We start from the raw sequence: 576716 nt of genomic DNA, 5'->3' as shown, positions 1-576716 counted from the left end.
TAGCATTGTGGTCAGAAAAGATGCTTGATATGATTTCAATTTTCTTAAATTTACTGAGGTTTGATTTGTGACCCAAGATGTGATCTATCCTGGAGAATGTTCCTTATACACTTGAGAAGAAAGTGTAATCTGCTGTTTTCAGATGGAATTTTCTATAAATATCAATTAATTCTATCTGGTCTATTTTATCATTTAAAGCTTGTGTTTCCTTATTAATTTTCTGTCTGGATGATCTGTCCTTTGGTGTAAGTGAGGTGTTAAAGTCCCCCACTATCAGTGTGTTACTATCAATTTCCTCTTTTATAGCTGTTAGCTTTTGCCTTATGTATTGAGGTGCTCCTATGTTGGGTGCATATATATTTATAATTGTTATATCTTCTTCTTGGATTGATCCCTTGATCATTATGTAGTGTCCTTCCTTGTCCCTTGTGACAGTCTTAAAGTCTATTTTATCTGATTTGAGTATTGACACTCCAGCTTTCTTTTGATTTCCATTTGCATGGAATATCTTTTTCCATCCCCTCACTTTCAGTCTGTATGTGTCCCTAGGTCTGAAGTGGGTCTCTTGTAGACAGCATATATATTTGGTTCTTGTTTTTGTATCCATTCAGCCAGCCTGTGTCTTTTGGTTGAAGCATTTAATCCATTCATATTTAAGGTAATTATTGATATGTATGTTCCTATTACCATTTTCTTAATTGTTTTGGGTTTGTTTTTGTAGGTCCTTTTCTTCTCTTGTGTTTCCCACTTAGAGAAGTTCCCTTAGCATTTGTTGTAGAGCTGATTTGGTGCTGCTGAATTCTCTTAGCTTTTGCTTGTCTGTAAAGCTTTTGATTTCTCCATTGAATCTGAATGAGATCTTTGCCAGGTAGAGTAATCTTGGTTGTAGGTTCTTCTCTTTCATCACTTTAAATATATCACACCACTCCCTTCTGGCTTGTAGAGTTTCTGCTGAGAAATCAGCTGTTAACCTTATGGGAGTTCTCTTGTATGTTATTTGTCATTTTTCCCTTGTTGCTTTTAATAATTTTTCTTTGTCTTTAATTTTTGTCAGTTTGATTACTATGTGTCTTGGCATGTTTCTCCTTGGGTTTATCCTGCCTGGGACTCTCTGTGCTTCCTGGACTTGGGTGGCTATTTTCTTTCCCATGTTAGGGAAGTTTTCGACTATAATCTCTTCAAATATTTTCTCAGGTCCTTTCTCTCTCTTCTCCTTCTGGGACCCCTGTAATGTGAATGTTGATGCATTTAATGCTGTCCCAGAGGTCTCTTAGGCTACCTTCATTTCTTTTCATTCTTTTTTCTTTATTTTGTTCTGTGGCAGTGAATTCCACCATTCTGTCTTCAAGGTCACTTATCCGTTCTTCTGCCTCAGTTATTCTGCTATTGATTCCTTCTAGTGTAGTTTTCATTTCAGTTATTGTATTGTTCATCTCTGTTTGTTTGTTCTTTAATTCTTCTAGGTGTTTGTTCTTTAATTCTTCTAGGTCTTTGTTAAACATTTCTTGCATCTTCTTGATCTTTGCCTCCATTCTTTTTCCAAGGTCCTGGATCATCTTCACTACCATTATTCTGCATTCTTTTTCTGGAAAATTGCCTATCTCCACTTCATTTAGTTGCTTTTCTGGGGTTTTATCTTATTCCTTCATCTGGTATATAGCCGTCTGCCTTTTCATTTTGTCTATCTTTCTGTGAATGTGGTTATCGTTCCACAGCCTGCAGGATTATATTTCTTCTTCCTTCTGCTGTCTGCCCTCTGGTGGATGAGGCTATCTGAGAGGCTTGTGCAAGCTTCCTGATGGGAAGGACTGGTGGTGGGTAGAGCTAGGTGTCGCTCTGGTGGGCAGAGTTCAGTAAAACTTTAATCCCCTTGTCTGCTGATGGGTGGGGCTGAGTTCCCTCCTTGTTGGTTGTTTGGCCTGAGGCGACCCAGCAATGGAGCCTACAGGCCTTCTGGTGGGGCTAATGGCGGACTCGGACTCCAGGAGGGCTCACACCAAGGAGTACCTCCCAGAACTTCTGCTGCCACTGTCCTTGTCCCCGTGGTGAGCCACAGCCGCCTCCCACCTCTGCAGGAGACCCTCCAACACTAGCAGGTAGGTCTGGTTCAGCCTCCTATGGGGTCACTGCTCCTTCCCCCTGGGTCCTGATGTGCACACTACTTTCTGTGTGCCCTCCAAGAGTGGAGTCTCTGTTTCCCCAAGTCCTGTCGAAGTCCTTTAATCAAATCCCGCTAGCCTTCAAAGTCTGATTCTCTGGGAATTCCTCCTCCCATTGCCAGACCCCCAGGTTGGGAAGCCTGACGTGGGGCTCAGAACCTTCACTCCAGGGGGTGAACTTCTGTGGTATAAGTGTTCTCCAGTCTGTGAATCACCCACCTAGCGGTTATGGGATTTGATTTTATTGTGATTGCACCCCTCCCCCTGCCTCACTGAGGCTTCTCCTTTGTCTTTGGATGTGGGGTATCTGTTTTGGTGAGTTCCAGTGTCTTCCTGTCGATGACTGTTCAGTAGTTATTTGTGATTCCAGTGCTCTCGCAAGAGGGAGTGAGCACACGTCCCTCTACTCCGCCATCTTGAACCCAACATCAGGACATTTTAATTTTAATATTGTATGTAGGTTATACATTCATAAGGTTCCAAATTCAAAAAGTACAAAAGGGCAATGAGAAGTTTTCCAGCCCTGCCCTTGTTTATCTCCCTGAAGACAACTAAATGTTTCTAGATTTTTTAATATCCTTAAAGAATATCCTGTGTAAATAAGAAAAAAATATATACATATATCTCTGTGTGTATTACCCCATTAGAAGCGCACAAAAACTCTTTGAAAAGATATCATTATTACTCCCATTGTACATGAAGAAATTGAGGCTTGGAGCAATTAAGTGACTTACCTAAGGTCACACAGGTGGTAAACAGCAAAACTCAGGTTCAAATCGCCTAACCACTAAGTATTGTCCCAAATTTTGAAAAAGAGGAAGTGGAATTAACCTACTAAAATGAAGGCATATTTCAGGTATCAAAGAAGCAGGCACCCGCATTCCCAGCTCATCTGGAAAGCTCAACTTGCCCCAAAATATCTCCCCTTGTCATAAGAAATTCCACCTTTTCAAATTTTTACTTAGGAGCTTAGAGGGCTCAGCTCTTCTCCTAGGGCTCCCTAATTAAAACAGAAATAGAAATCCTGGAAGGCTAAATATATGCTAACACTTGGAAATTTGTTGGCTGTCCTTCCTAAGGCAAGGCACTGAAAGGTAGAGTCAGATGGGGTGAGCAGGGGGCATTCTTGAGGAGTGGGGACAGGAAACTGAAAGGCAAGACAGGACGTGACAAAGAAAACCACCTCATGGTTTTTCCTTGAACCTGCCCTAACTTAGGTTTACTAGGTTCAGCCACTGATCACCATCAGAAGACCAGTCAATCTGAGTTGTTTTTAATATGATGACACACATCAATTTCATCCTTTCATCCAACATTCTCATCTGGCTCTTCTTTCGACCAAGGACACGCACATTGCCAGGAAGAGTGTGGGCAGTTAGTTCTCCCGCTCAGGAATCTGATGGTTCTGAGTTCCCCAGAATCACCCACCTTAACACCTGCCAGTTTGTATCCTGAGTCCTAAGTAGCACTCCCCCTCCCCCCATGCCACAAGTTCTGCATATAGCACAGCCTTGAACACAGCAACATCCAGCCCTCCAGCAGGAAAGTCCCAGGTATCCAGAGGCAAGAAAATATGAATATGAACTCAGGAACAATGAGCCAAATTGTGTTTCTGTCTGAAAAAGGATATTAAGAGCTTCATTCAGGTTACATCAGAGCCAATCCTCAGAATCAAGAGGAAGCGCATACCTAATACACAGAAATTATAAGATGGAGGGAAAGGAGAGGTCAGGCCTCACCTTGGCAAGTGCTGATGATTGGCTCAGTATGGTATAAAATATTTGTTCTGAAGCCAGATATTTGCCTGATCATTTGGACACTGCTTGCACAACCAGAAAAATCAGTCATCAGTTAGGAAAAGGTGTTGCTGTGTGAGGCTTAGAACTCAGTTATCTAAAACTGCAAGGGAAGGCAAAATTTTCATCCAAAGTGAGTGCCTTTGTTTGTCTTGACTGATTATTCTAACATCAACAGCCTCTAAATAAAGTGTTGAAGATCATGACATAACCCCCTCTTTCTCCATCTTTCTCATCCTTCCCATACAGTTTCAGTTGCCCAAAGCCCACCATTAACAACTCTTTCTGCTGAAATCTGGCTCTCTGAGGAAGAGCATCCAGAAACAGAAGACACAGATCAGGGAGTTTCTTCCTACTAGAACTGCTGCTTTAGTTTAACTTGAAAAAACCCACACCCAGTTCCTAATGTAAAACATCTGAACCACCAGGTCTTCCACAAGCAAGACGGTGCTTACGCTCTCAGCGCACTCCATCCTACATGCAACCAACAGATTGCTTGCCGAGAAACAGAGCCTGGCTGCCAGGAGAGCAACATTCCACCAGACCCTGATTTAGCGAGACATTTCCATATCATACCCCCAACCAGCTGGAAATCTTCTACTGCTTTTGTGCAAAGATCTAACTCATCTCGCTGAATTTCCTGATTTAAAAGTCTAATTCATTGCACCAAAAGTGTGACAGAAGGAAACCAAGTATACCAGCCTTCTCCTGCCAGATTGCCCCAGACTAAAGTTCTTGCATTTTCATTCTGTAAAAAATGGTCCAAATATGCTCTGCAGGAGATGCTGGTCCATTGGTCATCCTCTTATTCTTGCTGCAGAACCTTGGCTGATGGCACTGGAGGAAAAACAAGTTTATCAATTACAAGAGCAACTAAGCTCCCTCCTCCATGAAAAATAGTAACAAGCCTAATGTCTCTTAAGCTTATGAAATAAGCACTGAAAAACACAAAGGACTCACAGTTTTAAAATGTGACGTACTTTCTCTAAGCAGTGAGGTACCTAGAGATGCAATGTTTACATTGCAAACCCTCCCAGAGCGGGGGTCATGAGGCTCAGCTCTCCTTCAGTGTTCAGGGATGAGCCATTTAGTGCAACGGAGCCTGCCAGGGGACAGTAACTTGGGGAAGAAGCCCAGGGAAAAAAAGGAAGTAAATCCATCTGCTAATTACAAAAATAACACACACATACATGTAGCTATACATATACATTTTTTAAAAATATGGCTTTCACACACGTAATCAGCCCATAATGACTTCTCCTGGCTAATCATCAAGGCAAATCTTTTCTCTTTTTCCTGCACCTTTCTAGGCTCCTTTTTTTTAAAAAAAAAAACTTCTTTTATATATAAATGATCAATTCTAGGCTCCTTTTTTAAAAAAAAAAAAAACTTCTTTTATATATAAATGATCAATTCTAGGCTCCTTTTTTTAAAAAAAAACTTCTTATATATATAAATGATCAATTCATTTTCTGTAATTTGTAGCCCCCTCCCCATTTCCCCCCACACTATCTATTTATACCACTGTCTGCCACAGCCCCTGGGCATCCTCAAACCCCCCAGCTTCTCTCTTAGGTTAGGACAGGCGTGTCCAGTAGGCACCAAAACCTCATCCCTACTGCTTTGTTTAATTTTTTTATTGCCTCTAAGAGAAATCTCAGGATTGCAAACTAGAAGGAGGCAGAGCTGCCTCCACGTATCTCAGTAGGAAGAGAATATCATATGAAAAAAGATTATTCTACGAGTCAAAAGGAACAATCCTTCTGATAACAAATCATCCTCTAAATGCGCTTAGGTACCGATTGGAAGTGTGCATGGGAAAATGATCCAACAGCACCACTTACAGTAAGAGCTGTTAAGTGCAACACTGTTGGTCCATGTCAGCAAAGAAAAGCAAGCCGGCTCATCAGAAAGGTTGACCTCCCCCATTCTCTGCAGAAAGACTGTGCCCGGGACAGGAAGCCAGTGCAATTAGTTTGTCATCATTTGAAGGGAACACACAGATTCCAGCAAATCCTGGGGAGAAAATGTTCTTATCAGGCTCTGCTGACCGATGAGGAATGACTCCCACCTGAGACAAACTGATTTTCACCAGAGGCTCCTAGTTCCTGGAAAGATAGACCAGGGAATCCTCTATTACATCTGGTATATATAAATAAAGGATTTCTTCCTTTGTAATCAAGGCTCTCCCCAAAACTCAAACCAATCCAGACTTTATGAACTGCCTCTTCCAACTTGCTTTCAGGGTCTCCAGGTCAAAAAGAAATACAGCACAAAGATGCTTTCTCCTGAGGGATCATACATAAATTCACTCAGTCTGTTTCTTTTCCACATAGAGCAACAAAGCCATAAGACTTCCATCCACTCTTTGGCTCCTTCTTGGTTAAGGTAAGATAAATCTTATACCTCTGTCTGCATATGGCAGGTTACAGGCGAGTGAGGCTTGGCTAGGGAGATTTGACTTGGAAAAGTCCTCTCCAGGCCTCTGTATGCAAGCAAGCTGGCGTGGAGAGGTGCAAGCAATTATGGCTGCATTTCAATTCCCCAAACCCTACAATTAAGAAGAGGGAGGAGATATGGGGATATATGTATATGTATAGCTGATTCACTTTGTTATAAAGCAGAAACTAACACACCATTGTAAAGCAATTTATACTCCAATAAAGATGTTAAAAATTTTTTTAATTTAAAAATAAAATAAAAAATCAATTTGATAAATTAGAAATTATATTGTTATTCTAAAAAAAAAAGAATGGAAAATTTTGTTTGTCTGTCCCTTCATATATGTATGTTGATGAAAGAGAGAGTTTCAACTATCCTTTTTATTGACTACATTGTTTAAATTCACCAGTGACTCCATCTTCACTTTGCCTGGATAGACCAAATTCAGGACACATTTTCAAAAGCTTTAACCTCCTCAAATCAAAGAGAAGAATCAGCAGTATTATTAAGTTCAAAGTTCAAATAAGGTCTTATCTCATTTTTATTTGTAACGCGCCCATTCCTCCAAATGCCATAATCAGGTAAGATCACAAACCCTGATTGGGCAACCATATTATTAGAAAATGCAATTCTTACAATTCAGTGTGTAACTACACTTTTAATAAGCCCTCCACTCTTCCCCATGTAGTCTCCATTAGACACCCCTTCTCAAATTTAAAGTCATAGATACAAAAATGTTATGCCTTTAGAGAGTCTAGTGACTGCCCAATCCTGTAATTGGATGGGTGAGAACACTGAAGCCCAGAAGAGGTTGTCATTTGTTCCCAAAGCCTTAAATAAATAAAAGGGAAGATGACCAGTTGACAACTCCCATTCATGTCCAAGGGCAGAGGCCTGCCCTTGTACATGAGTCCAAGGAGAGACTTAAGAAATACTGATACCTGGGCTCCACCTCCCAGAGATTCTGGCATAAGTGTCTAGGGTTTGAACTGGGCCTAGGTATTTTTTTCAAAAGTCCTCAGCTTATAGAAAGCTGGCAGGTTGGGCTTCCCTGGTGGCACAGTGGTTAAGAATCCGCCTGCCAATGCAGGGGACACGGGTTTGAGCCCTGGTCCGGGAAGGTGCCACATGCCACAGAGCAACTAAGCCCGTGCGCCACAACTACTGAGCCTGCACTCTAGAGCCCGCGAGCCACAACTACTGAAGCCCGCACGCCTAGAGCCCGTGCTCTGCAAGAAGAGAAGCCACCGCAATGAGAAGACCACGCACCGCAACGAAGAGTAGCCCCCGCTCGCCGCAACTAGAGAAAGCCCACGCACAGCAACGGAGACCCAACGCAGCCAAAAATAAATAAAAATAAAAATAAATAAATTAAAAAAAAAAAAAAAAGCTGGCAGGTTATAAGCGAGCAAAGCCGGTACAGCCCAGTTTAAGAAAGAGGAGTCTAGATCAGTGGTTCTAGAACTTTAACTGCCTCGGAACTACCTGGAGGGCTTGTTAAACCACAGACGGCCTGGCCCCACCTCCAGAGTTTCTGGTTCAGGGGATCCTGGTGGGGCCTGCGTATTTGTATTTCTAACAAGCTCCAGGCGGATGCTGCCGGTCCAGGGACCACATTTTGAGAATCCCTGCTACTTAGACAGACCATACAAGATCAAAGCTCAAACTCATTCCAAGAAATTTTCTAGACCCATAAACAAGCTGGAGTTGAAGCAAGCACCTTAAGGATGAAAAAAGTTTAATTATGAACACTTGAAGCATTTCATCTGTTCCCTCATATACTCATATTTCTCTCAATGTAAAAATGCCAGAGGTAGTTCCCAGCTTGCTTGTTTTCATCCTCATAAATAACTTTTCCATCAGCACAAGTTCTAAACATAAGCTGTAAAAATATCTTGGTTTACAGCCCCTGGAAAAACCCTGAGGGAGTCTGGCTCTGGGTTCCAGTCCAGATGGGCGGGTTGTAGCCATCCCTGCTTGTGTGAAGAGCGCCCCCTGGAGTTCTGCCACAGATGGTGCCCGGCATCTGACATTGGGCGGAGAACACAGCCTCTTTGCTTTCCCGTCAGGAAGCCACCCCAAACTGCTCTGAGGAATCCCTTGAAAGCCATGTTACCTCTAGGACAGCATGTTTTCCCAAAAGCACTTTGCCTTTGCATCAGATTTATTATACGGCAACAAAGAAAAGACCAACGCCTAAAAGATTTCTCTCTTTTTAAATTCATACTCAATTCATAGCACATTGTTCTTATCAGTCTGTGCAAAGTCTCTCTCGTTTTATTTTTTCCCTCTTATTTCTGATCCTCATACTCATCCTCCCTATTTTTTAGGCAACCTGTTTAATATGTTAGAGATATGTCCTTAAATATGCATGTATCCCTGTAGAAATGAGGAGGGCTGCTTTGTATGCGTATATGGCTTTAAATTACATAATGGCACCGTAATAGCAATCTCATTTCTTATCGTTACACTCAACGTCATGTTTTTAAGACCTACCCATGTTGCTTTATGTCCACCTAAGATGCACCCAACCACATTTTGCTTATTGAGAAGTTGCCTTTACACATGTGTTTCTCACAGTGAAATCACGATGCTGTTGAGTCAGAGCATTTCGGACCAAGCAAGATGGTTTGCTGGGGTTAATCTGACACCAGATGCATTTATCCCTGTTTTAGGACTGTAACTAATTCCTTTCCGCTCCATTGGTCCTGCTCTGGAGCTGGCATCACAGGTGTCTTCTTTGAAAAGAAAAAGATTTTGTCCCTTGGTTTCCTGGCAGTCCCTCACTTTTTTTTGGACAGGGGGCTCTTTTTCACAAAGTTCGCACCAAAAAGCATAGAGATGGACTCCTCCGAGGGAAAAGTCTCTATCATCTACAACTTATCCTTGCTTAAACAAGATCATTCCAGCCTGTGGAAATTGTTTTTTTTAAATAAGAAAAGTTGCCTCAATTTTGGATTACAGGTTTCAGATCAAAATGAAAAAATAGTCAAATTGCTAATCAGAGAGTCTTCTGTTCTTACTCTGCTTACTTACTCCTCTTGCAGATGTAAGTAGTAAATCCAAAACCAAATTCTCTCTCTCGAGATGTGAACTCCCACCGACACCCATGAGGAGGCAATTGGGCTCACACAATAGCACTTAATTAAAATCTATAATTTCCACATGTACGTGAGAGATAAAAAGAATGCATCTTTGGGCCTATTTCCAGCCCAGGACTTCAAAATACGTGAAATCGTACTTCTTTATCAACTGGAGCCCATAAAGTGATAAATATAAGGTACCAAGATTTAAAATGCAAGTAATACTTTCCTCAAGACTCTGAGATAAGCCCTTCACAAGTCTGTAGTAAAAAGTATTAAAAATAACTACCATATATTACGTGTTTATAACGTGCCAGGCACTGTACTAAACATTATTCGTGTGTTTTCCCATTTAATCCTCATAAGCCTATGACATAGATTCTTTTTAATCCCCGTTTTCAGGATGAAAGACCTAAGATTCAGAGGTGAAAGAAAAAGAAAACTTTAATCCCATTATGCAAGATTAACTCATTCCCCTGAGCGAAAAAATACATCTCCCTTTTCCTAAAGAAATATTCTTTAACTTGTTTCTCTCTCAAGAGCCCATCCTCTCTCTCCTCCCTGACCTCAGCCAGCATCTGGAATTCTCTGGGGCGCCCACCTCCTCCGTGTTCTCTCCTCCCTTGCCGTCTGGGTGCCTCTCACAGCAGTGACACAGAAAGCCATTTCCTTGGTCCACAACTAACTCAGACTCTGAATCTCTTTGAACCCTCGGCTGCCCCGTTTTAAATCCTCTCCTGCCTTGATTTCTCTGGCGCTAGATGGTCTCAGTTTCTTGTGTCTCTTTTCACATATTCTGACCATTTTGCCAATTCTTCTTCCTTTGCCACCCTCATGCAACAAGGCACAGCACAGCTCCTGCCTCAGCCTGTTTCCTTAGTCCCTGCTGGTGTCCCAGGAGCTCCCCTTGCCCCCAGACTGGAGCCGGTGTCTGGGGTAGCTCCCCTCCCCACCCAAGAACCCTCAGCCCCTGCCCACCAGTGGTTACCCCAAGAGCCTGCCAATTCCTCAAACTCTGCCCCTTCCACAATTTCCCAGTGTTGGCCATTTATTACCTGTGTGAACCTAGGCCTCAGTTTCCTTCCAAATAAAACAAAGAGCATGAACTCAATGATCTCTAGTGTCCTTTCTAGGTGTGCCATTCTTGCATAGTTCCTCCCCATAAACAGAGCAAACTCAAGCCTCTTCAGCCTGGCATTCAATGCCATCCACTCTCTGCCCTCTCCTCACCTGTAATACCCTACAGGTCTCTCAGCCTTTCCCTGAAACAGACCCGGAGGTGCTTCTCTGCCGGTAAGCTCCCTTCTTTATCTCCAATATCTGCTTGCCAAAGCCCCGGGTCAGCTCCAAAAATCTTCAGTCCTCAAGCAGTCTTCCTGGTTGAAAACCATTCTGCTCGCACTACACCTGAGAGTCCACCACAGCACTTGTGACGGTGTACGTAGATTCAGAGCCCGGTGAATGCGTGCAGGGCCCCGCCGTCTACCCGCAAAGCTCCGAAGGCAGATTAGTCTCCAGACCTGGAGCCAGACAGCTTAGGTTTGTTTTGTAGTTGCTTTTTATTTTCCGAATATTATGATGTTTTGACATCTTCCAACACCTTCCTAGTTGAGGAGAGACTGCTCCTCCCAGGGTCAGCCGGTTCTTAGAGACGACAAAGGGCCCAGCCAGAGCATACTTTTGATATGCACACTAACCAATCCAGAGCCGTCCTTTTTCTGTCTGGCCCTTACAACCCAGGAAACAAGATCCCTCTGGCTTAATCATCCCAGGGCCAAGTACCAGGCAACTGGAGACCCTCTAGAGCCCAAAGCCCACCAAAATTTCTCAAACTAGCCGGTCATAAATGGAAACCCCGATAAAAGCTGTGGCCTAAGCTCTCCCCTAGCAGCTGCCTTCTGCTTCTCTGTACTACGGAGGCCAGGGAAAGCCTCTCTCATAAGGGGATTTTTGACAGAGATTTGAAGAAAGTAAAGGAATGCCACTTGGACATCCAGGCAAAGGGACCAGCAAGTGCAAGGGTTCTGAGGAAGAAGAGAGCTTGGCATGAATGAGGGACGGCGAGGATAGCTTGGAGTCTTAAGAGATGAGGTTTCTGGTGCCCTTTGACTGCTGCAGAGGGCCGTGCCCTCCACCACACAGCCCCAGCAATGCTAAAACATACCTATGCTAGGGATTTGTCCTCAGATTTCCTTTCATCATGACTTATCTTCCAGTATCCTACCTCAGAAAGCAAAAATTTCCTGCTTTCTCCTAATAATTACTGATCCAGCTCCTTCCCAAAATGTAAGGCTAGCGAGGACACAGACTTGGTCTGTTTATTCACTGATGTATATACAGCTCCTATTTCAGGGCTGGAAACCAAATAGGCCCTCAATAAATATTTATTATACAGATGAACTGGAAAACCTAGCCGTGTGACATGGTAATGAGGCAGCTGACCCTCTTGAAGGCAGGAGATTTAAGTTCTAGACGTGTTGACACAAAGCAATAAGGCGATGACCTCTAAAAATCACACATGTCTCTGAGCCTCACTTTCCCCCGTATAAAAGTATTAGACTAGAACTGGGCCTGGCAAAATCCTGCTGCAGGTATGACCACGCCCATCCACGTGCCCTCCCATGCCCAGTAGACTCTCCAGTGGACCATGGCTCTCTTTCTGTCTAGACAAGACCTCGGAGTCTTTTCTAACCCAATGTTCTTAGCAGCCACTACCAATTGGTCAGAGATGATCCTTACAATGAACCCAATTTGCCATCCTTCATAAGATTCCTTTCAGCTTTAACATCCTATGATTCACATCTAAGCAAGTCCCTGTCTTTGGCCACACGGAGGCACACGTTACTGCAAACACAACCAGTCCTGTACTGCAGGAAATCACACTGCTCAGGGTCAGGTGAGCCCCGCTGGCTCCCTACCAAGGCTCTTCTCAAGCAGAGGCAACCAACTGGTAGTGCTTGCTTTAATTCTAGCAAATATTTTTCACCAAAAAACTCATTCAATGCCAGCTTTTTCAGACTCTTTCAAGGCTGCTAGGACTGATCCTTTGAGTAAACTGAGTGCCAGGGTTCCCCTCAAATCCTATCCGATAGGGATTCATAAATACTCCACTCATAAATACACAAGCCTAAAGGCTGAAAACCGGAATGGCCAGTCTTTGAGCCTTTAAATAACTCTATATCTCTGGCCAATAAGAGGGAGTTGCTGAGGACCTTGATTTGGTTGTGATCTTCTGGGTCCCAAACCTTTGGCCTGATCTCTCCTCCTCAGGCACCCATTCCTGACCTGTCCCTGACCCCTCTTCCTGTGCCCTAAGCTTCCTTGCCTCTCATCTTATTTGGATGCTCCTCTTTCTTCCAGCATGCACTTGCCTCTCAGGATGTGTCATCTTTCAGCCACTCCAGGTGACAAGTCCAGCCCAATCCATGCTGACCTCATGCAGGCCCATGACGATGGCATTTCTGCTGAGGGAGAGAAATACACAAATATCTAGATACAGAGCAGGACCATGAAGGTCCTCAAAGTCACATGGAGAAACATGGAAGGCTGAACACACCTCTTTGTCTCAACTTCCTCCCAAAACCACTGAGGAAAGTGTTTTAATGACACAAACCCATAAGGACAAAGAAAACTGGAGAAGACTCATCAGCAGAGACATTAACAAAATTTTAAAAGCTAAAAATGGACGAACAATAACTGTCTTAGTCAGCCAGAGAATATCCGCTAAAATAAAGCTTTATTACATGGGCCCTGTAACAGGGGACTTACAAACATTATGGAAAATGTCTTCAACTCTATGTTCTAAAAAGTCACCAAAACCTTGGTCAGATACTTGTTATCAAAACAACTTCCTTTTCATTTGTTCTACCAAAATGTCTCCATGTCATCATCAATGACTCTATACTCTTCTTCTTGCTCCATTTCTCACAATGATGGTGCCTTGGGTGCCTGAGGGGCTCTAAACCCCTATAAACTCCAGGGACCCACTGCCAAAGTCATCCCAAATAAACACACAATGGAAATGAAAATGGTGTGCTTGCTATGCAAGCACTGCTCCAAGACAACTCCCAACCCTCCAACCCTTCACCCCAAATCACCATCCTAAACATTTCTTCCTTCTGTACAAATTTGACCTGACTGCTGGGACCTCAGCCACTGATTCTTACCCCTTATTATTCTGCCTCAAGATTGCATTCTTCCCTCCTTTGAAAATAATTCTCATGCCCACTCTGAGGAATTATGCTTTCATTCATTTTTTTTTTTTTTTTTTGTCCCTGGACCATGTTAAAAGCTGTTCCTCAAGCTCCCAGCCCTTTGTGCTACTTGCTACTACCTGGTAATACACTTTCGGAGCTAGCTCTCAAAAACATGGAGGGCGTAACCATAATAGGTATTCTTATGAAGGCTTTTCTGTAGTGATACCTGAGATAACCTCAGCAGAGATACAACTTCTGAGGCTATAGTTTAGCAGAGACAGGGTTTAGGGAAGCTTGAGCTCTGGAAAGTTAATATACCCATGTGAGGGTCTCTCTCAAGAGAGTGGTGGCTGAGGGCTTGATGCCATCAAAGAGCCTAAATGCAGGTGCTGCGGAGTAAAGAGGAAGCCATGAACATTATGCTCAGATACGTATACGTCAGAGCTTATATTCTGGGAGGAAAGTCTTGACTCCAAATTGTACTGATTGCCCTGAGTTTATGCTGTGTGATGTAATAAAAAGAGCAAGAGTTATGAATTTTTGATAGGGGTTTGAAGCCCAAGTTTACAAATTACAACTTGTGTGATCTTCCTTAGTCTTTCTGGACCTCAGTCTCCTCAGCTGCAAAAGAGAGGTGATGGTAATACCAGCCTCCCATGCTCATGTCAGGAACTGAAAGTTCTCATCAGGAGAAAAAAAAATTGGTAACTATGTGTGGTGATGGATGTTAACTGGACTTACTGTGGTGATCATTTTGCAATATATACAAATATCAAATCATTATGTTGTACACCTGAAACTAATATAATGTTATGTCTCAATAAAAAATTTAAAACAAATTAAAAATAGAAAATATAGGGTTTCCCTGGTGGTGCAGTGGTTGAGAATCCGCCTGCCAATGCAGGGGACACAGGTTCGAGCCCTGGTCTGGGAAGATCCCACATGCCGCGGAGCAACTGGGCCCGTGAGCCACAACTACTGAGCCTGCGCATCTGGAGCCTGTGCTCCGCAACAAGAGAGGCCGCAATAGTGAGAGGCCCGCGCACCGCGATGAAGAGAGGCCCCCGCTTGCCGCAACTAGAGAAAGCCCTCGCACAGAAACGAAGACCCAACACAGCCATAAATAAATAAATAAATAAATTTATTTTTTAAAAAAATAGAAAATATATATTGGTTTTAGGGGAAAAAATGTTCCACATTTAATATCAAGGTAAAAAAAAGCTTTCTCTTACTTTATGTGGCTTCCATGTAAATTGTCACACTGATAATGGGTTCAAACTGAAACTTTAAAGAATTTTAAATAATATACGTAAAATTGTTTCATATGATGCTCATTACACAGTTGCCCTTCAGTAAGTGATGAGTATTGTTTTTATTCTCAGTTGAACAAACGCCCATTTCATTTCCACGTGGATGTGAGTCTCAAGAGCACCTCTGCTAAGGGCAAGATTTTCCTCATAAATAGTTTAAAATCTTCCCAGACACTTGAGTAAATTTTGATTCAATCGAGGTCCTCTGTTATTATAACAGAGAAAAGACAAAAAAGTTTTAAGAACAGGAGTTACTAACCAATGCCTTATCAGATCAGAGAATCTGATTTCTAGGTCTTCATGGGACCAACCAGGATGAGTTTTATGCAAAATGTGCTCCAACAGAAAAGATAAAACGATGATTTTTCAATCCTGGCTGCACATAAAAAATCCAAACAATTAATTTAGAATTGCTTGAAATGGAGCCCAGCGTCAGAGTATTTTTAAGAGCTCTCCAGTGACTCTAGTGTATAGCCAGGATGAAAAACCACCAGGATTTTTTTTTTAATGACCTATTGGATGGAGGGTAAGAGTTTACTCATGTAAATATTTGAGATGTTTTCCAAACCACCTGAGTCTCAGCATAGTTGCTGTTAATCATTTTCTGAAAAGTGGCCAACAACCTGGAAGCAACCAAGATGTACTTCAGCAGGATGGAGGAATAAACTGTGGTACATCCAGACAATAGAATATTATTCAGCACTGAAAAGAAATGAGCTATCAAGCCATGAATGCATATTACTAAGTGAAAGAAGCCAATCTGAAAAGGCTATTTACTGTATGATTCTAACTATATGACATTCTGGGAAAGGCAAAACCATGGAGACAGTAAAAAGATTAGTGGTTGCCAGGGTTTAGGGGGAGGGAGAGATGAACAGACAGAGCACAGAGATTTTCCGGCAGTGAAACTACTCTGCATTATACTATCAATATAATGGTGGATACATGTCATTATACAGTTGTCCAAAACCATAAAATATACAACACCAAGAGTGACCCCTAATGTAAACTATGGACTTTGGGAAACAATAATGTGTCAATGTAGGTTTGTCAGTTGTAACATAGGTACCTCTCTGGTGGGGATGTTGATAATGGAGGAGGCTATGCATGGGGAGGGGAGGGGGTATGTGAGAAATATATGTACTTTCCACTCAATTTTGCTGAGACCCTAAAACTGCTCTTAAAAAATAAAGTCTATTAAAAAAAAGAAAGAAGAAAGAAATCAACAGTCTGATGCAAGAGCCTTTAGGTCAAAGTCATGAAGACTGAGATCCCAGGAAGTACCAGGATGCCTCAGGCATAGTTGCCTCATTACCTGAGCCCAAAAGAAGAAGTGGGTTTGCAGGTGAAGAAGCAGGTAGACTAAAGCTCCAAAAAGGAGATGGAGGAGAAGCAACAGGAAATCTGGAAGTGGAGCAGCAGCCAATTTGAGAGCAAGACTTGAAGATGCAGAGCAAGGTCGTCACCGAATGACCCTAGTGGGTGCACGTGCAGCCACAGCTTCCCTTGACCTTCAGCCTGAGCCCTCCTGCTGGAAGGCTTGCTCAGGATACCAGCACGTCAAGCAGATGCTGACACCATGGGGTTACTTTTTTTTTAAACATCTTTATTGGAGTATAATTGCTTTACAATGGTGTATTAGTTTTTGCTGTATAACAAAGTGAATCAGCTATCCATATACATATATCCCCATATCTCCTCCCTCTTGCGTCTCCCTCCCACCCTCCCTATCCCACCCCTCCAGGTGGTCACAAAGCACAGAGCTGATCTCCCTGTGCTATGCAGCTGCTTCCCACCAGCTATCTATTTTACATTTGGTAGTATATATAAGTCCATGTTACTCTCTCACTTCGTCCCAGCTTACCCTTCCCCCTCCTCGTGTCCTCAAGTCCATTCTCTATGTCTGTGTCTTTATTCCTGTCCTGCCCCTAGGTTCTTCAGAACAAAATTTTTTTTTTTTTTTAGATTCCATATATGTGTGTTAGCATACTGTATTTGTTTTTCTCTTTCTGACTTACTTCACTCTGTATGACAGACTCTAGGTCCATCCACCTCACTACAAATAACTCAATTTTGTTTCTTTTTATGGCTGAGTAATATTCCATTGTACATATGTGCCACATCTTCTTTATCCATTCATCTGTCGAAGGACACTTAGGTTGCTTCCATGTCCTGGCTATTGTAAAGAGAGCTGCAATGAACATTGTGGTACGTGACTCTTTTTGAATTATGGTTTTCTCAGGGTATATGCCCAGTAGTGGGATTGCTGGGTTGTATGGTAGTTCTATTTTTAGTTTTTTAAGGAACCTCCATACTGTTCTCCATAGTGGCTATATCAATTTACATTCCCACCAACAGTGCAAGAGGGTTCCCTTCATGAGGGTTATTTTTAATTGCTATGTGTTGGTTGCCTTTCTAACAGGCATAGAGGACAAAGGTACTTCCTCACTCCCTTTGAAGTGAGGCATGGGCATGTGATTTGATCCAGCCAATAAGGTGTAAATGAAAGTGAGCGGGCTCTTCCAATGGAAGCTTTCAAAGCCATCACACACTTTACCATGCCTCAGTCAGTGACTAAGGGTACCTCGTGTTAGAGCTAAAATTAAACTTTTTTATATTAAATCGCAGAGATTTGAAGGTTGGTTATTACTGTGGTATAACCTGTATCTATTGATTAATATGCTACAGTTTGGGTTTATGAACGCAGCTCTTCTAGCTCAGAGTTTCTCAGCCTCAGCACAGTTGATACTTGGGGTCGGATCATGTATTGTGGGGCTTATTCTGCGCACTGTGGGATGTTGGGCAGCATCCCTGGCACCCCTTCCCCAGCTGTGACAATCCAAAATGCCCCCAGACAGTATGACTCCACTTACGTGAGCTACCTAGTCAGATTCATGGAGACAGACAGTAGAATGGTGGTTGTCAGGGGCTGGAGGGAGGAAGGAATGGGGAGTCATTGTTTACTGGGTACAGAGTTCCAGTTTTACGAGATGAAAAGAGTTCTGGAGCTGGATGGCGTGGCTTTAAGCACAACAGTGTGAACGTACTTAAAGCGACTAAACTGTACGCTTAAAAATGGTACACTTTATGTGTGTTTTGCCACAACTTTTTAAAAATGGAGGGAAAAAATGTCGCCAGATATTGCCACATGTCCCCTCGAGGGCAAAAATCACCCCTGGTTGAGAACCACTGTTCTAGCTGTAGGGGCACCTCCTTGAAATGTATATGTGAAAACGCAGCGCTAGGGCTCCGCTCGTTTTTACACCATAAAGGGTTAGAATTTCAGCTCTCCTCACACGGTTTCTATCTGCTCTGATTTTCAGCCAGGATCTCCACAACAATTAAATAGGTTGATCCAGAAAAGGCTCCTCCCTATAGACCCAAAACTGACGTGACAGAAATAAGCCCTGTGAAAACTCTTACACTGTTTTAAGCTTTCCCCTCCGTTTGATAAATCCTAGGGATTTTATTTGGACTAATTCTTCCCAAAACCTACTGGTTCCTCACGCAGACTCTAAGGTGAAAGGGCAAAGGGACATTGAAGCAAAAGAATGGGGAGACTGGAGGGACTCCCCAGCAGGTGTGTGACTGTCATTTGGAAGTGCTCATGGGTTTCCCTTCTCGAGTTCACCTTGGGCAGTAGTCCTCATGTCTGAGACTAAATTAAGGCCAACACAGGGGTCCAAATGGTGATTGGCTCTGCTCTCCGTGAACTGAATTCCGTCTGACATTGAAGCGGCAGAGGGCTTCTTACGTCCACCCGCACTGCCACCACCCTGCCTGATTACCTCGGAGAATGCTCTCTGTATCTTAACATTGGGGCTTCATTCTTACCCCTCCATCCTTTTCCATAATGACTCCCCCCACATTGCTACAGTCTAGAGCCATGACATAGAGGGCAACCTCAGTGCCGGGCGAAGACCTCATGTCAAAGTCAGGGGTGGGCACCCTTGATGGCAGGGCTTCTCTCTCCGGCCCTCAAGGACGTTCTCCAGGTCGACACTGAAACTGCTCCCCCAAAGCTGTCTAATAGGCATGAACAGATTACCCTCCTCTTCTTGGTTCCCATGGCCAGAATCCTTAACTAATCCTCTACCCACAAAGTAGGGCTAGTTTCACAAGCTGTTGTTTCAGCTGCTTACTTCGACATCTGCTCCTGACTTGCTTACTGAACACCTCCTACACGCACGGAGCAGCAGCGTCACGCTACATCCCGCTCAGCTTTTTGCCCCCTCCATCCTCGAACACATCTGCGCCTGCACACACCCGCCCCACTCGCTCCCACCCCAGGGCTGCACACCATTGACCCATCCACCCGTGCTTCAATGCCCCCAGCCCCTCGCTTGCACCATCAACTCCTTGCTCTCAGTCCGGAATCTAACCTTCCCATCCCCAGGGCACCTTCATTTATTCAACACAGTAACATGTTGAAGCCTCTCTCATCTTGGAAATAAAAACCATCCTCCCTTTATCGCCGTCTCTCTCCCTCCAGCTTTTTTTTTAATTGTTTTATTTCATTCATTTTATTAAAAATATTGAAGCAATCATAGCAAAGTGTAAGCTATCAATAAAGTAGTAATAGAATTTTTTCATTTCTCAAAATAAAAGAAAAAACTTTCATTAAGAATGCTTCAACATGCTGTTCCTAGCTATATTACATCATTTTTATAGGGAAAACCCATAAAATTCACTTCTGCATTACTTCCATGGAATACAAAAGTCCCGAAGGACTTTGTCTACGTTCATGCTAAACATCAGTGAAACAGTTCCCTCTCTAGCTTCTGAAAGCATAGTCTATAATAGTCTTTGCTACTCATTTACCCCTGTACTGAGTTGATCAGTGTTCCCCACAAAATTCATGTCCTTCCCAGGAACCTCAGAATGTGATCTTAGTTGGAAATAGGGTTGTTACAGATTTAATTAGTTAAGTAAAGGATCCAGTGTGACCAGTGTCTTTATGAGAAGAAGAGTCACAGACAGCACACAGGGAGAAAGCTGTATGACAGTGGAGGCACAGATTGGGGCGATGTGCCCACAAGCCAAGGAAGGCCAAGGGTTGCGGGCAGCACTAAAAGCTAAGAGAAAGGCATGGAACAGATCCTTTCTTAGAGCCCTCAGAGAGAGCACGGCCCTTCTGACACCTTGACTTCAGACTTCTAGCCTCCAGGACTGTGAGAGAATAAAAGTCTGTTGATTTAAGCCACTGAGTTTGAGGCACTTTGTTATGGCAGTCCTAGGAAATTAATACACCCCTTAAGTCACCATCGTTTTCCTTCTGGCTTCAGGATTCTTCTGCACGTGACCTGCTAGAGCCAAATCCAGTCTTTATTTTATTTGACCTTCCTGGACTCAGGCTACTCATTTATTCCCTGTTGTTGCTCTTCCACATCTGTAACATTGCTGGCCCTTGGTTCTCCTCCGCATCCTTCTCAGCCCCTCGCTGCCTCCGACTCGCTGAGGAGTGGCATCCCTGGGTTCACCCCCTCTCTCTTCTACTCACCCCCTGTTGTGATCTCATCCAAACGCCAGCTCTCCTACCGCCTACAAGCTGAGGACGCCGCACAGTGTCCCCCGCCCGCCAAACCACTCTCCTGAGTTCTAGTTTTTAATTTCCGACTGCCTCCTGGACATTTCCACCTGGCACTTGTACAAGCACCTCAAATACTACACAGCTGAGATGGAAGTCATCGTCTAGAACTCCCTTCTCAAACAAGCCTGTTTCTCCTCCTCCAACGTGTCCACGCAGGGGCACAGGTCGGACATTAGACTTCTTCCTGGACCCCTACTGCACCCTTCACTGTGGTCAACAAGGCCAAAGGATGTTGCCCATGAGGGTTTGGGGACGCCATGCACTCTGTCCATCCCTGCCGCTGCTTCGGCTCTAGCTCGGACTCTCACCATCTCTGTGACTAGTACCAAATCCCACTTTAAGGCTGCTCACCGGAACTGCTTTCTTATACCACCTTGAAGTAAGTCACTTCCCTGGTCAAATGCTTCAGAGGCTCCTGGTTACCTGCAGGACAATGCCTTCAGCACACCTCAGCTTGGAAAAATAAGGCTTCTTAGCACCTGGCTCTCAGAAGTTTAGAGTGAAGGACTCTAGATTCAATTCCAAAATGCACCATGTGCTTGCTGTGTGGCCTTGGGCAAGGTATTTAACCTCTTTGTGCCTCAGATTAGATTTCTCATCTGTAAAATGGGTATAATAATAGTACCTACCTCATTGGGTTGTCATAAAGATTAAATGAGCTATGTTTAAAGTGCCAGAACTGTGTCCAGCACATGGGAAGTGAGCACTGAACATTAACTGCCAGTTGCTATGGAAACTGCATTCTTCCTCCTTTCCTCCCAGCTCCGTATGTACCTTGTTCTCCAGCCAATCAGAATCACTCTCTCATCACGCTCTGTGTTCCCCTGGTTCCCAGCCTCCACACACACTGCCTGGAATACCTTTTTCCTCTCCCCTCTCAGCCCAAGAACTCAGTGAACATGCTTCAAGATCTCCTCTGTGGAGCTGCCCCTCTGCTGGGGTCAGTCGTACTCCTCACCAGGCCCTCATCAGTTCCTCATGTGTTCCTCTGTCAGAGCACAGATCATACTCAATCATAACAAACTGTCTCCTGCCTCTCGGTTAACTCCTCAGGCAAGGCCTGTGCCTTATTGATCTTGGCAATGCCAGCACCTGGCATAAAGCAGCTCGATAAAAGCTGTAGAATTAAGTATTGAGTAGTACAAGGCGGAGTAGAGGTGGGGTACACATATGTCCTAGGCCACCTGGGATGGTCCAATTTAGGCGATGGTCCTGACATAATTATTAAAGCACCCCCTTTAACTCTTAACAGTGTCTCCACATGCATAATAGATTATAAAGTCACTCTAGGTATTAGAGCTGAGATTCTCTATCTGACCCAATACTCCCTTTGTCTAACGACTATTCTGGAATGCCCCACGAACTATCCTTAAATAAAATTGACAGATAATAGAATCTGAATAGAATTTCCAAATAATTGATGCAATGCCCTAGATAGCAGGTAAAGAAGACTTAAAATGAAAGTAGCTTAAAATAAAATTATATGTATTTTGATGTATAAATACATATAATTTTATATGTATCTATAAAATACATACAAATATGTATTTATAAAATACATAAATAAATATGTATTTTATACATATAAATATGTATTTTATTTATACATATTTGGGTAAATGACTTGCTTCTGGCCAATATAGTAACAGAGACCAAAATTACCCTCCTACCTCAAAAAACTAAAAAACTGGACAAAAGGCATGAAACAATGGTCTTCAAGACACTGAAATTAAGCAACAAAGGACAGTAACCCCCCAGATTCGGTAAACCAATGAGGTGAGCTCTTCAACTGCCCTGGTTTACTGCCTTGTGGGGCTCCCTGGCCACAGCACACGGAAGGGGATGCAGACAGAGCCCAGGGGTCTCCCTGAGGGCGGAGGACAGAACTGGGGATCTGGGAAGGCCGAGGTGGCTAGAATTCACAGAGCAGGGTACTGTGGAGAAGAGCACTGCACAGAACTGCAGGGAACACTCATCCCCCTGTGTATCTAGCAGAGTACTGACTAGAGCTTCCATGTGAGAAAACTACCTGAACCTGGAGAAAGAACGACCCATGAGGGAAAAGCACCGGGTGCTCACATGGAGCCATGAATAGTGCCTGTTGCCATCAGTTAGAGTAGAAAACCTCAATTCATGAGGCAGGAGTAGAGGATGCAGATGGGTTTTGCCTCAGTAGGGGGCAAACAAGCCCTAGACTAAATGCTGTTCTTACCACCTAATAAAGCCAGATCTGAAAGGATCAGACTCTTTCCAAGTAGCTTAATGGTGTGACAGAACAAAGCTTAAGAATATTTATAGGAATACACATTTATCACATACCCAACAAGGTAAAATTCACAATGTCTGTTATCCAATCAAAAATTCTCAGGGCTGTGAAGAGGCAAGAAAATATGACACAAAAAGATCAATCAAAACCAATCCAGAGGGCTTCCCTGGTGGCACAGTGGTTGAGAATCTGCCTGCTAATGCGGGGGACACGGGTTCAAGCCCTGGTCTGGGAAGATCCCACATGCCGCGGAGCAACTAGGCCCCGTGAGCCACAATTGCTGAGCCTGCGCTTCTGGAGCCTGTGCTCCGCAACAAGAGAGGCCGCGATAATGAGAGGCCCGCGCACAATGAAGAGTGGCCCCCACTTGCCACAACTAGCGAAAGCCCTCGCACAGAAACGAAGACCCAGCACAGCCATAAAATAAATTAATTAATTAATTAATTAATTAATTAATTTTTTTTAAAAAACCAATCCAGAAATGACACAAATGATAGAATTAGTATACAAATATATTTGAACAGTTACTGTAACTGGATTCTATATGTTCCAGAAGGTAAAGGTTTAGCATTTTAACCAGAGGAATGGAAGATATAGGAAAAGACTCAAATTGACTTCTAAAGATGAAGACTATAATGTGTGAGATTTTAAAAAATACACTGGATGGGATTAATTGCAGATTAGACTGCAGAACAAAAGACAGGTAAATTTTAAAACACAGCAACAGAAATTACCCAAAATGAAACAGAGACAAAAAAATACTAAAATAAATTAACAGAGCAGCTGTGAGCTGTGGACAACTTTAAACAGCCTCATGTATGTGTATCTGGAATCTCTGGGGGGAGAAGGGACAGAAAGAATAGTTACAGAAATAAAGGTTAATAATTGTCCAGGGCTTCCCGGTGGCGCAGTGGTTGAGAGTCTGCCTGCCAATGCAGGGGACGCGGGTTCGAGCCCTGGTCTGGGAGGATCCCACATGCCGCGGAGCAACTGGGCCCGTGAGCCACAACTACTGAGCCTGTGCGTCTGGAGCCTGTGCTCCGCAACAAGAGAGGCCACGATAGTGAGAGGCCCGCGCACCGCGATGAAGAGTGGCCCCCGCTCGCCGCAACTAGAGAAAGCCCTCGCACAGAAGCGAAGACCCAACACAGCTAAAAATAAATATAAATAAATAATAAATAAATTTTTTTAAAAAACAGTACAAATAAGTTAAAAAAAAAACAAAACATATTCCCACTTAGTTTGAAAAAAATAATAATAATAATAATTGTCCAGATGCTCAGGTAAGACCATGAACTAGTTACACGCTTTCGTTTAAACACGTAGATTACCATGACAGCAACAGCTACAAATGCAGACCATTGCAGAAGGTGATTCAAACTCAAATACCATGAATGGTTTTTTGCCTTGGGTGGGACCCTATGGTATATTTCAGGATGTTCATCAACCCTAAACCTCACCGGAAAAAATGTCAGTAATGCCTCCCAATCACTGCACCCAAAACACAAGAATCCCTCCCTAGAGTGAGGTGCCACTTCTCTGGGGGCCATTAGGCTACAGTAGACAAGGACCAGCAAACTATGGGCTGCATTTGTATGGCCTGTGAGCTAAGAATGATTTCACATTTTTTAAAGATTGTGACGAGGAGGAGGAGAAGTACAAATAATAGTAGAAGGAGGAAGAGATGAAATAAAGGGAAAGAGACAGATTATAAGTGGTCCAAGAAGCCAAAAATAAGATTTTGCTGACCCCTGGTCTAGACTCCAGAGGGAAAAGGAGATCACATGGCCCATCCCTGCAAGGCGTTTATAACCTAATGGGGAATGCATCTGTTAGGATTCAATCCGAGAAGCAGAACCATGATAAGCAATATGCAATAAGGGATTTAGTACAAGGATCAGACTTTGTGCAACTGTGGGAGCTGGTGAAGAAGTCCACAGCAGGCTGATGCCTTCGTGCCTGGTGTGGGCCGGAGGTCACTGCAGGTGGACAATGCATCCATCTGGAAGAAAAGCTACACGCGACGTTGGGGAAAGCAAGGACAAACAGGAACCCACCAGAGCCAACTGCAACCGATGAAGACAAACTAGAGCCTGCGTCTGTCTCTCTCCAGCTCCAATCTCATTGATGAGCATGACCTGAAGAAGCTGATGCCCTCTGCCACAGAGCTGCACATGTGCTGCCCTCTACATGCTCTCACAACACCCTGGGTTAACCCAGCACTGCCCCCATCACACAGTCCTATAGTTGCCTGCTTCCTTGTCTGTGTCCTCGGCTGGACTCCAAGCCCTTGTGGTGAGGGCTGCATCTGTCTTGTTCATTATTGTATGATCCCTTGCTCCTAGCACAGTACTTAACACAGCATAATTGCTCAAGCAATACTTCCTGGATGAACAAATGAAAAATAAATCAACATATCAAGTGAAAATTAAGCTGGGCAGAAATGAAGCAGGTGATTCATTCAAGGGAAGGATGCTCCTGTTATTCAACATGTGCTAATTCTAATTTTTAAGGTGTTGTGGTGACTTCGTGTTATTATGCGGGGCTTCATTGACAGGCAAGAGCAATTCTCATTGTAAACAAGGAGAGTTTGCCCAAAGGCTATGTACTTCACTATGCTGGTCCTTGGGAAGCAATGGTGTACATGCTTGTCCCTCACACCAGAAGGCTGAGCTAAGCTAGGAGGAGACCTATGCTGGGAACCTTCTAGCAGGAAAGAAACAGCATGCCTTGTACATCACCCATATGAGGCAGGAACTAAAGGACGCCCACCATGTAAAGACTGACCAGGACTCAAGAAAGAGGGTATCAGGGAAGGTTCCACCGATACTTAGGGACACATCACAGTTATTATTATCACTAAATAACAGCTGACATTTATAGAGCATTTAGCCCGTGCCAGGCTAACCATTCACATGCATTATTTCATGTAATCTTTACAATGAAATCTATAATTATCACCATTGGATAGATGGGGAAATCGAGACTTTGAGAGGTTCTCTGTCCAAGATTGCAGCGTCAGTAAGAGACAGAACTGGAATGCAAACCAACACACTTTTCATCCAGAGACCCAATTCCTCACTACCATCTATCCTTGGAAACTGGGCTAGTCCCTGAGGAAACTTGAGTCTAAGCTTTATTTTAACAAACAGAAGCTGTTCCCTACAGTAGGTATTTTCTTTTAATTAGGGTATAGTTGCTTTACAATGTTGTGTAGGTTCTGCTGTACAATGAAGTGAATCAGCTATATGTATACCTGTATCCCCTCCCTCTTGGACCTCCCTCCCACTCCACCCTCATCCCACCCATCTAGGTCACCATAGAGCACGGAGCTGAGCTCCCTGTGCTATACAGCAGGTTCCCACTAGCTATCTATTTCATACATGATGGTGTATATATGTCTATACCAATCCCCCAATTCATCCCACCTGCCACCGCCTGTGTCCACATGTCCATTCTCTCCCTACAGTAGGTATTTAAATGGTTTTAGTAAACATTGGAAATCTACTCCAGGATTAAAGTTTCAAAGCTATTGAATATAAAATATATACATATATTTGTATATATCATATAAAGATATGATATGTGATATCATATTAATGAAGTGCTGAACGCTATGAGTCTGGAAATTCAGACAAACAAGAAATACCTCACAGCATTATATAAAACACCAGCTGCTTACCAAACAGGTATTGAATGGTTAAGAACGTGACCTATTAATTAAGGTATTAGAATATCCAAATCTAGTTTTACCTAAAATCTCTATTTGTTCTAGGTAAATAATACTTTTTGAACAACTATAATTTGAATAATATTTACATCCATCTAAACTTAAAGCAGAGCCCAATATATGTACCACCCTTTTACACACATCAATATTATAGATATAATAGATTCAAATTAATTTCACGTGTAGTTTTGAAAACGTGCTGGGAATTGTTTGAGATACAAAGACGACTAAAATTTGGTCTCTACCTACGTAGGATTCCAGAGATTGGAGGACACAGAAACTTCTGCAAAGAACTGCAGAATGAGACAAATGGTAATAAAAGCCCAATGTACAATGGAAGAATGGAAATGGAAATTGAATTTAGTATGCATACTCATTAAAAAAATAAGGAGCCCCCAAAGTTGGCTACTTTTAATTTTTATTAAACATATTTCTTACATTAAAGTGAAATTTTTTCTGTTCAGTATAATTTCTTTCATATCCTAAGTCTGTTCAATTTAGCGTTATCCTAAAGTGAATTTTCTTCTCATGAGCACACTTATGAGATTTAATGTTACCACTTTTCATTCTAAAATACATAACAATATAAAACATAATTTTTTTTTTTTTTTTTGGCCATGCGGTATGCAGGATTTTAGTTCCCCGACCAGGGTTTGACCAGGCATCAAACCCATGCCCCCTGCATTGGGACCACAGAGTCTTAACCACTGGACCACCAGGGAAGTTCCTAAAACATAAAATTTTGAAACATAAAATGTCTTTGGAACTTCAACTAAAATTTTAAAGGTTTAAAGAGCTTCATTCATGCCAAAATAAGACTAGATTCAAATTTTTAGATGAAGTATTTGATTGGTAATTTTATATTTCTATAGATACATGGGAAATAATCTCATTTTTAAAGTTGTAAGAAAATGTGATCTTTACATTTAGGAAAAATTACAAAGCTTTCCCAGATCCGTGCTTACCCTAATAATATAATATTTTCTCAACAGTTGACTCTTAAAGGTATCTTAACTAAGCCCTGCCCCTCTACAAACAATATTATTATCAATATTTGCTAGTATTCAAAAGTCTAAATAAATTATCTTATCCCTGATAATATCTTTAAATATCATAAAAATATTGCCTGTAGCCACAAGATCAAGAAAGTCAAATTCTTCCACCTAGAGGGGTGGGATACGGAGGGTGGGAGGGAGACGCAAGAGGGAGGAGATATGGGGATGTAGGTATATGTGTGGCTGATTCACGTTGTTATAGAGCAGAAGCTAACACACCATTGTAAAGCAATTATACTCCAATAAAGATGTTAAAAAAAAAAGCCAAATTCTTGAAGATAGTCCAGTTTCTTCAACAAAAACAAAAATACAATTTTAAAAAAAGGACTGATGAAACCTAAAAGGAAGAGACTATAAGAGACTATATCAACCAAATATAATGTGTACCCCTTATTTTCATCTTAATTCAAACAAGCCAACTAATCAAAAACAGCTTTGAGAGAACTGAGAATATTTAAGTATAGCCTGGATAAATTGATCCTATTAATGAATTACTTAGGTGTGGTGATTACTTAGGTGTGGTGATATTGTAGTTACATCAATGGAATTCTTATCTTTCAGAGAAATGTTCAAAAATATTTGTGGATGGAATGATAAGATATCTGGGATTTGATTCAAAATAATCCAGTGGGAGAGGACTGTCAGAGGGTAAAGATGAAACAAGATTGGCCTAACCAAGGGGTACACAGAGGTTAATTATATTAATCTCTTTACCTGTATATATGTTTGGAAGTTTCCATTATAGTAAACTTTTTAATAAAGGAAAAAATAATCACTGCTTGAAATATAGCACAATGTCTCTTATACAACAGATACCTTGAATAACAATAATATAGTCACCTTAATTCTAAGAACTAATGGTCATAAGCATGGTTTTGAATACAAACATAGATATAGGTAGCAAAATGACAGTATCTGAAGAAAAGGAATTCTCTCATGCTTAATTTAATCTCATTGTTCTCTTTGCCTGGAATTGGGAATAGAAACTGCTTCACTGGCTGAATAAATCATAACTATCCCCAAATAGTCTTAATTACTGATTTCAATAAGCATACCCCTGCATTCTAAGGACAAACAAGTAAAGGAAGTTTATAACCAAGTACTTCTTTTATAAGCATTCATTTTAACATATAAATCTTGATTATGTTAAGGTAGCTGAGCAGCAAGAAACCGGTGTTAAACTGATTTTCAGACTGGGTCTTCAAAGCCTTTTTCTTTTCCTTCACCTAATTTTCCTGGGTTTTTATTTGGGGGGGGCGACTTTTGGTATTAATAGATAACACCTCTTTAAGTTCTTTGCACCTAGTGATGTATATGACATCAATGAATGTTTAAACCCGAGAATAATTTCAGTGCTGATATGAAAATTAGGCCATTAAGACTAACCAATTTTTGTAGAAATTACAAGAAGGTGACATTAGCAATTAGAGTAGGATTACAGTTTAGACTGCAATAATATGTTAACGTGGGAAGACATTTCTGAACATTCTTCCTAAGTGCTGGGGGGAATGAGAGCTAGGAGTTCCCCACACAATAAAATGTGAAGGACGGGTGCAAATTCTTAGAAAACAAAATTCGCTCTACCTCCCTCCCCCAGCCTTAGTTAAATCTTATCATCGTTTTGATTCTATTTATCCTAGCGTCTGCTGTTTCTCTAGATTTTCTGCTGTCTGTTATTGCAGCCAAGTCAAAATGAAAGAGAGGGGGTGTCTGGTTTAGGCAGACAGGAGATGAGAGAGGTTCCCGAATCATTCGCTACACTCCGCTGAATACGCAAGGACCATACAGCCGACGTACGCAGGAACGGGACGAAAGTCATGTCACCGCCGGTGCCAGATCGCACCTGCGCGGGGCGTGCAGGCCACTGACAAGCACCCAGGCTTGCAGCCTTCGACCACCTCGGGGGACTCCAGTCCGCCCGACCCACAGACGCCCTCCCTCCTTCTCTGCCAGGGTCCCCACCTGCACTCCAATTCCTGCCGGCCGGGACCTTCCGACCAGAGGGCTGGTCCTTCCTCAGTCCGGCGTCCCCCACTCCTCCCTCGCCTCTCCCCAGGCCGGTGGCGCCCAACAACCTGGGCACATCAGGGCCCCTTTCGCGCTGCCTGGATCCAGTGCCCTCACGGGGCGCGAAGCGGAGCGCAGGGTCCATATTCCGGAGAGGAACTGTGGCTGGGCGGGGCTGCGCGGGGCAGGAGGGAGCCCACCTCCACCGCCAAGGGCGGGCGGCAGGGAGGAGGCAGCGGCGCTGGGCCTGCAGGCGGTCGGGGTTCGTGGTACCGCCGACGCCTACGCGCAGGGGTGCCTGGGCTGCTGGCGACCATGAGGGGAAAGAGCGAAAGTCCTGCTGGGGAGGAAAAACTCACTCTCAGGACTCCGCTGACTCCTCACGGGCGACCTTGGGTTAAGCGAAGTCCTCGAGTTTGGCGAGGGCCGGGGCACTTGCCAGGGCCGGGCCGGCCGTGACCTTCCCGTCGCTCCGCTCAGGCGCTTCCTAGGGAAACGCAGAGCGGAGCCGGGGCCCTGGGCTACGGATATGACCGTGCGCGGCCTTGGGGCGTCCGGGTTTTGCGGAGAGAAACGCGCTTCCTGGCGCGAGGGGCCGGATCCGGGATCCGGGATCCCGGATGTACGATCTGGGATCGCGGCCCTCTTCCTGCCTGAGCCTCGGCGACCCACTGGAAGCCCAGGCCTAAGAAGGTTGCTGACGCCCACGGGGCTAGTGGTTGGGAAACCCGACAGAGCCCGGTGCCACCGCCCAAGGTCCTCGGGCGAGTTTCTTAATTTCTCTAAAGCGCAAATTTCTTACCTGTGTAATGGAGATTTCATAGTGTCTTCTTCATTGGGTGCTGGGAGGGTTAAAGGGGAATCCATTGCCCCGCTGACAGGGAGCAGGAGATAAGGATTAGCCGCTACTGTTACTATTATTAGTGTTATTATTAGCGGGCTGGACCTGAGGGAGAGTCACTTTTCCTTGTTTCTCCTTCTGCCCTCGCCCGGCCTGTCTGTGCCTCGCAGCTCCTTCGCACTCCGCTCCAGCCCTTAGGCTCCACTACTCAGGCAGCTCTGGACGCTTCCAGTCAACCCGGCCTCAGGAAGACGATCCCGAGGGTAGGAGACGACCCCTGATCCTCTAGTCCTTTGCGTAACTCGGAAGCGCCGCGCACGCAGGGGTTTAAAATGGACACGCGTTCTTGTCCAAGCCTTGGGCCGAGGCCAGCCGCGGGGCGGACAGAAGCCCCGGACCGGAAGGCGCCCTGACGCCCCTACTCCGAACCCCCAGGGCCAGGCCTGGGAACCAGAGCTGCGGCCTCGAGCTCGGCGCGGTACAGGACGCGGCCCGGCCTGCTCACCGTGCCGAGCACCACGCGCCCTCGGCCCATTCCCGCCGCGGGCCGCCCCTGCCCCGGGGGCTGCGCCGCCACAAGGCCGGCCGGAACGCGCTAGCCCGGCCCCGTAGTAGTAGCAGCTGCACAAGGCGCCGGTCCGGTCGGCGAGCCCCAGTGAAGGCCGGAGCTCTCCGCGCGGTCGCGGCGCTTCGTGCAGGTGGACCCGACCGCCACGTGCGCTAGGAGAAGAACGTTTAATTTACTCTTCGACGGAATCGATATTTTTCTTGAAGATTGATCGTTCGGTATGGTTTCATTCGGTAATAATTAGGAGCTTAGGGGCCGGCTTGGGCCGGGATCCGGCCCGCAGTCACCCACATTCGTGGCTCCGCTGGTCTGGCCTGGGGCCAAGGGAAGGAAGTAAACGACGTCTCCTGCAGGGCGCGCGGGACAGCCTCAGGGTCGGCTCTGGGCTCATCCGCGGCTGCACCCGGAGCTCGGATGTTTGTTGATCGAATAAATGAACGAATGTAGGCCTGGAGCGTTACCACACAAAGGGCAAGAGGAAATTGGAATGTGAACGGGTGTGTTGTTGGCATGAAATAGGCTCCCTTTATATTCTCCCTTGTTTCCAAACTCTTAGGTGAGCCCCGCCCCGCAGAATTTGCTAAAAGGATCTTAAAGCTGAGGTGATGAGGGCGAGACAGACTGAGTTCACGATTTGGCAAAGCCTAAGGAGGGAGAGGGGGATGAAGGGGATGGAGGGGGTTTGGAGGATCGCCTGCAAGCCGAGGATAGGGGCCGACGTAGTCAACCGGTGGTGCTTGCCCTGCGGGCGAAGGCTGCAGGTGCAGCGGAGGGCAATTGAATCGGAAGCTCGAGAATGGCGGCTACCAAGGGTTGGGCTTGGGAACTTTCCAGAACACCCTCGGAAAGAACTACTGCAAGCCAGGAGTCAGTGGGGGTCGTAGGCAGAAGTTCCGAGTGATGGGATGGAGATGAGAAGCTGGAGTAAAAATGGGCCAATTAAACGGCTGTAAAAATGTGTGTCCCTATATGTTCCCTCCCTCCTGGAATGAGAAATTCAAAACTGGGGCTGAAGAGTAGATGAGGGGGAACGAGCTTCTTACACTCACGGGGGGGACTCCCTCCAAACCCGTGCGGAATACAGTTCTTTTGAAACGTGAGCCCTGGTCAGGACCTTGAGAGCTGCAGGGTCTCTAGAAATTTGCTCTCTCTGGCGGGAGTATTTCTTGATGGACATTTTCGTCTTGTTTGCCTCCCACCCAGTCACCTGAAGCCGAATACAGTGAAACCTTTCTGGTCGCAAAGTCCTTTCAGAAATTTTTTTGAAAGAGAGAGAAAGTTCCTTCTGCTCTAAAGAAAGGGAATAGAAGTTCCTAGAAGGTACCTGACCTGGGAGTTTTTTAAATTGCAAATGTCCGGGATCCGAGTGCTTCATTTGATATTTCCTTTTTCTCTGGGCCCTAGTTTTGACATTTCTAATTTTTTAAATTGCCTTTTATTTTTCCCGAATAAACTTTGGCCACTACATCTAAGATTCATGTCATATCGCCCTTCAACTTATTCAGGAGAAAAATCAACGCTTTAGAAAGATGGAAAATAAATGGAGAATATATTTAGATGACCTCTAATTATTTTTCACTTATAGATTTCATACATACTAAATCCCATATTTTAAAAGACAGAATTTTTTCAACTTCAAATATTCGGAAGTTTTAAAAACCATTTTGAAAATGGATTGTTTCTGACGTCTATAATGAATATGAATTGTAAAATTAAATTGTTTAACTGGGAGGAAAAAACTAAGTTTTAAAATAAGTTCCATTTAGAAGGTGAAGTAATATAAAATATAAAATAAACAATGTTGTGTAGTGATTTAGCACTTTATTTAGTCCATATAGTTAGGTTTAATTTTAACACCTCTCCACGGAAGATGGCACATCAGACATACAGATCAGAAATAAATCCTCTGAAATTAAAATTCTACTCATATTACACATCGATTTCAGGAAGACAAAAAGGGCACAAGGATTCTGCGCTGGATTTGGGAATAATACTTGCAGTTTCCAGGGAGTGAAGACGGGGGAAACGTTGTGCATTGGACGATTTATTTTCTTTGTTTTTCTTTTAATAACAGAACAAAATGCCCCACTCACGTTCATAGTTCCTCTGGAAATGTGCAAATCGGAAAAGCCTTGGAAGTCACGACTGGAGGCTGGAAAAGAAATGTTCGACGCTGACGCCATCGAACATTTACGTTCAGGTTGTCTTAAGGGAACAATAACCAACCTTTCCTTTGTAAGTATTTCGCAGCGAACCGAAATTAGTGGTTGCTCCGCTGTAGGATGCAGATACACACTCTTGGTCCCGGCTGTGAAAGGTGGAGTGCGCCAGGGCAGGCGGCGAGGAGAGCGTGACCCCGGGCGGCTCCGCCCTCCAGGTTGGCTCCCTGTCCGCCCCAAGGAGTCAGGCAGGTGTGGGTGCTATTCAAAAGGCCGGTGAGGTCCCCTCTCCGCCCGAAAGGGCGACCAGCGACGTCAGCCTGGAGCCCTCTACTCCAGGCTGACACCCCAGGAGCGCCGCGGTGGCGGACAGGTGCCGGCCCAGCAGAGCGCCCTTGCTGGGAGCGCAGCCGCTGGCAGAGTCCTGCTGCTGCTGCTGCTGCTGCTGCTGCTGCTGCTGCTGCTGCTGCTGCAAAATCGTCCGGGCAGCGGATGCGGCGGCGGCGGAGACGTGGAGCAAGGGGGCAGCGGCCTGAGGATGCAACAGGCACGACGGGCGCTGCAGCAGGTGGCAGTAACCCCACGGGGTCGGGGGCAGACTCTGCGCGGCGCCTGTACCAGCTCCCCGGACCCCTTGCAGGATACTCTCGATGCTGAAGGAGGTGCATCCGCCTGCCGGCCGCGACGCCGGCCCCTTGCCCTCCTCCCAAGGCTGGGAGCCTAGCGTGGGCAGCAGCGCCGGAAGGGCGCCGGGGGTCCCCAGATCCGCGCCTTGCGCTTTCCTGGGCGCCTCAGCTACGCTGCCTACGGCCGGGGCAGAGAGCAGCAGGTAGCGGAGGGGATGAGGATGCAGCAGCGCGCACGGGCGGCTCCCGGGAGTGGAGGCGGGATAGGCCCCCGGGACAGGCTGCGGCGGGGCCGGGGGTCCGAGCAGCATGCCCGGGTAGGGGGCACGCAGGGCGGCGGGCGCAGCGGGCAGGGGGAAGGGGTGGTGCAGGTGGGCTCCCGGAGGCGGGTGGTGGCGCTTGAAGCGCTTCCTGCGCCGAAGGAAGCTGCCGTTGTCGAACATGTCCTGGGAGGCGGGGTCCAGGCTCCAGTAGTTGCCCTTGCCAGGGTGTCCCGGCTCCCGGGGGATTTTGACGAAGCAGTCGTTGAGCGAGAGGTTGTGGCGGATGCTGTTCTGCCAGGCGGGGAACTTGCGGCGGTAGTAAGGGAAGCGGCCACTGATGAAGGCGCAGATGCCGCTGAGCGTGAGGCGCTTGTGTGGGCTGTGCAGAATGGCCATGGTGATGAGCGCGATGTATGAGTAGGGGGGCTTCGCCGGCTGCGGGGCGCCCGCAGAGGCCGCCGTAGACCCCGTCGGTGCCCCGAACTTGGGGCCAAACTCGGAGGAGTCGCTTGGGCCGCCGCCGCCGCTCTCGGTGCGCTCTCCGGGAAGCGCACCCGCGCCCGCGCCGCGCCGCGCCCTCTGCGGCTCCGGCTGGTGCAGCTGCTCTAGAAGGCGCTGGCTTCCCTCCGGTTCCTCGTCTTCCTCTTCCTCCTCCTCTCCTTCATCTTCCTCCTCTCCCAGGATATCGATCGCACCGTCTTCCCTATCGGAGCCCCGGAGGCTGCGCGGAGGTGTGGAGCGAAGTCGCTCAGCTCTTGGCAAGTTCATGAAGGAGCAGGTCCTGCAGAGGCCGGGGAGGTGGCGGCTCTGGGTGGGCTGGGCTGGAAGCCTGTGTTAAGAGTGTTCCAAGAAGCAGAGACGCTCGAGGTTAGCCTTCTAGGTGGTGTTCTTCTGCTGCCGATTTCTCCTCCTTTCCTACACCATCCGGCGAAGATGCACTTTGCCTTTTATTGAAGCTTCTTCTGAGTCCTTGTGTGGTGGACTCCCCCGTCCCCCCTTTATACCCTTTCTTGCCCTACCTCAGAGCGCTCTTCCTTCCTCCCGACGCAGTCCAGTGATGAGGGGTCCTTTGAGCGTTACCCGACGCGGCAAGAGCCTTCAGCTGCCCCCTCCTTACACGCACCAGCCAGCAAGGAAGGTGCTTCACTCCTCAGGCTCGGCCAGCCAGTTGCGCCAGGAGTTGCACAGGCTCTGTTAATGCACTTTGAAAACCGCGCAAATGAAAAAGGGGGTAGGAAAATGTGTACCTGACAATCTAAGGCCACCTCCACATTCAGGCCTCTCTCCTGAAGGATAAAAATAGGAGCTGGGAGAAGGCATTGAAATATGTACGGTGTTTGACTGTAAAGGAATGTGTAACAGTAAATATGTTTTTGTGTTTCATAGCTGGTTAGTTACCCACTTTCACTGGTGGATCGTGTCCTCCACCCAGAATGAGGAGCTGAAATATTTTTAATGTTCTTACTACATTCCCGAGCTCAGAGTGGAGCGTGAGAGGGTGTGGCCTTGTCCCTACTACCCCCTACCTCAGCTTCCCAAAATGTTTTCCCTGACTGAAGTTTTCAGAAAAGACTGAAATGTCCTATCATGAGGTTGTGGAAGTTCAAGGTGGAGGGAAAGCAGGAGGGCTACAGAGAAGTCCCCTTCCAGCAGTGATTCTCAACTTCTTTGAACATTTAACCTCAGTATGAAGTAAATTTTATACCACGATCTTGCATAGACTTATATAACTAAAATGAGTTTCATAAAATAAGTGATCACTGATATTCTTTCATTTCTTTTTTAATGGCCATGACCAACTAAATTGATTTTGCTGCATACTAACCAGTACAAACCCAGTTTGAAATATCCTTTTCACAAAAATGGCCCAACAACTCCAAAGTATACAACCAGTCTGAGACTCCATCTTTCTCTCCCTTCTTCCTTCTTTAAAAAAAAGCCAACATGAAGCACTTTTTACTATAATAATAAATTCTAATCTTGAAACTTATAGGAGGCAAAAAAGGGCTGCAGTTTCAGTGTCTTAAACTAATTCACCAGGTCACCATTCCTTTCTCACACTGGAGAAGAACAAGATGACAGAGACGCTCTGTTTAAGTCACTGGACATCCTTGGAAGTAACATGATTTTTAGATTGGCTTCAGTTAAATTAGTTCAGAGAATAAAGCAGCAGTGCAGTGCAATATAATTTAATGTGTTATATCACTAGGTATCCTATGATAAAATACTAACAGTATAGACTCATAATTTAATACCTACCTACTTGTGAAAAGAATTTGAGGTGGCATCTAATAAAAATTCAGCATAAAAATATTATGCCATTGATTGTTACATAGTAAATCTTCTATTAGAGTTTGTAAAATGACAACAAATTTTCAGTGAGAAATCAGAAGCCGGCTAATATAACAAAAAATAGCTTAAAGGAGTTAGTTTTCTTCAGGATAAAATTTTGAAAACAGCTTTCTTACAAGTCTTTTTAAAGTCTTATCCTCTATTTCTCAGGTGTTTACCCTCTAAGGCTTCTCAGTTGTATGTAGTTTGAAGTAGAACAAATAACAGAAGTTTTCGAGCCTAACAGATTTGTGTTTGAATCCCAAATTAACCAATTACTACTTGTGTGACCTATTAAACTAAGCTTCAGGAGGGCTGGGACAGGTGTCTTATTCAGCCTTAGATTCCCAGATGCCTCCCCCTCAACCCCCTGTAGGTAAGGCACATTTCTTCCAACAGCATAGGAATCCGATTACCTGGGAAAGGGAGCATTGTTAGTTTTCCTACAGTCAACTTCTATGGGGATTTGGGTTATTTAAAAATGAAAGGAGAAAAGTAAGGGCACTAAAAAAAAAAAAAAAAAACGCAAAACAACCCCCAATGATGGAAGTATGTCAAAGAGGGCACTGGGAGACAAGAAAGAGCTGCCAATGGCCAAAGCTGGGGCAATTAGAGCATCAAAATATAGTATTAGATTATTAACCAAAGTATATTCATGTATCTATACTGATAAAAAATAGATGACTGAGTAAATTAATACATGGGGGAAAGAGGCAAATCTCCCTTGCAGAAAACTTCCAAATAAATTATGTAGATATTCCACCCTCTAGGAGGTAGAGCATAACCCCCCAGTCTCTTACCGTGGGCAATGCACAATGACTTCCTTCCAAAGAGAACCATATGAAGTGGGGGGAGGGGGAATAAGTTACCGTGGAGAAACCTGACAAAGGTTTCAGCCAGGTGTCAGGTAATCAATGGCAACATCAACAGTCATAAATCAGGTTGATAGTATGTACCCTTGATATGAGGTGATAAAAATGGAAGACATGACTACCCATGTAGTCATGGGCGGGGGTGGTGGAGGAGGGTGGATGGATATGGGAATTCCCTTCTACTGTCTGCTCTGCTCCCTTTTTCTGTAAATGTAAAACTGTTCTGAAAATTATATTTTATTAAAAAATTAAACAGGAGAAAAAAGGCCTAGTAGCCAAAAAGTAGAAACTCAAATGTCCATCAACTGATGAGTAGATGAACAAAATGTGGTATATAAATAGAATTTTATTCAGCAATAAAAAGAAACAAAATGCTGATACATGCAACAACATGGATGAGCCTTGAAAACATTATGGTAGGTGAAAGGAGTCCAAATAGGCAAATCTAGAGACAGAAAGTAGACAAGTGGCTTCTGGGGAACAGGGGCAGGAGGAAATGGGGATTAACTGCTAATGGATACAGAGTTTAAGAGCTATGAAAATGTTCCAGAATTACTGATAGATAGTGGTACTGGTTGCCACTACCTGTGGATATACTAAAGCCATGAATTGTATACTTTAAAGGGTAAATTTTTTTGCTAATTATATCTAAATAAAATTAATATACAAAATATATCAATGTAAAAATAAATAGCTGTATCAAGAAAAACTAAGTTGAGTTCTTTGGAGATACTCCAAATTATGGCAAGTAATTCCTTAAGGAAAAAAAGGGTGGGGGGACTCTTTCTGTCCCACCTGATTAATTCTTTAGTGTTGTGTTACTTTGTGCTCATGAAACACTGAAACATTTAACATGGGGTCCAGTGCATAGTGGGCACTCAATAATATTTGGAGATTACTTCTTTCCTAACACTGAATAGGGGTTTTTTTCCTGAACAAATCTATCAGGGGGTCATAAACGCCATCCATCCCACTTTGAAAACCCAACCTCTCTAAACTACTGGACAGAAAAGAGGATGTCTGATTTCTCTCCATTTCGCTCTGAAAATTAAAGGCAATTCAGTTATCAAACAAGTTGATTCTAATTTTAAATAAGTTGATTCTAATATTAAGACCAATTCTGAGAAAAAAGTCTAGTTCTTCTTTCTCATCAAAGTAGGGCAAGTTGCTAGACATTCAAAGACAGAATTCACTTCTTTCAGTATCACCTCCACAATGTATGGCATTTCTAGAACTGGGAAAGTCCTTTCAAAGAAATCTAAAAATATAATTTTCCACCTACATTACTAATCCAAAGGAGACATTTATTCAATTTGTAGCTAGCAACCAAGCCCACAAATGTTTAAAAGCCTTTTAGCTTTATTTTGTTGATAATTCCCTTCAAACTTCATAATCTATTAGGAATTAGAAACCCTTTCAATCCCTGGTCTTCCCTCACCCCCTGGGCTGACCCTTCCTACAGCTATCTTAAACTCAGTACTAATGTTCTTGCCCCTTTCACTAAAAGCTGGAAAAGCCTAGGAAAGAATCATTTAAGAAGCTGTGCAGAAGCTTGAATATATTATCAAGTCTTGCTGGAAAAGGAGAATTTACATTTACTGAAACTCTATAGTCAGGGTACTTTAAATTTAATCCCTGGAACAATTCAAAGAGATTTGCATTTTATCTGAATTTTATGAATAAGGAAGCAAAGGTTTAGAGAGATTTAGTAATTTATCCTATATTACTCAGTAAACTATAAAGTTACAGATGAACTATGCCTAAACCTTGATTATCATCATTACCATAATCATAATACCCTGAAAATTTTCTATGGTTAGCAGAATAATGGCCCATGTTATTTATTTGTTAGTGATTTCCATTATAAAAATAAAATCTTCTCTTGAGGATATCTATTGGAGGTTCCAAACCCCTCTGAAGTACAGATTAAACCAGTAAGGTCTCTGATCACTGAAAAATACTTCATTTTGGGAAAAATAAGAACAAAGAACGGGGCAATGCATATTCAAAAGAACTTATAAATAACATAAAAATACAGTAAAAAAAAAATCTAAATTAAAACAGTGAGATGCCATTCCATCCAGAATGGCAAAGGTTAAAATGTGTTAGCTAGGTTTGGAAAAAAGGGTACTTTCATACACTCCTGTTTTACGGCAAGAAGGTACAGCCATTTGGGAAGGCAATTTATCAGTATCTATTAAGAACTTTAAATGTGCATATCCTGGAAGCCAGTGATTCCACCCTTACATATCTCTTCCAGAGAAACATTCTCACATAAAAACAAAGAGGCACACATAATGATGTTCACTGCAGCACTGTCTGCAATTTCAAAAACAGGAAACAACTAGTTCATCTGCCACAGTGATCACAACCACATCACTTGTCCAGCTCAAAACCCTTCAGCCACTTCCCAGGGCTTTCAGAATAATCCAAATATTTTGCTCTGTCCTGTAAGCAAAAAGCCCAGCCCTGGCTCACAACTCCAATCCCACCTCCTACCCTGGCTTTCGAACCTTCCACCACGCTTGCCTTTTTCCTGGTCTTCTAGCACACTATACTGGTTCCCACCTAAAGGCCCTCTCCAATACTTGCTCCCTCTGTGTAGAATCTTCTCCCTGACTTTGCATCAATGACTCCTTTTAACTCTGTTCTCAACTTAAAAGCCACCTCTGGTAACCTGGATGAAACTTGAGGTTCATTATGCTAAGTGAAATAAGTTAGAGAAAGACAAATACTGTAGGACTTCACTCATATGTGGAATACAAAAAACAAACTAACAAAATAAATAAATGAGCAAAACAAACCAAACAAAAACACGTGGATACAGAGAGTAGAGCAATGGTTACCAGAGGGGAAGGGGAAGGAAACTAAACTGTATGGAGAAGGATGGAAACAAAATTTTTGGTGGTGAGCACACTGTAGTGTATACAGAAGTAAAAATATAATGTTGTATACATGAAACTTATACAATGTTAAAAGCTAATGTCACCTCAATAAGAAATAAAGTTTTTTAAAAAAATGACAATTTTCACCAAATTGTACTATAGATTGAATTCAATTCAGTTAAAATCCTAGCAGTCTTTTTGAAGAAACTGACAAGTTAATGATAAAATTTATATTGAAAACAAAAATACCTAAAATAGCTGTAACAACTCTGAAAAAGATAAACAAGATTGGAATATTTACACTACCTAATTTCAAAACTTACTCTAAGGCTAAAGTTATCAGGACAGTGTGGTAGTGCCATAAGGACAGATGAATGAAAATAATGTCCATGAAGACACACACACACGCCACGTGATTTTCAGCAAAGGTACAAAAAGCTTATTCAAAGGGCAAAAGAGTTTTCAAGACATAACGATGGAACAATTAACTTGAAATGGATCATCATGCTAAATGTTAAGAGCTAAAATTATTAGGTTTCTAAAAGAAAACATAGGAAAGATCTTTGTGACATTGGGATTATCAGAAAGTTCTAAAACAGCCCCACCCCACCAAAAAAGAAAAGCCACTTCTCCTCAGAGAGGCTTTTCACGCCCACTCATTCTAAAGTCAGTTTTGACTTTTACCAGCCTCCTTCAGGCACCTTGTATTTTCTCACTTATTTATGTCCCTCCACTAGAATGTAAGCAATACAAACCTGGCTTTTAACCATCATGTGCAGTTTCAGCCCCAGCACTAATACTGGGCAAACTTGGAAGCTCTCAATGAATGTTTTTTTAAAGAAATGTATTCTATGCTATACTATGAATTTCTGTCCAGCAGTTAAAGACATATTTATATGCATTGTCACAGAAAGATCTAAGATTAATAGTTTTTTTAAAAGAGCAAACTGTATTATAATATGTAAAGAATGATTTTTTATTTAAAACACACATTATGAAAATCTTTCCTTAAGGATATTTATGGCAAGTTTGTAAGTCTTCCGAAGAAATTCCTTAAATTATAGCTTTATTATTGGAAAATAATTCACTTTGGGAAACAATGTAAACCATAATGTGTGCATAAGTGAAAAGAAACATCTAAAAGGATAGACATTAAACTGACAACACTGCTTACCCAGAAGTGACAGTGACTGAAAGAGAAAGGTCAGGAGAGACTGACTTCATCTGTAATGCTTGCGTTTTACAACACAAATGTAGTCATGCAATACTTTTGTAAAGAAAAATATTTAAAGATTAATACATTATAAAGAAAAAACCAAATATTTATCAGTTTAAAACAGATTTTTAAGAGTTTAGATTAATATTACTTCAAACATTTCTCCCACAACAGTACCATTAATTATAAGCCCTTTCTCATGGCCTAGAACAGATGAATCTAAATACTTATTATTTGCCAATGAACATTATATGAAGTATTATCGTGACTACATTAATTATAAAACAAACTGAAATTGTTAGGAAGGAGAAAACATTTATCTATGCTCTGTTGTGGGCCAGGAGCTCAGCTGGGTGCATTACAAACCTATTTAACCCTTACAACAAGCTTGAACGTTTGATATTATCACTGTCCACTTTAAAAGTAAGAAAACTAATCTCAGAGAAAACACTTTGCCCAAGATTATACAGCCAAGAAGCAGCAGAGCTGGAATTAAAGCCCTGGAATTAAAGATCTGACTCAAAAATCAGCTGATTTTTATCAGGCAATTGGCTGCCACAAAATAAGCGTATTCTCTCAGCCACAAATTAAGAGAACAGATTCAGGAGGCAAATGGATGAACATAGAGAAGTTATATTAAAAAGGTACAGAACACAGGGGAAGGGAGATAGATAATCTAATTAATTAGCCTGCCTCCAACTACTGGAACCATTCAAGATACAGAGATGTAATTTTGACTTAAAATTCTGAAAAAATATTCCAAAAGCCATTCTGACAGCCTTCTGATATTTAACAACCATTAACTCTTCTTTAAATTCCATTTAATGCCTTTCTCTTACAATTTGAATATAGTTAAGCTGACCTGGCCTTTAGCAGGAAGAAGAGAAAAGTAATCCATTGTATACTTACACACCTACCATTTATATAAAGATTGTTAAATTATCAAAAGTTAAATGCAGTTACATCTGAAGTTTTATACCTTGTCACTTTTTAGTTTATATTGAAAAATAAAGAAGTTAAAAAAAAACAAGATGAATTTAATACCAGTAGTAAAATCTACTTTAAAACTAAAATCTACTCTAAAATTAAAAGCTCTACAATTGAAATCTTTGAAATATATTACAAAGTGAATGGCTGAAGTTCCATTACACTGACTACCAGTAAGGCTTAGAATCTAAGAATAAGAGAAAGTTTCAATTAATTTCTTTGATTTAGGTTTCTTCCACTCTTAAGTCTCTACCACTGTAAACCCTTTATTTCCTTTAATAAAAATGGTGACATTGTTTTTAAAAATTTTTGTTATTAACAATAAAATTACATCCACGCAATCAGCTGAAGTTCTAAGGGAAAATGACAATGTTGAAGTAAGTTTTCCCATTATTATTATTATAACTTCCATGGGTGAGAAATTCAGCATATGTAAACTCCAAAGCCAATTCTGAAAGATATGTTTATGAATCATCTGTCCACAAAAAAAAGTCAGAGGACAGTGTATTTTATTGTATGAATATCAAATGTTTTATAATACTGATTTACTATATTGTATGTATTCTATAAAATAAATACTATTTTAAAGTTTACATTGGAATTCATAAGAGAAGTAATGCAAAGAATAGATGCTTGAAATACATCCAATAGGAAACTTAGTCCCAATTTTATCATCCAATCCTTTTGGTGATGCTTCTAGTGTTATGGACAAACTTGATCTTCTTTGAAACGTGTTGTCCATTGCTTTTCTGTCTCAGTCACAGTAGCTATAAATAGTTGTTTAAGAATATCCTTATCTAAATTCCTGCCTGCAAACAGAACAAAATATGGTATGAGTATATGATGCTTATTAAAATGACACAGTTTACCTATTAAGTCCAGATCATTAAATGCTTCATGATCTTCAGAAATTTATAAAAACAATAGTAATTAGTGATTCTTTCCTTAACTTTCTAATTAAGTCCCTTAGAACCAAGTTGGCAGTTGGATTAATCACTTTTCTAAAATTATTTGAAGAAGAGTAAAAGGCTTAACAAGTTCTTATGATGTTATCTCATAATTAAGACAAATACATTAACCACAAGCTTATCCAGATTAACCAATCAGATTTACAGACTGGTTAGTACTACTTACGTAGCACATTATATCCCTTTCTCTCTCTCTCTCTTTTTTGCTTTAGAAATTTAACTGTCTATAAGGAAAAAGAATCTGAAAAAAACAGATATATATGTATGTATAATTAAATCACTTTGCTGTACACCTGAAAATAACACAACATTGTAAATCAACTATACTTCAATTTAAAAAAAAGTTAACTGTTTGTCACTTACCAATAAGGACCAATCGATTTGTTCTCTTACTGTCGTCTTCCCAGCTCACTGATGTCTCCTCCAGATCATACAGCTCATGGACACCCTGGACAATCACTTGTTGTGGTTTGTCTTTGAGCGACACCAGCCCCTGCTCAGAGGAGAATGAGCAATCAGCCACAGTTTGAATTTAAAAGCAGAAATCGAGCATCAATGTTAATGGATTAATCATTGCCATTTCTTTTTAAAATACAAACTCATAAAGGAGATGCTGTTAAAATTACTTAATTCCAGTTATTTGTGCATTAAAGGCTTTCCTAAATCCTCCAATTTTTAAAAAAGGCTTCTGCACACATTTTTTTTAAAACAATCCCTATTTCTAATGATAAAATTAATATACGTAATTAGGATGTTTGTTCAGTATTACCACAATGAAAACTGAAACAACCAAATGATAAAACATGTTATATCTCAAATTCTACCAGTTATTCTACTTTTAAGGATTTTATACTTGTTTTACAGTTTTAGTGGGAAAATTTGAGAAGTTAAAGGATTCTGGTGATAATCTGTTTTTGAATGGGTTGTAATAAATGGAGTAGATAATGATGAAATAAAGGAAAAGAAAAACTATTATATTTATCTGAATAAAATTCATTTAAAATTGATTTGCAGAAATGAGGAACAAGTTATCTGATGAACTGGCCTATGGGGATGAAATAATTTCTCTGAAATAATGTTTGTTATACATATTTATTATAAAAATAATATATATATTGAAAAATAGTAAGAAACAAACCACTGTCATTCCCACCACATAATTTTTGATGTATTCATGTATTTGGGGTACATGTTCCTCCAGTTTTCTTTTCTTGTGCAGAGTTTTGTTTTCTGCTTTTCAAATCTGAGTTTTAATATGTAACAACAAACTCCATGGAGAGAATTACCTAAGCATCAATTTTATACTTGTATAAAGACTTTGAAGTGTCAGCTGTTATTAGAGTTAACAGTTTAAACATGTTGATTATTTTCAGACTAGTATAGTACTTTGTAACAGCAAAGAGAAGGAAGTCTATGAAGAGAAAGGCTGTGGTGCCTCAGATGTCCCAGCGTTGCTGTGATGAGAGGAAGGCCAAAAGAAGAATCAAGGAGGACAGCTGCAGAACAACTGTCATACATGAAGGACAAAATCCAGACTGGGATGGTGCGAGATGAGCCACTGAACTCTATACAGAGGTCTCGTTGCTGCATTAGTATAAACGCCCAAATGGTTGCTTTTCTAGGTAACCACCCCCCATTCAGTACTAGGGGATAAAAGCAGTTACAGAATGAAATATGATCTTCCAATTCGGATCACAGAATGTAGATGGGGACACAGTCATAAAGAAGCAGCAGGCTCTGGCTTAGTTCCTCTGCGGGGGAACGACTGGGGAATAGACTAGGATTCAGCTGTGCTGCTCTGCAGCGCCAATCCCAGGTGGAACCAGCACAGGGAGTGAAGAAATCTAAACCAAAATAGTTTCCCGGTCATTCTAGTGACCCTAGGAAGTCGGCTGCTAGCCAGAGAATCTAGCTACTAACAGTAATGATAATAAACAGTAATAATAAAACCTTATGCACACTTCTGGAAACACAGGAGTAGACACTCAAATGACTGTTGATTGGTTAAGCACACAGCCTAGAACCCAGTGCTCCCTGGAAAAAACACCTTTTGTGACATAATACCCAAATATCAAGTAATATGAATGGATTTCCAAACACAGAGCAAGAATTCTTCTAGTCCTTTGTAACTCTGTCTCACAGTATAACAAATGTTTAGTGTCTGCTAAATTCATCAAGAAACATAAGGTTCAGCTGCAGCAAGATTTCTAATATTACTCCTCTGTTAAAGAAGCTCTCTTAGAAAAATCAACACAAGAAAACTTTCAGTTTTCTCTGACTGACCAAGCTGTGTGCCAAGGGGAGGAGAGTTTTAACAAGTCAAGCTCATTAGCCAGATAACTGCTCAGAGCACCTGGCAGTAGAGAGCAGGGGGTAACGTTTCAAAGCACACAGGTTGTTTTAGCTGCAACACTCAATGAAGCTGTGCAAATAAATCATGCTTTATGCAATGACTTCCAAAGCTTCTTTTCAGAAATGGAAATAAGGAAAAACGAAAACAGACAAAGGTTATTTGGACTAAAACTAGTCCTTGCGTTTAAGACTAAATATGGTTTTGTGTAACAGCAAAGAAAGGGACTTTGTCCAAAAGTATAAAACTGTAAGCTATGTACTGCACCTTTAGTCGTATGACCTCCATGCAGTCGTCATCCCTGTTTCTCACGTTCTTTTCCCACAGAAGATTCTGTATCAAGTGACATATTTTAATAAGATCAACCACTGCTCATAGGAACAACTACATAGCAAAACAACTGATAAATCATTAATCAGTTAAAATTGCATTCACCTGAATATAGACATTTAGACTTTCTTCCTTTGCACTTCCTGGTACTTCGAATGTGACTGTAACAATACTCTGTAAATCAAGAGATAGTCAATAATGATTTTTTTATAGTAATGTCAAAATATTTTTTTAAATCACAAGTTTTAAGATGAAAAGTAAGGAAACATTCATGGACATTTGTGTTGCCTTAACAACTATATTAGGTATATCTTTTTCACTATATTTGCTGATTTTTGGTATCAGCAACTTCATGTTCTATATTCTGCAGAGTTAGTCAATGGCTTAGTATTTACACAGAGAAACTCTTATGAAAGGATACTCATTGTTTAATTCATTCTTTACAAGATTCTCAGCACTAAGAGGGAGGGTAATATAGACAGCATATCAACTATGTAATGAACGAGGTACTTTTGCCTGGGTCACTTTATTTCATCTTTTCATTTACCCATGACAACAATCCTGTGGATTAAGAGAATTATTTCCATTTTATAAATTGGGGAAGATGAGGCTCAGAAAAAATAAACTACCCAGTGCCAGGAATAAAACTCAAATGCAAACATTTTCTGGGAAAAATAAATATAAATTAAAAGATTCAGTTTATCTCTGACCAAACATGTACCAAGGGAAGAAGAGTTCCTAGAGATGAGAATGATAATATAATGTCATCTTTGGTTTTAGAAGGTTGACATCAACATTTATAGAATGTTAACTCTGAGATTTATTTTCCTCCTGATCTTGATAAACCTCTCACTGTCCACTCTAAGGAATCAGAAGCTTAAGATTTCCTCTAGCTGAGCACATAATTAAAATCCAAACCTCCGTTTGCCACAGTAACCCAAAATTTCAAAATTAATGATAAAAATACACAAGGGCTAAGCATAACACAATAAAAGCGCAAACACCACCTTGGATAACAACATGCTGAAACCAAGCTTTAAAACAGGCAGGACGAACACACTAATGCACAGCTTTGCATAACTGTCTAGAACCACATATCTTAACAAATAATACTTAAAAATCCATACAAAATGTATAGCAAGTCATATAGCATATCAAAATATACAGCAAAAGGTTGCCAAATGAAACATAACTTGTCAGTTTCAAAAGACAGTAGTAATTCAACTTTCAAAAATGCTTAAAATGTATTTTATTCAAGTTGGATAACTTGGCTTTTAATGTTGGGAATGTCTCAGTATAGGACCCAATATTGTCTTATTCTTAGCTTAAAGAATTTTGTATCAGGAATGATTTTTGCTTTTGCCAAGTTAGAGATATGACAATATCTCTAAGGGGTACAATTAACTCCAATGTGAAATTTTAAAAATGGTTTAAAAAATTAAGACAATGCATCATGGGGCTCAAGGAGGGAGAGATACTTTTAGAACTAGATGTTTTTCTGTACCAATAAACTCTTCTCATATTAGACAAACCCTAAAGAAGATGAAACCCATAAATGCCCAGTGCAGAAGATAAGGGTCACAACGCATAGTTCACAACTGGCTCTACTAATAAGTATACATAGAATGCCACCTGGGTTTTCTCATCTACCTTACCACCTTCCAAACCCAGGTCCTCTTTATCAGGATGACCAAGAAATCCATGAAAAATAGAGAAGTGCATTAAACATCACTCAGTGATAAGACTGTAATGACATACATAATATGTCCTAGGTAATACCCATGTCAGACTTCTTTTTGAACCTAAAATTTTTATTTTCAACCTAAAATTAACTCTCCTTTCCCCAGACACAGAAAGAAGCAGAAACCTGAGGCAATAATTCAGAAAACTGAAGCAAAATAAGGTACTGCCCCTAAAATAAAATTTAGGAGTAACTCCCAAATTTTTGTAGTTTGGTCTGTTTTTTCTTTAACCTACCAGGTTATTTCCCTCAGTTTTCTACTCTTTTGCAAACAATAACTAATATGCAATAATTTCTATATATTTTTTCATCTGGAAAACTAAGCCCACTATCATGCTTAAACACGAAACCTCTGTCTCCACACTCCACTCCTCTGCTCCTCTTTCCTTGTATCACCTCTGCTGTGATCTCCTGCCATCAGGTAGGCATATTTAGCTATTTAGACATAGCTAAATATTTGGTGTTTTCATCCAAATCAGTTTGCCTTCTAAATTTCCCTATTTCTAGGTTCCTCTTGTCAATCTAGGCTTGTTTCCCATCACTTCTCTCTCTCCTTACTGCTCACCATCAGTTACTAAGGCTATTCATGCAAGCCTACCTGTGCTCGTTTTATACCATTTCCATTCTCACTGTAACCAGCATGGATCAGGCCCTCATCACAGGGTATCTGGACTTCTGCAATATCTTCCTGCTTGGTCTCCTGACTCCACACTCCAATCCAGCTCACCGGACACTGTCCAATAGCAGAGCATGAGTTCTCTTTGTCTGGCAAATCAAAGCCTAATACCTGAGGTCAGGATTCCAATACCGAGCATCCATCAGGACTTCTGCACTAGAATACTGCTCTTCTAGAGCACTGTCACTTTCCCACTTTTAAAGGTCTGGATTGCTCTTTCCCTTATTTCTTCCAGTCTAAAAAAATACAAAAAACAAAAAACCTCCTAGTTTAAGGCTACTTTTTGGTGTATAAATCAGAATAGCAGTTACATCTTTGGAAGAAGAAGGGTTACCAACTGGGAAGGGACACAAGGGAACTCTCTTAACAGTTTTGGAAATCTTTATCTTGATCTGAGTGAGAATTACAGAGATATGTGTTCATGTGTACATATGGACAGCTATATAGGCACAAATGTAAGTAAAGATACATTGACTTGTACTCTAAAAACTTGTATGCTTTACTGTATGTTAAAAAAAAAAGAAAAAAGAAAAAACTATCTTTCATGAAGCTTCAGATCCACTAAACCAAACGAGACTGTTCATGCTTCTGAAACCCATAGTCCTTGGTCTGCAATATTATATTATACTCTGGCCTATGTTTATACATCTAAAGCAGGAAAGTGCATCAGACTCTCCTGCAGAGCTTTTTTAAAAAAAATAGACATGCCCTATTTACTGGTGAAATAACGTAATGTCTGGGATTTGCTTTAATACATACCAGCAAAGGTGATGGGTATTTGCAGGTTCATTATACTATTCCACTTTTATTTATGCTTGAAATTTTCTATTAAAATTTTTTTTAAAACACTCCAGCGAAAGAAATGTTAGGAAGATGGATAAAATAAAATCGGCAAAATGGTAAAAGCCATTGCAACTGGGTCCTCTGCACAGGGGATTGATTCATTTTAATATTCTCTCTACTTTTGTATATCTTTGAAAATTTCCATAATAAAATGTTAAAAATATACATACACATTAATTTGCACATACCCAAGGTCTACTCCTGGAGATGTGAGAGATGGGGACCACTGAATGTCCAATATTTTTTAAAAGCCCACAAATGATTCTGACCTACATCTCCATTTGAGAGTCACAGCTTTTCATTCTTCACTGAGCACCCACCATATACCACATCCTGTGCTAAGCAATGAGGAATGTATATTTAGGAATTTATAGACTACCGTAAGGGAAAAGCACTTCAACCCAAACTACAAGACATTATAAATGCCACGACAGGGGTACATTCAAGATACTGTGGGTATAGATAATGGCCATGATAAAGGCTCTTGAAAGTAAATACTACATATTCTTCACCTTCTACTCCTTATGACTCCTAGTATGATGTCCTTCACCTAGAAGAATGTGATGTGCTTCAACTTCTTCTTTATGACTAATACTGAGTATCATAAAGAATTTTTCTAAAAATTCTACCTCTAGGGACTTGTAACTTCTCTCATTCACTCATTTGAAAGATAAGTAAGATATACTGTGCTCACAGATTACAAGAATTAATGTTGTTAAAATGTCCATACCACCCAAAGCAATCTACAGATTCAATGCAATCCCTATCAAAATACCCTTGGCATTTTTTTACAAAACTAGAACAAATGATCCTAAAATTTGTATAGAACCAGAAAAGACCCAAAAAGCCAAAGCAATCTTGAGAAAGAACAAAGATGGAGGTATCACACTCCTTGATTTCAAACTACACTATAAAGCTATAGTAATCTAAACCGTATGGTACTGGCACATAAACAGACACACAGATCATTGAAATAGGATACAGAGACCAGAAATAAACCCACACTCATGTGGTCAATTAATCTACGACAAAGGAGGCAAGAATATACAATGAGGAAAAGACAGTCTCTACAGTAAATGGTACTAGGAAAACAGGACAGCTACATGGAAAAGAATGAAACTAGACCACTTTCTTAAACCGTATAAAAAATACACTTGAAATGGATTAAAGACTTAAATGTAAGAACTGAAACCAAAAAAATCCTAGAAGAAAACAGAAGCACTACACTCTGACATAGGTCTTAGCAATATTTTCTTGGATCTGTTTCCTCAGATAAGAGCAACTAAAGCAAAAATAAACTACTGTGACTACATCAAACCAAAAAGTTTTTGCACAGCAAACGAAACCATCAGTAAAATGAAAAGGCAACCTACTGAATGGGAGAAGATATTTGCAACTGATTTGTCTATTACATGATTAATATCCAAAATATACAATGAAATCACACAATTCAGTATCACAAAAAACCCAAACAATCTGATTAAAAAATGGGCAGAAGATATGAACAGACATTTTTCCAAGACATACAGATGGCCAACAGACACATGAAAAGATGCTCAATATCACAAAGCATCAGGGAAAAGCAAATCAACCACAATGAGATATGACCTCACACATGTCAAAATGGCTATTCTCAAAAAGACAACAAATAATAAGTGTTGGTGGAGATGTAGAGAAAAGGGAACTCTCATGCACTGTTGGTAGGAATGAAAATTGGTATAGCCACTATGGAAAACAATAATGAAGCTTCCTCAAAAAATTAAAAATAGGACTACCATACAATCCAACAATTCCACTTCTGGGTATTTATCCAAAGAAGATGAAAACACTAATTTGAAAATATATATGCCCCCCCAATGTTCATTGAAGCATTATGTATTTACAATAGCCAAGATATGGAAACAACCTAAGTGTTCACCGATTGATGAATGCATAAAGAAGATGTGGTATGTGTTGTGTGTGTGTGTATGTGTGTGTGTGTATGTATACACACAATGGACTATTACTCAGCCATAAAAAGACTGAAATCTTGCCATTTGTGACAGTATGGATGGGCCTAGAAGTATTATGCTAAGTAAAATAAATCACACAGAGAAAGACAAATATCTTATGATTTCACTTATATGTAGAAACTAAAAAGCAAAACAAACAAGCATACATAGCAAAACAGAAACAGACTCATAGATAACAGAGAACAAACTGGTAGCTGCCAAAGGGAAGGGGCAGGGGGATAGGCAAAACAGGTGAAGGAGACTAAGAGATACAAACTTCCAAATTGTAAAATAAATAAGTCACGGGGATGTAATGTACAGCAGAGGGAGTATAGTCAATAAAAGTGAAGCAACTTTGTATGGTGACAGATGGTAACTAGACTTACCATGGTGATCATTTCGTAATGTATAAAAATACTGAATCATTACATTGTACACCTGAAACTAGTAATATCTTATTCTGTAATAACACTGTAGGTCAATTACACTTCAATAAAATAGATAAATGAAGATGAATATTCTATTAAAAGTTTCTCAGAGAAAAATGCCACAAACATGGTAGTATAGTTTCCATAAATATGAGCCAAAATGAAGACAAATGAACAAGTATGCTATTATCTTGGCCCTATTACAATTAATGACTCAAAAAATAAGTAACAGTCTCAAGATAAAGGAGAGAATGCCAGGCACACTGCTCACTCATATGCCCCTTTTTCACCGTGTTTTAAGAAGTTACCCTTAAGCTCCACCATCCACAACTTGCTTAAAAGAAAGATGGTTACAGTGAAAATATACTTTCTTTGTTCCTAGCATCTTTAATATTTACCTCAGGAATTATGGTTTTAGAGCATGAAAAACACCTTAAGGAGTTCAAATTTACAGTGCTATCTGAAGGTGAAATCAAAGTCAATTTTTATTTAAATTAGCCATGGATGCCTGTACTAGACTTTTCCTTAATCAGTTAGTTAAATATAGTTAAAAATAGGCTGCATAAAGAACCCCCAGGCTGCTTTTATATAGTAATTCCCTTCAGAAGAACTAATCAAAATATGTTGACTGACCTACCTGTGGAATGGAGAAGCTAAAAAGCATGATTTTCTAAGATTCTAAATAACTCTGGTTTGATGAACTCCTATTACGTATTAAGAAACTAGATTAGATACCTCAAAAGCATTTAAATTCTGAAAACTATCAAAATAGTTCAAAAATGCTTTATAAAAAAGAATTCTAATAAAACAATCCTAAACAGAACAATTTAGTTAAAGAGATACTTTAAAAACATTTTTTAAAGATTTTTTTACCTGATCAAGGTGAGGTTGTGTTGTTGGCACATTTTGAAGTTTTCTCTGCAAACTAAGAATAACTGATTATAAATTCAGAGGTCAATACACTTCTGATTTAACCTTATATATTACTGAGAGATAAAAAGCTAAACAAGGGAGAGACTTTCCACAACTGAATCTATTACACAGCTCCAATTTTACATGCTGTTTACATATTCTAATAGACAAACACTGGCAGACTGTTTAAAAACTTTTCTTAAAAATGTATATACATTTACATACATACATATACACATAACAGAGATAAAAACTAACCTTTAGCAACACTATTTGGTGTGGTTAAATATGTTAAATAAATTTCTTTTTTATTTCCAAAAGATCTAATACAGGCCTAGGAAAATACACATAAGCATTTTACAATTGCTCAAAATTTCATCAACTCTCCACATGCTTCCTCAGATGAAAATAATGCCGGAACCTAAAGAAAATTAGAAGGGTAAATTTTTCCTTTATCAATGTTTCCCCTTGAATATATCTGCTTAAAAAAAAAAAAAAAACAGTATCCATAAATGTAAGCCTTCTATACAGTCAGTTCCCAGTAGTTGAGAGAAAACAAAAGGTCAGAATCCTAAAAATGCATTGTTCTGATATGGAAAGAGCAAAAGATCAATATGCCATAAATTATAACCATAACAACTGCAGCATACCTTTAGAGACTGATGGGGGTAGGTCGGGAGGAGGAAAAGGACTTAAAACCTTGCAGATGTTTTGCCTTGAAGAACAGTGAGGGGTAAATTAGTAACAGCAAGTTTAGGAAAGAGAAAAGGCTTGTAGGAACTGTTGGAGGGAATGAGTATCCTTGGGGGGTCTTAATAGGGAAAGTGTCAAATTAAATCCTTCCCAGCTGGTTGCTCAGGAAAGGATTCTCTTGTTGAGCATCTAAGCACAAAGAAAAGTTATGCAGAGGCGTATCCAGAACAAGGCTTCACCTTAAACAGCTGCTTCTTTAAGTGTCACTAACGCAGTAAGTGTGGAATGAAATTACCTTAGAAAATGTTTGAAAAATTCTATGTTCTTTCCCTGTGTTCAATATTTAATGTTGGACAATGACTGCCTACAACTTCCACAGGGAAGGAAAAAGTTTTCCTCTACCTCTTAAGTCCCTGGCTGGGTCTGAAAATTAGACTGAGGAAGATTAACAAGAGAAAAGCATATACATTTATTTAATAAAGGTTTTATTTGACAAAGGAACCTTCATAGGGAAATGAAGACCTGAAGAAATGGTTAAACCTGAGTGTTTTTGTGCTAGGTTTGATGAAGAGTGAAAAGCCACAGAAAGATATGATAGGACAGAGGATGAGCCAAGTGTAGTAAACTAGGGGAAACTCAGAGAGGCCTATGCCTTCAGATTCCTCTTGTGTCTCCCTTTGTCTTCAGAGATAGGATGCTCTTTTCCTCTGGGTGTAGAGAGGTTACCTTTCACATAAGGGTGTTATGACTCATCTTACTTCAGAGGAAATGGGAGAAAATATTTGCAAATCATGTATCTGATGAGGGGTTAATACCTAGATTATTTAAGAACACCTACAATTCAGCCACAACAACAACAAAAAACAAATAATCCAACTAAAATATGGGGAAAGTACTTGAACAGACATTTTTCCAAAGATAATATACAAATGGCCAACAAGTAAATGAAAAGATGCACAATATCTAATTGTTAGAGAAATGCAAATCAAAACCACAGTGAGCTATCACCTCACATCCCTTGGGACAGCTACTACCAAAAACAACAGAAAATAACAAGTGTTGGCAAGGATGTAGAAAAACTGGAACACTTGTGCACTGTTTGTGGGAATGTAAAATGGTGCAGCTGCTATGGAAAACAATATGGTGATTCCTCAAAATATTAAAAACAGAATTACCATATGATCCAGCAATCTCACTTCTGGGCATATATCCAAAAGAATTTAAAGCAGGATCTTGAAGAGAGATTTGCACACCCAACCCATGTTCATAGTAGAATTATTCACAATAGCCAAGAGGAAGAAGCAACCTAAATGTCCATCAGTGAATAAATGGATAAAGAAAAAATGGTATATACATAAAATGGAATATTATTTAGCCTTTAAAAAGGAAGACAATGTTGTCACGTTACAAAATGGATGAAACTTGAGAACTATGTGAAACAAGCCAGTCACAATAAGACAAATACTATATGATTTCACTTATTTGAGGTATCTAAAGTAATCAAATTCTTAGAAACAGATAACAGAATGGTGGTTACCAGGGGCTGCAGGGAGGGGAACACCAGGAGCTGTCATCTGATTGGTATAGAGTTTCAGTTTTGAAAGATGAGAAAAGTTCTGTAGATCCACTGCAAACAATGTGAATATACTTAACACTACTGAACTGCACACTTAAAAATGGGTAAGGCTGATTAAAAAAAAAAAAGATATCGATGTCCAGGGAAAAACAATTTGTTCTTCTTTCCCTATCAAAAGGATTCTCTCTGGGAAAAGAGGCAGGAAACTGATCCATCACTACGGGAAAAGGAGTATCTGTGGGAACACGCCAAACTAAAATTTTCTATGTATTTCATGCATTTTCTCATGGAAAGAATTACACATAGTGGTTGGTAAAGAAATGTTAACAATAAGTTTCTAAAGTTAACTACCATTTACACTATAATTTCTGTAGGAGAATACATGTGATTTCCAAACATACATTTAGCAAAACTTTCAAGAATGTAATCATTAGGAATGGTCTTGTATCCCAAAGAAATGACAGGAAGCATAAATCAAATGTGCACCTGTGTAAATCATTCCTGTAACTCCTATAACTGTGGAATAAAAAGTACATTATAATAAAAGTGACCAAAATACAGGAAACATACCTTATTCCAGAGAGACTGTCAAAGGCATGAAGATCTAATATACTTGAGAGATCAACTCTAAAAGGAAGAAAACCATTGTGAAGCGTTAATTTCTGTAAAATATATTCAATTAATCAAGAAAAAAAAAATCTCTATTCTGCTAGAAATGTAGACATAAATGTTAATCAGTATATACTATTTTGGGAAAAATAAAATTACAGGCAAGGAACAAAAAGCTGTTATAAAAAATTTTTATGGAATTTATACATAAAAATTTAAAAATTGAATAAATGGTTTAAGACCAAGGCAGAAAATTACTTTGTTATTGTTTCAATAAATTGTAGTGGTTTTTTTGGTTTGTTTTTGCCTTCAATTATCTTTTCATTCCTGAAAATTTGAGCTTTTCAAACTATATTTTTATAACAAAAAAAAAAACCAGTTAAAGAACTGGAACTTTTCAAAAGTAGCAGTTTATTACTCAAAAGATGAAATGAGGGAAATTGAACAAATGGAAATAACACAGTAGTACATGTACATTATCTCTGGAATTTCTGTATTTCTTTTACTCCACCTCCCTGCTTTCATGATACAACAGGTAGTATCATAAGAATATGAGGAGTCAAACAATAAATGTATAAATATTCACTCTAGGACCCTTACCTACATCTAAAGAATGTGGTTTGATTTCATTTCCTTCAGATGGGGTTGCATATAGACTGAAACTTCCCAGTTAGTGCTCTGTCTGAATAAACATTATTTCTATTATAATTATTTGGTGGTAATTAAGCCTTATTTATTAGGAAAGCAGAGATTAAAATCAGAAGAGATTATATCACAATTAGCATTAGGTTTGGTTTAAATACATAAAAGTAAATTTATAAAGACCAGTGATTGAGTTCCAAATTTTACGTCAGCCTATGAAACAGTAAAGGACAGTGACTTCTCCATAATCAAAGCTATAATGAAGGAATGTTTGAAGAAAATGACAACTATAACTAAGTCTCAAAATCAGACTCCAGGGATTTGCCGAACATTTATTAAATTTTCTCACAAGGAAAACAAAACTTTGCAAATTCAAAACTTTTTCAAATACAAAAACATGTAAAAGCCATCCCCTTTAACTGAGGGCTGACCAGCTGTGTCTGCTTTGCTCATTCTCAACAGTCTGCCATATATTCATATTTGTGGCAACAATACTGTTAGATTGTGAACACTTCTCCCTGCACAAGGCAGACAAATTCCCATCTTATTAAAAGAAGAATACTCCAGAGTTCTATGTTAACAGACTGTAACATTTCAAATTCTGGACATTCTAGATGAACAGAATTAGGAAAATAATCAAGCAAAGAAGTAAATGTTCCATGAAGAAATTTTTGAATATCAATTTACATAAGAGACCAAAGCCTTAACATTAAACCTATTTCCTTTCACACCATCACAGTTGAGCAAATATTTATACTGACAGGTGACAAGTGGATGAAGTTTTCCACCAAGTTTATCACCTTTAACTTAGGAAATAGCTTAAAGTTTAAAAAGTTTACACATGCTAATTGTGTGAATATCAAAATTCAGGTCAACTGTGTGAATACCAAAAGTCAGTTTAAAACACAAGTTTCTAAATACACTACAGTTTTCACTGCAACAGTGTCCTTGAGAATACATATCATAGATTTAGAAATAATTCTGCTTTGTACCCAGATTCTTTTGATATTTTCAAAACAGATAGGATCAGCAAAAGACCTATACAGGTTAAATTCTACAGAGAATAATAAAATATCAAAGTCACTGTATCTCACCAGATTCTCAATGGAGAATAAAAGAGGAAAAAGTCTAAGGTTCTAGATGAAAGTTGCCATGGACTTTAGTACCACCATCAAAAATAAATTCCTTCACTCATCCAAGGCATATAACTAGAAAACTAATTTCCATGGCATCAAATTTTATTTAACTTCCCCCTTCAGAGATAAAAACATTGGATCTTTTCCAAAACATTAACACAGAAAAAATAAATAGACTATTACCATCATGTAAAAACTGAATGGGAGAATGAAGCAAACAGAGGGGAAGGAAAAAAGTTCCAAAGCTCATCTTTTCTCCTAATTTCTTGAACTATCCATGCCAGGAGTACCTAATCTTTTCTCTATGAGGAGCTTTCAATTATCCGTATGTCTAAAGACTGCTTTAAGTAGCTTAAGACCAAGGACAGGAGAATGAAAAAGGAAGAGGGCTCTGGCTGTCTCAGGGGAGGGGAGTTCAGCTACTACTCCAGAGATATAGTTGTCTTTTCAAAGTTCAGTGAGTGTCAGAAACAGGGGCCACCAGACCACCCCAAACCTACGAGTTGTTGATATCATCCAATAGTAAGTCTTGAACTTTAGAGCTAAATTTCCAAATGCCCTCCCTAGTGGCATCTCAAACTCAATGTTTACAAAACGGAACTAATCCCCTTTACCAAACACACTGCTATCACTACCCTACCCCAAAGTTGCCCCTCCTTCCTGTATTTCCTAACTTGGAGAATAGCACCACATTCAATCCATCTCCCAAGAGTCATACTGCTTTTAAAATCCTTCATTAATTCCTTGCTGCCTACAGGAGAAAATCCAAACCACGTGTCATGGTGTTCAAGACCCTTTGTGGTAATTTCTCCATCTCCACAGTCATACCTCTTTTTCTCTCAACATAATACAATGTGTTCTAGCCATTCTAAAATATTCACAGGTTCTGGAATACAAAATCCTCCTTATGTCAAGAAAGCCACTGTTACTCTTGTCCATCTGGAAAACTCCTATTCATTCTTCAAGATTCAAGTCAATGATAACCTTCTCAGTCAAGATTTTCTGACTCTTCATCAAGAAGAGTTGAATAGTTGTTCTTCTATCTTCCTGATCTTATACGATCCGGTACATATATAGTATATATATTATACAATATATTAAATATATTGATTTTTGCTTGTTTTCTTGTCTCCCCCAAATGACTAATCTTAAAGGCAGAGTTTTTACCTTATACATTGCTTAAATCCTCAACATGCCATGAAATGCCTAGCAACTAGTAGAATGATCAGTAAACTGTTGAATTGATTAACTTATTATTGATCAACTGGACTTTGGTTTTCCTCTATCCAGTCCACTTAATCTCCAAGATTTAAAAAAAAAGTCTGGAAAAGATAAGAATGGCACTTCTTCTAATCTTCCACTCCTGAAGTCCATCAGAACTTCCATTTGCCTCAAAATCAACTTAAGTCTCACCAATGAGACCATACTATGCCATTCTTATTCCTTAACTTAAATACTCAAGGTAAGCCTTTTCTACACGTTTATAGCAGTTTTATGACTGTCATTTGACTGTCATTTGTAAGCATTTGCCAACCACAAGATGCTTAAGAGATTAAAATTTTTTTAAGAAAGAAAGAAAATTAAAATTTTTTCTTTATTTCAGAAAGCTCCTAGATTCTCAGATGTACTGGCAAAAAAAACTGATTTACAATATTTGTAAATACAAACTGAAGAAATGCTATTACAACAAAACCACAGCTATTTATGGGTATGATTTTTAAAAAATTAAGCATTATGTGGTTGTCTGTGTGTCATTTTGTAAAAAGCTGAAAATTTAAGAAGAAAGAAAATGGTAACGCAACAGGAAGAAGACATATACTGAGGAATGGCTCATGGTATGAGTTAGGTTATCACAGACCTTCTACACTGGAATTTGAAATGAAGGGAGCACATGTGGTATATGCTTATAGAGGACTTAACACTAAGGGCATTCTTCTGCTACCTCTACCAGCAGAGTGGCTTCTGAGAATGCATGCCAAATTAATTCCCCAGCTGTTCACATGCATATAAGCAGCTGCTGCTGTTACTGCCTAACACTTATGGTAGTCTGTCAGCACCTCTAATCTCTACCATGGCAGACAAGCCACTCAACTAAGGCCTTTGCTGTACTTCCGAGGACAGAATCTCTGAATTGAGAACTGGGTGGCACTAGACTGCCAGCTGTGAGCCTCAGAGCTTCTAGCTGCATGTTGCTGGGTCTATCAGCTGCTAAGCCATTCTTGCTAAAAAATAAGCTTAACAAAAATACCTCTGTACAGAAATTTTCTGAAATCATGATAGCACTCAATGCAAAATAGAGTTCAACCTACAAAAATTCATTTTACAGATGTTTTAAGAACACATCTATTTTATAAAGTAAGGCATATCTGTATGAACAAAATTAAAAAGAAAGAAGAACCTATAGGAAATCAAAATCAAAATATTTAAAAAGAATGCATCAGGAAATTAAATGTAAAGGTTCCATGTATTTTTACATGACATTATTTTTGCGACTATTAAATGCTCAGAAAGTTTTTAAAATATTAAAAAGCCATCTAAATATCTCAAATTAAGGTAAGATTCCTAATGGTATATTTTTTCAGATTTCTATATTAATTACTTCCTTGAGTGGTTTAAAATCCTATGTTTTCTTCCTCATTAAAGCAAAAGCACAGTTACACAGTGTAATCATGGCTCTGAGGTCTTAGTCACAAGACCTCAGTTACCATATATTAACTAAATATGCCAAACTAATTTATAAAGAGCATTCAAAACAACCTTTTGGGCCTAATTTTTTTTAAATGCACATGTATCTTCCTTATATTAGAATCAAACATAGTTATCAATTACTTAATATTTATTAACTAAAATTATTTATTGTTAATATTAGTAACAGCTTTTAAAAGTACCTTGATCTTTGTGTTTCTAAAATTTTTCCCAGTCCATTTGTTGATCTGAAATAAATATAAAAATGATGAAAGTAAAAAAGTAAATGTTAACTTTTTAAAAAACCATTCCATCACATTATTTCTAAAACATGAAGTAAGCATATACAAATATATCCTAGAGCTAGAGAACAATAAACAATAAAAAACAAACTTAAATTTTTTATAGTTTAGTTTTTCCTTCTAGTCATAAATCAGGTACATTCCACTTATGCATTAAAACATGATATGCAAAAATCTACTGCACAACTGACAGACTAGGGGCTACTTTGTGATTTATATAAAGACCCTTCACTTTAGAAAAAATGATTCATAAATAGCCAGTAATTCTAATATTCTTAAAATGAGCAGATAAACTTTTAAATGACACCTAATTTTCCTCAACACACATTGTGGAAATGGCTATACACACACTAGATATAAAAACCTAGTTACGAGTGGCTTTGACCCCAGCCTGTCCTCAGTATTCAGCCACACATCCAGTTTTTTAATAGAATAACCTCTTCAGTTCTCTAGCTAGGATCTCTACCTACTCTGCCAGGCCTCCTCTTTCTGATACAAAGATAATGAAATATGGCTCCCTTTGTATGGTGCCAAAAATACTTATTAAATCCTTTTTAGTAAACCGTACACCTCATCTATTTATATCATCAGTTCCATTGCCTTTAGGGTTACTTGCTGAAGATATGTGCTATTTGTTCAAGCTTGTTCTCATGGGTAAGGCTTCCCAATGATTCTGAGGCAAGTCTCTCTACTAATTCACAAAACTCTTAATCTTCTCTTTTGAATGTACTCTATAACCTGAAGGCTATTTCCTCTCAAACATGTTTATCTTCTTCCAACTCTTCAAATCTAATTCTGAGTAAGTTGCAAGTCTGAGGTACAATGGAGGGTAAAAAGCCCAAAGGGTCTGTAATTTATCAAAGTGCTTTGTCAAATTCTTTTCTGGTATTGCTATACAGTACAGGCTGGCAACAAGCTGGCTAATGTCAATACTGCTCGTGTTAGAGATCCAGCTTACATAGTCAGTATGGGGATAGAAATGCCCAGTAGTAACAATTTCTCTTTTTATGCCAAAAATGTTTGTGACATAGATTATGTTCCCTGTTCTACAATCACAATGATGCATAGGATTTTGAAAAGAGAAACAAAATTTAGGAGAGCAGTGTCAAAAGGGGTGAAAGAAATAACCTCCATTCACCACTTTCATCTTTCTAGACTTTTCAAAAATATCAACCATCTTTCTATTTCTTTCATTTTTTTATTCACTGTAACTGGAAATTACTACGTAAACTAAGAAAAAAATCTACAATCTAATAATGATAATAATAGCTAACAGAGCACTTACTATGTATCAGGCACTGTGTGAAGCTTACCAACAACGCCTCAAACCAAACGCAGATTCCAAAGTCCATGATTTTAAACATTATTCAATACTACACAGCACTACCTACCCTCCACATGGAGACAATCTTACAGCTTTTTATAGTAAAGTCTAAGAGGATATTACTACTAAAATAAGCCAAATAAGAAGAAAAATATGAATTCCTTCTTCTGCAATCATTAACCACTGCAGCCAAAATCCTAATGAGCCTTACCTTTACTGATTCAATTCATAACATATATTATATGAACTGGCACTGACAAACTCAAAATCTCATGTCAGCATATTGTACACACTGAAGATGACCAATAATAACAGCTATCAAACGTTTCTCTGTAGATGGCTTTTATTAGTTTAGGTCTTACAAAATAATTAAAAGTCCCTGAACTCTAACCTCATTTGAAAAGTCCAAATGACTGTTGTATCTTTTAACACATATCTGAGTACCATTCATATTGCCCTATGTTGATCAGCCTTGGCCACGGACACTGAAGACATTAAAGCTAGCTGGAAAACAGGCATGGTTAGATGACAGTTAAGGAAGACCAAAGTCAATGAGGGTCCAGGGAAAAGTGAAACCACCTGAGACAGGGAAGACTTCACAGGAGGGAGGGAGAAAGAGGTGGGAGAAAGGGATGAGTTCCAAAGAATGGCTAAAATAGCTTAGAAAAATAGAGAAAAAGAAGGAATTCAAGGATTGACAGAGTGAGAGTTGAGAATACATTAAGAGTAAAGAAAGGATTTGGTAAGATACCTCCATGAGAAAATAAGTCAACCATCCTGGGTAAAGTTAGGGCACTTCATGTAAGGAAAGAAGAGTCAAAGAGAAGACAGGAAAATGAGGAGGGAGTCAGAAGACCCTGAATATCAGTCCATGAACTTTGAACTGTAGTTGACCACGGAACAACTTAGGGGTTAGAGGCACCAAGCCCCCTCACCCTCGAAAATCCTCATACTGCTATCTCTGCCTCAAAAACAAAGGAATTGGTAAATGACTCACCCAAGGGCAAGAAGCTGAAAGGGTTTGAACAGAATCAGGACTCAAACCCTAGTTCTTTTAATTCCATATATTTTGATCTCTAATTGAACACAAACTTTTCCCCATACTTAGTTAACTTAAAGATCTGTAAAATGAAAACACAGATACTATGTTTATTGGAAAAAAATCCACGTATAAGTGGACCTGGGCAGTTCAAACCCTGTGTTGTTCAAGGTTCAACTGTATATTCTGTAAGCAATGGGGAACAATTTTATATATCACTATTTACATAACAGTCAATTAGGCAACAACAAAATATGTGATTCCCTAATGATACTTGAAGCAAGTCAACCTTGAACCTTAAATTTCTATAGGGCAATAGTCATGGTAAAAATATTCCATACAGCACATTTTGAATTTGTAGGTACTTAACAAACATTTCTAATTTTGTACCTAATAGTTGTTCTTAATTTGCTTAAATCCTCTTCTGAAACCAAGTCTGTTTTATTGAGGATGATGATATCCGCCAAAGCAACTTGTCTAAAGTAGCAAACAAATAACAGATGTCAAGAGAAATGTTAAGAAATTAAAAATAAATAAGAAACACCTCCGCAAGATCAATTAGCAGTTAAGAAGGATATAGTACTCTATGTAATGATTTAATTTACTCTTAAACTATTTATCATCCTTCAAATAGTAAGGATGAATTGTATTCATCACTATATAAACTCAGATTTCACATTATTCATTCAAAAAGTATTTACTAAGCGCTCTTACTTGCTACTCTGAAACTACAAAGATAAGCCTCAAAAAGTTTACAATCAGGATAGTTTACAATTAGGATGATTTTCAACTCATGATTTTCTTTGTAAAGAAATGCATAAAATTCCGATATCCAATGTGGTAGAAACAAAGACACTCTACTTACTAAAATATTCCACGTAATAATTACCATAATTTTCAAAGAAATACAAAGAACAAGTTCACTTAACATTAATACTACATTGAACAGTTTTTTTAAAAAAACTACACTTGGATCTTGAACAATTATCTTCATCACTACGAATATTTATTTTCTCTGTAAAAGAGATAAACTACTACAGAAATTCAAGTTAAAGAACCCAGTTGACAGGATGCTGGATAACAAAATAGCTTACTATAATTAGAAACTCTATTTTCTATTAACAGGAGTAGTAAAGCTGAGGATTCTTTAAAATTTCCTCAATTCTTCAGGAAAGTTTAATCACTAGACTATTTGTTCCCAATACTGGTTTTATGCTACCTGAAGGCATAGCTAATTATTTCAAAGAACAACCAAATTCTCAAAAATAAATCAACTTCAGTTCACTGAAAAGCGGATTTCAACAGTATGTACATCACAATCCCATTTTTATTTAAGTAAATTTCATAAGAATAAAGATTGAATGTGCACATCTCAAAATATAGACAGTTGTAATCTTCAAATTGGAGGGCTTCTATATTTAGCTGTTTTTTGGCTTTTATAACATTTTGCTATTTTCTATTTGGCTTATATTTTCTATAACAAACATATTTTAATAAGGAAAAAGTTACAAAAATATTTAAGTTCAGTCTAATGTGAATCATAGCTATATACCAAATGAAGTGTTCAGGTAGGATAACAAAACAACAGAGTACCATATTCTAAAATGATAGGGAATCAATCACCTGCTTGCAGTCTATTATTTATGTCAAGATCATCTGTAGCAAATCTTGGGGTGGAGGGAGACCTCCCTTTTAAACCCAAGAGCATATTTAGTGACTGTTATCTATCCCAAAACTCTTTTCCCATGAGCAAGACTATGCTTAGGGTAGGCAAACCAATTTAAATATTCATAAGTCTAAAGAGAACCCAATTAGGAACATACAGGTATTTAAACCAAAAATGTTCTAAATGCCAAATTGCAACTATTTCCATATTTATTCCTCTGTTGCTCTGAGTAACAGTGAAGAGTTGAATCAAATGAATTACTGTTAAAGAAGGCAGGAAGTGAATCAACTCTTTTTTAATAATCATTTTCAATCCCAAAGAAATTGTATGAGAACAAGAAAATATTTTTAAATGTGAACATCTTCCAAGTTCCTCACAAAAAACTCCTGTGCTCAGCACTCACTTTATGCTATAATATAGTTTTAAATAGAGAAAAGATCTTCCTTGACTATGTTTTTATGTTTCTCAGTTTGTTTTGTTTTTCATATCAATAATTTTCTTTTCCCATTTAGCCAGTAATCAATATATACTTTAAATAAATGAATACCTAGAAGCTTCATTGATAAGGCCATCAGGTTTTTCTTCTGCTAAATGCTAAATAAAAACAAAGTTTGAACAAAAGTTACTGTGGAGTAACACACAACCTAATGTCAACACAAAGGATTTTACTTTAGGGACTCCTTTCTTGCCTCTAATAAAAACTTCAACAAGTTCTATTACTGAATACCCAAATTCAGGACTAACTTTTCTATCTGAACGCATTTTCTTCCTCACTTGTAATTTTTTCCCTACAATGAACCTGTGAGGTGTGAGGGCTTAAACTTTGTCCCCAACCTCTTCTTTTTCATAAATGGAAAACCCTCCAGATTTAAATAATGTCATAAAAACACAGAACATTATAGTTCAGATTTCAGGCAATTTCCTTTTTACAAAACTGTCTTTGTTCTAAATATTCATTATTACTTATTTAAAAAAAAAGAGATAACCACTGAAATTGTACTTTTAAAAAGTCTACTAGACTTTCCTCCATCCTACCCCACCCCCCCAGCCCCCACCCCAGAACCATACACACTATGAACTCATACTGGGCCCTTCCAATTCCCTAGAAACAAATTAGCTGTGGGAAGGACACAGTCCTATACCCAGCATAAAGCAGGTTATCATTTTGAAACCCACACTTGAATGATTTGGCCTCTCTGGGCAACTGTTTAGTTTGCACCCTGCCAGAGTCAAGCTAGTGCCAAAAAATACTTTGACGTTGACTTAGAAGCCCACAAGGTCATTTTGATCTCTCTGGAAGTAGTTATTATTTTTCCATAATCCTATTTATATCCCTAAAGTCACCAATGTCATAAGGTTCTTCTCTGAAAAATGTTCCACCTTCATTACCTTAACCCTCAGTAGATGTTTCCTTTCACAATAAAAAGCTGCCTACTGATGTCAGAGGCAATTCGATTATATAATACTTTTTGTATTTGAATTGAACTCCACAAATTATTAAATCCTTTTACAAACATTATCTCATTTAGCCTTCATAACGATTATGGGAAATGGCTATTCTAAATTTATAAAAAAGAAGCTAAATCTAACACTGTCACCATCACGGGATACCTTACCATAGGGTGATTTTTCAAAAATGAAAATGGGCTCAATAGAAGGAAAATGAATATAATTTTTAAATCTTTGTGAAAGCTTTTTATGTCATATAAAATCAGTCTTGCAAACAGCGTTACACAAATGTTAATAACTGCATAAAAGTATATGCATAAAGATTACCTAAAAATTATATTCAAAATTATTTCATCAAATCAGTTTTACAATTCATGAAGAGGTAGATCATTAAGGTATTTGGATAGTTTGGGACCTAAGAGCAAGTTGGTAATCATTTTATTTAATAGTCTTGGTAAAATCCATAGAGAAAAACTTTTTTTCTTCTAAAAGTTTGCCAAATTCTATTTTTGGGGAAGCTAGCCTAAACTAAAACTAGAGTAATGATGTACTGATCTCCACTTTAGGTACAACCTTACAAATTCAACTGCAGACCCACTGTGAAATTATGGAAATCACAGAACTTGAAGAATATTGTATCAAAAATTCTTTCTTGTCAAAAGACCAAGTTTACTATTTTTGCTAATTATTGTTGGCCTGAGGCTATAACAAATCCTTTCATTACGTCCTCTAGAGAATAAGGGCTATTACCATCCCAGGAATAGTACCTGGCACCCCGGTTCAACAAATACTTATTGAATGAATTCTAGTTAACACCTCCTATTTGTTGACATAGATACATGGATGTTGTTATCTGAAAAATTCTACATAACGTGCAGCAACAACTCCCTTTCTTTTCAGCAGTAAATCTGTTTAGTAAAGATGTATTTTTAGCAAGGTAGCTGTCTCTGAATGATCCTATAATATTGAAGTTCTTTTAAATTTTTGAAATATTTGCAAAATATTGTATTTTTGACCTTCTGGAAGATTTATTTATATATGAATTTGGGACTTTTTGGCTGTGAGCTGGAGGTGTATAAAAAAGATATGGTAAGAAAATTAGAGATTTGTTTTTGAATATCCATACCTAAATGCAACTAACAAAATAGTATTAATATTTTCACAAAGTAACTCATGTTTTTAATGCATCTAATCTAATCTCCAGAAGATTAGAAATTTTCACTCAAAGCTAACGGGGATGGACTAACATTTCATGATCTCTAGGAAGTCAAGAAGTATCAAATATAAAAACACGTTAAAATTCCCCAAAATAAAAATCTGCCAATAGGTACAACTCTATTAAGAATATGATATGTAATAAAACATATAAAAAAGCAGAAGAGATAAATGTCCCTGTTCTATGCACATACGAAGGCTATACAAACATAAACAAATAATAAATGCACACTAACATTTATTTTCTCTGGATATCAGCCCATTTCCCTTATGCAACTTCTTACCTTCCCAAGTCAAACTTTGCAAAAAGACTAAAACCAATGTCTGCTATTCAAAAGGACATTCTCCAGTAGCACATTATACACCATTAGTCATTAAGTCAGATGACTCCCATTTACAAAGTGAAAAAATGGAAATTGTGACATTCTATTTTACCTGTACAGGCAAGGAAGGAAAAATTTTTGCAAAATTTTTTTCAAAATATTATGTGTGTGTGTGTATCCCCAGTGGATTCCTCATCTCTGCTTAGAGACTGTGGCTTTTGCTTATATATCAAGAAAAAGACCAGAAAAATTTTGGTACTAATTAATCCAACATATCAAAAAGGTTAAGGTTCCACCCTCTAACTTAGCACAGCATAAGAAAGAAAGGAATCCTTTGAAATAACACCATCGTAGCACACAACTTCATTAAGGGCTTTTCTGCAGAAATAGGAACAAGCTGGACCGATAAAAAGAAAGAAAGAAAGAAAAAAACACTGTTGTTGACCAAAGTGGAAAGAAATCTAGTGTCAAAGATGTCAGTGACATTTAAAAAAAAAGAAGCAGCAGCTATTTCTTTCCAATGGATTGGTTATAGATCTAACACTATTTTAGCTTTTAAGAAAAGATTATTGCATAATGTCAGTCTATTTATTTTTCTGGTCTTTTCCAAGCCAAACTGTTTTCTGACTGAATTGTTTCAACAGCTTGTGCAATATAACAGAAGAACCAAAAAGAAACCTCTGACTTGACCTTTTCTGTGTAACTTCATTCATTGATTCTATTGCATTAAATGCTGTCACTTTTGTAGAACTGAAAAGGACAATGTCAGTAGCCTGGGTGTCAAGTCCTGAGAATAGAGAGCTGTCATTTGAAGTTGTCCAATTCTTTGCCCATGATTAAAAAATGAATATTTCAGATCAATGGGTGACAATCCCATTAGAGTGATAGCCCATGATATCAATTACCACTTCAGTTTCAATTTGGCTGGCTGGCCACAAGGTACAATTTCTCAGCTTTACTTCTGATGGGCTGGCTCTGTGAAGCATGACACCCTTAAATTGCTGCCCATTATCCAAGTGTCATTACTTGTACTGCCTCAGAATTCTCTGAATCACAAGCAGCTACTGAGGTCAAGCTTTGCAACCAGAGGAATTAGACAAGTTGGCAAATCCTTTATATAAAGGAAAAGTTATTTATTTGGCACCTGATGTAGAAAATCTAAAGTTTCCATTATCCTGACAGTATGTCAGTTTTGTGTAGGTATATTGATTTAATAATTTAAGATGTTTTATCAAGGTGGGAGGGGGTTAAATGTTTGCTGTGTCTGCATTATTCAGAATGTTGTTTTGTGTTTTTTTTGGTCTCTATCACACTCATGGTAGATTCTATTTAACTCCTTTCCACATCCAAATATACATATAAAATTATTCCCATAATCATAAATACATAAAGAGTTTGATTTTGGGTCTGGTACTGTAAGTCTATCAAAAAAAATAAGTCCTACTATCCATCCTGATGATATCCCAAATTTGGCAATAAATCTATATAGGAGATGGATTCAAACATGCCCTTTAATAAACATTCAGAGTGAAGAATTTGACTTTTTTTTTTTTGCTTCCTCTGTAAACATTTTGCTAGAAATATCATGATTTCAGAACAGCTGGAATATTTCTGAGTAAAAACTGTAATATCTGGGGTCTTTCTTTGGTTCTTAAGACTATTAATAAATTTTGACTTAAAAATCTAAAAAGGATTCATCTCCCAAACTTCTCAAATTAGTGTGCTCTATCCCTGAGGGAACTGAAGGGCCAATGAAGGGGTATTGGTAACCATTTGACAAGCCTGCCATCCTAATTAAAGGTTTGGAAGAAAAACAAACTTATTCAAATTAAGAAATTCAGATATATTGTCGGGTAGAATACAAAATGGACATGAATTTTTAAACATTAAATTTAAACTTCTAAGAAATGATTACTTTGGGCACTATTCATATCGCCAGACTGGGTCAGGAGATGGAGGATAATTTCACTCTCTTCTGCCTCTAGTAATTTTTCACTTGGAAAGTTGAGAAATACCACTTTACTTTATGCGGCAAAATGCATTTTAAAATCTTACTAAGTGCATTTTGTGAACTGAAATTCATTTAAATGCATTTCCAGACCTTGCCAGTCACAAAACATTCACAGCAAGATGCCTTTTAAAGGAGAGTTTCTCCTCCCTAAACCTAGGCATAAATCCTGATTTCCTCAAAATATGGGAAAGCAATATATTTTTTAAAAACTCAATCATCTGCAGCTTGTGTCTGACAGCAGTTTAACAAGAAAAATAAGCTCTCCTATGCTTTATCAAGCTCAATTTCCTCTATCAAACAGAAAAACTCATCAACATTGGGGCTGAATCCTAGTGAGGGGTTACACATACCCAAACTTTATCCTGTATTATCCTTATTACAAAATATTACACTTCAAACTTTTATCACATCAAGCCAGAGAAGCAGAAAATAAACATTTAACCTAGAAACACAAAATAATAATTAAAAGACACACACAAATTTCATCTATTGTTCAGGATACTTTAAAAAATACTATTTTTTTTTTACCATAAGTATTTGCTTTATTATTCTTCATGCTTTTTAAACTTCCAAAATATGATATATTAAATTAAAAATGTAACTCACTGGCTTAACACACACAGTTTCTGATAATATTACTGCCATTTTAAAAAGTACTATCTTTTATATTTACAGTAGAAAAATATTTTTGTTAAGGATATTTCAAACAGACACAAACAGAAAAAATAATATAATCAATCCCCATATAATCAGCTCTTAACAAATAATTAGTAACTCACAGCAATCTTTCAACTTACATTTAATCCATATTTTGAATCCACAACAGTTATGATACCTACAAAGGAATAAATCTTTTAATCATCTTTAACTTAAGAATTAAAATTAAAACTAGTCTATTTCAGTTCACAAATGTCACTCAATAAAATACTGTTTTTTCTCTTGCCAGCACAGCAATTTAATTCAATTCCATTAGTAAGCAAATGCATTTCAAACATGAACCTAGCACTATTTTAAGGCACTAGATGGGACATAATAAAAACAAATATTTAAAATTAAACAAACAAATAAAAAGGAAGATAAGATTTCTCTGGCCTTTAAAAAGCTTACAATCCAAAACATGAGACAAATTTCATAATATAAAGTGGAATGTGATAAATTACACAAGACAGCTTATCTTTATTTTCACATAATCAAAATCGAGACTTTTCTTATTTAAATTATTGCTTAACAAATCTGAGGCATCTTAGAATATCTCTCACCAATCTAACTCACAACTGTTTTATCTAAGATGTACCTAAGTTTCCAAATGATCAATTAGTTTGGCAGTCTCTGAATTTATATGCTAAATAATTTTTTCGAAGGACAACAGCAGAATGAGTTTGATGACACCTAAGGAATTTAACCAGCTACATTCCATATATATTAGGGCCAAATGATGAGGCCCAGCTTCAAAAATTCTTAAAGTTCACCCCTTAGTCTATGAAAAATATGGTCTACAGAAAGGTGAAGAATCAGGTGTGGGGTGTTGCAGGGAACATATTTGCCTAATTCAGAAAGTTTCTAATATGTCTTAAATGAAGTCTATGAATAAGATTGCCCAAAAGTGTTATGGTAAAGAGAGCAAGGGGTAGGGGGCTTTGTTTCATTCTTATCTTTAAGGGAAAATGAAAGCAGAAATTTGATCCTCATACTATATATGTTATTTAAAATAAAAAGCTCTAATATATACTAAGTGCATAAATTAAACAACAGGGAATATAGAAAATCTACATAGTATTTAAAAGGAAAACCTTAATGGAAGCACTAAACTGGTAGTTGAGATTATGATTGATATCTAGTTCTACTACTGTCTGGGGCTTTAGAATCAGTATGAACAAAGACTTATTTCATCATCAAACTAAACAAGCTTAAAAAGAGTACCAATACAAGGAATTTAAAGTATAATATGAATAAACAAAAATGATCTTAACCATAACATTAACATTTCACTTGAAAATTTTTTTAAAAATTCATTTCTAAACTTACCATCAAGATAAATATCAACCCCTAATTCAGCATCAACCCAAAACATAGAAGCTACAGCACCTGAAAATATATAATATTCATCAAATAAAAACATTTCTTCAAACTAGGAAACAAAATTCTATCCATAATGTTTTAATTTGCCCCAATGGAATTAGCAGGCAAACACATATATGAATTAAATATGGGTTTTCAATCTTCTTAAGGAAATCACAGTGATAGAACCATTTACTATTTTATACCCATTTCTTCCCCTCTCTCTACTTCAATAAACAAAAAAAACCCAACTCTTATTACATACAAACCCAATATCAAGCTTTTACCAATGCCATAATAATTTACCAATAAATAATATCAAATAATTTGGGCAGAATGGCTATGTGCACACAGGTCTTATTTTTATTTTCTCTCTCCTGAATATAATAATCATACAGTTCACAAATAATTATCTCTCTAAAGGAAAGCAAAGCAAAACATAGATAAATCCAAAATCACTTGTCCAAAATTTTTTTTAAATTTTTTAAAATTTACTTGTAAGTTTTACAGAAGAATAAAAGTAAAATTATACACTCTATGGCCTTACCAATAAATCCTTACACTATTTATTAGTACTGATATAAAATTTAGAAATTTTTTTTAATTGAGAAAAAATAATTTCTAAATAAGAAATTAAAACTTGTTTTTGACAGAAACTGGTTCAATACCAAACCACACACCCTGATTAGTATGCCACAACACAAGAAAAAAGAAAACTGACAGTAAAGAAAGAATTTGATTTTTCAAAGCATCACAGGTCCAGTTAGTGACAGAGCTGTCTAAAAGGATGAGTCCTGGGGAAAAACAAGGATAACTGAACTCATTCCAATGTCTAAAGCCATCCACCTACCCTGACGAGATGTGGTCTCCCAAGCATCACTCTGTGTCAACAATGAAATACCTGTCAGCAGTTTACAGTGATTACTCATGCAGGATATAGCAAGGGCCACAAGATCTAATGGTTTCCTGATATCTATTGATTTTTTCCCAAAAACTTAATAGTTTTCCAATTTGACTGAAATAGGATTTGTGAGTAACAGGGGCTGAATCAATGCCTGTCCTTTTCAAGGAAATTACTTTACCACGACAATTATTTAGCTTAGAACTGGAGAGTGTCAGTCTTCTAAACAGGAAACAACTGAATTGTCAATAAGAATTTTCTTCACTTACTTGGCTAACAACATGATTTTAATTAATGAAGGAGAAAAGTAAATCTATTGTGAGTATAATTACTCCAAACAATAAGTTATTTTTTTAAAAGTATTAATTTTTTTCACTCAGTAAAATTCCCAGCATTGTACATAAATCTTTTTTTAAATTCATTGATTTCTATTCGGAGAGCTTATAAGTCCGATAGTTAACATTTGCCTAGTATTAAGTTGAACTGTAAGAGTGTATTAGAGCTTTTATTCTAAATCTGATGTGTATCTTTGGCTTAATACTTACCAGACTACAAAAGAAAGAACTACTTAAAATTTGGATGCAGGTGTTTAACAGGGGGAGTAAAGATGAGAGAATGAAGTTAATTAGTGATTCTAAACCCAGGGTAATTTTTCTCCCCAGGGAATATTTGGCAATGCCTGGAGAAATTTTTGGTCATCTCAACTACACGAATGCTACTGGCATGTAGTAGGTAGAAGCCAGGGATTCTGTTAAACATCCTACAATACACAAGACGGCCTCCTAAAATAAAGAATTATTCAACCCAAAATGTCATTTGTACCAAGGTTAAAAAACCCTGAGCTAAATTATAGAATCTCCCTTCTTCAAAACCTAACAAAACAAAAAATAAAAATAAACAAAATAAAATTTTGAGAGCCAAATTTTATCAGCAGCAACCAAATATACAACTTCCTGCCATAATTTTTGGGTGATAGTAAAAATAAACAGAAAGTTCTATGTGATGTATGATAGTCGTTAATTCTACCCCAATACTCAACAAGAGGTTATAGATAAGTAGTTTACAAAATCCTAATATTTATCAGAAATAGCTTTCAAAATGGTGAGAAGTAGAACTGAGGGAGAAATAAGCAATACAGGAAAAAGCCAACAAAGAAACTTCAAGGGTAAAATTTTCTAACCGTCTCCACACTTTTAGTGGCGGGAGTCACTTTCTAGGGCTCAGAGCAAAATGAAGAGAGACGTCTGAAGCTCAAGGATGTCCCTGCAAAAGATACGGGAAATCTATTCATGAGTAGTTTGAACTAATACAGGAGGGGAACACTTGGTATTGTAGGAGAGCAGAGCCTAAAAATCATATTGCCCATCTGGCTCTCTCAATCACTTCTTTTCTCTCTGCTTCCCCATCCCCGCTCCCAGCAATACCTAGCTTTCAAACTATGGCTCAAGAGAAAAACAAGTTTAGGTAACATGGGTAGGGTATTTAAAAAATTCATGAACACCACATCTAAGTAGACAGTTCTCTGAGCCTCCTATATCAAGCATAAACACGGTGAAAAAACTATGCACATGTTACTACAGATTAAAAGAAGCAAAAAGCAGATAAAAGGAGGGAAAGAAAAAAATGAACAAATGAATGGGGAATATAGATGGCAAAGAACCTGCTCTGGAAGGAAACATAACTGAAGAAACCAAAGAAAATTCCTAAGGGCTTCTTTATTATAAGAAAGATAAAAACAATATAATCTTAATTAAAAACAAGCTCTAGGTAATTCCCTGGCAGTCCAGTGGGTAGGACTTGGCGCTTTCACTGCCGTGGCCCAGGTTCAATCCCTGGTTGGGGAACTAAGATCCCGCACGACATGGCCAATAAATAAATAAATAATTTTTTTAAAAGATCAAAAAGAAACAAGTAACACTATTTTTTTAAAAAAAGAGAAGAGCTTAAAAAAAAAGAAAAAAATGGCTCTAAAGCAAAATAAAACAGAATAATATGAAAAGGTAGTTTATAATGCTAAAGAAATAAAACTTAGGGCCAATGTACCATTACTTAATCAATTAATTCATTTAAAACATCAACAGACATTGGTGGAAACAATTACGGACAAAAATGAAGATTTGAGATGATTACAGTAAATGCAGAGGCAAAAGACATATCAAAACAATTAGAAGATAATAAACATGGAGAACAAAAGAAAATTCAACATACGAAAAATTCGTGTCATAAAGAAGAGAACACAATAATTTGACAGAAAAATTCTTCATGGTAATAAATAAGGAAAATATCCCTAAATGAAGCACTAACCCTACAGACTAAAGAGTATATTGTAATCCAGGAAAATATGATTATGAATGACACCTAGATGTATCTTGGTTATATTACTGAACTTTAAAAATAAAGAAAATTTTTTTCAGGCATTTTAGATGAAAAAGCGAGTCACTTTCAAGGAGGCAGGAAAAAAATCAGATTTTTCTACAGTAAAATTCATTGCTCCAATATAATAAAATAATTACCACAAAGTTCTAACGAAAGTGTTCTGAGGATATTACCTCCTGCCAAGTTGTTTTTCAAGACTGAAAACCACAGGCAGACATTCTCAAACATTAAAGGAAACAACAGCACTGAAACTCAAAGAATACAGCACTCACAAATCCTTCCCGATGAAAAGAGAAAAATACTGCACGAGGAAATCCAGCCAATCAAAAATACTAAGAGATCATGATGCAACATTTTCAAAGTTCTGAAGGAAAGAAATTGTGATACGAAAATTTTATACCTAGCCAAGTAATCCTTAAAGTATAAAAAAAAAAAAAGACGAGCATTCTCAAGCAATGAAGTATGCAAGATCTAAAGGAATACAGCACTGAAACTTGAAAAGATTACCTGACCATGAAATTCAGTCAATCAAGAGATTGATCAACTCAGGAATGGAGGAGCCATAGTGCTGGTAAAACAGTTTAAACACAGGACTAAACAAAGTATGACAGAATATAAATGTTAGAAACCTTGACAACATAGCAAAGAATACAATGAACCAAAACCAAATGGCAGAAGGTGGAAGTGTTTTAATTCCCTCATCCTTTATGCCAGAGAGTCAATAGGTACAACCCTGAAAATTTAAACATGTAGTTTAAAAAATAACTTGTCCAATTTATGTTCTTTATAATTTTTTCTTTTTTTTCTTATCTCTTATCTCATATCTCTTACAGTGAAGAAGCATTTATCTGACATTCAGCAATTCTTTCACTTCTTTCAAGTTCTCTTCTTTTAGGTTCAAGTAGAACTGCATTAATAATTATTTAGAATAGCACAAAGAATGTGATCCTATTTTATAAAATTACTTCTGCATATTTACACATGGAGCGGGGTTTCCCAAACTTATGCATGTGTAAGAATCACCTGGGGGGCTTATTAAAACAGATTGCTGGCTTACAATACAGCACATATAGTACTGTTGTAAAGTATACAACCTCTAACTGTATAGTGGTTATCTCTGAATTAAAAGTTGACATATTTTAATTTCTTTCTAAAAAAAAAACAAAAAAAACCCAAAAAAAAACAGATTGCTGGGTCCCACCCTTAGAGATTCTGATTCCATAGAGCTCAGATGAGGCCCAAGAATCTGTATTTTTCCCAAGCTACCAGCTGAGGCTGATGCTGTCATTCAGCATACCACAGCAAGTAGCCCTGGCACGGAGAAATCCTTGGAATAAAATTTACCTGCTTGTATTTTACAGTAGTGAGATATAGGGCAACATTTTTTTTAACTTTCTTCTTTGTATTTTCTTAGTTACTGTTTAAATTTTTTTTTAATGATCAATGTTTCATTTTCACCCAAACAATAAAAATCATTATTCTAAAGAAAGAAGAAACATCAAACTGTTTATACCTACAATTTGTACAAAAGCTTTCTCTGAGATTTTTATTTAATTTTTACTTCCTCTGAAAAGCTAAACTGTTTTAGTAAATTCACCTACTCTCAAAATTACAAGAATTTTTCTCTATGCAGTGGCTACAGTGAAAGAAACTGATATTTTCTATTTCAAAAAGAGGCACACAATATACTTTCCCATCTTACCAGATTTAAATTAATATTTAACATCAATGTAATGGTCCAAGTCCTATCATCAGTCAGACCTCTTGGAAATGTATGAAAATGTATGAAAAATCCATGCCTACTATAAGGACCAAAAGAGCCTAACTCAATCCTAATTTGAAAACATAGGGACAATGTTATTACATAATACTTCAAAATAAAGTAACAATTGATTACATTTGAACCTTCAATACACTCCAATATGTCTTTTAAACAATTATGACCCCTTCAATAAATTATTCCCAAACAGTTCTTTAATACGGTTTTATGGCGCAATGTCATAGACCCAGATCAAAAAAGAAATAATGGTATGGGTCAGCCTTACAAAACTAAATGTTCTGCATACTTGGAATAAAGATGTTAAGGCATAGAAACCCATTGTTAGAAACAGGTAGACTTTGTGTAGCTTTCAACAGGGAAGTTTGGATGTAATTCCATTCAGAGGTAAAAATTTCATAGATAATCATTATTAATTGCACACCAGAAAAAAAGCCTTGATGTAACTCTCTACCTTACGACAATATTTACAAATAAAATTATTTCAAGTTTAATAGTAGAAAAACAAAATGCTAACAATTAATTTAAAGGGAATAAGTATTTCTTGGATTTAACTCCAAAAGTCCTTAGATATCTCTAAATGACCCTCTACGAAAACTGGATTAAAAAGCAATCAGAATTAAGATCTCTGTAGAGCAGAACCAACCAAATATATACTAGAAGTAGAATGTCTCCTTTTTCCCTACATTTTATTAGATTTTTCTAATATTTTTAACAACTTTTGTTCATGCCAATAACCCTAATCGATAGAACTTCAAATTTTATTAGCATGTTAAAAGTACCAAACACTTTGATCATCATTCATCTGCCAAAGAAACATGCGACTCAGTATTTTTTCTCCTTTAAAGCAAAATAAAAAATTTTTAATTTAGAGTAAAGCTTTAATACTCATTTTAGATATTTCTCTAGTCCATTTATTTTTAAATGTTTAAGAACTATATTCTGGTTATTAATAATGACATTTCTTACCAGGATCTGCTAATCCAGTGGTCTCTAACAGTATGTAATCAAATTTCCCTTTCTTCTGCATCAAATTTTCAATAGCTCTAAGGCCACTGTCCCTGGAGAATGCCAAAACATGATATACGTTGATTGCCTGAATATTTTAAAGTGATCATCACAAACATTTAAAAATGTATTTAGCAACCAGGGATAAAGATATCTTTAGGCATGTGGAAATTTACCTCAGTCCCAAGCTTCTAACATGTCCATCCAGTATTTACCAGTTTAGGGGAGGGGAGGGAAATGGATGCATATATGCTGACAGGTAACAAGAAATCAGATACTTGATGAGTTAATACTTTAATTTTATTAAAATTAAAAGCAGAGGGAATTTTAATATACCTGACTAAAGTAAGTCAGAACCTGTTATTTTTATAGCTTTATGAAAGAAAAAAATCAATATAGAAAATGACAAAATTTAGGAATTACAGTAGCTTAATATAACAGCTAAAGGGACACTACAATTAAATACCTTTCAATTCTGTTCTGAATTAGGGTAGCAGGCTTTAATTTCCTTTTTTTCTTAATAATATCAAAAGTGCAAGAAAATACTTAATTTTAATTGTCTAAGAAAATCTGTTATGTTTTAGCCTTGTTAATACACTTGACTCAAACACCTAAGATAGTAAATGATGTAGAAGAAATTTAATTCACTAGAATATACAAAATCAACCATATGGGTATTAATTTTCCTAATTTGCTCAACAAACACTTGAGTGACTACTATGTGTCACTCCTTTTCTAAGAGCTGTTATATTGGTGAATAAAACACTGTCCTTGGAAACAACTATAACTGGTGGAACAGGATGTGAGGTTTTTCTCTTTTTTCATGGTCATTTATTTTTGTTTTTAGAGGTTGAATTCTTGGAAATAAGACCAATGACTTATTAAATTCAGAATAATCATTTCTTATACATTAAATGAGACTCTCATGCACCACAGGGATTATTAATTAAACCCTGACATCAAAAATAACAACAAAAAACTCAATAAAAGGACCACAGCATTAGAGCAGATAGAAAAACAAGGCATCAAGAAATGCTTTAAGAAAATGCATCCTAATAAGTCATTTACTTGAAAATACAGTGAAGAAGATTATGTAGATTCAGTTAATTTACATAAGGAAATCAAAGCTAGAAATATAACCAATAAACATTTCCAGAAGCCAACAAGCACACAGTAAAAACATTCCTCACTTTACGGAACAGCAGAGGCAACCGTTTCTAAGTTCCAGCCATTCTTCGTAGAGTTCTCCACCTTGGCTGACAGCTAAGGATTTCTCCAATGCACTTCCTAGAATGATTAACAAGAAGCACTCTTTAGATTATGTCCACTAGTCAGCCAAAAACAAAGATGAGTATACTCAATAATGGAGCAGATTTCAAAGCAGACAATACATTTCGTAACTTTTATTCTTTCATTCTATTCAGGCTGCCTCAATATTTTAAACTATACTACTCTAGATTATTTTAGCTTTCCTTTCTTTAAGAGAATTTAAGCCCCTAAAGAGGCAAATGTAAAATCTACTTCCTCTTTAGGCCTCTTACTAGCCTGCTCCCATTTCCTAATAAAGTAGCTATTTTAAAGGCATTCTTTCTTGTCCATGGCCAACTCTCTAGATAGACCAGTATGTTTATATATTGGTTTTTATATGCCCTTCAATCTCTTACCTATGTTTTCATTCTTCCTCTAAATCGTTTCTGTGTCTACTAGACAGACTGTTCAGTATTCCCCGTATGAGTTATACCCTTAGTTCATTTTGAGGAAGCTTTGCTTGGCCAGGGTACCAATGTGCTCACTTAAAAATTAAATTTTAATCAAATACACATACGTTTCCTAGCAATGCTTACTTGAGAAAGGATAAAGTATATTTGAGAGCCTGAGATGCTTGTTATCAAATAAGAATGATTTAAAAGTCTTACTTTTCCTCCAGTAAAGAAACATACCCAAGCCAGGAAAGAGTTCTAAATGTCCAGTAAAGCAAATGACCAACAACAACAACAAAAAAAACCTGAATAATTTTTCACTTACATATATTTTTTGTTTATACTTCAGTTAGACAATGATAAAAGAGTTTTGAAAGGGGCTGCTACAGAATTCAGGGTGTAGAGAACATTAATAAAATGAAAAGGAAAGTATAACAAATGTTGTAAAGGACAAAGTTGTAAAAAAGGTCCAGAAAGAATGAAGATAGTAAGAAATAATAATAAATGTAATCAGTGTCCGACAGAAGATCAGTTAATAAGAAGTTAGAATTTAAAACTATGATTAAAAAATCTTAGGATTTTTATTTTTGTCTAACAGGACTCTTTAGTTTATTGAAACTATCTTCAGTTTACTAAAACCAGAAATGAAGTTCAACTAACAGGCCTCCCATCCTGTTAATAAACCTAGCTCCTTTACCAATTTGTAACTGAAAAAAAAGTATAATTTAAGAAATACCCCAACTGAAGTTATATTTTTTGGCTAAACATGAGTTTTATTAAAATTCACACTTGAGAAGAAAAGCTTATAAAAGAAATCAGAGAATTGTGTCTAACACTGCTGTATACATTTTTTTAAACACAGTTCAATATTAAAGACAAAAAAACTGGAATGTTAAATGTACATATTTTCACAGATAAATGAAGTTGCTTGAGGATGGAGACCACATGTTTAACTTATTTTTTAAATCTTCTGTTTTAACTGCTTTGCAGAATAATAAACGTTCAACAAGATAAACTTATAAGCCTGAAGCATTTTCAAATATTTTTCAAAAGTTGCAATTATACAATACAGTCAGTACAGAAGGAACTTCCTAGTTGGTACAAAAATCTTCCTGAAAGATTTTCTTTCATATCCTTAGATTTTTATTTCTGGAGATATTTATTTTATGCAAAAATCTAATTTAATTCTGTTGGTATGAATTCTAAAGTTAAACAAAATAAAATTTTATAGAAATTATCTGATTTCAATATCTCAAATCTATACAAAATAAAGCTTGACATAAATGAATCTAATTTTTCCAAAACTATCTACAGCAATGTGTTCACATTATAATATCTTGCATTTTCATTTTAAAACATGGAATATCAATTCACCAGTTGAATTAACTGTCCAATAAATTCTTGCAGCATGGCATTTACTGAACTTTACTTACCTTCCCCAAATTCATTTAAAATCACTGCTATTCTTTTACTGTGTTGCTCTGTCAAAATATAGTTCAGAAGTGTTGTCTTCCCAGCACCTATAAAATATGTTGGTTTTAATAACAAAATTCAAAGACTAATTTTAAAGACACAAAAAAAGATATAAAGGGACTTCCCTGGTGGTCCAGTGGTAAAGAATCCGCCTTACAATGCAGGGGACGCAGGTTTGATCCCTGGTCAGGGAACTGACCCACATGCCGCGGGGCAACTAAGCCCGAGTGCCACAACTACTGAGCTTGCGGGCCTCAACTAAAGAGCCTGCGTGCTGCAAACTACAGAGCCCACGCGCCCTGGAGGCCGCGCGCCACAACTAGAGAGAGGAAACCTGCACACCACAACTAGAGAGAAGCCCGAGCGCCGCAATGAAGAGCCCACGCACCGCAACTAAAGATGCCGCGTGCCTCAACAAAGATCCCACATGCCACAACTAAGACCCGATGCAGCCAAAATAAATTAATAAATTAATAAATTAAAGTCTTAAAAAAAAAGATATAAAGAGTCCCAACACTCTTTAAAATTTGCATGCTATTCAAATATTATTTAACAATGGTAAGAGAAGATTCTAGAGGAAAAGATTAAAGTATCCTTTGAAAACTATTAAAAATGCTTTAAAAAAAAAAATGCTTTATGCTAACATAAAATTTTATAAATATTTACAAATATTCCAACAAGGTGGGTCACATAGATTTCTTTGACCTCATATGACAAAAAAAATATGCCTTTTATATAACTTACACAATTAATGTAAGGGCATCTAAATTTTCTATTAAATAAGGAATTATTGAAGTAATGGCTCCTAAGGAATAAAGTACTTGTGTAGTTTATAAAACATAAAATATTTAAATCCCTTCACATGATGACAATGTTTCTTAGTCAAGAATATATGGTTTACTTCCCCAGAATTTACACATAAAGACCTTTCTTTTATTTTAACATTCATCATTAACCAGACACAAATTCAGAATGTCTATATGGCTACTTTTAGTATGCTTAAAGCAATCTATAAAATTGATTACACACACACACATACAATGGGGAATGGACCTAGGAAATGTTAACAAAAGACACAATAATCAGTATTAGGAAAGAAAAGTTCATAAAGCTACGCTAACTCTATCCAGTAGGTGGCATATTACACCTAATAGATTCAGCTCAAGCAGAAGAAAAACTTTTGTCTTGTGAACCATACATACCAAAGTCCATGGAGGGGAAAACAAACAAACAAACAAGAAAACAAACAAACCCTAACTGCATGCACATACTAGTGTAGTTCAACTGTATAAATATGTCATTTATTTACCTATTTTTCTGCTGGTGCGCATTTGGGTTGTTTCTAGTGTTTTGCTATTACAAGTAGTGCTGCTAAGAACTTTTACAGGTAAGCTTGTACACATCTTCTGAAGGACATTTACAAGATTTCTAGGGTATAACTAGGAGGGATTTACTGAGTAATAGAGTATTAATATCTTCAACTTTTTGGGGTCACATTCGTATAAAGCTATCAAAGGGATGGAAGGCTTGTATTTAGCGGGCTTTAGGAAGCTCAATATCACTAAAGGTTGACATTTAGAATGGAAGGGACAGAACTTAAGGACACATGGCAATGAGAAAATTCTTAAAACCAGTCCAAGTGTGAGACAGGTGCCCTGAGCATGAGTGCTGCCCTAAGCAGTGGCAGTGAAAATGGAAAGGAAGGGGTGGATGTAGGAGACCTAATAGAATTACTAGGGCTTCATAATTAACCATATTATGAAGCAAAAGACGTTAAGACACAGTTCAGTCAGTCAAAAGTCTCCTATGGACCAGATTTTATACTGAGCCTTGGTGAAAAATGCACAAGACACAGACAAACTCTCTCTACCTTCAGGAAGCTTAGAAACATTAAAGGAAGTGGGAGAAGGAGGGGAATTCAGAGCAATAAAGAGGCAATTATGTCACGGGATGACACATTCAATAGATGTACAAGATGTCAGGGAGCACCTAAGAGGGACATCTAGCCAGAGGACTAACAGAAGAAAGTATTCCTGGGGCCAAAACACTTGGCACATTGTAGAAGTAAAAGTCGTTCAGTGTGGCTGGGCCACAGTTCCGCAGGCTGAAGAGGTTGTCAAGAGCCAGATTGTAAAGCTCTTGTAATTCATGTTAAGGAATCTGAACTTTAACCCAAATAGAAACCACTGAAGGGTGTGGCAAAATCAGATTGACATTCATAAAGATCATTAAGGCTCAAATACAGAGAATATATTAAAGGGCACCATGACTCAAGACCAGTTAGGAAGCTTTTAGAATATTCCAGATGGTTGGGCTCACAGAAGCAACCATCATTCATGATGGGATGGTAAGATGAAGTTTTATACATGCTGAGTTTGACATGTCTGCCGGACATCAAAATAGAAACCAGCTGGGTATGAAGTTAAAAGGATGGACAGAGAGGGAAAAAAATAAATTTTAAAGAAGCCAGAAAAGCAGGTGGAAAATCTGATGAAAAATGTGATGGAAACCAAGGGAACAAGAGTTCAAGAAAGAGAAAATGGTCAAGAATAAGTAAGGAAACTATCCCCTAGATTCAGCAACAAAGTTGCTGGCATTAGTCCTCACTCCTAAGCTTCAGACCATTATCTCCAATGCTCTTCTGATCTAACAGTGAGCAAAATGGGGAAAGACAGGAGGGCAAGTCTAAACTATACTGTTTCAGACAAGAAATGTGCTCAACTTCGCAGTAGAGCAGCCTCTGAATAACAGTGGGAAATTCCTTTAATAATAAATAAACTCCTTTATAAAATTAATCCTGAGTAAAAATGAAAATAAACTTAGTCTACAAAGCAACAAAAGAGAAATGCCAGTGATTTAATTCCTATTTTTATGTAAAAGGCCCTCAGGTGCACCAAGTTTGTACTTGTCTCCAGCAGCATCTAGGAGTGGTATTATTTTCCCAGATCGTTTCACTTTATCTACATTTCTTAACTTTTTCCACACTTTTAATATGGTATTTATTCTAGCCCTTCTAGTTAACTGTAAAGTTTTAAAATAATACTTCTCAAACTTTTCCAGTAAAGTACCTCTAGTGCAAGCGCGTAAACTGTCCTTCAGGAAATTGTACTGTTTATAAAGCTATGAATTCAAGTGATCCCATGAACTCCTGAAAGTCCTCAGTTTGAGAAATATAGCCTTTGAGGGCACAGTAATTTTATTCTTACTCTTTCTCCTACAGTACTTTACAAACAGACCTCAAAAAAAATGTTTGAGATATTAGTACTTTACACGAAAGGCTGTTAGAGACTGGCTCGTGAGGAAGAGGAATATACTGAGTAATGGTCCTCGGGTGTCGGGCATTTTCAGAAAGGTTACACTCTAATTGGAACAGAGTTATACGGTCGGTATTTCTTGCCCCACTAAGCAGAAGAGAAAAGCAAAGGCAGACAGGTGACTGGAACTATTTCCGTTTTCAAGTGAGGCAGGTGAACTTTAGAAATACAAGGTAACTTGTTAGAGGTCACATGCATAATGAGGGGCGGGTCCGTGCTTCACACTGCAAAGCCAGAACTAGTTTCAAAAATGCGAGGCTAATTTTCAATCTCACTTGATAAATGTGACCCTAACTTAGAGGGGTCTGAGCATAACCTCTGAGATGAAAAGCAACCCAGTCGGGGAGCAAGTGACCCAGCCCCTACCTCAGAGACATTTGCTGTCGGCCAGAAGGCCCCGATGCCTAAGAAGAACAGGCACCGTCAGCCTCAAACTCACAGGACAACAGCGTTCACTGCATTTTCTGACCGGGACTGTTAGTTACCTAAATACCCGGTGATAATTGTGACTGGGATCTTAGCGCCGGGGCCAGACGTTTCCTCCTTCTCCTCTCTTTGCTTCGTCTTAATGGGGACCAATTCAGGACAATCCTCCTCCGCCTGCTCCTCTTCATCATCCGCAGAGCCAATAGCACGAAACATCCTGGCAAACAGCACAGCACACCTCCACCTAAGAGCAAACACCTGGGATCAAGACACCGGCCCGCAGCTGCGCACGCTAAGCGCGCGGCGCGTGCTTGACGTCATCACGCCGCGACGCGTGGCGCCTCCTGATGCCGCCCACGGTTATTACCTGGTCTCCGGCTGAGGACCGCCTCCCCTCTTAGACACGCCCCCAGGGGAACTGGGCAGGTCCCTGGGGCGTGTTCTCTGAACCGGACCCGAGCGAGGCGGACTTGCTGGGCCCAGACCTGACGCCGTCGCTGTGTGCGCCTCTAGCCTTAAAAGCTAATGGCTGGCTGATGGTAGGGTTGAGTCCCGGGTGGTTGGAACCTGGAGTGAGTAGCCTGTCCTAAACAGCTCTCATGAGGAATAGGCTTTATCAACTTGACATTTCTTAGTATCATTAAAAAATTTTTTTAATTCATAGGAGAAACAATGGGAAGCTGTTAACACTGCAAAGGTAATTGTAATTTTTCTGCCTCAACTAGTGAAACTTTTTTCTTTTTTATAATTGCATATTTTACATGTATATCCAAACTTTTACCACGTACATGCATTATTTTTATTTATTTTATCTTCTCATTTTTTATTTGGACTCAGGTACCCTGAGTTCATTTATTATATTCTTTAGTGCATGACACTCTCATCAATAATCCATGGATAGTCTGGACAAAGAATGTCACCTGCCGTACCAGTAAACAAAGGCTGTTGCAGCCGTCAAGCCATTAGCCTCTGCAGCCTACCAACAGTGCACCCTGAGGGGATTCAGGATGGAGAAAAACAGGATATGGGCCCTAGATAGTTAAGGTGCATATCAAAGGAATGATTTCATTAAGCCCAGACTCTTTCATCTTCCCATACATAGAAAAGCAGTAAATTCATTAACTTGAGATGTCTGGTTTTCTTTAACAGTAATCTTTTGACGTTCTAGCTACCTGGTTTGTTTTTTTTGTTTTTTTTGTTTGTTTGTTTGTTTTGCAAAAACTCCTAGACCCTGGCTCCTCCCTTACATCTTCAGAACAGTCCCTTAGAGCTATCTGAGAGGCTGCTCCCAGGCTTAATTCCTCATGAATAAAACGTAATTCTCAACTTTTAGTTTGTGCATTTTTTTAGTCTACAATAGCTCTCCTTTATATTTACATATATATTTATGTATATTTACAATGAACTCCTTTGACCTCACCTCTAACCCAAGAACATTACCAATAAGTTACACCTATTCATGTGGCTGTCTCCTATTCCAACCCTCTGCCTCTCCTCTGAGATAGTAAGCACTCTCATAGTGGTTGATCATAGGTGACTTACTTCCTCTTTTCTTTTTAGTTCTATCACTTATATATGTACTTAGACAATATGATGTTTAATTTTGCTTGTCTTTGAATTCCATAAAAAGAGTATCGTACAATATATAATCTCCTAGGGTTAGCTAATTTTCTAACTCCACTGTTGTATTATATCGTTATATGACTCTGCAGCAACTTATTTATCCATTTCCTGTCAATCATTTTCAGGTTTTGCTCTTATGAACAGCATTGAGTGACGCTTCAGCATTACTGCCTGAACAGAAGCTGTTACAGCTGTGACTTCCTTCTCTTACATACTTCTCAGGCAAGTTCTTGCAGATTCCCTTACATGACTCTGGCTGAACACTATACTAACATCTCTTATCTCTCACCAGGAACAACCTGTGCCCTTTAGCGGCTCAGTCAAGAGGATGGACAAGTACTGCTGTAACAGTGTGTAGCCTCAGTCAGGAGCAAAAAGAGTTTTATACAGTGGTCAAAAGTTAAAGGCACCCCAAATGTCCATCAGCTGATGAATGGATAAACAAAATATGGTATAATGGAAAAGTATCTCACAATAAACAGAAATAGAGTACTGATACCTGCTACAAGATGAATGAACCTCAAAAGCATTATGCTGAGTGAAAGAAGGCATTCACAGAACACCACATATTGTATGATTCCATTTACATGAAATGTCCAGAATAGGCAGATCTATAGAAACAAAGTAGATTATTTATTACCAGGGACTAGGGGACTGAAGGCAGTGACTGTAATGGGTACATTTGGGGGGTGACGAAAATGTTCTAAAATTGACTGTTGGTCATGGTAGCACAACTCTCTGAACACACTAAAAACTACTCAGTTGTACACTTTAAATAGGTGTATTGTACGGTATGTGAATTTTATCCCAAAAGAGCTGCTATTTAAAAAAGGCTCCCAGGAGTTCCCAGGTGGTCCAGTGGTTAAGACTCCAAGCTTCCACTGCAGGGGGCCCAGGTTCAATCCCTGATCAGGGAACTAAGATAAATAAATAAAATAAATAAAAATTTTTTAAAAAATAAAATAAAAGAGCCTCCTCTGTGCATCAAAATGTGGTGGTGACAGTGTGCATTTGCATAGAAGCACTGCCTTCAGGTCTTGCCTCCAGCAGTTTCAAGTCCTGGCCTTCTGTGTAGAGTTATCATTTGTTGTAATTTCCCAATTGAGACATACCTAGGTATGAGTATAAAGATTAGAGCTTAAAATTCTTCTTTTAGTCTTTTTCCATAATATTCTTCAGCAAGATGTCTATGCATGAATTCTATGGAGTTCTACCATTTTCTTTTCTGACTCTAGTAACTGGACAGAATTTAGGAAGCACGTGTCTGAAGAGGTGAGGGATTTGATTTATTTAGTTATATGGCTTTCAATCTCAGCTCTTCTTGCATGTCTGAGTATGACTGTTTTTACTTCTATCTTAACACAGGACACCAATTTTATCCATTCTATTCTGAGTGAGACGTTGTTGTTGTTGTTTTTATTTAATCCAAAATGCCTTTTAAAGTAAGTTTTTAAATGTCCTAAGTATAATATTGTAGAATCTATCACAATCTCTTCTATTCTCTTCTGCAATCTATTACAATCTATTCCAATGTAACTTCAAAATTTCCTCATTTTTGCGTTTTATTTAATCACAGTTGCTTTATGGTAAAATGATAACAATAATAATAATGTGTGGATCCCTTACTAAGTGATAGACATTATGTTAAACATATTAAATGCATTATCTCATTTAACTCTGCAAGATAAATATTATTTGTATGCCCATTTATAAGCAAGGAAACGGAGGCTTAGAAAAGTTAGATATCTTGCTCAAAGTTGTACATTCAGTAAATTCAGCCCTGCAGCTCAATCCAGATCTTCCTGACACTAAGTCCCATGCTCTTCTAAACCAGAGATCTGCAAACTTTTTCTGTAAAGGGCCAGGCAGTAAGTACTTTAGTCAACAGGAAAATTCAAGGATGTTATGTAGGTACTCATAAGAGAGAAAACAAATGTCCACACGTTTTGCAATTTGAGCCTCATATAATTTTCATGTCATGAAATATTATTCTTTTAATTTTTTTCAACCTACAAAAAATATAAAAATCATTCTGAGCTTGCAGGCTGTACAGAAAGAAGCAGCAAGCCATAGTTTGCCAACTACTGATCTAATATGCACTGCCTTGTTAAGCTGAATTTTGCAAAAACAGATCACCCTTGCTATTTTAAACTCAGTTTGTAAATCATTCACCATTGCAACCACTCCCCGTCCTCAAAGGGTTAGGTACCATAGTATACTACCATACTAATATTCAGAGGAAGGTAGGTCTGAAACTGAGAAGTCTAAACTATTTCTCCAAGGACACTGATACCCAATTTAAGGAGCACCTGACTCTTTCCATTGTGGTAAGAGCCCTCTGTTGGCGCAGAGCTGAATTCCAGCAGCTCAGCTTTGTGGCAATAACCCTGCCATATGTCCTTTGGCATAATTCCCTGCTCCTCCCTTTTGCCTCATTTTTCTCCTTTGAATAATTATGATAGTTGCCACGAGAAAAAGTAAGGACTGTAGCTACATCCAAATCAGAGGAAAGCTAAAAATAATGCCAATTTGGTATTGTTTTTTTCTCTCAATTTTGCAACTTCCTGCAAAGGAAAGAACACATCAGTGACCAGCAATAACTATTGGCTTAGAGAAAAGGAAACTGAGGGTTTCAAAATTAACCCAGTTCCTCTTATCTAGCTGTGCTTGGTAAATAAATAAATATTTCTTAAATGCTAATACTTATTGATTTATTTGCTATTTTTCATTAGATGCACATGAACTTAGTGGGAATATCTCTGAAAGGCCAGAGGCCAGTGGTTTTTATTCTTGTAACTGCCTTAGTTAAGACAGAATAACAAAATTCAAGTATCATATAGTCCTCCGTTAAGATGTAAAACCATTTTATGCACATGAAATAATATTCCTTCCCCAAAATATTGAAGGTGACTGGCAGGTGAAATAAGTACATTTCTGTGTTTTTAGGGAGTGTGACTTTCATTTAAGGCTGTCAGTAATATTATTTGAATTCATTGTCTTAGGCTGTTAAACTATGCTACTTATAAGGCTTAGTTTATAGTCCAGTCACTTTAAATCAGCTTCCCACAAAATCTTTTAAAAAAAGAAAAGCACTGTTCAAAGCCTGCAGGCTGGCCAACTTGAGTGGTGCACTATTCTCTCCAAAATAGACTATCAGGCAAAGAGTGGGTGTTGAGCAAAACTAGAAAAATGGTGTGCAATGATTTATATTGTAATGGTTTAGGAGACAGTCTAAATAATATCCTCTTCTACTGTCGATAGAAATTTAGAAGTGACATTTGTGGCTTTATTTAAGTTTCACTTTCTAACTTTTATGGTTTTAAAGAAGTGTATGCCAAAATCCACAGGCACCTGCTCATGATTGCTTAAATGTAAATAAAAGACAGAAACAAAAGTGAAAGATCTCCATTCTTCCTTCCTCTTACTATTCCTCCAAATTTCCTCAAAGAGTGTTTAATTGCACTTAACTGAAATACTGTGCTCTCAGCAAAGCCAGGGCTTCCTGGTTTCAAGACCAGTGTCTTTGGAGTCCCATAGCTCTGTCTCTCAATTAGGCATTACGACTTCACTTATGGAGGAAGATTCATGAACTTTCTTCAGGTTGACTTACTTACTTTCCTCTTATTATTTTAATGTTTTTCTTCTGCCCTTGAGTCTCAGTGTAGGCTGCTCCAAATACATAGCAGCAAATATTTTCAAGCCATGCAGCCACTTCCGTGTCTCTATCTCAATCACCTAATCTTTCTATGGGAACTTCCTTCACATCAGCATCCTTCGGCACCCTTACTCCTTCTGCAAGCTACCTTTATTTTAGTGGTCCTTCCAAACGTATGTGCATAATAATTTGAAATTTCCTGAATTAGGTAGTGTATGACTCATCCCCCTCTTCTTTAATAATAGCAGACCCCCTGAATTTTAAGCTAGGTACGTGGCCTCTTAGGATAAAGATTACCCTTCCTAGTCTGCCTTGCAACTAGGAATGGTCATGTGGTGAAGTTCTGGCTCATGGACTGGATGCGAAGTGGTGTGTGGCAGTTTTGTAGAACCTCGTGTCCTTCATTTCTTCTTTCTCTTGCTGCCTGGGATACAGAAGTGATGGCTGGAGCGATTCTTGGTTACTAAGAATGGGAGCCACACCCCCAGAGATGTGGGAGCAGAGACCTGGAAGCAGCCCACACCCTGGCGTGGAGCTGCAGGAGAGGAAAATGAACTTTCATGCTGCTTAAATTTCTGTTCATGCCACTGAAACGAACTCTAACCAATAGAAGGTTTTACTTGTTTGTCTTTAAAATAATATAAATACACCTGAATGTATTCTAATTAGAAAGAATTCAGACAGTCCATGTATATATGAGATTGTACTTATGTACGTGTGTGTGTATGGTGACACGCATCCAGTATGTTTGAAAGGATACACATCACTGTAATAATAGCAGACAGGGGCAATGGGGGAAGAGGAGAAATGGTTACATTTTATTTTTTAATACATCTTTGTATCATATTACTGGTTACAAAAGACAAAAGGCATCTATAATTTTTAACACAAAAACTAAACATTTTTAAATAAATAAGATATATATCAACAAGCTTTTTATGGAAGGCAAATTTTTAAATAGCTATCAAAATCTTAATTTTATAGGCCTTTTGACCTAGGAATTCTATGGCTAGAAATTTGTCCTACATATACACATATGCAGACATTTATGACATTTATAGTAGGTGTGTTGTAGGTAAAATGTTGGGAAAATCCTAACTATCCACCTGTAGGGGAGTAGCTAAATAGATTTGACACATCCATACATTGGAATACTGTGGTAGAGTAAATCTTTGCACTGTATTTACATATGAAACTGCTAGAAGCATCTTTGTTTTGGACAGTCCCCAAGAAAAAGACAGAAAGAAGAGTCTGCATGAAGCTTTCTGAATAACAAGAGAATCTATACTATACACGATGGATTTCTTTCTGATCACAGGTGTGGTAAATTCATGTACAGCTTAATTGAACAAATTTAATCTCCCGTAACACTTGTATTCTATAGATTAAATAACCAATTATGATTTCCTTTAACAAACATGTTTATAAGCTTTATGGTCATTACATGCCTTAAAGTTGAAGGTGACATTCCTAGGAGATTAAATAAAAACTTTGAAGTTAACAATTGACTCAACTGGAGAGCTACTTGCTCTTTGGCAGTAAACATTGAAGAGGAAAATTAACATAACAGGGATTAACATATACGCACTACTATATATAAAACAGATAACCAACAGGGACTTATTGTGTAGCACAGAGAGCTATACTCAATATTTTGTAATAACCTATAAGGGAAAAGAGTCTGAAAAAGAATATATATATGACCGAATCACTTTACACCTGAAACTAACACAACATTGTAAATCAACGATACTTCAATAAAAAATTAAAATTAATTTAAAATAAAAAAATAAAGACCATACTCATAAGCACACATATGATAAATGTATCATAATAGCAATAGCGCACACATAGACCTTTGCCCTACCTGGCCAGTGCTCCTTGTCTCCTTGTTCGTTGTGCTTCTGCGGTCACCAGAATGTAAAACATTCACTTTATTATCTTAACTGAACAGAATAGTAACCAGATGAGCACTTTGAATTCTAAAAACTCTTGGGTCAATAAGATTCTGCCTTTCCAAGTTTTGCATCAAATATCATTGTGACCCATAATTTCTCTTTTAATATTAAGCAAAGCAGAATCAAGTTTTCAGTTTAAAATGTTTTATTTCACTAATACAAGAGTCACTAAAAAGATATATTCTTAAGAAGAAAAAGAAAAGTACAGAATAGTGCAGTTCCACTGAGAAGGGAAGAGCAGGAAAGAGAATGGTTAATATAATAATATTTAGTTTTAGTACTTCATTTAAAAATGTCTCTACCTCACCTTGTTTTCCTACTTACCGCTTTCTGAGCAATGGGTAAAATTCTGGTCGCTACTTCACCATTAATTTCTTATCAATCCATTGCCATTTTCCCAGCTGAAAGGTAAAACATCCTTTTAACCTTTAACTTTTCATTTTGAAACTACTTCAAAATAACTTACAAAAGTTACAAAAATAGTACAGAGATTCCCACATATACCCTTCATCCTGTTTCCCCTAATTTTAATATCTCACACAATCGCACCACAGTTATCAAAAGCAGGAAATTAACATTGACACAATGCTGTTAACTAATCTACAGACCTTATTCAAATGTTGCTCGCTGTCTTCTGTTTGCTCGCTAACATCTGTTTTCTGGACCGGGATCCAGCGTAGGATCTCACATTGCACTTAGCTGTCACATGCCCTACTTTAATCAGGAGTATTTCTCTGTCTGTCATTCCTGAACTTGACAGTTTTGAAGAGTGTTTGTCAGTTATTTTGTAGAATGTCCCTCAACTTGGGGTTGTCATATGCTTCCTCAGGATTAAATTCAGGTTATGCAGTTTGGGCGGGAGTACCACAAACCGATGTTATATCCTTCTCTGTGTATCACTTCAGAAGGCATGTGATATCCATCCGTCCCTTTACTGGTGATGTTAACTCTGATCATTTAAAAGTACTGTCTGCCAGGTTTCTCCACCATAAAGTTATTGTTTTCCTCATTGCAGTTAATAAGTATCTAGTGGGAGATAATTTGAGACTATGTAAATATCTTGTTTTTCATCATACTTGTACTTTAGCCCACTAATTTTATCATCCATTATTCTTTTTTTTTTAATTACAGCCTTTTTAGGGTATAATTTACCTAGCACAAAATTCACCCATTTTTTAAAATTTATTTATTTATTTATTTATTTATTTATTTATTTATTTATTTATTTATTTTTGGCTGTGTTGGATCTTCGTTTCTGTGCGAGGGCTTTCTCTAGTTGCGGTGAGCGGGGGCCACTCTTCATCGTGGTGCGCGGGCCTCTCATTATCACGGCCTCTCTTGTTGAGGAGCACAGGCTCCAGACGCGCGGGCTCAGTAATTTTGGCTCACGGGCCCAGTTGCTCCACAGCATGTGAGATCTTCCCAGACCAGGGCTCGAACCTGTGTCCCCTGCATTGGCAGGCAGATTCTCAACCACAAAATTCACCCATTTTAAGTGTACAATTCAAGAGTTTTAATACATTTATCCAGCTGTACAACAATCACCACAATCTAGTTTTAGAACACTTCCATCATCCCCCAAAGTTCCTTTGTGTCTGTTTACAGTCTTCTCTCCACCTTGGGCCCCAGGTAACCATTGATCTGCTTTGCGTCTTTGTTTATACAATACACTAATCTTTTTCTCATTATTCATTTGCTTGACTTTTTACCCTTGTTCATCTGCATAGGAGCAGACTAGATAGTTTACAAATGAGAAAACTTAAATCTAACACATTGTTTGGTATTTGACACGGGACACTGGTCAGCCTGAAAGTCAAGAGAAATGATGAATCATTCATTGACATCAAACTAAACATGGCCTTTGGAAATTCTGTATATTAGTAGGAGCTGAATGATCCAGATGCATTAGATCTTCAATTAATTCATAAGTCTTCTCAATTAAATTCCCTTTCTGAATATGCTAAGTCAAAGGCACAACATTTGATATCTTACAAGTGTTCAGTAATTCTGATTTTATCACATCAGCGTGACTTGGAAAAATATTAAGGTCTGGAGGTTTTGTTTCTTCATTTTGTTTTGTTTGGCTTTGGTTTCTTAGTGTTATAGGTCTTCTTGGTTTGCTGTTTAAAAGTGTTTTCATCAGAGCCAGTTTAACTAACTCGATACAATATAATTTCAGGGCTAGTATGTCTTTCCCACACCCTCCAAGTGAGTATGAAAAAGCTTCATCATTTTAGAACTGCCAGCTTGAACTATATAGACCTACCTTACGCATCACTTCCTTGGGAAAGATTTCATGACTTTCCAAGGATCGATTTGGTGTCTTTCGTGTGCTTCTGTAACACATACAGAATCCTGTTTGCCTGATTAAAGCAGTGAGTATCCTGTGTAGAAATTATTTATTTACTTATCTATATCTCAACTACACTAAACTATAGGCTCTTGAGGACAGCGGCAATAGTCATCTTATTTATGTGACATGTCTATAGCCTAGTGCAATGCCTGGCACATAGCAGGTGCTCATTAAATATCTTGTTGAATGAATAAATAAACGAATGAAGTTATACATACACCTCAGTCTGAATGAAAAAAACTTTTTCATTTAAAATAATGTTCTAATGACATTTTAACATATGTCAAACAGGATTTCATAAAACACACATCTTTAACACTTTACATTTACTATTCAGAATACAGATAATATTTTAACTTCCACATTTAAAACTGTAGTGTGGATGTTAATCCATGAAGTAAATGCTGACAAGTTTGCAAAATACTTATTGAATTTCATTGTAGAATTTTAAAATATGAATTTTAATTTATATATAAATTAAATGTCATCTTATTCTCAGATAGAAATCTGTCATGCTTTGAAGCCTTCTGTTTTAATTGGGGAAAAAATTCCATTATATAATGGTAAAGTAAAGTGCAAGGAATAATCAGAAAAGTATTTATGATCTCCAGCTGTTACTGTGAATGGATCTGTTGCTATTTTTCTTGAGGCCTATGTGGTAAACCTCTTATCGTAATTCCTGAGGAAATAGAAATTCATACAACTGTTATCAGAATTTACGCAAAATGTTTCCCAGAAGATGTGATTTTCCAGCTTAGACATCCTATGATTCAAAATCAGCCAAATTAAAAGAGCAGATTGATGAGATAAAAGAATGGGGAGAAGTAATAAACTCTTTCCCTGAAAGAATACAACCTTTTACACAGTCTTTTAAAAATTGTAAAGACTTCAACTGCTTTGTCATGACACCCCATACAAATCTTTACAGTGATTTGAGAATCCACCTGTGGATTCTATTTAGAATCAGGGAAGGCCTAGGAAGCCACAGTCAACCTCTGAGCTACCCTTGAGGGAAAAGAGTCATTGACCAAATATTAACTGTCCAGATATATTCATAGCATGGCCACACAGAAATGAGAATGAATGGTCTCCAACTGAAGACAACAATATTGATGAATCCACAAACAAAATGTTGACCAGGCAGAAAAGCTTCCATTTACACAAACTTCAAAAGCAGATAAAACTGATATATGGTGTTAATAGGATATTAGTTACCCTTGTGAGAACTCAACTAGGAAAGGGTAGGATGGGGGCTTCTGGAAGCTAGTAATATTCTCTTTCTTGAGCTGGGTGATTATTACATGGATGTGTTTACTTTGTACATTTATTGCTGTGTACTTATCTCTATGTCTCTTATACATTGAAAAATTACTAGCAAAATAAAGCATCATCTGTAGCATTTTCCAATAATCTACTGCAGTCTCCAAGAGCTCCTAATCTAGGGAAGAGAATGCTCTGAACTATGGCCTTCCTAAATGTGGCTTAATGGCAGGATATCTAAGACTATAGTAACAATATGCTGAAATGTAAGTTGCACTGGGATAAACAAATACAACAAATAAGATATTCCACAACCAGATCACCATATGCAGAATTTACCGAGGAAATTCTGAGAACCATTTCCATGATTCTTGGATCCCACAGGATTTCTAAAGTGTTTTTGTTTGTTTGCTTGTTTGTTTTGTTTTTGAGAAGATTTTGCCAAGGAGAGTTCCCATTTCTGCCTGTGGGGACAGGAGACATAAATGAGGGAGGGCTGCTGCTTCCTTCCAAGGCTTCCAAGGCACATTTTAGAGCTTGAAATGACAATTTTATTGCAGCTGGGAGACACAAGTATGCTGCCTGATGCCTGACCAAGGATGTTAAAGTGGCCTGGGACACAAAGGTAGAGGTTGTGTTGGTATCAGCCAGGATTGTCAAGCCAAGGAGTTGATAAGCAGTTTCAATGAATCGGATGTGGGCCACATGGAAAAGATCCAACCAAGAGTCATTTGGGGTCCCATCAAGTAGGGTCACTTAGAGAGCGGAGGACCCTAGCAGCAGGAAATTGGAGGGGAGCTGCAAAGGAGTCACAAGTAAACAGGAGGCATAGAAATGAACAAACCAAGTAAAATGACTTATAGGAGAGAAGTCTCTAGGAAAACAATCTTCCAAAAGACCTAAAAAGATCCAAGGAAAGAGTCAGCTTTGAATAATAAGAGCTTTCTTATACTCACCATTCCTCCAACCCCAAGAGGTCAGAAACTAGCTAGCCAGCTGTGGTGGGAGAAGAAAAGAAAGGAAAAATAGTGCGAAGTGGAGGGAAGAAGCCAACCATGCATTCTTCCCCTCCTTTGCCTCTGCAGGCTGCCAGCCTCAAGCATTCCCCAGCTGGGGGAATATTTGCCATTAAACATAAGGTGGAGTTTTGATCAGTATCTTGGGCTGGACATTCTGGTCTCAGACCTGAAACTATGTTTGCAACCAAGAACTTTGACCTAAGAGTAAGAGAAAAGTCATGGGACCTGCCCACATTCCCATACGGGATTGGCAAGGATTATCCCTGCTGAATGCACTTTTGAAGAGGCAGTGGGAAACCATAATAAAGATATGTTTTGTTTCCATTTATCAGTCATATATTCACTGGATGGGTTACATGGACATTTACATTAGTACACTCAGTTTTTATTTTTTTAGTCTGTTTTTTAATTTTTTAATGAGGTATAGTTGATGTACACTATTATATAAGTTTCAGCTGTACAACATAGTGATTCGCAATTTTTAAAAGTGTACTGAATTTTTAAAAAGTTTATTGCTGAATGATGATCTGGTCCTGGACAGAGAACCATGTCAGGCTTCTAAATTCACAGTATGCCTGCTCATACAGGTTGCCTATACTAACTGACGTTTCTTCAAGCTATCCCTCTCAACTATGTTAAAATAATCCAAGCTAAAACTTCATCTGATAATAGTTTTTAATCTTATACCCTTTGAGGATATTTTCATTTTATTTGCTAAGTCTCAACAGCTTTGGTATATAACAGAATCATCTGGAGACCTTGGCAGACTTATGGAGGTCTATACTTCATCCTATTTCAATGAGTCTGGGCCTCTGTGTTTGTTCTTAGCTCTCCAGGTTATTCTAATCTTCTCAAAGTTTGAGAACTATTGTCTTAAAAGACACAAATTGTTAGTGGTTGGGACATAGGTTTGGGGGCGTGGCAGACAGAGCACCTGAATTTAACATATTCTACATATTACTCTCCACCAGCACCGTGCTGCTACACTGTTATAAGAATTGCAAAGATCACATGGTTGAATTGTGCCATAGTATGACATCCAATCTGTGGTCCTGCCCAGTCAGTGGTGTGTGAGGACCAGGGGACACTGAGTCAGGCAAATTTGGACAAAGAATCACCGTGCAGCCTGCTTTTCCATCTTTTGAAAGTGTCCTGGTGCTTGTCATGCTATCTGAATCCTTACGGTAATATGTGGGGCTATAGGGTGGAGTGAAGTGACCTGGGAGGATATTGAAGAACACTGAAATGGGAAAAAAGCATTTCAAAAATGCATATTAAATTCGGTCTCCTGTTGACAGTCATCCAGGGCCAACAAAATTTCTAAAATTCTGTAAACTTGTCTCGTTTCCACTTTTATCCAAATAGCTCAAGGTATTTAGGGAGATCATAGTTCCTTAAAGAGAGATAACCTACACTGGTAACATATTACTCAAAAGGGTGGACACAAATCAACAAGAAAAACTCTAAGGCTTTAATAGGCAAGTGGGACAAGACACAAATAGACACACAAGAAAAATACAACTGTATAATGAAATAACATGGAAAAATATTCAACTCATTTAACTAATAAACACATAATTTAAAATTTATTTTTAGTTGAGTAAACTTGCAAAAATTAAAAATGAATGCCATTGTTAGTGAGCGTATAATGAAAGAGCCTTTTTTTTTTTTTTTTTAAAAGAAGCTTTTTTATTTATTTTTATTTTTGGCTGTGTTGGGTCTTCGTTTCTGTGCGTGGGCTTCCTCTAGCTGCGGCAAGCGGGGGCCACTCTTCATCGCGGTGCGCGGGCCTCTCACTATCGCGGCCTCTCTTGTTGCGGAGCACAGGCTCCAGACGCGCAGGCTCAGTAGTTGTGGCTCACGGGCCTAGTTGCTCCGTGGCATGTTGGATCTTCCCAGACCAGGGCTCGAACCCGTGTTCCCTGCATTAGCAGGCAGATTCTCAACCACTGATCCACCAGGGAAGCCCTGAAAGAGCCTTTTATACATTGCTTATAAGTTACCACAAACTTACAAAAGCCAAAATTATGTTTGTAATTTTTATTTTTTTATCTTTAACTTTTTATTTTGAAAATTTTTCAAATTTACAGAGCAGAAACTTCTACATACCCTTCATCTAGATTTATTTAGTTAATTTATTATTATTTACAATTTTATTTTAGTATTATAAACATTATTATCATTATCATTGTCGTCATCATTGATGACCATCTGAGAGTTGCAGACATCATACCATTCTGCCCTTTAGCATAAATACTTCAGTGTACATCTCCTAAGAATAAGGCTATTGTCTTTATTTTCTTATGCAATGACGGTGTAAGTATCAAATTTAGAAAATGTAATTTTGATACAGAGTCAAATACAGAGTCAATTGGCACATGTTGCCAATTGCCTCAGTAATTTTCTTTATGGTGTTCTTTTCTTGATCCACAGTCCACTCCAGCATCCCTCATTGCCTTTAATTGCTCGGGCTGTTTAGTCGCTTTTAAGCTGTACCAGCTCCTCAGCCTTTCTTTGTCTTTCATGGCACTGACTTTTTTAAAAGATTGGCAGTTGTTCGGCAGAATGTCCCTCAATTTAAGTTTGTCTACTATTTCCTCATGATTACATGCAGGCATTTTTGGCATAAGATTATAACTTTTGACCTAACAATTTCCACTTCTGGGAATCTATTATGAGGAAATAATAGTAAATATGTAAAAAACAATTTAAAAAACAATTTTAATGTTGTATCTACATGAGATGATGGATGTCCGCTAAACCTGTTCTGGTAATCATTTTGTGATGTGTGTAAGTCAAATCATTATGTTGTACACCTTGAATGTATACAGTTCTGTATGTCAATTATCTTGCAATAAAACTGGGGGAAAACCCCAATTTATGGCTCCAAAGCAATGCAAATGTCAAATAATAATAAAATCATAGCCCACATGTTCTGAGAGTGCATACTCGATAACCAGCAGTATGTTCTGTCGTTTATGTGCTTCGTCTTATTTAATCTCAATGACATGAGTCTGACAGCCTCTGTTCACTGCCTATCCAACAGCTACTCTCCCCTTTGTCCCTCTTCTGTTTTTGCAGCTCAAGAGAATGAATCAGAGTACTTCGAAGCCAAACGTAATCACCCACTTCTGTTTCTAGATACTCTTTCCCTGCTTCCCATGCAGCCGAGGAGCAGCATCTGACCCATCTCTGGCTAGTGACTTCTCATGGCAGGTTTCCTGGAGGACTTCTGGGAAAGGCAGAGTTTCTCCTGGAGAAAGCCTTAGCCTCTTTCTTTCTCTCTTCTTGGGGTGCTGGTGTGTGCTGTGGCTGATTGGAGTCCTGACCTCATGGCTACAAGTCCAGCTTGTAGCCATGAGGTCATAAGAGGGATAACCAACATGACCAATGGACTGAGTATGGCAGAGTGGAGGGATGGAAGGAACCTGGGCGCTTGATGGTGTTGTTGAGTTACTGACCTAGTTCCTTCCTCCGGTTTACTAGGGTAATAAACTTAAAGATTAAACTACTTTTATTTAGACTTTTAGTAATTTGCTTCTGTAGACATTTCAAATAGTGATAATAATAGGAATAATTATATGTCACTTACTGTGAGAGTTTTACATTATTTAATCTTTGTAACAATCCTGGAATTGGTACCACTATTAACTACATTTTACACATGAAAAATGTCAGCTGCAGCCTAGAATAGAAGCCCACCACTAAATCCCCCCAGGCGTGGATCAGAACCCAACTTTTCCCCCTGCAGGGACAGTGGAAACTAGAGGAAGGAGAAAGCGCAACATTTAGTGGATGCCTGGGAAATTGCCCAGACATAATAACAAACCAAGGGATGGATAACTGATTCTTTAGGGAGAAGATGGTAGATTGATGAGAAAGTGGGTAAATAAAGAGGCAGTGACCATATTCATGTGGGGCACTCCAATGAGGGGCAGAGGTAACCAGACCAGAGGACCAGCACCTGACTTTCTGTCCCCCATAAATCTTCCCTCTCTCCATGCGATATGACTTTGGGAAAATTGCCTAAATCCTGATGTAAAGAACAATTTATTTCTTCATTAGTGTCCAGTGTATGTGTGCTCAGGTTGAGGAAGATGGGGATGGCAATGCCAGATCTGGGAGACATAATCCTTACCACCCTGGGTCTACACTCTATGGGACAGTCCTTATCATGGATTGCCAGGTGGCAATGACCTTTATAGAAACAGCAGTCCCTTTTTGGTGGTTTTCATAGCCTTTGGGATAAAGTCTGAATTCTTTAACAGGACCCTCACATTCAGGTCCTGCCCACCTTCCAAGCTTCATTTCTTGACACTTCTCTCTGCACCCCTGGACTCCATCATACTTTTGACTCCTGGGATGGGCACTGGTGTCTCCTGGCTCCCTGCCTTTGCATGTAGTGCCCCTTCTGCCTGGAATATCCTGAATGCGCTCTTCTCTGCCTGGTGAATGCTTACTTGTCATTTAAGACCAGTTTCCATGTCACTGGGTCAGTAAAGTCATTCTTCCTCAGCGTCAATTTCTCCGCCAACACCCTCTCCACAAGAATAAATCATTTCCTGTCTGTGCTTCCTCACTCTCACGGAGTTCTGTGCAGGAAAACATTCCTGCATTGTCCCATGCAATAAGTCTCTTCTTTCCTTGGTAACGTGTATCTTGTTCCTAGATCGTGAGTTCTGGGAAGTCAGGGAACAAGTATTGTTAACGATTTTGCCCCTAGTATCATTTAGTTCAGAACCTGACATATGGGAACCACTTGGTAAATGTTTGGGGAATTAATGGAAGGCACATAAACGATAATGAGAGAATTTATTCATTCATTCATGAATTAATCCGAGGTCCTTCTAGGTATAAAATGCTATAGTATGAATATTCCTATTGAATATGAAATAGCATTGTACATTAGAATATGGCCTAACTCCTACATTTAAAATACTAATATACATAGTAAAGTAACCACATAAGATACATGTATATAATATGTGTGTATACAGTAGTACCCTGTTATCCAAAGGGGATATGTTCCAAGACCCTCAGTGGATGCCTGAAACTGTGGATAGTATTGAACCATATACATACTATTTTTCCTAAACATACATACCTATGGTACAGTTTAATTTATAAATTAGGCACAGTAAGAGATTAACAATGACTAACAATAAAATAGAACAATTATAACAATATACTGTAATAAGTTATGTGAATGCAGTCTCTCTCTCTCTCTCTAAATATCTTATTGCACAAATTCAATGCCTTTTCCATATTAATAAGCACATATCACATACCGTGGTCATAACTTTTGCAGTCTGAAGTGTGATAGCAAAACTAGTATGAATTTCTTTGTCCTTCTTCACAATTTCATGGAGAGAAGATTCATTCTTACCATAGATCTTAGCAAACTCAACATACGATATTTTTTCTTTCCTTATTAATTTAGGAACTTTCACTTTTTCCCTTAAAAGAAGCGCTTTACAGCTTCTCTTTGGCATATCTGGATTCCAGGTCACTACTGTTGCACTTTGTGGCCATTATTAAGTAAAAAACATTGCTTGAACACAAGCACTGTGATACTGCATATATAACCAAGATGGTTATATATATGCATACATATAACTGACTACTGGGCAGATACACTGGACAAAGGGATGATTCATGTCTGTGGTAGGAAGAAGCAGGACAGCGGGAGATTTCATCACACTACTCAGAACAGTGTGCATTTTAAAACTTATGTTGGGCTTCCCTGGTGGCGCAGTGGTTGAGAATCTGCCTGCCAATGCAGGGGACACGGGTTCGAGCCCTGGTCTGGGAAGATCCCACATGCCGCAGAGCAGCTGGGCCCGTGAGCCACAATTACTGAGCCTGCGTGTCTGGAGCCTGTGCTCCGCAACAAGAGAAGCCGTGATAGTGAGAGGCCTGCGCATCGCGATGAAGAGTGGCCCCCACTTGCCGCAACTGGAGAAGGCCCTCACACAGAAACGAAGACCCAGCACAGCCATAAATAAATAAATAAATAAATAAATAAAATAAATAATTAAAACTTATGTTTATTTCTTGAATTTTTCATTTCATATTTTCAGACCGTGGTTGACCGAGGGTAACTGAAACTGTGGAAAGTGAAACCATGAATAAGGGGGACTAATATATACATATTAAGGGAAAGTTTCTTAGTTTTATTCTTCTCATATTTACAGATCTCTTGTGACAATACGAGGAATGAAGTGGAGAAAATTTGAAACTCCAAATTCTAATATCTGAGCTATGGCTGGATTTAAATACTAGCACACAAATCTTTCTATATCTGTTCTCAATTACAAGATGACAATAGAGAGATCTACTTGCTAGTAATAATCTTATGTGCTAGTTTGATTTCTCAACCCAAGACATAAATACAAAACAGAGCTGGAAGATATTCATAAAAAGGCACAACTGAAAAACTCAAGAGAGTAAAAAAGTCTCTAACGTCCTTCTGAAAGACACATGAACTTGGCCACTCCCATTCAAGTTCAATTTAACAAATATTTATTGACTGTCTGCTTTGTGTTCAATACTGGATCAGCTTTTCATCCATTTATTCAACAAGAACTTATGGAACACTTACTTTGTACCAGGCATTACGCTAGGTAATAGAGATAGAGAAAGGAATAAAACAAAAATCCCTGCACTCAGGGAACTTATATTCTAGAAGCATGAGCGATAATAAACTTGCAAATAAATAAAATATGTAGTATGTCAGATAGTGACAAGTGCTATGGAGAAAAACTATGCTATGAAAGTTGGAAAAGGAGCTAGGGAGGGTCAGGATTAGGGAAAGGGGCATTGCAATGTTAAGTAGATGGTCATGGAAGGTGACATTTGAGTGAAAGCTGATGGAGGTCTTGAATGGCTTGCAAAATAAGGAAGGAAATGCACAAATGTCACCCTTTTCTCTATAGTCCTATGGACCTTGCATTCCACTAGGCTGTGTTTACTGGTAACGACCTATTTAACTAAACAAAGGGTGCTGTCAGACTGAATGAGACACTCCTTTAGGTAGAGGTGGAAATTGACAACTTGACTCAAACTTTAAAGGATGGGGAGAGACTGGATGTGATGTCTAGTGAGGATGGCAGGAAGAATGACATAAGCAAAGGAGGCCCCAGGCAGGAAGAACACCGATTTCTCTAGCTGAAGATCTTCCTTGCTTCAACAAAGAGGTAAGGGATAGTTAGTTACATGACATGGAGAAGCCACTATAAGCCAGTTGGAGAAGGTCACACTTGGTCATAGAGGCTATTGGAAGCCACCAAAGTTAATTGAGCAGGGAAGTAACATGATGAAACGGTATTTCAGTAAAATTAATACAGTGGTAGAGTCAGATTGGATTGGAATAAGGAGAAGCTATAGGCAGGGAGCCATTTAAAATCTTATTTTTTGTCATCCAGACATTAATTTATAAGGGCTGGGTCAGAATGGAAGCAGTGAGAACAGTGATATTTATAAAGGAGTGATGTTTATATAGAATAAATGACAGGCCTTGTTAGCTGATTAGATCTGAAGGGTAAAGAAGGGGAAGAAGTCAGAGCTGACACATTATAAAGAGAAGAGCAGATGGGGTCATTCTATGACTGAGAATTCTGTGGTCCAAACAGGGTGTGACTCGCTCAGGATCACATAGTTAGTGAAAACCTGAAGCCAGAACCCAGATTTCCTGCTTTCCCCTCCATTAAATGATTCCAAAGCTTTTAACTGGCAAGTGGGAAATAGTGCCACCAACAGAAATGAGTGATTATGGAGGGACAGCAATCTTATACAGTTGGGTAGAGGAGATGGAGAGTTTCAGTTTTTTGTTTGTGGAGTTTGAAGATATTTAAGTGGAAATATCTGGGCGATTGGAAATGCCCCGTACTAGTCTGTGATCTCGGGCCAGTCTCTTAACCTCTCTGAGCCTTGGTTTCCCCAGCTGCAAAGTGAGGATAATGTTATTACTTAAGGGTTGTTATTAATTAATTAATATTTGAAAAGGGCTTGAAACAGGCCCTGGTACAAGGTAAGTGTTATTTAATTGTCTGTTGTAAAAAATAAGTAAGATGCAATGTAAAGAAAGAGATTGGCTTTCTGAGACGGTAAGAAGAAGATATGGAGAAAACTACAGGAGAATTTGGGATAATTGATATAAGGTCTGTCATAGAAGGGAGGAATTTTATAAAGGTGAGAAACAAAATCAAATGACACAAAGATGCAGAGAAAGAGGAAGGCCTAGAGACGTCACATGGTGTGGAAAGAAGGAAGCCTTCCAGAGTGGGCTTTGGACAGAGTGGCAATTAGGAAAGAAGCCCTAGAGGGAAATTGGAGGGAGTGAGAAATGAAGCAAGGCACTTTATTTTTGAAGTTTGCCAGCGATCTGTGACTGTACCCAAGAGCAGATAGAATATTTAAAAATAGGCATTTGCCTAACTTAGTGGATAACACACTCATGGTGAATTACCAAAAGGCTGTTAAGGAAATCTGGAGTCATTTCTAACCATCATTTCTAACTAAGGAATTGATGGGATGGAGGTTAATGATGCTGGCCTTACTTTCATAGTTAGGTACCAAATGCTGAGGTGAATGAGTTGAATGCAGCATGAGCTGACATAAGATGGGAGATTTTAAGATTCCTCCCCCCCTCCCCACACACACAAAAGTTTTCCTTAATCGCAAATTCTGAAAATTTGAGATACTCTTATTACGTTTTATTTATGTCTGTGTGGACACCCATAAATTTTGCTCTGTCTGAAAGTGTATGTCACAAACATTCAGAAACTAAGAGAAGCCCATCCGAAAGGCTGACTGAAGATTCTAGTGTAAAACAATTTTCTACAAATCATCTATTTGTTCCCAGTTTGAAGAAGTATTGAATTGTTATTATTGAATTGTTCTCTTAGTATTTTTCTATGTAAATCTTTGCTTATAAATTCCAGTGTGGTAAACATACCTGGGAGAATTTTGAAAGTCAAAAACTCCACATTTCAAAAAGTTTTCTTTTCTTTGGATCTCGTTTCATAGTCTATGTAATGTTACACTTATGACCTGTGTCTTATACTATGCTTAAAGCCATTGATATTTGAAGTGGGGAGGGGGAGGAGAGTTACCTAGCCAGCTCTGAAGAATTACTAAACTACCTGAGATAGCTGAAACCAGAGAAAGAAAGGCAGTGGGCAAGAGACAGAATTCACTTCTCAGGCACTTTAATATTAGGTCACAAACTAGGTTCTATTGAACCAGCACTATCCAACAGGAATATAATGTGAGCTACATGTGTAATTTTAAATTTTCTTTAATGAGAGCCACATTCTGAAGAGGGAAAAACAAACAGGTTAAATTCATTTTAATAATATTTACCTAACATATGCAAAGTATCGTTTTAACATGATCAACATAAAAAACCATTGACAGGCTATTTTGCATCATTTTTTCTGTACTGTGTTCAAAGTTCGGTGCGTATTTTACACAGCACATCTCAATTCAGACTAACTATAATTTCAAGTGGTCCATAGCCACATGTGGGTAGTGGCTACCTACTGGACAGTAGTGCAGCTTTGAACCAAACGTATCTCGATTTCGTATTTTTTTTTAAGGGTCAGCTGACAAACAGAGGCATTACATACGGAGTGCTCTAGCAGAGTAAAACTTAGAGCAAGTCGGTAAACACAGACTTTTCCACTACAGTGAGCACTGGGAGTTTTCTGATTTTTTTCTTGAGTTTGGGGCTGGACTTCTTCGTACACTTCTCGGTCTGAAGCTGAAATAAACAGGGTTGCAGCATATGCTTGAATCACAGGAAAGTGCTCTGCACTGTTTCTCCAGAGAAAAGCATTTATCTCCAGGTTTTAAAAAATTGTTTATTCCTTGCATGGACTCGTTATATTTATTTAAAGTCACCCCAATAAGGATGACGGACATACCGTTTGCGAAAGTTGGTATGTCTCCTGAAGTTTCCACCAACTTTTTTTTTTCTTTTTCTTGTTAAATTTAAGCTGCCTGCTCCAGGGCATGATGCGAACACTTAACAAGGCCTAGCGCAAAGAATTCCAGCGTTGGTTTCCCGACCTCGCCAGCTGTGCGGGGCGGGCGGAAGGCGCGCGTTCCCAGCTCTTGCCCACAGGCCCTGGCAGCCTCGCAGCTTCGGACAGATGGAGTTTCCGGCCTCGCTCAGTGGTCGCCGGGTCATCCGCCCGAGCTCCTTTCTGCCTGAGGTCAGGGCCCCGGGAAGAAGCGCGCCGGCGGTCCGAGCATCCGGAGGGCAATTCCGCGGTGGGTCCACACCCTCCTCGCGCGCCGCTCCCTGCGCGCCGGGCCGGGCGCCGGGTGGCAGGGCTGGCCGCCGCAGCTCTGAGGTTGGGCCCTCCCCCGGGGTGATTTCAGCGCTGAAGGTGGAAATGCGGAAGTTTCCAGCTGCGACTGACAGATGAGGCTCGCGTCCCGCTCGGCACGTGCTGCTGCAGCCCTGCGGCGCGCCAGGCCCCCGCTGGGCGCCTCCCCAGACCCTAGAGGCCGAAGAGCCGGCGGCGCGCCATGGCTACGCTGCCGAGCGCAGAGCGCCGCGCGTTCGCGCTCAAGATCAACAGGTAAGAGGCGCCCCGCGGCGGAGTCGCGGCCGCACCGCCCCAGCTGGTGGAGTGCGGCGCCTGGGCCGCTCCGAGGGGTGAGGGTGGAGGTTGCCGCCGCCGGAGTCCCTGGGAGTCCGCGGGGGGGAGGGCGGGGAGGGCGTCCGAGACACGGGCCCCGGGGCCCCGGGGCTCCGGGGCCTCGAGGCGGCTGCGATGGGGCCCTTGAGCGCGGGATGGCCCGAGGGCTGGGCTCAGCCAGCTCCTCCCCGAGAACCCCAGTCCTCCTGATGGTCCTGTCACCAGTGTCTCTTCCCAGAGCCACCTCCCCAACCCCGCCTCGCCCGCGCCACCCTCGGGGTTGACAGGTGGCCGGGCCCGGGTAGTGTGAAGGACACAGGGTTAGCAGTGCTGGGCACGCCACGGAGTTTCTCATAAACTGCGCCTTGCTTTGAGGCTGCTCCGAGAAGGGGCGAGAGAAGAAGTGGTTGAAATGAGGAGAGTTTTGCTTTGAGGCAGCTGCTTCAAAACTTCGGTTGTTCTGAGGAGGACTCTTTCCCCCTCTCGTTTTATTTTTCCAGAAAAAAGTTTGGCTCCTACTGACATCGCTATTTTTATTCTCTGGTCCAAAGGAGCCATGAAGTGGAAAAAGTGATTTTTTAAATTCTCCGTTTAAATAAACAAAAAGGAATTGCCTGTGGCTGACATTTTTACATTTCTAGCACTCCAGCAAAGAACTAAGGACATAGATCCAACCCACCATCCAATTCATAATCAAAATTGCACAAACTAAATGTAAGCACATCTACTGCTCAAAGCTCTCTCTAAAGGTGCTTTAACTGCAGTTTTTCCTCCACTGAAAACTGCTGACAAGTGTTTGGAGACTGTTTTGTCGTGCCCTGAGAAATCTAGACTGTCTGGTTAAAAGATAATATGAAATTCATCCTGAAGGGTCAACTTATTATTTTACTGCCCTCATTGCTCTAGGATTAGTTAGTCTTCTTTTAGCTGAGCCTGTGAAAGGCTAGTTCCACAGTCCATTTTTGTGCTGCTAGACTGCGAAGAGGTTTCAGCCACGGGGAATTAGAAGCCCGGAATAATAAGGTGGTAAGGTCTTGCAGAGGGCATATTGAGCTTTACTGGCCATTTTATTTCCACCTGTTGTGTAGCTGTGAGCAAACCATTTTCTCTTTTTTTTTTTTATGATTTTTTTTCCTCCATATTTTAAATTTATTTATTTATTTATTTATTTTTCGTTGTGTTGTGTCTTCGTTTCTGTGAGGGCTTTCTCTAGTTGTGGCAAGCGGGGGCCACTCTTCATCGCGGTGCGCGGGCCTCTCACTATCGCGGCCTCTCTCGTTGCGGAGCACAGGCTCCAGACGCGCAGGCTCAGTAGTTGTGGCTCACGGGCCTAGTTGCTCCGCGGCATGTGGGCTCTTCCCAGACCAGGGCTCGAACCCGTGTCCCCTGCATTAGCAGGCAGACTCTCAACCACTGCACCACCAGGGAAGCCCCAAACCATTTCTCTTACCTTACTATTTCTTCATCTTTAAAATGAGTTTAATTATTATTGTGTACTGTGTATTAATGTTGGAGGCCGAAAGGTAGTAGTCAAAAGGCATAAAGTATATCAGGGATTTCCCTATGGGGATTTTTTTTCTGCATCGGGTTTCGTGCCTGTTGCCATGCAGGAGGGACAGTTCGTTTGGGGGCTGAGGGAAATCAAACTGAAGTTCCTGATGGATGTACCACTTGTCATAGCTGCTGCTCTTCTATCTCTCTTCTATTTCAGGTCAGGTGGTATGACTCTGACAGAAATATGTTAGAGGCTTGGGGATGGGTGGAATTAATCTGAGGAGAGCAGTAGGACCTTCACTAATCCCTATAAGGCAGTCTTGAAAGCAGCAGTGGGGTTGGTGTAGCCTGGGGGTTCAGAATAAAGGCCCTTTCTGACTTACTTAAAATGGTATAGATGATCCTATTTGCAAAGCAGAAATAGAGACACATAGAGAACAAATGTATGGATACCGAGGGGTAAGTGGGAGGGTGGGAGGAATTGGGAGATTGGGATTGACATATATACGCTGTTGATACTATTTATAAAATAGATAACTAATGAGAACCTACTGTATAGCACAGGGAACTCTACTCAATGCTCTGTGGTGACCTGAATGGGAAGGAAGTCCAACAGGGAGGGCATATATGTATATGTATGGCTGATTCATTTTGCTGTACAGTAGAAACTAACACAACATTGTAAAGCAACTATACTCCAATAAAAATTAATTTAAAAAAACAATAATACCTGTGTAACCATGACAAATACTAGTCTATTAATCCAACAAAACAAGATAATCAAAACTGAAATAAAAACAAAGATTCTAAAAAAAAAAAAAAAAAGAATAAAGGCCCTGGCTGGAATCACATCTGCTTACCGATTGGCTCTCTGCACCAGACTAACTGTGTGACACTGGGCATGCTATTTACCCTCTCTAAACTTTGAGTTTTTATATGTTGAATGGGGATATTCATCATAATCAATACCTACCTTGTATGACTGTTGAGAGGATTAAGGGAAATAATATATACAAAGCGCTTATAGTGCCTGGCTCAGAATAAATGTTAAATAAATGATAGCTGGCTTCATCCACATTACTATCAGCTTCATCATTGTCGTCATCATCTCCATTGCCACCAACTTGAAGATCCTAAGAAAGAAAGGTAAGAAGAAAGCTGAAGCTGGAGAACTTCCTGTGCAGAGACCAGTCTGGGCTGGGAACAGTGATGCCAGTAGCAGGTTGGAGCCCCCTTGGGGTTGATGTTCTTGCTCATATGTCTTCCATCTCTGTGCTGAGGATACCAGACACACCCAGTGGAACAGAATGCGTGATGCAATCTGACCAAGAAAGGCGCCACTCAAGTTAAATAAAATTTAAAAGGTTCCCTAATCCTCAGGCAAAAATAAGGATTGGATATTCCTGTTTAGGGGGTTCTATTTTCCCTTTGGAAGCATTTTGTGTACTGGGTAGAGAGTTATGCAGAGGAGCTTGGCAGAAATTATTGTTCAAAGGAATGGATTAATAAGGGCCTACCTAGTATTAACATAATGTTAAAATGCACCATTTATTGATCATTTACTATGTCCCAGACACTGTGTTATGTGCTTAACGGATTATATTGTTAGATTCTTACAAAAACCCTATGAGACTCACCTGACGTCTCATATAGAAGAAGAAAATGAAGCTTGGAGATGTAGTTGCACAGGCCATGTAATTTGTTCAAGGCCATGCAAACATCAGAGGCAGAGCTGGGATTACAAACTGCTCCAAAGGCTGTGTTCTTAATTGGGCATGTGCTATTTTGATCCACATTTCTTAGAATTTCCTTTAAAAGCAAGCAAGTAATTAATTTAAAAAAAACACATCATTTCAGTAGCAGCATTGCAAATTGTTCTGATCAGTGTTTAACATGTAAACAAACTAAGTGTGATGTTTTGCAATTTTGAAGTTGGAAAAGAAAATATTTTCCCTTGCACGCCTGTGTACTATTCTTTTTTTTAAATAGATCAACTTACAAAAGTAAGGCAATGTTGAAATATGGCCATCAGTACATTCAGCATGGGTTCATATTTTTTCACCTTTCTACCCTGAATGATACAAACTATCATTAAAAAATGTTTGTGGGGTTAAATCAATGTGCTTCCTATAAAGGAAATACTCAAATCTGATATATTAAAAATTTTACTTGTAAAAAGCTGAGTTCTGCCCATACCAGCCTAAAGAAAGAGTGAGCAGACTACCTTACAGTAGGAAAAGAATGTTCCTCATTGTTCCCAAATTCTTTGGCTTCCTGCAAGCAGCATTGCCCAGTCTAGGGGCAGGACCAAAGTGAAGGAGGAACCTGGGAATGCCCACCAGTGCCCATTCCCCCATGATTGCCCTGGCTCTTTCATATTCTTATGAAGCCTAAATTTCCATGTGTTGGAAATCATCATAGGATATTTTTTTGTTTCATTTTGAGCACCAAGTGTAATTGTATGATGTGATCGTATGATGTGTTACAGTTGAACATCTCTCTAGAACCCACAGCTTGGGGAGATACAAGAGAAAAGATCTACCACTGAATTTTTCTAAGCTGGAAGAGTAAAATTTAATTTCTTATAAGTGTTAGATATTTGTCTTCGTTTCAGTTTAATTGTCACTAACTTCCTGTGCACAAAGGAAAGACTACATCTGAATTAAGCAGTTCATACTTATGTTTGCATTGGGGAATTCAGGCACTGCTGCATTAAGTGTCATAATACATTCCTTGTATGAGCACCAAGTCTTATCAACTACCTTTCTTTCTTAGTAGCATTTAGGGCTTTCATGTGTTATAAAAATTATTATTACTATTCTGAAAATTCATTAAACAAAATCTTAGTTTCTTTCAAACACAGGATATAGAACTAGATCAAATATGAAAGTAATGTAAGGACCTTGGTAAAGAGAGGAAAAATGCACAATGTAGAAAAAATATTAATGATTCTCTGGACATTAAGGATTGAAAGGGGTAAATAATAATGACTTATGCTTGTGTAATTCTTACTGTATGGCAGGTATGGGTCTATGCATATCATAACTCATTCACCCCTGTGATGTAGGAACAATTACTATCTCCATTTTACAGATGGAAAAACTGGGCACCAAGGACTTATGAAAATTGTCCAAAGTCACAAACATCTAAGGCCGGAGCTGGAATTCAAATGCAGGCAGCCTTGCTCCAAAATCCTCTCCCTAAACCCCTATACACCATGCTACTGTCTCAGATTTATTATATTTATTTATTTTTAAAAATTTTTTGCTGCACTGAGTAGCATGTGGGATCTTAGTTCCCTGACCAGGGATGGAACCTGCGTCCCCTGCAGTGGAAGCATGGAGTCTTAACCACTGGACCACCAGGGAAGTCCAGTTTTATTTTAAAATAATAATAAAATAAGTAATATTTATTGGCTACTTACTATGTGCCTAGTATTGTGTTGTGAACTTTACATACCTTCATTTCATCATTGTAGAAAAGGAACAAAATGTGATGCATAATAATTATCATTAGAGAGTGATTTTGTGTAAGATAAAAACAAGGGTCCAAGAAGACAGATTGCATTTAAGAACAATCCCAATAATCTTAGAAAAAAGATACAAATGAACTTGTGTACAAAACAGAGATAGACCCACAGACATAGAAAATAAACTTATGGTTACCAAAGGGGAAAGGCGGGGAGGGATAATTTAGGGGGTTGGGATTAACATATACACACTACTATATACAAAGTAGATAACCGACAAGGACCTACTGTATAGCACAGGGAACTATACTCCATTTTTTGTAATAACCTACAAGGGAAAAGAATCTGAAAAAGTATATATATATGTGTATATATATATATATACACATATATATATGTATATATACACACACACACATATATAACTTAATCACTTTGCTGTACAAAGTGACATTGACATTGACGATGTTATGAGATCATAACATGACATTGTAAATCAAGTATACTTCAATAAAAAAAGAACAATCCCAATAATTTTCAGCATAAAGACCAGAACAAGAAGGAGGCACTGAGCTGTGCCTGAGAAGTGTTTGCTAATTTTGTCTGCAAAAATGATGCAAGCATAAAATATATGTATTCATATGTCTAAATGCACGTCTGCAGTGAAACAGTGCTATTCTTTAGTAGTGACGGCAGAGCAGGGTGTGGTTGCTTTCAGAAATTGCTTCATTTGTCGGATGTGTTCTAGACCAAAAACCATGAGAAGAGGCTTCAGGCAATTGAACTCAGAATTTTGGTCTTTCACATTCAGAATCATTTTTTTTTTTTTGGATTCTTGGAAAAGCTCCACTTGAACTTCAGGCATCTAGTGCAATTGAATGCCAGGGTGAGCTTTTCAATTGGAGTTCTTTGAGCTCTGACAATTCACATGTATATGTAAAGTCAGTGTTTACTTCTACATGGCAAAGAAAATATAATTATGTCATGTGGTTACCTAGGGAGAGAGGGAGAGCTTAGGGGACCAGGTCTCTCATCTCCACTCCCCACACAGAGCTAGTGATGGAATGAGATGATGTTAAAAACGCCTCAACCTTCCATCCTCTGTAATAGACAGGGATGTGACTACCCGTCTAGACTTCTTGCTGGAGGAGGCTAAGGAAAAAGAGTGCTTAGTTCTTTTCAATGGTGAACACCAGGTGCTTATTCATGTTTTGGTCAATAATCAGTGGCTAAAGCAACAGGAATGTGCTATTCCTTTTCCCACGAATGTTCAGTCTAACTTATTACCAATCAGCAGCTATAAAGGTTCTCTAGGCTCTAGGAAATTACAACAGAGTTTATGCAGTTGTGGTTAAGTGTGGTCCCTGTGCTTCTAGAGTTTGCACTTTAGTAGTATAGTTTGCTGTATTGACAACTTGGGGGTACGCAGAATAAAAACAGAATGATCTCTCTGAAAGTATATAGGAAGGCATCTGTATGCAGGGTGCAGTGAAATCAAACAAATTGGCAAAGTTGGCCTAGGGTATAAGACCATTATATTACGTCCCACTGTGTTTAGATCAAATGCAGGATTAGAAAAGCAGAAATGGCAATGGCAGAACCAGTGTTTCATCCACATTCTATTCTTTCATCCATGTTCATCATTAAAAGTAGGAAAGTACAACAAGCAAAAATTTCTATTACCCATAAGTTATAGCTCTTAATATTTGGATGTACATCTTTCCATTTTTAGAAAAGTGAGATCACATTGCACATGTTTTATGCTGTACTTTTTAAATTTAGAAATATGAACTCTCCATGTTCATCCACATAGAGCTACATTATAATTTACATAGGCTGTATAAAATTGTGTTGTTTAGATATACAGTGATTTATTGAATTAATTCTCTATGATTGGGTCTTAAGATAGTTTCTAATTTTTTATAATAATGTGCAGAGCTTGATGAACAGTTTTATGCATATATCTTTATGTGTTAGTGCAAATATTCCCTTAAAATTTCTAGAAGTGGAATTGCTTGCTTAAAGGAAAGAAACATTTTTCAAGCTTTTGCTACACATGGCCAAGTTGTTTCCCAGAAAAGTTATACCTATTTACACTGCTGCCAGTGGCCCTACAAGTTCTCATTTCCTCACATTCACACCCCCACCTGGTTTTATCATTCTTTTAAAACTTTATTAGAAATCTTGATCCCTTCTCTTCAATGTCTCTTACCTCTTCCTATTCAGCTTCTCTCCCAGATCCCTGTATGATCTCTGAAGTCATTCTTTAGGGATTAAAATAGTTGTGCAATATATATATACTACCAAATGTAAAATCCTTATGGGGATATTTGGGGCTTGGTAAAATTGAATGGTTGGGCTGATTCTCCCCTGTTTGATCAGGGAGATGTAGTTCCTCTATTGTACCATACCTCAAATTAGACAAACTGGGAAGAATGGCCATGGATAGAAATGTTTTTCCCCAAATCTCTGCTTTGCCTTGTTGCTACACAGGGCAGTACTCAGCACACAGCAGACATCTTCTTTGGTGGAACTGTTTGAGTTCTCGGTAGTCAGTTCTCTGCTGTGTACTCTGAACACTCAAGAGAACTTGGGGTCTCATCAAGAAGTTACCCACCTGAGGCCCTGGATTGTTAGGGAGGCAAACTAGAGTTGCCTAAGGGGTGCTAGTCCTCATGCAGTAATTTACACCAGAATGACCATCCCCTTTCCCTTATGCTAGTGGAAAACTTGGGTTCAAAGTCCACTAAAAATGCACTTTATCCTGCTATTTACCATAAATGTTGTTTCAAGGCAATGCTGGCCATCTGTTCTCTATGGGAACAGGATTGCCTCTGGTTTGCTTTACCTACTGGTATTTTACTCTTTCATTCTAAATCACTACCTGTTCTCACAGTATCCCTTTAGAAGGGGTATCCAATTTGCCTATTTTTTAAAATTAATCTTTATTGGATTATAGTTGATTTACAATGTTATGTTAGTTTCTGCTGTACAGCAAAGTGAATCAGTTATACATATACATATATCCACCCTTTTTTGGATTCTTTTCCCATATAGGCCATTACAGAGTATTGAGTAGAGTTACCTATGTTCTGCAATAGGTTATTATTAGTTATCTATTTTATATATAGTAGTGTGTATATGTCTCCAATTTGCCTATTGTATCTTGTTCTCTACCCAATAATTTCAATCAACTCACATGAATTTTTTGATTGCCTATGATTTTCTCTAGGCATTATGAAGAACAAAAAAAACCCCAAACTCCCAAAACAACAAGTTTATGCCCCCAGAATTCAGCTGGAGTGAGCAGATTCACATAAGTGAACACAAGAGATGGTGTTTGGTTGCATGGCCAGGTGAGGGTTAAGGGCAGGAATGAAATGTTGACATAACTCAGAGGGGAAGGAAGGAGTAGCAGCCCTAGAGGGTGAGGCGGTGAGGCTTCAGCCAGGCCTGAAGGACAGGGAGGTGATTGACAGATGAAACTGGTATAGTGCAAAGAATGGTTTGGAGGGGGCTCCATGAGAGGGGTAAGGAGGCAGTTGCAGTCATTCCGATGTGAGGTGATGTCTGGGATTAGGCTGGTGTAATGAGCATGGAAAGAAAAGGGTCTGCGTCAAAAGATACTTTAAGGGGAATCAGCTGAACTTGAGAAACAACTAAATATTTATTCATTGGCTCATTTCATGAATATTGATTGTAGTCAACTATGTGCCTGGCAGTGTGTGTTCTAAGAGGTGAGGATAGAGCAGTGAATAAGCAGACAAGGTTCTTGTCCTGAAAGAAGTCATTTTTCCAATGGGAAGACAATAAAGAAATAAACCAGGAAATGAAAAGGAAATATCAGGTAAAATACGGTGCTATGCAGAGAATGTAAAAAGGGCCATGTCAGGTGTGTGGATACCTTAGGATAGAATGGTCAAGGAAGGCATCCCTAAGGAGATGAGCTCCGGCCAGGACCAGGCAGGGGAGTTAGTTAGCAAGTCCCATACCCAGGGCAAAAGTAAGGCTGATGTGTTGGAAGAAAAGAGAGCCAGTGTGTCTGGATAGAGTGAGTGAGGTGGGGAGTGGTAGAGATGAAGAGAAAAGTAGGCAGAAATGAAATCATAAAAAGTCCTTAGAAGCCGAGGAAAATGTTCAAATGTTATTCCAAGTGCAATGGGAAGGTTTTGGGAGCAGAGGCACGATGTGATTGACCTCTGTGTTTAGAATATCACTCTGGCTCCCCTATGGAGAAGAAAAGAGCAGAAGCAAGGCGAGGTGAGAGGTAGTACAGGGTCCAGGGGAAAGGTGATGGTGGCAGGACTGGGGAGCCGAGAATAGAGGGAGAGAAGCCGTCAGCTCTGAGACATATTTTGGAAATTGGGTTGATGGATAAGACGTGGCATGGAGGACAATGAGAGAAAAAGAGGAATCAAGATGTCTCTCAGGTTAGAGTTATGTGTGGATGTTGATGCTTTTAACAGATAAAAAAGACTGGATGAAGAACAGGCTTTCAGGCTGAATCAGGAGTTTAATTGGGGACGCACTAAGATGCATATTAGAAATTCAACTGGAATTACCTACTACGTAGTTTTATTCGGGAATCTGGGGCTCAGGGGAGAGGTCAAAGCTGGATATTTAAATTTGCACATCATTACCGTATAGATGATATTTTAAAATAATGGGGAGAAAGAAAATATTAGAGTTATCTTGGTAAGTTTTTTAACAGCTACAAAGCTATATGTGTAGTATGATATCTTTTTTATGGAAAAGTACATATGTGTGTATCTCCCTACAGAGATTAAATAGATTGATACATGTGATAGGGAGGTGAGCGGAAGGACATGTGCTAACATGTGATAAGTGTTGGATAATACCTGGGTGTTAGGATTATTGGTGATTTTTGTTTCCTTGTATGCGACGTGTGTGGATGTATATTTGACAAGTTTTCTTCAAAGAGTGTTTTTGTAATTGGGAAAACTAAAGTTTATAAAAGAGGTAACACTAAGATTTCCATCCTGGGGAAATTGGATAAAGAGGATGCCAATGAGAAATTATGAAAATCTGGACCTTGAGTTGGTTTAAGGAGGATGATTTTGTACTTCTCTTGTAGAGTTTTGTTTAAGAGAATATAGTAGATTTCACATTTCCATATATTTGCTCTCCCTCCCTGTCAGAGGAATTTACTTTTCACCTTGTTGAAAGTGATGTGGTCGCTTTGAGGTACGCTTTCAGAGCTGGCCTGCCCTTTGTCATATCATTGCTTCCTATTCTATACAACCAGCAATGCTCCAGACAGAGGCTGATCTGTCAACCTGTGTCCTAGAGTAGAGACAGTTAGAGCAGAGCCACAATTGCTCTCTGGAAGTCTTTGTTTTTATAAGACACTAAGATTTTTGGATTATTTTTTATCACAGCAAAACCAAGCCTACCCTGACCAGTACAGATGAGCATAAAATATACAGCATTTCTAATGGGCAGTTTGAGATACAAACTTGCGGCTTGAATGATAGGTCAGGATGGAAAATATTGATTAGGAAGTCATCAATAAGATGGGGCTGGGAATGAAGAATGGACACATTTTCTAAGTAAGGATGTAGACTGGGAAGAGAAAAGGAATGGGCCTAGAGGGTCACTGCTAGTTGGTGCAAGAGAAGAGCTATACAGAGAGGAGGAAGAATTTGACTAAGGTGTGGCAGACTGGGGTGCTATTAGAAAAGGGAGGTAACAGGGCAGTTAAACAGGTCAGATGCAAAATTATGAGGACAAAGAAAGAGGCATCAGATTTGACTTGATGGTGATCAGTGTGAACCTCTGAGACAGCAGTTTTAGTGGAGCTGTGGGGAAGGAAGTCAGATTTCACAGGTTATGAAGGGAGTCAATGCAGAGGAAATGGAGGAAGCTGGTAGAGACCACTCCTTTCAAAAGTTTGGATCAGGCAGAGGAGAAGTGGGGCAGCGGTAACCAGCGGCTCTAACAAGGCTTTGACTTTCACACAAATATCACATGCAATGCTAACAGAGGATTCTTTCATCTTAGAGAGAAAGCACGCAGTTTATTTTTTTTTCCCTATAAAATAAGTCTTACATGTGACTAAAGATATTTAAAATACCTGATACTGTCTAATATATCATAAATTTTGCTGGCACTAACAGTAATTAAAATAGTCAACTTAGATATTTTCTTCCTGGGAGATTTTGAAACTCAGTGGCACTGTTATATATTATCTTTAAGAACATGGTTGTCCTTTCTGTTTTATTTTCTTTACATTTATCTTCATATATTTGAATTACAAAAATTATAGGAAAGAGTACCTATGTTAGCTACATGTTAAACAAACCACGTGTTGTGCGTTGAGTTGTGTCCCCCCCCAAAAGATTCCTAAGTCTTTGTGAACGTCATCTTATTTTGGAAATAAGGTTTTTGCAGATGTAATCAAGTTAAGATGAGGTCACACGGGATTAGGGTGGACCCTAAATCCAATCACTGGTGTCCTTATGAGAAGAGACACAGAGCCACACAGAGAGGAGGCCATGTAAAGACAGGCAGAGATTGGAGTTATGTCACCACATGCCAAGGAACACCAAGGTCTGCCAGCAACCACCAGAAGCTAGAAGAGGCAAGGAAAGATTCTTCCCTAGAGCCTTCAGAGGGAGCAGGTCCTGCTGACACCTTGATTTTGGACCTCTGGCTTCCAGAACAGCTTGAGAATAAATTTCTGTTGTTTTAGGCCACCAGGCTCATGACAATTTGTTATGGCATCCCTAGGAAACTAATAGAGTACCTCAAAGTTTATTCACTTAAAACAACAGCAGTTTAGTGTTTCTCATGATTCTGTGGGTTGGCAGTTTGGGTTGGGCTCAGCAGTTTGGTTCTGCTGGTCCTGCTGTGGGCATCATGTGGCTGCAATTCCCTGGTGGCTAGACTGAAGCTGGAGCATCTAAGATGGCCTTACTCACAAGTCCAGGGCCCTGGGGGGCTGGCTGTCTCTCTGCACATGGTCTCTTTTCCTTCAGAGGTCGGCTCCATATTCCTTACATGGTAGAGAGGACATTCTAAGAGGATGAAGGTGGAAGCTGCAAGGCTCCTTGAGGCTTAGTCTAGAGCTCCTACAACATTACTTACACCACATTCCTTGGTCAAAGCAAGCCACAAGGCAACCCAGCTTCAAGGGATAGGGAAGTAGACTAAGTCTCTTGATGGGAGGAGCTGCAAAATATTTGTCCATTTTAATCTGTTACAGCCCCCAACAAAAAAAATGATCATATCCCATTTCAAACTGCACATATTTAAGCCAAAGGTCTTGTCATTCTCTGTTCAGATCACAATACCCATTTCACTGGCAGAGAAACTGAGAACAGATTAAATCAACTCCTTCAAAGTTACCAATGAATCATGCTTTGTGAGAGACTTTTTTGGCCCATGGAAGACAGCTATATATCCGGAAGAGCTAATCACAGTCCTGCCTGGAGGCAAGTGAATAAACTTAATAACTTCCTGGGTTTCTCTTAAATCCCATAATTACGTTGATGGAGCCCAGATTGCAGAGCTCTCTAGTCCAGAGATGAAGCAGCAGTTTGAGGATATCAGAGAAAGAAGGTGCTTGAAAATTGCTATGTGTCATTCAAAGGAGCAGGATTTGAGGCTAAATTAAATGACTAGGAAAAGGGCCAGTGAGCTCTTTATCCTCAAGAGTTACCAAATGGGCTTAGAAATTCAGTGACTGCTCTGGTCCAGTGTATGTTCTGGGCTGGGAAGAATTAATGAGAGTAGAAGAAAAGAATGGTGCAGAGAAGCAGAGAGATCGACCTGTTAGGAAGGTATGTGCTGTGGTCTGTCTTAGAAGGTTCACCCTTTTATGAGTTAGGATTGCTTTTAGCTGCTGCAAGGAACAGACAATCCCGCTAAACAGTGGCTTAAATAAATCAGGGGTTTACTTATTTTTCTTGAGTAGGAAGAATTCCAGTGGTTGGCAGTCTAGGCTTGGTGTGATAGTCCAAAATACCACTGGAGACCCAGGTTCCTTGTGTCTTTGTGTTCCACCATCTTTAGTGTGTGGCTCTCATCCTCATGGTCAGAAGATGGCTCTTGAAATTCTACTCATTGAAAGAATATTGAAGACAGGAAGAAGAGGAAAGGCCAAAGAGGCATGTCAGCTAACTTTGCTCTCTTTTCAGGAACTTTCCCAGAAACTCCCACAGTGACATTTGCTATATGCCTCATTGATCAGATCTGTTACTCTACCTATAAGAGAGGTTGGCAAATGTAGTTTTTATTAGCCCAGCGCATTGCCACCTCCAACAAAACTAGGGTTGAGTTAGAAGGAAGGGGATAATATCTATTGATGGGCAACTTAATGGGCTTTGCCATTGCTCCCAACAGTTGCTCTGGGGACAAATTAGTGACAGAACTTCCATTGTGGCAACATGGTGCTTCCATCCCATTAATACTTGTAGCAGATTCAAGCTCATCTAATTCCAGGACCCTGGCCTAATGAGGAGGGATATCCAGGCTTATAGGTCTAGTATTAAATTAGCTGTTGTAACAAATAATCCCAAGATCTCAGTGGATTAACCCAACAAAATCTTATTTCATATTCATGTCACAGTCTGATGCAGGTCAGGTGGCTCTCCTCCAAGCAGTGACTCAGGGACCCAGGCTGCTTCCACCTTATGGCTCTGCCATCAGAAAAACTTTCAGGTTTTTCTGATAACATTCAGCTGTTGGCCAGGAGGAAAAGAGAGTGAAAGATTGTGCCTCCAGTTCTTAAATACCTCAACTCAAAAGTGGTCCACATCACTTCCACTCACATCCCATTGATGAGGACTACTTACAAGTCCATTGATGTGCAAGGAAGGCTGGGAAAGATAGTTCTTGTCCAGCAGCTACTTTCCAGCAACAGATCTTCACTGCAAAAGGGGAGCATGAATCTTTGGGGGTCAACTAGCCATCTCTGCTACAGGGTCCCAATCACGAAGGAGGAGCCATTAACAAAATATCAATAAATGTATGTGTAGGCCTTGTTTGCTGTGCGTTTGGTGGATAGATAAAAGCCACGTGGTCTCAGTCCCAAGAGTATGAGAGTGGAGGCTGTAATGGAAGCAAACATGAAAAGCAAATGCTGAAAGCACCTGAGATTCTAGGAGGAGATAATAAGAATACAAGGCATAATTATCCTTTTAAGGCAGGTGACTGATAGTTTAAAAAAATTTATTTTAAATCTAATTGCAGTTAAGGACACCAGAAGGGCTATGTACAGCTGAACACTTATTGGAAACTCTGCAGATTGACAAGGAGCCAAGTGGCTCAGCCATTTTTTTTTTCCTGAGAACAATCAGTTTTAACACACTTGAGGAAAAACCACAAGATGAAGATATTTTTAAAGCTTTTGAGTGATTAACTTAGAATTAATATTTCATTTGACAGGAAGTAAGATGTTTCGTATGTTAGAGAAAGAAGCATTCGAAAACTTTGCAGTCCCACTGAGGAGTAACAATGTCATAGTCCAATCTCCCCTCTGTGACAGGAGAACTTTGATGAGAAGCTGAGTCACTTTACTTTTCGTGACTGGTTCCCTTTGGGTCGGTTGAATTCTCTTGTTTATTTGCCTTTTAATCGTTTTAATAATCTGTGAAATCAATCTTCCTTATTCATGTTAACAGTTGTAGTAATAATAATAACAACAACCCACAGAGCTCTCACTGCAGAGAGAAAACAGGTTAAACCTTTGAGTCAGGATAGGAGGAGGCAAACAAGTCAGATTCCTGTCCCAACCCCACTGATTCCCAACAGGAGCATTTTTCAAAAGTTCTTTAACTTCCCCGAGTCTTAGTTTTCTCATCTGTAAGACAGAAATATTAATAATACCAACATCAACAGGGTCAAATGAAATAGTATCTATGAAAATGCCACATAAATCAGAGAGCACTGCACGCATTTTAATAAAACATCTGTAAAATGGGAATAGGTGCCTTGTTTCTGTGATCAGTCGATGAGGTGACATATGTCATACACCTGGCACAGGGTCTCACACTTGGTCACACAGGATCTCAGAAAAGAAAAATAAAACACATCACACTGAATATTTGAGTCACACCAGGCTCCAAATGCCCATTTTACCACTTCCTAACTAGCTGTGAGCAAGCTACTTAACTTCTCTGGGCCTCAATTTCTTTATCTGTTACATAAAAAGATAATGTACTATCCTATAGGGTTGTTATTAGAATTAAATGAGACTGTGCAGAAATTACCATATACATGTTTGATAAATGTTAATTTCTCTTTCCTCTTCTCCTTTGGAAAAGGAAAGTGATTTGGTATAAATAGTTGAATTCTCATTTGCGATTAAGAAATAAGCAAATTATTTAATCCATATTAAAGGAATTGTTTTGTTTTCTGAGCAAAGTTAAATAGCAACTGCTCCTCTGCAGTTTAAAAAATTTTTTTTTAATGTTAAAAAAAATTGTTTTGTTTTCTGAGCAGACTTAAATAGCAGCTGCTCCTCTGCAGAGAAGGGCAGCCTGAGCCTCCGTATCAAGTAGTCCTGGTGATTCAGGTTTTCTTTTGCCTGAACACAGCTGTCCTGGGCTGCTACACACACCCCGCACGGCCTTAGAAGAATTCACACATTTCAACTTTCTGGGTCTCAGTTTCTTCAAGATGGAGTTATAATAGATGATTTCTAAAATCCCTTTCAGAGCTAACATGACTTTGTTTGTTTATAAATGCTTCCCCCACTAGATCCACTCAAAAGGATGAATGCCAGGTCCCAGACTGTCCTTGAGAAGAAATTTGGGACCCAAGCCAATAACAAATGACAGCAACTTAACTATGACTTTTTTCAAAATTCTGTTTTACTGAGAAGTAGATCAACTGTATAATTTGTCTTCATTGACAGAGGAAGACTGTCAATGAGAAACTGAGAAATCAGTGGTATATTTCTTGTCACATCAGAAGGAAAGAAATAGACACAATATGATCAATGACTATTATTTTTAAAAATGAATTCTTGCATGTTTTGAGCACTTTTACCATGTCCTTCACATGTGTTACCTTGTATAATTCTCATAACAGCCTAAAAGCTTAAGGGTGTTCTTATTATCCCAAGGATGTAGATTTGGAAACTGAGGCTGTGAGGTTATACAGTTTTCCCAAGGATATAAATAGTAAAGCTGTGGTGGAAACACAGGTCTAGCTGAGTCCAAACCCGTGCTCTTCACCGCTTGCTTCTTGTTACTGCCAAGCATTGCTGCCAGCAAGCCAACTTTCTTGCTGAAATAAGTTTTCATCGTGACCTTGCCATGGAATTTATCAAGATTGTTTTTTCCATATGCCATAATATGTTTCGTTTCACCTCAGACGAGTCAGAGGATTAACTTCCAAGAGAGACAGACTGTGTCCACTCCAAACACAACTAGAGGTAGCCTTACAGCATCTGAAAATCCTGTGCTGGTGTCTCTTCATCACAGCTTGAATATGATTTTATGGACTTTTTTCTATCGTTCCATTAGAGTGAACCAAAACAGACTTGATTTTTTTCCCTGAAATTAGCTATGAACAAAGGTGCATTTTCAAACTAAAGAGTCTTTTTTTTTCCTCCTCCATGTTATCAAAACTAGAAACAGTCCACTAAAAGCACTGCCCAGCCTCAGGGGCTTAATTAGCTCAGGGGTATAATGGATGAAACTTGATTTTTAGAAGGAGGAGAGAATGTTTGGGATGTTGGGAGGTGTCGGGAGACCTCTTTATGTTTTGGTGTAACAAACACAGTTCCATTCACATCTGTCCCCTTCAAACCGGTGCCCATTCCCGTCCCCGAGTGCTGCTGACGTTATGAACTGCACCACACCCACAGATGGAGAGTCAACTGCTGTGTTCATTCTCTGGGAAGATGTCATAGTGTGGAGAAAGAGATGCCACCCTGGGGATCAGACTTGGGTTCTAGTCTCTACCACCAGTGAAATTCGAGTTTCAGATACAAAGAAGAAAGATCTGATTGATCCCCTGACAGTTCAATATTTACTAGTTGATGCGTGCTTTGTTTAATGTCAAGATTCTCAGGGTGCCCCAGTTTGAACAACAGCTGTGTTCCCAACTGCAGAGCTGTTTTTCTTTCTTCCCTACCCTTCCCCCGAGGCCTCAAGTGGCTCCAGATGAAATGGGGTGTGTGGAGGGAGGGGGGAGGGGGATGGAGTTATTTCATTTATCTCATTGCCCAAATCTAGACGACTCTGACAGCAAAAGAATTTTCCATCCTACCCTCTGGAAGAGTATGTCAGTGAAAGGGACTGCTTGGTCCACAGTCCCCCTTTCTCTCCACAACTCCATCATCCATCCTCAAAGATGATGGTACCTACTACTCCAGAATCTTAACTTGTTCTTTAATATTAGCTTTCAGAGTTTTTTCACCACTGCCCACAGAAAGAAATACACGATACATCACCATCTCCCCCTTTCATACACACAGAGCACTCTTCTCCTTTCTAGCATGTATCACAATTTGTAATCCTAAATTTGTGTGATTGTTTATTTCATGCCCCTGCCGCCCCACCTGCCCCTAGTAGACTGGAGGCTTCAGAAGGGTAGGTTTTGCTAACTTTCCAATGTTTAGAGCTTAGCATAACTCCTAGCATATAGTAGATGTTTAATAAATATTTATTAAAGAATTAATAAACTAATTTATGTGGCCAGCCTTCCCCAGGTCTTCAGGGTTCCTCCATAGAATTCCATCACTCCTCTCAAGTCTAATGTTAGCTCCCAGCTGTGGAGGTTTGAAGTTCAGAATTATTGGAGGTGCTTCCCCACCATAGCCCCTGAAGGCCCTACTCGTGTTTTCTTCCTAGTCCGTCTGTGGTCGCTTATGACAGGTGGGCCAGTGAAGTTTGAAGATGGCTGGCTGCTGCGTCACTGAGTTCTTGGGGGCAGGTGCATCCCTCCAAGGGAGCTGATGGAAGGGCTGTCCAGGGGCAGGGCAGACCTCTGGATCCAAGTCACAGGACACCTGGGTTTTCTGACTGCGGGCCATTTGTTTTGCCCACATCAGATTATCATTCTAGGTCACCTCACCCACCTTCTGAGGCTGCTTTGCTGATTGCTGACTTCAGGTCCTAGGCCCCTAAGGCCTCACTCAGCCTGCTGTGTACAGCGTAGTAGGCCATCTTCAGCTAACAGCATGGGTAATTTAGCCTTCCAGGGTACTTGCTTTTTTAACAAAGGCAGCTCTCAAAGTATTTATAATACATCTCTAATGATGAAATCATTAGGCATCTTGAAAAACAGTGAAGAAACTGAAGGGTTCTCTCCATAGGACCCCAGCGAGGCTGACCCTACCCTACTCCCTGCCATAGGTTGGCCCCATTTGCTGTATTGCTGTGACTAAAGAAAGAAACTGATATCTTGAAGCATCTACTCTGTGCAAAGTATCAGGCATTTTCCCAAGTATCTCTGATACTTACACAATTCCAGGTCATTAGCAGAGAAGCCAACATTCGTTGGCTAGCACCAAGATGTGGATATTAAAGCTTCAAACTCACTAGACCAAGTGATATGGGACTTTGAGATGATTTTTCAGACAATTTAGGCAAGCAAACACAAAACAACTAAAAAGGGCACACAAAAAAAATGTGGTTTTTTGACCTACTTTTTATCTGACAGAGGCAGGAGAGGCAGAGGAAATGGACTGTAGGAATACTTAAGGGATTATTTCTTATGGTGGAAGGAAGGACAAATATATCTTTGAAACCTTTAGAATATACCTATAAAATGATTCCACTTTTCTAAGTGGTCTTGCTGTTGAATCCCGAGATTGTGGACATGTAATTCACAGGTAATTTACCAGTTTTAAAATAAGACCTTCAACAAGTCCAAGTAAGTTAGATAAACTAGATGGTGGTGCCACAGAAAAAAAAGAAATTTACCAGTATTTTTTCTCTTTGAGCATTCAGTTTAGCGTCTCCTAATTGGTGTTGAAGATCACATGTGAATACTGAGTATTTAAAAGGTTTTATATGACCTGAATATTTTCCTTTTGATGCTTAATAAAAATATTTTTATACTTACAACCAAAATAGAATATAATACTGCATAAATTAATTGTCATTCACACCTGATGTATAGAAAGAAGTACATTTCCTTATTTATCATACTATTAATTTGAATTTGCTGTTTGTTTTTTATTTTCTTTTTTTATTATTATTAATTTATTTATTTTTAACGTCTTTATCGGAGTATAACTGCTTTACAATGGTGTGTTAGTTTCTGCTTTATAACAAAGTAATCAGCTATATATATACATATATCCCCATATGTCTTCCCTCTTGTGTCTCCCTTCCTCCTACCCTCCCTATCCCACCCCTCTAGGTGGTCACAAAGCTGATCTCCCTGTGCTATGCGGCTGCTTCCTACTAGCTATCGGTTTTACATTTGGTAGTGTATATATGTACATGCCACTCTCTCACTTTGTCCCAGCTTACCCTTCCCCCTCCCCGTGTCCTCAAGTCCATTCTCTAGTAGGTCTGCGTCTTTATTCCTGTTCTTCATGACCATTTTTTTTTTCAGATTCCATATATATGTGTTAGCATATGGTATTTGTTTTTCTCTTTCTGACTTACTTCACTCTGTATGACAGACTCTAGGTCCACCCACCTCACTACAAATAACTCAATTTCATTTCTTTTTATGGCTGAGTAATATTCCATTGTATATATGTGCCACATCTTCTTTATCCATTCATCTGTCGATGGACAGTTGGGTTGCTTCCATGTCCTGGCTATGCTGTTTGTTTTTTAATGTCTCTTTGTCAGCTGGAGAAACAGATTATGAATTGCTATTTTATATCTTTTCACTGCTTCCACAATTTGAAAATTAATCAAATACAGCAAGCTAATGAGCCTGTAGAATTTACATGAATTTTCTAATCTTTTCATTAAGAAGGGTATTTTTCACAGGAGATCTTTTATGGTGCCTATTTGTCATTTTTAAAATATTCAAACTTGTTTTATGGCAGAGAAATCTTTGTTTCAAAAGTGTGGCAGTCTCTGGGGAAATAAATATTTCCAAGCTTAACTTCTGTTGATAGTATTATTGTTTATAAATAAAATATTTCTAATTCCATTCTGTAGCCTCCATGTAAAGTATATTAAAAAGTTCTTTTCTGTTCCCTATAAATTAAAAAAAAAAAAGAAACAGAGTTGAACAAGCAATCTGTGCAGACTTTGTGTTGAAGTTCTTCAATACCTTCAGGAAAAAGAGTCTTGTGTTTGGTATAGTAATCTGGTGGGCTGGGGCCTCAGGTGAGGTGGCTTTTCTGGGGGACACTGACACTGGGGTGTTACATGCTGCCACACTCACTCTCCCCCCTGGGCTTGTGTCCCTAGAGCCCCAGAAGGGAGCGCTTGGTTCTCTTGCTTGGCTATTTTTCCCCATGCTTTCCTTGACCTGTGCCTTTTATACAAAACACTAACATTGCCCATTCTATCATCTTATGGCCTGACTCATTACCAGATTTACTTGGTCAATTTTATATTTCTTCCTTTCAAAGAAATACCATTCACTTACATCAGGTGCTCTTTTTTTCCCCTTTTCTCTGATTCAGTTATCAGGGCCTGAGGAAAATTGAGACATAAGTGATGTTGGTTTAGATTGTCCACCTTCCTATTCCATCCCTCCCTGGCTCCACCCACTTCTAGCATGTTCTGAGATTCTGATCCAGACATGGTCTGCAAGGGCTCTCTCTATCTGTACCTGTCTTTCTTCTTCTCCCCCAACCACCTTCAAAACCATCCCTTACCTGATCCGTCCTTCAATGTGAATTGGTTTGTGGCTGGTAAGCATACAGTGGGTTATTGCTCATAGAGTTAGTTGCATTTTTACTGAGATAAAGTTATTAACAAATGCAGGGTCACTGCCTGGGGAAGCAGAACTAACTCTGGAAAATGGGACTTTCCAGAAACATCATAATCTTATGGATGGGCTTTTGTGGCCTGATACTGTTACTTCATTCTAAAGGACAGAATGAGGTGAGAGCAGAGCTGAATGCAGTTTATACCTCCACTCTAGGCAGGTAGCAGGGAGGTCATGCCTTCCCAGGTTGGACCCAATGCCCCATCTTCTCATTTCTCTCTTTGTACCTGGTTGTGTTTGTAACTGTTGTCACTGCTGTATACACTTCCCTTACCTGGGACCTCACAGGATGGGGTGAAGGTGGAGGCAAAGGACTGCTGGGAAGTTGCCCAGGATCTTGGGCCAGTGCCAGGAAATGGCAAGCTTTCATGTCCAGAAATAGCCCTATGGCATGACTTTTGGGGATAGAACTGCCTACACCAGAGTATTCACATCCCAAATTTGTCACGCTGAGTTTTACTCTCTGGCAGTAGCCTCTTTAAAGCAGTACAAAGATAAGTCACCATCCAAGTCTTAGCCTGCCTCTGACTGCCATCTATTTCTCCATGCAGGTAAATGAAAAAAGAGCAGTCAGTGATGTTTTATATACTGTCAGCACCAATCTGACAGCCTCAATAAACGTCCCTTCAAAAACAATATATAACATCAAACATTTCTTCTCTGTTCCTGGCTGGTTAGAGTGTATCACATCTGCCATGCCATTTTTGGCCTTTCTAAGTATATTCTATTACTTTTAATTATAGCATCAAAACAATTCATAACACCCTGAAAGCTTGATAAAGTTGCCATTGGCCCAAAGGCCCTCTCTCTTATTTTAGAACATGGGCTTTGTAAGGAGGAGCCACAGCTTGTGACCATCTGATCTTCCTGACTGTATTCCACACACTAAGGATCTTTTAAGTTGTCATTATGTCCTGACACAAGCATTTACCATATCTTTAGGAGCATGTGCGGTTCAAGATGAGAGGGCAAGAGAGGGCTGGGTTGTTTATTATTAAACTGACAGGAAACAGTCAAGGCTCATGCTCTACTGCTTTCAGTTGGGCAAAAGAGGAGAAATTGATTGCTTTATAGAGATTCCTTTCTGCATTCTTTAGGGAAAAATTTTCCATGTGGGCCAAATGATCAAACTGGACAATTTTGAGCTCAACAACTTTGACATTGGCTCTTGAAGGAATGAAACAATTAACTGATTTCCTTCGAGAAAAGACCATTTAGTATAATCTATCTACTCTGCAGAAAATATTCACAATAGACTCATTACAACAGGACCCTCTAATACCACATAACATTGGGGTTTTCATTGCTGGGATTCTTCAATTTAATGCTTCCCCATATTTGAGGAATAAGATTTACTTACCTGGACCAGCTGCTGATCCTTTTCTTCTCAATCCCAAATTTATTCAAGTACTACCAGTTGGGAATTAACAACATCTAAAGGACAGAAAGGGGGAGGAAAACCAATTTAAAAAACTAAGGACATTTGGCTCGGAGAGTTGGTAGTATGTGTATAATTCCAGGGGGGGGTTTCATGAAGGATGGAGAAGGTCAACAGTGTGTGATGCAACAGAAAGGTCAAGTTAGAACAGGACTGGAAAGAGGTCAGTGGCTGCCCAGTGTATCAAGGGCAACTTCTACATGGAAGCCTGGGAGCCCTGGATTAAGGATGGGAGGGGGTGGCGGAAGGGGAGGCTGGGTGGTCAGGGGAAGGGGAGAGATAGGGAGCTTGAGGATGAAGGGAAGGTTTTCTTTTCTGATGGAACTGAGTTGAGCAAGTTTCTAGGAAGTAGTGAGGAGTTGGGAGATGGAGAGTGCTGGTTAAGATCATATATGAATCATTGATGAGGAAAGATCTTGAATAACATTTCTGTTCCAGGTACCTTTTCTGCCTTCTCCATTCCACATCCCCCCAAAATATTTAGTGCATTAACAGATTTTGGATTTCAAAGGGCTTCACTTTTCATGTGCTTGAGATTTGTTCCTTGGTGAAACATGAAGAGACAAAACTCTACACAAAAAAAGAGAATCATAGTTGATGAAAAATCAACCTTCAGTAGTTGCTCTTAAATCTTTTACCATTGCTAATATGGGTATTTGAATTACATTTGGAACGTATTCCAAGACTACTTACTGTGGAAGGATTAATGATGTTGGAGCTGGGTTCAAAGTCTCAATGACAAGCTAAAACCTGTTCTCTTCAGTAGTCAGATGTAAGGTTTAATATCCCTTCTTCAGAAAGCTTTCACATGCTGGGCTTTCCATTGCTAAGCTGCTGGAACAGGAAAATGCCAGAAGTTTAACTCTTACAGCAATTATGTTATGCAAGTTTCTTAACGTTTGTTGGCCTCAGTTTTCTAATTTGTAAGGTGAAGATAATACCCATCTCATAGGGTTGTTGTGAGGATTAAGTGGGCTAATTAAAGCAGTTCCTGTCAAACAGTAAGCCCTCAATAAGTGTGAGCTAGCCTTATAATTGTAGCGATTGTAGGCTTTTCTAGGTTACAAGGATTATGGATACTAATTACCTCTGGTAATGGTGAATGACCAAGTTACCTGTTAATAGTGAATTATTTTAAGGATACGACACAAAGTAAGGAGAACAGGAAACTACTTAGCACATTAGGTCAGCAGATCCAAGGGAAATGTTTTTTTTTTTTTTTTCCTCTTGCCAATACTTACAAACTGTAGATTTCATATGAAAATTCAGATTTCCAGTAACACTAGGCATGTTACTCCAATGATGGCCTGGAGCAAAGTAGTCCCTCACTTCTCCAGATGGGTCTGTGATCTCAGGTTTGCCAAGGTTAGTGCCAATCCCCACTACTAGTTACGGGCCCAGGGCCTCCATGTAAGGTTGTTCAGGTTACTCACTGCACAAGGCACCCAGCTATGGAGCCAAATAGGGGCTGAATTCCTACAACCTGCAAATGGCATTTCTTATAGCCTGACAGATTTGGAACTCAGGGTATCCCTCTTTCCTTCTTTTCTTTATCCACTCCTCCTTCCTCCTCTACTAGAACCATTGACATCTTTTCATTTCATGGCTTCTGCTCACCTATGGCTTCTACTGCTTTACAATTTCTGCTTTTGGCCTCCTCTTTGTCTCCATACCTCTGCCTACACCACCATGTTTAGAAGGTCAACTAATTTGCCCCAAATCACACAGTTAATAGGTGATGCAGCAAGATTTGATCCAAGGTTATCATTTGTTAGAAAATGATTACTATATAAGTTAGCATGAGGATATGGAAGGTAAATTTCTTATTCGATTTTTTTATTAAAAAAAATCCTATGTAGACTTCCTTGCAAAAATTAGGGCAAGGCTTATCGTTGACTTTTATTGCTAGCCAACATGCATTTAAACTACCTTGTTATTTCCTAATCTAAGGAAAGCTGGAAAATGGACAAAGTTGATCCTAGAGTGCCCCCAAGGTCTTAGAGTGTCCCAGTGTGCTTTGTTCTGTCCCTGGGACAAGGGTTTGATTTAAAATGCATTAGTCTGAGACTAGCCTTGAAAACCTGATTTTTACCTTTACTCTCCATCCCTCCTGGAAGAGGACCGGACCCCCCAGTCCCACCATTGCTTTTTGGGACTCGTTATCTTCCTCAGTCCCCTAGGCCAGCGGTCCCCAACCTTTTTGGCACCAGGGACTGGTTTCCTAGAAGACAGTTTTTCCGCAGCCGGGAGGTAGGGGGGAAGATGGTTCAGGCGGGAATGCGAGCGATAGTTCAGGTGGTCATGTGAGTGATGGGGAGCGCTAGGGAGCGGCAGATGAAGCTTCGCTGGCTCACCTGCTGCTCAACTCCTGCTGTCCAGCCCGGTTCCTAACGGCCCTGGGGTTGGGGACCCCTGCCCTAGGCCCCCATGGGATGGTCTGGGCTCCATTTCCTCAGTGTCCGTGTATGAGAGCAGAGGAAATAGATTAAGCCAATATAGGGGCCTGACATAATAGTAGGTTTCATTTATATATTATTCTCTCAAGTGACTAATCAATTCAACCCAATGAAACACTTCCTATAATGCTTTAGAAGTGGCGGAAATTACAAGTACAGCAAGTTAAGGTTGGTCAGGTATTTTTGCCCCCTTTAAATCATAACACATTGATGTATGCCCGTTGTGCCTCCTTAAAGCAACTTTCTTAAGAAGAAAAAGACCACAGCTGACTTTCTTGAGCACTAAGAGAACTGAGTTCTCATCCCAGCTTTGCTGCTTGCAAGGCTTGTTAGCTTTAGCCAGTGGATTAACCTCGCTGCTTGCTGACTTGTCCCTTAACTCCCTGAGTGTTGTTGACTGGTCGTGCCTATAGGCAGTGAGGCTTTGGGCAGGGAAGGTGAGCCTTAGAAAGGCTCTAAAAGTTGTGCCAAAATAAGATACTAGCAGAGCTGGAGACATGTTCAGCAGGCTTCTTGTGGGAACACCTTGCCCTTGACCAAAAGGGATGCTACAGGATGGGCTGTGTGATTTTGGCTCTGTGCCCATCACGTGGCCTCTCTGCTAGGTGCAGTGGCTTCATGTCAGAAACTTGTTTTAGATATTTTGTTTCCAAAATCTCATTCATGTTAACTTCCATGTAGTAACTTCTCCCCTACCATGTTTTGTGCAGTCATCTAGTACAAAGGCATTTGAACACTTTCAGGAATTATAAATACATACTCATGCTTTGAGCAAAGAGGGTGGGTGTGGCCAAGATTTTGAGATGTGTTCAAATGCAAGAGACTTTTTTTTTGGCTGCGTTGGGTCTTCGTTGCTGCGCACGGGCTTTCTCTAGTTGCGGCGAGCAGGGGCCACTCTTCGTTGCGGTGTACGGGCTTCTCATTGCGGTGGCTTCTCTTGTTGCAGAGTACAGGCTCTAGGCACGCGGGCTTCAGTAGTTGTGGCATGCGGGCTCAGTAGTTGTGGCACACGGGCTTAGTTGCTCCGCAGCATGTGGGATCTTCCCAGACCAGGGCTCGAACCCGTGTCCCCTGCATCGGCAGGCAGATGCTTAACCACTGCGCCACCAGGGAAGCCCCCAAGAGACTTCTAAAACACAAAGTGTTCTAGAACTGTAGGAAGTTAAAGCTAAGAGTTATTCCTTTGTCGAAGTTCAAAAATAAAGCTATTTTCAGGAAAATGCTTTTCCTTGTGTGTTTAATCACTGGGAATTGCATAGGAGAGCAGTTTAATAGGAACGATGGCATCAACAGTAAGATACTTCTTAATGTAATAGCCAGACCCAGAGTAGAATTTGCAAATCCTTGGCAGACATAGGGGTGACTGAAGAAGAATTTGGTCATCAAGATTCTCACTGTGACATGCAATTCCATGCCATCACTTGGTATGGATTGAGATTTCTGAGCAAGATCATCCTTTTAAATGCTCATGGACTCTGCAGAAAATATGAGGCCAGAAAATGAATGATTCCCAACTCTTACTATTTGGTTACTGGCCAATATTCTGGCTTAGCTGAGCACATGCCTTCTGAAGCAGACCCTGTAATTATGCAGCATTTACACTGCAGTCCATCCCACTTATGTGAGCCATATAACCTTTCTGTTATTTTTTTTCCTGTAAAAAATCCTCCTTTTCCATCGTTCCTCCCTTCTCTTTTCTCTTTCTTAACTTTTGTAATCTAAAGCCCTGAACTTGTTTACATAGAGTGAGGAGGAAAATATTTACTTAGGTTATCCTGGGAACCTTGACCTTACTGCTTTGTGGATAAATCATTCCCCTGCTGGAGGAAGTGGGAAATTACAGATTGGACCACAGAGACACACATTCTCCTCCTAGTTCTGTCTGAGTGAGCACCAAGTATGTATTATTACCTGAGATTTAGTGGTTGGTCTAATAGCAAGCTAAGTTTCTCTGTCAGGTTTTCCATTGGCTTTGAGGTCATGAGGCAGTCCATCTTGCTCTCAAAGTGTGCCTAGAGGGACAGCATCTGAACCCCTGCGACTGTTGAAAGTGCAGATTCTGGCGTTACTCAGACTCATGAATCAGAATCTCTGGAGGTGGGGCCCAGACACCTGCATTGTTTACCAGTTTCCTAGCTGATTCTTATGTACACTTAAGTTTGAGGCTCACAGCTGGAAGAAAAAGGATTCCAGGACAGAGACAGCAAAGGAGGTGTTCAGTTTGGTCAAGTTAGCCTTGTTTTTATGTTATTAACTTGAATACCAGAAGATTTTTTATTAAAGTTTTCTAAAAAAAGAAAAAGAAAAAAGTCTCAATACATAAAAGGAAAGATTGTCACATATGTGCCCAATTATAAATATTTTGCATAATTTTCTAGGCGTCTAAACAGAATGTCTTTAGGTCAACCTTATTATTTTGAGACTCTTTGGACTGTTTTGATTTTAAGACAAGTAATAAGAAAGAATCATCAATTAACGGAAGAAGAAAGAAATTTCTTTGTATACAATCCTTATTTTTGCCATTTGTCTCTTTAAAAAAGTTCATGTAACTTTACCATGCATGTCCTCTATTCTCTTCTTATTTCTCAGTATTAAGAATATACCCAGTAGTATAAATTTTGCTATACTTTTATACAGTAAGTATAGTATCATTGTTCTAATATCGCACATGGGGGAAATACCACATACGAAACCTCTTCCCGGGAATTCCCTGGCCGTCCAGTGGTTAGGACTCCACGATTCCTGGTTGGGGAACTAAGATCCTGCATGCCGCATAGCGCGGCCAAAAAAAATAAAAGAAATCTCTTCCCCCCAAAATTAGATGAGCTAGTGTTTTTAGCCAGTATTCTTGACTTAAAATACTTCTTGGTGCATAACTCAGGCTTTGCGATTTTGACAAAGCAAGTACTCTAATAACTGTCATCTTAAGTAACTGTTTAGTGCACAGAATATGCTCGCAATTATTAGGAAGTAATTTTTTTTTTGAGGGTGAATACGAATATTTATTTATTTATTTATTTATTTATTTTTGTAATAACTTTTTTTTTAACATCTTTATTGGAGTATAATTGCTTTCAATGGTGTGTTAGTTTCTGCTTTATAACAAAGCGAATCAGCTATACATATTCATATATCCCCAATTAGGAAGTAATTTAAGGGACTTTTACTTCTGCATATATCACACTAACATGACCAACACTTTAGTAAGGGATGAATAAAAACTTATTTTTCTAACTACATAGAAATTTTATTAAGGATACAGCCTCAGGATTTTTATGGCAAATAGTGGATGGAACACAAGAACGAGGCTCCTTCTGCCTGAGGCCAGCAGGAAAGAATATTTGCAAATTGATAGAGGGCATGGTGGTTTCCTGGAAAATGATGGCAGAAGGCTGGGGCTTGCTTCCGGAAGAGGATGACTGCTAAAGCTAAGTGAGTGTAAATATGCCCATTCAGGAAGAAAAAAAAAAAAAACCTGGGAGAGGAAGACTTGACTTTTTAGGTCAGAACAGGCTCTGCATCAGAACTTGACCCAGTCACCCAATTCTTCTCTATTTCAGTGTCCTTTTCTGTAAAATGGGGGTATTACTTATCCCATGGGAGACATGTCATGAGGATGGATTTGGCTTTATAGAATATACACGATACTAGGAACTTTTAGAGAAATAAAATTTAGAAGCGTCCTTTGCTTTCTGAGTGGCTAAATTTGCTTAGTTGAGATGAGACTGGTTACCTTCCCTTTTTGAACAATTTCCCCTCATTTTGGCCGTCTCCTCCCCTCCCATGAAGGCACCCAAAGATTCCCTTGCTTCAGACACCTACTGTCATGAAACCCATGAGCTGAAAAATCACTGAACAGGGCAAGCTTGGTACCCACTAATGGTGCAGAAGCTCAGGTATCACTGCACATTCAGATATCAGCTTCTTAAGGGCAGGGACTTTTGTCTGCTTCCCTCACTGTAGAACCTTGAACAGGTAGGTACTCAATAAATATTTGTTGAAAGAATAAATCAGTGTCGGACTTCTGGGCTTACATCTCATCTTTCCTTTCTACTCTTCTCAACTAAGAGATTCTCTTCATTCTGCATCTTTCCTCACCTTGCTCTTTCTCCAAAACATTCCCCCTTCTAGTCTCCACTGCCCCTCGATTCAGAGCTTTTTCCTAAAGTAAACAATAGTTCACTATTAATAGCTTAATAACTTAGAAATGGTGCAGTTTCTTGGTTTAAGAAGCACTGTTCCCATCCTCCAATCTAAAATAAATTTTGAGGAAATGGTTTGGGACTGGGGAAGAAGGGACTGGGGAAGGTGATTATTTTGGGGTGCATTAACAATTTGTATAAAGTGGCATGTTTTAGTTAAATCTGGCTATGTAGGAATTTAAGCATCATTAAATGAATGTCTGTTAGAATCTTGATCTTCAAATTAACTAGCTAGGCAGAGTTAGTTAGACTGAGGAAGGGGGATCAGATGGTAAAGTCCAAATTCTGAGGGAGGATGCGTACAAGGCAAGGGAAGTCTGGTAGGTGGTGCTGGGATTTGTCTGCTTCAATAGACCTGCGGTTCTCAGACCTGAGAGTGCATCAGAATCACCTGGAGGGCTTGTTAAAACACAGATTGCTGGGCCCCACCCCGGAGTTTAGGATTCAGTAGATCTGGGATGAGGTCCAAGAATTTACATTTCTAACAAATTCCCAGGGGAATGTTTTTTGGTCTGGGGACCACACTTTGCGAACCATTGCAATATAGGGCACACAAGAAGATACAACCAATCTTACAGTCCATTTGTCCAGCACAGGTTGAGGCCGTGCTCAAGGGCAAACCAAAACTTTCTCTCTCAGTCACCTCAATAAATTAAACTAAATTCCACTTAACGTAGGAAACTCACAAAAATGGAGGGAGTTAAAATCGCTCCATTTTATCTTATGGTAAAAGGCATTTGAACTTCACAGCTGCAGTTACCTTGGGTAGCAGAGGCCAGGGGGCTGTCAGGGTCTTACTGAAGGAACTGGGGCAAATAACTTAGATAAATCACAGATCAGAGTGGAGAAATGAGGTGCTTTTTTAACCAGTGGCACCCAAAAAGGTTTGTTGAGTTTAATTGAATCCAGATAGATCAGGAAGTGGATACAAGGGCTTAAACAAAGTGTACTGAGAACACAGTTTTATTTATAAATTGCAGGAGACTTAGAAACAAAATAATAATGGTGAAGGGGGCCCTCAAGAGACTCTTAAGATATTCAGGCTCATTCCTGTGTGTCTCAGCAGAAGAATTTACATTACTCAGTAAGTTGACACGTGGGAGGTTAAAAATGTGTGTGTGTACATGATTTGTTGTAAGATTATGGCAACCACAGTACAGACACTTTGGAAAAAGAAAAGAGAATGGGGGGGGGAAACCTTTATTATCCTGCCTCTCTAACACAACTGTAAATAGTATTTCCTTCTAGTGGTTTTTCTTCTGTATATTTTTTAATAGTGCACTTAAATTTAAATACACTTTTTGAGCTTACATAATCATAGTGATTATGAGCACAGTCTTTGCAGTCAAATAGCCTTGGTTTCAAATCCTGACTCCAGACATTTCCAGCCCTGAGTTTTGCGTTTGTTAAATTTGCGAAGATAAATTCAGTTTAGAGTGTTGATGTGTGGATTCAGTGGGATGGTACGCATCAGTGCTCAGCACAGGGCCAGGCATCGTGCAAACACTTGATAAATAGTGGCATGATTTTCTGTTCTCACTAAAAGGCTGTGTCAACTTTCCACAGTCCTAATAATTGGGAAGTTTTTCTCAACATTTAGAACCATATCTATTTTTATTTCATGAGTTTGGCAAAATTTTATTCTATAAATTCTTCTGTGGTTCAGACACTGCTTTGAGGATCTTTTATGAACAGCTTGTTGAGAGCCCTTATTACCTGGGTTTTCTCAAAGAGTAGAGTTATCAAAGAGGACTCAAAGCTAAAACATAAGGATGACTGTTTGTGCTTGAACTGAGAGGTTGGTTCAGTTGCTCTTTAGCTAGGTTGTGTGGCTTCGCTCCAGGACCACAGATTCTGACCACACCATTTCAGGTACCACATACAGCCATCTAGGTGATGGGTTGCTAGGGAGACGGGTGAGAAACCATAGGTGGAGAGGTATAGATCTCTCACTCCTACTGGAAAAACAGCCCCTAGCTCAAACCTGGCCAAATTTACATCTGCAACCTGACCTATCATTTCTGCTCCAACCTGATTATCCAGCTGCCAACTTGACCTCCATTTGGAGTCCTTTTCCTTGGGACCACAAACTCAGTATATCTAGACCAAATCTTCAGCCTGATGGAAGGTAACCAACTATATAGTCCTGAGTTTTACAGTTGCCCTGTAAACGAAGGGATTAACTTTGTTAGATGACAGCTTCCTGTCCACAAAAGGCAAAAAAGCTCCTCATTGAAGACCTTGGTTTTGTTTATCACATAAACAGATCTTGACTCTACAGGATAGTTACAGATAACAATAGGCAGAATAGCCAATTCATTCATTAATTCCTTAAATTTGATGGAACCATTCTGTACGTTCTCTTATATTGCTGGCTAGAGTATTAATTGGTAAAATACTATGAAGGAGAAACACACAAACCCTTTGACCCAGCAACTCCACTTCTAGGACTATATTCCACAGATATAATTAGAAACGTATGAATTAACACGTGCAATTTACTGAACGTCATTTGTGTTGGCAAAAATATAGGAACAACACAGGAATGTAAATTGGTGTGGCCAATTTGGAACACAGTATGGAAGTCCCTCAAGAAATTTTTAAATGTTGCCATTTGCGACTACATAGATAGGTCTCGAGGGCATTATGTTAAGTGAAATAAGTCAGAGAAAGACAAATACCATATGATCTCACCTATATGCGCAATCTAAACAAAACAAAACAAACCATAGATACAGAGAACAGATTGGTGATTGTCAGAGGCAGTGGGTGGGGAGTGAGCAAAACTGGTGAAGGGGGTCCAAAAGTACAAACTTCCAGTTATAAAATAAATAAGTCATGGGGATATAATGTACAGTATGGTGACTATAGTTAATAATGCTGTTACATATTTGAAAGTTGCTAAGAGAGTAGATCTTAAAAGTTCTCATCACAAGAAAAAACTTTTTTGTAACTACGTATGGTGACAGGTGTTAACTAGACTTATTGTGGTGATCATTTTGCAATATATACAAATACTGAATCATTATGTGTATACCCGAAACTAATGTATTTTTATATGTCAATTATACCTCAATTTAAAAAATTGGAAACAACAAAAATATGTAAAAGAGACTAGTTGAGAAATTATTGCCAATCTATATAATAGAATACATATGCAACTGTAGAAAGAATGAGGCATTCTTATGTTCTTACCTATTAAGTGAAAAAAGGCAAATGCAGAGCACCAGTGGATGATAAACAGATGATGGATAAACAGATTGTGGACGGGATAAACAGATTGTGGTATGAATGGATAAACCATGAATGGATAAACAGATTGTGGTATATCCATACACAATGTAATACTCCATAAAAAAAAGAATGAACTATTGGTCCACACTACAACATAGATGAATCTCAAGTATTATGTTCTCATTTGTGTAAAGAAAATGGAGGAAAGAATATATACATGTATTTGTGTGTATACTCTATATGCACAAAAGGTACGCAAGAAACTGTTATGTGGATTGTCTATGGGGAGGGCACCTGCATAATTGGCAGACAAAATTATGAGGGAGACATTTTACAGTGTTCTTTTTAAATATTTTTTATATTTAAAAATACAAAAATATTACATACTCAAAATAAAAATAGAATAGTTTATAACTATTGCTATGTCTAGGTATTATATATAATTTTTCTCTCTTTTTTTTCTTTTTAGTTTTTAATCAGTTTTGAAAAATCCATTTACTCAACCTATGTGCAGAAACATAAAGGAGATGATGCTTAATATTATGCCATTGGCAAAAATAAGCAAATATTTAGAAAGCTAGTTTGTTTTCATTGATTTCTAGTTTAATTCCACTCTGGTGTCAGACTACCTGCTCTATATGATTTCTGACCTTTGAAATTTGTTGAGATTTGCTTTATGGCCCAGTATGTGGTCAATTTTGGTAAATGGTTCACTGTTCACAAAAAGAATGTGTACTTTGTCATAAGATGTTGTGTTTTCTATATAAGTCAATTAGATCAAGTTTATCATGTTCAAATCCTATATATCTCTAATTTTTTTAAATCTACATGTTCTATTGCTTACTGAATGAGGTATGTTAAAATCTTTCACTATAATTGTGGATTTGATATTTCTCCTCTTACTTCTACAGTTCTTGTTTTATACATTTTGAGCCTTTATTACTTGGTACATACATATTTATAATTGCTATATCTTTCTGGTGAATTGATCCTTGAACATTTAGGAAATGTCACCTTTATAGTCATGTGTCTGCCTTAAAGTCCTTTTTATCTGGTATTACTATACTATAGCTACACAAGCTTTCTCTTGGCTATTTTCGCATAACTTTTTCCCACTACTTTATAAACAGTTCATCTAGGCATTTAGCCAAGAGAAATGAAAGACTATGTCCTTATAAAGACTTACACATGAATGTTCATAGCAGCTTTATTTGTAATAGCCAAAACCTGGAAATAACTCAAATGTGCATCAACAGGTGAATGGATAAACAAATTTTGGTATAGTTATGCAATGAAATACTCCTCTGTAATGAAAGGGAACGAACTACTGATATACACTACAGCATAGATGGATCTTAAAATAATTATGCTGGGTGAAAGAAGCCAGACAAAAAAGAGATATATTGTCTGATTCCATTTATATAAAATTCTAGAAAATGCAAACTAATCTATAGTGACCAAATGCAAATAGGTTACCTAGGGGGAGGGAGTGGGAAAGATTAAGAAGAAGCATGAGGAAACTGTGATTGCAGTGATAGTTTCATGGGTGTATATCTACATTAAACTTATAAATAGTACACCTTAAATATGTGCAGTATATTGCATGTCAAATATACCTCAATAAATCTGTTAAAAAATAAAGTATGACTCTTGTTAAGTATATAGTTAAGCATATAGTTTTTTTTTTAATTGGCATATAGTTGATTTACAATGTTGTGTTAGTTTCTGGTGTACAGCAAAGTGATTCAGTTTATATACTGTTGTCTGTCTAGTTTATATATAGTAGTTTGTATCTGCTAATCCAAAACTCCTAATTTATCCCTCCCCAACTCCCTTTCCCCTTTGGTAAACATAAATCTGCTTTCTATGTCTGTGAGTCTGTTTCTGTTGTAAATAAGTTAATTTGTATCATATTTTAGATTCCACATGTAAGTGATATCATACATTTGCCTTTCTCTGTCTGGAGTACTTCACTTAGTATGATGATCTCTATGTCTATCCATGTTGCTGCAAATGGCATTATTTCATTCTTTTTTATGGCTGAGTAATATTCCATTGTATATATGTACCACATCTTCTTTATCCATTCATCTGTCAGTGGACACTTAGGTTGCTTCCATGTCTTGGCTATTGTAAATAGTACTGCAATGAACATTGTGGTGCATGTATCTTTTCTAATTAGAGTTTTCTCCCGATCTGTAGCGTATAGTTTTTTTTTAATGTAATCTGATGGTGTTTGTCTTTTAATTGGAGAATTTAACCTAGTTATATTTAATGTAATCACTGATATGTTTGAATTATTTTCTTTTTCTTGAGCCTTTTCCTTCCTAAAACTTAGATAACTTATCTCAAATATGAGGGTAATAAAGCTTATCTACCTATTTCCCTAGGTTATTTTGAGGAGTAAGTGAGATCATTATACATAAAAGTCTCAGTATGTTATAAATCATTACAGTTTTCAGTTTCTTTCCTGGTTTTCAGAAATGAGCAAGATGAATCCCAGGTAAAATTCTGAAGTAGATGTCCATTTCCGTTAAAAACAGAAAGGTTTGTACTTATGCAAATCAACTGGCACTGACCTAACAACATTGCTATACTTTGTAACTGGGTATGATGTCCTATTTCTTTAACTGTTTGACCCCCTTCACCCATTTCTTTCATCCCACACCCACCACTGGCACCACTAATCTGTTCTCTGTATCTATGAACTTAGTTGTTTTGTTTGTTTTAGATTCTACATATAAGGGAGATCCTGTGGTCTTTGCTTCTCTTTCTTTCTGACTTATTTCATCTAGCATGATGCCCTTGAAATCTATCCATGTTGTTGCAAATGGCAAGATTTCATTCTTTTTTATGGCTGAATAATATTCCTCTGTGTGTGTGTATAATTTCTTTTTTAAAAAACATCTTTATTGCAGTATAATTGCTTCACAATGTTGTTAGTTTCTGCTGTATAACAAAGTGAATCAGCTGTGTGTATACATATATCCCCATATCCTCTCCCTCTTGCATCTACCTCCCATCCTCCCTATCCCACCCCTCTAGGTGGTCACAGAGCACCGAGCTGATCTCCCTGTGCTATGCAGCTGCTTCCCACTAGCTATCTGTTTTACATTTGGTAATGTATATATGTCAATGCCACTCTCTCACTTCGTCCCAGCTTACCCTTCCCTCTCCCCATGTCCTCAAGTCCATTACCTACATCTACATCTTTATTCCTGTCCTGCCCCTAGGTTCATGAGAACCTTTTTTTTTTTTTGGATTCCATATATATGTGTTAGCATACGGTATTTGTTTTTCTCTTTCTGACTTACTTCACTCTGTATGACAGATTCTAGGTCCATCCACCTCACTACAAATAACTCAATTTCATTTCTTTTTATGGCTGAGTAATATTCCATTGTATATAAGTGCCACATCTTCTTTATCCATTCATCTGTTGATGGACACTTAGGTTGCTTCCATTTCCTGACTATTGTTAATAGTGCTGCATTGAACATTGTGGTACATGTATCTTTTTGAATTATGGTTTTCTCAGGGTATATGCCCAGTAGTGGGATTGCTGGGTCATATGGTAGTTCTATTTTTAGTTTTTTAAGGAACCTCCATACTGTTCTCCATAGTGGCTGTGTCAATTTACATTCCCACCAACAGTGTAAGAGGGTTCCCTTTTCTCCACACCCTCTCCAGCATTTATTGTTTGTAGATTTTTGGATGATGGCCATTCTGACTGGTGTGAGGTGATACCTCATTGTAGTTTTGATTTGCATTTCTCTAATGACTAGTGATGTTGAGCATCCTTTCATGTGTTTGTTGGCAATCTGTATATCTTCTTTGGAGAAATGTTTATTTAGGTCTTCTGCCCATTTCTAGATTGGGTTGTTTGTTTGTTTGATATTGAGCTGCATGAGCTGCTTGTATATTATGGAGATTAATCCTTTGTCACCTGTTTCATTTGCAAATATTTTCTCCCATCCTGGGTTTGTCTTTTCATCTTGTTTATGGTTTCCTTTGCTGTGCAAAAGCTTTTAAGTTTCATTAGGTCCCATTTGTTTAGTTTTGTTTTTATTTCCATTACTCTAGGAGGTGGATCAAAAAGGTTCTTGCTGTGATTTATGTCATAGAGTATTCTGCTTGTGTTTTCCTCTAAGAGTTTTATAGTGTCTGGCCTTACATTTAGGTCTTTAATCCATTTTGAGTTGATTTTTGTGTATGGTGTTAGGGAGTGTTCTAATTTCATTCTTTTACATGTAGCTGTCCAGTTTTCCCAGCACCACTTATTGAAGAGACTGTCTTTTCTCCATTGTATATTCTTGCCTCTTTTATCAAAGATAACATGACCATATGTGCATGGGTTTATCTCTGGGCTTTCTATCCTGTTCCTTTGATTGATATTTCTGTTTTTGTGCCAGTACCATACTGTCTTGATTAGTGTAGCTTTGTAGTATAGTCTGAAGTCAGGGAGCCTGATTCCTCTGGCTCCGTTTTTCTTTCTCAAGATTGCTTTGGCTATTCAGGGTCTTTTGTGTTTCCATACAAATTGTGAAATTTTTTGTTCTAGTTCTGTGAAAAATGCCATTGGTAGTTTGATAGGGATTGCACTGAATCTGTAGATTGCTTTGGGTAGTAGAGTCATTTTCACAACGTTGATTCTTCCAGTCCAATAACATGGTATATCTCTCCATCTGTTTGTATCATCTTTAATTTCTTTCATCAGTGTCTTATAGTTTTCTGCATACAGGTCTTTTGTCTCCTTAGGTAGGTTTATTCCTAAGTATTTTATTCTTTTTGTTGCAGTGGTAAATGGGAGTGTTTTCTTAATTTCCCTTTCAGATTTTTAGTCGTTAGTGTATAGGAATGCAAGAGATTTATGTACATTAATTTAGTATCCTGCTACTTTACCAGATTCATTGATTAGCTCTAGTAGTTTTCTGGTAGCATCTTTAGGATTCTCTATGTATAGTATCATGTCATCTGCAAACAGTGACAGTTTTACTTCTTCTTTTCCAATTTGGATTCCTTTTATTTCTTTTTCTTCTCTGATTGCCATGGCTAAAACATCCAAAACTACGTTGATTAATAGTGGTGAGAGTGGGCACCCTTGTCTTGTTCCTGATCTTAGAGGAAATGGTTTCAGTTTTTCACCATTGAGAAGGATGTTGGCTGTGGGTTTGTCATATATGGCCTTTATTATGTTGAGGTAGGTTCCCTCTATGCCCACTTTCTGGAGAGTTTTTATCATAAATGGGTGTTGAATTTTGTCGAAAGATTTTTCTGCATGTATTGAGATTATCATATGGTCTTTATCCTTCAATTTGTTAATATGGCATTATCACATTGATTGCTTTGCATATATTGAAGAATCCTTGCATGCCTGGGATAAACCCCATTTGATCATGGTGTATGATCCTTTTAATGTGCTGTTGGATTCTGTTTGCTAGTATTTTGTTGAGGATTTTTGCATCTATGTTCATCAGTGATATTGGCCTGTAGTTTTCTTTTTTTGTGACATCTTTGTCTGGTTTTGGTATCAGGGTGATGGTGGCCTCGTAGAATGAGTTTGGGAGTGTTCCTCCCTCTGCTATATTTTGGAAGAGTTTGAGAAGGATAGGTGTTAGCTCTTCTCTAAATGTTTGATAGAATTTGCCTGTGAAGCCATCTGGTCCTGGGTTTTTGTTTGTTGGAAGATTTTTAATCACAGTTTCAATTTCAGTGCTTGTGATTGGTCTGCTCATATTTTCTATTTTTTCCTGGTTCAGTCTCAGACGGTTGTGCTTTTCTAAGACTTTGTCCATTTCTTCCAGGTTGTCCATTTTATTGGCATAGAGTTGCTTGTAGTAATCTCTCATGATCCTTTGTATTTCTGCAGTGTCAGTTGTTACATCTCCTTTTTCATTTCTAATTTTGTTGATTTGAGTCTTCTCCCTTTTTTCTTGATGAGTCTGGCTAATGGTTTGTCAATTTTGTTTATCTTCTCAAAGAACCAAATTTTAGTTTTATTGTTCTTTGTTATCATTTCCTTCATTTCTTTTTCATTTATTTCTGATCTGATCTTTATGATTTCTTTTCTTCTGCTAACTTTGGGGGTTTTTTTGTTCTTCTTTCTCTAATTGCTTTAGGTGTAGGGTTAAGTTGTTTATTTGAGATTTTTCTTGTTTCTTGAGGTAGGATTGTATTGCTATAAACTTCCCTCTTAGAACTGCTTTTGCTGCATCTGATAGGTTTTGGGCCGTCATGTTTTCATTGTCATTTGTTTCTAGGTATTTTTTGATTTCCTCTTTGATTTCTTCAGTGACCTCTTGGTTATTTAGTAGCATATTGTTTAGCCTCCATGTATTTGTATTTTTTACAGTTTTTTTCCTGTAATTGATACCTAGTCTCATAGCATTGTGGTTGGAAAAGATACTTGACATGACTTCAATTTTCTTAAATTTACCAAGACCTGATTTGTAACCCAAGATATGATCTATCCTGGAGAGTGTTCCATGAGCACTTGAGAAGAAGGTGTATTCTGTTGTTTTTGGATGGAATGTCCTATAAATATCAATTAAGTCCATCTTAATGGACTTTATTGTATCATTTAAAGCTTTGTTTCCTTATTTAGTTTCGTTTTGGATGATCTGTCCATTGGTGAAATTGGGGTGTAGAAGTCCCCTACTATGATTGTGTTACTGTCCATTTCCCCTTTTATGGCTGTTAGCATTTGCCTTAAGTATTGAGGAGCTCCTATGTTGGGTGCATCTATATTTACAATTGTTATATCTTCTTCTTGGATTGATCCCTTGATTATTATGTAGTGTCCTTCTTTGTCTCTTGTAATAGTCTTTATTTTAAAGTCTCTTTTGTCTGATATGAGGATTGCTACTCCAGCTTTCTTTTGATTTCATTTGCATGGAATATCTTTTTCCATCCCCTCACTTTCAGTCTGTATGTATCCCTAGGTCTGAAGTGGATCTCTTATAGACAGCATATATACGGGTCTTGTTTTTGTATCCATTCAGGCAGTCTATGTCTTTTGGTTGGAGCATTTAATCCATTTATATTTAAGGTAATTATAGATATGTATGTTCCTATTACCATTTTCTTAATTGTTTTGGGTTTGTTTTTGTAGGCCTTTTCCTTCTCTTGTGCTTCCTGCCTAGAAGAGTTCCTTTAGCATTTGTTGTAAAGCTGGTTTGGTGGTGCTGAATTCTCTTAACTTTTGCTTTCCTGTAAAGGTTTTAATATCTCCATCGAATCTGAACGATATTCTTGCTGGGTAGAGCAATCTTGGTTGTAGGTTTTTCCCTTTCATCACTTTAAATATGTCTTGCCACTCCCTTCTGGCTTGCAGGGTTTCTGCTGAGAGATCAGCTGTTAACCTTATGGGGATTCCCTTGTATGTTATTTGTCGCTTTTCCCTTGCTGCTTTTAATATTTTTTCTTTGTATTTAATTTTTGATAGTTTGATTAATATGTGTCTTGGTGTGTTTCCTCTTGGATTTTTCCTGTATGGGACTCCCTGCACTTCCTGGACTTGATTGACTATTTCCTTTCCCATGTTAGGGAAGTTTTCAACTATAATCTTTTCAAATATTTTCTCAGACCCTTTCTTTTTCTCTTCCTCTGGGACCCCTATAATTCGAATGTTGGTACGTTTAATGTTGTCCCAGAGGTCTCTGAGACTGTCTTCAATTCTTTTCATTCTTTTTTCTTTATTCTCCTCTGTGGTAGTCATTTCCACTATTTTATTTTCCAGGTCATTTATCCGTTCTTCTGCCTCAGTTATTCTGCTATTGATTCCTTCTAGAGAATTTTTAATTTCATTTATTGTGTTGTTCATCTCTGTTTGTTTGCTCTTTAGTTCTTCTAGGTCCTTGTTAAACGTTTCTTGTAATTTCTCCATTCTATTTCCAAGATTTTGGATCATCTTTACTATCATTACTCTGAATTGTTTTTCAAGTAGATGGCCTATTTCCTCTTCATTTGTTTGGTCTGGTGGGTTTTTACCTTCCTCCTTCATCTGCTGCATATTTCTCTGTTTTCTCATTTTGTTTAACTTACTGTGTTTGGGGTCTCCTTTTCGCAGGCTGTAGGTTCGTAGTTCCCGTTGTTTTTGGTGTCTGCTCCCAGTGGGTGAGGTTTGTTCAGTGTCTTGGGTAGGCTTTCTGGTAGAGGGGACCGGTGCCTGTGTTCTGCTGGTTCGGGCTGGATCTTGACTTTCTGGTGGGCAGGACTGCATCCGGTGGTGTGTTTTGGGGTGTCTGTGAACTTAGTATAATTTTAGGCAGCCTCTCTGCTAATGGGTGTGGCTGTGTTCCTGTCTTGCTCTTTGTTTGGCATGGGGTGTCCAGCACTGGAGCTTGCAGGCTGTTAGGTGGAGCTGGGTCTTAGCATTGAGGTGGAGATCTCTGGGAGAGCTCACGCTGATTGATATTACGTGGGGCTGGGAGGTTTCTGGTGGTCCAATGCCCTGAACTTAGCTCTCCCACCTCAGAGGCTCAGGCCTGACACCAGGCCGGAGCACTAAGACCCTGTCAGCCACAAGGCTGTGTGACTTAGGATAGTTGGTAAATAATTCTGAATTTCAGTTTTCTCACCTGAATAAAGAATATCTGATATGCTTTCAGGGTGCAGTTCTGGGTATCTGTATAATTGCTTTATCCATTCAGTCGTTGATAGGCACTTAGGTTGTTTCCATATCTTGGCTATTGTAAATAGTGCTGTGGTGAAAATGGGGTTGCATATATCCTTTCGAAGTAGTGTTTTCATTTTCTTTGGATAAATATCCAGAAGTGGAATTGCTGGGTCATATGGCAGCTCTATTCATAATTTTTTGAGGAAACTCCATATTGCTTTCCATAGTGGCTGCACGAATTCTTACCAACAGTGCACGAGGGTTCTCTTTTCTCCACATCCATGACAACACTTGTTATTTGTTGTCTTTTTGATAACAGCCATTCTAACAGATGTGAGGTGCTATCTCATTGTGGTTTTGATATGCATTTCCCTGATGACTAAGGATGCTGAGCATCTTTTCATGTACCTTTCTTTTTTTGGGAAAATGTCTATTCAGATCTTCTGCGCATTTTAAAATCAGATTATTTGGGTTTTTTTGCTGTTGAGTTGTATGAGTTCTTTATATATTTTTGGATATTAGCCCCTTTTCAGATATATGATTTGCAAATATTTTCTTCCATTCATCAGGTTGCCTTTTCATTTTGTTGATAGTTTCCTTTACTTTTCAAAAGCTTTTTGGTTTGATGTAGTCCCACTTGTTTATTTTTGCTTTTGTTGCTTAGGCTTTTGGAGTCAGATTAAAAAAATCATCACCAAGACCTATGTCCAGGAGCTTATTACCTATGTTTTCTTCAGGACTTTTATGGTTTCAGGTCCTATGTTCAAGTCTTTATTTGAGTTTAAATGTACTCTTCTACTTTTTTTTTTTTTTTCTATTTTTTCAATCTGTCTCTTGTTTCCATAGAGGTTACAATACATACTTGACTTAATAAAATTCTAACATTAGTGTTTTTTATCATTTCATAGACAATGCGGGAACTTTAAAATATATGAACTCCATTTACCCCTCCCACCTTTTATATAATCGTTGATGTATATTTTAATTTTATGTATATTTTAAATTCCATGTTATTATCATTATTTTTTACAGTCATTATCATTTAGATTTACTCACATATTTACCCTTTTGATGCACTTCATTGCTTTCAGCACTTCTGTGCTTCCAACTGGGATCACTTTCCTTCTGCCTGAAGAACTCTCTTTACTATTTCTTTTAGTATGGCTCTGTTGGTAATAAATTCTCTCAGTTTTTGTTTTTCTGATGAAATCTTTATCCTTTATTTATGAAGGATATTTTCACTGGGTAGAAAATTCTATATTGGTAGTTGTTTTCTTTCAAGACTTTAAAGATTGACATTGCATTGGTTTTGGACTTTACTTTTTCAGTTGAGAATTCAGTTATTACTCTTACTGTTCCACTTCCAAGGTAGTGTGTCTTTTCCCCAAATGTTTTTTAAGAGCATTAAAATTTCTCTTTGGGGGACTTCCCTGGTGGCACAGTCATTAAAGAATCCACCTGCCAATGCAGGAGACACGGATTCGAGCCCTGGTCTGGGAAGATCCCACATGCCGCAGGGCAACTAAACCCATGCACCACAACTACTGAGCCTGCACTCTAGAGCCTGCGAGCCAAACTACTGAGCCCGCGAGCCACAACTAGTGAGCCCATGCACCACAACTACTAGAGCTTTACAAACGTACGTCTTGGTTATTTTTGTCAGTAAGTTTTCTTTAAATGTTACTTCTGCTCCTGTTATGTCTCTCTTCTTCTTTTGGGACTTCAGTTTACATATGTTAGATCTGTTTCTTTATGTCTCAACACATTTTTCTGGAGAACCCCTTTTTAACAACCAGTTACAAATAAAAAGCACTCAGTATTTATAGGTGTTCTTTTAGGTGATTATGCTGCCTCACTAGTAGGTGGTGATAATGGCAGGAGAAAAACTAACTTACAAGGCGATATCTGGGGGCTGGGAGAAGGAGATCCCTTAGAGAATCACTGAAGACACTGAGTAATCCTTCTTCTCTAGGCTTGCTGCAGGAATCCTCAAACACTGCAGTCATCTAATAAATATTCTTCTGTATGCAGAGGAATTTTCCAAGTGAAAGGGATCTGGGACTCCCCTGTGAGGGAGAAACAAGTTCCACAGCTTGTTAATAGGGGCAAACTTCTGTTTGTAGTCATGTTTCCACCTGTTGAATCATCTTTACAGAAGTTGTACATTTATGGCATGTCTGTTTATGAGAAGAGATGGAAAATATGAGGAACTCTAAAACTTGAAATATTTATTTTGAAACCTCAGCATGATGAACTTCTGAGGAATTCATTGCTCAAAATGTATGCATGGGGCTTCCCTGGTGGCGCAGTGGTTGAGAGTCGGCCTGCCAATGCAGGGGACACAGGTTCGAGCCCTGGTCTGGGAAGATCCCACATGCCGTGGAGCAACTGGGCCCGTGAGCCATAATTACTGAGCCTGCGCGTCTGGAGCCTGTGCTCCGCAATGAGAGAGGCTGTGAAAGTGAGAGGCCCGTGCACCACGATGAAGAGTGGCCCCCGCTTGCCACAACTGGAGAAAGCCCTCGCACAGAAACGAAGACCCAACACAGCCATAAATAAATAAATTTTTTTTAAAAAATTAGTGAAATTAAAACAAAAAAGTATGCATGTATGTATATGCAAGGATGGAGATAGATATAGATATATAAATAATATATAATATTATTTATAGATATATAAATAATGTATATTATTAATACATATATAATATGATATATAATATATCTATAGCTGTATATTATATATTATATAACATTATATATTATATACATATAGATTTTGCCACAGAAATTCATTTTGTAGCCTTTTAAATTTAAAGATGTACTTCACTAAAAGTATCTGAGGATGCATCTCAGAAAAAGCCTTAGATCATTTGTATATGGTCAACTCCAGGAACTACTCACTCTTGAGCCAGCTCTGTGTTTTCAGACGTTATCCATGCCCCAAACTGTGATCCAACCCTGTGTTATTTACATCATTCAGAGCTAGTTTTCCTACATACATACAGCAAATTTTAAAAGCTTTATTATGGTTTTTATACAGCACTGCCCTAAACTTATAATTCAGGAAGTTTGGGGGGTAACATTCTTTCACCATTTACTTGGTGTAAATCATTTCTAGTTCTGAACAGTGCCTCTTTGGCAAGGTTTAATTATACAGTGTGCTTGTGGCTACATCCATATATATGCCACCCACAAATGTCTCTAATTATTATTTATTACCAGCTGTGTACTTTACACTTTGTAGTTGTTGAGTGTTTTATAGTCAGTTGTTAGTTACTAAGAGTAACTATATGTAAACTAAGAGTGAATTATATGTTTGCTTTTCTTTATTTCACTCCTTTCACTATTGTTTAAAACATGTCAGATTCAGGAAAACCCTAAACCTCTTTAAACACTTATAGACAAGGTTTTTTTCTTGAATCAGTTTTAAAATCCTCCCAACCATTTTGGCTGCTGGCCATACCAGCATACAGTGTGAAAGAATTTTCTTTTAGGGATGAAAGCCAGAGAGAAGCCTTCTGGGGCTGTTCGGTTTCCTAGCAGAGCTGCTGGTGTAGATGACGGTGCCGATTGTTCCCCTTGGAGAGGCTTAAGCATCTTTGCCAGTTAGAGCTGGAAAGGTGCCCAGGAGATCGTATAGCCCAGCCCCTTCATTTTACATGTAATGAAACTAAAACCCAGCTTGGTTAACTGATGTACTTGAATTCAAAACAGCTGGCAAATGGCAAAGCTCAGGACCAAGTCACTGAGTTCACACTCTTTTTCTTTGCTCTTCTAGCTATGTCTGTTGTAAAGAAACAGGGAGCCCAAATACTGCCCTGTTAAAATGCAGAGTTAAAATACTTGAAGTAGGAGTATAGAAACCTAATGTCTAGATGTCATGAGATGGTTAAAAAAAATGCTTGAAATGCATTTTTTTTTTTCCAATCAGACCTGTTCCTACTGATTTTTTTTTTTTTTTCCAAAATATGGTTCCAAATTCCGCTTTTCCTGGAAGCCTCCTAAGCATTCCGAGACTGAGTTAGTAACTCCCTCCTCTTTGCTCACAAGGCACTGTGCACATTCCTGGGTATAATACATGCTTATCATATTGTATTATAATTATTCAATTATCCATCTGCCCTCCGCCCTCCCACCTACTGGACTGAACTTCCAGGAGCAGCAGCAGTGTCTTCTTGGACTTCAGTCCCTAGCACTTGGCAGAGAGTCTGGCACTGTGGGTGCCCTCAGTGTTTTTATGAATGAATGAATCAACCAACCACTCTCTCATAGACTTGCCCCATCAGTGAATCTTATGCTTTCTTGGACGTAAAAATCACCTGGAGGTGCTGGTTAAAAATGCATTTTTTCCAGGCCACACCACAAGAGTGGGGCAGGGTCTAAGAAACTGCCTTTTTACTAAGCAGCTGATGATTTGATGCAAATGGTCCATAGGCCACACTTAGCAAGCTCTGCCCAGTCATTAATTCCACTGATACTTAGTTCCAGCTGTATATATCACAACAATCTGTCCATCTGAATAAAAACATAGAGCTTTACTACCTACCCCATTCTACCATTCTGACCCCAGAGTAGGGGTATCGACATTTGCAGAAATAAAGAAGATAATATTTATAAAGCATTTCAAGTTATTAGAAGAAGGCTATCTTAGCTCATCAGGGAAATATGATATAAATCTAGCGTCATGAAAATTATCTTAGACATGTTGAATTTGATCTGAGACTCAAATGCAGAGGAAATAAACCCCCATGTAATACCTGCATGGACACCACACCTATAGGAGCTCTTTCCCTGGTTGGGTTCTCTTATTTGTGTTCCATATCAGTAAATTTAATAGCTGATGTTTACATAATTTTTAAAAATCCCCAGTAGTGCATCTATGCCTGCATGGCACTTTATAGGTACACACTATTTTTTTAAATGATGTCTTTAAGCAACTTTATAGGAGAAAGAGCTGAATTGGGGTAGTTATTAAACTCCCTCTATATAACTACCAGAAAGATTTCTGAACCTTCTGGTATATTTATTTATACATATATTGTTGAATATTTGTATTCAGTTCCTCATATTACTTTTTATTTGTAACTTCTTTCTTTATGTACATTTCCATACAAATATTTAAATGGTAAAATCATATTTCATGTATTTTATGCTGTTATGTACTTAGTGTTCTCCCTGATGTTGGATGCATTGATTATTTTCAATTATTTGCTATCATATACAGAGTTCTTATGTTCATTTTTGTTCAAATTATATTTTTGTCTGTATGAATTCCATGGGGTATATTCCCATGGAAGAGTAACGACAGTTTTAGAGTTCTTGTCACATGTTACAGTATTATTTTCCAAAGACACGACACCAATATACAACCCCACAGGGGTTTTCCCACAGCTTGACCAACATGTAATTTTATCATTCCAGCCTATTTTTGCTAGTTTAAATGTGCGTAGGGCCCCTCCAGAGCTATTTTATTCTGAAGTTCTTTAAGTGAATACAAAGCAATTCATTCCACGTGTGATGATTCAGTGTTTTCACTTTAAGGACAAACAATTCATCTCCTTATTTGACAGTTTTGAAGGGACAGGTTTAATTGCCTTTTGTAGGATTGATTCTGTAGGGATAGGAAATAGGCTTGGGGCAGGCTTGACATGTCAGGGAAAAAGATGAGTTATATAGCTCTGAATCAGGAAGCTTATGTGAAGGATTGAAACAGGAACTCCAGCTGTTTATGAAGGGTTGGGGAGCAGGAACATTCTGATGGCATGATGAAAAAAGTATTGCAGCTTTGTTAGCCAATTTTACTTCAAAATGAAAACAAGAACCTGTACCTCCTGCCATTCTATGATTCTCTCACGACGCCACTTCATGTTGGCATGTTCACTTTCATGAACGTTTTCAGATATTCCCAATTCAGGTAGACCCCTCTGGTCTATGACAGGAAAGGCTTGAGAATGGCCAGAAAACTAAAACTCATTATTTGAGAGGCCCTGGGGGGAAGACCTGGAAGCAGAAATCACAGGAGCAGTCTTATCTGTGAAAAGTCAGCTCAGTCACAGAAAAGGACCTTTGCTTGGATGTCTCTGCCCTTCGTGACTATGGTCACCTTCTGAAATAAGCAAATAAGTGATTGCTCTGCTGGCTTGGGTTCCTGTGATGCCAGAAACAAGATACAATGTGGTTTATGCAAGATGGGCCTTTTGTTTTGGATAGTTGTCTAGGCTGTTGATTTTTTTAGAAATGGTGACTGCCAAACTTGTAATGAAAATGAGCCTATTGAGCACTGGGGATCAAAATCTGCAAGTTTTCCTCCATTCTTGGTCATGCTAAATTCTTGCCTTCACTCTTGTCTTTGTAGAATACTCACACACACACACACACACACAGCACACATTTATATCTGTATCTATCCGCTTTATTTAGAAATAATTCAGATACCACAAAATTCACACATATACACGATTCAATGTTTTTTAGTATATTCACAGAGTTGTGCATCCATCACCACAATTAATTTTAGAACATTTTCATTACCCCTGAAAGAAACCTCAGTCCCATTACTCTATAGATTTGCTTATTCTGGACATTTCATGTAAGGAATTATACAATATGTGGTCTCTTGATTTAGCTTCTTCGACTGAATGTAATGTTTTCAGGGTTCATCCATGTTGCGGTATGTATCAGTACTTCTTTCACTTTTTTACTGCTGAATAATAGTCCATGTATGATATACCACATTTTGTTTATCCATTCATCAGTTGATGGACATTTAGGTTATTTCCACATTTTGGCTACCGTAAATAATTCTGCTATGAGCATTTATGTATAAGCTTTGTGTGGAAGTATGTTTTCCTTTTTCTTGGATATAAACCTAGGAGTGGGTTTGCTGGGATATGTGGGAGCTTTATGTTTACCTTTTTGAGGAACTGCCAGACTGTTTTCCAAAGCAGGTACACAATTTTACATTCCCACCAACAATGTATGACTGCTTCAATTTCTTCATGTCCTCACCAATACTCATTACTGCCCATCTGTTTTTGGTTTATCCACCCTAGTGGCTGTGAAGTGGTATCTCATTGTTAATTTTTTTTTTTTTTTTTTTTTGGCTGTGTTGACTCTTCGTTTCTGTGCGAGGGCTTTCTCTAGTTGTGGCAAGTGGGGGCCACTCTTCATCGTGGTGCGCGGGCCTCTCACTGTCGCGGCCTCTCTTGCTGCGGAGCACAGGCTCCAGACGCGCAGGCTCAGTAGTTGTGGCTCACGGGCCTAGTTGCTCCACGGCATGTGGGATCTTCCCAGACCAGGGCTCGAACCCGTGTCCCCTGCATTGGCAGGCAGATTCTCAACCACTGCGCCACCAGGGAAGCCCCCTCATTGTGATTTTGATTTGCATTTCCTTGATGGATAATAGACTGCTTACTCCTTATCCTAGTATTTTCTCATACTTTAAAAAAATAGAGAAAGAAAATACTTCGGGAAATGAAGGAGTACAATTACTACGGGCTGCTGTAACTTCTCTGGGGTTTCACGTCTCATTGCATCATAGTGTAAGGGGCCACCGCTGACAAGAATGTGCTCCAGCCATTTTCTTCCATTCTTATATCCATTCATCATTCAGGATCCTGGGAAGGAGAGAGAATTGTCTTACGTTGGGTTATGTGCCCATCCCTTTGATTTGTGGTTATACCTGTACAACATGAATGTGTCAATCCTGAAAGGAAATTGAGGTGCTCTTGGGCTGGGAGAATGGATGCCACAGGTGTGGCCAGGACAGGTTTCCTGCCTCTCTGGATGCACCACATTACTAAGACTGGGAGCCAAGCAGGTCATGTCAGAAACCTCATCATGCAGAAAAATTAATAATTCTGTCCTAGCATACTTTATAATGGAGAAAATATAATAAGATTTATTTATAATATTTAAATATTTTATTTTAAGTTATAATTTTAAAAATGTGTCTATCTCTTTGTTGGACATGCAGCATGTTTCAAATAGGGTCTCATTTGATCCTCGGTAATGCCAGTTTCTAGTTATTTTCTGTAGTGGCCTCATTGTGGTTTAAGTACACTTTTGTGAACTAGGCTAAGAATCCAGACACCAAAGACTGACTTAATGAGGAAATGTGTTCTGAGTTACAAACAAATGACCAACAAGTGAGCGCACAAAAGTCAACCTGCTCATAATCTGGGATATCACTTGTCGGTCACTCCTGCCAGCAGGTGTGCATAGACAGTGGAGAGCGACTCTCCTCTGCTCGGTTCCCGGCTACAGGGATGTTGTCTGAGAGCTCAGCAGCGTCACTGCGGCTGACTCAAAGGATCACTCACTAGGTGTGGTTTGGAACAAATGCAGTCCTTGGAATTCCAGGTAGCATCCCAGGTGCCTGTGGGGAGGTAGAAGTGTTCATATAACAGGTCACTGGCGTTTTCTGTGAAAGCAGGCAGCGACCATAAGGGCTCAACTGCTTGAAAGGAGAGTGACTGGTTCAAAATGGTGGCTTGGGGTTTAAAGGACTCTCATCAGAGGCCAGATGTCCTCATGGGGAGAAAATGCCTTTGAATGTCCTGGGAAGAAAGAGCCAAGTGCCCTGGATTTTTTCCTTGGGCTGCAAACTCTTCTTCCTCCTCATGCTGTCATCCTTCCAGTATTGGGCAAGAGCCATAACTGCAGGCGTCCTGGCTTCTGTGAACTTCTCAAGAGTGTATATTATCACCCAAAAGCTCTAGTGTCTACCCACAGGCCACTGAGGACATTTTAGTCAGTTCTGCCAGTCACCCGGCTAAGGAATAAGTTGTTTTTTTTGGTTTTTGTTTTTTAATTATTTATTTATTTATTTATTTATTTATGGCTGTGTTGGGTCTTCGTTTCTGTGCGAGGGCTTTCTCCAGTTGCGGCAAGTGGGGGCCACTCTTCATTGCGGTGCGCAGGCCTCTCACTATCGCGGCCTCTCTTGTTGCGGAGCACAGGCTCCAGACGCACAGGCTCAGTAGTTGTGGCTCACGGGCCTAGTCGCTCCGCGGCATGTGGGATCTTCCCAGACCAGGGCTCGAACCCGTGTCCCCTGCATTGGCAGGCAGATTGTCAACCACTGCACCACCAGGGAAGCCCAGGAATAAGTTTTATAACATGCTATCAAAGATTGTATCTATAATTGTGATGATGTTTTAAAATAACCACTTCATTTAGATTTTTCTGTTTTAATCCAAGGTATTCTTCTGCGGAAATAAGGAAACAGTTTACCCTCCCACCAAACCTTGGCCAGTACCATCGACAAAGCATAAGTACCTCTGGCTTCCCCTCTCTTCAACTAGTAAGTATGAGTTACAGGTTTGCGTAGAGAATGGTCAAGGGCAGACGTGCCCAGCGTATACTTTTGCTTCCTGAGTCTTAGATTTTCCCACCGCTACCTTACATCACCAACCGCCAGTTCCTGGCTCTGCTCTGCTTTTTGACATCAATTCCCCTCTCTCCCTCCGTCCACTAGGGCTGGGAATACAAAGTGGATCTCCAGGGACTCTGATTCTGAAGTCTCTGGACTCAGTGGACTTCCAGGCTATTTGATTTCACCCAAATTATGATTCATATTTTGGGGAGGGGAAGGATTAGCCTGGAAACTTAAAACCATTTGTAACATGCTTTTTAGGAAAAAAATGTATTCCCAAATCTGAAAAGCCAAGTTATGAACCTTAAGCTTTTTAAATAATTTTTTTGGAAGTGTAATTTACATACAATAAAATTTCACTCATTTGTAGGTGTTTGAGGAATTTGGCCAATTTATAGTTAACCTGTACTCAGTCAAGATATAGAACTGTTTCTTTACCCTAAAAAGCCCCGTTATGCCCCTTTGCAGAGGGTCTCCTCTCCCAGCCCTCAGCCAGCAGCCCTGGGCAATCACTGATACACTTCTGTCGTCATAATTTTGCCTTCTCTGCAACTTCATGTCTGTGGAATCAGACAGTAGAAACCTTCATTTTTAAAACACAGTCCCCCTTTCAAGTTGAAGATTGCCTACATTTTTATATTAACGCCAGTTGTTGAGTGTGTATACATATGTTATGTTATTTGAGGACTAAATGCGAGGCGTGTGCCCGGTGGGTTAAATCTGACTTAAATGAGATAGTTTATAAAACCAGAAGTGAGTCTTCACTTCCTTTGTGAGAGAGCTGCAGCCTCCACTGTACTCACTTCCCCTCACAGCACAGCCCCACTTTCTTGCTCGTTCTCGTGGTTATCTTAAGGAGGTTAGGTTATTTTTTCTTTCTCACTTATTACTTCAAAACCACTTCTGCTCTTAGAAATTTTGTAACCTTCCACTCGGTTTCCTGTAGCCGCCATTTTGTCTCCTGTAACAGTTTCCACGCCGTGTAACTGTGTATCTTTTAAAGGTATGTTTACCGGAGTGATTTGTGGTTCTTTCAGTAGGATAATTTGTGTGTTGTGTCACTGATGAAATAGTAGTACTAAAAAATGTATAGCACCTTTTACTGCAAGAGGTAACTTTCGATGACAGTTCTTTAAAAAATCTACTTAATGACTTCGGTGGCTTGTTCAACTGCCCTTTTTAATTGTACTTTTCCTGTCTGTTTCAGAGTCACAGATTATAATAAAAGCACACCAAGGGCATAATGTCCGTGCTTTCAGATGTATTAGATACGCTTTAATCCAAGATAAATTAGATATGCTTTTTGGTTTCATGTGGTGCTGGTATAGATTTCATTGAAAACCAAAAAAAAATTTTTTTTTAAATTTCTGACTCAGATTGTCTTCCAAAATATGCAAAATGCAGTTAAAAAGTGACTGGATACATTTTTAAATCTTAAACAAGGTGGGGGAGGGGGGGTTTGGTGCTTTGCTTCTTTGTAAATTCAGACTGCAGCTTTCTGCAGTAGTTGTCTTGAGAAATAGTGTGGACCTCACTATTAAGAGGCTTTAAGGAAGTTTAACTCACAGGCTTTAACCCCTTAGCTACACACCAGCTGCAGCCTGAAATTTCTTCAGGAGAAATCTTTTTTATTTAAAGTCACAAATTTTAAAAATTGTTTCTTATTTTTGCAGGCATTCTTTTGGTAGTTATGCCGCGTCATCAGGTTTTGACAAAAGTGAATTTGGATGAATTACTTCATTAGCTAGGTGGTAGAGTTAACGTGTGGCTTAACTTCTAATAGAATGTGTCAAAGAAATAGCAAAAATGTTTAACTATACATGAATCATGTGGTCCTGCCATAATTTCTATCCGGTTCTATTTGCAAATAAATAGCCTTTAAAATGTATTTCTCCTGGTTAATTCCAGTTTAGTCTTCTGAATATTTTTCCCCAGACCGCTACCCCAGCTTCAGCACAGTGTACTGACCCTGCTCCTCCTTGTTAACTGCCTGAAGAGCAGGTGGCATGAGGGAGCAAAAGTCTGCATTTGATTCCTCTTTTGTTTTTGTTTTTTTGGTTTTTTTTTTAGAGCTTTACACAAGTGGAAGGTCACATCTTTATTTCTTTTTTTTTTTTTTTTTATAAACTTATTTATTTATTTTTGGCTGTGTTGGGTCTTCGTTTCTGTGCGAGGGCTTTCTCCAGTTGCGGCAAGCGCGGGCCACTCTTCATCGCGGTGCACGGGCCTCTCACTATCGCGGCCTCTCCCGTTGCGGAGCACAGGCTACAGACGCGCAGGCTCAGTAGTTGTGGCTCACGGGCCTAGCCGCTCCGCGGCATGTGGGATCTTCCCGGACCGGGGCACGAACCCGTGTCCCCTGCATTGGCAGGCAGATTCCTAACCACTGCGCCACCAGGCAAGCCCCTCTCTTTTGTTTTTTAAATGCAAGGTCTGCTCAGGAAATCCCAGCACCCTAATGTTTACCTGCTGGTCTTGTTGTAATGTCAGAATGAAGTGGCTGTTCTTTCCCTTGAGTCACCTTCCCGAATGAAGGTTCCTCCAACAAAAAATCATCCACTTACATGGTGATTTCCCTTTCCCTTAAAAAAATTATTTTGTTTCATAGAAAGATAATGGGACATTTCAGGAAGATTTATTTCTGGCAAGGCAGAGGAGTAGTTTATCACCTAAAGACTCTCACCCTGAAGCACCTTTAAAAAAACTTTTCTTAAATGAGAAGCCATAGACTGTTCATTGTATGATTTTAGACGATTGGAAAATTTGATTAAGTACGTTTTGACCTTTATTTCCCTTACCTTTGTTTATAGAACCACCATTTCAACAATCCCACATGCTGATATAAATGTTTAATTTTTAAAAGTATTTAATTGGCACCACGTTATTTATTTATTTTAATTTAATTTTTATTTTATATTGGAGTAGAGTTGATTTACAATGCTGTGGTAGTTTGAGGTGTACAGCAAAGAGATTCCGTTACATATATACATATATTCATTCTTTTTCAGATTCTTTTCCCATATAGGTTATTAAAGCATATTGAGTAGAGTTTCCTGTGGTATACAGTAGGTCCTTGTTGACTTTCTATTTTATATATAGTAGTGCGTATCTGTTAATCCCAAACTCCTAATTTATCCCGCCACCCCTTTCCCCTTTAGTAACCATAAGTTTGTTTCCAAAGTCTGTGAGTCTGTTTCTGTTTTGTAAATAAGTTCATTTGTATCATTTTTTAAGATTCCACATATAAGTGATATCATAGGATATTTGCCTTTCTCTGACTTACTTCACTTAGTATGATAATCTCTGGGTCCATCCATGTCGCTGCAAATGGCATTATTTCATTCATTTTATGGCTGAATAGTATTCCATTGTATATATGTACCACATCTTCTTTATCCATTCATCTGTTGATGGACATTTAAGTTGCTTCCATGTCTTGGTTATTGTAAATTGTGATGCAGTGAACATTGGGGTGCATGTATCTTTTTGAATTATGGTTTTCTCCGGATATATGCCCAGTAGTGGGATCGCTGGATCGTATGGTAGTTCTATTTTTAGTTTCTTAAGGAACCGCCATACTGTTCTCCATAGTGGCTGTATCAATTTACATTCCCACCAACAGTGCAAGAGGGTTCCCTTTTCTCCACACCCTCTCCAGCATTTACTGTTTGTAGACGTTTTGATGATGGTCTTTCTGACCAATGTGAGGTGAAACCTCATTGTAGTTTTGATTTGAATTTTTCTAATTTATTTATTTTTATTTTTTTTGGCTGTGTTGGGTCTTCGTTTCTGCGCAAGGGCTTTCTCCAGTTGCAGCAAGCGGGGGCCACTCTTCATCGCGGTGCACGGGCCTCTCACCGCCACGGCCTCTCTTGTTGCGGAGCACAGGCTCCAGACGTGCAGGCTCAGCAGTTGTGGCTCACGGGCCCAGCTGCTCCGCAGCATGTGGGATCTTCCCAGACCAGGGCTCGAACCCGCGTCCCCTGCATTGGCAGGCAGACTCTCAACCACTGCACCACCAGGGAAGCCCTGAATTTTTCAAATAATTAGCAATGTTGAGCATCTTTTCATGTGCTTTTTTGGAAACTGGCACCAAGTTATTTAAAACCCAATCAATTATACCTTGTTGTTGTTTTGCAAGAGGCTGGAACTTGCAGTCAGCTGGATCTGGGGTGCAGCATAACCGTCACTTATTGTTACATAATTTGGGGCAAGTTAAGTAACCTTGATGAAGGCTGCAGTTTCTTCATGTGCACTATGGACATAGCAATGCTACCCCTATTAGGGTTAATACAGAATGATAAAATAGATGCTGTGTACATAGAGGCTAATGTTGCTGTCTATTTATTTGGCACTATGGAGACACTGTGGGAGATTTCAAGAGGATGAATAGGAGATGGTTTTGCCTCTTAAGGGCCTTATAATATATTTGGGAAGGCAGAGAATATGGAGAATCCATGCTGGCTTTGGGTGTGGTAGGTGTTCAGAGGAGAGAAAGATCCAAGATAAAACAGGAGGTAAAGGCTTGAAGGGGGAGGTTGAGAAGATTTAGAGGAAGGTTCTCAGACATGGCTCTCATTAGAATCACCTGAGACCATCAGAAACATACCTGTGGTCTATCATAGAACAATTACATCAAAATCCCTAGGGCTGGGGTCCAGGTATCAGTATTTTAAAGTTCCATGGGACTTTAACATGTGGTCCAGGTTGAGGATCATTTAAAGAACCTATATGTTGATAGATAGAAGTAGTCCAAATAGGAGGAAGAACATAAGAAAGGTAAAGTTTCTTTTGTTGTCCTGGTTGCTCTGAATTTCAGAAAATGTAGTAAGCGAAGACTACTTGCTAATCCTGTGAATGTATTTTTATATAAATATAGCGGATTCTGTCATAAATCTGATAAATCAAATGAGAGGAAGGTTGCGTTTGATTTTGTGGGTATGTGTGTGTGCATGTGTGTATGTGTGGTGTTACTGGGTTTTTGTTTTTTTAACCCTAATTGTAAATGTTAGCTGTGGTGATTGTGTAAACATGCATTTTCAAAGTAGATAAAATATTTTAAAATTTTGCATTTTTGAATATGAAGAGGATTCACCATTTAGAGTTGGTTTTATAAAACAAAATGCAATGATTACAGACTTGCCCTGGGTCTTTTTGACACTCCTAATTCTCCCATCAGAGTCCTTTGTGGCCAGTGCCAAAGAGAGGGGCTTGTGAATAGAATCACCTGTGCATCACCCATTGGCCTTGGAATTCTCTATTGTTATGTGAATAGGTTGGCCAGACCCCCTCTGATGCCAATCATCTATAAAGGCAAACAACTATATATTAGTTGTCTTCATTAAGATGAAACTGTTAAATATTAAAACTATTTTTCTGATTATTCAAAGTAGAAAGGAGAGTAAAGCGTACAAGAGAAGAAAGGTAGGTCTTCTTTGCCCTAAGTTAGAAAGGATTTGAGATACTGTGTGCATGGTTAATAACTTAACTTACATTTTTATAGAGGGAAAATTGTTGTTTTTAAAAGTGAGAATAGAAAAACTTTGAAATAAAATGGAATGAATCAGCTGGATCATAACAGCTCTGGCTGAAGAGAAGGATGTAGAAAGCCACATCCTGGATATAAATCAAAACACCATGGTTACACAACATGTTTGTATATAACAGTTACGGGGGAAAGAAAAAAGGAGGTCTCATACCTTAGAAAGCATTCATTTTTGTTTCGTGTTTAAGCTTCTCTGCAATAAAACAACCTTTTTTTTTTTTTAACCACTAAGGATGATCTAAATGGTGGATCACTTGATAAACGTGGTCTTTTTTATTTTTCTTTTGTGCTTCATCTTTCAAAGAAGTTGGACTATCCTTAGGTTTCATTGATTTCACTGGAGGGGACATGATGGAAAATGAAGATTTCATTACAATTTTCATGCAAATTCACAGTGGAAGGCAATATGAGAGAGTGCCACCCTGCACGCAGAGCATGAATTTCATTACTGTCACTGTAAAGCAGAGGAATCAAATCAGTCTTGGTAAGATGAGACTGATGTCCATTATGGCATGTCAGTATCTTCCCATGCAGTGGCATCAGTGGAAGATTGCCATTAGTGGAAACAGGGAAGTATTCCTTAATCTAAGCCAGGAAGTACTTTGAAATATTGAAGCCAGAAGAACTTTACTGCCTTCTGCTCTGTTTACTTAAAGATAGTAGAGAGCCAAGAGGATTGCTTTACATATTCATTTATTCAGGAAACATGTATTGGGTCTCACTCTGTGCCAGGAATTGCTCTAGGAGCTGGGGATACAGTAGTGAATGTAACAAAGTGTCTATCTTCATGAGCTTACATTCTGGAATGAGAGACATAGACAAATAAGTGAATGTAGACTATCTCAAGGGGTAGTAAGTGCTTTGAAGAATGAAACGTGGATAGGGAATAGAGCGTGACACAGAAGAGAGCACTATTTTAGATTGAGTGGTCTGTGAAGGCTTGGAGGTCTGGAAAGGAGACACTTGGGAAGAGTTCTGGATGAACTTAACAGGTATTTGAAGGAAGAATATTCGATTTAGAAGGAACAGCAAGAGCAGAGTCCCCAGAGCAAGAGAATATGGCATGCTCCAGAAACAGCAAGGATGCAGACGGTGAGCTGAGCAGAGTGGGCAATAGGAGATGAGATCGAAGAGGAATCAAGGCTGGGTCATAGGCCTCATAGGCCATGGAAGAACTTTGGCTCTTACTTGGATTAAGATGGGAAGTCACTGGAAGCACAGGCTCAGCACCATCTGAATTTTTATTATAAAGGTTGCTTATAGGGTTCTTTTTATAAAGATCACTCTAGCTGCTAAGTGAAGAATAGACCGGGGTGGGGAGGGCAGTTAGGAAATTGTCACAGTAACTCAACAAAACAATGGTGGTGCTTTGGAATAGGGTGGTGGCAGTAGAAAAGATGAGAGGTGGTTGGATTCTGGATATATTTCAGAAGTAAAGTGGATAGGATTTTCTGATAGATAATATGCAGGATGTAAGAAAAAGAGAGAAATCAACCTTGACTCCAAAGATTTTGCCCTGGGCAGCTGGTGGAGTGGAATCGCCACTTGCTGAGATGCACAGACTTGGAAAATATGGGAAGAGCAGATCGGCAGGAAAATTAAGTAATTTTGAATTTGTTATGTTGGAGAGGCCTGTTAGATCACCAAGGTGCGATGTTGAGATGTAATTGGAAAAATCAACCTGAATATCAGGGCAAAGGTAGAGGCTACAGATATATAGCTATAATTTTAAAAAGAAAGAAAAAGAAGGTATTTAAAGTCATGGGCATAGATGAGATCATATGGGAGTAAATTCAGATTGGGGAGAGAAGCTCTTTTAGGACTGAACCCTAGGGCTCTGCAAAGGAGAAGGAGAACCTAGGACAAGTCGTGTCCCAGAGGTAGAGTGACCAAGTGTATCTTCCAGTTTGCTGGACTGAGGGGTTTCCTGGTACATGGACTTTCAGAGATTGGGACACACTAGGACAGTTGGTTCCTCTCCATGTGAAGAAAGTGTTTCAAGAAGGAAAGAGTGATTAACTGTCCAGTGCTATAGATAAACCAGGAATGAGCAACAGCCACTGAATTTGGCAACATGGAAGTCTTGGGTGACTTTGACCAAGACTCGTCTCTCATAAACGGCCAAGTTGATTTGAGGACCACCCACCACAGGGATAAACATGCATGAGGGTACAAGGCCAGGGCATTTGGAAGCATCATGCCTCTTCCCCTAGCCCCACCCAAAGCGGCATAAAGCTTCCCCAGTGTTGTAACAAAGGACCCAGGTCTTTTGTGATTACCTGTGTGATTTGGGCCAAGTTATTTAACTTCTCTGTTTTTCAGTATCCTTATTTGTGAAATATTGTCCAGATTTGTTATTTTAATCATCTATCAGTGTGATGACGGCATACTATGCTGTGCTAGGGCTACATAGATTAATTTTAAACAGACATGGTTCTGATGCTGTAGAAATTTTCAGCTTCAAAACAAATTGAATCCTACCCCGTGTCAGGGGAACTAGCCCTTGATGTGCATTAGGTGACAAGGAAAAACTTGAACCCTCTTCATTAAAAATGAATATTTGTCTCTGAATAATTTAAGCTTTTAGAGTATTTATACTTCTTGTGTATTTCTAGTCTTCTATTGATCAGACATCTGAAGAAAATAGCTAGAAAGAAAGGCTGCACGAATCTTCACTAGAGGAGTGTTGAAAATTGATTGAGGGCATTGACTATGTCTCCTTGGCCTAGTGCTGGACTGCTTAGGACCCCAGCGAGTATTTGTTGAATTAGTGAAAGTTGGTGTATTATTCTAGATTCAACCAGAGCAGTGGAACTGGTAGGAGATGCATCTTCACGTGTATTAAGGAACTGATTACAGGGAATTGGTTTACCCACTGGTGGTGGCTAAGCAAGCCTGAAGTCCACGGGGCATTCAGGAAGGCAAGATCACGGGAAGCTGGAACTCCACGGGCATGAGCTGAAGCCTGGAGCCCTGAACTTCCAGAGAGCCTGTACCCTCTTTGAAAAGACATCCAACTGATTAAGTCAGGCCACCCAGGCTAATCCCCCTTTTGATTATCTTAAAGTCAACTGGTTAGAGACTTTAATTACATTGGTAATATCACTTCACAGCAGCACCTAAATTAGTGTTTGATTGTATCAGTAGGTGTGCGTATGCTATAGAATAGCTGCAGTCTCCCTTCTGTCCTCCAGTTCTGGCAAGAGAAAACCCCTGTAGCCAACCACGACTGGAAGAATACTAGGAAGGGAATTTGGAGGAATGTAGCTCTGCTGAGCCGGGTTGACACATCACAAAGCCATCACAATCAAAGCCTGATTTAGGATAATTTGCAGTCTTAAGTTGTTTTGTTTTTAAAAATGGGTTTTTTTTGTTTGTTTTTATTTTGATTATTTAGGGTTTTTTCTTATATTATTTTAACAAATGATAGACATGATGTGATAATTCCTTGTATAAGATGACCTTGAAATTACTTTGGATCATACCATTTAAACTAGTCTTGAGTCTCCACTGACTAGGAGGCCACATGTAACTCAGTAGCAGAGAAAACAGAAATAGTAAATTTTCACATTTGGCTTTTACGCTCCCAGGAGCCCAAGGGACTGACCTCAGAACATGCCCCTCCGGCCCCATTCCCAAACTTCAGCCCCCAATGAAATGCAAAACCACTGTAAATCTCTTCAATATTTGTTTACCCCTAAATGTGTGTATGTGTTAATTGCTTAATAATAAAACCTACTCTTGAGATTGACTTCAGATAGTTTAGAGAACAGAAATCTCTTTTGGTTCCTGGTTATTTGAATATGCAAGAGGAACAACTTGCTTGGAGGCCTAGATAACGGTAGTTGGCCTCTCCACTCACTTGCCAACAGCAGGACTAGTTTACATCTCTTTTGGAATGAAGTTTCCTCCCTTGCTAGTTTCAGCATAGAAAGGGTAGTGGTGACTTGTTATTAAATGCCGGCTTATGTGTAGTGCTAGAATGATACTCAAGAATTCTATCATTATGGCTTATTGTTATCGTCTATTCAGTCCTGAAGTAGATTCAGACCGTAAGAGTTTATGACTTTATGATCAACTGTGTCTATTGCTTTTGGCACATTGCCGAACAGTTGGTGCTCAGTGATGACACTGTATTCTTTGTCATAGCTCCCCCCTCCAAAGATAGCATTATTTTGTATGTGAGAAGGTGGCAAGCTTCCCCATCTCACAGTTGACTCAAGGTCTGGGAAAAGAGGCATGAGAGTAGCTTCCTGTATTCATCTTTATCCCTTAGGGCCAACTCAGTGTCTTGCATTTAGTAGATGTTCAGCAAGTAATTGAACTTGCTGATGAAGTTCAAAAATGAAGGAGTCAGCTATCCTTTGCCCCCCGGCTCTTCGGCAGCCTGTCCTGTAGGTAACAGGTGCCAGCATCAGCCAGGTTTTTCCTATCCCTTGTGGCTTTGAATTTTAGGGACATGATAAGTATAATACTTTGGCTGGACCTAAATTTTTTTCTCTCTGATGATTTCACACAAATGCCATTTCTCTGTGGAAGCTTCTACCTACTATTGGTTGGCCAAAAAGTTCCTTCGGGTTTTTTTTTCCGTTAAGATGTTACAGAAAAACCCAAATGAACTTTTTGGCCAACCCAATAGTTATTAGTGCTAGTGTCACATTGTTTCAAATGTGCTTCAATATAATTTTTCAGTATATCTTTTCAATGCCTCTGCTTGAATAATTGCTATTCTTCATGATAAATTTACATTTAGTATCACTTTAATCAGTTAATTACTTCACTATTATTACTTTGAGAAGACAATCTCATGAGAAGTTCAGAGTGGAACTTGTGCGTGGTGGCAGATGGGTTTATTTTACTCTCTTCTAAACACATTTACCACTGCCTTGTGTTTAATTATTTCTGGAAATCTAGATTCCCTGGAAAGCCTGCAAGAGAAAACAAAATTAGGAGCCTGCCTAGGTTTGAATTCCAGATGGGCTACTTCCCAGCTATGTAAACACAGGCAAATTATTAAATCTCTAGCCTTCAAAGTCCTCATCTGTAAAATGAGGGTAATAAAAGAGTGTACTTTACAGAGTTCTGGTGAGGATTAAATGAGATAATGTCTAGAATGACCTAGCACAACTTCTTGGCACATAGTGCTCAACAATTTTTAGTTCAAGGGTATAAACTTCACAGTAATAAGGTTGAGTATGCAAACAGTGCAATCTCTTCATTTCGAGTTGAAGTCATTTCAGTCCCTGCCCCTGAACTCTGTGCCGTGTTGTGATAAGGAGTGGGAAAGTCTGCTTTCTTCTTTGGGGTTGGTCTTATGTAAGTCTACAGTAGATTTTTTTTGTTCTGTGCGTGGATAATGCCTGTTGTTCCCTCTGGCAGAGGTCAACAATGTCTTTTTGCAAACTGTCCCCACCTGGCTTCTGCATAGCCTGATCTGCAGTTCTCTGAGCCCCTGATGGTCCCAGCTGCTTCACTTTGAGAGGCCCCTCTAAGGACTGTGGTCCTCTCCTTAGCTGACTTCCAGGTCCCCAGTCAGAACCCAGGGAAAGAAACTTCCTTGTCCTCAGTCACACTTTGTGGGAGCCTTGGGGAACCAGGGGGATGTCTGTGCTCTCTCCTACTGAAGAATGTCCTGCTGCCTTCTCTTCTGCCCCTTTTGGTCCTGCTGGCATAGGGCATTATGTAAGCCAGCCACTTCAAGGATCTCAGACAAGGAGGGCACGTTTGCTCACTTCTCAGCGTCGTCCTCACTCTTTCACGTGTCACTCAGGTCTCCACCACCACCAGGGACACAAAGGTGGGAGGAGACAGGGCAAGCCACACTTACCTTCTCTAATCTTCTTGCCTCTTCCATGGCACTTTGTTCCTCTTCTCTAACCTGGAGCCTTACATCTAGCCTGGTGTATGGTTTCAGGGCGATAAAAAACCTGTTTTGTCTGCATTTCCTTTGGATCTGTCCTTGTGTCAGAGCGAGGCAGTACAAGTCAAGAATCTGGGGTGTTTGTTGGACTGATGACTCCAAATAGTCTGCCATAAATGAACACCACAGAGCTGCTGTTATTATTATTATTATTGTTATTATTATTATTATTACTACTACCACTACTACACATGTCAACTTGATCTAAGTGATTCTTTTACTCCCTTAAGGCAGTGGTTTCCTAAGTCTAATTGGATTTCACAAGCTAGAAAAAAATATTTGTTGAATTGCCAACTTTTTCTTTTATCACCTGAGGAAAATTATTTTTTCAATTACCACCTACTTCTATCATTTCTTTTATACCCCCACTATGGAAGGATATAATTGAAGAGACAAAAAAAAAAAAAAAGGCAATCCTTTTCAAGCAAGTACATTTAGCCTTATGAAAACTCAGCCAGTTGCCCTTAGTTTGCTCATTTACCTGCAGTCAGTGAAAATTCTTCCCACCCAGCACCAGGAAGTGCAGCAGCATTTGGAAATCACTGCCTTGGAGTGTCCCAGCCACCCAGCCTGGTTCACTGTGGGCTGTGATTACGAATGAAGTGCCTTCAAGAATCAATGTGTAGGATAACTCAGGCCAAAGAAAGCACTGTACCTAAATACTCAGAAGGACTGTCGAGTTTGCCTGAATTTCTAGAAAATTGCCTCCGATTCGCTGCTTCACTGTATTTGGGTGAACGTGGCCTCAGAGAGCTTTTGCATGAGAAATTATAAAAATGCAGCAAAGCCTTGTGATCTCATTTTGGATCTTCTCAGGAATCCTCATCAAGATGCAATTAAGCAGAGAAAAATTCTGCCTTGGGGTGTGATTTTAATTACCCACCGTGTTCTGACTTGACTTTCCATGCTGTGTTTCTTTTCCTTTGCATATCACCACTTCTGTGTTTGACAGCTTCTCTAAAGACAGCCCCATTTAGTTGTACAAGAAGAGTGAAGCACTTACTGGGAGGAGAGGGAGGACAGGGCACGCATCTCCTGTCGCCTTAGTGCTTTTACCCTAAACCGTGTGGGAACCTCTTTTTCCTTTCCCTGCCCCCAGCCTCAGTTTTATGACCCGGTGGAGCCAGTGGACTTTGAAGGACTTCTGATGACACACCTGAACAGCCTGGATGTGGAGCTTGCCCAAGAGCTGGGAGACTTCTCCGAAGATGACTTGGACGTGGTGTTCACGCCGAAGGAATGTCGAACTTTGCAGCCCTCTCTGCCGGAGGAAGGGTAAATTGCTTTCTTAAAATGTGGATGGGATTATGATGATCAGGGCTGTTCTTGGTTAGGGAGAGATGCCCTAATTCTGGACTTCTCTTACAAGTAACATGACTCAGATCTATCAAGATGTGCAGGCTGACTACTGTGGTACTGTCGCCTACGTGTAGGTAGATTTTGAACTGGTTTGACCAGAGGCTTTGAAAAGCCATGTGGGGACTAAGCCAGTTAAAGGGCTGCAGTGGAACCAAATCGACTGCTTAAGAAGAGGTGAAGAGTGCAGGCTCTGGACCCAGACTGCCAGGGTCAGCTCAGTGACTGTGGGCGAGTCATGTGACCTCAGGAGGCCTCCGTTTTTCCATTTGTAAAAATACTAATCATTGAAATGCCTCCATTCAGGAGCATTTTAATTGTTTCCATATATGAGACTGGATCAAGTCACAAAAGTAAGTCCAATCCACATTTCTTGAGCATCTACTATGTGCTGAGAACTGGGATAAAAAGATGAATAAGGCAAAGTTCTTTCTTTTGAAGCAAGTCTTGTCAAGCGGAAAAACAACGGGGAAAGCTCTGTAGTGTGAATATGTGAATAGCTGCTTAGGGTTGAGTTTCTACAGTGGGTTAATCGATGTGTTTACAGGTGTCAGCATTAGCCCTCAGTATCAAATGATGGAATTATATTTAGATGAAACTCCTGTTATTTCCACAGTGTAACAAGCAATGTCTCTTTGGAGGTTTAGGATGAACTTTTATTTGCATTCATCTTCAAAACCAAATTAAGATTCACATCCTCCTGAGATTTTCAACCTTCTCCACTTCCCCAAAAAGTCCTGGAAATGAGATCATGAAACATGGCCCCTGCCCTCATTACTCGGGGATATTCCAGTTCTATTTTGGATTTTATTTCATCACAGTTTAAGAAGGTTAGATGACAGTGATAGGGTATTATTTGACCCTTTGCTCTTTGTTTAGACAGTTCTCATTCATATAGAAGAGCTGACCATATGCTCTGCTCTAACATTTTGAAGATACTCACTTCCCAGAAAACAAAATCATGATGATTCTTGGGAAACATTTTTCCCTGTTGTCAGTCCATTTATTCAGATGTGACTTTCATATAGGTAACATCTATTATTGTTACCTTTGGTAGAGAATAATTTAATTTCTTTGTGTAAAATATATGGTTAATTGTCTTCAAATGAGATCAGAATCTTGGAAAAGCCTGTTTAAAATACTTACAGTAAGTTTACAGGTAGGAGGATTTTGATTTTTTTTTGAAATTTGATAGAAGAGGTAATTTTTTTCTTAACATCAGATTTTGAGCATAATATTGCCTTGTCACCAGAACTGATAACTAACACATTATCTGTCTGATGGCTTTCAAATACCCTCTACTATTTCAATCGTTGCCCAAAAGTCTTGTGTATAATTAAAGCCCAGGAAAGTATCATCATCATCAGAGTAAACGACAGCTGACTCCTGTTGAACCCCAGTGCCTATCCGAGAACTTGATGTTGAGCTGTGATAGTGTAGTGGGTGCAAACCTGCACTCCCAGGTGAGTGGCCTGGGGTCAGTTCCCTGCTCTTCCACTTGCTGAGTGACTTTGAGAAAGATCTTTTCATCTCATCCCTCTGCAAAATGAAAATAGTAATAACGTCTGTTCTATGGAGCTGATTGACATTAACTGAATTCATACGTGTAGAGGGATTGCATCAGTGCCTAGTGCAGAATGAATGGCACACAAGTGTGAACTATCACAGGTAGGTCTTATTATGTGCCAGATGCTTTTCTAAGCACTTCACACACTGACTTCATCTTCATCACAGCTCTCCAAAGGAGCACTGCACGATTACTATCACCCCTTACGGTGAGGAAACTGAGGCACAGAAGGGTTGAGTGACTGGCCCAAGGTCACGTAAGGAACGGGGCTGGGATTTGAGTAGTCAGGGCCCAGGGGCCACATGTCTGACTTCTACAGTATTCCATCTAAAACTAACACACAAGGTGAGTACTGTTCTTACCCTCTTTCTACAAACCAGAAAATTAAAACTTAGAGCACTTAGACCTATTTATCTGTAGTACCAACACATTTGGAAGAACAGCAAAAAAAAAAAAACCCAAAAAAACAAACAAACAAAAATAACCTTTGCTACTGTGGGGAAGTAGTGATTTCTAAATTTCCAGACTCTGAAGCACTCTAAGAGTTTCTCTCATGACACACTCTATGCAGTAGACAAGAGCTGCCCGAATTAATAATCACTAACCAAAGCCAGGGCCTGTCAGCTCCTCAAAGTACAACTCCTCTTCTTCATGGCTTTCAAAAAGGAAAACATGCATGTCCTAACAAGGTTACACGTGAGCAAAAAATATGCCCAGATTACCCCGGAAGAGACTGGTATTTATACTTATTCTTCTTGTTTTGTATGTGATTACAGCTAGTTCTACCTGTCTTGTGTCGGAATGCCTTCAGGGATAGATATAGTCTAATACGATTCTATGTAATAAAGAAAACCCACAAAGCATAAAATGCCAACGTTTGTCTCATCAAAGTAAAAATGTTACTGCCTCAGGAATACTTCAGACACTTGAAAGGATTCGATAACAATGCCCTTCCCATTCTCAGTTAATGTGGATTTGAAATCATGCTGCTCTCCTTGGTTATGATAAAGGATTGCTTTGTTGTGTTTACCTGGTAATAACATTTTTATGTTGTTTTCCACCTCATTAGGGTTGAACTGGACCCTCACGTCAGGGACTGCGTTCAGACCTATATTCGGGAGTGGCTAATTGTGAATCGGAAGTAAGTTCATTTTTTTCCCTCTTTACATATATACTTACTTTATATCGTTACCTTTTTATAACTTTTTAAAAAAAATTAATAAACTTTTTTTAGAACAGTTTAGGCTTACAAGAAAATTGATTAGAAAGAAGTACTGAGAGTTCTTATATACTACCTCCCACACACATTTCCCCCTATTATTAATATATTGGGTTTTTTCGTGTGTGTGAGGTTTTTATGTCCTTGAATGACCATGAATATTGATTTTGGGGATTCCAAATAAATTTTAGCAAGTAGGCAAATTTGCAAATGCAAAATCCGTGAATAATGAGCATTGACTGTATCTCGTATCACTCTCCTGCTCAAACACCTTCTAAGGCTCTCTATTTCCTACTATATCAAATATAAACGCCACCTGCTTGCCTTTCAAGGGCTTTAATAATCTGGCCCAACTCTATCTATTAAAACGTATTTCCCTTAACTCCTGGAGCCCCTTCCTTTCTCTGAGCCTACGTCTCTTCCTCACTGTTGCACCACATGACTGACTCAGTCCTCCCTTCACACCTTTGCTCTTGCTGTCTCCCCTCTGGGCATGCTCTCCCTTCTCTCATCTGTCTACCCAATCCTACCGGTGGATAAAAGATCATATCAAATTTCTTTTTTATTCGTGCAGCTTTCTCTGACTAACTTATCCTTCCTTGGATGAGTCTTACTTAAGTGTGGAATATTTGGTACAATTGATGAGCCAGTGTTGGTCCATTATTATTAACTAAAGTCCATAGTTTACAGTAGGGCTTATTTTTTGTGTTTACGTTCTGTGGTTTTGACAAATGTAAAATGACGTTTATCTACCACTGGAGTGTCATACCGAGTAGTTTCACTGCCCTAAAAATCCCCTCTGTGCCATCTGGTCATCCCTCCCTGGCAACCACTTATCTTTTTACTGTCTTCATAGTTTTGCCTTCTTTCTCCATGTCTTTTTGTGGCTTGATAGCTCATTTCTTTCTTCACTGAATAATATTCCACTGCATGGATTTACTATAGTTTGTTCATCCATTCACCTACTGAAGGAGAAAGTTACATTTTAAACACAAAGAATAGAGCCCTTTTATTTCTATTCTGATGAATTCCTGGGGGGGTGGGGGTGGGGATTAATGAATGGAAATTTGGCTTCAGATTCAAAGGGCACATTTAAATTTATGACCAAGAAATAAATTGCTTGCTTGCCTTCAAGTCAAAAAGGCCCTTCTCTCCTGGGTTAATTAAATGTTCTATGACATTGTCCTGAGCTTTTTGTCTCCATGCCAATGACCTGGACAGTACCCTCTAATGAGAAGCATCTACCCACGCTGGAATTCTCAACCTGTATGTGTGTACGTGTTGGGGAGCTGGCTGGGGAGAGTCTGCAATCAGGGACACACCCCACTAGAGAAACATCAGAGAATCTGTGACAACACACAAGTAGTTTGAAATTCTGATATCCTCACCTCTCCTATACTCCAGTAAGAATTACTGTTCTGTGGGATAAATGATGAAAGACTTCGGAGGCTGGGTTTTATCCAGCTCCTGGAAGTGTGCCACTGAATTTGTGCTGATGTGTTTTGGAGTAATGTCAGTATGCATACTATTTTCAGTAGCTGAGAAAGAGAAAACTTCGCTTGTATAAAGTAATTAAGAGAAAGTTAGATGCTAATCCATCATCTGTTCTAACTTGAATAGAAAACCAAGTTTGCTGGGCAGTCAAATAAGATTATACTTTGCTGGTAATAAATAAAAGATTTCAGAACAGGTTGTTCTCATGCTTTTAAATGTTATAATTAGAGGTACTTTCTGGATATGAAGGTTTGAAAGAAATCTGAGAAGGGACAATAAATAGAAAGGTCCATTTTACTACATTTGGTTTTTATTTTCTATTTGGGACACTGCACTTTTTCATTCTTCATGGCAATTCCCATTGGAATTTTTTTTCTCTATCTTGAACAAACTTAAAGGACTCTTTTTAGAATACTCATTGTAAAAATTTTGGAGATCATAGCGAAACAAAAAGAGAAAACAAAAATCACTCAATTTCACTATAGACAGATAACCACCATTAACATTTGATGTGTTGCCTTTGAATCACATTTCTTTGTATATATTTGTATAAAAATTAAGTCAGATTATAATACTATTTTGCAGCATGCTTTTTCAGTCTTCACAGTAAGTGGTAACTATCTCTTTGCTATTAAATATTCTTCCTCAAGACAATTTTTAATGGTTGTATAATGTATTTATAGAAAAATTTATTTAAACAATTTTACTGTTTAGATGATCCCCTGTTTTTCAGTGTTATACCCAGTATAGCAACATTCTTGTGTATAGTTATGGTTTTTTTCCTTTGGAATAAATTCCTACAAGAGGAGTTTCTGTGTGTCTAACTGTATGCACAAATTTAAGGATTTGGGAATAATATATCAGAAAGATTATTAACAAGATATGCATGAATCCTCAAGAATATTGGATGTTATCTTTTAATAAATTTCCAATTTTATTTGTAAAATGGCTGTCTTTTATTTGCATTTTCTTTGATTGTTTCAATTCGGTATCTTTTTTTCCATAAATTTGTCGTCCATTTGTAAGTTTTCCTTGGTGCTCCGCTTATTCATTAAATTTGTGCATCTCTATTAATGTATTTGTCTGGTCTTGTTTATCTTTAGGGCTGCTTTTATTTGGTAAGGATATTAACCCTTTGTATGTCATATAATACAAATTCCTTACCCAGGATACTCTTGGTCTTTTAAATTTGTTTATACTTTTTTAACATTCAAAATTATTTATTAGTAAAATTTATATTGACAGTTTTCCTCATGATTTATATTTTTGCTGTCATGCTTAAAATTTAATCCGTAAACCTAATATTATTTACTAGGAATTTTGGATTAAAATGTTAAACTAGACCATTAGCCACTTTGATTATTGCTTCCGTTCCCTCATGTGTCTCCATTTGTTTTTATCTCTCCTGTAGGAACAGTGGTTTTTCATATATTTATTCTATGCAAGTTTTGTATCCTTTTATTTTCACAAAACAAAGCAATGTCTGTTTTAACTTTATGTTTGGCAACATACTGAGGATGGGGATTGTCATTGGCCCCGTTATCTGCGCACTTGGGTAACGGACCAGCTTGTTTCCCAGAAATTAGCTAATGGACAGGAGGACTTGTGCAACTTCGAAACTCATTGTCAGTTTCTGGCAAGCTTCGACTAGTGTTCAGCTGAGGAAGCACCTTTTCCAACCCCACTGTTTGACCTTTCGGTGCTCTAAATCTGATACTTTAACGTAAAGGCTATAATTCCTATGGCACAGTCCTCCCAGGATCATTCTGCCCTCACGTGCGTCCATAATATTTTATTTGTGGGGAGAATCCAATACACTATTCCAGGTGCCCTTCATCTCCCAACCCTACATACATATTCAGCTAGTTGTTTTCTATGAGTTGTTTCTATATGGTTGCAGAATGATGGTAGAAAGAGAAAGGCAAGGAAGGTCGTGGTTCTGGTGGTGGTTCATTTCAGTAAAACCAGGTGGAACCTGTGAATGGCTTCATAGATAAGCCACTACAATGAAGAAGGAGAATTTAGATTTCTGACTATTATAGACATTGACTGTTCAGGGACTGGCAGGAAGGAAAGTACAAAGTGCCTTCCTCTGCATTGCCCTTTGGGGAAACAAAGTATGGCACATCCTTCTCTTTCCAGCTGCATCTGATCCACAGAGATTCTGTCTAGACTTAGGCATTAAGTTATCTGTTTTGGTGAGTTTCCATTTTTTCTGGGTCTTCATAGGCAGGGAAGTTGGAGAAAGTCACAATAGTGGTTGCTGACCAGTTGTTAATTAGCAGTTAATGAGCTCTCCTTTGAATTTGTTATTTTATGTGCTAAATCATGCAAGCTTGTTTTGAAAGAAATCAAGTAATAAGGAGTGTATGAAGTAAAAAGCTAGTCTCTTGCCTCATTGCTCGCTTGCTCCCTGCCCTTCTCTTCAAGTCACTCTCTTTTTTTTCTAACTTTTTTTCAGATTTATTTTTTTATTGAGGTAACATTGGTTTATAACATTATATGTTTCCCATCTACAACATTATATTTTTACTTCTATGTACCCTACAGCACGCTCACCACCAAAACTTTAGTTTCCATCCATCACCGTATAGTTGATCACCTTTACCCATTTCATCCTCCTTCTGCCCCTTACCCTCTGGTAACCACTACTCTGTTCTCTGTTATCTACGTTTTTGAGGGTTTTTTGTTTTTTTCAACCCACTCTTAACTGCATGGAGGTCATTGTGTAGCCTCCCAGATCTTCTTTTCATGCCCTCACAAACATACATGAATATTCATATTTACATAAATATTTATATATGCAAAAATACACATGTAAATAAATATTTTACATACATACATAATATACTTTTTTTTCAATAATGTCTTTGAAATCTTTCCATATCAAAGACCTATCCCTTTCTTTTAAAATGCTGCCTGGCATTCCAGGGGTGAAGGAAAATACCATAAATTATTGACTTTCTTACTGCAGTTGTCTCCATTTTCCACAATATAAATGATATCACAATGAACATCTATGCACATTTGCCTCTACACATGTGTGAATATTTCTGAAGGTAGAAATGGAACCAGTGCATATGATATAGTCTAATAAGTACTGCCAAATTCTTCTCCAGAAAAGTTGTGTTAATTTACTCCATTACCAGCTGGACATGAAACTGCCCTTTCTCCTCATATCCTTGCCAAGGCTGGATATTATTGATTAAAATAAAATTTAAATTCCTCCAATCTTATTCTAGTTATAATTTTAAACTAGAAGCTATTATACCCACTTTCATAATACTGTTTTCTATCACTGGGTTTTCTTCCCTTACCTATCCTAAAATCCCAGTTAAATATACACTTACCATACACCCTGAAGTCCCACTCCTAGGTATTTACACAAGCAAAATGAAAATCTGTGTTCATTTAAAAATCTGTATGCAAATATTTATAGTAGTTTTATTTGTAATTTCCAAAAACTAGAAACGACCCAAATCATAGTCAATGGAGGTAATGGATAAACAAACTCTGGTACATTCATGCAATGGAATACTACTCAGCAGTAAATTGGAACAAATTATTGATACATGCAGTAACATGGATGAATAAGGTATACTCTGAATAAGGAAATAAGACTAAACATTTAGAAAAGATATCGAGAAATATTCAGAATAATTTCTGTTTTGGGATTCCTAAATGCTAGCAAAATGAGCAAAATTTAAAATATAAATCATATTGTTCACCAATATCAATTAATAAAAAAGTATTTTGGGGGACTTTTTTTTTACTGAAGTGTAGTTGATTTACAATGTTGTTTAGTTTCTGGTGTACGGCAAAGTGACTCTGTTTGGAAGCAAATGGAATGACTTTCGAGGGTTAAAAGGCCAGAGAGACTCAGCTCACAGCTCAAATCTCAGTACATCAGTCGGTAGGTTATGTTGGCAGCTTTTCTCACAACCTAAGGTCTGTGAAGTTGGTTTTTGTTCTGTGCGGAAGGACACCAGACTCACTGAGGTGGCTGAAGTCAGGGCTGCGCCCTTCTGTGTTCTTGGCCAAAGGCAGCCCTGTCGAGGGAAGGAGTGAGGAACAAATATGTGTTTTGCATCAACTGCGGGCCTGGCCTGCCCTAGGCACTGGGGATGCAGCTGTGAACGAGACAGAGGCAGCGCCCTTTACAGAGCTCAGGATCTAGGAGGGCAGAAAGCACTAGATAAGAGTTGGAAGGGGACCACTCCGCAGTGCTGTAGATGTCTTTAATGAGATGGTTTAACTTGGTCGGGGGCATCAGGGAGGGTGTCCCCAGGGAATAATAATGATAATAAACAGCCTTTATTGTCAAAAAAATATGTATATGTATTCTTTTTTTTAAAAATTAATTTATTTATTTACCTATGGCTGTGCTGGGTCCTCGTTTCTGTGCGAGGGCTTTCCCCAGTTGCGGCGAGCGGGGGCCACTCTTCATCGCGGTGCGCGGGCCTCTCACCGTCGCGGTCTCTCTTGTTGCGGAGCACAGGCTCCAGACGCGCAGGCTCAGTAGCTGTGGCTCACGGGCCTAGTTGCTCCGCGGCATGTGGGATCCTCCCAGACCAGGGCTCGAACCCGTGTCCCCTGCATTGGCAGGCAGACTCCCAACCACTGCGCCACCAGGGAAGCCCCAGTGTATGTATTCTTTTTCATATTCTTTTCCATTATGGTTTATTATAGGATATTGAGTATAGTTAGCTGTGCTACACAGTAGGACCTCGTTGTTTATCTATTTTGTATATAGTAGTTTGTATCTGCTAATCCCAAACTTATAATTTATCCCTACCCCCCTCTTCCCCTTTGGTAACAATAAGTTTGTTTTCTATATCTGTGAGTCTGTTTCTTTTGTAAATAAGTTCATTTGTATCATATTTTAGATTCCACATGTAGGTGATGTCATATGATATTTGTCTTTCTCTGTCTGACTTCACTTAGTGTGATAATCCTCTGCGTCCATCCATGTTGCTGCAAATGGCATTATCCCATTCTTTTTTTGTTTTGTTTTTTTGGCTGCGTTGGGTCTTTGTTGCTGCGTGCAGGCTTTCTCTAGTTGCGTTGAGCAGGGGCTACTCTTTGTTGCGGTGCGCGGGCTTCTCATTGTGGTGCCTTCTCTTGTTGTGGAGCACGGGCTCTAAGCACATGGACTTCAGTAGCTGTGGCGTGCGAGCTCAGTAGTTGCAGCTCGTGGGTTCTAGAGTGCAGGCTCAGTAGTTGTGGTACATGGGCTTAGTCACTCTGTGGCATGTGGGATCTTCCCGGGCAAGGGATCAAACCAGTGTCCCCTGCATTGGCAGACGGATTCTTAACCACTCCGCCACCAGGGAATTCCCTCCATTCTTTTTTATGACTGAATAATACTCCATTGTGTGTGTGTGTGTGTGTGTGTGTGTATATATATATATATACATATATATACCACATCTTCTTTATCCATTCATCTGTAGATGGAAGTTTAGGTTACTTCCATGTCTTGTCTATTGTAAATAGTGCTGTAATGAACATAGGGGTGCATGTATCTTTTCGAATTATGGTTTTGTCCCAATATATGCCCAGGAATGGGATTGCTGGATTGTATGGTAGCTCTATTTTTAGTTTTTTAAGGAACCTCCATACTGTTTTTCATAGTGGCTGCACCAATTTATATTTCCACCAACAGTGTAGGGGGGTTTGGGGGAACCTTTTCGAACAATTCCTGAGAAGAAATAACTATTTAAAATATTTACGAAAATGATTTTGGTTTCAGTTGCTCTAAGTGTGCAAATCATAGTGGTAAAAAAAAAAAGTAGATCCATGTGTGACCAAACTTCATTTTATCTTATAATATTTATTTTCTACTTTCTAACAGAGATCTTTGAGAGAGAGCCTCACATGGGCATTCATAAACTTGCTAGCTTCTTCAAAGTTATTCTCACCAATATTCATTAAGCAACATGTATGTGTATGCCAAATGGGTAAGCTTTTCTAGTGTATAAAATCCTTAGGGGGCTTTCCCTAAGGATTCAAATAAAAAGCTTCATGTGATCTAATGTCCTGGCAAAAAATCCACCCAACTCAAAGTAATGGAAAATATAGGCAAACATTAAGTTGCTTCCTAAGATTACACTACCCGAAATGACAACATACTGAATTAGTGAGTGTTTTTCCTGAGAAATCCAATTTTAAGGGGAAAAGTTCCCAAAGGAATTAACTAACGTTAATTTGTTCTAAGATGGAAAGAAAACAGTGAACTAAAACTCAAAATTCACACTTGCCCTTTGCCTTTCCTAGGATGTGTACACTCCAGAGGATATTGATGTCACAGGTTCAGTGTCACATACTTCTTCATAAGGAAACCTGTGTGGGCCACAGGAATAAAAATCCGGAAACAACCTAGCTTAAGACCTTATGTGTGGTAGCCTTGGAGACCAGAACTATATCTGGTCTTTAGCTTTAGCTTTAGCTAAAGCTTTAGCTTTAGCTAAAGCTTTAGCTTTCTTCCTTGTGTCATAAAATGCACTTATTTCCAAGAGTGTCTACTTACAAGTGAATCCACACCCCCCAGCCAATTACAGCCATGTGCCTGCTTCCATTTTCCTCAAGTCACTTCTCTCTACGCCTCTTTCTCCATCGGGTATGGTATAGACATGAGCTGAATTCTAGGACATTTCCCCCAGCTTTAAGATTTTAAGATAAAGAGTTCATACATCATATCTGAAAAATTTTATATTAGATTTTCTCCTCAAAAGAAGCTTAAATCTGGGAGAAATGAAACTTATTTGGTTATTGTTCTTTTGCTATTTTATGCAAGTGGATGCTTTCTTTTTTGTCCTCCATTTCGTTAGAATGTTTTCTGAAGTCATTTACCTGGACCGCCCAAAGACACTAACAAATGGGCATTTTTAAAAAAATGAGTTACAGAATACTGTTAAAAATTCATTTCACAACATGTATACTCTAACCCTATATCTGTGTCACCCTCAGGATTTGGGGGATGGAAAGCGTTAAGACTAAATGTATTCCATGGCTGTGGATTTGAAACCAGAGCAAACTGTGCTCCCCTTCCTCATTCTAGATTTAACATCTACTTCCCCATTTTGAAATCTCAGAAAGTTGCAAAGCTACCTTGTGACAGCAAGGGTAAAGCTGGCTGGAGAGGAGAGGCCCAGGGTTGGCAAACACGTAAAGATGACTCATTTCAGAAGTGCCAGCCACAGAAGTCAGAAACCACCACAGGGTAGGTAGTGAGACTGCTGGCTGAGCGCCATCAGCGACCAGAGTCCCAGCCTCATTACCCTACCCGGACATCTGAGCCAAATAAAGCCATGTTCCTGTTGAGCCTATTTGCAGACAAGAGAGAGATGGGCAAGTAGCCAAATAGTAGAAGGAGTATTTCTCATGAAATAAACACAACCTATTGCTTCTCCAGAGAACTGTGTTCCTTTTCTTCAAACACTACTGTTACCCATTTGGGGACAGTCCAAAGACCAAACATATTTTGAGAGCATTCTCTTTAGAGGCAGTGTCATGGAGTAGACAGAGTGTAGACTGTAGAGTCTGGGACTTGGGTCCAGATGCTGGCTCCTTATGTAATGGCTATGAGACCCTGGGCAAGTGACTTAATCTCTCTGAACCGGAGTTTCCTCAAGTGCGAAATGGGGGGAAATGTTGCTCATTTTGAAGGCTTATTGTGAAGACTGGAAAATAATAGATGTTCCTTTTCTTCTTTTTCCTCTTCCCCTTCCTATACCCTTTTCTCTTTCTTTCCTCTCCCTTCTTGTACATCTTGGTGTGAAAACCATCAGAACAAGTTAGCCATCCATGACTCAGGGTGGGGAGTAGCTGAAGAGGACCAGAATAAGGAGTTGAAGGCCAAACACAGTGAGGAGGACACACATTTAGAAGGGCTGCCTGGCATGGAGAATCAGAACCTACATGGTGTGAGGAGGGTATCTGAGCCTGGGGCAGCCTGGCATGTGATACCAGAGCAGACATTCTGAGTAGAATGAGGGGGTGTTACATGGGGGAGAAGCCTACCACGAGGTGTTAGAGCCCAGGCAAGGGACAAGGATGTCCTTGTGGGAGGGTGTCCTGGCCCTAAGTATCAGTGCAGACTGAAGAAGACATCATGCCAGAGGGGCAAGCCTGGTGCAGGGTGTCAGAGTCAGAATATAAGGAGGGCAACATGTGTGGGCATGGAGGGCTGCTGTTAGCAAGGTTTACATATAAGGGGATTAATCAAGTAAGTAAGTATATTAAGGACAGTGGGTGTTAGATTTTTCACTATCTGAGAAGGAAGTTAAAAATATGGAAAGGAAGAAAACTGGAATGGATACTGTGATGTCAGATTGAGATTGCAAGGATCAACATGAACTCCTGGCTTTCAAAACACACACACACACACACACACACACACACACACACACACACACACTCCATACCTAACTCTGTTCACTGAGAAGACATAGGAGGAGCAACACCTTAATAGCAATGAGCACACCCAACACCTACATCTTGGCTTCTAAGAACCATTTTCCACTAAAAAGAATCAGAGCTTCTTGGAGAAATGACTGATTCTAGGGTTGAGGAAAGGAAAGTATAAGATCAGCCTGAATATCTTGTGGCAGAAAGCAGGATGTGATCAGTGACTGCTGGGGACACGTAAAAAGATGTAAGAGCCAGCTGAAGGGATTCACACTGGTCGAATTGAGGATAATTAGAGCACCAAAATAAATAATAGAAATGGATTAAGATATGTTGAATAAAATAGGAAACTGTGAATCCATATTGATACAAATCAAACTGAAAGCTTGACGAGGAATGGGGCATTTACAACAATCAAACCCAAATGGAGGGACTTTCTAAATAATGACTGGCCTATAATCTTAAGGTCATGAAAGTCAAGGAAACACTGAGGAACTGTTCCAGAGTGAATAAGACTAAAGAAATGTGACATAAAAATGCAATGCATGACTTTGGACTAGATCCTTTTGCTCGAAAGGGCATTTGGGGGACATTTGGTGAAAGTTGAAAGGGGTCAGAGGATTAGATGGTAATAATGAATCAATGTTAATTTCCTGAATGTGATGGTTGAATACTAATTATGATGGAGAATGTCCTTGTTTGTAGAAGTTACACACTAAAGTATTCAGGGAAAATGGAGAATTAGGTCAGCAACTTACTCTCAAATAGTTTGAGAGGGGGGAAAGGTCTTTGTACTATATTTGCACGTTTTCTGTAAATTTGAGATTGTTTCAAAATAAAAAGAAAATAATATATGTTAGGTGCCTGGCATTGTAATAAAGACTACAATGCCAGGCACCTAACATATAGTGGGTCCCCTTTACCGTCCCATGCGTTTATCTTGCAGCTGCCGTGAGTGTAGGAGCTATTGTGCCCAGAGACATTTGAGCAATTCACTCTACCTCCCAGCCCCTTAACCTCCCACTTTGGATTGGTGGTGGTGACCAATGCCTGACTGGCACAATAGCACTGGTGCAAGGGGTACCATAGTCCCACCTCTTGTCTCAGAGTGGGACAGTGGGACAACTTCGCAATGTGATCCTTCCAGAGCACCCTGTGTATCAGGCCAAGAATTTATCTGAGCTCTCATCCTTAGTTGACTCCTTCTGCCTCCCTATCTCTCTTACAGGCTTTTCCTCAAGAACACACTCTCAAAAATCACATGCACCTGAGTCCCTGCTTCAGGCTCAGCTTCTAGGGAATCTCAACTAAGACAATCACATAGACAATCACTAAGACAATTACCAGTCCAAGAAATGTTAGCTATATTATCATCAATGATAATACCATTAGATGCAATACCAGTGCATGTATTATAGAACTAGATACCCTTATTTTGTGGATATGTTGAATTTAAAATCTCCTAACATCCCTGTTTCTGCTAAACTATATAATAATTTCTATATGAGAAATTTACTTTCTACCAAAACCAAAAGTAGAACTCTGAAAAGTGCTCACTTTAGGATTCCACTAGTAGAATTCTCCCCCCAAACAATTAAACACCTGAATGATGCTGTTGTCCTGGTTAAACTTGTTGCATTTCACCCCTTCCGGGAAGTCTTGGTGGGTATCCTTTCCCAGATGTGCTGCTAAAACTATGGTTTAGATTGGATTTGGGGATTCCAGTTTTCTAATATCTTAGTAGCAATGGTTCTCAATGAGGGTAATTAATGTTTCTGTTTTTAATTGTCTCAATGACTGGCGTGGGCTTCTGCATATCACACCCTGCAATGCATGGGGCATCACATACAATGAAGAATCATCCCAAATTCAACATCCAACACAACAATCAAATGTCCTGCTGGACATTCAGGGTGGTGAAAAACTGGTCTGTAAATATCCGAGCTAAGCCTCTATGCCATCTTACAAATATTTTTGCACTGAATTTTTCAGGAAAACAACTATCATGTAAATATAGGGGAAATTAAACTTTGTGCTGATTAGAGCTCTACAAGAGTTTTCCCCCATTTTGGAAAATCACATTACAGCAGTGCTGCTTTGTGGTGTTTGAGTCACCCATACAACACATCTGTTGCAGTCTGCTTTTGTAGGTGTTATATTTACAACGATTCTTCCTGCAGGTGCAAGCAGCTATTTCATTATGTTCTCTGGTGTAGTTGTGTCCAAGCATTTGCATATTTACATACATGCTATTTTAGGTATTATGTTTCTTTTATTTCTCATTTATATAACAGCTAGGACATTTTATTGACTTCTAAAAATGGGAAAGTTGATGGGTTATAAAGGTGGCATTATAAAACATTTGTTACAGAGAAACACAGTGTTGGGTCTGACAGATTTGAAAACGCTTGTGTGAGAGGAACACGATACAGATATTTGCTTGTTAGAGTTTCATTCGTTCTCCCATTCAACAAATGTTTAGAAAATATCTCCTGAGAATAAGGCACCAAAGAAGATGCAAAGAGGAATACACAGGAATCCTAGCTCTAAAGGAGTCCCTGTCCTCAGCAAAGTCATAGTCTAGTGAGAAAGAGCACATATTTAGCAGGGGAGATAAAAATTTACACAAGTAATTAGACTGTAACATAGAATATTATAAAAACTTCTAAGAGAAATACAAACAACATGCTTTGAAAATTCAGAGAAGGGAGCAGTTACTTCTGGCCAGGTTAGGGAAGGCTTGGTGCAAGTGCTGGCCTTTGAATTGGGCTTTCGTGGGAGTGGATTTATGGGGATGGGGAGTCTGTGTGTAACAAGTCAAGAGTGGCTCAGTGATTTCCACAGCTGGATTGCTCTTTGTCACTGCATAGGCTGATGAGCCTGGCTTGCTTTCCATACTTTTAGAAAGCAAATAGCTAAGCACCTTGACAGCCAGAGCAACAAATGCATGTCATAATAAGCAATTATTGATCAGGGAGACATTTTTATGGTGTTTTGGGAGTAACTGAATTATATGCACTGATGTGTTTGAATTTTAATTGTTTACCAGTTCACTGGGAGTAAAATATGGAGTAATAAAACAGATGGTACCCCATTCCTTGATATCCCAGCTCTCCTTGAGCATGACCTTCCTTCAGAATTACCTTAATCACCCAGGATGAAAGACAAAGTCTAAGGGCTTTTATGATGCTGCTCATAACACTCATGAAATGTTTCACTGTCACTATGGGTAATACACCAAGAATAAATAGCATGTAAACAAGTTTAATTACTTCAGAGTTTTACTCTCCACCAAGACACCAAACACATTCTTAAGTTATTCTCTCTTTAGTTCATTAAAGAAAATTACAGAGAAAATAATGCTTATAATATTTACCATCACCCAAAGGATGCCAGTAAACAGCAATACATACAAAATTGTCAAAATATATGGAAATAAGATGAGATAAACAAGCAACCATGGCACCATTCTATTCATTAGATTAACGGCCATTTGCAAAAGTCATGAAGAGAAAAGCACTATGATTTTTAGAGCAAGGACACAAAACTTTGTGCTATAGACATGAAAAAGATAAAATGAAATTCATTCAAGGCATCTTCCAGTCTAAGTAACAGAGGCAAACAGTTTAAGTAGGAAAATACATTTTTCCCAAAAGGAGAACAGGACTTTGTGCCTCTGTGTAGTTTTAATCTTTCTGTACTAAGTTGAAATCTAAAACTTTCCTCTATCCTGCATGAGCAGCACTATTTGTCTGATTTAAAAGTCTCAATTATAGAACCTGAGTGGCAAATGTCCTATAGAATTATGAGAGTGGGAGGGAACACAAGTGGCCATTACTCTACTCCTCTGCCCCCTAAATGGGATTCAAAGCCATTATCACAGATAGCAAGGACATAAAAGACTATTCCTAGGTATTATAGAGAAATGTAATATCAGCAAGGAGATAATGGAGGAATAAGAGCTAACTAAATCAGTGTTTGACTGTATGGTTATGGATGACAAAGACATGTCCATAGACCAAGGGGGGAAAGCAAGGGTGGGGGGGATGGTGGTGGTGGTGAGATGAATTGGGAGATTGGGATTGACATGTATGCACTAATATGTATAAAATAGATAACTAATAAGAACCTGCTGTATAAAAACAAAAAAAAAGACATCCATAGAAAGTAAAGCGGCTTCATTAAGCATGGTCCTCTAGAGGAAAGTAGTTTTTTCCCCTGTGATGCATTAAAATATATGAGATAGAGTTTTGGGTTCATTCCTCTGACATACTAAGATAAGTGCTTTTTCTGAAGTCCTCAGAAAATCTTATTTCACTTGAAAGGAATATTTTGCATAGGTTGAATTGAAACTAGAATAGCCCTAAAGTATAATTCTTATGATTTTTCAAATCTTATCTTTATTCCATGAATACATACATTTTAGTGCCTATGATGTGAAATCTATCCTGGACCATTGCATTAAAAGAAATCTTCAACAACACTGAGTTGTACCCTTTTTTTTTTCCTTTGCTTATAATACCTTATTCATTGGTCTAATTTGGATTATTTGTCCACTGACAGGGACAATTGGCATATAATTGAGCCATATTCTCTAATACTATTTAATAAATATCATTAAGTAGTGGAAGATATTTACTAATTTATTGCCATAAGCCAAGAAATCTTCTAAGTATTTTACATATGAGAATTTATTTACTGCATGCAGTAGAACTGATGACCTAGGTATTATTCTAATTCTTATTATCCTGATAAGGAAATTGAGGCACAAAGAAGTAGAGTAATTTGCCTTAAGTCACACAGCTTGTAAGCTGTGGAGCCAGGACTTAAATCCATTCACTTCTGCTTCAGTGAGACCACCATCCTATAATAAACCGCAGCGAAGTATCAGCCCTTATGTTGAATGACTATTAAATGTACATACTATCCTAATTAATGCCAGGCATAATCCGAAACTGTCCATTGATTTGGAGGTAATTATAATTCATCCTTTTTAGACTAAAGTTCTGTGAGTTTTGACAAATGCATACAGTTGTGTAACCACTATTACGCTCAAGATACAGAACGGTTCCACACCCCCACCCACCCCCCAAATTCCCCCAGGCCTCTTTGTGGTCAACCCCTTTCTCTACCCCCAGACGCTGGCAAGCCACTGATCTCTTTTCTGTCTCTATAGCTTTTCCTTTTCCAGAATGTCATATAAATGGAATCATGCAGTTATCTTTTTATTTTTTTCCTGGCCTCTTTTACTTAGTATTGAATACTTGCTCTGTGCCACTTGCATAACCCAACACTTCGCCCCTCCCAAAGAGTTATAAACTGTATTTGGATCATTGCTAGTAGCTCTCCTACATTTCCTGCTTTACCTGTCTTCCATTTGATCTGCCTAATAAATCCTAACCTCATTTCACGTCCCTTTACCAGCTTGCTCAGTGGTTTCCTAATAGTGTGGGAAATCAAACAAAACAGGTGCATATTTGTGTGGTTGAGTTTGCAGCATATTTTCCAGGAAGCCTTTGAGTCATAAAAATGGGGAATACACATGTTGGTTTCTATAGTTATTATTTGACAACGTATATCTGTTGCCTTTTTTGTGATGGTCTAACTTCTTTCTCCAGTGACAGTGCTAGACATCATATTAAACCCTTTCCATAGCTACACATTTTTAAAAATTGAAGTATAGTTGACTTACAATAGTGTGTTAGCTTCAAGTGCATAGCAAAGTGATTCAGTTATATATGTATATGTGTATATATATATATATATGTTTTCAGAATATTTTCCATTATAGGTTATTATAAGATATTAAGTATAGTTCCCTGTGCTATACAGTAAATCCTTGTTGCTTATCTATTTTATTTTATTTTTTTTGAATTTTTGAATTTTATTTTATTTATTTTTTATACAGCAGTTTCTTATTAGTTATCTATTTTATACACATAAGTATATATATGTCATTCCCAATGACTATACTACCCAAAGCAATCTACAGATTCAATGCAATCCCTATCAAATTACCAGTGCAGTTTTTACAGAACTAGAACAAAAAATCTTAAAATTTGTATGGAGACACAAAAGACCCCGAATAGCCAAAGCAGTCTTGAGGGAAAAAAATGGAGCTGGAGGAATCAGACTCCCTGACTTCAGACTATACTACAAAGCTACAGTAATCAAGACAATATAGTAGTGGCACAAAAACAGAAATACAGATCAATGGAACAGGATAGAAAGCCTAGCGATAAACCCAAGCACCTATGGTCAACTAATGTATGACAAAGGAGGCAAGGATATACAATGGAGAAAAAAGTCTCTTCAATAAGTGGTGCCAGGAAAACTGGACAGCTACATGTAAAAGAATGAAATTAGAACACTCCCTAACACCATACACAAAAATAAGCTTATCTATTTTATGTGTAGTAGTTTGTATCTGTTAATCACATACTCCTAATTTATGCCCCACCCCCTTTCCGCTTTGGTAACTGTAAATTTGTTTTCTATGTCTGTGAGTCTGTTTCTGTTTTGTATAGATTCATTTGTATTATTTTTTAGATTCTACGTATAAGTGATATATAATATTTGCAACATTTTTTAAACACAACTTTAATGGCGTGCATGGAGTGGCTATTGAGAATGGCAGCAAAGATTTTCGGTACATAAATCATTTATTTCTATTTTTTCTTAACCATGTCCTGCCTTTTTTATTCATTACTAAGAACATTGATTTGGAGATTAAATGTTTTCCTCTATTTTTATCTTCAAACGACCTTTATTCACTGCGTCTGCACTTTGCTAGATTTATTCCAGCGTCTTACACTAGGGTCATAGTTTAGCTTCAGCTTGGAGCCAAATGCCCCACAGCTGAAATGGCCGCACCTCTGAAGTGGCATTTTCCCAGGCCACTCCTGCCTTTAATAATGAACCAGCCAGGAGGCAAGTTTGTATCTCATTACAACAGAGCCTTGTGTTAGGCCTGGTGCATAATTAGATGTGAAGAATTACAACTGGTCCTCTCTTTGCAAGATCTTTCAGCACCATGTCTGCACTTAAGCCATTACTTTTATTTTAATCTAATGATTTTTGCCTCTCTCTCTCTCTCTCCCTCTCCCTCCTTCCACACTCTCTCTTATTTAATAACAACAATGAAAGAAACCAAGGAAGTTCGGAGATTTGCGGCTTTAAAAAGACTGGATCCCGAAAAGATTTTCACAAGACGCTTCAGAAACAGACGTTTGAGTCAGAAACCTTGGAGTGCAGTGAACCCAGCACTCAGGTATTTCCTATCAACAAACACGGTGGCCAGGTTACTGGACGTTCTTCCATGGCATGCTGTCAGTCTTTTTTTAAACTAATAAAAAGGCTAGACTCATAGAATATTGGAATAGGAGGAATTCTACCATTTGAGTCAGTGATATTTTTTTTCAAACTTGTTTGTAGCTATAGACATTGGTGTTCAAATGAAAATAGATAAAAGTGGAGGGGCTCTAACTGGGGAGGGGGGGAATTGGGCCATCCCTGTAATGATTCCTGCAGAGACTCAGAGGTGCCCCCAAGCCTAAGGCAGGCTGCAGTATGATTGAAAGCTCCACACTGAGGCAGACTGTCTGTCACATACCAACTCTGTAACCTCAGACAGGATAACTGAACTCTCTGGACTTCAGTTTCCTCTCCTGGAAAACAAGGATGATAAAAGTACCCAACTCATGAAGTTGTTTGAGTATTAAATGAGTTAATGTGTGTAAAGCATTTAAGACAATGCCAGCTCACACTTTGTGCCCTATAAATGTTGGCTGCTGCTGCTGCTGCTGCTGTTGTTATTATTATTATTACGATTACAGAGTAGTTACGGTTTACAAGTCAGTGCTCTATACACCTGTGTTCATAGAAGCATTATTCACAGTAGCCAAAAGGTGGAAACAGCCAAGTGTCCATGGGCAGATGAATGGATAAACTAAATGTGGCATATACATACAATGGAATATTATTCAGCCTTAAAAAGGGGGGGAATTCTGACACATACTACAACAGGGATGAACCTTGAAGACATTATGCGGAGTGAAATAAGCCAGTTACAAAAGAACCAATACTGTATGATTCCATTTATATGAGGTACCTAGAGTAGTCCGATTCATAGATATTTAAAGTTAAAATGGTGGTTGCCAGGGTCTGGGGAGGGGTGGGAATGAGGAGTTATAGTTGAATGGGTATAGAGTTTCAGTTTTACAAAATGGAAAGAGTTCTGGAGACTGGTTGCACAACAATGTGAATGTAATGAACGTTACTGAGCTGTACATTAAAAAGTGGTGAAATGGTAAATTTTATGTTGCATATATACTTGACACAATTTTAAAAAGATTTTAAAAACCAGTGCTCTGATCTAATCTGTCCGTTTTATAGGTAAGAAAAATAAAACATAGAGGAAGAAATGTGTCCAAGTTTGCACAGGGCTTCTTCTAAACCAGTATAGTTTTCAGCTTCCAGGTGCCCTCATAACACAATCATCTCGCCATGCTGAATATGACTAGAGGTTTTAAATAATACCTATTTTTCAAACTACAGTCAGGCTGACTACTTATCTCTGCAGAGGAATCAACCATCAATTCCAGTGCTGAACCTGGTGGGCTTACGGAGGAATGGGATATCCGTATGCTGTCCTCTGTGGGAAACTTCAGGGGTTTTTCATTGGCAATTTTGACTAAATTCAGCTTTCATCATGTAGGTGACCAACTAAATTGTTCCTTGTATCAGTCAGACAGAAGGCACACTAGGTATTTCCACACAAGAAATTTAACATAGGGAAACGGTTAAACACATTTTGGAGGACTGCGAGAACCAGAAAGGAAAATTGAAGTCTTACAGAAATTGTAACTACAAGAAACAGTGCGCCACCCTAAGCCTGGGGTCTGTGGCAGTGGTTCTCAAACCTCAGCTTCCTCAGAACCCCCTGAAGGGCTTGTCGGAACACAGATGGCTGGGCCCCACTCCAGAGTTTCTGATTCACTGGGTCTGGAGTGGGGCTTGAGAATTTGCATTTCTAAATAGCATTTCCCAGGAGTTGCTGATACTGCTGGTCCCAGGACCGTGTTTGAGAACCATGGGTCTAGTGGGAGGAGCTTGGAGTTATCAGAACCTAGCAGCTCAGAAGAGGGGCCTCAGAGCTAGGACTCAAATATCTGAGGAGGGGGTACAGCCTAGTCAGTGGTGTCGTCAGAGGAGAGACCTCACAGGGGCTGGGAGTCCGGACTTAGACCTCCTGGGAGAAGGAATTGCCCAGTTGGTGCTGATACCTCCAAGGAAGGTAAGATGAGGGTTGTTCTGGAAGTGCCAGAGAAACAGAAGACTAGGACCGATGGCCACAACCAAGGTGAGAGGAACAGCAGGCAGAGAGGAAGGGGTCGGTCCCTTCTCCCTCCCCCAGCCATCCCGTCTCCCTGGAGTGCTCCCTGTTGGCAGAACCTAAAGGGAGAGGTAGCAAAGCAGAAATGTGATTTGCTGAGTTGCAGACCCAGCACCACAGAGCAGAGCATAAAAGGGTAAATTCAAAAGGTGAGCATCCAGCACAGCCATAAAGCACACTCATTCCTTCAGCGCACTAACACAGCACTCACGTCATCAGCTGGGTTTCAGAGCCAAGTTATACAAGAGAGGTGTGGTTTTAAGTATTAGACTAATACTCATCATGGAGAGATGCTCAGTCCAGCAACATCCTCCCTTTCGATCATTTTTTTAAAAATTTATTTATTTTTGGCTGCGTTGGGTCTTCATTGCTGTGCGCGGGCTTTCTCCAGTTGCGGTGAGCAGGGGCTACTCTTCGTTGCAGTGCTCGGGCTTCTCATTGCAGCGGCTTCTCTTGTTGTGGAGCATAGACTCTAGGCGCACAGGCTTCAGTAGTTGTGGCACGTGAGCTCAGTAGTTGTGGCTCATGGGCTCTAGAGCGCAGGCTCAGTAGTTGTGGCACACGGGCTTAGTTGCTCTGCAGCATGTGGGATCTTCCCGGACCAGGGGTCAAACCCGTGTCCCCTGCATTGGCAGGCAGATTCTTAACTGCTGCGCCACCAGGGAAGCCCTTTTCAATCATTTTTATGCACCTTATTGAGTGGAATTGTGAGGCCAAATGCCTGAATTTCGTAAGTTAAATATATATATATGATGTGAATCCATGATACACATATATTTCATAAAAATTATATTATATATAATATTGTAAAGCTTCCTCTTTTTTATTAACAAGACAATATACTATGATTATCTTTCTCTTCCAATGACAGCACATTTTTGTTTTTTTTAATGGCTGCCTAACGTTCCACTGTATGAAAGTTCCAAAATCTCGTAATCTGAAAAGTTTCTTTTTGAGGGGGGCATTTAGGTTGTTTCTATTATTTTGTTATTACAGAGTTCCAGAGATACTCTTGTCCTCACATCTTTGCTCACTTGTCCAGTTGTGGCCTTAGAATAAATTCTGAAGATAGATAAAGACATCAATAGCTCTCTATCTATCTATCTACATCTTTACATCCTTTTAAAGAGTGTTGGGAAATCCAATTCATTTTCCCAAGCATCTTACAAATTCTAAGATGAACAAAAGTATTAATAATTAAAGTATTACCATTGATTATTGTTAACACATTCAGTTTAGATAAAATTTATGATCTAGGAGAGTAACACTTTTATGAGTTAGACAGATGTCACCAAAAATATGTATTATGGAGATATTGTACAGTAGTATGTCCATTTAATAGTACTTCGAGAATAACATTTTACCATAAATTTTACAGGTGTTTATAACAGATCCATCTATTATTCTTACAACATATTCTTGATTATGGTTGTATGTTTTTTGCCAAGTCTGTAGTTAGGTATCCATTTCCCAATTTCCAGGACATTTCTACTGGAATGAAGTGGCCACTTTGTGACTGAAATAAGACAGTTTTTTTCAAACACACTGCAGCTGAGTGAATACTGCTGGAATAGCAGACGCTCTTTTTTTTTTTTTTTTTTCCTGGTGTTTATTCCTGTAACTGCTACTACAGTCCTGTAGGAAAGTGTTCCCATGCCCACATCTCTGTCTTCTGAAACATACTCTTCAGCTTTGGAGTTTATATAAAACTTAATTGGGAAGGCTTCTCACAGATGGTCTTATTTTCCAGTTTCGAAAGCCAGGCTCTGGAGTTGGCCTTAGGATGAGGTCCCTTTATTCCCCAGTCCAGTCTCTGCTTTTTTTAAACACCTTATTCCAGTTCTGTTCTGCTTGAGCACAAGACATGAGTAGGATTCATAAGAGGTTTGGCTCCCAATCTCCAGAAAAGAACATGCCCCAAACTAATAGCAATACAGAACTGTTTTCAAACTTTTCCTCAAGAACAGGTGTATCTACATCTGATGAGTTAATTACCTGCTTCCAGGCAGGAAGGATACATTTAATTTTAGGATACTCAGTCCAGGAAGCTATGATGTGATTCTTGTCAGAAATTCTTTGAGGCCCAACTCTGCAATCTCACACTGGAGTAGTCTTGAGACATTCCAGACCCTTTAGTCCTCATTTTAGAGCCACGATCTCTCTCACCAAGACATGTCTTTTTTCACAGGCAGGCCCCTGCCACTTGAACGTGCTGTGCGATGTATCTGGGAAAGGCCCCATCACTGCATGTGACTTTGACCTCCGCAGCCTGCAGCCTGATTTGCGGCTGAAAAACCTCGTGCAACAAGTGAGTGCTGAGGACTTTGAGAAGCAGAATGAGGAGGCCCGGAGGACCAATCGGCAGGCCGAGCTCTTTGCCCTTTACCCATCAGTGGATGAGGTGGGTGTGACCATCTTTATGCTGGAGAATTTCAGTGAAGACACAGGGAGCCTCCAGGAAAATATTATTGTTTGTCATTACTGTATAGTAATGTCAGGATGCTTACTTGTGTGACTTCTGGGCTGTTCTTTTCACTAAGGCAAGCCTGTGTAACAGCAGAGCAAATTATTGATCAATCATACAGATGAGGTTCCTTAATAACAACTAGGATTTTCGTAGCACTTTACAAAACACTTTCACTGATACTGTCTCATTTAATCCTCAGAACATTCCAAGGGTCTACATGCAGTAAGCCCACTCAGCCAGTCAAACCATTAAGTTACTTGAAGGTGTGTTTTGCAGCTAATCTATCAATACATGTATTACTTAAGCCTTGATGTTCGTTAGTGCTTTGTTAAGATTTTTTGTTTTTTGTTGGAGGGTCTCTATGAACAACCAGAGAGACCTGCTTTGAAAACATTCCAGCCGAAAATAATCATAGCCGTGTTCCCAATGCACTGATTGTCCACTCTATGTAGTGGAGCTGACCTGAAACAACTTGATTTAGGCTTTGCCTGTGGTCGCTCCTGGGGGCACTTTGGATGGGATGGCGGATGACCGTTATTCAAGCCTGTTCAGGCTCCTTTATAAGAGGCTCATAGCCTTCCGTTCTGCATGTCAGAATATCTACATTTCTGCGTCTTGCCAGAAACGGATTACCACAATATATCTTTGCTGTCCAAATTTTATTAAAAGCTGAGTTGCAAGAAATAAGATTTAGGGAAATTTTGCATAAAAGATATGCCATCCTTCCATGCCTCTAAGTATTTGAAATGTGATCTTTGAGTCAATCAAAACCATCAGGGAGCCTCCTTCTCACACCTTGTGAATCCCCCACCCCTGTGAATTGTTTGCTTATTTGCCCTTCGATGAGCTTACTAGTGGTCAGCAAAAAAAGACACTAAGGGAAACAGCAGCTATTTGATATGATATGTCCACTGTGCAAATATTATTGAGGATATTAACCTACTCATCATGCAGCACCCGCCTCAATGAGGATCCAAAAAAAATTGTCCCTCGAGCCTTCAGACAAAGAAGAATTATGCTCCCACTGAGAAAATGTGTATGCTTAGAGATTGTCACATCTTGTAATCAGCTCCACAAAATTCGTTACTTGGAGTCAAATTTCTGTTCACCTCTACTAAATCTGGTGGCTTACTTATTGGTGTCCTGAGTTTACTTCAGCTTTCTTTTTTTCTCATCCTTATTTTCCAACCACCTTGGTTTTCTCGTCTATTTATTTTATTTGCAATGTCCTCAAATCCTTTTTTTTAATTGTCAGGGGCCTCGAATCCTCTTCTGAATGAGGCAGATTAAAAGTAAATATGAATTATGTGGGCAATGTTATCATCTCCATCTTCAGATTACAAAGTAAGAATCAGAGAGGTTAAATAACTTGTTCAAGATTCAGCAGGTAAATTGAATTATAGAATGGGGAATCCAAACCCATTAACTCCAAATTTTATGTTTAACTGTTTATTTATCTATATATGACTACCTGGTATATTAGCACACCTAATGGAAATCCAAAGATGACATAAACAATCACATCTTGTAACTTTTCAGTTGCCATCTACAGCTTTAAACCTTCTTACCAAATTTGTCAAGAAATATTATATCTGACTGATATGACCTTCACTTGCATTCCTCTTCCTCCCAATTCCATGATGGAGGTGCCAAAAGGTAATAAAGACCCAAAATGGACACCAGTAGAGAGAAAACAGTTAAAGGGTGAGGAGAAGACTTCCAGTGAGACATAAGCTCATTAAAGTCTCCTTCATGAGATTAAATGGGAGGATATCCAGGCTTGATTACAAGGATGAATCATAGACTATTTTGAAGGAATTTTGTTTTATGGTCTTTAAACAATGCAGAAACTCAGTTGAGACTAAAAGTTATGATCTCGCAGATGTCCTAATGGGGCCTGCCATACCAAGTGGAGAGGAATGCTTTGTGATTAGTGTATAGGTTATTTGGAAATTGCTAAGTCTGAAATGTTAGAGGGCTTCTATTACCAGCCCTTTAATGTGTTGGAGTTGTACACACAGAAATTGCATTTGTTCTTGTAATTTGTACTTTCTCCAGAGAAAGTCCTGTAGAATAAAGGGTAACATTCTGGCCTACCATGAAATGATTACAAGTGCTGAATTTTTTGACACCACATTAGTGAAATTATTTTATATTATTATTATTTTATTTCCCGATGAAAAAAAGTTAGAAGAGAGGTGAACTCTTACATCCAAATTTTGACTGAGTATACAGGGGAGGCAAAAGTAGAATTCAACCACCAAGCTTCTATGAGGTGAGTTTTTTCCCTGATTCACTCTGATTCTATAAAAGGCATCCTATGTGTTTGATCCATAAGAAGGGTGCCACTATACTCCAAATCGTAGAGGAGTTTGCATTAGGACTCTTTTGGTTGCAAGTGATGGAACCCAACTAAAAACCAATTTTTAAAAAAAGGTAGGGACTTATTGGCTCACATAATGAAATCACAAGTAGGCAGATGTAGAGTTGGCCTCAGGATCCACTGGGTCAGCTGATGGAAGAACATCATCTCTCATATTATCCCTTTCTCTCTTACAATCTCTCTCTCTCTCTCTGCCTTTCTCCCTCTCTCTCTTTCTCTCTCCCTCATTGTAAATATCTATCTGTTTTCTCCCAGGAAGAGAAAAACAACAGGTATCCAGTACAACTTCACATTTCCTCTTCTGCTTTATTGGCAATACATTCTTATTTCAGATAACTGTAAAGGTGCAAGGGATTCATATAGATTAGAGGAGAGTTAGGAAATATATGAATATGTAGACTTTGTTTGGAACCTGAATTAACAGACTAACTATAAAAAAAACTGAGACAGCTGGGGAAGTTTGGAACTGACTACGTATTTCGTGACAATAGGAAATTATTTTTAATTTTTAAAAAGTAATAATAGTATTATAGTATATGTTTTTAAAAAGTCCTTATCTTTTAGAGATCTGTACTGAAATATTCACAGATGAAATTATATGATATCTGGGGCCTTGCTTCTAAGCTTCCAACACCGAATGGGGGAAGGTAGTAAGAGGGAGTATAGATGAAACCAAGTTGCCCATGAGTCGAAATTGTTAAAGCTAGGTGATAGGTAAATGTGGTTCGTTACATTCTTCTCCTACCTTTGTATATGTTTACAATTTTCGAAGTGAAAAGCTTTCTAAAAAGGATCCCAGAGTTTTGAATCCAGACCAAAGGCAGTCTTGGAAACCCATGAGTGTCTTTACGGTGAGGTGGTTTTCCAGTAAGGGGCCCCTTCCCTTTCAGATGTGTCTGTTCTGATCACGCTGAAAATTCCAGCTTGCTCTGAGAGACTTCAGCTCAGTGTAGGCATCAGAACAGAATTTAAAAATTCTTCTGGTTGCTGTGGGGTATTTGGGATATCATTTATAGCCCAGGAAAGTACAATTAGACATGGCTCTATTCCTTGCACCCTTGTGAGCTGCAGACCACTCATCAGAGTTTGTATAGCCTACTACAAGAGCAAGAATTAAAGTTCTCAGGGAAACTTGCACTGTTGATCTTTGCATGCATGACTATACTTAAGATACTGTGATAGTTCACACTTGAATGTTAAAAGTTACAATAGGGACTTGATACTTCCCTTTAAGTCCCTTGGTCCCTATGTAGTAAAATAGACAGACGTATCTCTTAAATTTGTCATTACTAAGCTTCTCTATACTTAGAACTTCAGCAAGTTCTAGCTGGACATGTCTATTTAGAACCTACAAATTCAACCCCAAATCTCTATCTGTTTAAGAAAACAGTAAACCGAGAAAGACACTGTATTATAGTTTTAATGGTTTACAGCCTCAGGTGAACTGTTCTAACTCAGATCTCAAACCTGAAACTCACATATTTACTAGTAAAGTCTTTGGCAGGAGGAATATTCTGTGTCCTTAGAGCCAGCCAAAAAAAAAAAAAAAAAAAAGTCAACAATAGGTATAAGATTTTGCATTGCCATCTGGTGGATGTTACTAAGCCATATCCATGTTCACATTTCCTTCCTTCCTCCCTCGGTCTCTTTGTCTTAAATGCTTGGCTTTCTGAAAGGAGAAAATGTTTGCTGTAAATGCTGACTTTAAAGCGTAGGGGTTGGATAATAAACTCTCTTGTAAAAGTCAATGTGTTATTCTGCGATTAGAAGTAAAGCAAACGCAAGCTGTCTTGCATGGCGGCTAGCAGCCTTCCCTTCCCCGAGTTGACTTCAACTGGAGCTCTTCATGGGAATTCACTACTGATTTCTTTTGCAATGTGATTAACAATAGGAGGATGCTGTGGAAATACGTCCGGTACCAGACTGTCCTAAGGAACATCTGGGCAACAGAATATTGGTCAAGTTGCTGACCCTGAAGTAAGTATGAGCAGACACTAACCACTACATTGAGGTCTGTCTTGCCTTTCAAATACAGACTGTGTCTTTACCATCAGAGCTTGAATCGGGGAGGATCCCCAACACACTTTTAACAGTGCCCTGTGAGGTAGTAGAAAGAGCAGAGTTTGGAGTCAGCTAGTCCCAGATTCTAATCCTGCCAAGCCTTTGACAGTCATTCTTCTAGGACAGGGAAGGCAAAACACTAAGGTTAGGCGTGTAGGTAATTAATTGAGTGAAGTGGCCTACATTAAGAAAAATAACGATAAAAGCCAGTGGTGTGCTGGAGTCCGCTCTAACTCCTGAGAGCTGATTGTATACTTCTCTTCCCAACTCTTTATTCAGTGAAGTCACGTTGGTAGCTTGAAATTGGCCATGGTGGAATGGTGGAAATATTTATAACACTGAACTCAGAAAATGCTACAAATTAGAGCCTTTTTTTTTTTTTTTTAGAGGCTTGTTTGTTAAACATTTACCAGCACACCACTGTTAAAACACAATGAAAAATGCAACTAAAACTCAGTCTCAGTGCCAGTGGACAATATAGAGTAGTGGGGACTGCAGCAAACTATCTCAACGGGGCACCCACTACTAGCTAGGGCCAATTCTTGCCATCCAAGTAAACAAGCCCATTTTGGTCAATTGTCTGTTTTTTTTTTTAAAGAGAAGCTAGAAATCCAGATTTTTCTGCATAATTTCCTGACTTCTTAAATATTTTCTCATTTCCTTCTTAAGTACCACACATTTCAAAAAGAACATGTCTGAAATCTGGATTCATCTCATGGGCCACACTTGCTTTAGAGCAATTGTTTCCATATTTTTTGATTGTATTTAAAAGTCACACATCCTCTGCATGTGTGTATTCATTTTGTACTTGTTTATTAAATATTATATATATATTATAAAACATATATAAATGAGGCATTTTGAAGGATGAACTCAATAAATAAAATAAATTATAGTATTTTCTTCCTGCATTCCAGTGGATTGTCTTGCCTACCTGCTGGAGTCCTTGCCTGCCTCCGTTTCCTCTTTGCAGACTGCTGCTTTAGAGAATGAGTTCTTCCACTTCTTCATAGGCTCTTTTGAAAATATTAAGTTGTGAATGCTCTACCAAGGCAAAAGTTCATAAGCATAACATGTTTTCATACCCTATTAGGAAGGTCATCCATCTCTTGAAGTCAATTCATGGACCCCTTAGGCAGCACCTGGTTTGCAATTAGAGCCTTTGGATTCTGGATTCAAGACTATGTTTCAGCCCTGGGGACTCCTCTGGGATTTTGAGTTCTTGTAAATGAAGTAGTGAGACCAGATCTCAAAGTTCCTATGTGCCATAAATTTCTGATTCTATTGCGGAGCCTCCCGAATTCTCTGCTCAGAACACAAGCCAGCGTGACTGCTTACACAGGTGTGGAGATCTCTTGATGTTGTAACACCCTCCTTAAGCCAGTTCTACCAGTAGGATGGGGGGAGCGGTTCGGACTTTTTGTCTTGCACACGGAGATGAGCGGCCAACAAGTGAGCTCTGTATCAAGCAACAGGTACAGAAAGGCAAACTCTAGCCCTTGCGAGCTGACCCAGAAGGGGGAACCTCCTAGCCCTTCAGCAGGAGGACTGAGTGGAAGTGGCTGCTCGGTCCCCCTCTGCATTCATTGTTCAGGAAATCCACCCTATTGTCTGAGGCACTCACCCACCCACCACAGGAAGCTCATCAGATACAGCAACTATGCCCTTTGGGATTGGAGGAATTCTTCCCTGTGATGCATGACACTAAGTCTCCTAGATGTTTTCCATAAATAAACGGTAGCTCTTCTCACAGGTGGGAATACTGGATAAAAGAAAGCAAGTTCTTATAGGTAAACCTAGAATGGTTAAATATGAACAGCAAAAATTTAATGATAATGTTAAACTTTATTTGTGGTGAAATATGCATAATGTAAAATTTGCCATCACAACCATTTTTAGTGGTGTTTCAGTGGCATTAAGTACATTCACACTGTTGTACAACTATCACCACCATCCATCTCCAGAACTCTTTTCACCTTCCCGAATTGGAATTTTGTACCCACTAAACAATAATTCCCATTTCTCTCTCCCACCGTTCCCTCATATAAGTGGAATTATATAATGCATGTCCTTTTGTGACTGGTTTATTTCACTTATACGGTGTCTTCAACATTTTTCCATATGGTAGGACGTGTCAGAATTTCCTTTCTTTTCAAGACTGAAAAATATTCCATTGTATGCATATACCACATTCTATTGATCCATTCATCCCTTGATGGACACCTGAGTTTGCTTCCACCTTTTGGCTACTGTGGATAATGGTGCTCCTCGACATTGTTTATAAAGCATATTCACACACATTATCTTTCACAATGCTTACAACAGCCCTAGGAAATGGGAAGAGCAGGTGTCCTTTCCTCATGTTACAGATAAATAAATGCAACTGGGAAAAGTAAGTAACCTGATTAAGATCCCAGAGTTAGCAAGCAGTGGGAGAGGGAACAGAGCCCGGGTCTGTCTGACTCAGTGCCCTACGAGTTTGCCATCATGCCTTACTGCCTCATTTCCAAAGGTGCCATTTGACCAACTCACTCTTGTCTGTGGTTACCTCTGCCCAAATATTCTTCTTCAAAAGTCCTCTTTTTAGACAAAGCTATCCAATGATAAGGCCATCCTCTCACATATGCCTTGAAACAAGATTTGACCTAATTTACATGACTTCTGCAATAACCGTGATCCAGGGCCTGACTACTAGGGCTCTTAGCTGGCAGTATCGTGGATTGTTAACCTGAGAAATTCGGAAGGTGAACACCTCTGCTCCACGTGCATCCTATAACGTGTGGCAGGATTATGCTTTGGGGATGCCCTCTCTTCAAACCCACCATTTCTGGGGGAATCGGCAATTAGGGCCGTATGAGAGCTGCTCTTTCCAGCTCTCATTGGATCCACACACCTCAGTGTTTATCAGCAGTGATCAGTCCCCTCCCTCCACCTCAGGTCAGCAGCTGCCCTGGCAATGGAGTTAGGAAGGGCCAGATATTCACACACATCATAACCTAACCTAAAGAAAAGCAACTGAACTTTTTTTTTTGTACTAGCTGAAAAACCCCAGCCCTTAAAATTGAATAATAGAGCTTTCTATTCTAGCAGTAATCTGTAAACTGTAAACAAGACCTTTAGCTAAGACAGAGACTCAATCCCCTGAAAACACAGCAACTACAATGGTAAGAAGTGCCATACTGGATCAGACCAAAGATCTGTTCTACCCGCTCTCTATAGCAGGGCCACCAGCAAGCACTTTTGGGGAGAATGTACCATCCACCATGATCTCAAATGATTAGGAATTTTCCATGAACCTCCCATATTTCTCCATTAACATTCCAGTGTGATTCTCACATGCATAGAGCTACCCAAATACTTCTGAAAACAACTTACATTTTTAACCAGATTATATATCCAGGCACTTTCAGAAAATTCAGAATTATCTAAGTTAAAACTATATGTTTTTCTCTCTTTCTCTGACAGGTTTGAGATTGAAATTGAGCCTCTGTTTGCCAGCATTGCCCTCTACGATGTTAAAGAAAGGAAAAAGGTAAGACAGCAAAAAATAGCCCAACCCTGAGGGCATCGCATGTTGTTCACTGTCTTGGGGTTCATGTTTTTAAATCTCACTTCCATGTAGGAAAACCACATCAGATTTGAAAGCAAATGACCTTTGATATGTCCAGTTCTATTGCCTTTGCAGTTTTTAAAGAAGTGACCTGGGAATTTATGATCTTTGAAGAATCTTTAAGAGAAAGTCGGCTGGAGGTGGTAGCTTGGCTGAGATAGAGAAGTGAAATAGTGACATATGGGGTTACACATAAAACAAAGCAATTTAAACACGGCTATAACAAGCTCAGTGCATGTAATGTTTCCTCAGTTTGGGAGTTTTTTGCATTGTGAAACAGGCTTATCATGAATGGAAGGCATTTTGTGCAGTGAAAGTCTAAATTTGCCATCGGGTAGAGACCTCACCAAGTATATCGTGCTTTTAATTGAAAAGATTTCTCCGTGAATGTCTTAATGTTTAGTCGTTTTGTAACTCCTAGAGGAGGGCACAAATAGCAAAACCAGAGAAGACATTTCTGCCCCTCTACCCGTAACCATTCAGTAGTTAAGGAAGTGTGTATACTTTGAATAAATATTAATAATCACTAAGATTTGTATTGGTTAGGGTAGGTAAGCTGCTAAAACAAGGAGACCTCCCACACACACATTCAGTGGTTTAAAGCTGAATGGTTTAAATGGTTTAAAGTGGTTTACTGGTTTAAGTGGTTTAAATGGTTTACAGTGGTTTAAAGCTCAGATTTGCACAGGCATCAGAATCACCCGGAGGGCTTGTTAAAAGAGATGGTGGGCCCACCTCCAGAGTTTCTGATTCAGTAAATCTGGATGGGGCCTAAGAATTTGCATTTCGAACAGGTCCCCAGGTGTTGCTGAAGCTGCTGGTCAGGGGGCCACATGTGGAGAACCCCTGGCTAGAAGAAGGAGAATTTTCTGCCTTTGTCTCTTAACAATCCAGAGTAGGGAGGTGCGGGGTCAACAGTGGTCTGCTCCACTCAGGCATTTGGGAACCCAGGTGGCAGTGTCTCCTCCATCTTCAATATGTGCCCTCCCCAGTCACTCTTGTCACTGCCACTACGGCCCCCGAAAAAAGGGGAAAAGATGATGTGGGTGTGGGGTGGTGCTGGAGCCTGGAAGTGAGACACATCATCACTTGTGCTCACAATTCACTGGAAAGAATCTAGTCACATGCTCACTCCTAACTCTACAGGGGAGGCTGGTAAATGTAGTCTCTGCCCGGGAGCCACTTCTTGGCTGTAAATCTATTAGTGATGAAGGGGAAACCCAACTCTACAGTGGTTCTTAAGTAACACCGCACCGGTGAGCTCAGGAGCACTCATCGTGACATGCTCTTGCTCGAAATCTTTAATGGATCCTCACTACGTGCAACATTGAAAACAAACCCTTCAGCTTCCATGCCCGGCTTTCTTCAGGATGGCTCTCATCTGCTTTCCTTCCCTCGAGAGCCTAGGCAGAGTCAAGCCAGGCTCCTCGATGTTAACTAAAGCCACTCCACGTGTTCCAGCCTCTGAGATGTCTGTGCTGCACTCTCTCCCTGGTTCACAGTCCCCCTCCAGCTCTGCTTGGCGGAACCTTCTTTCAAGGCCTGTCCATCTCACATGCCTCCCCCATGGAAAGCATTCCCCATCCCCCCAACTGGATGTGACCTCTCACCCTCGGGAACTTCCACAGCGCTTTTTTGTATGAGTGTGGTCACTTATATTTTACTGTAGTTAGTATGCATTTGCCTTTTCTCTCATTCTTGATTGTAAACTAATTGAGAGCCAAAGTAATGCCTTGCTTTTCTTCAATGCAGTTACCTAGCACATCACTGAAATTCAGGAGATACTGGTGGGTTAATAAAAATTTAAATGTTTCAAAGGACATCTCTCAAATGACTCAGAAATATCTAGAGATTGTGACAAAACATGTATCAGATTTTCCAGCAGCCACTGGTCATAAACCATGTCTACGGTTATACTGATTTCTTTGGTGAAACTCGGTGGGTTTTTCTTTTCCACTTTTTTTTTTTAACATGTTTAGACCATGAGAGCAATAGGTATAACTCATTTTTCATTTTGCCACTCATTTACAGATCTCAGAAAATTTTCACTGTGACCTGAACTCTGACCAATTCAAAGGATTTCTGCGTGCTCACACGCCCTCTGTTGCCACATCCAGTCAGGCAAGATCTGCGGTATTCTCAGTCACCTATCCATCCTCGGACATCTACCTAGTAGTCAAGGTAGTTCAACACAATCTGATTTGCACAGTCCGATGTTCTCATTGTTGCATTACTCCCAGTGCACGTTTAGAGTGAAAGAGGTATCAGAAAATAGTACATGTCCTCTGTGAGATTCGCTTTGTTTCCGTCTCAACTTTACTCCTTTTCCTTTACAAGCAAATTGCGTTGGGTACTAGAATGACTATGGGGTTTGGAGTCAAACAGTCCTAGGTTTGAGTCCTGGCTTTGCAACTTAGTAGCTATATGACTTTGGGCAATTACCTAACCTTTCTGAGACTTAGTTTCTTCATCTGTAAAGTGGAGATAATAACACCTCCCTCAGTGAGTAGTTGTAATTACAGAATAAAGCCTGGCATGTATAGACACCCTTCCTTCTAACAAGGAAAACACCCTCAGCTATCCAGCTCTGGGAGGCTGCTGGGGAGAAAAATCTCAGATAGAGTCTCCTAATCATGTTCACATTTTTCTAAAGACCCAGAGTTAAATGTCCGAAAATCCAGGTTCTGACAGTTTGAGGTGTGGGTTCTAGTGTCCAAGCTTCTCTCTCCCTTTTCATCACCATCTCATAGACTGAGTATGTCTAGTGAGAGTCAAAATCTGTGGGCAGTTCTAAGTGGAAAGACCTTTCATTCTAGGTTGTACTCTTTGCTGATGTAAGAAAACCAGAGACTTTCTCTACACACCAAAATGGCTGGTTAGAAGTTAACAGCAAACATTGAGTATTTTATCTACTTTAAACCAAATAATTAGTCTCATTGACTCTTTACCCTCAAATTAAAAAAAAAAAAAAAAAGTCCTGGTGTTTTAATTTCATGTACACCCAGCATTCTAGGATTGGGACATTTTCTAGTTAGCACAGTGTTTTATGTCCATAATCTCATTGATTCCCCCATGATCCCATGGGAGTAGCATACAGATTCCAAAGACTTCAGGTGATGTGGAGGTCACTTAACAAGAGGCAGATGTCCTTCCATTCTAGCTCCCTTTACACTGTTTTTCAAAGATTCTGAAAGGTCATTATAGCTTGAAGGGAACTTATTTAAGTTTTTGGAAAATAGAGTTAAAATTCTATTGCTGAAAAGACACATCCATTGTTGTCAAACTTAATGTGTGTCCTTTTCATTGCAATATGACTTAGACATACAGGAAAATTAGCTTAAAGTCCACTCTAGCAAGCTGCAGCGGCTTGCAGTTACTTTTAAAATTCACTCCAGCCTGGGAAATCAAAGAAGCCAATACCAGTTCCATAGATCCAAATTTTACTTCCAATTCCAATTCTCAGTGGATGACTTTATTTTGGGTAACCCATGGTAGTCTGCTAAATATCAGTGGCTACCTATGGGTGACTATTACTTACTAAGTATATTCCAAAATTTTCAGATGTATAAATGCATTCATTTGGCAATGATAAACATTCTCTAAATTGTCTGGATAGAGATAAGAAATTTAAATCTACTCAGTAAGACAGTCCCTGGTTTGCTTCTGATTTGTTTTTCTTTATTGTAATACCACAGTTGTTGCTTCTTTCCCTCTAAATAGGGCTGAGGGTAGCCTCTTTACCTTAAAGAAATTCCCAGGCAATTCTGATATGCGCCTTTCCCCTACCTGCCATGGTTATGAGGACTCAGGCATTTCTTTTACATATCAATCCTGAAGGACCATATAGTAGGCTCTCATAGCAGCCGGCAGCTCCTTCTCGCAAAGTACCTGAAGTTAGCCTTGTCCAACTCGGTGAAGGGAATAGTATCTGCTGATCTGGTCGAATCTGGATCCTCCTTCCAAATTCTGGAGATCCCTCTCCTGTGGGTTCCATGCCATAGATGCAAAGTCATGGCATTCCCATTCTTTGCTTCAGGATTCTAATGAAAATGTTCTTTATCTCTGTTCAAAGTTCATTTTAAAGACCACATTTCTATCCACTGACCTCATGGAAAAATTAGCTTCTTTCCAATTTGCTGTATAAACTCCCGACCATAAATTTCAGGAGGATAGGGACCAGGCTTATCATGTTCACCACCTTGTCTCCCCAACAGCTACCCTATAGAAAGGACTCAACAAATGTTTTTTGAACGAATGAATAGGTGAATGATCGCTGACTAACAGGAAAATGGGTTAGTCTCTACCTCGAGTGTTATGTGTCCATGGCCTCAACCTGGTGCATCTCTCAGGAGGATCAGCCTTGTCTTCAGGCTATGGCAGTGGGAAGGGGTTCTTAAGTTCCTCTGTGAGACGAGAGACTTAATGCTTGCAGTCTCCCTGAGACAGATGTTCATTGAGCAGCCCCATGCCATCTCCTTTGAAACTCCATGAAACACCCTCCATCACTTGGGTGTTTCTGGTTTAAATACTTTGTGCCTAATTGATAGTGCCTGTTAAGAATGTGTGCCTTTTAGGATATGTTGACCCAAACTTCTTCTTCAAGGATTATCTCAACTAATAACACAGACTAATGGGACTAAATCCATTTTTCTCTTCCACATATAAGTTAAATTAAATTTTCTTTGAGCAGAGGGTTAGACAATTTTAAATTTCTGCTTTTTTTTCTCTTAAACATGGTGCCTAGATTTATGGCCAGCCAAGTCCTGCACCTGCAGCAAGATGGAAGACGATGCTTGACAGTAGTAATTCATATTACCAGCCAGTTAGCAAAGTGAAAAGCTGTACCATCCTACTGCTTTCAAGTTCCTTTCCAAGTCTGTTAAATCCAGAGAAGCAGCCCTAATAGGAAATACAGGGAGACAATTACAGATAATTTATTCTATTCATTTATTCATTTTGTGGAAGGTTTTAGTCCCCAACCTGACTTTCACAGAGGTCATATCTCTTTTTTTATGTTGTAAGCAATAATAAACAAAATGAGCTATTCACATCCTACATATGTCTCGTGGGTTTTGTGTTAAAAAATAACTTTTATTGTAGGCATAATACATGTTTATTGTTTAAAAACAGAAAATACACATAAGCAATAGGAAGAAAATAAAGATAGTACATAATCCCACCATACAAAGCTAACTACTATTAACATTTGCTGTGTATCTATCATCCTTTTAATATGCCTTTATGATTTTTTTTACAAAACTGTGTAATACTCTTCGTACTAATTTTTTAAATCAAAAAACATATATTATGGACATCTGATGTCATCAGATATTGTCATAAGACACTATTTTGATGGTTGCATAGATTCCATTATACAAATGTAATTCACGTGCTTTGTTTTAATATTATTTTTGTTGGTAGATTGAAAAAGTCCTTCAGCAGGGAGAGATTGGAGACTGTGCAGAACCCTACATGGTTATCAAAGAAAGTGATGGTGGAAAGGTATGCTATTTTGAGTATTGCTAAATGGTAACATTTTAGAATAAGCAGATATTTTTCAGAAGTCTCCCATAAAATAGTTAATGGAGTTTAGTCCATAATGTGTCCCCATATGAAGCACTAATAAATTATATTCAAACAAAATAAGGAAGGGAAACTTCATCAATGACAACTTTTTAAAGAAATAAACTACTAAACTCAGCAAATGATGATGTACACACCAATGTCTAATTACAAAACTTGACTAGGGCAAAAATGCATCCTGTTGTCTTGGTTCTGAGGCCCGGACTCGGTTGGGAGGGCCACAGACACCCCACGAAACTGAACAGTGCCAGAGCTCCCCTAGCTTCCTCCACAGCATGGGCCACCACCCTTTCTGATTTGGATATTTGGACATTAGCTGAGACTGCTGTACATCATAAATTTATTAGTACAACATAGGTACTGAGCCATGAAAAGGACATCTCTTCTCAGCACCCATTTGCAAAAGTTTCCAACATAATTTTTAAAACGTAGCCTTTTTGGAATAAGACTTGCCTAACAGCATCCTACTGCAGACTCATAAATTTCAAGTAAGATTTATTGAACTCAAGATAACTTGCTTTTTTTAATCTACCTTTTATCCTGAACTTAGAATGATTACCTTGGAAGTGTTGTCAACCTAATAAGGAGGTTGTTAGGAACCCTTATAGATCTTTCTGGAATCTTCCAAGACAACTTTGGAAAAACAGGCTATCTTAAGAGCTTGATAGATGATGTACAAAACTTTACATCCCAAGATTCTCTCATGCGAATCCAGTGTAGCTAGCACCTAAAAGAGGTACTTGCTGATTAGGTAGTATAACAAGCCCCAATACTTTTGAGTTTTTTGTTTGCTTGTTTGTTTGTTTGTTTAGCTGAAGGTATATTTAATAATTGAATGTAGGCTTTCTTTAATTCTTTAAATTCCTCCTTTTCTATTCTGTATTTCCTTATCAGTTGGACTTCTGGCCTGAGATGTGTTGTTTTTCTGACTATTCCCTCTTTTTAATCAGTAGGGTAAGGATTTTGGAGATGGCTGTCATATCCATGGCAGAGGCAGTTGACTTGGTGCTGGTGCCATATTGGTTTGTTTGTTTTTTTATATCTTTATTGGAGTATAATTGCTTTAAAATGTTGTATTAGTTTCTGCTGTACAACAAAGTGAATCAGCTGTATGTATACATATATCCCCATATCTCCTCCCACCTTCCCTATCCCACCCCTCTAGGTCGTCACAAAGCATTGAGCTGATTTCCCTGTGCTACGCAGCAGCTTCCCACTAGCTATCTATTTTACATTTGGTAGTGTATATATGTCAATGCTACTCTCTCACTTCGTCCCAGCTTCCCCTATCCCCGTCTGTCCTCAAGTCCGTTCTCTACGTCTGTGTCTTTATTCTTGCCCTGCCACTAGGTTCATCAGTACCGTTTTTTTAGATTCCATATTTGTGCGTGAGCATACAGTATTTGTTTTTCTCTTTCTGAGTTACTTCACTCTGTATGACAGCCTCTAGGTCCGTCCACCTCATTACAAGTAAGTCAATTTCATTCCTTTTTACAGATAAGTAATATTCCATTGAATATATGTGCCACATCTTCTTTATCCATTCATCTGTTGATGGACATTTAGGTTGGTTCCATGTCCTGGCTATTGTAAATAGCGCTGCAATGAACATTGTGGTACATGTATCTTTTTGAATTATGGTTTTCTCAGGGTATATGCCCAGTAGTGGGATTTGGGTCATATGGTAGTTCTATTTTTAGTTCTTTAAGTAACCTCCATACTGTTCTCCATAGTGGTTCTATCAATTTTCATTCCCACCAACAGTGCAGGAGGGTTCCCTTTTCTCCACACCCTCTCCAGCATTTATTGTTTGTAGATTTGTTGATGAGGGCCATTCTGACCCGTGTGAGGTGATATTTCATTGTGGTTTTGATTCACGTTTCTCTAATGATTAGTGATGTTGAACATCTTTTCATGTGTTTGTTGGCAATCTGTATATCTTCTTTGGAGAAATGTCTGTTTAGGTCTTACGCCCATTTTTTGACTGGATCGTTTTTTTGATATTGAGCTACATGAGCTGCTTTGTATATTTTGGAGATTAATCCTTTGTCAGTTGCTTCGTTTGCAAATATTTTCTCCCATTCTGAGGGTTGTCTTTTCGTCTTGTTTATGGTTTCCTTTGCTCTGCAAAAGCTTTTAAGTTTCATTACGTCCCATTTGTTTATTTTTGTTTGTATTTCCATTTCTCTAGGAGGTGGGTCAAAAAGGATCTTGTTGTGATTTATGTCATAGAGTGTTCTGCCTGTGTTTTCCTCTAAGAGTTTTATAGTGTCTGGCCTTACATTTAGGTCTTTAATCCACTTGGAGTTTATTTTTGTGCATGGTGTTAGGGAGTGTTCTAATTTCATTCTTTTACATGTAGCTGTCCAGTTTTCCCACCACCACTTATTGAAGAGGCTGTCTTTTCTCCACTGTATATTCTTGACTCCTTTGTCAAAGATAAGGTGACCATATGTGCGTGGGTTTATCTGTATGCTTTCTATCCTGTTCCATTGATCTGTATTTCTGTTTTTGTGCCAGTACCACACTGTCTTGATTACTGTAGCTTTGTAGTATAGTCTGAAGTCAGGGAGCCTGATTCCTCCAGCTCTGTCTTTCTTTCTCAAGATTGCTTTGGCTATTTGGGGTCTTTTGTGTTTCCATACAAATTGTAAAATTTTTTGTTCTAGTTCTGTGAAATATGCCATTGGTAATTTGATAGGGATTGCATTGAATCTGTAGATTACTTTGGGCAGTGTAGTCATTTTCACCATGTTGATTCTTCCAATCCAAGAACATGGTATATCTCTCCATCTGTTTGTATCTGATTTCTTTCATCAGTGTCTTATAGTTTTCTGCACAGGTCTTTTGCCTCCTTAGGTAAGTTTATTCTGTTTGTTGCAGTGGTAAATGGGAGTGGTTCCTTAATTTCTCTTTCTGATTTTTTGTTGTTAGTGTATAGGAATGCAAGAGATTTCTGTGCATTAATTTTGTATCCTGCTACTTTACCAGATTCATTGATTAGCTCTAGTAGTTTTCTGGTGACATTTTCAGGATTTTCTAAGTATAGAATCATGTCATCTGCAAACAGTGACCGTTTTACTTCTTCTTTTCTGATTTGGATTCCTTTTATTTCTTTTTCTTCTCTGATTGCCATGGCTAAAACTTCCAAAACTATCTTGAATAATAGTGGTGAGAATGGGCACCCTTGTCTTGTTCCTGATCTTAGAAGAAATGCTTTCAGTTTTTCACCATTGAGAATGATGTTGTGCCATATTGTTTGTTTCTGCTGTCTCTTTCCATTTTCCTCTAGAGTAAAGAAAAGATTGAAAAACTAAAACTTCAAGCTGAATCCTTCTGCCAGCGTTTGGGGAAATACCGGATGCCCTTCGCATGGGCTCCCATAAGCTTAGCAAGTTTCTTCAATGTCTCTACCCTTGACAGGGAGGTAACTGATGTGGAGTCCATGGTTGGTAAGCTTTTCAACTGTGGTGTGAAGGGAAGTGCTCCCCAATGTACCAACTCTGAGGTCAGCTACTGATTGATGGGGGGTTGGGAGTGCAGTAAGGTGGGGGGAGTGGGCAGGAAGAAGGAGATGAATAGGATGAAACATGATTAAGGCTGGAATACAAACACTTGATTGGACAGCGATCCCCAAGACAATTACAATGAACTTTGTGGAGTTTATATATAGTAAGATTTTTGGTTGGAATTTTCTGTACAGTTTGACACTTTAAAGAGTTAATTTTCAGTGGCCATCTCTTCTTAAAAGTAAAATTCTTGAAAATAACAAGAAAATATAGTAATATAATAATATAGTTTATAGTGTGTTAAACAAAGCCACCATGGTTGGCTCCTAAATATAAGAAAAGCAAGGGCTTCGAAATGAAAAACTCTGGTTTCTAGCAAAATTTCCAGTTCCTTAAAGTTTATTTTGCCAAGGGCAAATGAAAAAAGTGGATACCAAAAGAATATTTAGTTACTGTTCTGATTTATTTAACATATTTCTCTTTTTCATTACCTAACCCTTGATCTGAATTATTAATTTCCTCAACAGTTTGGGTATGGAACTATCCAAGAGGGTTACAGAGTTTGCAAGTATATCACCCCTCACCTGTGGCAGAGTTTCTGTTTTTTAAAATGCCTTTGTATCCAGCAAATATTTATGTCTCCAGTCACATTTCTTGGGAAGTTTCTCATGCATTCCTTAGCTCTGCCACTTCTGAAATGTTGCCTTTACCAGAGGAGTGGAGGAAAAGGTATTTTGTTATTGCTGCTGCTATCCTGGAGTTATTGATGCATAATTACCAGTCAGAACTCCCAGGTTATTGCTGATTTATCAAAAACAAATCTCATTTTAGTGCATCCCAACATTCACACCACAATATGTGTGTGTGGTTTTTTTTAATGCTAATTTCTATGTAGACCCAGGTAGCCTTATTTGAAAGAGTTCTGCATAGAGCTTAAAGGGCACATAAACTAGGTAGTTAAGGCATAGAGCTTGCTGGGTCCTCAGTCATCTCTGGGTCAAGGAGAAATTAACCTGACTACAGAGGCTGATTTTTAAGAAGCAACCAAAAGATGCAGTGTATTATACTGAGGCAGCATGGCAAGTTTAGGTGGCTCAGTGGTAGCAGGAAGCTCCAGTTCAGCATTATGACAAGAATTAAGGGTAAGAGAATGTTCAAAGATAGGGTTGAAATATTACGGTTCTATGCAGTTTGACCATTCACTACAGAACCCCTGAGTTTTGCAGTATAAAAGTAACAAAATCCTCACCTAAATCTCAAAAGGGGTAAGAAATAACTAAGCAGAGTATCAGGGTTCAGGTTTGGGTGTGACTCAGTTCTAATTACCATTAGGCAGGTTGGCCAAGGCAGAAACTCAGTTCTGCTGCCTGGTCCACACAGCAAGAGCAGAAGAAAGCTCAGATCCAGGATGTACTCAGGCTGACCTGTACGTAGCATGTTCGGGCCACAATCCCAAATGCCTGCAGGGGCATTTGAGTACATGCCTCTCCCAATGGAATGTAAATATAAAAATAAAACAAAACTAAACACTGTTGACTAAATAAAGCTTATTATTTAGCCAGACCCTGCTCTGGCTGCAGTTCTGGACTCCTGCTACCTTGATCGCCACGTGGGAGGGCACTGTGGTTGCTCACGGGCTCTCACTATGATCAGTGGAGGATTAGGGGCTCCAACAGGGGGGGTCTAAGAACAGGGATCAGGGGAGGGAAATTGTCATGCAAAACAAGAATGGCCGTGTTCAGTGTTCTCCTTCAGTGAGCTTCAACATATCTTACATACGGTAAAGTTAATAACTGCTATATATTCAAACAGAAAGGCAAACTTTAGAATGACAATTGTTTTCCTTAAAGGGAAAGGATCTGTGGGTGAGCGGAAAACTTTGTCCCAATCTCGAAGACTTTCTGAAAGAGCCTTCTCCTTGGAGGAAAATGGGGTTGGATACAACTTCAAGACCTTGACCATTAACAGCTTTTTCAAGCAGGTATCTCTTCATGTTACAGTGTGTCTGGCTTTGTCCCCTCACAATGGCATGAGTGCTGGAGCCCAGAGGGGGAGTATATGTAGTGACTAAGAGAACAAGTTAGTCAACCTCACCAAGCCTCGGTTTCATTATCTACAAAACAAGGATGATGGCACTTTCTTGATGTGGCTTTTGGGAGGGTTCGATGACATGAGATGTGTAAAGCTCTTCTCAGAGTGCCTGGGATATAACAAGTGCTAAATGAACATTAGCCCTTTTAATCGAGAGAAGGACTGGTTCCCATTAATACAAACTATCCTATTGAACTATCATGGTCAATTCGTTTATTAGGCTATGAAAACAGTCTGGCTAAAATATCCATTTCCCCTTTGGCTTGGGGTTTCCTGGCCTAGATGTTGTCCATCTCACCCCTTTTCCACGTGCAGGCTTTCTAGAGCTGCCTACGTCCTCACAGAGTGTGACCATTACAGACGGTGCACTTTATTAGCTCAGAAATCATTGAGACTACTTAAAGAATGAAGAATTTCCTAGCGTAATCAAATTCATAGAGACAGAAGGTGGAATGACAGAAAGTAGAATGATGGTGGCTAGGGGCTGCAGGAAGGGGGAAATGGGGAGTTGTTTAATGGGTATAGAGTTTCAGTTTTGCAAACTGAAAGCATTCTGGAGATCGTTTGCACAACAAAGTGAATGTACTTAACACTACTGAACGGTATACTCAAAAATGGTTAAGAAGGTAAATTTTACGTGATATGTATTTTACTACCAAAAAGAAACAACTTGACATATACTTGGTTTGACTCTGTTTTGGAAAATTTTCTGCAGCTCAAGCAGTTCTCATGGGGCATGTCAAGGGGTTATGTTAACAAACTGAAATGCAGAAGAGATACTAAGGGTTCCGTGTGCCATGCCTCATGATAGAGATTGCAGGGGACTGAAAGGGTTTCTATTTGGGAAATACTCCTTCCAATTGCATTGCCTTGGGGAGCAAGGCCCTTGACTAAATAAGCCAGAGTTTTCTCATCTGCACTTAGGAATAGGACACACCTACCTACCTACCTACCTACCTACCTACCTTCCTTACTGGGCTGCTGTAAGGATCAGAGCTCGTGCACACGTATCCCTCAGCAGCATGCCTGTCCCACATACGCGCAGGGAGTGTAGTCTGTGTGCTTAGCCTTCTTAGTCAAGACAAATGTGAAGAATACGAGGATAGGAAAAAGATGGAAAGATGCTTTCTCCATCTTCAAATCTTTGAAGAAAACTTTTATTCTGTTTTGTTCCAGGGAGTAAACAAGTATCAGTGGGTTTAAGTTATAGGGGGAGGACCTTTTGGCCCGGATTACTAATGGTCAGACAGCCTTCCTCAGGAATGCAGTAAAATCCCCATCCCCAGGAGGATTGAAGAGGCTGAGAGAGTCAGAGTGGTAGAGAAAGAATATTTGACAAGAGGTTGACTAAAAGATTTCAGAGTTGCCTCGTATCTGTGAAAGGCACGTTACAATAATACTTAACGATAAAAATCTTCCGAGAAATCTTTGGTCCCGACCCCAGGAGTGTATGGCGCATCTACACTAACCCTGACTTCTCTCTTGGCAGGAGGGAGACCGCCTTAGTGATGAAGACTTATTCAAGTTTTTAGCTGACTACAAAAGATCTTCATCCCTACAGAGAAGAGTCAAGTCAATTCCAGGTGTGGATGGCTTGTCTTTATCCTCTTTGTTGTGCCAAAGCCATTTATGATTAGACACATTATTCATGTAATGCTGCAATTTTTTGTCAAGTGAAATATAGGATTTTGTATTAAGAGTTAAGGTCTGGTTTTTTTTTGGCCAATCTGTTAATGTTTTCTATTTTTATTAAAGGACTGATTCTGTAAATAAACATCATGCTTTATATTTGATTGCTCACTCAGAAAATCAGGTAATTGTTTGAAGAGAGGAGCCTCTTTTATCATATTGTATGGGACTCTTAACATGAGAAAAAGTGAAAGTGAAATGCTTTGGTAGAAGGTGAGGGCGCACCCTTCTTATCCTCAGCTTAACAGCCCCCGAGGCACTTCTGCAGCCCCCTGGGGTACCAGGGAACCTAGTTTGAAAACCACTAATTTTTAGTGCTTGTAATGAGAGAAGTTACTGAACTATATACTTATGGTGTGATAGTTCTGGAAGGGACTTTAAAGATCCTCTAATGTGTTCTTACTCATTTTACAGTTTCTTGCTTTTTAAGTTCTAGAAACTAAATCTCAAAAATTGTCATGACGTGCTCTTTCTCAAACTATGGGAAATTAACTGGGTATTCCAAAATGCTTATACTCACACAACTTATCCTCAATTCCATAAAAGAAATATAGTACAGCAGTCTTTCTTGACTCCCTTGTATATAACGTCTTTACTCAGACAGTCCTATTTTCTTTCTTTAGGCTTGCTCAAACTGGAGATTTCTCTGGCTCCAGAGACAACCAGTTGCTGTCTGACTCCTGAAATGCTGCCAGTGAGACCCTTTCCTGAAAACCGGGGACGTCCACACAAAGAGATTTTGGAATTTCCAATCCGAGAAGTGTATGTCCCTCATACTGTGTATAGGTAAGAAACAAAGGCTCTTGGAAAATTATTGAACCAAAAATTTGAGCCTTGTTTGGGTAATGCTTTCATCATCCTTTGACCTATTTTCCTACTTCCTAAGTTTTGGGGAAAATGAAATATGATGTTTACAAAACTATAGATAATTACTTTTTAAGATCAATTTTTAAAGATGATTTATCTCATTTTTTTTCACAAGAAAATGTTACTTCAGTCATAAGTGTAATGTAGAATTATAGTGGACCTATTCCTTCTAGAAACAAAAAAATCATCCTAGTCATTACCTTGGTTTTCCTATGGGCAGAAGGACATATTAGGGAAAGAGCAATGACTAAAAGTGTTCTGGTTGTCTAAAAGACAGGTTTTTAGCTCAAGACCAGCTCTGTCAATAGAATTTAGAGGAATAATAGAAATGTTCTATATGTGTGCTGCCCAATAAAATAGACAGTAGCCACATGTGGCCCTTCAGCCTTTGAAATGTGGCTAGTGCAGTGTAGGGACTGAAATTTTCATTTTATTTAACTTTAATTAATTTGAATTCAAATTCAAGTAGCTGTATGTGGCTGGTGGCTACCATATTGGATAGCATGGAACTACACAGTAAAGGCCTAAAAGGTTAGGTTGCCTCAGTTTCTTGGAGGCCGTTTGCATGGGGGCTCAGAGGGAGCTTGTCAACATCTGTCTGCCGAAAGCATTGCTGATCATATACTTTTATTTTTTATTTTGAGATTTTTTTTAATGCAGAGAAGAAAGTTATAATAAGCACCTTTTCTCCAGCATCTAGAAATGACATTTTGTTGTTATGTATGTGTGTGTGTGTGTGTGTGTGTGTGTGTGTGTGTATATATATGTATATATAGTATATATATATATATATATATATACACACACACATATACATATATATATATATACATACACACAAACAATCATACTGGTTAAGTTGAAGTCTCCTTTATCCCCAGTCTCCAATTACAGACCCCTACCCTGCCTCTCACATCACATTGTCATGAACTTACATAGGTCCTTTCTATTTTCCCTGGTTTTACACACACACACACACACACACACACAGAGTCATGTATTATGAATCTGTGAACACTGAATGGTATTATTATTATTATTATTTTTTTATAAATTTATTTATTTATTTTTGGCTGTGTTGGGTCTTCGTTTCTGTGCGAGGGCTTTCTCCAGTTGCGGCGAGCGGGGGCCACTCTTCATCGCAGTGCGCGGGCCTCTCACTATCGCGACCTCTCTTGTTGCGGAGCACAGGCTCCAGACGCGCAGGCTCAGTAATTGTGGCCCACGGGCCCAGTTGCTCCGCGGCATGTGGGATCTTCCCAGACCAGGGCCTGAACCCGTGTCCCCTGCATTGGCAGGCAGACTCCCAACCACTGCGCCACCAGGGAAGCCCTGAATGGTATTATTTTTATATTCATTTAAAATGTACATAAATGGCTTCATACTCTATGTGTTATACTGTACTACTGTACTTTTCATCCAAGAGTATGATATTTTTTCTTTTTTTTGAGTATTGTTGTGGACTCATGAATTTTATTGATTGTGTGTTACACTCAGTAACAGTCATTATTCTTTTTTAGTTACTCAGATTTTCACAAATGTAACCAATGGGAATTCCTTAATACCTTGTATTTTAGAAATATTGATTTATATAGAGCTTTGCCATTCTTTTAAACTGCTATTTAGCGTTCCTTTCTGTGAAGAGGCCATATTTTATTTATCTATTTCCTATTTTTCTATTGATAGATATTTATATTTTTTCAATGTTGGGCTTTTATAAACACTGTGCAGTGAGAATTTTTGTCTTTGTCTCTCTGTGCACATATGTAAAAGTTTCCCTAAGCAATATGCCTAGAAATAAAATTATTGGGTCACAGTGATATATATTTTCAGTTTTATTTATACCACCACTTATTTCCAAAATTGTGTCAGTTTGCAGTCCTTCCAGCAGTGTAAGAGAGTTCTGATTCCCCCAGATCCTCACTCATACTTTCCATTGTGATATTTGGGTATGTGGGACTGAAATGCAAAGAATTTCAGAACTCACCTAATCTAAGTACCTCTACCCCTCACGTTTTCAGATGTATAAAATTGAGACCCAGACAGGATAAGTGAGTGGTTTGTTGATGTCAAAAATGGCAGTGAGTAAAACAACAAGGTTTTACTGTGTAGCACAGGGAACTATATTCAATATCTTGTAATAAACTATAATGCAAAAGAATCATAGAAAAAGAATGTAGAATCTAAAAAATGGGTACAAATGAACTTATTTACAAAACAGAAGTAGAGTCACAGATGTAGAAAACAAACTTATGGTTACCAGAGGATCAGGGGAAGGGATAAATCTGGAGATTGGAATTGACATATACACACTACTGTATGTAAAACAGATAACTAATAAGAGCCTACTGTATAGCACAGTGAACTCTAGTCAATACTCTGTAATGGCCTATATGGGAAAATAACCTAAAAAAAAGAGTGGATATATGTGTATGTATAACTGATTCAGTTTGCTGTACATCTGAAACTAACACAACATTGTAAATCAACTATACTCCAAAAAAAATTTAAAAAGAAAAAAGTATATAGATATATATACATGTATATACGTATAACCGAATCACTTTGCTGTATACCTGAAACTAACACAACATTGTAAATCAACTATACTTCAATTTTAAAAAATGGCAGTGAGAAGTACAACCAGCCATTCATACAGTTAGAAGTGCACCTCTTCCTTTCAAAACTGAAGTACACATGCATTTCCCCCATTTAATCCTTTCTGAAGCAGCTCTTGGTTTTCTCTTCTCATTCCTAAATACAAAGTCAGCCAAGTCTCCCTCCTAGATCAGTAAGCGTTCCTAGGATGCAGTAGTTTCCATTCTCCATTCCCTAGAGGGAGATGAAGACATGAAAATGTTTGCTTATGGATGCTGTGTATCTTTTTAGAAACCCTATCCTATAATTGGAAAAAAGAATGCTCTTGGCATTGGAATAAACTTGCACCAAATGAATTCTATAGTTATTCAACTTCCCCTAGCTTTTAATCACCCATGGGAGGCATTTACAACTCTCTCTACTCCTTGCTGCAAACATTATCCCTTAATTACATCACAGCGGGACTCAGAATGCGTTAGTGCACCTACTGATTCAGAAATGTAGGAGTGCTGAGGAGGACAAGTTTGAACGGATTACTATGGACCCAACTTGGCATCATGAGAAACAGACCCACAAGTGCAAAGTGAATATTCTTTAGCTGTTCTGTACACTGTGGAAATGCCAAGGCCACCCCATTAAAAATCAGGTCTCTTCTCTTAGGAATGATAGAAGACAATACTTCTCTCCAGCTTTGGTCTTCTGTCTTCTCTTGGCTCCCAGGCCACCATATTTTATAGCTTGTTTAAGGGAGGAGAGCTGTGGTGAACTTGGTTCAGAATCTTACTATGTGAAAATGTCAAGGAATTGAGAGAACATTTTGTCTAAATTTCTCATGCTGTTGTTAAATTTTTAAGTGTTTCTTCTCCAGGCCTCATATGCTTTGTAGTGGTTTTGATTAGGCTGCTCTGGATAGTAACCCAGTCCTAGACTAATTCTCCCTTCTCTCCACCACCACTCCCATTTCACAAGACAGAAATGGAAGACTCAAGTCAGGTCCGAACCCCAGGTCAAATTGGGAAGTTGACTCAGTTTACCCTTGGTGACCTCATCTTCTCATTTTTTTTTGATTTGTATTTCCCTTTTATTTAATATATGTCTTCTTTTCATCTTCTCATTTTTGTCAAAACTTGTAACCTCTTGGCTTTTCTGTCCCCTCCTCTCCAAATCAAAGTCTCCTTTCAAACAAAGGTCTCTAAACCTCTTTACATTATGGTACCAATAACAGGTGAGCTAAAGTCTTATCTCTCCCAAGAATATTATTTCAGTAGGGACAGCAGTTTCTGTTTCTTTTAGAAAAGTTTTCCTTTGACTGAGTTGAATTCTGGACATCATTCTAAGGGTTTGGCATGTAGGGTAACTTTTCATGTTGACCTTGCTATTTCCATGTCTCTAATTCTGGCTGTATGCCTTTAAGGAAATCAAATAAATGAAAATTAAGATTTACAGAGCAGATTAAATTTAGGGATAATTCTTTGTTTGATAGCAGACTCACCTGATAAATTTGAAATATGGCTTGACATAAAAAATTGATCTACCTGGAACTTGTGGAGAATATATCTATTGGGCCAAGCAAGGAATGCCTACAGTGACAAAGCCAGGATTCAGATTTCCAATTTGTGTTATCTTTCACATAAACTTCAGAGCTCCCTTGAGTGGAGGGAACTATTACCTGGACGAATGGCAGGTGTTGTCTGGCCTTGAGTGTCAGTTGTGGCCAGAGTCATGCTTTACAGGATTGTCATCTGGGTGGGGTTTCAGTTTAATACCATATGAAGAGCACTCAGGTTCTTTACCTCTCTTAAAGGGCAGCTGCCATGGAGCCTCAGATAAACTTGGCCTGGCATAGGCTGAGCTGCCTTCCTGCCCTCAGTCTCCCCGTCCTCCGATCTCTTCAGGTGCCTCCTTTGACAGCCCTGCCCCTTCAGGTGCCCTCAGTTGGGGTCACTGTGTTGCCCGCAGGGGCACCATTCATACTGTATTCTCTGTGGGTGCTGCCTGATGCCTCTACCTTAATTCAACTCACTTTGAGGGGTAATCTAGATCGGTTATAAAAGAACTGGGCCTGGCAGAGGAAGTATCCCCATGAACCAATGAGAGTGTTCGTCACTCATAAGACAAACAACTCACTCTGAGGGACGAGACGAACTTCTAGAGCCAGAAGTACTCATTCTAGGAATGGCGAGCATCTCCCCAACCAGGGGCTCGGGCCTCTGCAGTGCTGTTGGCAGCCTCTATGTGTGAGAGGCATGGGGTCAGACAAGTACACCGAAGCAGACCCAGGCAAGAGCTCTTTCAAAATCACAAGCAGAAGGACGGTCATTCCGAGAGCGGAGCAGAACAGCTGGAAAAATTAGGTTGATAAACAAGATTATCCGACTCTGAGTATGGCATTCTTTTCTCCATGCCCAGATTTTAAAAATGCTGGTTGTTAGCCCAAGAACACGTTTGAACCAACTCCTGGCTGATTTTTCCATGTGGCCCAGCAGCTGGTAATGGAGACTCCAGCTGCCTTCTGGTGGGAGCAGAATGAAAACAATGCGGCCTGGGGCCAAGGCCCAGCGAGACCTTTAAGGGCATTTTATCCTGTGGCAGTTACGGAGGTTTGCTCGGATATCACAGGCGCTGAGGTTGTAATGAGCTTGTTAAGCTCCTTGCCGTCCCTGTAACTGGTGATTACATTAGAGAAATCCACATAAAGTGCGTTTTCATCTCTCATCCCAGCCCCCAAGAGCCTCTGAGGTCATTTTATCCAATTATCAGACTCGCTGTGGACGACTGTGCTTGCCGTGAACAAGCATATCAGTTAGAACATGATTTCTTTGATGGATAATTAGCTGTTTTCAGGCTGCCTCCTATTTAGCTGAATGTTCTCAGACCAGAAGTCTGCATTCTGGTCTAACAGGGAGGTGCCTCTCGTATCACAATGGCGTTTTGAGGAACACTGCCAGGCTTGCATCCTACAGGGGCAAAAAGCACGGCATAGGATAAATGTGCAAGCTGGTCTTGAATGACTGTCTGGAGGTTATAATTTAGTGAATAGCATTTCTAAGGAATAAACCAGAAATAATTCTGGGTGACGTGTTTAGGAAGGAGTCAGGGCATGGAGAATGGAAGGTATCCTTGAGAGGAACTTTCTTTTGTCCAATCTGAGCCCAGTTGTCTCTCCATCCAGAGTGAATCTGTTCAGTGTTGGGGGTGGGATGGGGGAGGGGAAGAAGGGTAGTGTGCCTCAGAGTTCATTGTAGAGCTTTGTAAAAATGCAAGTGGCCAGCCCTACCTGGAGACTCCCATTCAGGAGGCCTGGGGTAGGGTCTTAAGGGTACAACACGCTTCTTTGAGGATCAAAGCCTCTCTCTCCCTTTCATGGTCCCTCTTAATGAGTTCCTCCACTCATGGGAGTCATCCAAAGTCCACAGTGACGCCAGCCACGGGAAACTCAGGGGAAAGAGGCTTGCAACTTAATCCCTCTGACCTGGAAAGCAATCCTATCGTATGCCAGGATACCACGTGAAATGGATATGGCGAAGAGCAAGTGTTCAATACTTGTCTATCAGGAATCTACAACACCCAGAAAACCTCTCCATGTGAGGACGATGTTTTTTTTATGGTGTAATGCTTGCTCCTCAATGCTGTTAGTACTCCAGGGTTATTGCTAATTAATGATTAGTAGTTTATGATGTGATTGACCCTGGTCTAAATCACCATCAAAACAATGCCTTACTTAAATAACTATTCCAAATAATAACTCCCCATTCTTATTTGTTTCTTTGGTTGTTTGAATTTTATTTATTCTGGAATAGGTATCCTATTCTAATATTTCAATATTTTAAAAGTACGTAAGTGCACAGTGAAAATTCTCTCTACCATGCCTGACCTCCAACTGTAGATTCCCCTCCTTGGAGACAGTCTTAAAATATATATATATTTACACACACACACACACACACATACACGTATTTTATTTTCTTCATTTTATTCCACAAATTTTGAGTGCCTGCAACATGCCAGGCCCTTTTCTAGACACTGGAGAAATACTAGTGAACAAAACAGATGAAAATCATGTATATTTCACAGCTCAATCCTATTTTTGACAATTGGAAACAGCCATTTTTTTTAAAAAAATAATTTGAGGTTGTGCTTTTTCTTTTTTTTTAATTAATTAATTAATTAATTTTTGGCTGTGTTGGGTCTTCGTTTCTGCGCGAGGGCTTTCTCTAGTTGCGGCAAGTGGGGGCCACTCTTCATTGCGGTGCGCGGGCCTCTCACTATCGTGGCCTCTCTTGTTGCGGAGCACAGGCTCCAGACGCACAGGCTCAGTAGTTGTGGCTCACGGGCCTAGTTGCTCCGTGGCATGTGGGATCTTCCCAGACCAGGGCTCGAACCCATGTCCCCTGCATTAGCAGGCAGATTCTCAACCACTGCGCCGCCAGGGAAGCCCCCAAAACAGCCATTTTTAATCAGTTTCTTGTTTATCCTTCCAGAAATAAACTATGTTTGTACAAACCAATACAACCCTGCACTTTTCCTTTCAGAGTGCAAGTATAGCATAATCCTCACACTGTTCTGCACTTTGATTTCTCATTGAACACTATATTATGGAGAGCACTTCTATATGAATACAGAGAGTGGCCTCGTGCTTTTTTACACCTGCACTGAATCTCATTATATGGCTGTATCATAATTCATTTAACCCCAGACTAATGAGCATCTAAGATGTTGCCAATCTTTTAACATTACAAATGATGTTAAAATGAAGAATCTTATATAACCTTTCACCCATGTACAAGCATATGGTATAAATTCCTACTTTTCACCCTTTAAAGGAGTGTTTAAATAACTGTTGTAAGTATAAGACAGCCCTGAAGCTCAGTCCTTGGTTTTCCTCGACTCAGTGAGCAGTTGTTTATGGAACATGAAGCTTATTATAAACAAACACTTTATTTAGGAATAGCAGTGACAGCCCAGGCAAAATCTAATCATTTAAATTAGCCAAGTAATGGAGACAGGCAAAGTGAATTCCTGGTGCCAAAATTACCCAGATAATTAAGTTCCTGTACTTGACTCTGCTCTGGCAAGTTGGTCTCAATAATAAATCAGGAACACAATCCTCACTTTCCTCCAAAATTCAGTGGTCCTTCCTCTTTTTAGAAGAATGAAAAAACTCAGGAGGGAACAAGTTACCTAAGATTTCTTAGCAACAAGGGCTGGTTTTGCGAAGCTCCCCTTCCAGTACAACATTTAGCCACTTGAGGGCACAATTTGCTCACTTTCTAGATTCAGAAGCAGCTAGGTATCTTTCCATTTCTAAGCAGATGGAGTCGTGATTTATTAAAGGCAAACATGCATTGAAGTTTTTGGCCTTGAAGCGCAGGACCAAGAAGAACTGGGAAAGTATTTCAGTGTCCCAAGAGATCACTGTTGGCGCTTTTTGCAAAGGATTTTCTTACCCTGTCAGCTTCTGCCTTCTTTCATCAGTTAAGTCAGGACCTTAGAAATCTGTCACTTTGTTGAAAGATGTGGTGGAGAGGAGGATGGAGAAATGTATCCTGTGGTCTAGAGAGACAGCAAAATCTCATTTTGGGGGTGTATTGCTCACTATACATTTTTACACATTCACCAATCCTGCCTCAAATACAAAAGTAAAAGAATGTGGTTTGGCAGTAATGAAATAGTGTTAAGGAGGTTCTGTGTACATTAAGTACAAGTCACAACCCCTCACTAGTCTGTATTTTATACGCATTCCCTTTGAGTCCATCATGCTTTAGTGTTACTGCCTGTAAACAACTGTCCTAACCAAAAATCTTGCTCTGTCCGCGTACTGGGGGTGAATGTCATTTTTTTCCCCAGAGATCCTTTACGTAGATTTCAGCAGAAAGGTTCATGAAGCATCCTGTTTTTATATGCGGTGGGAATGTAAGGTTGGTGGGGGCAGAAGCAACAGAGAAATGGTAATGAAAATGCGGCAAATCTGCGCCTGCATTTGATGATGATGATGAATAGTTTGCCTAGATTAGAAGGAGCTTCCTAAAATTCACAAAGCCTTCTTTCTTTGATTTCTCTACTTCTGTTAGTTTTTTAAATTGTTATTTTAAAATTAGTTCTTTGAAGTGGCTTTGTCTTCTGATGAGATATCCTTCGGGGAATTGTTCCCTCTTATTTCTTTTTACCATTTAGGGGGAAAAAATCTTCTCTACTTTTTAGCTTCTCATTCTTTGTTCTGACTTTACTGTATACTTTAAAGATCCACTCTTCCCATGAAGTGTTTGGCCATCTCTAAAGGAGAGGTGTTTTAACAACTCTCCAGTAATGGGTGTCCTGTCGTTTTAAGGACTCAGATACGCTGCCCTTTGCCCCTCTCTGCTGAAGTCAGAATGCCCTGGGTCGAAATATTAGATGCTGTGTCAGTCTTCCCAGGGCAAAAGTGGGTTTTGGGGTGAGGACAATGCAAGCTAGCCCAACAGCACAAAGTAAAATAGAACTAGGAGTTGGGGAGGACTGAGTTTTGACTCAGTGTAAGAAGGTAATTTTTAAAAAGCCATGGCTTATCAGTCACATATCATGTACCTTTTATAATTAAAAAATGAATTTCATTTATCCACTGGCTGAAACTATAACTTCCAAAACTGTGCTGTTGCACCTCACTTGTTTAATGTTCTTTGTTTGACAACCTTCAAAATGTAAACTGAGATCCATGCAATGGTTCAGAAATAGAAATATTACAGTTTAATAAAGATAAAAGTAGAGGAGCTCAATTTAATGGCTCATTTTAATGATTTTAAAGAGATTTCCATGCCTAGACTAATAATTATATATTTAGCAATAAGAACATCTCAAAGCCCATTTCTCATCTTTTCCTGGAGTTACATTTTTTATTTTTATTTATTAATTTATTTAAAGGGAACATGCTTTTTTATTGAAGTATAGGTGATTTACAATATTATATTAGTTTCAGGCTCTGGACACAAGAGCCCAGAGAGGGATACACTTCTTTTATGTGCTCTCTAATGTCTTCTCCCAGAGTTGAGTTGAAATGAAACCAACTCTAGCACAAAAATCCAAAATCCGTATCCCAGCCAGCAGCCAACAAAGTGTTGCCTCTTTGTGTTTCTAGGTCAGGGAGAAGTAAAGTCCATAACAATGACTGTTACTCAACCTTCCAAATGGTCTGGGGATGGCGCAGCCCCTTGTGGACTTGTCACTCTGGTGTGAGTGTGGGGAGCGAGAACTCTTCCCCTCTCCTCCTTCCTCACCCTCTGTCATAGAGCAGGATACCTGTCCTTTGAAAATCTCACCAACTGAGCAATACTTGTCACGCTATGAATAAAGTTGATGCAATCGCCTAACGTATTTTTGAGCCCCGACCGTGTGCCAGGCACAATGCTTGGTGCTGAGAGAGACAAAGAGGAGGACTGCCTCTCCTTGGAGGTAAACCCCAGTCTCCTGGAGACACTGGAACCCCTCACAATCACATTGATCTACAGAAAGACACGCATGCAACTTTGTCCTGCAGTCACTTGAGATCTTTGCAAGTTCTCCTGCCTCCAGAACCCAGACAAGCCTTCTCTCTCACCAAGTACCCAAAGCAGGCATATGCTTCCAGAAGTTGTTGGGGACAACTGAACAATTTATTTCTTAGTAGGCCTGCTGTTTCCTCCAATTCCAATATTTTCTTCCCCAACCTGAAACAAGACATCTGCCAATATAAAAATCATCAGGGGGGCTTCCCTGGTGGCGCAGTGGTTGAAAGTCTGCCTGCCAGTGCAGGGGACACGGGTTCGAGCCCTGGTCTGGGAAGATCCCACATGCCGCGGAGCAACTAGGCCCATGAGCCACAATTACTGAGCCTGCGTGTCTGGAGCCTGTGCTCCGCAACAAGAGAGGCCACGATAATGAGAGGCCCGCGCACCACGATGAAGAGTGGACCCCACTTGCCACAACTAGAGAAAGCCCTCACACAGAAACGAAGACCCAACACAGCCAAAAATAAATAAATTAATTAATTTAAAAAGAAATCATCAGGAATGTTAAAGCAAGCATTTTAATCAGTATTATTGATTTATTCATTGGCTGTTTTTTGTTTTTTGTTTTAATGGGTAGGGGACTAGTAAAGATTCTGCCTCAAACCCAAAGAAAAAAGTCAGCTTCAGCAACAGCAAAACTTGGAAATTTTCTGGTATGTGTATGAGTTTTTGTCAGTTGGCAGATTTGTTTTAGGAAACTATTTGCAAAGCCTGGAAAAAATGTGCTCCCTCTGTCTCTCAAAAGAACATGCAGGTTGGTTCGTGTTAGTCCTCCACGTGACAATTCTGCCTGGTGACCTTTTGAAAAACGTTGCCCAGATTTGGCATCAAAATGGTGTCTTTAAACTTGAATTTTAGGTCTTTCACAAAACCAAATGTTGTTGAAATGTTTGAATATTTACCAAACATATGTTTGGCAAAGCCAAATATGTTGAAAATGTTGTTTTGTTTGGGGGAAACTTTCATTAAAAATTTGATGTTTTAAGGGAGGAGGAAGGTATTTGCGGTCGGTACTTTTTAGCATTCTTCTCCTCTTTTATCTGACCTCTCACAGCCTCTTTAAGAAACATTAATTCAGCGAATAGAATCAAAACTAGAACCAAAGAAAATTTAGTTTTTCATATATTTTTACATTCTCAAGTTTTTATACTTAGTTGGTGATTGGATGGACTCCACAGAGGCTATTTTGATGTTGAGTGTTTTCCTCTAGGTAGTCATGATATTATATTCCTTAGAGCAGGAATAATAACCCTGAGATACAGCTAAGAGGCAGAATTGTTACAAGGTAAAGCATTTTTAAAGGAATCACATGTTTAAATATCAGCGAATACCTAACATATACTTTTTTAAAATGTATATACTCGTATCAGTTACCTATTGCTGCATAACCAAAACTTTGCAGCATGAAACAACAGTTGTTATCTCACAGGTTATGTGGGTTATCCAGGTGTGGCTTAGCTGAGTGCCTCTGACTCAGGCCTCTCCAAAGGCCACAGTCAAGATGTCAGCCAAGGCTGGGATCACCCCAAGGGTCAACGAGGGGAGAATTCACTTCCAAGCTCACTCTTGAAGTTGTTGACAGTGTTCAGTTCCTCTTTGGTTGTTAAACTAAGGGCCTTAGGTCCTCTCTAGCTGTTGGCAAGAGATCCCCTCAAATTCCTTGCTATATTGGTTTCCCTGTAGGGCAGCTCACAGCATGGCAACTGGGGTCTTCAGAATAAGCGAGAAAGAGCGAGAGAGAGAGAAAGCAAGATAGCAGCCAGGGTCTTTTTGTAATCTAATCTTGCTGTATCCTATTGGGTAGAAATGAGTCACTAGGTCCAGCCCACACTTGAGGGGAGGGAATTACAGAGGGTGAGAACACCAGGAGGCAGGCATCATTGGGAGCCTTAGAAGCTGCTACCATAGTTCTTAACCAAGCTACCAAAAGTTGGGGCACTCCAGCTGTGTGAATTTGAAGGAGTGTGGGGAGGTGGGAAGGTGAGTGAGGGAGGGTGGATTACTTCTGCTGATGCAGAGGACCAGGCTCCTTGTGGAGAGTGTTCCCATCAGCCTGGTATATTTTTAGGACAATACACCTCTCCCTAATAGAAAATTAACAGCTTCTTGACAGATCCTCTAAGGTGAGAAGAGTCCGCCCCTGCCCCCGCCCCCAGCCCAGCCCTCACTAACCCACACTCCAAAGAAACAAGCCTACCATGTGGGGGAACATTTTTTTCACCTAGGTTAGAGGAGATTTCCCAAGTTTTCTTAGATTCATAGTAGTAGGAAAAATCCCTAAGCTGTACATATTAAGGAATGGGGTCTTTTATCCCATTGCCCAGCATGTAGCACCTTACCCACCCCACTCCCCCCTTACACCCTACCATAGACTCACCTCCCAAGCATCTGTTAATCTATATACATATATAAAACCTATATAAATCCTCTGAGTGAAATGCAAAAATGTAGCTGTGGAAGGGTGAGTTTTATAGGATGTCTGAAATGTATATTGCTGTAGTAGTTCCAATCTCTGTTCATGTAAAATAAAATACATTCTTATTAAATATTTTCTAGTCATCCATAAAAACCCACTGAAAATAGGCTAATAAACCAACTGAGAGCTTGACCTATTTAACAAATATCTGAGCCCTCCCTAAGTGAGAATCACAAAGAATATCCAAATAACTTAGACCTTAAAACCACATCATGGGTTCCATGGTGGTAGGTGGGAGTTGAAAGAGCTGCAGTTATCCAGTGAATATTTTGACTGTGTTGTCAGTGTCAAGTTTAAGAAAGTTATAGAAAAAAAATTGTGGAATAAAAAAATCTGGATTTGGGTACTTTTCCAACTTCCACTTACTTTGTCACTCTCCCTGACACCCTAGGCAACTGGGGAATCTTCCTCAAAGCAGTGCCTCATGGTTAACAATTACCAGGTCATCCTTTTTATTTCCTTTCACCACTCACACCTACAGCCCCTAAATCTAACCTCTTTGTAAGAAGGAAAAGACTGGGTAAACTAATTCATACTAAGGTGGGAGTGAATGATATATAAACCACTTAATATGTTCAATCTGCTAAGCAGAGTTTCAAAAGAATATATGGTAACATGAATATCTTAACTGGTAAAATTTCAGCCAGTTCAACAAAGTATCTTTAAAAAAACGTTTCAAGCAAGGTTAGAGATTTATTTTTTTCTTGAAGCAGTCAGTTTTCCCCAGCATGTTTCAAATGCGTATGTATCTGTGATTCTTTTCCATGGGAATCTGATCTAGATAAAGCCTAGGATCATAAACATCCCAACTTTCCCTTTGGGTCTTTTGCTATTGAAAACTAGCTGGACTTTTCCTAAACAAGTAAGTGGGTTTTAAGAAGAGCTAGGGTGCTTTCACTTGTTTCTAAAAGGTAACATTTTCTTTGCCCCAGCTTGAGGTCCTGCTTTATTTCATAGGAATGCTGGCTTTTCAAGCTCTCACTTAAGTGGAACTTTTTATCTATCTCATAAAAAGAAGGGATAGGGATTGATGTAACAGAAAAGGTACTCTGCAAATATAGGAGCTGTGAGCATTTAGTTAGTTCATGTTCGAAGACAGATTCTTAGTACTTAAAATACCTATGTAAAGACACCATATTTGATGTTCAAATTGTAGTTCATCAGTTGAGAAAGCATAGACCATTTTCCCTGCAAAAGTCTTGAAAATGGTGTAATAACAAGTATTAGAGTTTGGTGGGTTTTTTTTGTTTTTCTCTCTCTCATTTGATTTCTGTTTTTGAGTGCATTATTTTAACATAACAAGACTATGGAGAGAGCATATTGGGTCATTGTAGTGTTTCTAAACAATAGGGTAACATTTTGTCTCTCGCTTCTTAACCGTATTTGCTTTTTGTGGGGGCAGAGGGTAGAGGTCCACAATGTTCAGGATACAGTACCAGCATTTACACAAAACATTGCAGCCTAGCCCACAGAGCACAGAGGTTACTAAGGGGCAAGCTGCTGCTTGTGACAGCATCCCCGGTGCCTCCTTCCATTCCTGTGCCACTTCGCAGGGCAGGCAGCCTTGTGTGGATTCTGACTGGTGTCCTAGAACAAGTCTCACATTCCGTTTTTCTTGCTCTGATTTCTGAAGATGGAACGTTCTCTTCACCCTACACGTTAGGGGTTTTCTTCCCACTTCCGTTTTTCACTGATTCCTTTGTGAGTTTGTGATTTGATCTAACCTAAAGTATTAGAAATAGGAATAAACACAAATAATGGCATGAGACCATGGAATGACAAGACAGGAGGTAGCAAATATTTTATTTTTATGCATTTATTTATAAACATTCCCATTCTAAAAAAAGTATGTGAGGCAGCTTATGGAGATTGTATAACAAGGAATAAAATTTCTGGGTGAAAGGAAAATAAGAAGGAAATCGGTATAAATCTGGGTAAAGTTAAGGTCCTCTACACTTTCTTAAAAAGTCAGCTGCAGATTTGACTTTGAGCTTCCTAGCAGCCAAAAACAGAAAACAAAAACAAAACAAAACCAAAAAACCCCTGAACTACAGAATTCATACGTCTGTCAAATTAAAAAACAGACCAGTTCCCTTGGATCACTGCTTGTCAAACTTGAATGTGCTTTTGAATCACCTGGGGTATTTTTTTTTTCTTTTTTCAATTAGCTTCCTCAGTTTTATTTATTTTTTTTATTTTTTAACATCTTTATTGGAGTATAATTGCTTTACAATGGTGTGTTAGTTTCTGCTTTATAACAAAGTGAATCAGTTATACATATACATATATCCCCATATCCCCTCCTTCTTGCGTCTCCCTCCCTCTCACCCTCCCTATCCCACCCCTCTAGGTGGTCACAAAGCAATGAGCTGATCTCCCTGTGCTATGCAGTTGCTTCCCACTAGCTATCTATTTTACATTTGGTAGTGTATATATGTCCATGCCACTCTCTCACTTTGTCACAGCTTACCCTTCTTCCGCCTCCCCATATCCTCAAGTCCATTCTCTAGTAGGTCTGTGTCTTTATTCCCATCTTGCCACTAGGTTCTTCATGACTTTTTTTTTTCCTTAGATTCCATATATATGTGTTAGCATATCGTATTTGTTTTTCTCTTTCTGACCTACTTCACTCTGTATGACAGTCTCTAGGTCCATCTACCTCACTACAAATAACTCAATTTCGTTTCTTTTTATGGCTGAGTAATATTCCATTGTATATATGTGCCACATCTTCTTTATCCATTCATCCGATGATGGACACTTAGGTTGCTTCCATGTCCTGGCTATTGTAAATAGAGCTGCAATGAACATTGTGGTACATGACTCTTTTTGAATTATGGTTTATTGTTAGAACGCACGCTCTGATTCAGCAGGTCTGCGACGCATCCTGACTGGCTCCCAGGTGATGCTGATGCTGCTCCTCCCTGGATGCCCTTTGAGCAGCAAAGTCAGCTCATCCAGAAGCATTTACAAAGCATGATCCCACTTAAAATATATAGCCACTTTAGGCTTGCAGGTTTCCTATTTCCAGAATATACCAAATATTAAACTCTGAGATTTCTAACTTCATTTGCACTTGATGTATTTAAAACACCAAAACTTCTAACACTGAGGGACAGGACTCACTCTCATCTTCTCAGTTATTTTAAACTTTTTAAACTGTGTTATTTTAAACTTAAAAAAAAAAAAACTCTTATAGTTTGCTTGGCGAAATATCCTTTAGCCCTTGAACAATTTAATAAAAGACCACATCATGATAAAGTTCTGGTGAGTCTGATTGTTGACCAAAGAAACTGTTTACTGTTCTTAGAAGCAGCAAAGGTTATGGGCAGTGGGTCTAGTATGAGTTTCAGGACACCCGCATTTGAATTGCCCTGTGCCATTTGCCAGCTGTGTTACCTTGTGGAAGTTATGCAACCTCTCTGTGCCTCAGTTTTGTCATCTGCCTAATGAGGCTAAATAGTAGTACCTGTCATTGGTACTATTAGCTGTTATTAGAATGGTGCCTGCACATGGTAAAAAATAAATATTATTAGCTACTTCTACTATTACATTCAAAATAAATTTTTCTGGCAGTGAAATGTGACTGAAAAATAAAACCACCTCCCCAGCTTCTTACCTTGCAAAGGTACCTCAAAATAGTATCTCTAGATTTGCAATTTTCTTTGGAATGCTTGAGTAAAAGACATCAGATAACTATAAGATATTACTGTTATTTGAATTTCATTCTGCTCACATCGAAGTCTGTTGCTAAAAGGAAGTAAGAGCCACCAACCTTTTCCTGTAGTTTTTGAATGAGGGCATCCCATTCTTACAATTGGTTTTGCTACATTTCTGCTTCAGCAAAGAGTTCATCAGTTCTTTGGCTCTGTCTTTGTAAAAAGACTGGAGAGGGAAGGTTTTAAAACACAAGGAAAGAAAAAGAAATTACTTTGAAATTCCCAAAATAGTTAGGTTGAGAGTGTTTGTTTAGAAACCTGGAGAGCTTTTTATATAGAAAGGTGTTTCAATAGTGTTGTATCAGGAGAGATGGGTACTAATTTACTACCCCATCTACTTCAATCCAGTGCCTATTGCTAGTGGCCTGCTATTAAACCAACATTTGCGTCTCTAGCTATAAGAAACCTAATAAAACAGAAAAACCAGTTTCTCTGGTATTTTATTCTTCCCCTCTCCCATATCAATAGCCAAGTTCCTTTTAAAACCTCCCTAAACCCGAAGTACCAGACCACATGTTAACGAAAACATATTAAGATGCACCCACTTCCTTATTAATTACATATACCCTATGTATAATTTTATAGCAATCTGCAAAATAGGGGGAAATTTTTTCACCTGTAGATTAAACTCAATAGAGTGACTGTTGACTAATTGACCAAATGTTGCATTTGGTAAGCATTTAATTTAAAATTCATTAATTTTGATTTTGAGGTTTTACTTTTCATATTTTGGAGCTAATCATTTTTGAAGGTCTCAGGCTTTTTTTTTTGGAATCCTGAGACGTTCATAGATCTTGGGCTCTGTGCCTGTCATCCTGAGAGAAAGAAACAGCCCTGCCTGTAACCCAGGCCCGGCTCAGGGTGGGAAATCATCAAACGCTTGTGAACTTGTAAGGAAATGGATTTCAGTGACTAGATGAAACTAAAGGAGTGCCCCCGCAAAAAGAGCATTTTGCCTTTCTGAGAGGCCATGGGAGAGAGAAAAAGACGGTAGAGGCTGTATCAGAAAGACAGAAAGAGAGAAACTGAGGGACACTGAAAGAGAGGCAGAGACACACACACACAGATTAAAGACAGGGGGTGGGTGAGAGAGAGGGAGAGAGAGAGAAAGAGAGAGGGAGAGAGAGCGCGCCACCAAGAGATATACGAGAGACATAGATAAATTGAAAGATGGAGAGAGAAACCCAGAGAAATTGATCCATTCTTTAAGTAAAATGTTTTAAGATCTCACAGTCCTGCAGTGTTTAAAGTTGCATTATAAAGTCCACTCAGCTGTTTTACAATTTTGATAGGAAGAGAATCTTCGTTTGTGTCATGTTTTGCAGTTTACTAAGCACTTTTGGAGTATCATTGCATTTGAGACTTAACCCCAACCTTTCTATTACAGGTGAGGAAATGGACTTGTCCACCTTCTATTTGTAGAACATTTTGCAGTTTTTTAAAGGACATTCTCACCCAATATCTTACCTGGCGAGGGTCACTAATCATAGGTCTCCATACAAGCCCATCTTCCCTGGTATAAAAGAAGCTTAGGTTACAGGCATTACTGATCCTCAAAAGACAGTGAAGATAACCCAGGCCACAAAACCTGCAATTCTTTTTTTTTCTCCTTTTTTTCTTTTTTTTTTCTTTAAAAACATGTATTTGATATTATTACTTTGTTACAGGTTCTATAGTGAAATAACAGAAAGAAAACCAAAATTGACACCAATTCCTCTCAAAATCACATTACCTTTTTCATTTCCCCAGATCATCTTTTAGCCCTTATCCTTTATGCATATTCAGCTTCTGAGTATTTACAGCCCTTTGGTACAGAATGTTTTATATTCTAAATTTTCACTCCACATTATGCAGTGAGTATAAGCCATTATAACTCACTTCAGTCTCACTTTCAAAGAGATACATAAGTAGCACCAAGGATCGTCTGACCTGAACAGCTACAGTTAATCCTTTGGCTCTCTTTGGGATTTCCAAGGCCCTGTAATAGTCTCAGAGTATAGAAGGCTAGGCTTCTGGCTCTATGGCATGACTGACTAGTTCTCTATGTACTCCTTGGCAGATGTGGTAGTGAGTGACACAAATATGTTTTTATTCAAAACATGGTTTACGTTGGCATTACCAGCCACAGAAGATATGTAAGTATTTGCATCCCAAAGGATTAATCTGTACCACTACTCTTTTTAACCAGGCTTTTGCACAGGAGAAATAAGCACAACTTGATGCATCTTACCCTTGTGGCTTATTTTCCAATCTGTTAAAATCATGGTTAACTCAAATTATCAATAACGATCTACTCACCATGATGGCACCCATCACCCTAGTCAAAGAGAGGCCACCTGCCTTGAATAACGCAGCTTCCCGCAGCTTCTGCTCTAGCGATTTCAGCTTCTCATTGAACTTCTCCCTGGGCTTCATCCCTGCAACCAGCCAGTGGAGGCCTTCTGTCCTCTTGTCGGGCTGGGGCTGCTCAGCTCTCCTCTCAAGGCCTCCTTTCATCCTCTCCTGCTGGCTGAGTTGTGTTAGAAGCTCAGCTAAAGAGGTGTTCAAAGTGTCCAGTTGTTTAATCAGGTGGCCAGGATGCTTTTTGCTCTAGCTTACTTGCTCCTTGAGCTCCACTCCGAGCTGGAGAAGCCTCTGGAGGAGAACACTGAAGTCATCCTGGGAAACCGTGACAGGGCAGCTTTTTTTTTTTTTTGGTCAGCAATATTTTTATTAATGTGTATACTCACACTTTTTTTAAATTGAAGTATAGTTGATTTACAATATCGTGTTAGTTTCAGGTGTACAGCAATTCAGTTATAGCTACACATATATATGTATATATATTATATATATAATGTATATACCTATAAGGGAAGATAATCTGAAATGTATAGATACATAATATATGTTATATATATAGTAGTGTGTATATGTTAATCCCAACCTCCTAATTTATCCCTCCCTCCCCCCCCCCCTTTCCTCTTTAGTAACCATAAGTTTGTTTTCTAGGTCTGTGAGTCTCTTTCTGTTTTGGAAATAAGTTCATTTGTATCTATTTTTTTTTTTGTTTTTAGATTCCACATATAAGCAGTATCATGATATTTATCTTTGTCTGGCTTACTTCACTTAGTATGATAATCTCTAGGTCCATCCATGTCGCTTCAAATGGCATTATTTCATTCTTTTTTTATGGCTGAGTAGTATTCCATTCCATACATACATATATATATATATAATATATATACAAATATATATATATAATATATATACCCCACATTTTTATCCATTCATCTGTCGATGGACATTTAGGTTGCTTCCATGTCTTGGCTATTGTAAATAGTGCTGCATTGAACATTGGGGTGCATGTATCTTTTTGAATTATGGTTTTCTCCAGATACTTGCCCAGGAGTGGGATTGCAGGATCATATGATAGCTCTCTTTTTAGATTTTTAAAGAACTTCCATGGTGTTCTCTACAGTGGCTGTACCAATTTACATTCCTACCAACAGTATAGGAGAGTTCCTTTTTCTCCACACCCCTTCCAGCATTTGTTATTTGTAAATTTTTGATGATGACCATTCTGACCGGGGTGAGGTGACACCTCATTGTAGTTTTGATTTGCATTTCCCTAATAATTAGTGACTTGGAGCATCTTTTCATAGGCCTATTGGCCATCTGTATGTCTTCTTTGGAGAAGTGTCTATTTAGATCTTCTGCCCATTTTTTGATTGGGTTGTTTTTTTTTTTTTTGATGTTGAGTTGTATGAGCTGTTTGTATATTTTGGAGATAATTCCCTTGTCAGTTGTAGTGTTTGCAAAGATTTTCTTCCATTCTGTAGGTTGTCTTTCTGTTTTGTAAGGCAGCTTTTCTCTTTGTTTCCTTGCACTGGATAAAGAATAGGCTAAACTGAGGAGAAGCCAAGCTGATGTTTTTGGCATTGCGGCTTTGAAAGATTTCAAGGTCCCTTGAGTTAACCTGTTTGCAGCAAAAGAAATAGAGGATAGTCCCAAGACAGTAAAGAACGGAGAGAGCTTGGTCAACAATTGGATCTAATAATGACCAAATTCTACAAGTTAACCTCTAACTTCCTGGAGCTGCTCAATCCCAGCAGTTTAAAAATAAGTTGAGGGGCTGTTGCTGAATCAGTGGAAAGAATTTAAAATTTCTAAAATAGTTTATAATCAAGAGAAGCCATCTGAAGTGGCTTTGGAAAGAAAATTGTTGATGAATACCAAATGTCCTGTTCTATGTTGTGATGCATATGACTGAAGAGAAGCATTTTTGCCTGTATTTGGGGAAAGATGAGATTATACTAAATGATCTGCACTTATACTGGACCTGTAGTTACTGGAGAAACTTTCAAAATAACTTTGCTTTAACAAGGGATTCCTGTTTCAGTTACAGGTGAGCTTCTCAAAAATCATTAGATAATATAATTCTTAGGATATTTCTCTAGCTAATATGACACTTAATTTACCATATATAAAACGTATGAGGCTGTTTATCAGTTTGTTGATCATTACTCTTATCTGGTTGAGGCTCTGTGTATCACTGACCCTGCAGGTAGATCTTCCCTTCCAAGAGAAAACACTATTATTTTCTTATATTCATTTCTTAAAAATCATACAGATTTAACAAAACATATCACTTGGCAGTGGTATGTTCTTGCCAGTAAGAACTATGATGATCCTTGGGAAATGCATCTTCTTAAAAAAATTCTTAAGCAAAGTCATTTAATGTCTCTGGGAGTCAGCTTGTGGCCTGCAAAAAGGGATGTTGGATTAAAGTCTCTTGATGTTTCCTTCCTGCTCTGCACTCTGTGGAAAGTGCATTCAGTACGGGCAGAACACTGTATGCCCGTGGTGATGATGTTTGAATATAAGGGGTCAGCAAACCCTTTGGAAGCCGTGTGCAAAATTGCTGACCAGTGTTGGGGGATGTGTGGGATAGGTAGGTGGTGCCCCTGTGTTGGGATGTAGGAGAGGAGTGTGATGACAGCTGACTTGCTTATCCATTCTGGCAGGGCTACTACCATTGTGATCTACACAGACCCTTTCATCTAGCTACTTCAAAGCGTTTTTACAAACTCTTGCTCGTTGTTTCTTCAAGCACAGCATAAAGAAAGGTTGATTGGTGTCTTTTCAATTAACTCAAAGATGAAGAAAATGAACTATATAGAACTAAAAGGGATTCTCCCAGAAGTATACTGCATTGCAGAGGGGCAAGATAGAGAAAGTGTTCATCCCGGCTTCGTAACTGACAAAAAAGGAAAAAATCTTAGTGCTTATTTTTGGAGACTGTGTCCATTAATGGCACCCTCATAATATGGAAGATCATGCAGCCATTATACTCCCCTCTCTGCATGCAGCCTCTCTCATGAAGAGAGGGGAGTATACCCCACACAGGTCCCCGCATCCCAACCGTGAACTGCCTTCTGCCATTGTTACTACATCCATGGCCTCTCCTGACAGCATCTGAGGTTCAACTCTATCTGCCTGCCTTGAGGTTGGGGTCCCTCAGTGTGACAGAGAAAGATTTGGAAAGCGGCACTGAGACATCCATGTTGTAGAGTCAGAACAGCACTGAACTGGACGCTGTGCCCAACTGGTGGCTAATTCACGGAGTGAACTGTTACTTCAGCTCTCAGGGCCTCAGTTTCTCATCTGCATGGCCATCAGATGCAGGTCCACTAGGCCATTCATTGGGACTTGTCCAGGGTTGTGGTTATTAGTGTTATCACTCTTGATATTGTTGTAGCAAGGAAGATCCATGGGGTAAATTCACGGATTTATGCGAATACTGGTCCAGAAAGACCATTTGCCAACACGCACGCACATACACACATGCACACACACAGGATGGAGGATCATTCTGGTTATGACAATGCAGAGGTTAGACTTGGTCAGCCTGGTCTTTCCCTTTTGGTTTTTCAGTTCCTGACTACCCCAGACTTCATAAATCAGACTTTAAAATTTTTCTTCTCCTACCTTGTACTTGAGTATTGACTTTACCCTTTTCCAATGGAACAAACCTTACATGTGAGTATGAACCCAGTAGGTGGCACTGACTACATCTATTAAAGATAGGAAATTTGCCAGGTGTACTTGTATAGATCCATAATGCAAAATTCACATGTATAGCTCAGTGGTTCTCAGATGGGGGTGACTTTGCCCCACCTGGGGACATCTGGCAATATCTGGAGGCATTTTTAGTTGTCACAACTGAGTAGGGGGGAGATACTACTAACATCTAGTGGGTAGAGGCCAGGGATGCTGCTGAACATCCTACAATGCACAGGACAGCCCCTCAACAAAGAATTGTCCGGTCCAAAATGTCAGTAGTGCTGAGGCTGAAACCCTGGTATCAGTTAATATGCAAATCCTTGTAAAGTATTATGAGAGCCTATATTCACAGAGGGAAAATCTGGTCACCTGGCCCTCCTTCTTGGTCACTGCTCTCCTGGTGTCTAGTTGATACAAAGGCTGTTTTGTCATCTTGAAGCCTTTGGGGCAAGAATGTGTCCATTTGGGGAGAATGTGTTACCTAGGAGTTAGAATAGTGGACCAAGGGTGAGGAAGACAAGACATTTTCCCAGAGAACATGACACAGTTGAGTCAGCCTTTGGTGTACTGTTGACACTCAACTGCTAATAAGATCCAGAGAATTAAGGCAAGCTTGCCTCTGAGACATGTCATGAATAACATAGTCTGAAAAGGCCATTCTTATTCTTTTATTTAATGGCAGTCTTATCTGAGGGGATATAGCTTAGATAAGGTTAAGAGCATGGCTCTGGAACCAGAGTGCCTGACTTTAATTCTTGATTGCCATTCACTAACTGTATGTCATTTTTTCCCTCATTTGTGATGTGGGGATGATGCCATCAAAATAGTATCTACCTATAGAATAATTATGAGAATTAAACAAACTAATAAATACGAAGTATTTGAAACATTGCCCAACTTAGGATAAGTACCTTATAAATATTAGTATCACTATTGTTTCTTTAAGTCAGGAATATGATTGAAAGTATATACATTCATTCTTTTATTCAACAAGTATTTTTTTTAGCACCTGCTATGTCCCAGGCACTGTTCTAGCTGCTGAAGATACATCAGTGAATCAAAAACATCAGATAAAAATCCCTGCCTTCATGGAGCTTACCTTTTAGTGGATTATAGTAGTAACATTGCAAACAGAAAGAAAAAATATACAAAATTATAGTCAGCCTGGTACTTGTCCTATAGTTTTTGAATGGATGGATGTATTATTCATAGTTTTGTATTATGTTACGTAGCTAATTGGGCTTGGAAGTTTGAACTGTCATCTTATGTAAGAAAAGAAAGGGACTTCCCTGGTGGTACAGTGGTAAAGAATCCGCCTTCCAATGCAGGGGACGCAGGTTCGATCCCTGGTCGGGGAACTAAGATCCCACATGACGTGGGACACAGCCCGCGTGACACAACTACTGAGCCCGTGTGCCTCAACTAGAGAGAGAAAATCCGCACGCCACAACTAGAGAGAAGCCCGTGCGCTGCAACGAAGAGCTGGCACGTCACAACAAAAGATCCCGCATGCCTCAACGAAGATCCCGTGTGCCACAACTATGACCCAAGGCAGCCAAAAAAAGAAAGTTAAACCAATACAGAAAGTCATACCAGTAAAAAATGGAAACTACTGGGACTTCCCTGGTGGTCCACTGGTTAAGACTCTGCACTCCCACCGCAGGGGGCGCAGGTTCGATCCCTGGTCGGGGAACTAAGATCCTGCATGCCGCGCAGAGTGGCCAAACTAAGATTAAAAAAAAAAAAATTGAACTACTACATAACATTAGAAAGGAGAAGGAGGAGAACTGAAATTAGGCCATTGTCTATGGCCATGAGTTTTGTTTAAAATGAACTGAACGTTTTGCCTTCTTAACTTTGTATCAGACATATAGTTACCTCTAGGCAGATTTGCACATTCCAAGACATTCCAAGACTTTCTCAGCTGCAGCAGGCACCTCTGTCTGTGTAGCAAAACAGAGAACAATGTTGGTTATTATCAGATCACTGCAGCTGAAGAGGAAGAATCAACAGTAACTCACTCTCCAAAAGTAATTCACTTCTGAAAGCAAAAACTCCTTCAGAACAATCATCTCATGAGCGCAGGCTTTAGCATTCCCTGAAGAACTTGGTTAAAAGAAACTCTAGACCTTACTGATTGGTTCCTCATCTTTTGTTTTCCAGAAACCTTCTCTATGTCTACCCACAGAGGCTGAACTTTGCTAACAAACTAGCATCTGCCCGGAACATCACAATCAAGATCCAGTTTATGTGTGGAGAGGATGTCAGCAATGCTATGCCGGTAATGAGGGAAATAAACATTTGCCTCGAACCAGGGTGGGCTGAACTTCCCTTGCTGGTTCACACAGACAAAATCAAGGGCTGATCAGCGTAGCGTGTGCGTTGATTCAGGCCAGTACCACTGATCATGTGCAAGGGCCTTTGTGGCTGGTCCCGTATTGCTCCCAGGATACTGATGGGGAAGCAGGGTCAGCCTAAATCAAAAGTCTCTTTCCCAACTTATTCCACAGTGAGCTGTGAAATTTAGAAATGCAGATCATTTTAGAAGACTGAAAAATATCATGAATTCTTTCCATGCCACCCTAACAGCATAAGAAGTAGAAAGACAGGCCCAAGGTGTCAGCCATGCTTGCCATACTTCCAGATGTGCACTGCGGTACACATCTACCTAAGCCCCAGTCCACATCTAGAGATAAATATAATAGAAAGTACTGCCTAGTAATAATAAACATACACCATCTCAACACCTTCTAGGAATGGATCTTCATCCTGAGGTAAAATGTAAATCAAATAGTAAATACATAATGCAGTGTTCCCTAAGGAACCCAAAATGCCAGAATTTGTATTTTTTTAACCATCTGCCAACAAACGAGATGGTGGTTAGCTATTACTATTTTATTTAAGCTGTAGAATTCAGATAATATACCTTTCTACTGAAGTCACATTTTTCCAGTGCTTCCATTCTTCAAATATCCACTTTTTTTAAAAAACCATCTTTTTAATGTCCCACCTACCTTCCCAATGCAAGGTAACCTTTTGCAATGGTTGTGGGAAAGAAGTCCTAGAGGAAGATTCTCCTGGTTCTCCCCACTCTCACCCCTGGCAAATCCATCAGGGCTGCCAGGTACAGCTGTGCAGATCCTGGTGGTAGCCAAGGTACCCAGCCAGGGATGAGTGGGGGCCAAACTCCAGCCTGTTCACCACTCACCAAGCCCTGGGACCTGGCATGGGCATTAGTGCATCTAGTAGGAAGGGCTCTTTTTTTATTTACCCAAAGGTGAGTCCACTTGTGAAGTCATGTGCCTTTAGGGCTGACCCAGGCCCAAAGAGGTGTCTTTTTCTAAATACCATAAACGTGTGGCCAGTGATGGTCCTGATGACCCAAGTGACCAGGCAAAAGAGCCTCGACCAGGGATCTCTCACGGAGGGCAAAACTCTGTAACGTTGCCCTGTAGTATAGACCTCTAGGTGAAGAGGCAGATGGAGAGAGCACTGGTTTTCTAGTCTCACAAGCCTATGGCCCTTGGTCACTGATGTAGCCACTGGGGTCTCAGTTTACCCTTCATAACCAGTTCTTCTGCATCAGTTGGGCCACTTGTAGAACTCAGCACTCTTAATTTACAAAATGCAGCTCTATGAGACCAGAACCTCCTACTGGGCTGATGATCGTTGATTTGATTTAACCAAATATCACAGTTAATTTGGCCCTTTTTATACTGGTGAACAGGTCATCTTTGGAAGATCCAATGGGCCTGAATTTCTGCAGGAAGTTTACACGGCTGTTACATACCACAACAAGTAAGTATATTTCAGAGTTCTAAACATATGCCAAGATTGTTTTATTATCTCCTGGCTTTTCTGAATCCCCTAGGTGATTCCTCGTACCAGTATTTATAATTCAGGGACTAAGGGACAGAGGAAATCCATGCCAGTTCCCTGGTTCTATGTTGGAGAACCACAATTTTTGCCATTAACTGTGATTGGGAGAAGAACATATCTTCAAGAACCTAATATTGTTTTGAGTTTTCTGGAGCCTTCTACTCTAGTGTGATATAGAGAGGTCTTATGGTGTTCCATAAAGAAATAAATTTCTTGCCTTGCTTTGAGATACTGGAGGGGCCAGAAACAAAATCCAGCCCTCCTTGGTCTGTCTCTTTGTCTTCTATCCATACCTGCACCACTACCTACTTTAAGAAGATTTAAGTTGACCAAAGGAGAAATGAAACACTCATTTTTATGTGGGTAAATTGAGTCAGAGAATAACATCTAAACTGTTATTCACATTTCCAGGTAGGACATCTGTATAGGGTCAGACAAACTTGGGTTTGATCCCGGCCTGATAACCTTGGCCCATTTAAGTATTGAATACTTCTCTGAACCCACCCTCTTGGACTGGAATGAGGATTAAATGAGTAATGTATGTGAAGCCCTTAGTAAACTGCCTGGGACGTCATAATTCAGTAAAATCAGATTCCCTTTCCTTCCTGCATCCTTCATTTTTTCCCCCCAAATCCTTTGATGAGTGCCGGCTGTGCACCAGTCCCTGTTCTTGGGGTAGAGATAGAAAAGGAGGTCACAGGAGGACTCCAAACCTCATCCTCTGTCCAAATTAAGTTGTTGCATTTTTGCATTGTGTGCAGGGATTTTTTTTTCTGGCAAAGCTTTTCGTTTGTGAGCAGCCTTATGTAAGTGAAGTGTATCCAGTGACATAAGCTTGGTCTCAGGACTTTAAGCTTAGGAGGAGACTGATGTAAAATGAAAAGTAAAACACCAAGCAGGCGAATTCTGAGGGGCAAAGGGTCTGTGGCAATTTATAGTCAGAGAAGCCATCATTCTTGCTAAAAGTTATTTGTGTATAATGTGCTTTTGAAACAGGTCTCCTGACTTCTACGAAGAAGTGAAAATTAAGCTCCCTGCTAAGCTCACAGTAAATCACCACCTCCTGTTCACCTTCTACCATATCAGCTGTCAGCAGAAGCAAGGAAACTCCGTAGAAAGTCTCCTGGGATATTCAGTGAGTTGTTTTCAACTTGCAGATTCACTCTGCAGTTGTTGGCGCATCCAAGGTTCCTGCAGAGATAAACAACTAAATTCTATTCACTTGCTTTTTTCCTGTCAGAAGTAGCAAAATGTGCCAAACCAGATTACAGCAAAGAGCAGAGATGACTTGACTTAGCAAATGACAATTTCAGGAATGAAAGGTAGTGGGTGAGAGATATTGAAAGAATACTCATTTGTAGAAAAAGCATTACAATAATGTCCATTATTTCCAAATTTTATATATATGCTTCACATATAAAAATAGCTCTTTTTTCCCCAAGGGGAAAAAGTTATTTCTTTAAAATATATAAAAGGTAAAATAAACATTGATGTTTTCCAGATATACACACACATTGGCTATAAAGAAAAATGCTACTACTTTGGCTCTGAAAGCAGTGAATCATTGATATTACCATCTCAGGAGCTCTCAGGGAATTTAAAATCTAAAGAACTTGACAGAAATTACTGCCCAAAAGAGCTCTGGTCAATATCTAATCATCATTCAGTTACATTTGATTTTTGTGAGCTAGATAAATTGCCAGAATTATATGCTGTAATAAATACCATTTTATTCTTTACATCATTTATTTCAGTGGCTGCCAATTCTCTTAAATGAACGTCTTCAAACTGGCTCCTACTGTCTCCCAGTTGCCTTGGAAAAGCTGCCACCCAACTACTCTATGCATTCTGCAGAGGTAACCAGCAGGCTGGCCATCACCTGTTTCCTGTCCAGCCATGGTCTTGGACCACCTTTCCAGACCCACTTCCCGTTCCTTTATACATGACCAAGGATGCTCAGCATGTTTTGGGGAGCAGTCATCTGTCAGCACAGGGTGTTTTCTGAGAGCACGTGGTTCTGATAGGATGGGGGAAATAACTGGTTTTAAGACCTCATTCATTTAGATTATCACCAATTCAGAATGTTTGGTAAATACAACCCATACCCAGGCAGCATTACCTTGTATTATCTATAACAAAGGGGTTTACAGAATGGGGTATTTTAAAAAGGAAGGCAGATAGAGCTCACCTGTGATAACAACTGCTCTCACCTCCCATCCTTACAAAAGGTTCCCATGCCAGATTCCATTGGTTTCTCCTCTGGGTCAGTTGTCACAGTCTCCAGGTGGATATTGGGGCTTTTATTCCTCTAAAGAGCCCAGTGTCAATACTCTTTCTCTCCTCCCGTTTCCTGTCCCACCTTTTTGCCCATACATTCTGCTGCAGTCCACCAGTTTAAAGGGAGCCCAGTGAACCCTCCGTTCTGATTGCACCAGCACCAGCTCTCATGCTTCTCAGTCTGGTTGGTGTAGGTTTACATCAATAAGATTTATTTTAAGCAAATACCAGACATCATATCATTTCATTTATAAATAGTTCAGTGTTTTATCTTAAAAGATAAGGGCTCCTTTTTTAACCATCACAATACCATTGTCACACCTTAAAAATTAATAATAGTTCCTTAATATCTTCATATATCCAGTGATCAAATTTCCAATTATCTCATTAATGTCATTTTTTTTTTACAGTTGTTTGTTGCGTATCAGGATCCAAATAAGCTCCATACATTGCTATTGCTTGACATGTCTTTTAAGGCTCTTAATCTATAGGTCCCCCGTCATCTCTTTTGTTTTCCTTGCATATTTCAAGTTGAATTTCCCAGGAATTTGAATTTTGTTCCAAATTTTATAGTCAACTTTCTTTCCTACTCTGACTACCCACCCCCACTCCCCAGGCTATTCCATTTTCTATTTCCTTTTTTTTTTTTTTCCCCCTGGAGAGAGAAGCTTCCTTTGCCCTGGGCCACAGGCATATGCCTGAATTTAGATCAAAACTATTCTCCTCAAAACCACCTTAGTGGTTTTGTGAGTATGTTCACAGATACTCCCTGATTACTTTTTATGATTTGGACACACAGCCCCTTGCTGAAGCCCTCAAAACCACCTTTTCAACATCAAGCTGCACATTCTAATTTCCTTCAACACTCAATTATCTTCTTAATGCTGCCAAACAAACCTGGCTTTGGAGACAAATAAATCTTGATCCAAAATCCACATTCTGCCATGCCCTAGCTGTGTGAACATGGGTGAATTGCTTACCCTCTCTGAGTCTCAAAGATGAAACCTAGCCCAGACCTACCTACAAGGTTGCTGTGAACATTGAATGAGATAAAACATATCAAGCAACAAACTTGATGCTTAAGTAAATATTAGTTCCTTTTTCCTACTTGCCCTAAGCTATCTTTATCAATATGCCCTCAGCTTCTCCTAATATTCTTTAGGCCTACCCTGTCCAATATAGTTGCCACTAGCCACATGAGGCTATTTAAAATGTGGCTAGTCCAAACTGAGATGTGCTATAAGTATAAAACATAAACTGGGTTTCAAAGACTTAGTAGCAAAAAAAAAATTTTAAATATCTTATTCATAATTTTCTATATTGATTACATGTTGAAACAATAATCTTTAGGCTATATTGGGTTCAATGAAACATAGTATTAAAATTATTATCACATTAAAAAATTTTTAATGTGGCTACTAGAAAATTTTAAATGACATAGATGGCTCACATTATATTTTTAGTGGTCAGTGTTGCTTTAGATTCCTGCAAACTCCAGTGACCCCACAGGTCGGACTCATTAATAATGAGTGCAAGGTCCTGGTGGAATTTGTTCACGCTGGAGACTGTCTTCCCACCTAAGGTCATAGCTACTCCTCTGCTCTGCACATTGGTGCCATGCTGGGATGCAAGACCAATGTCTTCATACCTTCAGATTCTCAAAATACGATAGAAAAGCAGGCTTTCATGTGAAATTTTCTGACATTCAAATGTTTGGCAGCTAATTCGACGGTTTCTAACACTGGGCCAAACAGCACCTGTCTGTGGGCTGGATCCAGCTTTGGGCCCCAGTTTGTAACTCTGTCTGAGATAGTTCCAAAGTCCCCACCCCGTTCACACATCCTACCCTTGCAAGTACAGTATGCTTCCTTCCATTAAAATGCAAGAGACACAAAACCCACACTCACATGGCCAGGTCTGCCAAGGCCCTCCTTACTCAGCGCTGTAGGATGACAATTCTCTTGAGATTTTAAGGCAAGAAATGGTCTCTGAGGACTACAGGGGTATTGATATATAAATATTATAAAAGTTATTTTGAGTAATTAAAGCCGGAGCCTAGAAGGACGGCTACTTGGAAACATTTTGTTAAAAGGGAACAAAACTGTAGTCACTCAAAAGCATTAAAATTTCATGTCTTCTAAAGATATTCTACACTTTGTCCTGACATTCCTGATTAATGGAGAAATCATTAGGATATTACTTTATTTTAATTCCTAGAATCAAGGATTACCAGTGCTGTATGGAAGCTTAAATTAGATAGATAACTCGATTCAAAACCCTTCTTTCAGCATGAGAAAATGAAGGCCCAGAAAGTTTCATTGACCTGTCGAAGTGAAAATAATTAATTTGGTGTAAAACTGAACTTGAACCCAGGGCTCCTAACTCGAAGGCCAGTTATATTAGTTTTCCAGGGAGATTTATATTTGTATAACCCTGACATCTGCTGTCAAGTTGCTTTACTCTGCTTGTTAGTACTGAGAAAAGGGAATTGAATTGCTAATTTGTTTTCTTTTAACACAGAAAGTCCCTTTGCAGAATCCTCCCATTAAATGGGCTGAAGGACATAAGGGAGTATTCAATATTGAAGTGCAAGCTGTTTCTTCTGTTCACACCCAGGTAAGGAATATCCAGGTCAAGTTTAAATCAGAACAGCAGGCTAATAATGAAGATGGGGTGCAGCAGGGAAACTTCTAAGGACAGTTCAATAAAAGATCAGTGAAAATCTTTGTGCCTGGATAAAACAACACCAAAAAACCCTTTTAGTTCTGTGTGGGGAATTGCAAGCCTGTTAGGTTTTATTTGTTGTTTTCATAGAAAGACCTTATAAAAATGTTGAAGCAGCTCGGCACCTGCACTGTTGGTTGAGAAGTTTCGTGGGGAGACTTCATTTAAACATTTTCCTGCTGTTGCTGTCTCATTTCCCTCTGTAATTCTGCCATTTCTCTTCCAGATTTGTTGTTGTTGTTTTTCTACTTTCCCTCCTTTTCCTGCCACTGTCTGAGTTTTGCATCTGCTTAGACCCCTATCTCGGCAGTGTGTTTGCCTGGTATCCTTGCCTCTGCTTACAGAACATGTCAGAGTCCAAATTAATTTTTCTTCAGCTAATAATTATTGAGAGGTTCTATTTTGTGCACAACACTCTACAAAGAAATTCATAACCTGGTCTGAAACATCCGTGTCTTAGAACTTCTGCTCTGAAAGACTGGATAAGAGGTTTTGCCTAGAAGGAGCTATTTGATTGTGTTTATGAATCCACTGGTGAGCGTTGAGGGGATGAGACCCATGAGGCCTGCCATCTGCCTTCCCAGGACAACCACCTGGAGAAGTTCTTCACCCTCTGCCATTCCCTGGAAAGCCAGGTGACCTTCCCCATCCGCGTGCTGGACCAGAAGATCAGTGAAGCGGCTCTGGAGCACGAGCTGAAGCTCAGCATCATTTGCCTCAACTCCTCCCGCCTGGAGCCCCTTGTGCTCTTCCTGCACCTGGTGCTGGACAAGCTCTTCCAGCTGTTCGTGCAGCCCATGGTCATCGCTGGCCAGACAGGTAGGAGGCCTGGGCGCCTGGGAGGAGGCAGGCAGTGCCGTGTTTTATGAAACACGATTTTCCAGAAGTTTTGGGAGCAGGGCCAATGTGATCTTTCTGTTGAGGATGTGAGTCCAAGGGAAACCAAGTCCATTGCTATTTTTTTTCCTTTGGAGATTCCCTGGATGTTTTAAAAAAAGAAACATTAATATAGGATGCTTAAAATTATCATTTTTTTTTCCATTAATGTGTTGAATGACTGAAGCCAATCCTTTAAATTCCATTCCTAGTAATTGATGGCTTTCTTTTACCTCTAAGATATTTTTTTGTTGACTTGACCAACAAGGGAATCCAATGTTTAAAAGAAATAAGACAACCCATATTAAATGGAAGGAAAGGAACTGTCTAAATTGAAATTCAATGTGATCCCTTTTTTATTGAGATAAAATTCACATACCATAAAATTCACTGAAGTGTACAATTCAGTGGTTTTTAGTATATTCACGGGGGAATGCAACTGTCACTACTATCTAATTCCAGACCTACTATCTAATTCCAGACCATTTTCGTCAGCCTCAAAGGAAACCCCATACTCCTGAACAGTCACCCCATTCTCCACTCCCCTCAGCACGCAACAAATGCCCATCTTAAATGCTTACTTTTAACAAATGAACACTAAATACAATGTGTAAGACTTCCTTTGGAAATAATGTCATGTAGGGCCTGGGTCCAGTGGTTCTTCCAACTCCTGCGGGGGTAGACTGGCTGCTGTAGGGCATCTTTGTTTGACACTATTTTCAGCTGGGCTTGTATTATTCTGTGCTCTCCAGCCCAGCAGATATCTTTGGGTACCATCCATGCTGCCAGTACTGTGCTTAGAGTTGTAGGTTTTGCAATAATAATCAAGAGTATATTGAACCTCAGAGGACTTACAATAAAATATAGCAAAGATCAGCGGCACAGGACACAAGTCCTCAAATGGACACAGCTAAATACTGTTGGGGGGATGGTGAAGACATCCATCCAGGAGGATGAGGAAGGCCCCCCAGGAAGAAGACTGCAATTGAGATGGCTTTGAAGGGGGGTTAGAGGGAAAGAAGCCAAAATGGGGGCAGTGACTGGCAAAAGCAGAGAACCAGAGTGTCTGGATCAGAAAAAAAGTAGTTCAGAAAAAAGTGTCAAAAACCACTGTTCTAGGAGTGTCAGAAAAGAAGGAGATAACACTGTAGGGCCATGGAATATGAGTAAGTTGGTGGGGAGGGAGAAATGAACTTGTAGCCTAGGACACATGGGGGAGCTTTCAGAGCTAGGGAAGAGCGTGACCTCTGAATCCCTCCCTCAGTTTGCAGTGTATCCTGGGATGCGTCTTCTGTGGCTCCACAGATAAGCCATCCTACATTGTCGGCTAACTTTTCACACATGTAGCTGTTGCCTCTCCAGCTAGATTCCTGTGGAGTGGCCATCTATCTGTACCCTCCCTGGATTTCCTTCTACACCCTCCACATATTTGGTGCACTGCTTTGTAGGCCCCAGCTATGGAATATAGACTTGTTCACTAGGCAAAACATTCATTCACACATTTTGAGCCAAAATTTGGGACTCCAGGGTGTTGGGACAGGCAGCATAGGGGGAGGCACTTAGTCTCCAAGCATTTATTGAGAACTTATCTGTGTCAGGCACCATGGAAGGCATGGTGGGGAGAGAAGAAAGCATGAGAAATGCACTTTGCTTCTAGCCTATCAGAGAGACAGAATTTCCCACTGGAAACAGCCCAAGAACCTTGTGATTTGGTGTCACTAAAGCCCTGTACTGAGTGGTGTCAGAGGCTTCATTGAGGAGGTGGGATGGTGCTTAGCATCGAAAGGTTAGTATGATTTTGTGGGTGGGAGCAAGGAGGGCTTTCTAGGTGAGGACAGCAGCACGAGCAAAGTTGCAGAAGTGAGAAGCAGACGTGTGATGGGGACAGTATAAAGATTGCCTTATTTTAAGGAAGTTGAATTTGAGCAGAAGAGGATACCAGGTGGGATAAGTAGGGTGGAGCCAAACTGTGGAGGGTTTGGAGCTCCTCAACAAGAGAGTGTACACGGTGAAGCATTGTTTGTACAGGTCCAGGGACTGACATGATACACATACGTTTTTAGATTAATCTGTACACCAAGAATCTGTATTGTTCAACAGCCCATCTCAAACCATAGTGTGCGTAAGAATGACCTGGGCATCTTGTTAAAATGCAGATTCTGACTCAGTCGGTCCTGGGTGGGGCCTGAGATTCTGCATTTCTAATAAGATCCTAGGTGATACTGATGATGTCCGGACAGACCCCACTGAGTAGCACCAGTTTACAGCGCGGTTTAGAGAGGGGAGGATGTCTGGACAGGCTCGCATCTTTGTCCTGAAAAACCGCAGTGCTGGCAGAAGGAGGAAATGTGAAGTCCTTTGCAGTAAGCAGAGCTGGCATGCTGGAGCTTACTAAAACCACTCACCCTGCCCCAGGGGCTTCAGCCTGGTTCAGCCGGTCAGTGGTCAGGACTCCTTGTCACTGCCCCAAAGAATGTTCCATCTCAGGCTCATTAAGGACTCACTGCAGGGCCGCCCATTTTTCTCTTGGTTCCTCAGCCAACTTCTCCCAGTTTGCCTTCGAGTCTGTGGTGGTCACCGCCAACAGTCTGCACAACAGCAAGGGCCTGGGCAAGGACCAGCACGGGAGGAACTGCCTGCTGGCCTCCTATGTGCACTACGTCTTCCGCCTGCCCGAGCCGCAGAGGGACGTACCCAAGTCAGGTAACGTCCCCCTGTTCCCCCCCTAATCCCCGAGTATGGGAGCCTGGCGGGCAGCGCACCCTCACCCCCACCCCACAGAATTCACAATAAAATTAAAAGCCCGAAAGTTAAATTTTATCTTTCAGAATAAACAAAACTTACATGAATGCTGAAATTAAAAGTTCATGTCTAGATTTTTCTCTCTTGCTTTCTGTCTGCCTTCCTCCCTATTTTTATATTCTAAACACTTTTTTTTCTGCCTATTTGATAATCCCTCACTGATCTTCACCCAGTCGGTACTTTCTGATTCAGTTGTGAATCCCTTCTTTTAAAAGCTGGAGAAGTGACAACAGATGCCTAGGATTCTAGGATCATAATGATAAGGAAAATAATATATATTTGATAGCTGTGGTAAGCAGTGGCCCCTAAACTTTTCATTATGAAAAAATAAATCCCTTTTCTCATTTCCCCCAAACTAAACTTCTGAAATAATTATTCATTTCTCCACTCTTTTTAATTATTTACATAGGTAATAATCAACCAGAACGTCTGGTCAGCATGATATAAAAAGTAGCATCAATAAGTTAACAAAATTCCAGGCTCTAACAAAGGAACTTGGGCATATTTATTAGTCCATGCAGCCTCATTTCAAGTAAACCTGTAATTTTAAATGTTTTTAAAAAATACTCATAATATTCATAGACTCACATAATCACCTTTGAACACATGTAAATACTTAAAGGTGAGAAACATTGCTATACAGTGTATACTGATTCACATAAGATTCAGATGATTCCTTGGATTCTCAGATCTCAGAAATGCAAGACTTATAAAGCTGTCATCATTTAAATATTAAGAAATAAAAAATATCCACATTTCGAGCTTGTCTTGAGAAATCAGAACCTCATGGGCTGTTTCCCCATGGCAATAATAAGCTGGAGACGAGGAGCAGCCCCTGTCTTTGGATGAGGCATGTGTTTCCAGTTTACCACAGTCCTCACCACTCCCTACTGCCTTACACCCTATCTTTCCACCAAAACATTGCCCCCCTGGCCTCCCCTCGGCATTTGCTAATAAGACCCTAATTCCAAGACCTAATCTAGTGGGTTTCCACTCTACTACCTACCCCATCCCTCCTCAGTTCCTTCTCAAGTCCAATAAGTGACTCTGATCCCCTTTCCGTTGACATGTCTATACCTGGTGGGGTGCAGGCGGCCCCACTTCCCTCCCGGACCCTCGCTACCACACATACGGACGCACGTCTGCTGCCGCTGTGAGTTCGAAGCTGATGCAGGCCCGAGTGATGAGCAGCAGTAACCCAGACCTCGCGGGGACACACTCTGCAGCAGACGAGGAGGTTAAGAACATCATGTCTTCAAAGGTAAGGAAGATGTCAAACCCTGGAAAGAGACATGGGCTTTTTTATTTTTAACTAACACTTGGAGAGACAACACGAAATCAACCACTACTGCTGCCCACTGTCTTGGTCAAATGCTCAGCTTTCAAGTTATTAATATCCTTTTCTTTTGAAGTGACTGAGATCATTCTGATGCCAGGCAAGACTGGCATTTGAAGGTATGCACGGAGTCAGTGAACTCTGGTGGGAAGTTTCTCAAGCATAGCTGGTTTAGCCCCGTGGAGTCGATGAATACCATGAGTTTTATCTTCAAGGAAAAAAATTTGGCTTTAACTGTTTTTGATGCCTAGAAAGACTGTTTTTTGTTTTATTTTTTAATAACTTGCCTTTTAGATTCATTAACATCCATAGATTGATTATCCCATGTAAGAATCACAAAGATCGGGCTTCCCTGGTGGTGCAGTGGTTGAGAATCTGCCTGCCAATGCAGGGGACACGGGTTCGAGCCCTGGTCTGGGAAGATCCCACATGCCGCGGAGTAACTAGGCCCGTGAGCCACAACTACTGAACCTGTGCGTCTGGAGCCTGTGCTCCGCAACAAGAGAGGCCATGATAGTGAGAGGCCCGCGCACCGTGATGAAGAGTGGCCCCCGCTTGCCGCAACTAGAGAAAGCCCTCGCACAGAAACGAAGACCCAACACAGCCAATAAATAAATATATAAAAGTCATTTGTGAGACAAATATTTTTTTAAAAAAAAGAATCCCAAAGATCAAAGCCAAATTTATAAACAAAAACCGAGATCCTGGGAGGGTTGGTGACTTGCCCTAGATTGTTTCCCTCCATGAATTCTTTATGGTTTCTCATAAACTTTTTATTTTATAAAAGTTTTAGATTTATAGAGTTATTGTCAATATATGACAGAAAATTTTTGTGTACTCAATGCATAGTTTCCCTGTTATTAACATTTTACATTAGAACAGCACATTTGTCACAATTAATGAACCAATATTGATATAATTATTAACTAAAGTTTATATTTTATTCAGATTTCCTCAGTTTTTCCCTAATATCTGTTTTCTGTTCTAGGATCCCACCCAGGATACCACATTAGATTTTGTAGTGACGTTTCCTTAGCTCCTTTGGGTTGTGACAATTTCTTAGACTTTCCTTGTTTTTGAGGACTTTGACAGTTTTGAGGCATAGTGGTCAGGTATTTTGTAAAATGTCTCTCATTTGAAATTTTTAAAAATTGTGATATAATTCACATACCATAAAATACACCCTTTTGAAGTGTGTAATTCAGTGGTTTTTCACATATGTACAAAGTTACCATGAATTCTTAATCTAAATTTTCTTTCCAGTTATCTGTGGCCTCAGGGTGGCTAAGCTTTTAGAATAATGTCATTTCCTCTGATGAAGATAAATCAAACTCTCTAGGTTTTGACATCATTTCCCATACACAAACCACCCACTTGAGACAGTATGTTGTGAGACAGGAAATCTGGAGACCAGGGTTGGGTCTCGATCTGATACCACCCAGGCCTGTGGTCATGGGCAAGTCAATTCCTGCCCTGAGCCTGATTTTCCTCATCTCTGCAGAAGTTCTGAACCCTGGATGAATGTAAGAATCATCTATAGATCCACTCCTAGAGACTCTGATGATCTATAGGTTGTATCATATGAAATTGTTGATATTCTATCCTTTTTGACTTACAGAATCAACCCAGGGATGTGCTGGAGCAGGTTCATACCAGTTTCTGAGAGCTAACTGTTAAATTTTCAGGAACTTTCTGAACCAGTTGTTAAACGCAGACATTATTAAAAATTAAATTATATAAACTAACAAATAAGTTATATGGAAAACAAAGGTAATCTAAATGCAGTGTTCTGGAGCAGAACAGGACGTTAGTGGAAAAATTTGTGAAATTCAAATAAAGTCTGTGGTTTAGTTAATAGTTAATGTGCCAATGTTAATTTCTTAGTTTTGACAAATGTACCATATTTAGATAAGATATTAACATTAAGAGGAACTTGGTGAAGGGTATCCAAGAACCACCTTTGCAACTTGTCCATAAATCTAAAATGATTCCCTTTTTAAGGGAGTACTCAAACCTCATCCCTTCTTAATTACTCTACTACATTTTACTGTTATCTATGTTCTTGAGGTTATTTATGCCTACTGTACGGTGGAAATACTGTACAGTGGTTTGCTACTGCACATCTCTTTGCAACACCATATTCGGTAATGTCATGTTAACTTGAAATCAGCTATGACGGAAGCATTCACAAGCACAGAAATTGGCAGATTCTACCAATCAGCCCCTCCCCTCCGAGAGCTGGTTGTTAAGCATTTGGCAGCACACCCTGGTTCAATTTTGCATCTAAGTCCTCTTTAAGCGGTATCTTTTCGGATCACCTAGGGGAGAAGTGGTCAGCAGCTGTTATCCACAGACTTGATTATTACAGTTTCCTTTAATGAAAGTGAAAATATTAAATTTTCTCTGTGGACTAGGTTAAGAATTTTTAAATTATTCGTAGTGAGGGGAAAAAATTTTGTCTAACTAGAAGTATGAAGCATGATCTTCCTTTCAGAAGTGTTTTTTTGACAGTTTATTAAAGAGTGTTTAGGAGACTGGGTAAAGTACCGTGCTAACCCACAGAGAGGCACTGTTCCCACACATTTTTTTTTTTTCCTGCTCTTCCAATTAAGTCAGAGACTTAGAAAGTTGAAGGGACTGCTGAGCACCTGGTGGTTTTTAACTAGGATTTAACTATAGGTGGCTACACACCAACTAACAGTGAATATCTCAGGAGCAAGTAGAAGTAGGTGTAAATTTACCTTCTTTGCTTTGTTTTATGTTTATTTTTGGCAGTTGTTTTACCTTTGTAACCAGAAAAAAAAAAAAAAAAAGAAAAAGAAATATGTTAACAATGAATTCTAAGCTTGTGATTTCCAGCCCGTTGGGCCATCTTTCTGGGGACCACTGTTGGTTGACTGTTGAGTCAAGGTTTGTGTATTTCAGATGGCTGATCGTAGCTGCATGCGGATGTCCTACTATTGCTCTGGCAATAATGATGCTCCAAGTTCAACAACAACACCAAGGCCAGTCAGCAAAAAGGTACTGAACAGGCAGTGTGAGAATAATTTGCCCAGCCTCTCACTGTGATTGAAAATAGATGCCATCAAGTACTGTCCTGTCTTGTTCCTGCCCTCCTAACACACACACGCACACGCACACACGCACGCGCACACACGCACACACACACACACACACACACACACACTTTTGCAGCCCTGTCCCAGGTGCCCCATTTTTTGACCACCTAATTACCTACTAACTCAGTGGTTCCCCAACTTACCGTACATCAGTGGTACCTGGGTGGCTTGTTAAAACTGACTGCTGGCCCTACGCCTAGAGTTTCTGATTCAGTAGATGTGAAGTAGGGCCCAAGGATTTGCACTTCTGACAAGTTCCCAGCTGATGCTAGTCCAGGAACCACACTTTGAGAACCTGAGAACTGCTGTATTAGCTTCTTTTTTGGTAAAAGGAGAGCTGGGGACAATTCATCCTCAAAAAGTGAATGGCAATAATTAGGTATCATTTATTTCAATACGATTTCAAACATGAAAAGCCTTGTAATTCTTTCCAATCAGCCTTACCTACGAGTTCAGAGACTTGACAAGCTGTTAAGCTGCTCGTCAGAAAGAACTCTTTATATTAAGAGGATTCTCCAGTTGTCACGTCATGTGTGGTCCAAGGGGTGGAGGATAAAGGAACTGTCTGCCCCGAGTTTTCTCCTCTGCCAGGCACCCAAGAGTCTCACCATTTTAGTAGCTACTTAAGTTAAGGTCTTGAGTGTCTTTCAAGACCCCTATTAAAATGTAAATATGCTGATTGGAAGGATAACACAGGAAGCTCTTTGCAACAGCTCACACCACTGGGAAAGATGTGTTAAACAGGCATGGAGGGAATGAGCTTCAGCACAGCTCACTTTGGACCGGCTGAGGGAAAGATCAGGCATGAGGAGGCCCTAGGAGGGTCCAGTGCCTGCAGACTTGGCAGTAATACGGGCTCCATTTGTCTGGAAAGAGGTACCAGGAGTTAATTCTAACAGGAGGAGTAAAAGAAGGTGTCATGAGGTGCTGAAAATAAATATTTCACTTACTTTAAATCTTAGCTTTGGGCTTTGCAGGGACTGGTTACAAGTACCATTTTCCTTCTTAAAAACCATGATTTGCTTACAGCCTGGCTTGCTTCAGGCAGGGCCTGATTTCTTCTGGGCACATTTGCCTTGTTTTGATTTTGTTTCTGGTCATTTCAATGACCAGAAGAGAATCATTTCATTTCAGAGGGAGGTTTAACCAGTGTGTTTCTTTAATAGCTCAGCAAACTGGGTTTAGCTGCTTGGCTATTTTCTGTAACCTCTGGAGCAAGGTGTTCTTGTAATAATGTTGCCTGGTAAGCAACATAAATTACTTTAAGAAGCGGCTTATCCTCTTCTAATCTCCTCTGGCCTTAAGGTTCTGGCAGTCAAACTGACCTATTTTCCAGAGGTTACCTTTGAAGCTTGTGGAGCTTGTCTTCCATACAATGGGAAGATCCGGGTGTAGCGGAGTTACATCAGGGCAAGCTTAGACCACCTGCTAGATTAACATGCAGCCCTGCACCTCTCCCAGGTGGGAGAGCTTCCCTCATGTCTCACAGCAGCACACAAATATGTTCACGTGTATTGAGATTATAAAGGTTTGACTCGCCTGACAGAATGAAGTGGGACCAATGACAAGCTGAAACACTTCAGCATTCTCCATTCGTCCCCATTAACCATCAGGGGATGTAAATAGTTTGAATACCCAGACATCTGCACAGAGATTTTTCCATTCGTCTCCTTTTAGTTTAGCTGAGTAACTCTCCAATTTTACTGTACATAAGAATCAGTAAATTGTGTTCCATGCCTACTGTACACTGTGGGTAATTTAAAGGTTTGTCAAGGGTAAGCTTTGCTCTAATCAATTTTTGCTTTGGGTGTTGACTTTAAAACTTTATTTCCACATATGCCAGTACTCTAGGATGTGATATTAGGGTGTTCAAGTAGTTTCAGCTTTCTTACCCACTGAGCAATAAAAAATGAGTTCATCTGTATTTATTCTAGATTTTATGGTTGTAAAATGAATGGAATCCACAGAAAATGCCCAGACATCATTTTTGCCATCAGTTAGGGTGACCAGCTATCCCAGTTTTTCCGGGACTTAGGGGGCCCTTGGGATGTAGGACTTTGCATTTTAAGACCAGGACAGTGCTGACTGAAAAGAACGCACATCCTAAATGTTGAGAATTATGTTTTATTCGGGGACATTACCGAGGACTATAGCCCAGGATACAGTCTCTCAGATATCTGAGGGACTGGTCCAAAGAGGTAAGGGAAGAGCCAGGATATATAGGGATTTTTGCTGAAAAAAAACCCCATGTAGTTGAATGTCAAAAGATGTTCGTGAAAAACAGACATCTCAAGTTAATGATTTTAGTGTTTTTCTGTGTATGGGAAGATGCAAGAGTCTGGGCTCATTGAAATTATTCCTTAGATATGCATCTTAACTACCTAGGGCCAGTATCCTGTTTTTGTTCATCCTGAATTCCCCTCAGGGTGCACCGTCTGGGTCTCAGTGGCTGATGGCTTGATGGTCTGGAAACGTTTGTTGTTCACTGGAATAAGCAGGCAACATTTGTTGTTTACTGAAATGACAGGCAACATTGTTTTTGTCCACAACAGTCTCAGGCAAACTGAGATGAGTTGGTTGCCCTACCTTTAGTCTTAAACTTGTTCCCCATCAGAGCTGTTGTCAAGAGTATTAACAAGTATCCAGATAAAGTAGGGAATGGGAAAGATGCAAAAGGTGTAAAAAATCACTGTCTGCTACATTTGCAGTCAGATGACTTGACAGGGAGTGTAGACATAAAGTGGAGCATCTGACCCTGGGACAAAGAAGTATAGAAATTGGGTGAGTTCAAGCTGCTACCCCTCTGCCTTTTAATGCAGACAATCTACTGATAAACCCAAACCTCGTTTCCCACAAAGCCATAGCAGGATTATAAAAACAAAAATTGTTCCATCTAGAAGGGAGTTGAAATACCATCTAGACAGTGGTTCTTTAATCGAGGTCCCTGGACCAGCCGTGACAGCATCACCCGGGAACTTGTTAGAGATGCAAATTCTCAGGCCCCACCCCAGACCTACTGAATCTGAAACTCTGGAGGTGGGCTCAGCAATCTGTTTCTTAACAAGCTCTCCAAGGGATTCTGACGCACATTCAAGTTTGAGAACCACTGCTATCAACTGAGTTTATAGATGAGAACGTTGAGGGTAAGGAGAGGAACAGCTAACACACGGTCACACAGAGGGTTTACAGTGGGACCTGGAAGGAAGAGAACAGAGTCTCAGTTCCGACTGCTACCCAGGAATGCTTCCCCCATAGAATGTATTAGCTTCCCTCCCCTGCCGAGGCCATTCCTTCAAACCCAGTTCTCCAGTAAGGTTTAGAAGCCCCATGTGCACAGGTTTCCAGTGACTCAGAATGCTCTACTGCCTTTTGTTTTCAAGAAAGGATTAAAAATACACTCCTGCTGTGCCCCCTTCCTCCCTCGAAACTCCTGCCTGTGTTTGTGTGGCTCTGGGGATTTGGGCTCCACACAGCCTTCTCCTACCTACTTAAAATGCCTTCCAGTCTCAGATTATGTCAGCATTGACTTTGCCATCCACTGTGGTCTAAGACATCTAGGACATATACTAACAAGCTATTACAATTGGGAAAAAAGAAAAGTGGGGTTGGCGAATAAAGCACCTAGTACAGACCATCATTACGTAAGTGTAATGTTTTTGTGTTTGTTGTCCAGCATTTCCATGAGGAGCTTGCCCTGCAGATGGTGGTCAGCACTGGAATGGTGAAAGAAACAGTCTTCAAGTACTCCTGGTTCTTCTTTGAGCTTCTGGTGAGATTCTTGCATGTTTATATCTGTGCTCGGTAGGGCGCGAAAAGCAGACAGGCAGTGAGGTTTCCCATAGTAGGAACTGACATCTTATCTACTGAGTTGCTCCTGCAGAAAACCTGGGATCATTCCTTCAGTTTTAACTCTCCCTCACCCCTCCATCCATCTCCCACCAAATCTTACTGATTCCACCTTGAAAATCTACTTCCACCTGCCGCTTCTCACCAATCTTCACCACTCCCCGCCTAGTCAAGCTGCCATCATGTCTGCAATCGCTTCCTCTTTGCCCGCCTGCATTCACTTGTGCCCTCTGCCCATCCAATCTGCACAGGGCAACTCAAAATTAAGCAGATAATGACACTCCCGTCTTTAAAACCTTTCAGTGATTTTCAGTGTACTGGAAATAAAGCACACATTTTTCTCATGGCCTAAAAAGCCCTTGGATGATTCTGTTTCCCTTCATCTCTAACCTTATCTTAGGCCCTATTCCCCCCCTCATTCAGCCACATTGTTTCCAGTTTGGTCCTTTGAAGATGCTGAGACCTTTTCAGCCTCAGAGCCTTCTTAAGATTCTTTCCCCTGTCCGTACCTTTCATGCCCCCCACATACATACACACTTTGGGAGTTCTTCTCTTTAGGTTTCAGCTTTAATGTCACCACTTCTGAGAGGCCTTTTCTGACCACCTTATACCATAATATGTCTTCCACTCTATTCCTCTCCTTTTAAACACCCTCTTTATTTCCTTCCTAGCACTTATCACAATTTGTAATTGTTTTTCTCTCTTGCCTGTTGGATTTCTAGGATTGGGGTCTGTCTTCTTCATTATCTTATCTCTAGCCCCAGAACATGGCTTGGCATCGTACAAGCACCAACTAATATTTGTTGGGGGGAAAAATGAAACTTGTAAATCTGTTTACCTGCAACTTCTATCTGTTCTCTAGCAGAAAAGTAAAAGGTACAGCATAGTCTTTAATTTCAAAATGAAGAGAATAATAGTAATACCTATTTTATACTAGAAGTGAAAGGATTTTGCCATAAAGCCACTAGAATAAGCATTTTGTCCATGTTGATAAACTGAGATGCATTGTGAAATGAGGTTAAATGAAAAAGGTATGAAAGCACAGACACTAACTACATAAAAATGCACATACGAACAATCTAGAGGATAAAGAGTGGATTGAGATTTAGTGATAGAGTTAGCTTTGTATTGACTGGGTTCTTTCCTCTGTGACACTGTTAAAGGGGATAATTTTTTTTTGAGAGAGGTGGTAGGATTTTCACCTGAGCTCTAGTTTATCTATGTAAGTTCAAGCCCAAGTAAAAGAGAACAATACTGAACAATAAGACATAGAGGACAAGAGGGTCAAAGGAAACAAAAATAAAACCTACATTGGGGAGGAAATGGGAAGTAGTGTGCAACAGAGTTAAAAAGAAGTGAGGCCCATGCCACAGAAGCACATCCAGGATGCAAATCCCTTAGAGTTTCACCAAGTTCCCACCCCTCGTTTGAGAAAGGTATTGCTAGCGAGATGTCTTTTCCAAACACAGTCCCAGATGCCTGCAGCAGAACCACCTAGGGTGCTGCTTAGTGAGAATAAAGCAGATCTGGAGCCCCTCCCTAGAATACTGAGTGCAGTGAGGAGGGGGAAGCTGGCGGTGCCTGAACCTGTCTGCCCAGGTGCCTTCCAAGCATGCTGAAGGTCCGCTAGTCCACACCACCTCTGCTCTGTGAGGCCCGAACAGAGCTAGGGGTCTCTACATGCGGCCAGCACCAGGAGTTTGCATTCTAAAAGCCAAGCTGCTTCAGGTGGGTGGCTGCAGCTCACAAGTCTTGGAGCAACCGCATTAGCAGTGAGACATGAGCTTTGCAATCTGGCAGGAAGAGGCTGGCCATAAACTCGGTCTTGAGGCAAGAGAAGGATCAAAACCACCACTGTGTGCCCGGTACATCCTGTTTCTATGTACCCATCCTACCACCATCAAGTTTCTCCATAAAGAAGATTGACTCAGGTGGTAATCCATCTATAGATAATTCATACAAATAATCTTCAACTGAGTTGATCTGCCATATTGCAAATTTTAAAAGACATGACGCAAAAACTCACTTTGACATTGTGGAATCTCTTAGAAGAGAGTCCCAAAGGAAAGCAGTATCTCAGTTCAAAGATGTTTCATGTCGTTTACTCACACACCTGCACACATTTGCACACACTTCACCTAATCATTCTTAGATCTTATTTAGTAGCTATGTATTATAAGCTCTATCGTGAGCAGTTATCCCTGGTGCAAACACAGGACCCTGAGGCTAAGTAGGGGTTTGCCCAGCCCTCTCAGCCAGGGAGGGGCAGGGCCTCAGTTCCGCAATGCTCTAGTCCAAATTCTGTTCCTCTGCCATTTTGCTTCTCCTTGGAAGCTTAAAGTTACAAAACATTTTCTTAGCCTAACGTATTAACAACATGCGAAACCTTTGTATTCCGAAGTCAACTTTAACGGAGTGCTGCAATCACTATCCCATTCTCAGTCGGCATGAACTCAGCATTGCTAGCCCTAAATGGCTCCTCGTGGCATCTTAGAGCTCTCTTTCAAAGGCAAGTTTGCATTCTCTGCAAATGTAATGATACTCTGTCCTTCATATAATACCAGTGACAGCTGGCATCCCCAAGGAAGGGAAAATAATAACACGTAAAATGTGTTGAGCATCTATATACATGCTAGGCGCCCTTGTAAGCAATGTAAGCATCATCTGGTTGAATCCTCAGACGACCCTCAGGCCGGAGCTTTCCATCATCCCCAGTTTACAGATGGGGTTGGAGGAAGGATGGAGGCCATAAGAAGAAGTCTCCAGGTCCGCCAAAGATTTCATCAGTACCACTTCAGTGCCCCTAACTGCAGGGATCTGAGAACCATGGAACAGGTGAAAATTGCTTTTGATCTTGCACATTTATTTACTAGGACTCAGTAGGCTCAGGGAAGAAAGCAAAAGCTAAAGCTGATAGCCCTCCTTCCTCTAGGAGTCCTTTCCGGTAAACAGATGCAGAAGCTGGAAAGAAAGTCCTACTGATACGAGTGCTTGGAGGGGGTTGGTTAACATGCAGATCACCCAGGATACTGACTACCCAGTCGCCCAGGGCTCTGCAGGTTATAACTAAGTCTGTCAGGGTCCTCGCAGGACAGTGTTGGCGTTGCTCAAAAGGGTTAACTGAAAAGCATTTATCAAAGGGACTTTGCCCAGGGTATGTGCCAGGTTACAGGAGCAGATAAGGGTTGGTGAGGCACCCTGGGAGCAGGAGGTGCTGGAAGCCTTTCTCTCTCCTAGCCCTAAAGAAGTAAGGGTATGGAATAGTGTAACTGGGGGCAAGAGAAAGCTGAAGCAGAGAAGAGGGTCCACGTGACAAGGAGCTGGCATCTTAGAGAAACACTGCCACTGCCAGAAGCACGCTGCACAGGGCTGAGGGCAGTGGAGTGGATGTGTACCTGGACCACTCTTCTCCCGCCCACTCGTCCCCTGATGGTGCCTCCCATTGGCCAGGTCCAACCAGAAGCCTAAGTTCAAGGAGTCCTGAATGATGTAGTCTATAGGGATCAGCTTCCCAGGGCTCAGAGATAGATGGAGAAGGGCAAGAAAGGGAGCTGGAGTTTGCATTTGGAGGCGAATGGAAACTATCAGCCCCAGCCAGAACTTTGCAAGGAAACCGATCTTGGACCCAGACAGGACGCCCAGTCCTCCACGCATTGCTTTTGCATTTGCCTTACAGATGCCTAGGAAGTTGTTTCAAAACCCAAACAGTTTTTTTCCCAAGAAGCTTGAGGAGGAAGGAACTACAGCCTCCTTGGGCTTAGCCAACAACCTGGGCAATTTAACACCCTTTAGTTGTATTAATGCCCACGTGCTAATGAACAACCACTTTGGCATCAGAGCTGTTGAACACAATCCTTGGGCAGATTTCACACTTGCTAATGAATAAATCCCCATGCTTCTAGAAACTGCTGAGCCAGACTTTGGGGATCCAGAGGTAAATGGTGACCCAGTTTACCCAGGACATGAAGTTCTACACCAAGGGGTTCTTGGTATCCCAGCTTTGAATGGGTCACAGAGGCCAATATGGAGGAAAATATTTTCCTGCCTTACCCCACCCTACAAATAACGGACCAAGTCTCCACTACTATTTCTACTGGGTGTTCCTCTCTTGAGATGCAAAGAACATAGTAGTTGGCAAGTAGCTGACAGTCTGGCAAGAGGCCAATAGCTGGAAGTATGGTATTGTGAGGATTATCTATTTGTTTGTAGGGTGGCCAAACTCAGCAGGCAGGAGCCGAACACAACAGTGAGTTCTAAAAGCCCGGTGCTGGGGTGGGTTAGGCAGCAGGGAATCAGGAGCAGGTAGCTCTAAACAAAGGGGCCTCGTCTTCCTCGGTCCTTTGTTAGGATCATAGTGAGAGAGGCGTTTTGTCAGACAAATATTGGGTCCAGTTCACATCTCTCATTCAGGTCTTCCATCAAGTACATGTGACTCTGTGGGGTACAGACACTTTAGTGTGTCCTGAGCCAAGAAGGACTCTACTGTGAAGAGAAACTGTGGTTCTTACCCTGGGCTTCAGGATTTTATGTTCTTAGGTCTTCCCCAAACTGGCTGTGGCATTATCTGAACACAGAAAACACATTTACCTATCTGTATGTTTTCACTTTTTAATTTACCTCTTCTGTGTTTTGTTTTGTTTTTGTTAATCTCTGTTTATCTCAGTGCTAAAAATATTGCCACCCCTGCATTCTTAGAAACAGAAATCCGCTGTTAGCGCTCTTGGGAGTGAAAGTCATTTTCCCATACAGTGTCTTTGTCCCCTCTTCTTCCAGCCCTGACCTAGTGGGTCACCTTCAGGCCAGTGTGGGTGGTTTAGGTTCCAGGGCCATTTCTTTATGCAGTGACTCTCAGACTAGTGTGGACACATTTATGGAAGGGGTCGGCACCTGACCACAGCTGCTCCCAGCCTTTCCCATCAGACTGTTCCTAATAGCTCTGAGTAGCTTCCAACAAGACGCAACCTCAGGCTGTATCAAAAGGGGGTGTATTGACCCACGATCTCCTGGCCCAGGAAGAAGTCCAAAAAATAAGCATGATTTTGACTTAAAATTGTGGTAGGCATTGAGCTGGTATTGCACTAGTCATAATATAGACAATCACTGATTGATATACAGGTTTTTATTTAAACTACATATACATTAAATATGTATTTTAAATATATAATTATATAAGATAAATGTATACATATATATGTATATTTAGCAAGCTAGTCGTATAAAACTCCGAACATAATTTCTCCTAGAGGTAATGTTCCAAGCAGTGGTTAAGTTTCCAGCTAGCGTACTATAGAATTGTTTCTGGAAAAACTGTTCTCCTGTTCAACTGGAAACTTGACATAAGAGGACCATTTCTCTCTTCTCCTTACTGTAGTTTCAGAGGCAGAAATTACTTCAGTTCACATCAAAAAAAGTCTCATAAACAGTTCCACTTTCTGGAATGTGTTGTGTGCCATGATAGGGTGGTGCCTCAGTGGCCGTAGGGGCCCAGTCTAGGTCTGCCTTCCCAGTTGAGAGAAGGGGAGTCTTGTGACACCGCAGCTAAAGAATTAAGCTCCCTGGCTTTGTCAGCAGCAAGAAGGGAGCCCCTTGACTTGGGGTCAAGAAGGGGGCACCCTTCCCATCTCCTGCCACCATGGTAACCATCCGGGTGTCAGGAGCATTTTTCAGATCAGAGCCTGCTTGGGCAACCACCAGCACAGATAGAGTGTTAGAAAGTCCATTGTTAATGAGCTTTTCTTCCAGGCTTTTCCCCTTTTCCACAGTGTACAAGCAGGTCACCAGTTTCCACATTGACATTTCCCCTATCTTCTCTGCAGGTGAAAAGCATGGCCCAGTATGTACATAACATGGACAAACGGGACAATTTTCGGAGGACCCGTTTTTCCGACCGTTTCAAAGATGACATAACTACTATTGTTAATGTGGTCACCTCGGAGATTGCAGCCCTTTTAGTAAAACCTCAGAGGGTAACTGTGTCATTTTCCTCTTTACTTTCTGAAATTTTTTACCTTGGGCATATGTTATTTTTATAATCAAAGAAAAATAAGCATCATCTTAAAACAGTAATTAAAATGTAACTAACATACTGCATGACAACTAAATGCAGTATGTTATACTGGACAGGACCCTGGGGTGGGGCTGGGGACTGCTAGCAAGAAATTACAATATGGAATTGCAATAGTTTAAATTATTGTATCAATGTAGCTACGAGAGATAATATTCTTATTCTTAGGAAATATACCCTGAAGTATTATGAGGTAAATGGGCATGATATTTGCAACCTACTCTCAAATGGTTCAGAAAAAAAATTGTATATGCAGAGAGAATGATAAAGCAAATGTAGTGAAATGTCGAGTATTGATGCATGTAGTTAAAGGAGTTCTTTTTACTATTATTGCACCTTTTCCTTAAGTATGAAATTATTTCAAAGTAGAAAGTAAAAAAATATGTAAAATGAAATAAAACAAAATTCTAAAATTTGAAGCAGAATTTAAAATTCTATAAAATTTGAAGCAGCAGTGATCATTATTAATACCTTTATCATTATGAAGAATTTGTATGCCACCATACAAATACTCAGGAGAAGTATTTGTATGGTAGCATACAAATACTACGGGTAGCATACTTCTCCTGTACTCAGGAGAAGAAATTTCCATTTGGTTATTTCTTATGGCAAACTTTGTGAGAGCGGCAATGGTGTCTCCATTTCGGCAGGCATGAAAAATGAGGCACAGTGAGGTTGATAAATTTTCCAAAAGTCACACAGCTAGCAGCAAAGTCAAGACTGAAGATTCCAAGCCCAGAATATTCAGTTTCTTAAGGAGCGGTCCATGTGGAGGTTGCTGAAAGCATGAGGACTTGCCACTCCATGGTAACTGTGGAAACTACCAAGTCTCCATCCATGCCAGTGGCTGGTCAGCTTGGCCTGAATCTGCAAACTGTACATGATAATAAGAGGAAAATATTTTAAAATCATATTTTCAATAGTGTCAGAGCAAATTGATTTATAATTCTGAGAATAAAGGACATAAACATGAAAAAGTGAATCCCCAATTGCTCTGAAGTGCTGTGAAAATCCCTCATAAATATGAGCACTGAGAAGTAATACAAACAAAACCACGGCCTCAATTCATGCAAGAGTTTACCATGTATGACTCTGACCTCTCTTAGGCTGGGAATGCTGTCTAATTGGAGAAAAAAAATCCTTAAGTAAAAACTGGTTCTTTTTTCCTGATTAGATTTTCTGCAACAATCCTTACAAATTAAGAATCTATCTCATTGAAGATAGTGAATACATTTCAAGTTACTTTTTGCCAAAACAATAGTTACCAGAATTGAATAAATTATAGTAGAGCAATATAAAGAAATATAAGAAATATGAGAAACCAGAATGTGGGAAAATGTTCATAGTATAATGTTGAATGAATAAATTCAGGACCCTGTTGTAGATAGAGAATGAGCTCAATTATATACAAATAAATATGCACGTAGGAAAAAAAGCCTCGAAGGAAATGTATCTAAATATTAATAGTAGATAAGGAATTACTTCATTCAACACTCATGGCATCAATTAAGTTCTAAATTATATTTGCTATAGTTTTGCAGGGTTACTTGCTTTGCTCAGTATCTTCCAGAGGGACACTGGCTAAAAACATAGGACCTACCTCTCCCAACTTTCCCATCAGAGACCTGGGAGTTTATGACCAGGGTTTACCACCAAATGATGTGGGTGTTTGTATGTTTGTTTTTAAGGAAATTGAACAGGCGGAAAAGGTCAACATCAGCCTGGCTTTCTTCTTGTATGACCTCCTCTCACTCATGGATCGTGGCTTTGTGTTTAACCTCATCAAACATTATTGCAACCAGGTGAGTGTTCTCTCAGACCCAGCCCTGTTGTTCTGGTTCCTTCCCATCTGATGTGATGCTCATTGCCATGGCATGCTCTTTTGTTCATTGCCAAGTTAGACAACTTGACTCTTGTACATTCTGGGTTTTGTGGTATTTTCTTCAGGTCATTTGTTTTGTGCCATGGACGTCTGTAGACACACTGGTTTGTGTGGATTTCTGAAGCATTTACCAACCCAGCACAGAAGAGCCAACAAGTTAATCTATGGGAATTGAAATTTGTTAGTGATATGAGCTGCTTTCTTCAATTTAACATTTAACAGAAATTACATGACTGTAGCATTCAGTCTTTGACCAGGTATAGAATTGAAAATATGAGGTCTCTTTTCTCATATCAGGGTAATTAATTAAATTGTAGTTGTGAAATTCTGACATTAAAGAACCCTGGTAAAATCAAAGAGACTGAATTTGACCTGGCACGAAGCAAATACTGTCCTCTGGTGTATCTGTAGAGGATTATTTCCAAGACCCCTCCCCAGCTCCCCCAAGGATACCAAAATTCATGGATCCTCAAGTCCCTTCTATAAAATAGCATAGTATTTGCAAATAATTTTCACACATCCTCCCACATACTTTAAATCATCTCTGGATTACTTATAATATCAAGTATAATATAAATGCTATATAACTAGTTGCCAGTACAAATTCAAGGTTTGCTTTTTGGAATTTTCTGGAATTTTTTTTTCTGAATATTTTTCAATCCTCAGTTGGTTGTACCCATGGATACAGAAACTGTGGATACAGAGGGCCGACCGTATTTTATAATCCAGGAGCATCTTATCAGTGCCCCAGATTTTTCAAATGGAATTCTTCTTTTGTTCTCTATCCTCCTCAAACTATCCCAACAATAGAAATGTAAGTAGCAGTTATTATTGCTGCTGCTCCTTTCCTTCCATATTCCTACTTTAGGACCACCACCACTGTCCTTGCCACTAACATCACTACCCGACACCACTGTCTTCACTGCCACCAGTATCACCACCCACCACCTCCACCATCACCATCACTGTCACCACCCCTGGTTTCTTCCACCCCTGGACAAAGCACTGTGTTAAGCACTTTATAGAAATTGTATCATTTGATCCTTGCAAGGTGTCATTGTCAACATTTTGCAGATTATAAGACTGAAATTTAGAGGAGTTATGTAACTTCTCCAGGGAAGAAAGAGCCATGGCTACCTAACTCGAGGTACAGTAGGTTAATTACTCTGTACCTTAGATAAGTCATTAAATTTCTTATCTAAGAAATTAGTGACCTTAGATAAGTCATTACATTTCTATGGGTCTCATTTCCTCATCTGTAAAATAAAAGGATCTTGTCTCCCCACTAAAAAGACCATGACTATTCTAAAGAGACTCCTAATACGGAAGATGACTTATAAAAAGCGAATCCTAAGGAAACATCAGAAGTCCCAGAGCACCAACATCTTGTGCAGCCTGACCTCCTGACCCTGCATTGATCTTCTGTCCCTATCCCACCAGATTGGAGTGGTGGAGGAATGTGCCATTTCTCTTTGCCATCCCTCTCAGGTGTTTAGGATGGCAGGTCACTGGATGAATTGCAAATATAAATTAATATGTTTTTCAAAACTTGAAGTTGAATATATGGAAAGGAGATACTGGAACACCACTATAAGCCCAGGGTTAGCCTCTGTTAAAGAAAAAATTTATCCATGACACGTGGTAAACTGTAAGGCAGACTTTATTCAGGACCATCGTGATAGGTGTAGGGACCACTGCACCACAGTTTTTCAGTAGGGGAGAGAGATTGTGTTCAACTCTGAATACAACAGGAAAAATGTCAATTTATAGCCAAGGAACAGGGTAGGAATAGTCAGTGGATGAAAAATTACTAAGAGGAAACATCAGGGGTAAACGAAGAATTCTGGCCAAACTAACCTAACAGGATTTTGCTGAAGGCAGGCCAGGTGATTATATACCACCTGGGGGATGGTGAGGGATGAGGAATTGGGTCAGATCTCAAGAGTGATCAGATATCAAGGGTGAGGGATTCTGGCTAAACTGACTTAGCAAGATCCTTGTGAAAACTGGGCCACCGAGGCTACTGCTTTGGGTCCTGACCTTTGCAAAGGATGTTTTGGGGACTGCACTTTACTCTTTCCTAAACATTGCTAAAATTATTTTTGAAATTTCTGTCTTCATGGAAGTTTCAAGGGACCTATGAAAGATGGCCACAATGTGGTCTTCTTTCAAATGCAAATATCTTGTGCTTTCATAGAAAATATAAACAGACCAATCACAAGCACTGAAATTGAAACTGTGATTAGAAATCTTCCAACAAACAAAAGCCCAGGACCAGATGGCTTCACAGGCAAATTCTATCAAACATTTAGAGAAGAACTAACATCCCTCCTTCTCAAACTCTTCCAAAATATAGCAGAGAGAGGAACACTCCCAAACTCATTCTACGAGGCCACCATCACCCTGATACCAAAACCAGACAGAGATGTCACAAAAAAGAAAACTACAGTCCAATATAACTGATGAACATAGATGCAAAACTCCTCAACAAAATTCTAGCAAACAGAATCCAGCAGCACATTAGAAGGATCATACACCATGATCAAGTGGGGTTTATCCCAGGAATGCAAGGATTCTTCACTATACGCAAATCAATCAATGTGATACACCATATTAACAAACTGAAGACTAAAAACCATATGATCATCTCAATAGAGGCAGAAGAAGCTTTCAACAAAATTCAACACCCATTTATGATAAAAACCCTCCAGACAGTAGGCATAGAGGGAACTTACCTCAACATAATAAAGGCCATATATGACAAGGCCATATATGACAAACCCACAGCCAACATCCTTCTCAATGGTGAAAAACTGAAACGATTTCCACTAAGATCAGGAATAAGACAAGGTTGCCCACTCTCACCACTATTATTTAACATAGTTTTGGAAGTTTTAGCCACAGCAATCAGAGAAGAAAAAGAAATAAAAGGAATCCAAATCGGAAAAGAAGTAGTAAAACTGTCACTGTTTGCAGATGACATGATATTATACATAGAGAATCCTAAAGATGCTACCAGAAAACTACAAGAGCTAATCAATGAATTTGGTAAAGTAGCAGGATAGAAAATTAATGCACAGAAGTCTCTTGCATTCCTATACACTAATGATGAAAAATCTGAAAGAGAAATTAAGGAAACATTCCCATTTACCATAGCAACAAAATGAATAAAATACCTAGGAATAAACCTACCTAAGGAGACAAAAGACCTGTATGCAGAAAACTATAAGACACTGATGAAAGAAATTATAGATGATACAAACAGATGGAGAGATATACCATGTTCTTGGATTGGAAGAATCAACATTGGGAAAATGACTATACTGCCCAAAGCAATCTACAGATTCAGTGCAATCCCTCTCAAACTACCAATGGCATTTTTCACAGAACTAGAACAAAAAATTTCACAATTTATATGGAAACACAAAAGACCCTGAATAGCGAAAGCAATCTTGAGAAAGAAAAACATAGCTGTGGGAATCAGGCTCTCTGACTTCAGACTATACTACAAAGCTACAGTAATCAAGACAATATGGTACTGGCACAAAAACAGAAATATAGATCAATGGATAGAAACAGGATAGAAAGCCCAGAGATAAACCCATGCACATATGATCATGTTATCTTTGATAAAGGAGGCAAGAATATACAATGGAGAAAAGACAGCCTCTTCAATAAGTGGTGCTGGAAAAACTGGAGAGCTACATGTAAAAGAATAAAATTAGAGCACTCTCTAACACCATACACAATAATAAACTCAAAATGGATTAAAGACCTAAATGTAAGACCAGACACTATAAAACTCTTAGAGGAAAGCATAGACAGAATACTCTATGACATAAATCACAGCAAGATCCTTTTTGACCCACCTCCTAGAGTAATGGAAATAAAAACAAAAATAAACAAATGGGACCTAATGAAAGTTAAAAGCTTTTGCACAGCAAGGGAAACCATAAGCAAGACGAAAAGACAACCCTCCGAATGGGAGAAAATATTTGCAAATGAAGCAACTGACAAAGGATTAATCTCCAAAATATACAAGCAGCTTATGCAGTTCAATATCAAAAAAACAAACAACCCAATCCAAAACTGGGCAGAAGACCTAAATAGACATTTCTCCAAAGAAGATATACAGATTGCCAACAAACACATGAAAGGATGCTCAACATCACTAGTCATTAGAGAAATGCAAATCAAAACTACAATGAGGTATCACCTCACACCAGTCAGAATGGCCATCATCCAAAAATCTACAAACAATAAATGCTGGAGAGGGTGTGGAGAAAAGGGAACCCTCTTACACTGTTGGTGGGAATGTAAATTGATACAGCCACTATGGAGAACAGTATGGAGGTTCCTTAAAAAACTAAAAGTAGAACTACCATACGACCCAGCAATCCCACTACTGGCAATATACCCTGAGAAAACCATAGTTCAAAAAGATACATGTACCACAATGTTCATTGCAGCTCTGTTTACAATAGCCAGGACATGGAAGCAACCTAAGTGTCCATCAACAGATGAATGGATAAAGAAGATGTGGCACATATATACAATGGGATATTACTCAGCCATAAAAAGAAACGAAATTGAGTTATTTGTAGTGAGGTGGATGGACCTAGAGACTGTCATACAGAGTGAAGTAAGTCAGAAAGAGAAAAACAAATACCGTATACTAACACATATATATGGAATCGAAAAAAAAAGGGTTCTGAAGAACCTAGGGTCAGGACAGAATAAAGACACAGATGTAGAGAATGGACTTGAGGACACAGGGAGAGGGACGGGTAAGCTGGGACAAAGTGAGAGAGTGGCATGGACATATATCCACTACCAAATGGAAAACAGATAGCTAGTGGGAAGCAGCCACATAGCACAGGGAGATCAGCTCGGTGCTTTGTGTCCACCTAGAGGGGTGGGATAGGGAGGGTGAGAGGGAGACACAAGAGGAAGGAGACATGGGGATGTATGTATATGTATAGCTGATTCACTTTGTAATACAGCAGAAACTAACACACCATTGTAAAGCAATTATACTCCAATAAAGATGTTAAAAAAAAAGAATAATTTAAATAAAACATCTAAAACAGGCTTATTCAAATGTTAAAAAATCTTGTGCTTTCAAATTCTATTAGCTGGCTTGACCCAACAACTTTGTGAGTGGCCATTAAGTGATGGGCATAAGACCGAGCTCTAATCAGTTCAATTTGCTGGTGTCCCCATTGGTCCAAAATCAGCCAGTAATGCACATTGACAAGAGTACGGGTTCTGGTAAATGTTTTTACACAGAAGTCATATATTCTGTTTATTCTATAATACATAATGGTGTTCATTTGTTTCCAGTAACTGTCTAACTACAGATTCTATAGGCAAAATGCCGTAACACAATGGCTTTTCCTAAAATGGCTGAAAATATGTGCTCATTTAAATTGTATAGTTTATAAAACTGCTCTTAAAGTGCATGAAGAGGAAGCATGGCCATGTGTAAGGATGAGATGCTTGGTTTCCTGTGCTGCGGCAGCAGAGTATTTATAATGATATATTGAGAGGTAGAAGGTCCATCAAGACCCTCCTTTCTTTACTTTGCCTTAAGAGAAGCTGTCTCTGAGTCACAGCCCATAGAGTCTCGGTCCTTCAATTGTCAACCTACCTGAGGGAAGCAAGAGATCTCTTCCAGACTGTCACCTTTGCCAGCTTTTCATTGCTGATTTCAGGGTTGGTTTGTTTAAGGGAAGATTTTTCCTGGAAACTCTTCCAGCTTTCTCTTTCTTTCTCCTCCACTTCCTCCTCTCCCACTCTGGGGCAAACTCCTTGGCTGTTATGCAGGGACTACATACTTTTCTAAGTAATTTGATGCCTTCATCTAGGGAACAGGTTTGAGAACTTCCCAGGGGGACCGTTAATTAGAAACCACAAAAGAACACTTGTGGCATTGAAGTCATCCAGTCCTATTCCATTAGCTTTGTGTGGGCCCATGTAGGGTCAACTGCTTTCATTTAGTTTCTCAGACACAGTGGGATTTTTGTGAAATTATATTGTGTTACACTGAAGACATACCTCCAGATTATTTTTAACACAGGCTTGCCATGGTATTAGAGATTTGACAAGGGTGGGAATCGCATCCTCATTTCGGACAGCTGTTAGACTAGAATCATTAAAGGGAACAGTAATGGATGAAAATTTACTGGGCCTCATGGTAATGCAGACTTTGCCATCTGTTGCCCTGTCCCATTCGTTTTTATTCGATTGATTGCCTTAATCTGGGGAGAAAGGATATTTTTGTGTCTGTCAACCTCAACTCCATTCACCTTAAACACCTCTTTTCTCTTCTCATTTTTCTTCCCAGCTGTCAGCCAAGCTCAACAACCTTCCAACGCTCATTTCCATGAGGCTAGAGTTCCTGAGAATTCTCTGCAGCCACGAACATTACCTCAATCTGAACCTCTTCTTTATGAATGCTGATACTGCCCCAGCGTCTCCCTGCCCCTCCATATCTTCCCAGGTAATCGGCTAACTGAAAAAATTGTTTAAGTTATTTCATTGAAATAGCTTAGCTTAGTCATTTATTCCTGTGAAGATTGGTCTTCTTAATTAGAAGAAAAATTGAGCTATTCAAGCCAGATCAGTTGATCCAGGTACACACAAGTATGCTACCCATAGTTGTGCCATCTAAGTAATCATTTACAAGCTACGTGATTGTTTTCTTCCTAGGTCCAAGGATCCCTGCTGAGGCCAAGTAGAGCAAGGAATCCATATGCACTATGAAAAATGTGTAATTCATAGAAAAGTCACAGATCTTCCTTTGTCTGACAATCATCTTTCCACTCTAGCTTGACAGTCTCCTTTGCTCACTTCCCTTTTCCTAAACCTCAACACCATAAAATTTAAGAAATGGCAGCTTCCTTTATATTGATTCCCAAATGATCTAGTAGTGGTTTTTAACATGGATATTATATCTTTGAACGATCCTAGAACTTTCTGCTGATTCTGCTTTAGAATGGAATTCAGCACAGGATGATTCCACCTTGAATCATATTCCAGATAATTTAGCTCTTGAAACACTAAAAAGATCTCATTGTAAACTAATCAAATGTTCTGTTTTATAGAGAGTGTATTTCTAACAAGTCTTTTTCTTCATCAGCCCAGAAGAGTAACACTTGTATTAAAATTTAGAGATGAGGCTTTGACTGACATGGCCTATCTTTTTTTGTAGAACAATATTTTGCAGGTTAAGTTTGGTGGGCCCCAGATTCTACAGGATGTTAAGAGGTATTATGCAAATACAGAATTCCAAAGACAAATCCATTTTGAAAACCCTGTGTTAACAGGTTTCTTTGCAGTAGGCCATCCAAGAGTCTCTAACTTGTTCATATAAATTATAAATGCCTGTGGGGTGGGAGAGGAAATGGGAGGCTGTGTATGATAAGCAGTGATTCCCAATATGACTGGACTCTGGAAGTCTTTTTTTTTTCCTCCATCGATGATTCGGGGGACTAGTGTCCTCTAGAAAAACTTTAAAGAAATGCTGTTTAATAGTCACATTCCATTTATAGGGAACAAATCAGTAGCTCAGAGCAGCAGGCAAGATTTCTTCTTCTTAGGTTTTCTTTCTGATGCATATTCCTTGAATACTAGCCCAAAGGAGAAGGCTTGTCTTAATAATTTTTTTTAAACTCTTAGCCATTCACGCCAAATGGCATGATCCAGATGTGCACTGCATGACCATCTTCCTGTGAACTGGGAAAGAGCTGACTGACAAGCAGCTGTTGCAGACGTGCCAGCTCTGCCCTGGGTCCTCTCCCACATTCCTCTTCTGACTGCCCCAGCCTCACCAAACTGGAAAGGCTTTCCAGAGATATTTTGGATTCTCCTAGTGACATATAAAGTATGCCCCCAAGATAAGAACACAGGAATTGCCCAGGACTGGTCAATCTGACACTTCCCTGCCTGACGCTGCTTCTGGTTTCCAGGCCAGTAAAATTCAGACAATGTATGTAAGGCATATTCAGAAGTGTAACAGGAGCCTTAAATAAAGGTGGCAGTTTGTTACAGAGGAATCACCTGCTCACAGCCATAGCATTGGATAGAGTCCCCATTTCCCTGTCCAAATGTGATCCTAGGATTTTAATCCTCTTTGCTGGGAAAGCAGAGTGAACGCTCTAAGTCTCAGTTTCTTCATCTGTCACATGGGGACACAAGCGGTACCTGCTTCACTGCGTCGTGCCTACAGAGCCTGGCCATAGCATGTGCTCAATAAATACTAGCCATCATGATTTTAATTCCAGTTCTTGTCACTCATAGAACTGCTCCTTGCATTTCTATAGAACTCCAGCTCCTGCTCCAGTTTCCAGGACCAGAAGATTGCCAGCATGTTTGATCTGACACCAGAGTACCGCCAGCAGCACTTCCTCACTGGGCTTCTCTTTACCGAGCTGGCCGCCGCCCTGGATGCCGAAGGGGAAGGGTATGTTTCAGACATTTATAATGGAACACAAAGAAAAAAAAAAAGGTGCCCCTTACTAAAGTTTGCAGTTCAGCCTCTCTTGCTTGGTGAAAATCTCTGCCATTCACCAGTTCCAAAGAGTAGAAGCAACCACGTTTAGAGAAAATGCTGCTATAGGAATGTGGAAAGGCATGGCGTAGGGAGAGAAACCATAAAATAGCTCTTTTCCCCCTCCTATTCTTTGAGAGGAAGTTTCCAATTCTACTAGGTTTCCCAGGGATGCTTGATTCGTGAGCTCCGTAGAAACAGGAGCACTATTTTTAGTGCGTGCCTTGGGTGATGTGTGCACACAGAGGCAGCAGCTAGGTGCCATTTGGATCCGTGCTGACAAAGGAAGTGGCCACTGATGAGAAGGTAGTTGCCCCGTGTCCAGATTAGGTTTCTTGCAAAAAGACCTCCTTCCCAGTCTAAGAGAGAGGCCACAGGTCCAGGGCTTACACATTCTTTCACTGCTTATAAACCTGATCACCTATAGGCACGTGGCAATATCTGGACTTGAAGTCAATGAACTGGGACTTCTGTTCTTTCCTTCTTTTCCTCTGCTCCATAAGCCCAAAGGATCAGACCTGACTGGACAGAAGCAGACAATGCCTTCCACAATACTACACGTTCCATTCAGCAATTACTGAATGCCTACCGTGGGGCAGACATAGTTGAGTGTTGGAATATATCAGAGATATTTCAATGCACAAAACAGACAAAATCCCCTGCCCCCAGAGAGCTCACCATTCAGGGGCTCAAATCCAAGGAGCCTTAGGATTGGAAAATAATTTAGGTTCAGGCCTTTTGGTGTTCACATGAGGCCCACAGAATTGAAGGAACTTGCCAAAAGCTACATAGCAGAGCCGAGTCTAGAGCCATGGTCTTGAGAGTCCCTCCTCACGGCCCACGCTCGTATACCACATCATCTCCCTGCCTGGGAACCTACTCCGACAATGCCTACATTCTTCCTTCCTCTGCTAAAGAACTTTCTGGAATAGAGTATGCTGACTAATGGCAGCATGGCTGTATGTTATAGATTCTTGTCTAATTGGAAATTCTCAAGTTCTCTCGAAGTGCTTATAATTTTATGACAAAAACAGGGCATCCTTGTATGAAACAATTGCAGGAGCACAAGATTGTGTAACTTCAGTAACAAATGTGTCCTAAGCGCTTTGCTCATACTGATATTGCCTAAGTGAATGTAGGTCTCTGTCGCCCAGCAGGTCCTTGAGGAAAGTCTGATGTTCTTAGCTCTGAATTCTGCCTCCTTCCAGAAATTCAGGTGCCAAGTGTATCCTTAGAGAGCTTCATTTTCCAAGGCTTCAATTTCGTCGTCTTCTCTCAACCCTAACTAAACTCCTCTCAATTTTCTCAGTAGAACTTTCTACTCTGTAGCTAACATAAATTTCCACAGCAACACAAAGTGCCCTGACAAATATGCTGAAAGGTGCTGAGAAGGAGGCTTATGCACAAAGAAAATTGCCTTCATACACACACACACACACACACACACACACACACACACACACACACATGCTTTGTCTTAATTGTCCTTTAATAGCACGGACTTACGTGATTTCTAAAAGTACTCTTTAGTATTTTCATAAACGGTAGTTTCTATTTTCCATTTCTCTTCTAGTGAAATGTCTAGGGAAACAGCCTTTACATCTGTTTTGATTCCTCCTAAAATTGTTGCTGTTATTTTAAATACTAGCAACAGAGTACAGTATGTTCAGAAGCCATGATGTGATTATATTCAATCAGGTAGCTACATTCTTCACACATGTACACACACACACACACACACACACACACACAAATACACACAAGGTACCTTTTCTACCCCCCAGAGGAAACTAATTAAGAGTGTCACTCCTTTGGCAACACAGTAATCCCTGATTGCGGCATTGTCAGTTACTCTCCTGGAGAGTCATTAAAAATACCATCACGGACTTTACCACGTGGGCGAAAATCTCAGAAACATCTTATCCTTTGACAATATTTCCTTTTGATCAGTACTTCCTTTTGCTGCCAATGTAATTAGTAGACTCACCAACACCTGCCCATATGAGGCGCAAGGCCAGTGGGACACATCTCAATACCTGAACTCCTGAAAAGGAGCCACAGGTCTAGTTTCTAATGGATCTCTCTGGAACCCCCCTTACCTGGGGGTATCCACAAACATCCACATATCATTAAATCTGTAGTGGTTTTCAAGAATGTGGAAATTATCTAGCATCTTTGTGTTATGCTACCAAATGTTTAAAGAATTAATTCCAATCCTTCACACACTCTTCCAAAAAAATAGAAGAGGAGAGAACACATCCCAGCTCATCCTATAAAACCAGCGATACCCTGATGGCAAAAGCAGACAAAGACATCAGGAGAGAACTGCAGACAAATATGAATATTGATATAAATATCCTCAAAAAATACTGGCAGACTGCACCCAACAACATATAAAAAGGATTGTACAACATGGCTAGGTAGGATTTATCCAAGGAATGCAAGATTGGTTTAGCATCTGAAAATCAGTTGATGCAATACATTATATGAAGAGAATAAAGGGTAAAACCCACTCAGTCATCTCAATAGGTGAATAAATACTGAGTGAAGTAAGTCAGACAGAGAAAGAGAAATAGCGTATGATATCGCTTATATGCAAAATCTAAAAAGAAACGATACAAATGAAATTATTTACAAAACAGAAACAGACTCCCAGACTTAGAGAACCAACTTGTGATTACTAGGGGGGAAGGGATAGCTGGGGAGTTTGGGATTGACATGTACACACTGCTATATTTAAAATGGATAACCAACAAGGACCTACTATATAGCACAGGGAACTCTGCTCAATATTATGTAACAACCTAAATGGGAAAATAATTTGAAAAAGAATAGATACATGTATAAGTATAACTGAATCACTTTGCTCTACACCTGAAACTATCACAACATTGTTAATCAACTATACTCCAATATAAAATAAAAAGTTTGAAAAAAAAGCATTTGACAAAATCCATTAACTCTTCCTGAAAAAAGACACTTCACATACCCTTTAGGAATATATGAGAATTTCCCCAACCTGATAAAGGCATCTGTGAAAAACCCACAGCTAACATCATACTTATTGGTGAAAAACTGAATACTTTCCTTCTAAGGTCAGGAGCAAGACAAGAATGTCCACTCTTGCTTCTTCTATTCAACACTGTACTGGAAGTTCTACTCAGAGAAGTTAGACAAAAAAATGAAATAAAAGGCATCCATATCAGAAAGGAAGAAGTAAAGCTATCTCTATTCACAGATGACATGATTTGTTTATAGAAAATCCTAAAGAACCCACTAAAAGAACTATTAAAAGTAATAAGCGACTCACAGACTTAGAGAATGAACTTATGGTTACCGGGAGGAAGGGTGGGAGGGAGGGATAGACTGGGAGTTTGGGATTGACATGTACATACTGCTATATTTAAAATAACCAACAAGGACCTACTGTTTAAAAAAAAAAGGGTAATAAGTGAGTTCAGCAAGGTTGCAGGGTATAAGATCAGTATACAAAAACTAACTATTTCTATACCCCTGAAATGAACAATATGAAATTTAAAAAAAAAATTCCACTTAAAGTAGCATCAAAGGAGTAAAATTCTTAGGAATAAATTTAACAAAAGAAGTACAAGACTTGTACACTGAAAACTACAAAACACTTTAGAAAGAAATAGAGAGATCTAAATAAATTGAGAGGCATGACGTATTCATGGATCAGAAAATTTAATATTGTTAAGATGGCAATACTCCCTAAATTGATCTACAAATTCAGTGCAATTCCTCTCAACATTCCAGCTGGCCCTTACAGAAATTGACAGGCTGATACTAAAATTCATGTGGAAATTCGAGGGACTCCAATATAGCCAAAACAATCTTGCAAAAGAAGAACAAAATTGGAAGACTCACATGTCCCAATTTCAAAACTTACTACAAAGCAAAAGTAGTCAAGACAGTGTGGTTATGACATAAAGATAGATCTATGTAAATTAATGAAATTGAATTGAGTCTATAAATGAATCCTTACATTTATAGTCAACTGATTTTTTAACAAGAGTGCGAAAAAAATCAATGGCGAAAAAATAGTGTTTTTAACAAATGGTGCTGGGAAAACTGGATATCCACATCCAAAAGAATGAAGTTGGACCCCTATCTCACACCATATACAAAAGTTAACTCAAAATAGATGAAAGACCGAATTGTAAGTGTTAAAACTATAAAACTCTTAGGTGAAATCTTAAGGGTAATCTTCATGAAATTTGATTAGGCAGTAGTCTCTTAGATCTGACATAAAAAATACACCCAGCAAAAGAGATAAGTTAGACTTCATTAAAATGGAAACTTCTTTGCTTTATAGGACATCATTAAGAAAGTGAAAAGACTCCAAACAGAACGGGAGAAAATATTTGCAAATCATAGATCTAATAAGGGATTTGTATCTAAAATATATTTTTTAAATCTTGCAACTCAATAATAAAAGAACAAATAACTCAGTTTTTTAAAGGGCAAAGGATCAGAATAGACATTTCTCCAATGAAGCTATGACCAATAAGTACATGAATAGGTTTTCAACATAATTAGCCATCAGGGAAATGTATATCAAAACTAGTTAAATACCCCTTCTGTCTTAGCTCCTTTAGGCTGCTATAACAAAAATATCATAGAATAGGTGGCTTATAAACCACAGAAATTTATTTCTCACAGTTCTGGAGGCTGGGAAGTTCAAGATCAAGGAGCTGGCAGATTCAGTGTCTTGTGAGGACCCACTCCCTAGTTCACAGATGGCCATATTGCTGTGTCACCCCCATGGCAGAAGGGGTCAAGGGAGCTCTCTGGGGTCTCTTTTATAAAGGCACTAATCTCATTCATGAGGGCTCTGCTGTCATGACCTAAAGCCCTCCCAAAGGCCCCACCTCCAGATACCATCACATTAGGAATTAGGTTTCAACATATGAATTTGGGAGGCAGGTCACAAACATTCAGTTCCTAGCACCTTCATACCCACTAGGGTGGCTGTAATACAAAAGATAGATAATAACAAGTGTTGGCAAAGAGAAAATAGAACCTTCATATACTGCTAGTGGGAATGTAAAGTGATGTAGCCACTGTTGAGAACAGTTTGGTGGTTCCTCTAAAGGTTAAATATAGAGTTACCAGATGATCCAGTAATTCCACCCTCAGGTAGATACCCAAGAGAAATAAAAAACCTATAACCACACAAAAACTTATACACAAATATTCATAGCAGCGTTCATAATTCATAATAGCCAAAAAATAGGAACAACCCAAATGTCCATCAATTGATGAATGCATAAATAAAATGTGATCTGACTATGCAATGGAATATTATTCAACAATAAAAAGGAATGAAGTACTGATTCTACAACATGATGAACTTTAAACATCATGCTAGCAGCAGAGCCAGGACTAGAACACAGGCAGTTTGTCTCTGGATTCTGTATGCCTCTACCCTACTTTGCTTGGTTTTCACATCGTCACCCCATTGTTTAGGAGCATTCTGGTCAACCTCGCTTCCCTATAACCTTTGGCTTTTTGTGTGGTGCCAATAGGATCAGCAAAGTGCAAAGGAAAGCTGTCAGTGCCATCCACAGCCTGCTCAGTTCTCACGACCTGGACCCGCGTTGTGTCAAACCAGAGGTGAAGGTCAAAGTTGCTGCCCTCTACCTGCCTTTGGTTGGTATCATTTTGGATGCTTTGCCTCAGCTCTGTGACTTTACAGGTAACAATGCCTTCTGTTTCCTTCTTTAGATTGGTGGGAGCTCTTGCCAAATGCCCCACTAAAATGAGGTTTCTGTTACTAGCTCCAGTGCTGATACGTTTGTGTGAGCAATTCCCAACACCGGAGCTCTCCAGACTTTTTTAACATAGGCCCCAATAAGTGTATTTTTTTTTTAAGGCACATAGCCCTGCATATGTTTTTCATTTAGAAATTGTTTGTTTATTCATTCACTCATTGGGCTGCTGGTATATGATGAACAGTATAGACCATACACCACAAAGGATAAGATAATAACAGAATTATTTCTTTGGGAGATCCTTACTCTAATGCCTTGAAATAAAGTTGTTCCTTTTTTTTTTTTTTTTTTTATGAGCTTTTAAGGAAAGAAGCAGACTCGAATGAGTCTAAACACTTGTACCATGCAAAAAAAAAAAAAAAAAGGCATGGTGTCTGACACTATTAGGAGATTCTGCTACGGTAGAGAAATTTTGCCTTTGACGCTAAGAGGCTCATTCTAAGGTTGAAAGTCAGTATCTCCCACTTGGCCACAAGAGGAAAGGATAGATTGTCTGAAAGGCCTTTGCGTACCTCCTGAGTTTATTTGCATGTTACTGTGTGGATTAGGGAATGTAGACAAACAAAACTACCCTCTCCCAAAAAAGAACATCTTACCTGAGACCTGAGAAAGACAAGCCCATCTGCCTACCCTCCCCACAACACACACTCACACACACACAATTCTGACCACTTCAGAGTGGTTCTTGCTTTTTCCTCAGCAAAGGGAAGTTCTTAAAAATTACCTTGCTTGTTCTCTGAGGAAGGATCCCAAGGAATGCTTATTGAGCCCAGCATTCTTGGAAGCAATCATGCTCGGAATCTTAGAACCATCCATGTTTTCTTGCTTCCTCCAAATGCAAAGTGTCCTATGTGACTAAATTATTTCTAAAATCCTTGTGGTGACAATTCTTTAGCTCATAAAATGAGAGAAAAAATGGGCAGGGAAATTACAGAAGCAAGTTTGGCACACGAGATGAACCGGCTGCAGGGTGAGGTGCGTGGAGCTTCCTGTAGCAGTGCCTGACTGGAGGGCAAATGGAGAACGGAGTTGTCTTCAACATTTAAAGATGCAATTCAGAGCATGGCAGGTGACTTGCAGACCATTTCTAGGATTTTGCCTGGACGTTTCAAGAAAGTTTCACTTGAAGACCTGTGATTTGTTTGTTCCCAAAGCAGGGAATCACATTAGCATGCATTATCCTAAGCTTCCTTGTTGATTAGAATTTTCCAAATCAGTGACTTGGGATCAAAACTTTTCAGCACTTGGTCTTTGAGCCTTTTAAGTCTCAATGGTTTCTTTACGTATGCACTGAACTTTATAGTCATGATGTAGCTGACAAGTGGGAAAACAGTGTAAGTATTCTATTATTAGAGGTAATATAGTGCATCTGTTACATATGGAATCTTTCGATTGATAAACTAATAAGAATATAGTATATTTTTTTAAAAAGATACAACTGAATTCAAATTCCAGCCTATTTATTACTATATATGACCTTTGGAAAGTTCCTCAGCCTTTTAATGCCTTCCCTTCCGTTCCTCGGTTGTAAAAATGTGATAACAATGCCTATATCTTAGGGTTGTGATAAAGATGAAATGAGAGAACTTCTATAAAAGCATTTTGGCAACAAATGCTTCTATCCTCTCCTCTCCTTGTCTTGTAACCATGACCCTATGCACATTTAGGGGAAATGAGAACATATCCTCAAATTAATCCTGATAAAGTTATCAGGTCTTGAATAATTGCCACATGCTCTTCATTTCACCATTTGTTTAAAAACTCAACTGACTTAAAAACAATAGTGAATTATTATTTTTAAAAATTGAGTTCTGTTTTTATAAGTTTGGCAGGTGAAAATACTGTTGACACTGTAGTTTTTACGAAAAATTGAAAGTCAAAATACTATAATGTTGACAGGTCTAATAAAATTACAAGTTTTTAATGGATCAGTCATACATGTTTTAACACACTTTTCTCAGAACTGCTAAACAAATATTAATACTTCCTGTGTGTATGATTCATAATGGTCTTAAAACCAGCCTTTTAAATGGTGGGTCCTTATTTTGTTTGCATACATCTAGACCTATGTATAAATATAGATACATCTATATTACATGGATACATTAAATTAACATTTATTCCAAACATTCAATATTTAATAAATTATTGCTGAATTTGTGATAATAGCTTGTTATTCTATAAGGTACTTGTTTAATTCTGTAATTATAGGTTCCTTTCTATTTGGTCATTATTTGAAATATATGAATGAATTAAAAATATCATATTATAGAAAAGTGTTATGAAAGCTTTGAATTTTTTTTTTCACAGTTTGAAAAATTAACTTCTAGCCTAATCTTGTGCTGGACATTTTGTCTCTTTTATTAGACTGCCTACTTTTTCCTATAGATGATAAACAGGAATAAATAGATGATAAATAGATGCTATTTTCCTATAGCAGATAAATAATGCTAAATTTCAGGTTTAAAATTACTGTGCTGACCTTAGTAACTAAGTATCAGTCACACATGGGGCAGTGGGTAGGGAACATAGGGTAATACCATCTTTGGCTTGATGGCAAGAAAGATTTTTTTAAGACTTTATTTTTTAGAGCAGTTTTGGGTTTATAGCAAAATTGAGAGGAAGGTACAGAGGTTTCCCATACACCCCCTGTACCCACACATGCACAGCCTCCCCCATTATCAGCATCCCCCACCAGAGGGGTGCATTTGTTACAATAGATAAACCTACATTGAGACATCATAATCACCCAAAATTCATAATTTACATTAGGTTTCACTCTTGGTGTACATTCTAGGGGTTTGGACAAATGTATAGTGATACGTATCCAGCATTGTAGTATCATACAAATTAGTTTCTCTGCCCTAAAATTCTTCTGTGCTCTGCCTATTCATCCCTCCCTTCCCCCAACCCCTGGCAACCACTGAACTTTTTACTGTCTCCATAGTTTTGCCTTTTCCAGAATGTCGTGTAATTGGAATCACACAGTATGTAGCCTTTTCAGATGGGCTTCTTTCACTTATTAATCTGTGTTAAAGTTTCCTCCTCACCTTTTCATGGCTTAATAGCTCATTTCTTTTTAGCACATTGTCTGTATGTGCCACAGTTTATTTATCCATTCACCTACTGAAGGACATCTTGGTTGCTTCCAAGTTGTGGCAATTATGAATAAAGCTGCTATAAGCATCCATGTGCAGATTTTTGTGTGGACATAAGTTTTCAACTCCTTTGGGTAAATACCAAGGAACATGATTGCTGGATCGTATGGTAAGACCAATAGTATTTTAATTGCAGCTGCAGATGCCCGCAGTGGAAAAAATCGTACCAATGGCTCAGATGAAGAACAAGAAGGGACCAGTGCAATTAACCAGAATGTGGCACTAGCCATAGCTGGGAATTTTAATTTGAAGACAAGTGGAACAATGCTGTCTTCCCTGGTATGTTGGTGCACATTTCTCCCGTTTATTTTTCATTTTGTGTCTTTTCCTATCCTTTAATGGGCTTGTTCTTAAATTCACCTACCAGAACCCAGCATAGAGCAGGCAGTGAGATTTCTGCCTCATTGCTTGACGCCAGAAGGAATCACTGTGAGGCTAGCAGTTGAGAAGGGAAATGGCACAGTTGAGGCAGGACACAGTCAGGCAGGGTTCTGGCAACAGCAAGAGACTCACAGATCAAATTCAGGCAGTTTCAATGGTGCTAAGTTCAAGGCTCAGAAAACCAAGAAAGGTGAACTTGGAAAATCTGAGATATTGCAAAGGAGATCAAACCAAGGCTCCCTCAGGTGGGAGGCTGGCACTGTGTTTATTCTATGTGTATATTATTCATTCTGTGTCTGCCTTAAAAAGAAGATTGAAGGAGGCCGGTCGCTTGGTAGGGTGTGTCTTAAGCTTCTTCAGCTTTTCTAGGTCCCCAAGAGAGCCTAAGCACAGTTGTTTGGCTCTGTCCTTTTGCACAGACGCTATGGGCTTGAAGAGGGGCTCCTACAGGAATACAACCTCTGATTCACTTGAGGTGGGATCTACCTCTGTTCCTTGCTGAGCTCTGACAGTCCTTTTGTCAAGACAGCACTGCATCCTCCAGCTTAATTTAACTTTGCATTTCAGTGTAGGGTTCATATCTGCAGAGAACTCAGCTCAGTTCTTTCCTAGGAAGGCAGCCTCTCAACCTAATTCTGCTTTGCTGGGTGACTTTCTTCTCTTCCCTCCAGCACTTCCCCATTCCCCACACACCCCCATGAGAGTTGAAGGGCAGGAGGTAAAAAAAGAGAAAAGAAACACTGGAGAGTTGACATCAGTCATCCTACAGTTGAATAAATATGGTGTGCTTTATGACCTCTTCCACTTTCCTAACTTCTTACCAAAGTTAGCTGCCTGAGGTGGTGTGTGCCTTTTACATTGTTGTTCTTCTCCAACAGAGAAACTCAAAAGCCCAAGAACCTTCCCCTCTTAGAAGGTATTTCCTATGAAGTTATAATATTGTGTGTATATTCAATACATCTAAAGATTTCACTTCTTCTTGTAGCCATACTCAGAAAAACTAAAGTTAAAGTAATTTCGTAAGCCCTATCATTCCCATCCAGACCTACCATTCCCCTCACGTATGAACTAATACCTCACTGCAGCTTCACCACTACATTCCGTTGGATGTTAGCTATGCCACATGAATCACATATTGTCCTTTGTGTTGATTGGATGAGTGACAGAAAGTGTGCTCAGCACTCTGAAATGAACACTGCAGCCAAAGTATGAAAGCAAACAGCCTGAGCCCCTACACCTCCCCCCCAGGAGAGCATAAATTGTGGTTAAAGTCCCATTACAGAGGCCTCCACTGAATTATGCACTTGATTAATTTGCTGAGCAGTTCACGACCCTTATACTTTGGACTCTGACAAAGAAGCTAAATCTTGAACAGTTAGGGTATTTCGGGAAACCAGCCAGGGTAGTTCTCTGCTATAAGTCCAACCCTGCTGTCGCCAGCTTGAAGGAGAAATATAATACTTGAAGATCTCACAGCTGGGAAGGCCCTGTGTATCACTGAGATTGGGTTGGGGGAGGGCATGGTCAAGGTCCAGGGCGGACCACCAGACCACACCGCTCCTGAAACAGAGGGTGCCCTGGCTGAAAACCTGGTTAGAATACTGCCCCGGGCCAGCCCCTCTGCAAAGCAGCCCAGCTCAAAAGAACGCGGCCTCCCCAGCTGGAGGAAGGCAGAGTTCCCGGAAACATCCCCGTCAAGGAAAAGTACAGTTACTGTGTCTTAGGAAATAGCATCCCTTTCAATGGGTCTGCTGCTCAGCCTCTTGTCCTATGTCGATCTCCCAACCTGCCTGCTTCCAGCCCTACAAGCAGTACAACATGCTGAATGCCGACACGACCCGAAACCTCATGATCTGCTTCCTCTGGATCATGAAAAATGCTGATCAGAGCCTCCTTAGGAAGTGGATTGCTGACCTGCCATCAATGCAACTAAACAGGATTTTAGATGTCCTTTTCATCTGTGTCTCATGTTTTGAATACAAGGTATCGCTCAAGTTCTATCCTGTCTTGTCACTTTTCCCCTCTGTTTGGGCAATGGGGGCATCCTTAACTTTGTCTTATTTCTGTATTAAAGTCCATAGCCTATTGGTATATCCATAACCTATCTAGCTATGATAATTCCTCCGGCAAAGGATCTCTGCCTTCTGCAGAGAGAACCTCATTCCCGTTAACAGGATTTCAGCCTTAGGGGCGTGTCTGTGTAGCACATGTCCAAACTGGCTGATGTCACCGTGAAGTGTTCTGTCTTTAGGATTCTCCCCATGAACAGAGATCTAACCAAACTTAATGTCCTTGTGCTTCTGTCCGATCCAGGGAAAACAGAGTTCTGACAGAGTCAGTACCCAAGTTCTGCAGAAGTCGAGGGATGTCAAGGCCAGGCTGGAAGAGGCTTTGCTCCGTGGGGAAGGGGCCAGAGGGGAGATGATGCGGCGCTGCCGGGCTCCAGGTGTGTTGGATCGGCCCTTCCCTGCTGTCAGCAGAGCTTTGTACCCTTTGTGGGAAGGAGTGTCCTCCCCACATGATGAGTAGACACCATCACTTTCTTAAGACGTTATGGTAATAGAGACAAGCAGTTTCTGGGGTTCTGTGCAAGATGTATGTGATGTTAGCCCCATTCCTCTAAGGGAAAGCTCCTTTCCTGAGATCACAGGAACCCTGGAAATGTCCTCAAATGGCATCTTCTGTTTAAAACTTGTTGGTAGTAAAAGGTCCCGTCCAAGAATGTGAGTCATAGGATGAGATTAATGGTGTCTCCCTCAAGGCTGACACTTCTCCCCGGGATATTTGAGTAGTCTATGTAGATAGTTCTACTGGATAGTTCTGGTTCCAAGGTCATCTTCTCAAATCATGCAGGGCACTATTAGAATGGATCCAGTCCTCGCAATGGTCTCAGAGTGTTCCAGTCCTCCAGGGATCTCACCACATTAGGAATGATCTCCAAGAAGCTGAGCTCTTCTCTGTAGGATAGAGTGAAGTGTTCAGGCACCCTCAGTCTTATTCACTGTGCTCAAGAAAAACAGAGTGACAGCTCCTTCTAGCAATGGGACACCATGGTAGGGAACTTGGAAGGAGGCGAGCTTTTTCAGTGGTGGTTGGACACCCTCATTCTACACAAACACTCTCCTTTTCAATAATTCAGGGAGAACCCCCAATTTCACTGGAACCCCGTGTTCATGAGAAATGTGCTTGCTGACACTCCAGAAGGGCAGGTGTTCTTCTAAGCTCTAGCCTGTCAATCAAAGAGCAGGTCAGCCCAGACTTGGTTGTGGGCTTTGTCTCCCACCAGCACCCAGCATGGATTCTAATTAGCCAGAGAAGTGATGCTGAGTCCTCTCAGCTGAGCTTGTTCCGGAACTTCTGGTTATCTTGCTGCTGCTAATCAAATTCCTGTCGTGCATTTCTTAACTCCTAGGGAATGACCGATTTCCAGGCCTAAATGAAAATTTGAGATGGAGGAAAGAGCAGACACATTGGCGGCAAGCTAATGAGAAGCTAGATAAGTAAGTCACTCAGCAACTTTGTGCTACTTTTACCTAAAGTTCAAAACTATTTTTCCCAGGCTACTTGTATTACTGAAACAACTACATCCTTCCAAGGGTAAGAAAATGAAACATCATTATCTGTGTAAATTCAGTTCATCCAGGGACCCAGGATAATCAAAGGTATAAAGAGTTATGATTTCCAGCCCTTAAACATTTATCACACTGATAAGCATTTAAAGAAAACTAATATTTAGCAATCTCAGCTAGCTTAAGAAAAGCTGCTGATAAGGCAGGACAGGGTACCCAGGACCACATCATTTCAATCCATATTTACACTCCAGAAATGTGTACAAAGATGTATATTCAGGGACATTTATGTCAGCATTACGTAAAATTGTAAAAAAACTGGAACTTTCTTAATGCTTAAGAATAGGGAAATATGTAATGAAATATTAGATTGGCATTTAAATGTTTTCAAATCATTTTAATGATATGGGAAATGCTTATGATATAATGTTAAGTAAACAAAGCAGAACAGATACTTGTTTTTAGAGTATAATCTTAACTCTCCAGCTACACATAGTAAATACATTTTTAAAAGACTGGAAGGAAATTTACCAAAACATTAACCATGGTTTTCTTTGGGTGTTGAGAATATGTGTAAATGATGTTTTCCTTTTTATACTTTGCTGTGTGTCCTACAATGGATGTGTATTATGATATATTATCAGAAAACAATGCTAAAATGAAATGAAAGAAGAAAAATCCTGCTTGGATTGCAATATATGCTATATACATATTGCTATATGTGCAGCAATTTGGACATATGAGTGCTAAAATGAAATTGAATAGATAGCACATATCTGCTGCTCCTCTTAGCAACAGGTAGCCTAATGAATCCTAGGGTTCACTGGCAAAACATTATATGGCTAAAGACACCTCCCGCCCCGCCCCCCCCACACACACACTTGACAAGGCATAGGTAGGGTATCCCCATGGTGTATAAAGCACCCATCATAAGGAGGGGTGGGAGATGGGGCAGACTTGAGTAGCAGTGTTGTTTTGTAAATAAATATGTTACTATCTTGGTTGTTACCACAAGAATGAATCATTCTGGCTCACTTATGGGACTTCTGGGAGTCAAATTTATTTTAAAACATTAAGGAGGTAAATATTTTTATTGAATGTGTTACTTGCACGGCCCAGTTGTTGGTCTTATGAATAATATCCATTTGGTTTGGGTATTTTATGCTTGTTCTAAGTTCCCTGAACTGATTTATAAGATATTTGGTTCTGAGAGTGCATAAGTTCTAGTTCAGGCAATGAAACCCGCCCCCCACCCCCCAAAAATTAAAGAAATATTGTATGTAGTTAGTTGCCACAGAACTGCCTGGGTGGTTAGGCCATCTACGCCATGAGATTAAAAGAAGAGCCTAACAAAGCATGTTTGCCTGGGCTGTGTGAGTGGATGTTTGGGGAAACCTTTCCCTTTTGCTGCAGAAACAACACAATACTGAGACTTTCCATGCAGGGTGCACCAAACCCCTCCAGGTCAAGTCTCAGCCCTGAGCTAAGGGATGGGCTGCTCATAATCAGAGCTAATGATTCTCCTCTGATCATCTTCAGGGGTGATTTTTTTTAAAAGAGAAAACATAGTAAAATTGTAACTGCTAAATTAAGCTATTTGGAAAACTTTTGTAATTATAATAGTGGTGTCTTTCACCTTTCTCTTTCAGATCACTTTTCAATTATTTTGGCTCTGTTTCTTTTAGAGCAGTCATTTTCAACCTGGGCTGTACATTAAAATCACCTGGGGAGCTTTTAAATCTCCCAGTGCCCAGGTGTACCCCAGGACAATTAGTTTGGAATCTCCAGCAGCGGGACCCAGAAATCAGTATGTGGTGAAACTCCCTAGGTGATTCTTGTGTAGTCAAATTTGAGAACCATCGTTTTAAAAAAAATGGCTTTTTAAAAATCAAATTAGTAGTGGTGATGGTTGCACAACAATATGAATGTACTTAACTGTACACTTAAAAATGGTTAAGGCGGTAAGTTTTGTGTTATGTGTATTTTACCACAATTAAAAAATTTGGAAAAAAAAAATCCAGATTAGGTCACTCTAGATCTGCACTGTCCAGTACAATAGCCAAGGTAGTACTATAAGTGAAAAATACATGCCAGATTTTGAACTTAGCACAAATAAAAGAATGTAAAATATCTCATTAGTAAGTTTTATTGTGATTGCACATTGACTATTTTTTGATATATTGGGTTAAATAAAATATATTAACATTAATTTCACCTGTTTCTTTTTGTGTTTTTTGGTGTGGCTACTACAAAATAGAAAATGACACATGTGGCCCCCATTATGTTTCTTTTGGATAGCTTTGCTCTAAATCTAAACCTCCAGTAAATTAATAAAAAGTAGCTTTTAAATTTCACTTATTTTACACAAATATTATCATTTGGAGAATGAGGAAAAAATGTAGAGCAGCTTGGGACCACAGAGCCTATCCTAAGCGTGAAAACATTTTTTTTAATTTTTAAAAAAAATTTTTTAACATCTTTATTGGAGTATAATTGCTTTACAATGGTGTGTTAGTTTCTGCTTTATAACAAAGTGAATCAGCTATACATATACATATATCCCCATATCTCTTCCCTCTTGCGTCTCCCTCCCACCCTCACTCTCCCACCCCTCTAAGTGGTCACAAAGCACCGAGCTGATCTCCCTGTGCTATGTGGCTGTTTCCCACTAGCTATCTATTTTACGTTTGGTAGTGTATATATGTCCGTGCCACTCTCTCACTTTGTCCCAGCTTACCCTTCCCCCTCCCCGTTTCCTCAAGTCCATACTCTAGTAGATCTGCGTCTTTATTCCCGTCCTGCCCCTAGGTTCTTCATGACCATTTTTCTTTTTTTTTAGATTCCATATGTATGTGTTAGCATACGGTATTCCTTTTTCTCTTTCTGACTTACTTCACTCTGTATGACAGACTCTAGGTCCATCCACCTCACTACAAATAACTCAATTTTGTTTCTTTTTATGGCTGAGTAATATCCCATTGTATATATGTGCCACATCTTTTTTTTTTTTTTAATAATTCTTTATTTATTTATTTATTTTTGGCTGTGTTGGGTCTTCGTTTCTGTGCGAGGGCTTTCTCCAGTTGCGGCGAGCAGGGGCCACTCTTCATCGTGGTGCGCGGGCCTCTCACTATCGCGGCCTCTCTTGTTGCGGAGCTCACGGGCCTAGTTGCTCCGCGGCATGTGGGATCTTCCCAGACCAGGGCTCGAACCCGTGTCCCCTGCATTGGCAGGCAGACTCTCAACCACTGCACTACCAGGGAAGCCCCTGTGCCACATCTTCTTTATCCATTCATCTGTCGATGGACACTTAGGTTGCTTCCATGTCCTGGCTATTGTAAATAGAGCTGCAATGAACATTGTGGTACATGACTCTTTTTGAATTATGGTTTTCTCGGGGTATATGCTCAGTAGTGGGATTGCTGGGTCGTATGGTAGTTCTATTTTTAGTTTTTTAAGGAACCTCCATACTGTTCTCCATAGTGAAAACATTTAAAACGCAGGGAAGGGACTTCCCTGGTGGTGCAGCAGATAAGAATCCGCTTGCCAATGCAGGGGACACGAGTTCGATCCCTGGTCTGGGAAGATCCCATGTGCCGAGGAGCAGCTAAGCCCGTGCACCACAACTACTGAGCCTGTGCTCTAGAGCCTGCGAGCCACAACTACTGAGCCCACACGCCACAACTACTGAAGCCTGCACGCCTAGAGCCTGTGCACCGCAACAGGAGAAGCCACCACAATGAGAAGCCCGTGCACTGCAACGAAGAGTTGCCCCCGCTCGCCACAACTAGAGAAAGCCCACACAGAGCAGCGAAGACCCAACACAACCAAAAGTAAAAATTAAAATTAAATTAAAATAAAATAAAATAAATAAATAAAACTATGCAGGGAAATATTTATTCTGAGCCGTTGATGGTATGTAAGCCATAGCAATGCCCCCATCATTGTGTGAAGGGGACTCAAGCACAGCTAAGTGATTATCCCGGACCAAGAGTTTTAAGCTCATATCAGGATGCCCCAACCCCTATGGCAACACGTTGGCCACTGGGACATCTTGGGAAAGTTAATTCTTCACACTTTCCTTTCCTAGCCACTATATTTAGGAGATACAAAATGTCTCTTTCCAGCTTCACTTGGACTTTATGAGAATGGATAAATTAATGCATAAAATGTTCTGATTCTTTAAGAAGGAACCTAATAGAGAAGCAGCACCAGGTAATTTCCCATTCCCTCGTGGCTAATAACCAATGACGTTCAGCAGGATGTTAGATGGCCTGCCCCACAGGAATGCAACCTTGCTTCCCAGTGGAAAAGGACAAAAGGCCCATACTTGACTCTGCAACCCCAAGGCAGTCTTTGGAAAGTCAAGACACTGACTCTTCCCTGACCCAGTTCTGAAACATCATCCTTTCCTAATCAAGCAGCATCGCGATTAGCCAAATTCACATCACACCTAGTCTCACCTCCTCTAGCTGTTGCCAAGCTAGGCTTCTTGGCTCAGATCTAGGCTTCTTGGCTCAGATCAGGAGATGGCTCTCACGGGTGATATGCAAGAATGACCCTGAAGCTTTAAGCACCAATCTGATTGGCTGACCTAATTGCTAGTAATAACCAATAATTGCTTTTTTACCCTTTTTGTTATTTTTATAATTGTCATCATTATTCATAATAGGGGGGATGGGGATGGCCTGGAGACTTTACCTAGAAAGCCTTTTTAACCAGACACCAATTACAGAAGGCATCTATATTCCTTAGTTACCAGTAACCAGCTGCTTTGTTTTCACTTCAAGATTGACTCTTCAGAAGATTTCTTTACACTTGGAATATAGATTACCATCATTGGGAAATGGCCAGATTTGATATGCACTTTAATTTGACCTCTTTTTGTTTCTTAGAACAAAAGCAGAGTTAGATCAAGAAGCCTTGATCAGTGGCAATCTAGCTACCGAAGCAAATTTAATCATCCTGGATATGCAGGAAAACATTATCCAGGTGAGGACAACAGACACCTGATCTATTCAACATGAATATGTTTACTAGAATTTAATAAAGAATTCTTTATAGAAAATGGTGAAAGAAATAAACGTGATATGAAATGCTTTTTGTTTAAATGAAGTTGGGAAGTTTACCATTTACAATAGTGTCCACCTTACAAATTCCAGAGATACTTACCGAACATCCTTCTGGATTCATTGACTTGAAGCTTGCTTGGAAAGAGTTAGGTGCTTGACAGACTGACTCCCGTAGTTAAATCTGCCTGCGCATGTGCAAAGTTTATAATGCAGGTGGTGGGCTTATAGTTCAGTGTCTAGAATAGGGGTGGTAGGTTTCTTTTTTGATAGGTCAACTCCATTTGAATTATGGTTGATGTCTGTATGGGAGCTAAGATTATGACTGGGCTAGGTAAAAGGAGTGCGAAGTGTGATTAGTGATGTCTGTTTTGGACACAAATTAGTGAAGAAAAATCATTTGTACCATGAATTTGCCATCCCTGCTGTACAAAAGTGTTATATCAATGTGAACTTTATAGTAATACAATTCACCATACTAATTTCATTTTCTAAGTGAATGCTTCTGGAAATTCTCAAGACATCTAGGTGGTAATGGGTTTTTAGTTAACCTGAAAAATGAGTCCTTACATGTTTCCAATGAAAAATCATTTATTAGAGGGCTAGAAGAAGAAATATTGTCGAAACATAGTTGAACTTAGTAATCCAACTTTTAAGTTATCTTTTAAAAAGTGATTATTGTACAAAAATAAAGACCAAAAGTATATGGTACCTTTGATAAATACTTGGCATCATGTTGATTATATCTTTATACAATACTGCTTTGAGTGCTATATTCTTAACCCCAGTCCTCAAAATGTATTTGCAGTTTTCAAAGGAAGCTGAAACTTATTTATCATTGTCTTTGGGGGCATTAGTCCTGCTGCAGCTGATAAATAAGCTTCTATTTAGAAACATCACTGCCACAAGCAGCCCCTAGTGTAATGGGAAGCCCACAATTGTGGTTTGAAAGCCCACAAGAAAAGCTGTGCCTTGTATACAAGGAAAGAACATTCCAAAAGCTGTTGCCCAGGATTGGGGGAAGGTGTACCTTATAACTTGGTTTAGCAGCCCAGAATTAGGCATAAATCCCAAATCAATTGGGAGTTTTGGAATAAAGTCACGTGGAAATAGGTCTTCAGCTCTCCTGGTAGTGGACGATATATGGAGTGCTTTCCCAAACCCTTAAGATCATAGACAGAGAGAGATGAAACAGCATCACTGTGCTAATTGCCAAGAGCACCCACCTGTGTCTTCCCCTTCAGTTCATGGGCACAGCACAGGGATTCACTGATGCTGTTCTGTTCCCCCAGGCAAGCTCGGCTCTGGACTGTAAAGACAGCCTGCTGGGAGGCGTGCTAAGGGTCCTGGTGAATTCTCTGAGCTGTGATCAGAGCACCACCTACCTGACTCACTGCTTTGCGACACTCCGTGCTCTCATTGCCAAGGTAAGCATGGGACACTTGCTTTCTTACTCTTAATTAAGAGTTAAGATTCTCATCAATCTAGCTTCACGTTTCTTGCTTCAGGTGCACCAAAACCCGCAGACCACTGTGTTAAGTGACACTGCGGTAAAAGTCTTAAGTCTCATTAGGAAGGAAGCAGGTACACTGATTCTACAGGACTCACCATGAAGAGGAAAAACAGTGCCTCTCACACTAGAAATGTGGGCCCAACTATAGAAATTTGAAATGGCCACTCACTGAAGACATGAAAGTGGAGATCAGTTGAGCACCTTTGTTTTTCACGCTTTTTCTTTAGCACCTTATCTGAGTGAGATTCAATTCCTATACATGACTCCCATTGGTAAATCTTACAAAATGTCACGTCATAAAATGCAGAAGGTTTAGAAATACATTTCTCATAGCCTGAAGAATATAGATTTTCCTGAGGTAAAACAGTCTATTGCAGACTCCTATCTCCCCCTTTACTGAAAATCTCCGTTGATGCCTTCTATCTGGGATCTTTTACATTTAGAAAGCGGAATCCCGGGATTTTCAAGTGGTTAAGACTCTGTGCTTCCACTGCAGGGGGCTCATGTTCAATCCCTGGTCGGGGAATTAAGATCTGCAAGCCGTGCAACGTGGCTGTGGCGGAGGTGGGGAGAAAAAGAAAATAAAGTGGAATCCCTCTGCTCTCACCCGTCAGGATCATTTGCTCTTTCTTAGTCACCAGTAATTTCCAGGGAACCCAGTAAACTCAGGCTGATTCCTTCAGAGTTGGGACTTCACTGGGGAAGGCAGCCTGGCTAACCGTGCAGCTAATTATGCAGCCCTGATCTTAGCTGAGCAGTTCATAATGAGATCGACTCCGTTGCTTCACTGCATCTTCTGATTCAAGTAACTCATCATCTTTATGGAGCAACGCATTAATTCTTGTGGGCTTTTTGCTTGTCCAAGCAGCCATTTCCATACTTCAACAGGCATCCAGTCCAGAAAGCGTACGATCGTGCCGAGTGATGTCTTATGGCCCCTGTGTCTCTCCTAGTTCGGCGACCTGCTGTTTGAGGAGGAAGTGGAGCAGTGCGCGGACCTGTGTCAGCGAGTGCTGCATCACTGCAGCAGCAGCATGGACGTGGCCCGGAGCCAAGCCTGCGCCACTCTCTACCTCCTCATGAGGTTCAGCTTTGGAGCCACCAGCGTAAGCGCCCAGGGCGACCCAGAATCAGCAGAGAGAGTCAATGCGAAGCCCTGGGGGAGGAAAAGTGTGCACTGTTGCAGTTGACTTCTGCCACGTGGGAAGGAAACGGTTGGGCATGTAGATGGATAGCAGCTTTTGTTTGAATTTGCATCTAGAAGTAAACTATTAAGATTGATGAATGCAGTGGTTTCCATCCGTGTGTTTCAATAAGAAATGAACAGATATGTGTAGATTCAAGGTTGTCATCTGTGGGGAGAAAAAATACAACAGAATTAGGACTTCAGAAGAGTTTGTCCTGTTTCTAAAAGCTGATTGGTACCAGGATGACCTATGGAAGGGAATTTGAAATGATCGCTATCATCTACACCTGAGTGTTAATTGAAGCTTAGCAGCCTTTGGAATTCAGCTTTATTACAGCACAGTCTTAGTTTGTCTAGATTTTAGTATGTTCTTTTGGAATTTACGTTTGTGGTCACGTTAATGAGCATGCTCAACTGATATGAAAAGATAACTTGGCCCATGGAAGAAAGGCAGGACCCTCAGAATGTATTAGGTATAACTGTTTAAAAGCCTTTAGGACATTCCTCAGAGGCCAGAGGCCCTTGGAATAGCCATACTTTTCCATGGGCCTGGAAGGAAAGGAGAAACAAAGTTGCTGCCTGCCCTGAGTCCAGAAATCTCAGAAATCTTGCCCATATAGATCCTGTTCCTCCTTGCAGTTTAAATAAAGTTCCAAGAAGAGGAATCTTGACACAAAGGGAGACATCCTGTGACCCAACTCTGTAGGAACCTTCCAGCCTTGCTGCACGGAGCTGGCCAGGTCCTCAATGAAAATTTAAAGGGAACTGACAGATTTATGTCAGGGCAATAGCCATTTAAACCAGTTAAACAACAGTATGGATCTTGAGCGAAGTATAGCTCATATTTCATTGGGAAAAAAAGGAAACGATTGAGACTGGGTTAAAGAAACACCGGAGAGTTCTTGGTATCTGGCTCTACTGCCTTCAATTATCTACTAGCTGAGTGCCTCTTATTTGTTCCATCATTATTTTTTCCTGACTCAGAACTTTGCAAGAGTGAAGATGCAAGTAACCATGTCTCTGGCATCTTTGGTGGGAAAAGCACCAGACTTTAATGAGGAGTACCTGAGAAGATCCTTGAGGACAATCTTGGCCTATGCGGAAGAGGACACAGACATGCAGACCACTCCTTTCCCCATGCAGGTAGACTGAAGAGCATGCCTTGTGTGTAATCAGCCAGTTATAAACTTGTGTGTGTGTATGTATGTGTGTATATACACACACATACATATACATACTTATACGTACATATATATGTGCATGTATATATGTATGTAACATATAATTCCATATAATATATTACATAACGTATATAGTTATAGATTATATAATTTTTGTGAAATATATATGTTATAATTATGTCATATGATACAGATAATTATATAACATATTATGATATATATTAGATGGAATCTAAGCTGAGGTCCTAAGCTGCCTCCTACTTGGTATAAAAAGCCCTGATGTTCCAGAGTACAGTTGAGGGCTTTCAGGTTGCAAATAACTGAAACTAGTTCAAACTAATTTAACCAAAAAGTGTTGGAGAGGGAAGATAGTATAACGATTCAGGACTAATTCATGGATCCCAAGGGCCAACTCACATCTGGGCCTCGGAAGTGCCTGGACCTGCAAAGGTGAGGTCAAAGAGGATCCAGTCTAGACTCCCCTCACCTGTGATCTCTCCTGTCTTAGCGAAGCCTGTCCATGGCTGCCCCTTGGACTTTCAATGCATCCTAACTTGTTACCATGGACTACAAAGCTGAGACTGTTTGGGGCGTACACTTTTTTTTGCAGGTGGAAGAACTTCTCTGCAATCTGAATAGCATCTTATATGACACAGTGAAAATGAGGGAATTTCAGGAAGATCCTGAGATGCTTATGGATCTCATGTACAGGTAAACTTTTCTGGTAAAATCAAAAGGGTGTCACTTAAGGATCTAGGGTTTGTCACTATGAAGTTCTTATGAATATAATGATCACAGGAAATGTGGGTACACTGTTTTGGCTGACATCCAAAACTGTACTTAGAAATTGGTAGAAAATCACCATTCAGAGGGTGTTGATTCATGTACACGTTTTCAGAAAGATCTCCCTAATTTAAAGGGAGGTACTTACTTTTTGAAATTATTTTCTACTTACCATAGAATGAGAGAAAAGAACTATCAACTGTTACATGAATTATTTCTGAAATGTTTTTCCACTTACATTCAGACATACACGGAAGTTTTATTTAGAAATCATATTTTACTCTGTCATTTAAAATTTTGTCTTATAGTCCTTGTTTTAGGAGAAACTACTTACAAAGGCAAAATTGTTCTGACGCGATGTCATAAGAAGGATAGTACTTTTGTCTTCTGTTATTTTTTTGCGAGAAAAGAAGAAAATTGCTAGAGCTCCATTCAAATAGACATCATTTTATCAGGGTTTTTTCCCCCCATAAATCTTTAACTAAATCATAGCATCCTTGGCATCCTGCACACCCCAAAGATGGAATGAAAACAGCTGGACTGATAGACGTTTGCCTTTTCTCTCATTCTCTGAACATGTAGGCAAAACTCTTAACGGGAAAAAAAGTGGCCATACACAATAGAAAAACAGTGTCACTAACCCGTTGTCCTTGAAACTTTCTCAACCCATCTTCAGAATTGCCAAGAGTTACCAGACATCTCCTGATCTGCGGCTGACCTGGCTCCAGAACATGGCGGAGAAGCACACCAAGAGGAAGTGCTACACAGAGGCTGCCATGTGCCTGGTGCACGCGGCTGCCTTAGTGGCTGAATATCTGAGCATGTTGGAGGACCACAGCTACCTGCCCGTGGGCAGCGTCAGCTTTCAGGTGTGGGGCAAGTTTAGCTTTTCCTTTAGCGCAATGGTTCTCAACTGGGGGCATTTGACGGTCTCTGAAGACATTTTAGGTTGTTACAACTGAGGGTGGGAAGGTGGGTGCTACTGACACTTAATAGGTATAAACCAGGGATGCTGCTGAACACCCTACAATGCATAGGATGCATAGGATAGCGCCCACCACAAAGAATTATCTGGCCCCAAACATCAATAGTGCCGAGGTTGAAAAAAACCTGCTTTAGTGTATTAAATTTGCCTCTTCTAATTGCTTTACCATCTTGGGTTTTTAAAAAAAATTATTGTCTACAATAAATGTAGAGTCGATAGGCACTTTAGACATTCCCAAACACTTTCACGTCCATGATTTCATTTGACCTTCCCCATAAACCAGTGAAACAGACAGATAGAGAAGGTATTATTACTCCCACTTCACAGATAAACTGAGACAGCAACTTTTCTAAGGTTATTTAAACCCTGTCTCAAAGACTTGTAGTTGGCACAGTATACTGACAACTGTGAAAGTATTTTTTCTAAATATTGGAGAAATTATTTCCCTCAGGGTCCATTCCTTTGATTACACTCTCCAACTCTGTAATATCCTCCTCACTAATCTAAAATCAAGAAAGAACCAACTTGGGACTTCCCTGGTGGCGCAGTGGTTAAGAATCTGCCTGCCAATGCAGGGCACACGGGTTCGACCCCTGGTCCGGGAAGATCATGCCACAGAGCAACTAAGCCCGTGCACCACAACTACTGAGCCTGCATTCTCGAGCCCGCAAGTTACAACTGCTGAAGCCCGCGGACCTAGAGCCCATGCTCCGCAACAAGAGAAGCCACCGCAATGAGAAGCACACCTCAACAAAGAGTAGCCCCCTCGCTACAACTAGAGAAAGCCCGCACGCAACAACGAAGACCCAACGCAGCCAAAAATAAATAAAATAAATAAATAAATTTATTTTAAAAAAAAGAAAGAACCAGATTGACCTGGGAAGGGAAAAAAAGGGCTGAATCAATACTGTCTTAGGATGAGCTGAATATTACCCATAGTTAGCAGAGGGAAGTTGTCTGCTAGGCCTGAAAATTGGTTCAGGCTGGGATGCTCAGTGGCCACTTGGACTGTTTTGGCTGAGTAGTTTAAAACAGTCTTTAGAGAAAACAAAAAATTTTACGAGTACTTTTAGAGGCATAATCTGTAGAAATGACAATCCCTGAAACCTGTAACAATATAGTACAGTAAGAGAGCCCTTTTCAAGCCAGACTCACAAAGTCATTTACAAGTGTTTGGATTATTCTTGTTTGAATTTTCATGACTGATTTTATAAAAGGCTCTGTTCTCATTGTTGCTGTTCAACACAATTTTGTGATGCTGTGTGAACCAGAAAGAGAGGACAATTCAAAGTAGCTTTCCCAGGCTTATAGAGTAAGGCACAAAAACTGTTGCTGGTAGAGTTTTTTGTTGTTTTTTTTTTTAATTTATATTTTATATAGAGTTTTTTTTTTTTAATTTATTTTATTTTATTTTATTTATTTTTGGCTGCATTGGGTCCTCGTTGCTGTGCACGGACTTTAGTTGCGGCGAGCGGGGGCTACTCCTCGCCGCGGTGCACAGGCGTCTCATTGCAGTGGCCTCTCCTGCTGCGGAGCACAGGCTCTAGGACCATGGGCTTCAGTAGTTGTGGCACGCGGGCTCTAGAGTGCAGGCTCAGTAGTTGTGGTGCATGGACTTAGTTGCTCCGCGGCATGTGGGATCTTCCCAGACCAAGGCTCGAATCCGAGTCCCCTGCATTGGCAGGCGGACTCCCAACCACTGCACCACCAGGGAAGCCCATACAGATTGTTTTGAGCTGAGCAGCTTCAAGTCCTTCTGAATTCAACAGAGTGCTTCTCCTCTTTTGGGGAGAAATGAGTAAAGGGTGGAGAGATGAAGGAAGTGGTCCTTGGTTTTCTTTTTCATTCTTGGAAGAGGCATTGGAATTATTCACATCAATAAAAGTTATCCTGAATACTGTTCACCAGGCAATCTGGGTATTGCCTCATACTGCTAATTCCTCCTTTCTTATGGTCTTCAGTAACAATAGTATTTATTCTATCATTTTATTCTCAGCAAACAAATTTTATTCTCAATTCAGGAATGTTCATTATAAAGCCAAAAATTTAATTCTTATCCAAAAAGCATAAAAAATCATCTGATTTTGAATCACACAAAAGTGAAGAAAGGTATAAAAATCAATTTTAGACATATTTGCTTTTTTGTAAAATTTATTTTGGCCATATGATATTAGCAAGGATAAATATTATAAGTGCTACTCTTTCAATTACCAGAGATCTCTGGGTTTAACACTTAATGTGGAATTATATCAACCTCTTGTCTTGTTTCATTACTATTGCTTATAAATTCTTTTTAATTTGCTTATAGTAAGTCATGCCAAGGTGAGTAGAATAGTTACTCTAGAAACAACAGAAAAACTCCACATTGTCCCTACATGGGAGCATATAGCTCTATTTTTTCATAGATCTTTATCCACATATTCATTCTTTTAGGTGATATTTATTGAGCACTTATTCTGTCCTCATGAACTTTACATTCCAGCCAGGGAGAGTGGCATCATACAGTTAATTCTTCCATTTCTTATTCAATTTCAATTATGATAAATGCTGTAATAAAGAGGTACAAGATGCTGTGAGTGTTTATCACGTGACTCAGCCTGGGGGTCATGGAACGCTCAGAAAGATGAGGAATGGGAGGGGGAAGCAGAAGGAACTGTGAAGAATGAGGTCTTCAAAATACACAGAACATGGTGAGTTAGGTGTTCTCAGCTACAGAAGAGAAGCCAAATTATGTTGATGCTTATGAGCCAATTCTCTTTTCTCTCAAATGAGACATACCAAATCTTTTTGGAAATGTGTGCTTGCAAGTGACAGAATACCTAACCCAGACGGACCTAAGGTAAAAATGGAATTTATCAGCTTGCATGAGAGAGATGAGTCTGGAGTAGCACCTGCCAAACTGGACCTAGGGGTCCAAACAATGTCATCAGACCTCAGTGTCATCATCACTTCCTGTCTCTGCTTTCTGTTATGTCCGCTTCATTATTCATAGGCTTCCCACACTCATTGAGAGATATTTATGTTTACATCTTCCCAGGTTCAAGTCCAGGAGAATAGAGAAATGCCTCATTTGTAGCAGTTGCAGAGACAGTCTCAGTGCATCTTATTGGCTCTGACGGGGTCATATGCTCATCTCTGAACCAATCATAGTGGCCAGAGACATGGAATGCTGTGATTGGCTGAGCCAGAGCCAGAGTTGAGGTCCACACCTGGAGTTATGGATGGTTTCTCAGGAGGCTTTACTTTATAGAAGGATGAAGGAATTCTGGGCAGCATTAACTACAGATGTCTGGTGTTGATTTCTTAAATGCTGTGTGCTTTAGTTTTCAACCTTGTTCTGCTCCAGTAAAATTGAATTTTTTGAAAAGAATTATAAACTGGAGATAAATAAATCTGTGCAAGGAAAATAACTCTGAGGCCACAGAATTCCAAGGAACTGAGATCATTGAAATTCTGTGCCCCAGAGTACAATATTTATTCCACAAATGTAGATATGGATACATTCTCACATAACTGCTGTTACTTTCACCTCCCTAATTCTGAAGCCAGGAAAGTCTGCCCAGAATCTTTTCCCTCTGACGACATCTAATAAGACTGCATAACTGCAAATATATTCCTCTACATGTGGAAAATTGCATACAATACTAACAGTATTCATTTCTTGGGTTATTAGATTCTTTCAACTGAATCTCTTGGATCTTTTATCATTTCCAATTCAGAAACATCATAATAGAAAGACCAGGTTTGAAAGAAAGGCTGGCCACAAAAGGTTCTGAAAGCCTCCTGTATTCCTAAAACTACCTTATAATTTTGGATATGAAGATACAGGACTGTAACAACTCTCTCTTCCTTGACTGCTAAGGATGAGTCACTTGATCTTGCTAGCCAGGCCGACGAGAGGCAGACAGATTTTACTTCACTAGCCAACTCTGGTCAGTTGGTAGTGGCTGAATGGGGTACCATGCTGAGAAGAATTTTGAGACCATATCCAAGCTTCAGGGAAAAGAGTACTATAATTAATTAGTTCTGTCTGCCATGAGTGTAGGCATAAAAGGAATGGCAAATGTGCTACCTGTATGCAAGTCCTAAGCTACAAAGGTTTCCAGTTTCTTTTATGTTCCATATGCATTTCTTCTATATCCATGAGACAGGTTGAAGAAAATGATTCTTGACCTGTCCAAAGTATGAGAGTCACTGCCAGAGCCAGAACTGGGGTGAGGTGAGTAAGGCACATGAAGTGCAGAATTTAAGGAAGCACTCACTCTTGGGGTCAAGCAAGTTCAGGGTCACGACTTACAGGACCCTGAGAGTGAGTGTTCCCTAAATTTTGTTTTCACCTTGTTCACCCTAATCCTGGCCCTGATCACTGCATTCTCCATGAGACTTTAAACTCTATGGTTTATGTAAAAGAAAAGTGTGTAGAAAGGAACAAAATGTTTGGGGGGAGAAAAAAAAAATAGTAACTGCTGCATTGCCATAAAGATTTCATAAAGAAGACCTTCTCATTTGCAATTGTCATATGATATTATGGCCGTTCACCTAAAAGCCAAGTCAGTCGTAGCAAGTACTTCAGAGGGTCACTCAGCTGGTGAAACAAGGAGCTAGTTAACTGTTCGTTGGCCTTTGGCTTTTAAAAACCACGATCCCTGCTGGACGTCCCTTAGGGTCCTTTCTCTAAAACAACTCAACTATTGTTACATTGAAGTAAGTGTCCTTTCTGTATCTCCCAATAGTTAAAAAGAAAAGAAAATCTTGAGTTTTGAAGGCCAGTTGTTCTGTGCATTCTTTCAAAATGAGTGGCAGCCAAAGGCTCTTCTTGGTGGAGTTACAGACCTTGTATGATCAGGGATGGTGAGGACCTTGGAGTCACGGCTTCCTCCTCCATGCTTTATGGGTTCCTGTGGTGCCTTTGTTAGTCGGATTCCCCTGTTCTCCTGGCTCATACTGTGATCTCTTTCAGAATATTTCTTCCAACGTGCTGGAGGAGTCTGCGGTCTCTGATGACACCCTGTCGCCGGACGAGGACGGGGTGTGCTCCGGCCGGTACTTCACCGAAAGCGGCCTGGTGGGCCTCCTGGAGCAGGCAGCCGAGCTCTTCAGCACGGTCAGTGCACACAGCTGTCCGGGCTTCCACGGTCAGCCCGGACTCTGGTGTCGGTGCCCTGCGTGCCGGTCTTAACGTCCAGCCGGTCCCCCTTCATGCTGACAACGCGTGCAGGGGCGTGCAGGGGCGTGCAGGGCAGGGGAGGGGCTGGAGGACTTTGACGTATGTAAATTGCCTCAGCTCTCAGGGAGGCGAGAAGGCCTTTCATCACTGCAATATTCTGGTTTTCACTGCACGCTCACTGGCTGGGCAGCAGTTTCACAGTATTATTTCCATTTAACAGAGGTGGAAACTAAGCCACAAAGAGGGGAAATGGCTTGCCCAGGGTTACACAATAAATCACGAGGCATGTTCTCACTCTCTTATTTTCCCTCTCTTTGAAAAAAGGGACTCAGCTGACAGCTGAGTAATCCTCAGGATCGTCACAGACCAGGGACAGCTCAGAGAAATGTGGGAGTGGAAGCCACGGAGACTCCCCTCATTAACCTAATCTGGGTCTAAACACTCCTAATAAGAGAAAAATATATAGAGATTAAAAATATATAGATTAAGTCATTGAGATTCAGGGCAGGGAAGAAAGTATGTTGTTCATTTTCATTTTCATAGTTTCCCTACTCCCTCAAATTTGTTTTTTTTTTTTAATTTATTTATTTTATTTATTTATTTTTGGCTGCACTGGGTCTTCGTTGCTGCTTGTGGGCTTTCTTTAGCTGCAGCAAGTGGGGGCTAGTCTTCGTTGTGGTGCGCGGGCTTCTCACTGCTGTGGCTTCTCTTGCTGCGGAGCACGGGCTCTAGGCACACGGGCTTCCGTAGTTGTGGCACGTGGGCTAAGTAGTTGTGGCTCACAGGCTCCAGAGTGCAGGCTCAGCAGCTGTGGCACACGGGCCCAGCTGCTCCGCAGCATGTGGGATCTTCCCGGACCAGGGCTCGAACCCACATCCCCTGCATTGGCAGGCGGATTCTTAACCACTGTGCCACCAGGGAAGCCGTCCCTCAAATTTTAAGCCAAGCAGATATTTAATACTTCACTCTGTTTAGCTGATCCAGTTTTGTTTTCATCTTGATATTTTTCTTTCTTCTCTACTTTTCATTTCCAAGTTTCCATCCTACAATCTATGTATTTTAATTATTATTTTGACTGTCTTCTCTTTTTCCAGCTTTCCCTTTCAGAATTCACATAAAGTCCAAGATACTCTTGTTTTTCCTGGAATTCTAGAAAACCAGGTAGTTAGACCCCTAACTCTTTTCAGGCATGCAATGAACATCTGGCTACAGGAGGACCCCTGGTGACATTTAAATATGCTAAAGCTGCCTTCCTGAATTGTTCTTAGTTCCTGTTGCCAGTCTCCTGTCCTATTTTTTTCCCCAGGAAACCCCTTTTTCCAACTTAACATTATCAAATAGGACCATTTAGTGTGTCTAGTTCAGTTTGAATGCTACAACCATCCCAAAGATGCTCAGACTTTATTCCTGCTCTATAAAATATTGTGGTGCCAGTAATAAATCCATTCTCCAATGCCTAATGCATTCTGGTTGCTCTTTTAAGTTTCCAGTGGATTAAATTCTCTTTGATTTTTTTCTCCTCTTTCCAAGGGAGGACTGTACGAGACGGTCAATGAGGTCTACAAGCTGGTCATCCCCATCCTGGAAGCTCATCGAGACTTCCGGAAGCTGACCTCCACCCACGAAAAGCTGCAGAAGGCCTTTGACAGCATCATTAGCAAGGTAGCAGGGGGATCCTGGCTAACAGGTCCTATAATCTGGCAGCAGGTGACCGTGTCTCAGAGATGCTTAGCCCTCCTTCCTCTCTAGGGAGTGATTTACCTTAAGGACATCATTACTGTAGCTCCCTCCTATCAAACGGAAGAGGGCTGAGAATAGACAGAGGACCGTAATTCAAACCGTGAAAGAAGGCAACTTGAATTACTTTACAACCAGGAATGTGAAAATCTTAATTCACTTAAGAGAAGTCCTAGAAATCTTTCATGGGATTTTTTTTTTTTTGCTATTATTTCCCAAGTTTATTCCATAAACATTAAAAAAATTTTTAAGGAGTGAATTCTGTGTGTATTAGCCACAGGAATAAAATGCTTTATAACCCAACAATAAAAGACTCCTGCCCTCTCATCTCAATGGATCCTCATGAATTGCATAACTAAGGAGAGGTTTTCTTATTTTGTTCATCAGGGTCATAAGAGAATGTTTGGAACCTACTTTCGAGTTGGTTTCTATGGATCCAAATTTGGGGACTTGGATGAGAAAGAATTCATTTACAAAGAGCCTGCAATTACCAAGCTTCCTGAGATCTCTCATAGACTAGAGGTAAGACAAGTGATTCCGGGTGATTGACATTGTGTACTTTACACCAACAGGTTAGAGTGGGTCATTACAACAAAACCAAGAGTCATGGATTCCTCATTGATCCATATATAAAGTTTCCCACATTGCTTGTATAATATCAAGATATTAGGTGAGATCATGAGGTAAAGCAAGATAAGGATAGCTTTCCCCTAAGATTCTGTACATACTTGTCAAACTTTGTAAGTTTATATGGTGAATATTTATTTTCAGGAGCATCCAAATTCAATCAATGTCATGTGCTTTCTTATAAACCTTTCCAAATTTTAGTAATAGTTTTTCAGCTTGAAGTTTGTCATCTTGACTTTGAAGTCATAGGGCCAGATTATCAAATTACCCCTAGAAAATGCTGTGGTCATCCTTTTGGTGTCACCAGACACTTCCCACTTCTGACATGGAGATGCTTGACTATAGGCCCACTGTGACCTGGAACAAATGAACTCTCCCTGCTGACCAAGGAGCACCCCTCTTTGGATAATCAGAGCCGGTGTCCCATTCCATGGGCTGGCAGCCCCTATCCAACCTGCTGTTTACATTTGATCCGTAACGTAGCAGAAGAGAGCAGCATGTTCTTGGAGGAAAGGCTGGAGAAAAGGAGAAACAACACAGAGAAAAGCGAGAAAAAAAAGAAACAGACGTTGAAAGGGCCAAGCACTAAGAACTCAGGAGGAAAGTCAAGGGGTGCCCTCAAAACGAAACCATCTCAGACTGAATAACTGGGGTCCCCTGAACTGCTGACAACAACCAGAGATTCACTTCTTTGCTTTCTTGCTATTGCTTTGAATTTATGCCCTTTCATGGCTTTCAAACTTAAAACACGTTCATTGTCAAATTGATCCATCCATGCCAAATGAGACAAGAGACTTTAATCCTTACTTGACCCAAAGGAGCCATGGCTCAGAGTGGTTGGGTGACTTGCCCAAAGTCGTTCAGCTCGTGAGAGGAATTAGCAGTTGACCCCAGGCCACTTGGTTCCCTAATATGTTTCCCCAATTTAGTACTAGAAGCATATATTTTATCTTCCTGTGCACTGTGGTTTGTCCCATTATGGGAAGCCTGGTGACCTCCAAGACCCTAGGGTACAAAAGGCAAGAAGTAAATAGTTCCATGCCCCTGGAGCATCTTTAGGAAATATGATGATGTTGGTTGAATTAGATGTCAAGCATACAGTTTATAGGGAAGCATGTATCAGTTTGCAATGCTGGACTTCCTTATGTTTTTATTTTTGTCTCAGGAAATGCTGAACTTGCCTCATTAGCTCAGAGGGACTTTCAGTAATCAAAGAGCACATTCTCCCTTACATTTGTTCCAAACGTATTCCACTTCTGAGAGACAAAGAGTTGCAATATATTAAAATAACCTCTGTAATCTGTTGGTTTCTCTTGCCTAGGGATTTTATAGTCAATGTTTTGGTGCGGAATTTGTGGAAGTGATAAAAGACTCTGCTCCTGTGGACAAAACCAAGTTGGACCCTAACAAGGTATGGGAAAATTGCAAAAAATAACCATCAGGCTCTGATTCCCTTTGTTCCTCACCCAAAAACGTAACATGACCTTCTCTGTCTGGACTCTTCAAGTCATTTCAACGCAGCCAAATTTTTTTTGCCTGCGGTTTAACTACTATTTGGTTAGGTCTTAAAGAAACAATACGCAAAGGCAGGGATCATAATAGGAGCTACCAGTTATTAAAGATCATCTGTGTGCCTGACACTACATTAGACCCTTTACTACATCATTTCATTTCATCCTCCTAAAGCCCTTTGAAATAAGTGTTGCTATTCCTATTTTACAGATGAGAAAAGAAAGGGTAAGCAACTTTCCAAGATCATGCAAGTGTCAAAACCAGTATTCAAACTCAGGGTCTGTCATCCTCAAACCTGCACTTTTTTTTTAAAGAAGATTCTTTTTTTAAAAAAATTTATTTATTTATTTTTGGCTGCGTTGGGTCTTCATTGCTGCGTGCGGGCTTTCTCTAGTTGCAGTGAGCGGGGGCTACTCTTCATTGCAGTGCGCGGGCTTCTCATTGTGGAGGCTTTTCTTGTTGCGGAGCACGGGCTCTAGGCGCGCGGGCTTCAGTAGTTGTGGCTCGCAGGCTCTAGAGCGCAGACAGTTGTGGCCTACGGGCTTAGTTGCTCTGCGGCATGCGGGATCTTCCAGGACCAGGGCTCGAACCCTTGTCCCCTGCACTGGCAGGCGGATTCTTAACCACTGTGCCACCAGGGAAGTTCCAAACCTGCACTTTTTTTTTTTTAAGTATTTATTTATTTATTTATGGCTGTGTTGGGTCTTCGTTTCTATGCGAGGGCTTTCTCTAGTTGTGACAAGCGGGGGCCACTCTTCATCGCGATGCACGGGCCTCTCACTATCACGGCCTCTCTTGCTGCGGAGCACAGGCTCCAGACGCGCAGGCTCAGTAGTTGTGGCTCACGGGCCCAGCTGCTCCGCAGCACATGGGATCTTCCCAGACCAGGGCTCGAACCCGTGTCCCCTGCATTGGCAGGTAGATTCTCAACCACTGTGCCACCAGGGAAGCCCCCAAACCTGCACTTTTAATCACTTCTCTTTATTGCCCTTCTATTAAAACCTTGAATCCTCAATTTAAAATATGTTGAAAAGATACGAACTTCTCACTGACAGCATTTGGTGGAGGCCTTCTTTTCAGCCAAGTGCAGGGTCATTGTGCTGTTGGAGGAATGATGAAAAGGGCTTGGACTTCAGTTTCCTCACTTTTCAGGTGAGGGTGTATTCTGTCTCGCCCCCAGTTGGGTGTACTGCAGTACAATTCTGATGCTCACCACCCAGAGTTAGGGTCAGACTCCACCAGTTACAGGCTCGTCCTGCAGGAGATTGCCCTAACTTCAGACACCAGCCTCAAGTGGGACCCCAGGCCGCTTGCACTTCTGACCAGACAAATACAAATGTGTGGGTTCGCGTAGCACCTCTCAGTGGATAACCCACTAGAATGCCTCACAGAACTCAGAAAAGGGCTACACTGATGATTATAGTTTCACGATAAAGGGTACACATAGGGCAAGATCTGGGACGTATCCCAGAGTTTCTATGCCCTCTCCTTGTGGAATCCAGGCACGTCAGCCTCCTGGCATGTCACTGTGTTCACCAACCGGGGAGGTCTACCAAGCCTTGGTGTCCAGGGTTTTTACTGGGGTCTCATTACATAGGCATGGTTGATTAAATCATCACCTACATTACTGAACTCAATCTCCAGCCCCCTCCTACCCCAGCAGTCAGGCTGGCCCAGAGTCTCAGATCTCTAATCAGAAGGTCGTTCTTTTCGATGACCAGCCACCATCCTGAAGCCATCTAGGGACCCACCATGAATTACCTCATGAGAATAACAAAGACACTTCTATCACTTAGAAAATTCCAAGGGTTTTTGAAGCTCTGTGCCAGGAAAGAAGGACAAAGGCCAGATACATTCTTTATTATAGCACAGGGTGATGCCTGCCTGCTCAGCCCAGCTCACAGACAGATATGCACATGAGAGAGCTTTCTAAGCTGCTGGAAATAATGCAAGTTCAAGGTATTTTTAAGGGCTGAGGGACAGAGGAGCAGTCATCATCTGGCAGGCCTATAAAATGAAGAGTTCAAACTCTTCTCTCAGTTCTGTCCTCCAGGATATTATGAAGATGATGCAAGTAGGGAGAAGTGTCCAAATCTAAGAGTTTGTTTTTCTACACATTTCAAAGGACTCACTCACTTCAGATACACTCCCTAATCTAGCCTGGAAGCAATAACTGTGGTAAGTAGCTGAGCTAAGCTTCACACAGAAATGTTTGACGTCTTTGAAAGACAGGATTGGCTGTGTGCCCATGGTGATCTGTGCACAGCACATGCCACGTAGAGTTACCAGTGACATCCCTGACGCGGTGCTCTTTTCTCCTCTGTTAAAACGCCCAAAGTAGGTTGTGAGAGTTTTAAATGAGAATCTGCAGCCAGAATTACAACCAGATTTCATCACACTCAGTAGTGATTTATGGTCTGAGGTCAGTGACCTCATCCGTCCATTTCAGTGGGTGGGTGTTGCAGTGACTATAGTCATTGTCATTCTTTTTTTTTCTTTTAATAAATTTATTTATTTATTTATTTATTTATTTTTGGCTGAGTTGGGTCCTCGTTGCTGTGCGCGGGCTTCCTCTACTTGCGGCAAGCGGGGGCCACTCCCCGCTGTGGCGCACAGGCCTCTCACCGCGGTGCCTTCTCCCCTTGCGGAGCATGGGCTCCAGGCTCACCGGCTTCTGTAGTTGTGGCACGTGGGCTCAGCAGCCGTGGCTCACGGGTTCTAGAGCGCAGCCGCAGCAGGTGTGGTGCTCGGGCCCAGCTGCTCCGCGGCATGTGGGATCTTCCCGGACCAGGGCTCGAACCCGTGTCCCCTGCATTGGCAGGTGGACCCTCAACCACTGCGCCACCAGGGAAGCCCAAGGCCTTCTTTTTAAATAAGTGCTCTTCTTCATAGTATGTTTGTGTGCGTTCATGTGTATGTGTGTACATTTTTTAAATGAAATACATGCAGTAAAATTCACTTTTTTGGTGTTTATTTCTATGAATTTTGACAAGCACATGGAGCCACCACCAAAATCAGACACAGAAAAGTTCCATCACCCCAAAATATTTCCCCATGCCTCTTTGTAGTCATTCCCTCCCTCTGTTTTCAGCCCCTGACAGTCACTAATCTGTATTCTGTCTTTGTAGTTTTGCTTTTTCCAGAATGCCACATAAATGGAATTATACAGTGAATAAATGGAATCATATAGCCTTTTGAGTCTGGCTTCTTTCACTTAGCACAATACATTTGAAATTTATCCATCTTGTAATGGTTCATTCCTTTTTATTGCTGAGTAGTATTCTGTTGTAGGGATGTACCACCGTTTGTTTATCCATTCCCCACTTGAGGGGCATTTGGGTTGTTCCTATTTTTTGTCTATTATGAATAATGCTGCTATAGACATTCGTGTACAGGGTTTAGTGTAAACACAAGTTTTCATTTCTATTGGGCACATGCAGCGGAGTGGGATTGCTGGGTCGTATGGTCAGTATAATGTAACTATATAAGAAACTGCCACCTGTTTCCTAAGGTGGCTGCACCATGGTGCATTCCCACCATCAGTGTATGAACACTCCAGCCGCTCCCCATCCTTCTCAGCCCTTGGTATTGTCAGTTTTCTTTAGTTTGGCCATTCTAATAAACGTGCAGTGGTCATAGTTTTCTGAAAAGGAAAGTTTTGCTTCTTCTGAATAGCAGTTGGCAAACTCTCATGCCAAGTTTCAGTTGGATCAGCAACTCTGCTAGGAGGGGCAGCTTGTGGACCTGACTTCCCACGGGCACACTCCCGTCCCTTCGCCCAGTCCTGTCTCTCATATCCCTGGCTTGGAGAGGAAGGATGGCCTATGGCTGATGTCTCGCCCGATGCTCTCAGCTTCCGTGGCTTTTGTGAGCGCAGAGGGGTGGTGCTGCCACTGTGTGTTCCGCGTGCCCCCCAGCGCATCCTGGGCGGTAGTCTGCAGACCAGCTCACCCCTTGCCTTTCCCCCCTTCAGGCCTACATCCAGATCACTTTTGTGGAGCCCTACTTTGATGAGTATGAGATGAAAGACAGGCTAACCTACTTTGAGAAGAATTTCGATCTGCGGAGGTTTATGTACACCACCCCCTTCACCCTGGAGGGCCGGCCTCGGGGAGAGCTGCACGAGCAGTACCGGCGGAACACTGTCCTGACCACCATGCACGCCTTCCCCTACATCAAGACCAGGATCAGGGTCATCCAGAAGGAGGAGGTAAAGGCACTGAAGGGCATGGGCTCTGGACAGAGGCCACCACTGAGTGAGTGGGCCTGGGTCACCTCCCAGGATGACACACAAACCTCCTTCATGCTCCTTCATGGCAGACTCGAGTGAAAATCTAAAAAGGGATGCCTTTGAAATATTATTATGGTGGTTATCCTCTCACTCTCATGGTGCCAGGGAATCCCATTTAGGCAGCTACATGTTTTATAGCACACTTTATATGTAAGTATTTTCTATTTTAAAGTTATATCTTTAACATACATATATGTACACAATTATAATACTATGTCTTTATATTTTAATGTTAAATTTACATGAAATATAAAAGTTTACAATATTTTATATTAGATTTTTATACATTTAAAAGCTTACATGTGATTCAGGCAGCGTTCTGTTGTTAATCGTCAGAGGCAGGAACAGCAAGTGAGCAGCCCCAAGGAGCTGGTGTTGAGCTGGAAGAGGGCACCATGCCAGTCAGACAGGAGACCAGTTGTCTTCTAGCCCCAGCATCCTCCTGTGACATTGCACAAGGCACTTATCTTCATTCTGTTTCCTTATCTAAATGTTGATAGAGGGAAGACCTCTTTCTTTTTTCTGGTTCCATGTGTAGCAGAAGTCTTCAAATTCATTGTAATGACACTGATCAAGAAAATGTCTCAAGCTACAGAACTGCTCAAAATTAGACATACTGTAAACATTTTCTTTTACTTTAAAACATACACATGTGCACTTATTTGTCGTTCATTTTGTGTAGAGCCACAGCCTTGTCTGTGATTCAGGGTTGGCTGACCACGATTCAGCACTGTCTTTCTTGTATAAACCATATGCAATGTCCACCCATATGCAATGTCCACAATGTTCAGTTCTGGTTTCTGTAAAGCAGAGTGAGAGCTTAAAGATCCTTGTTAAACAATATAAGAGCAGAATGCTTCTGGATTTTTATGATTTTTTTTTTCCCCTAGCCTTTTACCGTTGTCTTGTGCACACCTAATAAGATAGGAATCTTTTATAGCAACTTGCTTTCATAACATCTTGCCCAAGCATTAGCTTGGTTTTCATAGAAACAACTCTTCTTCTTTCCACAGCCATAGTTCACCAGTTTATGCATTATTGAATTAGATGAGGTCATTAAAATAACAAGTGTAACAGGCATAAGCAAGTTGGTGAACAAACACTGATGAGTTGTGGTGAATACACACCTCCTTGGCAGGAGCACAGGGACTGAGGTTACTGGAGAGCCACCCACCAGCTCAAGTGTTCAGCAATCACATCAGAGAGTGGTTTTCACAGAGGGCAAAGGAAGCCAGAACTGATGACTCAGCTAAGAGAAGGTTTGTTTAGAATGCATCTGCTGTATTTCTTACTGTTTTAGACTTTTGAGCACTAGGGCATGTCGGCACAGCACAGAAATAAACTCATGGTCCCAGTAAGAGTCCTCACAATTTTTCTGGGCCATTTGTAGTTCCCTAAGAACCTCAGTGTGTTAGTTTGTTAGAGCTGTTGTAGCCAAGTACCACAGACTGGGTGGCTTAAACAACAGAAATTTCTTGTTTTATAGTTCCAGAGGCCAGAAGTCAAAAATCAAGGTGTTGGCAGGGTTGGTTCCTTCTGAAAGACGTGAAGGAAGGATCTATTCCGGGCCTCTTTCCTTGGCTTGTAGATGGCTGCCTTCTCCCTGTGTTTCTTCACATCATCTTCCCTCTGTGCATGTCCCTATGTCCAGATTTCCTCTTCTTATAGGGACATATAGGTCATATTGGATGAGGGCCCATCCTAATGACCTCCTTTGAACTTGGTTACCTCTATAAAGACCCTGTCTCAAATAAAGTCACATTCCGAGGTACTGGGGTTTAGGAATTAAATACTTGAATTTGGGGGGGACATGACTCCATCAATAAAATTCAGAAAAGGTCCTACATACTCCAAGCCAATAGAACTTAGCAACTAGCAGATTGACCCTTAAGAGAATTCTGTTTACTAAGAATTCACCTTCAGGGTGAGTTAGAAAAGGCACACATGATGCCAAAATCTTGTGTTATGGTGGAGAAGAAAATCTTGAATGCTGTGCTTCTAACAGCTTTCCCAATTATAAGTCAAGCAACTTCTTAAACAACAGGAAAGGAAATCTAACAGTGTAGAAAAAAACATGGATTTTGAATGTAGACATTATTGTGGTCAAAATCTGACCTCCCCACCTACGACCTGTGTCACTTACTTAGCCTTACAAATCCCTCTTTGATTGCAAGGTGGAGAGAATAGGAAGTTGTTTAAAGAAGTACATCATAAATGCGTGTAAAGTTCCTGGAACATAATAAGTACTCAAGAAATGTTAGGCTCTTCCTCTTAACCTGTCCTGATTATTCTAAATTTCTCTGAAAGCCTTCTTAGCTGCTGCTTCAAACCCAGGTGTCCTCTTTGTCATAGCTCCAGGTTTGTCCATGGCTTATAAGACCTGACAATGACTTTCCTACATTTATGTCTTATGTTCAGTTTGTTTTGACACCAATCGAAGTTGCCATTGAAGATATGAAGAAGAAGACCCTGCAGTTAGCAGTTGCCATTAACCAGGAACCTCCTGATGCCAAGATGCTTCAGATGGTGCTGCAAGGCTCCGTTGGAGCTACTGTCAATCAGGTAAGCAAAACCAGCTGGTGGCAACTCCTCTGGTTCTTGTTATTTTGATTTTTGTTACTATATGTCTGCACCCTCCTTTCTTGAGGTCGATGAGTCTGGTCAACATACAAATGATGTTCCTAAACTTAGACTGAACGCTTGAGGAGGTCCCTTCTGCTTCATGGAACAACCCAAGGTAGACAAGAAATCCTAGAGATGAGTGGACCGTGTCTAAGGAGTACCATTTTTTGGAGAAGTTGAGGCCAGTCCTGGCAGTATGATCCAGATGGAGTGCTTAGTCATGCCCAATGTAGGCAGAGTTGTTGCAAGGCTTGAGATAAATCTGAGAAGGCCTGTAGGAGAGAAGGGAAAGGGTCTAGGACATTGAACCCCTGGGTCAGTCACCAGATGAAACCAGTATGCCAGGAGCATTGCTAAGCAGGAGTGACCTGGAACCGGCTTCTTGGGCCACTTCAAAACAGACTGGATCTTCTCAGATCCATTAGAATTCTAACTCCGATCTCAGCATGGAACTAATCCGGCCTCAGATGGAGGGCGTACTAGCTTAGTTCTCTCTGTCCAGTGTGCTTCCTTAATTTCAGAACCAGATCTGCACACCTCCACACGCAAAAACTCAATGAGTGCCGTGACCCTTTCCTCACTCGGCACAACTGGACTCCCCAGCAAAAATTCTCCGTCCACATAATATCAAGGGGACAGAAATAGTATTTGTTACATTTCCATGATCAGAAAATATTAGGAAGCTTTTGCTTTTGTAAGTCCCAATCTTTTAATGAAAATGGAAGACTTTATAAGCCCACAACCATAGATTACACATGTACTATGCGTATCTCTGACTCAAGCCAGCAATTACGCAAAATGGTGCTTGCCACTAGGGCAACTAGACAAATGGATATGAATGGCTGGAGCAAGACAATAATCTCTGTTTTCGGAAAAGCAACTCTAATCACATACCCTTTGATGTAGTATATTACCTTTCTATATGAAGGAAAATCTGTAATTAGTAGTATTTGATTAAGGAAATACATTTATACTTTTGAATATTCTCCTAAAACTGCAAACTCCTCCTAAGGAATCAGCATTTTCCTGAGAAGTTCAAGACCTTCCGTGATTTTTTGTTTCGGTCAAACTAACAAAATTAAATGTTCAAACTATGACCTCACTCCCAACATTTCCTCCCAAGTAATTTCACTTTCTTTCCAACATCAATAATGTTTTTCACTTTTCCCATCAGGGACCACTGGAAGTAGCCCAAGTGTTTTTGGCTGAAATTCCAGCTGACCCAAAACTCTATCGACATCACAACAAGTTGAGATTATGCTTTAAAGAATTCATAATGCGGTAAGAGGGGAAATGGCTGGGATTTCAGTAGAGCAGTGGTTTTCAAAGTGTGGTCCCCAGGCCAGCAGCTTCAGCATCACTTGAGAAATTTGCTAGAGAGGAAAATTCTCAGATACCAATCAGACCTACTGAGTAAGACTCTCCAGAGGTGGGACCCAGCAACCTATATTTTAACAAGTCCTCCGGGGGATTCGGATGCATGCTCAAGTTTGAGAAGCCTGCATAGAACAACACTACTTGCACTAGTAACTAACAAACTGTATGGTGCTTTCATATTTATCATCTCACATTGCAAAATAAATCTTCATTTTACAAAAGAGGAAATGGAGGTTCAGAGACGGGAAATGATTTTACTTAAGATCACACAGCAAGTTAGTAGCAGAGCTGAGTTCAAACCAGGTCTTCTGAATCCAAGTAGCGCATACTTCCTTCAATGTGCTGATATTCCACTGATGAATTAGAGCCTGAGAGGTTCTTGGCGTTGGCAGTCTTTGTAATTTCCCATATCATACAATAACTTATTTTTATAAATGTAAAAGACACTGCCTCAAATTGAGAGATAGAGGCGAGATTCTAAAACTAGAATTTTACAAAGGTATCAATCGTCTCTATGGCAATTCCCACTGGCAGGCAAGCGTCATCTCTGCTCCTGAATTCTGCAGTAGAGCTGGCTCCAAGAGCAGCCTGTTCAGGCTGGATAGGAAGTGAATCTTGGGACAAGGTCTTGCAAGCTGCTGCAATGCAGACAGGTATACTGGGACTCCTGTGGCCCTAAAAGGAATGATTATGAAGGATGTGGATGGCACCTCACCCATAAGAGAGAAGGACATCAGAAATACATGTACTAATATTTCTTTTCACCCAGAATCTTAGAGCAGCATATAAAATATAGGAATATCTTCACTTGGCAGATGGGGATAAAGGAGGCTAAAAGTTAAAGTTTGCTAAATTCAGTGAAAACCCACCAGAATGCTAGTGTCAGGTGAGGTTCTCCTCCTTCACAGGCTTTGGTGAGACGTACGTAAATTTGCTACGTATAAAGGAGACATTCTTTGTCCTGCAGTGAATCTCAGCTGCTTAGTAATAGGGGTGTGTGTGTGTGTGTGTGTGTGTGTCTGTTTGTGTGCGTGCACACTATACATATGCACATACATACACATGCACAGACAGAAATTATATTTATTAATGTTTTGTATTTGAATTGTTTCCTGTATTTCGTAACAATTTTGACATTACGCAAAATCTAGATATTCTTCAGTAAAGAGTGCATTTTCTTTTTTTTTTTTTTAATGAATAGCCCAGTTTGCTTTTTTTTTTTTTAAAGAAATTCACGTTCTTTTATTTATTTATTTATGACTGTGTTGAGTCTTCGTTTCTGTGCGAGGGCTTTCTCTAGTTGCGGCAAGTGGGGACCACTCTTCATCGCGGTGCGCGGGCCTCCCACCATCGCAGCCTCTCTTGTTGCGGAGCACAGGCTCCAGACGCGCAGGCTCAGCAATTGTGGCTCACGGGCCCAGTTGCTCCGTGGCATGTGGGATCTTCCCAGACCAGGGCTCGAACCCGTGTCCCCTGCATTGGCAGGCAGACTCTCAACCACTGCGCCACCAGGGAAGCCCAAGAGTGCATTTTCATAAAACAAAAGGCTAGAAAAATATTGGGAGAATTATTAAAGATCAATTTACTTTCCACGTATCTTCATAGAAAGTGAAGTTATTGTGAAAGGCCCATGAAGGTGGCAGTGGCCCGGGCCTCTCTGGACCTCTGCAAGGACCTGTGAAATGTTTAATGAGCACACACTAGGACCCAGGTATGATAGTAGTTGTAGGAATACAGGAGCTGGGTATTCCTCTGCTCCTGACAATAGGACTTTTACCTGGCTAAATAACAAAGCAATGCAGCATGTTCTAAGAACTGTGGAGAGTACACAAAATATAGGGCTACAGAGTTCAGAAAGGAACAGTCAGTTGCAGTCTGGAGTGGCTAGGGAAAGCTTTGTGGGAAAACATCACTTAAACCTTGTCTTGAGTATGTAGGTGGTCGGAAGGGGGCAGCAGGTAGACAGAGGCGTTACTGGGAAAGGGACCAACAGGAGCGCAAGACACAGAGGCAGGGGTGTCCTTGATACGTCTGGGCTCCTCTGAGTTGGCAAGAGCAGTGCATTCTGTGTGCATGCCAGCACAGGGAGGGGGGCCTGGGAAGACAGCACTATTGATAAATGGGGCTCTGAATAGACTATAGATGTAAAAGGAAGCTTGCTAAGAGAAGTGATTTTTTAGTTAAAGTGTCCTTGTAAAATCCCTAACGAACATGCATTTTCTAATCAGCTTCCAGCCCCAGGACAAGTGACTACAAAGAAAACCAGAGCTGAGTAAAACTAGTCTCAGGCAAGATACACAAAAGGAAATGGATTTTCTTAGGGATGATCCTTTAACAAAGTCATGTATTGTTAGACTTTCGATGGTGCAGTTATCTTTCTCCCCGGATGACTTGCAAAAATGTTGGATTTCCAAAATCAAATTCACCATTTACAACGTTGTTCTCCAACCCTTCCAATGATTCCTATGGGAAACTAGGCTGTGGTTCTACCTTCCCCCTGCTGGTGGGTTGCCGCCCTGTTCTAGGAATGCCACAAGAATATCTGTCAGTGCTTCTGAAACTTCACTGTGCAAAACAAATGACCTGGGGATCTTGTCAAAATGTAGATTCTGATTCAGTAGTTCTGGGGTGGGCCTGAGACTCTGCATTTCTAACAAGCTCCCAGGTGCTGCTGAAGCTGCCAAATGGGACCGATCTTTGAGCAGAGGCTGCAAGGCTGTAGAGGTTGCTTGATTGCCGCCATCTCACATTTTCTCCTCCCTGCCCCCTCCCCGAGGGCTTCACGCGTCAGGTCCTGCCTCCTGTCACTCACCCTTTTTCCTCCCCTTTCCTCCCTTCACAAGAGGAAATGTGCCTTTACTATTAACACCTTTGAACAACTATAGATGCCAGTTCATTCATTCAGCAAACACTTATTGAGCCCATACTTTGTGCCAGGCACCCTGCTACCTGCGTGCAAAGATGAAGTTCCAGTACAAATGAGACAAGGCTACAGGCAAAACAATACTTCTGCTCAGTACTTCATTGTCAAAGTCAAAGTACAGTGACTTTCATTCCACTTTATTTCACATGCATCAAAGGTAGTGGGTGAGATTGTGGTGAAGGTTGCATAACTGTATTAATCTACTAAAACTAATCAAACGGTATATTTACAAGGGTAAATGTGATGATCTGTAACTCATACCCTCAGTACAAGTAGTAGGTGAGGAAACCTTCCTTTCCTCCATTGCTTAATTGCTTCTCAAGTCCAATCAGCAAGTCACAGCTTTGTAATGAATAGAGGAATTGTTTGGTCAAGTTGTTTGCACCTGTGTGTTTTCTCCCCGGAACCTGCTATCAGCAGATATGATGCAGGAGTGGAAAATGTTTGGGGGTGAAACCGTTCCCGGTTTCGCCTTGAGTGAGCTCCAGTTTCTCAGCAGACATGGGCTGTAGGTCGATGAGCCCAGGTTTCCAAGGTGAACATAAGTGAGCCTTCCAAGGCTGATTGCTAATAACGGGAATGTACGCTTGCTGGGTACACTGTAGCTGGGTCCTGCCCCTGGGCGGTGGCCTGTGTGACTCAGCTGTAGCGGGCCTGGATGGAGCCACAAAGAACCTGGCAGGCTGACCTGCTGCCGCTGATACCTGATGCAGCCAGGCCTGCGGCTCTTCAGATGTTGCCAAGTTGGGGCCTGGATCCCCTTCTGAAACATCTCAGGGTTTCAGAAGCCACGATGGAGAGGTACAACATACTGTTTCCCTCCTCTGCTCCCCAGAGCACCCAGACCATTTTAAACACTGCAATCTGTGCCAGTCTGTGGTTTTAAATTTTCCTCTTACATTTCTGTCTTAGTCAGCTTGGGCCACCATAGCAAAATACCACAGACTGAGTAGCTGAATAACAGACATTTATTTCTCGCTGTGCTGGAGGCTGGGAAGTCCAAGATGAAAGTGCCAGCAGATTCAGTTCCTAGGGAGAACCCTCTTGCTGGCTTGTAAATGGCCACCTTCTCACTGTATCTTCACATGGTAGAGAGACGAAGAAGACAGCTCTCTGGTCTCTTTCTACAAGGGCACTAATCCCATCATGTGGGTCCCACTCTCATGGCCTAATTTAAACCTTCATTCTTCCTAAAGGCCCCCACCTCCAAATCCCATCACATGGAGGTCACATGTGAATTTTGGGGGGGACACAAACCTTCAGTCCATAACACGTGAACTTTCTCATTCCTGTAAAGACTAAGTGATTTTTAAATTCATTTTTATATTTAAAGAAAAGATAGCAGGACTCAATGGCACCAGGCATGGGTTGCCTTTAAGGGACATAGTTTCAGATACATCAGTAGAGTTCCACCGCATAAATGGTCATAGAGTCTTAACGGGAGTTAAGATCTGTGAAGAGGAAGGAGAGGGAATTTGCCCAAGTGGCCTAAGGAAAACCAACTGTGTGTAGCGTGGGTGGAAACAGAAGCAGTAGGTGAAAAGCGATCTGAGTATTTGGTGGGAAAACGAAGCCTGAAACATTACGAGAGGTTGCTCGGGATCAGGTCCATAGCAGGGACGTATGAAGGACTTCTGTCCCTTTTCCAGGTCACAGAGACCTGTCTTAGTGGGCCTAGGAGGCTGGGTGGAAAACTGAGAGCCAAGTGGAGCAGCACACACACACACACACACACACACACACACACGCACACACACACATGCACACACACACATGTGCATGTGGCTTCCCCCTCCCATCCCTTCTGCAACCATTCTCAAGAGAAAAAATCCATTTCATTACAGTGCTATCCTGTCCTCCTCTCTTAGCGCATCTCCACCCCCGGTTCTCTTGAGCAAGGTCTCGGTCCTCAGGGCTTGACGGGGCTCTCACTTCAGGGCCAAGGCACTGCGTGGGAGGGTGTCTGGGCTGACTGTGAATTCGAGAATAGTGTGCGATCGTCGGAACCACAGGCCTCTGTAACTCCTCAGGACAGAAGCCCAGGGCCCAAGGAGGCGGAAGACAGCGTAATGTGAGTCAGGCCCTAGAGACTAGCCTAGAGTCTGATCTAGGCGGATCCCACCCCCCGCCTGGGTTCTGGGGTGTTCAGCAGGTCCTCAGAACCTGCTTCCAGGTGTCAGACTCGAGACTGGACACCTTCCCAAGCCCGTAGTCCCAATCTCGCCCCCTTAGGAGGAAGAAGCAGGGCCACTGTGACTTCCCCGAGGGAGGCAGCCACGCCGGCCCCTCTGGGGCCGCCCAGCCAAGGGAGGTAGAGGGGGCTCAGGGGGACAGCTGGAGGATCCAGCCGCGGCTGCTCCTGTCTGCCCTGGGGTGCGCTCCCTGCCCCCGTGGTGCCCTGCTCCTTCAGCCTCAGGCGCCTCCCCACCGGCAGCCGCGGGGGCACCCAGGACAGTGCTCCTGTTGGGCTGTCTCCCCCCTGCTGCGCTCCAGGAGAGGCAGGCCACGCTGCTTGCACAGCACTCCTCCCGCAGCCGCTCGGCCAGGTCCTCACACGCCCGACACCGTTTCATCCTCATAAACCCACTTTATAGATGAAGGAAGTGGGGGTGAAGGAGACCACGATTAGCCCAAGGTCACACAGCAAGTAAGTGGCAGAACCAGGAATTAGGCTAGCCTTCCATTAAGACCAGCTGCCCTTGGGATCTGGGGTTTGATAGAGGTCGGGCTGGGAGGGAGGAAGTGCAGGGGACAGCGCTGGAGAAAGCCACTGGGAGGTGCCAGCCGAGGTGGCTCTGACCAGGGGACCCTCACATCCACTGCAGCTCTTCCTGTGGAAAGGCCAGATGTTCCTTTGGTACCCTGCCCCCAAATAATCCTTCCTTAACTTAAAGGGCCTGGAGCATATATATCACTCCGGTCACGGGAGGAGGTGGGGAGCCAATCCCTCAGTTTCTCCAGTATCTCTCCTCTCACTCCAGCAGCTGTGTTTTTTCACTGGACCTTAGGTGGAGACTTGCTAAAGTGTTACCAGGAAGAAGATGAGAAAGGCAGAATACTACAAATTGGGACTCCAGAGAGAATAGTTCCAACTTGAGACCAAGGCCGTATGCCTGGATTCTAGCTGGAAGGGTCAGGGTCTTTCCTAGGCAGCATTTGTGGTGTTGGGGTTATGAGCGTGGGCTCTCGGGCCCAGTTGCCTGGCTTCAAATATTCACTCTGGGACTTCCCTGGTGGCACAGTAGTTAGGAGTCCGCCTGCCACTACAGGGGACACGGGTTTGATCCCTGGTCCGGGAAGATCCCACATGCCACAGAGCAACTGAGCCTGCGTGCCACAACTACTGAGCCCGCGTGCCACAACTACTGAAGCCCGTGCGCCTAGAACCTGTGCTCCGCAACAAGGGAAGGCACCACAATGAGAAGCCCATGCACCGCAACAAATAGTAGCCCCCGCTCGCTGCAACTAGAGAAAGCCCGTGTGCAGCAACGAAGACCCAACACAGCCAGAGATAAAACAATAAGTAAATAAATAAATAATGTCTACTCTGCCTTAACTAGCTGTGTGACCTTGGGCTAGTTACCCAACCTTAGTTTCCCCAACTGTAAAATGGGAATAAAATAGTAACTACCTCTTAAAGTTAGTATCAAAAGAGTCAATTCAGAGAGCTTAGAACAGGACTTGGCACACATGAAGTGATTGATGAATATAACATTATGGGGCAAGTAGAAATCAGATTGATTTACATAGGAAACAGACTTAACCTGATTTAAATATAGACATTGTCTGCCCATGACTTGTGTGCCTCTGTAAGGTTTGTACCATAACACACAGTGGGGCTGATGAGACATCAGCCTGGGAGCAACAGGATCCTGGATTTACATCCACCTTTGCTGTTCCCAAAGGTGTATGACTCTGGACAGGGCACTTCATCTCTTTGCATCTTAGTTTCATCAACTATGAAAAAAAAGGGACTGGAATATAAAATCTCTGACATTCCATTGTCATTCTTATATAGAACAAATAGTTTCTGCACTCAGACTGGGTCTATCAGGAATAGTAACAATAATAATAATAACAATAAGTGTTCTAGGTTTTAGCTATGTACCAGTACTATTCTAACCATTTTATATATTTAATTCCTTTAATCTTTATAAAAATTTATGAGGTAGGCTATTATCGCCATTATGTCACAGGTGAAGAAACTAAGGCGTGGAAAAGCTTAAGTAACTTGTCTAATGTCACAAAGTCAATAAGTAGCAAAGCAGGATTCAGAGGTGAGCACTCCAGCTCCAGAGCCTGTTCTCTCTAGGAAGTACATTCAGTTGGCAGTAACAGAATGGAATTAAGAGTGGCTTAAATTAGATAGAAAATTATTTTTCTCTCATATAAAACAAGATCAGAGATAGGCATCCCAGAGCTGTGTGGTGGTCACATAAAGTCATCAGAGACCCTGGCTCTTTCCATTCTTTTGCTCTGCTATCCTGGTTATAGTAGATCCATCCTCATAGTCACAAAATGGCTGCTAAGGCTCTGGCCATCACAACCACATCCTAGGCAGGTATCAGGAATAGAAATGAGGAAAGAGCAAAAGGCTACACCCCTTTAGAGAGCTTTCCTAGTGACTTCATCTTATAGCTCATCAGCCATCCCTATTTATAAGGGAGGCTAGGGAATGTAATTTTCCAGGTGGGTATACCACCTGGAGTTCTGCTACTAAGCAAGAGAGGGAATGGTTGTTGATGAAGCAACTAGCAATTTTTTGGCCATACTGAGGGACTGATATGTGAGCTGTGCTGAAGGAGCATCACAGAGAAGGGGGGGCAAGAGATGCAGAGGGGGAGGGCTGCATGACCACCCTCTGTGTAGAAAAGACACCTTAGATAGAGGACTGTGAAAGTTACCCCCAGCAAAACCAGGAACCATGTTCTGGAAGCACGGCTTCCCGCCCTTTCTAGACTCCATCAGTCTGGTTTCTGTAAGACTCTGCTGAAAAATCCCAGCACATCGACTGTAAGAAAATGCTTGTGTTCAGTGAACTTATCAACAAAGGGAGCAGCAAAGGAGGGGGCTGTCTGGAATGGTGGTGTCACTGAGTGAAAGTTGCACAGTGCAGCTGTTTGTGGACCTAACGAAAATGTTACAGATATGACCGTTTTTAAAAAATGATTTGCAATGTAGTTATATGATCCTGTATACATTTCCCAAGAGATATGGCTCTTCTCTAGGAGGGAAACATAATGCATGGCTCTCTTTAGTTTATGGATTTAAATAACATAGTGGAAGTTATTTTAACTTTAATAAGAAAATCTAGAGAATATAATCTAAATGGAAGGAAGAAATACAGAAAATGTCTATGAAACAATTTTATGTTATAAAATTTGTTAAAATATAAAGTTACAAAAATTCGCTCCACCTATTAATATATTTGTCTTTTTAAAACACTATATAAAAATATTAAAAAATTTAAAGTAATAAAAAAAAGAAAGAAAGAACAAAGAGAGCAACCAAACCAAAAAACAAATCCACCAATGATAATAAGCGCTAAAAACTATACTCAAAAACAAAAACACTATATATATCTATAGCTATTATGTCTTCTGATAACAAAGATCACAGAGAGTATAGTTGCTTCTTCCAAAGTTTGCAGAGTAGCCATCCCCAATTTAGCAGTTTTCGCTCTTGCAGGTCTCTTGTCTGCCAGTGTTACAAAACCGGTCCTTGAAGTCTCCTTGAAGAAATTGATTTCATTTTACACATTGTGGTAGCTCATAACTGTTAGTTAAGAGGCAATAAAAAAATTATAAGGGGTGATGTAGATTTCTCAGGATTCAAAGGCTATATACCTCCCCTTCCTACCTCTTCCCTGAAACCTTTGATATGTAACCTTTGGTATCCTACAGTTTGCTTCAGTTAATGTCAAACTTAAAAGATAGGTGAAAATCCAGTTAAGGGCCTGCTTTTGGCTTCCAGGGTGAATTACATCAAGCCGTTCTTCTACAGCAGGCTGATTCCATCATGAAGCTATGGCCGTAGGTTTAATGTTGCCTAGGCCAGGTAGCTTCCCCCTGCCCCATAGCTGCATGTGTTCAGTGGTAATAGGGAGGATTTGGTAGCAAGGCCTGGGTATCCCCATAACACAATCCAAATCTAGCACCACTATTAAGAAAACAGTTTAAACCATGTTGATCATGGGAATCCTATTCATCTGAAGGAAAACAGAATCATTACTAATCATTGTACGTCAGCTAAGTTTCAGCCATTATGTTGTCCCTTCAAGATTTGTTGATTTGTAAGTTCCCTTGGATAGAACAGTATAAAATAAAAGGCAAGGCTTCACCATGTTTGAATAACATGATTTTCTTCTTTAGTACATACCATACTGCACAGGAGAGACGGGCGCTGGCTTTGCAGCTTATTGACTTTGTGACATGAAGCGAGTTACTTAAGCTTTCCGTGCCTTAGTTTCTTCACCTGAGGTGTGAGGGTGATAATAGCCGACCTCATAAATTTTTGTAAAGATTAAATGAGTTAAATATATAAAATTCGTAAGCACTTCAAACTCGTACGAAATGCAACCTCATTTCCTCCCCACCCTGATATTTGCATCTCAGATGCGGTGAAGCCGTAGAGAAAAACAAGCGTCTCATCACGGCAGACCAGAGGGAGTACCAGCTGGAACTCAAAAAGAACTACAGCAAGCTGAGAGAGAACCTCAGGCCAATGATAGAGCGGAAAATTCCAGAACTCTACAAGCCGATATTCAGAGTTGACAGTCATAAGAGGTAAGAAGAGGGCAGGGGAGGCGTCTTCCCAGAGGATAAAGGATAGCGCTTGAGGCCCAGCAATCAGAACCGCAGAACCTCTGGGTGTGGGAGCGGGCCCTGGAATCGGAGAAGCCACCCAAGCGTGACCTGCTCTGCTTGCATCCCGCTCCTCCTGCGCCTTCCCCTTGACCTCTCCGGGGCCCCTCCATGCGGCCTTCTGCCAGCAGTCTTCCCAGGGCCCAATTACTGCCTGTGTTTCTTCCGGCACAGCGCGAAGGCATGGCCGCACTTTCCCGTATTTACTTACTTACTCCATGATTGATGTGCTTTTCTAGCGAGTGATTTTCCTCTTTAAAAGGCTAACTGATGTTTCTTACTTCTGTTCTCTCTCCCTCCTTAATTTCAGAGACTCCTTCCACAGATCTAGTTTCAGGAAATGTGAAACCCAGTTGTCACAGGGCAGCTAAGAAAAGCTCTCTTCACCCATGAAGACTGGAGGCCCTGTGACCCTGGAGAAGGACCCTCTGGAACTTAAAAACAGGACATTTGCCGCACAGGACATGCCACATGCTCCTTGACCAGACAGCACTCTGGAAGCTTTGGGATGCAAGTGACCATGGAAATTACACCCAAATGGGGTCTGAGCAGATCCTGGGGCATTTATTTGGGGGATGGAGGTGGTGGAGGATGGTTAATCAGGGGTGCCTGTGTATTTATTAAGCCATGTTTTTTCGCATAATTGTGCAAAACAAAGCATAAACAGCATCTCCTGCTGAGTGGTCAGGAACTGATGACTTCCTCCCGCCTGTATTTGAATTTAACCTGTATTTAGACAAACCCAAATTGCCCAAGGGAAAATGGACAAGTTGTCCACCAACCTCTTCAGAGTGAACTTCTCCCCTCCCCTCTTTATGGGAAAGGAGGGTGACCTTGCTGGAGTACAAAACATTTCCAATAAAACTGTGAGGGGAGCCCTTACTAGAAATCAGAAGATCATGAAGGCTGGAAATGTGGGGATCGATTAATTGTTTGTGAACTTGTTACCCTTTTGGTAACGGTGGACTAATTGTTGTATAGTTATTTTTGCTTTATTGTTCTGTTAGGTGGTTAATTTAACATGCATTTATAGAGGAGCACACGCGAAGCACTGAGTTAGGAGATACATGGTACTCTGAGCGACCCGCCCGAAGTTGCAGATGCTGCAGTTACTTAAATCGAAACATTTCTCCTCTAAAGCTTTGCGTTTTTTCTTATGCTCTCTCTTGCTCACTCTTTTTCTCATCCTCTCTGGGACCAAGTTTATTTTTATAAAAGGATAATATTTCTACTTTCATTTCTGAACATTGCGCTGTCCGTCAGCATGTGTACATCAACTAAAGAATATATTCAGGATTCTTTGGACAGTGTACTTTAGGAGGAAGATGAACAAAGTTATTATTTGAGAATTAAATTATATATTTTTTCATATGACTGATTACCTTGACTGGTACTAAAAATGTAATAAGAATTGCAAGCAAAATGTTCCCCTTTGCAACTCGTGTTTTTTATTTCGACAACTCATGACTCTTTTGTAAAGCATTTCAGAGAAGAAGAAAGATGCATGATCATGGCCTTGGTCAAACAGTGCTATCCAGGGTCACACCTCGTATATAATATTTAATCTTGGTGGTCATGAGAGAGAATTTAATTTGGATATACCAGAACTTTTTGTTTACACCATCAGGTATGCATGAATTTATATTCTGAAAGAGGACCGTTTTGTTTTGTTTTTAAATTACTAAAGCTTACTAGTTGAAGGGGCAAACTTTTTGTTTTTTAGGCATTTGGGGCAGAACTCTTTCTATCTAAGTATATGATATGTTTGTTTTCTTAAATGAGTACGCATGACATATTTTAATTCCATGTGTTGTTTAGTGTCTTCTGTGTGGGAGACACTGGGTGAGACCAAGGTCAAACAACATTGTCACTGCCCTCCAAAGCCTCTTAGTTTAGTGAGGAAGAGCATCTCTATGGCTGTAGCCATAATACACAGCAGACTAGAACAGGCCCTGTGGAAGGTAACCCTTCCTGAGTGACTCCAGGGTGGCCATTATTATCAACACCTATTATATTTTGCCTTCAAACAATAAGCCTTAGGTGGTAAGTAATGTAGACCTGGCTTTTAACTCTAAAAGCCCTAATAATCCTATGACCTAAAATATTCCGGATTAAATGTCCCTTGCTTTTAGATACGTGTTGTCACTTTTGATTTCAGTCTCTCTTATACCGCAGTGGGTACCACTTGCTTCACAAGTGCAAGGGCTGTGTTCACTGTTGCATTCCTATCCCCTAGCCCAGAACTCAACACACAGAAGACATTTAATAAGCATAAGCTGAATAATTAAATGAATGAATGAGTGTGAGTAGGCCAGCTTCTGGACCAGCACTGTGCAGTAGAAATATAATACAAGCCACATATGTCATTTTAAATTTTCTAGTGGGCACATTAAAAAAAAAATCAGGAAAAGAAACAGGTGACAGTAATTTTAATAATACATTTCATTTAACCCAATATATACAAAATATTATCAATTCAACATGTAATTAATATGAAAAATTATTAATGAGGTATTGTACATTCTTTTTTTCATACTATGTCTTCAAAATCTGTATGTATGTGTTTTATATTTAGAGATTTTACACTTTACACTTAATCTCAATTAAGTCCAGCCACATTTCAGGTGTTCAATAGCCACATGTGGCTAGTGGCTACTGTATTGGATGGTACAACTCTAGAAGCTTCCAACTTTTATAACGTGATGCCTCTGATCTGTGGGCTCAGACTATAGATAACCAATGTAGGAAGAATACTGTCTAGGGTAAGAAAGACAGAATTCTGACTGAGAGCCCACGGGCTTACCTAGAAGTGAAGCTGGTGGAGTTGGCAAGTGTGGACTGGTCAACACTGGTGTAGCTCATACTCTTTCTAGGCTAACCCTGGCTCTTTTCTCAATTCCAGATAGTTTAGTTGTTCTCTACGTAACAGTTATAAATGAAGTGGAGGCATTGCTGCACTTACCTAAGTAACGGCATAAACAAAGAACTTGGGCATTGGTCCTCTGATTATGTATCCTAAATACGGGGTTAAGAAAGAAGCATTTCAAACATTGCTAAGAGTAAAGCACATGAGGCCTTTTGAATCCTGAAGATTGGAGAAACCTCTATGCCATGGTAGGCCTCTTGATTTTACTTTGGAAAACTCTTCAATGAAAGTTTATGGGAGAAATCTTCTGATTAGCTTCTTGCCTCTTTTCCTTTAGCAAGGTCAAGGGTGCAACTGTCACCAGCTCTTAAGAATCTCATGAAAGTGAAACATGAATATACTGCATAGACCTGTTTGGGTTTGTCATGCCACACATTGTCTTAAACTCCGGAATTCTATTCAGTAAGAAGTCCTTTCCATGACAATAGATTAGTTGTAAAACAAAAAACTTTTAGAGCTGTCACTGGTAATTGTGGTTTGCAAGTATGTTTTCAAACACAGGGAGCTTTTGTTTTGCTTTGAATGTATTTTTAAATGCTTGTTATCTCAAATGTTGTAAAGCTGCTATTGACTAAGTATCATTTAAAAAACAAAAAACAAAAAACTAAAACTAAAGGTTCTATTATATTCCAGAATGCTGGGTATGTCCACAGTGTTTCCCAACCTTTTTCACATTCTGGGTATAAATGTTATCTATTGAGGCATAACAAATAGCCCCCAAACGCATTAGCTTAACACAACAATAAACAATATCTCACCCAGTTCCTGTGGATTAGGATTAGTTTAGTTGGGCAGTCTGATTTAAGGTCTTGCATGAAGTTGCAATCAAGATATTGGCCAAAGCTGCCATCATCTGAAGGCTTGACTGAAGCTGGAGGATTCTATTCCAAGGTGGCTCATTCATAACATTGGAAAGTTGGTGCTGGTCACTGATGGGAGGCCTCAGTTCTTCTGCTTGTGGACCTCAGCCCCTACTGCATGAGTGCTTGCTGACTTCCCCTTTGATGAGCAGTTCAAGAGAAGCAAGGCAGTGTCTTTTTATGACCTAGCCTCAGAAGTCATACTCTCTCTTGTCTGCCATATTCTATTTTTCAGAAGCAAGTCACTAAGTTCAGTCCACATTCAAGGAGAGGAGAAGTAGTTTCTACCTTCGGAATGGAGGAGTGTTAAAGAATTTTTGAACACATTTTAAAATCACCATAATGGGGCACATTAAAATTTTGCATTTGTTGTCTCACTGGGATAAATGGACAAAGCTACTTGCTTCTAGAGATGACCAGCCCTGGCACTCTGGCTGCCCTGAGTCCCTCCCAAAGACTAGGGCCATCAAGCTCAAGTAATATCTATAAGCAAGCTCACAGGTGCACCATGGCACACCGTTTGGGAAGCCTTAGCCTAAGGGTAGTTCTTAGTTGGCAATCTTTTGTAAGGAACAGAAAACCAAACTCAAATTAGTGTTTTCAAAGAGGGTAGTGGAGTTAATTGGTTCACTTCACAGATTAACCCAGAGGTAGAATTGGTTCAGACCCAGCTGCATTCAGGGCCTACCCACCATGTCCTGGGCCCATTTTTCTTCTCTGCTTTCTCTTGTTTGGCTCCATCCTCAGGCTTTCAACAGTAGTCCCTGGAAATTCCAGGCTCATCCGTCATGACAGAGGCAATCCTGAGCCTCACAACTTCATACCACCAAGCTCCACAAAGAAAAGAGATTCTATGTTCCAGAATTCCCAGGCAAATTCTCTGGGTTCACTCTGATTGGAATGGCTCAGGCTAAACAAGGTTCTCCCCTCTAAGGAGAAGCAGGATGAATATCAACTCAAACCACAGGGCTAGCGAGAGAGGGGCTGGTGGTTCCCCAGGGAACCAGGAAGAAAGGGAAAAAGAAGCCTAACAAACCATGGGGGCTCCCTGCAGAACATTGCTTTAAAGTAAATGCATTCAGAAGAAGGAACTTCTGTGGAGATCAGGATTACAGTTTATTTCATATCATGTTCACAACCATTGACCTGGAAGCATCTTCCCTAGAAGGGGAGATGAAAGGGCTATACAGTACATGAAGGAGGACTTAGGGCTTATCCTATCCTGAAAGAGTGGGGACTGGGACAGATGGGAGTGGGAGGTTTTGCTGTACCAGTAATACATCCTCTGGAGTGTCTTGCCAAAAATGACACAAATGACCAGGAATCAGAACTCAGCTGGGAAGGGCACTGGGAGAAAAGTGAGAGCAACAGGGAAATAGAATAAGTTATGGTAGGTTTGAGTGGAAAAAGTCAAGCATCGGGCTTCCCTGGTGGCGCAGTGGTGACAAATCCGCCTGCCAAGGCAGGGGACACGGGTTCGAGCCCTGGTCCGGGAAGATCCCACATGCCGCGGAGCAACTAAACCTGCGCACCACAACTACTGAGCCTGCGCTCTAGAGCCCGTGAGCCATGACTGCTGAGCCCGCGAGCCACGACTGCTGAGCCCATGTGCCACAACTACTGAAGCCCACGTGCCACAACTACTGAAGCCCGCTCACCTGGAGCCCATGATCCACAACAAGAGAAGCCACCACAATGAGAAGCCCGCGCACCGCAACCCAGAGTAGCCCCTGCTTGCTGCAACTAAAGCCTGCATGCAGCAATGAAGACCCAACGCAGCCAAAAATATAAATAAATAAATTTATAAAATAAAAAAAAAAGTCAAGCATCAAAATTGTGTCTCTCATCATGGTATCCTCAGGGCCTGGACCATAGTGGGCACTCAATGAATGTTTGTAAATCACCGAAGTACTGAATGAAGGTGGCCATCAGTGATGACTCCTGTCAGACTGTTCCTCTTCTGTATCTCTCGGCTAAAAGCACCTAACAGAGGACAGACAATTAAGGTCAACTAGCCCCGGAGGAATGGCCTTCTATTCCCTCTTGACTTTACCTATTATGAATGCATGGGCAAGAATTAAGAGGATTTTTCCCCCTTTTCTGCTGTTTTCCCTTGAATCACCCTAGACCTTATCCTTAATAAGAATCACAGAGCCTGATTAAAAAGCCAGAGCTCTGATGGTCACTGCGTTTTCTGCCATGGGATTACTGAAGGAAACGTAGCATAGCCTTGGTTGAAAACTGTTTGGAGAGCTGTCCACGTTCCTGATCCTTAAGGCCTTGATGCTGCAGCATGTCTCGGGGGAGCAGTGCTCTCTCTGGAATGATGCTACTTAGCCCAACCCAGTTCCTGGTCTGATGATGATCTTTGTGGCATTAGCTTGGCAGCTAAATGGCTTTCACCTTTACTATTTTCCCCACACGTTTGGAAGATGGCAAATCACTGGTATCCAGGATAAGGGAGTGATTAGCAAGGTGGTAGAGCTCTAAAGGATACAGCTGAGAAATCAGCTCTCTTGTCCCTTATCATTTCCTTTATGCAACAAGAGAACATGACATGAACAAATTGTTCTGTTATCCAACAGGATTATCAGGGTAATTACTAAGATTAAAAAAAAAACAAAAAAAACCCCAAAGACTATGTGACTGCCAAAAGTTTCTAGACCAAGGATCAGAAGTCCTGGTTTCTTATTCTTCTATTGTACTTTCTAGTCCTGCAACTGTGCCCAAGTCACTCTACCTCTCTGAGCTTCAGGGTTTTTCACTGCAGAATAGGGGTGAGTTGCTCCATCTTCTCCCAGCCTGCTGAGGAAATCCAATGAGACAATTACTGCATGGAGCATGTTTTGGAAACTCCAAAGTGCTGCCCCAAATGTAAGGAAACACTATTTACAATTGACACCTCCAGAAAGTTTAGCCAGAACCCCACACGTTGTATTCACTGCTGGCAACATTTATCAAAAGCAGGCCAAAAGGTGCAGGCAGGACAGAGACCTGATTTATCAGAAAATAAATGCCTGGTCTATTCAACTTGCAGTGTCAGTTTCCATGGTCTGGCCAAGGCCAAAAGCAAGGGCCTTCAGGGTAGAAGAAGAAAGGGAATCGGTGGAACGGAGAGGGCACACAGGGGCGCCTGGAAAGCCAATCTGACCTGGCTTCCCTTCTCCTCTAGTGCAGCGTGTCTCCAGTGCATTCCTCTAGAAGGTAAATACACGGATTCCAACAGCCCACCTGTGTCCCCCGCCTGTAAATGCTCCCGGAGGGTATCAAAGCACACCGACTTCCACTGGAAACAAAGCTACTGAGCGGCAAGTTTCCCTTATAGTAAGAAAGAAGAAAAAGAGGACTAGGCAGCCAGGACGGATGTGGAATAGCTAAGCTGACGTTGCTCGTTGAGAAGCCCAGGGTCTGTCTGCCTGCTCCATCCACTCCATCGGCTCCAGCTTTGCAGCCCGGACGCGAATGTCTCCAGATGCATATCAAGCAAAAAGTTAAAAAGGATTGCGTGAAGCCCAGAAATTGATTAGGAAACTCAATGGTCCTAACCCACCGAGAATTGAGCACAGGACGCCCCAGCAAACGTTCCAATTTAAAAGCGGCTTAGAGAAATCAAGCAACCCGCCACGCCCACGCCCCCCCCCCCGGGGTGGGGGGGTGGGTGGATACTGCGTGGTTAATGCGCATGCGCGCGCATCGAGTGTTTTGTGGGGGTTTTTTTGGCGTCAGGAGCGGAAAGGTGCTTCAGTCTGGCGGTGAGTAGCCGGAAGTTGGGAAAGGGAGATGCTGCACAGCGTCAAGGAGGGATTCGGGGAGGCTTGGGGACCATTCGTCTCAGGAATTGTGAAGCTGCCTGATAATGGAGTCGAAGTGGGAATCAAGTAAAGTGATATCATGGGAAATAGGCACAGTGCTAAAATCTCCTTCCTGGGTTCCCTCCAACTGGAGGAACCCAGAAGGTGCAGCTAAACGTGTATCTGGAGTGAAAGAGTGAGAGGAAGTGGGGAGGGGGGGCCGGGGGGATGTCTAGTAAAGTCTCCTGAGAGGAACCCGTCACCTGTGCCCAGGCTTGGTTTTCACCGGCCTGAACCCTGAATCTCACGGCAAGCCCACACAGTGGCGAGGGCAAGCCGGGCAGGCTTTCCTGCAGATGAGGAAACAAGACCCAGTCCCTGCCCGGCGAGAACACCTCCACTCCAGTGGGGGCATGTGTGTGCACACAGCTATGGCTGCAGTTTGAAAGGGTCCCCGCCCTCCTTTGCACCTGAGCTCCCACTTGGAACCTAGCCGCAAGCTAATCCCCGCCTCACGCTTGCTTCCTGAAACTTTCCTCCCTTTCCCACCCATCGCTCATCGGCCCCTCACTCTTTGGTTTTATCTGAGTGTAAGACTGTCCGCTCCACTTGATTGGAAGTTCCTTGAGGCCAAGAGCTATCCTTCTTTTTTTTTTTTTTTTTTTTTTAATTTATTTATTTATTTATTTATGGCTGTGTTGGGTCTTAGTTTCTGTGCAAGGGCTTTCTCCAGTTGCGGCAAGCGGGGGCCACTCTTCATCGCGGTGCACGGGCCTCTCACCATCGCGGCCTCTCTTGTTGCAGAGCACAGGCTCCAGACGCACAGGCTCAGTAATTGTGGCTCGCGGGCCCATTTGCTCCGCGGCATGTGGGATCTTCCCGGACCAGAGCTCGAACCCGTATCCCCTGCATTGGCAGGCAGACTCTCAACCACTGCGCCACCAGGGAAGCCCTATCCTTCTTTTTATCAGTGGAGAGATTGACGATCAGGAAGTTCTTATCCAAGTAGACACCAGCCGTCCTGGGCAGTTAAGACTGACCTGTTCATAGTTCTTGTGGTGATTCTTATCATGTAGACTAGACACCAGAAAATTTTAATTCTCCAACTAAATAATGCCAAGTTTACTGTTAACAAGGAGCTAGTCAGTCAGGTTAATAGAGAAAAATATCATTTCTTCAAATAAAACTAGATTGTGTCGTCACTGGGAAATATGAAAGTTCACTTGGTTGCAGTTGCTTGTGTTTTAGGTAATGAATGAAAAAACTCTCCCACAGCTGTCACTGGTGGGAAACTGCACTGGGATCTGATCCCCCACCAATGTCTCCTTCACTCACTAGATGGAACCTTGTCTTTCAGAGCCAATGAAACTGGGCATAGGAGAACCCCAGCACCAGCGGAGGCTGTAAATGTTGGAATTTACAAGAAAGCACCAAGAGAGGAACAAGGAAGGGCAGTATGTATGGGGGGAAGTAGGTGGGGTTTCCTGAGAAAGAGATGAGTACACTGGATGAGGGTGTGAAGGAAGGAACTGTAAGGGGGTGAAATGGGAGAGGTGGGGTGGGGAGTACACTGAGGAGAGCATTCAAGAGATGGGGCTCTCAGTGTAGCAATCCCTCCTTCTGAGAGCCTAAGTCGGCCATCTTCCCTGGAGTGGGACAGAGTCGACTCAGATGAAGTCACAATTTCTGGTTCTTCATCACTCAGCCATTCTGTGAGGCTAATCGACATTTTAGTAAGAGAATGCATTCTCCTAAACCTCCATTGTAGGTGGGTGTTGCCATTTGAGGTCAGGTGAGCCGTCCAGCAAGAACCAGAACTGACTCCCTGGGCCCAAGGAACAATAAAAAGAAATCTGATCCCCACACCCACCTCTCCCTTTGCTTCAATAAGAGGTAGCAAGAAATGCCTTTATGTGACTGAGAAGAAGGGGCTCTGGTCCTCTAGGGCCAAATTATATCCCCATAGGCCCAGACATGGTCTTGTTCATAATTATAGGCCCTTCGTAAATAGCTGATAAATAAAGACAAGCATTCCATGAGGTTATATGGCCCACCTTATCCACAGCCCCTTGTTGAGAGCCCACCCAGCCTACAGCCCCTGGAAGGGGCAGTTGTCTCTTCTGAGCGACCAGTTTCCTGCTGCTCCCCCCAGACCATGGCTGACTCACCAAGGAAACCAATGTGATCCCTGAGGGTCAAGGCATAGCCTCAGGCTCTAAGTTTGTAACTCTCATTTCCACTTTCCTAAAGTGTGGCTACCCTTCTTTCTGGGAGATTTCTGACTCTCTACTGTCAATCCCTCTTTTTATGAGGAAGCTTAGGTGGGTTTCTGCTTCTTAGCACCAAACGAGCTCTGTCAGGACCTGACTGCTCATGGGAATGCTGGAAGAAGGAAACGGCGGTGAGGTGGATGGCCGCAGAGACTTTCCTCCTCCTCCTCCCCTTGAGTCAGCATGGCCTTGTGAGTTGCTTTGGCCCGTGGAATGCAGTGAATTGATACTGTGTGAGTCCTGGCCTAGGTCTTAAGAAGCTTTCCAGCTTCTTCTTTCACCCTCTTGGAGCTGGGAGCCTTTGGGGAAAGAGGTGTGGCTACAAGTACTGGCTACATAATTTGCAGGACCCAGTGTAAAAATGAAAATGCAGCGTCTCTTATTTAGAAAGTATTAAGAATTTCAAGGCAGTGGCAGTGGTAACAGAGCATTAAACCAAGCAGGTGCCCTTCTGGGTATGGGGCCCTGTGTGACTACACATGCTGCACCCTATGAAGCTGGCCCTGCTGACCACTGTGATGGAGTGACCTCACGGAAGGAGAGGACCCTGGCCAGGTCCTAGCTGTTCTAGCCATCCTAGCAAAGGTGCCTGATATGGGAGTGAAGCCATATTGGATATCTGAGACCAACTGAGCCTCCTGAGGGGATGCAGGAGTGCATTAGTGACTCCAGGCGAGCCCAACCCTGATGGCTGAACCATAGCAAATACCTGGCTGTTATTCAAGTTAGTTAGCTAAAGCTCTCATGGCACATGGGCATGCATAGTCCTTAGGGCCACTTCCGCAGGATGGTTTGTTATACAGTAATACATACTGAAACAGGAAGAAAGAGAATTCACAGCGACTGAACACCTGCTGTGCTCCAGGTCCTGTGCTGGTGTGTTTTGTGTGCTGGTTCACCTGATCCATAAAGTAACCTGGGCTGTGATTCCTGCTGACAGGAGAGGCTACTGCAGTTCCATGGGCAAGGGATTGGCCCCCCTGCCGCACAGTCAGTAAATGACAGAGGCAGAATTTGAACCTGAGTCTGAGTGGTTCCAAGATCTGTATAATATCCCTACAATGAAACAAAGAAAGATCCAGGGAAAGTGTACGGACCTCAGAGACTTTTGGCTAGGGATCTGATGCAGACTTCCCCAAGTTTCCTCACAAATCCCACAGTTGAAATGTTAGGGAAATGATCACATGTCAAAGACCCCTAATGAGACACTGTCACATCACAGTTCTATCTTTTACTGTAATTCTTATGGTCCTTGGTGAGCTTAGAAGTACCCTAAAATGAGGCTTACTCTGGTTTTCTGATAGGGATGATACTAAGAAAATTTGATGTGGTTAGCTAGGGTAGTCACCACTTATTTATATGTATATTATCCCCCAACAAACCTCAGGCATCTGTGGTCATCTGAGAATGATCTGGGAATGTGTCCGGACAATGAACTTACATCTGAAGGAACAAGAGTTAATTTCAACATTCAGTTAAGCCAGAGTTAATTAAGAAGCTGAAACAGTTGTCCCTATACGATGGCATCTAACAAAAAAAAGACTTTTTATATTATTCACTGTTTTGAATTTTCTTTGCTGAGCCTTCTTGAGTGTCATCAAGGGGTGAGTGAGTGTGTAGGTAGGTGCCTGACTGTCTGTCTGCCTCTGGGTGGTGAACTCATCATGCTAGGTCAGCCATGAGATCAAGATTAAATGCTAAGTCAGCCTTAAGTGACATAGCGACATTCCCTAGCACAGAGGAGAGCAGTGTGGGCTGGTGTTTATGAGTACAGCTCTACAATCAAAGACACTGAGGTTCAGTTCCTAGTCCTGCCTCTTACTCATTAGTGATTGCAGTGGACTGAATGTTTGTGTCCCCCCCAAAATTCATATGTTGAAACCCTAACCCCTAATGTAATAATATTCGGAGGTGGGGCATTTGGGAGCTGATTAGATCATGAGGGTGAAGCTGTCACGAATGGGATTAGTATCCTTATAAAAGGGGCCCCAGAGAGCTCTCTCACTGTCTTTCAGTAGTGTGAGGATACAGTGAGAATAGGCAATCTGCAACCGGAAGAGAGTCCTCATCAAATAGAGTCTGTCCTGAACCTTGAGAGCAGACTTCTAGCCTCCAAATTGTGAGAAATCAATCTCTGTTGTTTATAAGCTACCCAGTCTATGGTACTTCGGTATAGTAGCCTGAATGGTCTTAGAGATGTGGGGCAAATTGATGAACTTTGTAAGCCTTAGTTCTCACCTGTCTAGAGAATGAGATGTGTGAGGACTAAATGAGATACGATAACCCATGTGACACATTCAGCAAGGTGCCAGGCCTAGAACAAGGGCTTCATGCATTTCAGCTGTTGTTTTATTTGCTGAGCAAAAGAAGGTAAATGGTCATTCTTTGACTCCTCCTCCCTTTTCCCCCATGTCCTTTCTCTGAAGTGTATGTGTGTAATTTTTATGTCTTGCCCACACTCTCCATCATCTGCATTTTGTTGTCCCCTCTTGCTACCCTTCCCCCCTTTCTCTCTCTATCGCCACATTCCTTCAGCTTCCTCCCCTGAATTGGGGTTGAGCACAGGAGAGATCAGAGGAGGACAAAAGGTAGAGAGACATTGGTGTTCAGGTGACAATGCAGCACTCTGGGGCTGTCTAGACTTTCCCACCTCTGAGGATGTCACTTCCCCGGGATTCCTAATATTAGGAGAAACCTCAGCAACCATTTGATAATTTCCAAACCCCTCATTTTATTTATTTATTTATTTTTTTTCTTTTCTATTTTATTTTGTTATTTTCGGCTGTGTTGGATCTGTTGTGGCACGCTGGATCTTTGTTGCAACATGCAGGATCTTCGTTGTGGTGTGTGGGCTTCTCTCTAGTTGTGGTGTGCAGGTTTTCTCTCTCTAGTTGTGGCTCACAGGCTCCCGAGCGCGTGGGCTCTGTAGTTGTGGTGCATGGGCTCCAGAGCATGTGGGCTCTGTAGTTTGCGGCACACGGGCTCTCTAGTTGAGGTGTGTGGGCTCAGTAGTTGGCGCTCACGGGTTTAGTTTCCCCGTGGCATGTGGGCTCTTAGTTCCCCGACCAGGGATCAAACCTACATCTCCTGCATTGGAAGGCAAATTCTTTACCACTGGACCACCAGGGAAGTCCCCAAACCCCTCATTTTATGGATGAGGAAACTAAACCATAGAGAGGACCTTCCGTGCCCTCCTCACATTGTTGGCCAAGCTTGAGCAAGAGCCCAGGTCTCTCGGATTCCTAGCCAAAAGAAAAGGAGAAGGCCAACTGCATGTTCCCAACTCAACCAGGAGCTTCTGCCTTCCCAAAGTACTTCACCTACTTTCTTGCTCTGCTGTGGAAATACCAAATTGTACCAACATTTTGACCACAATGGACTTTCATCTGTGTATACTAAGATGCTCATTTCCTGGGACAGCAATAGAAATAATATTAATAAATAATAACTGTTGCCTTCCTTTTGAGAGCTTACTATTTTCTAAGCAGTGTGTTAAGGACCAACTTATTTAATGGATTTTTTTCTTTTTTGTCTTTTTAAGTTTTACATTTGCCGTATTGGAATAAATGCTTGACTTTTGAGCCAAAGTAAGCAAAAGCAAAAAAGATAGAAATGTATTTTCTAAAGTTTTTTTCCCACAAATTAGCTCTGTTACGTTGTACAAGCCACCTTTCTAAGCCCCAATTTCTCATCTATTCAGTGGAGATATGAACAGCTATAGGGTTATTGGCTGACACTAAGCATTCAATAAATAATAATTAGTATTATTCCATTTTGCAATTTGGGCAGGGGTTGTCAGGGAGTTTGGGTGATAGCTAAAAAGGTAAAAGACATCATGGAAAGTCTGAAAAAAATGTAATAAGGATAATATGTTTTAAATATATTATTCTCTTTTATACTCTGTGAATGACTTTTCCCCTGATCAGTTGGTTATATCTCTATGCCTTGGGGAGGTTTGAGATTTTTATAGCAGGAATGCAAAAAGAAAAAAATGTACACATCCAGCTTTTGACTTTCAAATTTCAGCTTCTAGAAAAACAGTCTTTAGAACTAAGTCAGAGGTTGTAGAAAAAGAAAAGGATTTTATAAATTCCTATCACTCCCATTAACATATCAAAGGTCAGAAGATCAGACCTGAGCTCTAAGCCAAGGGTACAGAGGACTGAGGTTTGACATAAGGGGTGTCCTTGCTGCACAGAAAAGATGGGTTGTTTTACCTTTCCAAACTAAGAGAGTGCTATCAGAAGACAAGACAGAGGTTAGAGGAGAAAAAATGACTCATGTGTATCCTGGCTTCTCCATTCAAGGCTGAGATCACAGGTGGTATATAAACTGAGGGAAAGGAGCCCTGAAAGGACAGGGAAACTGTATCCTCCTCCTCATGAGACTCAGCCAAGGGACTGTCACACAAGTGGCCCCTGCCAACACGTACAAAGGAGGAGAATGAAAGTACAGCATGGGCCTTTCGACATTCAGAGGATGCCAAGATGCAACTTTCTCCAGTTGTCCCACGTTGGGGTCATCAGACACCAATCGCCTCCACTGTGCTGCCAAGTTCGACCTCAGCAAGATCAAAGTCATAAACCTGGAGTGCACTGATGGGGACGTCGGTGCCACATCTGCCCTGGACCCCAAGAGTGGCCCCCTGGGTCTGTCTCCAAAAACGGTAGGTAAAGACATTGCCAAGGCAGCCAGTACCTGGAAGGGTCTGAGGATTACAGTGAAACTGACCATTCAGAACAGACAGTCCAGACCAAGGTGGTACCTTCTGCCTCTTCCCTGATCATCAAAGCCCTCAAGGGACCACGAGGGACAGAAAGAAGCAGAAAAACGTTAAGCACAGTGGAAATAGTACTTCAGATGGAATTGTCAACATTGCCAGACAGATGTAGTGCCAATCATTAGCCAAAGAACTCTCTGGAACCATTAAGGAGATCCAGGGGCCTGCTGTGTTGATGGCCACCACGCTCATGGCATCATAGATAACCTCAACAGTGGTACAGTGGAATGCCCAGCTAGTTAAGAGCTGTAAAGGGAGCTATTTCAATAAAGGATCATTCGACAACTAAAACAACACCACTACAGCATGGTTATCAGGCAGAGGGTCTGCATAAGTGCTCCTGGGCCTCCTCAGCCCCAGAGTGGCAGAAGAGGGACCAAGACATCTCCACACATCCTCCAGAATGTGGGTACAGCTGAGTTGAGAGTTGGCTGCCATAGTAAGGGATGGGCTGGCTGACTGACCTAAGCCAGTGACCAGATGAGGGATGTGGCTGAGACACAGGGTGGTCTGCAGGGCCACCAAAGCCAAGGTAGGGGCAATGTCAACTGAAGAAAAACATCCTAAAAGTTGCAAGTTATGCTTTATTCAGGGACCTTACTGAGGACTATAGCCCAGGAGATAGCCTCTCAGATAGCTCTGAGGAACTACTCTGAAGAGGTAAGGGAGGAGCCAGGAAACATAGGAGTTTTTGCTGAAAAAACAAAAAAACAAAAAAAACATGTACTTGAACATTAAAAGATTACTACTAATCACAAAAAAATGACATCTCACATTAATGATGTTAGTGCTTTTCTATGGGAAGATGGAAGAATCTGGGCTCATGAAATTATTCCTTAGATATGCATCTTAACTATCTAGAACCAGTATCCTGTTTTTCTCCGTCCTGAATTCCCCCCAGGGTGCACCGTCGGGGCGGCTGAAGTGGCTGATGACTTGATGGCCTGGAAACATGTGTTGTTCACTGGAATAGCAGGCAGCATTCTTTGTTTACTGAAATGACAGGCAACATTTTTTTGTCTGCAGCTGGGAGCAAGTCACAGGGGAAGACCCTCCAGCTCTGACTGAGCTAGAAAGAGCCACAGTTTCCCCAAGCACAAAGGTTAATAGTGCAACCAGCCAGGTACCCAGAGACATTGCTAAAAACATCAGCACCAACAGTCTTAGCTCAGGCTGCCATAACAAAAGATCACAGACTGGGTGGCTTGCTCAACAGATATTTATTTTCTCACAGTTCTAGAGTTGGGAAGAACCAGCTGATTGGGTTCTTGGTGAGAGCTCTCTTCCGGGCTTGTAGATAGCAAACTTCTCGATGTGTATTCACATGGCCTTTCCTTGTTTTTGTGCATGCAGAGAGATAGTGAATGAGTTCTCTCTTCTCTTTCTTATAAGGCCACTAATCCCATGATTGGTGGGATTAGCCGCCCCTGTGTGACCTCAGCTAACCCTAATTACCTTTCAAAGGCTCCATGTCACATACCATCACATTGTGGGAGTTAGGTCTTCAACCTATGAATTTGGGGTAGGGGGCACAAATATTCAGTCCATGACACCAACCCTGATCACAGGTGTACAAATCTGAAGCTCACTCTCTCCTATTGCCTCAAGCACCTGCCTCTGCAATGAACCAAGGCACCATATTGGAAAGGAGGGCAGGAAACAATACAAGATTAGCCATTTACCTTAAAACAAAAACAAAAACAAAGCAACTCTTTTAAACTAAAACCTTTTTCCTCTCCAAAGAGACTAAGATACAGTTAATGGTCAGTGTGAAGAAAGTTGATGAGGAAGATTTGGTCAGTTGTAGAAAACAAATAAGCCGCATTTAACTTTGCACACTGAATGTAGTATGATAAATTTTTTACCCCATTATATGGAGGAAAAAAAAAATCACCCATAACTCTACCATGCTAAACATTCATTACATCTTTAAGGTACTTCTTTTCCATTTATTTTGCACGTGAATGATTAAACAGATGTAATGATATCATTCATATAATTTTATATGGTTCTGTTTGTAAAATTCATCAAAATCACTTTCCATGCTGCTGTGTGGTCCTCCTAATCATCAATGTTAATGAATGCATAAGCTGTTAGTTAAAACCCTTGCAGTTGCAAATAACAGGAAGCCAACTCCAACTAGCGTAAGGAAAAGGAAAATTTAATGAGAAAATACTGGGATTGCTCGCTGAACGGCAAGAACCAGGCAGCCCTGAGGACTTAAGTGTTAGGGGCCAGGGCCTTGATGTCACCAGAGTTCTCCGCTGTTCCTTCTCCTTCCAGACTTCTCCACATGATGGGGGCCATGCCACCTGCAAATGTGGGACTCAGTCATACAACTCTCTGCCAGAAAGGGAGGACAAAGTCTTTTCAACAGAAAAATCTCAGGGAAAACCTTTGACCTGGTTTAGATCATGGACCAATCACTGTTATGAAAAAGAGGGGATGCAGGGGCCCTTTCTGAGTTTGATTTTCGACTCCTTTAGTGGGGAGAAGGGAGAAGGTGGAATCTGTTCATAGAAGAAGGGTAATTAATATCTCCAACACATAAATAATTAAAACAGCCTATTGTTTTAACATTTAGATTGTTTCTAATTATTTTCCTGTTTGAAATCACTCTAGTTAAAATCATTTGCGTGTAGACGCCCTTTTCTTTGGGATTTTTTGCTTGCAAGAGAATGGAATTCATGTGTGCCAGGAGGCTAGACACATAAATACATTTCCATTGGCCACATTTTCCAAGTGGGAAGGAGAGGCTTAAGGTGATTCAGCTACTAAGTGATACTGACTTGAAAGCTTGCGTCCTGATTAAGATCAATGGATCAGTACAAATTGCAAAGGACAATACTTTCTAAAAGTATGTAAGAAAAGCTACTCAGGATAAAACCATATTAGATTTTTGTGATGACTACAGTTGAAGGAAAAGAGAAAAATCCTAATAGTCTTCCATTTCCCGTAGTGTAGCAGCTCTTTTCTTCCTGACTTTTGGCTCTCCCACAAGGAAGTTCATGACGACATTGTTTTCAGAAGCCAATACCATGTCCTCCTGTCTCTACTTGCAAGAAAATAACTGGGCTTCCAGTAAGTATAATTGGTGTTAACAGTGATTTATTATACACCTAGTTCTCCAGATGGCCCTTCATGTAGAAATTATTTTTCCTGAAAACAGAAAAATATGGAATTTCTTCCTGCTCATCAGGTTATAACAGGTCTACAATCCACTCTGTCAAAAACTAGAACCAAAAATTTTGACAGAGTTCCCTTAAGACAGAGAGAAACAGAAAAAAACACATTCCATCTGGTAAATAATTGCTGGGGTTGCATTCCTGTGCATTCAGGCAGGAGCTAACCTCTGTGCAGCATGAGGCCTTGAAAACCTCTTGGCCTAACAGGGCCATGGGAGGTAAGATCTACTTAGATCTATCCCATCCTCAGATTGCAGCCTCTGGGGTGCTGGTGCAGCCTAGACTTTCAGCTCACTCACAATCATGAGCTAGACAGACGTACGATTACTGAGAAAGTTCACTCTTAAGGTTGGACGGACACACAAAGCCAATATTCTACAAGAGTGAAGAGGGATATTTGCCAACGTCATTTTAAGGTGACCAGGGTTGCAGAACAAAGTTAAATGTAGTTCTAAGTTACCTGTCATCTTCCTGAAACACAAGCTGGAAAATGTATCTAAAAGACTATATCAGTCTGGTGATGGAATGCTTGGGAATGGGAAAAGCATTCAGCAGTAAACAGTGAGCTATCAAAAGGATTTAAAGTAGTTAATTTGTAGCAGGTTAATTTCAGGTGGCTACTCTAGTAATGATTTTTATTCAGGAAGAATTCTGGAAGCATAGGCAGGAGAGCCACATATTAGGGATGTTGTGGGCAAGAAGGTCCAAGAATTTGGGGATCTGGGCTCAGATTAGGGGTCACAGGCTCAAATGCCTTTAGGGATCGGGCTGATAAATTGTGTGAAATGTTAAAGCATTGGCCTGGCCAAATAACACGTATCTGTAGGGTTTAGCCTGTGGGTCAAGAGGACAGGTTGCTACTCCTGGACTAAAAGATCTTTGAGCCTTCTTTGAGTTCTGGGTTTTGTTTTATGTGGAAAGAATGCCCTTTTATCTATTAAGAGCCAAACACTTGTGTTAACCTTTGTGGTAAGAGGAGGTGGGGTTGCCTAGTAGTATAAAACATGGTCTCCAACCTCTAGAACTCAAAAATATTTTAAAACAAGATATGCTCATACAAAGGCAACTAACAATTCCAGGCAAAATTACATAAAGTCCTATAGCCACTCGGAGGAAGTATTGCTAACTTTCATCTAGATTGGTCCTCAAAGAGGCACAGAATAGCCAAGGCTTGATTTGGGCGTAAAAGGATAAACCACATTGAGATAATGGAAAGTAGAGTCGTTAGGTGGTGAGAACGGTACCCCACCACCACCAAAAAATAAGCCAAAAGGCAACCGGGCTGGGGGTGTAGAAGGGAGGTCCTTGGACCCTAGTAAAAGGCCCCTATTCCTTTCTGAGCCTGGGTCCTGTTCCTCCTCAGCCTCCAGCCTCTCCCTTACTGGGAGCTGAAGGTTTTTCCTGGGGCCCCAGTTCCCCTAGCTGGGCCCCACCACCTGCAGTCAGAGCCCTTAGAGCTCTCCTTCTATTGCCTGTTCCACACCCCAGCCCGACTGCCTGTTTGCAGACTGTCAACAGACTGCTAATCGGCCACCTGTAGGACAGTTCCCCCTGATGCTAAACCAAGGCAAATGAGTTCAGTTTTCAAGTGAAGAGGATAAGTCTAAAATCTTGACAGTCAGAAGTGAGGAGGCAGAAATCCTTCTGAGAATTTAAATTTGTCTTTGAAACTACTTAGTATTTATAGCATGCGCTTGGGGCTGTGTTCATTGCCATCAGTAACTAACAGTGACTAATTGCCCGCAAGGTGCCAAAATCTGTGCTGAGCTCAGTAGATGCACGCTGACACTTGCTCCTCACAACAGCCTCTAAGGTGGGGTCCTTTATTATCCCCTCTTTAGCGATGAGTAGACTGAGCCTCATAGGAGTAAAACAACACGCCCAAAGTCATCCAGTCAGTGAGGGGCACAGATTCCAACCCAAGACTTCTGTCTCCAGAAACTGACTACAACCGTTAACCATTACACAACACAACTTCCTGTTCCTGTACCAGTGCTGTGGATGTGTCAACACACAGTCCACTGCCAGAGGCAGCTGCTGGCAGCCCACTTCCCAAACAAAGCACCCATTTGATGTGGGAACTTGTATCACCTGCTCTCCAAATCATGCTGCCTTTTCACCACATTAGTATCACCTGAGGCACAAAAAAAAATCCAACCACCTTTGAGGCCTCAGCCACAGCCCCTAGAGATTCAGATTTAATTGGTTTGGGTTTGAATCAGACATTGGTATCCTATAAGATTCCCCCCAGGTGATCCTAATGTGCTGGGAGGGTTGAGAACACAGGCAGTGAATGAGAGTGAGGGCTTGGACCTGATTTCTGTCACCATGGATCAGCTATGGCACCTGGGTGAACCTTAGTTTTCTCACCAGTAAAATGGGGATTACAGAAGTCTGTACTTTATAGGATTGATACAGGATTAGGTCAGATGGAAAAAGTGGTATGAAATGATGGATAGGTCCCTGGTCCTACCCTTAAAAGCCTCATTGATCCAGAATGAGACTGAAGTTTATAGTTTCTCATGCAAACAGAAAAGGTATTCTTCCTGCTTTCCACTCAGACCTGCTGACACCACAGGGTAGAAGAGGGGCCTGGGCAGGCACTTCTGACAACTTGCTAGCTCTTTCCAAGGTGTAAAGGCAAATGCCTTTCAGAGCCAGACAGCTAACCTATAGGTGTGAAGTAACTGGCTTACCGCTGTAAGGAGTGCTGAAATCAGGTGTGAATTGGACCTGCCCCATGAAGGTCATCGAATTCATTAAAACAACAACACTAACAATATGCTGTTGGCCAAACAGATCCATCTGTGCCCATTTGCAGCTGGTGGGCTGTCAGTTTGCACCCCTAGGGGCTCCCCGCCGCTTCTGTACAGGTGAGCTGCCAGCAGCCACTTCCCCTTCCAAGGGTTTCAAGGACACTGGCCATGACAGTGAAGGGGACTGCAGACCACAGCCAGACTGGTTAGAAGCAGACAGGCAGCTAGTGGTTAAAAATGCCCGCCTTACCGACAGCCCCTACTCCAAGCCCAGCTCTCCTCCGACTACCTGTGAGGCCTAAATTCACTCCTCTCAGCCAGTTTGCTCACATCTAAATGTGGCTAAAATCATCTTCCCTTTGAGGTGGCTGTGAGGATTAAAAGAACAATGGATGTAGAACAAGCGCTCAGCTCAGTGCCTCCGCCCTGAGTAAACACTCCGGATGTGTCGGCTTTTGTTTGATTTTGCCCGTTCTTCCAACAAAGTAAGAAGAGCCTCAAGCACTATCTGCCCCTGTGCCCTGGAAGATCACTTAAACTAGAGCCATCCAGTTCATTCTAATCCATTACCTCATCCCTCCTTTGGACCTACAGTCACAAGCACTGAGAATGAAGTCTGAAAGAGATAGTGAGAGGTGAGATAAAGGGTATAAAATGACAAAAAAAAAAAGAAGTGGAGGGTTTGTTTCTGGTTGTTCCCAGGGAGCATGGGGCAGGTGGCTCACCGAGCGGGGCACAGAGAAGTGACACAGGACTCCTCCCACATCTCCGGCTTGCAACGGGCCCCCGTGACTGCTGGGCAGCACCCACGCTTGGTCAACATGGCAGGAAATGATGGATGTGTTTGAGCCTCGAGAGAAGGACTTTCTGGGTTTAACTGGGGACATCTCTCATTTCCAAGAATGAGAATCTAGCATGTGTGGTTCACCCCACCTTGGCATTTGCCATGGAAAAGCCAAGAAAAACAAAAGTTAGGCCTCACAAGACAGGCATGTATCTGTGGTTTGGCTCATGACAGGCCCAAGTTTGAGTTCAGAGAGGCCCTGAAAGCATGGACTGCTCCTAGATCAGCTTTGGTCCTTGGGCCTTAGGGAACAAAAGCCATTAACCCAGTTTTCAACTGGGAAACCATTCTCTCCGTACTCTCAGTCCCTGTGCTTTGGATGAAACTGGCTTTATCCCTATCTCCAGGGCGTGGGTGTGGTATTAGGGCAGGCCACCCTGAGCATTCCTCTGACCTGGTGATAGGTTCAGAAATGAGCATGTGACCCTATCAGAGCCAGAGAGATACCAGGAAAATCTGTTTATATTAATATTGACTTTATTGAAGTATAACTTACATACCATAAAATTCACCCTTTGAAGAGTATAATTCAATGATTTTTAGTAAATTTACAGAGTAACCATCGCAACAATCAGGTTTTAGAACATTTCCATAATCCCCAAAATAGCTCATGCCCATTTGCAATCATAAGGAGACTTCATCTGAGGAGTTGGTAGAGGTTCCCAGTTCCTTTGGGCTGGGCCTGTTTGCAGTAATGATGACCAGAGCCTGGAGCTACAAGGTGCCGTCACAAAGAACCTGAGAATAAAGCAATCACTGCAGAAGGGAGAACTAAGGGTTGGTGAGAAACTGGGTCCCGAGGTCACTGGTTGAAACTGATCAAGCCAAACATGAAGCCAGTCCTTCTCCTGGACTTTTCAGTCACATGAGCCAACAAGTTCCCTTTTGTCTTAAGCCAGTTTGACTTTGGGTTTTCCATCTTTTGCAATGGGAAGACTCAACTGACTCCAAAAATTATTGACCAGACTCTAATAACTAAAGTTGAAACCTTTGTTAAGTGGCTATTCAGATAGGAATGCCCACCTTCAGATCTGTTGTAATTCTAGAATTGTTTTACCTATGACCAAAGAGCCATTTTGCAAATGAAGATTCAGGCCTGCAACGGTAAATTCCTTAACCAGGATACATACCAGAACCTGAACAAGTCCTTGACTCTGTGTAACCCTGAATTTGATCCTGTCTTTCTTCCTCAAATCATCACCACCATCATCATCATCATCGCATTACCTTTTGTAAGATGTTTAACATGTATTTTAAGTATTGTGCAACTAATAAGTCACTTAATCTTCACAAGCACCCTATGGGTAGGTACTATTATTATTCCCATTTTATAGATGAGGAAACTGAGGTCTAAAGAGGTTAAGTAACTTGTTCAAGGCCATACAGCTTGTGAGTGAGTAGCAGAAGCAGGATTTGAATGCAGCCACACTGGTGACAGAAGCCATGCTCTTAACCAGTGCACTATACTGTCTTTTGTAAATTAAAATGAACCTAACATCAGCTTTTAATCAGAGTTACATTGGTTTTTCATGCAGAGGCACTGCCTTTTTTTAACTTATATTTTATTTGTTATAAAAATAAAATGCAAACAAAGCACCCACATTTTTTCCGTATTTTATATGCCGTTCAACTATATAAAACAATTTTTATCCACCTGATTTCAAGGAGCCATAAACTTTTGTGCTTCTTACAACTTTGTTCTGTGCTTCTCAATACATATTGCAAATAAGGATTAATTGTGGCAAAAGTCTTATTCTGAGGTCTTCTTGTGATGAAAAACTAAGTGCTCTGTTTTATTAATTTTAATTGGTATTTAATGATATAGTAATTGATATTTGGTATCGTAATTTAACATGAAATATTACATTTCATATCAGTCAACTAACAAAAAAGTGAAAGACTTGGAATTTAACAGCCCACTTCTAGAAACAAAATACACTCATGAAAAGCGACATAAACCTGTTTTCTCTGTTTTCGTGAAACCACACAAAACATGTAAAGTACTTCAAAAGCCCTGAAATGCTATATAAATGTAACATACTATATTCTTTAACATTTTCACACACATTATCTCAGTTGATCCTTACCTAACCCATGTGATCAGACAAGGATTATTGGTGAATAGGCATTGTTGTTTTTAACGCAGTGCCATGGAAGGCTTTTATTTTTATGTAGGAGAGTGCCAGGATAAAGGTGGTCTTTTAGAGAATTCAGCCGGTAGATGCATATAGGAAGGTTGGGAGGAAGGGTGGGGATTGAAGGCTCGAAGAGCAGTTTAGGAGGCTGCTATTGCAAAAGCCTCAGATGCATAGGGGGTCTGTACCAGTACTTGAGACTGATTTGGATCCCAGGGGCAACAGAACTTTGTTCCAAGTTTTAATACCATTGTTAAAATCAGTGAGTCATCAATAGGGCACTGGAGAGCATAAAGGGAGTGGTAGGTAACTGGGAAACAGTGGTATGCGTGTGCTGGAGGGTGGGAGTGAGGATTGGAGGGACTGATGGTGGAACCTGGGCAATTGTCCTGGGCAAGTGTGCTCAGTCTTCAAATGATGGAGGTGGGTTAGAGTCAGGCTTCTAAACCCTCAGCTAGTGATCCCTCACTGCAAAAGGCAGCCTGGTACCAACATGAGGCTTGGGGCACAGATGTCAGTAGTTTTATTTTTCTAATTCTTGTGGAATTTGCATTTTACTCCCTAATAAAGGGTGTGCCTGCCTTGGGGATTCATGCATATTTGACAAGAAATCAACATCTTCCCCATGAAACCTAGGCCCCACTTTCCTAAGCTCTCATCTCCAGGTTTCTTCTTCTGTGGCCCAACATGATTTCATAGTCATCTTATAAGGAAATGGTCCAGTGTGGCCACTAACTCCCTATGAACTCAGTACTAAACTAGTCATTCTGCTCCACGAACCCCTACAAATATGGGGGCACTCGGGGGCACAGTTCCTGGGTAACTTGTGTGCGTTTTGGTTGAGGTTTTTTTCTGCCGTCACTGGTCTGCGCTCACACTGTCCAATGTGGTGGGGATGTGGAGCCTGAGAGGAGAGGAGGGTAGTGCTCCTGGCGAGAGAGAGGCTTTGGAGCAGGCAAGGAGGTTAGTGCCTCACCGTTAACAGCAGGCTTCTTCCGCCTTTGCTGCCCATTCGTGCTGGAAGAGGAGGAAATGAAACAAGCTCAAGTTGTCATTCACCCTCAGATTATTTTATTCTTACTTGGAGAGAGAAAAACCTGCATTTGAGCCCTGTTTCTGGCCACTTATGAGCTGTTTGAACTTGGATATGTGAACAGTTATGATAACATCTTTCCTGTCTCATTCCCAGGATTATTGGGAGGATGCATAAGTCAATGCATATGAAAAATGCTGCACACAGTGTCCAGTGAAGCACCAATAAGGACAGCCACTTTCAGTTGGGGTCAGGATTCTCTATTACTGCTGTCTGTTGACATCTATCATCTTGGTGTTATGGTTTCAAGTGAGAGCCTCAAGCAGTATTAAGTGTATTATTTTAAGGATGATGTAGCTTCTGGGACCATATTTTGCTTTTTGAAGACTGTAATTTAGGGATAACAGAATACTGAAAAGGGAGTATTCTGGAAAATTGAGGACATATGGGCAGCAGAGAGATATTTTTTAAAAAGTACTAGACTGGGAGTTAGGAGACTTGATCCCTAGTCCCTCCTCTGTCAGTGATCTTGAACCACTGTGGCACCATTCTGGGCCTCTGTTCCCCTAATCTGTAAAATGAAGGTGCTTGACCCATTGTTTCCTAACTGGGATGAGTTGTGGAGTCACCTGGGAAGATCCCCAAAGGTAGAGCTTTTGGTTTTTGTTTTGTTTCTTGCTGTGTTTCCAAAACTTAAAAATGTCATTGGCACAGGGTAGGTACTCAATCAATACATTTTTATTGAACAAATAAAACTTTTTGAAAATTACAGGCCTGGGTCCACTCTAGAATCCTTGCAGTATGGGGTAGAACCTGTGTGTATATATATTGAAAAAGCCCTCCAGATCATTTTGTCAAGCACTCCTGGCTAAGAACCACAAAACTCAACAATCCCTAAGGTTCCTTCCACATAGTTGCTGGATTTAGCAAATAAAAATACAAGACATCCAGTTACATTTGAATTTCAGATAAACATGAAAAAATTTTTAGTGCAAGTATACGCCCAGCAATATTTGGTTGTTACAACTTAGGCTTGTGGTTAGGGCAAGAGAGTGGCACCTTGAAACTGGCCCAGATTTGGAAATCAGGCAGATAATCTTGGTCTGAGTCTTTGCCCTGATTGTGCGATCTTAACAAATTGCTTAACTTCACTGGGCTTTATAACTATAGTATCTCTCCTGTAGAGTTGCTGCAAGTGTTAGCGATCATATAGGCATGATGGCTGGCACTTGGAGAGTATCTAATAAAGTTTAGCTGTTATTACTATAGTTGATAGGTTTGGTTGGTTTGAAGAAACAAAACTCAGTATCAATGAGACCTTTATTGAATATACTGTCAACTAGTAAATAGGCATTCTGAAATGACCAAGATTATAGTTAATAGTTCTAGGACTTCCTTGGTGGCGCAGTGATTAAGAATCCACCTGCCAATGCAGGGGATACAGGTTCGATCCCTGGTCCAGGAAGATGCCACATGCCCCGGAGCAAGTAAGCCCTTGCGCCACAACTACTGAGCCTGCGCCCTAGAGCCCACAAGCCACAACTACTGAGCTCGTGTGCCACAACTTCTGAGCCCGTGCACTGCAACTACTGAAGTCTGCCCGCCTAGAGCCCGTGCTCTGCAACAAGAGAAGCCACCGCAATGAGAAGCCCGCGCAACTCAACGAAGAGTAGCCCCCACTCGCCACAACTAGAGAAAGCCCGTGCACAGCAATGAAGACCCAACGCAGCCAAAATAAATAAATAAATAAATAAAATTTAAACATCATTCATTCAACTAATACTGAACTAAAATAAAAATAGTTCTAGGTAGACCTGGGAAAAGTTAGAATGAATGCTGACCTTCTATCAAACAATACCTCTATGTCTGGGGGAACAAAACATACTAAAAAGTAATAGATTATCCAGAATAAATAAAGGAAGGAAGTTCTTTCATTTCATTCATTATGAAATGTCATTTGCTTAGCTGACTTTTTCTAACGTCAAAGGTAAATATTTGCTCAGGTTTTATAGGGTCACTAGACAGAGGGATAGGTTATTGGGTAGTGGAAATACTTCAGTCCTAACCTAGTTTATCTGTCTTCTAGGTTAAAAGCATCTTCTGTTTCTAGAACTTTTTTGTTTCCAGAAACTTCTAACATATCTCCTCTGGTTAAAAAATAAACACACATGACAATAAATGTAAAATGTCCATTCAAAGAAAGCAGTTTTCTCTAGAAACATCTATTTGGACAAAATCTGTAGATAATTTCAAAATTAAATTTAAAGAGGTATGGCTGGAAAGTAAATTGACTGTTACATTTTCAACTGAGCTACTCTGATATCAACTACACACTTTAAGTCTGCCAATTGTTATTTCATCGTTTATCCAACACATATTTATTATTGAACATATGTTAGGTACCAGATACTGTTGTGCTAGGAATCCTCACTGAACAAAGCAGGGGTCAGTGAACATAATAGACCCCAATCCTTGCCTTTGAGGAGCTTGTATTCTGGGATCGGGAGAGAAATATAAGCTTGCTCCATAAGTGAATTCTGTAGGCTGTAGATGGTGATAAGTGCTATAGGAAAAGGAGAACGGGCAGGAAGATGGGACTAAGTGATAGGGGTGGAGTGGCAGTTTAAACAGCATGGTAACAGTGGGCCTCTCTGGGAAGGCGACATTTGAGGAAAGGAGGTGATGGCAGGAGCCACGCTGCTCCAGGGATGAAAAGAGGAACGTCAAGCACAAAGGACCTGAAGGGGGAGCATGCCTGGAGTGCTCCAAGAATGGGCGAGGAGGCCAGTGTGGCTGGAGTGGAGAGAGGGAAAAGGGGAGGAGGAGGGGAGAAGACTAAGTAACTATTATCGTCTTAATCATGATTAAGGGCTCCATGAACCCAACTTCCAATTTTGAGTCTTAGTTTATTTACTCTGTGACTGCAGGGAAATCCTAAGCCAGTTACCTGGAATGATGGTTCTTGTAAAGCATGGGTAGGTTAGGATTTATTTCACAAAACTGTGATTGGAGAAAATCAGTATAACTTGGTGGTGATGTATGTGCTTTAACTGATAGATCTGAGTTTATATTCTGGTTTCCTTTCTTGCTAGATGTGTGCCCTAGGGCAAATTACTTAACATCTCTGTGCTTCAAGTTCCATCTCTGCACAATGACGCAACTAAAAGTGCCTACTTTTGAGTTGTGAGGGTTATAGGAGAGGGTCCACATAAAATGCTTAGCACAGAGCTTGGCACATAAAATGTACTAAATAAATATCATTATTATTTCTCGAAAAGTATAATTAGGAGGATTAGGCATTTCAAAATATCTATTTCAGTGTACATTTGAAATGTATATTTAATAACCAAAACATGCTCTTGCACAAAAATTTCTTATTATTGTTATGAATAGTTGTGATAGCCTCCAAGATGATCCCCAATGATCCCTGTCTCTGAGTATTTACACCCTTGTATCGTCCCCTCTCACATTGTACCAGGTTGGTCTATGGGACCAAAGAATATGGCAGAAGTGATGGCATGCCACTTTTGAGAATAGGTTATAAAACACATTGCAGCTGTGATCTTGATCATTCTCTCTCTCTCTCTCTCTCTCTCTCTCTCTCTCAATCATCACTTGTTCTGGGGAACCAGCTGCCATGTCATGAGTAGCACTGTGGAGAGGCCCCCTATGGAGAGGCACCCCCTATGAGGTCCACATGACAAGGAACTGAGGCCTTTTGCCAACAACCATAAGAGTCAGACTCTTCTTGGAAGTGGACCCACCAGCCCTGGTCAAACCTTCAGACGACAAAAGCTCTCATTGGCATTTTGACTCTAACTTCATGAGATACCCTGAGTCAGAACCATCCAGCTAAGCAGATCCCAGATTACTGACCCTCAGAAACTCTGTGAGATGATAAGCTTTTATAGTCTCAAGCTTCTAAGTTTTGGGGTAATTTGTTTATGCAGCAACAAATAACTAAACTCTGTGTGTGTGTGTGTGTGTGTGTGTATTCAACAGTTAATTAAAATTTATATACATATGTATATGTTTTAATTAACTTTTGAAAATATAGAATATATTGGATCTAATCCAATTTCTATCATTTTTCTATCACCTTTGGTCTTTAAAGATCACCATTGATCCTTGGTAGTTTATAAGCATTTATTCAGTTATTTTTTATATACTTGTTATCAGTGTATACACTCCTTTTTGTATTTGATTTTCCCCCTTAGAATCATTTCACATGTACCAACAGATTGCAACATTCTTAGCATTTTTGCTGGCTATATAGCATTCCTCCCTGTGGCTTTGTCACATCATCTCAAACATTCCCTATTGCAGGACATTTGAGTTACTTTCAGTTTTTAAAATAATAACAAAATAATAGCTGGCACAATAAAAATAGTGCCAATTAGCTGGGCAATGTACTGAGAGTTAAACAGACTAAGTCCCTGCTCTTAGATACATAAAAGACAACACAGAGGGAGCAAGCCCTCCTAAGGTATACACAGACTACAAGCAGATATTGGACACAAACGTTGGCTAAATAAGTGAGCTGCCCTTTAGCTGGGCCTACGATGGTGAGTACAAAGGAGCTGAGCCAACCTGTTTGTGAAGATAATAATAATAATAGTTTTCTAGAATTCGGTATGTTTCCTGCTGAAATATAGGAATGACAGTAGACAATAAAACTTTTGCTCCAAGTCTCAAAGCAGAGTTTCAGAGAGGGTAGCCCTGAACGAAAGCCACTGTCCCCAGACTCTGTGTGTCTGTCTCCTCCCATTTCACCGTTCTCCTCCCCTCCTTTGGCTGTGCTTTGTCAGGGTCTACAATTGTGACTGGAAGAAAGAAATTGACTAAGCCCTTCTTTGCTGAAATCCAGCACGACGATATATGTACCAAGTCTCCTTTTGAACATAGCATTCATTAAAAGGCTCTTACGTAACCAGATCCTGTTAGAGAGGAGCCATCATTTCTCCAACTTGGTTGGTTCTGGTGCTCAAGCTCTGACTTTACCCACGTTCCTTACAGGGTTTTGAGGACCACCAGGTAAGCAAGCCATCTGTAACATTTAAAAAATAATTTGTGATTGAAGGGAGCTACACTTAATATATCAAGAAACATTAGACATGACTAATTCTAAAGCCTCATCAGGCTCGTGCCCATCAGCTAGATTGATGGGCATGAACCTGATGAGGTTGTTTTTTTTTTCCTGATGCGGTTTTAGGTGCAGCCCTGCCAGTGGCAGGGAGGGGGAATTAACACTTCTCTAAAGACAAGACTGAGGTTGTGTTGACATCAGCGTTCCTTATTAAGTTTCAGCTGTGATCATCCTCAACTGAATGTGGGGCAGCCTCCTTCCTTTCCCCTCCTCCCCACTCAGCGCCTCTATCACCCATGGAAGACTCCCCTCCCTGTCAGCTTCACTAAGAGAAACTTCGTTTTTATCTTCCGTTAAAAGTTTGTCTGATGAAAAGGCTCCAAGGCTCAAAAGACAGCTCAGTTGTTTGAAAACTCCTGGGTTAGAGAATGGTGCTATGAGGTCAAGGTCAAAAGGTCACTGGGTCGGGGTTTCCTTGCCAAAGGAGAAAAAGCTTCAGTGACAATGACTCAGCTCAAAGTTATCGCTAACATGGTTGAAAAAGCAAAACAAAACAAAGTAATGCACATGCTGTCCTAGCTGGAATGATCAGTGCTGAGTTCTGGCTCTGCAACCTGGGTTTGCATCCTACCTCCACCACTTAGCACTGTGGCTTTCTGCAGATATTTGAACCTCTTTAAAGCTCCATCTTCATTGCTCCAAACTGTGGATATAATGATGTCTACCTCACAGGAGAAGCAAGTTCTCAATAAGTGCTATCAATTACTAAAATTATATTGTTAATTATAATAATGCTTATATTAGTATAAATATTATATAACTAAGCCTATTATTATAAGTATTATAATAGTTATAATAATACTTATTAATACTTACATCTTTCAAGTCAAAGTCTATTATATTACAGTTAATTTAGTGTATGTATTTACTCCCCTAAAGGTCAGGTGGTTTCTCAGGATTCTTCATCTTTGTGTCCTTTATAAAAATTAACTGAATGCTTTGGACACAGTAGACCCTCAATAAATATTTGTTAAATAAATAAATGTTCTAAATGTAGTGGGTTTGCAGGGATAGGCTTGTACACATAATCCCTCCACTTAGCATCCTAGGAGAATGTCATACACCTTTAAATGCTCTATAAATATTTTATAATAGTAACAATGATATAATGAAGATTATAGTTATGAATAAAGATTACTCTTAGCTTAAATTTCCTGAACAAGGGTTAAGTCCTTCAGCAACATGTAAAACGTATTCACACAGGGTTTCAGCCTAATGCAAACTGAACCCTAACTTACTTTGTTAAATAACTAAATCAAATGAATTGATGAGTCCTTTACCTTTCAAACAGTCGTTTCCAGGAACCAGAAGTGTGGGGCTATAGATTGAAATAAATTAGGCCTTCTTTTTTTTCTAGATTTAGGTAATCATTATCTTACGTGTTTTCCGACAACAGTCAGCAACTAGATTATTTTACATTCATTTCCTAAGCTTTGTGATGCTTCTAACTAAATGGCAAACCAGCTAGTGAAATGTGAGTTATGAGCTTTGGGATATAGAAAGTAGCAGAGCTGGCCCTATGGGCCATTCCCTTCTGCTTCTCTATCTTAGATTCCTCCAACCAGGGAAGCTGAAGCTCTCTTTTGGAAGAGGAAACCACAGAGCCACTGGCAGAAGGTAAGTCTTCCAGACTGTGAGTCATAGACTAGCATTTTGTAATATTAATAAATGTTCCTTAAAAAGAAGATTCCTTAGCAGCAGTAAGACCTTGGGCAAGGGTGAGGGAACACACGGCTTCCCTTAATAAACTTCCAAGGTTGGCACTGGAAAAGGATCTGCAGGTGGTGGATCCAGCTGTCTCAACTGCACAGTCCCCCTGCCCCCCAGTTCACCTTCCCTTTGAGGGAGACTCCCCTGTGCTGTGCTCAGGTTTGCGCCCACACTCTCTCTCTCTTACACACACATACACATTCTTGCCACTTTGACTTCCCTTTAACAATCTGGCTTGAAGACAGCTAAAACCCCTTCCTTCACATCTCTGTAAAAGATTTGAGAATGACAAAACTTAAAATCTCAATGATAACTATGGTATACATCCATTGTAAACAAACAAACAAAAAAAAAAAGGTGGGGGGGTGGAGGAGATGAAGAAGAGTAGAAGAGTATTAGGAAGGAAACTACTTCCAGGGCCTGCCCCAATTTTACCTGTCCCAAAGGTCTGGTACAACTTTGGTGACCTCCTGCCTGTGTCTTCCTTGCTCTCTCCTGATTTCTCTCCTTGCTGCCGTGTACCTTATTGGGCCTGAGTGTATGGGACACTCTCAAGGTGCCAGGTTCTTACCTGCAGTATATCCAAGGCCCATTCTAGTCCAACTCACTCTGTGAGGTTTGATCCTTACTGTAACTTGATGAAGCAGGCACAGTAGGTATTCCTTCCATTTTACAGACAAGGCGCTTGAGGCTCAGGGAGGTTAAAGAGTTGGCTGCTGGTGTTTGCACACAATTCCTAGTATATGACAGATGACTAATTGCATTACATGAAGGGCTGCAATGCAAATGGTCTGATAGAATATACCAGTGCAGATACTCTTTAACTGCAAAGTGTGTATAACTTATGGTCATGTTCATTATTAATATACTAGATTACCTTAACTGAATCCTGAGGGAATGGGCACAGGACAAATTGGTTTTGATGGGAAAGGAGGGAGAGGAAAAGGTTCTGAACATGGGGTTGCTGCCAGTAAGACAGTCCTCGATATGACCACAGGTGTAGAGCACTGGGCCATATGATGCCATTGGGGGTGATATGAAATTAATAATGTGTGTTAAAAAGTGCCTGAAGGAAATTTGCTGTAATCTGAACAGTGGCTATATCTAGGTGATGGAGCCATAAGCAATTGTTATTTTTCTTTATTCCTTTTTATATTTTTCCAAAGTTTTTTTCTTATAATGGTCATGCATCACTTTTATAGTCTAGAAAACTGTTAAGTGTTACTTATGTGTTAGCTTATGTTATTTTGTAAAAATATATGACTATAGGGACTTCCCTGGTGGTCCAGTGGTTAAGAATCTGCCTTCCAGTGTAGGGGATGTGGGTTCGATCCCTGGTCGGGGAACTAAGATCCCACATGCGGGGGGTGGGGTGGTGGGGGGGCGGGGAACTAAGCCCGAGCGCCGCAACTACTGAGCCTGTGTGCTCTGGAGCCCGCGCACCACAACTAGAGAGAAGCCCGAGTGCCGCAACGAAGAGCCCTCACACCACAATGAAAGATGCCATGTGCCGCAACTAAGACCTGACGCAGCCAAAAATAAATTAAAAAATATATATATAAATATAGATGACTATCAAATGAAAAACATATGTGCTTCAAAGGACCCTATCAAGAAAGTGAAAAAGACAAGCCACATAATGGGAGAAAATATTTACAAATATATACCACATAAAGGACTAGTATCACTTATCAGATATAAGTAAAGGTCTCTTATAAAGACCAACAATAAAAAGACACATAACCCAATTTTAAAATGGGCAAATTATTTGAATAGACATTTCTCCAAAGAAGATATACAAATGGTCGGTAAGGATATGAAAAGATGCTCAACATTATTAGTCATTAGGGAAATGCAAATTAAAACCATGAGCTACCACTTACTATCTATATATGAGATGACAGTAACAACAGTCAGCAAGGATTTGGAGAAATGAGAACCCTCATAATGGGAATGTAAAATATTACAGCCACTTTGGAAAAGTGTATGAGTTCCTCAAAAAGGTAATCATAGAGTTACTGTATAGCCAAGAAATTCTACTCCTAGACATACACCCAAGAGAAATGAACAGATGTGTTTACACAAACACTTGTACATGAATGTCTTAGCAGCATTATTCTTAAGAGCCAAGAAGTGGAAACAATCCAAAATGCCCATCAATGTATGAATGGATCAACGAAATGTGGTCTTATCCATACAGTGGAATATTAATTCAGCTATAAAAAGGAATGAAGTACTGATACACACTACAACATGGATGAACCCTGCAAATAAATGTTAAGCTTAAGAAGCCAAACCCAAAAGCTGTATGTTACATGTTTCTATTTATATGAAATGTCCAGAATAGGCAAATTCATAGAGACAGAAAGTAGATTAGTGGTTGTCTGGGGCTAAGGTGTGGGGGGGTGTGCTGGGGAGTGACTGTTAATGAGTATGGGGTTTCTTATCGGAATGATGAAAGTGTTCTGGAATTAGATAGTGGTGATGGTTGCATAACTGAAAATATATTCAAAATCACTAAATTATACACTTTAAGAGTAAATTTATGCTATGTGAATTGTATCTCAGTAGGAAAATGACTAAAAATGAAGTAAAATTTCAAATATAAATCCACTAAAAATTCAGAATCTGCCACACTTTTGATTAGGTTTGTCTCCTTTTGAGGACCTACAAAATAAATGTGTACTGACTAAACGTAAGGAAGGAGAAATAAAGGATGGAGGGCACTTTGTGTATGCAGGAGCCCCCTTGGGAATGAGTATTCTTTTCATAGAATCATAGACATTTGGGGGAGGAGGGATTTTAAAGAAGATCCATTGAATCCATATAGCCTATTCTACAGATGAAGAAACTGAGGCCAAGAAGGAGGAAAGAGTTTGTTTACTGTCACCCTGTGAGCTGGCAAAGGAATGAGGCTAAAAGTGAGATTTCCTGCCCCTATGTATCTGTGAGCTTCCCTTTGCTTATCTTCTTCACAGACAGGGGCCATCATTTTCAGGATTTTGCAGGTGTGCTTTGCTGTGAACATGTAGGGATTTCACAGCCTCTTCTCCCCAGAGGCTAGCATCTTGTGAGGTTTGGTGACTCTTTTTTTTTTTTTTTCCTTTTTTTTTTTTTTCTTTAAACATCTTTATTGAAGTATAATTGCCTTACAATAGTGTGTTAGCTTCTGCTTTATAACAAAGTGAATCAGTTATACATATACAGTAGGTTCCCATTACTCTTCCCTCTTGCATCTCCCTCCCTCCCACCCTCCCCATCCCACCCCTCTAGGTGGTCACAAAGCACCGAGCTGATCTCCCTGTGCTATGCGGCTGCTTCCCACTAGCTATCTATTTTACATTTGGTAGTGTATATATGTCCATGACACTCTCTTACCCTGTCCCATCTCACCCCACCCCCTCCCCATATCCTCAAGTCCATTCTCTAGTAGGTCTGTGTCTTTATTCCCGTCTTGCCACTAGGTTCTTCATGGCCTTTTTTTTTTTTTTCCTTAGATTCCGTATATATGTGTTAGCATACTGTATTTGTTTTTCTCTTTCTGACTTACTTCACTCTGTATGACAGACTCTAACTCCATCCACCTCATTACAAATACCTCCATTTCATTTCTTTTTATGGCTGAGTAACTCTTCACTGTAACCTACTTGCAAAAACACCGTGACTGCCTAAAGCCCCTCTGGGTGTGTGCTCTGCTGGAGAGCTCAGGAGGCGAGCCCCTTCCCCGCTCCCTGCTCCCCGCGCTTAAGAAAATCAGTGATTGGAGAGCTGGCATTAGTGTTCCTTGTCTTGGTCATACTTGTCGGTCCTCCCGTCCTGTTTATTCAAACCACCTTCAATTTGAAAGAAGCCTCAAGTCACAGCCTCACTTGCACCCACTTAGGTTGCTCTGAATCGAGTGTCTGACTTCCTAGCTCGGTTCTAAGCTCCCCAGGCAGGCACTGCGTCTTCTTTGGGGTCCCCCGAACACCTGCACCCTTCTGGACACGCATTCTCTCCTTTTCACTGAGGACTCCGTCCTGCATCCGAGCCGGCGCGAAAGCACGGAGGACACAAGGCCGGTCCACAGACTGTCTCGCTCAGGCACCTGCAGGAAACCAGATCCCTGCATGCTCCAGAGTCCCGCTCTCACCAGGGGCCAGGAAACAAACCGACACCTACTGAGCAATTTCTTAGTGGAGGGAGGGGGCAGTAAATGGTGCTAGGCGGGGGTGTTAACCGTGCCAGCCTCCCGCGTCCAGGTACTCCTCTGGGCCAGAGATGATAGAATGGATCTGACGCAAGTCTCACTGGGGATGGATTTTTTTTCCTTCCCTCGGGGAAAGAAAGTAAACACGCGTCGGCAGCAGGAGCGTGCCGGGGCGGAGGGAGCCGCTCTGCTTGCTTCTCGCGGTGCCGAAGCCAGTGGGCCTGGGTGAGGCGGCAGAGGTGCGCCAAGGTGCCTCGTGGGCCTGGTGGAGTTGGAGCGGCGCGCAGGCGCACTGGAGTCTGCCCGCCGGCCGGCTCCGGGGTACAAAGAGAGTGCCGCCGAGAGTCGGGGTTCCTTGAAGTCTCGGGAGCCGCCTGGGGTTTCGCAGGCCTGAGCTGTGCCTCCGGTCCCGCTCCGGGACGCAGCCACAGTCGTTTCCCAGCCGGAGTCGGAGGCTTGTGGGTCTCCGACTTCCTCGCCTTTGCGGTTGCAGCGGGGCCCAGGTGGTTCCAGTACGTTTCGGGGTTTAATTCTGGCGCTTGCGAGCTGGGGCTGGCTCCGCCCTCCCCCCCTCCGCCCCGCCCCGCCCCGCCCCCTCCTCCGAGGTCCGAGAGCCGCGGGCGAGGCTGAGAGGGGCTGGCTGGGTGCCGCAGGTTGAGAGGAGCTACTGGAGGTGAGTGGCGCTGCGGGCTGCGCTGCGCCCCCTTTCCCGTGCGGGTCAGCGCGGGGGCGCGGGGCTCCGACCCCTGCCCCGGGCCGGTCTCCGCGCTCAGCCAGGCCAGCTTGGCGCGCGCCGGTGGCGGAGGGCAGCCCCCGCGGGCTCCCGCTCGCCCGGTTACCCCCGCAGCCTTAGGACGGGCCTAGGGACGGGGTCCGAGAGGTTGCTGCGGCCCCGCGGTCCGCCGTCCCTGCGCGCTGCGGCGGCGGGGCTCGAGGGTTTGGAAGGGGAGCGCGGCGCGTGCGGCTCTGGGGCAGCGGGAAAGTCCGGGCCGGGCCGAGAGGCGGGAGGGTGCGGGCGCCTCCCAGGCCGGGACGCACGGCCCTTGGGTGTCCCCGGGTCCTTTATTAGCCCGGGTAGGCTGAGAGAACTCTCCGAGGCGTCTCCCTTGGAAGTTTTCGGCTCCGCTCCGCAGGAGGGAGTGGCGGTCGACCCCTTTTCTTCCTCGGTCGCGGAGCGGCAGGTGGCCTCGGGTCGCCCTCAGCCGACTCCGAGATGGCTCCAGCCAGGGTTGAAGGGGCCAGGATGTGGGGGAGGAGTGCGGGAGCTCTGGGCCTCCGGGGCCGGTCGAACCCTGCCGGGACAGCGTGGGCTTCTGGTGGTCGTGTCGAGGCAGGGTGCAAGCGCCCTTAAGCAGACTTGTTCCCTCAACGCCCCCCCTCTTCCAAGCCCCTTCCATGCGCACGGCAGCCTCCTCCTCTTGACCATTCTTCTCCGCCTGGGTCCCCGGGGAACTTTCAGAGGCAGCTCTTCGCGGTGGGTCCTGCAAGTCAGCAAGAACTTGTGCTGCGCCGGGGTGACTTGACGAGGGCTTTGGCGAGTTAGCGTTAAAAACAATCTATGGCGTCCCCCAGCGCCCGCTCTCTGCACATCGTCTCTACGGAGGTTCGTCGAATTAATGAAACACTATATCAAGACGGGAGCCCTGAGACTAACAAGGAAGGTTAATCATCCAGATCTATAATTGTGCACTTTCTTGCCCCAGCTTCATCCCATCCACCTCTGAGCTGGATGGAAATCAGGGCCAGTTTCCTCGTTTTTAATTCATGAGTTTATTCACCTTGCTTTTTAGGTGGTACTTAGCTGTCCATCTGCTAGTTGCTTCTTTCATCCAGCTTTCTCTACAAAAAAGTTGGGCACTCCCACATGTTATTTATTTTAAAAGTTGAGATATAATAAACGTTCCATAAATTTACCCATTTAAAGAGTATAATTCGGTGGTGTTTTTGTTTTGTTTTAGTATATTCGCAAAGTTGTGCAGTCATCCCTACTGTCTAATTCTAGAACATTTTCATCACCCCCAAAAGTAACCTCGTGCCCATTAAGCAGTTATTCCCCATTTCCCCTTCCCCCAGCCTCTCACCCCCTCATTATAAGGTGAAGCTTTCCCAAGATAGAAATTGAATGAGAAACCTGAGAGATTATTAACTTCGGCCCTTTTTCAGTTAGTAGATTTGGGGAAAGGTGCTGCTGCTGAAGCAGTGGAAGAAAAATTAAGAATGGGCTGTCCTCTGGTGAGATTACAGTGTCTAAGGATGGAGGAGAAGCTGCCAGTAGAGGAATAATTGCCTCCTTTAAAAATACACGTTAGGGACTTCCCTGGTGGCGCAGTGGTTAAGAATCCGCCTGCCAATGCAGGGCACACGGGTTTGAGCCCTGGTCCAGGAAGATCCCACATGCCACGGAGCAACTAAGCCCGTGAGCTACAACTACTGAGCCTGCGCTCTAGAGCCCGCGAGTGACAGATACTGATCCCACATGCTGCAACTACTGAAGCCCGCACGCCTAGAGCCCGTGCTCCGCAACAAGAGAAGCCACGGCGATGAGAAGCCCCCACTCGCCGCAACTAGAGAAAGCCCACACGCAGCAACGAAGACCCAACGCAGCCAATAAATAAATAAGTTAATTAATAATAAAAACTACACAAGTTAGGAATGCATTTTATCCCTGTAGGTAGGGCATGCCAGTGCTTTGGGGACACTTTCAGCACTTTAGATTTGCCAAGTCCACAAATCACTCCAGTTGAGGTTCTGCCTCAGCAAATGTGAGTTTTGTTTTGTGTATGTGTGTGTGTTTTGGGGGGAGGTGTTAGTTTTGTTTTAAAGTATCCACCCCCCCCCCCCCCAAGAAAGAAACCACAGATAAATGGCCACTAGAATGGATACATTCAAGACTTGGGTTCATTTCATGAGTATCAGCACCTGCTCTCAAACAGCCCTATGAGCTACTGTGCTCATGCATTAACCCTTGGTCTGAGGTGGAGGAGGAGGATGGGAAAGGGTCTAGTTGGAGGAAATTCAAGAAACTGGGGAAAGGAGTTGGAGAAAGGCTGAAAGGGGAGTACTTGTGGGAGCTGAGGTCTGTTAAAATGGAGAAGGGTGAGCAGATTCAGAAGCAGCAAAGGGGAATCTCAGTGAGAAATTTCAGACCCTTAAGCATTTTGTTGGACTATTTGTGCATGCTCTGAAAATCACGTTTTAGTGAGCAGAGCTGAAGCTATCCAAATTACACAACAACCACCGCACTTCTCTTCTGCCCTCCAATCAGTTGAAGTCAAGTTGGTTTCAAATGTTACAGGATATTTTATGCCTGTTGCATGGGTGGCTTGGCTTATCTTTTTTTAAAAAGTAATTTTAAAGTTGAACTATTCACATACATATATATCTTAAGTGTACAATTTGATGAATTTTCACAAAGTGAGCATAAACTTATAACCAGCACTGAGATCAAGAAACAGAGCATTGCCTTGCCTTTTTCCAGTCACCCTGTCTCCCCAGAGGCGACCACTGTCCCAACTATAGGTTAGTTTTGCCTGTCTTCATGGTCTGTATACACATGGGATCATACAGTATGTTTTTGTGGGGGGTTTTGTTTTGTTTTCGTTTTGGTTTGGGTATCTGGCTTCCTTAAGTCAAAATTATGTTTGTGATATTTAGCCGTGTTGTTGCATGTGGCTGTATTTCGGCCATTATCATTGCTGTCCAATGTTTCATTGTGTGACTGTGCCACAGTTTATCCATTCTAGGGTTGATGGGCATTTGAGTAGTTTCCGAATTTTGTCTGTGGGGAATAGTGTGACTGTGAACATTCTACTACATGGCTTGATACACATTACACATTTGTATAGGGGATATAGTCAGGAGTAGAATTGTGCTTAACTCCTCTCCTCCCTCTTTCCTTTCAAATAAAATTCAGTGAAAATTCCTCTAAGGTGAAGGCTGCTCCACCACCTTTCATTTAGAACAAACCAATATCAATGAACTTTAATAAATAATAATTACATTTCTATTTTATGCAAGGCCCTGGTGGGGGAATTCAGAGACTAAGACCCTCATATGGTTCATAGCAGATGGGGAGATGTAAGGATACAGAATTGGATAGGAGGCAGAAGGATGGAAATACCTGATATAAATGGCTCATTGGAAATGTAGGGGAAATTAACACCGAGTAAAGAGATCTGGTTGATGTTTAGGGAGATTGGGCCTTGAAGAATGTGTTCAGGTGGGGATTAGAGTAAAAGGCATTGCAGTTTAGGCCATGACTTTTGAAGGAGCAAGGAAGTCCAGCAGTGCTTGACACATGATAGCATTGTCAGTCAGTCACATGCTTAGAGACCCAGGTGAATGGCAATTTGAGATTGTGCCCTTCATCCAGTGGCTCGTGATTATGAACCAGCCTGGTGATCTCTGTGGAAATGTTGTAGCTCTGAATCCAGACTGGCTAGTTTGAATCTAGGTGCTGCTGCTTGCTGTGTGACCTTTCATATAGTTACTGAACCCCTCTGTGTCTCAACTTCCCATCTATAAAAAGGGGATTATAAAAAGCACTCCCCTGACAGGGTTATTACGAGGATTAAATGAGTTAAAACACGTAGAGAGCACGTTGAAGATTGCCTGGTACACAGTAAGTGCTAAACATGTTTGCTGTTGTTTCTTTAATTTATAATTGTTTAAATTTCTATAGTAATATTTGTACATAGTAAGAATAATGAAAATAACAAAGAAGGGTTTAAAATGAAAGCTAAAACCCATTACTCTTTTCTGATCCCAGCTCAACTATGTCTGTTTTTAGTACTTTTGGTGGTTATCACTGAACAAATTAACTTAAAATTTAGTGGCTTAAACAACTGTTTCATGGTATTATGTGTCCTGTGGGTCAAGGATTCAGGCAGGGCTTGGCTGCTTCTCCTTGTGGTGTTGACTGTCTCTCTACTGCATACACCTGGTGAATGGGCTGGTCTGGAGGGTCCAGGAAGGCTTTGCTTCCATTCCATGTGCCTTGGCAGGGATGGCTGGCAGACTGGGCTCAGCATTAACTGTTGACTAGAGTGCCTACACACGGCAGCTTCAACATGGTGGCCCCAGGTAGCTGCACTGCTTACATGGCCATCACCTTCCCCCAGGTATTAGTCAGGGTCTGTAGAGAAACAGAAGAGTAGGATGTATATATGCTTATAGAAAGATTTATCATAAGGAATTGGCTCACACGATTGTGGAAGTCAGTGATTCCAAAACCTGCAGCGTGGGCCAGCAGACTGGACACCCAGGAGAGCTGGTGTTACAGATGAAGACTAAAGGCAGTCTGCTGGAGAATTCCCCCTTGCTCCGGGAGGCCAATCTTTTTGCCCTATTCAGGCCTTCAACTGATTGGATGAGGGCCACATGTTATGGAGAGCTTTACCCAGAGTTTACCAATTATCTGCTTTACCCAGAGTTTACCAATTAAAATGCTAATCTCATCCCAAAACACCCTCCAAGAGGACACATACAATTAACTTGAGCTATGAGTGCCTCAAGTGAACCAGTTGGAAGCTTCTTGGCCTTTTATGACCCAGCCTCAGAAGTTACCTAACTTCTCTTTCACCGAGCTCTGTTGATTGGGTCAGTCACAAAGCCTGCTCAGACTCAAGGGGAGGGGCCATAGACTGGCCACTTGATGGGAAGAGTGTCAAAGAATGTGAAGTCTTCTTTTTAAACCTGCCACAGTCTACACTTGTTTCACAAATTTGACAATAGCTCTTAACTTCCTGCTAAGGAAGAACTGGAATTTGTATTACCTCCCACCTCTCTTTTCTTCCTCTCCTCTTTGCCTCCCAATATTTATTAGATATCCTATTATTTTTATTTTATTAATTTTAGTTCTCTTTTTTCAGTTACCTTTGTAATTTTTTAAAAAATTGTTTATTTATTTGGCTGTGTTGGGTCTTCGTTGCTGCGCGCCGGCTTTCTCTAGTTGCGGCGAGCGGGGGCTACTCTTCGTTGCAGTGTGCAGGCTTCTCATTGCGGTAGCTTCTCTTGTTGCGGAGCACGGGCTCCAGGCGCACAGGCTACAGTAGTTGCAGCCCCCGGGCTCATTAGTTGTGGCTCATGTGCTCTAGAGCACAGGCTCAGTAGTTGTGGTGCACGGGCTTCGTTGCTCCACGGCATGTGGGATCTTCCAGGACCAGGGCTCGAACCCATGTTCCCTGCATTGGCAGGCGGATTCTTATCCACTGCGCCATCAGGGAAGTCCCTACCTTTATAATTTTAAATAACGTGTTCCACACTTGACAAGGCCGTGGCAGGTGGAACGCTCACGTTTGTTGGAGTGTTTGTGTGTGTGTGTTTCGGAGGGGCAGTGAAGGAGAATAACAGAAATATCTTGAATGGGGGACATCTGACAATGAGGCTCTTACTAAAACACTCCAGCCACTAGGTGTGTGAATTGCCTTGAGCATGTACTCTGCGTGAGCAGAGCAGGTGACATAATCCAGCAGTTTTTATTTTCTCTCTTTGGCTTCTAAACTCAGGTACTCGTTTGCCTTTTCCTTTCTTCAGCTTTGCATTTGAAATATGAATGCTGGAAGCAAATGATATTCTCATTGATGAAGAAGCTTAAAACAGATATACTGTTGAGCTGGATATTTGTGTATGGATGTATACACCAGGAAAACCTGTCAGAAATGAGTATCCTTATGTTTCTTTTGTTACAGAAGCGATCAGTTAATTGGAGAGAGTTATATATTTCAGGAACCCTCTAGCTCTGTTTTAGGGTGGTTTTTTTACTTTTTAAAAGAATTCATTTAGGGCACTCCCTGGTGGTCCAGTGGTAGGACTTGGCGCTTTCACTGCTGGGGCCCGGGTTCAATCCCTGGTCAGGGAACTAAGATCCTGCAAGACACTCGGCGCCGCCAAAAAAAAAAAAAAAAATCATTTAGTTAATGGAATTGACCAATGGGGCATAGTTTAAGTCTCAGGAGACATACTAATACATTTTTATAATTATCTAATCCCCTGAGAAGCACACAAGAAGAACCTCTATTCTTGTTGGTTTACAGTTATTGCATATTGCAGTTAAAACTCCTTTTAATATTTATTTTATCTAATTTTTGGCTTGATTAGAGGCAAGAATGTAAATTTGTTGATATTTGCATTACATTTTTGGCTACATTTGTTCAGATTTCTGTTGGTAATTCCGACTTGTTCACCCTTTGACCTTGGGGAAAATATGAAAAAATAATTAGGTAGAAATCAAGCCTGAATTTATTCATCCTTCCTCCTTTCCCTCCTCTCCCTTCCTCTTCCCTTCTCCTTCTCTTTTGTATTATTCTTAACAGAACTGCTCTTTCCTATAAAAAGACGTGTTTAAGAGTAACCCTTTTTAGGGGCTGGAATTGTCCCTATTATGTGATGTTATGACTCACTTTTCTATGAAATACTCCCTCATCTCCCTTCCCCAAAATAGAACCATAGACCCAAGCTGATCATCTTTGTATTATATCTCATTCCAGTCACTACTCTAGCCCAAAGGATATCCTTCTAATATCACTGATTACTTTTGTCAGATTTTTGAACTTTATAGAATCACAGAGTGTGTACTTTCTTGTGTCTGGCTTCCCTCACTCCATGTCCTATTTGTAAGATTGATCTGTTGTCTTATGTGGCTATGGGTTGTTCATTTTCATTGCTTATTGTATTCCATTGTGTGAATATACTACTGTTTATCCATCCTACTGGAGATGTACATTGGGTTGTTTCCAGTTTTGGACCAATAATGAACAGTGTTGTTATAAACAATTTTGTGCGTGTTTTCTCATGAACCTATGTATACATTTCTGTTGGATAAGTATCTAGGAGTGGAATTGCTGGGCCACACAGGTCACCTGTAGTAGAGACTGCCAGAATGGTTTTATTAATTTATGTTTTCAACAGTGGTATGTGAGTTCTAGTTGCTCTACATTCTTGTCAATGCTTGTTAGTGTCTGTTGTCTTATTTTAGCCATTCGAGTAAATGTGTGTTGTTGAATTCCCCAGATGACTAATGAAGATGAGCACCTCAAAGAGAGCTCGTATTCTTTTTGTTTTATAGCACAGTGAGACAGGAAAGGTAGGCCAGTTAAAGAATTCATTGAGACTTTATATCAGTTTCTTAACTAGTCTAGCTTTTCTGTTTTTCCATGCTGTATAATTCATTTCTTGTGAGTTTTTTTCTTTTAATTGGTGGGAGACGCATCTCAAGAGATTTACTACTAATAAAAGTTTAAAGAGCGGAAATTTGTGAATAAACTCTACTGGTTCTGAGAATTAAAGTATTCAGTATATTTAAAGACTGAAATTTTGCTCATGCTGTCTTACTCTTTCAACTTTTCTCATTTGTTAAATCAATCTATTGATTTTTGCTATTCACTGTGAAATTTTTATAGGGGAATTTGCATGGGTCATGCTCTGTAGTTGGCCAGGAATTAGATTTCCACATGAAAATGTAAAAGAAGAGTTGAGTTCTTGGTGCGTAATTTTTTTTAAAGATTTATTTTTTATATATATATTTATTTATTTAATTTATTTTTGGCTGCGTCGGGTCTTAGCTGCAGCACGTGGGATCTTCGTTGAGGCATGCGGGATCTTTCATTGCAGTGCATGGGCTTCTCTGTAGCGGCATGCGGGTTTTCTCTTCTCTAGTTGTGGGGCGGGCTCCAGGGCACATGGGCTCTGTAGTTTGCGGTACGTGGGCTCTAGTTGAGGTACGCGAGCTCAGTAGTTGTGGCATGCAGGCTTAGTTGCCCTGCTGCATGTGGGATCTTAGTTCCCTGACCAGGGATTGAACCCACGTCCCCTGCATTGTAAGGCGGATTCCTTACCACTGGACCACCAGAGAAGTCCCTTGGTGCATAATTTTTAAAGGAAAAACAGGGGTTGTCCACACAGGGATAAGTTGGATATTGTGAAGCTTCATGTCCATGCTGAAAGTTTCTTAGAAAATGAAATAAGTAGTTTCGATGAAACTTAACATACGATTTGGTGGACTTGAGTTTATTTTGATTTATTTTCTGTTGGCCTTTTGAAATTCATCCTTCCTCTTCTCTTTAGGGCACCTATTTTATCTTCTCAATTGTTTCTTCTTAAGGATTGTATGCCTCTTTAAGAATGCAACCTGGCTCTGTACTTCCTCAGTGAGTATGTTCTGTCTTCCCTTAAATATTACTAGGGGTATTACTGACCAAGGGATAGACACTATTGGTCTTAAATACTTCTAAGGTATTTGTGGCTACTGTTTGGTTTCTTGGCAGCTTAAATCCTGTGAGGCATAACCTGAAGTGTATTTGGAGAATCCAGGCTTCTGACCTTGAGGGCAGAATAAGACTTCTCTGTCTTCGGAAACATCACCCTTTGCTCTCCTTTAGAATTACGACTCAGGAGTGGGAGGAGAGTTGCCTGAATCCCTATCAAGGAGAGGAGACTGGGAGAGAAATGATTGAGGTTTACTTACTACAACTCAAGAGTTTCTCAGCCCTGGCAGGGTTTCAGTCACAATTGGGAGAAGCAACTCAAATAGTTCACTGCGATGAAAGTTTGTGTATATTGTTTAATTTTTTTTTAATGTTGAGAGAATTCAAGGTTAGTTCTCTGATGAAGTGATGTGAACTTACTTGTGTTCTGATATGTTTTTATTTGGGGGAGGTTGGAAACGGGAACAGTTGCAGCTGTCGACTGGGGTCTGAGAATCGTTCATCATGTTGAGAATGACAGCCATGTGGGAGGGGGACACAGTGTGGAGACACTGCCTTGAGGAACACAGGCTTTTTGTGGAGTGGCCAAGTGGGAGGGGAGTGACTAAGTTACACTTTGTAGGCATTCAGCAGTATTTGTTGAATGAATGTGTATACTTTCATCAGTGGCATACTAAGGCTGCCAAATCTGCATGAGGGTATCAATTCATCAGTTTTTATAGTGGTTTAGGTGCCCACAGAATGGTAACCTGTCCTGCAGGCGATCAGGAATTTCATGCTTCCATCAGTTGAAGTTTAAACATTTTGGTTGTAAAGAGATTAGTCCTAACAAGATTTGACCCCAGCTGCCAGGTGTGTATGAGAGTCAGGTGTTGATTCTTAGCACTTTTCTCCACACACACCTTCTTCTGTATGTATGAACTTAGAGGCCTGAGAGTACTATAAGTTATCCTCCCCACATTCAGTAGACTCTTTCTGTTTTCCAGGAGAGTTTTAATCAATTTTAGTTTAATAGAGAAAGAGAACTGTTTCTTTCATTTGTTTATTATAACCAACGTCAGGAAACAAAAGGCTACTCTTTGGAAACCAGGAAAAGCTAACTGGAAGGACTTGGTTTTCCTTTGGTGAAATCCCTTGTGCTCATATAGCTTTTTCACACCTTCTAGAGAACCAGAGTATCTCTCACTCAAAAATAGAGGGCTGCTATGTCTGGACTCATTTCTGCCTGTTGTTGGAAACGGTGTGCCAGTGGTTCACCTGTTGAAGTCAAGAATGAGTAAGAAGTCCTTGAGGACTCTTAGCCAGCCCAGAAAGATTCAGTAAAGTACCCTTTAGTACAGTGGGAAAAAACTGTCACTTTCCTGCTCTTTTCACCTTTGCCGGTAGAAGGAGGAAATACTGCTTAAGGGCTTGAAGTTTATCTAGTTTATTAATCATTTTCTTGGGAACTTCCTCTTTCAAAGAAAAGGTGTTGTGAACCTCTGGCATCACATCCAAGTTGACCAAATAACCTGCTTACCAGTTGACCTCATTTGAGTCCTGACTTCAAGCTGTTCTTCACATGTCAATGTCTGTATTTTAGCCTAGGTCCCAGGTAGGGCTGTGGGTGCTGAATTCACGGAAACTGTATCATTCTGAGCATCTCCTTTTCTCTACTTGACCCTCAATGACCCAGGGCAGTTTTTCCTTTCCCATCTCTTCCCCATTTCTTAACCTTTATTTTTGGATGGGTTACATTGAAGGGACTTGATTCAGTAAGGGCAGTGGTTAGGAGCTTGGGCTGTAGGGTCTCAGGTCTACTGCTTCCTGCCAGGCATGTTTTTTGCTTTTGTTTGTTTGTTTTTGTTTTTTGTTTTTTTGCCTCTGTGTGTCTGAAAAGGAAGAGTAATATAATCATGCCATGGTGTTTAAGTGTGTCTTGGTGTGGGGGGGAGGGAGGGAGAGAGAAGAGGGAGAAGAGAGGTAAGATAAAGGAAGGAACATTTAGGATATAGTATTTCCTGACTGTAAATCTCCCTGGCACAAAAACTCTCAAAAGAGCTATCTTGTTTGCTTATGGCCGGAGAAGCAGAGAAAGGGCTGTGATCCCAGGTGGCACACAGTAGATCAAAGAAGAACCCTGGGAGCAAGTAAGAGGGCAGAGGCAGACTCAGGGACCTGGGTCCAGTAGGAAACCCCAACTCCATGTAGTGCCACCGCTCTTCTCCCTTCTCTGCATGCTCTTCCACAGTTTTGCCTGAGCAGAATAACCTCTCTCTGCTTATAACATGGGGATGATGAGAGGTGCCACACAGAGGAGCTGCAAGGATCAGTGAGGTAATAGATGTGTGAGCCCTACCCAAGCTTCCTTGAAATCTGAGCGTTGGAGAAGCCTGTTGCTCCTTCTGCTGCCCCAGGCTAAGGAAAACTTTCACAGGCTGTTGAGGATAATAGGATTCCTGGTAACTCTGGAGCTGTTGAGGTTGGGATATTTTTCTCGGGGGGTACTGGGATGGGGAGAGAAATGTTCTTGGTACCATAAGTTTGTGCTCTGAACATCTCTTCTGGGAAATACTCTGGACCGTTGATTGTGCTGAGCTATGCTGGAAGCATGCTGTGGGACTTTTAAGGGCTGGTGGTGCAAACCATTCACCATTTATAACAATGTTTCCAGGGTATGATATGTAAATACCCTTGATAAACTGTGGGCATACTACCCGGTGAGTTGGTGATTCCTTGTAGCTGAAGTTTTGGGGGAAGTGAGGATAATATCACTGTATTTATAGTACAGGGCCTATGCAAAGGCTGGGTCCCATTCAGTTAACTGGTCAACTTTCCTTAAATCAGTGTCTTTGTAGACCCAGAGAGTTGGAGCTATTTCTCACAGCAACATGTACTATTTTGTCTGTTCTCATGTTCATTAAAATTAAGAACTTCCATTCAACAGTACAAATTAAGAGTGCAAAGAAAGGCAAGTCACAAAGTAGAAGATATTTGTCATAACATATATCCAACAAGAAACTTGTCCAGAATATGTAAAGAACAGCTACAAATCAGTAAGAAAAACAAAAAATAATTTTTAAAATGAGCAAAAGGGCATTCAGTATCATCAGTCATCAGGAAAATGCAAATTAAAACTATTATAAAATACCAATACATACCCACCCAAATGACTAATATTAAAAAAAAAAAAATCCTGATAACCAAATGGAGATATAGAAAAGCTCAAACTCTCATACACTGCTGATAGATGTGTAAATTGGTTTAACTACTTTGGAAAGCTCTTTGTACTTATCCATAAAACTTAACGAACTTACATCCTATGATTCAGTAATTATACTCCTAGATATGTATACCCAACAGGAATGAGTGCATATGCACACCAGAAACATTTACAAGCATTTGCATTTCTATAATGGAATAATAGAAACATAATAGAAACAATCCAAATATCTATGATTGAGTAAATGAATTGTGGTATGATTATGCAATGAAATACTACACAGCAGTAAAAACAAACTGCTGGTACACAGAATGTGATGAATCTCATAGATATTATATTGAGTAAAAGAATTCAGAAATAAGTGTACATATTGTATGATTTCATTTATATGAAACTCAAAAAGAGGTAAAAATACTTGATGGTGACAGAAGTCAGAATAGGGCAGAAGTGGCACAGGGATGTATTTACTAGGAAGGGGCTTGGGGGCACTTCTGGGGCCTTGATGATGTTCTCTATCTTTGATCTAGGTGCTGACGACTTGGATATGTTCATTTGTTAAAAAAAAAAAAAATAGATTCATCTTGATATTTAAGATTTATGTACTTTACTGTATGTGTGTTTTTCTTTCATTTAAAAAGTTTATTAAGATCAAGCATTTAAAAATAAATAAACCCCAAATTAAAACAAACTAATAAGGCTTATTGGCTGCATAAAAGAGAAGCGTGTTTCAACTGGCTTAAACTAACATCAACAATAAGAAATTTGTGCTGAATTGGGCGATTGGGATTGACATGTATACACTGATGTGTATAAAATTGATGACTGATTAAAAAAAAAAACAAAAAAAAAACTTCTGCCTGGGCCCCAACCCCAGAGAGTAATTTAATTGGTCTGTGGTTGGACCTAAAAAACAAAACAAAACAAAACAATAAGAAATTTGACCAAAACAAATACAAATGAACAACAACCAACCCATTAAGGATTTGTTGGAAGGAAGGAATCCAGTGGAAACCCAAGGGCATGGTAGCCCAGCCAGTCTTCCTGGGAACTGGGGAGTTAGGGCTGGAAGTTACGGTTTCTTTTGGACACTCATGGTGTCTTGTCTCTAGCATTTGCACCATTCTTTGGTGTTTCTCTACAGACCACCTTTCTCTGTTTCAGCTCACACGTGGTAGAAAATGGAAGCACGGTTCTTGCTTATCATGACCTCCCATTTCAAGCCTAAGTTTTTTATACCATACGGTTAACTCTTTCTAGCCCTCTCTCATTCCCTGCTGATCGGCTTAGCCTATGCCTCCTTTTTCCCTCTTAGAATGGGAACCATTGTGTTGTTCCAGTGAGCTGTGGTCAGAGAGTCTGGGATCAAATAGAAAACACAGAGCAGCCAAGGCTAAGGATGGGTGGATTTTTCTAAAAAGGGAAATGTATGTGGGAAGAAAATGGTTGCCATCCTACCACATGTTCTCCTGCTGAACGTCTGCTTCCTCCATCTTTTCAAACCACTATTTGGAGCAGGGAAAAGAGTCCCCAGGAAATTCTTTCTTCCCGCCCAACCAAATCAGACTGTCATGGTCTGCCTCCAAACAGGACACCCCAGCAGCTTGGCCCTAATTTCTTGTTGAGCCTTCTCTACCACAAACTAGTCTTGCAGAAGGAGCTGTTGTTACCTTGTACTATTTTGCAATTATGGAATAATTTCCCAAATGCATGCTGATGTACACCTTCTGGGTGTAGCTTTGTATCAAATATTTTTCCTAACTTGATTTGAACGTAGCAATGCAGACAGCTTTTCTGATTATCTATTATGGGTTTGCTAACCCTAGAGGAGGGAACCGTGGGCCCCCAGATTTAGGACTTTTGAAGGCAGAGTATAGCACTATCTCTCTCCTAGTCCCTTGGATAAGCTGTGGATTGTCTATAAACCTTGACTTAGTGTATGCCTGAGTGGAGATTTTTAGAATTGCTCTTGATCTTTCCCTGGGCACCTTCTCACTCTGCCTTTTTTTTCACTGTTCCCTCCTAATTAAACAGACTCTTACCACAGCCTCTGGATATGACAACCTGTCAGCTTAGTCTTAGTAAGTGTTCTGAGTTTCTCTGGACTTCTAGCTTGCCAAGACCTCATCGCAAATTTGCAAGAGGTGGTGTTGAATATTTTTCCTTCAGAAAGTAAGTTTTTAAGTGAATTCATGTATATTTTTTATCAGAGTAGCTATGAGAGGAGTATTAACTTTGGGCATTGTTTTTCTTTGGCTTCTAGAAAAAAATTTGAGAGATCTAATAATTTTCATCAAGTTCTGTTCTACTTGATCATTTGAAAGACTATTTGCATCATCAGATCTTATATCTGGTGAGTTAAGATTTCCAGGCAGGGACTAATACTAAAAGTTGAAAATGAACCTAACTTAGACTTTTAAAAGAATGATTTCTACATCCCGTAAAATCTCAGGCAGTTACATTTCCTTGTTTTGCTAGGAGACTGTTATGCCAGTTAAATTTGTACCTTGTTTCTTGTTTTATCCTCACATCAGTTAGAGATTAATTAATTACATGCCAGTGGAAGGGTGAGCTGTTGAACCTTATCTTCTTTGAACCTACTGTTGTTCTCAACAAGGTCTTCTAAAGGTCAGTCAAACAAGTAACTTAAATTTTCCCCTTCTCCCTAAAGGACATATTTATAAAAGTAAAAACTTTAATTAGAAAAAGGCAGATGTTATTTTCAGTTTATTATATTCTTATGCAGATGGTTAGCATGAAAATTCACTGGCACTAAGACCTACACATTCATCCACCTTTATTAGGCTGCTCTGGGTATTAATTATTCCATTGAGCATTGAAACATTTTTTGAAACAAAACATTGGCTTCATTTCTCAGCTTAGACTAGATGATGCTCAATGGATTAAAACAACATATTTTAATTTTTTGTTCACATTCCATGACAGCTATGGCTCTGCTCCAAGGGTCTTCTTTGCTCTAGATCCAGGCTGAATGAGCCACCCAGTCTGGGACAGAATCTCATGGGGGTAAGAAAGGAAATGACCAATCCATTCATGTCTATTACTGCTTCTGCTTATATGATACTTCCACTCACATCCAGTTTGTTGAAGCAAGTCACATGGCTAAGCCTACTAACGAAAGGGTAGGAAAGAATAATTAATACTTCCATCTGGAGACTCTATAAGTCACATGGTATATGAGGTAAAATCCTCTTATGGGGAGGGCAGCAAGTAATCGAAACATAATCTACCATAGTGGAAAACTGTATTTAATTCAGAAAAGTGTAATGGCCTGTATGCTGATTCAGAAACAGCTTTCAGAATTGATTAAATCTGTATTTCAGGGTTTATTTTGAAAATGTTATGCTTCAGAAATCTGCCTAGATATGGAAAACAACATCTAATTTTTGTACAGGACTGATGAATCTTTTATGAGCTGCAGAACTGTACCCACAATTTGGTAACTTTCCACTCATGGTTTTTCAAGGGTCTAGATCTGTATTTTAATCAAGAAATGACTCTTCTTACTCTCCGGACTTTTATTTCTTGATTTTTCATGTGTTACTGCTATCTTACTGGTCATTGTCTTTTGTTTAATTGTCTGAATTAATATGGTCTTGGCAGTCAATTAAAGGCAGATGGTACTCTCAGAGAAGGGTAGAGATGGGGCCTTTTGGCAAAACTAAAGTTTATTAGGGCCTAGTAAATATTCCCTGGTATTTTTCTTTCACAAGTGAAATTTCTGAGCTTTTGCTAATATTCCTGCTGGGAAATTTCTGTCTTATCATTTAAAAAATACAAAATCAGAATCCTTTAAAGAAAGATGGCAGATTATAATTATACTTACGGAGAGATGTAGAACTTTAGCGCCTTGATTGGTTATTCACCATCCACATGGTGGAGAGATTCAGAACTCTGTCGGAGTTGGGGGAGCTTGGTCATTCCTACATGTTTACCCTCACACCCTTTGTATAAAGTTGGGGGCCATCTGTTTAGGCAAGAGTCTTGGATAGTTTCTGTAATTTTTATGAGAATGCTGAGATTTCTTCTGCAAGTGGACCCTTGATTGGTGACTTTGAATGTTGCAATCTAGGTTCTTCCTGAGCACTTGCCTGCCCCAGCTGTTAATGAAAACAGAGAAATAGTGCTCATTCATGAAATTCTAAAGGATCTTACACACCATTTCCATCAGAATATTGGGTACTCGGAATGCTGTACTTTCTTTTTTGTTTTTTATAAATTTATTTATTTATTTATTTTTGGCTGTGTTGGGTCTTCGTTTCTGTGCGAGGGCTTTCTCTAGTTGCGGCGAGCGGGGGCCACTCTTCATCGCGGTGCGCGGGCCTCTCACTGTCGCGGCCTCTCTTGCTGCGGAGCACAGGCTCCAGACGCCCAAGCTCAGTAGTTGTGGCTCACGGGCCCAGCTGCTCCGCGGCATGTGGGATCTTCCCGGACCAGGGCTCGAACCCGTGTCCCCTGCATTGGCAGGCGGATTCTCAACCACTGTGCCACCAGGGAAGCCCTGCTGTACTTTCTTTAACTTCTAATTTCTTTTAATGAATTAGATGTATGATGTCTTCAGCTTACATTGTTGAGGGACAGTAAAGAGTTTAAGAAAACCCACTGGAGGGGCTTCTCTGGTGGCGCAGTGGTTGAGAATCCGCCTGCCAATGCAGGGGACACGGGTTCGAGCCCTGGTCCGGGAAGATCCCACGTGCCATGGAGCAACTAAGCCCGTGCGCCACAACTACTGAGCCTGCTCTCTAGACCCCGCGAGCCGCAACTGCCGAAGCCCGCGTGCCTGGAGCCCGTGCTCCACAGCAAGAGAAGCCACCACAGTGAGAAACCTGTGCACCGCGACGAAGAGTAGCCCCCGCTCACCGCAACTAGAGAAAAGCCCGCGTGCAGCAATGAAGACCAAACACAGCCAAAAATAAATTAATTAATTAAAAAAAAAAAAAGAAAACCCGCAGGAAACTCTCACACATTGTGATCCCTTTTGTGTCTCTCAGCAGCCTTTTTAAAAAAAATTATTATTATTTTTAACATCTTTATTGGAGTATAATTGCTTTACCATGGTGTGTTAGTTTCTGCTTTATAACAAAGTGAATCAGCTATATGTATACAAATATCCCCATATCCCCTCCCTCTTGCGTTTCCCTCCCACCCTCCCTATCCCACCCCTGTAGGTGGTCACAAAGCACCAAGCTGATCTCCCTGTGCTATGTGGCTTCAGCAGCCTTTTTTTGAAGAACCATTAGGAAAGCTGTCCTAGGCCTCCATATCAGGCAATTCTGGGCCATTTCTTGGAAAAATATTTGATTGATTGAACACTGTGAGTCTTGTAAGAGATGCAGTTTCCTTATTGCTTTAAGTTTATATCTCACTGTTAAACAGCCATGTAGAGCTTAATGACAGTCACTTTTGCTAACTGGTGTAGGCCTCATTTACTGTTCCATTATATTTTCCCTTGTTCTGAATTTAATTTTTTTTTCTGTTTTTAAAATTAAGGTAAATTAGTCTAGCTTTGAAAGTTGCCTGAAGCCCTTTTTGGAACTTTGGAAGGCTGTATATAAACACACATATTATGCTTACTTGGTGCATTTAAAGATTTTAAGAGGGCCTATTTACATGAAGTACACAGAGAGAGAGAGAAAGAGGGAGGGAGAGAGGGAGCGGGGGTGGAGTAGGGTGGGGAGAACATTCCTTTCTCTGCTCTCTTTGTTCTCTGCTTTATTGTTCTCACAAGCAGATGTGTGTGCTTAGGGGATTACGGGGGTCTCAGTCCCTTGTACTCAGACTCAGGGCAAGAGACTCTTTCTAGCCCTTTGCTAATGAGGAAGGGGCTCCTGGTGTACCATGGGATCTGCTTTCCAGGCCCAGGACCGAGAGTGGGATTAAACTGGCAGAATGTAAATAGTATAATGGACATTACTGCAGGGACGGATCAGGAAAGAACTACACACTTACTTGGGGGGTTGAAGTTGGTATTTCCCAGTGAGCTACTTTGGCACCTAACCTAGCTTATTCTCCAAAATTCTGATATTCTTGGGCTAGCAGTGCGTGTCTGCCTGTGCTCTCCTGACCTCCAGCCTCTGACCTGTCCTGGCTTGTCCTTCACTACAGACAAGTAGTGCTGACAGATCATGGTAATCAAGGCAGAATTGGCCAAAAGCTAAATTCCTGGACTGCTGTGCTGTAGCTTCCCCTTGGAAGTGCCTTCCCTGAACTCTGACTTGATGATATGCCTTTTGCTGTTATTGATGGATAATATAAACCATGATCATATTAAACTTTTTCTACACTTGCTGGTTCTCCTCCTGGCTCACTTGCCACTCCTTCTCAGTTTTCTTTGCTAGCTCTTCGTATCCTTGATTTGGGGGGGCGGGGGGGTGGAGGGTGGTGGTGGCTAGGGCTCAATCCTTGATCCTTTCTTTTCTGTAGACACTCACTCCCTTGGTGATCTCATCCAATCTCATGGCGTTAGGTGCCGTCCGTATTCCGGTTATTCTCACATTTATTTCTCCAGCTCTGACTTCTTTTCCCAGCTCCATGCTTTCATGTCCAGCTGCCTCCTCTTATCCCCACCTGGATGTCTGATAGCCACCTCAGGCTCAGCAGGGCCGAAATGGAATTCCTGGTTTCCCCCCAGACTCTCATTCTTCCCACAGTCTTCCTTCTCTTTTTTTTTTCATTTTTATTTTTTTATTTTATTTTTATTTTTTTAAAATTTATTTATTTATTTATTTTTGGCTGTGTGCGGGCTTTCTCTAGTTGCAGTGAGCGGGGGCCACTCTTTGTTTCAGTGTGCGGGCTTCTCATTACGGTGGCCTCTCTTGTTGAGGAGCACGGGCTCTAGGCGCGCAGGCTTCAGTAGTTGTGGCACGCGGGCTTCAGGAGTTGTGGCTCGTGGGCTCTGGAGCGCAGGCTCGGTAGTTGCGGCGCACGGGCTCAGTTTCTCCGTGGCATGTGGGATCTTCCCGGACCAGGGCTCGAGCCCATGTCCCCTGCGTTGGCAGGCAGATTCCTAACCACTGTGCCACCAGGGAAGCCCCTCTTTTTTTTTAAAACATCTTTATTGGAGTATAATTGCTTTACAATGGTGTGTTAATTTTTGCTTTATAACAAAGTGAATCAGCTATACGTATACATATATCCCCATATCTCCTCCCTCCCACCCTCCCTATCCCACCCCTCTAGGTGGTCACTAAGCACCGAGCTGATCTCCCTGTGCTATGTGGCTGCTTCCCACTAGCTATCTATTTTACATTTGGTAGTGTATATATGTCCATGCCACTCTCTCACTTCGTCCCAGCTTACCCTTCCCCCCTCCCTGTGTCCTCAAGTCCATTCTCAGCGTCTCCATCTTTATTCCTATCCTGCCCCTAAGTTCTTCAGAACCATTTTTTTTTTTTTTTTTATTCTATGTATATGTGTTAGCATACAGTATTTGTTTTTCTCTTTCTGACTTACTTCACTCTCTATGACAGACTCTAGGTCCATCCACCTCACTACAAATAACTCAATCTTGTTTCTTTTTATGGCTGAGTAATATTCCATTGTATGTATGTGCCACATCTTCTTTATCCATTCATCTGTCGATGGACACTTAGGTTGCTTCCATGTCCTGGCTATTGTAAATAGAGCTGCAATGAACATTGTGGTACATGACTCTTTTTGAATTATGGTTTTCTCAGGGTATATTGCCAGTAGTGGGATTGCTGGGTCGTATGGTAGTTCTATTTTTGGTTTTTTAAGGAACCTCCATACTGTTCTCCATAGTGGCTGTATCAATTTACATTCCCACCAACAGTGCAAGAGGGTTCCCTTTTCTCCACACCCTCTCCAGCATTTATTGTTTGTAGATTTTTTGATGATAGCCATTCTGACCGGTGTGAGGTGATACCTCACTGTAGTTTTGATTTGTACTTCTCTAATGATTAGTAATGTTGAGCATCCTTTCATCTGTTTGTTGGCCATCTGTATATCTTCTTTGGAGAAATGTCTATTTAGGTCTCCTGCCATTTTTGGATTGGATTGTTTGTTTTTTTGATATTGAGCTGCATGAGCTGCTTATAAATTTTGGATATTAATCCTTTGTCAGTTGCTTCGTTTGCAAATATTTTCTCCCATTCTGGGGGTTGTCTTTTCTTCTTGTTTATGGTTTCCTTTGCTGTGCAAAAGCTTTTAAGTTTCATTAGGTCCCCATTGTTTATTTTTGTTTTTATTTCCATTACTTTAGGAGGTGGGTCAAAAACGATCTTGCTGTGATTTATGTCATAATAGAGTGTTCTGCCTCTGTTTTCCTCTGAGAGTTTGATAGTGTCTGGCCTTACATTTAGGTCTTTAATCCATTTTGAGTTTATTTTTGTGTATGGTGTTAGGGAGTGTTCTAATTTCATTCTTTTACATGTAGCTGTCCAGTTTTCCCAGCACCACTTATTGAAGAGGCTGTCTTTTCTCCATTGTATATTCTTGCCTCCTTTATCAAAAATAAGGTGACCATATGTGCGTGGGTTTATCTCTGGGCTTTCTGTCCTGTTCCATTGATCTATATTTCTGTTTTTGTGCCAGTGCCGTACTGTCTTGTTTAGTGTAGCTTTGTAGTATAGTCTGAAGTCAGGGAGCCTGATTCCTCCAGCTACGTTTTTCTTTCTCAGGATTGCTTTGACTATTTGGGGTCTTTTGTGTTTCCATACAAATTGTGAAATTTTTTGTTCTAGTTCTGTGAAAAATGCCATTGGTAGTTTGATAGGGATTGCATTGAATCTGTAGATTGCTTTGGGTAGTATAGTCATTTTCACAGTGTTGGTTCTTCCAGTCCAAGAACATGGTGTATCTCTCCATCTGTTTGTATCATCTTTAATTTCTTTCATCAATGTCTTATAGTTTTCTGCATACAGGTCTTTTGTCTCCTTAGGTAGGTTTATTCCTAGGTATTTTATTCTTTTTGTTGCAATGGTAAATGGGAGTGTTTCCTTAATTTCTCTTTCAGATTTTTCATCATTAGTGTATAAGAATGCAAGAGATTTCTGTGCATTAATTTTGTATCCTGCTACTTTACCAAATTCATTGATTAGCTCTAGGAGTTTTCTGGTAGCATCTTTAGGATTCTCTATGTATAGTATCATGTCATCTGCAGACAGTGACAGTGTTACTTTTTTTCCGATTTGGATTCCTTTTACTTCTTTTTCTTCTCTGATTGCTGTGGCTAAAACTTCCAAAACTATGTTGAATAATAGTGGTGAGAGTGGACAACCTTGTCTTGTTCCTGATCTTAGAGGAAATGGTTTCAGTTTTTCACCATTGAGAACGATGTTGGCTGTGGGTTTGTCATATATGACCTTTATTATGTTGAGGTAAGTTCCCTCTATGCCTACTTTCTGGAGGGTTTTTATCATAAATGGGTGTTTCCTTCTCTTGATAGATGGCAGAACCCCCAAACTGTGGCTGTCTCCACTCTCCTTTCTCTCACACTCCACCTTGAATCCATTAGCAAATCCTGTTGACCCTACCTTAGAAAAATATCCAGAATCTGTCACCTCTTCCTCCTTTCCCCCAACCTTCCCACACCTAGATTATTGCAGTAGCCTCATAACTGGTCTCCCTGCTTCTGCCCTTACAGTCCCTTCTCACCAGTGGTCCTTTAAAAACAAAAGTCAGATGTGACACTTCTCTGCTCAAACCCTCTCTTGGCTTCCTGTTTATATAAGAGAGAAGTTTTTACAGTCAACCGCATGGCTTTCTTGACCTGGTTGGTCCCTTGTTAACTCTCTAATGTCCTCTCCTGTGCTTGCCCTGCTCCCGTGCTTGGCAGCACTGGCCCCTTGTTATTCCTCAAATGTGCTTGTGTGCTTCCTCTCAGGGTCTTTGCACGGACTGCTCTTCTTATCTCCATGCTTGTTCATGCTGTGTTCTTGCTCAAATGTCACCATCTCTGTGCCTCAACTGTCTGTCCAGTATTATAATCTGCTTTCTCCTGATCCCCCTTGCCCAGCACTTCCTTTTCTTTTCCCCATAACATAATAACATAATAACATATGTAATTTACCTACTATGATTATTGTCCATCTGCTCCAGTAGAATATGGGCTTCTCCAGGGCAGGGACCTTTATCTGGTTTGTTGGCTGATACATATCAAGCTTCTAGAACAGAGCCTGGAAAAGCAGAATGCATTTAATAGATCTTTGTTGTTGAATAAACTACTGATGAGTATTTGCTGTGCCATTCAGAATCCCTCATAGGAGGAAGTGTATGTTTCAGTTAACTGTTAGAAAAACATTTACAGGGACTTCCCTGGTGGCGCAGTGGTTAAGAATCCACCTGCCAGCGCAGGGGACACGGGTTTGATCCCTGGTCCAGGAAGATCCCACATGCCACAGAGCAACTAAGCCCGCGTACCACAACTATTGAGCCTGCATGCCACAAGTACTGAAGCCCTCACGCCTAGAGCCTGTGCTCCACGACAAGAGAAGCCACCGCAATGAGAAGCACGTGCACAGCAACGAAGAGTAGCCCCCACTCGCCGCAACTAGAGAAAGCCCGTGCGCAGCAACAAAGACCTAACGCAGCCCAAAATAAATGAATAAAATAAATTTATTTAAAAAAAAAAAAAGAAAAACATTTACAGTATTTCCCTGATAAACTCGGACTTTTTTTCCTCAGTCATGAAAGTTGTGTACCTCATTGTATTTCCTTTTATGCTTTGGCTACCAGGATGCCAGGAACTAAGTTTCATGCTCAGCTTTGATAGTGATTCTGTGTTTCAGTATGTAGGTAAAATAATACAGTCATTCCCCTCCTTTCCTGTCTCCCCAGCCTTCATTTGCTGAAAAGTTGCTCTGTAGTTCTTCTTGTTTGTTTTTGGACAAGAACTATGTCTTTTATTGTTAGACTCTTCAAGTAACCTTTAGGAGTGAGAGGTGTATAAGAATTCATATGTACTCTACAAAGGAGAAGTCACAGTTTATCCAAGGGATTTGTTTGTCTTAGCTTATAGCTGGTTTTCTTTTGAACTTTCGGCTAGGTCAGCACCATTGTTTCAGGTAATATGCCACTTACTAGTTTGATCAGTGTTCTGAAACAGCAACTTTGGATATGCCATCTCTCTGTAGGCTTTTATTTGAATTACAAGTACATTAATACTTGTAAACTGTTGATACTATTGTCTCCCTCTTAGGCTAGTCAATTCCAAATTCTTGCTTCTTAAACCCAAGGACCTTAATTTCTAACAGAATGGGCTTTGAAAAATTTCTTGCCACAGTTCAATAAAAGGAACTGTTGGCTAAAACCAGAAAGGATTAAATTAACGGGAGGCTGTTCAGTCTCGACACATAACTGATGTCCTAGTGCATGCTTTTCAAATGGGAGTAGTTTTAGGGGGTATCCAAAGCTATAGGCCTAAATGTCTTCCTGGAACTTCAGTTTTGCTTGAAAGTTTTTGGAGAAAACTCTTTTCAGTTTGGGCAAGTTGTTTCACAAAGGTGCTTAGAAAAATCTGCGGAATTTCATTATTTATGAGTTGACAAAATTTGAGTTAATGATTCTAATAAGTGGTGTACTTCTATTTAAGCAGGCATATGGTGATGTTAGTTAGCACTGTGACCTAGGAGAGTAAGTCTCAAAGGCTTGTGCCAATTTCCCTGCTCCCGGGGCTGCTGCTTATGCATTAGAACTGGAAATGGGGATTTCGCAGTGACTCCTTAGTAACCGTGCAACTAGTTTTTTTTAACAAATTGAATTTGTCACCCAGAGGATCAGTAGTTTCAGTTTGTTTTAAAAATCTGCTTACCCAAAGCCATTGGTTCTACAGATCAACTCAGTTTCCTATTCAAGTTGCTTTTAATCAAGTTCTGCATCCAAACCCACACAAATCCCTAACTTCACCTCTCATGAGAATGAGGTACTGGAAAACACAACACTACTGGGAATTCTAATTTTAATGAGAAAACCTGACAAATCCCGAACCTTCAAGGACTTTGGCCATCCTGGCGTTGTGTCTGAGGCGCTTCTCCTAATGAATGGATCAGCCAGATGATGCCTGTGTCCCCAACACTCAGGTAGGAGTTGGTGGGCAGAACCAGCACCAGTAACTTAAAAACCATAGAGTGTTCTTAGACGCTATTTGAAATATGGATTTTATTGTATTGGCAGTGCAGATTAGCCCATCATTGATTCTCATGTGTAAAAAACCTTGAATATCGGCTCTATGAAAAATGTTAACATTTTGTATGTATGTGTTTGTATACTTTAAAAAGTCAAATTGTTCTATAAGGCCTATAAATGAAAATAGTACCTCTCTGCCCTACTTGCCTCTCCCTGATTCCTTTCCCTTAAAGGAAACTACTTGGAAATTTTTTTTTCTTCTAATGTTGTTGAGCCATAAGAAAATGCTGATATCTGACTGGCTTAGACTGTGGAAATGGCAGTATTTTGAGAAAAATATGCTTGTTCTGTCATTTCTTGATTTTTTAAAAATCAGACTTTGGATATTATTTCCTGTCTTCATACTGTGGAAGATGAGACTATAAAACTTATAACTTCTCCCATACACTCTTTTCTAAAATCCTCCTAATGTAAATATGGTTTTTTAAAATTTGATTAATATATAACATTTAGATTATAGTGACTGTGAAAATCGTTCATAGCTGAGATGTGTAATTTAAATGACATTTCCTTCCTCATACACCTTTTTCTTACCCAGAGTTAAGAATTGTTTTTTAGCTTTATGCACCTATTACTGATTCACCCCAAACTGAGGCCTAACCTTCCTCTCTTTATGTTTAAAAACCTCAGGGTTGCTGTTTGATCCTTTCCTCCGGAAGGCATCCCTTATGAAAGTGTGCCCATCACCCCAGAGATGCCCTTCATTTCTCTTTCCTGGATCCCGTGTTGTTTCCTTTCCTTGTGGTCTCTCTTGATCGCTTATCTCGGTGGAGGGCATTAGCCAGCAGCTTCTGAGAAAGGGTGCACGGGAGATACATTTTCTTGAGGTTTGGCGAGTCTAAGTTGTACACCAGCCCCCCACTGCCATACTCTCTATAGTTTAGCTAAACATACAGTTCTAGGTTGGAAATCCTTTTTCTTCAGAACTTTGAAAATATTGCTTCCTAAAATTCCAGCCTTTTATGAAAGCTGGAACTTTTCCCCCTTCTTCTCTTTGAAAGCTTTTAGTATCTTTTATTTGTCCCAAGTAGTCTAACTGATCTATTTTCATTGATTTTTCTGGACACAGAGTGGCCTGGCCTTCCCAATCTAGAAACTTAACGTTTTTCACTTATTGGAAAATTTCTTGAATCATCTTTGATAACTTTCTTTTCTCTTGATTTAATCCCTGTTTTCAAGTGTTGATTCTTCTGGAGCAATCCTGATTTTCTTACCGTTTCCCCTTCTCCGTTCTAGGTCTTTGTCTCTTTTTCTCAATTTTGGGTTGATTTCTTCAGCTTTACTCACAACCCTTTTACTGCATTAAAAAGTAATTTTCATTTTGAATTTTGGTTTTCTCAGGGTATATGCCCAGTAGTGGGATTGCTGGGTCATGTGGCAGTTCTACTTTTAGTTTTTAAAGTAACTTCCATAATGTTCTCCAGAGTGGCTGTATGAATTTACATTCCCACCAACAGTGCAAGAGGGTTCCCTTTTCTCCACACCCTCTCCAGCATTTATTGTTTGTAGATTTTTTGATGATGGCCATTCTGACCGGTGTGAGGTGATACCTCCTTGTAGGATGGACACATATACACTACTATGCGTAAAACAGATAGCTAGTGGGAACAAGCTGTAAAGCACAGGAAGCTCAGCTTGGTGCTCTGTGATGTCCTAGATGGGTGGGATGGTGGGGGATGGGAAGGAGGTCCAAGAGGGAGGGGATATAGGTATGCATATAGCTGATTCACTTCATTGTACAGCAGAAACTAACACAACATTGTAAAGCAATTATACTCCAATAAAATATATATATATATATATATATATAGGAAATTTTAAAAAAGTAATTTTCAAATGAATAATACATGGCTTGAATTTAAAAGATGTAAAAGAGCAAAATAAAAAGCCTCTTAATTCCTGCCACTGGCCACCACATTCCCTCTTCAGAGGCAATCAGTGCCCTTCCTTCCAGAAATACTCTGTTTTTGTATAAAAAGCGAATATGGGTATATTCTCATATTCTTCCCCCCTTTAAAATCACAAATTATAACATACTTTACATTTTGTTATGCACCTTGCTTTTTCATGTAATCATGTCTCAAGATTCCTCCATGTAGGTACAGTTTCTCCTATATTTTTATAGTTTTAAACACAACAGCATAGTATTTCTTTTTACAGATACTCCCATGTTTTGTTCAGTCTGTTGTATTTCCTATTGATTTTGCTATTTGCAACAATGGTGCAAGGGATACTTTTGTACAAACATTATTTTGCTCACATGTGACAACATTCTAAATATGGAATTACCAAGTGAAAGGATATGTATTCATTTGTACTTACAAGAGATATTGCCCCAAATGTCTTCCATAAAAGCTGTGCTACTATATATAATTATCACCAGCAAGGTATGAAAGTACATTTTTCTGCATCCTTGCCAACATGGTATGTTATGAAACTTCTTAATCTTTGGCAATCTGATAAGTGACAAATGGATCTCATGTGGTTTTAATTTGCATTTGTCTTAGGAGGTTGAATATCTTTTCATGAGTCTATAAGAGCCATTTGTGCAATATTTACCTTTCTATGAACTATTGTATCTTTTGCTATGGGCTATTAGTTTTCAAGTTGTGTCACTTTATGTGTAAATGAAATAGGTCCCTTATCATTGATAAGAACTGGAGTTGTTCTCAGTTTATTGTTCATTTTTTTACTTGGATTATGTTGCATTTCTCCATGTAGGTAAATTTACCAACTGCTTCTTTTAAGGCCTTTGAATTGAATTCCATAAAGGGAAAAAGGTCTTCTCCACCCTAAAATATATATTTTTAATTGACCAGGTTTTCTTCTGGTACTTTTGTGGTTTCCATTTTTATAATTAAATTATTAATCCATCTTAAATTTATTTTAGGAAGTAGGAATCTCAGTTTACTTTTTTCAGATGGCTGCTGGTTTTCCCAACCATTTATTAATAATTTATTTTTCTTTTTCTTTTTTGATTGGAAATGCCACCTTTATCATATACTAAATCCCATATGTTTTTGTGTTCATTTCTGTTCTGTTGATCTGCTGAGCTATTCATATTTTAATTGTAACACTATTCTAATTGTTAAAAGTTTTCCAACATATTTTTGTAGTAGGGAAATTAGGTTTTTATTTTTATTTTTATTTTTTTGTTGATATTAATCATCAATTTTGCACTGACACTTAAAAATGAATTATGTAAATTTTAAAGGAAACCAATCAGAATTTTATGTAATGCAAAAGAAGTACACCACCCTAGGTAAAGGTCATAGTTTTCTAACTCAAGGCTTGCTTTCTTTTTTCCATTGGGGGAAAACAAGATGCCCAAACGAGGGTAAGTCGTACCTTTGGCATGAAGATTGGCTTACACATCAGAACATTTAGCCTTGAGGGAGGGGAAAAAAAATGATTACATTGGTCAGCAATTGCACAGCAAAACTCTTTGAGAGTTGAAGAGACTTTATTGTAGGAGCTCCAAGTCATTTGAGATGCAACTCTTAGTTCATTCTCAGGTGATGAAAATACAGCATCAGTAGTCAACTAGAGTGCAAGCAGCATTGGTGATTTTCCTTCAGTGAAAAGCCTTTGTTCATCTGAGATGAAAAAAGAGACTCAGTGAACCGGAGACCATTTCTTTCTGAACCATGACAGCTTTTTGGCATCTCTCCTCAGTGTAACTCCGAAATAGCCCATAAAGTGGAAAAAACAGTTGCCACTTCTGTGTGTGTGTGTGTGTGTGTGTGTGAGAGAGAGAGAGAGAGAGAGAGCGCGCCAGACTGTTACCATATTAATATTGTGACAACGAGAAAGAAAAGAACTTGTCTAGGTGGCTGCCTGAGCTGTGGTGCCCCGAAACCATGCTCATGAGTGAGGCATTTCAGAAACTGTTTTAATGAGTTTAAAACATTAAGGAAGCACAGATATATTAGGGAGTAGACTTGTCTTAGCTCAGGCTGTTGTAACAAAATACTACAGATTGGGTGACTTAAACAACAGGTATTTCTCACAGGTCTGGAAGCTGGGGAATCCAAGCAAGGTGCCTCATGGTTGGGTGCTGGTGAGAGCCCACTTCCTGGCTTGTGGAAGGCTGCCTTCTTGCTGTGTCCTCACGTATGGAGAGAGGAAGGGCTCTGGCCTCTTCCTCTTCTTACAGGGACACTAATCCCATCGTGGGTGTTCCCCCCACATGCCCGCATCTAAACCTAATTACCTCCCAAAGGCCCCACCTCCAGACGCAGTCACATTGGAGAGTAGGGCTTCAACATATGAATTTGGAGGGGACACAAACGTTCAGTCTATAACAAGACTGTAAAATGATGGGTGGGCTGTTCTGAGCCCCCGTGGTCAGTCCTCTCCTCAGAGGACTCTGCGGAAACTTTGGCTCCATTTAGACATTACGGCATCTATAGATTGGAAAGTAATTTGAGAGTATTCATCTTTCTTTAGGAACTCTGGAACTAAAACTTGTGTTTAAAGTCTTCCCTGTAATGCCTAGAATGGGCCCAAGGTCTTTCAGTCGTTTGTTTTAAAAGGTGCTGTGGCCTCATTTCCCTTCGTAAGTGAGAGGTTTCAAAAAAGAAGCATTCACTTGAATGGTAGATAAGTTTTCTTGTTTGTTTTTTGTTTTTACCATATTTAAGTGTACAATCCAGTGGTATTAAGTACCTTCACATTGCTGTGCAGCCATCTCCAGCATCCAGAACATTTTCATCTTCCCAAACAGAAACTCTGTACCCACTAAACACTAACTCATTTCCCCCTCCCGCTCCTCCCTGACAACAACTATTCTGCTTTCCAATTGTTTCATTTTTGTGTGTAGATATACAGCTGATTTTCAGAAGCTAAACATTCCTTATTTGAAAGTCTTCACCAAGCTCCTTTGCTTGAGCATACAATTTGCTGGTTAAGCCTGGGATTAAAATGTAAAATGTCTTAATGTTTGGAACATTAAGATGTTCCAAAACCAGTCTTAATCATTGGTTTTGGAACATCTTGGAAGTGGGTGAAACTGCCTGAGTTTATTATGAAGAAATGCACTTCCAGATTTCTAGAGGAGATCAAAGATTTCCTTACCAACAGTAGCATCTCAATGAACTGTGCATATCTTCTCTCTTGGCCAGAAAACAAAACTGGCCATTGTGGTATAATAAACTTTGTGTACACAGCTGCAGGAGGGAGCAGGGAGGTAGCTGTGATCAGAGACCCTAGGTAACTTTTTGAAGATGATGGGGCATCTGGCACCATGTAGTTGCTGGTCAGAACAGTTTTGGAATTGGATTTTGTCCTGCAGTTATGGTGACTCTTTGAAGAGGAAGGCACTTTTGAATATTTGCATTGCTTTGAAGCCAGTGCCAAGGAGATACTGTGACTTATTGCCAGTCAGAGGCAAAGGTGGGTGTGTAAGGTTTTCATAATGTGGGAACAAAGATGGTTGAAAAAAGGAGATAATCATTAATATTGTCAGTAAAATTTGTTGACCCCCCAGGGCAATTTGGAGGAGTCATAGCTGTTTTTAGAACCTGGGGCTAATCAGTCTATATCAAAGATTAGTTAATCCTGGGTCGAGGGCATGAATTTGGGATCAGAGTTTAGGTCTGCCGATTTGTGACTTCGGGCATGTTCAACCTTGCTAAGCCTCAGTTTCTTCATCTGAAGAATGAACAAACACGGAAACAGTTTGTTACTCGGTTCTTTGTAAGGAACAGATGAAATAATGCATAATGCATTTAAAGTGGTATATGAAATCTCTTTTGCCTCTGAAAGAGGCATATAAAATGGAAAGTTGTATACAGACATATATATTTTTATCCTTCAAAATACTTACGATCTTCCAGTCTGAATTATTTGACTTATTTGAATCCCAAATAGTTTTTCCTAGATCATGTTTGGATTTCTAGACTATCCTGGTTGAAGGCGAACACTGCCTACTAAGAAGTCAGGGATAACAGGTTGGTTTTGGGCACTGTCCATCAAAACTGGGGTGGCATTTCTAGAGTGAGTGAGGCAGATGCAAAGGTCATGTGAACTTGGAACAGTTCCCACCCATTATGTTGTTTTCCTCTTCAAAAAGTAGTCTGGAATTTGTTTTCAGTAGCTAAGTTCATTATCTAACTGTCTCCAAGCCATACCTCCCTTCTCCAGCTTTATGAAAAACAAAACAAAATCACTAGGCGCTCACATCATCCTTTCAGGAGGATCTGGAGATTGACTAGCTGACAATCCCAGAGTCTACAGATTTGGGTTCAGTTAAGGAGAAGAATATGCCACCCACTCCTTTTACCACTCTTTTTTATCCACAAGGGTTAGGAGAGGTTTGCAGCATGGGGAGCAGAAAAAGGGGTGGGCAGAAATAAGATCCAGCTCTGTTGTCATATGCACCCAAATAATACATCTGCCTTGATAACTGCCTATCTGGGTTTACTGGGAAAGGGAATGAATAATAATAGTGGGAGTATGAAGAATGAGCCTTTAGACCTACCCAGCTTGTGGAAATTCAGAAAATGGAATTCAGAAATGTACGTTTTTCCAACTTGTAAATCCAAAAACAATGGGCTTGTTGGAAGAACTTTGGAAACTTGTTCTTTTTTGAAAGCATTATTGTGTTCAGTGGGTACATGTGCTTTGCTCATAAAAATGTGTGCCTTAATCACATTGCCAGGGAAGCTGTGGATTTTACTGTGAACAAAGTAATGTAAGATGTGATGTCTTTTCTGCAGGCACCAGATTTTCTTAAGGAAAGGAGGAAAATGCTGCTGTTAAGCAGAAAATGCTGTGTTGGCAGAAGTATATATCTTATAAACATACTAGTGGAGAATGATTTAATTCTTTGCCACTTGGTTTTATCGTAATCATTCCTAAGGTGATTTTCTTCCCCTCTTAGTTATGCAGTAGCTTGCTGGCTGACATTTAACTATTGACTGTTAATCTTGGGGAATGAACTACCGTAATTTACCGTCAAGGGTACAGAGACAGAAAGGATATTCAAATGCTTTTAGTGCCTTTTTACTTCCCGGTGATGTCTTGTCCCAGAAGCCTTATGAAAGCTCCAAAACTAAAAAAATTTTGCAATAGGAAAAAAAAGAAAACTTTCTTAAGTAGAAAATTCTATGAGTTTCTGTAAAATTTTGCTATCTTACCTATATATGAATAACTGTGGTCTTTTAATTTTCGTTGTTGTGTTTTATAATTCCATGGATGGTGATGGGTAGAGGCAGGGGAGAGGGGAAGCTGAGGTAGGAAGCCAGGCTGGAGAATTAAAAATGATGTCTTTCTTTGCGGGTACCCCCTTCACCCCCTCCTGCTGGCTTCTTGACCGTGGGACCCAGCCGCATCACTTCCTGTCCAAGTTGGCACTGGCGGTGGCACAGTATCTCTGCCCAGTGTTCTCAAACTGCAGCTGGCAAGTTTCCAGTAATAGAGTCACCCAGAGGAACAACTCAACCTCCTTTTTGTCTTCCTCTGCTGCCTTGGGCAGCTTCCCCAGCCCCCAGTCTATCTGTCCCTTGCCTTTTGGAATAGCCCCATTGAGTCCCCAAACCTTGCCTTTGATTTATAGAGTGCTGGCTTCCTGAACATCCAAGTTTGCTTCTGTTTTCTTCTTTTATGCTTAGGCCCTAAGTCTTCCCTAGGGAAGACTTTCCTGGGGGAGAAAGGAAGGATATATTCCTGTCCACTTATTTTTCCCTCTAGACTGGGTCAAAAAAATAGCTCACACTTTTGAGTGCCTACTCTGTACTCAGCACCGCACTGAGGACTTTCTGTGCATGACCTTATTTAATCCCCAGAATAGTCCTGCGAGATGGGTGCTATTGATAACATCATCTCTGCGTGCAGGTCAGAGAGGTTGTTTGCCCTGGGTCACATGGCTGGGATGTAGCAGCATTCCAAGGACAGCCCCTTTGCTCATTGCCAAGTGAGACAGTCTGTACAGTGAGGCTGCTGTGTAGCAGAGGTGTCCCCGACTTGTCAGGGGCCTTCCCCGACTTGTCAGGGGCCTTCCCCGACTCTGGGGTTTTATTTTCTGAGCGCACAGTAGGCAGTGTGGTAGAATGGTAGTGTTTGTGATTTCCTCTGCTCTTGACCATTTAGGTGTATTCTCTAAGGCAATTTATGTTTTCTCTAGCATGTTCTTCACTTCCTTCTGAGTCCTCCCTAGCAATCCTTAACATTCATAAGTCTATGAACAGGTCTGTCCAAGGCAATATAGACTTTTTCTACCATCCTCCTCAGAAGTCTTCCGGGCTCCACTCACTGCCAAATTCTAAAGCCACTTCCATATTTCTTGGAATCTGTTATAGCAGCTCCCCACTTCCAGGTACCAAAGTCTGTATTAGTTTTCTATCCCTGCTGTAACAAAATCCACAAATTTAATGCTTAAGACAACACAAATGTATTATCTTACAGTTCTGTAGGTCACAAGGTCAACGCAGGTCTCATTGGAATCAAATCAAGGGGTGGGTAGGGCTGGTTCTGGGAGAGAATCTGTTGTTTCCAACTCGTGGAGGCCACACCTACGTTCCTTAGCTCATGACCCCCTCCTCCGTCTTCACAGCCACCATCAGTGAATTGCGTCCCTTTCACGCTTTGCATTTTTCCTGCTGCTACTTCTATCGTCCTGTCTCTCTCCGACCACAGCCAGAAAAGGCTCTCGGCTTTCAGGAACTCATGATTACATTGGACCCATCTGGATAACCCAGGGAGATCTCCTCACCTCAAAGGTCCTTAACTATAATCGCACCTTCAAAGTCCTTTTTGCCATGTAATGTAACATAGTCATATGTTTGGAAATGAGGACTTGGACATCTTTGGGGGTGGGGTACATTATTCTGCCTACCATACAAGGCAAGGTATGAACACATTACACAATTAACTCTCCTGTCTTAGTTTGCAGCCAGCATTCCTATAGGTCAAGCATGTGGTTTCTAATACGACAAGCATTTTATTCAGGGCTCATGAGTTCCTTCTGGCTGGCAGCATGCATCTTGCAGGACAGGTGTGTGATGAGCAAAAGCTGTTGGAAGACTGGAAGCTTCCTGCTTCCCTCTTTTAGGGAAAAGGAGGGATAGAAGCAAGGAGACCACTTGGGTTTTGACTGTCTTCCTTATTGTGAAATTAAGAAGTAAAACTAAAACAACAACAAGAAGCCTTTCGTAATGGAAATACTAGTACTGGTATATAAAATTGACCCACCTCCTAAAAGGCTCTTTCTTCTTTGAAGACAAAGCTCAGCTGCATTGTAGTTTGAACCTCTAATCTTCCATGGGAAAATCGGACCCCTCTGAGGCATTGGGTGTGTTTCTGAGCAGGGTCCCCTTGGGGAGATGGGAAGCCCCCTCTCCGCTTGCCACCTGGAATTTGATGCCGCTTCCCCTCTCACCGCTGCTTAGCCTGTAGGGCCCTCACAAGTTAAATCTTGTCTCAGGAAATAATTTGTTAGAAGATCAAAGCATGGATGGGATAAATTAATTTTTGAGCAAACCACAGGTGTGGGAGAATGTAAACATTGTCTCTTAAGTGCTACTGATGTCCTTTATGAAGGAGTAATTTGGGGGGTTCTTTTTTTTTCTTCTAAGATTATAATTCTGCATTTGATTGGTTCATGTCTTAATATGTTGAAAAAGAGCTCTGAAGACTTGCATTTGAGGCAGATAAGGCCCTGAAGCAGCCAGTTATGTCTATGGATTTCAGCACCTATCTCATTTAGAGCAGTGGTTTTCAAGGGATTTGGGGTGAGTGAATTTGCCCCATAGTGGGCATTTGGCAATGTCTGAACGTTTTTGATTTTCATGATTCAGGGGAATCTAGTGGGTAGAGGCCAGGGATGCTAGTAAATACCCTACAATGTACTGGACAGCCCTCACTACAGGCAGTTATTCAGCCCAAAATGTCAGTCGTGCTGAGGCTTGAGAGACCTTTAGAGGGATCGTTTTCTGTTTTTCACTGGTTTCGCCGTGTCTGTAACACTGCACATAGACAATTTCTGTGAGGTTTCCAATCCTTTTAGTTTCTCCCTCAACACAGCATCTTACCCTTAGTAGGCTCAAACACTTACCTATTGAGTTGATTTCTTCCCCCCACCCTTGTTAAGGTAGTCCTCCTTTTTCGTCTCAGAGCAGAGCTTTTGGGGGCAGCAGTGACGAGCAGATAGTGGCAAAGTCCGCATGGTAGGGAGAGTGGAAAGAACACAGCTTTGGACTTCTCTCAGCCTCTGCTTTCCCATCTGTAAAATGGAGGTAATAATAGCACCCAATTTAGGGTGACTGAATTTAAGAAAGATGGTGCTACAGCATGTTTGGCATGTAATACCGCTCAATAGATGTCTTCTTTTGAGGCATGTTCAAAGTCCAAGGAGCCTAGGACCTCTTTTTTTTTTTTTTTTTAAGTTGCATATAAAGGAGAGGCACAAATTCTGAAGTATTCTGGGTTGTTCTCAGCTCTCCAGAAAGGAGGAGAACTTAAAGCTTTTCAGTAAAGTTTACTCCATGATTGACAAAACAGTCTGAAAAGTACCTAAGAGGCATGTTTGGCCTCAGGCCAGAGCTATTTTAAAAACTAAATTGACAGAAACTAGTTTAAGTTGGAACATTCCTGACTTAATTATAGATACCTGTAAAGGTTCCTTTGGAACAGATGGGTTTCTGCCACTGGGTGCTATTTGGAAAAAGCTATTTCTTTCTCAGGTACTTGTTTTGAGAGTAAGCTTAGAACATAGGCTTAGGAGTAAGATTTTAAGAAAATTCTATCTGTTCTGATCACAGCCTCAGTTTTCCCATTTGTAAAATGGGCATAATACGACTCCTCTCAGAAGATGGCCATAAGAATCAAAGGAAGGCATACTTGTAAGACATCTGGCTTCATAAATGATACCTGTTAAGGTTACAGGTTGAAAATTTTCCAATTTTAAAATGTCATGTAAGTAAGTGTGTTGAGAGGTAACAAGAAGTTAGTTTTTACCCAACCTATTTATTAGTATTTCTATCCAATTATATATTTGAGAAACTTGGACTCGCTGCTCCTGTTACGGAGGCAGAGTCAGCATAGATCTCTGTGCCTTACAGCTCTCATGCCACCAAAGAGTGACTGTTCCATGTTGTGCTGTCAATGCCAACAGAAACTAGCAGGGAGCAGTTTACAACACGGTAAATCCAACTGATTTTACAAAGTTGTTGATGGTTGCAAAATTTGACATTTCTCTATTTAATTTCTATGCCTGTCAGTTTGCCCCTCACCACCTTCAAAATCTAAGTCCAGATCTTTCTAGAAGGAGGCTACAGACTGTCTCTGCTTCATCCTGATAATTTCCCCATTTCACGTCTCCTAACTACCTATTTTCTCAGGCTGCCTTTACTAATTTGCATTTGTAGACCTGTTGCTTAGTAAGTAGAACATTTCATGTTATGCTGTTTCCCCACCTTGATATTTTTCTCGAGGACTAGTTCTATTTCATATATTTATATGTATGTGTTGATATCTCTATAGCTTCTGGTGCAGAGAGAGGTATCGTATAGTTTTGCTGCCTATATTCGCTTTTGATGATGAGCCATAACAGGTTTGAGATTAGCAGGTAACAGAGGGACCAGCCAACACTGTGTGGAGAAATAAGCAAGGTTGAAGCTGATGAAAAGAGGAGAAGCAGCATGTTTAGTTGGGTAGTCAAGCAAATAAGCAGAGTAAGTGCTCTGATGGGGGAGTTACAGGCTATCATGGGCACATAAAACTGGGAACAGGGCTTCCCTGGTGGCGCAGTGGTTGAAAATCCGCCTGCCAATGCAGCGGACGCGGGTTCGAGCCCTGGTCCGGGAAGATCCCACATGCCGCGGAACAACTAGGCCCGTGTGCCACAACTACTGAGCCTGCGCTCTGGAGCCCACGAGCCACAACTACTGAGCCCACGTGCCGCAACTCCTGAAGCCCATGCTCCTAGAGCCCGTGCTCCGCAACAAGAGAAGCCACCGCAATGAGAAGCCTGTGCACCGCAATGAAGAGTAGCCCCCGCTCCCCGCAGCTAGAGAAAGCCCGCGCACAGCAACAAAGACCCAACGCGGCAATCAATCAATCAATCAGTCAATAAATACTGGGAACATTAGTGGGAGGTGGGGTGTCAGAGAAGTTTGAGCTGAAACCTGTTGGGTGAGGTGGAGTTAGCCAGGTGAAGCGGTAGATTTGGGCAAGAGGCTACTCCAGATAGAGGAGGGAGAGCATCCTGTGTTCAGAATCAAAGAGAGTGTAGCTTGTGATTTCAACTTGGAGGGTGCAGTTGGGTGGGGGTGGGGTGTGGCATGGGGAGGAAGGTCATAAAGGGCCTGGTAGACCATGTTAAGAAATGTGAAATTTTATCTCAGGGGTGGTAGGAAATCATTGTAGAGTTTTAAGCTGTTGAATGATGCAGTTAGAAGTGCAGGTTGGAAAATTCCCTCCGGCTTGGTGGATGTGAGGGTGGCGGGAGAACTGAGGCAGCTGCAGTGATACCCGGGTGGGAGAAGTCTTAGTCTGGGCGAGGACAGGGGCCAAGGGGCTAGAGCAAGGTGGACAGAGTGGAGGTTTAGGAGTAGGAGCGCTGAGCTGATTGGATGGGGAGGGAAGAGTGAAGCACAGTGCCCGGCTTTCTGGGAAGGCTGGCTGCTACTAGGTGAGATGAATCCTGGGAGGTTTGTGCCGCAGGACGATGAGCTTAGATTGAGTCCTAGGGTCTGCAGGACATCAAAAGGGAGATGTCGGCTGGCAATCTGCATTTAAAGCAGATTTAAGAGGGCAGTGAGTTGAATTCTGTGAGTCTCCCCCATATGGATGGTCATTGCAGCTGTGAGGTAGTAAGACCACCAAGGTGGGGTGGCGTTGTAGAGTGGGAGAAGAGGGCTGAGGGCTGAACCCTGAAGGGCAGCCTGCGAAGGAGACCAAGGAGGGGTGGCCACCAGGGTTGGAGGAAGCCCTGAAGGGTGCATTTCAAGGAGGGGATAGTTACCAGTGTCTGACCCTGTGCAGCCATGAGAATTGAGTTGTGTCTGCTGGATTGGGCAGCAGGAGCAGTTTCAGAGGCTTGATGGCTGCTGGGCCCAGAGCAGAGGGTGGAAGAGTGGGTGGGAAGTGAGGAAGGAGAGGCAGCCTGTGTAGCTGTAGTGCTTCTGTTGGCCTGGGTGGAGCCTTTGAGGGCATTAGGAAAAGGTGTGCCCCCTGTGGGTGGAGACAGTCCGGGGGGGGGGGGGGGGGGTGTATGACTTGGTGAGTGGGCCATGGGTGGACTTTAGTTCCCATGTGCCGCCTTAGCTGGTGCCCGCGTTAAGTGTGCAAACTACACCCCCATCCCCCATTGCACGGTGGCCTAGGGTAGATCGGTAATTCTCAATCCGGGGCAGTTTTGCCCCACCCCCAGGGCATGTTTGGCAATGTCTGAGTACCTTTTTGGTTGTTAACAACTGAACCAGGGAGGGTGGGTGCTACTATCACCCAGTAGGCAGAGGCCAGGGCTGCTGCTAAACACCCTGCAGTGCACAGGACAGTCCACACCAGATGTCCATTGTGCAAAGGTTAAGAAACTTGGATGTAGATGAACCTTTCAGGATCTTTGTGAAGAGGAGGAGGGTGTGGGAGGGTGGTAGCTGAGGGTGGAGCTGAGAACAGTGTCCTTATGTACTTTGCCACAGGCTCATTTGTGGCAGTTTTCATCTTGCCTCCCCACCTCTCTACCATATAATTCTTATTCAGCAAGTTGCAGCTTTTCACCTGTTTTTTCTCCTTTAGCCTTTTTCACTATCCACCCCTACCCTCCCAATAAAGACTCTAATGTGAGGTAACCTTGTGTCCTGGGCGTATTGTAAGACATCTGTATTTTAATACCATTGGTCAGGAAATTCTGTTTTGGCCGCCCAGAGACGGATGTTGCTTTGGCTAATCTAAAGTAGCCCATAATTCAGTGTCAGGTTGATAAGGCTTTAATGCACGGTCAGTCAGCCCCTTGACTGTCAGGCTTGGAAAAAAGACAGGAAGTATTTCTTGTCTTTAGAAGCAAGCCTTGCTTCTGGCTTTGGGAAGAAAAGAGTACAAATGGTTCTCACCAGATAGGGTTGCAGCAGCTCTCCCAGCGTTTTGGGAACAAATCAAGTCATTATCTCGACCATGTCAAAACTGTGTTCCCAGACTAGTTGTTGTCTGAAACATTTGGGGCTGATGAGGAGGAGAAGAATTAATTAGCAGCTCCCTCTCTTGGTGTCCTTTTTCAGCCTTCTCAGGTTGCAGCACGAGAGTCCCTCAGACATGCGGGCTGCTTATTTGATAATCTGTGTTTTGCACGGTACAAAAGGTTGCTGGCTAAATATTGTGAGCCCCTCTAACCTGGAGCTGCCGGTGTCCTGGGTCCAATGAACAGGGAAATCTACTGTAACATGTTGTCAATGGGGAAGCACTTGAATTCACAGAACAGCCTTGGAGAGTCCTGGGTAAGTTGGACGAGCTAAGTTTTTTTTGCTTTTTCTGTTTTCAGGAATATTTTACCCTGCAACAGTGGGTAAATCTAAAACCCTTGAAAGAATGAAAACAAGCTTAATATTAAGTTTTGTCAAAGAGTGTGCAAGACAATGAGAATGTGTGGGTTAAGAACAGGAAGCATCTTAATTTTAAAATGGTGGTAGTGGAGGTGGATTAAAATGAGATATGCATGTTGAATGCAAGATACGCCTCGGTTGTGGGCATGTTGTTTCCAAATTAATTATTGTATATAGAGGCATATTTTAGGCCCCTTCCTGTTAAATTGATTTTTCATATAACTTAAAAAGATAGGGCTGATGATAAGAATTCTCTTCCTGCATGGTGAGTGCCAATATACAAATGGTATAATGATGCCTTTTGTGTATCTGCATGTATAGCCCTAACCCAGTCTATAATGTCACAAAATAGTAAAACACACTGTAACTTTTAAATTTCTGTAGTGGACCAGCCCATGCTGTGAAAGGGGAAAGTGGTGGTGGGCAGGAAATGGGAAGATTTAGGCTGAAGAATATTGATGTAAAATCTTATCCCCAATATGGCAAACTCTTTGAACATATAGTTAAGAAACAGTTTGAGATCGCTTCACATTTAAAAATTTTTCCCTAGTCAGGACTGTAGGAAATATTGATAAACATTTATCCTGTTTTTAAAGTTCTCCATACTATGAAATTCATAATCTATCTTTATAACTACAATAGCATGTGGTTATGTATAGTTGAGAAAACTATTTCTCATTGTCTTTGGTTTTGCCATATTTTTATTAAGGTACTAAAAATTCGTTATGATGATTCCTTGAGGAAAGAATATTTTTTCTTTCAGTTTTCTTGAGATATAATTGACACACGGCATTTTATAAGTTTAAGGTGTACAGCATAATGATTTGACTTACATGTATCATGAAATGATGACCACAATAAGTTTAGTGAACATCTGTCATCTCATATGGATGGATTAAAGAAAGAGGGAAAAAATGTATTTTTTCCTTGTGAGGAGAACTCTTAGGGTTTACTGTGTTAGCAACTTTCATATGTAACGTACAGCACTGTTCATTGTATTCATCATGATGTACATTACATTCCTCATTCTTATTTCTCTTACAACTGGAAATTTGTACCTTCTGACTGCCTTCGTCTAATTTCCCCTCCCCTCCACCGGTAGCCACAAGTCTGATCTCTTTTTCTATGAATTTGTTTGATTTTGAAGTATAATTGACCTATATCACTATGCTTGTTCCTGATATACAACATAGTGATTTGATACTTCTTTTTCAAAATGATCACCATAAGCCTAATTATCTGTTACCATACAAAGATATTATGATATTATGTGCTATATTCCCCACACTGTACATTTTATACCTGTGGCTCATTTATTTTGTAACTGAAAATTTGTACCTCTTAATCTCCCTCCCCACTACCTCCCTCTGGTAACCACATGTTTGTTCTCTGTATCTATGACTGTTTCTGTTTAGTTAAGTTTGTTCATTTTTGTTTTTTAGATTCCACATGTAAGTGAAATTATACAGTATTTGTCTTTCTCTGACTTATTTCATTTAGCATAATACCCTCTAGGTCCATCCATGTTGTTGCAAATGGCAAGATTTCATTCTTTTTTTTTTTATGGCTGAGCAATATTCCATTGTATATATATATACACACCACGTCTTCTTTATCCATTCATCTATTGATGGGCACTTAGGTTGCTTCCATATCTTGGCTATCGTAAATAATGCTGCAGTGAACATAGGGGTGCATATATCTTTTCTATAATGTTTTTGTTTTCTTTGGATAAATACCCAACAGTGGAATTCCTGGATCATACGGTAGTTCTGTTTTTAATTTTTTGTGAGGAATCTCTGTAGTGTTTTCCATAGTGGTTGGGCTGCATCAATTTACATTTCCACTAACAATGCGCAAGGGTTCCCTTTTCTCCACATCTTCGCCAACACTTATTATTTGTTGTCTTTCTGATAATAGCCATTCTGACAGGTGTGAGGTGATAGCTCATTGTGGTTTTGATTTGCATTTCACTGATGATTAGTGTTGTTGAGCATCTTTCCACACGTCTGTTGGCCATCTATGTTTTCTTTGGAAAAAGGTCTATTCAGATCCTCTGCCTATTTTTTAATTGGGTTGTTTGTTGTTGTTGTTGTTTTATGTTGAGTTCTTTGTATATTTTGGACATTAACCCCTTGTCAGATATATTCTTGGCAAATATCTTCTCCCATTCAAGTAACCTTTTCATTTTATTGATAGTTTCCTTTGCCATGCAAAAGCTAAGTTTCACGTAGTCTCACTTGTTTATTTTTGCTTTTGTTTCCCTTGCCTGAGGAGATATATCCAAACAAACATTGCCAAGGCCGACATCAAAGAGCAGATTGCCTATGTTTTCTTTTACAAATTTTATGGTTTCAGATCTTACGTATAAGTCTTTTTTTTTTTTTCGTATAAGTCTTTAATGCATTTTGAGTTTATTTTTGTAGATGGTATGAGAAAGTAGTCCAATTTGATTCCTTTGCACGTAGCTGTCCAGTTTTCCCAACACCATTTATTGAAGAGGCTGTCTTTTCCCCATCGTATATTCTTGGCTCCTTTGTTGTAGATTAATTGCCTATATAATTGTGGGCTCGTTTCTGGGCTCTCTATTCTGTTTCAATGATCTACGTGTCTGTTTTTGTGCCAGTACCATACTGCTTTGATGACTGCAGCTTTGTAGTGTAGTTTTAAATCAGGGAGTTTGATCTCTCCAGCTTTGTGCTTAAGATTGTTTTGGCTATTTGGGGTCTTTTGTGTTTCCTTACAAAATATAGAATTATTTGTTCTAGTACTGTGAAAAATGCCATTGGTATTTTGATAGAGGAAAGAATATTTTTATGGATAAATAAGGGAAAGTAATAAAGATAATCCTTATACCTTGATAATATCAACAGTCTTTCTACCATATTGCAAGCCTCAGTGAAAATAATTAATAAAGGTTTTTTTTTTAACTTCAGGCAACCAGCAGAAGATTCTCTGGGGAAGAATCCCAGCTCCTTCTTAGTGTTATTTAATTATTAACCCAGGAGGGCTTTCTAAAGCTTTGTCAATGATACATGGTGGATCCCTGCTTTTGTGATTACTGCAGGTGAACTTGGTACTTCCTAGGCTGTTATGCCCTCAGCAGCATATATAGATGTCCCTGTTTGCTTTCTAGAACTACTTTCACAATAAATAGCAAAGATATTTGCCAAGGATGTTTGAAAAGAAAATGCAAACAAACCTATATATATTTGAACAAACAGATATTCATGACTTATGTGAAAAAATCCAGTAGGTGTAGTATGAGGAAATTTTTATAAACAAACATCCTCCACCAACTAACTCACATGTATTTATATATTATATATACATTTGCATAAAAATAAACAGAATGGATATACTAAAATGTTAACAGTGGTAATTTGGAATTATAATTTAAAATTTCTTTCTGATTAGGATTTTTTAAAGTTTTATGATGAACATTTTATATTTATGCAATAAAAATAAAAAGGGGGGAGGTAAGTGTAAATATATAAATGGCAGGAATTTTATAGTCTGGTTAAAAAACTATACCTTGCATGAAATTATAGATGAGATTGTATAAATTGTGTAAAATTAATTTTTTCATTTTAATTCCATTAATAATTCCAAAGAAGTTTCTTTAAAAAAATTTTTTATATTGCTTCCCACAGGAAAGCAGAGGGAAAGGAGGCATATGTGAATTTTTGGTGTTTCATCTTTTCTTCTGATTTTATTTCTTCTCTATTACTTCGATAGTTCTTCTTCCAGGCCTGTTGTTCCACAGACTTCTGGAGGGAGTGGAGAATGCCCCATTGAAACCGTTCTGCAAGAACTTCCCCCAGCTTCCCATAGTGGGTATGACTCTGGGCCACTCGTCTCCCCGACGCCCCACTCAGCCCTGTGGGAAAAGCATGCTTTACTTAGTACATGGTGATCATGCCTCATTCTGTGGCCAACTTAGTTCAGTTCAAAGTACTTCCGTTTATTAGTGAAGAAAATTACCAAGAAGTTGTTTATGGCAGAATTGAACTAGACTGATAGAGGAAAGCCCTACAGTGTTTCAAGGCAGGCTCTGTCTCACGTTTAGCAGTTTCTCATTCCTTTAGAATAAAAGACTGTTTTTTCCTTCCTTTTCCTATTACCACTCAAACAGCTGTCTCAAAACACAGCTTGAGATGGGGAGCAACCTGGCCTCCACAAGCCCCAGGCTGCATTGTGGCAGTTTGACTTCTCTCTCTGCCCCAGCCACCTGGCTTGTTGGTTTCTTTCTTCTCCTTGTCCTCTGAGGCACAAGCGGCAGTGACTCCATGACATAGGAACTCGGAAGCAGGCGAATCAATCCCTGAGCAGGTGGCCGCCTATTGTCTGTCTGGAGGAAGTGAACAGCGTTCTTCCTGGGACTGCATTCATCTTCTGATAGCTTCTAGATGGCAGAACGATCCTTAATTGGGGTTGGGAGATTGCACACACAAAGTCCTCGGGTCAAAGAGGTTCCCTAGGGAATACCACCTTGGTGGGCTTTGGTCTTTTCCCTCCACAGTAACTGAGCCTTTTCGGAGCAAGGACTTGCTTTCTGATGTGGGCATGTCTGGAACATCATTGGTCTCGATACCACTGGATTAGATGAGGATTCCAACAGTTTCCTATGTGGGCGGGGGGGGGGGGGGGGGGAGACACACACATTGCTGGTGGGATAAATAAGTAGACTTAATCTGTGGTAGGATCCCCCCTGAGGTTGTAATATGTAGTACCTTTTAGGTAGTGGTAATTCTAAAGAGAAGCTCTGATCTTTAACTAGGTTTTATGATAACCATTAGGGTGTTTATTACCAAAAATCACTCATTATTTAAAAACATGGTGCAAGCCACCCTTTCCTCCCCATATCTGTGCACAAGCCTGAATGTGGATCTTTAACAATATATACCTTCAGGCTGAGCAGCAAGAACAGATAAGTGATCTCCCACCCTGCCCCGACAGAAAGTAACCTGGACTCCTTTATAGGATTAAATCCTCTCAGAGGTGGGAGGCAGTTGCTAGCAGCCTGAGGGGACATACAAGCTCTCAACTCTAGGTCTTTGGGTTTATGGCAGGGAGGGGGTTAATTATAAAAAAAAAAAAAAGGCCTTGTAGTCTTCTCTCCCTAACCCTTCCATTTTATCCACTTTCTTTTTCCATTCTTTTCCTGAACTGTCTTTTGACTTTCTTTAGACCTTCCCTTTTCCCACACTCCAGAATAATCTCCTGCTGTATGTTTAGCAGTTTCTCTAGAATAACGTAGCTCCAGGAGTCTTTACTTTAAATCTAGCCCTCTTTCTGCCATATCACCGTGTTTCACATCTTGAGAAAGTTGAGTGGGAGAGGTTAAAGGAAAGCTGGAAAAGCGATGAGGGGCCAGAGAGGAGAGCAAAGTAGGAAACTGAAGGAAATAAAGGAACCTGACGTGAATGGGGTGGCGGGTTCCTGGTTGATAACCACATGTACAGCTGGGTATAACCAACACTGTGGTGAGGAGACCAGGAGGCTCCTCTTCACCCTCCAGGGCTGTTCCCGGGTAAGATAAAGGCAGAAAGATAAGGGGAGAAGAATGAAGGCAGACCACGGAGGCAAAAGGAAAACAGACAGATTTACCTGTTTCCCTCCAGATTGACTAGATGGGAGATATAGTCCTTACCCCTGATGGCATTTAATACCAGATCCAGTATTCTAGATTATTTGGTATTATCAGCATGATTCCCAGAATTCCTTCTTGAATCTGAAGTTAGCTGTCTCTTTAAATGCAGAAGATCCAAAGTTGTTTCTCACCTTTTACTTGATGCTGCTTTTGGAAACCAGAAAGATATTGAAAGAATTTACTTCCTCATCTGACAATATTGCATGTCTGAAAACCCAACTGATCCAAAAGTGTGTTTACCTCTTAACTCTATAAAATTAGATGGTCACTCTGGTTTGTTGAAACAATGCCCAGAGAACTGTTTATAATGATCACTCTCACTTGTTCTCCGTGCGAGAAATACAGCAGTGAGCAGACACAATCCCTGCTTGCACAGATAGACTGACATCATATAAGGGGAGAATTTAATCTAGCCTATGCTGATAAGGCATTCCTAATGGAATTGGCTGGGCAGAGGTTGGGAGTGGATGCTCTGAGGTAGGAATAACATATGCAAAGGCCCTGAGGTAGGAAGGGGTTTTAGCCTGCTTCAGGAACAGATTAGGATCCTTTGACTGCTGTAGGAGAATTGACAGGAAGAGGACAAAAGTAGAGACAGGAAGATCAATTAGGAAGCTCAGGGACTTGCCCAAGGTCAATTAGCTGGTGAATAGCTGAGCCAGGACTCAAACCCAGGTTTGTATGAAGATAAAGGCATCATCATTGTTTGTTAAATAATAATTGGTAATGATGTTCATGTCATCCCAGAACATATTTAAAAGATGCTTAGGTAACATTTCTTTTGACATGGATTATTGGTCTTTTAATTATAATATAAAATGTGTTTTAATATTAAGTTATCAGCTGCAAAAAGGAAGGGGAGTACTCATTTGAATGAACCAGCAGAAACTTGGAGTTTTGCCTGCCTTCTACTTTAGCCTTGCCAAAAATGTAATTTCTTTAATTCATTCTTAACTAATCTGCTCAAGCCTGTACTATGCCTTGGCTTTTTTCCCTATAACAGCTTAGGGATCTCAAAAGAAAATATTTTGAAAGGTTTTCTCTTGATCAGGGTATTTGCGTTTAGATATTGTGTACACTCCTTTTATTGCAGAATGAACTGTTTTTCTACGATGGGATCCTTTGTTAGGAGTGAAATGCTGTAGTAATTTTATCATCTTTATTTTAAAAAATCACTTATCAGGTGTTTATCTATAGAAAGTGATTTAGATGTTTACATCCTCTTCTTTCTGGAGACTTAAGCATGTTCAGAAGTATTTAAAATTGAATAGTTCTGTTAGCTAATAATGATAAAATTACTGTCATGCGTTGAGAGCTGCTTTGTGCCAGGCAATATGCTTTAAACATCTTTGATTCTCACTGCTTCCCTGTGATGAAGGTTGTACTATAATTTTCATTTTACATTTGGGGAAACTGAGGCTTAAAACAACTAAGTGAGTTTTCCAAGAGCACCCAGGTGGGAAGTGACAGTTCAGACGAACTGAGGCCCTTTCAGGTCCTTGCTCTTCAGCTGCATGCAATTCTGGATTCAGTGTCAAGTTTGTTTTAGGCTGCAGTTGGGAGTTGGAACCAGAGTAATATAGGGAATCGAGTAAATTTGAGCAATGTAATGAAATATTTTCTTATAAACTATTGTGAAGATTTTGTTCCAGAGACCACATAAGAAAAAAATAGAAGCAAATTGCTAAATTTCCCATTCATCACTCTTACGCTGAACTTCTGGTAACTTCAAAGCTTCCCTCCATTTGAATTTATTTTATAGCAATATTGGAAGATCAGTAAATTACTCTTAACGGGTATAATGGAAATTAAACCCAAGTGTAATGGTGGTCTCAGTGAATGATCACTTTAAAGATACCGTTTATAGCAATGGTTCTCGAACTTTAATGCTCATCTGTATCTCCTAAGGACTGTATTGGAACTCAGATTGCTGGGCCCCATCCCTAGGCTGTCTGATTCAAGAGGTCTGGGACTCGTCTGAGACAAGTTCCCAGGTGATGCTGCCGCTGATGATCTGGGGACCACACTTTGAGAATCACTGGTATGGGGATAGTAATAATGCTAATGAAATTAGATGGGCCAGTAGCTTGTCCCTGAGAAGGCCATTTCCTAGTCTCAGACTATATCCACAACCCAAAGCAGAGTGGTATCCTGATGTCCACCAGGGTCAGGAGTGGTACAGTGACTCCTGGAGTCATTCCCACTCTTGGGAAAGCGGTAGGTCATCTGCCTCTCCTCCTGCCAATACCATGTCATGACAACGCATAACTTAGATGTGCCAGATGCACACATTGTGAACTCTGCAATGATTGAACTCTCCCATTGTGCTAGGTGTATGACCTAATGGCCCACACTGCTAAATTAAATGAGTCAAATGAATAAACATAAATCAGGATTCCAAAACCAATTAGATAAAATATTCTAATTTGTATATTATGGGGATTGTCCTTACTCTGGGATGTTTTGGTGCCAGAAGCTTTGCTGGATTTCTCCTTTCCTTGCAGTGACTGAGAATTAGCTACAATAACCCAAAAAGTTTGATTCCTATTTGGCTGGAAATTAAATCACATAGGCTGGTTTGGAAAGCCTTCAGAAATTCTTTCAGATTTGATGCGTCCAGACTTGTACTGGAATATAAAATATTTGATTTAACAAGATCTGTGGGTTCCCAGTACATAACAGTTTTTGAAAATGAGTTTCTCAGAATACAATTAGGGAAAAATTCCTTTGAAATGCTAAAATTACCTTTTAGTGGTGATAAAAGATGCTGACAACCCCTTCTAAAAAAAAAAAAACAAAACTTTTAACCTTCATGTTGCTATAATAACATCACTAATTTGTGTGTAGACAAATATCACTGGTCATATTTAAAGTAATCATTAAACTTTTTCAGAGCTATACTTAAGAAAACTACTTTTTAATCTTTCTACTCTAAGGAAAATATTACTTCAGAGTTGATGGCGGGAAGGGGGTGGCTAGGTTGCAATTCTTATTTCTTCTTGCTCTGGAGTCTTTTTTGGCTTAGTTTGGAGGAAGAAACCAAAAAGTTGTAACTGAATACAGAAGCATTTTTTTAAGTTTTATTTTAAGGAGGAGTGGAAATTTTGGAGCCACTTCTCACAATGAACCTCAAAAAAATCTTGAGACCTATTAGAACTAATTATTTAGCTTATCTTGTTTAATTTTCTTATTTTTAAATTAAGAATGTATATTGCCCGTATAAAAATTCTCTTGTTTGTGCATGTATGTATGTATGTATCTGCTGCAGAGAGAGAAGTGCAGTGTGCATTTAGTAATTCCCAGCAAAGCATATGGGAACCTTAATGTCTTAATTGTGCGCTCCTCCGATTGAGTGTGGGTTGAGTCTTAGTCTCTAGGGTCAGCCAGGCCAGTTTTAGAGTCCCAGCGCTGCCAGTTACTAAATGTGACCCTAACAATACCATTGAACCACGAAGTCTGTTTCCACATCAGTGAAGTAGGTATAATTATATTATCAACTTCATGTAGTTGTAGAGTGCTTAGTAAGTAATCTGTGATGTTAGCTGTCATTCTCATAAATTGCACTACCATATTCATTTTCTTTTTGCAAGAAAAAGGATTCTGAATATGTTGAGTGATCTGGATAAGAATGCAAGGGGTAGAAATAGTCAGTTGCACCAGTGTTATTTACCTTGCGTGGTATTTCGTGCTTACTTCACTTTGGTCTCTTTGATAAGATAAAATATAAATGTATACCCAAGATCACTTTAAAGTAATAGTATAATTATTAAGGTGCCATGTTGTATAAAAAGATACTTAGAAAACTAAGGCTTGGAGAATGAAATAAATTAGACACAGTGACTGTAAGTTCTTCCTTTTTAATAGCTGTTTTTTCATTACTCCATTGATCCAAAGAGGGATTTTAAAATTTAATGTCCTTGTTCCATTAAGATAATTCAATCATTTATCCAATTACTTGACTTATTCAACTTAAGTTCTTAGCCCCTCTGTTGCTTTCTCTTTGGCTGGTTCCCTGTTTCATGACTTTCCAGCACAGTTTTAGTTTTACTTGTTTATTTTTCTACTTTTGTGGGCTAGGCTTTAAATTTAGCTCTTTTCCTTGAAAGAGCTCCTCCTCTCTTTTTTCATGTCTTTTCACAAAGATGAATCCACTTTGTATTTCATATTTTACCCATTTTGTTTTAATATAAAAATATTTTAAAGTCTTATAAAATAAAATGGTTTGAATAGCCCTTCCAAAATGACATGGTGTTCTGGTTTGAGAAAGTGATCTTTGATAAAGAAAGGTGTATCAAATGTATGTCTGTTCCAGTGTTGGGAGGGAAGCTAAGCAATGGGATGTCAGAAATCAGGATAGAAAAAGGCTCCCAAAAGCTGAAGACAACATGAACAAATATACAACTAAGCTCTACTGAATGCAACTTTCTGATACCTGGGATAGGAGGGAAAAAAGTTGTGTGCCTGTGGATTGGAGAGACCTGGGTCAATAGCAGCTCTTGTTAAAGAGATTTAAGATTTTAGCCAGCCATTTGACATTGTTGGCCGTCTCCAACAGCATTAATGTCACAGCTCTCAGAACAAAGGAGATAATCATCCCATTGTTTTCTGCCTTGGTTGGGCTGCCTCTGAGGGCTTGCGTTCAGTTCTGAGCTCCACATTTTCGGAGGACAAACCAGGGAGGTAAATGGACAAGAAACATCTTTGAGAGATTCTCATCACTGTGTGGCTTGTCAGGTTATTTCCTTAGGACAAATTCCCAGAAGTGGAATAGCTGGGTCAAAGTTAGTCTTTTTTTTTTTTTAAAGACTTTGGATACTTATTGCCAAATTGTCTTACCAAGTAGAACTGGACATATTAAAGAAGTTGGATTACTCACCCCCAAGTCAGAGATGTTGTAGAAGGGATTTTGGCAGTGGGTTATATGTTGGACCATGATCTGAGATCCCTTCAAAAATACCATGAGAGTTTTTACATAGGACCAGATGATTATTTTATCTAGAGAGGTGATGTTTCAGTCTTATTATGTCAGTCATACTGTTGTAGCAAACTAATTGTTAAGAATCTGTAAGGAAAATATTGCAGAAGATTTCTGCAATCAAAAAGGACTGTAGAGAAAAGAAAAAAGTAAAGGGGGTTCTTTGGGTGGAAGGAAAATGATCACAGATGGAAGCAGAAAGTTGCAGGAAGATGCAATAGAAAGGGTAAATATGTGAATAAGGTTAAAAGAATACTGATTTGATAATTCAAAAATAAAAACAAATACACACACACACACACACACAGGCATATCTCAGACATATTGCAGGTTCAGTTCCAGACCACCACAATAAAGCAAATATTGCAGTAAAACAAGTCACATACAGACTCACAGGACTGTAGAAATTAATCAGTGAAGGGAGATGTACTTCAGGCTGCAACTCAGTCCTGAGTCTCCATGGCTGGTAACTGCTGGCAAATTAACCATTTTTAATAACTTAGATAAGTCAGGCTTTTCTAAACTAAGTGAATTGCATTTTCTACACACTACCAGGGCTGGTTACTTCTGCTTCTGGAGAGGATGGGAACAGGTAAAAAGTTGCTCTAGATCATGTTCCTAATAGAGAGCTTAAAACGATTTAGCACATGTTTTATCCTCATCACCCAAAGCCTAACTCCAGTGAGATGAGGTAGTGTTTTGATACCATCAGGGCAGTGGATTCCAGCTGCACTGCTGGGGTAAGCCACTTGAACTCCTAAGCCTTAGTTTCTTAACCTGTAAAATGTGGTGAATAACTATTGATTATCAATTCTTCTCAAAGAGTTATCATGAAGATTACATGTGATGATATATAGGATGGTACTTTATAATCTAAAATTCTATACAAATATTAGCTGTCACTATCAGCTAATGGAACTTTCAGCCTAGATCTTTCTAATGGATGAAGGAGTGAATAAGCTTCATCAAAGGAGAAATGGGGACTGATTTTGTTTACTTTTGTCTTCTTAATGTTTGACTCATAGTTGCAACTCACTGAATATTTGTTGAATGAATGCAAGACAATATTTGTGAAATATAGGCTGAACTGGCGTAGAGGAACATTTTTTTCCTTGAAAAGGTGTACTTCTTTGCAAAATAAGTACTGTTATTCATATCTTACAAATGGGGAAAGTGAGATTCATTGATTCTCAAATCATTCTGACAGCCAGATGCTACAATTTCAGGTAATTTCTAATCACATGTAAAAGGGATTACAGCAAGTACTTTTTTGGTTGTTTAAGAGAAAAAAATGAAACAAGTCTGTATAGTATAGCTCTGTTGTATAAAACCATTTAAAGCAAATTGATGAAATATTTTGTCAGACTTTATTTTTATTTATTGACCATTAATAGAAACTAATTTTGTTTGTTTATTTTTTTTATTTTTATTTTTTTATTTTTTGGCTGTGTTGGGTCTTCGTTTCTGTGCGAGGGCTTTCTCTGGTTGTGGCAAGTGGGGGCCACTCTTCATCACGGTGCGCGGGCCTCTCACTGTCGCGGCCTCTCTTGTTGCGGAGCACAGGCTCCAGACGCGCAGGCTCAGTAGTTGTGGCCCACGGGTCTAGTTGCTCCGCGGCATGTGGGATCCTCCCAGACCAGGGCTCAAACCCGTGTCCCCTGCATTGGCAGGCAGATTCTCAACCACTGCACCACCAGGGAAGCCCCTGTTTGTTTCTTTTATATATAGCCCTCACTGAAGTCTCTGTTGCCAGGAAACTACTTCTGTTATCCATGCCCCTAATGTAGCAACTTTGTCTATGTTTCTATTCTTTGTGCATTGTGTTCAGTCTTAAACTGTGAATATTCCATTAACTGAGAGTTCTGAATAGCCATTGTGTAACTGGACTGATAATTCTGTCTGTGTCAGTTCCATGCATTGTGTTTGAGAATAAACGTGCTGTTTCATTTCTGATGGGACATCTCTCATTACCACTAATAATATGATGTTATTGAAAAGGTAAGCATATGAATAAACCTCATAAGTGCTTTGTGCATTGTTGAAACATATAATCTTTCATTTTAGGATTGCTGGATTATACATATATTTCTATATTTTCAAATGGGAAGTAGAACCACCAGTGTCTAATCCTTGGGCTTTAGGTGAGAAGTATCAGTGAAATTGAATCCAGAATTATCTGTTTATGAGTACTTTGTTTGGGAGAGGTTCCCCCCACTCCCACTGCTGTTTTTCCCATCAGAATCTCAAATTAGTCTGTGGTCCAGAAATGTTGAGGGACTCTGACCTAACAAATTCATTTCAGCCCTGGTAGCTTGTTTGATCTCTGGAAAGTAATATAAAACACCTAGACTGGTATGGGGTACTCATAGGTGCTAAACAGGTATATGTTGGAGACCTGATTAAAATAACAGATTCTCTTCTTATCTATAATACATCATGGTTGGTGAGCCCCTAGAGGACACAGTGTATGCTTTGCTCATTCCTTGGCATCCTGACTTCTCACCTCTGTCTCCCCATGTAATAAAATATGCACGTTCTATGTCAGAGTAGAAGTCTTTTTTTGATTAGAATTCCCCATTCATACAAAATTGTTTGAGCACATGTCCTCCAAATAGACACTTATTTATAAATTATATACTTATGCATGTCTGTATTGAGGATGTATTGTTTTTGCTCAGATTGTTTTATGCTGATGATATAAAGCACACATAATAGCAATGTTAAAATAAGAAAGATGAAAAGCAGTGTTTTAAAATGCATTGATAACCTTGATGGCTTCATATTAAGTAATATCTAAAAAGGTACACCATATACTTATTTCTTCTCATTCCTACTTTTGGCCCCCTCATGATCTGGGCTTGTACCCAGCTCTGGCTTTTCATGGCTCCCCTCCCACTTCCTAATATCCTTTCAGCAGATGTCCTCACTGGTAACTGCTTATTCTCTATGCTTAATTCAAATTCCTGAGAGTCAGACTCTCATTTAGCTAGTTCACCTAATCATGTCAGGTCAACTCATGTGAATCTCTTTGATAGCCTTATATTTGTCTTCTCCTGGAAAGTCACTCTGTTCCCCACAGGTGGCTTGAGCAAGTGGGAGACAGAGTCACTGGGCACAAGTGTGGCTGCTCAGACAGCTTCAGTGAAAAGGGGCCTGGTGAGGCTGGAATGGTGACTGGCCTCACCTTTACACAAATATGCCTGTAGGTCTAAAAGAGACACCAAAATCTGACTTCCTCTGTTTTTCCTTTGCAAATCCATGCCTATATCCTTTTGAAGAACACTAGGCATATTAGGCAAAGTTTTTGTAACTTAAGTAAACCAGAGAGCTGGAGACCATTTAATCCTGTAAAGTTCTTCCCCACCCATCCACCTATCCATCCACCTTTCCTGTCTAGTTACTACTGGGGAGAAAATGATAGGAGCTCCATCTTTAAGAATTAACCTATAGTTCTTGGATTGGGAAATAATGGTTTCATGATTGCTTCCATTCAGCCTCAGGCAGACAGGAGTTTAAAGATTTCTTCTACAGAGCACAACTCATTTCTTCTAAGTCCCTTCTGAGTAGGTTGGGGTCAACAAGGAAAATTTTTGCAGGATTTCCTAGTTTGGAAGTGCCATATAAATGAAGCCATGGTTGGGCATGTGAAACCTATTTATACATGCATGGGAATGTTTTTCTTTTGAAAAGCAGCATGCTGGGTCCCTTCCTTGCAGAACTTTAGGTCAATGTTGCCCCATTTTAAAGCCTGTTTGCCACCTGGAGCAATGCATGAGCTTGTCAGAGTCAGACCATCTCATTTGAATATGTTTCTGCATATGTTTTATAACTTTAAGTGGCCAAGTGTTATTGAATTTAGAGTTAATTTTTTAAACTGCGTCAGAACGGTCCAACATAAACAAAGTTTATAGTCTCCAAAAAAGAGAGAGGAAGAGAGAGTACTAACATTTATTGAATGCCTAAGTTCAGCACTTTGTGTTCTCTGTTTCATTTAATCTTCATGCCCCCATTAGGTAACTATGATTGTTCCCACTTTGAAGAGGGAAACGAAGATCAGAAGTTAAGCAATTTGACTAAAGTCACAAACTAGTCAGCTGTGAGGTAGAAGGTGACCCTGTATGAGGATAGCTTGCATTTCTCTGAACGAACTCTATGCCAAGTATGGTGATAAGCATTTTAACATGCATTATCTTATTCATTTTCACCACATTTAAGCCTAAGAGGTTTTAAAAATCAGTCTCTCGACTATTTTTAGATCAAGGACAAACACTATTAAAATGTTGATGTATTTTCCTTCCAGTCATTTGTACATATTTTTGTATAATCTCTTCAACTTCATTCCCATTTTCATGTAACATTATAAATGAAGCATTTCCTCATAATAATATTTTCATAAATACGTTAAAGTCTATAATAATTTAATAATAGTTTAAGTTTCTGATGCTTTGCTGTTATAATAGTGGGGCAGTGAATGTATTTGTGCCTAAATCTGTGGGTGGTTTTATTTTTAAACAGTTTCTTAGTGTGTATTATTAGAAGCAAAATTATAGGGTCAGAAGTTAGAAACATTTATTTTTAAAACTTTTACTGCTTTCAAGGCCCTTGATACATTTTGCCCAACAGATTTTTTTTTTTTAATAAATTTATTTATTTATTTTTGGCTGTGTTGGGTCTTCGTTTCTGTGAGAGGGCTTTCTCTAGTTGCGGCGAGCGGGGGCCACTCTTCATCGCGGTGCGCGGGCCTTTCACTGTTGTGGCCTCTCTTGTTGCGGAGCACAGGCTCCAGACGCGCAGGCTCAGTAGTTGTGGCGCACAGGCTTAGTTGCTCCGCGGCGTGTGGGATCTTCCCAGACCAGGGCTCGAACCCGTGTCCCCTGCACTGGCAGGCAGATTCTCAACCACTGCGCCACCAGGGAAGCCCCCAACTGATTTTTTAAAAAATGAGACCATTGTCCACTGCCATGGCAGTGTGTGAGTGCCTGTCTCCCTGTAGACCTAGCCCCTGGGGGAGGGACAGATGGTTCCAAGTGCTCCTCTACCCAGCTGTGGTGCTCCATCCTGGATCGACTGCACTGTGGGGTGTTGGGAGGCTGGCGGGGCAGAGATCTCTTCTCAGCCTGCCTGACACCAAGCGTTTGCAATTGTTTGACGCACTCTCTGTCAGTCCTCCTGCTGCGCCTCCATTATGTCCACTGCATTTTGAAAAGCATTGTCTTACTTACATCCACTCAGAATGTCACAGTACTTATCTTGTTTCTAATTGTATTCACTTTTACGTAGACTTACAAGAGATTTATCTCTTGATTGGATTTTTAAGCAAGCTTTGGATTTACCATTTCTGTTTTTTCTGTTGTTTAATGCATTCATTGTTGCTGAAGTATTTTGTTTTGTCATAATTTTTTTTAAACAAATGAGTGTTTTTGCTCATTTGGAGCTGTAGTCCACTTATTTTGGTTACTTAGGGTTTGCATTTATCTCTGTGCTCGCCTTGACCAGATCCCGTAAGATTTGATAATTAGGGTTTCTGTTTTTATTCATTTTATGCCTTTCCAATTCGAATTCATTTTGCTATTTTCAAAACAGTCTCATATTAGGATTTATATTTCTTTGAAACAATAGTTATTTGGGAGAATAGTTTTTTTCTTCATGTATTGAGTTTTTGTTTAAATGCCTGTTATTTATTTCTGTGATGGTTTTGTTGTAATATGCTTAGAGTATGGTCTATCCTTGCTTGCTTTTCATATATATACTTATATATCTATAAATATACGTGTGTGTATATGGGCATTTGGGAAAGATGTATCTCTGTAAAGTTAACTTAGACTTAATTTTAAAAATTTGTACTGTATCTTCATTACCATGACAATATGATATCTTTGGCATGCCCTGAATATGAAGCCTTGGCTTGTTTTCCTATCATGGTTAACAGTTTTGGGATAACTGAGTTTCACTATCTGGCTGCACTGTTACCCAGTGGGCCCAGCTGGGTGTACAGCCTGTGATATGGAAAGAAATCAAGACTCAGGTCCCTAGAAACCTAATCTGTGACCTAGACCTTGTCCCTGAGGTACTCTGATTAGAAAGTTAATCTGTTAGAGGAACTTTCATCATCATAAAAGGCAGAAATAATTTTCTTAATGCGGTTGATAAAATCTGGACACATCCTGCTTCACACTATTTATTATAGAAACTGAGCATTAGAGACTTTCGTTTTTAAAACCATCTGCCTCTGTTAACTTAAATTAATTTTCATATATACTAAGCATTTGAACATTTGTTTTTTGGAAGTTTTGGGGATATAGTCAATATATATGTGTGAATTTAATAGTTATTTAAGACTCCTTGTATTAGTCTTTCATGAGACTTTGTAAATACGTTTAATGTCTGCATAATAGTTTAACAATAATTTAAGTTTCTGACTTTTTGCTGTTACAGTAGTAGGGCAATGAATGTATTTGTGCCTAAATCTGTGGGATTTTCTTGAACATTGTTTCCTTAGCATATATTAGTAGATGCGAAATGAATGGGTCAGAAATTACTAATGTGTATGTGTGTGTATATATGTGAGTAAAATAACTGGAACCACACTAAAGACCCTTGATGCATTTTACCAAATTGCTTTCTTTTCAAAATGGAAAAATTTCCACTCCCGTGGTGGTGTGTGAGTGCCTGTCTGCCTGTAGACCTAGCCCCGGGGTGGGATGGATGGTTCTGGGCTCCTCCACCCAGCTGTGGGACTGCATCCCAGACCAACTCTGCTGCAGGGTGTTTTGTGTGACAGGGTGGTGTCATGTGTCTTCTCCACAAGAAAAAGCATTGTTACCAAGGCAAACAGTGACACTTGATACAGCTATGTACACACCAGAGCCAGAGAAAAGCTTCACCCAGAGGGATTGTTGACAATTGCTAGAGGTTGTGGCATTGCAGAAGTTACATAGTTTTCCTTTGGCAACACGTGTTAATGGATTTGTTGTAATGTTGGAACCCTACTTAAATGAAAATTCTGAACACTTACAGTGGAAAAATATAAAATGAAAAGCCTTAGTTGGGAATGCATTGCTTAAAATTTAGCAAATGAGATCGCAAGTTGTTAAACAAAGTAGGTTGCTTAAAAAAACAAAACAGGTGAGGAAATAGCTATGATTTGCTTTTAAATAAAAAAAATATTTATAAGAACACATTTTAAACAAGAAACAATGACCAAGATATGTTCTCTGGTCCCTGGGCACTTATAATCTCATGTAATTTTACATTTAGAGACTTAACACAATTCTTTTTTTTTTTTTTAATGTGAAACGTATTTCTTACTGTGGGTCTCAGTCAACAACATTTATTTATTTATTTATTTATTTATTTTTGTTAATTAATTTATTTATTTTTGGCTGTGTTGGGTCTTTGTTTCTGTGCGAGGGCTTTCTCTAGTTGCGGCAAGTGGGGGCCACTCTTCATCTCGGTGCGCGGGCCTCTCACTATCGCGGCCTCTCTTGTTGCGGAGCACAGGCTCCAGACGCGCAGGCTCAGTAGTTGTGGCTCACGGGCCTAGTTGCTCCGCGGCATGTGGTATCTTCCCAGACCAGGGCTCGAACCCGTGTCCCCTGCATTGGCAGGCAGATTCTCAACCACTGCGCCACCAGGGAAACCCCACAATTCTTTTTTGAATGGATGCCGAAATGCCATTGGAGCAGAGTCTCAGCTGAGAAACTTAAGACACATAGAGATTAATTAAATGGAAATAATTTTGTTTAAAAGGCAGTGCATGGATTCTTCAGGGAAAAAGAAATATGGAAAATTTTATAGGAAAATGCTTAATAAGTATCTAGTAAAGATTCAGATTTTGTTCCTCAGCTTCTTGTCTCATAAAATTAAGTCCTAAATTCACCAAGCAATGTTCTTTCCAGTTTACCTTTGGGTCTATGTATGGAAGAACTTGGAATTTCAGTTAGCTTCGTCATTTCAGTTAGCTTTAATTAGAGGCTCAGAGTAGAAAGCTAGGAGTTGCCTATAGGGGTCAGGCAGGGAGATTAATGGGGCTGTGCCCATTCACTTCTGCTCTGTGCTACCAGGATGTTTGCCAGGGTAACCTGGTTTGTCTTCATAGTGAGAGGAGTCATCTTATCCTACAGAAGTATGAATCACTGATGCATCACCAGCAGCATCTTGCCTTGGTCCTTGGGCTGCAAATATTTGAAAGGCCCACCTCAGACCCACTCCTCTCTTGGGAAAGGTAACAGAAGTTCTATGCCTGTAACATCCCATAAAGGCTAAGGAGCAGCAGGAGGGTGAGTGGGCAGGGCGCCAGCTGTCTGTGCTGAAATACCAGAGCCTGGGCTCTGATAATTAATGAGGTTTGAGAGAACATTTCCTTGGCGTACTCTACTGCCTGACCCAGTTGACTGGGTCACTCTGGGGAAATGGGCCTCGATTCCTGCGCTTTCCTCCCAAGATTGCAGTCTGGCATTTATGTGATTGTTAGTATTGAAATGAACACCTGTACCATCCTTTTCTTGACAGGAGGAAGCCTTTATATTTTGTAATTCTTTATTGAATGTACTCTCTTTTTTTAAGCATATATATTTTAAAAATTTGAAACCTGTGTATATTTGCTCTGTCATTATACACATAGTGGAACTTGGTTGAAAAAAGAATTTTTTTTTTCATGAGGAAGAATCAAAAGCATCTTATCAGAGTATTGTGAATTTTGAGAAGGCTCACATTTGCTAGGCTTTATCTTTTTTCACGGATAAAGATTTCTCCTATCTTTTCTGGTGAATGTGGGATATCAGATACTTAAACGTTACAAACTATTTCAGTTAAAGCAGTCAGCAGTATTATAAAAGACAAGGCAACAGCTGATACTTGGTAACATCTTTAAAATTACATATTAATAACTTTCCATCAGATTTACAATACTATGGATGTAGGTAGTCTCAATTTACATATGGAAAGTTAAAGCAGGAGTTACTACAGTACTTGCCTGAGATGTCACATGATTGATGACAGAATCTATATTCTTAGTCCTTTATGTAAGAAGAGACTTCTGTTTTTATATAATAAATTAATTGGGTAAGATAGTATTCTAGTTAATAGCAAGGAATAAGTTTAACAAATGGTTCTCAAAGTATGATCCTGAACCAGCATCATTCGCATCATCTGAGAGCTTGTTAGATACTTAAATTTTTAGGGTTTACCCCAAACCTCATGAATTAATCCCTGGAGGTGGGAGTCCTGTGTTTTGTGTTTTTAAAAGGCCCTCCTCATACTTGCGATGCACTCTATAAAGTTTGAGAACCACTGGCTTCATGTAGTCTTTCCATAATTGTTTGTATAGTTTAAATGCTTGGGGTTGCTGAGGTGATGCACCTCAGGCAGGAAGCAGTGGGGCAGCCTCCCTAGCGGCCCCAGCACAGATGACCTTAGCGGGCCCTCAGAACCTGACTTTTCAAGGTACAGAGAGAAGGTAGGTCAGGAGATGGAAGAGGAACTAATACTTGGGCTGCCTGTGCTATGCCAGGCACGAAGGTGGCTTTCCACGAGGTCTCTTGCATTCAGTCCTCACCCGAGTCGTGTGTGCCGTTAGGATGTTCCTCATACTTCATTGGTACTTAGTCTGAGTCTCATCCATTTGCTTTGGTTCTTTGATGAGAGAGTTGATATTCCATTTCATTTTGGGAGCTGTGCGTTGGCTCATAGGGCATGCAGTTTGTGTTTGAGAAATAGAAAGCTTCCTGCTAAACTTGGTGCTTCTTCCTGGAACAGCCGTTTTACTTCAGGCATGTCGGGAGAAGGGGAGGAAGGACTTTGTTTTTCTTGTAAAGTATTGTATTCCCTGTATCTAAGGTAAGGTGCTTGGTAAACAACTGTTGATATTGTACATGGTTGTATCATCTCCTAAAGAGCTTGTGTCCCCTTCCAACTCACTTCTGTTTGTTTAAGGCAGTGGTTCTCAAATTGTCATCCCCCGTTTCAGCAGCGGCTGTCCCGCTCCAGACCTACTGAATCAGAAACTCTGAGGTGGAGCCAGCAATCTATACTTTAATAAGCCCCCAAAGGGATTGCCATTTGTGCTAACATTTGAGAACCGCTCGTTTTAGGCAAGAGGCGTACGTGTTTGGTTTGTTAAGATGGTACCTTCTCTTATAATTTTCCAGGAAAGTAAAGATGATTCACATTTAAAGCAGCTGACTAAGAGCAGACTGCTGATGGCTACCTGCGCACACACCCTTCCCTTGCTCAGAGTCCCAGCAAGGGGGGACTTGCTGCCACCTCATCCCCAGGTCACCCCCACATGTGGTCCCTTCCTCCACAGAGAACTAAAAGATGAGAGAGAAGCGCTAGAGGGTATAGAGCTTTCCATCCTGGGGCTTACTGTTGAAAGGGCAGAACTGAGCCAAGTGGTAACCCCATCAGAGAGGAAATAACTTTCTGATCTGATCATTTAAAAAAAAAAAAAAAATCAAACTTTTGCTCTCTTTGCTTTAAGTGGAAATATTCTTCCTACTTTATGTATCTAGATACCAAGTAAGGAAGTTGCTTTGGATGACTGAATGCTGCTTATTCCATATGCAGTCTCTCAAGTGTAACTTTTTGGGTATTTTTTTGCCTGTGCCAAACAATGGAGGGTAAACAATTATGTATATTAGCGATATAGTTTACACGGATAGCAGTTAGTCAGATATTTCATTTCTGATTGATTAATCCTAAAAGAGACAAGCATTTTTCTTGAGCCCTCTATACAATATTTTAAAAATTTAATATACATATCTATTTTATTTTTTTCCCTAGGATTGTGTCACAGTTTGAGTATATCTCATTGTTGATTAAAAAAATGCATCCATAAACAGCTAGATTTATACATTGTCACAACAGCGATGCAAGTTCTTAAGGAAAAATCAAGGGTGACGATTGAAAATAAAATACCCATTGCCAAGTAGGACCATTCTTTACCATTTCAAGAACTTGTGCTTGCATGTTTATGGGAGAAATTATTCCAGACCCTACCGGTTCTCTGTCAGAAAACATAATATTCTGACAACTGTTTTCTCCTACCTATGTGTCATATTTAACTTTTATTTGAAATGTTGACCCAAGCTACTTGGGCTTGCATAGGCTTGATATCTTAAAATGCAAGGGGTGGGCACTGAGAGCAGAGCACATTCATAACTCTCGGAGTTTTACTATTATGTCTTGATTTAATAAAATGTCCGCAGCTGAAAGTAGGAGGAGAAATTGACTATACACAGGTTTGGATATGTATTTTTTAATATATTCAGGTAGAGTATTCAGCCTGCAAGCCTAGGAGAATGGGTTTCAGTGAGGCAAAGTTTGGCAGGGAGGCACACAGAAATGGAGGGCCGAGAGAGTCTAGTCAGTGGGGAGCTGTTTCTAGTTGAGGGCCTGGACTGTGCTGTACATAGTCCGGGGGGGAGTCCTTCCCCGCTCCACACCCCACCCCGGATCTACTTCCCTCTGGTCTGATTCAGCGCTCACCCAGCACACCCCGTTATTAGCTTGATAACATGGTAACAGGGAAAGAATGGTATTCAGTTGGGAATCTTTTTTTTTTTTTTTTTAAAGGAATGTAGTTTATTTATTTATTTATGGCTGTGTTGGGTCTTTGTTTCTGTGCGAGGACTTTCTCTAGTTGCGGCAAGTGGGGGCCACTCTTCATCGCGGTGCGCGGGCCTCTGATTATCCCGGCCTCCCTTGTTGCGGAGCACAGGCTCCAGACACGCAGGCTCAGTAGCTGTGGCTCACGGTCCTAGTTGCTCCGCGGCATGTGGGATCTTCCCAGACCAGGGCTCGAACCCATGTCCCCTGCATTGGCAGGCAGATTCTCAACCACTGCGCCACCAGGGAAGCCCACAGTTGGGAATCTTTGACTGCAAGGAATAAAACCAACTTAAGGAGCATTTTGTCAGGATACTGAAGTACTCCAGAGAATCCAGGATCCTCAGAGACAACCTAGAATCCAAAACGGGAAAGCACAAGGAATTGGAAAGACTGGGTGTGTTGGCCCTGCTGCCCTCAGCTTTATCTGCACCTTTCTGCTGCAGACCAGCTCTGTCTGCGGAGCTGTTCCCAGGTGCACCTGCATCCAGAGCCTGGCTGGCCGCTCCTCAGCCCCCATTTCTAAGCCCCAGAGGAGGACAGATTTGCCCAGCCTGGATCTGAGGTCTTTAAGTGGTCCAGTGAGCCATGGTGGGCGAGATGTGTGTGCGCTGAGAGGCGGCAGGGGAGGCCCACCTCTGACCCTGTGGCTGGCTCAGAAAATTCCAAGGAAGGGAGTAGTTTGCATAGAGGGGACAAAAGCCATCCCCCATGCATATACCATTAACATGCTGCTGTGTGTTTATGCATTAGCCCCACTCTGGGGGAGTAATCATCTTTGGCTCCTAGAAAATCTGGATGTTAGAACTGAAAAACTTTGAGCCAGACTGAATCAGGGTCATGAATTGTGGTGAATTTTCCAAAGTGACTCCACTCCATGAGGCCTTGTGGCTGTCAGCCTCAGATGCCTCCGGAGACCCCTGTCTCTGTTAGTGCAGACCCTTTAAATAGCAGTGGTGATGAGCGAGGCTGGGTATTCCTGGGGAAATGCCTGCATGACGCAAAAGCCTCATGAATCTCTGCTCTAAAAGCTTTCTTTATTCGGAATGACATTCTGACCCACTGATAGAAACCAATGAAGTGAAACTAATTTTGTCAGAAAAATATGTAGGTTACTAGATCTTAACCCTTCTTCCTTCATTTGTTCGCTCAGTGGTTCATTTGAATTGGGAATGACTGTGAGTCCACAAACTCAGGAGTGCAAGAAATAGTGCATTTTCCTGAATCAAATTAGTTTTGACCGTAAGCTTCTGCTCCCCTGGGGTAGCAGGAAAGTAACCTTGGTCAGGCTTGGATCTCTTTCCTACACCACTCTCCCAGGGGGTCATGCCAAGCTTCCAGACTCTGACTACATGTCACGAGGGCAGGAAAGTGCCCTGGGTCATCTGTTCACACCGGTCCCTGCTGCTTCTGGGCCATGTTTGAGGCTGGGGAGGATGCTTTGTCACAGCCAGGAGACCAAGCTCAGCATCTGGCCTTTCTCTTGGGGCTCTGGCACACATCTGGGGGGGCGCTGCCAGGGAACAGGTATGGCCTTCAGCTGCTCTGAGTCTCACACTCACTGTCCTCTAAGAATCTCCTCTTAGTATGAAGGGGGGTGGGGGTGGGAGGGTGTTCCTCTCTTCTCAAACCCTTTCCTCCTTAAGGAAGCCCAACCACAGCCTCCCTGAAGCAGGGAAGCCAGAGCCCTCTCCCCACGTGAATGAGGAGAGTCCAGAGAGAAAACATCGAGGAAGCCTCCTAGCCAGAAACTCTCCAAGCGCTGGCTGCAGCAGGCGGTGTGCAGGGCTCTGCCCCCTGTGCGGCCACCCAGCAGCGGTCGCCTGCGGGCAGAGCCCCGCTTTGAGGCATCACCTTCTCTTCCTCGCGGCTGCTGATTTATGGGTGGCTGTACCTGCCCCGGACTGGCAGGAGTCTGAGGCATTTGTTGTTTGGATGTTTCCAAAGCCAGTTTGTAAGCCTGCTTACTCCAGAAGAGTAGCCTTCAAATTCTTAAGCATTTCTATAAATCTTATTGAATTTATGAAAGTATGGGGGAAAGATTTCCTTTTCCCTATTCTGGCAGTGGATAATTTAGTTCTGCTAATATTCCTGCCGAGAAACTTACCTACCTGGCTCACACACATGCACTTTTGCCCTCAGAATTCTCAGCGACTAGACTAATTGTGAGTGCATCCAGTTTCAGTGATCAGCTACCTTCCTTTTGCCATTGTTTTAGATGCTGCCTTGGCCACAGCACAACTAATGTATTAAAAAAATAAAAACATTTTGGAGGTATATATTTAGGATTAAATCAAGGGGAATGCTATAGAAGATGGCAAAGCTTGCACAAAGCATTAATAAAAAATATGTGGTCTTGGGCAATCAGCATATTACGTAGGAACTGTGAATGCCTCTTCATCTAGAATTTCAGTACAAGCTGTGCATAAAATATTTATACAGCACAGTGCTGCTTCACCCCTGACAAAAGCATAGGTTCAGGTGTATGCTGTTACTACAGACATCACTACATATAAGCAGCTGAAGCACCTTTAAGGGTATTTGGAATGTTAGAAACTAAAGTGTCTGTCACGGGGTTCAGTTAATAGTGACTGATGAAGTGGCCTTGGTTCCTAAACAGAAATGTGTATCTTGTTGCCAGAATGGCACTTAATAGTAAAGGCACATCATAGAGGAGGGAGAAGAAGAGAGGTCACTAATGTGAAATTTAAAAGAATAGATGGTGCAGAAGCTAGTAACCTGGTTTACTGTTGGTGCAAGGGCTGGAGTAGTCCCCGGGATGACTTTTAAGAAAGAAATGTTACTAAAAACACAGCTGAGAATAATTCTGTTACCAAGCCTTTTTTAGGATCAATGCAGAGCTCATTTGTAAAATAAAAATCTAATTGTTATTTTACTAACTATGCATTCCTATTACATCTCATCTGTAAAAGAGGACTGATAACACCTGCCTAATGGGCTCATTGTAAGGATCGAAAGAATAAGGCACCTTAGTAAGTACTTAGTAAGAAACAGCATTTTTTGTTTGTTTTTTGAGTTTTTGCTTGCTTTAACAATAACTACTTCCATTCATGACTTTACCTGTATTTTCTTTAATCCTCGAAGTAGACTAGTGAAGTAGTGGTATTTCCATTTTAGAGATAAAATTAAAGATTGGAACTATTTGCAACACATGTCAAAGTTCATACATAGTATCCTTATATAAGGATGCCTCTGTATCCTTGTGGTAGAGATCCTTTCTGGCTCTAATAGGCTGGAATTGGTTGGTTTTGTGCCTGATAGCCGAAGGTTCCCAATTAGTATACCATCTTCTTTGCATTATTAGGGTACCAAGTTAATAATATCCTTCATAGATGAAGAGATGCTCAAATGAATAATATGAACACTGTAGCAGAAAAACAAAGGGCATATACAATAAGTACAGAAAAGTAAAAAAGTGTTCAACCTCAGAGATATGCTAATAAAAGTGAACTTTTGGAATCTATAAGATAGGATAATTTAAAAATTAATACCACCCAGTTTTAGAGGGAATATGGAGAAGTGTACCACTTATATACCACTCATATACCACTAGAGCACAAATTGGGTGAAACATCCTGTAGGACAAGCTGTCAACAATATCAAATGCATATTTTTTTCATACGTTTGACCCATGACTTTATCCCTAGCAAATACTTAATGGTGTGTTTGAGAATATCCATCTCAGCTTTATCTATATAATCAAAAATTAGAAGTGACTTAAATGCTTCAGGGGGGTTTATTAAAATTGATTATTGTACATTCATTAAAAATACAGGCATAGAAGGCTAATAAGTGACACAACACTTCCATCAAAATAAAAATAAATGGGAAAAGTAGGTTACAAATAATGCCTAGAATTCACTTTTAGTAAAAATTACATATGCTTACACATTTGTTTATTATGTCTATGAACGTGTGATGCAAGCATACCAAAGTAGAAGGAAAAGTCAAAAATGCTAATGATGCTTATAATTTTTTTCTTTATTCATATTGGATTGTTATAAACTTTTGGTAAAGAACAAGCACTACTTTGAAGGAAGAAAAAGCATTTAAAGTTATCTTTTGACAATTCGGATCTATTATGTAGGTTACCCAAAGGTAGTAATATGGTATCTGACCTGAATCTGGATTTTTGCTCTGTTGATCGGATACATTTCAGTGTCTATTTTCTTTTTCTTTGTTAAATAAATAACTGTTATTTACCTAGAGCAGGAAAATATAATTTAGATGTTCAGACTTGATAGCATGTAGCTGTTGAATGGTTCCGCAAGGTCTCTTAGAGAACCAAAACCAGGCACACAAGGGTGGTGTCAGGAGAGAGAGGTTGCAAGGGTTTCCATTAAATTATTTTCAGTAGTCAAGCTCTGTGCATATGGAAAGGCAAGGAGCAAGGGAATAATAGTGAGAGTTTTTATCAGACTAGTAAGTAACTTCAGGGTAGAGAATGACCAGCATAAACCCTTTGGCTTGATAACCACAATTCTTAACAGGAAAGCCTCTGCTTGTCTCCATTTGCCCTCCTGGCTTCTTTTCAATCCCCTGCAGTCCACATCCTGGGCCAGCCCTATGGAAAATTGTCCTCAGGGGTCACCAGTGACCTCCTTACTAATCGTTCTATCCAGTGACATCTTGTTAGTTCCCATCCACAGCGCTTGAAGCCCCTTATCTTTCTTTGGGTTGATGTGCCTCTCCACCCCCACCCTCCACCCCCAGGTTATCCTCCTGCCTCTGTAACCACTCTCTGTCTCCTTCATTGGTTCTTCTTCCTCCATCTCCCTGAACCTTCACTGTGTCTTCTACTAACTCCCCTTAGAACCTTTATTTAGTCCTAGTGGTTCAACCGTCATCTTTTTTTAGGTAAAAGTCTAGCAGCCAGTCTTTCCTTACTGTGAGTCATTCCTGCTGCTGCTTGGAGTTTGGTCATAAAATGGTTTTTGGAATTAGAATGTGTTGGCTTTGACTCAAAATCTACAGACGTTGGAGATACTTAGAAGTCATCTCTCGCTCTAGGAGAAGGCCCCTGGGCTGTCTGTGAATGGTCTACTTATTGATGATGGAATAAGCTCCTTGTGTGAGCCTCTCCGCACAAACAAAAATAGTGGAGTTAACAACGGAATCATGGGTCAAGGCACAAAGGCTTATAAATTTCAAAGAGCATTTGTAGAGCTGATGCAAAAAATACCAGGTTTGTAAAAACTTTGATGTAGTCCGTGCCAAAATGACAAACTAACTTAAAATAATCAGAATAGTCGCTTTCCAGCTGGAGAGCTAACTAAGCTCAGTAAACTCGAAACAATGGCCAGTACCATTGAGACACTGTGTGAGAGTTAAATTATACGGAAGGTGGGATCGCCAAGTCTGTGAACTCAAGATGGGCCTTGACAGAGGGGATAAGAAAAGCTGTATCTTGCACGGGGAGTGATAGTGGCAAAATCAGGGTGTAAGAGTATGTGTTCTTTGGAACATAATAAGACGTACCTGACGAAGACAGAAGGTGTTTGTTGGAAGCCGGAGGAAGATAAAGTAGAGCCAGATTATGGAAGAGCCTGAAAGTCAGCAAAGGCGTTTACATTTAATGAAGAGAAATGTATTACCACTGTGGATATGGATGTAGGAGAATGCTAGATTTGGAGATGAGAAGAACAAAGAACTTTTGAGTTGGAGGTATCCTGTATGGTGGGGTGGGAATGACTGATATTTGTTGTACATGCTGTATGTCAGGTGCAAGATCTCATAGTTCTTATTCTTACAGTAACCTTAGAGGTAGATGATATCATTCGCATTTTATGCATAATAAATGAGCTCTGAGGAAATATAATTTGTCTGAGTTTTTAGAGTGACTGGGCCAGGATTCAACACATCTGACTTCAAAGCACAATGAGGATGGAGACATTGAAATCAGTTCTTGATTTTACAGTTAAGAAAACTGAGACCCAGGAGATAGGGGACTATCCAAGGTTACCAAGGTAATGGAATGAAAGCAGTTGGATGGGTAGTGTTCTGCAGAGAGAGGCCAGGTTAGAGGCTGCTGTTGTACACAGGTGGGGGTACCAGAGAATTTGGTACTAGTGGAGACATAGCAGTGGAAAAAAAAGTAGAGAGCAGTAGGACGGACATTCAAGGGAAAGTGGCAGTCGACTGATGTTGGAATGGGCAATGATGGAGAAGGATGACGTGAAAACAATCCCAAAGTTTTAATCCAGGGAAACTGCCACTCACAAAGAAAATCCTCAGTGGAGCTAGTTTTCAGAGAAAGGCCATGTATTTCTTATGGGCTTGTCTGATTCTGAAATGACAAAGATACCAAATATAAAAATTGATGGTATTCATGAGCTGACTTATGTACATATTGATGGATACATGGAGAGCAGTAATGGAAGTGAAGGTGAAAGGATGTGAGGAACCAGCCCTTTTCTTTGAACTGGTGGTGAGATACCCTAGAGCTAATGACTAACTTTTACCTAAAGCAAAGGAGACTCACGTTTGCATGATATCCCAGGTTCTTTTTTATTCTGGCCTGCACCTTCCACCCCCAACCGGAGAATGACTTAACCATAATAAGCTGCATAGCTGTCTCTAGTAATTGATTCCCCCTCTCCTGTTGGAAAGGAGTATTGCCCCATCACATTTCCCTCAATGAGACTCTTTTTTTCTTTTAGAATGATTGTCACTGTACTGGATGGACTGCTGAGCTATTGAATTACTTCTGTCTTTTGACCACACTAGGAAATTGTCCATGGAGTTGAGATATTTATTGCAGTAATTTCTGGCCTTACATACTTAGGTAAGGTATACTTTTTTCCATATAACTGTCATGAAGTTGTCATGCTTTTCTTCTTTAACTTTGCTTTTTAAGAGACATTAATCTGTTCTTTTCTTCTACCTTTTATGCTCTAATAATCACTTCAGAGTGCTCTTAATCTTCAAATATATGAGTGCAGAAAAGACTTTTATATAATGAAATATGAGCAAGCTGTTTGAAGAATAAAGGGAGAAATGTATTACTCTTCAGATTAAATCAATAAAAGTACCCCATTTCCTTAACACAAGATGCATAGACTGGATTATACTAGAGAAACTTAATAAATTGAAAGGAGTATTTATTATTAAGTCTACTTGAAAAAATGAAGATACTTAAGTATTAATATATTGCTGGCTTTATTCAAGTAAAGAAAATTCAGAAAATACAGGGAATTTAAAAGAAAAAAATGTGTTATTTCACTTCCAGAGATAACCAGTGTTACAATTTTACTGCATTATTTATAATATTTGTTTTTACAAATATTTGTAATGGGGTGTGTGTGTCGTATGTGTTAACTTGCTATATTTTTGCAAATGAGAAACATTTATCACATGCTTGCTCCATGCCAGGCTCTGTACCAGCTCTGTACCAACCCCTTTACATACATTAATTTATTAATTCTCACAGCTCTATGAGGTTGGTGCTTTCTTATCCCCATCTGTACACAAGAAAATTGAAGCCCAGAAAAATTAAATAACTTGCCCATGCTCACATAGCTGGTAAACCCACTCAGAACTTGAACCAGTCAGATGCCAAAGCCCATACCAACAGGCTTTTTTACATACTTTTTTTCCTTGACAATGTGCTTATACCTTTTTTCCTGAAGCATCATTTTACATGACTATATGGTATTCACTTATGTGGGTATGCAATGGTTTCTCTACCCCACTTCCTTTTGTTGGACATTTATTTGTTTTTCGTGATCTAGTTTTACAAACAACATTGTAATAACATCTTTTGTGCACATCCATGATTATCTCTCTAGGGCAGATTGCTGCGAGTGGCATTGCTGAGTCAGCCACAGTGTGGGAATGTATCCTTCAGTGTTTGATGCATTCTGCTAATTGCCTTCTCGAAAAGTTGTACCAGTTTATATTCCCACTAGCAGAATATGGAAGTGCCTGATGACCCTAAGCCTTCAACGACATTGGTAGTTGGCAATTGAATAATTTTGTTTGTGTTCTTAAAAGAGTCCAGGTGTCCTTGGTCAGGTCCGTCTTCTTGCCTCTAACCCTCTAGAGCCATAGCCTCCTGACTGGTTTCTCTGTCTCCACTGTAGACCTCCCTTTGTCACTAAAGGAACTGCAGGACAATGGATAAGAGCATGGGCTCTAGAGGTAGATGCCTGGGTTCAAATCATGGCAGTACTGCTCTGCCTCAGTTTCCCCATCAATAAAACGGAAATAATAATAAAGCCCTTTCCTGTGGTGGTGCTAGGTGATAGTTGATGTAAAGTATTCTAGAACAAGTGCATGACTCCTGGTATGTACTCAGTAATTGTTGGCTACTGCTGTTGTCTTCCAGAAGTCCATGCTCACATAATTAAAAAACCATAGCTTATATGCAGTTGACCCTTGAACCACATGGGTTTGAACTGCGCGGGTCCACTTATGCACAGATTTTTTTTCAGTAGTAAATACTACAGTACTACACGATCTGTGGCTGGTTGAATCTGTGGATGTGGAACCCTGGATACTGAGGAAGCCAGACATGTATGGAGGGCCGACTATAGATTTTTGACTGTGTGGAGGGTTGGCACCCCAACTCCCGCGTTGTTCAAGGGTCAACTATACTTGTTTTAAATTAAATATGATTATTACCAAATTAATAATTCACAGTAGAAACTACAGGTGCTGACATTGTGTTATTGTATGTTAACACTGTGAGCAGCCTGAAGGTCACGAATAACCATCCCTGTCTCTGTTGATGATGCAAGGTCAGGATACTGAAGGGAGAGTAGTAACAGGAATAACTAAAGTGTTAAAGAGCTTTATAAGCTCACAGAGCACTTTCACATGCATTATCTCGCTTGATCCTCACAGCATAACTGTGAGGGAGGTGGAGCAGGTATCATTAACCTCTTTGTACAGAGGAGGAAACTGACTTGGAGGAATTAAGTGACTTGTTCACTTGAGGTCATGGAAATGGTCACTGGCAGAGCTGAGTGTGTACTCTAGGCCTTCCGACTGTAAATCCTTACTCTTGATACTTCGTGACATATAACGATAGACTGAAGAGGTGCAGGTGTAGATACCGAGGTGTAGAAATGTACCAGAAAAGGAAGGAGCAAAGAGGGATGCCGCCTGGGAGGAGGAAGCAGAGTTGGGATAAAGAACTTGGACATATTGAAAAGAAGGCAGGGACCCAGTGGGGAGGGAGGAGGGAAGGAAAGAGGGAGAGGGAGGGAGTGGGATCAGAAAGAGAAGGGAAAACTGAAGAGGCCAGGACCGCAGGACCCATAGGGCTGGCTGAGGAGCTGGAGGGAGGGGGGCTCCTTCTTTGCAGCAAGCAGGGAGGAGGGAAGGAAGAGATGGAGGATAGAGACTCAGGTGCCTGGAGGTAGAAAGGAATATTTGAGAGGGCTGAAGACTTATGGCCTGACTATACCTCCTAAATAAAGAAGAAAGTATTCGTTGAGAATAAGAGTGGTGGGTTTGGGGTTTTTGATTTGAGAAAGAGGAACTACTTAGAATAGCCAAGGTGTGAAGTGGGCCAGGGAAATAGAAAGGGCCACCAAAGACCTTTGCAGCACAAGAGACAGGACCCAGATAATGTTTAGGCACCAACTTGGCAGATTCTAGGACCCCAGCAACCCTGCTCTAGGGGTGCTGAGGATGTACACTTGCCAGACAAGGATGTTTCTTTGTGAGCAAAGGGTAAGACAGGCACCGGCTCGACATTAGGAAAGGTAAATTCCTCAGTTGCCTATGGAATGAGAGGAAATCACACTCTACAATAATCCTCTTGTTTCCAAATACCACAGTGGCTATCAGGCTGTGCTCTAGTCCTGGGGTACCCTTTGCTCAGAAGTTAAGTACTGCAGTGATGATATTTGTCCACAGTTGTACTTGGTGTAGGCTGTTTTAATCAGTGGAGAAAGAAGAAGCACTAGTTCAGTTTTTGGTTCTGGAAACCTTTGTTAAGGACTGTGCTTATAGTCAGAAAGGTGAAGTAGGGAGATTAGATGGTTTCTTAATCTGTGAAATGAGGAGTTACGACTAGATAAATGCCTCCCAGTGTCCCTTTCTGCCATACCATTTTCTGATTCAACTTCAGTCTACACTGAGTCTTCTATCTATGACCTCCTTTACAAGACAGTTTAGCATTTCTATATTTTTATTTTATGATGTCCTAGATATTTTTTTGCTTGGATACTTTGCTTAATATTAAAAGTGATGTATATTGACTGGTAGATAAATGAAAGATATATAGATGAAATAAAAGGACCTGTTGAAAACGCACAATCCTAGAGAGCCCAGAAATGAACCCACACACTTATGGTCAATTAATCTATGACAAAAGAGGCAAGAATATATAATGGAGAAAAGACAGTCTCTTCAATAAGTGGTGCTGAGAAAACTGGACAGCCACATGTAAAAGGATGAAATTAGAGTATTCTTTAACACCATATTAAAAAAAATAAACTAAAAATGGCTTAACGACCTAAATGTAAGATTGGATACTATAAAACTCCTAGAGGAAAACAGACAGAACACTCTTTGACATAAATCATGGCAGTATCTTTTTGGATCCATCTCCTAAAGTAAAGGAAATAAAAGCAAAAGTAAACAAATGGGACCTAATTAAACTTAAGCTTTTTGCACAGGAAAGGAAACCATTGACAAAACAAAAAGATGACTTAGTGAATAGGAGAAAATATTTGCAAATACTATGACCTATAAGGGATTAATATCCAGCATATATAAACAGCTCATACACCTCAACATCAAAAAAACAAACAACCTGATTGAAAAATGGGCAGAGGGCTTCCCTGGTGGCGCAGTGGTTGGGAATCTGCCTGCCAATGCAGGGGACACGGGTTCGAGCCCTGGTCTGGGAAGATCCCACATGCCGCAGAGCAACTAGGCCTGTGAGCCACAATTACTGAGCCTGCGCGTCTGGAGCCTGTGCTCCACAACAAGAGAGGCCGCGACAGTGAGAGGCCCGCGCACTGCGATGAAGAGTGGCCCCCGCTCGCCGCAACTAGAGAAAGCCCTCGCACAGAAACGAAGACCCAACACAGCCAAAAATAAATAAATTAATTAATTAATTAAAGGAGGAGAGGCATGGCATAAAAAAAAAAAAAGGGCAGAGGAACTGAATAGACGTTTTTCTAAAGAGGAATGCAGTTGGCCATCAGGCACATGAAAAAATGCTCAACATCGCTAAATCATCAGGGAAATGCAGATCAAAACCACAGTGAGCTGTCACCTCACACCTGTCAGAATGACTGTCATCAAAAAGAACACAAATAACAAATGTTGGTGAGGATGTGGAAAAAAAGGAACCCTCTTACACTGTTGATGGGAATGTAAGTTGATGCAGCCACTATGGAAAACAGTATGGAAGTATCTCAAAAAACTAAAAATAGAACTACCATATGACCCAGCAATTCCACTCCTGGGTATAGATCTGAAAAAAAAAAAAAACAAAAACACAAATTAGAAAAGATACATGCACCCCGGTGTTCATAGCAGCATTATTTACAATTGCCAAGATATGGAGGCAACCTACGTGCACATCAACAGATGAATGGGTAAAGAAGATGTGGCATATATACACAGTGGAATACTACTCAGTCATAAAAAAGAATGAAATTTTGCCATTTGCAGCAACATGGATGGATTTGGAGGGCATTATGCTAAGTGAAATAAGTCAGGCAGAGAAAGATAAATACTATATTATATCACTTATATGTGGAATCTAAAAAAAATACAACAACCTAGTGAATATAACAAAAAAGAAGCAGACTCACAGATAAAGAGAGCAAACTAGTGGTTACTGGTTGGGGGAGGAGGGGCAATATCGAGGTGGGGGAGTGGGAGGTACAAACTATTGGGTGTAATGTAGGCTACAAGGATGTATTGTACAGCATGGAGAATATAGCCAATATTTTGTAATAACTGTAAATAGAGCGTAACCTTTAAAACTTGTTTAAAAAATTAGAAAATAAAAAAATTTTAAAACAGAAAGTGCACAGTCCTACCACCGTTACATCACTGCTGTTAATGTTCTTCCAGAGGTTTTTCTATGTGTATATGCTTAAAAATTTTTTTTAAATGTAAATATGCAACCTACTTTTCTCAGTTGGTATGTTGTAAACTTCTCTCCATGTCAATATCATTGCTGCATAATTATTGAAGGTAGATGGAGTCTAGTTTAGGAATGTATGTACTTAACAAATCTCCCTCTAGACACGTGTGTCAGTGCCTATGAGGGTAACTATAATTTTGAGGCTACTCTTAATTATTCTTACTATAAAATCAGGAAAAAGGTCTCTGATCTATATTACCTGAAAGACAACCAATTTACAATCCCACTGATATTATGCAAGGTTTTCTTTTCCCACACTCTTTTTAACTATAGATCATAGAATTTAAAAAACTTTATCCAGTTTTATGCACAGGTGAACATTTATCATATGTTTATAAGGCATTTTTATTTCTTCTTTTGTGAGTATTGTGTTCATGTTCTTTTTTTTAAATTTTATTTATTTTTATTTTTATTTATTTATTTTTGGCAGTGTTGGGTCTTCGTTGCTGCGTGTGGGCTTTCTCTAGTTGTGGCGAGTGAGGGCTGCTCTTCATTGCGGTGTGCGGGCTTCTCATTGCGGTGGCTTTTCTTGTTGCGGAGCACGGGCTCTAGGCGTGCGGGCTTCAGTAGTTGTGGCTCGTGGGCTCTAGAGCACAGGCTCAGTAGTTGTGGCGCATGGGCTTAGTTGTTCCACGGCATGTGGGATCTTCCCAGACCAGGGCTCAAACCCGTGTCCCCTGCATTGTCAGGCAGATTCTTAACCACTGCGCCACCAGGGAAGTCCACCTGTTCATGTTCTTTGCCCATTTCTCCAAAGGGATGTTTGCTTTTTTTGTTACTGATTTGCAAGTGTTTTTATTATAAACTCTCTTTTATTATAAAAAATATTATAGATCTTTATCTCCTTTGCCTTTGAATTTTGTACAGTGTTTTTATTTTTATTTTTTAAATTTTTATTTATTTATTTATTTATTTATTTTTGGCTGCCTTGGGTCTTTGTTGCTGCGCGCAGGCTTTCTCTAGTTGCAGCTAGTGGGGGCTACTCTTCGTTGCAGTGTGTGGGCTTCTCATTGTGGTGGCTTCTTCTTTGTTGTGGAGCACAGGCTCTAGGCACGTGGGCTTCAGTAGTTGTGGCACGTGGGCTCAGTAGTTGTGGCTCACAGGCTCAGTAGTTGTGGCACACCAGCTTAGCTGCTCCGTGGCATGTGGGATCTTCCTGGACCAGGGCTCAAACCAGGGTCCCCTGCATTGGCAGGCAGATTCTTAACCACTGTGCCACCAGGGAAGTCCTGTACAGTGTTTTTAAAAGTAGGTAAATATTTAATTTTAGGTGGTTGAATCTTTTTTCTATGGCTCCACATAGACTAATTACGAAGCAAGAATGCCTTGGTATTATTCCCCTGAAGTCTGTTCTTCACATAACAGAATGATCTCTTTCAAGTATAATCACATCTTGACACACCCCTGCCTAAGCCGGTCATGGCATTCTCCTTACCATGGCCTGCAAGGCCTGGCATGATCCATCTTTGCCTGCTCTCTGACCTCACCTCTGTCACACTCGAACACTTTGTTCCAGCCCCACTGGCCTCCTTTCAATTCATGGAACCCGTCAGCCTCTTTCCAACTCCCAGGATTCTGCAGGCGCTATTCCTTTGCTTGGAACATGTCTTGTGCATGTGTGCGTACACACACACACACACACACACACACACACACACACACACACACACACACACACACACACACACACACACACACACACACACACACACACACACACACACACACACGCTTGCGCTCATGCAGCTTTCTTATGGCTGACTCCTCGTCCAGAGAGCCAGTTCCCGAGACACTGCTCTGGAGCAGGCTGCTTGGGGTCACCTGGCTTCCCTGTTCACTAGCTCTGCTTCCTTGGGCAAGTTACTTCACCTCTTCCTCACCTGTAATATGGGAATCATCATCGTAATAGTACCTAACTCACCTTGTTGAGAGGATTAAGTGGGTTAATTCATGCACAGCTCTTAGAAAACTGTCCTTTTCACAGGGTGCACATCAGTGGTTCGCTCTTACCATAGTCCTCATTCTTCAGGCTTCACCTTAACTTTCACCTCAGACAGAGTGCCTTCCTGTTCAGCATTGGTCTTTCCCTCTAGTATTCTCTATCTCATAATCCTGGGGTTTTTTCCCCCTTTAAGCATGCATCAATATGTAATTATTTTTAATTTATCTTCTATTTCCTATTTCCTACTCTAGCCTCTGACTTCATAGGGACAGGGGTTGTGTCTGTGTGGTCCACAGCCAGGTCTGTAATGCTTAGTACATAGTGTTTGCAGAATGAATGAATGAATAGCAACATCTCTAACCACAAGATTGCATAGAAATCTACCTATATTTTCTAATTGTAGTTTTATGGCTTTGTTTCACATTTTAAAATATTTCATCTGTATGAAACTTAGTTTGAAGTATGACTTGAGATATGAATGAAAATTAATTTTTTCCCTAATGAGTAGCCAATTGCACTTTTTGTAATTCTTTTAAAGAGAACTCCAACCCAAACTACAGTCCTTAAGGACTCTGATGTTGTTTTCTGTTTCTTTCGTTTGTTTTTCTCTCCTTGGGTAGTCCTTTTGCAAAAAGTAAATGCAGAAACTGTTCATAGACTTGAGCCAAATTCCTCATGAGAATACTGGCCCAGTATCAGGAAAGATGCTCCTGGGGTCACCTACCATAGCCTAGCTTCCAAGAGGAAGGAAGACATAATGTTACCAATTTAGGGACTTGTGCTATTTGCTCAAATATCTAATGTTGTGAAGCCTGCTAGAAATTTTGACAATCTTGTTTTAGATATTGTGTCTGCCTTTTTAAAAAAAAAAACTACTGAAGCCTGGAAACTTCAACTTTCCAATGACTAAATTACTTTTCCTTAACTGTCTCTTGCATTTAGATGAGGGACGAAAATGCTTTGGCAGCACATGTATTTTGATTTTTGGTTTTGAAAGATTAGTCACCATTCTTTTCCATATTTTAGCTTTTAAAATTAATTACAAAAATAATGCCTACCCATTGTCACATATTCAAGCCATAAAACATGTGTACAGAAGAAAAAAACTCTTACATCCCACCTTCTGATCCCACACCTTAATATAACCACTGCTGAGTTTATTGTATACCTTTTCAGCCTTTTTTATACTTAGTAAATATATTAGATCTTTACACACAAACACACACACACACACACACACACACAGACACCCCGTACACTCATATACTTGCATACTTTTTCCGAACAATGTCTTAAAACCACTTTCTTATATACATCAATGGGCTTTAAAAACACTTGAAGCCTTTGTTTTCTGGCTGGCAGCATCTTAGAGAAGTTACTCATTGATATTTTCCCAGGGCTTTGAACACCAAGCCTACTTAGTTTGTGGGAATCACTGGATGTAATCTTCCAGAGAGCAGGGGCTCGGGCACATTCAGGAATGTAATATAATCTGATAATAATTTCCATCTCAGTACAGAGGAAGAAATGGAGACTTATAAGGGAAGCCAGTAGAGTGGGAAAGGGGAAAATTATTCCAAGTTCATGAAGGTGAACATTTTGCTAAACGTTTCACTGGGTTATATAACAAGTAGTTTGATTTCCAGGGAAAAAGGATGGGAGATGGCGTGCTGTCAGGTTGCGAAAATTTTCACAACTTTCTCTCTCTTCATTCTCTCCTGCCCCCACCGCTTTTTTCGGTCCATGAGAACAGAACATAAATTTGGGGTGGAGTAGGGTAGAGAGCAGAGTGACTCACCAGGCTGTGCCCTTCACACTGGCATTCGAACGCATGCAGTTGGCTGCCCCAGGTTCTGATCTATGGCACTGCAGTCCAGAGAACTGTAAGGGTTTCTGTAAGTGATGGGAGCTCTGGACTTAGGCAGAATTGCACTTGTCAGGGTTTTTCACAGTGCCCACCTTATTACACTAGAGAGGCAAGTTTCATTGCTTAAGGGGACAATTTACGGCAATGGGCTTATCTCCTTGTTTTAGCTCTTTATGTTTTTCTGCCTCTTAATAAAATGTGAAGTCACAAAGCAATTAAATAGTGGTGTAGTTTTCTGGCAGGAGGTGGAGAACGGCTAAGCAGGGGAAAAGGCTAACATGATTGACAGAGGCTGACTGTAGATTTACATTGGGAATAACTCGTTCTTCAAAACTTTATTCATTTTCTTGTGGGAATTATGGGGTAAATCATACACCAGGAGGATGGATGATTAAAAATGTAGGAGTTATGATTTCTTTTTGACTTTGTAAGTCTCTAAGTCCTCCACCTTAACATAGAGTTCTCATTTCAGGAACTCTTGATGAAATGATGGGAACCAGTCCTGCCAAGGATTAAAGAGAAGCAGAAACGCTTTAAAATCTTAAATTGTTAATAAGCTTGAGATTGTTTATATTTTGTAAAATATCTTAAGATCCAACGAACTGAAGTAGAGAATTAATCAAATCTACAAGTGTAGATATTTTTGAGTATTCAAATATATTGAATGGGGTTTTAACTGTTAGTTTCTGTAATTTTAGAACTAGCATTAGTAATGTTTAATAATGACACTTAAAATGAGGAAAATTTTGAAAAAATTGAATGTAAGAATCTGGAGAGTTAAGATTCCCTGTCACTCTTACTCCATCCTCCTCTAACATATAAAAGAAATTCTTTTGATTTAGCCATGTTGTATTGATGATGATCTATTTATTCCAATTAAGAGAATTGACAAAGATATAAAAGTTCTTCATATCACTCTTTCTTGTTACAGAAACAGTTTGATTTTAAGAAGTTTTGAAAAGCTCCCTTTTGATTTGAAGTTCTCTTGTTTCCTAATAATCACAATGAAATGGCCAAAGCAAATAGCTTAAAGTAAAATGCAGTTGTTGGTGCCTGTTGAGAAGGATTAACTAAGTTAATTTATGTGACCCAGAAAACAAGTAACTAAAAGGACAGTGCTTTTTCTGGTGTGGATTTCTATTGCTGTGAAAGTACTCTGAAGGGGACTTCCCACCCCAAAAAGAAGAACCATCAGAGAATCAACTGTAAAGTGATTCTACTGCTGTTTAGGGTGTCTTTCCAAATATAATAGATTACTAGTGAGAAGATTTGTGTTGAGAGAATAGGGGAAATGCTAATTTCTAGAACTTGATAAAATGGTAACAAGCAGCTTTTACACAAATCAGTAAGTCTTTTGCAAGTTCCTCCCCAGGGTCCTGTGTATGAGCCATGGTTCAGTTTCCTCACCTGTAAAGGAGGGTGGGAATTCCTTAGATGTTCATTGCTGTAGATTAAGTTTGGAGAGAAAGGAGACTAAAGGCAACCAGGGCCATCTGTCCTCTCAGCCATTATCCTAAAGCTGAACTAGGGTGTGTCTCAGGCAATGGATCATTTTGCTGCCTTGGGGACAGTGCTTACTTACAGTCCCTGGTTTTTAGTAGGTTTTCTTTTCCCCTGGTGACATTCTTTTATCTAGAGTGTTCCACAGAGAGGCATCTGGATGCGGAAGATGCCCATCCACATTGGTATCAGTCTCACTATTCTGGGGTAAAGCAACTCAGTGGCAGTTGGTGTTGTGGTCTTACCTACATATTATTATTATTTTTTAAATAAATAAATACGTAAATTTATTTATTTATTTATGGTTGCGTTGGGTCTTCATTGCTGCACGCGGGCTTTCTCTAGCTGTGGCGAGCGGGGGCTACTCTTCATTGTATGCGGGCTTCTCATTGCAGTGGCTTCTCTTGTTGCAGAGCACAGGCTCTAGGCACGCGGGCTTCAGTAGTTGCAGCACGCGGGCTCAGTAGTTGTGGCTCGCAGGCTCTAGAGCACAGGCTCAGTAGTTATGGCGCACGGGCTTTGTTGCTCCGCGGCATGTGGGATCTTCCTGGACCAGGGCTTGAACCCGTGTCCCCTGCATTGGCAGGAGGATTCTTAGCCACTGTGCCACCAGGGAAGTCCCTTACCTACATATTGTTTTTAAAGTTGTATTTATCGTTAATGAGAGAAAACTCAAATAACAAAAAAATGAACAATTTAAAAATGAACAATTCAGTGGCATTTATTACATTCACAGTGTTGTTCAGCAGCCTCCTCTATCTAGTTCCAAAACACTTTCATTACCTCAAAAGATAACCCTATACCCATTAAGCAGTAACTCCCTGTTCCCTCCTACCACTGCCCCTGGCAACCACTTATATGCTTTCTGTCTCTATTAATTTACTGATTCTGGATATATCTTGTAAATGGAATCATATAATATGTGACCTTTTGTGTCTGGCTTTCTTCACTTAGCATGTTTTTGAGGTTCATCCATGTTGTAGCAGGTCAGCCATTTTATGGCTGAATAATGTATTCTATTGTACGGATATACCATAATTTGTTTATCCATTAATCCGTTGATGGACATTTGATTTCTTTCCACCTTTTGATTATTGTGAACAACACTGCTGTGAACATGGATGCAGAAGTATTGGAGTCCATGTTTTCAATTTTTGGGGAGTATATACCTAGAGGTAGAATTGCTAGGTCATATGGTAATTCTATTTAACTTTCTTGAGAAACTGCCAGTTTTCCATAGCAGCGGAACCATTTATATTCTCACCAGCAATGCTTAAAGGTTCCAGTTTCTCTACGTCCTTGCCAACACTTATTGTTCCTTTTATTTTTCAGATTGTTCATTCTAGGTGTATAGAAACACAACTACTTATACATTATTTTACTTTTTAAAAAATTTAAAGTTAAAAAAATAATCTCTTCTGGTTATTTAAAAAATTAGTTAAGGACCCCACTATTTCTCCAGATATTTCCTACAGTGGCTCCTCTTAAGTTTGATATATATCTATATATTTTCTATACATATATGTACAAATATACTTTCTTCTTTTGGATAGACTCATATACTTTGTCTACATCTTAACTTATTTTTACTTAATTATAGATTATGAATACTTTCTTTGTCAGTACATCTAGATTGACCTTATTCCTCTTAAATGCTGCAGAGTACCCTTTTGTACAAATGTACTATTCAGTTTAAAATTTTTCTTTTAATGAGCATTTAGTGTGTTTTCAGTTTCCTCTGTTACAAACATTGCAACAACTAACAATCTTGTACCTTCGTCAATATATACTTCTATGAGTATGTCTCTAAGGTAAATTCCTGTAAGTAAAATTGCTTAGGCAAAAAATGTGTGCATATTATCTTTTGATGGACAGTAAGAGGTCTTGTTTTTGTTTTTAAGAGCCTGTCTACTATGGGCATAGATGCTACCCACTGTTATCTAAGAACATCACAATGAGTAATTAAATGCTTGGAAAAAAAGGAGAAAAGAAGGGTGTGACTAACCCTTTTTATTCCCATATAATGTAGTAACATATGTAGTAATCAAAATAGAATGTAAGTAATAAAATCCTTTTGGGTATGTTTGTGAGCTATGTAAACAAGGTATTTTAAAATGCATATTTAGTCCAATTTACTATTGTCAGGTGTGGAAGCAACTAGTAGCACTTAGGCGCCTCTCGGGCTTTTCTCTCTTGCCTTTTGTATGCCCCACCCCACTCCTAACATATCTTTCATTATCCCCCCACCCATTGCTGGCAGTCATTTTTAGATAGCTTTGGATTTATGCCAAAAGATCTTTTGCTTGTTGACGGATTCTGTGAATACCCAGTGTTTTCTTGTTTAGCACCATCCAGGAAAGACCAGTTTGGGAATTTGATAACATGTTCTAAAGTTAAAGACATTGTTTTGTTCAGGACTAACTGAAAAGCTTAGCTAAACTCCAGAAGGAAGACAAGAAACTCACTCTTGTCACTGGTGGGTAGTAAATCATTTTAACGTAAAATCATTTTGATCACACCACTTAATGGTGGGTTGTTAAAATTAGTGCACATAGGCCTGTAGACAAGTAGGCATTTTGACTATAAATGGAATGGGTTAACTTTTTTGTGGAAAAATACTTTTACATTCAAAGGCTAGTGCTAGCATCTAGACATCCCTAATATTCTTTCATTAACCTTTCATGGATTTTTGACTCTCATTTTTAGTCTATTCCATATTTATAGTAATCAGAACAACTTTTGGTCTTCTGTTAGTTATAGAAGATAAATACTAACTGAAGTATTCCTATTTAGAGTGTTTTACAATTCAGTGTTTAGGTACAGGTTGATCATCCTATAATAAAATAATTTCATTTTTGCTTAATTATATGGCACAAAACTTCTGACAAATTATTTATGTCCTTATAACTTTACTTATGAAGTCTTACAGTCAGAGGACGTTGATAAAAATTTTTTTTTTTTTTAAGATTTATTGATTGATTGATTGATTGCTATGTTGGTTCTTCGTTTCTGTGCGAGGGCTTTCTCTAGTTGCAGCGAGCGGGGGCCACTCTTCATCACGGTGCGCGGGCCTCTCACTATCGTGGCCTCTCTTGTTGCGGAGCACAGGCTCCAGACGCGCAGGCTCAGTAGTTGTGGCTCACGGGCCTAGTTGCTCCGCGGCATGTGGGATCTTCCCAGACCAGGGCTCGAACCCGTGTTCCCTGCATTAGCAGGCAGACTCTCAACCACTGCGCCACCAGGGAAGCCCGATAAAGTATTTTTATTAGTTATAAGTATTGAGGACCTCTTTTTCTTGGAGAGCCAATGTAATTTCTTTTGACTACTGCTTTTAATTCTTACAAAATAGTTCTTGCCTAGATGAGATTCCAGTGTGACTCCCTTTTTCCTCTGTAATTTTTCATATTTCTGTTATTATATCTCAACTCTTTTGGCTAGCAGTTTCTGTGAAAACAAAGCATGAATTCAAGGCGGTTTCGTGTGTGATGATGGGGATTGTAATGTTACAAATTGTATCATCTAAAGTGATAATGGTCTTCCTAAGTATTTTGCTCTGTTTTAAAACTCATTCTTGGGTCTTACCATGTATTTCTTACATATGGAGAAAGTGTCTCTTGTTACTTGTTCAAGAAGAAGTAGGTTTATATCAGGATTTTAAAAGATGACTTTTTTCAGGGATATTTTCCTCTTGGCTTTGGCATTTTGTAAGAAATTTTCATATTCTTCCCATTTCTGGTACACATTAATTTGGGGGTGGGGTTAGGTACAATATGGTCCGATCCCTAGCTTGTAAATAAGGCCTGGTGTTGTAATGTTTTGAAAATATGCCTGGCTAGCTCTCACATTTAAATGTGTAAATTATCTTTGCAGCAGTAAGTGAGCTTGAAGTAGCTTTGATAACTAATCATTGTATGATCACTCAGCCAAAAGAATTTACTAAGAATAGCTTGTGTGTCTTGCTTCCGATTTAAAGGTTAGTAGTGTAAGACTTGTTCCTGGTGCCTGTAACTCTAGTTATGTGGAGAGACACCACATTAACATTTAGTATTTTTTTTACTCTTAATAGTTCCTACATCAGTCATCATCATCTTTACCTTTCCCTTGTCTAGGACAGAGAAATATTTTACTTATTATATTAGTATTAATTTGGGTTCTGTTTTTAATTACAAAGAATAAATGCACTTGTTTAAATTTTTCTCTTTTAAAATTTCCAGAATTGTTTTAAACTTCCTATGCTTGATTTTTGTTTCACATTAAGTCGTGGTTGAGGTGGTGGGTGGAGTGCCAATGGCCCTTGATTTCAGCAAGAAGCCTTCTCATACTATAGAATCTTGACTTTGGGGTACCAGTTCATAGATGCATTAGTGTTTAAGGTAAAAGTTAGAGGTAAGGGGCTTCCCTGGTGGCGCAGTGGTTGAGAATCTACCTGCCAATGCAGGGGACACGGGTTCGAGCCCTGGTCTGGGAGGATCCCACATGCCGCGGAGCCACTGGGCCCGTGAGCCACAACTACCGAGCCTGCGCGTCTGGAGCCTGTGCTCCGCAGCAAGAGAGGCTGTGACAATGAGAGGCCCGCGCACCGCGATGAAGAGTCTCGCACCCCACTCGCCGCAACTAGAGAAAGCCCTCGCACAGAAACGAAGACCCAACACAGCCAAAAATAAATAAATAAATTAATTAAAAAAAAAAAAAAGTTAGAGGTAATATATTCAAAGCACCAAACAAGTATTGTTCTGATTATTCGGGTTTTCTATTCCATCTCTTTCCTGGAGACATGGTAAATAATGGCAATGATGCTAATAAAAATCATTTATTAAATGGGCACAGACATATGTGCCAGACATTGTGTTGGGCAGTTTGTAAATACCATCTCATTTAATCCTAATAGAAACCTCCTAATTTTTTAGAAATGGAACCTAGTGCTTAGAAGGTTAAATGACTTATCCAAGATTGCACAGCTAATTAGCCAGAGAACTGTCTGAATTTTGTCTGAGTTCACTGCTCATTCCATATAATATATACTGTGGCTGTCTTTGTGTCAGTAAAGATGAGAAGGACTTTAGGATTGCCTTGCCTTCAAAGTATTTTTAAATTTTAAGATACTTCAAAGTATTTTTTAAATGATTTTTTAATGTTAGGGTTTTTTTTTTTTTTTTTTGGCTTAGCTGTTGTCAGGCCTTTGGTTTCTAGATATAAAATACTAGCTATGAGGAAAGGTATATTGCTCCCAGATTGTACAATCATGCCTTTTCTTGAACCTGAATATAACTTTTCTCTTAGACTTTTTCTTTCCTATGAGTAGACTACAACTTCAGGCTGGAAGGGTATTGGATTTAATGGCAGAGAAAGTGAAGCACTAAACACGACAGTGTGTAGACTATAAATATGAGTCAGTTGTGACTACCTTGACCTTTGGTCTGAATGCCCCTGGCTTCACCCTGCACCAAGCAATGTTGTACAGAGTTTGGATTCAGGAAGCCCGGCAAAATGATGCAACTGGGAACTTACCTTGGATAAATAAAGAGCCCTGACTTCAGCCCCATGTACATTTATTCTTTCTAAATTGCTAAGGTGTGAGCTTCTGATGAGGCTGGGCTCATGATGAGATCTTCTTTTGGAAGAAGGTAGTCTTGAGAAAAGGAGGAGGATGGGTTTTTATCTGGCATATAATTAAAAACCTGCCTTATAGGTTCTGGACAAGTAGGGTCGTAGGTGTTGGGCTTAATAAAAAGGTTTTGCTGTGATGGATGATTTGGGATGTAAAGGAGGTATCCAGCTTATATAGTCTGAAAGTTCTCTTCTTAGGCTAAGAAAAGAAATGGAGGATATCGTAAACACAGCAATCGACAAATAAACGCTAAAAGACTCTATTTTTGTATTGGGTTTGTGTATAAAAATCACGTGACTTTCACATGAGTGATGCTTATACTAGGAGATGGAAATTGTTAGAGCATTTTGTGTTTACTTATAAGTGCATCTGAGGTGGATAACAGAACGACCCACTTACAACTAATCTTTCAGAGAAAGTTACTGTTACTGTACTAACAAACTATTGAAGACACTGCCATGTTGGTAAGAAGAAGTTAGTCCTGGTCTGTTTTTTTTATTGGTGATGGGAAGTATCTTATTACTGCCTTGTATCTTAAGTGACACCTAAGGAAGTGACTAGAAAATGAAATAGCAGGAAAAAGATGGTTAAAATAGAATCTGTGCCATTTGTAGACTCTTAAAAATTGGGGAAGAACTGGCATAAGCAGAACACACTGAAGTCCAATTTCCTAAAGTCAAATACGTGATGACATGGAACATCTCTTGTCATTAGAATTTCCGTCTTTCATGGCATTTGGACTTGTGACCCAGTGCAGTGAGAAATTCAGGTGTACGTGGAAGGAGAGTGAGTCCTGCCCTCCTTGCTGCATGCAGGCCCTGGGAGGGGAAGACCCCAGATTAGGGGCAGTGGTAGAATGACAGAAACCCTCCCCCACACTCTTTTGGTTCTCATCCTTCTTTCTTTGGTTTGTTTGCTCTCCGTGGCTTGGCCTAACACTGCTTCTCACTGAATCCCTTGCTCTTAACACACCCACGGGTACAGAGGTCAGCTCTGAGTTAACTTTTTGTATGACTTGGTTTGATGGTTTCAGATAGGGTAGGTTTCAAAGCAGGTATGGAATAGCAAGTAGAGCTTCTCTAAGTCTGTTGAGAATCTGGACTTGAAACAATGTGAAGTAAAGCACTTAAGAGGATTCCCAGCCATTGGTCACCGGGGATGCTTTTGATGATTTCTAAGGCGGTAAGGCTACTCTGGCTACATACTAAACGCAGGAGAATTTAAGATGAGTGCCATGTGATATAATATGAATGTCAGCTAAAAACAATGAGAATGAATGTCAAGTTCATTTAACTTCAAATTGCCTGGTAAATGTGCATTCAGAAAATTTAAAAAATTGGGCCACAGTTCATATTCTGTTTGTATATTTTTTCCACACAGCATTATTTTGTATGAATGTTTTCATAAATGGACAGAAGTCATATAATGGTCATTTTATTAGGAACATAATATCCTATTGTGTCACGTGCCATGGTTCTTGCTAAGCTGTCCCCCTGATGTCAAATATTTCGTCTGTTTCTAGTTTTTCTCTATTATAAATACTGAGCACTGAAAAGGGCCATTCTTGCTATGGTCGTTGTTGAGCATATGCTGTATATGCTCATCTACATGCATGACATCAGATGCTGTGGTGGATGGTACAAAGGTGAATGAGGCACAGAGTGCTGTAGGAGGCTGGAGGAATGAGGGATGCTTTCTGTCTAGTGTGATCAAGGAAGGCTCCATGGAAGAGTGGCATTTGATTCGGGGTCTTGAAGAATGAGTAGCAGTGAGAATGGCAAATACGGGAAAATTGAACTCCACGCAGTGAAGTAAGCCATTTCAGAGTATTGTGGCTGGAGTACATCAGGTCCATCTGCTGAAGAGTCTAAAATACATTTCACCACAAAAATATCATGCTGTAAGGATGTGTCTTAAATATGTTTTAGAAAGAGTATGTACTATAAGTGTATGGTAAAAATGTTGTCAAAGGGATGCTAGATACAGAAAGTATGCGACTAGAGGTTTAACTCCTCCTATTTGTCAATCACTTTTTGATCTTCCCTATCAGTGATTCTATAGGCCAGTCTTATGAGGGAGATAATATCTGATTTCCAAGTGATGAGGGGGAGGCATTTAAGTATGCCAGTTTGCATAAATACAAGAGGTTATCAATATTGTATGTACAAGCAAACTCTAGCTCATTCGTGCATGGATCAAGGATTTTTAGGTAGTTATTATGTGCTAGATGGGTCAGTGCTGGAGTAAAGACATAGAAGATTCCATCTCCCAAAGAAACTAATGGATTAATTGAAGAACCAAAATAAACAATGACAACAATAAAAACAAAACCTCGACAGTATATTAAGCCCTTTGAAGTTATGCATAGGGTACTATGAAGGCACAGGAAAGGGGCATTTATCACTGGTGGGGGTGGGGCGGGAATCAGGGAAGACTTCCTGGAGGAGGAAATGTCTACACTGGGTTCTAAAGAGTGGGAGGAAAACAAGTGAAGCCCTCCTGTGGCAGGCAAGGTGATCAGCCTGGGCAAAGGCACAAAGAAGTGAAAGAACATAAACACTAGGAAATATATATATATATATATATATGTGTGTGTGTGTGTGTGTGTGTGTATATGTATTTATATTTATATAATAAATATATATTATACACACACACACACCCCTACACCCCTTCTCTGCAGCTAGAGAGGTGGGGAGACCAAAAAATGAATGGCTGTGAATGACATGCTGTAAGAATTCTGAGTTTAAAAAAAAAAAAGGCACAATCAAATTTACCCAGGAAGTGAATGGGTTGGTCCAGGCCCACAATGTTGAGCAGAGCTACAGGACTAAGAAGGGGATAGGGAAGGAGACCTCCATGGTGGCCCACTCTTCCTTAGTGCTTTGGAATATGATGAAATGAATAGCAACTCAAGGAAGCCAGTGCACCCAGAATGCTGTGCAAATGTTGTTCTGTAAGTTGATGAATACTTGGTGAGAATTATTTTACTATGGGTTAGACAGTGACCAGGATGGGAAAGAGAATGGTAGCAGGATGAATTTGTCCCCATACTCCCTGTGGCATGTGGGGGGAGCACCAGGCCTGTGCTGTGTTCTGGCCCTGTGTCCTGATTCCCTTCCCCCTAGAGTGGTGGAGGTTAGGCAAAATGGGCCACACAGTGTGTTCTGGGTCTGGGTTTCATTTCATCGTGCAGCCCATTTTACCAAATTAGGATGATTTGATAAAGGACCATAGGGGGAGAAAAACCACGGAGCTGTCCCCTACTTATAGCATTGAATGTTATATAAAGTATATATAATTTATATATAATAAATAAAAATTTTAAAAATTTAAAGTAAAATATGTAATATAAGTCACTGCACTCATATGACCACTGCAGTTGGAAAAGAGGACCAGAACTAATGAGCTCTTACATATATCTGTGGAGTATTCATCCACTCCACAGATATATACTGAGCCCCTACTGTGTGCCAGGCACTGTTCTCAGTACTGTGTACACAGCAGAGAACAAAAACAAAGTCCCTATTCTCTTGGAGTGTATATTCTAGTGGATTTGGATGAGGTAAGACAGGCAACTGAGTTGTTTTAAAAACTAAGAAGAAACTGGTAAAGCGTACTCATCCATTCATATTTTTATTTTTTAATTTATTTATTTTGTTGTTTTTTCTTGGGTAGGAGCTTTTTTAAAAATTTTTATTGGAGTATAGTTGATTTACAATGTTGTGTTTCAGTTGTGCAGCAAAGTCAATCAGTTACACATATACATATATCCATTCTTTTTTCTTTTAGATTCTTTTCCCGTATAGGCCATTACAGAGTGTTGAGTCGAGTTCCCTGTGCTATACAGCAGGTTCTTATTAGTTATCTATTTTAGATATAGTAGTGTGTGTATGTCAATCCCAATCTCCCAGTTTATCCCTCCACCCCCGCTTACCCCTGGTAACCATAAGTTTGTTTTCTGGAATCTAAAAAAAGGGGTACAGATGAACTTATTTACAAAACAGGAGTCACAGATGTAGAAAACAAACTCAGATTTTTATTTTTAAGTGTTTTATCTTTAGGGAAAACTTTGGAGCTGGGACTTAAATTCCAATTTATGAGTTTTCATGGGTCATTCTTTAAAACTGGCTCTTAGACTGGTCGTTAGTAAATGATACCCTCTTTCACCTTCCTTAATCCTTTTGTGGGCTGTTGGGTCATTCAGGATGGCACTAAGGTTAAATTTGACATATCATAATCCACTTGCAAACAGATGGTTAAGTCCGCTAAACACAGGTTCAGTCGGTGCCTCTCCTGTGAGCTTGTTGGTTCTTGTGCGGATTCCTGCTTCCACCCAGTTCCAGGATCAGCTGCACATACCTGCCTCACCCCAATCCAAGAGAGCCAGCCTTATTTTCTTCACCCAACCCAGAAGTAGAGTTCTAGAAACATTTGCTTCCAGGGCTGGGAGAACCTCTGTAACTCCTTCTCCCTTTCCTTGTTCTCCTAACTTACTGTGCTGGGAGGGTCTATCATGGTCAGGTGGCAAGGACTTTTAGGCAAAGAAAAAACACTGGAGCGGATGTGGTATTGAAATCAGGCTGATCTCTGGGAAGCACCATAGCAACCCTCTTTCATGATTCTGCTACCCTTACCTAGTTGTCTATAGTATATATCATTTGCTTTTCCTTTTGAAAATTTCCGTGTGTGTGTATGTGTGTGACTTACCTAATACCATGGGATCTTAGAAATAAAGAGTATAAAACTTTCAGAATTATAGCATTAGTGACTCATTTGATGTGTATCACATTCTACATGTCAATAAATAGACCAGTTCTCCTTTATTAATATCTGTGTATTCACTTAAAGACCTAAAAGAAATATTTTGGCTTTTTAAGAAATCTCTATTGAGCAGTGTTATATTCGAAGAATGTCATTGTCTTAGAGCATCTGAGATGAAGATGGTTAACTTGAGTGTATTTGCCTGTGGAAACTATAAAGAGAGTTGAGGTTTACAAGGGTGGGCTATATCTGCAGTCTCTACTTCAGGAATAGTGCAGTCATCACCCAGGTTGATTTGGTCAGTCTGTCTTTCTTCAAACCAAGGGGTTAAAAAGACTTGACAAATTGTTCACAAAAGGTTGTCAGTTTTTAGGGTGTGGCCATTGAACCACACCTGAGAAGCTACCTAGATGAAGTCAACTCATAAAGTTACTTAAGAGCCTCCACCCCACTTGATGGTCCAGATTGTCTCCAAGAGAGGTGAGCTAAGCCAGTGTTAAGACTTTGAGTGGGGTAAGGCAGTGGTGATAATGCATAATGGATGCATTCATACACATCATTTCCATACAGCTTTTTCTTGGATGGAAGCATGGGAAATAACACATGAGCACGCACTCACGCTTCTTGGTAGTTCTCTGCGTCACCACTGGCCTCCTGCTATTCTTCTTGCCCAGCTACCCATTGAGACTTGAGCTTTTGAAAGATTATTGAAAATCCTTATGTTCTGAGAGCCCAAAGGGAAGAAAACCTGACCCCTAAGCCTTTGGAAAGTTGGTTGAAACAATAAAATTGTTTTAAAAAGAGTGTCTACACATAGCAGTTGGCTTTGACCAGAAAAAATTTACATGTTACTAAACTGATCATTGTGGTATTACTGTGATGCCATTGTAGTATTTTAATTTAGAAAGTACTTTGATAGGTTTATGGCTTATATGTTAAATGGATTTGTTTGTAAATTCTTGGGGAATTCCTTAAACCTCTGATTGCTACCTTAAGTCCATTTTAAATAGATCCAGTAGACCTTGATCCTGCTACCGTGTTTTATCTTTTAACCCATTGGTACATCCTTCATTTCCTTTAGTGAACTTCAGTAAAATTTAGGAATGCTTTTAAATTCCAATAAAGTTAACTCTAAATAAAGGAGAGGTAGGTCAGTATCTTAGTTTGGAACTATGGTAGAACCATTGTTTAGCAAGTATTTTATATTTCTTTATTAAAGAAAATCAACAAAATATTTTAGATTACATATAAATTCTACCACTCTAAAATAATACATTTTCATCTTTCTTATATATATTTAGTTTACATTTTAGTTATGTGGTATACTTGGAATACTACTTTTACTTAAGTTGTCACAGTTTTCCACTCATTTACAAAGCCTTTACAATTATGATGTTAATATTTAATCGTATTAATGGACCATGATCTATAAACCATCTTTCTAAAGTTAAAAATGTAGATTGTGTATAATTCTTTGCTACTTTAGACATCATTGCAGCAAAATCTTCAGGCCATAATAAATTATTTCTTTGGGATAAATTCACAAGAATAATGAGGTAAAAGGATGAACATGTTTTGATTTGGTTAAAGAGTTTATATTTATCAAAGACTTTTTAGATTATAAAAGTAATACATGATCATCCTAATAAATTAGAATGGTATAGAAATATATAAAATATAAATTCTCTATGGGACCTCAGTCCCACTCTCCAGGTGTGAGCCCTTAAGCAAAGGTTGTATAGAATGAGAAAAGATAGTTCTGATGAGTGGAATGATATGGAAGTAGTGATGGCGTACTACGTAGTTTAAAAATAAAGTACTGGTTTATTTGTATGATTTGAAAAATGGAATCTAAGCAGTTCCTTCTCTGGACAAGACATAGAAGTATCGACTCTTGGTCTACTATAGCAGCTGGTTTGACAAAGTGCAGTCTCCTGTATCAGGTAATGTTAAGTGATATCCTTGCCCCCTTGACTCTGATCAAGAGGTGGCTGGAACCAGCAGGCCCCAGCTTTCCTGGGTTTAAGGGTCATTGAAGAATCCTTGTAGATAAAAGAGGAATTGTGTATTCCAGGCCCTGAATTGATGACTAGGCCTGAAAAGCCAGGAGGGCCAGTGGAGACAGTTCAAGTGTGCTAAGGGGAAAACGTGCTTTTGGCTGCATGTCTGCAACCTGAGTATCTATTTGATTTGATCTTCTAGACCCACCAGCAGAAATCAAATTTGTGACCTTTCCCACTTTCCTGGGAATTGTGGCTGAGCAAAGGGAAAGAAGCCCATACCTAAGACCACTCTTTACAGAAGTGTTAATTTCTTCCATGAGCCCATAGAAGAATAATGCAATGGTAGTCTCCCACTTGGTTGTTTCCTTGAGTTATTTAGAATTATTTTTCTCTGAAAGATGTCTTCTGTGTCCTGTGTGTGCTCATTTTGCTACTCTAGCCTGAGTATAATTAGGTTACCTTATCACTCTGCCTGTCAGCCCTGTCTCCATCCTCATGTCTGTAGGGAAGGTTGGCCTGACATGCATGGTGGTTTTTGGCCTTTGGGGGTGTTAGCTGTTAGTGCCCAGTGTTCCATTTGCTAGTATTATGCCCAGTCCAAGCTTACTACCTGTAAAAACAATAGGCAAATTAAGGAATCTTTTAGTAAGTCACAGATAATTGTCACTGAACGGAGAGTCCTGCTTACTGGGCCAAGTTTCTCATGGACTCTGTACTTTAGTTTCCAATTTGTAAAATTGGATGTCTGGGCTTATCTCCAAGATTCTGTCTGGGACATAGATGGGAAGAGGTGGAAGCCTCAAGTGATGACTGAAATTGGAATAAAAATTATGAGACCCATTTCCCCTGTCGGTCATGCTTTTCAGACATATCTTAGCACTTGCTCCCTGCAAGGAAGCTGAATTCCAAACAAAGAAGCCACTGAGGAAGTTGTGCTTCACTTCGCTTTTTAATAAAAGTGTCTATCTCATTAGATAGGAATATGTCTAAAGTTCAGAACCTCGGATACTGGTTTTCTGACCTTCAGATGATACCATCATTCAATTTTCCTGGCATTTTTTGATAGTTTATCTTCCTAGCAATTTTTCAGTTATCTTCATCACCTTGACCATCAAGTTTTGTGTGCACATGCCTGTATACATAAAAATTTGATGTTTTAAAATAAAACCTGTTTTCATTTACATAATGAGCAAACACATTACCTATAACACCTCCCACGCCAACCCACCCACAGTTCCTACACTCTTGACTTGCTAATCAGAAATTATTAGTTATTTTGTGCTTTTGGAAGTTCTGGAGAAAATATGGAGCCAAGAATTGTCACTCTTGGGAGTAGGATTAAGAATGTAATTTTTACAGTCTATATTGTTTAATAGATAATTATTGGCAATAAGAAGGGGAGTTTTGACATGAAGTCTGAGATGCCCCAGTGATGTACTCTCACTTGGCATCATTATCTAAACAACAGTGACTGAATGCAGTACCGCAGTATGTAGGCAGGATGTATTAGAGAAGCATAATGTGTGCTAAAGTGGTGATAAGGTACCTAGCATTGCCCTATGTGTGTCTGGAGGGAGAAGGAAGAGCCTTAGGGATTTCAGTATTGTTGTCCTCGTGCGTGTTGCTATAACAGTGTCTATCCTGCCTTTGAACAAGACTTTATTTTTTTAAAAAACCTTTTATATGAAAAATTTTATAATTTGGAATACATGGATCACTTATATAGGAATAGAACAAAGTGTAAAAGCAATGAGACCCAGTGGATTTGTCAGATGGAAAATGAAGAAGCAGTCCCTTCAGTTGAAGAAGCTGCAGGAATTTAACCTGAAATCCTAAGGGTGAATTTAACCTTCACCCTAAGATGATGACGTCTTAATGAGGCCATACTGGAATGTGAAGAAGACAGTGATTATAAGTGAGAAATATCTCTGAATCCTAGTTTTGACCATCAGCTGTTCTTCTCATGAGGCGTTAACAAGTGGAAAGTGGACCCAAGAGTCACACAAGGCAGGAATCACCATGGCCCGTGACACTTGCCTTCCATATGCTTATGGTTACGTGATCGGGGTCCCAGTGGTGGTATCATACACACAACAAATGACAGGAATGAATTTTGTTTGTATGTATGCAGTCTTTCAGAAAGAAACTTAAGGTGGCTTAAAAGAGTATACAAAGTGAAATTAATGTGAGGATATTTGGGCAAAGGGAAATAGCCAGAAGAGGACATGAGGAGTGAAGCTAGACTGTGTATCGTGTAAGGTCTTGTAAATATGCTGGAAATAGGCTGATTTGGCTCCATGCTCTCCAGCAGCCAAGGCAAGGAGAGAATTGTGACCAGATCCATAGCTCACAGGGTCTTTAAGATTCAATAAACCAGTTACTCAAAAAAAGCGCTAGTACTCACCACACAGGGACAGGTGAGCTGTGCCGTCAACAACATGCTCATAGTTAAGTACAGCCATAGCCACAGCCAGTAAGTACAGTCATTGCTGGAGGAAGAGCAGGGCTTCCATGCTTTACAGGCAAGTAGAATTTGCTTATATGCCCCTATTGTGCTGATAATACAAAGAATAATACATAGACTGCAAACTTTCAGTCCCTTTTTCCCTCTTCTAAAATGTAAAATAATTGATACTTCAAATGAGATTAAAACAGGAGACTTACTGTACTTCCTGAACTGTACCTTAGAAATAATGGGCCCATGAGTACTTAGATTTTTGTCTTTCTGGTATAAGAAGGACTGTATTCACTAGATGGCAGTATCATCAGCCTTTTGGAAAGTTAAATGTGGTCTCGAATCTCTTAAGTACTGAAAATGCAGAAAAGTAGGAAAAATCATTTAACTGAACACGTGGGATCTCATTTCTACACCTCACACGGAAGAGAGTTTTTCTGTTTCCTCTTTCCCTTTTCTTCCGGTCCAGGGAGAAGGTGCTGTCCGTAGTAGCTGCAAGCACGTCTGGGTGGCGCTGGAGGGGCACTTTTCATAAGAAACAAACAAGCAGGAGTGACTGACAATGGTTCTGGACCAGCTATGGGATAATAGTGAAATGATAGGGGGCAAAAATGTGTTTAATAAGTGAGGATAATTTTTAGACTCTCAGTATTTGCTCAGTTATCATTTCTAGCATCAAAGCAATATTACTTCTCTCAGGAAATGAGGAGATTTGATTTTTTTCTATTTATGTAAAAATCTTTTGTTCATTTCCCTCTTGGAGGAGAGACTACATTCTTTTTGAGAGCTTTTTTTTTTTAAGTGAAAAAGTTAGACTTCTTTAAAAATCATAATGTTATAAAAGTAACGGTATTCGGTTGAATTTTGGGGTTTTTCCAGTGTATCTTTGGTAGCATGTGAGCAGTCTTAGAAAAATTGGTCTTTGTCTTCTTCCTCTTGGCACTTTGTTAATAGCATTGCTGCCGGTGTTCTGAGTAAGACAGCTCTTCGTTGTGTGCGACTGTCCCATGTGCTGTAGGGTATTCCGCATCCCTGACCCTTGTCCACTAAATGCCAGAAGTGTCCCTCAGTCATTATGATGACCCATGACACAGATTCCCATGTACCTCCTTGAGGGGGCAAAGGAGGGGTGGTGGTATTGCTCAGGGTTGAAAACTGCTGGATTAGAGGTTTTGGTGTAAGGAAAGGAACTTGTGGAATGTAGTGGGCATTAATATCTCTTAAAGAAATGTACATTAATAAGTTCATATTTAAAAAAATCACAACCACAACCCTGTCATCTTAAACTTTGACTCATTTTCATTTATTAATGGGTTGTGATTCCAATTAATTCTACATAAACACAATTTTTACATAGTCAAAAATTGTGCATATATCATTTTGTTATACTTTTTGTATAACCTCATCATGTACTTTTTCTTGTACTCCTTACTGTCTATTTAACTTACACATCATCCAGATAGTTCATTCTCCTCCACCCTGTTTCCCCCTCCCCTTTTTAGAGTTACAACGATTTTTTTTTCACAAGTGAGTTTTAGTATCATTTTCTTGAGAACTATAAAGTGTCTTTTGTTTGCATTTTAATTGAAACTTAACATATAAATAAGTTGGGGATGAATTGTATTCTTTGCTATTTTAGTCCTTCTGGCATCATATATTCTTCCTTTTTGCTAGACTTCCCCTTTTCCTCCCTTAAAAGTTTCACTGGGTGGGAGGAAGCCTTGTCTGTCTTGTGTTCTCCAACCCTTACTGATCCCATCTGCCCCTGAGTTATGGTTTGTGTACCCACGTGCTGTTAATTTTTGAATTGTGCTAGTTGAAAAGAAGAGGAGTAATCTTGTTTCCTTCCTCTCTTCATTTTTCATCAACTAGGCTAAAAATCCACTTGAGCTTAAGGCCTGGACTCTAGGATTCCTGTTTGTTCTCATGGTGCCTAGCTCAAGGCCAGTCCATAGTATATCCTCCTGGTAAAGACTAGATTAGTTAGTATGTCCCAAATTACCTTCCTTGGTTGGTCGTTGCATTAGTGCTGTTAAGACCAGCTTCTAGATATAGGTTGGGTCACCATAAAGTATGCCCAAGGCATTAGGAGCAAATTTTATATCTTCCCTTTGGTATCTAAAGACAGAAGATAGTGGTAGAAGGGATCCTGAGTGGCACCTGATCTAACAAAAGATCCATGGGTAATGAAAGAGGGAAGAGGAGCAGCAAATGCTGAATCCACCTGGAAGAATGCTGACCTACCCTGGTCCCTGGTATGCCAAGGTCCAGAGGTATGCCAGCTGATAACATATGCTCTCCACCTGAGTCGATGCCGTTTGCCCGCCTAGCCAAGCCTCTGAAGGCACAAAAACCTAAGGGAAGTCTCTGCTATTAAGGAGCAGCAGGGACTCTTCTGCAATCATCAGACCAGTGTTACCTCCCCACCCAGCATCAGCCTAGAACCAGACCCCTGACTGAAGCTGAATAAAGAAATGCTGCTTAATGCTAAAAGATACCCATCCACAAAATGGAATTTCAAGGTTTGGGTAATCTTGGGCACTTGCTTGGGTTACTAGGCTTTTAACTTTTATCCAATCCCTAGAACTACCTTATTGCAAGATGTATCCATGGGGACTAAAGAGAAGCTGTTTTGGCAATTACTTCCTTCAGTGACTCCTCAGGGGCTAGTTGATACTCTTTCTTCTCACACTGGAGCGACTGGATTAAAGATGGCAGGTCTTAATGCTGATTGTTACAGTAGACACTTTAGATGCTGATTAAATTGCTATCAAACTGTGTAACCCAGATCTTTATTTTAATGTACAAAAGCTTTATTTACTTGCCACTTCTCTAAACTGTCATTTAACCTAAAAGCTGCGTGTTTCCACACCCTCTAAAGAAATATTTGATTTAGATTCAGTTGATTCAACCTACCAAATTTCACCAGTGAATTTATGAATACTTCCTATTATCTCTCCATCTACCCAGCCATCCATCCAAGCTCTTTAAAGTGCCCTAGGTAAGATACTTAATATCAGTCATGATAGTAATTATTCCTACATGACCCCAAATCTCAGTGGCTTTCCCAACAAAGATTGATTTCTCAGTTGTCCTGCATGTCCCTTGTGGGTCAGCTGCAGGTCTGCTCTGTGTTGCCCTTTATCTGTTGATGGAGCAGTGTCAGTCTGCATCACTGCTGCTCTTCAGAGCAAAGGAGGGTACGAGAGCAAGGTGAAGTTCATGCTAGCTCTTCAAGCTTCCTCCCGGAAGTGATATGTGGTCACTGCCCAAAGGCAATCACATGGCCACACATGGGAGGAGGCATATAATTCCCCCTTGGGAAGGGACAGGAAATTCTGGTGAATAGTAATGTAATCCACCATCTGTCTGAAGATCTTAATATTCTGAAAGAGAGTAGTTCTTATTCAACTTTTTAGAATACAGTACTATAAATGAATGGTGGGCCAGTCAGGTTGATTTTCGTTTTTTATTCTTGCAAGGAGTCTACTATTATGACTAATAAAGTATAATAAAGAGTTCATGATATGTTTGAACTATCTTTAAAATTATTTTACTGTGACCTAATTTATCAATTATCAGTGGCTTAATTTAACAGTTTGTATTCAACAACTGTCACTTGTTGGCTTTGCTGTTAGATATTTATATTTCAAAACCAGACGTGTCTTTTGTCTTCAAAAGGAAAGTGGAGTCAGTTGGGGGAAGGAAGAAGGAATGAGGGATGGCAAATGTCTAATATCCTGGGTTTTACTTTCTTATTGATTTTTTTAGAAACGGCAGCCCTTGCTCACCTGGGTATATCTGTTTAGTCTGAGAAGTTACTTTCGCTCTTGGCCAGAAGCCCGCCTGGCAGGAAGAGCCCAGTGTCACCTTTACAGCTACTCGATGGTGATAAGGAGCCAGCTGCTCTTCTTTCATCTGGCCGTGGGAAGAGACACTTGCAAAATGGGCTGGGAGGAAAAGTTGCTTCTCAGACTGAATTTTTCCCACTGTCAATTTAGGCAGATAGGGTGCTGCTCTGCACCTATCTTCTTTGGCATAAACTCAGGTCAGCAGACCAGTTCCTGACACACCTATACACACTTTGAATCGCTTGTTCTGTGTTCCTCTTTCCTGCTCAGGTTTCTCCCAGGAGTAGGCTTCAGTTAAGACTTATCACTTCGGTCAAAAAGAAAACATATTTATAGGATGAAATAACTCACGGAAAGAGGGTGTGGGCAGAGTGGAGGAAGAAGTGAATCCTGGGTGTTGTCAGTCAACAGTATTTATGGAACCACCCTCCGGATGCCACGCTTATGGTGGGCAGTTACCAAAGAAATACGTTTGGCCCACCTGCTTCCTGCTATCCACCCTGCACACAAGACTTCATCCTGAAGATTATTTCTACTAATACCACCCATGGAATTCAGCTTCCTTTGGATAAAGAACAATATTTCCAAGAATAAATTAGATCTAGATCTAGACCCCATGTGGTGTAGAACTGAGGCATTCATTGAGAAAGGTATAGTGTTCTCAGTTCCAGATCACATTTTTAATGCAAGAAAGGGGTATTGTCTCATAGTCAGAATATTTATCAGGACATAATTTCTTTACAAGCAAAGACTGCAGTTCTTTTTTTTTTTTTAAGTTCACTTTTAGATACCTAATTCACTTCTTCACATCCATGAAATAATTTTTTAAATGATGATGAATAAGGGAGCTTGATCAGTTAAAAATCTCCAACCTCAACACTCAAATTTGTCACCTGGGAAGAGATGCTCTGATTCAGTAGGAGAGCCTTGTACACACTGGGTGGGGAGGCGGCCTTTTCTCTTCTGGCTCCTAACATCTCATGTCTGTCCTGAGGTAGAATTGGCTCCACCCTATTATCCCAAGTACAATCTGCTGCTTCTAGTAGGTTGAACAAACTTACCTACAACCTTAAAATGGAGAATAAACTTGTTGGAGGAGAGAAGTAGGAAATTAATGACTAAACTTTTCTTATTTGGGTAACTTGCGAATTAAGAAAATGTTTTTAAATGTGGACTTAACATTTTTTGAACTTACATTCACTATCTGTTGGTGAAAATCCACAGCACCCTTAGGAGGAAAAACTATAAGTCATAACTAAGTGTAAGCCACTCTTTTTAAAGAAGTGCGTACCTAGGTCATTTAAAATCCCCCTTGTAGAGCTGAATCTTCAGTTCTTTCTTCAGGGTCCATACTTGTCTTAAAGGAGTAGGGGAGGTTTAGGGGCCTGGGGTAGGTATCTTATGCCTCAAGAATAGTTTTTATAAATGTTATTTTTCAAGCCATACAGTACTTAGAGGCATTTCGATACTTAATCTTTTTTATCTAGTTGAGTGGAAGGTGGGGCAGGAGAGAACAGGTAGAATGAAATCAAAGCTGTGGCATCAGCAATGAGCTGGTATCCTAGCAACTTCTTCCTCAGGACAGGTGCTAGACATAATTTACCCTTTGCATAGCATCAGATTTGGGTTGACTCAGTTGCTTTAAACTTTGAAAATGTTTAAGTATTTACACAAAGAAGAGCTGACATTGTCAGAATAACTAAATATGCCATTCTTCTAGAATCAAATGAGCTGCTGTATAATCATAATGGCTTTCCAGCATTCAGTTAGGGACAGAGTGGATAAAGATATTTGATGATCCACAAGTAATCTTGCCTTCAAATTGTTAGGTACATACAGATTACAGAACACAGATTTCCTCAAGTTAGTGTTACTGTAATTTTCAGGGGATTTATATATAATATATTCCCATATTTAAAATGTTAAAATTAATTAAAATATTAGTTCTTTGTTATAATTTAAAGATACTTTAAAATCTAGATTTTCCTCAGGTGGGAGTGTTTCTCCAAGTATATTTAGCTGGTTTAAATTCTTTTGTTACATTCTCAGTTGTCTGGTTCAGGTCTAGGCAAGCCACAAGACTTCGTTCAGACTCTGGTGTCTTCTGAAATGCTCTTACTCTGTATTACTAAGTGTCATTAAACACATCCCATTCTTTTCCCACCCTTTCTTAGAATAGGATATTAACTCTAACAATCCATCACCTAAAACCTGATTTCGTGGGTCAATGTGAGCAACAGGTAATTCTTTGCAAGAAAAGCAAAAAAAAAAAAAAAAAAAAAAAAAAATGTTGGGATAGAGTAGAATTAACAATATAAAGTTTGAAGGAATAAAAAGTGGCATTTCTTTTTTCAGTGACTACAGTCCTGTTAACAGTGTCACTCTTTACCTAAATATAAGGCATCAGTTTGCTAATTGAGTTGATCATATTCCAGATTGGAAAGTGGAAATGATTTGATTTATCAGAGTTAAGACTCTTGGGTCAACTTCTCTAATTTGTTTTCTCTCATCTGGCCTATGTAAACTTTCATTTAAGGGCTAAACTACTGAAATATTTTCAGAATGCTTGATACCAGAAATCTAAGGTATTTAATTGTCTCTCTGGTTTTCAGGCTCCTTCTCTGAAGTCCATTTTCACCCTTTGGGGAAACTGATGTATTTAGCTAAGAATTGTACTTTTGGGCCTCATCTGATAACAGTAACTGAACAATTGATGGCTATCAGATAACGTTAGTAGGGTAAATGGTTAATAAGTCTAATCAAAGATAAATTAATTTTGAACTCTTTATATTAGCTCTGCCAAAATTAGAGCATTATATGTGAGCTTTATGAAGCATCACTGACCATAGTAAACAAGTATGAGGAAAGCCCCCATGTGCACTCAAGACAGGTTTGAGTGCCATACTGACTTGGCAAGTGTAGAGATTCTCAAGGCATCATGTCAAGAAACAATCTGAATCCACACAGGGTTTTCTAACCTCATGGCCCATTAACAAAGAAAAAGAAAAAAAAGAAAAGAAAAGACTTAAAAGCCTTAAACCTGAATCATTTCGTACTGGTGAATCTACTTTGTTCTTAAATCTTCAAGGAACACAGATTCTGGGCAATTAGAGATGAAAAGTCTGAAACTTCATGATCATCCATTTCTTCCTTTCCCATGACTAATAGACATTCCTCAAGCCCGCGCACCTAGAGCCCGTGCTCCACAACAAGAGAAGCCACCACAATGAGAAGCCCACGCACCGCAACGAAGAGTATCCCCCTTTTCGCCTCAACCAGAGAAAGCCCGCGCGCAGCAGCGAAGACCCAACGCAGCCAAAAATAAATAAATTAAATTAATTAATTAATTAACAAAACAAAACTTCCTCAATAAACCACCAAAGAGAGCCTGCCTCTAAGTACAAGAGGTGTACATCCAGACAGTCTTTGGTTTAAACCTTAGATCTTGAAGTGGACTCGCTTTATGCGCTTGAGCAAACTATCTAACTTTTTCATTCCTTAATTTCTAAATTATAAAATGGCAGTGACACCTAACATGAATGTCAAAGACATCGACATTTATAAGATGCTCTGGGGTCTGAAAGGTGCTACTAAGGGTATACAGCTACTGGGATTGTTAATGTCCAGAGCAGACCCCTCAGCCCTACAGGGGTGTCCCCTCTTCAGTAGCAGATTCCTGCAGATTAGCAGTAAGAGCCAGATTTCCTCCAGGAGGAAGAAGACCACTACGGTCATGAGAAAGGTTTGTTAAGACATATTTTTAGGACATTTCCCCAAGTTCTTATCAAGTAGGGCCCCCAGATAAGAACCGGTAAGTATTTAGCTGTAAGCCAAAGGTTGAGAATAGGAAACATTTAAATCTTTAAGAACTTGGGTCCAGCAAAAATGCTGGCTGACAGTCTGTCCTAGGTAAAATAAACCTTATATCCAAGTTTCCCAGAAAAATTGTTTATTTCTGGGAAAATTTCGGGCCTCCATGTTTTTGTCTTTTCTTTTTCTATCCACAGGAAACGTGTGGATATGTGGATATGAAGACTCAAACACATATTTGAGTCTTCTGATAGTTATCCATTATTAAAAGTTCTGTATTTCTATATACCTGCTTCTGCCTGGAATGTCTAGAAAAGACCAGGACTCAAAACTGTTTAGTCACTTTTTAAAAATTAGCATTTTGAACAGGTCTCTGCCTTTCCCTGATTTGTTAACTAAATAACCCCCACAGAAATATCCTGAAATAGAGATACTTAAACAAGTGTTCGGAATAAAACAAATGGAAAGAAGTTTCAGGCCTCCTTTGCCAAACGTGGACCCATGCTTTGAAATGATCAGTCTCCTGAGTAGGTTGGCTTGGGGGACACTGTATATTTGAAGACTGAGAATTTGGCCCTCTTTCTAGACTGCTTATCTCTCCCATCACTCAGTTCATTTCCCAATTTCAACCACTCTCCATTGTCCCAAATTATCATTTTCATCCTGAGCTCACCCTTAAGTGACTTCAGAAACTTCCTTACTTTCCATTCAACTTTTTGAACCTCCCCTTTAATTTCTTGTATTTTCTGTGTGTACACCAGTATTTCCCAGTATCTTTTCTTTCCAACTTACTCCTTCTGCTGTTCTGTGTAGTCATTTTTGTCTTTGTTTGTTCTTATTTATTTGATTTGTTCTCTCCTTAGCCCCCATCCCTTATTCCCAGCCAAAAAGTGGAGTGAGCAACAGAGAGTTCTTAACTACTGCCATCCTTAAATATCTAAAATCACGAAGTGTGAGAGACAGATTGTGCCTTAGATCATCCTGTCCTATTCCTCATTTTATGACCAGTTCCAGAGTCATGTGGTAGATGAGGACAGAGCCTGGGTAAACCCAAGTCTCCCTTCCCTCCTGTTCTCCCTCATCCACAGCGTCCGCTTAGAATACCCAGGACCACTCAGGTTGGAAATGGAAGCCCTCATCTTTGACCTCCAGTTTCTTACTCCCAGCCTAGTACCTTCTCTCCCCTCCCAATTCAAGCATGTGCCTTGGCAAGGACCTCCTTTCCCTATTGATCCCTGTTAATAAGCTTGACCGGCAGATGCCAGGATATTGCAGGAGATCTAGACATTGGTCTCTTCTGCCAAAGATAACTCTTTGGTGATGCCGAGGGTCTTTTTGTCAGTAATGAACAACCCTCCCATTTTGAAGCTGCCCATCTTCTATCCTGTTTGAGTCCATTGTAAAGTTGCCTCCTGGAATCTGCCTTCAATCTGCTGCTGTGAAAGCATCACGTCATCCCAGCTAATATTTTGGTTTTGTGGTAGGTGTGAGTTTCAGGGAGACCAAGGGTGGATGCGTGGGATCTGTGTACTTGTTGAAGCATAAATACGTCATGTTCTGGACTGGAGAGGGGGGAGTGTTTTGTCTTTTCCCCCCTTTCTCTTTTCAGCAGTGGTGTTTACCAGCCCTCAGGAATTTAGGGCCGAGTAGGGTTCAGGCCAGAGGTTAGCGGTGTTTATTTACTTACTTAATAAGGATTTATTAAGTGCCTGACTTAAGCACAGCCCTCTGCTAAATGAAAATTATATTAAAAAATGGAAACCACAAGATCTGACTAAAGGAGCATTTAGAATATTTATATCAAGAAAAATAAGTATAGTTGTTATTGGCACAGTGTTTTTTAATAGTATACAAAACACTTTTAAAATACAGTTGCTTGTTCCATTTCCTCAGTAATCCTAGAGATAGTATTTTCTGCATTTTATTGGTAAGGAATTGAAACTGGGAAAGATACTGTCCTGGCTCTTGAAGCCAGAAAAACAACTGGACAGAGGCTTAGCCCCAAACCCAGCCTGCTTGTCAGGACCTGCTCCTGGCTGCGGAATCCTGGGTGCCCTGCCTATCTTCTGTGTGCTTTCATTCCCTGCACTTGGTTGCCTGTTGGATCCCTGTCTGTCTTTTTGAACTTTGGTTTCTATCTTCCTCTCTTCCTGGGTTTCATTATTCTCAGCTCCAGACCCTGAATAACACCTGGGATGGGCCTCACAGTGAATGAGGGTTCCTGTATTTCTGTTCCCCAGTATACGCATTTTTATGCATTAATGTATCTGAAATTGGGATGCATCTTATAGTTGCTATTGAGGTTCACGTCTTTTTGAGAGTTTGCCTCTGTCAGTCACCTGGGGCACTGCCAAACTGAGACCAGGCATAAAAGTCCCTGCCTGAGGGTGTTTAGACCACACTGGTGGTGGGAATTCAGAATGCAAACCCACCCACGTATGGCCTTGTGGTTCAAATCCTTGGGAGAGTCCCTCTTCCCTCCACCCAGTTCCAAGGTCTCATTGCCATCTCCTTCTGTCGCTTCTGCTGGCCCAGATTCATGTAGGGCTCCTCTGTTCAATTCCCCGTGTTAGTGCTTTCGATTTCTCAGTGGTACATAAAATACTGTCCATCTTGTAATGGTGACAGCTCAGATTAGATGAAATGTAACCTTATGTGTTGAGAGTAGCTCTGGATGGCTGTCCGTGTTGCCTTGCTTAGCTTTTTTTGACTTCAGGGGAATTAGTGGGCGTTCCTTGCTCCCCAGCCCCCAGGTGAGGCTTGCTCACCTGCTCAGACAAAAGCCAGACTGTATCACCATTCACTCTCCCTTCCCCCGGCCTTCCTGGCAGCTGCCTAACTTGGTTGCACACGTGCAACGGAAATACAATGTCAATAAATATTTCTACATGTAATAGAGAAACAAGCCGTAAAAATAGTCATTTGCCATCTGCTCAGATGAGTTGCTAGGAAAAGCAGTGACATTTTATGATTGAGTAACTTAACTATCCTTGTGCCTCCTGTAAGGCATATCACAGACAAACAAATTATAAACATCCAGACACATGTCCTGAGAGAAAATGTATTGGGCTCTGAAGCAAATATAAATAACAAACACTACCTGATTCTTCTCCCTTCTCCCAGTGAAGGTCCAGAACAGCGCTACTCAATTCTCACTCAGTTACAGTGTGTCTGAGTTGCAATCTACAGTACAAACGTGATGAAGATACATCTCCTATGCCTGTATGGAGAGAATGGGTATAACAAAGTGGAGAGAACTGGGCTAAGGGACTCCCAAGGCTTATGTTGGAAAAGTGCAGTAAACAGTGGACAGTAATAGTTTATCTACTCCATGCCCTCTATATGCCAGGCCCTGTACTAGGCACTTTGCATATATTAGCTCATCTCTTAGTGGACTGTGAGTGCTCCTTTTAAGAACACAGGGGATAATGGTAGGAATAAAGGTAATTAATCAGAAGCATAGACGAGTTTCAGGTGGAAGGTGAGTAAAGGGAAGCGAGAGAGGCTGCAGAAATCTCAGCCAAGACCTGGTTGTTGAAGGTTGTCTAACAAAAAGGCAGGGTCCGTGTGTGACTGGTTGGTGGGAACAGATATCTTGGTATAAGCAGTTCTAAGAGGATATGTATCTGTTGTTGCTGTTTCTGTTCAGTGTTAACATGTTTGCATCCCACCCACCCACCCATCCACAGATATTTTCTTACTCCTTTGCTTTTGAGACAAAGGGCTTGAATTCACAAGTTGAGTTAAAAACAGGTTAAATATACAGTACAGTTTTATGTCCAGCAAACAGAATGATCTATGAAAGTTATACTGCCCACACAAAAATGAAATGCTTTATGACCTCTTTAGCACCCCAGAATTCATGGGACTTCCTCCTGGGTAGCCTTACTAGGAGAGTCCTGTGGCCCCCACAGCATTCCACCCCAAGATTCAAGATCCTTTCCTGTCTCTCAGAGGACTGTCCTCTATACCTTTGAGTTCAACTGTCCCAACCCTGCTAGGCTCCATGTCTGTGCCTACAGCCCAGACGTCCCTTCTGGTCCCTCACTGTTGTACACTTCCAGTATGGAAAAACTCCTAAGACGTCTCCCTGCTTTCACATTCCTCCTCCACTTACCAAGTCATTTTCCTTATGTCAGCCAGAGTAGCAGTTCCAAAAAACTAACCTAATCCTGTGGCTTTGGAGCTCAGGTGACTTTCAGTGACTCCCACTGCTTTTGAAATAAAATAAAAACTCCTTAGCTCGGCATACAAAGCCCTTAGTCATCCAGCCCTTCCATATTTACTTTCCCACATCTCCCTCATACACACCCCATCCTTTGGTATCTTCTTGCCTTTGCATCTTCTGCATGTCTTCTTTGAAGTCTACACATCCTCCCCTTGAGGGCCAACGTACTCATCTTTAAAATTCTTTTCAAGAGTGATGTCCTCTGATAACCCTTTGCCCCATCCCAGTTTGGGTTATCTGCCATTCCTTTGTGTTTCTGTGCCTCTCAGTTCACATTAATAGGATAAGTATTTAACATACAGTTAAGTTACAGTATGTTATAATAATTTCCTTCCATCACTTTGTGTTCCATGAGTTCAAAGGCTATATCACTGATCCCTGTCTCCCTAGGACCAGCACCTTAATAGTCACTTAATAAAGATTTGAATGGAAAGGAGGGGCACGTGGACCTCAATTTAGGATGACTAGTCAGTCATTGGTCAAACCTTAGAAAATAGCATCAAACTTCTGTTGAAGTCAGATTTCATGTTTTCCTTTAACATCAGATATCAGCAGCCAGATTTTCTAGACTTTCTTGGCCAAAAATGTTACTGAAATTCCATACTGCAGCACTTTGATCTCTGGGATGATACATCCACAGCATGTAATTATTTGTCTGGATAATTGTGCTTTCCCTGAGGTTCTAAGAGAAGAGGTTAAAGGAATCAATGGTTTAGTAATTGTATTGTTAATCTTAAAAGGAAAGTTGAATGGAAAATATTTTAAAACTGGTTAGAGAAGTTAATTATTGGGAGCATGGAGAAGATAATTACTTATTACATATACTGTAACTGGTACAGATGGAGGTTTCATGCAAAATAAAGCAGTTTGTAATTTTTTTTTTTTAACAACTTCTCTCAAATGCAGGTTTAGCAACCTTCAGGGCACAAAGCACATCCTTCCTTTTGGATGGGATTTTTCATAATCCTGTAGCTGCACATTGACTGTCTCTGTATGTGTGAGGAGGGTGAGGGATATTTCCATTCTTCTGAGCTACATTGAGGGTTTAACTTAGAATTGATTATCACAGGGAAGTTGCCTGGGCGCCTCATCAAAGAAGGTAATGAAAGTGAGTGTTTTAGCAAAGCAAATAGGATGAGGCAAAACAGACTTTTCCCTCCATGTGTTACGAGCTTCTACACCATTTTCTGCCCAATCTTGACTTTTTTACACACTCAATTTTTTGTGTCCCATAAGAAAATAAGGGAGTGAAAAATTGTATGGGTACTAATAAGTAATAATACTTAACTACTCTTTTTTCTGCCATTCAGGTTACTACCAACAGTGCCGCTCCTAATTAATAAATTCTCTTTGCCCATGATGCAAAATCGATATTGCTGAACCTGGTCTAGGAGCCCCCAAGAATTAATTCCAACTCATCTTTCTGGTGTTAATGTTTGAATATGTTATAGGTGCAAGTAAAACCCAAGAAAACCCCAAATCAAATTGCCTTACACAATAAGAAAAGTTAAACTTTTTTCATAACTTAAGAGAGCAGCTTTTGAGGTTGATTCACTGGCCCAATGATATCAGAAGCCCAGGTTGTTACTGTCATTTCACTCTGCTATTCACCATCTGCTGGTGCATCCTCTGCATGGTGGCAAAATGGCTGCAGAAGTGGCAAGCATCACATCCAGACCAGGCACTGTGTATCTCTTTTAGGTTTGAGGAAACTTCTCAGAAGCGTCCTAGAGAATGTCTCCTTAAATCTCACTGACCAGAATTGAGTCACATGTCCTTTCCTAAACCAATCACTGCCAAGGGGAATGAGGTTACTATGGTAACCAACCTAGGTAGTGTTCAACCATCAGGACTACAGGCCTTCCCTACTTCTGACTATGGATGCCTCCTCCCCACCCCCACTCCCAGCTATCTTGACCTCCCCATTGTGGCCCTTACAAAGCCTGTGCCTGCCTGTCAGTAAACCTCCTCTCTTTCTCTCCAGACCCTAGGTGACCCCTTCTCCCAAGTCCTCTGCTCCATGGAACTTTCCTTGCCCACCCTCTTTTCTGCTCATTTGGTACCTTTGTGAAGGTCACATCTCTCTGATGGGATTTTGAGGTCCTTGGGCATGTCTGTGCTTCTCTCTGTTCCCTAGTGTACTTTTCAGAGAACCATAGATCCTGACTTTATTTGTGCAAACCCTTTCCCCAACATGTTAAGACCAATATAACCCACAGAAGGAAATGTTGTTACATCTTATTCATAATAAGCCCCTTTGAGACTAGAGCCAGTCCTTAAAATAGAATATTCATCTTTTCTAATTAGAAAAGTAAAAATTCCATATTAGTCGAACAAGAAAAAGTAAAAATGACATTCACAATTTATTAATATTCTCTTCATCCATTCACTCACATCCCTTTTTATCCCTTTTATAAGGGATCATAAACTCAGTTTCTGCATGGTACATGGAGGCTTTAGATTTTCTTAGTTCGACTGTTTTTCTAATACTCCCAGACAGTGAATCAGTCCTCACTGTACATCAGAATTATTGGAGGAGCTTTTTTAAAATATGCATATCCAAGCATCATATCTAAGTGTCAATTGGTCTGGAATAGGGCCAAGTTTATTTTCATAAAATGAGATCTAGGAGTTTCCCAGGAGCCCATGAAGACTCTGCTCTTAGATATCCATATGCCAAACCCTTTTCGGTGAGAATTATCGGAATAATTTCAAACTTTCCGGGGTTCTTGTCCAGACTCTTGCCATGTCTTCTTGTTTCTTGTCTAACCATGCTAGGTAGGTGCTTATTTCTGTGTGTTTAGTATCCACTTTCCCTCTTCCCTTTCCCCACCTGGATCATAAGCATCTCCTCATTTCCCTTCTGCTCCACAGCGTTCAGGGCAGTAGCGAGGAAGTCATGGAGCTCAGTCATTTTCCATCAAGAGAGTAGTTTTGTCCAGATCCTGGGCATTGCTTGTCAGCTTCATAACTCTGTCAGCCCTTATGGAATGTCTACCTCCCTTTAGGCCCAGAAAGCCAACTGCTCTCTCAGAGCCTCTACTTCATCAATTCAGACATCCCCAGCCCTTCTCAAGTCCCCTGTTCAAAACTTTACACCTTTCAGGAATATTTTATCTAGTGCTTTGTTTCATCCAGTTATGTGTCCCTTTTGGACAATTTCTACTTTTTTCCACTTCTCTAACAACTCCTTAATTTCACTTTCATCAGGAAAAAAAGCTTAACTGGTAAATTGGAATAGTTGTCCTTCTCTCAGCTCTGTTCTTTCTCAAGCCTGCTGTTCCCAGGTCTTTTGTTTCCTTTGGACACTGCCAAATAATTTTACTATGTATAATCACTACACAATGATGATGTGAAAGTTTTGGTTTAAGACTTTGTTGAATGTTCATTTGTCCCTCTTGCCTTTCTTCATCTATTGATAATACTTTCTTTGTTTAGAACATGGATGGTACCTGTTTAACCCATTTTGTATGTTTCAACATTCATTTGATTGTGACTAGTGATGACTGATACTTGATGTCATAAGTAGTATTTCCTACAGCAGTAGTTTATAACTATAGAGTGCATCAGAATCACTAGGGGTGCTTATTCAAACACAGACTGCTGGGCCCTACCCCTAAGGATTTCTGATTCAACAAGTCTGGGGTGAGGCTTGAAAATTTGCATTTCTATTAAGTTCCCAAGTGATGGTGATATTGCTTACCTGGGGACTATACTTTGAAAACCACTGCCCTGTGGGACCAAAAAACAAACCAGGAATGAGTGTATATGTTTCAGGTTAAATATTTAATGTCAGAATATTTAGAATTTTTATATAAGAGTTTTTCAGATAATTCTCTTAATAGTGGATACTCAGAGTATTTCATTTGGGATCCCCAATATATCATAGATTTTTAAAAGGAACTTTTTAATTGAGACAGGTGTGAAATTGCCGTAAGCATAAAGGAAGTTAATGGTTTTCATGACTGAAGTCCAGAGAACAGCTTTTGGGGGTGATGATTCAGTAGCCCAATGATGTCATCAAAGACCTAGGTTCTTATTGTCATTAACTCTGCCATCCATCATATGCGGATGTGTCCTCAACTGGCTCTGCATGGTGGCAAAATGGTTGCAGAAGTGCCAAGCATCATATCCAGATCACATACAAATACACACTTTTATATCCTAGCTTATATAGCAGCAGTCACTGTTGGGGAAACTGAAATTGAAGATCCAGAGGTTCTTATCAAAGATGGTGATTAAGGGACTTCGCTGGTGGTGCAGTGGTTAAGAATCTGCCTGCCAATGCAGGGGACATGGGTTCGAGCCCTGGTCCAGGAAGATCCCACATGCTGCAGAACAACTGAGCCTGTGCACCACAGCTACTGAGCCTGCGCTCTGGAGCCCGCGAGCCACAACTTCTGAACCCGCGTGCCACAACTACTGAAGCCTCTGCACCTAGAGCAAGCGAAGCCACCGCAATGAGAAGCCGCACACCACAATGAAGAGTAGCCCCCACTCGCTTCAACTAGAAAAAGCCGTGTAATGGTGAGAAATTCAGCTGTAAGAAATGAGGTTCCCCATGAAAGTGATAATTAATACAATTAGATGTGTGCAATATGGTTAGAGGTAGTCTGGGCTTGTATATGTGTACTCTGTCTTTATCAGATAAAGAAATGAAAGTCCTTTACCTAATTGTTTCCTTCGTTAAAATCTGCCTTATCACACGTTTATTTTGGTCATTGGAAGTAAAGAAGAACATCTATCTTGGTAATCTACTCATTTTGTTAGTACTCTTTCTATCCTTTCCAAACCAGTATTGTTTTGTGAAACAGCTAATAAGATCATTACCACCACTATCATCAACACATAAATGGAGCAATGTACAGGGTGTTCTAAGCATTGGGATTCCAAAGAATTTTAAGGAAAATGGCTGTGCACCTAAGGAACTTTGAAAGAGACATCCTCAAGCCACTGTTCTCTCCCACTACTTTATGAAAGTAGTGGGAGAGAACAGCCTTTCTCTGAGGGTAACATTCAAAGGTCCATTTCCTTATCCTCTCAAACCTGAAAAAATAGGCATTATTTTCACAGTAACGTCTCTGAATTGACTTACATTTCAGCAAACTGAAAATTGGAGCGTGGAATTTAGTGGCAGGTCTGGTTTTGAACAAGTGTTTGATTTTACTGATCTCAGCAGTGCTTAAGCTTACTTTTGTAAATTTCCTACCCCTAATTCCTGGCTCTTGGGCACACTCCGCCACCCGAACTGAGAGATGGTTTGTGGCTCCATGAGTGAGCAGCCAATAGAATTCGCTGTCTTTGAGGGGGAGGAAAATTCAAGCTAGACAAGAAGTTATGTAGCAGGTAATTCTTATTTGAAATGTAATTGAATTTCTAAAGGCAAATTAATTTCTTTCTGTGTCCTTCACAGTATATAGGTGCTTGTCACCTTTTTTTTTTTTTTTCTCTTCCCTCTGATGAGCTTCTACTGTGGATGGAAGAAATTTGGTATTTTGAGAGCTTTATTTCTGTGCCTTTCGTTGGCAGCCTTTTCCTCTTGTAAGCCAGTGTTGGAATGGTGGTGAGAGTGAGTATCCCTAGTGTTCTGGAAGATTTTTTTAATGCATGTTTACAACTGAGTAAATTTATCATTTTTTCACCTACTTTATAGCTCCATATTTAATATGTGTGAGCCTTTTCATAAACAAAACAAAACAACAAAAAAAAGGAAAGCCTATTTGGAAACATATAAAAATAGCAAAGCGAAAGTGATTTTAAAGTATCCGGTTAGATCACAATTTGGAAACATCTTATACTTTAAAACAAAAGTTTTAAACCATGGATCTGTTGAGGGTATGGTGACAGTCTTCCATTTCCATCTCCTTTTGAAATCTCATTTAGATTTGTGTGTCTCTGTGTGTGTACATATCTGCATTTTCTGATGAAAAACTCCATAACTTTCAGACTTTTCAAAGCCACTGCCTTTAAATATCTACTTGATAACTAACTTTTACTGTAGTTGTTTTAAGATCTTCTCTTTGCTACTTTCAAAACAACTCTCAATATTGGTTAACTCTTTAAATGCTTTTTTTTTCTGAAGCATAAGATCCTTTCTGTAATACATTTTTTTGTTTGTTTATTGTCCACTCAAAATTTTGGTTCAAATTCTAGGGAGCTTCTCTCATGAGAATTTGGTTTAAAAGCAAAGGATTTAGCATAAATTAACTAGGCTTAGTTTTGATTTGTTTTGTATGTGGGAAAATGTATATTTTAGTGCAGTCTGTGATGTGTCATTACATAAAGCATGCGTCGTTCTTTACCATGATTGCATTGGTTCTTCTCCATTTGATGTCTGTGATAAGGCCAGTCTTTTTTTTTAAAAATTATTTATTTTATTTATTTATTTATTTATTTTATGGCTGTGCTGGGTCTTCGTTTCTGTGTGAGGGCTTTCTCTAGTTGAGGCAAGTGGGGGCCACTCTTCATTGAGATGCGTGGGCCTCTCACTATCGCGGCCTCTCTTGTTGCGGAGCACAGGCTCCAGACGCGCAGGCTCAGTAATTGTGGTTCACGGGCCTGGTTGCTCCGCGGCATGTGGGATCTTCCCAGACCAGGGCTCGAACCCATGTCCCGTGCATTGGCAGGCAGATTCTCAACCACTGCGCCACCAGGGAAGCCCAAGGCCAGTCTTTTTAACCTCTGTAACAGAAGTGGAGTGGATCCTAGCCTGTTAGATCTGGAGACTGAAGTATATATTATCTTCTGGGAAAGTAGTTAAACATAGCACAGATTTTTTTTTTTAACATCTTTATTGGAGTATAATTGCTTTACAATGGTGTGTTAGTTTCTGCTGTATAACAAAGTGAATCAGCTATATGTATACATATGTCCCCATATCCCCTCCTTCTCGCGTCTCCCTCCCACACTCCCTATCCCATCCCTCTAGGGGGACACAAAGCACCGAGCTGATCTCCTTGTAGCACAGATTTTTAAATCAATGTGCACTCACTATGATTTCAGTCAAGATGATAAGTACCTATGATTTTTGTGTTTGTACTGCTGCTTTGAGAAGAAGTAATTACCATTAACCTGGGTAAAAAGGACAACTCTGAAATTTTTAGGAGTTTAAGAATTAGGCCTTAAGTTAATAATCAGTTAAATAAGAGAGGTCACATTTTTAAAATATGAAATCTCTAATGTTTAAAAACTAATAATATACACATTGGCTTATGTAACAAAAACAAGGTGAAGTATTAAATTATTTTGTGATTTGATCACAAATTCATTTTTGGCCTCAATGCTCTGACTTAATGCTTGTTGAAAAAAATTAAATATTTTTTTTAACAGGAGTTATTTTTAGAAGGTTTTCTTTTATTTTTAATTTTTTTGGCCATGCAGTGTGGCATGCAGAATCTTAGTTCCCTGACCGGTTATCGAACCTGTGCCCAGTGGAAGCACAGAGTCTTAACCACTGGACCACCAGGGAAGTCCCCCTCAACAAGCATTTACTGAATGTTTACCACATGCTCAGTGTAGATTAGACTACGTGCAGGAATAACAAGAGAACCAAAGCACAATGGCAGATCCCTGGAGCTAACAGTTCAGGGCAGAGCAGCATCTAATACTGTCCTTTGACCCTTTGTTTTACTTTTATGTTTTTCTAAGTTGTTTAGGATACCTAATTAGGCAGTAATACACACCTTTGGAAAATATAAATATCACCAGGCATCATTTTAAAATATTTTTTAAATATTTAAAAATAAATGGTAGGGGCTTCCCTGGTGGCACAGTGGTTAGGAATCCGCCTGCCAATGCAGGGAACACGGGCTCGAGCCCTGGTCCGGGAGGATCCCACATGCCGCAGAGCAGCTGGGCCCGTGAGCCACAACTACTGAGCCTGTGCTCTAGAGCCCACAGGCCACAACTGCTGAAGCTCATGTGCCACAGCTGCTGAGGCCCGCGCGCCTAGAGCCCGTGCTCTGCAACGGGAGAAGCCACCGCAGTGAGAGGCCCGCGCACCGCAACAAGGAGTAGCCCCTGCTCTCAATAACTAGAGAGAACCCTCGTGCAGCAGCAAAGACCCAATGCAGCCAAAAATTAAATAAATTTAAAAAAATAAATAAATAAATGGTAGTAAAAATGTAGGTTGTATTTCTCCATCAGAGACTATGCTATTCTGGATAGCTGAGCTTTCCCAATGGCACAGGATTTGTCCCTCTAATTACGTCTTCTCTGTCCCTCTCTCACTTGAACCATTTTGGTTTGAAAACTTTCTGAAATTGATTATATCCTTACAGATTTTTTTTTAATAATGCACAATTCCATTTATATGACATTCTGGGAAAGCCAAAACCATAGGAACTGAAAAACAGATCAGTTGTTGCCAGAGGATGGGGGTGGAAGGAAGGGTTAAATGCAAAGGGGTATAGAGGAGTTTGTTGGGGTGATAGGAGTATCCTATATCTTGATTGTGGCAGAGATTAAATAACTGCATGTTTGTCCAAACTTGCAAAGCTGTATACAAAAATTTAGAGTGAATTTTACTGTGTGTGAAAAAATTAAGGTATAATTTTTTAAAATGGAAAAACATAGCCATAGAACTTAGAGCATTTCTTTTTTTTTTTTTTTAATTTTTTTTTTTTTTTATAGCTACTTTATTTATTTATTTATTATTTATTTTTGGCTGTGTTGGGTCTTCGGTTCGTGCGAGGGCTTTCTCTAGTTGCGGCAAGCGGGGGCCACTCTTCATCGCGGTGCGCGGGCCTTTCACTATCGCGGCCCCTCCCGTTGCGGGGCACAGGCTCCAGACGCGCAGGCTCAGTAGTTGTGGCTCACGGGCCCAGCTGCTCCGTGGCATGTGGGATCTTCCCAGACCAGGGCTCGAACCCGTGTCCCCTGCATTGGCAGGCAGATTCTCAACCACTGCGCCACCAGGGAAGCCCTAGAGCATTTCTTACAGACTTTCTTAAACAATATATTGAACACAATTTAAGCTTCTTGTAGAAAGTTAGGCCTATCCTTGTAATAACAGCAATGCCCCTCAGGAAACATGCAGCTTATAGGGCTGTTTGCTCCAACATTTCATTTTTTTTAACATTATTTTAAAATCTCTTCCCATGCTGTAGGAGTTTGCCTTTGAGTTACTATGACTTCTCAAGCAATCCCCATGACTAGGACTACTGGGGAGGGGGGTTACCCCAAACAACCAAATTTAATAGAACCATATGTGAAAGAAGAATAAATTGGTCATGGGTTTGGGATTTCTGTGTAAGCTAAGTTCATAGATACTATTTTTCTTGTAGTTTATTTATTTGGTTGTTTTCTTTTCTCATTTGTTTTCCAAACAGAGTGGCTAGGCAACTAAGTTCTGGGTAGATATGTCACTATCAAATAATGATATTTTATGATATTTCTTGGCATTATAATAAGTATGCTGTATTATACTTTTATTATATTGATGAAATATGAGAAATAAGCAATTACAGAAGCTTAAATTTAAGAAGACTATCATTTTATACCTCTGTTTTTTTTCTCTGCCTTCCCATGAAATTTATTCACTCTATTATAATTGTTTATCTTTAGCACTGACCAGGTCTCAAACTAGTGAAAACTACAGAAAAAACAGTATAGTGTTTTAATGTCTATACTCTTTCCCCGTTAAATGTGTACTTACTCCCCACTCTTTTTTTTTTTTTTTTTTTTTAATCATTCCAGTTTGCTTTAAGGGAGTGGTTTTGAGGAGAAAACTCAATACAGTTGTGTGCACCCATGTGTCAAGTGAGGAGAAGCCCTGAAAGGGAAGTGTTAGGAGCAGAAGTTCTTGCCAGGGTCTCGTGAAGTGTTCCAAGTTATTTCTTCCTCGTTGACTCAGAAGAACAAATAGTAAGAAGGCACTGGATGACCTCACCTCTTTTGGCCCATACTTATATATAGCAGAGACATGAAACACCAGCCCCAATCCAAGACTTTCAGTGGGGAGTTTGGGGAAAGTGTTATTCACAGAGCTGATATTGAAGTCCAAGGAAATCAGGTGGAAAACTAAAGGATCTCGTTGCTCTAGTACCTTTCAACCTTCTGCTTTCATACACACCTTACTCAGCTCATCTACTGCCTATTAGAGATCACCATTTCTGCACATTCCTTCTCCTTTAAGCTGTATTAGCTACTTAGTAGTAAATTCCTTGTTTCTTTCACCTTTATTTAGTAGGATCCTCTCAATATTTTTTTTTTTAAATTCTGTACGTATACAAGATTTGCCTTCTCTGGGTCATAAAGTGAGACTATAGACACGGAATAGAAATGTACCAATTCCTTTCTTATGGACGTCATTCACTCATTCAAAAAAGAGTTTTAATTAATTAAAAATAATTTTGAACACTGGCTGTCCTAGGAGCTGAGTGCTAGATACTTAGAAAACTAGGGTGACATAATCATTGCACTTGCAAAGCTGAAAGCCCAGTGGGGAAGAGCGGCACAGTAAGTGATGTTGCAGAGTCGTGCACGCAGCTCACTTCTCTGAATGTTAGTCTCCTTATCTGTCACAGGGGAAGGTATCTCCCGAAGCTGTTTGGAAGCTTAGCTAAGATAATGCATGTGAAAACATTGTAAAATTGTTAAGCTGTGGACGTGTCTGTTACCATGTTTGGTTTAAAATAGAAGCTGGGAGAATTTTAATCCTGAAACCATTTAGATAACCCAGTTATGAGACTGTGGGTAAAGTGAGAGAAACAACATGTGTCAGTGTCAAATGCAGTTCCCAGGAGAATGTTTGAGATGGTACTGTGAGGAGCCTTGCATTCTAGAAATTATTTTACTGGTGTTTATGCGAAGTGGTGATGACATTGGGAATAGCACAGCTTCGTTTGATTTCACATGTCACTGTTAGCCTTTGTTAGTGTTCACAATGCATTTTTACTGTATCTTGTTAATAAGAATGTATTGAATGAACCTCGTGGCATTGGGATATACGTTAAGATGACTTTTTTTATAGTTGGTTTCTAGAGTGTCTTTATAGCAATCTCCCAGTGTTTCTATTTATTGTTATTCCCTTCCCTCCCCTTTTTTCTATTAGTTCTTTAAAGGTAGGGATATTATACATCCTAGTTTGCCTGGGACAGTCCTAGTTTATGTCTGTTGTCCCAACATCTCATCTGTTTAGCATTTTAGTGTTCTCAAAAATGTCCCAGTCTGAACCATAAGTTATATGGCCACCCAGGCTCAAGGCATAAAAGGAAATGAGGAGACAGCAAACTAGTGGAATTGTAAAGATCTGTGGTAACTGACCTTAGCCACTGAACTGACTGATGGAGTATGGATTTGGTCCAGTAATATCATGAAATTCAACTCAGAGATTTAAGTCCATGTATCATGTCTGATTATCAGTTCACATCACAGCAGGGTTCTAATGAGCTGTTAAAAAAGACTAGAGCATGTGTTTGTTCACCCCGGCTCAGAACAGCAGCTTTGCCACTTGAAAGATTCTCACTCAAGCATGGTTTGTTGGAGCTTGAAGGCTGACATTCCTTCTAAAGGCCCCTCAAGGTTTTCATTCAGTGTGAGCATATGTGTTATGATGGTATTGATCCTGTTTTTGACCATCATTCACCCACGGCAGCCAACCAAGGGGGTTGTAAAACATGTCTATCACCCCTTCCCCACCTGTATGGCTCTCATGGTGTGACTAAAGTGGATGAGTAAGATGCACTTTGTAGGGATGGGCCTACGTTGCAGCATCTCTGCCACAGCCTCCTCCCTTTTTAGAGTGAGAAGACTGGAGTGAAAGGGCCAAAAAAGAGAGAGAATTCTACAAGGAGGAAGGTGCCACATTGTGTGTCTGCTTGCAATCCCTAGTACAATGGAATAAATCTTCTTGTCCCCTCCTGCCAGTGTTAATATGAAATTTTTTATAAAGGTCAAGGGGAGATAGACAGCAAGGACCTACTGTATAGCACAGGGAACTATATTCACTATCTTGTAATAACCTATAATGGAAAAAAATCTGAAAAAGTACACCTGAAACTAACACAACATTGTAAGTCAACTATACTTCAATTTTAAAAAAAAGGTCAAGGGGTTACTTTACTGTTTTAGTATATGCAATCTCAGTATTTTCAAAACATGACAGTTTGAGAAAGTTCCCTGCAAATTTGCTTGTTTAAAAGTAAATGCAGAACTCTCCTGTTCTCTGTTGACAGCTGTATTAGAGTTTGGGGTTGGTCTCTGCACTCATGAGCCATGAAGAAATGTGTGTGACTTAAGTCTTGCAAAGTGAAGGTGGAAATTCAGAAAATAAAGAAAAATCAATGGAATGGGTCCTTTTACTGCTATCCCGATTTTACTTTCCAGAGAGGCAAAAGTGGTATAAAGATCTTCCTTGAAACAGTGCTTCTCACACTTTAATGTGGGGCTCTTGTTGAAATGCAGATTCTGAGACAGTAGGTCTGGGCTGAGGGCCCAAGATTCTGCATTTGTGACCAGCTCCAGCAGATACTGGTGCTGCTGGACCACGGGCCACTGCTTGTCTAGTGAGTTGCTGGGAAATGAGTGCTCTGATGGGTTCTGACTGTGGATGTCACTCTTGCACCACAGGCAAGTTACAGTGACACAGACGTGAGAGTCCCTCCTCTGTCAGGAGTTGTGTGTTTTAGTGGGAGGTGAGAGTGAGAGGAACTGTCCAGACAGTTCTCTGTCTTTAAAAATCTTAAGGTATCCCCTACAGAGGCCCAACATTCCTGCTAATGAGAAGAATAAAGAAATATACATTCCATGGGCTTGGAATTCCAGTCATGGGCTCCCCCCCCTTTTTTTTTTTAATTAACTGGCTCCTTTTATAAGGAGGGTTTTATTAAGGGTTTATTAAGGGTTATAAGGAAAGGAGTGGGGAGCAAAAGATTAAGAAAATAAATAGGAAATTCAGAAAAGGAAAGTTCCATTCCCTCCTGCTTCCATAGTAGGAAAAAAACTGTGATGTGCCTTCCTCTCCTCATACCTCTATATAAAGACACAGACCTCTGCTAACTAGTTTGTGTGACTGTATTCTGGCTATTTAACCTCTGTTATTTCACAAAATGTCCATCTACAAAAGAAGGATTGGGATTTAGGTGGTTTTCAGAGCCCTTTTGATTGTAATGCATAGCAACTAAGAGCTTTATGATCATATGACACTGTATATAATATATACATATGTCTTTAACAGTATGGTTTTATTTCTGTAAGGGCACCTCCAAAATAAGTTAGTATATATAAATTTTGTATTTTCCCCTATACTCCTGGTTCTTTCTTTTAAAAAAACAATCTACTTTGTTTCATAGCTTCAAAAAATTTTTTTATGTTATGTGTAATTGGCTGTATTAACTTCTGCTCCACAATATTAATTTAAGGAATCTGGTCTCACAGTTCTAGCAAAGGCTAGAACTTTCTTCTGTGGTTTACCAGCATTCTCTCTAAGCATCTGCTTGTTTTGGGGGGGTGTGTACATTAGATACCTGTTCTGAGAGGATGAAGGAGTACTTGTTTCAGAAGGTACTTTGGGTCCAGCTGTGAGTACTGAACTAAGTGTGTTCTCTCAACACCATGACCTCTTCAGTCTTAGGACAGAAGTCTGGGATTTATTCACATCTCTGTTCTGACTAGTTGGTTACACATCAAGCCCTGTTATCATGTAGTAGGTCAGGAAGCACTCTCAGTCCGTCAGGGATTTCTCATCAGACTTCTGGGTGAGAGAATTAATTTTTTCTATAAATTTACCCCCAGAGACAATGTTACATACAGGAGTTGAGTTTTACAAAATATAAATTACTCTGAGCCGAGGATGAAGAATGAACATAGAATCCCATGTTGAGCAACTAAAATTGCTGTATGAAATACAAACTTAGCGAAAACATATTGTTTACAGAGAGATTTTCAGTACATTGTTTTGAGGGTGTGTGTGCTGCATTAAAAACAATAAACGTACATAGGCATGGAGTCCAGTTTCATTGGCCCTCCCACGTGGTTTTGGTGAGAGTTTAAATTGGCACCTTTCTGCAGGGCAACCTGACATTACCCGTCAGAATGTACAGGCTCAGTCTTTTCCTCTCACAAATCCACTTCTTGGAATTGATCCACAGCAAATTATTGGATAAGTACACAAAGCTGTATGTAAAAATATGTTTCTCAAAGAGTCTGTAATATGAAAAAATTGGAAAGAATCTAAATAACTCAGAAATAAAGATCAAATAAAATATAGCACAAATATGAAAGGGGACACTATGCAGGTATCAAAAGAAGAGATATAGGTATTATCTTTAAAAGATGGCTATAATGTTGAAAGAAATAAAATAACATATTTGGAGAAAAATATATACTTATACACATGTGTATATAAGCCCAGGGAAGAATTGGGAAGCTACATAGCAAAATGTTGATAGTAGTGGAATTATAGCTGATTTTTCACTTTCTCTCTTAAAAGTTTATTTTTTTTTAACTTTTTATTTTATATTGGAGTATAGTTGATTAACAATGTTGTGTTAGTTTCAGGTGTACAGCAAAGTGATTCAGTTATACGTATACATGTATCTATTCTTTTTCAAATTCTTTTCCCATTTAGGTTGTTACAGAGTCTTGAGCAGAGTTCCCTGTGTTATGCAGTAGGTCCTTGTTGGTTATCCATTTTAAATATAGCGGTGTGTACATGTCAGTTTTGTTGAAAATATCATACTAGTGCATTGAAGGGGGGAAAGATAATTTGGAAGGTTCAGAAAAAAAGCAGCCACCCTGGGAGCTGAGTTGGAGAAGAAACAAGAGCCCTGCTGTTTCAGCATCCCTTTTATGTTGACTGGTGGGAATTCTCTGACTGGTCATTGCTGTGCCAGGAGGAGCTTCAGAGACAGTGGGGGCCTGTGAGGCACGGTCCCTGTCCTGGTGACCTATACACAAGGTTCCCTACGGCCTGACTTTATTTGGCAGTATCAGCTCCAGGGAGCTGTGTGTACCCGTTAGGCCCAGGATTTAGACAACAGAATTACTGAATGTTTGTCAGGCCTGGAAGTGTCATTAGGGCTGAGCTAGTCCAGCTGCTAAGAATGGGAAGCCCCATTTAAGTAACTTTCCCAGAGCCCTGGAGGTAGTTCCAGGTCAAGTTGAAATGAAAATGTGGTTCCCAGGTTCCTGGTCTTGGGCTGCTGTTTTGCTTCACCCTGAGTTCTGCTGTTGTGGATGAGCCCCCAGTTCTCACAAGCAGCTTTAAAGGCCAGAGAGATAGAGGTTTCCAGGTAAGGGAATGGATTTTCTCTTGTAACTTAGAACATGAAATTGTTAGACCTTTCGTCCAAATCTGTGTCCTGTGAAATATGTGGAAATTCAGAGGTTCCTGACTTTCCTTGGGTCCCGGCCTCTTTGGGATGATTCATAAAGCAGCAAAACCTCTCCCTTGAACTATGTGGGTTTGCTAGAAACCACAAAACTTTGCATTTGGTTTGGGGGTTTCAAGAACCCTCTGAGACCTGTCACTGTGTTGTAAATATTCTTTGTCTTGTGTTCCCTAAGTTTTCAAGTAGTTCTCTTGCATTTGGACATAATGAAACTGTGAACTGGTTTTCAAACCTTTGTGGTAAACTTGTTTCTTGATAGAACAATAGTATGGGAAGAGAGAAAGAAAGGACGGGAACTAAGAAGATCCAGACATCTCACCACATTAGCCACTTGTTTTCTTTGTTTCCTGTTGCTGTTGGATGGTCTTTCCAATTAAAGTAAAATGTTATGATATTTTAAAAAAATCCTACCACAGTAGCACAACGGTTTTCATTTCGGCAGTGCACTCCACTCTGTTCCTATCCACATGAATAATTTATGATTACAACCAAAGACTGTCTTCAGTATGTTCTTTCATGCTGTTCTTTGGAAGAGGACAGTCCCCTCCATAAGAAAGACACAGGCAAGGCCCAAGATGAGGCCAGAATTTCTTTGTACTTCTCACCAAAAACTAGGTGTTTGAATAAGAGCAGGTAGTTTCCACTTACAATATATAAGAGTTTTGAAAATAGCCTAGTGCCATAATTTTCAAATCAGCTGGAGGACTTGTGAACACGCTGACCACTGGGCCCACCTGAAGAGTTTCTGATTCGGTGGTCCAGGGTGGGGCCCAAGGATATGCATTTCTAGTGTCCAGGTGATGCTGGCACGACTGGTCCAGGGCCACACTTTGAGAAACAGTGACTTAGGGAGTAGAAGTACTATAAAGCAATGTGTTTTCCAAACTTTTCTGATAACAAGAATCACGTGGGGATGTGTGTGAAAAATATAAATTTCAACTCCATGCCAGACTCATTGAATCAGAATCTTTGGGGAAAGTCTTGGGATGCTGCATTATCAGATTTCGGGAGATACTATTGCTATCAGGTAAACCCTGCAAACCACCATGGGACAGAAGAATTTACCTACTACTCTGAGCCACAGTTTTCTCATCCATTGCATGCTTTGACCCTATGACCCACTTAGCCCCTAGACATGTATCTACCTGGCTTCATCCTCATTTTAAAATGAATTTTATGCCGTCTTTACAAAACATACATGTTTTTATTTCAGGTGCTAAATAAATTCTGTAAAGGAGACACCAGAATACCTGCCTTCTGAGAACTTCCTGAGGTTTTACTGAGTTCTCTTTTTATAAAGATAGTCCCAGTCTGGGTGTGTGTGTGTGTGTGTGTGTGAGAGAGAGAGAGAGAGAGAGAGAGAGAGAGAGAGAGAAGGCTGGAAGGAGGGAAGGAAGAAAGAAATGTGCATTCTGTCGAGTTCCCTGGTAGTGCAGCTGGACCAGGACCACACTTTGAGAACCACTGGAATAGGCCAATGACTCAAGCATAGCACGTTGGCATCTCCTAAGGGAGTCTTAAAAAATACTTCTGCCTGGGCCCCAACCCCAGAGAGTAATTTAATTGGTCTGTGGTTGGACCTGGACAGTAATTCCAGTGATCGGCCAAGGTTGTAAACCACTGCTATGGGTCCCTCAGGATAGAAGATAACCTGTTACGAAGCATAAGCCCTGATGGGGAAACTAGGGCTAAGCCAGTGCCTCTCCCACTTCAGTGTGTGTACGAATCACCTGGGCTTCTTGTTAGGATGCAGGTTCTGATTCAGTAGTCTATAGTGGGGCCCAAGAGTCTACTTTTTTTAACAAGTCACACAGATGCTGCTGCTGTTTACTGGGTACCATGCTTGGAGTAGCAAGGGGCTTAGAAGGTGTTAGCCAACACATGTAAATGCTTATCAACCCAAACTTAATTTTTTAAAAGAACAGTGTAGAACAAATAAAAGCACAGCTGTCAGACATTTGAAATTAGAAATAATAGCTATTTTGCCATTAATGAACATCCCTCTTCCCTTGATGGCTAGACATTTTTGCTTTTGCTTCTGTCTACCCCCACCTGTAGTTTCAAATAAACGTTTGTGAATTAACGTTGCTTCAGTGTGATAGACATGTACTAACAGGCCTTTTATCCCCCTGTGTCTGGATCTCACTGTTCACGGCCTTTCTGAGTTTGGGGATCTTGCTCTGTAGTGTCCTCATTGCCTCGGACCCTGCCCGTTAGGTGTTATCACCCAGGAGGCTAAATGTTCAGTAATGCCCCAAGGCCCTCATCTCAGGAGCGGATGGCATTTGGCTCTATAGCACTGCCAGATTGCATGCTCTGTGAGTCTACTTGGGACATGGCTTCAGACTATGTTTCTGGCTTGAGCCCAACCTTTCTGCCCTGGGTGAGGGGTGAAGCCTTTTCTCTGGCAGGTTCCATGCTCTGGCACTTTTCCTAGCGTGGTGGAGTTGAGACGTAGCTGTCAGAGCCTTTTAGAAGGGGGAACAGAGAAGCGGGGCAAGGAAGAGGCAGACCTCAGGTGAGGAAGAAGGAATTTAAATCCTACCTGTGGAGTAGGCTTCCCTTGGCCTGTTGCATTTCCCAGCTGAACATGGCAGAAGTGTTGGGTGATTGATGGCTTTTGAATTGGCCCTCAGAGGATGCATCTATGGCCTCTGCCCATTTGAAATTGGTGGGAATGACCCCAGGGGGTCCGCTGACAAGAGGACAAAGATCTCTCTCCTGGGCGTGGCCTGTCACTGGTCAGGCTGGCGCCACACTGCTATTATCCAGAGCATCCCTCAGTGGAATGGGACACCAGCAGGAAACAAGTGTTCTCAGTCATTTCCCATTTTTAGATGAAATCTACATAGCAGATGCCAACTCCCCCACCCGGCGCCCTAGTGTTTGCCCCCTCGCATGGGTAGATGAACATCAGCTGGATTTTTGCACAGTCATGAAAGCAGTATGCTTGTCCCAGCTGGAAAGCCCGAGACAACAAAATAGCAGAGAATGTTCGGAGTCTTTATTAAAAGGATAAAAGCATAAATCAGATTTATTTCATCTGAAGGAAGGCAGCATTCAAGACTTACTGGAATAGCTTGTAGCGCATGTTAAGGGCAACTTGAACTTGACTGTGGCTGGGGCATAGGAGATGCTAGTTCTGTCTTTTTAAATCTCTGGATTCGGTTTCTGGTTCCAGCTTTTCCCGTAACCATTTTCAGTTGAAGTGCATATGCTGTATTGATAACACAGTTTAACATTCTGGGAACTTTTGTCAGGCAGCAAATTATAAAGTACCTTGTGATCTAGGCACTTGACCTCTTTTGTTTCTCCTAAATAAGAACTTGTATCTTCTGGGGAAAACACAAGAACATCTGGGAGGTTTCTGTTTGGCATGGCTGAGCCTTTCTGCTCTAAAGAGTAGAAAATAAAATGTTTTTGAAAAGTCCAATCAAAGGACTGGTCTGAATAAACCATTCCTGCAAAGTCCAGTGTCCTTTCACCACGATAATATAACTAAAGAAGCCTTGACCTACCTCTCCCTAAAGAAAGCCTAATAAGCAAACTACTTGAAAATAAGATCATTTATATTATGTTACTCATTGGCTTTAAAACCTTCAATGACTTGACTTTGCAGTTAGAATAAAACTCATTTTCCTTACCATGGCCAGCAAGGTCCAGCAAATCTCATAATCTAGCCTCTGCTCACCTCTCCTCTCAGCCCAGTCTGCTCTCTCGCTCTCTGAATAAACTCAGTTGCTCAGCTGATAGAACTTTCCCTGCCCCAGAGCCTTTGGGCCATTCTTTTACAGAAAAAAAACTTTTAATTTTGATGAAGTACACTTTATCAACTTTTGGTGTCACATCTAGAACTCTTCTCCAAACCCTAGGTCTGCAAGGGTTTTGCAAGGGTCTTCTACATTTTCTTCTAAAAGTTTTATAGTTGTTTTGGTTTTACACTCAAAACTATGATTCATTTTGAATTAATTTTTGTATATGGTGAAAGAGTAAGATGAAGCTTTGTTATTTTGCCTATACATAGCAAATTGCTGTAGCACCATTTTTTAAAAAGACTTCCTTCCTTTATTGAGTTTATTGAGTTTTATATGCCATTGCGGAAAAGCAGGTGAGAGCATTGTGTCAATCTGTTTCTGGGCTCCATTCTGTTCTCTGGACCATTCTTATCTTTCATACACCCCCCAGCTAACTCCTACCCATCCCTCAGGTTTCACCTACAATGTCATTTCCCTAAAGAAGCCTCTAAGGAGCATCCATTTTCATCCATCTCCATACTCTCAACTTTAATCCTAAGAAGTTCAGCCTCTACTAGTCTCACTCTACACCTGTATTATACATTTCTCATAATTTGTTAAAAATTTGCTGGTATGTGTGTAAGTATGTGTGTAATTCCTGCCTAAAAGTCCCCAAAAGGCAGGAACGGAGTCTATTTTGTTTACCATTTTAGTGCCCAGCAGTGTGCCTCTTATATGCTGAATGCCCAATCAGTATTTTTTGAGTAAGTGAATGGAGAAAGGTCAGGCATTCTGGGGGATGTTTTCTAAATCACTGGGTATCATTTTCTTTTCCTTTTTTTAAATTTTATTTTTTATTTATTTATTTTTGGTTGCACTGGGTCTTTGTTGCTGCACGCAGGGTTTCTCTAGTTGAGGCAGGCGGGGGCTACTCTTCATTGCGGTGCGCGGGCTTCTTATTGCAGTGGCTTCTTTTGTTGCGGAGCACGGGCTCTAGGCGCGTGGACTTCAGTAGTTGTGGCACGTGGGCTCAGTAGTTGTGGCTCCCAGGCTCTAGAGCGCAGGCTCAGTAGTTGTGGCGCACGGGCTTAGTTGTTCCGCGGCATGTGAGATCTTCCTGGACCAGGGCTCAAACCCGTGTCCCTTGCATTGGCAGGTGGATTCCCAACCACTGCACCACCAGGGAAGTCCCTGGGTATCATTTTCTTAAAATCAGAGGGCATTCCTGGCTCTTGGAGCCTTAGGACATAATTATTCCCCAATTAACCCATCTTTTAAGTCAGTGATTTTGAGAACCTTTGGCCTACACTGGAATCACCTGGAGGGCTTGTTAACATACAAACTACTGGGGTCCACCCCTAAAGTTTATGATTCAGTAGGTCTGGGGCAGGCTGAGAATTTGCATTTCGAAGAAGTACCCAGAAGATCATGATGATGCTGCTGGTCTGGGAACCACACATCGAGACCTCCACTTTCTCGTCTCCTGCCTTTGCATGTGCTGTTCCTTCTGCCGAGAATGCCCTTCCACCTTTCTTGCCCTGAAAAACACTTACTCATCCTTTAAGACTTAGGCCAAGTGATTTCTTCTGAATACATTTTTCAGCTACTCCCACCCTTTTTGGGCAAAGTAAGACCACCTTACTATGGATTGGAGTTGAACTGTGTATACACTGCTGTTTCAGTGCTTTCTCCTTTAATTGTGTCTCTGCTTCCAGCACTAGTGTGCGAGCTTCTGGGAATGGCATAATATTTTAGTTTATCTTATTTCTCTAAAATGGAAACAAAATAGTGGCTGGTACAAATTCTACGATGATGTAGTCTTTAAAACATGTTAAGGTAATTAAAATATACATATAGTCAATATATTGAGAAGAAATAGCCTCTGGTGGTAACAATGGAACATTAAGATTGTGAGATAGTAAATGATTATTTTTTAGCATGTCTTGTCTTTTCCATATTTTGTCAAATTCTTTTTTTTTAAATTAATTAATTTTATTTATTTATTTTTGGCTGTGTTGGGTCTTCGTTGCTGCACGCAGGCTTTCTCCAGTTACGGCGAGTGGGGGCTACTCTTTGTTGCGGTGTGTGGGCTTCTCATTGCGATGGCTTCTCTTGTTTCAGAGCATGGACTCTAGGCACGTGGGCTCAGTAGTTGTGGCTCGTGGGCTCTAGAGCGCAGGCTCAGTAGCTGTAGGGCATGGGCTTAGTTGCTCCGCAGCATGTGAGATCTTCCTGGACCAGGGCTCGAACCTGTGTCCTCTGCATTGGCAGGCGGATTCTTAACCACTGCGCCACCAGGGAAGCCTAGATTTTGTCAAATTCTTTATATTGCTTCTTTAATTTTAGAAAAAATACTATATGCTATAAAAGACATTCTAGAACTTACACATCAAAACGGTTGTTTCCCCTTTCATAATTGTCATTTTGAGCAGCAAGGTTCTTATTCCAGTTATGCTGCACTGATCCTGTTTTAAACTCATTTTTTAAACTCCTGCAGTTCCACTGAGAATCTCTCACCTGTCCTCAGTGGCGGAAAAATTTTTAACTTTACTTAATTTTTTGAAAGAGTCAAATGACATTCATGGCAAAGTCTAAGGAACAAGATTGATAATCAAGCTGATAAATATCATGTGGAGTCTGGAAGAGAGTATGACCAGTAAGTGCTAAGATATACCCTGTGTGTCATATAAGTAGCTCCTCAAGCTCTTAAACATGTAATCTCAAAGAGTGAAGTTGGAAATACAATTGCTTTAAAACCAATATGACATAAAACTTTGAAACATAACTTTCTACCTAAAAGGGATTTGAACAAAGCATCCTTGCAATAGGCATATACATCCCTTAGGTGACTCCTTGAAAGGGACCTCACTCTACACATATACGTTGTTATTTGTTAAAGAAATAGTGCCCTCACTCTTAAATCACTAATCACAGGGGCTGGAGCATGAGCTGTAGGGCCGAATTGCTTAGCTTTAATTGTAGCTCTTTCACTTACCAGCTGTGTGACTTGGGCACATTTTAAACCTCCCGGTGCCTCAGTTTCCTATCTGTAAAATGGGAAGAGAGGATTTTTGTACTTCATAGGGTTGTTGTGAGGTTTAATTAAGGTAATAACTGTTAAGTGCTTTTAAAAGTGCTTTTAGGGGCTTCCCTGGTGGCACAGTGGTTGAGAATCTGCCTGCCAATGCAGGGGACACGGGTTCGAGCCCTGGTCTGGGAAGATCCCACTTGCCGCGGAGCAACTAGGCCCATGAGCCACAACTACTGAGCCTGCGCGTCTGGAGCCTGTGCTCCGCAACAAGAGAGGCCGCGATAGTGAGAGGCCCGCGCACCGCGATGAACAGTGGCCCCCGCTTGCCGCAACTAGAGAAAGCCCTCGCACAGAAACGAAGACCCAACACAGCCAAAAATAAATAAATAAATAAATAAATAAAATATGTTATTAAAAAAGAAAAAAGTGCTTTTAAAGGTAACATCATTTTGCCAATTCCAAGATGCACATTTTTCACATTTTGACACTTGTGAAATGAGGATATGTCTTACAATTAATGTAATTTTTTTTTTTTTAAGTTGGGCTTATCCTTTTTTATTTATTTATTTATTTGTTTGTTTGTTTGTTTATTTATTTATGGCTGTGTTGGGTCTTCGTTCCTGTGCTAGGGCTTTCTCTGGTTGTGGCAAGCGGGGGCCACTCTTCATTGCAGTGCGCGGGCCTCTCACTATCGCGGCCTCTCTTGTTGCGGAGCACAGGCTCCAGACGCGCAGGCTCAGTAGTTGTGGCTCACGGGCCCAGTTGCTCCGCGGCATGTGGGATCTTCCCAGACCAGGGCTCGAACCTGTGTCCCCTGCACTGGCAGGCAGACTCCCAACCACTGCACCACCAGGGAAGCCCTAATGTAATTTTAAGAAGCACTTTATTACCATTTATTTAGCAATATCTTTTTTTTTTTAAATCAAAGGTACTTAAAATAATGGTGCAGCGTGGAGGAGATGATGCTTCAGATTTCGACGACATAGCGGTAAGAGCTTGATAAGCACTGGCTGTCATCAGCATTGTCATCAGCGTTGTGGCTATCATCATCATGATCTTGGTTCTAACCAAGGCAGTGCCATTTGATCGGTTGGCAGTGCTGGCCTAGAGTGCACGTCAAATTTCTGTTTCATTTATTTGTTTTCATTGATGTGTTCTTAGAAAAGATCTAGTGAGCTCTTTTCCATATCTGTTTCATATTAAGCTAATGTATCTATGGGGTTAATTCATTCAATGTCTGCATTATTCTCTGCACCATACTTGGGGAGCTACTAAAATGTTCTTCAATGCAGATCAGTCTCTTAAAGTAAACAGACAAGAAGACAAATTCTTTATTTTCTCTGTTGATGTATTTTCCTAAATCTTTTTGAGGCACTTTTTCTTAGTGAGCAAAACCAAGCCACTGCTGTACCACTTAAGATTTACTGGTTTGCAGTCTTCTCTGACAGTGAAAAGAAGCAGTTTATTGATCTGTAACAGAATGGATCACGGCCAAATCTTTTCTGGTTTATACAATTCACTGACATAAGAATCTGCATATCATTAAGGAGACTGAGTCCTCACAATTTGAGGCCACCTGTCAGGCACGAACAATAACTGGGAAAAATCAATACACAATATAAAACTGTTGTTTCTGCACAGACACTGCCAGGATCCACACCCAGTGACAGGCATGTTTTGTTATTTTACCAGTGATATGCCTGTGATTCCTAATTTTAGGCTTCCTCCTCATTTTGATTTTATTGTTCAGTTTGGGGGAGGGTGGGAGAGACCAATTTCAATGTGAGATAAAAATCTTCTGCCAGGTGAAAGAGGTTCAATAACAGGAGAGAACCTTGGACCAAAGTTTATGAAGCTTGACTAGGAAGATTCTGGGCACATCTCCATCCAAATACCTTGACACATACTTCATTCACCCATAACACAAGCAGCTTGTTTCTTCTGGCCTTCTGTTTGCCCTCAAGAATTTAAATGGTGGTATTTACAAGCCATTATGAAGCAAGAATACAAACACATAGGGCTAGATTGAGACCAGTATACAGTTTTTGCTTAGGTTTTGTTGTTGTTGGCTTTTAGAAGTATAATTAGTTGAATAATTCCAGAAGCTGGGCTTCTTTCTTTTGCCCCCTCATCAAGTCACTCATCCTGCCCAGAGGCGAACGTGGGGAGGTGCTGCCAGCGTCGTAGGAAATGTGGACCTTAACAGCCTCATCCCACCCTCTCATTTTGCAAGCAAGGGAAAAAAATCAGCTCTGTAGCAGTGATCAGTTGACTCATTTATTCATTCAAAAAGTTTATGGTATGCCTGCCATATGCCAGGATCTCTGCTAGACTCTGGGGACATGATGGAATCATCCATCCTGCCTGTGCTACTGGATGAATGGAAAACTGATTTAAACAAAGTACTAACAAGGAATTGTCCTTGATTTTTGTACTTCATAGCATTCCTCAACATTCTTTTTACATTTTCTCTTACTGTAAAAACTGCATTTAAGTTAGAAAATAAAGCAATTGAAAAGGAAAAGGAAAAGCAATTTCAGTGTACAAGAAACTCAGACCCTTTTGAAAGAAATTACAAAAAGGAAAGAAGTCATTTTTTCCAAGCAGCTCAATACAACAATTAATGTGATGAAGCGAATGGCTTGGGAGGAGATTGCACAGTGTGTGAATGCTGTAGGAGAAGGAGAACAGAGAACAGGGACAGAAGTGAAAAGGAGGTACCTTGACTGGCGAGCACTTATGAAGAGAAAGAGGATGAAGGCGAACATTAAGCTAGTTGGTTCGGGGTTTCCCCTTCCCACATCCGATTTAGATGACTCTCTCACTGAAGAGATAGATGAAAAGATTGGATTCCGAAATGATACAAATTTTGATTGGCAAAATGTGGCAGATTTCAGGGATGCAGGTGGATCCTTAACTGAGGTCAAAGTGGAAGAGGAAGAAAGAGATCCCCAGAGTCCTGAATTTGAGATTGAAGAGGAAGAAGAAATGTTGTCATCAGTCATACCAGATTCCAGGAGGGAAAGTGAACTTCCTGATTTCCCCCACATTGATGAGTTTTTTACTCTGAATTCAACACCATCTAGGTCTGCATATGATGAGCCCCATTTGCTTGTAAACATAGAGAAACAGAAACTAGAATTGGAAAAACGACGGCTCGATATTGAGGCTGAAAGACTGCAGGTAGAGAAGGAACGCCTACAGATTGAGAAAGAGAGGCTGCGACAGTTAGACATGGAGCATGAGCGGCTTCAGCTGGAGAAGGAGCGGCTGCAGATTGAAAGAGAGAAGTTGAGGTTACAGATAGTCAACTCAGAGAAACCATCTTTGGAAAATGAACTTGGTCAAGGAGAAAAGTCCATATATCAACCACAGGATATAGAAACAGAGAAGTTAAAACTTGAGAGAGAACGCTTGCAATTGGAAAAAGATAGGCTGCAGTTTTTAAAATCTGAATCAGAGAAGCTGCAGATTGAAAAGGAGCGCTTACAAGTAGAGAAAGAGAGACTACGAATGCAGAAGGAAGGACACTTGCAGTGATTTATTTAGGTCTCCATTTATCAGTTGTTTGTAAACCATAGGCTTAGATAATATAAAAATGGTTGCAGGATTAGCTGTATTATTTTTTTTTCCTGTTTAATATTAGTGTTTTCAGTAGGAAAAAGATAGTTATTTGTGGGTAATTATATGCTTAAGTAGTATATTGTATAAAAACTATGTGCCCTTGCATAAACAGTATAGCAAAAACTATTGTGCTATACTCTTTAAATTAGTAAAATTACATAGAGTCTTGTCTAATCTGTGCACTCAGAGTTTACAATTATGTCTGTAAAATTCTAGCTCAATAGTTCTCAACTGGGGGTGACTTTGGCTCCCAAAAGACATTTGGCAATGTCTGGAGACATTTTTGGTTGTCAAAACTGGGCAGTGGGGCACGTTGCTACTGGCATGTAGTAGGGAGAGGCCAGGGATGCCTACATCCTGCAATGCACAGGACAGCCCCCCACAAAAAAGAATGATCCAACCCAAAATGTCAACATTGCTGAGGTTGAGAAACCCTGTCCTAGCCTGACTGAGCACCTCTTCAGCTTTGTTTCAGTTTCAGAATATTAAAACCTCAGATATTTATGTGGGAGTTACTTAAATGGCCCAAAACTTTAACTATGAAACATTACTGTGTAGTATATTGAATATAGAAAGTAATGAAGATTATAGGTATTTTATTCATATGCTTCCATCTGTAAATAACGTGAGAGTCAGAAAACTGCAGGGAACATCAGAGATTGTCTAAAGTGGGTCACTTTGAAAAGCAGTTCATTTGTCTAGCTATTGATGCTTTAGAAACCACACACACTTTTTAAGCTTTAGTTAGTTACCCTTTCTTCTTTGATTCCATTGTCTTAGTTTAGACAAAAATTTTCATTTCAACCATGTACTGAAATCTTAATGTAAGTGGTTGAATCTAGTAAACATGTTACCAGTTTAAAAATGGTACCAGTAGTCAATGAGCTTGAACTCACTAAGTGGTAATTTGATTTTTAAAATAGATAATAGCTATTTGGAACTGGGAGTGGGGGTGGGGGGAGAATGTCCTTGTATCCAAAAGTAATGATGATGGTGATGAAATAATGATAGTAGCTATGTGTTTTGAATTAGGAAATCACTGCACACTGCCTGACCTAATCTGTAGAAAATTGAGAGTAGTATCTATTATTATTCCTGAATCTGAGGCTTAGAAGTCATACAGTGTGTAAATGGCTAATTTCATATATCATGATGTATTTTGTCTTTGCCCCTCCCTGTGCAACAAAGTATGTATCTTTAGTCCCTTTGGTATTTATTCTGAGACCAAGGGCTTGCTTTAATCTGGTGATTTGCCTTCAATCCCCTGAAGGTACTTCTTCCACAATCCAGGTGATTCTAATGCACACTAAAGTTGAGAATCACTGCACGAGATCACTTTGTATTTTCCCATTTCCAGGGCTGATATGTAGCCTTAGTATATCTCTTCTATTGACAGGTACTACCTTGATTCTGCATTTGGTCCTTGTTAATTTAAGAATGTCTTGAAACCTTATGTGACATTTGAGTATGGGTATGTAAGGAAAAAATATACTTCTTCTTAGTTACCTTGACTTTGAAATAGTGTTATTTTTCTATAACTGAAATAAATGCTTCTACCATAGAAATAAAATTTGCCTATACTAAAAAAAAAAAAAAAAAGTCACTCATCCTTCTTCAGTTTACCCAGTCCCCACCTTTTTTTCTTAACAAAGCTACATTTGTCAGACATAATGCTCACTCTATCCCTAAAGTCTGCCTTTTGATTTCAGCTAGCTCTGACTCTCCAAGTTCAATGCCGTGGACCTGAACCAGTGTCTGTTTCCAACAGAATGTCAGGTGATTGCCACATAAATTAGAGTCATCCTGCCCTCCTGGTGTGCTGCCAGACAGAAACTGGGGACCAGCAGGGAGCTGGGAGGCCTCCAGTGGGAGGCTGAGAATCAGGTCTCTGTGGGTGAGCTGAGCAGTAGTCACTGTAGCTGGAAGAGCCATGCAAGGGAGCACAGCTGTCAGAAGCAGCCTGTAGAAACCGGTCCTTTAGAGTTTGCACTGAGCTGCTTTCACAGTAGTCAGCCTTGAACCATAGTGCAAACCCATTCAAACAGTGAAGAAAATTTCCCTACCTAAGCAGCAAGAAATTCTCACCCTGTGTGATCAAAGCAATCAGCTGGTTCCTCTTCCTTCCTATTTGTTTATATTTCTAATCTCTTATGATCTCCATGACTGTGGCCTGATAGTTTTCTTTTGCATAGTGTTTTAAAATACTTTTTTCTTTCTCCAGTGCATTTTAAAGCAGATAAAACCAAGTTGACAGGAAGTATCTAATGTTTCTTTTTTAAATAATTGTTATTACAAAAGTAATGAAGGAGCTAAAATCATCCATAATTGCATCACTGAAGGGCAACAACAATGAACATTTTGGCATATTTACTTCTAATTATTTAAAATAGATGTGTAAATATGTACATATGTATTTTTAACAAAATAGGTTACGACAGAATAGTTTTTTTTATCAACATACTTGAGTATTTTACTGTATTATTAAAAGCTTTTAAATGACATCAATGGCTGCATTAGAATCCAGGATAAATGGATATGTTATTTATTTTAGCATTCTCCTGTTTTGGGAAGCCCATGTGGGTTTCTAAATTTACTTTATTTCTCGGCTTGGAATTCGTTAAGCTCAATTTCTTCGGATTTTGTTGGTTTAGAGTGAGAATTTGGGCACAGTAGAAATGGAATATTTCTGTCTGTACCATTGTTTGCTTTCCTTGCCAACATTTTTTTTAAAATTAATTAATTAATTAATTTATGGCTACGTTGAGTCTTCGTTGCTGCTGCGGGCTTTTCTCTAGTTGCGGCGAGCCGGCTTCTCATTGCGGTGGCTTCTCTTGTTGTGGAACACAGGCTCTAGGCGCATGGGCTTCAGTAGTTGCAGCTTGCGGGCTCTAGAGCGCAGACTCAGTAGTTTTGGCGCACGGGCTTAGTTGCTCCACGGCACGTGGGATCTTCATGGACCAGGGCTTGAACCCGTGTCCCCTGCATTGGCAGGCGGATTCTTAACCACTGCGCCACCAGGGAAGCCCTTGCCAACATTTCTCAAAAAGCATTTTGAAGAAGCAAAGATTGGAGCAGTGGGGTTTTTTCCTTGTTTTTGGTTTTGAATTTTGTGATTGTAATATGTCTTGTAATCTCAGTTAACTTTTAAGCAGAGAATCAATATAAAATAAGAAATATGTTGCCTAACAAACCCTAATGTTTCAAAACCACATGTTGTGCTATGTCATTTGAAGTTTATCCAATAGGACAGTGGGGGATGTTGAAGATTTTTTTTTTTTTTAAGACAGGGACTGCCTGGATCAGATTTATGTTTTAAAAAGACTAGGTCAGTGAAACACTTGAGCTATCACAAAAGAATTCACATGAAGTTAACCTTTTAAAAAAATGAGCATTTGGTGCAACAGCTGCTTTGGTGCAACTGAGAAAATGAAACTATTGAACCAACATTTGGAAAGGAGGATAAGTGTAAAAATGAAAAATAGTTTGTGAAATGATACAGAATGATACATATTTGTATTTGAAGGCCACCTTCCTTAAAAAGTCACGTTTCTGGAGAACATATTTTATCTCTCATAAGAGTACTGTGTCTAGAGACCTGCTTTCAGCACCTGTCCACAGGTGCATCTGTGGGTGTGTCACTCTCAACACCCAGTGGCCGGGTCCGGGGCAGTCACCACCTTGTTCCACAGGCTGTCTCTGCCCCCTTCCAATTTGCTCTCTCCATTAGCAGTCATCTTTGTAAACAGAAGTCTAAGATTTAGTGTTGTGCATATTTTTAAATGACCCATTTTGATGGGGCTCTCTTTATTGTTTCAGGTTGAGTGCATTTGGGAACTTGATGCATAAAATTTGCATGACTCCTCACTCCTTTCTGTATCTGTCTTTGGATTCAAGCCAGCATGGCTCACACCACAAAGGTTAACGGCTGTGCCTCAGGTAACTCCATGTTCTGGATGTGTGTGTGTGTGTGTGTGTGCACGCGTGTGTGTGTGTGTATTAGTGTGTGTCTTTGCTCAAACTAATTTATTTCTTTTTTAATAATGGATAAATAATAAGTTGCCTAGATAACTAGGATTTCAAGCAATTTCTGTCCATTGAAGTTTTGTTGTTGTTGTTTTGTTTAATCTCTTAGAGAATTTGCTTTTATCTTTAGAGTCTTTATGTACAAAAATCAGCTAGGTAAATAGTCAATTCTATTGGAGTGTTGAAAGATCAATGTAAAATACTGAATGCTGATGCAAGAATAATGTATAAAAAAAAAAAGAATAATGTATACTCCTCTTGCGCTTCTTTATGAGGGATTGAACTATGAAATAGGAAATGAGTTTGAATGCTTAAAACCAATTCCTAGTATCCACTCCCAAGCAGCTTTTGTTTGTTTAAAGTAACTTTCCCAGAGGGGAATGTGCAGTAAACCAAATATATTGTGAATCATAAAGACTTGTATTCTGATTATTGCTTTGGTTATATTAGAGACCTATAGAGTTTGCATATCTATTCCAGTATTGCTTATATAAGATTTTGGAGAAATTTATAGAACAAATGCTGAGAAAAGCCTCCTAAGAGACAGTATATGACAGGAGATGACAACCTGTCCAAAATGGTACTCTAAGTGTTCATTCCTCTTTTGAGCTATCTGCCAAATAGCAGAACGTGTGAGAGCAGTAATTGTGTATGTGGGAATTCTTGTGGAGCACTTGAATGCAAGGTCTTCGCTCTGCTGGCTCTGGGCACTGGATAATGGAGAGAATATGGGATTGGAATCAGGAGACCCATCTTCTTCATTAACCATGAATTATGGGGCAGGACTATTTCTCCATGTGTAAGACATCAGTAAGTATATCCCCCTGCAGGGTTAGAACCAATGAGAGCACCAGAAACGTGCACACAAGTGCCGAGTAAGTTGTAAAACAACAGCAGAAGGAGGAGACCTCTGAATTGGGCCCACCCAGCCCGTGTGTGGCTTTCTGTTTCAGCAGTCCCAGCTGCAAGTATCCCCTCTGGAAAGATGCTATAGCTTGCCCCAAACCAAACCCAAATAAACTCAATTGTTTATTATGGAACAACTGATCTTACTCTGTTCATTGTTTTTCCTATCCTTTCTACCGCTCAACTTCTCAGGACTATTATAGATTCTGCTCAGGACTGCTGTCATTAATAAAATATGAATGACAATACCTAACATTTAATGAACACTTAGTATTACCATGGTGCCCAAGATGTTTTACCTGCATTATCATACTTAGTAGTCATAGTAATCCTAGGAGAGTATGCTGTTATCATCACCACCGCCACTGTCATCCCTGTATGATGGCACAGAAAAGCTCAGTAACTTACCTAAGTGAAGAAAGGAAAGTCAGGATTAGTACTTGTTTCTCTAGTCGAATATTTGTTAAGGGAAGAGATTGAAACGTTGTGAAATTTCTTGAGAGTTGTGGGCGGGTTTCAATCCCCCATGATGCTGTGATCTCCCTTCCCCTCCTGCCGTCAGTTCTTTTCACACACTCAGAGGAAGGGGGCTCGAAGTTGTTGGTGCCTCGGAACACTCTGGTATCTCTGGCAGAATCAATATATTCAAGGGTTTAGATAGTTACCCCAAATGATCCTAATTCCCTTTCCAACTTGACTTGTCCTGGAGTATCCCTTTTCCTTTGTTCCTGAAGTCTGATGATGCAGTTATAACCTTTCTTCCTCACCTGGTGTCCTGCCTAACAGGTCTGGGGACAGAGTCTGAAAGTGAAGAAAAGCTCTCTGATTTGTGACTTCTGGGGTGTCAGGGTATGAATTGTTATTGCACAAAGGTGTCTGGACAAGGCAAGGGAAGGTTTTTGTTTCTTCTAGTCACCATGACCTCTGTAAGCCTATAAGCAAATCTGATTAGAGGCTTAGTCATACACAATTACTTTAATTTTATATATGCATATATGTGTATAAATATATGTATGTATGTATATACATAGATACATATACATGTATACATTAGGTATACATATACATACTCATACATATATTTGAAACTCATTAGAGAAAATTTTATAATACACAAGTTTAGTGTTTTCCAAAAAAAATAAAGCAAGAATTACTGGTAATACCACCACCCCAAAATAAATGTTTTGCTCATTTTCCATATGGCCTTTAAAATTTTTTTCTTAATTTAATTTATTTATTTTTAAAATTTTTATTGGAGTATAGTTGATTTACAGTGTTGTTAGTTTCTGCTGTACAGCAGAGTGAATCAGTTATACATATACATATATCAACTCTTTTTTTAGATTCTTTTCCCATATAGGTCATTACAGAGTTCGAGTAGAGTTCCCTGTGCTCTACAATAGGTCCTTATTAGTTATCTATTTTATATCAATATATATAGTAGCATGTATATGTCAATCCCAATCTCCCAGTTTATCCCTCCCCCGCTTCCCCCGGTAACCATAAGTTTGTTTTTTTTACGTCTGTGACTCTATTTCTGTTTCGTAAATAAGTTCATTTGTACCATTTTTTTAGATTCCACATATAAGCAATGTCATATGATATTTGTCTTTCTCTGTCTGACTTCACTCAGTATGACAATCTCTAGGTCGTTCCATGTTGCTGCAAATGGCATTATTTCCTTCTTTAAATTTTATGCATTTCACATAGTGGAGATTATAGTTATAAAAATCTTTATTTTACATTTTCTTTTCTCACTGTGTGTTACAAAAGAAATACCTGCCCATTGTTAAAAAAAAAAAAAGCCAAACTCAAACAATGCAAAAGTGTATGTGAGTTATAAATATACTTTTTTTTTAAAAATTTATTTATTTTATTTATTTATTTTTTGGCTGCGTTGGGTCTTAATTGACGGTGGCTTCTCTTGTTGCGGAGCACGGGCTCTAGGCACGCGGGCTTCAGTAGTTGTGGCTCACGGGCTCTAGAGCACGGGCTCAGTAGTTGTGGCGCACGGGCTTAGTTGCTCCATGGCATGTGGGATCTTCCCAGACCAGGGCTCGAACCAGTGTCCCCTGCATTGGCAGGCGGATTTTTAACCACTGTGCCACCAGGGAAGCCCTAAATATACTTTTTGAAATGTAATTAACATAAGAATATTTACAAACCCAGATTAAGATGGGGTAAAGAGAGCTTTATGGCAGCTAATGAAGGCCGGTTACTGATCTTTCCCATGAGAAAAAGTTACATTATTTGGATAGTTTAGTAGAAGTTTTAAATGTGGAGTAAATTATATGGTTTTTTTTCATTTTCCAAAAATAAAGTATAATATTAAATATGCTTTTTAAAACTGTACTTCCCCTAGATGTGTTATGCCCAAAAGGGGTCTCCCTCCCTACCCCTACCCCTGAAAAATCACTGCTTTGGGCTCCGTAGAACATGAGGAGAAATCCTGTGTGACGGTGGAGTCAGAGCACTGGCAAAAGAAACACTTCCCATGGTCTTAGGAATAAAGCAGATGCAAAAGAAGACAGATGAGAAAAGTACCACCTAGTTAAACTGTGCCCTTGGCTGCAAAACACACCTGAAGACTGATCAGCCCATGTTCACATCCCTGTTTAGAGTTTAAACTGGGTAAGGGACCATTCACAAGTCCTTTTATACTCTGACTTCCCCATTGAGTCCTTCAGTTAGATTGGGTAAAAGGTACTGATTTTTTTTTTTTTGAAATATAGTTGATTTACAGTGTTGTGTTAATTTCTGCTGTATAGCAAAGTGATTCAGTTATATATACATTCTTTTTTCATATTCTTTTCCATTATGGTTTATCACAGGATTTTTAAAAAATATTTATTTATTTATTTTGGCTGTGCCAGGTCTTAGTTGCAGCATGCAGGATCTTTGTTGAGGCATGCAGGATCTTTAGTTGCGGCATGCAGACTTCTTAGTTGCGGCGTGTGGACTCCTTAGTTGCAGCATGCAGACTCTTAATTGCGGCATGTTGACTCTTATTAGTTGCGACATGCATGCAGGATCTAGTTTCCCGACCAGGGGTTGAACCCGGGCCCCCTGCATTGGGAGCATGGAGTCTTACCCACTGAGCCACCAGGGAAGTCCCTATCACAAGATACTGAATATAGTTCTCTGTGCTATACTGTAGGACCTTGTTGTTTATCCATTCTATATGTAATAGCTTACATCCGCTAACCCCAACCTCCCACTCCATCCCTCCCCCAACCCCCTCCCCCTTATAAGAGCAGTTAGTTAATGCTGTAATTTGTAAATTTATTACTGTACATTTCAGACATACAAAATATGTAAAGTTTATATAACAAGCACCCATGTACATACCATCACAGCTTAAGAAATAAACTTTACTAGTACATGGCAAATACTACTGAGCACCTACAACGTGCCAAACATCGTTCTGGGCCCTGGGAATAGAACAGTGAACAAAACAGGCAAAAATCCCTGCTTTCAGGAATCTTACATTCTAGTGAAAGTTGAAGTCTCCTTGTGGACAGAGTATCCAGATAAAATAGAGGTCATTCTTATACTATAAAAGTATTCTTTGTTTATCTGAAATTCAAATTTAACTGGATATCCTGTATTTTTATTTGCTAAACCTGGCAACCTTACCTGTGAACCCCTTCCAGATTGCATCATCCTTCTTACTGACAACCCCCTCATTATCAATTGTTTGTCATAGTTTTATCTCTTTTTCACCAGATCCTTTATCCTACTTCTATTGACTGGTCCAGTTTCGTTTTCATTAATTTAAAACATTTTATTATGGTATTACTAAGAGTACCCTAATGTCATTTGTTAATGTAATGACTTATGAACATCATAAATTGCTCATGGCTGACTGTTCTCTTTTTTTATAGCCAGGTAGTAAGTAGATGGGGGTCATTGGTTAGGTAAATTGCTGTATTTCTGAAGAATTTAGGGATAGGGACAGTCTGCTTTTCCCCAAGTTTTTGCATCATGTTGTAAACTGAGCGTACTGATCGATGCCTTTGTAAACACTAATTAATGTTGTGAAACTTTAATTAGAGCCTAGAATCTCTTTAGAAGCCAAATAACAAGTGGCTTATTTGTCAGATGAAGGTAATAATACCTGTTCTACCTTCTTCATAGGATTGTTGTGAATAAAAAATAAAACAGTAACTGTAAAAACACAATGTAAAGTGCTGGTCAGATGTCAGGAGAAATCACCATCCTTCCTTCTTGTTTTGCTATCTCTGTTATGAGTTCCTGATCTAATAAACACCTGCTCAGGTGCCATTGTGCCAGGCTCTGTCGGATGCTGTGATGCTGGGGAAAGAATTGAATTACTGTCCTTTGACAGTTAAATGAAATGGATAGATGAGCATTAGGGAGTGACTTTTTATGCTTGCCATCACCATTTTTATTTCTGTGAATACTTGCCTTTGCTAGTTTATTACAGTTTTCCCCTCTCTTGCTGTTCTCTTTCGCAGCCTAAATACATGTGAATTTTTCCAGATAGATACATACTTACTCATTTAATATACTTACTGGACTACGTTAAACATTTGGTTGTCATCTTGAATTAATATAATAACTTTCATAAAATCTTGTTACCCTGGTCGGTTATCTGGCTCCAGGTTTTTCCTCCATGCTGATCTTAAATGAGGTACAAAGGCCACTGATAAGACCTGGCCAATCAGAGAGAGCCAGAGACTCGTGGCGAGCAGGCAGAAGGCTGCAGTGCGGTGCAGCCCACTCTCCGTTGTGTAAATATTTTTTCTGGGCAGGAGCATTTCTCAAACAGAACTCTGAGCCCACTGCGGTGAACCTGACAGCAGGGATTGCGCGCTGTTTGTCAAGTCCAAGACCAGTTTGCACTGACTGGTCTGGCTAGAGCCAACCTGGTGTTTTCTGAGACCATCCGTAGAGAATGTCACAGAGCGTGGCAGAGGTGGTGTGTTCATGGTGGTGAGTCTTAGACCTGACCTCTGTGTTTGTATTACTCCAAAGACAGAGAGTAAGCTGATTAGAAACTGGGGCTGCTTTAATTCATGGGTACCCTTCTTGACCTTCCAGGGTCTCCTGATACAATCTGCAAGAGGATTAAATGAGTGTTCCTATTTGTACTTTGCATTTTCCCCTAAGTGGTGTGTTCAGTGGTTATCAGAAGAGCTGAGAGGGTAACACAGAGTTGCCTAACATAAAAACATACGTAAGAGCTAGCCAGGATTTTGATTTCTCCTGTTCAATCTCCCTTTCTTATTTTCAGATTACAAAACACGACTTGCCACCATGGCTAAGCCAGAAGTTGAATTTGGAAAGTAATTTTCCTTTGTTTGAGGCATTCTGTTGACATTAAAAATCAGAAGTATAGTGTCTATGAAGATCCGATTAAAGAGATCAAGGGGAAAGTATGTATTTCAGAAAACTACAAAAAACCCAAAAGTAGAATGATTACAAATAACATGTCCTTCCTGACAGGGGTTATTTTTTTCTTTCGTGTGAATTGTTTCATAGAGCCAAATTAACAAACGTATTCTAATACCATATATATATATATAAATTATATTTGTATATTTAGTATATCATGCAGTTTCATCCTGTTATTTGATGTGTTTACTAATTGGATTTAATTACATTATGCATTTCAACTTCAAATGAAACTTCGTTGTTAGTTATTTGAAGGCTAATTTCACACTGAAATTTATAAATGAAATAATTTATTTTCTTATAGTGATGGTGTTTGGGAAGATAGTTATTTTTTTAAGTAAGAAGTATTTTTATTTGAATTTCATAACTGTTAAAATGCCAAGATAGTTATTTTTTTAAGTAAGAAGTATTTGCATTTGAATTTCATTACTGTTAAAATGCCAAGACCACCTACAAACAGGGACCCTGGGTTTTAAGAGTCTTGCTTGTCTGGTTAATCAGAACCCCAGAATTTGTCCAGCCCCCAAGAGTCTCTGAAGAGTCCCTCCCTTGTCAGGGCTTGCCTGTTTTATAAACTTTCAAGGCTTTGGTTTTAAGCTGTAGCCAGCTTCGCCGTATAAGATTTTTGCTTCAAACCATGAGCGAGTCATAATGGGTTAAGCATCAGATTTCAGACAGGCGATTAGCTCTCCAGCTAAGCCGAGGAAGGATGACTTATCTCCCAGCAAGTACCAGCTGACTTGGGTGTAGGAAGGATAGAATCCAGGCTCCTGCTAGTCCTGAGTGCTGGGCAAAGTACCCTTCAGTTGTCGATTGCTGCCCTGATACACTGTGGGTGCCAACAAAAAAGAAAAAAACACAAAATAAAAGCCCAACAGGGAGATTGGCTATGTTAAGAACTTGAGCTGTTGCTATCATTAGGAGAGTGCGTAGTGTGAGGCAAAGGATTACAACAGCCCTTCCTACAAGGACTTGAATATTTTGTGCCCTGCTCACCCGCAGACTTCCCATCGTGAGTATTGACATTTGTTTCTGATTATACACTTCCCCTCTTTCTGGAAGAACTTTGGGTGGGCTAGTTGAGCCCATTAGTTTCCTTCTTCCTGTGTCCCGGATAATTCCTGTTCATCTCCTTTGTGCAATTTCTGAGAAAGGTTTGAATGGGTTTGGAGGAAAATCAGTGACTAAAGCTCACAGTTTCTGCTTTGGGGACCTTTTCTATAAAAGGCTGTTTGATCTGGCATGAAAAATAATTAGCATAGTTCTCAAATTCACAGAGATAATGAATTCTTGCTCTTTTCTGGCAACATATTTTAAAATGGCATTGAGTAGACTTCTCTAATAAAAACCTCAAATAAGACCCAACCAGGAAATCAGACTTGATAAGATTCATTCATACAGTTGTAGAAGTTCTAAGTCAAAAAAAATCACGATTCTATCTTTCCTCCCTTGGCTGCCTTGTTAGATATTTTTGGAGTGTGCTGTAACTGATTTACTCTATTCCATATGCTTTAGGAAAAGTATGTTCATGTTTTAGAGGATAAGCCTGGTTCTGCTTTTGGGTTGCAGTTCATTATGAAGCCTGAAGACAAGAGAAGTGTTTAAAATATGCAGCCACTTGCATATATAGCATTAGTGATCTCAGCTGGCGGTTCTATATGGACAAGTGATCTCACAGCTTAAAAATAAGTATGTAGCTATTTTGAGGATTTTTAAAAATAGTGACCAGATTTCTAATCCTAGTAGTTCTTGGAGCAAGCCATGGCTGAAAATTCAGATTGAATAATATTCTGTAATACTCAGAAGGCTTTTCTAACCAGCAGAATGAAAAGCAGAACTACAGACATGAGGGAGAACTGGACCAAGAGACAAATTATTGGATTCATGGGTTTTGTTCTTATCCTGAAATTTAAATCTTTGTACTCTTACTTTGTCTTGTTTGTGACAAGCCAGATTTGAGTGGTTTGTGACATTTCTACCAGCTGGATCAGAGGTTGTGGACATGGCTACATTTCATCTTATAAACCTTTATTTAAAGGAGCTGGTGCTAGAGTAATAGTTTATGGAAGCAATTTGCTATTAATAGTCACAAGTACTAAATTTATTTTAGCCCCTTTTTCTGTGATTTTATTAATTGGAACAGTTCTCTCTCCAAGGGATCTTTTGCATTTTGGACATGATTTCTGTTGGATAGAATCAAGTGATAGTCATGGGACTTTCTGAATTTAGTCTCACAGTATCTGGTTTAGTTGATAAATTCCATCAGCTTTGCAAACATTGATTCAGCTTGTCCTGCCAAATTTTCCCTTCCCTGTCCACTTTCTGAGTGCCTTTTTCTGGCATCAGCAATCTATTAGGCAAAGGCATTTCAAGTGTTTCTGTACAGCAGGCATATTTAAGAGTCTCCTGAAAGGGGACTTCTGTCGTGGCACAGTGGTTAAGAATCCACCTGCCAATGCAGGGGACACGGGTTCGAGCCCTGATCTGGGAAGATCCCGCATGCTGCGGAGCAACTAAGCCCGTGCGCCACAACTACTGAGCCTGCACTCTAGAGCCCACGAACCACAACTACTGAGCCTGCGCACCACAACTACTGAGCCTGCGAGCCACAACTACTGAAGCCCACGCGTCTAGAGCCCGTGCTCCGCAACAAGAGAAGCCACCGCAATGAGAAGCCTGTGCACCACAATGAAGAGTAGCCCCCGCTCGCCGCAACTAGAGAAAGCACGTGAGCAGCAACGAAGACCCAACACAGCCAAAAATTTAAAAAAGTCTCCTGAAAGAAAGGGGGAGAATATGCCAAGATTAGAAATATAACAGAGGGAGAGAGAGGTGACATTTCTAATAATTCATAAGCCCAACTGCTTAATCTCTTTAAAACGTTAGTCACGTGCATCAGTTCTTACCATTCTTCTAACTAAAACAGAAAAAAGTTCACTCTTCCTCTGCTCTCAGTATCCCCCTCATGTAAGACAGTATACCCACCAAGTGACGGCTGGTTTATTTCCTTTTCCCTAGCATTTCAGATTGATTGACTGGGATTTTTTATTCAAATCAGGGCCACCCCATGGCAGTGTCTTTTGAGGCAGCCCATTTGGCATGTTCCCTCCAACTGTGAGGACAAAGCCTGATTTGTCTTCCCATGACCTGGCAGAGGAGGTAGAAGTACCTGCCGGCTTCATGCAGTATGTCCCCTAGCCAGTATTCCACCTCTTCAGGTGGTGAGTCAGCCCGATGGTATACTCACTTTTATAGCACGGCAGGGTGGAGACCTGGAAGTCCATAAGCCGGTCGGGGAGGAGGGAATGGTTTGCGTGTCAAACCATTCCAGCAATGCAGCTTACAGGAAAAAATTGCAAAATACTGAAGCCCTTTGCCACCAGATTTTTCCATTAGCACCACACTTTACACAGCTTTCAAATCTGCCTCAGGGACAGCTGTTTGGCAATGTGAGGGGAAAAGGTCACGTCACATCATAAGCTCTGTGGTTGGTTACCTGTCAGCCTGTCCTGTAAGGAATCTCAGCAGGCCCTGAGCAATGCCTTCTAAACGCTCATTCGTCACACACACATACAAGGAGCTGCGGATTCTCTAAAAGGGGTGCTCGGAAATTATTTGGGAACTAGAAAACAGCCACTGGAACTTACACCACCTCAGGATACTGATTTTAAATGAAGAAATCCAGGACAGAAAAGCTTCCAGAAAGGTAAAGAGGGCTTAGAGCTGGGGGCTTTTCCTCTGGGACATTATCCCTTGGTCTTCTGTCCTCTGGACACTTTGATGATGAGAAAGTAGGCTTTCCAAATAGTAGTAACTTTAAGTGAGGGTATAGTTTTTGGTCTACCAGAAAGAATGATACAAAACTCAGTAGAAATAATTCAGTTCAGTGAGTTCATTCATTCAGTAGCTCACTTTTAAAAGACTTCACAGAAATTTACTAGGCAGAGGGCAGCTGTTTCCCTTCTTTGTGGAAGGACCAACCCTGAGGTTCTGTGAAAGTTGGTCTGTCTTTGCCTTATTCTCACTACTTTGTGATTTTGTTTTGTTAAGGATGGCTGGCAAGATTAAGGGTCATTGAGCTTTCTATACTTTTGTTATTTTCTCTGTCTCTCCAAACATTTTAGCTTTCATTAACTTTAATCTCTGTTTTCTGCTCTTTACTCTGAGCCTTTGTTTTTGGCCTTATTTTGACAGAAATCATAGTCTATTTCTGTTTCTTCAGTCATAATGCCTGCAAAAATCACAGTTGGCCTTCCCAGCTCTCCATGGCTCCAGGTAGTAAGAGACCTGCTCTATCCAAAGAGGTGTGAAAGAAGCAGGGGCTTCTCCACCATCCCAGCTGCTGTTCCCACTCCTACCTGCCCTGTAGGCTTTGCCCAAAGCACTATTCTCTTTACTTGGATGTCTTTCCTGTATCTGTTTATATGAGCCCTTCTTATGCTTCAAGTCCTGCTTCCTCTCTTACCTCTTCCAACAAGTGTTCTCAGATACTCCCAGTGGGAATTCGCCCATTCCTCTTCTTTATTCCTGGAGAGCTTTGTATTCTGTTAAATAGTTGCCATCACTTGCTTTTATGTAAGAGTTGTAGTTGTGTGTCTCATTAATCTGTAATCTTTGAGGTCTTAAGAGGTGGGATTCATGTCATCTTCATCTTGGTATGCCCATTGTGGCTTGTGTAGTACCCAGCATAGCCAGCAGGCTCAGTGTTCAACCAACAGATGTTTTGCAGCCCATCTCCTTGGTGCTGCCTTAACGCTGGGCATCTAATACAGAGCAAGACACAGGCACAGTGCCTGCTTAGGAATCTGCGGGGTTGAATTGAGCCCTGCCAGTTGCCATTCTTAAATTGTCATACTCTTGGCAATTTTCTCCCAGCCTGTTCACCTGGATATTTCCCCTGCATGAACAGGTGGCTTTCACTCTGTCACACATACTTGGATTCTTCCTCCTCGTACCTCACATCTAAGTGGAAGTTGTAGTATATACTTTCTCTCCATCACGTGCTCTAAGGTAGGCTTAAAATGGTGTTGTCTGTTAAATGCCTTGAGTTCCAGGGAGAGGAGACCAGGTACGATGTGGTTATCCAGAGAGGAGTATTATCGGAGGCCATTTGGAAAGCTCTTTCTAGCTCCCATGGCTTCTTTGCTCCTTTCTCCGCTTGTTAACAATCCAACCAGAGAGAGGTGGGGGAGCTCCAATCAGTTCCTCTTGCTTATTATCTAGTCTGGTTTGGTAGACTGGTTGAACCTGTGGATGAGAACCTGAGCTGGTGACCTCTAAGGTGGGAGTATGGCCATTGGTCTACCTTCCTTCTCACCCACAGTTTTTTGGGGAAGGTCTCTACAGATCTGTCACCCCTTTTAGATGGGAGGAAATAAACTGTCCTTACTGCTTCATCATTTACAGCCTTTATAGTCTCTGTGGTAATCTCATGTAAAGTTTTAAATCCTTTAGTTTGATGCCCCAATTCATTTTGTCATTTGGCTTTTTTAAATGTTGATTTCAAATCTCAGATGAAAATATATTGTGAGAAAGTCTTTAGTTTAAACTTAATGAAAGTAATAATCATGAGGCAACCCAGACCATAAAAAAAACCCAACGCGTAGAAATTCAGTGTGACTCCAGTGTTAAACCTTAAATGTGTTTGGGGAAATGCACTTTGTTGAGTAAGGTTTAACAAAGACAGAGGATTCTTTTCTGGCCTTTTAAGATAGGCCCATCGTCCATAGCATCCTCTCCCTAATTTCAGCTTCCCAGCTGGAATCTCACACCTCCGCTGGGGCACACCCTTGTGGTGTTGATTGTGGCCTCTCCTTGGAAAATCTCCCTGATGTTAAGTTTTAGGCGCAGATCCTTCTAATCCAGGCAGGTAAAGAGGAGTGCTCTTCCAGCACCCAACGCTGTCCACACCTAACAGGATGGGAAAGAACTGTAAGCCCTTGCTGGACCTGCCCTGTCCTTCTAACCCCCTTCAAGTCCTGTCAGCCTCCTTGGGCTACGAGGGAGGCGGGTAGAGAAGGAGCCCTGGTGGTGAGGAAGGGAACTGTGCCCACTTTTCTCCGTCACTGCAGTTCCCTTAGACACCCAGGTTTTGGTGTCATATCCCGTCACAAGTCTGAGAGGAGAGGATGGGTTACGTAGTGTGATAAGGTATTTGAATTCTTTAGGGGTTATGGGGAAGTCTCAATTAACGCAGATCCTTCATGAGCATGACGGCAGAGCATCTTGCTTTCAACCTGTCTCTTTTTAGGATGAAGACTTACAGGTAGGGTTTTTGCTCTTAATATTACCTGCGAGAGAAGTGGTGGTAGGGATCCTAGGCTGTTGTTTTGGTTGTTGTCTTTTGTCTTCAATTTGTTTCAACAAGGACTCTAGTAATTTTAAATGAGAAGAAGAAAAAAAAGTTGGCCACCTGGAAAATGGGAAAAGGAAAGGGATGGAAACAGGAATGAAATTGGATCCCAAATGGATACCATGAAGTCCTTGCTTGGTGTCATACTGAGACCTGGGAGTGTGTTCAGTTTGACCAGCCCAAGGTTTTGTTTTAATTTGAATTAATTGCCAAGATTTTTTACATTAGATAATTTCATATAAAAATACCAATTTCTGCAGCTTATCTTGAAAAGTCAAAAGATCTGGATCACTGGATGTGTACTTCCACAGGGCCACAGTCATCTGGAGAGGACAGGTGCCTTCTGGTCGCCCCCAAATCCCTCTGAACCCCTTCCTTTCCATTATTAACCTGGACTCTGAAGGTAGTTGAACTTGTGATCTGAACCTTGAGGCTACTTGAATTGCTTAAGGGGCTGCCCCCAGTTTGGCTGTCAGCTTCCTTTAAGCCAAGATGAAGAACACACTTAAGAGTTGCAGAGTTTGCTTGGTTTAGAGCTGAGGTTCTCATCCCTGGCTGTGGCAGAGACTCATCTGGGAAGCTTCTAAAGATGCTGATGCCCCTGTCCCCACCACAAGAGATTCTGATTCATTGGGGTGGGGATGGGGGGGATGAGTCAGCAGACCTGTGGCTACTGATATGCTTGGTTGCCATCTCAAAGTCCTGCAGCCACCGTCCAGGGGAGAAGGACCGTTGGGGCACTGTCTGCCAGCCTGGGGTCACAGAAGCCTTTGCCTACAGCCCATTTCCCCTCTCCCAAGGAGTCGCCTTTCCTGGCTACTCCCCACCTATCTGAGGAAAGGTCCTGAGCACATCTTCATCCTCCCAGATCTCATTTGGTGGCTTCTCCTGTACATAAATTAAGGAAGAGTAGAGGCAGGGAGGTGTGTCTTTCTCCCGACAGTGGGAACCGTTGTGACTGACACTCTCCAGTCAGAAGAAGCTCCTATTTTTAATTCTTCTCCCATCCCAACTTTTGTCATCCTTGATAAAGGACTAGACATTTATTTGCATACAGTGACTTTTTCTTTTAGACCTTGCCTTCGTAGAAACACACAGACAAAATAATGACCTTCAACCTTTTTGTAGAATAAACTATATTCATATTTATAAAATAAAAATTTAGCAGAATTCTTTTCCAGGATTAAGGAACACTACATTCAGATGCTTTCCTCAGTTTAATTCTTAAGAACGAGTCTTTTGATATTGATACTTAGTTTGGAATATAATAATGTGACTAAATAATACCAGAATTTTCTCAGAAGTACAGAGGAGAACATTTCTCTCTTAAAAGCAAATGATAAAACAAGCCTAAGGAAATTTTTTGAATGATGGATGTTTTCTAAAACTGGATTGTGGGGATGGATGCACAATGATATACATTAACTAAAACTCATCAAACTGTACACTTAAAACGGGTGAATTTTATGGTACATAAATATCTCAAAGTTTTTTTTAAGTCCAAAAACAAGGAAAAAATTGATCTAACTCAAATCTCTTATCTAATGTGGTGTCGTTAGGTAAAGTAACTTGGAATTTTTTGGATCCTATATTTCAGAGTATCTGGCACTTGAAGCTTTGTTCTTTATTAGTTTGTTATTTCTCTTTGAATCAGTTTATTTGGCGTAAAACAAGCCCAAATGAATCCCACGTCATCTTAAAAAGTTTGATCTTCGTAGCTTCACGCAGGAAAATGTCTGTTTCAAAGATAGTCACTTTTAAAGCACTCAGCCACCAGGTGTGGAGCCACGGATGGAATGAGAACGTAAGTGGAGTGAGGTAGGGTGTGTGCCAGCACTAAGGTGAACCAGTTAGACTCTGCAAATCCAGGGGTTCTTGTAAAACTCTGCCTCTCTCCACATAGCTGTCCCGTTTTGAATTTTACAAAACAGGCCATTTAGAGTCATCCTTAATCTTTGTCAATCTCTGTTTTACTGTTTAGAACTAGCTTTGCTTACTTGCCCTGTAGAAGAGTTCAATTAAACTTTATTCCGCTAGAGTCAGTCACATTTACCCACTATACTTAGGCACAAGTGAAGAACAGATTTAAAAGAACCCTTTTTTCCCTCTTTTTTTTAGGTGGTGAATTTAAACCATTAGAGGGAAATCTCATTCTTAGTAAACGTTTAAAACAGAAACAAAATGTTGCTCAAAAATGTTATCCCCCTAAAACAGAACGCACTTGTTTGGGAACTAATTCTGTGTCTTTGAAAGTCACATGATCTAATTGGAATGAAATGTTTAAGGAACTATAAAAAAAAAAAAAAGGTTTGGGTCTGTGGTTTACAAATGGGAGTGTTTTTAGCCTTCAAATTACATGTTGCATTAAATAAGAATAAACCAAGAAAAGAAATCACTCGCCTCAAGCCCAATCTGGGTTCAGCATAACACTGAATCATTTCCTTCATAGAACAGCCCTGCGCTATGGCTCAGATTGTGACAGGGAGCTTTTCTCAGCACTGGAGGGTTTGGGGGAGGGACTAAGCAGTAAGAATAAGGACACATTTGCCGCCTTTCAGTCTGTGTTCTTCCTAGAATTAGCAGATTTATAGCTGTATTTCTAGGTTAGCATTTCATGTGTCTGAAGAATACGAGCATAGTTTGTTTGAAAAATTGGCAGGGGCATGGGAGGGGTCTGTCTTCACCTCTGGGTTAAGATCCTTGCTAGCAGTTTCGTTCATTGGTAGTTTTTGCTGTCTCACTGACGCCGAGAGTCCTGGAATTAAACCCCGTGGCCAACAGGCTGTTAGTTGGTCAGGAAATTCCAAATGGGTATAAATAAATGCTCTGCAGCAGCTCCTGGGCTCTTTGCCTGCTAACGTGTGCAGGCCCTTTAATGCTGAGGGAAGTGGGCCTGAGACTTGGCTTCCTGCTTGCTGAAAATCACAGTTATTTTGTTTCTGGGTGGGTAAGTAAGAAAGCCCAAAAAAAGAAAAATAGAGGAGAGTGTGACGTTTGGATGGGGGTTGGTGAAATACAAACTCAAGCTCTGTATGTTATAAAAAATATTTGCTTTTCTTACAGGCTGGAAAGAATAACTCAGTCCTGGATTTTTGGTTCAGTGACAGTTTCAGCTTTGGCCCGTGGCTCTAACATAAAGATGTCATTGTCGTGGGAGTGAGAGGTTGTATGTATATGTTAAGGTCTGAGTTTTTGAGTTTATGGCTTACTTAAATCCCAGAATTTCCTTTCTTATTGGTAAATCCATTTTTGGTCATTTGTTTTCAGCTCTGTTTTTCTAATGGGGAGCTGCTCAGTGCGCCTTAAAGCCGGTTTCTTTTTCTTATGTAAATACTGTAAAACAAAATAAGGGCTGGGATTCATACAATTACTTTAGCCCCACCCCCAAAAAAAGAAAAAAAAAAAACTGTAATGCTTTGTTAGGAAAGCCTTTCTGTCCCGAAGTCCTAGCTTGTGCTGCTTCTCTGCTTTTCACAGAATTACTCTTTGGCACATTTCCTATGTATGCTTAGAGCAACGTGTTATTTTTGAAGGAAGTTTGGAAAACAGCATTTAGTCCCCAAGCTATGTCCCATCTGTGCGTGCATGACAAATTTAGGCTCTAGTTCATCAGTAAGTCTTTAAATTAGACAGTGGACATTAGAAGGCAGCACTGCTGAGGCTGGTGAGAACAAGTACTGAAGTGCCCGTGGTATCTTGACTATTACGAGACAGATTTTGGGTAGAGTCGCTGCATCTTCTAGTTGGCACTGAACACTGGAGAAGAGGGCCATTATGTGACCCTCCCAGCTTCTGTAATGTCACGTCCTCCTTACTACAGTGTGTCCTTTATTAACACATCACCCATTCCATTCCCAGGAACTGTAACCCTTTCCACTTTCTTCCCGCTCACCGCTCACCTGCAGCCTGGCTTCTGGACTCCTAAGGCCTGCCCAGGATAGGACTGATGATGCAGCAAAAGGAAGCTGCATTTGGGGATTGTTAAGTTGTGCCACTTGTTACCATGCAGCTGGAAAGTGCTGCCCAATGGAGTGGGCAGAGAGCAAGGCCCCGGGCTCTGTATGAGTTCACCTGGTCTGACAACTGCTCTAATTAATTTCTTCCTTCATTTGCTCACACAGCATGCGATATTATGGAATTTTGTGTGAAGTATAGTGAAAAGGGTCATGGTCTGGAAGCAACCTTTGGAAATCATTGAGTTCCACCAGTCCCCTCATTTTATGCGTACAAACCTTGTCGCTGAGTGTGCAATTCCAGACCCTTTTTGCCCATTGCTTGTCTATGAACTAGGAAGTATTTATAGCTCCTGTACTTGTTTTATGAAAAAAATTATACCGTCCCCCGCCCCCAAGTTTAGGCAAGCCATTCTGGATGACTTCATTCATGGAAATGCAGTCAGTGGTTCTAAAGCACACGTCTCTGCACAGTGTGTTAAAGAATGCTCTACTCTTACGACTTCAGTAGAGATAGAAGAATGAGATTGTTGGTAAAAATTAGTGCCTACCTTTGTCCTCTTATTGTGAGAAGAAAATATCTTAACTTGGTCGTAATATACTTTTTTTTTTTTTAAAGGAATTCCTTTATTTTTATTATTTATTTATTTACTTATTTAGTTTTGGCTGTGTTGGGTCTTCGTTTCTGTGCGAGGGCTTTCTCTAGTTGTGGCAAGTGGGGGCCACTCTTCCTCGCGGTGCGCGGGCCTCTCACTATCGCGGCCTCTCTTGTTGCGGAGCACAGGCTCCAGACGCGCAGGCTCAGTAGTTGTGGCTCACGGGCCTAGTTGCTCTGCGGCATGTGGGGTCTTCCCAGACCAGGGCTCGAACCCGTGTCCCCTGCATTGGCAGGCAGATTCTCAACCACTGCACCACCAGGGAAGCCCTGTAATATACTTTTAAAGATTGGGGATGTTTGTCCACTTTTACTTTTTGTTTTATTTTACTTCCTTCCTATGCATAATTGATGCTGGACTAGGGCTCCCTGTATACCTAACCAGCACCCACACTCCACTCCCCTGAGCCCTAGTGTGCACACACATACACATGAACATCCCTTGCAGGGCCCAGCCAGCAGCTCCCTCAGCCAGCAGAAACCAATTTAGATGTTTAGCAAACTCGATTTTGAAAAGCATCACAAATACCTCAAACCCTAGCTTTGTGGGGTAGAGGGAGAAAAAGCAGGGTGGAGGGAGAGGAGTTCTGGACTATCTGGATGCCAGGGCTATTATGTGCTTCACCAAACAACAGAGGGTGGTCCAATAATAGTAAATAATAATAGTAGGCTGCCGACATAGCTCTAAGTGCTCCACAAAAACACTGTGAAGCAGGTCTATTATTTTCCCAATTATACAGCTGGAACAGAATCTAACTTGCCAATGGCTGGAAAGTGGCAGCGGCAGGATTCGAACCCAGGCAGTCTGGTCCCAGAGTGCCTGATTTTAATCGCTACAGCTCTTCCTCCACCATACTTAATTAACTGGTACATGCCTAGACATGGGGTTTTTCATTTCACCAAATACCGAGCATGCTGTGTGCCAAGCACCATGCTATGCACTGAAAGATAGAAAAATATTGCTTGGTTCCTGCCCCCCAGCACACCTACAGTCTGGTGGGGGAAGACAGGCATGTACCTGGCAGTCACAACACAGGTCAGTACGTATTAGCAAAGAGTTCTAGGAGAATGGAGGGAAGAAGGTGACCAGTTCTTTCCAGGACAGAGCAGTTAGGGATAAGGGAAGACTCTACAAAGGATGGGATATTTGGGTTGGGCCCCTAAGGTGAAAGCAGCTAATTCTGACAGGTGGAAGAAGCTGGGGAAGGGCGTGCCAGGTAGAGGGAACAGAGTAAGCAAAGGCAGATAGGCTTAAAGTTGCTTGGCTGGTTGAGATTCGGAGTGGGGAGGTGGGCAGAGGGAGGAAACTGGGAAGTGCTGGATTGGGGCAAAATGGTTGAAGACATTTAATGCAACAGAAAGGAACTTTTGGACTTTATTTTCTATAATGGGGCTCCTGGCAACCAATCTGAAAAATTAATATTTGAGAAGCTCTATAAGTTTCCAGGGATACCTCAAGCAAATGTAAAATTCCTCAAAGAATATGTAATATAGGAGAGCAGAGACGTTAGGCTTGATATGAAACAGGCAGCATAATTTGCATATGAGCAACTGCAGAGTGTTGGCCATGCTCCCTGGTGACTCACACTGACCGCTCTCACGTACCCCAAAGATCCTGGAGGCATCAGTAGAGGAGGTTATTATCATCTATGTCTATATAATTTATTTTGAAATAATTTCAAACTTAGAGAAAATTTATAAAAGAACTCTCATGCCTCCTTCATCCAGATTCAGATTCCCCAGTGGTTAATATTTTGCCACATTTGCTCTGTCTCTTTTTGCATGTATGTATGTGCTTGTGTGTGTGTGTGTATGTGTATAAAGACATGCATTTGTCATATCTCTTTAATCGCCTTCAATCTGAAACGGTTCTTAGCCTTTCCTTTCTTTGATGACCTTGACAGATTTAAAAATATATATATGGAATCTAAAAAAAAAAAAAATGGTGCTGATGAACCTAGTTTCAGGGCAGGAATAAAGATGTAGACATAGAGGATAGACTTGAGGACACGGGGTGGGAGTGGAAAGCTGGGGCAAAGTGAGAGAGTGGCATGGACCTATATACACTACCAAATGTTAAATAGATAGCTAGTGGGAAGCAGCCGCATAGCACAGGGAGATCAGCTCAGTGCTTTGCGATGACCTAGAGGGGTGGGATAGGGAGGGTGGGAGGGAGACTCAAGAGGGAGGAGATATGTGGACATATGTATGCATGTGGCTGATTCACTCTGGTGTACAACAGAAACTAGCACAGTATTGTGAAGCAATTATACTCCAATAAAGATCTATTTAAAAAATAAATTAAATAAAATAAAAATAGAGACCTGGGGAATCCCTGGCGGTCCAGTGATGAGGACTCCACGCTTGCACTGCCGGCGGCCTGGGTTCGATCCCTGGTCAGGGAACTAAGATCCTACAAGCCACATGGCGCAGCCTAAAAAAAAAGAGAGACCTGTCCTTTTGTAGGATGTCTTTCAGGTAGGATCCATCAACATTTCCAGATTCAGGCATGCCTTCCGGGCGGAAACTCAACAGAAATGATGCTGTGCTCTTCTCAGAACATGACCTCAGGGGCACGTGTTGGTAGCCTTGATCACCGGGTCCACGTGGTTCTTGGTCAGCCTTCTGCACCATACCATCACCATTTTTCTCTTTGTGATTGACACGTATTTTGTGGGAGGCATTCTGAGGCCACACCAATATCCTGTTCTTCAGTAGGAAATCTTTACACACTAGACTTAGCAACCGTTGATGATTCCTGCCTGAGTCAGCTACTGTTAATAATCGTTGTTAAATGGTGATTTTCTGTTTCCATGATTCTTTCTTTATTTATTGAACTATAAATTGGCACTCTATTATATATTTCTTATAGCATTATGGACTCACAGATACCTGATTTATTCAGTGGATTGAAATCTGCTACTATCATTAATCATACTATTTTGATGCCCAAATTATCCCAGATTTGGACAGTGGAACCTAAGAGAGTTTTGGAGCCAACTAGACCCCTGACACTGTTTTTAAATAGCTCATCTGATGTGCGCTGACACTTGAGATTAATAACTAGTAGGTACCACCTGTTATCTGAGTTCTAAAGGTTGTATGCACCTCAGGCAATAGGGGTCACCTGCAGCAAGTTCCTTGTCAGGCAGGCGGGCAGAACACTCAGGTGACTAGAGGCAAGCCGATCTGAAATTCAGCTTGTCAGAGACCATGTAGTGGGTAGAAGTCTTGAATTTTCAGAGTGTATTGCTTACATTCTCCTAGACCCTCTCCTTTGTCTTTAGCCTTCCCTTGGGTAACTCAGGCCCTGGTCAGCGTGGGCAGAGAAGTAGGGGCTGGGGCTGGGAGCACTATGGTTTGGCAATAGCATGCCACCCATCTTTCCCTCTCTCCTCCACGAAGACACTTGCTGGCTGCCAGGGTCAACATTGTCTTTGCTACGCAGACATTTTCAGTCCCTGCTGTGCCCATTCTAGTTTCACATATAGAGCAAGTTTGTGCTCTGCCTCTCAACATGCTAAATCAGAGCCTGCATTCCCTAAAATATCCTCTCTTCTTTCTTCCTGCCCTCGCTCATGCCACCCCTGTTCCTCCCAGATTAGATTTATCATACTTCTCAAAAGGAAATCCCATCATTTTTCTCTGCAGTGAGTCATCCGTTGGTTTAAAGAAAAATATTTTCTTTTTTATTAGCAGAATGAGGTCATAGATAGAGCCCCAGAGGATGAGTACAAGGACTGATCCCCGTCTCTAGCTCTGCCCAGAGGAGCTGAGATTTGTCAGGCCTTCTCAGTTTCCTCTTGAATAGTTTAGGGGGGAAGATGTGGACCACAGGCTGCCGCCAAATGCAGGCAGGCTCTAAGTTCTGGTGGTTTTAACACTATGGCTAGCACTTATCTAGTTGAGTAAATAAAACTCACACAGTGCAAAGGAATTTGTGATACCACAAGAAAAATTCACAGGGACTTGAACAGCCCATGGAAAACCTAATGGAGGCCGCTGAAGAGAATTTTAATACATACTCCAGCATCTAGCTGGATCAGCCTTGCTAAGATGCAAATCTCATCATTTCACTCCCGTGTTTAGACCCTTCAACAGCTACCTGATGCACTTGAGAACCACAGACCTGACTCCCAGGGCCCTGTGTGATTGGGGCTTGGTCCCTTCTCTGCCTCGTTTAGTGTTTTCTTTATCATGCAAAGCTCTTTTCAGTTTCTAAAAGTGGCAGGTTTCACATATGCCGTTTTCTCTGCCTAGAATTTCTGCCATCCCAGTCTCCCTGCCAGACACCCACCCGCCACCCACCCCCCGACACTGTTAGCCCAGTGGACTCCTCAAATACAGCACCCTGGCAGAACACTCCCTGCGCTCAGCCCAGGTGGGATCCCTGCTCTGCCCTAGCATAATCCTGTCTTTTACTCTCACAGCACTTATCACAGTTGCTTTTATATATGCATCCTTTGTCTGTCTCCTATAGTTCACAAGTTCTACCCAGGTAGGCTCTCTGTCCATTTTGATTTGCCCCTAGCAGTGTTTGCCACATGGTAGGTTCTTAATAAATACTTACTGAATGAAAGAATAAATTCATCTTTCAGTCTGACAGTTGCATCTTCCCTAGGTCAAATTCCCTCTCTGGGGTGTGGGAACAGGTAGACCTGGAATGTGGGACCAGTATGAAGAGGAGCAGTGATGGGAGACAATGGAAGATGTGCAGGTTAATGTCTGTGGGGACAGGTTACAAAAGCAGAGATAAGATCAGCTGTGAGAGGAAATCTAAATATTTAGGGGGAGAAGCCAAAAGGAGTTACGAAGAGTTTCGGATATGAGAAAAAAAAACACATTATAACTTAGCCACGTAAACAAACCTAGCCTGTAAAATTGAGTTATGCTACGTATGACGTGTCAGTTGGCCTGGTATTTCGCATGAACTCTGGCATGCACTTTGCTTTTCTTCATGTTGTCATTTTATTTGAACAAAGCATTTGGGTAGCTGTTTAAAACAGCTGCAACCTGCAAAGAAGTCTAGGTGAAATCAGGTAGGTAGTATAAACTCCATGGAACAGGGATTCAGGCTTTATAGAACAGGCCCTAACATCTAATAGGTGCTCATCATTTGAATGAATGATTGGATGGATTTGTTAGCTAGGAGGGGAAAAGAGCAGATATAAAAATAACTCTTTGGTAAATGAAAAAGCAAGAGACAGTCTCATCTGCCATACATTCTTGGAAAACAGAATGAGGAACACTTACATTGTTATCCTGAATTTCATTGTGTGTTCTCTAACAAATGGTATTTCTTAATAGATTTGGTACGAGAAGCTCCTTGTGTCTCAGTCTTAATGCTGACAGTGTCATCAGGAGAGCTTTCCAGTTAAACCTGTCCAGAAGGACCTGTTCCACTTCACTGTCTTCTTCATCCCCTACTCCATGCCTGGAAAAGTTGATTTGCTAGCTCAATTACTTTCGTACTCTGAGTAATTAACTTCATGAGAAGTTCTCTCTCTTAAAGTTCATCTCTGAGTTGATCCTACTGCTTTTCTTTCCTGCCTCTCAGCCTTAACTGATGTCGAATCTTTTTGACTGCTTCAAACAGCAGGATGCTTACACTCTGCTGCTTTTAAGTATGGGAATCTATGTTTAATTATGTGCTTCTTGGGGATTGACTCAGCTCTTAAGGCAAAAACTTCATGCTTCATGTGAGAGGGGACAATACGGTAATGGGAATTAGAAGAGTTCTTCAGTTTCAATAGTCAGGTAGACTATCTGGTGAAGAAAAACACATAAAGAGTGTGTGGAAGTCTTGGCACATAGGTGCAATTATTTTTCACGCCACCATTAGTCAGTAATTGGGCCTAGAGTTTGCAGCAGTGAAACCAGAACAAAGAAGTCATTGTCTCCTAATTAATAGATAGAGTAATAATATCAAAGTTTTGTCCATTTAAAAGTTCACCGGGACACATTATTTCAGAAACCTCCAGTGTTTTTTTGCTCATAGTAAAGAATGGCTCACTGTGATAGTGTATGTAGAAAAGTAGTTAGTGGTTTCTGGCTCAAAAATGGCATTTTTATTACCCTGTCACTTAAGCATGATGGTGTGGTCCCACTGAGAAAAGGAAGACTTGGAGACCACAGCTTACATGGCCACATTCTCAGTTGCTATATGTGAATTTTTACTCTGCTCACTGTCTTTAGCATAGGCATTCTCAGCCTCAACACCACAGTGTGCACTCAGTATCCACAGGGGATTGATTCCAGGACCCCTCAGGGATACCAAAATCCGTGGATGCTCAAGTCCCTTATATAAAATGACGTAGTACAGTTGACCCTCTGTATCTGTGGGTTCCACAGATAAAGAGGGCCGATTGTACTGACGTTTTGGACTGGATAATTCTTTGTTGGGAAAGGTAGGACCCTCCTGAGCATTGTAGGATGTTTAGCAGCATTCCTGGCGTCTACCTACTAGATGCCAGTAGCACCACTTCTTCTAGTTGTGGCAAGCAAACATGTCTCCAGAATTTGCTAAATATCCCCTGGGGGCAGAATCACCCCCAGTTGAGAAACACCACTAGCAGGTTAGTACTCCCAGACTAGTTTCTTCTAATCTTCTGCCTCCTGGCCAGTACATTACTTTTTATGTCTTCCCAAACCAAATATTTGGATATTAAGTTTAGTTTCCTTGAAAAGTTAAAACCATATAATGCTTTATGAATCTGAATGAAATGGCTTTTGAAATAGCCATATCTCCATTGCACTTTATTAATGCAGAAAAATTGCAAGGAAAGTTTCAAATTGTTCTTGAGTCTATACACTTGCCTTGTCACAGAGCTCTAGTTTTACAGGTAGCAAACATATAATTAAAGAGTAGAATTACCATCAGTTTGTTGATTTCAGCTTTTCTCTGAACGCACGGGAATCTGGTCTGGACTTGGGGAGTTGTCTCTAGTTGGTGCTGTCACATTTGGTGTTTGGTTACCGCAAATTGCTAACTGTACAGACTGGGTTGGGGGAGAGAAGAGGGAAGAGGGACTCTGACCCTTGGTGTCCAGGAAGTTGGTCGACCCAGAGGTGACGGCAACCTGAGAAGCCACGTGGACCACTGTTAGAAGCCCATCCACTTAGCCTGGCACACAGATATAAATTCTGGTGGTTCCGCCTCTTCGCTTCACTTCTGCCTTGCCTTTTATTTATTTATTTTTCTATGCACTACCCCCCTCCCACTAGACTGTGAGCCTTGTGAGAACAGGGGCCTTGTCTCCTTTGTTCACACTGTGTCCCCAGCTCCTACAATAATAGTACCTGGAAAATAGTAATAAGAGAGAGAGGTGTTACCAAAATTGTTTTTTTTTTTAATCAATCTTGATTATAAATATAAGTTAAATATATGAATCATTTTTTTATTTGGTCCTCACGTCACGCTTGGGTACTATAACGTTTTAACTGATCCCCTTGAATTTAATCTCTTTCCCTATCTCAGTTTAATCCACACACAGCTATGAAGACGATCCTTGTTGAGCCTTTTAGCCCCCTAGCACAGGGCCCGGCATGCAGTCTATCAGTGACTAAATGGACGAGATTCCCCTGCTCGAGGACCCAGTGTGGTGTCCTCTCCTGTACTTGGTCATCCCCCTCTCTTCTAGCCTCGTCTTTGCTTGAACTGCACTAACAGGCTCTGCCTGGCTCTTCCCTACCACCTACCTGTCTTTCCATTTTACTCTCTCATCACTTACCTTGTCTTCAGAACTCATCTCCTGGTTAACTCCGTTCTGTTTTTGATCATTTATTCATATATCATCAGATTGTGCTTGTTGATAATATACCTTTGTAACTGACCTAACTTAGTGTTATGTTTAGGGTGTTTGGCATTTATCTCACAGCTAAACTGTACCTCATTTTATTTCTTGTAAATCCTTCCTCCTACTCTTTCCATTGAATAGGACCATTTTCTGCACCCAATTAAGCTTTCAATAAATGCTATATAATGAAGGTAGAGGTGGTGCCAGGAGCAGTCTCTACCACTGGATTTCCAGACATTCAGAAAATTCTTGTAAACACCAGGGACAGCCCTCTGATTCCAGACTATTTCGTTAGAAGCTGTTACTTTCCGGATTCCAGTTGCAGATAACAGCCAGTGGTTTTTGGCTTTGTGTAAGCAGGCATAGCTCTGTTAGTCCAAAAAGGCTTTTTAGGAAGTTAAGAGTCTCCTTTATAACCCATTCAGAGATTTTTTTTTTAACTGTTGTTTTTACACATCCTTAATTATTCTTGAATTTATCAAATTTTCTGTGATGAAAATGTTTTAATGTAACATCTCCCCCAGTTTATCATTAAACATTTTTCTTTTCAAGATCTGGTCTTAATTTTTTTTTTTTTTTTTTTTTTGTGAGTGGGAGAAGAAGTACACTGGGGAGAGAGTACTGTATCCATTAGAGTTCAGTTTTGCTCTAAGTAACAGAGACCCCCAAACAAACAGTAGCTAAACAAAATAAAAGTTTATCTTTCACATAAATGTGTAGAGGTAGGCTTTCCAGGAGCAGTGTAGTGCTCTGATCCACAAAGCTCTTAAAAACCCAGGTTCCTTCTAGCACCTTGTTCCTCCGTCCCTAAGTATGATCTCATAGTCCAAGATAGCAGTGCTTTGTTCCAGTCATCACATCTGCATTCCAGGCCGCAGGATGGAGGAAGGAACAAAGAGAAAGGCTGTCAAAGAACAATTCCTGTGTCTTTTAGGGGAGGCTTTTGGGAGTTGCTACATGACATATCTGCTTATGGCCATACTAACAGCAAAGGAGGCTAGGGAAATATAGTGTTTATATTTGACCAACTAACCAAAGAGAGTCCTATTAGTGTAGAAGAACGAGGTAACATACTGAGGAACATCTAGTTATCTTTGCTGTGACTGCCCCGTACATCCCTCTGTCAAATGAGCTTTCTTGGAGTTTATTTCAATACATTCCTCTTGCTTCAAAACAGTGACTTCTTGTAATCATATTTTTTTAAAAGATGAATACCTATGTGTTGTAAAAATTTGTAAAAACATAAAGAACAACGTTAAAATCACCATGATTCCACAACCTAAAGATAATCACTGAAACAGCATCATGTAAGAAATGTCCTTAACACTAATATAGAACAAGCAACTTCAGACTACAGAGTATTTAGATGTTTTTCAAGGTTCTCTGCTGTACTGTATATGCAGTTATTCCTTCAGTAAACATTATAAAACATCTTAGTCCCCAGCATCTTGTTAATTCATGTGTGTGGTTGGAAGGGAGAGCAAAGAAAGAACTTTTAAAAATTAAATTTGTTGCTCTCAAGATACTGACAGTCTAGTACTGAGAGGCAAGACAGACATATATGAAAAAGTTGGTAAATCAATCAGGGCATATAAGTGCTGTATTTGTGTTAATGTATGTAAAGGTACACTAGAAAGCAGAAGACAAAATAATCATGACACTAGGTGTCTTTATTTAATGGTAGAATAATTTGTACTGTGGACAACTGTTTGGAAAAATGACACCTTGAGGATACATCTTGCTTTTTAGTTGCTGGAGAATGAAATTTGGATTACAAGTCCTTAGAACAGTCTGATCAAGCTTTAACACGGTTAAATTCTAACCTCTCCTGATTCCCTGATTTAGAAGTCCAAAGTTCATTTAGGGGTAATTCGTCATGACCTGTGCCTTTTGTGAACTTCAGAAATAGCTAAAGATGGGCCAGTTGAATTTCGCTGAAAAATGGGACGTGATTTTTTTTTTTAATCCTGACGTTACTGCATTAAAAAAAAAAAGTTTTTGAGGAGAAATCAACGAAAATTAACCTTTCCTAATGAAAATGCTTAAGTGAGAAAATTAACGATGTTAAGACATACACAGAAAAATCTAAGCGCTCTACCAAAATACTAACAATTGCCACTAGATGGTGAGATATGAGTGACTTTTTTTTTCTTTAGATGGTCCGTACATAACATTCTTTTTTTGTATTCCTCATCGTGTTCTTTTTTTTTTTTTTGAAGTATAATTGCTTTACAATATTATAGTAGTGTACAATATTATATATAGGTGTACAGCATAGTGATTTTTTTTAACAAGCAAAGTGGTTTTTAAAAAGTTATTTTATTTTATTTATTTTATTTTCTAAGAAACCTTCACTCGTGGCAAAGGCACAGTGGAGATTACTGTTAAAGGATAACTCCTTGATCCCTGTCCTGAGCCGAGCGCGGGGAAGGTTTCCGCCCGCCCGCCCGCTCTGGAACCCATGCCGCGGCGGGTGCTCTCGGAACCCACAGAGAACAGTGGGGCCCATTGTGCCTCCGGCTTCCTCAGGTGGCCCAGGACCGAGGCCGCCAGTTTCCACACCAGAACACACACCCTTTCATGAAGAAGGGACCTGTGCGGCAAAGACAGAGCCTCTCTGTGGAGACATTGAAACTGCCGGCTTTCTTTTGACTCCTGGCAAAACTGGCCAGAAGAACACACGTTTTCAAAAGCTCCGGGCTTCCTGTTTGCATTCAGAAAGCGGGGGCCGCCGAGTAGCTGAGGGCGCCCGGGGGTGGGGTCGGCGAGCCGCTTCGACCTCATTGGTGAGGACCCGGCCTATGGCGTGTGCGCCCGGCCCGCCGGCCGAGTTGCCCCAGTGTCCACCCTCCTGCGCTGACGGGGTGGAGAGCCTGGGCCCCCGAGCTGGAGTGCGGGCGGCGGGCCGGCGGGAGCGCAGCGGGCGCCGGGTAGGTGTGCGGCCAGCGGGCGGGTGACGGGGCCTCCCCCGGGGCGCAGTCCCCGCCGGCCCGGGAGCGGGGCGGGCGGCAGCGGGGAGCACCCGGCCGGGAGGGTCTAGGCCGGCCCAGCTTAGAATCAACCCGTGCCGTGAGATCTGTCTGACACCCAAGCCTGCCGTTTTTCTTTGCTGATGGAATTTCAGGCAGCACTGGAAACAGGTCTGGCTGCATACTTTGAGAGAGTATTGTGGAGAGAGAGTTGTCCTTGTGGAGTTAAAAAGGAAAGAAGACACGTTCTGTTAGCCTGAGCACAAGTTTCCGGGCGCAGAGCTCCTCATCAGCTTACCCTTCCTTAGGCTAGAGAATGATTGGTGTTGAGCACCTCTTTCAAATAGAGTCCTTTTTCCACGTGGTTTAAAACTGAAATCTAATGGCCAGATTGTAACAGCTAGAACAATTTAATGTTGTTTTAAATGAGGACACGAAGAGAACATAACCTTTTTATTCCTCTGCCTGGCAGTTTTCTTTTTTGTACTTTTCTTTCCAGCGTTTCAGAGGGAAGAGGGGGAGTGGAGGTAAAAGGTTTCCTCAGAGCTTTCACACTGTCGGGTGTCACATTCAGCACTGTCAAGGGTGGGAAGCACAGGTCAGCAATCCAAATTGCTGGAAGTACCTGGACCTTGACAGCAGTTAGGTGGGCTTTTACACCCAAGGATAGGGGCAGGGGTACAGATGGCTTGCATTTTTACTCATCACTTTGGGATCCTTCCCATAGCTCTCAAATGCAGATCTTGTTATTATGACTCTAGGAAAACACATTACTTAATCCTGCAATTTAAACAAACAAAAACGGCCTTGTTTTTCAGTTTGAAATGCATAGCTCAGGTCAGCAGCAAGGTCTCTGCCTTGAAAGATTCCTGTTTTCCTTTTCTAAATGGTTTAGCCAGAAGTAGCATTTATCAAATGCCACACGATCCAGTGTTTGGAGTATAGGTTTGCCCTTATTTTCATTCTCCTTTGCATCTGTTTGGATCCATCACAAATGCAAAACAAGGTATTCTTGGAATAGTGAATGTTTTGTCCAAAAGAAGTCAAAGAGGAAAAAACGTTTCCTCTGGTGGGATAGGGTTTGGTTTGGTTTTTAAATGGGAAGACACACAATATAGGTGAAGTCTGTCTTCCAACTGTTCTTGCCCCCATGCTGCTGGAGTTAATCACTCAGTGTCCCCTGTGTCCCAGCTTTCTCTGCAAGGAAGGTGTCAAGGCAAATTGTGACCTTGTGGGGGTGGTCAGGCACTGGGTTATGCTGGCCACCAGTTAGAAAAGCTGTACGGTCTGCAAAAGAGCAGTAGGTGGGAGAACTCAGGTCCAGGCTTCCTGGATCTGCACTGACTTGGTCTGTTACTTTAAGACTTCTCGCTTTTTGTGCCTCAGAGTACACTTTATAAACTAGGAGTCATAATGACTGCTGTCTATACTTCAAAGGGACTGTAGACGGCGAAAGAAATGATCAACTTGAAAATGCTTTCCAGTCTTTTTAATGCATTCTTTTTTAAAAAATCAAGTATTTAGTAAGGACTTACTGTGTGCCTGGCTCTTAAAAATCATTTTCTCATTACATTCTTTTAACAACCTTATGATTTAAATGCTTGTATTTGCATTTTTACTCAGGGGGAAACTGAAGTTCTGAGAGGTTTGTTAACTCTCTCACCCAGTTGTTAAGTTGTAGATTCAGGGTTAGAACATAGATTTGTCAACTCTTAAATCATACTAGCTTACCACACTGCAACATACGACAAATGTTAGTTTTTACCATTATGAGTATTACATGGCATTATAATATTCTCTTCTTTGTCTCTTAGGAAAAGCAGATGATGTTCTTTATGGAGATCATGACAGGGGACAAAAAGGTCCTTATTTTGTGGAGACCCCCTATGGTTATCAACTAGACTTAGATTTCCTCAAATACGTAGATGACATACAGAAAGGAAACACCATCAAGAAAGTGAACATCCAGAAGAGACGGAAGCCATCTGTGCCATGCCCAGAAACCAGGGCTACACCTAGTCATCAAGGTGTGTGGACTTCCACTGAATCCCTCTCATCCTCCAACAGTGATGACAACAAGCAGTGCCCCAACTTCCTCCTAGCCCAAAGTGAAGTTACATCAAGTCCAATCCCAAGGCCACCTGCCCCTCTGGAGACCTCACCCACTTTTCTTACCATCCCAGAAAGCCGACAGCTGCCACCACCATCCCCGCAACTCCCAAAGCACAACCTTCATGTCACCAAGACACTGATGGAGACCCGGAGAAGACTCGAACAGGAGAGAGTCACCATGCAGGTGGCACCTGGTGAGTTCCGAAGGCCCAGGCTGGCCAGTTTTGGAGGCATGGGCTCCACGAGCTCCCTCTCCTCATTTACGGGTTCTGGAAACCACAATCCTGCCATGCACCAGCATCAGAATGGCTACCAAGGCAACGGGGATTATGGTGGCTATGCCCCAGCTGCTGCCACCACTTCTTCCATGGGCAGTTCCATCCGCCACAGCCCTCTGAGCTCAGGGATCTCCACTCCGGTGACCAACGTGAGCCCCGTGCACCTGCAGCACATCCGTGAGCAGATGGCCATTGCCCTGAAACGCCTGAAGGAGCTAGAAGAGCAGGTGCGAACCATCCCTGTGCTCCAGGTAAAGATCTCTGTCTTGCAAGAGGAGAAAAGGCAGTTGGCTTCACAGCTGAAAAACCAAAGAGCTGCATCCCAGAACGATGTCTGTGGTGTGAGAAAGAGGTCCTACAGTGCTGGGAATGCGTCCCAGCTGGAACACCTCTCCAGGACCCGGAGAAGTGGCGGGGAATTATACATTGACTATGAGGAGGAAGAAATGGAGAGTGCGGAGCAGAGCACCCAGAGGATAAAGGAATTCCGGCAGCTCACAGCAGACGTGCAGGCCCTGGAGCAGAAGATCCAGGACAGCAGCTGTGAGGCCTCCTCAGAGCTCAGGGAGAACGGGGAGTGTCGGCCTCGAGAGCGCCAGTCTGTGGCTGTGGGTGCTGATGAGAACATGGACAGCATTGTGCACCACAGGGGCGCCGGGTCCTGCAAGGATGCTGCTGTAGGCACAGTCACCGAGACGAGGAATTCTGGGGTCAGCGTGACAGAAGCCATGCTTGGAGTGACTACTGAAGCTGACAAAGAAATTGAGCTGCAACAGCAGACCATAGAAGCCTTAAAGGAAAAGATCTATCGCCTGGAAGTACAGCTTAAAGAAACCACCCATGACCGGGAGATGACTAAACTCAAGCAAGAGCTGCAAGCTGCTGGCTCCAGAAAAAAAGTTGACAAAGCCACGATGGCCCAGCCGCTTGTTTTCAGCAAGATGGTGGAGGCAGTGGTACCCACAAGAGACCAAATAGCTGGCAGTCACGTGGACGTGGTTGACGCCTGTGTCGGGACCTGCGTGCAGACAAATAGCGTAGGCACCTCCTGCCAGCCCGATCGTGAGAATAAAGTGGTGGGGCCTGAGCTGCCCATGAATTGGTGGATTGTTAAGGAAAGGGTGGAAATGCATGACCGATGTACTGGGCGGTCCGTGGGGACGTGTGACAAGAGCGTGGGTGTGGACATCAGCGTCTGTGAAACAGGCAGCAACACGGAGGAGTCTGTGAACGACCTGGCACTCCTCAAGACCAACCTGAATCTCAAAGAAGTCCGCTCCATCGGCTGCGGAGATTGCTCTGTCGATGTGATCGTCTGCTCCCCAAGGGAGTGCACCTCCCGGAGTGTGAACACGGAGGCCGTCAGCCAGGTGGAAGCTGCTGTCATGGCAGTGCCTCGAACCACAAGCCAGCACAGCAGCACGGTTCTAGAACAGGTGTCCCAGTTCACCAACACCGAGATGGCCACCCTCACAGAGTCCTGCACCAACACTTCCCTCAGCACCATGGACAAGCACACCAGCACCCGGACTGTGGAGATGCGGACTGTGGCGGTCGGAGAAGGCCGCGTCAAGGACGTCAGCTCCGCTAAGATGCGGTCCGTCGGAGTTGGAACGGTGCTCTCTGGCAGCTCTGGGTTTGACAGGCCATCCTCTGTGAAGACCAAAGAGTCGGGCGTGGGGCAGATCAGTATTAACGACAACTATCTGGTTGGTCTGAAAATGAGGACCATAGCTTGTGGTCCTCCCCAGTTGACGGTGGGGCCCGCAGGCAGCCGGCGGAGTGTAGGGGTCGGGGATGAGCCTGTAGGAGAGTTCGTGGAGAGCCCCCAGCCCCAGGCTCCGTCCAGAGTGGTGACAGGCTTGGATCACTACATTGAGCGTGTCCAGAAGCTGCTGGCAGAACAGCAGGCGCTGCTGACTGAGAACTATAGTGAACTGGCAGAAGCTTTTGGGGAACCTCGCTCACAGATTGGCTCCCTCAACTCCCAGCTCATCAATGCCTTATCGTCAATCAACTCTGTCGTGAAGTCTGCAAGCGCTGAGGAGCTGAGGCCTGACTTCCTGAACACCAGCCTGGGTAAGGTCACAGGTAGGTGGCGCTCCTGAGGGTCCTGGGAGTGAGAAAGGATGGGGACAGTGGAAATCCAGGAGGTAGGGATTTTTTTTTTTTTTTTTTGCCTGGCGGAGCCATTTTTTGGAACCATGGAGAAAGCTTCAGAATGGTAATGGGTAGAATGAACACCAAGAATCTAAATCCATAAGCAGCTGTGCTGATTCTCATTATCTGATAGTTTCATTAAGGCTAGAAGAAGAAAAGCGTACTAGTGTTGGCTGGCTTAAGGGCTGTCTTCGGGGGCTGCTGGTTTGATAGATGTCTTTCAGTTATTTACTTGCTCATTTTATACAGGATGGCCTGGAAAAAAGCCCTGCCCTGTTTGTAACCACAATTACCAGTATATGATCAATGAAAAAATACTGGTATGAAGTGTTTTTAATTAAAACTTTTTATGAGGGGAGAGAGATTCCATTAATTCATGTATCAGTTCAACAAATAATGATTACCTGCTTTGTTTCAAACATAGGTATAGGCTGTTGTTTTCATGGTGCTTACATTTCCAGTTGGGGGCACAGGCAATAAACAATATACCTAAATATGTCAGGAGATGATACATGCTATGAAGGAAGGAACTCCACTTAGAGGAACAGTGAGTGGTGGCGGAGAGGTGAGGGCAGTTGGAGATGGCGTGGTCCAGGAAGGCCTCTCTGACAAGGAGCCCCTGAGCCAGAACCCTGAGACAAGGGAGGCCTTTCCCACTGTTCATTTTGTTAGGTGCTTACATTTTTGTCTTTCTCATGTTTTCCTTTATTCTTTGGGATTCCTGCTCACCCCGGCTTTTCTTTTTTCTTTTTTATTAAAATTAATTAATTTATTTATTTGTGGCTGCGTTGGGTCTTCGTTGCTGCACACGGGCTTTCTCTAGTTGCGGCGAGCGGGGGCTGCTCTTCGTTGCGGTGCGCGGGCTTCTCATTGCTGTGGCTTCTCTTGTTGCACAGCATGGGCTCTAGGTGTGCGGGCTTCAGTAGTTGTGGCACGTGGGCTTCAGTAGTTGTGGCTCACGGGCTCTAGAGCGCAGGCTCAGTAGTTGTGGCGCACGGGCTTAGTTGCTTCGCGGCACGTGGGATCTTCCCGGACCAGGGCTCGAACCCGTGTCCCCTGCATTGGCAGGTGGATTCTTAACTACTGCGCCACCAGGGAAGGCCCTGGCTTTTCTTTAAATTGAAGCTAATAATGGAGAAATTACCCTGGAAGATTTGGTGACATGCTATTTCCCTGTGAGCCTCCCTAAAATAAGTTCCCCTGTTGTCAGCTGCATGTGGTTCTAATTGTACATATTATCATCCTACCACTGGGTTCCATTCCTGGCTCTCCAGCTGTCACAAAGCAGCATGACCTGGGGAAGGAAAGTCATCCTTCTTTATACTTCCTTGTGAAATGGGCAGTCAAAGGGCATCCATCCTGTAAGGTGGTCAGTGTGTTCATCACTGGCCCCCAGTGAGCACAGGGTGGCCTTGGTCGTCCTTGGGGTGGTGCTGCTGGCACGTCCAGTGTGGTTTCTTTTGTTGATGTGCCAAACTGTAGCTGAGGTTTGGGAAGTACTAAAAAAACACACTCTCTACTCTGGCCAAGTGCTACACATAAAATGAATTAAAATGCTTCAGATGATTGGTGTAGTGTGCATTTAAATTTAATTTTATATGAAAACGTGCAGTAGAGACTTAAATGTAACTTAATAAACAAAAAGTTCAAATTCTTTGTTTCCCCCTATAACCAAAAGAGCAATGGTTAAAATAGACTGAAATAGATTATTTTTATATCTTCTGAGGTTTCACCTCCAAACCTGAATTAGTTAGTTTTTAGTAGCTGTGCTGTGGAACAGATAGCTTATTGTGGAGGAAAATTGAACATGACAATGACAGCTGATGTATGACAGATTTTTGCCTTTTGGAGTTAAAGGAGTCTAATAAATGTACAGGGAGTCATTTTAGAGTCAAGAGATTAAAATGATGTGTGAACCGAAGCAAGGTCTTAAGTAACTAATAATATGTCTGTTTCTACTTCTTTTTAAAAATCATGATGTCAGATGTTGAAGTCAAAATGAAACTCTTAAATACCTCCAGACACAGATGGTACAGTGCATCATCCGTTGTAAGAGCATTTTCCTGCCAGCCTTCCTCCCTCCTCCCGAAACTGGGGTTTCTATTTCACATTCCTGCCAAAAATATTCAGGTGAATCGTTGGAGTAATCTGCCTGACACCCAGAGCACCAAGACCCAGGGAGGAAGTTTTGTCTGGCTGTGTTACAGTGTTTTTTGGTCTATTTCCAGTCACACTGACATTCCAGACATCACTATTTCGATCTGACCCTACATATGAACACCTAATTAATCAGCTAAAATGCAGGAGACCTATAACATTTGTGAACAAAAGTATAAATATTCTTCATAGAACTTATTTGATCATAGTGGCAGCTCCCTCTCAGAGCATGCAAGAACAACTTTAAATTATTTCTGTAATTCCCATCACATTTGTATTTTGCTTTAAAGTTCTAATGAAGGAATTAGGTTAGGAACTCAATCCAGAGAATTACATTTTTGTTATCTCGTGTGTGTTGTATGGGCTGGAAATGAAAGCAGTTCAGTGTAGTAGAGATCTCAACGTCTGCAGGCTGTGAAGAGTGAAGGTGTGTCAAATGTACTCCAGCTTATTGTTCACACCAAACACTACAGAATATTGCTCACATACAGTCTAGAATACATTTCTGTACCAGAAGGAAAATGGAGTATAGAAAGGTAGTCATTTCAAACTTTCTTCCCCAAATCAAATGATAGGAAGTTTGAGTTTGACATCACCAGAAAGAGCATATAAATGATCACTTATGTGAACCTAGTACTTTAGTTTAAAGAATTTAAGTTTGGGCTCCAAAGCCAGGTATTCTGGGTTCGAATTCCTTCTCCGCACTAGGACAGGTTGTCTTTGTTCCCCTACAGGGTTGAAATGAAGATTTAGTGTGTCAGTATGAGTAAAGCATTTGGGATAGTCTGCAGCACAGAGGATAAATGCTGGCTCTCGTTGCTGTTAACTGTTTTCTGTACTTCCAGGAATGGAAATGTAGATCTAGAACAAATTGCCAAACAAATGCGCTACAAATAGTCTTTTGTGTTAAATGCAAATTATTGTCTTCGTAATTCTGGCTGGCCCTTGCCTTCCCCCACCCCCCAATTGTTACACCTCCCCAGCTAACAATTTTATCAAGATAAAGAAATATATCAATAACAATGGGAAGACACAAAATGAGTAGAATAAATTTTCAATTCAGATTCTTTCAGAATCTGTGAGAAAGCTCAAAATGAAGCCTAAAATTAAATTAGGTGTATATTAGTACCAAACCCAGAGAATTCTCTTCAGTTTTCCTAGGGTTGAAGATTTGAGGGTATTGCTTTTTAGTATGCAAAAGAGCATTATTTTTATCACCATAATAATAATGCCTAACACTCTGTTCAATTTCTTGAAGTTATAACTGGAGTATGTGCTCATAACACATTAACAGTTCAGAAGAGCATAAAATACTGAGAGCCTCCCACATGCTCTCATGGGGTAACCCCTTGTGTGTTTGGTGTGTACAAGTGTGCAGGTCTGTATTTTAGAGACATTCTGTTTTGACAGCATTTGAATCGTACATATTCTCCTATGTATTTTTCACATGAAACATCACAAACATTTTTTCAGGATTTAAGAGACAATGTCACAGTTTTGATGCAGCTGGAATTTGGTGGTAATCCAACATGATCTGTAAAGTACTTTTAATTACTAGTAGTATGAGTTTCATGTATTTAATATTTTCTTTCATGGAATTAAAAGGTTAAGAGGAAATAAGTTTCTCTTCTCAGAAACCTCAGGGAAAAAAATGTTTATTCTTTCTGTAAATCAATTGGATTGTTTTGGTTTGAGGAGTGGGTTACTTTTTTTTTTTTTCCTTTTCCTTTTTCCCTCTGGAGAGAGGAGGAGGAGAGAGAAAATTCTAGACAAATGACTTGCAGTTACAAATACTCTAAAAATACGTAACTGTCTCTGAGCAAGTAACAAACAGAACTATCTATAATAGTGGAACTTAACTGCCTGCCACATGATTTATAGAAAATTCATCTCTCATACCGGAATAAAAGAACTGCTTTTTAAATCAGCTTCCATATTTGCACTCTTAGTTATCTTGGGCTTGCTAAAAAAATTTATGAACTTGAAGTCATTCCCATAACTGTGAAAGCAATTTTGTAGACAGAGATCTGAGCCAAAGCAAAAGCAGGGAAAATTAAGTCATTACAAAATACCATTTCTAGTTAGTTTTCTTAGTTCAAATCATATACCATTTACTTGTCCCAGTACCTTTCTTTAAAATCACAATTTTCTTTTAGTAAATGCTACAAGCATTGAATAATCCAAACCAAATGTTTCTGGAACCCTGTGGTGTGTGATAGCATGATGTGAAAGTCTATTGACCCGGAGGTCAGAGAGCTGACATCTGGTTCTGGCTGCCCAAGAACTTGCAATAACACTTTAGGGGGGTTTGGGCTGCCGTGTCCTCCTGTGTCATGAGAGGGTAGGATTAGATTTTTCTTGCTTGGGCCCTTTCAGCAGAATTATTCTGTAAAAGTCGCTCTTCACCAGGCTGCCCATCAGATTCATCTGAAGAACTTTTTTCCCCCAAATTCATGAGTTTTCTGCTGCCACCCACTGCTACCACCAACCACTCAATAGGCACACTTGGGCCCTATTTCAGGGAAATACTGTTGGAATAAACAGCCTTAAAGTGAGTCTTATTAATCTGGGCTCCATAGCTTCATGAATAATTTTGTGTTTGGAATTTTTGTGAAGAAAGTGCATGATTGTTATCAGATTCTCAGAAGGGATAGTTGACCCTCAGAGACTGAAATTACAGAGCTAGGACATCTGTTACAGACCTTGAGAAAAAGCACTTCAGCCCTGAGGAAAATCTTTTACGAAGGTTTAAAATCCACCACCTTTGTGAGCCCTTCAGTTGACACTTGTTTGAAAATCTTCTTCTTTTAAACTGATGCTTTATCGTTTTAAATGGGTATTAGTGAAATGTATGCACTCTGGAAAAAGATGCAAGTTTACTTTGACACTTCTGCTCTGAATGAATCTGTAAAGTATATAGTTCATTTCTGGCTAACGCATGGAGATTGGTGTTTTTTAAGAACAGAAATGGCTTTAAGTTCCTGGATGTCCAGTCATAAACGATGAAAGAATTGTTGGTATTGGGTGATGGTTACAACTGTTTGTTCTTCCTCCAGTCAGCGAGTCGTTTGTATCTCAGTAAAGGTGTTTAAAGTGTGCTCTTTTCCCATCTCTATTCAGGTCAATTGATAGCTATGCATTCAGTGTCAACTATATGCAAAGTGTGATACTAAAGCAGAGAGAGAGATAAAGTGGTCGAAGCCTTGAACTTGCAATCCAGTTGGGAAGCCAAGACACATATACCAGAAATATGAATGATAACCTATGGGGGGTATATGTTAGCCACCAAATAATGTGAAAATAAAAGTGATTGAAGAATTCAGCTGCAGTTAAGCTCTCTGAGGTTTAGGGAAGAGATGAGTTTAGTGTGGAGAGGACGACGACGTTAGTTGCATCTGGATGAACACAGAGCACATCTGTTTAACCCAACAGTTAATGCAGCCTGTCAGCGGGGGTTTTCTGTGTCAAGTCTTGGGTTGATGTGTAATTAAATGTGGGTGGCGTTGTGGTGAGGGAGAATCTGATTCTTAATCCACTCAGCATTTTAATTTCTAAGTACCCACTTTTAGATACATTCATGACAGCTGTCTGGTATGTTCTCAGGAAAATATTAAAGTGGCCCTAGAAATTATTACACTGCGGCTCTTACCATTTAGTGGCTCTATGTTGGTGGCCGCACACATTGGTATTCAGGCAGAGTTCTGAGTGATGAGCCTGCAGACAGAAAGGGATTGTCCTTTCTCCTGCATCAAAGCTACATACTTTCCCCTCACAGGTAATGTGTACCAAATAAAGAAGGTGATCCTTCATGAATAATCCCTATTGTCTATTCCCCAAACCAACATGTGGGCTGAAAAGGGTGAATTTGTGCTCAAGCCCTTTTCCTTATGGAAAAACTAGAAGTGTTATTTTAGACCTCTTTGAATTCTTAATTACACTTTGGGAAAATGCCTAAATGATTGAACGACCTCCATTATGACTCAGAAATTTCAGTCCTACCTTTTTGACAAGTAAGCTAGGTGTTCTTTAAAAATCAAATCAGAATGTTTAAATGAAAATTTGGCACAATAACATGGTTAATTAGTTGGCCGCACTGTTCATAATTGTACTTTTAGAAGGCACTTGGCATTATAAATAAAAATATGAGTCAGCGTGCCAGAAGAATTGCAGTATGTGAGCAGGGCAACTTTTAAGATCCATTTAAATATATTTTTAAATATCAATTTTCTAACAAATTTAGAAACAGATTTCTATATACCAACAACTAATACCCATTCCAGATGGATAAATATCACAGAGGAAACTGGAGAAGGTGATCTCTTTAAAAACTTCTCCATCTCTATTTTTCATTGATTTTTTAAAAATATCAAATACTTTAACTTTTCTAAAGTCAAAAACGTAAAAAAAGTTTTCCTTTTAAGTTACTTATTTTTCATTACAGTTTGCCTTAGCTAGTAGTATAATTATCCATGTATTAAATGCTAGGTGTACTTTAGAATTAATACTTCGAGGATGCTTTTATTTTCCAGAACACTGAGATTTCTGTCATTTGCTGTCTTTTAGTTATCACTAATCTGGTCAAGTCATAAAATGAAGCTCATGCTTTATTGGCATTTATGGCCATTATAAGTTTGAGTTAATGACCGAAGACCACACAGTTGCCCACTCCCCTGTTCACTAACTCCGCAGTGGTGCCTTCGGAAACTATTGCGCCCTGGGGGGAATTTTGAGCAGCTAGATCATAGTACCAGACTTATAAAGGTGTTTGGTGATTACTCCTGTTGTTTTACCCTTATTGTTTGCATAGCATTTACTGTTGGTCATGGACTTCTACCATTAGTGGTCCAGGGCTGCTAACTAAACCAACAATAATTCCTAATAATTCACATGGTCCAAGTTGATAGAGTGAAACCAGAGGGAAGTCTAAACTCTTGTTTTTGGCAGTCAAGTTTTACATTGTTTTCAGCAAATTTTTGATTGGTTAATTTAATTCACTGGTTCTCAATCCTAGCTGTACATTAGAATCGTTTGCAGAGCTTTTAAAAACTGCTAATACTTGGGCCCACCTGCAGATATTTCATTGTATCTGTATTTTTAAAAGCTTCGCCCCCAACTCAGGTGACTCTGAAGGGCAGCCAGGGTTGAGACCATTGAATTTTGTTGGCCACTTTATTTTTGGCTTTCTTGGCTGCACTCTTCCTGTGTATTACTGAAACACAGCAGTCATTTGTCAGTCTTAGGCTGGTGAGTGTGTCATGTGTGCCCGCAACCACAATGGGTCTTTATCAAGTGCAGACAATTGTTTCTGGGTCACTCAAGAGAGCCAGAGTTTCAACGCCATCTAAAAAACATTTTCTGGCAATAAAGGTGACAAATTTCCTCTGATCCAGCTAATGAGAACTAGTTTAACGCTTAACGTTGTTCTTTGCCTTGCTAGTTAGTCTTAACAGAATCCCTGTGACTTTCCATTGAATTACACAGGCATTTATTTAAGGCTTTCCATTGTCCAGCACTGTTCAGAGCACTGAAGAGGACCCCAGGTAAGAATGTAGCATGGAGGGACTCAGGGACTTCCATTCTCACAGAGGGAACACATGTGCGACCAAGGAAACGGAGGGCAGGGTATATTCTGGTCTGGACAGTAAGTGCTGCAGAACAGTGAGGGGAAAAGATCTTTGTGGAATGGTATCATAGGAGGAAGACTAGAGGAAATAGAAATGGTGCCAAGCCTTGAAAAGAGTATGGGTAGAATCCTGCTGGTAAAGAAAGCTGAAATTCTAGGCCAGTAGGACAGTCTAGTAAGGAAGGGCACAGAGGTGGAAGTAATTAAGTCACCAGACCACTCTGAATGAGTAGAGAGTAGGAGTTGTTGAGCAGTTAAACTACCCCAGGCAAGAAGAAGCTGTCCATGTTCACTGTGAAGGAGCCTCAGATGCCTGCTTGAGAGGGTGGACCTTGATTGGAGAAGCTTTAAAAAGCCCAAGTTTACAAAACTAAGTTCTGGAGAAGAGGAGTATTTGCCTCCAGTGGGAAAATTATCTGGAAAAGGGCAGCAGGTGGGAAGTGTGGATTTACTGGGTTGTTAGAAACGTTCTGTTTCTGAATTAGGGAGGTGCTAACACAGGCATGTACATTTCCGAAAATTCATCAAACTCTACCCTGAAATTCTGTGCATTTTACTGTATATAAATTATACCTCAATTTAAAAATATTTTTTAAAGCCGTGTTTAGAAGGAAAGAGAACCTATGGATTAAAAGACTTAAAAACCATAGCAGCCAATGGAAATATAGGACTGAGGTTCTGATTCAAGCACTCTATAAAAAAAATTTTAAGAGATCATTGGAGAAATGTGAATACTGACCAGATGTGTGATCATTTTAAATTCTCTTTTTTTAGATTTGATAGTTTTAGCTTTATACTTACTTTTTGAGAACTGTGTTAGGAATATATACTAAAATATTTATGAATGAACGTGGTAGCGTCTTCAGCTTGTGCTTCAGAGGAATCCAGTGTGAGTGGTTGGAGGAGGTGTAGATGAGCCCAGATAGCTGATCATTATTGAAGCTAGTGCTGGGGACAGAGGGGTTTATTATACTGTTGTCTACTTTTGTGGCTGTTTAAGGTTTCAGTAACAATAAAAACTATTTATGTATTTGCATTTTAAAAATCATTGTTGGTCCTTGAATGGAGAAGTGGTTAGTGAAAGTGTTTCTCTAGGAAGTATTCTGGTACTTGAGGATTAACATACTGAGACTCTTTGGAGGTTACTGCAGTAGTTTCAAAGTAATGATGAATGAAGTTGGAAAAGGAGGAATGAAGACAAATGCCCTGCTTTGTTTACTTCAAGTAAGGCAAAGGCACTTGAGACATTTCTTATTTGCTGTTAGGGGTACACATCAGGTCGTGGGGGCAATTGAATATTATCTGGAGGACTACAGTTAGTACTGTCTGTGTGTGCTGAGGAGGGAGGTGGATTTGTGAAGGAATCACCAGGGAGCTCCCCGTGCCTCCGGAGCTAGAGGAGAGAGCATTGTGAGTGGACGAAGTACCATTCGCAGAGTTAGGAAATGTCAGCCACACTGAAAATTCTGTGATATACTTAATGTGTGTGTGTGTGTGTGTGTGTGTGTGTGTGTGTATAAATTACATAATAATCAATTTTTTTGCTTCACCACTAAACAAATACTTTTTAAAATGTAGTTTAATTTTTTTTTTTTTAGAAATTTATTTTTTATTTGTTTATTTTTGGCTGTGCTGGGTCTTCGTTGCCATGCACAAGCTTTCTCTAGTTGTGGTGAGTGGGGTCTACTCTTCGTTGCAGTGCGGGCTTCTCATTGCGGTGGCTTCTCTTGTTGCGGAGCACGGGCTCTAGGCACGCGGGCTTCAGTAGTTGCAGCACGCAGGCTGAGTAGTTATGGCACGCGGGTTCTAGAGCACAGGCTCAGTAGTTGTGGTGCACGGGCTTAGTTGCTCCGCAGCATGTGGGATCTTCCCTGACCAGGGCTCGAACCCGTGTCCCCTGCATTGGCAGGCAGATTCTTAACCACTGTGCCACCAGGGAAGTCCAGTAAACAAATATTAAGTACCTAACATATGCAAAAGCAATCTGGAAGATGTGGTGAGAGAAACAAAGTTGATTAGAACCATGTAGCACCCTCAAAATATTTACAGACAAGAAGGGAGCCTAAGACAATCACATGAATCAACTGCTGCATTGTATTATAGATCTTATAAGAGAGTCTGAAAGATGGGCCATGAGAGTTCAGAGAAAGGAGAGTTAATTTCTGGTAGGGAGATGAGGGAAGGCTCGGAAGAGGAAGCGATGGGAAGGTTGGCCATGTGAGGGAGGGTGGGGAAGGAACATCACCAGGTAGAAGAAAATAAGCTAAGGCAGGTGTGCTCTTGGGAGAATAAGAGACCCCACTTTCTACACTGGGAGGAGTTCCATCGACTGGGGTGCAGTTTGCACCCCAAAAAGGACCACAGGTATAGTGGGAAATAAACTTGGAGAGGTAAGTTGGTGCCAAGTGGCAGATGGTGTAGAATCTGGCTAAATAGTATGGACTACGTTTCCTGAGTGGTGGGGAGCTTTTTAGGTTTTTCAGGTTTCGTTTTAGCTGGAGTAAGGATGGGATTTGAGCTGAGTGGGAGTTCTGCTCTGCAACAGTGTGGGAGAGGGGGAAATGTGAAGGAAAGGGGACAGTCAGGATGCTACACTGGTGGCCCAGGCCAAAGTTAGGTGGTAGCACCAGAACAGAGAGAAGAGAGGCACTGTGGAGTTTGACCGATCCAGATGTGGTTATAAAGGGAAGGGATCACAGTCAAGAAGGCCTTGGGGGTTTGATTTTGGATGGCTTGGCTATTAATGCCAATTATGCAAAAAGAAAACACCAGAAAAGCACTTGAGAAAAGGATGAGTTGCAAGAATTTCTTTTTTTTTTAATACCATTTAGCCCATTTTATTTGGTCCTAGCATCACACACTTCTACAACCTTCTCCTTCCTGACAGGCAGTAATTTGGAATACACCTGTAAGTGTGGAAGTCTTCAATCAGGAGAGCCATTAAACTCCCAGACATCCCGGCATGAGCAAGAGGTGGGGACCACAGAAGGGAAGCTCATCAGCAGCGAGGATACCTTCCCCACTCAGGAAAGCACGCTGTCTCCAGTGAACCTGACAGACGACCAGATAGCCGCTGGCCTCTATGGTAACTTTCCTCACTCACGGCCCCTCTCGACATCAGGGTTCTAGGACCAGAGTTGTCAGCATTCCAATCTAATGCCAGTGTGCCTTATAAATTGACCTGGAAGAATGATTACACAGTTGTTAGGAAGGTAGGCCTAGAATATCTTTAAGATTATCAAAGAAAGCCATGCAGTCCCCTTAAGAAAACTCATCTGATGTTGCAAATTACAAAATATTTTAAACAGCATTTCACTCTTTCATAGTCTGGCAGGTATAAATTTTTTTCCAGGTTATCTCAACTGAAAAAAAAAGGACTAATAATCCCTATCTTAGTGCCTAGATGGTTTCTGAGGATCAAATGAGATGTGACATCACTTTATAAACAGTAAAGCCTGATACAGATGCTTGTTGTCACTGCTTTTGTTATGTCTGGAAGGACAAATGGATTTTTTTTTTCCATTTAAAGAACATTATTAATGGAACTTTGAAGTATTTTCTTTGCATGCATTCAATTTTCCAGTGGATTTTGGGCAAGTTTCTCATATATACATGCCAAGATCTATATTAACATGAATAAAAAAATAAATGTACATGACGAAAGAGTACCTATTCACTTAACTTGTATGGGTATGAGTTGTATTAATTTTGATCACCATGATTCACTTTTCCACAGTATGTACAAATAATGAAAGTACGCTGAAGTCCATCATGAAGAAGAAAGATGCCAACAAAGATTCAAATGGAGCTAAAAAGAATCTTCAGTTTGTTGGCATTAATGGAGGGTAAGGAAAGATGGTGGTACTAGTGTTTATACGCGGTCTGTCTGTTTTCCTTTGCCTCCTGCCTACTCAAGTCATATCTAAAGGTGCCTAGTCTGGAATGCTACCACATCTGGGTGACGGAAGATTCCCTCCTCAGAAAGGTGCATTTGGGCTTCTCTTCTCTCTTCTTGCTATCTTTAAGGATATTTCACTCTTGAAAGGATACGTGATGAAGCTGAGTAATTTACATCTTCTCACCTCTGATCTGAAACAAATGGTCTTCAACAAAAGCAACAGGCAGCAGGTTCCCTGTTGGACAGCTTGTACTTAACTGTATCAGAACTGAGCAACAACCAGAGACTGAGGACATCACTCCATGGTCCAGGGGTAGTCATCCACTCCTCCAGAATGGGTTGTTTTGCTTAGCTCTCCATGTTTACAAACAAAATAGTAGGGCCTTTTCACCTGAAGAGTAACCTCGCCATGCCATCAGTTCTTTGCTTTCTAAATAGAATGTGTTTCAGTTGTTTATTGCTTCTCCTTTAATTGGCCCAGATAAATAGTTAAGCCTGTTTGTCCTCCTACAGTTGAATCAAAGCAATTAATCTATTAATCCATTCATGGCCTTGACAAGAAAGCAATAGTGCAGAGTTAGTTGAGATCATATTTGTAGGAAAGCGTACCACAAAGATATAACTTAGTGGTGTCTGTTTTCCAAATCTTTAACGTTTTATTGGGTAATATGTCCCACAGTTTGGAGAGTGTGTACCAGAGAAACTATTGGTAACTTACATAATATGTTCACCTTGGACACTGGGAAAATTAATGGTACAAAATAAGAAGAATGAAAGGGGGAAAGAAAACGAACAGGAAAGATGAAAAACTGCAGACCTCGTTTCCATAAAATGAATTTCCTTTGATTTATATTAAGCCAGAGGTGCTATATATATATATATATATATATACATATTTTTTTTCTGCAAGTGGTATGTGATACCACTTGGCAACCTAGGTTATCCCTTGTAAGTGAGAACCCATTCAAAACCACCAGACTTCTAAATAGACCTTACTCCGAACTTCTAAGTACAGGGTCTAACACCACTGATGAAATTTCTGGAGTCAGTTAGCAGCTTTCCCTTCATAAACATTTCTGTCACTGGGTCTTTATGGGCACACCTTGCATCTCCTGAACTCCCAATTGCCACCTAGGTATGAAACCACTTCAAGTGATGATTCCAGCTCAGATGAAAGCTCTTCTTCCGAGTCAGATGACGAGTGTGATGTCCCTGAGTATCCTCCTGAGGAAGAGGAGGAGGAAGAGGAGGACGAAGACACTCGGGGAATGGCAGAAGGCCACCATGCACTTAATGTGGAAGGTTTCACGTCCAACAGGGTGGAAGATGAAATGCAGGTTCCAGAATGTGAACCTGAGAAGGTGGAAATCAGAGAGAGGTGTGGTACATTCCCCCCCCCTCCCCTCATCCTTCCCACGTTTGATGTACTTTGGCAGTAGAATTGGCCGATTAGGAGACTGTGCAGTTGAATCTGTGAGTTTGGTCTTTCTACTCCCCAAAGGAGGGCTAAACTTTACCTGTGCCTCAGAGGTGTGTACCTCTTGTCATGATGCTAATAAATACAAGCGCAAAAATGATAACAGCTAGATCTCTTATAGTAGCAAAGAGAAGGGCTTGGTATCTGTTCACCTTTGTTTCTTTAACTATTTGCTATCTAATTTTATATGTGGAGTCACCATCCGCATAATTGTTAAGCACCACCAAAGCTTCCATTGTTTGAACAACCCACCTTATATTTAAAGGTATATTAGAATTTTTTGTGACCAACACATTTCACATTTTAAAGTTTCAGATTTTATCATTAGCCATTTCTCCTCATACAGGTGTCAGTACTGTTATTACAGGGTCACTGTGTGTGAGAGGAACAATTTTTGGCCTCAACCAAAGATCACATTTACTATAAAGATGATGTAATCAGTCACATGCCCATATTTTGTTGCTCATTGAGTGATTGGGAACACCACAAGAATGGGTTTGGGAATGTCGTAAACAGCAGCTGAAATATCAAATAAACACTCTGGCTGAAACATGTACCTAAAAGTGTAGTCAATTTTAAAGACTTAACAAATATGGAATTGATGCTTATAAAACAGGAGAGAGTAGAACAGTTGGAAATTTCAGTATGGTTTTTCACCATGGGAAGTGTAACTAGAACATTTCAGAAAACTTATCTCTAATTTGGCAAATGAATGTTTAACTGCATTAACACAAGGTAAGTGTCTTTAGTTTATATTTCCAAGTATTTTCAAATGGCTCAATATCTTGACATCTGTTGGTTTTTTTTGAACAGCTTTATTAAGGTATAATTTATATACCATATGTCATCTGACTTTTAAGTTTATATTTTCATGTGGGTTAAACAAACACTTCCTGAGTCACCAAATGTGATTTCAGATGTGTGGTTCACTGGTCAGCATTAATGGGTAGGTGGTAATTCAGACCTCCTCAACCCCTCAAGAGTAAAAATATTTTTAAGAATTTAGAACAAAAGGAGCAAAAAAATATCCAAGTGTTATTCCATAATGTCACACAGGCCAGAGTGGTGAAGCCGAAAGCTCCCCTCATGCAAAGATCCGAGCTCTGGCTGGAGGCCTTGGCTCTGTGTGGTAGCGTCAGTCCTCGGGCGCCTAGACTCCGCCAGGCAAGCAGTAGCAGCACCGCAGCCTGCCAGGGTTGACTTGGGGCCTCCGGTCTTGTAAAGGGTCATAGAGTCTGAGGTAAAAATGCCTTTCCCTTTGTGGCCAGTCATGAGCTCTCTTTCTTTTATTTTTTTCCCCTTTTAGATATGAACTAAGTGAAAAGATGTTGTCTGCATGCAACTTACTGAAAAGTAACATAAATGACCCCAAAGCTTTGACCAGCAAGGATATGGTGAGTCTGACCTACAGACACTGTCCCCAGTCTGTACAAAGTGCCTGAGTGGACACCACCGTTAAGGCACCTCTAGCCTGCCCCTGAGCTGTTGCTGCCTGCACGCTTTTCCCCCCAGACTATTCCTAGTGTGTGTGGGCAGAGTGAATATCCTGCTGCCCTGCTCACCGGACCACCCTGTGAACGTTTCCCTCAGGCCTGGTTTCAGACCTCCTTTCTCCACCCTGTACTTTTCTTGGGAGCTGAGCATCTGCGAGGCATATAGTTGCACGTGGAAAGGAGGGCTAATTTCAGTCATTCGTCATCTTTCTGCATGTTCTGTTGCTTACAGAACCTTGTGATCTAGGGCGCAGAATCCCAGAATTTTTTAAGTTAGCCTTTGTTTTTAAGAGAAACCTATCTGGACCGAGGTCAGCATTCCTTTCAATTATGAAACTGCATATTATGTTCTGATGTGGAATGCAGGCAGTCACTATTTTTAAACCTAGAAATAACTACACTTATCTTCTCACAGCTTGAGATTCAGAAGCAAAGAGGTTGGTGGTTGCCTTAGGGAGCATGAATAGCATAACATAAGACAGATAAATGTTTCCATGGCAATGGTGAATCTGATATCCTTTACAAGTATTGCTCTCCCATGCATTGGTGACATTTAGATGTGTGGCTTCTTTCATAGGTTAGACCAGCCTTCTGGTTGACAGCTCTATTCAGTGCATTGAGAAAGTGTAGCATCTCATGTTATTTTAGATAGTAATGTGCATTTGAATCTTTGCATATTAGCAGTAGCTTTAATATGAAGTTTTATTTAACTTTAAGTCCGCAGCTGGTGAGAAAGTTGATTCATAGGTCTCACGAGTTTTATAGAGTTATGAAACCAAAATGTTAAGACTAGAAGGGATTTATGGAATTATCTAATGCTGGAAAGGCAAACAGTCTTCCTCATACAACAAACACAATCTGAAGAAGAATTGGGGATGGCTGGCACAGGCATGAGATGTACATGGGTGTGTGTGTCTATGAGGCCACTCTATTCTGGTCCATCCTCCTTTAACTGAGGCCCTAAAGATTATGAGTCTTGCCTGGAGTGTCAACTGCTAGTTAATGGTGGGACTAGATTATACCTATCTTAAGTACTGGTCCATGTTTTGTTTATTCCAGCTAAAGCATATTACCTTATTATATGGCATCTTTTTTTTTTTTAATTATGGTATCTTCTCCTATTTGTTTATATTGCTATAGAAACTTAAATTTATCAGAGCCAGCTGAATCTTGACATTCAAATACTGTGCTGAAAAAGGATCATGGCAAGGATGTTTATAGAAGGAAATACTAAATGAAGTCCCTGGCCTGGACATGGATCTACATGTTGAACTCCATCAGTATAGACTAAGTGCCTGTCTGCACCTTGGTCACAAATAGTAAAACCAGGAAAGGTCACTGCAGTGTTAATATTTCCTACTAGGTTTAACCTGAACATAAAACTGGTGCTTTCAGACCCCAGATTTTATAGCTTTAATACACTTTTTCTTTTACCCTCCCCAAAATACTAGGTTATGTGGTCCTCAGGGAGGACTTTACATTTTTGTAGCCCCAATTGTCAAGCATTTTGTCGAGCACATACTCCAGGATTGGTACATTTTTTTTGTTGATTGGATATTCATTCAGTAAAGAAGCGTTTAAAGTGCTGTGCTGTGAAAAGTCTCGGACATGTGAATGATCACAATGCCAGGGCCATGTAACCATGTCAGGACACTGAATATGTAGCTATAACTGAGTTCGACACCCAGGCGACATAATTTCCCTTCCTTCTGTGTGAGGCATCCAGAGAATGAAATCTGAATGTGTGAAAGAGTGAGCAGAAGAAAGGAAACATTAGGTGACTTATTTCCTGGCCAGGACCCTTTTCCTCCAGTGACCCAAACTGTGATTGAATGGGATACACCTGAATAATTAGTAGCAGGAAGATAAAGAGATGGGTGTGTTCTGTAATCCCAGTTCCTCCTTTTCTATAGAAAGGAGACTACATGGGTTCTGGTGCTTTTGACATAAGCTGTCCATCTTTCTTGATTTATTTTTAAACTTTTAAAGAACAAGCAAAGCACAAATGAATGATAAACTCATATGAAAGAGGGCCCATGAAAAAAGCATTGTAGTTTTCCCCATCACCAGCACTGGCTCTGCCCAGTCTACATTGAACTTCATGTCCAAGTTTGACTTGATCATCCATGAAACAAATGCCAAGTTCATGTGTCCACAGCCTAAGGGAAAGCAAGTGGGGCTGATGACCAGATACAGATGATCCTCATGGGAAAAAGTAATTTGTTTCAGACTTGCTTTTTATTCCCTTTCTGTGGTTGAACATTTGTATTTGTATTTGGGATGGAGTAGGAATTGGGTTGCCTGCATGGTTATGGCCTCCCAACGTGCTGTGGAGATGCGGAAGGAGTTGAAGTTGGTCTGGACAGGAAGGAAACAGCATAATTGTGTTAAGTAATTTCTCCTGTCCTGATTACTATGAAAGTCATTTGCAAGGCCAGCATACCTACATAATATTAATAGTTCAATAATAAATGGAGCCTGGCCTAAGTGGTTTACATGTATTGCCTCATTTGTCCTCATCACAAACACTGTGAAGGAAAGGTATTTTTATTATCCCCATTTTGCAGATGAGGAAACTGAGGCACAGAATAAGTATTTTCCCCAGCGTCGAACAGCTCGTCAGTAGCAGAGTCAGAATTTGAACCTCGGTGGTGTAATTCTTGCACAGTGCTATAGGCCTGTTTTACAGAAGTTACAATATGTGTGTATGTTAAAATCAGGAAGGATACTTCAGTTTGGAATTTGAGGCTTCTAACTGAGAGCTCTGGGTTTCATTAGTTGTTTTTTGAGAGCAAATTCTATTTGCACACACTTTTGACTATAAAAGGCCTGGTTTCTTAGGCTTTCAGCTAGGTCTCAGAAAGGTCTATAAATAGAAGAACTAATGGCCGACGGCTCGTTGTTTTGGCAGCGGTTCTGTCTGAACACTCTCCAGCACGAGTGGTTCCGCGTGTCCAGTCAGAAGTCAGCCATCCCAGCCATGGTGGGGGACTACATAGCCGCTTTTGAGGCCATCTCCCCAGACGTCCTGCGTCATATCATCAACATGGCGGACGGGAACGGAAACACCGCCCTCCATTACAGTGTGTCCCACTCCAACTTCGAGATTGTGAAGCTGCTCTTGGACGCTGGTACGTCGGTTGTCCCTGTCTCTTCTCTAACAGACTCGGGTTGTGATTCATTTAGAAGGAGCTGGTTGATCCACTGCCCAGTTCTGTGACCATCCTAAAAGCCTTTTCATTGCTTTCGCCCGTGATGTGGCAAGAATCGTTCTTGAGTCATTCATGGGAGGCTTGAGGTTTGAACAAAACGGGGTGACACAGATTCCAGATCTGTTTTGAAAGGAGGTGTTTGAGAATGTTCTTGCTGCAGTTTAGCTGTGTTCAGATGAGTTGTATCCCTGGTAACACACGTGACTCATGTTCCTGCCTGAGCTGAATCATGCAGGCTTGGTGGGTTCACTCTCAAGAGGCAGAATGCTGCTCCTGGGGCCAGAGTCAAAGCTTTAGTGTTTGTGAGCTGCTCTCTTTGCCCTTGTTCCATGACCCCTCTCCAGCCGCCTTGCAGAGCTGTGCGCTTAGTCAAGATGGGGGCCAAGCAAAGCCACTGTAACAGATTGTGGTAGAATCAACACCATTCCCGCCAAAATACACCCTGTTCCTGGGGAATCAGCATGGAGAAAAGAAAATGTTATTCTTACATCTGAACCATAGTAACGAGGACAGTGAAAATTTTTGTCGGTAATTGGAATTTGCCATTCCAGAATATAGCCAGTGGCTGTATTAAACATGGAGCGAGGGGGTGGCACATAGAAGGGTCCCCTTGCGACATAGTGAGCTTTCAACTTTTTGTTCAAATGGAACGGCCCTGTGATACATTGAGTCTCTAAATCACTTTTATTTATTTTTGAAATACATATTTTTACTTCTAGTATAACTGATACAGAATTCACAGTACCTCAGTCTAATTAATGAGAACACAATGTGAACATCTGATTTAGAATATGCGATACAATTGTCCAATTTTCCCATTCTGCTTCTTGACCCAACTGTCCAATTTTCTTCTGCTTTGTTTTGGAGATGTTGGATTAAGGCACAGAAGAAACCAAACAGATTTATCATTTTTTTTTCTCTTCTAAGTTTGCTTGTCCCCAGTTTAGGGGCCATGTTAGGATAAAACTGTTTCCAGCTTAAAGGAAGGAATTCCAAGCCTCCTTCCTTTCAGACTTTCCAGACTATAAACAGAGCTGGTGATACTGTCAGCTGGAGTTACTGTTTAAACAGAGAAGTGGATAATATCCAGGAAAGCTAAGAACAAGATTTCAGGATTGCCCCTGAAAGTAACAGTTTAATCTACCCTTAGAAAATTTGCATGGACAAGACATTTTGGTAAATTAAACTATTTTAATTCCATTGTTGGGTGGCTTTGGTTAATCACTTTTCTGGATTTACTTCACTCTTTACTGCTCACCATTGTAGACTGAGATTCTGGCTTCGTAAAGCATGTTTGTGAATCTAGGATACTAGCAGCAACAGAGAAGAGGCGAACGCCAAAGAAACTGAGGAGCCTCAAAGACCATGTCTGCTCACCCGCTTCTCCATCAGACAACTTTTTTCTTTTCTTTTTCTTTTTCTACGTTAAAAAATAACGCACTACTGTAAATGCCCTTATGTCCCTAGTATGCAGTTGTTTTAGAACTCAAGAACGTTTTCACGGTACCTTCTCTTCTCACTCCCAATGATGGAAACACCCTAAGCATTTTAATTATATCTGGTCACACATAAAAAGCTTCTTTCCTGCACTCTCCATTCCTTTCATTTTATTAGCAAGTGCTGAAGGAATTTTAAAAGGCCTGGAGGATAATTTAGGCCCTGAAGACTCCTTAAGAATTACAGGACTAGAAAAGGTCTGGGTTATTGGATCTGGGAGTCCCTGACAGTCTTTAAGGGACTTAACTGCAGTTGCTGTCAGACCACGATTCCTAGAGCTGCGTGTCGTGTGATTGGAATTCTGCTTCCAAGGGCCCCAAACGAGTCAGAGCAGCAAACTCAGGGTCTCAGAGTGAGCAGTGGTTTATGAGTGGGGAACGCCATATTCAGTGTTCCCTACGTAAACCTTTACAAATCCTTCTTTCCCTCGTAGCTCTCACCTCCTTCTTCACTCCAAAATGATGATTTCCTAGACGCAGATTAGTGTCTAGATCCTACGTTATTGTTTATTCTTCAAAGCATTACTTAGAACAGCCTCCCAGACCTCCAGGCTGTTGCAGTTCAACCACCAGTTGCAAACAAGAGGTGCTATGAGAGCTTGCTGTCGTTTCTCACGAAATAGAAAAAAATTTTTTTCTTTGGTTTGGTATGAAACATCTCTCACATTTCCTTCTGAGTCACTCCGGGACTTTGACTACCTAAGGCCATTTCACTGGGCTTTTCTAAACTCCATACCTTTAGTTCATGGGGACAACTGATGCTGTTAGGAGATGGCTCCTCCCTAAAGAGACTCGTGTCTTTGCAGATGTATGTAACGTGGACCACCAGAACAAGGCGGGGTATACCCCCATCATGCTGGCAGCCCTCGCCGCTGTGGAAGCAGAGAAGGACATGCGAGTTGTGGAAGAACTCTTTGCCTGTGGGGACGTGAACGCCAAAGCCAGCCAGGTGAACGCGCTCGCTTCCAGGGTTTGTGCTGGCTGATGCAGCTCTGACCTGCACGGGTGGCCCTGCCGTGCTCTCGCCACTCAGCACGGTCCATGCGGCTGCCCGGTGGTCCTCATGACCAAACACACCAAGGAAACACTGGCTTAACTTCACGTTGGAAACTTCTCCCTCCATTGCCTTGCGTTCTCTCTGGAGTAGTGTGCGTGTAGACCATGGGTCAGCCTGCCTGTAAGTGACTAGGGATCCCCACCATCTACCTGGTGACCACTGTTTCCTGACTGTCTCCATGTTATAGCATCTTCATGCCCGGCACGGAGTGCCTCTCATCCAGATGTGTTCAGGGTTGACTTGTGACCATCTTCTGAACTTTCTAGCTCCTTGCTGTCATGAGACAGATCCTCCAAGCTAAAGGGAAAAATTAACTCATTACTTTATGGTCTTACTTATTAGCTCATAGCTCACGAGAAACTAGTTTTTCCAATGCCTTTCCACCACTGGGCCCCAAGTAATTCCATGTCCACGTTTTCCCCTGTCATCACTCTCCCTCCTCCCCTTCCCCCGGCACAGCCCCACTGCAGGTCACACACTGCCAGCCCAGCATGTGCTTCTGAAGTCCGCTGTCATTTCTTCCCACAGGCAGGACAGACAGCCCTCATGCTGGCTGTCAGTCATGGGCGGATAGACATGGTGAAGGGCCTGTTGGCCTGTGGGGCTGACGTCAACATCCAGGACGACGAGGGCTCCACCGCCCTGATGTGTGCCAGCGAGCACGGGCACGTGGAGATCGTCAAGCTGCTGCTGGCCCAGCCAGGCTGCCATGGCCACCTGGAGGACAACGTAAGCTGTCTCCAATGGTCCTGCAGGCCCCTGGCCTGGACACAGTTTGAGGGGGGTGTTCTGTGAGTGCTGCTTGACCAGGGGAGAGAACAAATCCTCCTTTATTCTCCTCAGGGATTTGTGCTGCCATCCAGGCCACTTCCCTTCACAGCCCAGCGTGGTAGCATTTACTGTTTGCAAACTAATACTCCCATTAACTAAAGCCAAAGGCAGAAAGATAAATAGGCCTCACCCCAAAATTTATAAAAGGAAGAAGGTGATGGGCATGTACGAGAACCAGCATACTGAAGTGGAATAAACAGATTTACAATACAGAATCAAATGTAGTAGGCAGTGTAGGCAACTAATGGGTGCACTACGAAGAGAGGACCAGGCCCCCTGTCCGTTTGGAAACCCTTCACCGGGGCCCATCAGAGTAAATAATTTGTGACGTTTTATCAGCTAGTGGATCCAGATTATCTTGGCTTCTTTTCAACACATCTTCGCACCCCTCCTTGGGCTGTTCCCATCATCGTCACTCTCATCTCCTTCCTCTCCCCGTTCCCAAGCTGTCCCATTCCCAGATAACCCCTTGACTGGAAAACATTCCAAGGAAACCTGCTGCTCTGGATGTCTCCAGACCAAAGGGGAGGAGTACCAATAGGTCACAGCACAGGAACTAACATTTAGGTGGCGACATGGTCCAAAGGTCCAAAGGTCCCAGAGGTCTGGCTGGGTTGGTTCTGTTTTTGAAAGTTTATCTCTGTGGAGCACAGATTTGGACCAGAGCTTCCATCAGCCCCAAACACTAAAAGGCTAGAGGGAAAACATCCCCCTTTGCACTAAACTTGAGATCCTCGTGGCCTCACGCCAACAGGAAGAGCAAATCAGCGCAGGTATTTACTGGCAGGAAGGACTGACTGGTTTCTGCAGTTGCAGTGACCTCCCCAGGAGCACGTGAGCTGCGGCTGCACCAGATTCCCTTTACTTCCACTGTAGCAGAGGGCCAGTTTCCAACTTCTCTTTCCTTAAGAACAGTCTGTGTTTCGTGTGCCTTGTTTTTTGTTTGTTTGCTTTTACTTCTACTCTTAGCAAAGAACAGCTGGTAGATCTAATAATAAGAGGCCATTGCGCCACAGCAGCTTCCAGAAATCCTGGTTCCCTCTGCCTGTTGTCTACTTCCTTATCCTTAAAGGAACGGGAGAGCATCCAGCTGGCCTCCAGAAGAAAAGTAACTCCCAGAATTCAGAGTGGGAGGGAGGGACCATAAGGTTCAAACCACACACAAATTGTTTCCTGCTGCTGGTGACCAGAAGGGCATCCTTATTCCAAGACTAGACAGAAAATAAGTTGTGCTGTTTTTTGTCTTTTTATTGTTACTACTTTTGATTGAGGTATAGTTGATGTCCAGTATGCTATTTTTGTCCTGATGCATCTTTATATCCATCTAAGTTCCTGCATCTTAATGGAAAGCAAACATTTAACTGAACATTTTTCTTTCCCATATTTAGTGTTTCCCCTCGTATTTCCATCAGATACATTTCTGCAAGGCAGCAGGATGTGGTGCTTACATGTAGGTGTGACTCGGAACATACTACAGGGATGGTTAGGGCTGTAGGATCAGCTCCCTCCCCAAGAGGAAAGTTCAGAGATCCTTGGCAGATTGCAGGGCGTCAAAGCAGACACCACGCTACTTGACCGCTTGTTTGTAATTATAAGGAAAAAAAAAAAAAAAAAAACTAAATTATGTTTCTACCCCCTACCTTCGCCTCCTGCCCCCTGCTGGTGGGCAGCCTGCTTTTGTTGAGGCTGCATGGTGTGCAGACCTACACACTAAGTACCATGAGGCAACAACAAAGGCAATAACGGGGTGATTCTTGTCTGAGGGCAGGGTAGGGGCTGTGCCTCTGTCATCCTTGTATCCTTCAGGCTTAGCACCTAGAGGTCCAGAAATGTTTCCTAAAAGACTGAACGAATGGCTAGATTGGGGAACCTTATCTAATTGAAAGAGTTTTGTGTTGTTACCTTTTGGGCTACCTGGAAGTTTGAGAAACCCAACCTAGCTTGCTCTTTTCATCTCCTCTTAAGGACGGCAGCACCGCGCTCTCAATAGCCCTGGAGGCGGGACACAAGGACATCGCCGTTCTGCTGTATGCCCACGTCAACTTCGCGAAAGCCCAGTCTCCGGTCAGTGTTGTGCGCTTGGCATTTGTAAACAGGCTAAAAGCCACCAGACTAGTGGGCCCCCTTCCTCGGGGAGTTGACAAGGAGATACAGGTTTTATAATGATTCTGAAAATCAAGGTTTTAGTCCGGAACTTAAGAATTCATCGATTTTGCCCCGCCCAGAAGGCCAGGAGTGCTCATGGTTATTAGCACAGCAGAGGCTGGATGCCTGCTTGTCCTCACGCCCTCCCAGGGAGAGTTTCTTCTGGACAGAATTATGCAAATGGCACATCTTGAGCCCATGGATACGTGTCGCCGTCCTGGCATTTTTCTTAAAGCAGGCAGTGGGCAGCAGCCTGTGGTCCCGGAGCTCACTCTGGGAGGGAGGTTGACTTCCCAGGACGGCTGCACGCGGCACTGCCGAGCCCGCCGGCCCCCGAGCTGCTCCTGCTGGTGGACTGTGTGCCGTGTTCCAGCTCTCCTCGCTCCGGCTTATAGGTGGTGCTCAGCTCTGGCTGACCGAGTTCCTGTGTCACAGGGGGCACATCTACCTGAGGTCACTAATTAACCCCCAGTTTCTTTTCCTTTCCTGGTCTCTAGGGCACCCCTAGGCTTGGAAGGAAGACGTCTCCTGGTCCCACCCACCGAGGTTCATTTGATTGATTATGTGCAAATACCGTCCATTTGCATGCCACCGCCAAGCTGCTAATTGTTCCCGTTGGGCTGACAGGTACTGCATGTATTTTGTGCCTGAGCTCACCAGCAAACAGAACGCATAAAGCCAGCCGAGGGCTGAAGGCTGGAGCTGCCACAGTGGAAGCTGAGCCAGCAGGAGATTGCTGGCCAGGCACACACGCCTCCCTTCTGGCCATCTTCCGTCTGTGTAGGGCACACTTGCTGTGGAGTCTCTGCTCCGTTATGTACAGTTGTAGGAAAGAGTAACCTGATCTGAGCGGGCAACTTCTGTTCCTTCTCTCCACCCCCTACCAGTGCTGAGAAGTATCAGGTTCTCGCCGGCATGGTGTTTTTAAACTTTCCTACAAGTATTTATATTTACTAAACGTGGAACCATTGGAAAGCTCTTTGAAAATTCCATTCCAGGATGGTTTTGTTGATTTTTCTTTTGTCTTTATTATTTTAAAGTAAGGAAGTTGAGATAACTTTGATCATCGGTGAATTGGGCCTGGGCTGGTTTCTGGTATAAAAATAAAAGTTGAAACTCTCAAAAAGTTTAAAACTTAACAAAAGGAAGTCTTTTCAGTTGGTTTTATCTAGGTGGATGCATTACATGACGTTTTATGTAAAGGGTATCTATATAAAATTGATGCAGTATTTTCAACTTTTATATTCCATAGTAATTAAAGACGTGAAGAACGACATGTAACATTACCATATTTTTATTAATAATTGCACAACTCTGTATCTAATGATAAAAGTGGAATTGTGTTAGAGAAATTGGCTATATATTTGCCTCTAGAGAAACATAGTATAGTTCTCCACGTATTTATGGATTCCTTTATCCCATGTCACATTTGCTTTGGTCTTGTATGTATTTAAATGTTTGAAGTGCCTTAGACTCTTGCCATATTTTCAAAATAAAATTTCATTAAGCTCTTTTGCTTGTCCCTGCTTCATCTCTGACAGCCGTCTGCCCCGATCCTATTGACTTACAGCAGTGACAGCAAGAGCTGATGGATGGAGTGCGTGGGTAGGGTGAGTGCCCAGTCCAGTGGTCCAGGGCTCCGACAAGAGGAGACGTCTTCTGAGAGAACTACTCCGTTTCCAGCTCTGCTCATTACTCAGGTTGCACGTCATCATGAGTCTGAAATTTAAGACCTAATTAGGCAAACAGTTCATCAGACAGGTAACCTCCAAGTTAACTCCTGAGCTAACTCTTCTCAGGTGCAGAAGCACTGGTCCTTGACTCTGATTTGGCGGCAGCTGCTGGGTGACTGGTTGAAACCTGAAGTGATGAGAAAGGAGAGATGAAGCCAGACAGACTTCTTTTTTTAATTAACTTTTATTGGAGTATGGTTGCTTTATAGTATTGTGTTAGTGTCTGCGGTACAGCAAAGTGAATCAGTTATATGTATACAGATAGCCCCTCTTGTTTAGATTTCCTTCCCATTTAGGTCACCACAGGGCATTAAGTAGAGTTCCCTGTGCTATACAGTAGGTTCTCATTAGTTATCTAGTTTATACATAGTAGTGTATATGTGTCAATCCCAGTGTCCCACTTATCCCACCCCACTCCCGGAGAGACTTTTTTATTTCAGCATGCTGTTGGCCCAACAGTACCTGTTTTCGAGTCCTTTTTAAAAAGTAAAGGGGATTGATTCCTTTTCATTTAAAATGAAGAAGTATGGCAGCCAAAATGCCAACTAGGTGTTTTGGCACAGTTGCTGGTGGTGAACTTTAACCTGGGCCGTTTGTGAGAGCCAGGTGCGTTGGAGAAATATCACTGAGGCTTTTCTTAAGCCTCTCTTTCCTTTCTTCCTCTCCTGCCTTCTTTCATTTATTCACTCATTATTGAGTTTGAGAAAGAGGCCAGAGAATAGATTTTTCCAACAGGTGTGTCATCACAGTGCTGGCTCAGGAACTCCTGTTTCATGGGCTCAGGGGTTTGCATCTTTAGAGAACTTGGAACTGTGAAAAGAGTGCTGGCAATTCAGGCCAACCTTGGGTGGTAACAGATGCTCTCCCAGTACGGTTCCAGGGCCTCTGGGGCAGAGGGGCCGTCCTCCTTCATGACCCGTCAAAGTGAGGTCACAGCTACCTGGAGTCATGAGTGTCTCTTTCCCTCCCAGAGCAGATCTGCTAGTTCTGGGATCTGGGCTAAATTTCGGTTCAGATAGTTATTCAAACCCAAGTTCCTTCAGACCTGAAATAGCACAATAAATTAAAGCAGAAGAGTTTGTGTTTGAAGAAAAGTGGGGCTGTGAGTTTTCTGCCCCTTAACAACATGACACGCCTTTTGAGCAAGGAGGGCTGTATCTCAGGTGGTTTGCAGTCCTGGGAATTTTCTTTGTTCCATTTGAGAAAAGAAGGCATTCATATCATCCATGCATGAGAAAACGAATTCCTACGTCTGCGTGGTGCATTTCGGATTTCTTGTGCTAAGTTTTGCAAAAGAAAATGAGTGCTTGTTTTATTGTGGAGTGAGGAATTTAAGGAGCTAACTTCTGGATAGCATATGCTGGCTTGTGCCTTGTTTGCTCTCCTAACTCTGGGCACTTGGAATGCTTTTTATCTTGGGATCTTGGCACACTATAAAAACCAGTCTGACTCTCCCCATTGGTACAGCTGTGATTTATTGAGGCACAAGTCCTTAAAGGGATTTGTGGTAGGAGGCTTGGGCAAGGTCCCCAAGTGAGGCTGGCATAGGGCTGGAGACTCCTGAGTTTATTTTCCAGCTTAAGTGAAGAGAAGGCTAAACCTTTAAGTGACAGAGAGCCAATTTCCCAGACACCCTTGCCCTGGAAATTTGGAAGCTGAAGGCCAGAATCCTCCCCAAGACAAAAGGAATAGAGCAATGGGAACCTTGAGACTTTAGTGTTAAAGAAAGTAAAACTGACCACTTGTCCTGCCACCATTATGACTAAATGGACTAAATCCTGTATTTACTCTGGGGGAGGAGGCCTTGCTCTTGGCAGTAGTCCCCCAAATACATGAAGTGTTGGGCCCTTACCTGTGAGCTGCCAGTACGCTAATGAGAACAATGTATCCCAGACTTTTGTAACACTGAAATACTGCAGATATGTAACAGCCCTTGCAGATAGAATCAGGTAAGAAAACTGCTATTTTTTTCCCTCAAAGGAAATAACATTTCTAATGAGTCCTTTCGGGGCGAACAGAGCCTGCTGCAAGTAGAGATAGTTTTGTTTTTGTGTGAGCGATCCTCTTCACAGCATGGGTAAGAATTTCATGAGGGAGCTGCTGAAAATGCAAATTCTGAGCCCCACCCTGAGGATTCTGATTCTTAAGGTCTAGGAATCTGTATTGTTAAGCAAGCATCCCGGGTGTTTCTTAATGTGGCCTTTGGTCCACACAGAGAATGTCATTATTCCTGAATTACGAGATGCCGTTCCTATGTTCTTTTCCAAACAAGTTAGGTGGGGTGGGGAGAGCTATAACGAAACAGGAAACATGGCATTTAATCATTTATCTTTGCGTGTGTATAGTCCTTGTGTGGCATTTTTCCATGTTCAGTGGCGTTTCTGCATCTCCTGGAGTGGTCATTTCCAGAAGGCCAGGAGTCGGGGCTGCCCTGGATCCCTTTTCTGTGTTTGCGGGACAGGAGGAGGAGTGGGCGGTCCGTACGTGAGTGACAGCAGTTAAGCAGGCAGACGGTTCTTGGAGTATTTTCCTAAGTTAATCTTTTCCTTCCCCACTTCCTCGTGAAGCAAGACTATTACCGCACAGGAAGAAGAAGGTCATGGCCTGTTGCTTTGGCTTTGGAATAAGGACCATTTTCTATTTTCTTTTTTACTGAAAGCACGATTCTTTTTGAGCCCTGGGCCTTAGCCAGAGACTATTTGGTGCTACTTTCTGCCATAAGGAAATTACTAATCATACGTTTACTCTGTACTTATTCAGCATGGCTGTAATTTAGAAGCCAAACTGATCATAAAAATATATTTAAAGTACATTTTGTTAAAGATGATCACCGCAAAGGGATGTCGCCGAACCGCTGGTCACAGTGTTCCCGAGCTTACACACACTTGCCCTCCCTCCCTGACAAAGTCATGGCTCTTTCCCATGGGGAGGAGTTGGGAGGTCACATCGGCTCTTTAAGGGTGAAAGATGGGGTTAGTCAGCACTTGTATTGGTGTCCCTGAGATGCCTGGGGGCCCGAATTCTGGCTTTTGTAGAGAAGCTGGAAAGCAAAGTACCATGTTTTACGGGTGCACGCTTGTACAGATATGTCTGATTTTGAGGCCGTTTGGGGGAAGAGCTGGCATTTAGGAAACCAGCTGCCCACTGCCTCTCCGTTAAGACCTTTGATGATTTCACAGGCAAGGGGATGGAAAAAAATCTCCCTAATTTTCAGATACCGGAAGCTGCATAAGAAATATTCCTAAGACCAAATGGCAATCTTGTATCTTGGACAAAATAAGTTTTACACTTGTTCCCCGTTCCCTAACCCAGAAAGATCCACTTAGCCCAGCCCTAGAGCTACCTGGAAGGGTGAGGCTGCATGATGGGGAAGAAGAGAAAACACCTGAACTGCAGGTGGGCAGGAGCTGCTTTGCGCAGTGGTATCAGGCAGCTCAACGCTGGAAAGGGTGGCTGTCGGGAACCCCACGCCAGCAGGGCGGGCCACTTGTTTTTCATGTGTCAGGCAGCAGAGATTCTGGCTCTGATTCCATCTGCTCTGTTTTGAAATACTGAATGTGCTTAAATAAACATAATAAAGACAATACTCATTAATTAGAGTGAGTCCCTGAGAGTTCAGAGAGTTCACCCCCTGACACACCCCACCAAACCCTGTCTGAAAAATGTCACCCCCCAGAAAAGCCAGCCCTCTGACAGGAAGCTTAGTAAGATCAGCGTTCGTGCTTGGGTTTGTAACACCTGCCAGGGCTGAGAAGTTCCAGCCCCTGGCTGCTAAATCCTAGTTGAATGAGTGAGTGTGAAATGAATGAGTGTTGGAAGTCAGGGGAGGGTTCCCATTAGGAACAGGGAAGGAGATGCCTGGGAGGGGGCCTGAGCGGGGCTGGGCACCCCTGACAGCGATCCCGCTCTTAGCCTTGACGTAGCTGCCCTGTTAGGATCATTCATCAGGCTGTATACTCATGATCTGTGCACTTGCCTGTGGGTATTTTAACTTCAATATTTTTTTCATTTAAAAAAATGAAAACGTTTCTGGAAAAGGTGTCAGTTTTGTTGATCTGAAGGTCAGTAGGAACAAAGAGAGAGTGAATGTAAGAGCGAGAACTCTCGGCCCTGCCGGTTCTTCTTTAATGTAAATACACAGCTTTGCACACGACCAGTATTGTGGCCCAAGCATAACCTGGAATAGGAGTCATTCAGGTTGTTTTCAGATCCTCCAGTTGTTTTTCTGGGTACTGCCCATCCACTTTTGAGGTTAAGCTTGACCATGTGACGTGCTTTGCCTATGAAACACTGGTGGAAGTGACATGACATGTGTCCATTCCAGATGGGAGCTTTCAAAGCCAGTATGCGGTTCACCAGGTCCTCTTCCCCCTTCATGGTGATCATGGAACCAAGTGTTGAGATGGAAATCATCCTGGCTTCCTGAGGGACTGCACAGAGTCGGGTTCCATTGCCGACCTGTGTTACAGGTGTATTATGTACAGTACAATAAACCTTTATTACATTGAGTTAGGGAAGTTAGGCTGTGATTTGTGACCACAGCATAACTTAGATTTTCTTTATTGATATAGAAATTGCTTCCAGGAAGTGGTGCTGCTGTAACCAAAGGGCTTAGTAGCTGATGTGTCGACAGCAAGGATACTGTCATTGGAGAATCAATCACAGAACACAGGAAACTATTTGAATGGCTCTTTCTTAGTTTTCCCGAGAATGATAAGTACCAGTACCATCCTAGAGGCACAGGAGAGAAGGTGATCCACTGCATAGATGCCTTTGGGTACTAAGGACTAAATCTCTTTGGGAAGGAAAGCCCTTTCCTATGTATCTTGAAAGGCAGATTGCATCTTATACACTTGTAGTTCTCAAACTTGAGCATGCATCAGAATCCCCGGGACGGATGGTGACGACACATTGCTGGGCCCTCCCGAGAGTTTCTGATGCGGTATGTCTTGGAAGAGGCCCATGAAGTGGCGTTTCCAACAAGTTCCCAGGTGATGCTGTTGGTGCTGGCCTGGAGAACCACTGCTCAAGGGAAGGAGTCTTGTAAGTGCACTTCCCCTTATCTCAACCACAAGTACCTGCTGATGGGACTCCTAAGTGTCTGTAACTCTCTAATCTTTGTGGGGTTTTTCTTTGTTTGTTTGTTTGCAGTTTCCAGTGGCTAAGCCTTACCGTTAGGCTGCTCCCTGTGGAACTTCTGCTGCCCAATTTAAAAACTGAATTTTGCAAAGCTGTTATTGTCTAGCGGCAACTCTTTCTTTCTACAGCTTGTATAATAATATCAAGTGTTTATAAATCCTGTATTCATCCAGAATTGGGTTTTAGAATTTGGTCAGAGGACTTCACTTGAATCACAGCAGTCTTGTAAGAAAAAATGACCCACACATGACTCTTAGAAAGAAATCTTTATTTATGCTGATGCCACTGAGTGTCTCTTTGTGTTGGCTCACTCCCTCACGAATGCTCCTTGAAAAATCACGGTCTCCTCTCCAAAACCCCGGTGAGGCATGGAGGAGCGGGTGTGCTGTGTTGCCATCTCTCAGCTGCTGCCTCTGAATTCCAGCTCTGTGTTCTTCTTCTGCCATCAGGCAGAGGCATACAATGGTTTCCCTTTACAGAGCCAGGACAGTGGTCATCTAGACACTCATGCCAAGGTCTGAGAGACAGTGGCAGTGCTTAGCTTCTCTAATTTCAGTGTGGATCAGAAGCACAGATAAGAATCTGGCAAAGCAAATTAATGAATCCAAGTCTGCTGTGCTCTAGCAATTGCAGGATTATTGGCCTCCTGAGATGGGGGTTCTGAAACTCTGACACATGAAGATAAATAGAAGTACTCTGTTCTACCTTTTAAAATATTACACAGACTAGAACATAGAGCAGGACTCTTAAGATAGACACCAAACTTCTGACTGTTTGGTTATACATTTGGTCATATATTCTGACAATGACTGAGTGAGGCTTATGGAGGAACTTCATTAATATTCTTTGGTCATTCAAGGCCTGCCATCAATCAGTGTCAGCAAGTGTGCTTTCTGAAAGTGAGTCTTGTCTCTCAGAGATTAATTTATAGGTGGGGGAGGATATAAACAAGTTGCCCCCTTTCCCATGAAACACTGATCTCTCCTCCCTCTTACTCATCTCAGTTCAGTCTCTGACCCCAGAGCTATAGACATGCACTAGGTGCCTTTAGGCAGGGAGATCCTTCAAGTTGGTTCCTGGTCCCATGGGCCCCTGTGGCCTTCCTTCACAGGCACTGCCACTACCCACCAATAAGTCTTAACAAAGATTACTTTTCAATCATCTGTACATATGCTGACCTCTACATGTAGATGCCAAAATCAGAAATACTAACTGCTACAAACATCCCACCCCATCTGGGTAGGGAAGTCCCATATTATCCGAAGTCTGTGGAAATGTAGATAGGTGTCACTTTTCTTGTCTTCGCTGCTCCACCTCTGTTCGTTTGATGCCTAATGAAGAATGACTTTTTACTTCTCGTGCTCATTCTCTGGCTTCTACCAAGATTTAAATGCATCTAGAGCTGAAGACCAGTGAAGGATATCCACCTTGGGGTAATCAGTGCAAGTGAAGAAGCAATCTACAGGAACTCATTTTATTTGAAGGTGAAAGTTGCTTCTAATCATTCTTCAAGGGCTGCATCATTCTCTCATTCCTAAGTTGTTGTGTCAGTTATTTATGGCAACTATAATGCTGTGTAACACACAGCTCTCAGAGCCTCAGTGGCATACAGCAAGAAGCAGTTACTGCTCACATATCCAGGCAGATGGTTCTGTCGACCTTGGCCGGTCTCACTCACTGCTGTCAGCTGATCAAGACCGGCTTTGGCCAGGCAGCTGAGGCAATTCCGGTCTGTTCCACATGCCTCTGATCTTCCAGCTGGATAGCCCAAGCTTGTTCTCATGGCTGCAGCAGAGATGCAAGAAGAACACGTGGACAGGGCTCCTTGAGGCTTAGGCTCAGAACTGGCACGTCATCATTTCCATGGCGTTCTTTCAGGCCAAGAAAGTCACAAGGCCAGCCCAGATTCAAGGAGATCGGGAAACAAGTCCTGCCTCTTCTGTGAGATGAACCGAAAAGCCACATGTCAGAGTGTTTGGCTGTCGACAGAAGTAAAGGATTTGGAGCCATAAAATGCAATAAATCTTTCGCAGTGAGATCCTCCCCCAGTAATAGTTCTGGCCAGGATTTGGGGGTTGCTTAAGAGACGTACTTCTATTACCCTCCTTTTAAATACCTGCGGTAAGGGGTGGAGATAGTCCATCAGGTCTTCTCTTGAGGCCTTATGTAATTCCTCAGCGTACCATTGTCACTATCATGATTGTTGCCACAGGGGAGCTCCTAACTGGAGTTATTTGCCACAGAGCATCCAGTGACTGTGAACTTCAGCCGTGGGCAGATGAAGGTAGCTTGTTGGAAATCATGCTGGGGGTGAGGGGGTGGCCTAAAAGCAGCTGGAAGAGAAGAGTGTTGTCATATAAGAGTCCTGAGGGCTAGCTGTAAGTATTTTTGAGAAGGATCAGGGTGAGGCACAGCTGAGGGAGCAACTAGTTATCTCCAGTCTGTTCTTACTGGGGAGCCTACACCAGAAAGCGGGAGGGGGAGTTTGATCTCCACAGCCTCTGGCTTCCTCCTGGTACACTCAGAGAGGTGACTGGCATGAGTCATGTTGGAGTCCCCGTAAGCGCTTAGCTGGCAAGCTTTGTTTTCACCACGGGCCTTGGCTACGTCCTGTGGCCAACAGGGAAAGGCTCTATAATCATTTCTGAATTCTTGTCCATGGGATTGCTCTGAGGCAGTCTTAACCAAGTAAGTCCGGCTCAGTCTCTGGGCACTTACTAAAAGGCATGGCCCTTACCCCCTGATAGCTGATCTCAGCCTAACGTGTCACGTGGAGCGTGGATGTGGGTTGTGCCATGCCGGGGGTGGGAATGTTGAGGTTGGGAGTGAGGCAGTTGGCAGAGACCAGAGCTTTACCATTTGCTAATGAAGTGAAAGAAACTCCTCATCGCTTAACGGTATTTTAACCCTCTGGCTTGCTCTGGATATAAGCTGTCTACTGAATCTACTCAGAATGCTGAGGCATTCATTCCTGGTCCCGCTGGAAAGGTGGAGCAGACTGCAGTCGTCACCGCAACAATGCTTCTCACACTTGACTGTAGAAGAACAAGGATAAGAACTAAGTTAACTATCAAATACGGTGAGAGCCACTGAAGACGATGGGTTAACCAGCCCGAGGCCTGACCCTCCCGGCGCTCCCAGAGGAAGGCTGAAACCCCTGCTGGCCCATGGCTTCAGACAGACACAGGAGCTGTGCTGGAGCTGAGGTGGGTGTCTTCTTGCATCTGCATCCGGCAGGGAGCCCAGGCCAGGCCGGCTGTCCTCACCGCATCTGGCTTCACATGCCACGGGGATTCTTCTCTGTGCGTGGGTTCCAGGATCATCAGGGCCAGGTTGTGCTGTTTCTGCTACTTCCCTTCTAGGGACCCCACTTTCCTCACAACCAAAATGGCAAGCAGAACCAGTCTTGTTTGCTGAGGCTGAGAGGAGGGTGCCTGGCACAGAGTACAGTGGTACAGTTTCGAACCCGCCCAGTGTGACAGATTCTACGAGGCGTTCACACGAGGCGGTCGGTGACACATCTGAAGGGCAGTTGTGCAGAAAGGGAAGAGAGGAGCTCTGTGCTGCCCCAGGAGGAAGGGCGTCTGAGTACTAAGCCAAAACTCCAAAAACCAGCACACCACACGTTTAAACGGCACCCCCAGGAGAGAGGGAAAAGTTCATTCAGTTAAATCAACAAAACAGGTGTTTGTTCAGCTAAATAAAGCTGAATGAGCACTGCTGGTCCTTCTTTGAGGGGGCTTGTTAAGGGGTATGAGAGCTCACGTAGGCATCCTGAGGTCCCCGCCAAGGCTGAGACTGCTTCCTCCACTTCCTCCGAACAACCTGGCCTATCAGCTCCCCCTAGAGGCCAGTGCTGGACACACCCAAGCAGGAGCCAGTCTCCTAATAATGTTTTACAAGCAAGTCATGGATTCCAAAATCAATGTAACTACAAGCACTTTTTAAAGTCAAATACATCAGAAATCTCAGGTTGTACCACGTATAGTAATGGTAACTATTATTTCATGAACTTTACATATATATTTGTGTATGTGTGTGCTGGGTCACAAGGGAAGATGTATTTGTTCGTTGGTAGAGTAGAAGTTTAAAAAGTTTGCAAACGTGGTGCATCCAGGTCCTCCATAGTTGTGGATCCTCATGGCGAGGAACACTGGGAGGAATCATCCTCAAACACCCATTTTGACTCATTCTGAGTCAGGGACTTGGGGGTAGGGAGTGGGTAGCACAAAAGCTGAAGAGGGCACAATCCTTCCTCATCGAGGAGATAACAACATAGGTGACAAGTTAAAAAAAAGCAAGTTATGGTGCAACAGGCACTTGAGAAAGTAGAGCCAAGGGGGGAGGTAGGAAGCCTGGGAAGATTTGTCCAGAGCTGTATCATGAAGGAAACAAAGGGCGTGAAAGTGCTAGAGGAAAAGGGATGTTTACCTCATAGCAGGCTGTAGCTGGAAGGGACTTTTGGACTAATGTCATCACCACCTTATTTTTTTCCTGGTAAACCATATTTATAGCCTCGTGGACTATAAAAGTTTCGAAGTTTAATAGCACGTGTCTGACTCCTTCAAAGTCAGCTTATTTCTCCCTCTCTTGACTTCTCCTCATTATACTTGATTTTTTTTTATTGTGGTAAAATACACATAACATGAAGTTTGCCATTTTAACTGTTTTTAAGTGTACGATTCAGTGGCATTAAGTTCATTCATGATATTGAATAATCAGCCCCATCATCCATTTCTAAAATGTTTCATCACCCGAAACAGAAACTGTAACCATTGAGAAACAACCACTCATTTCCTATTCACCCTTGCCCCTGGTTGCCTCAGTTCTACTTTCTGTCTCTGAATTTGCCTTTCTAGGTATCTCCTATTAGTGAAATCATGTAATATTTGTCTTTTTGTGTGTGGTACATTTCACTTAACATAATGTCTTCAAGGTTCATCCATGCTGTAGCCTGTGTTAGAACTTCATTCCTGTTTATGGCTGAATAATGGTCCATTGTGTGTGTGTGTGATATTTTATTTATTCATTCATCTGTTGATGGACACTTGGGTTATTAGCATCTCATTTTCAGTGAGGGAACTGAAGCTCTGAGTGGCTCAGGGTTACCCCATTACTTAGTGGGAAGCCGGATCAGGGAGACCGGGTCTTCTGTCTCCCAGGCCAAGACTGTTTATCACTACTCCAAGCTACTGAGCATGACACCCTTTTACTTCACATTCTGCTCTGGTTTCAAATAGTGAAAAATAACAACAAACCCTTATATTAGCGCTTAACTACACACCAGGCACTGTTCTGACTGCTTTATGCATGTTAACTCATTTTCTCCTCACCGTAGACCTGAGAGGTAGTTGTACAGCATTACCTTACGCTCTTTACAGATGAGGAAACAGCATATAGAGATTAAGGAACTTGCGCAATGTCACACAGCTATTAAGTGACAAAGCCAGGCCAGGAACTAGTGCAGCTCCAGAGTCCCTGCACTTAATCACTGTACCACACTGCCCCCCTTGTAGAGAGAAAAGCATTCTTCACCGAAGCCACATATCCCAGTGGGATTATATTTCTAGTGTTAGAGGCTCGATTCCAGAGAAGAAATCAATCAAGGTACCATTTTTTTGTTTTTTGTTTTTTGTCTGTGTTGGGTCTTCGTCTCTGTGCGAGGGCTCTCTCCAGTTGTGGCGAGCGGGGGCCGCTCTTCATCGCGGTGCGCGGGCCTCTCACTGTCGCGGCCTCTCCCGTTGCGGAGCACGGGCTCCAGACGCGCAGGCTCAGCAGTTGTGGCGAGCGGGCCTAGTTGCTCCGCGGCATGTGGGATTTCCCAGACCAGGGCTCGAACCCGTGTCCCCTGCATCGGCAGGCAGACTCTCAACCACTGCACCAGCAGGGAAGCCCCCTAGGTACCTTTTATCTGAGATTAATTCAGTAAGAAAGTTTATCCCAGAGAAAAGACTGCAAGTTGAGTTACACCTGCCTTTTACACAATGTCCATGGCTCCAAACTCTGCCTGGGTCTCGTGGGACAGAGTCTCTTTCCCTGACCAGGATGATCTAGGAACTACAGAGCAAATGAAAATCCTTCAGGCCCAGAATTGGTTTCCTAAAACATCCTAGACTCTGCTTATTTAAAGGCACAAAAGTCTGATTCTGGGGATGCCCTGGCTACGGAGAGTGCAGTTAGTTTTCCACGTGCCTCTGAGTGTCACTCTCCAGCCTACCACCACCACTAGAGTTAGGGTCAGGCCAGTAATCTGCAGACCGCAGAAGAGTCACACAAGTACCTGACAACCCTGCCCAGGTATATTTATGTCGTGTGACTCGTTGACTAGGAAGATGGAAACGTCTAGAAAGAAAACCAAAGAGAATCCATAGCTGCTTTCTCCAAGCCTGTTATACTTGGAAAAGCAAGTGATGAAGAAATCACTCCCATCCTAAGGAGGAGGAAAATTGGAGGGAGTCCTGCTGTCTCCAGTAAAACAAACAAGGATGCTTAATTTCCAGGCACTGCGGAGAAGATGTATTATTAGAAAGTCTGAGCCCCAAGGAACTCTGTGTCTTTGCAGTGTGGTTGTCTGAGTTCTCTAGGTTGTGGTTTCAGCCAAGAAGTGGAAGGACTTCAGCTGATGGGCCAAGAAGAACAGAACTTACCTGCCACAGCACATGGGGCTGTATCTTTGGTAAGACTCCATCCAGGTGCCCTCCCAAGGCAACCAGTTGCTGGCTTCTGCCATTTCCTTTGGGGAAGCTACAAATTGCTAAACAGCAAGGAAGGGCACAAATGCACTGCTATATTATGTGTCTGGCCATTTTGAAAATTTCCTCTTCAACCTTACCCACCCGCCAGTTTTAACCACCTTCTCCTAGATCAGAAGTCAGGTGATACAGTCAAGGAGGGGGAACTGTTTTTCTTGCCCCAGATTGGAGACTACAGCTCCAGAACTGTTCTCTGGAGCTCAATAAAACACCTTCCAACCCCGGCTCTGTAAATAACTCCTGTGATCCCCCTCTTGCCCAGAAGTCTTCACAGGTGGGCACCCTTGATTTCTAATTAAGCCGAAGACCCTGTCCAGAGCTGGAGCAAGAAGGAATCCATGGCAGTAGGAAACCAGCAAAACCTGCAGGCTACAACCCCGTGCCAGAAACGGGCAGACCCCAGAAAAGTCACACAAGCACCCACCCCTCCTGCCCTAGTTACAGTCAGGTCATGTGACCTGTTGACCAGGAGTAGAGAAACCTTGAGAACAAAAGCCAAAGAGAACCCACAGCTGCTTTGTCCAAGCCTCTTCTACTTGGAGCAGCAAATGACGAGGAAATCATATGAGATCATGCTTGTGAAAGCATTTTGTAAACATGCACAGGTGCTCTAGAAGCGTTAGCTGTTTTGCTAAAGGTAAGGGAATTTTTTCTTGAGACCAGGTGGTTTTTCATCATTCCAGGTTTCACTCCCAGGGCACACAGGCACTCCCACAGAAACAGCATCTTCAGAGTTACCCCAGGAGCATGGACGACAGCTGGGTGGGGGGGAACGGATCAAGCTGTGGATGTCCATGTTCAGACTGGATTGTCCACTGCAGCACTGAACCCAAGCAGGCTGCTCTGATGGAGAAGAGCAAGGAGGTTTTTTCTGAGGAATCTGCAACCTGTCTTTGTTGGGTGTGAGGGCGAGGGAATTAGGATCTGCCATGAGGCAGCACCGGGGCTTCATTCACTCCAGTGTTTCTTTCAGTGTTGGACTCACTGACTCCGTCACTCCTCCGGGCTGCCCTGTAGAATGTTCAGGGCTCATTTCCGTGTATTTCACGCTCCCCTCCTCTGAAACAGATCCCTCACCTGTGCTTCCATAAAGAGCAGCTGATGTCTGTCAGCTCCCTCCTGTGAGCCTGGTACTGTGCTGAGCACATCACCTGCGTCACCTCATCACATCCCATTAGCTAGGTGGTCACCGCGCCCACCCGTCCTACCCTCCTCACAGCTCTGTGTCCCTCCCCTTCTCCCACCACTAGTCCCTCAGTTCAGGGCACCACCACCACTCCTGGCTTGCCGCGAGGGCGTCTGAATTGGTCTGCGCACCGCCAGCCTTGTCCCTCTGCAGTGTGGTCCTGTTATTCCCTGTTTAAAGCCACTGGATGGCTCCCTCACTTCCTGCTCGGTCTGGCTTGATGAAAGTTCCTCAGTAATTTGGGTTCAGCCCCATCACATTCCCCCCACACCCTCCAACTGAGCCAAACCAAACTGCCACAGGGGTTCCTAAACTTAAGCCCTCATGCCATCTACTTTCTTACTCATAACCTCTCCCCAATGTGTTCAACAAAGAGCTGAGGTTCCTCGAGTTCTCTCACTTCTGAACCATCAAACGCTGGTCTCTGTTTCAAGGAAATGTGTCTGCGTGATGCACAGAAGCATGGCCCCAACAAGGGTTATAATGTGTGGCATTGTCCACAGCAGGACATTACACTCCTAATATATCTATTCATCTGGAGGGAAGGAGAATGGTCAATGTGGAGACTGAATCCAGCTTAGTTAAGGGATTCAACGCAGGCAAACGTCGGCCTCCCTCACTGGTTCTGAGTTACGGGGCAGGAAGGTGTTTCACTTTCCTGGTCCCTCTTCTCTCCATTCTGTGACTGACAGCTGCAGTCCCTCCGTTCTCACTAGACCCGAAGTTTGCCTCTTGCTCTGCTCAGTGTTTCTTTTCACTAATGAAGCTTAAATGACCAGTAATGTTAGCACACAAAGTAGGATCGTTCAGACTTCATTGTGGTTCATGCTTTGAAAGCATGAGAAAGGCAAAATTGTTTTGTCTTGTAGGTTACCAGACATACCATACTTCATGCCGAGTAAGGTGAGGGCCCAAAGAGGGCTCTCTGGACCAACTAAACGAGATCTAGCTCTTGCTTTAACTTCATTCACTCTGTGTGCAATACCAAGAGATGAGCCTATTGCTGCCTGTAGTTGTAGAAACACAACAAGATTTTGTCTTTGTACTAACATTCTAAAATACTATAAAATTAGAATAAAACATCATCAAAGTTCTTTCCTATAAAATGAGGTTATATACCTTTCCTGTTCTACAATTAGATATTTTTCACTCCAGTAAAAATAAGGAACAGAGAATTTAAACAGGTCTAATTTCTTTCAAAAACTAAGTGGGAATTAAAATACTGTTTAATGATAAACTCTTGCAGTGTTTCATCTAAATGACAATACTCTTTTTTTAAAAAAGCAAACTTAATTGAATCTTGACCTCCTACAGTGTTCACACATGTCACTACTCTCATTTTTTTCTCTCCACATTTGTTTTTTATTCTTCAGTTCTCCCTCTATTTCCTGTAGTGAATTATGAAATATTTATAGTTTGGGTATTTATTTAATAGTTGTACATATTCTTTTCCTAATGTAAAAGAATAAAGGGTTTGTGGCTGTACATATCCTTTCTTAGTTTAAGAGAATGCAGGAAGCTAGAAGCAAGACCTATGTGCCCAGCCCAGGCCAGGGGACCTGTGTGTCCTGTGGTTCTCTGCCACCTTGTGTCTGCATCTGGATACTGCACTGTCCTCAGTATCGTCTGAGAAGGATGGAGACCTCCCTCCCTTCTGCCATGTGGCCACCACCATCACCCACGACCATCACCGTACATCTGTTCCCCAGAGCAACCTCAGTTCTGTGGGATGGGAGAACAGGTGCTCCCAGGCTCCAGGAGGAAGATGCAAGAGCTCTGCAATCAGACCTCACTTAGACTCCTGCTTTCCCCTTCACAGCAGAGACCATGGACAAGTTAGTTCACCTTTTTGAGCCTTAGTTTCTACATCTATAGAATGTAGGTGATAATATACACCTGCCTCCTGACTTGTGGCTACTGAACTTCTAGCAAGCCAAATGGATGTGATGTTGTTGTAAAGATTAAATGAAAAATTATAAAATTCCTGTAAATCATAGACCAATGAATACTTCTGGAACAAATGAAAGAATGAGTAAATAGGTGATTGACAGACCTGGGAAGAAGCTTGAAGCCATCAGTCCAACTTCCTTCCTGATGCTTAAGTCCCCTCTTCTGAGGAACCCAGTGAGATGAGGAATAAGTATGCTAGTTGCTAAGGGTGAGGATGTCTTTCTGACAGTTGCTCTTGGAGTCCCACTTCCAAATTCCTAAAGACAAGAAACTGATTGGCCTAGCTGGGTTGGGGGCCTGCCCCTGGTCCGGGCAGTTGGCCAGTGGTCTGCTATGTTAGTTAAGGGATATCAAGAAGGAGTGGGTCCTTGTGAGCTGGGTTGACATTCTGGGGGATGTTTACTAAACCACATGAGAGCCTGAGCCAAGTAGCAGTGACAGCAGGACATTTGTGGGAAGAACCCTCCTGAGACCCAGAGGTAGGTCTTAAAAGTGAACCACTGTGAGGGTTAAGAAAGCCCATATGGCTAGACTCCATACCATGAACTTCTAGAAAGCCAGATGGGTGCAGATTGATTTATCTCATCCATCTGCTTCTAAAGAATCAACTGATGCAAGTATCGCTTTTATTCCTACTTCAAATATACAAAAATCGAAACCCAGAGAGGTTAGATTTCTTGCTTGATGTTACAGAAACAGTTTTTTCTAAGCCAGAATCTAAGTTCTCCACTTTCTGGCTGAGGTCTTCTTCCACCACAGCACCACAGCCCCAGGCAAAGGACAGGCTCCAGAGGAAACTTGGTTTTTCTGGGAAGGGCAGCCCCCAGGAGGACCTGATGAGCTGGACAAGAGGCATCATTTTCTAGACAGGGCCCTCAGAGACAATGAGAATGTATTTCCATGCTCTTTAATCCTTATGACCCCTCACCTATTTGAGGTAAGGATTCAGGGGTCTTTTATTTTATTTATTTATTTATTTATTTATTTATTTATTTATGGCTGTGTTGGGTCTTCGTTTCTGTGCGAGGGCTTTCTCTAGTTGCGGCGAGCAGGGGCCACTCTTCATCGCGGTGCGCGGGCCTCTCACTGTCGCGGCCTCTCTTGTTGCGGAGCACAGGCTCCAGACACGCAGGCTCAGTAGTTGTGGCTCACGGGCCCAGTTGCTCCGCGGCATGTGAGATCTTCCCAGACCAGGGCTCGAACCCGTGTCCCCTGCATTGGCAGGTGGATTCTCAACCACTGTGCCACCAGGGAAGCCCCAGGGGTCTTTCTGAAAAAAATAATTGGTCCTATCTTTCCTGTTAGCTGTATTGAACACATTTCAACTTTAGGAAACAATCAGAACAGAGCCTAACTTAAGAAATTCTTTTTGTAGAGAAATTAATGCCTCTTAGTCTTTATAAATCATCTTTTTCTCTGTTGTTTTTCAAAGTTTTGAAATATTTTTTAGGTAGTACATTGTTACAGAAACTCTATGTGCACAGTAAATTATTAGCAGAAAGTTAGTGAGGCAGACAGATTCTGTGGCTGCCCCCATCATCTCTGCCTCCTGATGTTCATGGCTCTGTGATGTCCCGTTCCTTGCAAGTGGGTGGCACCTGTGACTTGCTTCCACCCATACAAGGGCAAAGGTGATAAGGATGTCACCTCTGTGACGATGTTCCATAAGATTGTAATGCCTGTCTTGCAAAGAGACTCACTTCCTTGTAGGCTTTGAGGAGGCAAGTGATCATGTTGGGAAGACTCACAGGGCAAGCAGCTGAGGGTGGTCTCTGGCTGACAGCCCCCAAGAAAGTGAGGCCTTCAGTCTGACAACCTACCAGAAACTGAATACTCCCAACAGCCATGTGAGCAAGGAGGTGGTTCCTTCCCCATGCATGCCCCAGATGAGACCATAGCCCCAGTCATCATCTTGATTGCAGCTTTGAAGCAGACACAGCTAAGCTGTGCCTGGACTCCTGACCTACAGAAACTGTGACATAATAGATGTGTGTTGTTTTAAGCCACTGAGTTTGTAGTGATATTGTTATGTAGCAACAGACAACTAATACAACCTGATAATACAAATATGAAAAAAATTATGTTCTTACTATCCAGAGATTACCATTGTTAACAACTTCGTGTATATCCTCCTGGGTAAACTGAATACATTTTCACTGAAAAATCATAATTAAACAGAAGCAAATAGGTCAAAAAAGGAAAGTCCCTCCTCTCCCTCTTTACTTTGTCCCCCTCCCCAACTTCCCTGGGAAAACCACTGCTAGCAATTTTGTGTGTTTCTCTCTCTCTCTCTCTCTTTCAACATCCATAGAATTATATATTATGCATTCATATGCAATAAAACTGCACGTATGTAGTATACATATATAGAATACACTTTATAGAAGTATATTGTACATATTTTTAAATAGAAATGCACATGCACAGTTAAAAAAAAAAAGACTGGGATTATTTTATGTTATTCTGTACCAGTTTCTCAAGTGAAAAAACTGGGACTCACCTTTGTTTTTCTTTTTCCCTTACTGCCCCCATCCAAGTCACCAGTAAATTCCATTGTTTCCATCTCTGAATATAACCCAAGTCTGCCTCATTGCTTGTCACTTCTCACCACTGTTTCCGAAGGCCAAGCTACCATCTCCTCTGGCTCTTCTCCTAAGCGGCCCCCTCTACAGCCTTGCCCTCTGAGCTTCCTCTCCACACAGCAGCCAGAGCAACTCTGTTAAAACCTGAGTCAGATCCTGTCACCTCTCTGCTCAGAACCCACCAATGGCTCCCATCCCACATGGAATAAAAATTTCAGCCCTTCCTACTCCTACCATACCTTCACCCCTGCTGGATAACTTAAGAATGGTCAAAGAAGGACCAAAGTTCAGAATGAGTGGTGAGATTGGAGGATGTAAAGGGGGGAAAAAAGTGAAACTTTTATCCTAAAACAAAGTTTCAAACATGTCCAACCTACTGTTTCTTTTCTAGTTCTCTGTATCCTAAACAAATACCAGTATCGCACTATGGTTGGACCTGGGCACATTTGCTCTTTATTAACATTTGAGATTCTGAGTATAGCTGCATACAGAGTGGCAAATTGCTGAAAGATCCATCTTCCACCAGAATATCTGACCACTCTTGCTTCATCCACACTAGCCCTGATGTGTCATTACCATCCCTGAGGATCTTTTTTAATCCCTTAAGAATGGTTTATTCAGACCCACAAAGAATTTCTTTATCAGGAGGGTCATACCCACAGTGTGGACAATTCCCGCTGTCTGAGGGTGGAATGTCCTTGGTAAGACTACAGTCAGTGTTTCCTGGATTAGAACCCTTCCCTGGCACCCACAGCCTGGAAAATGAAGTCCAGTCTACTGATCTTGCACACACGGCCCTCCGTCTTCTGATCCCACCCACCTCTCCAGCCTTGTCCTCCTTTCCTGCTCACTCACCGCTCTCCTGCCCCTATTTCCCCTCGGAGCCTTTGCACATGTGGCCATTCTCTCTCATTTTTGCATGTCTAAATCCTACTTATTCCCCCCAAACCATTCACATCCTAAGCTAAATATTCATCAGTCTATCAACATCCACTGATGAGCCCCAGTGATAAGGTAACCCATGTCCCTGAGCACTTTCTCTTCCGTCTATAATCACTTTGAGTTATTCCTGCAACAATTTACCCCTTTTTGCTATTAGCCACAATGCTGTACTGATTGGCTATGTTCTCTGAAATATTTTCCTTAATTAAGATCATTATAGAAAAACAATCCATTCCAGTACCCTCCTCCATATTCCACAGGATGCAGGCTCTTCTCCACCAGGGAGTAACCATGTTGTAAATGCTCTCAGCCAAGAGAGCTCGCACTGCACAGTGAGGTGAGAGTGCTTTGCAGTATATGTTACTTACTCTGTTGAAGCCTCTCTTTCTGCCAATTACTTTTGTTTGTGCCTATCATGGCTGAGAAACTATTTATTTGCAAGTATAGCACTGGACCCGCCAGAGATTGAAGCAGAAGAAGAAGATGTTAAAGAGCAAATTTGACAGTGACTCTAGGTAACTATATGGGAATGATTGAGAGAGCAGAGGAAAAAAGATCAACAGGCAATTACAGATGAGTGGAATGGCTTTGACATTGTTAAGAACATTGTAAATTTCACTGCAGTCCAGAAACACTAACCAGCAACTAGAGGGGTGGCAGGTGACAGCAGTCATGACTGGGAGCTTATCAATTGTTTGTGGACAAAGCCCCACCAATGTGCATGGCTGAGTTTGCATCTCCTTAGGGATGAGGCCATGTGGACCACTCACAGGCTGATTAAACAGCACTCCTATATCGAGGAATGCATCCTTCATGCAAAACAGTAGTACATGTGTAATACTTTCATTTCTATTATCTTGTTTTATTTTCCTTTATCAAATTGTAAGTGTCTTAAAATCTAAATATGTTCCAGATTTACATACTACTTTGAACATGGTAGACACTGTGAAAGAGTTCTTTCAACAACTGAATTCTAAAATACCTAGATTGGGTACCTTGCTCTGGATACAGAAGGTGCTTGCAAAACAGTTTTCTTTAAAAGTTTTCTCTTACCCACCGAGGATAACTCCCACAGCTTCTTGTGTTATAGCTCTTGTCACAATATAGTATACATATTGTTTTCTTGTCTGTCTTTTCTACTGTCCTGATTGGGCAGAGCTGTAGATCAGTCAGGGTTTCAACAGAAAACAGATGCCACACCCAAACTGGTAAACTCCAGAAAGAGTTAATAAGGGACAATTTACCAAGTTAAAGGCTGGGTATTGGGAAACCACAGGGGATGCTCTAGCACCCAGAGCTAGTAAAGCCAGAGGAGTCATGTGCCAGGGCCTCTTTCATTTGAGAGACATGGACAGCCTGAGACACTCATGAGCAGGGGATCAATACCCCTACCTCCCTCCCCTCCCATTCTCCAGTCTCTGCCAGGGCTCCCTATTGGCTGAACCAATGCCAGAGGACAAGGAGCCCATGGATGTGGTCCCCAGAATCGCCCTTCTGGGCAGAGATCAGGGTAGAGAGGGTGAAGAGTGGATCTGGCTGGGCAAATGGGAGATATCAAGACAGTGTGTGTCCTATGTAATATTTATATCCCTTGGGCCTAGAACAACCCTCATTGAAGATTTACATCCCTAGTGCCCAGGAAAATCCTTGATACTAGGGCAGAAATTATAGTTATATTTCAACAATATAGTCAGGCACTAGAGATATAAACATAAATGTCAATAACCATTTGGCTGGAAGAAGAGCACAAAGGATAAATTAGAGATGAAGGAAGAAAACTTTTCTGAGACAGGCGTGTCTGGTTAACGGAAGGGTGCGTGTTTGCAGGGCTTCAAACCTCCTCCTGGGGACAGAGTCAGGTGCCCCAAAGGTGAGGGTTGGTTCAGGTGACTCCGGAAGAATATTTAACTCACCATTTTTTATTTTTTAAATAGCAGTACAAGTATAGTCCATCTTCAACTATCCATGGGTATCAAGGTATCAACTATCCATGGGTATCATGGGTATCAAGTTTCGCCACATCCTGCACACTTAGCTAGTTAATAGCAGTATCTGTCAGGATAGAATCAGTTATGCTATACCAATAAACAACATAAAAATTTCAGAGGCTTCTTCTGGGTATATACTCACAGAGATAGTTGTATACTCGTGTTCATAGCAGCATGACTTGGAATTGCCAAAGGAAGAAGCAACCCAAGTGTCCATCAGTGGATAAATGGATAAACAAAATGTGGCATATAGATACAGTGGAATATTATTCAGCCTTAAAAAGGAAGAAAATGCTATCATGTGCTACAACATGGATGAACCTGGAGGATTCACACAAATTTTGTGTGATCCTACTTTTATGAGGTACCTAGTGTAGTCACATGTATAGGTGCATAAAGTTAAATGGTGGTTGTCAAGGGCAGGGGGAAGGGGAGGCTGAGGTATTATTGTTTCATGGGTATAGAGTTTCCGTTTTACAAGATGAAAAGAGTTCTGGAGATTGGTTGCACAAATGTGAGTATACTTAACACTACTGAACTCTACACTTAAAAATGGTTAAGATGGTAAATTTTATGTGTATATATTTTGCCACAATTAAAAAAATTTTTTAATTAAAAAAATTAAGTGACTTAAACCACAACAATTTATTTCTCACTCCACTACATTTTCATCAAGGGTTAGCTAAGGGCTCTACTGCATGTTAATATTGTCCTCCCTCTGGGCCCAGCTAATGGAGGAACTGCTTTCTGGAACACTGCTGGTTTCCATGGCTAAGGAAAGAGACTAAGGGTGAGTCTTCCCGCCCAAACCTAATAAACTCAAGGTACCCACAGATACATGAGGTCAGAGACGTGGGGGCAAGAAAGCCAAGAACAAATGAAAATCAAGAAGTATGTCTAGAAGAAAAACATGGATATGGCTCCTGGCACGAGTAGCTGAGTAGACTCAAATAGAT

At 40.8% G+C, this 576716-nt stretch overlaps 5 protein-coding genes and 1 pseudogene across 11 annotated transcripts; 4 read left to right on the top strand and 2 right to left on the bottom strand.

The window, feature by feature from the left end:
• Positions 1–32986: 32986 nt before the first annotated feature.
• On the bottom strand, positions 32987–34859 carry LOC118897195 (forkhead box protein D4-like 1). The gene is made up of 2 exons (XM_036856158.1): positions 33752–34859; positions 32987–33671 (listed from the first exon to the last, which is right to left on the bottom strand). The coding sequence occupies exons 1-2, from the start codon at positions 34857–34859 to the stop codon at positions 33304–33306; spliced, it is 1476 nt and encodes a 491-aa protein (XP_036712053.1). The 3' UTR covers positions 32987–33303.
• Positions 34860–41141: 6282 nt separating this feature from the next.
• LOC118896880 (COBW domain-containing protein 1) lies at positions 41142–84660 on the bottom strand. Of its 2 annotated transcripts, XM_036855476.1 has the most exons (16): positions 84384–84640; positions 80545–80631; positions 78602–78698; positions 77373–77464; positions 72200–72250; positions 71317–71376; positions 70089–70126; positions 64841–64887; positions 63018–63104; positions 60166–60210; positions 55461–55517; positions 52583–52634; positions 46136–46204; positions 45968–46033; positions 43714–43843; positions 41142–43191 (listed from the first exon to the last, which is right to left on the bottom strand). In XM_036855476.1, exons 1-16 carry the CDS (start codon positions 84538–84540, stop codon positions 43085–43087), a joined length of 1242 nt encoding a protein of 413 aa, XP_036711371.1. In that variant the 5' UTR covers positions 84541–84640; the 3' UTR covers positions 41142–43084. The 2 variants fall into 2 exon arrangements, with proteins under 2 accessions (XP_036711371.1, XP_036711372.1); XM_036855477.1 differs by lacking the exon at positions 72200–72250 and having other exon boundaries at positions 84384–84660.
• Positions 84661–106529: 21869 nt separating this feature from the next.
• DOCK8 (dedicator of cytokinesis 8) lies at positions 106530–329030 on the top strand. Its single transcript, XM_036856043.1, has 48 exons — positions 106530–106781; positions 156837–156939; positions 169576–169751; positions 172469–172540; positions 189668–189791; positions 194104–194316; positions 198657–198742; positions 202292–202358; positions 204468–204617; positions 207858–207938; positions 211312–211471; positions 213379–213509; positions 215109–215202; positions 215932–216094; positions 240697–240814; positions 242261–242331; positions 243409–243547; positions 244167–244268; positions 247210–247305; positions 247998–248232; positions 250828–250992; positions 252183–252352; positions 255353–255448; positions 259220–259315; positions 265209–265358; positions 267145–267258; positions 273685–273840; positions 275663–275802; positions 281436–281605; positions 284976–285118; positions 287021–287203; positions 287534–287666; positions 288633–288720; positions 293685–293781; positions 295151–295285; positions 296325–296477; positions 297542–297700; positions 298349–298449; positions 299198–299390; positions 304467–304610; positions 306204–306335; positions 306798–306932; positions 308359–308448; positions 312523–312759; positions 315259–315402; positions 316637–316743; positions 326377–326547; positions 326936–329030. Exons 1-48 carry the CDS (start codon positions 106729–106731, stop codon positions 326994–326996), a joined length of 6297 nt encoding a protein of 2098 aa, XP_036711938.1. The 5' UTR covers positions 106530–106728; the 3' UTR covers positions 326997–329030.
• Positions 329031–340928: 11898 nt separating this feature from the next.
• On the top strand, positions 340929–341495 carry LOC118896371 (annotated as a pseudogene).
• A 21379-nt stretch (positions 341496–362874) lies between these two features.
• KANK1 (KN motif and ankyrin repeat domains 1) lies at positions 362875–555000 on the top strand. 6 transcript variants are annotated; one of them, XM_036854719.1, is made up of 13 exons: positions 362875–362923; positions 430273–430397; positions 497294–497413; positions 527364–530018; positions 540767–540964; positions 541616–541724; positions 542913–543155; positions 544561–544648; positions 547659–547878; positions 550262–550404; positions 551041–551241; positions 553309–553407; positions 553986–555000. In XM_036854719.1, the coding sequence occupies exons 3-13, from the start codon at positions 497377–497379 to the stop codon at positions 554046–554048; spliced, it is 4056 nt and encodes a 1351-aa protein (XP_036710614.1). In that variant the 5' UTR covers positions 362875–362923; positions 430273–430397; positions 497294–497376; the 3' UTR covers positions 554049–555000. The 6 variants fall into 6 exon arrangements, with proteins under 6 accessions (XP_036710614.1, XP_036710611.1, XP_036710615.1 ...); XM_036854716.1 differs by having other exon boundaries at positions 527364–530030; XM_036854720.1 differs by lacking the exon at positions 542913–543155 and having other exon boundaries at positions 527364–530030.
• On the top strand, positions 492023–495047 carry LOC118896640 (myb/SANT-like DNA-binding domain-containing protein 4). The gene has a single exon (XM_036854723.1). The coding sequence runs from the start codon at positions 492482–492484 to the stop codon at positions 493391–493393; it is 912 nt and encodes a 303-aa protein (XP_036710618.1). The 5' UTR covers positions 492023–492481; the 3' UTR covers positions 493394–495047.
• Positions 555001–576716: the final 21716 nt, after the last annotated feature.

This window comes from Balaenoptera musculus, chromosome 6 (assembly GCF_009873245.2).
Source record: "Balaenoptera musculus isolate JJ_BM4_2016_0621 chromosome 6, mBalMus1.pri.v3, whole genome shotgun sequence".
NCBI lineage: Eukaryota > Metazoa > Chordata > Mammalia > Artiodactyla > Balaenopteridae > Balaenoptera > Balaenoptera musculus.
Note: the sequence above shows the minus strand (reverse complement) of the source record. Positions and strands in the feature narration are given on the sequence as shown.

What these genes read in the sequence shown, in the direction of transcription:
- LOC118896880 (XM_036855476.1), bottom strand. Translation starts at nt 84,540, where the DNA reads ATGTTTCGTGCTATTGGCTCTGCGGATGATGAAGAGGAGCAGGCGGAG. An exon ending in CACTGGATTAGCAGATCCTG is followed by an intron (nt 72,251 to 77,372) that starts GTAAGAAATGTC and finishes AACTGCTGACAG; the next exon opens with GTATTTCATTGTTGACACAG. An exon ending in CACAACCTCACCTTGATCAG is followed by an intron (nt 46,205 to 52,582) that starts GTAAAAAAATCT and finishes CTTGATTTACAG; the next exon opens with AGTATTGTTACAGTCACATT.
- DOCK8 (XM_036856043.1), top strand. Translation starts at nt 106,729, where the DNA reads ATGGCTACGCTGCCGAGCGCAGAGCGCCGCGCGTTCGCGCTCAAGATC. An exon ending in TTGACAGCATCATTAGCAAG is followed by an intron (nt 306,336 to 306,797) that starts GTAGCAGGGGGA and finishes TTTGTTCATCAG; the next exon opens with GGTCATAAGAGAATGTTTGG. An exon ending in AGAGTTGACAGTCATAAGAG is followed by an intron (nt 326,548 to 326,935) that starts GTAAGAAGAGGG and finishes CCTTAATTTCAG; the next exon opens with AGACTCCTTCCACAGATCTA.
- LOC118896640 (XM_036854723.1), top strand. Translation starts at nt 492,482, where the DNA reads ATGAAGCGAATGGCTTGGGAGGAGATTGCACAGTGTGTGAATGCTGTA.
- LOC118897195 (XM_036856158.1), bottom strand. Translation starts at nt 34,859, where the DNA reads ATGAACTTGCCAAGAGCTGAGCGACTTCGCTCCACACCTCCGCGCAGC. An exon ending in CCTGCTGCAGCGCCCGTCGT is followed by an intron (nt 33,672 to 33,751) that starts GCCTGTTGCATC and finishes ACGATTTTGCAG; the next exon opens with CAGCAGCAGCAGCAGCAGCA.
- KANK1 (XM_036854716.1), top strand. Translation starts at nt 497,377, where the DNA reads ATGGCTCACACCACAAAGGTTAACGGCTGTGCCTCAG. An exon ending in GGTTAACGGCTGTGCCTCAG is followed by an intron (nt 497,414 to 527,363) that starts GTAACTCCATGT and finishes TTTGTCTCTTAG; the next exon opens with GAAAAGCAGATGATGTTCTT. An exon ending in TGAACGCCAAAGCCAGCCAG is followed by an intron (nt 550,405 to 551,040) that starts GTGAACGCGCTC and finishes TTCTTCCCACAG; the next exon opens with GCAGGACAGACAGCCCTCAT.